The 576,716-nt window shown below is 27.6% G+C and overlaps 7 protein-coding genes and 1 long non-coding RNA gene across 11 annotated transcripts; 3 read left to right on the top strand and 5 right to left on the bottom strand.

Annotated features, from left to right (window-relative positions):
* The first annotated feature begins 51,502 nt into the window (after positions 1-51,502).
* CaMKI (Calcium/calmodulin-dependent protein kinase I) lies at positions 51,503-85,840 on the top strand. The gene is made up of 11 exons (XM_016056982.4): positions 51,503-51,665; positions 64,009-64,320; positions 70,238-70,372; positions 73,116-73,190; positions 74,964-75,102; positions 76,451-76,574; positions 77,526-77,601; positions 80,604-80,716; positions 81,419-81,497; positions 81,591-81,678; positions 83,005-85,840. The coding sequence occupies exons 2-11, from the start codon at positions 64,232-64,234 to the stop codon at positions 83,185-83,187; spliced, it is 1,101 nt and encodes a 366-aa protein (XP_015912468.1). The 5' UTR covers positions 51,503-51,665; positions 64,009-64,231; the 3' UTR covers positions 83,188-85,840.
* Positions 85,841-96,373: 10,533 nt separating this feature from the next.
* Positions 96,374-112,301, bottom strand: LOC107443189 (uncharacterized). Of its 2 annotated transcripts, none has more exons than XM_016056977.4 (6): positions 111,841-112,301; positions 103,334-103,469; positions 101,432-101,574; positions 98,671-98,788; positions 98,143-98,268; positions 96,374-97,008 (listed from the first exon to the last, which is right to left on the bottom strand). In XM_016056977.4, exons 1-6 carry the CDS (start codon positions 111,887-111,889, stop codon positions 96,675-96,677), a joined length of 906 nt encoding a protein of 301 aa, XP_015912463.1. In that variant the 5' UTR covers positions 111,890-112,301; the 3' UTR covers positions 96,374-96,674. The 2 variants fall into 2 exon arrangements, with proteins under 2 accessions (XP_015912463.1, XP_015912465.1); XM_016056979.4 differs by lacking the exon at positions 111,841-112,301 and adding an exon at positions 108,408-108,516.
* An 11,017-nt stretch (positions 112,302-123,318) lies between these two features.
* LOC107443194 (dehydrogenase/reductase SDR family member 7) lies at positions 123,319-142,602 on the top strand. Of its 2 annotated transcripts, none has more exons than XM_016056984.3 (9): positions 123,319-123,468; positions 131,475-131,627; positions 132,974-133,123; positions 134,088-134,200; positions 134,339-134,531; positions 134,628-134,674; positions 138,476-138,595; positions 138,694-138,863; positions 140,527-142,602. In XM_016056984.3, exons 2-9 carry the CDS (start codon positions 131,498-131,500, stop codon positions 140,639-140,641), a joined length of 1,038 nt encoding a protein of 345 aa, XP_015912470.1. In that variant the 5' UTR covers positions 123,319-123,468; positions 131,475-131,497; the 3' UTR covers positions 140,642-142,602. The 2 variants fall into 2 exon arrangements, with proteins under 2 accessions (XP_015912470.1, XP_015912471.1); XM_016056985.5 differs by lacking the exon at positions 123,319-123,468 and adding an exon at positions 131,172-131,282 and having other exon boundaries at positions 140,527-140,903.
* On the bottom strand, positions 141,437-143,398 carry LOC139425359 (uncharacterized). Its single transcript, XR_011636580.1, has 2 exons — positions 143,271-143,398; positions 141,437-141,639 (listed from the first exon to the last, which is right to left on the bottom strand). It is a non-coding gene; the product is annotated as an uncharacterized LOC139425359 (long non-coding RNA).
* A 10,217-nt stretch (positions 143,399-153,615) lies between these two features.
* Positions 153,616-197,089, bottom strand: LOC107443188 (uncharacterized). Of its 2 annotated transcripts, XM_071179699.2 has the most exons (9): positions 196,813-197,089; positions 193,884-193,924; positions 192,554-192,681; positions 167,936-168,002; positions 163,530-163,680; positions 162,301-162,954; positions 158,680-158,818; positions 158,284-158,432; positions 153,616-154,749 (listed from the first exon to the last, which is right to left on the bottom strand). In XM_071179699.2, the coding sequence occupies exons 1-9, from the start codon at positions 196,939-196,941 to the stop codon at positions 154,666-154,668; spliced, it is 1,542 nt and encodes a 513-aa protein (XP_071035800.2). In that variant the 5' UTR covers positions 196,942-197,089; the 3' UTR covers positions 153,616-154,665. The 2 variants fall into 2 exon arrangements, with proteins under 2 accessions (XP_071035800.2, XP_087021796.1); XM_087165670.1 differs by lacking the exon at positions 193,884-193,924 and having other exon boundaries at positions 196,813-197,079.
* Positions 197,090-263,160: 66,071 nt separating this feature from the next.
* LOC107444401 (muscle calcium channel subunit alpha-1) lies at positions 263,161-484,171 on the top strand. Its single transcript, XM_043039109.3, has 47 exons — positions 263,161-263,414; positions 373,782-374,367; positions 377,868-377,973; positions 383,672-383,811; positions 395,531-395,637; positions 400,069-400,221; positions 406,313-406,506; positions 406,605-406,708; positions 407,607-407,722; positions 410,662-410,709; positions 415,362-415,458; positions 415,676-415,836; positions 417,658-417,883; positions 423,331-423,541; positions 425,049-425,169; positions 426,291-426,367; positions 426,740-426,933; positions 428,047-428,071; positions 430,626-430,692; positions 435,745-435,919; positions 438,255-438,384; positions 439,941-440,000; positions 440,101-440,207; positions 440,288-440,375; positions 444,429-444,536; positions 449,997-450,049; positions 451,482-451,628; positions 453,439-453,640; positions 453,717-453,875; positions 455,263-455,373; positions 455,461-455,544; positions 457,268-457,390; positions 458,707-458,772; positions 458,855-458,946; positions 461,001-461,160; positions 463,052-463,179; positions 468,133-468,229; positions 469,195-469,297; positions 469,375-469,476; positions 470,681-470,817; positions 475,412-475,537; positions 476,840-477,084; positions 477,824-478,138; positions 479,478-479,863; positions 480,934-481,043; positions 482,399-482,940; positions 484,038-484,171. The coding sequence occupies exons 1-46, from the start codon at positions 263,396-263,398 to the stop codon at positions 482,774-482,776; spliced, it is 6,744 nt and encodes a 2,247-aa protein (XP_042895043.3). The 5' UTR covers positions 263,161-263,395; the 3' UTR covers positions 482,777-482,940; positions 484,038-484,171.
* Positions 484,172-491,965: 7,794 nt separating this feature from the next.
* Positions 491,966-516,807, bottom strand: RtcB (RtcB RNA ligase). The gene is made up of 11 exons (XM_016058525.4): positions 516,661-516,807; positions 513,175-513,278; positions 510,091-510,237; positions 509,847-509,946; positions 508,871-509,027; positions 506,816-506,865; positions 505,632-505,738; positions 503,342-503,501; positions 501,923-502,098; positions 492,500-492,688; positions 491,966-492,313 (listed from the first exon to the last, which is right to left on the bottom strand). The coding sequence occupies exons 2-11, from the start codon at positions 513,268-513,270 to the stop codon at positions 491,975-491,977; spliced, it is 1,521 nt and encodes a 506-aa protein (XP_015914011.1). The 5' UTR covers positions 513,271-513,278; positions 516,661-516,807; the 3' UTR covers positions 491,966-491,974.
* An 8,713-nt stretch (positions 516,808-525,520) lies between these two features.
* LOC147816492 (uncharacterized) lies at positions 525,521-556,566 on the bottom strand. The gene is made up of 4 exons (XM_087165623.1): positions 556,426-556,566; positions 538,115-538,203; positions 535,602-535,644; positions 525,521-527,375 (listed from the first exon to the last, which is right to left on the bottom strand). Exons 2-4 carry the CDS (start codon positions 538,176-538,178, stop codon positions 527,186-527,188), a joined length of 297 nt encoding a protein of 98 aa, XP_087021749.1. The 5' UTR covers positions 538,179-538,203; positions 556,426-556,566; the 3' UTR covers positions 525,521-527,185.
* Between the last annotated feature and the right edge of the window lie 20,150 nt (positions 556,567-576,716).

Below are 576,716 nucleotides of genomic sequence, written 5' to 3'. Positions count from 1 at the left end.
ACCTTGAAACGTATAGAATTGAAACGAATATGCACTGTAAGAAAACACAGATCAAATTACTGTAAAAAGTATCAGCGCTTGGAGATTTCAGTACTTTTTACCGTAAAATCTATTTTTACTGGAACATGCTACGGAACAAAAAATTACCTTAATTTTTACAGTTATAATTACAATGAAGTCGCTAAATCACTCAACTGAAATAAATAATACGATATTACGATAACAATTACGATATATATTATTCTAAATATACTTTTAAGTACAGAATTGTAGTTATCATGCGAAAATTTATGTAAAATTAACAAAATAACAATTGTTTGGAAGATTTCGTACCTATCTATATATACAAAAATGAATGTGTGTCTGTCTGTCTGTCTGCCCTTCATAGACTCCTAAACCAACCGACCAAATGCTATGAAACTTGGCATGCAGATAGTTCAAAGCACGAGGAACGTCACTGTCGACATTAGAACATTCTGCGAAAAGCCGTTCCTTTGATTGTTTATTATTACAAAATTTTCGAATTCACATTCATTTTACTTCTTTCATTTAAAAAATAGATTTTTGTTTTAAATTTTATCATTTTTATATTTCTTATTTATTTCATTTTTATAGATCCTTTTATTATTTGAAATATATATGTGAATTTTCGATTTAGCAAATTTGCGACCACTGTCAACTTTTAAATTTCTTTTTGTTTGAGAGAGAATATTTGCAAAAATATGCCGCCTAAACGCAGGGCCCGACTTAGCCTAATTGGGGCCCGGGGCAAAAACTTCTTTGGGGGCCCCCCCTCAGCTTCACAACTTTAGTAATGAAGAACCGAACTTTATGGAGGTATTTAAATTTTCACCTCATTCTACACATATAAGCAAGAAAATTAACTAAAATCTTAAAAAAGCTATTAAGTCCCCCCCTCCACCAATGGTCTGACGAAATATCGTTCTGCCCATTTTAGTGATTTTTCTGACGATTCTATGTCCATTATGCCGAATGCAGTTTTCTAATTGTAAATTTTGTCATCTAGCTGCGAAAAATTTATATCCTTGCTGACATTAGGGCGGAATTCAGTTAAATTTTTGCAATTACGATGGCTCAATTACGCTAATCAGAATCCTGTATTTTCGTAAACATATCCCATTTTGCGATATGTAAGAATACAGTCTTTTGATTGGCCAAATTTGTCCATCGTAATGGCGAAATTTACTTAAATTCCGCGGTAGAAAGCCATGGATTAACGAAAAAATTCATTTTTGTGTTCATACGATAGATTAATGAAGAAGCTAATATAAAAATGACGGATTTTACACTGTACTGATATTTTGTTTAAAAAAAGTTCATTAAAGAAGGAAACCTAAAATAAACTTTCTATTCTATTTGGGGGCCCCTCATATGTGGGGCCCGGGGCAACTGCCCCGTACGCCCATGCCTTAGTCAGGCTCTGCCTAAACGAATCGTTCTGAGTCGATTGGCATCTCAAGCACGAAAAAAGAGAACTGCCCGTGTTTCGGAAGCATCGGAGCAACGGGAAAGAGGACTTGAAACTAATCGAGAACACAATGCTATATCCCGTTCCTTAGAAAAGTCTGGGCGACAGGAAAGAAGACTGTTAACAAATCAACTACGCACTACTCAAGCCCGTTCGTTGGAAACATCAGAGCAACGGGAAGCAAGAATGAAAATCAATCAAGAACGCACTTCGCTATTCAGACGCTCAGAAGAACACATTCATTTAAGGCAGTGTTTCCCAAAGTGTGGTACGCGTACCCCCAGGGGTATGGGAACAGTTTAGCGGAGGTACCAGAGATGCCAACTGCTCCGGACACGCCAAAATAATTAAAAAGACGGTAAATAACTACAAAGTAAATTTTGCAAGTATTTGACTATTTTACTTACTTTTTAAGAGGTACAGCATGACATAAGTACAATAAAGTGGCGAATTATATAAGTCTACGAATTATTTAGAAATAGTGGTGGATAAAAATCTACTAAATTGAATTTATTAAACCAAGAATCACAATTGATAAACTACCACTTTAAAATATATATTTGCTGTCCGGAGCAAGTTGGCATCTCTGGGGTACGCGTTCTTATGCGAAATATCTTGCAACAAACGAAAATTTCACAAAATTTTATTTAAAAACAAAGCTAGCTATGAAAATTTACGATTACGTATTTTTCTATTGGCTATTTTTTGCAGAGTTAACAGTTAATAATGAGTGGTGTCAACAGCCAGTTGTGATTTTTAACTTTTGGCAATTTTTTTACAGTAAAAAATACATTCATTTTGTATTAGTGGTACACAGCGTTAGGAAAAATTTAGAAAGGGTACACAAAAGTCATAAGTTTGGGAAACACTGGTTTCAGGGATGCAATAATTAATGATGGTAACGTTAATCTCAATGACGTGGGGAAAATAATTATACTGCCGGCTACATTTACTGGGAGTCCAAGGCACATGTATGAATTCTCGCAGGATGCAATGACATATGTTCGCGCATATGGGCTCCCGGATTTATTTATTACATTTACATGCAATCCTGCTTGGGTTGAAATTAAAGAGCTTTTGTTACCAGGAAAATCATCATCGAATCATCATGATATTACCATACGTGTGTTCAAAAAAAAATTAAAATCTTTACTACTTGATTCCATTGTGAAGCGTCATGTTTTTGGAGAGACACGGTGTTGGAGAGACACGGTGTTGGAATGGTAAAAAAGAAGATTGCCACATGCACACATTCTGATTTGGCTTATAGAAGAAAATCACAACATGCCAAATTGGTCAACTCATAGAAGCAGAAATACCTGATGTCGCCATTGATCCAGACTTATTTCAGATCATTATCCAAAATACGTTTCCTGGTTCGTGTGCGTCACCATACATCTCTGTTTTAAAATGCACTAACGATATCCTAGAGAATTAACTGCTGAGACTATCACTGGTTTTTTCACCATTAAATAAAATTATCATTTCAAATCATAATCGCAAATCTCATTTACACACTTAAATACAAAATTAAAATTCAAACTGAAAGCGTTGCAACGTACGCAGGGTACAGCTAGTATATTACAAAAAAGTACTTGTTTTTTAAACGAACTATTTTTGCAATGAACCCATTTACTAGATTCTAATGCGAATGTAAATAACCAAAAAAGTTAATAAATAAAGAAACTATAACAGTGAAGAAGTAAATTAATAATGAGACTAAATGCACTGTAAAAAGTTAGTGAAGTTAGTTTTAATCACTAGTTTAAAAGGGGCAACTATATACCAAAACTTTTTACAGAACTGAATGAGTTCTACATTCTGAAGAATAGTCAGCCTTAAGAAAATTTGTCTTAAACCAACCTATATACTCTATGGTAACCTCTGGAAACCATTGTAATTTTTATGGGAATTATGTGGCAAGACACTATAAGCGTATGGTAACTATAGAAGTCTGTATAACATTTTTGTGGTAACGCACCATAAGCCCACGTTAATCATAAAAATTTCCACGGTAATTGTAATACCATAAACTTATGGTAGCCATGGAAATTTGCATGGTATTTATGTTGCAAGCCACCATAAACCTGGTAATTTTATCCTGCGCCTTCAGGTTATGGCGAGAGAACCATTTTTCTGAAAAATTTATTTTTCAACTTTAAATTATTAGTAAATGTGTGGGAAAGAAGAACTTTAATCACGTCAACTAGAATTTTTTATATAAATCGTAACCATAACGAACATAAAAAAACATAAAATAAATGACTTAAATTCCGCAAACTTGGTGTTTTACTTCCTGAATTCCGGGTGCTTTTTTAATGAAAAAGAGCTTTATCATACAGACATATTTTTTTAAGGAATTTTTTCTCATTGAAGTGATAAACTTTTGCAGTGTTTTAAATATAAGTTAACATTTTCAAAATTATTCTTTTGATAATAAAAGAAAAGGCTTTAACAACACAGAATTAGCGTTTATATTGACGTAACATAATTATAGATAAAAGTAATTAAATCAACTTAATGTATTATTTGAAATATGTGTAACCATAACGAACATAAAAAAACACAAAATAAATTACTTACATTCAGCAAACTTGGGGCTTTACTTCCTGAATTGCGGGGGTTTTTTTTAATGAAAAAGAGCTATATCATACATATGAATTTTTTTAAGGAATTTTTTCTCATTGACGCGATAAATGTTTGCAGTGTTTGAAATATAAACCAACGTTTTCAAAATTATTCTTTTGATAATAAAAAAAGGCTTTAAAAACACAGAATTAACGTTTATATTGACGTAACGTAATTATAGATAAAAGCAATTAAATTAATTTAATGTATTATTTGAAATATATGTGAATCATAAATATTTTCTTTTAATGAAACAAATGACAGATTTCATTTAGCGTGTTGCACAATAAATTAGATAAACTAACGTAACGGTATGAAAAATATTTAATTGATTTGAAAATTAAATTTTATTGCTTTAGAAGTAAACTTGAAAATAATGATCTTCAGAAAACGCGTCGAATCTGCTTCAGGAGTTTAACTTATCAATAAATAAAATAATATGACGAAACTATTTTCATTGTCGTAAAAGCATACTGTTGTTTTTCAAATATTATAATAATAACACGATTTTAGCTCATTTTGAGTTGTTATTTCGTGCATATAACATACTTCCTTTGCGTGTTTTCCTTGTACAGAAATAATTTTAAACACAATGGCAATAATGTTGATATTTAATTAATTGTTAAGATCCTCTACAGTATTTAAATCATCTTTTATTTTAAATAATGAAACATTCCTCCAATCACATTTAGAAATTAATTAATTGAACTAATAAAAAATTATAATTATAACGCAAAATTGAAATTTGTAATACCCCATTTACGAATGAATTTCCTACGTCGGTTGAAATCCATCCATTAGAAATTAATGTAGATAACGCATTTAAGAATTTAATTAAGTCATGCTGTGCTTTAAAGTTAAAGGCTTAAAATTATTGAGTATTTTAGTATGGAAGAGCTTAATTAAACGAGGGCAGTTTAGTAAAACTGTAGATTGATAATTGATTGCTTATAAAATATTAATATTTTTATAAAGTAAGCATAACTACATTTTTCATTATATGTAGATTCACTTTATGTAAGTCAAATTAAATTTGCTTCCTCAAATCCGCGTCTGTCGACATAAATTTAAATTTACGGACAAGAGGAAGGTAGAAGCAAGGGAAATTCTGAATTATATCAAAAAATGTTTTTTCGTTCCTAAAAAAAAACATTAATAAAATTAATAAAATATATCAACGTCTAGAAAATCGGGCCACGCCTCTTTACGACGGATATATTTTAGAGAAAACTCAATTTTAAAATTATCAAAAAGTCTACAAATTTTGATATAGAATCATTATAATGTTCTCGACTTGGTCTAAAGTATACAGGAGCTACAAAATAAAATAAAAATATCTGAATAATTTTTAATATATTAGTCACATTTGTACGTACTAAAATTCCCTGTTAAAGGCTTGAAGAGTAAACAGTAAATATTTGAATTATTTAGAGCGAAATCAAGGAAAAGATATATTAATTTGACCTGAGATGAGAGGCAGCTACCATCTGGAAAATATGAACCTAATAGTTTGGTCACGAAAGCTGTCGGAAGTTTGGACCTATTATTGTTAACTCTACTTTTTACGCAATTCGATTTGAAACTCATTCATCTAATAAATGGAGAGGATGTTATTATCTGTTTTTATAAATAATCACATAGCATCTTATATTTAATAATTATTAATTATTTGTCTTTACGCTTGCTCGAACTACGAGTGGACAATAATTTAGAATTTTAAGTGACTAAATCAAAAATGTCAGTAAGCGCAGTTGAGAAATATCTGATCAGTAAAATTTCTTACATGTCGTAGTTTTTGATTTTCGGAAACTACACTATAAAAAAAAGATACTCAAATATCGCCAATTTTTTTTTTCATTTTTGACGAAACCGTTTCCTGGTATGCGTTCCGGACAAGAATTTCGTCACGGTGATTTCTTCAAGAGAGCGAATTTCTTCAAGATTAAAGAAATGTCTCGTACTTCCATTTTTTTCAAAGAGTAAAAACCTCTTTGTACCTAAAGTATCGAACTTTTCGAATAAGCACTTTTACATGGGCACCATTTAGGTAGTACAACACAATAAAAACAAAACAGGGAGATAAATTTCATCCATGCCCAAGACGGGATTCAAACCCCGGAACTTCTTGGTATGAGGCCGATTCCTTGATCACCGCACTGGTCTGTCGGCTTAATTCGTCACTATATTTTCGATTGTCTAGTCTTTATTCAAGTTTCGTCATTCTAGTAAACAACCTCCCACAATGCAGTACGATGAGGCTTCTAGTTGGGGAAACATTTTCGTCGTGCATTTGAGAATTCGTGAATTCACAAGTCACGTGAATTCATGACGAAATGATTCTCAAAATTAACAAAATACTGCTCAAAGATAGCTGAATCATCAAAAGTGAGAGTTTCATTTCTGAAAGTGTATACCATCAATTATATCTAATTTTATATCACTTCAATTATCGATATTATATGCATAATTATATATTATACAGAGATTTTTTTAATTTTAAATTTAACTCTATAAATCTCGATTATATAAATAATGTAAAAAATTACTCTTAAATTTAGTGATTTGGAGATACCTAAGGTATGTCTAGGATCACATTTTGTGGGTTGGACTCAAATGAAATTTAAAAAGCAAGTAGACTCAAGAAGTTTTTTCACTCTATTTACCACACCGAAAATTCACAAGGGGTGTCCAAATTCACTCATCGTTGATGAGATCTAAATAAAATTTAAAAACCCAATAGGCTTACGTAGTATATTTTCAGTATATTTATCATGAAAAAGATTCAGAAAGTAAGTCCAGATTCACAAATTGTTGAAAAGACCGACATAATTTTAATAAGTCACTAGACTTACATAGTTTTTCCACATACTATTTACCACACAAACGATTAACTATCTAAGTCCAAATTCACAAATAGGTAATCAGATCTAAGTGAAATTTGAAAAGCTAATAGATTACGTAGTTTTGCTTTACATTCTTTACCAAACAGCCCAGCCAATTCACTATGTAAGTCTAGATTCAAAAATTGTTTTCGTGACATCCAAGTGAAATTTGAAAAGTCAACAGATTTACGTAATTTTTCTCCATACTATTTACCACACTGAAGACTAACTAAATATGTTCGACTCATAAATCGTTAGTTAGATCTAATTAAAATTTGAAAAGTTAGTAGACTTACTTAGTTTTTACCCACACTGTTTACCAAACTGAAAGATCTAATTTCATATCTCTGGCTGGGCTTTTCACAAATCGAAACAAGTAGATTGTTCACAGCCAAAAATGAGATGAAATGAAAACGAAAATGGTTATTGCACCAAGCTCCTCATTTTAAATATCTCACACTATAAAATTAAAAAATAAAAACATGTTTTTCCTAATAATTTATTTTCATAAATTTCTGAAACCAAAAATGAGGTACAAAATGAAATTGCTGAATAAATGAGCAAAAAGTTGTTTTTTTTTTCTTTCTCCTTTACGTATTTCCCTTAATACTATATGGGGAACTGTAAGTTCATATCTACTAAAACTAGCATTAATATCATCAATAGTTGAAGAATTGTTGTTTCAGTTTTCTTCACAAAGACGAAACTACTTTATTTAAGTGGTCTTTTCTTCTAAAAATATTTCTGAGTTTCGAAGCTTTATCTTTAGAAGGTAATTAAATGATTGATAAAAAATATTTTCATCTTCATTTACTTAATTACGAAATTTGGATTTACTGATATACACCGAAGAGCCATTACATTATGACCACCCTCCATCTATAACAATGCTCTCACCCAGGTTTTCATGGTTTCTCGCCCAGGAACATTGTTTTCATGGGGTACATTAGGACCCATAATCCTCATAAAACAATCCCTGACGTCTGTAAGCTACTTGAACATAGTTGCAGACTAGGTTCGCCCATTCATGGCAACAGTTTTTCCTGCGGGGGATGGTGTTTACCAACAGGATAATGCACCATGTCATAAGGGTTGAATCGTCATGGATTGGCTCGAGGAACATTCCAGTGACTTTCAAGTCATGTCTTGGCCCCCAAATTCACCCGACCTTAATCCAATAGAGCAATTGTGCTCCTAATTGGAAAACCAAATTTGTGCTGCCACGCTAGCCCCTTGCAATGTGAGGTAATTGCAGGACCAGTTGGTGAGTGCTTGGTACCAGATACCTCAGACTACCTATCAGCACCTTGTGGAATCAATGCCACGGCGGGTGCTAGCAGTTTTGAGGGCGAAAGGTGGTCCTACATGTTATTAGCAGGGTGGTCATAATGTAATGGCTCTTCGGTGTATATGCTTCCAATATTTTTTAAGTAAATATAAAAGATCCGGATTTATTTTAAGAGTAGAATCAATTTTTTTATAGTTTAATAGTGAGAAAATTTTTAAAAAGAAGATATTTCTGCCAATTGTTTTTTTTTTCGGTGGGGGGGGGGATTTTGTATCGATTGTCGGTGCATTAGCACTCTCCACTGTTATACTCTTGCACGGAATATTTTCAGACCTAAATTTCAAATACTCTTTTCTTTAAATTTTAATACGGTTGGTACTTATCAAGCATTTAGTTGATACAGATTTTTTTAATTTTCAAATTCAACTCCGTAGTCGTTTCTAACTATCTCCAGAAAAAAGTACTACACTTATTTAATTCTTTATAAATTAATTAATTTGAATTTGTAGAATATTTTAGTAAAAATTGTGCAAATTTTTTTGGACATTGAAGTAATTTAAAATTAATTGTCTATGAAATTTTAAACTGAGTTTTAAAATTTATATAAATTTTTTGACTACTTAAAAAAAGTTTTCGTGTAAAATTGCATTAACAATTTTCTTGTTGCTTTCTCTAAATTTAATTTGTAAAATATTACTGAAAAGATTACAACTTTCGCGTTTTAATAGATTAATATTTCTATTTTATTTCAATGTGGGTATCCAAATAAATGTAAGAGTCCTACGTCAACGTATTTAGTCTTTAGAAGAACTACAAATATTTAATTCTAACAGCAAAAATAAATAATGAAATCTTAACTTTCTATTATTTTTGTAATTATTTCTCATTGAGAATACTGATGCTGAAATACTAATGATAAACTTTGCAGAACTTTAAGTGCATGTCAAATACTGGTAATTGACACTGATCACAAAATCAAGAGCTAATCGAAGTGGAAGAAAGCGTGTTCACTTGTAAATCTTCTTATTGAGTAAAACTAATAAAATATTTGCTCAATCATTCAATTACTCAAATATGATACTTCTGCTATCATTATAAAGTATTTACTTCCTCAGCTTTCCTCTTGTTATAAATTAAGAAAATAGAGTAAGTGACATTGTCTTTTATAACGGGCTTATAGGTTGTTGAAATAAAGAGTTATTTGTATGATATTCTTCATAAATTATCCTTATTTTTATTCTTCAGTTATTGAGTTTACTTTCACTGGATTACTCTTCAATATTATTTTCACTTCAATTATTCATTTTCAGGTCATTTCATTGAACTTCAATAATTTAGTTACACTTTATAATTCCATTAATCTTAAATGCATTAAATTGCTATTTACTACTCCAATAATCTCCAACTACTCAAATTTTCTGTTTATTTTTCTGTAAGTCTTCAATCATTAAATTACTGTTAACAATTCCACTAATTTTCAATTATTAAATTGCTGTTTATGATTCCATTTATCCTCAATTATTGTATGTCATTCTAAATCAATAGAGATTGCACAGTATTGTAAAATAGATTGCATAGGAGAAATTATGAGGTCGGAAAGATTACTTACAAGGAGGATCAGAGGGAAAGAATACAGTACTCTCGTTGCGATATACAACGAAGAGCCATTACATTATGACCACCGTGCTAATAACATATAGGACTACTTTAGCCCTCGAAACTGCTAGCACCCGCCGTGGCATTGATTCCACAAGGTGCTGATAGGTAGTCTGAGGAATCTGGTACCAAGCGCTCACCAACTGGTCCTGCAATTCCCTCACATTGTGAGGGGGTAGCGTGGCAGCACGAATTTGGTTTTCCAAGTAGGACCGTAAATGCTCTATTGGATTAAGATCAGGTGAATTTGGGGGCCAAGACATGACTTGAAAGTCACTGGAATGTTCCTCGAACCAATCCATGACGATTCGACCCTTATGACATGGTGCATTATTCTGTTGGTAAACACCATCCCCCGCAGGAAAAACTGTTGCCATGAATGGGTGAACCTGTTCTGCAACTATGTTCAAGTAGCTTACAGATATCAAGGATTGTTCTATGAGAATTATGGGTCCTAATATGCCCCATGAAAATATTGTTCCTGAACGAGAAACCATGAAACCCTGGGTGAGCCCATTGTTATAGATGGAGGGTGGTCATAATGTAATGGCTCTTCAGTGTAAGGTATCTGTGCTAGACCAATACTGCAGTGAGTACAGAATTGAATGAGCAAGTTGATTAATATGAACGTCAAGGATAAAATATAAATATTTTGTTTTATTTTCTCACAAGTGCCTGAATTTTAGTGGATCTTCCTCTTAATTTTCAACAGAATGCCACTCTTGTGAAATAAAATAGTTCAAAATTAAATCATTTCTCATACGCTTTAGACCAGCTTAACCAGATGTGAATGGTGGGCCTTGAGACTCTCTTCCTTGCCTATGATATATCCTTTAATCCTTTTGGTGGTGTTTCGGTCATTATGAATTGTCGTTGAGATTATGTTTTCTTTTCTTTAACAGGAATTATTCATAAATTTTAATGTATATTTACACCACATTTCTTCTGTGGAATAAAAGCTTTCTTAAGGAATGACAGTTTTAATCTTTTACTTTTTTTCAGGGCCAGCAATGTTTCTAATTTCTTTTGCGAGAAAAATTCACCAAGTTTAATATTAATTTTAATTTGGAGAACACTACTGAAGTTTGAAATTATTATTGGGTCAAGTTTAAGACACTTTCAGAGGATTAATAGTGACTTTAACATTAATAGACAAATACGTGTATTTCAATTCTCTGTTTTGTTTGGAGAACAATCACTAAAGTTTTAAATTATTATTAGGTCATGCATAAGACACTTTTAGTGGATTAATAGTGGATTAATACACAAACACGTGTTTTTCAATACTCTATTTCGTTACACATTATTTGTACATAATTAATTTCATGCTTTTTCGTTACATATTATATTGTATAATATGAAAAAAAGTCTATAGAAGTCTTAAATGTACATATTATTGTCCTTAGGTTCAAATATTACTCATCTATAAAAATACTTCTCTTAAGTATAATAAAAAATCATAATTTATAGGATATTATTGCATCGTAATGGCATTCTTCCCTGCTCTAACGTTGTAACAAATATAAGATACAATAAGCAAATGATACTGATAATTCTGGAATAAGAAGACGTGTGATATTTTATTACCTATTGTTCACTGGTTCGAAATATATAAAAGTCTTGAATAGTAGTAAAATTGTTCTTTGAGAATGTTACCTTTTGTAATAGCATGGAATGCGCTACCAAGAAGTTAAGTACATTTCTTCATCGAAACCACCTTGAATTATCATATCAAAGGTAGATAGCTTTAATGTCTTTAAAAATATTAAAACTTAATGGAAAAAATAAAGAAATCAATAGAAAATCAAGAAAAGAGTCTAATGTTCATTCATAAAAAAATAATGAACATTACAGTCTATGATAGAAGCGCTAAAACAATTGCAAAATCACAAAAGCCTTTTCGAAAACGGGACAATTTCAACGGATTAAATCATTTTCAATGTGTGAATAAAACAAAATTGTAAAAAAAGGGGTGGAAATAAACCCTTTTCTTATTTTTATTAACCCTTTATTTTGAATTAACCCTTTTCTTATTTTATTCAAAATTTAGGATAATATCCCACAAACCAGAACTGAGTTAATCACCAAATTTTATTAAAATTTAATTTTAAAAATCACTATTTATTCATTTTAAACGGATTTCATAACTCAACAATCCATCCCGAGCATGTCGCAAAAATAATATCTTACATCACAGTTCTATTTTCTAATAAAAAACTTGGGAATTCAAAAAGAATGAAGATAACCTTGCATTTCTTAACCAATTTCCATAAAAACATTTCACGGACTGGCAGTTTTTATTGATTTGTTTCACAATTCATTATCATTCCATTATCAAATTTAATATTTCAATTTTAATTTATTTAAACGTAAAGTAATTAAATAATATTTTTGGTTTTTGATGTTGTATAGATTTGAAGTGAATCTAGTGTAATAGAAAAAGGGAAGATTTCATAGACTGAGGAATAATTGAACGTATTATTCTTGAATTAGTGGAGTTGTTGTGTTTTGCTTTTTAAAATATTTAATATGGGTTATTTGTTGATTTCAGTACCTTAGAAACGTATTACTTATGGTGGAGTTTTTTTACTGTAGCATCAGTTACAAAGTCCAACAATCTTCCAAAAGCGAAGTTAAACTCTAGAGACTGTTACAAAGTGTCCAAAATTAGCATAAATTTAATTTTAAAATTTAATGTTTGCTTGTCAGATAGTAAGAAATTGTCTGTTTCACTAGTGGAAACATTCCATTAACCATGAAATACCCCTCTAAACTGTTAAGAAATTGTATTAAGTAGGCTTTACTTAGATAAATTACCAAGTCTAATATGTTTTATAAGTCAATAATTTATCTACTCATGGCCTAAATAAGCTTTGAAGAACTTGAATGACACGAACTTTACTTATGGCAAATTGCCATGTCCTATCTGCAAGCATCGTATAAATAGAGTTATTTCGATGTCTGTGAACTGAATAAATTTTAAAGCACTTTAATAAAATCAGCTTTACTTATAGTAAATTGCCATATCTTATCTGTATTATGAAAAGAGTCAGTCAATTACCAGCAAACTTAATAAATTTTGAAGAACTCTAACGAAATAAGCTTTTCTTAAGGTAAATTACTGCTAATATGCTTCATGAATAGAACCCATAGATTGCTCATACGTTTCGAAGAATTTTGCTAAAATAAGCTTTACAAATTGTAAATTGTCTGTTTTATTTTTCATGAGTAGAATCACTCTCTTGCATGTGAACATTTACAAAATTTTGTCAAATAACCTTTACTAATTTTCTGCCCCGTATTTTTTTTATGAATAGAAATACTTCGTCACCCATGAAATGTCGCAACAATTTAAGAATGGTAATCGAATGAGTTTAATCAGAGTTAATTACGCTTTCTTTCTTTGAAAAGAAATATTTAAAAATCTTAAAAATTTCGAAAATGAACACAGCTTAAATTGCGTATTTATGAAAGTAGACAAAGCTCAAAATGCGTGCTTATAAAAGTGGACAAAGTTAAAAATGCGTGTTTATGAAAATGGTTGTAGTTGTAGTTAATTTACTTCGCACTAGAGCTGCACGATGGGTTATTGGCGACGGTTTGGGAAACACCCCTGAGGAAGATCCGAAGACTTTCCATCACAATTTTGATCCTCTGCAGAGGGGATGGCACCCCCGCTTCGGTAGCACGACCTGCACGCGAAGTCGACCACTTTACGGTAGAACAGTTTAACGAGGACCCATACCGCACACCCTCGGTCCCTACGCAGACTGATCCAAGTGGTCACCCACTCCACACTGACTGTAGCCAGTGATGCTTGACTTCGGTGATCTGCTGGGAACCGTGTCTAAACGATCAGTCCACTTCGGGACCTATGAAAATGGACATGGCTTAAAATGTGTATTTTAAGTTATTAACTTAAAATCAGCAACTGAAAGGAGAGTTGCGTACTAACTTTTTTATACTTATTTAAACGGAACATAATCGTTACAGAGATAAGTCCCGGACTTCGGAGTCTTGGTGGCTAGGTATGATACAGATATGACTTTCTCGGCGATGCCTTAGTATTTGGAATTCTAATCTAGGGTTTCTTAAACTTTTTGGTGTGGGGATTCCATAATGTTTACCAAAACTTTGTGGGACCCCATAATATTTATGATAATTTTGTGACAGCCCATAAGCATTTCACAAATCAGACACATGCGTGAGTAAAACTGTCGGTTCTTTCACTTGTACTGCAATATACTAATGCATTTTTTTTTGTCATTAATTTTAAATTTAAGACATAGGACTATGTGAAATTTTAAATAAAAGTAACAAACATTAGTACATAATACATTAAAAATAAATCCAGTTATTTGAGTAAATTTCGATATATTCTGTAAAAGTATTTGGTAATTGTAAAATTATAATTAAAAGTTAAGGAAATAACAAAACTTCTGAAAGTTTTGGTGCCCCTGCTGCAGGCCCTGCGACTCCAATTACATACGTGAGCAGCAGTTTAACAAATTCTGTTCTAAACGATAAAGTGAGTTTGAAAACACTAAATTCCTAAAATGTTAATTTACAATGACTATTATAAGTTTACCTTATTAAAACATCAGTTGAATTTTTAAGTCTTTTTAACGAAAGACTAATTTAATAAGATGCATTAAGTGATTTCTGCAAATGCACGATATAACTTCACGAATTCATTTTAATTAATTAATTTATTCTTAAAAAAAGAGAAAATCGTCATAAAAGAAGTTTGAAAATTGAAATTAAGTACTGCATCCACTTTCGTAAAGTGTTATATCCGTTTTTGCAAACATGTATTTCGAGCTTTGTTGAAATTTAAAAAGTTACCGACATTTTTCTTAAAATAAAACAATAATATTCATTACTTTACTCTACTTCATTATTATTAAGGTGAATACAAAATAAAACTCCCTAGACTAACATCATTGTTAGCATCATTAGCTACAGATCTATACGTCTTAGAAAGCAATAAAACAAAATATAAAAGCCAAGCAAACAATGCCTTTAGTGACACTTTCCATTTTAAAACTGCTCAGATAAAACGCTGACAGAATATATAATTAGATATTAGCATACAAATACACGAAACTTTCTACTCATTAATCTCAGGATATAAATATATCTTAAACTCGTAATTCCTTTCTTTTTGGAAAATACATTCGCAAAGTTTGTTTGTTTTTTTTAGAACAAAAAAAATTGCAAGCTTTCTTAATGTATGCCACGTGCATACTTACTTTTTTATGAAGGCAAGTATTAATTACATTAATCTTAAACATTTTTAACTCTTTTGTTAAATATTCATGCTTAGTAAATGGCTTTGAAAGAAAAGAAAAAGGAAAGAAAGAAAAATGATGTTGCGTCTAGTTAATATGTTTCTTTCTTGAACTAAAGGATAAAAAAAAAATAGTTCATTTAACAAACATATCATAAACCGGATTTTGAATGACAGTTCGTTATTATATTATTGGTTTTTACTTTTGTTAATTATACAGTGCATTAGGAAAGAATTTAGATCCGTATATAGTTACAAGATGAATAGATATACACAGTGAAAAATTTCGGATCAAATTCGGGTAAAAAAGGAGCAGGTATTTTTTACCGTAAAACCCATTTTTACCGGAACATGTAACGGAACAAAAAAAATCTGATATACGGTAAATTTTATAATAATAATTGCCGTAAAATCACTGATTCACTGTATTTAAATAAATAATGCTGAAAAATTTATACGGTATGAAATTTAATGGTAAAAATGGAATTTACGGTAAAATGGATTTCATGGATGGGGCACAAAAAGTTCCGGTACTTTATACCGTAGTTTAATGCAGATTTTTTTACAGTTTAGCCATAAGAAATTGTACAACTTAGCTCTTAGTAATGAGTTTCGTTTGTAATTTAAAAGAATTCTGAATAATACATATTATGATAATAGAATCAGCTTTTCTTCGTTCAATTAAATGCTAAACAATTTTCACATTATTTGAAACAACTAATTTTGTAATATTTTTGGAAAACTATCGTTTATCACATCAACAAAATACATAACTTGTGGATCAAAAGTTTGAATCAGTGTTATAGACGTTAGTGAGCGATTCAAGGGAAAGAGAGTAAATATATTATGATTCTTTAATAAACAGAGGGGGGGGGGCTTTCTTCTCTTCATGCAGTTGTCTTGTGTCTTACACTCGAGACAAACGATTCTTTTAAACTTTATATTCCATCTTGCTGTAAAAAATCATCTGGTATTTAGGGCGAGCAAATAACTTAAATATTTTAAAAGTTATACTTTTTCAAAAGTTGCCATTTTGCCAGGTACACGAAAAAAAAACATGGTTACTATAAAATACATAAGCAAATAATAAATGTAAGTTAGGTATAAAACGTAAAGGAGAAAGAATCATATTTCAAAAAATTCGATGTGCGATACTGTGCTGCATTTAATTAACTTCAAGTTAATTAACCTTCTAACTTATGAGTATAAACTAAGCTTAACTTAAACACACCATTTTGCTTATAAATATCAGCTGCCGCTGACGTCATCGGTCACATGTCTGGGTATCCGTGATATCTTTTCCTCTTGAAGTGCAAGTACCCAATAATTTTTGGTCTAGAAATTACATAATTTTATTTCATATTGTTTCGTGCTTTTCAAACCTTTAGAAATAGTCTTTAGTTTAATTATTATTTTACTAAAGCTTTTTCTCATTTCGGAATTTATTACATTTTTATAAAACTAAAATCTTATAAATTTATCATTTTCAAAACAAATTCTAAAGCTTGAGAATTAGTTGTTCAGGTACAACCTACTAAAAGAATGGCCATAACCATGACACCCCATCTCAAAATATTACACGCATAGTTACAGCAACTGTTTTCAAAGTGTGTCATTTTATTTGAGTGAAAAACATGTTTCTGAGTAAAAGCTAAGATTGAGATTCTCGATAAAATACATGCTCTGAGCACTGTTAAAAATTACACAAAAATTTGTTAATGAACTCTTTGTTTAGTTGTTATTTTACTATATTAAAACAAAACAATCAAATAACCCTGAATAAGATGGTAATCAAACTGTTAACTTTGAGAAAAACCATTTATAAATTACTTTCACCTAATACGGTTAAATAACCTGAATTTTATAGCACCAACTAGGCCCACCCTTTAATGAAGAAACTTAGTTTCTTGCAGCTGGGTACATATTATCACCGTGAGGGCTAATCTGTCATACTCATAACCGACAGAACGAGGATTCAAGTCCAAGCGTCGATATCCCAATATTTTCTCTTGGTAAACCACAACCTAAGTCCAATGCAAATTACTTAACGAAAAGAATGGCTCCATTGTCCAGTTAATTCTTTTACTATTTTAAAACCATTCTAGTTGTAAATGGTAAGTTGTAAATCGTAGTTTTATATTCATAGTTTTTTAACCATACTCATAGTAAACGGTTTCAGGACCGTAAAGGAAAAAAATGTTCTTTACCGTAAACTTTTCTGTTAATTGCATGGACAGACTGCTGCGGGATATTTTACCATAATTTTAGAATGCAAATTCTAACAGTCTGATATATTGATCTCTTTGTTATGCTACAGAATAATTCCTTTCTTAATTAAAAGTGCTCACAATAAAACTCGTATTTGGTTTAGTTGGACTATAAACTAGGAAATTACTGATATTATAAATGACTACCCCATTAAAGAGCTTTCGGCAGTCGACCCTAACTGCATTCGTCAGACGAGAGAGGAAATAATCTAGCATCCGATTCAATAAACGGTAGAAATTTTTACGTGGGAATAAGAAATTTATAATCTGTTATAATTCATAATCTGTTATCTAATATAGATAATTCTCTTTAGTGGCTCCCAAATTTTGGCTGTATTTCTTTTCCGCTGGTGGCAACAGTTTTCATTTTTGAAGAAGTACTTTGTACAACTAAATAAGATTCTTTTAACCACACTTAAATATTTACTTTATTTTCCTCATATATACAGAGAACAGTCGGCAAAGAATTCTGTTAGGTTAAAAAACATTTTGCTAAAAAAAGAACAAATTCTAAAATAAATAAAAATAAACAACTTAAAAAATAAAAATGCTGTTGCCAGCCGTAGAATTTTCTGAAAGTTAACTTAGCAACATAAATCAAAATGACATAGAAGCGCAACTAAATCAAAATTATGATACCTGGACGTAACAAATCCTTCAATTCTATAAGTGCTGTATCGCCAAATGCCCAGATTAACAATTGTGTTTTTAAAGAAATTCTATAAAAAGTTTTAAATAAAAAAAACTTCTATCCAGCTACTTCTACAACTGCTTCTTGAAGAACTTGGCTCATTAATTAAAAATATTGTTTTGATTTTACAGTACTAACTTTACTTCTACTAACATTATTGCTATGACCCTCTTTCATTACATTTTACAACTTCCTGCTAAATTTGAGGACTTTAAGTTGTTCTGTGGTTAAATACTGACATTTAGAAATGTGTACATAAAAAAAATAATATTTAGAGGTTAAGAGTTGCCTCAGAAACATTTGAATTGTTGACACTGAATTTAATAATGGAAACAATCGCTTTTGTGAAAAATAGAATTGTATTGCTGACATCAAAACTAAAAATATTGTGTTTCAACTTAACAATACTACCTTAATTTTACTGACATTTTGAACAAAATTAAGGTTTAGAATTGCCTCTGAGAAATTTGTATTGTTAACAATGACTTAAACAAAAGTTTTATTTTAATTGACAAATACTATATTATAATTTTAACTTTTTCTACGACTATACTCATTTTCTTACTCTTTTCTTTGTTTTTTATACATTTTATATCTTTGTGATAAAATAAAAAACTTATAATTGTTCTGCTTCTAAACACTGATGAAAACACAAAATGAGGGGCTTCATCAACAATCAAAAATATATACATTTATTTTACAAATTCCATATTATTAGGGTGGCGCCCTTCAGAGAATTAAAAATACAAAATTATCTTTATCGAAGCCGATGCTTCACATCCGGCGTTCAGTGGCAGACTACTATTTCATATTGTTTTACAACACATGGCTTTAGCCCTCTGGTAGGAAAGACTTTAAAACAAAACTTACAACAGTTACTTTTCTCAACAACTGAAATTTAGAATAGTGTGATGAAACAAAATCTGTGAACTGTTTGCAATTTCAAATTAATATTGAAATGTACAGGTTTAGAATTTTCTACAGTGAAAAGTTTTCGGAACTTCTGTATTCAAAAAAGTATACAAAAGCTAGACGTTAAGAACGTGTCCAATAAGCGAGCAAAGCGACCATTGGATTGCGAAGCAATCCGAAATGAACTGCGAAAGCAGTTCCGGGGGAGGGCGAGCGCCAGCGAGCAGGGGGCGAAGCCTCCTAGTAATTTATAATCATTTTGTAGGAAAAAGTCCAAGATTTGCGATGGAAAAAAAACTGAAATTCTACGATGTTTCGTTTAAACGTCATGGGCAGAAATAGTACTCAAGTGCAAAAAACAAAGCTATATTATCTATTACATTTACACATACACAAAGGAATGTTTTATTCCGTCATTCTGGATTTTGAATCCAGTATAGAAAACCGAACGTGATGTCCAAGTGCAGAAATGTAGAAAATATAAATAAATAAAATGCACCTGCAATCCGGTATGCAGACATATACAACTACAAACACATACACACACAAATTCAATATTTTATTGTATGTGTAGATAATTTAATTACTTGATATTGTCTTACTATGCAGCATTTAATAACGAAGATAATTGATTACGATCTTACCACTATTTAACAATAGTTTTATTTTTTCTATTTTTAAATAAGTGACATTTACTTTTAATATTTTTTATGAAAAAAAGTGTTCAGACAGGATCAACTTAAATAATATACATAAAAAATAACTATTTAAAACTCTGAAATTAGATTAAAAAGATTATTGCTAAATAATCTCTTAGGCGGAACAAAATTTAAGTAAACAAAAATTAAATAAGAAGTAGGAAACAAGTTTTCATAGGAAGTTGTGATGTTAACCGAACAAAGCAATTGAAAAGACGAGTTCGGAAACAGGTCATCTACAGTGGATTTCCTATAGAGATGACTTGTTTTGGATCTCATCGATTCAACTATTTACAAATTTTATTCCATTATAAACAGAAGCTATAAACCTATGGTATCAAATATGAGTTTATACTATTGATAATTTCAATAGAATAATTTTAATTTTTAATGTTACAATATGCTTATCAATAAAAAATTTAAATTGATTGCGAATTAATAGATGAGGTTGGGGCTCCATCTTGTAAAACATATGTTCATGTGAATAAACTTGAGAAGATTCTTATTTCAAATTGACGAAAATAATATTTTTTAAGATCTAAATGATACACTGTTTTTTTTTTTTTTTTAACATTCTGTTTATATCTTTTCGTAACAGTAATACATAGTTGAATAATAGACAACATCTGATCCATCGTTACAGTGAGGTGCAAAACGGCTTCCAATTTTCTGACTTGATCTTAAAAGTCGGAGAATTCTCGTAACCATGACAACGATCGATTTCGTGGTTCCTTTTTCAGACACCTTCACACCTGTGCCTCTCGAGGACCCTTTTGAGAACGATAGGGGTTGACATGGGTGCTCCAATTGTTTTCTGGCCACTGGGTTTTTCATCTTCTTTTCCGTCAAAGTCTCATTCAGTCAACGTTCGCCGCCAATCTTTTAACAAAAGTGAATAAATAGACTACTACTATTTTTAGACACTTTGAATGAGTGCTTAGAAAGCCAAGTTAACTTCATGGTTATTTCAATTTTATAGTCATGAGGATGTTATCTATCTAATATGGTCAACATAAATATTCTTTGATAAGTACAGAGAAATCGAAAAATATGTATAATAATAAAAGGAAGAGTTTCTGTTCATACCCATTTGGTATGGAATTATCAAAGAGTGTAACACACAAATCTGAAGCTACCTCCACTTTATTTGTTATTTTAATTGCATGTAAAGTTATTTTAATTGCATGTAAAGTTATTTTAATTGCATGTAAAGTTTTTAATTTACATGCTGAAAGTTAGTTTCATTTATTAGAATAGCAATTGTTCTTAAAGCGTAAAGACAAATTTAAATTAAGAAGTTTCTGAAGTACACAAAGAACACGTACATTACACGTATGCAAAGTACATCAAAAAGTACATAAATCTGAAGACTTATATATTGTATATAAAAATTTATCTTATTTCTTCTTACATATTTAATTGTGTTAGCATTCTGAAATTTGTAGTGTTTGCGAGGGGCAAATTTAATCCCCAGTTCTAAAAACTGCCCAAAAAGTTCATTAGTCTATTCCAGAGGGACCTATAAAGAATGATTTTTTTCATAGCATGTTTATGTTAAGCATTAGACATTGTTACAAATTAAACTGCGATACTTTTTCTTTTAACTTTTGTAAAAGATAACATCAGTGATGTCTGCCTGTTTTAAGCTCTGTTTAATCAAAATTAGAGTTAATTGCATTTTTTGCAATAACTACTTATTTTTGTGTCTTTCTGTCGTGCATGTTTAAGGAAAATTAATGTAGGATTGCATCAACCGATTAGCAGTTTGAAATCTATCTGAAAGCACAGGATTAATATCATTATTACTTACGCTTAGGAAATGTGTTTCTATAAACCTTAATATAACCATATTCTGATATTTTTGACCATATTTTCTCCTCAGTGTTTCATCAACATTTTTATCAACTAATAGCCATTTATAAAACCTTCGTTTTTTCATTATTTTTAGTCACGTTAGTGTTGCGAAAAATAAATTGCTATTTGCATTATTAGACTAGATTATATTGGAACTTTATACGAAAAAAATCAATTAGACTATTATTTTGTTTGTTTTAGTACAATTTTTTTCGTAAATTTTGATTCGTAATTTTTAATTCTAACAATTCATTTTTAATGAAATTAGCGTATTTTGTTATTTATTTTTTTAAAAACGAAAAGTTTTTCTATGATTTTATTCATAGAATATGAATCATTATATAATTCCCCTTATTCCAAACTCAATTCGATTCTTCACTTCAAATTTTGATTCAATTATTCTATATATTTCAATTATAAAAACTAAATTTTTTATGGTTATGGTAAAAACGGTTTGCTGCAGCACATTTGCATAGTTAAAATATAAGTTAAATGAATGGCTAAAATGTTTAAAGTGTTAGAGATAATTTTACAAGCTTCTGAATTTAAATTTGTCGTTGCTCTTTCAAAGAAGTATTGATTCTAATAAACAAAATTATTTTTTTTATTCAAAACTACCTATCCTCTTCACGCTAGCTGACACCACCAGTCTTTTTTTTTTTTCCAGACACCCCTGTCTTGAGCCAATCTTCTTACTCCTTCTGATCCATTTAGTTTTACTTTGCTAAAATCTTCGTACATATATCGCTTCCAAGAAAGTCTCGGCCTACCTCTTTTCTGTTTTTCCTCGGGGGCGCAAGTAAGTGCAATATCAGCAGGGGTATCTCCTTTTAAGCTAAACATATGTCCTGTCCATCTCCATATCATCTCTTCAAAGTTTCTAAAAAAATAGTTGATAATTTTGTCTAATTATTGAAAACTCCATTCGATTAAAACAACAAATAAAGTTAAATTTTTAAATTCATTTCATAGATTTTTGTAATTCGACCAAAAATATATTTTAAAATTATTTTTCTCCCGAAACTAAAAATTCTGTTTGAGCGATAAGCAAATGCACCTTTATATTTCACTGAAAGTTAATATTTGTAATTTGGAGAATTATAAATAATTGTACTGTTTTATCTCTGTTTGTAAAACAATATATATTGATCTATTGGTCTGATTGATCTATTGATCTGATTGATACAGCTAATCACAAAGCAATAGACTGATAAATTGCATATAATTTGTAAACTCTGGAGTTCTAAATAAAAACTTATAAACCCAGCGTTTTTAAGTTATATGTGATTAATTTAGTACATCATTCTAAATTTTACAAAGCAATGTAATTGTATCTAAATGACCCAAATTACAAATATAAAAGAAGAACTTGCGTCAATCTATTTAACCCTTTCAAGCATAATTTTTATTAAAGAAATTTTTCATTATTTTATATTAATATAGATCAAAATAATTGAAAAATATTATATTTATCATTTTAGTAGTTTATAGCTATGGAATTCTTGAAATTTCTTTAATTTAAAAAATTAAACATCGACAAATTTTTGAATATGAATGAGAAAGACTAATTTCAAATTATTTTTTTTTGGATTTCATATTTTAGTACAAATTTGATTTCGATAGATTAATCTAACAGTATCTATTAGACTATTTTCTACAATTTAAAAATAGCAAAATATATCTTTACCTGTAATCAGAACATCTGAGAAAAATATATATAAAGAAAATCAATGTCCCATCTGCATCAAAGGGTTAGTAAATAAATTTCAATAAAATATTAGAAATATGCAGTCATTAGTCTTAAAAATGATAACAATAGATGATTGACACATAAAAATCCTATTTATATAAAGTTATTCCTTTGAAATCTCTTGAATTTATATTGGCTTGAAAAAAAACATATGTTGCATGATAAAAATTTCGCTTAAAAATATGCAACCGTAAAAATTGTATAAAAAGCATACCTTTTTATTAAATAAATAAAAAGAAGATAAACCAAGCTCAAGTAAGCGTGTGTCAAAGCAAGTATTGAAATGATTATTTTTTCAAAGGCAATTAAAAAAAGCACTATCGAATATAAAAACTTAACGTCATTTGCTTGTCAGTAATAGCGCATTCTTCTATTTTGAGTTTAAGAATATTGAACACTTAAATTGCAGTAAATCAACTTCGTTGATAGGTTTTTGATTTATGTTAGTAAAACAATACATTACTACCGTATACTATTTATTCGCGTGTTATGTTTTATTATGTTTATTGAACTGGTAGTATGTTAAATATGAATATCTTTTCGAACAATTTCTTTTTCAAAATTAAATATTGTCATTGAATAGACAACAATGATTTTGGTTTTTGTCTCCGAAAAATATGCCTGATTTAAAGGATGTTCAGTTTAAATACAATCAAACGGTATCACTTAGGCTACTTTCCAATTTAAAACTAATTGCCAATATAAAAGCATTTGTTTTAGAGAATAATTAATTGTTGAAAACTTGGATCAACACTATGTTTACATTTTTAAAGGTTTTCAAAACCATTTATTTAAAGACAAAAAATTGAAAAAAAACATGATATAAGTTACCCCATAATATGAGGTAGCTTGGTAACTTAAATCATATTTTTTTCGACAATTAGAACAGAAACAATAAGAACAGCATATCATTAAACAATTTTCAACAGCATTGAAATTTCAATATTTGACTTATTTCAGTCCTGTCTGCCAAGCTGTTTTGTTAGTTTTATACACTAAGAAAAAAAATTAGTATCTAGGATATTATCAAAGTTTGTCCAGTGGAGTACTGGTAAAAAGGTTCTTGAAGTTAAGAGATTCAATATGTATAAGAACCGAGTATTTCCCTTGATGATTTTTACAAGATTTCACACTTTTTTTTTCTTCTACGAGCATTCCATTGGACAAATTTTTTCATACTTTTATGATTTTAATATTCACTCTTATTTCGTTTTAGTGTTATTCCTTTTTAATTTTTAGGATGCTTTTTCCTGTTACAAACTCTTAAGCATCTCCAGTTGTCGTAAGTAATATTTAGTGTGTTATTTCCTAGGTAATATTTAGTATGTTATTTACAACTGTTAATGTTTTTCGGATTTCTCCTATTAATTATATATATGTAACTTCCGTATATATATTGTCACTTCTGAAATCCAGTATATATGTTAAGTTAAAAGATTTTCTGGTGACTATCAGGTCAGTTAAATACATCCAATTTTATTATTTCGATGTATATACAAGACTGTTTATTTTTTATTAACTTGAAGCGAAATTTAAATTAATTTAAATATCATGTCTCAAGATGTTATGCTTTTATTCAATAGAGAAAAATGCCTTATTAGGAATTTTTGCAAGAACGCGTTGGAAGAATACTTAGTGTTCCGTGAATGCTGTTGATCTAGAGTACAGATATTGATAAGTGTTGTTGAAAACTTCAAGAAATTACCACACTACAAACAAAACGTGAATTTCTGAATGACAATGAAAACTACCTACGCATCATACAAGTGTGTAAATATTGCGCTATCACAATCTAACGGAACTCTTATTAAGCAATTAGCTCTGTTCTTACACTATTGAAATTTAGACCTTAATAATGCAGTCAATAATGTTTTTTTTATTATTATTATACTTGAAATTAGGAATACATCATTGAAACAATGTACAAACAGTACTGACGTGAAGCGTAATTTTATTGACTTGAAAAGTGTTATTAGTTGACGTGGAGCATAATCTTTGTTGACGTGAAAAGCAATCTTCATTGACGTGAAACGTAGAACTATATTTTTGTATTAACTTTCCTAGAGAAGATAGTAAACTTCAAAGTAAGTAAAAAGTGATGAAGGGTTTAAAATTTCAAAAAATAAATTGTTTTTATTATTTTTCAAATTTGAAAATTTAAAGTGCCCTGTTTTTAAACTACTATTTTGCATGAATTGTGATGTATCATAATTTTTAAACCAAAAAGAAACTAAATATCATTATATCTAAATTAAAATAGCAAAATGAGCTCTGAAAAATATCTTATTTTTATATTTATTTATTATTATATTATTAAAATATTTATTATTATATCTGAATTTAATCTTTGAAGAAAAAAGAAGAATATTATATTTAAATATGTACATTTAAATCAATTTCAGCAATATTTCTTTTGTTAAAAAATTACTTTTTCAATTATTTGTTGAAGTTATTTAAATTTAAATAATCTTATTAGAAACAAATATATAAATCTTATTCCAATAAGTTCATTGTTTCCGTTGTAAGTTAAATGGGATAATGTTTCGATTTTTAACATAAATATTTGTCACGTGTCTGTTATTAAATATATAAAATTACTTGCTTACATTAGAAATGTAAATTATAAATACAATAATGTAGTTTTGAAGTTTATTTAGAAAGTGACCAAATATTATTATACTAAATTAAAAAGCAGCAAAATTAAGAGCAACATTTAAATCTTATTCAAATTTAAAAATCACTGTTTTATTATCTTATAATTGGAAAATGTTTGAATTTTTTTGATGAATGTGAAGTTAATTAGTTGTTATTTTATATTCAAAATACTTTGTTTACAAAACAAATATTACATATCAATGAAAATAACATAGTATGAAAACAATAAAAAAAATATGCTAGCTTTTTTCGTAAACTGTTTGAGTACGCGTTGACTTCAATAAAAATAAGCGAAATGAAAACCTTAAAATTTATAAGGCTGTAACCATTTATACTAAAATCCCTTGTTTAAATTCAGCTTTTAATTTGGTAAAAAATATAAATTCATTGTTGAAATTTGAAAAAATCGAAAATATTGAATTTCTAATATTAATATTTTATTTAAAATGGAATGGTTACTGTACATAAATTAATTGTCAATCTGTCCATATACTTAAAAAAACTAGCAATTGGGACTGAGACATTTACTCAAATCATTTAATGCGAAATAATAGCAGCGTAAAGGAATTTATATTTTTTTAGAAAAAAATGCCTTAGAGTTTGTTTTTAGAAAAAATGCGAATTAAGAAAAAAACGCGTAGCATTAAAACTTTGCTTGACACATATAACTTTTCCCTCTTTCATCTCATGTTATTTTATTTTCCCCTTTTCATATTATTACTCATGATTATTTTTTTGAAGATTATTTTTTTAAGGATTATTATTTTTGATTATTATTTTCTAAGGCATATTTGTTAGCTGTATAATTTAAAAAAACCACATCAGTTTTTCATTAAAAGTGTAAATAATATAGTTGACAACGACATACGTTTAGGTACTGTGAGAAACATCATCAATCATCAGTGCCAAGACACTGAGCCAAAACACAGATAGAAAATAAAACCCATAAGTTATAAGAGTCTGACTAATGAAGTTAAGGAAGACAAAAGATCATTTTGGTACTGTGGGGAAAACCACCAATCATCAGTGTCGAGACAAAAAATGAACCTAAACACAGGCAAAAAAATAAAACCCATAGGGTTTAAAAGCATGACTAGTGAACTTTAGAAAAACAGGAGATCATTTTAGTACAGTGAGGATCATCATCAATCATCAGTGTCGAGACACAAAATCAGTATAAACACAGATAGCAAATAGAACGCGTAGCATATAAAATCATTAATGAAAAAAATCAGAAAATTGTTTCGTGTGCCATCAATCATCAGTGAGATTATGATTGTGACTGATGTGATTGTGAGAAACGCCATCAAATCATCTGTGTCGAGATTAAGCACAGGTAGCAAATAAATTGCAGAGACTATGAAAACACAAATGCTATTAAAAAGACAGACTGTATAGTGGGTACAAAATTATTCTAAATACAGTTGACGTCAACTGTATTTAGTTGACATGACATGACACATGACAGTTGGCGTCAAGTATAACGGATTGAAGCTCATTTATTGAAGTTAACAAATGGTAGATTATGGTCTCTATACTATATGAAGCATCATCCATAGGTTGATCAGTGAGGAAATTCAGTGTCTAGATACAGCATTATAAAGAAAATAATCATTCTTAAAAAAACTTATTTGATGGACTTACTGTGTAAAACAGCTTGAATAACCATTTTGTTAAAGACTGTAAGAAAAGTATAAAATTTTAATGGTGGAAAACAAAATAACGTATTCATGATTAAAATGTCTGTAATAGAGATTCAAAATTCAAATAAATTAGTATTGTTAGATTTTTGTAACCAAGAAAATTCACTAATTCTATTGTTTAAATCAAAAGCGTCATATTTATCAAATCATAAATTATTAAATTTGTAGGGTGGCCACGTTTATTATTTGGCGATGGTTAAATACTTTACCATCCTGTTTCCTTTATTGAAGTATTATGTATCTCAATTGCTTGAAAAGATTATTGCAAGTTCTAAAAAATATACAATTTCTTTAAAAAAAACTCATTTAGATTAAATCAGAGTAGTCGGGAATTCGCATTATTATGAAGTATGATAGTTCTTAGGAAGGAGGACATTAATAGGAATTTAGTGTCTTAATCTTATTTAATTCTAGTTTTGATTGTATAAGGATGAATCATAAAAACACACTCCAGAGCGTAATATTTATCATAAGAAATTTATATCGAGTAATTGGTGATCTATCACCCTGTTGGAATTTTTGTTCTAAAATTCTGATAAAGCCAAAGGCAGCAGTCTGTCCATGCAATTAACTGTAAAAATATAAAATTTTTTACCCTTGCGGTTTTTATTACCCTTACAGTTTTTTGGCACGGATAGAATTCTGGTTATTAAATCGTATTAGGTAAAAGCAATCAATAAACAATTTTTCTCACACTTAACAGTTTGAATATCACCTATTTTCAAGCGTAATTTGACTATTTTGGTGAAATATAGTAAAATAACAATCAAATAAATTGCTATTTATCCACTTTTACGCAGATATTTGTAACAGTGTAAGCAACTGATAAAACTGAAACATTCATTTAATACTTTATGCTTAATTAAATGTAGCATTGAGCTAATCATGCGGAAATATTTTCTATGCCGGTGAGACTGACAACATGATGAAAAATGAGCAGTCAAAAATTAATAAATGTATTCAAACTTTTCCACTGCACCACACGTTTCTCGCCTTTTGTTATGATTAATGAAATATAGCAAAAAGCGAGCCACGGGTGGTATTTTAATATATGAAACCTTTGTTGATTTTTTTTCTACCTTGCGAAAGAATATTAATTTGACTCAATAAACAAAATGGTAATAGTTACGCGTAGATTGGGTTACAGAAACTTGTGTGAAATTTTATTTTAAGGACAAAAATTAATTCTTGGTGAAGAATAATTATTATTATCTGAATTTCTTATAGTTATTTTTCCTCTCAAATTATTCATTCGATTTGTTCATTCATTCATCAGATCAATTCATTTGATCTTTTCAGAACTTCATCATAAAATTTTTATTCTGATTAAATAGTTCTCTAAGGAAAAGAAAGCATGATCAAAACTGCCAAAATATGCATATTTTTAGCATGTTCCTGGCTCTATGGGAACACCAGAAAGCTTATTAATTTTAACCGAAGGCGTCAATAAAGATTTTGGTAAAATTAACAATAAAATGCGATAAAATTTTGTGAATGCATTGAAACTTAGTGATTTTATCATGATACCTTAAAGCATGGTGTAAAAGCTATTTATTCCGTTAAATTTGCTTTTTGTTTCGTATTTGTTTGATAAATGTATGGTACTAGCAACTATAATCTTGAAAACCAAAATTTACAGTTAACCGTCACCGTATGTTGTTAACCGTCACCAAAATTAAAAAATGAAAGGGTTTGTCTACCTTAAATTTAGATTATATTAACTAGAATTATTAATTTTTTCTCAGAAATGTTCCTGAAAATTTCCTGAATTTTTTTATCTGTGTTGATAACCGAATTGCAGATAATACTAATTGCTTCTATACTTTCAGAAAAAAAACGGTTCAAACTCGAATCATATTATTAGTACTTTTATAACCAAAATTTCGTGCACAATGTCTCAACCTTATTAGCCTTATTATCGGTATTTTAAACCATAATATCATACAAATTATTTCAACCTCATTATCTTATTAAGATCAGCCGTATTAGCCTTATTATAGTTCAAATATGCTTATTTCAACCACAATAATATCTTATTTAGATCAGCCGTATTAGCCTTATTATAGTTCAAATATGCTTATTTCAACCTTTTAGTCATGATTCTGTTCTGGTTGAAATATACCTTTGAACAATCTACTTCAATAGCGATTAATTTGTACTATAACAAGGAAATTAATCCCTATCAATTAGCACTACAATAGGGCTTAATAATAGGACAACAGCATGATAACATCGCACATAAAGTACGATGTGAAATCATCTTATAAAAATTATTAAATGCGTTAAGGAAATGTTATTTTATTGCGGCAGTTTAATTATATTTGTAAGATAAGCAGCACTAATGGATGAATCTATTGATAAAAATATATATATTTAGCTACTGAATAAGTTAAAAGCATAAATTTCAGCCGTGATGGCTTATAGGAGATAGAGCGCTTGCCTCCAAATTGGGTAAGCCTGAGTTCGAATCCCAGTGAGTTCGGTTATTATTTCTTGCAAGCAGTTGCTGTCTTGTGGAAGTATTTTCATGATTTCATTAAACAAAACATTCATTTTCTAAAAATTATAATATATTAATCGTTTTAATACACTATATGCGTCTATTCAAACTACCATTTGTTAAGTTTAACTCCAAAGTTTAAAATATAAAACTATACTTATATGGAATTATTTAACAAAAAAAATTATCTTGTAACTTACGTGAATAAAATTAATTAAATCTTTATTTAATTAAAACTATCATCTCTCCAGCCATAATATAAAATTTAAGTAAAACAAGAAACTTGAAAGTGTTTTTTCGTCACATTTTTGCACATTTGGCCAGAAAACCTAATCCACGAATTTAGCACATACTACACAGATAATCACATTTAATAAAATTAATTAAAATGCAATATATTTTGCTTTATTTTTTAAAAAAATTGCAAAACAATTAAATTCCGGATCATTACGGTTCAAAGGATATCATCAGGAGGGACTCAAATATGTTAATTATTTAGTGATAATTATTAATTAACCTGAAGAATCAGACATAAAAACTTGCTTTCTCTGAATAAATTTGCCTTTTTCTTATAGTTTTGGGGTGGTGCTGTAACTTTGCCAAAGATAATTCCACATTGAAAAATATTGTAATGTTTTTTTTATTACTTTATTTAATAAAGGTCGAAAAAAAATTAATTTAAGGCATACAATTTTTATCATTTTAAACTATGTTATTTTAAATAGCAAAATACAAAATTTGAGCAAAATTAGACGAATACCTAGGAAAACACAATCTTAAAAATATGTTATTTTTTAAGTTTTTCAATCCTTATTGCATAAATTATGAAAAATAATTTTAAAAAAATATTAAAAATTATATTTTAAATAGAATAATGTTTGACTAAACTAAATAAGTAACTATCTGCGAGAATTTTTTGTTTCTAAAAATGCAGAAAAAAAGTTATCATTAAGGGCTCAAATTTTTGACAGGTCAGGCAAAATTCTCGCGACCATATTAATATCCATATTGCAGCTCCCCCCCCCCGTCTTTTGATAAAAAATCTAACAGTTGAAAAAAAAGTATGTTTATTCAGATACAATGCACATTTGTGTCTGTTTTTCTACTTTGATTAAAAGTTAGCACTAATTAATAAGCACATTTATAGTCACTCTTTTGAACCATTAAGATCGACATATAGATTGTGAAAATCCAATCATTAGAACAAAAATTACTTAAGGTGATATCTTTATTTCTTTTGCACAGTGTGCAACTTTCACAGCAAACTGCGTCACAGAAATTTATTTTGGAAAGAGTTAATGTCTCCTATAAAAACTTCATGTAAAGCGCAAACTGTCTTCTAAATCAAGGAGGTAATTTATATTCATTTAATGACGAGAGAAACAAAGACAAAATTCAAGTTATTACCGTAATATCTTGTCATTTTATAGCTCGATTACGTCTAATTTTGTCGTCTCAGCAAGAATAGAGCTTGGTTGAATCAAGTAACTGTAGCAGTGGTGAGAATTTTAACAACGAGGTCAGAGATGCTGTAAAAAGAAACTAAAGAGTTTTTTTTCTTTTAAAGGAAACCTTATATTTCGCAGTTATTATTCATTAACAATGTATTTATTTAACAGTTAACAGTTTTTTTAATTAAACAATTTTTTTTAATTTTCTGACCGTGGATTAACAGTCGATCCAGTTCTGAGTTTACGACTATCAATGTTCAAACCCCTTTTAAGAAAACTTAGAAGACAAGGGAACTCCTGGATCAAGCATTGGGACAAGCTAGTCTTAGTGGAGGACTTTTTGAGGGAAGTTACCCGCATTTGCGTTACATGGAGCGGAAAACTACAAAAACCTCCCAAGGTTAACCTGAAAGCAAAGGGATTCTAACCCATGATCCGTCAAGCACTGAGGACATTTTACGTCATTACTGTGGTCAGTATGAGCCGGTAGCGGAATTCGTATCAAATAGACGTCACTGGGATTCGAACCTAGGTCGCATCATTAACAGGTGAAAAAATTTATTCTAGCACTCGTAAATTAAATATTTTGACCAAACCTCAAACTAACAAAAAAAAGATACTTCAATTAAAATCTCTAAGTTTTTGCATCTAAACTAGCAAATTTACGCCCCTGCTCGCTCATCTCGTCAACCCCATCGATAGCCTCTCATTCTTTGTTTCTTCCCTTAAAATTCAATATTTTAGAAAAAGATTATTTTGATTACATAACATATCATTTTTACAATTATTTTGAGCATTTTGTTAATACTTTGATCATAATAAAGTGATACAATTAATTATTTGAAAAATGATTAATTGTATTTTAAGAAAAGTACTTAGACATAGGAATATAGAATGCATGTAATAGTCATATGTAATAAATGAGAAGTTAACACTCAATAACGACAGCCTTATATAGTATAACTGTTAAATTTGTAAATGACTTTTATCTTTGTTGAGATATTTATATTTTTAAAAGATTTTACATCAATATTATGATTTATATCTGGCAATATCTGATAGCTTTCTCTTTTTTCTCTTATATTATTTGCCCATTTTTAATTACTTTTTACATTAAGTCAAGCACGAGTTAATATAATCTTGAGGGAGATAAATTCTTCAACAACAATTGGCAAGTAATCATTATTTAAGGCAAAACATTGAAAACATTCACGAAACAAGAACGTAAAATTGCAACGATTTTCAAACAAAATGGAATTTTGAGAAATGAAAAGAAAAAACTCGCTTTAAGTTCATAATTGAAAATGGTCCTTTCAAGCACGTCAAATTTCAACTCTGTAGTTGCATTTCAAAGGGCTGTAGTTCGAGCAACGCAGAGTTTTTTATTTCAATTTCAACAGTTGATATTTCTGAAACTAATAATGTAATCTTAATTTTTTTTAATCCATTGAACTCTTTGTGCATTTTTCTACATAGCTTTGTGATCTCAAGTATTTAAGTGTTACAGATTTTGAGCAGCAAAACAAAAAGAACGTAACGAAAAAAAGTGAGAAAAAATTCCCAAATAAGCACTTTAAATTACAATAACTTTCAAAGAACTTGGAATGTTTTTAATGAAAAATGCTCATGTTAAGTTTATAAACAAATATGACTTTTTTAATAAGTCGAATTTCATGATACAGTTTCTGTTCTATTCGAACCATAGAAAGCTAGTTTAAGATGGTTTAAGTTTCCATATAATATAGTTAAACTAAACATTGTATTAAGATTCCAGCAAATGAAAGCAATGTTATGGTTCTGTATCTTCTGAAATTTCAGAAAGTGTAAACATTTTAACTGTCAACAATTTAGGTATCTTAATACTACTTAGATAGGTTAAATTGTAAGCACGTTAGCCTTTCATTTTTAAAACCATTTAGTGGTCTACAAAAACTCCTGCTTACTGTTGTTTCCCATATTGTATAAGATTATGGAACAAAATTTTATGTTCAAAAGTAACTAGCTTCAATCATTAAATGGTCTAGAACAGCAATGAAAACGCAGAATCATGACAAAATTTTAACTTAAATCGTGACAAATCGCGACTTAATCGTAAATAAACCGTGACTTAAATTTTTGATAGTATTATTAATTTGAACTTATTCAATCTTATCTTATCTGATCTAATTTTATCTTAGTAATACTAATTAACAAGCACTGTAAAACATGGAAACTCACAAATAAAGAAACTTTCTTCAGTTTTGACTAATTTCATTCAGGTGACATTTCAATCAGCGGAAATTTCATTCAGGTGACGAAATAGCTATCGCCACTTCTTCGAAAAATCGAATTTCGTCAAAATTAAAGAAATATTTCATCAGCCTATTTCTTCCGCACCCCCCTCCCTCCAAAAAAAAAAAAACTTCAAAATGTCTAATGTATCTATCTTTTTTAATAATCACTTTATCGTGGGTACTGTTTAGGTGGCATTACATAACAAGGACAGACATATAGAGGAGGACAGAGTTGACTGACACCCATGGATGAAGCGGGATTCGAACCTCGGATCTACCTGGTGCGAGGCCAACTACTTGATCATCTTGCAACCAGATCGGGCTAATTTGTTTCTTTATTTTCGATATTCTGGTCTTTTTTCTGGTTTCGTCATTCTAGTTAACAATATTCCACAATAAGGTTTGGGTTGAGGAAACATTTCCGTCATATATTTCAGATTTCACGTTTCGTCACAAATAATGTCATTTCGTGACGAAATAATTCTCAAAATTAAAAGAAATACTGCTTTGGGATTGTTGAATCGTCAAAAGTTATAGTTTTATTTCGGCGTGTGAATTTGAATAGTGTTTAATGCACTGTTGGTAAATTTTTAACGCATAAACCATTATATTGTGCAAGTTTGCTGCAACCTTAATATGATACCAAGTTAAAAAATTAGATAGAGAAATCTTTCTCACACGTGACTACTTTATAGTATGGTTCAACTTGATTACAAAGTTGGTTCAATTCAAACCAACTTTTATTAAATTGATATAACAACTGAGGAAATTTTTAACTTCAGGTTGCTGAAAATTTACTCTGTGTTATGGTTCAAGAAAAAGGTTCAAGGCATTAATATTATGTTTCAATTTTCTTCCGAATATTCTGAGAGTGTAGTTCGCTTTTTAATCATTAACCTAATTTTTTTCCCTAAACTATAAAAAATAAAAAATAAAAATTCATTATGTAAACTTAAAAAACGCAAGTTATTTAAACATGTATTTTTTCTCTTATTAATTTAAGAGTTATGTTGTTCCATATTTTGTTGCCTTATATTTTTGCTTCTTTTTAATTTAATTGATCCGTACTCTCAGAAATAAAACTTCTCTTTAGATGATTTAAACATTTTTAAGTGGTATTCCATTAACTTTGAGAATTAGTTTGTCCCAAAACCACGGTATTTGTGAAGAAACACAAACTCTCAAATATATCACGAAAATGTTTTTTCGACTCGAAACTTCATCGTAGGGCATTGTGGAAAGTTGTTAATTAGAATGATTAAACTAGAATAAAGACTACACAATCGACAATAAAGGTACGAATTAAGCCATCTGTTCTGAAGATTCCATCTACTAGAAAGATTCCGTGTTCGAATCCCGCTTCAATCATACTTGTAATTTATCTCTTTGTTTCATCTGTTCCTGTTGTGTTAATGTGAGATTGACCCATCTATATGGTGCTAAAGCTAAAGCGATTGTTAGAAAAGTTAGTACATTAAGCGCCACGAGGATTTTTTTGGGGGGAAGGGGCAAATAGAATGACGAAATATTTCTTTAATTTTGACGAAATTCGTTTCTTTGAAAAAGTAAGGATAGTTATTTTATCACTTAGCCGAAATTTTTACTAGGAGCATACTGCAGGAAATGGTTTAATCAAAAACGCAAAAAGTTATGTGATATTTGAGTATTCATAGCACAGTGGGGGGGAGCAAATAGAATGATGAAATATTTCTTTAATTTTGACGAAATTCGTTTCTTCGAAAAAGTAAGGATAGTTATTTTATCACTTAGCCGAAATTTTTACTCGGAGCATGCTGCAGGAAATGGTTTAATCAAAAACGTAAAAAGTTATGTGATATTTGAGTATCCATAACACAGGGGGGGGGGCAAATAGAATGACAAAATATTTCCTTAATTTTGACGAAATTCGTTTCTTTGAAAAAGTAAGGATAGTTATTTTATCATTTAGCCAAAATTTTTACTTGTAGCATAATGCAGGAAATGGTTTAATCAAAAACGAAAACAGTTAAGTGATATTTGAGTATCCATTTTTTACAGTGCACAAAACCACATGTTCATAATACTATCAGACATATTCTTAATGTCTAATTTGATATTTCTTCTGCCTCTTTGTTTAGGACCCTGGATAATTTCGTGTTTCTTCAAAATAGCATTACATGTCATCCTAATTTTGAATAAGATATTTCCATTGCTCCCTCCCATTTCCTCCAACCAAACTTCTTTATCTTTTTCCAAACAATCGCACTTAATATTTTCTCCTACTTAATGATTTGCAATCATCTTACCATAAACCCAATTTGACTCATATTTTTAATAAAAATTTCATTAAAATGGTTCAATACTACGGAAATACTACTTTGTGTCCCATACATAAGCTCAGAAAATAAAATAAAAATTTCTCGTTCATAATGCGCACGTGTTTTGTATAATAAAAGACATTTGCTTAGAAATAGAGAGATTTCAAATTGTAAGAAAGTTGAAAGAAAGAAAGGATTTTTCCAAAAAGATACGAAAACTTATTCTTTTTGTTCTATTTATAGCTCTAGATTTTTGAAAGAAAAGGTTTGCTCGATGATAACTTGTATGAAGGGGAAGCTTCTTGGAGGGTTTCTGGGATAAAATAAATTCACCGAAATACTGACAATAGAAATCATTTCTTTCCTTTAAAAAATAATAGAAGTAAATGTGTCCGATTTAAGGCTTTAGCAATAAATCTTACAGATAATAACCGTACTTTATCAGATACTATTGCTATTGAGTGATTTTCGATTAATATAAGTTCACTACTCGGGGCGTTTCGTAACAGACATTATCGGTTGAAAAAGACGTCAAGCTTTTTGCAGCAGGACTAAAATCTTATTTGTTAGATCAATTAATGGTTGACAAAATGGATATATTTCTTTTCGAGCTTATTGCACTGATGTTTCTATGCGTCATCACTCGATTATAGACAATTGAAAGATAATTCAAAAACATACATCATTCGAAAGAGAAGATTTTAAAATGTTGCGAGGAATACATTAAAGTTTTAGATGAGGTTTATTAATTGAGTTCCATAGTTTTTTACGTTTTCGTCGTGAACGGTAATACTTTAGGTCTATCCACTATGACGTCACAACGACGCTTCTATTAAAGTTTCTTCTCGCCCAACAGACCGCTGCGTCCTCTAGAAAAACTTAATAATTAGTTGATACTGTAAATTAGATAGTTGATTCTACGGCTTATAATTTAATGTCACTGTCATATTTTTGTTTACTTCTGTACGATTTTATTTGCAGTATGAATGAATAATACTGTGGTTTATAGTTCTAAATCACTGATTTATTGTTCTAAATCTGTGATTTACAGTTCTAAAGGTAAGTACATTTTTTTTTTGCTTCATTTCATTAAAAATTATAGTATAATGACATGATTGCGTGCGTTTATATAAGCGTTTTGACATTTTCAGCGTTGCTCATTTGCATAGAAACATAACATTTTCTAATCAATTACAAATTTCTAATCAATTCTAATCTAATCAATTAATCAATTACATTTGATTTCATTAAGACAAGACATTTTTAAAGATTTAACTGCAAAGTATTTTATGGAGCTAAAATAAAACAAATAATCAAACGGGCTCCATAAATTCTTTTAAAAATAATAAAAGTAAACAATAAACTCATTAATCTAGCTAGAAGTTATTAGTGAAGTTTTGTTGTAAACTTTCAAATTTCGTTTAGTAATTTCATGTTCAAGAATTAGAAACAATTTTTACCTTGTTTAGACTGCAGCGTTCCAGATATTGACATTCATTGTAAATTTAATAACGAAAAAGAATATCGTCTTACACTTTGAAAAAAGTTCTTAACTCGTAATTACTTAGTTTTTTTTGTTTTTTTTAAAGTTGATTTTCATATTTCCTTTACCGAGAAAGTGCAATTTCAATCTTCGGTTATCAAAGTTGCAACTCCTGCTCTTCCTACTGAATTCTCTTTATTCCGAGTTACTATGGCAACCGATTATAAGAGCGCGAGTTCATAAGAAAAGGAGAAAGCCAGTGAAAATATTTCGTAACTTTTTTTTTAAGTGCCGACGATTTATTTTTCGTTATTAAATTCTCTAATAACTTTGCAAAAGAATACACTGAGTGTAGTTAAGTAAATAAGTGTTTTAACTAGAAATAAAGGAAACAGTTTTAAAATCTGAAGAATCACTAAAAAAAGAGGGAGACGAAAGCACCAAAACCAGTTTTATTGCCTGATGAAGCTCGTAGATGTAATTTATAACCACCTTTTAGCTACTCCCCTGTCTCCTTTGGTAATTAAATAGGTTGTAGTGTTCTCAGTTTCGCTTTCCTAAATCGTGATTAGTTAGATTTTGATTTTCCTTGTTTTAATATTATTTTGGGACCCGTTATGTTCATACTTTTTTTCTTACTTTTTTATATGGATTTTTGAAATTATTAAGAATGATGGTTATTACGGAACAATCGGTATATTAAGATAGGTTAAAGTCCCCGTTTCAATTAATTCAAAAACAATGTATGTTGTTTTGTTTTCATTAACCTACTTGTTAAACTCATAAATTTTTTAAACAGGTTTGTAAAAACAATTCCATAGAAGTCAGAGAACATTTTCGTGATTCAAACATAGATAACTATAAAAAAAATAATTATGATATGATCAGCTTTACTTTAGTAATTGAAGTCAAATAAAAATTTATATTCAGCTAAACACATTTTGATCGTACAAAAATTTTAATTCATTTTGTATTTAATTTAGGAATCTCTATTTAAACATACTAGTAAATAATGATTTAATAATTGCAGCTTAATCTTGTCATTATGCATTAAATCAAAGATACCATGCATAAAAATTGAAATATTTATTATAGCATGTGCAGTAGTCTATTGTAAACATTTTTTGCAATTAGATTTTCAGATTATAGTATTATTAATACGCTTAAATACCATACATGGTAATAAATTTATATTTACTTCACTTGTACCTTTCTTTGTACAACTATACGTATTGCATTATTTATACTTTAATCAATTTCTTAATTTATTTATATATATATAGATCTATAGGCTTTCAATGAGGTAGTTTATGTACATTATAAAAATCCTGTGTATTTTACATTATATCGTATTTCACATTAAAACTTGCTACCAGTAGCGGATGTAAAATTTACAAAGTTGATGTTGAGAACAATTCTGTTAATATTTCAGTTGATTGATGTAAAAGACTGACAGTGTGTAACACTGCAAAAACAGTAATAGAATTGACAGAAGTATGCTGTTATATTCACAGCATACTCAGAAACAATATATTGTGACATTAACAGCAGTTTGTATTATTCACAGCACTTCGTGAAATTTACATTCAAAACAGCAACTTTGTTGTAAATTTTACAACCGTCAACAGTAATATTCAAAGCAGCACTCAGTAAATTTTACATCAGCATGCTGTGAAGTTTACAGCACTTACTTGCAGTCGCGGTGACAGCAACTTTTGTCATAAGATATCAACGATTATTTATATAAACAATATACTATAAATCCTTTTATTTAAGTTCAATTTCGTATAAAAAAAATTGCCGATGACCAGGAATTTGAGTGTATTTTAACAAAATTACAACCAAGCACAAAGAGAGAAAATGGCAAGCTGCTTTAAAATAATTGCTTTAAATCTAATTTAAATTATTATAAATTCTGTTATTTTATAAAGTAAGCGACATTTTATATTTTAACTGTTTAGGTTTTATTTTAATTCTATTATTTTCTTTTTAGAAATTAGTTTTCTATAAAAATTGTCCTCAAATATTTTCTTATTTGTTCAAGCATGCATTCTCTATTTACACTATATAAATTTTAAGTATAAAAAATATGTCCAACAAAGGGAAGGGTAAACTTTGTGCTATGTAAACAACGGACTAAAGTAACAAACAACGTGTATAAAGTTCAAATGAATGTACTTATATTGACATACTATTGTTTCAGTTCTATAAGCAAGAATCTTCCACAGTGTCTGAACTAAAACTATGGTATATCAATATATGTACTTTTATTTGTGCTTTAAAACTTTGTTTTCTAAAAAAAAATTTTTTTTTTCAAAAAAGTTTTCAAAAATGCTCAGTTAGCTTTATAGTTTCTTATTTATATAAAATATTTCCAGTTTTAACTTATGGAGTTCTACAAATATTTAATTATACTGCTTAATACATTCTATAGAAATTTTATATACAAAAATTATGAAATTTTCAAAAAAAAATTTCAAAGATTATCTTTTTCCTTAAAATATATAATTCGAAATTATCAATGTCTAAATATAGATTCAATAAATCGGTTCTTATATTAATATCATATTGCAGTCACACACAAAATGTTATTATTATTATTCTTATTTGGAAGAGAGAAAAGAAAGTATTAGTTATTATTTTTTTAATAATTTATTAATGAAATATACGGCTAAAAGGCATAAAAAAATTAAATATACGGCTAAAAGGCATAAAAAATTAAATATACGGCTAAAAGGCATAAAAAAGTCTCAATAAAGTCTAATTCTAATGGTAAATGGTATTAATTTTCTAGAAAAAATTCGCGGCTAAACACATTTGAATAAAACATATTTTTAATATATTTTTGTTAAACACTAATGTATTTTGGTTTAATACTAAATACTCATTGTTATTAGTATTAAAAAGCGAGAAAATAAAGTATTAATCTTCCATAGAACTGTTAATTAATGAAATTTTTTATCTGCTAAAAAAAATTCAAAACAAATTTTCCAATAACAAGCCTAATTCTGATTATAAATGGTATAAATACTCTTGAAAAGAATTCATTGCTAAACATATTGCTATCTAAATATATTTTCATACAATATTAATGTAAAAACTTTACTTCAATTAAGCAGAAAAAACTTATTACTGTTTTTATTTGAAAGGGAAAAAACAAAAAATCTATTATTGATTTAATTGTGTATTAAGAAAACTTTTTAGCGGTGGAAAAAAGTCTAAAAAATTTCTCACGAACTAGTCTAGTTCTAATGAAAAATGGTACTAATTTCCTTTAAAAAAAACTGATTGATAAATATATTATTAATATGTAAAGACATATTTTGATATTTTATTGGTATATAATAATATATTCATACATGAATAATACATTTTGGTCATTTACAAAATACTTCTTGTTGTTCTTTTTTGGAAAAGAGAAAAAAGTAGTAATTATATATCTAATTATTTATCAACAAAATTTTTAAATATGTAAGACGTAACAAAAAACAGCCTTAATAAGCGGCCTAATTCTGATGATAAATGACATTAATTTTCTTAAAAAATACTTACTACTATTATTTCTAATATATTTTTTTATATAATTTTTGTAATACATTTTCTTATACATTTTCAATATATTATTAATTAAAATAAGGTTTTAATAACTTTAATAATATACTTTTGTTAAACAGAAAATACATAGTGCCATTCTTATTTTAAAAGAGAAAAGGGAGTAGTAATTATCTATTCAATCGTTTACTAACGAAACTGTTTTGAGCAACTAAAATAACAGAAAATCGTCTGAATATCAAGTATCATTCCACCAATAAATAATCTTGTGAAAATATGCATAATCAGACGTAACCGTCAATTTAATGAAAATTTCCTGCAGCATCATTATTATTCACTCGATTTCTTTTTCCGGTGATAATGTTTATTTCAAGTAGCACATACGCGGTCATTAACAGCTTATAAGGCAAACGATTTTCCAAAGCAAAGGTTAATTATCGTGGCAACAGCTTCACAGCGTAAAATAGGTTGCTCAGACACTTTAATCGTTTTCAACCCGTTTCATTTTGAATACAATTTCTAATCCACCGACCTTCTTTTGATATCGCTTGCATAAAGTAGTTTATAGTCGTTTCAAGGCTTTGTTTGGTTGTCATTTTCAATTCATGTTCATTTTGTTCATGTTGCGAAATCAGAAACTCTGTTTCAATTTCAAGGGCTGCAATTTAATTCTTACGTTTAAAATCAGTAGTTTATTGTCTAAAATCTTATCTTTCTGTCATTCATATAATAAGAGGTTTATTATTGTTAATTACTATATGTAAAAAAAAACCAAGCATAATTTTATTCTTTTATGATTTATCATTTCATAGTTTTGTTTTATATACAATTATTTATTTTACAATTATTAACATCAAAATTATTTTAAAAAGTTTCCAATTGTCAAATGGGGTTGAAAATATCTGTTTTATGAGTGATTCTCACAAAAAACGACAAAATTTTAAAAAAATACCTAAAAATAAAATTCCTTTGTAAATAACTTAAAAAATTGCTGATGATTATTTAATGCTTTGCAGTTAAACTATAAATTTCAAAAAAATAAAAATGATTAAAAATGTTTATATAGCTTTCATGATTTGTTTTGAGTAAATAAGTTATTTATTAGAGAAAATATTCTGCATTTTATTTATCAGTTAAAGTATTTTACGTCACTTTCTGGCATACAATACATATTTCTTGAAAAGAAATATCTATTAATAGGAGAGAGGTAGTACAAAAAAGATTTACGACTCAATTATTGGTTTGAGAATTATCAACTTTTAAACTTGCAGTTAAAAAAAAATAATCCCGTTTGCCTATTCTCCGCTGAAATGCAACTATACAATGAAAAAACTTTACCTCTGCTAATAGAACCATTTTGAATAAACAAAATTACCAGAGTTTTTCTTTTTTTTTCTTTAGAAACTCTTATTTGTCTGAAAGTTAGTTCAGTTTCAAATGATTTTTTGCGTTTTTTTTTTCAAGTAATAATTATTTACCCATCGTTATAGAAAAATTTATCTATCTCGTGGTTTTCATTTTTTAACCTCAGCTGCTATCAAAGGTAACAAAAAATGAATAAATAAAAAATAAGAGAGCTGTATAAGATGTTGCCAGATATAAATCTTAAAATTTATAAAGAAATTTCGAAAACTACAAAGTTTAAAGAGAGATAGATACTGTTTCCGACGCGAACTGTTTTATGATATGTTAATATAATGTTTTAACGCTCTATATTGTTAACAAGTAAAATAGTTTATCATTTATTACTTCTTATTAAATCGCCTATATTGTATCCCTAAATTTCATTCTTCTTTTTTTTTAGTGTACCGTTGATTATTTTTAAAATCCAGGTATTCTTTCATTTCAAGCATATTGATTGATATTTTATGAACTAAATTATCTTTTTTTTTATCTACTTTTAAAAAGAAAAAACGAAAGAATGATGAAGGAGAGCAAAGGGGGTTGGTACGAGGAGAGAACCTCTTGGTATTTCAGAAACTCCATTAAAAATAGACTAGTAATAGACTAATAAAATCGTATAAGAGAGTTATTTTAAATGAATTCACAAATGAATTTGAGGAAAGAAATTTAGAAAATGCTATGAATTTGTCTAACAAGAAAACACGACACCTGCCATCTCCAAGACGTGACACAATAAATGTAAATGATCTCATTACTTTTACAAGGACCACGATACTTTTTTATTAACAAATACTACTAAAAAAACTCGTCTGCGAAAGATACTTTTCTAATAGAGAGATCTATGATTAATCCAAAAAAAGAAATTAATTTTAAATGCACTCTTGATTTAGAGTGCATTTTTTTAGTTCATTTTTTTCACAAGTTTTGAGCTGAATAAAGTGAATTATTAAAACATATTTCGCATTTCTTTTAATGTACTAAAATGAAATATAAAATACTTTCCTCCAAGCATTTATTATTACCTCTGTTTTAATGCCTATTTTACCCATTCTCGCGAAGTTTTTTTCCCGAACTATTTCGCGCTATACGACAACATTGCAAAAATTATTTAGAGACAATATTTAAGTAAATGCGTTTTTTAATTTAACTATTTAAACTTTTTCAATAATTGTTATTTTTTATAGTTCGAAGTAATAATTTTTCATTTATTTTAAAATCATTTTAAAGGACTTTGCGAACATTAAAAGGTTCATCTACTTGAGAAGAACCTAAATCATATATCTTCTGTTATTTTTACTAGCTGTATACGTAATACATAAATGATTATGAATTAATTTTAAAAATAAGTTTTTATACATACAAATATCCATACTGATTGTGCATGCTTAAAAATTCTTTGACCGAATTCTTTGACTTCAGAGAAATTCAGATTGTGTGCCCATTTTGAGAACTTGTATTTTTGACGACTGATTTCATGGCATGCGGTGGGGAAAAAATTTAAAATCAATCAGACAAAAACTCTCTGAAAGATGAATAATTATGTGCAATAACGTCGATTATCTCAAACTTTTACAAAAGGTCTGTAGTCTGGTTGGTAGGGTACTGGGGCCATGTCCAAGAGTTCGTGGATTCGATCCCAGCCGGCCGAAGACTCCTCATGTAGTAAATGCTGACTGCTGGACAATAAATCTGTCGAATGGCTAAGTCCTCCATGTTTCCATAACAAATCAATACCTCTGGGGGTACTGATCCATGAGTTTCTTTGTCTTCTGGATTGGTTCAAAATTACAAGGCTACGGAGTTGAACATTAGTAGTCGAAAACCCAAAATTCGGTCGGCTGCTGAAGGACAGATATAAAACAAAATAAAAACTTTAACAAAATTCTGAGTTTATTATTTTACATAAAGGTAAAAAAAATACTATTTGTTCTGAAATCTAAGTCGTTATGTTTAAAATTTTAAAAAATGATGACAGTTAAATGAGTTATTGTGTTTGTTAATATGCAAACAATGTAAAAGTCATGAATGCTTCTCTGTTATATGAGCATCAATTTTTTTCCTTGCCAACAAATTATGCCCAATATTTTTGAAATAGAAAATTAAAAAATAAATCATTTTGAAATTTTATTTTACATTGATTTATAAAGAAATAAAAAATATTATTTGCTTCATTATTTCGAATAATTTATGATAAACGGTTAATGTCCGAAAATTGAATTTAGCATTACAACTATAAACCATAACCGTAATTATTATGATAAATTTTGCACTGAAGTTTCTGAATCTAGAAATGGTAAGAGACATGACTGTCTCATTTCTGAAATGAACCTTAATAAATTTCTGAATGTATTAATCAAGAAACTCTAAATTTCATTTCCAAATATTCAATGGATTTAAATTATCTTCAAATGACTCTAATGTTCATTAGAAAGCTACAAGTCGAATTCTCAAGATTAATTTACGGTTACTCAAATCGATTTTCTTGCTCTGGTAGACAAAATCCGTTTCTCTAAATGCCACAAACACCTGCTCATAAATTTATTATTGTTTGATGCTCTTTAAGTCTTTGCTGCGCGATTGAATATGAAAATAAGATGTTATATGTTTACTTAAAGCTATCATTGAAAGGTTGAAAATACAGCTGAATAAATATATTTCACTTTTGACAGCCTCAGGTATAAAAATCAACTCACATATCTCGCCATTTCTGAGGTTTTTAATTTAATACTTTTTCAACTTCATTTGTGAATTTTACTGATGCAGTTATAAGCAACAATCATTAAGTTCGTACAATGAATTTAGATTTGAAATCAGTTAAACAAATATTTGATTAACGTAAAACATTGTACTGTTCTTTATTTTATTGCCATTGATATCATTTTTGAATTAATCATATAGCTAATTTCAACAAAAAAAATAATAATAATAATTTTTATGACCAAAAGACGTGTTTTAGAATATGTGTATTACGATTCTTGAGATAACTATATTTTTAAATTTAACATAACATTATTTTTTCTTTTATACTTTTAAAATATTAAGTAAATTTTAATTTAAAAAATCATTTTTAATTAATGCTTCAAATTTCAAATGTTGCCAAATTCAAAGCAAATAAATTATCACATATGAATTAACTAACTCTGTTTACAAAATTGTACTACCTTCCTGCACCATCAAATATTAAATTATATAATAATTATTAAATTCATTCGGAATTTTCTCAATTACAAGAAATAATAAAAATACTCTCGACGATTAAAAAAATTTCCGAAAGTTATAATAAATTTTAGTTCATAAACTATAATATAACTATAATATATTCCCATATCAGCCTTAACATATTTAATCATAAAAGTTCTCAAGTTAAACTAAATTGAATATATATATATATATATATATATATATATATATATATATATATATATATATATATATAGATATATATATATATATATATATATAGATATATAGATATATATATATAGATATATATATATATATATATATATATATATATATATATATATATATATATATATATATATATATATATATATATATATATATATATATATATATATATATATATATATATATATATATATATATATATTGTGTGTTATTTATTAGAATCTATTTTTAACATTATTTTTAACAACACATATATAAATAACAACGGAAAATTAAAATTAAGAAAATCACATTAAACGTTTTTGTTAATCAAAAAACAACAAAAAAAATAAGAATTTTCAAATCCAATTATATGTTTGGGTAAACTAAAAGTAGTCATTCTTGGCATATGAAAATAAAGTTTTTACTAAATTAAACTAATTTATAATGTTTCGTCTTGACGCTTAGAGGAACTTTCGTGTAAGACATATTGTTCACAAAATGAAAGAAAATGCAAAAAAATAACAAACTTCATGTGATGTAAAAAAAAGAACACTTAAAAATAATAAATGTCAAAATTGTGTCAAGAAATAAATTTTTACTGTGCAGTTTCTAAATCATTCAAGACAAAGAATACTACTCCTTAACTTATTAAGAGCGACACTGCAAAACTGAAATTCAGTCTCATATCTGCGTAAACATTAATTAATTAAAAGGGTTCCCAAATTAGACTTAATTTGGAAAAAATATTAATATACTATCCAATAAAATCTATTTTGAAACATTATTTTTAAGAATTCATACATAAATAAAAAATACAATGAAACTTACTAAACTCCATTTAACGGTTTTGTTAACTAAAACATAAAAAAGAAAATATCATAAGAATTTACAAAATCTAATTATATGTATACAATAACTAAAATTGATCGTTTATTGCAAATAAATAAAGTATTTACTAAATTAAAAGAACTTAGCACGTTTCATCTTGATGTTTAAAAAAAACTTTTCCTGTCAGACTTGAAAGTAAAATAAAGGATTAAGTCATCAACCAAACTACGTGCTGCCATTGATAAAATGTTGAAGAAAAGAACACTTAAAAATGTTATATGTCAAAATTGTGTCAGAAAATCATAATTTCTTATCATGAAACTTTAAAATTGTTCAAAAAAAGAAACACTAGTCCTTGACGTGTTAATACAGTTTTAGAGCATCTTGAAAAACTAATAAAAGCATGGCGAAATTTTTACTTCTTTTTAAGTCCGGAAATTTAGATACATATTTTTGGAGAATCATCTCGGGCATCGAATCTACTAAAACATTAAAAGAAAAAATGTAAAATTTGAAAAAAAGGGTTTCTAAAAATATGTCAAATAACTCATTTCTTACGATACAATTTTGAAAACTATGAATAAAACGGGATTCTGTAATCTTTAATGTGTTATTAGTGCTCTATGGTATTTTGCGAAACTAATAAAAACATTTACGAAAATCTTTCTTTTTTATATATAGCTGATTTTAGATATTTGACTTTGAAATGTTAAAGAAAAATAATCTCCAAAAAAAAAACTCAAGGAAAAATATAAAATTCAAAGTAGTTAAGGATTAAAAAAAATTTTATCAAAAATTTTTGAATGATTCAACTAAAAACCATACACAAAAATTAAGGCTATGTTCATTCATGTGTTGCCAGTGTTTCGAAACATCTTGTTAGACTAATAAATATAATTATATATAGTGAAAATATTGAACCTTTATTTAGTTAAATGATTTTCGATATTTAACTTTACGTTATGATTTCAATATATGTTCGTAGAATCTACTAAAAAGCAAACTAAACGAAGATGGCAAACAAACATTTAAAAAGTTTTCGGCTCTTTTTTTTTTATTAGATCAAGCAAGAAAGTTAAAACCAAATTTTAAAACAAATGGCAATTTTTTTTTAAATGGCGGACACTTGGGGTTTGTCCCATTGGTCACAGAAATGCCAGAAATGCTACTCTCTTCTCGTTACCCAGTGGGCACCTGTGGTGAAGCCACGGCGGTGGAGCAGCGTCGCCCACGTCACACAACCACAAACCCGTTTATAGGGCGGACACATTCATACAAAGAGGAAAGGACATAGAACACAGAGAGAGAAAGAAACATCCATGCCCTGAGCAGGATTCGAACCCGCGGCCAATGGCTCCGCAGTCAGACACGCTAACCACTCGGCCACCTTGGTCGGCTGGCAAAAATTTTAGTTCTTTATAAATTGTGGATATTTAACTTCAAAACATTATTTTTCAGTAAAAAATCTGAAACATAATTGACTGAAAAACTAAAATAAACAAATACTTTAATTGTTGTCAATAAATAAATACTTGAAGAATTTAGTATAAATAGAAAGAAATACTTGAAACTTGAATAGAAAGAAATACTTCACACTTAAATCGAAAGAAATACTTAAAAATTGTTTATGTCAAAAAATTAATTTCTTAAAATGCAATTTTAAAACCATCCATATAAAGGAATGCTATAGTCACTTTATAGTTACTTGTATGTTACTTGTGTGTTACTAGTGTTTCAGAGCATCTTGTTATACTAATAAAAATATTGCGAATTTTTTTTTTCTTTATTTAGTTCAGGTTTTCAACTTATTAAGTTATGATTTCCGACGTAAAATTCACTAAAAAGAGAACTAATTCGAAGATAGCAAATATAGATATAAAGTTTCAGGCTCTTCTTTTGACTAGATCAAGCAAGACTGGTAAAATTAGAGTTTGAAACGTTGCAAAAAAAAAGTCCTGCAAAATTTTTTCTCCTTTATAAGTCCTTATAAATTTCAGATATTTTGGATATTTAAATTTTGATGTCATTTCAGACAAAAATCTCCAAAAAAAAACTGAAAGAAAAATGTAAAGTATGATATAAATAAATACTTAAATAATTTTTTTCACTAAATAAAGACTTAAGAAAATTTGTATAAGATTAGAAAGAAAGAAATATTTAAAAATAATGTATGCCAAAAAACTAATTTCTTATGATACAAATTTTAAAGCATCCATAAAAGAGAAGGCTGTTAATACTTATGTGTTACTAGTTTCTCCTAGCGTCTTGTAAACTAATAAAAATATGGCAAAATGTTTGCTTTTTTATTTAGTTCAGGAATTTTAGATAATTATGTTTACTCTATATATGTTTTCAGACGTAAAATCTACTAAAAAGAACACAAAATTTAGATAGCAAATGCAAATATAAAATTCCCTGCTCTTCTTTTGATTAATTCAATCAAGAAAGGTTAAAACAAATTTTGAGAAATTGCGAAAAAACCATATGAAAATTTTGTTTCTTTATAGAGTTTATTAATTTTTAATATTTAACTTTGAAAAGTCATATTAGACAAAAAGACAAATTCAAAAATAAGTAAATAAATAAGTAAAAGAAAATTTTTAAATTTTAACAAAGTGTATACTTAAAAACATTGTTTGTCAGTAAATAAATATTGAAATATTTTTTTAAAGAATTCCAATGAAAGAAATATTTAAAAATAATTTATGCAGAAATATTAATTCTGTATGCCACAATTTTAAAATCATCCGTATAAAAGAATGCTATAGCTGCTTATGTGTTACTAATAACTCAGAGTATCTTGTTAAACTAATGAAACTATTTCGAAATTTGTGCTTTTTTTATTTAACTCAGGGATTTTAGATATATAACTCTAAGGAGATAGCAAGCTTAGATTAAAAGTTTCTGGCTCTTCTATTGATTAGGTCAAACAAAAAATTTTAAAACGGAGTTAAAAACATTACGAAAAAGCACTCTATGTAAAGTTCAGTGATTTTTGATATTTAATTTTAAAATATCATTTCAGACAAAAAAATTTCTAAAAATATTTCTAAAAATTTACTTAATACTTAAAATAAATAAACTTAAAATAAATAAATTCTTAAAATAAACTCAAACTTAAAATGAAAAATCTTGAAATAAATAAATTCTTAAAAACAATTTTTATTTTCAGTAAATAAATACTTCAATAATTTTGTTAATAATAACTTTAATATTTCAATAATACTTCAATAAGAAAGAAATATTTAAAAATAACTTATAATAAAATTTCAAAACTATCCCTAAAATCGAAAGCTATAGTTAGTTATGCGCTACTAGTCACTCAGAGAATCTTGTTAAACTAATAAAAATATCGCGAAATTTTCGCTTCTTTATTTAGTTCAGGGATTTCAGATATTTAACTCTAAGGCATGATTTTAGTCATAAAATCTACTGAAAAGCAAACTAAACTGAGATAGCAAACATAGATTTAAAGTTTCCTTCTCTTCTATTGATTAAGTCAAACAAAAAATGCTAAAACGGAGTTGAAAACATTGCGAAAAAACACTCTATGTAAAGTTCAGTGATTTCTGATGTTTAATTTTGAAATATCATTTCAGACAAGAAAAATTCTAAAAATATTTCTAAAAAATTACAAAACTTGAAATAAATAAATTCTTAAAAACAATTTTTATTTTCAGTAAATAAATACTTCAATAATTTTGTTAATAATAACTTTAATATTTCAATAATACTTCAATAAGAGAGAAATATTTAAAAATAACTTATAATAAAATTTCAAAACTATCCCTAAAATCGAAAGCTATAGTTAGTTATGCGCTACTAGTCACTCAGAGAATCTTGTTAAACTAATAAAAATATCGCAAAATTTTCGCTTCTTTATTTAGTTCAGGGATTTTAGATATTTAACTCTAAGGCATGATTTCAGTCATAAAATCTACAGAAAAGCAAACTAAACTGAGATAGCAAACATAGATTTAAAGTTTCCGGCTCTTCCATTGATTAAGTCAAACAAAAAATGCTAAAACGGAGTTAAAAACATTGCGAAAAAACACTATGTAAAGTTCAGTGATTTCTGATATTTAATTTTGAAATATCATTTCAGACAAAAAAAATTCTAAAAATATTTCTAAAAAATTACAAAACTTGAAATAAATAAATTCTTAAAAACAATTTTTATTTTCAGTAAATAAATACTTCAATAATTTTGCGCAAAATTCGAAAGAAAGAAATATTTAAAAATAACTTATAATAAAATTTCAAAACTATCCCTAAAATCGAAAGCTATAGTTAGTTATGCGCTACTAGTCACTCAGAGAATCTTGTTAAACTAATAAAAATATCGCAAAATTTTCGCTTCTTTATTTAGTTCAGGGATTTTAGATATTTAACTCTAAGGCATGATTTCAGTCATAAAATCTACAGAAAAGCAAACTAAACTGAGATAGCAAACATAGATTTAAAGTTTCCGGCTCTTCTATTGATTAGGTCAAACAAGAAAGGTAAAAACAGAGTTTGAAATAGGGTTCGCAACATTTCCTGAAGATTTCTAGACAGTGATTGAATTGTGCCTGCGTCAGGTGAATAAATATTAATGTTTTACCAATTAGAAGAACGCCAAGCGTTCTATTTGGGAGATGGAAATCGATTTTATCAGCCAGGCTTTTACATGTGAACAGATAAATTGGAGTCTACACTGATTGTTGGGTATTTTCGGAATTGTGAGTAAATTTTTGTGTTGCTTTGGAAATAATGGTTATCTGTCTTTATTCGAATAGGGAAAAAATATTTTGCTTGATGATGACGAAGTTTTGGCTATTTATCGAAAACATCGATAAAAGGATATTCGTAAAAACTAAACCAATCGTGAACACAAAAGTTTCACATAACCGTTATAGGAAATTTGTATTTTCTACATAAATAATATTAAAATGAACTATCAAATTTCGCACTTTTGTTGATATAAAATTATTTTTCGTACAATTTTTTTTTTGGTTAAGTGTTATATAGTTCCCTAACAAAATTAAAAATAAAATTAAAAAATGTTTCTGAATGCTTTTTATTTATGAGCTCTTTTGCTCAAAAACTCATATTCTTTTTTTTTTCGCTTTAAAGTATCATTTTACTTTTAAGCATTATTTTTTTAATGAATAAAGGCATATTGAGGACTTTTTAAGCTATAAATTATTTTACAAAAAAGAATACGTATTACTAAAGCATTGCCTTATTAAGAGTATCAATACTGATATTTCCTTGCACTTCAGCATTAGAAAAGAAAATAATAAGGAATTAATACTCCATCGGTAAAATTCTATAAATTTTAGAAGGCTCTGAATTTTTACTTTACATAGTGCCATTCGGAATTAAATCAGAGACTTGAAAATAAATAAATAATAATAATGTACTTTTTAAGTGGTAAAATGCTTATTTTTCTTAATTTTTTCTTAATTGCAATAGTAAAGTAAAATTGAATTGAATTTATATATGCGATTTCCACGTAATTTACTCAAGCAAAACGTTTTCCAAATTTCTGTTAAGTCTTCTGTGTTCGGCCAAAAACCCGAATCCCTTATAAATATTTTGTTTGCATGCAATAGTGGTCCGAAAAAGGATACTATCTACTTTTTCACCATTTTCATGTGTAAAATATGTAAATTCGTTTTTATTAAGCAAATTAATATTATGTTCTTCCAAATTTTACCTCACATTAAGGAAACATTATTAAATAAAATTAAGAATATAATATGAATTTTTCAGTGAAAACAAAGCAATAAAAATAGTAAAAGAAAACACAAAAAAGCTAACTGTTATTAGCGGCTTTTACATGAAAAAGATTCAAAAAATTCTTTTTACAATTATGCAACGATTTTAGAGACATAAGATTGCAGTTAGTAATGATTAATCAAGCAATCTGTGTACATATAAATTTAGTATGCATATTATTTTATGCATATTAAATTAGTATACACATTTATGGAGCTTGAGATGCTCCTCATTTCGAATTATGAATATTATGTGGTATTTAAAAATATTTTATTTTACATTGTTAGATGAAACCATAATGGATCTATCTCAAATATATGGCTATAATTTAATTAAATTATTAAATTCATTTTTATATTTTATTTTACGTTACGCATAACAGCTCCCCTATTGGTACTAATATGTGTTAGGGTTGACCCTTTGAATTGAATTAATTTTCATTAAACCAGAAAAACAAAAGCAGAATTTTTATTAGTGATACTTTTTCCAGTATTTTGTACTATTTCAGGTCAGATTAAGTGAAAAATATTATAATTAGCATTTTGATAATTTATGATTATGAAATACAGCATTTAAACGCCACTGTCTAACACAACGCTAAAGGTAATATCTTCCAAATGAGGCTCACATCCAAACAATAATTTCACAAAATTGCACTTATTTAGATAGAAGAGGAATAGAATTCATCACTGAAATTTCGTGAATTTTCAAAATCAATTATTGACAAATTTTTGAATATGAGTGGAAAAAAAATTTCCAGACAACTTTTTTTGAGATTTTATATCTTAATGCAAATAAAATTTCGATAATATAACAGACTCTTTTAGTAACTATTAGACTCTTGTTTTTTTTTGTTTTTTTTTTTGTCATTAAAAAAATCCCAAAATACATTTTGCTTGTAATTAGTGCGACAGAAAAAATATTTATAAAAGGGATACCAGTATCCCACCTGCGTTAAAGGGTTAAGGCCTGGATGCACAAACTTATTCCTCCATGTTGACCGAATTCTAACCCATAGTCTTTGAGCTACCCATAGTCTTTGGGCTAAACCTCATTCATTTTTATTAGTATGCAAGTGCTTCATTTACATTAAAATTGCATTTAAGTACCTGCAAGTGACGTCACGCGTGGGTATCGAACCTGATTGGCCACTAAAACGCGCGATCGACGCCTACGCGTGACGCCGTTTGCATGTACCCAATTAAATCTGATCCAGAAATTGATTCTGCGTGATAATAAACTAAACTTAGCTGTTACATAATCTTTTTAATGCACAACCAGCTGATTTCTGCAATTTTCTTCCATAGTTGCAGGTACCCGATGTGAATACGTTTACACAATAAAAATTATTATAAAATCCTAATTGTTACAAAAACAAGGTTAGTACTCCTCCTCCATTTCATAAGTTAATTATAAAAATATTTTAATTGTGCTAATTATTCTTATAGATGTTATGTTGATGGCCCGCTTGATTAAGCTGTGCCTATTAACTCACGGCCTGTTGTGACCAGAAATATGAATTTTGTTAATATTGTATTCAATTACTTTGAGAGAGTAGTTATTTTTAAGTTTATTATCCTATACATGTTTTTCCTTGATAAAAATTTTATGCAGAAGATGACTTTTCCGTGTAGAAACAAAAAAGTAAATAAGAAAATATTTACTAGAGTAGGGAAATGCGTGTAGAAGGAAGAACATGATCCGCACGAAAAATATATGTCCAGCCTATTGAGTTTGCTTGATGACAACTGTCAAATTCAGGTTTTTTTTTTTCCTGAAACAATCTTATTTAATGAATATGTTTATTACAAGCACACTTTAAATTCACCAGTAAAGAATAATTTAAGTGCTATTAAAAATAGTAACACATAATTTAATGCTGTTTTTTTTTTTTTTCGGTTTATGTGAAACTCGTGCTGTCGTAAGAAATAATCAAACTAAAATAAAATCCTGATTGATTATTTTTGTTTGAAAAAGTTTAGACGTGCCTAAAATTTAGAAATTTACCTAAAATTTTAAAAAAAAATTTAAAAAATTTCTTACTTTTTTTTTAACTTTAAATTTCTCTAACATTTTTTATTTCCCTTAAAAATGGATATTTCCGATTTATAAAATTCAATATGTTTATAAATTTACATAAAATTATAATTCTGCATAAGAAAATTCTGCTAATATGTTAATTAGAACAAAATAGTAATAGGCTACCAGGATTTAAAAAATAATCGACTGTACTTCTAAGTACTTGTAGTAATTTAGTGTAACTTGTAGTAATTTAGTAAGTATTTGTGGCAATTTTACATATTAACAATGTAAAACGATAACCTTATATCATATAACGATTAAAAAAATTGAAAATGGTTTTTCTCATTTTTGAATCTTTTGTATATTTTTAAAATTTCGACATAAATGTTCAAATTTATATCTGGCTATCATCTACTCCCTTTATCTCATTTTGTTATTTTATTTATTCATTTTTTTTTTGTTACATTTGAGATCAAGTCGAAAGCAAGTAAAAACAAAATCTTATAAAAAGAAAATCTTGCGAGGGAGAAATAAAATTTTCCACAACAAGAGATAAATTAGCATTATTTAAACCAAAAAAATATTAAAAAGAATTAACGAGAAAAGCACTTAAAATTGCAATAATTTTCGAAAGAATTGGAATTTCAAAAAAAAGAAAGGTGGAAAGAAAGCCGTCATAAGTTTATAAGTGAAAATGGCCCTTTCAACGCGTTTTATTTCAAATCTGTTGTTGCATTTCAGCAGGCAGAAGATCGGCTCTCGTAATATTTTTTGAAAGTTTAACATTAATTTTTTGAAAGTTAATAAATTGCTTCTAAATCTAATAGAAAAATGACTTTTTCTAAAGTTTAATAGTTTTTAAAATATTAAAAATATTTCTCGTCTTACAGTTCAGGCAATTTTTTTAAGCAGAAAAAAATTTATCTTAAGCACTTAAAATTTTACTCCTTTTTTTTCGTCGAAACTCTTTTAAATTCAATAAACCCCTTTAAATAAAAGCTTTATACAATAAAGTGCGTTTTTTACTTTGCTTTTTCCAGCACAAATTAGACTATTGTTCTTTTATCCCATTATATTTGAAAGTGTTAATCACAGTAGAAATGTGATCATTCTTGTTTCTGAGACATACATTTTTCAAAAAAATACTTAAAAGAAAATTCAAATCCTGTATTCTTGTAATAGTTTACATGAAATCTCTGGCACCTTTGCAAATAGATCGGTCGATATTTTACTCCTTATAGCGTTTCGTTGTTTATACAAGAGGAAACAGATCTGCTGTATGGGGAAACATTCCTGTCGAAATGTGGTTTCTTACATGTTTGCAGGACCGTTAAAACCTGCTTTGATTTAAACTTAAAACTGAATTATATTAAATTGAACTGTATGTTCAATAGCATAAGATCTAGAATCGACTGGGAAGAGCCAAAAAAAAAAATATATATATAGATAGATAGATATATGAAGCCCTTTGGGGAGGCGAGGAAGTGTTGCAGAGATTCTAAGTGCCATGTTTTATCTGATTTTTTTTTTTTTTTTTTTTGTAAATAATGTTAATTTATCTATAGTCCTTATTCTAACTTAAATTTATTTAGTTTATAACATTTTATTGTGTTTAAATTTTACTGATATAACATCGCTTTCGCAAACTTCCCTATCCCTTTTCTCTTTGTTTTATTTAATTTTTGAAGAAGGAGCAGTTATCCTCTTGGGCTGGTACCCCGTACCAAAGTTCCCATTTGCATTGTTCTACTGGCAAATTTTTGATCAACTTAGCTGATTTTAAAAAAGTATATCGAAAAACTAATCGTACTCTTTAGTGGCTACTTTTATCGTTTTATCTTTATGATGACAGAAATTGAAAACTGGAGAAATTTTATATAATATTTCAGAATTAAACATATAATCAAGTAATACACCAAAGATTTTTCTCATTGTGTTTATAAACAAAACTTAAAATACAAATAATACTCATTAAATATCTAAAATGACGAACTCTTTCATTGACGAATTCCTTTCAATTGCGCTTGAAACTAATACTATTAAGAGCAATACTATTTTATTTATTCAAAAGCTTTAACTAGTTAAATCCAGACACATCGACTACGCCCTTTAATATTATCTGTCTCTTGAGAATTAACTTTACTATGTCTGGTTTCTTTATTGTTTGACAGTGAATTGGTTTAGAATACATATTCAAAAATTAACCTAATTAGGATTTCTTTTAAAATAAGCTGATTTAATTTCTTTTTTTAACAAATCTGATCTCATTATTAATTATTAAAATCGAAAATATATATATATATATATATATATATATATATATATATATATATATATATATATATATATATATATATATATATATATATATATATATATATATATATAAAGTATATTTTATGTTAATAAATTAAATCTATTGATTTTAAATCTCGTAAAATAATTTAATGTGAGGTGATTCTCCATATTATGCTCCTTTCGAAACACAAAGTTGTTTTAAGTGTCCTAAGAGAGTTTTCATAGAGTGACATTTCATCATTTTCGCCAATAATATCTCGTGAAGTTCCTATTTTGCTTTCTTTGCTTCGCCTCGATCCTTATTTTTCTACAATATTTTTCTATTTGTACACATTTAAAAAAAAAAAACATTTTTATAATTTAGTTATTCTTTCGAAAATTAATGTCTGGAATATAAAGAAATTTCTAATTTCACTGTATTTAAATTTTAATGTCCTTGTCATTGACTTTTTTATTACTGCTTATCTGTGTTGATATCATATATTTCATTATAGAAATATTTTATCTTGAAATCGAAGAAGAAATGTTTTTTATACGACTACCCAGGCACTACTATTGACAAAAATACTTTCACTTATCTTAATAGCAAACAATCATTTATTTTTGAAGTTTTTTATATCATAAATATTTTTTATTGAACTCAAGTGAAAATCTTTTTATTCATGGATCTCATTTTGAATTTTTAAATATTTTTACTAATATTAAACTAACATTATTTACTTAGAATAGAAATATGAAGCTAAAAAATGCAGGGTAATTTGTAAAGTAATTCATGTATCGGGTCATGCCTTACATTCAGTGCGTAAATGTAAAAAGAAGAAGAAGAGAAAGGAAAGAAAGAAAAATTTTTACTCTTCGAATAATTTAATCTAATTATCAAATTTAGAAAAATGCAATCTTAATGCATGGAAGGGCATGTTTGAATTATATTAATTGATTAATGCAGACGTTATCTTAAATTAAAAAATCAGGCACTCAAACGTATTCTTTATCTAAATAAATAGTTTTTAATTATTATTGTCCTTCAAAATAAGTGAAGTCTATGCTCGCGATAATTTCATCAGAAGAAAAGCGAAATATTTCTTCGATTTGGTTCAAATCTTAAATATTATTTGAAAGTACAGTGCGTTTAAAAAAAAAGGTGACCTCAAGTATGCTAATTAATTTTGGTCACCATTTTTTTTAATTTTTTTAGCATATTAATCAAAAAATAGAAAGTAAAATGCAAAACTTTCTTCCAATTTATTATCTATTTTTTCTTGATATATTTTATTTCGTATATTTTTTATTTATTTTATTTTCAATTTTTTGGGTGCTCCCCACACTATTTAATAGATATATATTTTGCTTTGGCTATATTAATACGATATTAGAAAGCACTCCTTTTCGCAAATATAATCGAGATTATATTGTTTCCTTAATTTGTTTTCCGTCTTTTTAATCTTTTTTAAGCATTTTGTTTTTAAACATTTAAAAAATATTTCATTTCAATAATTTTTCTTCTTCTTTTTTCATTAATCTTTATTATATTAGAGAGATAAATTGTGGGTTTAGATCTTATAAATATCTTTCCCATTTATAATTTAAATTAAATTAGCTTTTTTTCGTCACCAGGGGTCATACTCCTTCTAAAAGGGGTATCTAATCAAGGTGCTTGCCCATTGCATTCTTGTACTTTCGTACGCCACTGTCAAAAATTTAAAAAGATGGGATTGGTCAAACTGTACATGTTTTCCACCACAGAACTACTCCGCTCACAGCGTAAAATGTATCAATATTTTTCAAGATAATACATATAATAATAATAGTTATTATTATTATAATTGTTTATACAACAAATTCGCAAAACTTTCTATTTTCAATTTTAATTTCTTTCCAACACTGTCAGAAATTCCTTAACAAATTACAATATAAAATACCGACACATTTTCAACGCATCATCTGTAAAATCCATTAAACAGTAAAATAAATTTTCTTCGTAAAATATTATACCGTAATCTATTCAGTAATATTTATTTAATTGGAGTGATGAAATGATTTTTGGGTGATAATTACAGTAAAAATTATGATATATAGGGTTTTTTGTTTCGTAACATTTTCCGGTAAAAATGGATTTCACGGTAAAAAGTTTTACAGTGTATATTGTAAAAAATTTTGGTGTATAGTTGCCCCCAATTTTTCACTGTGCCGATAGTCAATTTTTTTTTAAAACTTTTTTACTGACTTTTATTTATTTATTTATTTACTTTTTTTTTTACTGATAACACAAATTTTCATGCAAATTATAATCAATTTACAACAAGTACAATATTAGTAATATATTTTTACACTTATTCTTTCAAACAATTTTCATTTTGTCAATTTTATACATTTTTTTTACACTATTGTTCAGTACTTAAAAATGTATTTAGTTTACCTTTAAACCACAAATGGCGGCAACTATACACAAAATTTTTTATAGATTATTATTCTCTAGAAATGTACATCCGAACACATCATTTTACGATCGCCGGATGTTTCAACGTGTTACTCAGCAAACTATTAAAAGGCATTTCCATCTACGAAAGTAAAATTTATATTATTATTTTTATTTAATATTTACCAATCTGTTGTCTTGTCTTTAAATCTTTAGAATCTACTGTTGTTAAATGCTTCTCATATCAATGAAGTGAATTTTCATTATTTCGTGAGATAAAGCACATAACTTTATCCTTTATCTCAATTCATATTTTTAACTAAATTGGTTAAATTATTATTTCAGGCGTCCGGTTTTAAAATCTACTTTAACCATTTTTAAAAAATTTGTTCGGAAAGTCAAAATTTTATGTATATATTAAGCATTTAAATGTGAGTAAATGTTTTTGTGCATAAATGCTAAATGTTTTTGTGCATAAATGCTAAATGTTTTTGTGCATGAAGGTTAAATGTGCGTAAATGTTTTCGGAAAGAAGGAACGAGGTTCATTACTGTGTCAAGATAATTTTTATTGACAAAAATACAGATTTTATAAACAAAACAGTGTGTTTTTCCATTGACTGATTACTTATATATTTAGTAAAGAAAAAAGAAAAAAATTACAAACAATTCCTGTCTTATTTTGTGTTCGAGTAACATTTGAAAAAAATAATAAAATTAAGCAAAATATAACTAAAAATGCTTAATTGAAAATTTTTGTTAGCATTTATAATTTAATGTGTTTCTGAAAAATAACTTTGTGTTCTCTAAGAACATAATAAATTTAAGAATCCTAAATTAAATCTCTATTTTAGGATAAAAATGGATAGAAATTTTAATAATATTATAATAAATTGCATAATAATAATAATAAATATAAAGTTGCAATATCTTTTAAACTTTAATGCGTAAATTACAATTACGTCATATTCCTTATTCTATGCAAGATAAATATATGCTTTTTGTACTTGCACCATTTGAAAGAAAATTATTAGTATGTACTAATCCTCTTTTAAAATTATTGTTATAAAAATTCTCGCAATTCTTAATATTTTTGAGTTAAAAATTTTTGCTCAAAGAAATTAAGTATTCATTGACTAAATTTTGTGTATTTGCGAACTTCAAACTGCCTAACTCATACAATTTTATTTCAAAGCAAGATAAAAAAAAAAGATGAAAAACTTAAAAATTATTTTTTTATTTATTCAATTATTGCCAAAATTCTGTAGATAGTTTGTGAGAATTTATGTTTCAGAAACAGTTCAAATTTATCCTCGAAATTTAAGTTTATTCAGTTGTTTGAAATTTCTTACGCATTTGTTCTTGTATTTTCTTGAACAATTTGAAGGAAAAAAAACTATTTTTTTTTACTCCCAGAAATATTTAAGGAAATATTAAAAAAAGAAGAAGAAAAAAAAAGGAAGAAAAATGTATAAAACTTTTTATTTTGCAAATATATTCGCGATCGCAACGCTCGAGTACGCCGTCTAGCGGGAGCCTGTAAATATCGGACATTAATTTATCACGTTTTCATTTAGTTCCATCAAAGTCATTGACTGAATCAGACGCCATTTTTTAGCAGCAAATAAGAAACAAAATTTCCCTAAGGAAAAGGCCGAAGAACTTGAAAAAAATCTCCAGAATATTAGTAAATCTTTCAGGAACAGAACACGCCAAACATTTGAAGAAAAATTCCTCAATAATTTTTAATTTCTATTATCAACAAACTTGCAACTGATGACTTCCGATTTCGGATACTGTTACAGATGTGTGTATTAAGGTAAAATGCATTTCTTCTGTCTTCAATTCATTACGAATTAAAGTGAAGTCAACATTGCTTTCGTCATTCCAGTGAATAAATATGAATTCAGAACATACAGAATTGTAATAGTTATAGCATATTCTTCTTCGTTATAGAATAATATATATTTCTGTATCCATATAATTCGGAAAACAACAATAAAAAATTATCCAAGTTACTTGAAATAGTGCCATTTGTGCTGATTCTTAATTAATTTAAATCGTTTTCTTGGTAAGTTTTTTTTAATTTTGAAAGAATAAGTTCAACTAGAATTCAGCTATTCTGTTTTTAGCTACATATTCAAATTCATATCAATTATAAAATTTTGCTGTGTAGTATGTTATCTAAAAGTAATGAAGGTATAAACTATGTATCTATTATTTGAGAATAAAGTTTTCAAACAAGGAACTTATCATTTTGGAATTCTCCGGGAATCATAAATCAGGTAAGTGCAATAATTTTTACAAAAAAAAATTTGCTTGTAAATATTTTTTTTTCATTTGATGATGGTTCTCTACAGAATGGTTTTTTACGTCTGATTAAGAACTATAAAAATAATAAAAAAAGAAACAATATGAAAGTTTTTATTTCAATGTTAATAATTCTTAAAATCGTTTTTTTTATCCTAAGAATTCTTTATTTTCCGTTTTCTAGTTTATAATTTTTTGATAAAAATTGTTCTCAAAATACTTTTGAAAAATTAAATGGTATAACATTATGTGTTTATGTATACTTCTTGTATATTCCAATGTTTGAAATAATATGATTCAGAAAAGTATGGAATAAAAATTCGGTACTTACGACGTATTAACGCCACCGCCGCTACAGATTTGGCGGTTTTTAAGTGCCGCCAATCTACACTTAAAATTTTTGCGACAGTTCATAAAATAAAACACTTTATTTAAAATCAAAATAGTTAATTGGATTTCGGTGGAAAATCAGCTGATATAGAGTTTAGCATAGATTCAAAACAATCATATCGCCATATGAACTCTGATGAATAAGATTCCAAATGAAATAACATTTCCAAAACGTACATTTGCCAAGATAAAGTTTTATGTTGTGGGAATTGGTACATTTTCGCTTTTTCGGTAAAATATTTCCCTCCTGAAAAAATAAAATTGCATCTTGTTTTGTTTTTGGCAAATCCCAAAGACGAATATTCGTAGCACTAAAAATGGCGACAAAAAAGAATTGTTTTTTTTGTTTTTGTTTCGTCAGCATTCTTTATTTTACGTTTCTTAGTTTCTAAATAATGATTTTTATTGAAACTTGAAATTTTTTGATGAAAATTGTTGTCAAAAAACGTTGTTTACAAAATTAAATTTCATAAAATTATGAGGCTTATGTATACTTTTTGTTCATTTTAATTTTTGAACTAATATGATTCTTAAAACTATAGAATGTAAAGTTTAAATGGGCCTTTCATGTTATATCATTAAATTTAGTAACACTATTTCTCGGGCATTAGGTTTTAACTCTTATAAGAATATACATATTTTTTTCTGTTAATGTACAAATATTTTTCCGATGTGTTTTGGATATTCCTTCTCTAATAAAAAGAGATATCATTTTGTTTTCGGTTGTACAAGAAAGAAGATCAAGCATTTTTCTTTTTTAAATTTAATAAGCCACATTAAAGAAGGAACGTTGCAATGCTACATGCTACATTAACGACGTCTCCAGAGTAACTGAATGACTGTTCATATGGAAATCGCAGGTAAGCGTCTCATACAACAACGCCCCCTATAGTTCGTTGCGATCGCGAATAATATCTTTTTAGAATAAAAAGGTTCTAAAAAATTTCAGGGTGCTTAAAATGTGAAATAAATTAATTATACTTTAAAATAGTGATAACATGTCCTTCATAGTTTAAAAACTATTTCTATTGGGCTACTTCTATAATTATAACAATAATTTAATAATTATTATTATTTTACGTCTAAGTTTGAAGGAAAGTTACCGAAAGTAATTGCATAAATTATTTCAATTAGTTTTACGAAATATAAACATGAGCAATTAAAATATTGCAACTAATTGAATTTAAATATTAAATTCATTTTAATGAGAATCGTAAAATGATCCTTTGAAGTTTCTTTAAAAAAACGTCTTTTGTTTCTATAGTACAAATTCTGAATCTATAATTATCAAATCTTGCTTCAAAAACACAGGGAAAAAATAAGAGTTTTCTTTTTTTTTAATAATAATAATTGAAGAAAAATAATTTTTTTCCAATGCTGATAACAGTTTAAAGTCATTTTACCGCTACAATTCTAAAAGAACTCATTATCAATGTCAATATTATTCTTCCATTAAAAATAAGATAAACAAATTCAAAACTAAACACACGTTAAAGTAAAGCATTTTTTTAACGTTTATAAAAAAAAATGTAATTAAAATGCGAAATATGACACTATTTATATCGATCAATAACGAAATATAAATACGACTTTTGATTAAATTTTATCTGCGACAAAAAGAAAAGTTAGTCTAAAAAATGATAATAAGAAAAACGAAAAAGAAAAGGCGTAACTCAGTTAAATTCCGAAACTGGAACTAATGGAGCACACGGCTGTAGCAGACAACCGAAAATAACATTTCCGTGAAATATAAATTCACGAGTCTTATTTACAATACTTAATTTTTAAAGAATACCATATTCTTAAAACTGTTTTCTCCGTTATCTCTAGTTAATTTGATGTTAACTTTTCGAATTCATTTTCCAGGAATTATTTTCCAAGATTATGCTTTCTAGTGATGGGCTACCATTCTTCGTTTCATGACGTCACCAATGCCCATGTCCTGCTTCTGTCGGCTGTGTGTTGTATTCCGAAACGAAAAGTGTGAGAGATGTCTGTTGCTGAGAAAAGTAGTTGAGTGTATCCGTGTTTATAGTGAATAAGATTCGAAAATATTAAAATAATAGTTAGTTTAACTAAAACAATAAGAATGCCTCTCTTTGGGAAAAAAGATGCTCAGAGAAAAAAAGAAACCCCTAACGTAGAAGATAAATATGAGTTTAAGGACTTACTTGGCACGTAAGTATTCGATGTCGCATACAATTTTTCTACTTTGTTTTATTAAAATTGATTTGACTCACAATCGTTATTGCAATTTACATTATGCATTGTTTTTCATATCGATTTTTTTTACAGTTGCTACAAGGTAACGTGCTATTGATATGTACCTATGCTGTTGTAAACAATCCTTTCCATTTTGCTATGAAAGCATTTTATGCATTTATATTTGCTAAAAATCAACGTAATATGTAATTTTTTTTACCTCTGATTGATGTTTGTGCAATTACTCATTTTTATTATGATCAAAAAATCCCAAATTAATCTAGATCACAAAATCTTATTCATGATGTCTATTTTCAACTAATCACGTTGTTTTTGAAAAAAAACATGCTTGATGTCATTGTATTGTATTTGTCCTGTTTCTCGATTTTGAAGTATGATTGTTACCTTTAAAAATATAAATTATTCATTATGGTAAAAGAGGTCTATTTAATTGCATATTAAAATATTTTGACTACAATAACTTTAATTGTGCACCTATGTATTAAACAATTAATGTGCAACAGATATCAAATTGTTAAGATATAAAACTTAAAAGCATTTAAAACCCATATAGATTTTTTACGAAAATTGTTCGCCAAAAAAATTACAACTAATGTATTTTAGTTCGCCGGCCACAGAAAAAGGCTTCACGGGCCTCCAGTTGGTATTAACCACTAATCTAGAACGTTTATTTTCAATTTACTGCTTTCATAAATTTATTTTACATTTTATTCATTTAATCATTTGTTTATGATAAAAATTTTTATCTCTATCTACTTGAACATGCACAAAATTGCTTATTATAATTTAATATTGTATACCAATAATGTTATATGGGGCAAATATTTCATACAATCAAACTCATTTACTTACTGCTGTGAAATGACTACCTACTGGCATAACTATTACAGGGCTCAGAAAAACTCACTAAGAAAAGTATTTTTGCCATTTAGGTTATATTTTTTACCATTTCAATTGTTTACAGAAGTATAAAATGAATAATGTCCATACATTTTATACTTTCTCTCTTTTTTTGATCCTTTGACTGTGTATCCCATGATTTTCTAAAACAATTTAAATTTTCCTAAATTTGCCTACCTTGCAATATCGGCAGACCTGCATTTACTAAATTTACATATCGTTTCAGACACACAAAATTGCCCCCCTATTTTAATACTTATCCATAACCATCGGGTAATTTTTGGATCGTAAAACGATGTGAGCTTTAAGTAGCTATAATGTTGGACATTTTGCAATTCATCTACTATTAATCAAGTAAAATTAATAGCATACTCCACCACATTTTGAATTGCCCTACTTTTCAGAATTTTTTTTATAAAACATTATCAGTAAATGCTGATGGTTTATTTTACGTTTATTATTATTTTAATCAATCTGTTCCAATGTATATTACATTATATGCAGAACATATATTACATTATATTCATTTTTGTTTAAATATGCATTTATAACGAAATGGTTAACGTTGGCAGTAGGTTGACTTATTTTACATTATGTTTTTTACTATTTTAGAAAATTTGTAAAAATGTGGATGATTTTATTTTTGTCTAAATATGTGTGCCCCTGAAAATTTTTAATATTAATATTACTTGTGCCTACTGAGCAGATGGAACTTATATAAATCATAAGAGTATTTAAATTGATCAGCATCTGAAGTGCATTTTTCTTTTAAATAACTGGTAATAAAGTTTCTAAAAGGCTGTTCAAAAAATCACTGCTTTGCCTTCACAATTTAATATTCTGAAAACAGAAATCCCTGGTAGAAATTCTATAATAGAATTTATTTTTTTAATAAACTTGACAACCAGTTTTCGGTTTTTTTCCCCGAAATGTTAGTCAGCTTAAATGTGCCGATTCTATATGCGTGTAGTATTTAGACAAACTTTTAAGGATAAGTCATTGTAAAAATTGTTATTTCTAACGATGTTTAATGAAACACTTGTTTGTTCCCTTCAGCTCTATTGTTGTAGCCAATTTTTTTTTCTGCTTAATAGGGCCACTACTGATATTAAAAAATGTTCTTTCATGCAAAAATGCTCTTGCACATGTCATATTATTATAATGTAATGATTCTCATTTAACAATAGTTATTTCACATATTGTTTATTAATTTTGGTAAATTTTGCTTTGTTCCTATCTTCTTAGAGTTCAACTATAATCTTGAATGCAGCTGGCAATCTGGCAATGCAACAGCATAATTTAAAACCATCATTCGTATCATTATTTCATGAATTTGGTAGCAATTGATGATTAGATGAAGGAATATTTTCCGCAAGTTAAATAGTTTGGGTCATATTGCACCAACATTTTAAACAAAAGATCAAACACAAGAATAAAGTATCGTCTGAGCCTCCTAAAAATGCAGGCTTAAAAAACTTGATTTTCAATGTCAAAGAAAATTTGCCTACTGGCTAACTAAAGTACTATCTCTGCTGAAAAGTAGTTTTATACAGAGAAACCTCTCGGGAGCAGCCACTCTCTGCTCCAAAGTAAAATGGAGGTTGACCATTCTTAGGTTTTACCTCTCTAATTATCAAAGGAACATGGTTTTTTGCAAAAAATTTTATTTTAGTCAGTGTCATTTTCTTGGTACAGAAATGTCACTTGTGTTGTCGTTATGAAAACCAAATTGATGAACAAGGGCCGTCAACAAGGGTCTGTCCAGACATTTTGTGAAAGGTCCTGTTTTTATAAAATTGTGAAAAAACTACTCATAATTTGTGAATATAAAATAAGCATTAAGTCACATTCTTTCAACCAGGATCCTGCTTTTGTGAATTTATGTAAATAGGGACCTGTTATTCCAAAAATTGCTAAAAACCTTTTCAAGAAGTTTTGAAATTGTAAATAGACACAAGATTCTGCTCAACAATTGCTGCTACTAAATTAGAGATGCAACATACAAATATTTGGTATTTAGCCTATACTGCTGGCTCAACACAGAATATTCATTTTGGACAAATAATTGAAACAAAATCGCTCACCTTTTTAATAATTTCAATTGACATCTTTTAAATAACCCAGCTTAGTTATGTATCACTTTTAATCTGTTACGCATTAAGTAAACTTAAACAATTCTTAAATTTAAAATATTTTATTTAAGAAATTGCCTTTAATTATTTTTTATTTACATAATATTCTATTAATTAATTTTATGAATAAATATAAATTGATCAATTAGGTATTTATTTAAAAAAATATGTTATTTAATATCAATAAGAATGTGCACATGATGTTTGTAGCAGTAGAAATATTTTCTTAGAATACTACATTTGGAATTTAAACTTAGGGAAACTTAGTTCATTTCGAGCCGTCTTTCTTTCTTTTCTTTTTTCTCTCGGGAAGGGTTTATTCGATTAACAAAACAATAATGAAGATTGAAAAAAATTGTAAAGGGTACGTTTTTATGGAAAGATATTTTGTGAAGGGTTTGTTAATGGACCCAAATTTCTTCTAAACAGACCCCTGGTCAATAAAAATTATCCCTACTGATGTAATTATGTGTAAAAACAAATTTACCAATTATGAATGATAGAACTATTTTAAACAAATGAACTATTATGTTTTTGTGTAAGTTAGCATTTAATTTTAAATCATAAAAATGAGTTAGCATTCAAAAATGAGAAGAGGTTTGTTTGTTTGAGATGCTAAGTTTTTGTTCTAAAATAACTTTTTTTTCTCTTCTAATTTGACTTTCAACTCTAAAAATAAATCATTAATGGCATCGTGTTTAGTGCATTTTAACTGCAGCATGAGGTTTGTAGATCTCTTTCGGATATCATTAAAAAGCGCTCTCTAAATCAGAACCTCACACAAATATTTTGAATACCTACTTATTTGTATTGATATATATATTTTTTGTGTTTCCTTATTAGACCTTTTCTGCATTTTGTGCAGAAGTCTGTCTGGTCACTTGGAGAGGTTTTGATGGTCTCTCTTTTAAAGGTTTACTTTAACACCAAGTCTATAGAAAAAATTCTGTACCTCCCAAAAGTGCTTGCTACATAGAGTTAGTCTTTCATGGAGGTTTCACAATCTTTGCTTTTTGTTTGAAAAATAAAAAATTATTTTCTTGCATTTTCGATTTGCTGTCACTTTCTTTTATTTTGACTGCATTTAATGTGGAAACCAGCATATAGGATAATTGTATTGCTTTACCTGAGCCATCTTTCAAAAGAGATATTATTCTTAGCGATGTTCCTATTTTAATACCTGAATCTCTTCTTTTTATTTTAGAATAACTATAAAATCATTCAGTCTAAATAATTTCTGCCAAAATCACAAAAATAGGTATGATTGAATTCTTTTGTAAATTTTTCTGTTTTTCTAATTAATAGCCAATCTACATTTTCGTGCTTGCCTTCTAGCACCGATATTTATTGTAACAAATACTGTATGTCTCCATACATGCAGCCTAGAATGATTTGTTGCAGAGAACCAGTGTTCTTAATTAGCAGAAACCCTTAAAATATTCCTAATACCATCTCATATTACCATTAAATTCTAGGTATATATATTTTAGTCGAACTAACTTTATTACCATTGTGACTTTTTCTTTAAGTATTAATTTGACAAGATTCACATTTGTGATTTTGTAAACCTAATCTCGCCATTTTTTCCACACTTTTAATATAGTTATATTTAGTTCAAGTTTGTAACAATAAATTTTTATTTATAGAGTGACGAGCTTATACTGAGATATTAGTGATGTATCCGTAAAGAAAATAAAGATAAGTTCATTAGAATCTCAGATTTGGGCATAAACAAATTTAAACTATCAATAACACTTCATTGCAGCACTGGAAAGAAATGAAAATAAATTTATGATTAATGTGTTTACTATAAAATCTGTGCATAGTTGCCAAATCATCTGTTATAATCATACTGAAGCATACCTTGTTACAAAATAATGATTTTCCGCATGTGCATCCTTCTGTCGTTATTATTTAAATAATGCAATGTTGCTGCTAGATCATTCAGGTTAAATACTTTTTTCACAGGGATGGTAAATTTATTCCACATTGGAATGTTTATTCCGCTTTGAAAAGTTAATTCCATTTTGGAATAAATAGGTTTCTTCAAAACCAAATTTAAGACTCTTTTCAAAACTCTCGTATTTTTGAAAAAGATTATCAAATATTAAAATATTGTTTTAAATAGTTTATTAATGAAGTTTAGTTTAAATAATTTCCAAGCTATTTAATGTATTATTTCTAAATATGTAATAATAGTAAATAAGTTGTAATAAAATAGTAAAACCTAAAATGTAACAAATAGGAAAAAGTAAATTTAATGCATTTCTTAAGAAATTGAAATAACTGTAGTCCTTCAATATTTTAAGTAAATAGGTATAGCAAAGCCTTATTTTATAATTATATAAAGACATTTTAAAATATCATAATCAAACTTTATGAATAGTACGTATTACTAAATTTAGAAATTATATATTAGGCATATATACTACTACAAGTCACATATTGAAATCACAGTTACAAATAGCATACTGATTTTTATAATCAAATAATATAAGTAGGAATACTCAATCTGACTCTTAAATAATATGATATACTGTTTTTTCAGTATAAAACTAAAGTAAATAATGTGGAAATAATTATTTTTCTTTAAAAAAATATGTTAAATTTTTTGACTTTCTGGTTCTCTATTAAGTTTGATTAATTCAATTTTAAGCTATTCTTATAATATTGCTAAACAACTGTATTAATCACGTTTAGTCCCTTCCAGTTTTTCCACTTTTTCAGTTTTTTTTTTTTTTTTTTCTTTCTAGTTTTTACCAGTCACTTGGTACAAATAGGAAGACTCTTAATTTATTTTTCTTAAAAATACCATATAGTTATTATTTTATTTACTTTAGGGGTGCCTTTTCTCAAGTAGTACTAGCTGAAAGTAAAGAGGAAAGTTCCAAAATGTATGCGATAAAGTGCATTGACAAGAAAGCTTTGAAAGGAAAGGAAGATTCTTTAGAAAATGAAATTAAAGTTCTTAGGAGGTAACTAGAAATTGAAATTCGCTTCATCTTTTTTCTTTTTTTAAAAAAAGATTATTAATGTAAACGTACTTATCTGTCTGTGTTAGCATATGAAAGTTTTTGATGCTTAAATTAAATATTATTTAATATTAGATCTTATTTCTAACATTTGTTTACATATGAATTTAATTTTGCTAGAAAATTTCTCAAGTAGGGAAATAAATTATTGGCTGGATATGCATTTGAATAACAAAATGTATGAAGATGAGGAAGAAATGTTTAAATTTAATTTGAGCCTCTAAAAACCTGAATTTTGATACAGTAAATAAGTTGGTCTTAAAATTTGTTCAAAACGATTTTAAGCTTCTATATTGTATATGTTAAAACTCTTATTGTAATTTACATTGAAATGTTGAAAGATTTTATCTGATTTGTAAAATACTTTGTTTATAACCATTTGAGATGGTAACTTATCCTATCTTTAAAAAGTTATAGCAAGCATTTTTTAAATTGTCCAAATTAGAATTGTGAAAGAGAATGATAGTGGAATAAGTTAAAATACTTAGTGAAGTTTCCTTTAGATCTAATTATTTTCCCTCTGTGTCAAAATTATGTTAGCTGTACCGTATTGAGCAAAGTTTCATTTTTTTTTTTTAACAGCCAAAGAGCAAGTAACTACGCTAGAGTTGCATACATTATTGCTTAACTGATTAAGGTATTTAAATATGAAAATTAAAATAAAGTTATATTTTTAAAGTTTTCTACTTGAAATTATTTCTTAGCATGAAAACTACCCTTTTATCTTGGTAAGGGTGCCAAGTATAGTTATCAGTTTTTTAAAGCTCTTTATTTCTCAAAATATATAATTATTTAGTATAGTTTTGTGTAAAATAAGATGCTTAAAATAGTTGAGATTAATATTAACAGTGAAAGATAAATTCCCCTTTTTAATTTTGTAATTTCATCCGATAAAGATGCGTATAGGATGCTATGATAATTTATCAGTATAAATAACCAATTTTGTAGCTCCTTTTTGGTAAAATTTGGTTTCCAGCATATCATAGATTGCTCATGTGACATAACTCTCTAAACCACAATGATTTACGAACCTTTACACACAAGTAGTGTTTGTGTTAGACAAGCTTACAATGACCACTTTGACTCTTGATTCTACAAAGTTTAAGTGTGATTGCCCGGTACAATTATTCTGAATTTGTTTCAAATAGTGCTAGGGAACATGTTTGCTGTATAATTAAAGAGTTATATTTATTGTTAGGGAAGAGATTAAATATAGCTGTGGAGTTAATTTTATAATTGAATGCATTTATTATTTCTGTGCATCCACTAAAGTGTTGATAAAAGATTGGCTTAAGTTTATGAACAATTTTGTAGGGAAAAAAATTGAATGTGTGTTTTATATGTAAATAACTTCAATGTCTTTATATTTTGTTGTTGATTTTTATGTGTTGATTATTTTATCTTTTTTTCTGCAGTGCATGTTTAACATGCAAGTTATATTGCTATATTTTTATGACATTTGCTGCAGAGTGGTAAAAAACTAACATTTGATCTATCATTTTTTATTTAGGAAATGCATATTTTTTGTTGTTAAATAATAGTTTAGTGTATGAATATTGTTGTATTTTTATGCAATTTGTAGCTCTCATTTTTTAGTCTACAAATGCCTAATAATACATTTTTGTTAAATCTAATAATGTAATATATTTTTATCTTAGTGTATTATTTAAAATTAAATTAAAATATATTAAATTACTATAAACAAATTTTAATCATTTTTATATTGTAATGAAGAAAGCATAAGCGTACTGTATGTTAAAGCATGTATATTGTGTAAAAAGGAGTGAAATTATTCATAAAATTATATTTTTATCAGTATGATCAAAAGGTTTCTTATCATACATGATGCTTGTCTGCGAAAGATTTTGATTTTCATTCATAATTTATCTAACTATGCCTTGTTTTTGAATAAGCAAAAAATTAGCTAAATCCCTCAATAAAAAATTGTGTGGAAAAAAAACCTTAAGACAGAAGCTTAAGATAAGCGTATGGCGACCAACATCCTCTGTAACTATAATGTTTTTAAAAGTGAGATATGTTGAAAATTATTTGAACTAGTTAAAAGTGTTTTGTTTAAGATGATGCAGGGTGTCAATTCCATTTACTCCAAAAACATTATCTTATCAGGAGCCTGTTTATATTTGTTTTGAGTCCATTAACAGGCCCTTCAAACAATAATTTTTTTAAAAGCAGACTTTTCAAAATATTTTTAACTTTAAAAATGGATCCTTTACAAAATTCTTCCATTGAGAATTTTGTGAGATTTTTCAGAAATAGTCTATGATGTCCCTAATAGACTCTCTGTTTCTACTAGAAGAGAAGAAATATTTGTAATTAGTTTTATATTAATTTCTTATGTATTTATATGAATAATTCCTCTTTTTATCCCAAAATTACATTTTAATTAGTTAAAATTACAAAACAGAAATATATTTGCTCATAAACTGGACATTGGTGAAAGAAACTTAATTTAAGTCTAAATTTAAAATCATCAAATGTATTAGTATATTTTTGAGAAATTGACAAAGGCAGAACCTTTCCCCCTGCTTAGTGTTTAAACTTAAACAAACTTTATGAAAAAAAACTAAATTGTGTGATGTTTTTATTGTTTAACATTTTATGTACCTTTTTTTGTAAAAATAAGTTAAAAATGAAATATTTTGTTTACTTATTTAATTATTCACAGATTGAAGCATCCCAACATTGTGCAACTTGTGGAAACTTTTGAAGATAAAAATAAGGTTTATCTTGTTATGGAATTGTAAGTATCTACCTCCTAAGTTGATGCGTCTCAAAATTATATGCTGATAGCAATAATTTAATTTATTACATTTCATAACTCATTTTATATTTTTCATAGAAATCATATAATGTTTCTTATGAAGCTCATTTTATAATCTATGATAAATTGCTTTAAAGTAATAGTTTTCCCTAATTATATTTTTAAAAAATTATTTTGTTTTCTGAAAATCAACGTAAATTTTAATAATTTTTTTCCATTCATTTAAAAGTAAAGCATTTATTGTTCCATTGAAATATTAAATTTTATTTATCTATATTGGGATCAATCTTCAATTTCGTGCATGATACATTTTTGCTAAGAAATATGTTTTAGAATTCAATGCAGTGTATCATAAGTATATTTCTATGCTATATTCAAGAGGGATTTAATAATATGTGTATCTAATGAAGTTTATATTTTTTTACTAATTATGTTTCATATCTAACCAATTTTTTTACATTAATCTAAGAAGGAAAAATCTAAAATAATAATTCCTTTAAAATAGTATAAATGTATTCATTATCTTTAGTACAGTATAATTTTGAAAACCCAAACTTCTCAAGTCTGGAAATCTTGAAAATCCTGAATTTTTTTTTCAACTCGTGACAAATAAAATTAGCTATATCAATTATCTTCACTCCTCATTTATGCCAACGATAACTAAGTTAGCAGCAAGGATATTCAATGCCACCTGCATACTGCAGTTAAGGACAGAGTCTGCTTATATGTATCTTGTTGCATATTTAACCTATCAGAATTGAAATTTGCTCGTTGATAATTTCACTATCTCTCAGTGGCGTGACAGCCCCTAGAGGGCCAAGGCCTACTGGGCCCATCTCAGTTTTCTTGACCTTGCGCTCTGGGGTGCAGGGGCAGATGTTCCGGTCAGGTGGTCCGCTGAACGTGGAACCCCCAGTCTTTAGTTCCCAAGCATGTTTGGCACTCATTTATCGACCCACTGAAGGGATGAAAGGCTGAGTCAACCTTGCCTGGCCCAAGGATCGAACCCAGGACATGTGGCAGGGGAGCCCGAAGCTCGCCCACTCAGCCACCGGGCGTCTGATAATTTCACAGAGAGTGAAAATATTGCTTTTAAAATGTTTGTTAAACCTGTTATTTCAATCTGCAGTTTATCAAAAAGATTTCTTGCTAAAATTAGCCAATTAATGTTGAAATAATAACAAATCTGAATTAGTTACTGTTGCTTTAATTCTGTCAATACATTCAGCTGTTTTTGAAAGATATTTTAAAATTTGGAATCAAATAGAATTCCAAGATTTTGTAAAGGACATCTTTTTTATGTCAGTTAATAAGTTGCAAATAATAGAATCAAACGTTTTTATTTTAAGGAAAATATGTTTGTGGGTTGGGGGACAATCAAGAGAAGAAGAAAAAACTGTTCAGCTTACATTTCCTGGAAATTTCTTGTTTTATGTAGTGCATATTCATTCCATTTCAAATTAGGCACTAAAAACGGGTAACTTAAGAGGGCAGTGCATAAATGAATTTCAAATATTATTAATTTATATCTTTTTCTGTCTGTGTTTGCATTCATACATTTTACATTATGAAAAATAATTATTACAATTTCAAGCAAAGATTTGGTGTTCAAAGAGCTACTGATTATGTTTTATATAGATATATTACACCCTACTCTAAATGACTATCGTTGTTCATATATTATTTATTATTGCATTTCATACAGTTCTGTTCTTTCTGGTTTATTTACATCTTTTTAATATTTTTTTCAAGAGTAACTGGTGGTGAGTTATTTGATAGAATTGTTGAAAAAGGGAGTTATACAGAAAAAGATGCTAGTCACTTAATTCGCCAGATTTTAGAAGCTGTAGATTACATGCATTCCCAAGGTGTTGTCCACAGAGATTTAAAGGTATTTTAAGTTCTAAAATAATTTAAAATGTAGTTATTTTTGGAAATGTTATACAGTATAGTTTTATTTATTTATTCAACTAATGCATTTATTGATCATTCTTATATTTAGTATAACTACACCATAGTCAGCTGATCCATTAATAGTTTTTAATTTGATTTAAGCAGAAAACCACTTGTACTTACTTTTAGTAATTTTAATGTGTAAACTATTGGAGTCTCTTAATTATATCCTTAGTTCAAATTCATCTACAAATATTGCCTTGTTGCTTTCAAATCATCACATTTCTTCAATTAATAAAAAATATATTCCAGAAGTTTCAAGTAATTTTCAATAAAAAAATAAGTAAGGGAAGTAATTAATAGAGAAATAAATGAAATTATTTTTATCTTGTCTCAAACCTGTTATGCCTGTTTTTTTTTTCTCTTTATAATTGAATTAAATATATGGCTTTATAGTACCAAGTCCAGAAAAGACATTTTGCGCCAAACAAACGGTTTATAAAAACAAATCAAACGGTAAGATACAAACCTACAAATTTATCTCACTAAAACACATGTAATTGTTATCACATTTCATAATGCACAAATGTTTTTAAAAGTTAATAAAACTAGATAGAATTGTGAACAGATTAAAATTGCGCTAAATAAGTTGAAGTGTTGCATAGGTAATGTGATATGAAGTTAATTAAAAACAGTTATATATAGTGTCAAACACCAATAGTGTGTAAAAATACAACGATGTTAACATTCTGGGCCTCATCTAACAAATCTTTCTTACCTAAAATAGAGCAACCGAAACAAGTAAGTGTTTAAAATATGGGCAAACAATCAAATTGTTATGAATCTTGAATAAAATGTTACATTTGAGTGAAGGAGGTTCACCGAACAACAAATGAACATGAGTCAATCAAGTCTGGTTGATTCAAAGGTGGGTCAGCTTATGTAGACAATGCATGTAAAAGGTTAAAATTTGCATGCAATTTGTTATTAATTTTAAGAATCCACTGTTTTTGCTATAGAGATGTTATAAACTGTCAAACATGTAATTTTATGTCTGAAAAGGATGCAGATTTAAATAGGGCAATAGTGGCAAATTGAGTTTCAGAATAAGTCTAGATCCCATCGTTGTCTAGAATCTCAATGTAACTTGAGACCCAGGAAAACTAAGTATCAAACCCACGTTTATCAAGATGAATTAATAAATGCTGAAATTTTTAGCCATCTCTAAATATTGGGACATACTGTGAAAAGAGGTGTCAATAAAGTTGAAGAGAGCTCTAATTGACTATCTCAGAACTTGAAGTTTTTCACGTATCTTAAGTTAATATATTTAATTTTATTTTTAGCCAGAGAATTTACTGTATTATAGTCCAGATGAAGATTCCAAGATCATGATTAGTGATTTCGGTCTCTCCAAAATGGAAGATTCAGGAATAATGGCTACTGCATGTGGTACACCTGGATATGTAGGTCTGTGAGATTTTCCATTCATGTATGATTTTTCCTCGCAATCTTGAATGAAATTAGTTTTCTTTCCGAATAAAATATTTTGTTAAGTCAATTGATGATCTATCTCCCAGTATATTCAGATAAATATTTGGTGTACCAGTTCTAAAAATCACCTGAACAAAACAAAAATTATGTTTTCAAATGTAAAAGAAATTAAATCTTAAGCATTACATAAAAAAGGAATTCCTTGAGAGTGATGTTAGACAAAATTTAATGAACTTCTGTTATGTTACTATATTTTGTCATTAACATATAGAGATCTTCTAAGTACAAGCTTAAAGGAGAAATAGGGCACATAAAAATTGACATTTAAATAGCAACTTATGTCAGCAAATGTCCTTGTACTCCACTTGGAATCCTACACATCATAAACTGGCTGTTCATCCCTATTTGAACTGGTACTTTTATTTATCTAAACTACCGTAGTTTTATATAATTGCATTATAATATGTCAAGATATTATAACATTGTAATTTGATTATTTTTAAACTTATCTTGCTGAGCTCACCAAATCATTGAATTATGATAAAACAGCATTCATTTGAAAATTAAATAAAATTGATTTAATTATTTTTTATATTTTAGTTATTTAATAGTATATGACAACCCTGTCTCTCGTTATGAGTCTAGAAAATAACAAATTTGTAACTGACTTGATTCTAGAATACCTTATTTTATGGAAAATATGAAGATCCATTTGTTTCATTAAATTATATAGTTACTGCCTCAATGTTTGTGATTTTTCCAGCAATATTGCAATGCAACCAAATGAGGATTTAATTTCATTGAATCAATGTACTTTTGAGAAGTCATGATAACAGTGCTTTAAATTTCAAATTTCTTGCATCTCAACATGTTTTATATTTCCATTATTACATGTGGGACAATATCTAAGTTTGTTTCTTGTTTCAGCTCCTGAAGTTCTTGCACAAAAACCATATGGCAAAGCTGTGGATGTTTGGTCAATAGGAGTCATTGCTTATATCCTGTAAGTAATGATTGATGTGTGTCTTGATTAGTTGTATCGTATAAATGAATTTTATTCATTACCTTGTGAAACCTCTCTTGTCTTCTTTTTTTTTAGTAGTAGGGGACTAACAAAAGGAAAAAACTTAAGAGACTTTTTGCCTATTTATCTCACTCAACAGAAAGAAAAGTATATTCCTCATTTTATAGTACAGTACAGAACCCGTTATCCGGAAATCAGAAAACCAAAAAACCAGAACAAAATTCGATAAATTTTCCTGCCATTTTTTTTTTAAAAAAATGCTTTTCCCTCATGAGATTTTAGGATTTTTCTTTCTTTTTTGAAAGATGTTTACCTTACCATCATTTTGGAAATAATCATTAGTGTATTACTTAATCATTTTTTCTTCTTTTTAAGATTATTTCCAAATATTTTTTTTTTTAGTTGGGTTTAACAATAAAAAAAAAACGGTTTTTTGTAGCGATTCAGAAAACCGGAAAAATCAGTTATCCTGAATAGCGATGGTCCCGATCGTTTTAATCTGTTTCCTACTGTATTTTACAATCTATCTTGCAGAATATTTGCCAGAGTAATCTGTTCAGTTGAACCGACATTGCAATAAAAAATTTTACTATCACATGAAATAGTTAAACTATCCATTGTGATAGTTATTCTCATTATAAAGTTATGCTTGAAATGAAACATAGAGTGTTCTAAACTTTTAATTAAACATTTTATTGATTAGATGGGAGGTTAAAATTTGTGCTTTAAGAAATGTTTGAATAAATTAAAATATTTTTCACTTGCATTTTTATTAGAATATAACCTATATTTAGACTATAACCTTATATTTTTGTTAAAATATTTTGATATAACCTATTAGAAATATGCTAAATTTATAATTTTAGCTTTTTCTATCGTTATGAAACACTATCAATGTGAAAGAATCAGGCATTAAAAAAAACTTGCACTAAATTTATAAAAATTTATCCTCATGCTCCTTTGTAAACTGGAGACGTCTGCTCTTGTTCAAGGCTGACAGCAGAGGCTTTTGAACAGGTCGTCCGCTCCCATGCAGTGCAATGTGCGGCTCGCAGTTCATTCAGAAAAGTTCGCAATTGCATCTTCATTAAGATTCCCCGTTATTTGACGCACTGTTGCTCTGCTGTTGGACTGGACTACTATGGCAAGTCTCCTTTCAGCATGAGCATTCAGTAGCCTATGGAGATTGCAAGTCTGACGTTGAGACTCTGCTTTTTGCTTCGAAGTCCACTCTCTGTACACGTTAATAACTGCTGCTGTCAAACTCTTCACAAGAGCAGTCGTTTTGCTGATACTGGTTGCAGCGCTTCGAGCTGGTTGCAGCTGTCTCACCCCCTAGTGGCAACACTGTTACGCAATAGCTCATTATGCATAAAACTGTCAAGTAGTCATAATAATTTGACTTGTTTTTTTAACTTTGTTAAGATTTGAGAATTAGCATGTCCTTCTTATAAGTGAACATATCTCTTTAGCGAATATCTAAATTTGAAAATATCCTTGTAGCAAATATCTCTGCCCTAAACCATGTATCCATTTTACTAAGAATTCTCTAAATTAAATTTTCACACAAGAATAAAATATCTTATGCCTAAACCAAATATTTCAGCTTAATTATTAATAACATGATTTTATACAAGAATTTCCATAACGAAGACTATTTTTATGAATAGGTTTATGGTTACTAAAACTCTGAATATGACTGTGCTGAACACAGATGAATGTTGCCTCGCAAAATGCCCTAGTCTGTTTGCAGAGTAGTAAAAAATTTCGCCTTGCCGGGTAATGACAGACTAATTCAAATTTGGCCGAGTGCCAAGTAATTTCCTGGGTACCCAGTATATCCCTGGTTTTAAATTAACTGTTATATTATATTATACTTTTCTTTCATTTCTCTCCTTTTAGTTGTATTAAATTTTAAATTAAATTTTATTTAAATTTTAATTAAATTTTATTTAAATTTTATTTAATTTTATTTAACTATTTTTGAGTAATTTTTATTTAAATTATTTTTGAGTAAATTTATATTATTACTAGTTTATATGATTTGAATTTGGTTTTAGCTGCCTTGAGCGCTATTCCAATTTGAATTAATGTATTTAAGGTTGTTTTCATTTTTACCTTCTATTTAATTAATTTCACTTAAGAATTTGAATTTACGTTTGGATATACTATAATTATATAATGAACTTTAAAATATGATTAATCATATGATTTTGAAATCTATTCTGCTGATCTTAGCTTTCTGTTTAATCTTAAAAACTTTTCTATAATTTAACAATTAAATTTATTACTCTTAAAATTTTGACTCTAATTTTTTCTTCTTATTCTCAAATAATTGGGAGATGTTTTAAGTATTTCTTTCCTCTCTTTAAATCTTTTTAGTAAGTAAAAATCAAGATTTAAAAAATATTTGTTCCGTTGTTCAAAATTACTAAAATTGAACATTAAGATTTTTTTTAAATTGTTTTATTCCAAGTGAGCATTGATCCTAATTTTTCTCATCCAATATGTAATAAAAAATAATCATTTATCAAATTTGTAATTTATTTTATGATACTTATGTTGATCTAATTTGATTATTATTTTTTAACATTTTAATTTATGTTTAGCGTAGTTTGCTTTTGTTTCTTTAATTTTCTTTTAATTTTAAACTTAATTTTACTAAACACTTTTTAATGAAAACGGGTTTTCATTAAAAAGAAACTTGTTTGATTAAAAAGTTTGAAACACATTTGTCAAAACGTGTTAAATCATTTAAGATAAGTTCAAAATTTGTGTGTTTTTTTCTTATTATTTAATATTTTATGATTAGCTTCTGTTAAAAAAAAATTTTGAAAAAGATATTTTGGATTTTTAGCTCAAAAGTCTAAAAATCACGGAAAAGTTGAGAAAGTTTCTTTCATATTTTTCCCAGATTCTTTTGTTTGTATGTTTTTAAATCCTCTTGATATTTTTAATAATTTTTAAATTTATGTTTAAAGCCTTTGTGGATACCCTCCATTTTATGATGAAAATGATGCCAATTTATTTGCACAAATTCTTAAAGGGGAATTTGAATTTGACTCACCATATTGGGATGAAATTTCAGATTCAGGTATTAATTTTCCCTTTAAATACACTACTTGTTATTTATGTTCATCCGTGCTTTTCATTAAAATGTAATTAATTTTTAATTAAGGCAATTTTTTTTATTATCTATGTGCATGGAATTTAAATTTTTCTGTATTATTGCAGTTTTGTATAATAAATCAGCTTTTCTCCCTGCTATATTTCAGAAAAATGATGGTAGTTTCTCTGCATTTATGTCCAGGTCCTTAATTATAAAATTGAAATTGAACATTTTCTAGTGTTACTTGAAATGTAAATTCTATTTCTAAATTTTCATTCTAATAGGTTGTAATTTTATAACTATGCAGAGAAATATAAAATTTTAAGCTCAGCTGAATATTGAATGTAGTTTGTATAATTGTCCTAAAAGAAAGAAAGGGAAAAGTAGATTTTAAGTATTAGTGAGAATGTTAATGAATTCATTTAACTTAAATACTTCATAATCTGTAGTTACATGTAAAAAATTGCTCAAATTAAGTGCAATTTTGTATAAAAGGACCATTATAATATTAATAGAATTAAATACAAAATGCATATTTAAGAATCGTGTAGGTATGTTTTCAATGTAAATAGGATACCATTTGTCACCTTAATAGGTTTCTTTGCATCTTAATTAAAATACATTATATTTCAAACTTGATTATTCATTTATTTTAATGTATTATGTTCTTTTTTGTTTATCTGACAGCAAAAGATTTCATTAGACATCTAATATGTGTCGATATGGAAAAAAGATACACGTGTAAACAAGCATTGGCACATCCATGGTAAATTCTATATTCTTAAAATTGAAATACGATCTATTTAGTGTACAATATTATCTCTTCCATTTTAATCTTAAAACTTGTGATTTCATTTAGGATTAGCGGCAATACTGCTAGTGACAAAAATATTCAAGCCAGTGTCAGTGAACAGTTGAAGAAAAATTTTGCCAAAACTAAGTGGAGGGTATGAAATTTTTAGCAACTTTTTAATAATTTTTTGTGTTTAGAAATATAATTAATATGAATATTGCTTTTGTATTCATATTAATTTCATTTTCTCTTTTATATAGTTTATTTTATTAATTTCTTTGTCCCTTTTATATAGTTTATTAATTTCTTTGTCCTTTTTTATGATCTGGTCATATAGTTGAAATCAGTATATCCGAGAAGAAACTTTTTTTCTTTGAAACTCTTCAATTCTGTCTTCTTTTTTTTAAATTTTCAGCTAACTTATTTTAATTCAAGGCATAGATTTATAAAGACTAATTCAATTTTCAACTTTTTAAAAATGTTTGTATAAAATACTAATAAGTTAAAGTTAAGTAGTAATCTTTAAATTAAGGTATTTAGTTAACACTTAATTATATTAAATTGTTATATCAATTTTATTTAGAAAACATTAATGTTTCATAATTTTAACTTTAATTAAATTTAATCAACTAAACTTTAAAAGTATATATTTAAAATACTATCAGCTTAATTATTATTTTGTCATGCCATTCTTATTTCTGTTGTTTCATGTTATCTGTTCAAAACATAAAGCAGCCTTTAAAAATACATATCAACATACAGTGACACATGAATAAAATACAAGTGATTAGATGAACAAACAAGGTAACGTACTAACAACTACACATCATAGAGTCCTGTGCGAGACTCCTTTTCTAGAAAACTTACATTGCAACTTTATCAAAACAAAAGGAGAGAGAGCTCTATTAAGTCTCTGCCTTTTAAACATCGAGATTCAACGTAATTGACCAATTACAAGCTATACTGAGCATCTTACATAAATTATCTTTACAAGCAGGTAAAGAGTTGAGTAGTAACTGGCTTCAACCCATGAGAAAAACATTTTTTCACGAGCGCAGTTTGTTACCACTCCTGATGAACACCTGACATTGAACTTTTATGACATCAACCTATGACTTTACAAAAGGACTGACTCTACAAAGCAACGAGCATAGATTCGACTGATTTGACGCGATTATCAATCATATTTCCAACAGAACTAACCCACATTTGCATAACATGGTGAGAAAAACCAATAAACCCTACCACGGTTAGCCTGGTGGCAAGGAGACTCTTGACATCATTATAAAATTATAACATCAGCACAGTGGTCGGTACGAGCCAGATGCAGAATTCGCATCAACATGCCATCGCTGGGCTTCAAACTCTGGGTCATTAAGAGGCGTGCATTCTATCCAATGAGCTATCATGGCACAACTTTTAATATTTGATCAGGTTCTTCATATTTTGCACTCCTTATTTATGTTGTTTATATTTACAGCAAGCTTATAATGCCACTGCCGTGATTCGCCAGATGAGGAAGTTAGCAATGTCAAGCACTGGGAACTCAATGGACAGCAGCACAAACCTACTCGGAACTTCCTCACAGGCTCTTAATTCGACAGCTGGAGCAACGTCTCTTTCCAACAAAACACCTAGCAGCACAGCAACACCAACAAATTAGGTTGTTTATTTATGATATGTATAATGAAGCAGTCAAGGACATATGACTGAGGGTTATTTGTGAAAGAGAAAAATCTGACTGAAGAGTTATGCAGACACATATTGCTTCAAACTGCATGCCCTTGGTGTAATTTACATTGTAATTTAACAAAAAATATATATATACTATAAATATGTATACATACAGTACTATGGAGGCAATGGAAATATTAGGAAATCCGATTTTTTCCCTCTGAATGTACATAAGAAACAATGCAATACTACTAGTATTTTATTTCTTGTTATCAACCTTTCCTTGCCATTTGTTTATGGGCTGGACACAATTTTAATACATTTAAATTTATTTACAGTGTTGTGGAGAAATAATGTATTGTTCTGACACTAACCGAGTGGTTATGTAGTATTTCTAATTATATACATAATTTTTACCTTATGAATTTAATCGCTGGTTTCATCAATTAAATTGAACTGTTCTTTTTAAAAAGAATTTGATTTTATTCATGAAAATAAGCTTTTTATCATCTTTTTTTTATATCAGAGCCTTAGATCTTGATAAACATGGGGACAAATATTATTTTATTAATGCCCTATTCTGCTCCAATTGTGTTGAAGCTTTTTAGATAAAAACTTTTAAAAATGACGTAAGAAGGTTTTAAGATGAAACCCTTAATGAAAGGTAAAAGTTTGAAATTGCTAATGTTATCTGCTGGGTTTTTTTTTTCTTGCTGATAATATTTATGTATACAGTCTTGTGTAAAATGGATATATACAGAGTTATACTACGCTGTTACATATGGAATTGGGTTATACTTTCCAGAAATTATTATATTGCAAATATAGTATGTATGAAAAGTAAAAAACACACAAAAAAAGTTAAACTTTATGGGCATAAAGATTATTCTGTTGTAAAATGATTATGAATGTGCAATGTGTTATTGCAAAATTGCTTAAGTAAGAATAAGAGTTTTTCTGATAATAATAATTAAAAAAAAAAGCTCAACTGAAATTCCACCAGTTGGTCGAAAATGCATTTACTTTGCTATATTTTTGTATTATGAAAGAAAACTCACTTCTTACTAAGCATTTTTGTAATAGTTATCAAGATTCAAAGTAATATAAAAACAATAATTCAGGTTGATTAATTTTATAATTGTCATATTAGTCATGCCTAAAATTCTTCCTTAGTCGTGATTTGGTGCATGACCACATCACACATACACAGTTTACGTCATAGAGCAAATGATGGTAGTGATATCCCTATCTCTATACAATGCTCTGCAACCCTTCAACTGTGAATAGATTTTTCCTGCCCTGGAACTTCCGAAACAGTACACTAAAATGGATTCTGATAATCTGAGATAGTTTAGAGAATGAACACTACTTTTGTGAGAGGTAATCTTTCCTGTATCAAGTACTGCAAAATCTGTAGATGATAGACCAGTTGGAAGGCCAGACAAATTTGAGAAAAAAAATCACATTTAGTGGATTAATGCAGTTTTTGTGGGCAGGTCCAGATGGATATTGGATTTTTCAAAGTAAATGCATTTTTAATCAACTGGTGGTTTTCAGTAGAGTTTATTTATTTTTTATAGTTATATTTAAAAAAAATCCTGATTCAATCTGTACCTTTCTTTCACGACTGCATTTTTCTAATATAAATACGTAATAATTAAAAACTAAACTGAACTCAGTGACGCGACTGTCCCTGGTGAGCCATATGCCTACTCTGTTCATCTTAGTTTTCTTGACCGTGGGCTCTGGGGTGCAGAGCAGAGATGCTCCACTTAGGTTGTCAGCCAAATGCAGACACCCAAGCATGCTTGGTATACTCATTTTATCTACCCATTGAAGGGATCGGAGGCTGAGTCAACTTTGCCCGATCTGAGGATAGAACCTCGAACTTGTGGCACAGAAGCCTGACCTCTCAGTCGTTGGTATCGCATAATATATATATTAAACATTGTGTTCTCATTTATTTCTTGCCTTTGATCTCAATTATTTTATTGGTCTCATCATGAAGACAAGATTTTTTAAGTATAAATGCAGTTTAATTATTGCAAAAAAAATATATTTTGTAATGTTTAATTTTTTTGTCACAAATATAAAATTTAATATTCTGTTTGATAATTATATGGCTTTACAGTTGTACATTTTCATTGCATTTAATGTACATTTACTGAAAGTTTTGTGTGCAGTCCATAAACAATGTACTTGTTTGTGTTTATAAATTTAAAATATACTGTAGAATATAAAAATCCCAAGAATATAAAACCTGGGAGAGTTGAATTTTTAAACAACCATAAATATAGTGATGCATATATAAATATATCTATATATAAGGAATTCAATGCCATTTACTATTTATGAAAAGTTCAGCTAAAAATATCTATTTTATTTCTATGTTCATTTCAAATGCTGCACAACTGTTTTTTGATGTATATTGTATCTGTGATGTAAAGTGTGTTCAAGTGCCATTTGCCACCCTAACTTGTTTAATAGAAGGTGGATTTTATTTTTAGTACTGTGTAATTGAAATTTAATTCTCAGTAATTGTTAGTTGAATTTACATATTGTCTATAAAAATGATTTCTGGTTTTAATTTTATTAACTATTTCCTTGTTATGCTGTGTAAATAAAATATGAGTGTTAATTCATATCTGGTTCTTAAGTGGAAAAAATTTAATTTTGAAATTAGCCATAAGATTTAACAGTGTCTTTGAAAGTTCTTTTCTCAAACAAAATAAATTTTTTTTAAAAATCGCAGTTTAAGTGCCTTACGTTCGAGGCAAAGCTATAATTAGCTTTATATATACTATTTGGCTATGAAGAATTATCTGGGTTTTAAAATGGACAAATAACTTAAATATTTTAAAAGTGATGGAAAAAAAATTTTAAAAATCACCAATTTGTAAAAGAATTTTACACCTGAATGAATATCATTAAAGATCAATTAATAATTCTTAATTTTTGCAAATTTTTATGAGTATCTTCCTAAATCTTAACAAATTAGATCGAAATTTTTTTTTCATTTTCAGAAATTTGCTTTATATTATCATTTTGCTCCATTTTCATAATTAGCCAAATGGCGCTAGTTAAAAATAAGCATCTGTTATATCTGACTTATCTGTTATAAATAACTATTACAAACTCTCAATGTTATATAAATGGTATATCATGTGCTAAAAAGTGTTATTTCATATGGTGTCAGAGCCGTTGGGCGTGGTAAGATTTATCCCTTAGGAATTATCTTTTTTAAAAATAAAAAAATTACCCTCAATATCTTAGATAAATTAAGAAAATTTTCATGAATTATCATCGATTTAAACTCATAGGTAAAATAAATAAAGAAATTATTCTTTTTGTAGATGTTTGGGAAATTGTAAAATAATTTTTTTTTTTTTAATGTGAAGTTAAATGAACTAGTGTGACTTTGTATTTTAATTTAGTTCCTTTCATATTTGAATGCTAGTTAGCCATATCATGGTCAAAGCCTTTGGAAGACAGCCTTGTTGTTATTAATTCATGCTTATACACAAAATGTGTATTATTATGGTGATTTTTTTCAATAAGGAACTCTTTTTCTTTATGTGCCCTTCTTTTTAAACAGCCTGAAAGCAACCAATTTTCAAGTTTAAAACCATATCATGGTAAGCCAATGAAATATTTATTCAGTTAAGTCTTTAAATCGAATGGTATTTTGTTAAGTCCTGATATTCAATACATTCAAATTTTTAAGCTAATTTTCCAAAATTCACAAAATATACTTCTTAATATAATCTTTTATGTTCTTCTATTCTTGTTAGTACTTTTTTAGAATTTCGCTAAATTATTTTGATGACTAAAGGGAATTTGTATTGATCAATTTTTTGTGGATCAAATGAATTATTTAATCTAATTTCAGAATATACAGGATAACTTAACACTTAAGGAAGGAAGCTTTTAGGTGTAGAAGACCACTTTATAAGAATTGTGAATTGTATTGCAACCTATGACTGCAAATCCCGCAGAACTAAGGGTGCTTCATTATCATGGACTGTCTGTTAGCGTGCATTTGAACCGGTATTTTTATTTATATAATTTTGTTAATTTTATTTTTTCTAATGAGAATTGTCAAAAATTGCTCTCAATAGCCTAGAAATAACTTTTTTTATCATAATTTAATAATTTGGCGAATTGTGTTGTAGAATTATTCCCGTCAAGGGTTATTGTGCAATTCTTTCATCTATCTTCCCTAGTATTTTGTTCCTCAAATTTTGACTCACTCTACATTATTGTTAAAAGGTACCAAGTCACAAATTTTATGGATATCATTCTAGTAGCTTAAAATTTTATATATATTTTTTTTGATCCCTTCATTTATGTGGATGCCTTTCCTATTCACTCTATTTTGGTCTTTCTCATGTATTTTAATTCAAACTTAATTTATGACATTAATTTTATTACCATGAATATTTAATGTTATTTGAGTTAGTTTGTTACAGTTTAATTCTTATTCAAGCCATCAATTCATAAACATCTTAACGAAAAATAATTTTCATCTTAGGTTTCAGTTTCATTTCTGGTGACTTTCTTTCATTTGTTTTTACTCTCATATCTCTTTGCGTTAACACTCATATTTTAATTTCACAATTTTAATATCATGTAAAACTAGAACTTTCTTGTTGCTAAATTAGGTTGTTAAGAAGTTTATTGCAAATGTGATATTAATTGTGCAATTATTTTAATGTTTAGTTTAGAGTTTTAAAACTTTAGTGACACTAACATACGTAATCTTAGTTTATATTTATCTTTGGTTTTAAAGGTTGTGAAATCTATTTATAAATCGTTATACTGGTATTTCTTCAATATTCTAAAATTTGCATTTTATTTTTTGCTTTAAAAATAATGCTTACTTCAAAAATTACTAAAATGAAGCTGTATCTCTGTTATCATTATAGAAATATTGGTTATTTTCAAAATGATTATTTTATCTTCTCCAGTACAAATGTCATTTTGATAACTTTTTAAATCTCTCAGAATAAAAAAATTTAGTTAGAGCTTTCATTGCTGGCCTATTTAAATGTTACAAATATATATACTTTTACTTTTTTTTTTCAACATTATTCTTTTTTTGTAAATTTTATTATTATTTTTTAACAATCTCTCCTTATAAATGGACTTTTTTTAGTTTTTCCTTTCTTTATAAGTATTGTAATATTTTTTCTTTAACCACTTTTAATCTTATGCTAAGCCCTGCGCCAAAATATTAAAAGATGACTTATGAATTTTAAAAATTGACTCATCATTATTAAGGTGTTACTGGCATACGTAAATAAAGTTTCAATGGTCTTTAAAAAATATTACTCCAAATAACTGCTTTAGCTCTAAGCAAAAATATATCATGAATTTTAAAAACAAGCTTAGTTTGATTTGAAAAAATATAATATTAACTCCCTTATAATTTTTTTGCTTTTTTTTACTTTTTGGGTGCAACTGGCGCAGGTCTTGAATTCATGGTAATGCTGATGTGTATTGTGGTTTTTAAATCCCTGCTGCTTATATAAAATAAAAGATGGAGAATTGAACTGGCATCTCTGATAGATTAAGTTTTAAACTTAAATCAAACTTACATTAAAGCTTATATGCAAAGGATATTATAAGTGATTTCAATTAATGACCCATGTGCACTTGTTATATAAAAATAGTTTAAGTATGTCTGATTAACTTCTAATATTTGGTACTTTATAATTAAAATAGTGCTGTTATTTCTGTTTAATAGATTAAACAGAAATCTTTTACTTTATAAATTGTTTTGAGAAGTTAACAAGCTTACTGGAATTACATTGTAGTTTAGTAGAAACAGAAGAACGTGAAAAACAATATTAAAGTGGTTTATCGTTAACCCTAGATAGTTATAAATAATTTAGTGTAACTCTGTAACTTATCATTTGGCTCACAGGCAAGAAATTAAAGTATATTTATCTTTGTGTTTCCTTTAGTTATGTCAAACAAAATAGTGTGGGTTCAAGAAAATATTTCTTAATTTTTATAGAAATAAAGTTAAGTGAAGGAATTAAGAGTTTATAATCTCTTAATCCTTCGATGCAGGTAGGACAATGGTGTCCTTTTTTTACGTTTTGTTTCTAACACTCTAATTACAAGAAAAAATATATTTATTTTGATATTTAATTAAATATAGCAGTCTTATAGTTACTAAAAAAAATCTTAAATCATTGGAATTATATTTGTACTAAAATTTAAAATCCAAAAAAAGTAGTTTGAAAAGAAGAAAAAATTATTCATATTCAAAAATTTGTCAATAATTGATTTCGTAAATTAAAGTAATTTCAGTAATGAATAACTATTTCTCTTAGATCAATATAACTACAAAAAAGTACAATTTTGAAAAATTATTGTACAAAGTGAGATTCATTTGGCTAATTTTACCTTTCACATCGCAAAGACACCTGTGTTTCATGCTGTTTTTCATTAAGATAAATTATTAAAAGGCTTAATATGTGTTTCACTTATTTTGACTTAAATTAATGAAAAAATATGAAACATATGTTTAATAATATTCTGTCACAAAGGGTTAAAATGTTAATAAATTTCTCAGTTATAGAGAGTTAAATGAATGTTTAGAGTTATCTAGGGTTGAATATAACTATCTTTATTTAATTGTGTTATATATTCTTTGCAATTTATATAAGCATATCATAATATCAATTGTAACACCTCTTGTGACGCTTTGTGTATACTATAAAATAAATAGTGGAAATGATTTGCATGTGAATGATTTCAACTGTCAAAATCACAGTTAAGATTGAGTGCTTTGTAATTATGTAAATAGAGAATTTCTCTTCCTGGGTCAAGCATTGAATTTATATGTTGCACTCATTTGGTGAGAAAGCTAATGTTCATATCCCTGAATGTCTGTGAAAAAAAAATATATTGATTTCTTGTGTCATAATTTCACATGTAATGTATTTTTACACATGAATTTCGCATTGTTAAGTGCCAGTGATGCAATGCTCATGTTATTTTGATACATAATCTTTTTTTCCACAGATGCCACCAAAATGTCTTAACTGGCAATTCAGATGCGCTCAATTTTTTTACCCAAATCTTTTAACAATCGTATAAATGTTACTGTATGGTTATTCAGAACCCTTGAACTCACTTTTATTTAAAATTTCCTTTAATAATTTCTTTGTATTTTGGCATGCCTGTCCTATGCAATTTCCTTGCACACTTTTATTGTCGATGTGAAGTATGACCAATTAGTTTTAAGATGTGTTTGTCATGACACTCTAACATTTATTATTATTATTATTTGTGCGTAGAAGCTGTCTTTGTACACCTAGTTGTGAAATATGTTTTGTTGGAGTTTTTTTTTTAAGTTTAATGGAGGAATTGTTAAAATTTACTGCATTGTTGTGTATCATTTCCCCCCTTTTGAAAATTTAAACTCAAGCGTTTAAAATTATAGATATGTCTAAAAAAATTTAAATTCCTTTTTTTTTTAAGTAAAAGAGTTTTTATTAGTTACATTAAAATGGTTACTTTAAATGCACAAATAGTTTCACACTTCTTTATATTTTATTGAATTAATACTTCTTTAAATTTAGGAGTGTTGAAATTTACTTCATTGCTGTGTACTATTTCCCCTTCTTAAAATTTATGTCCAAGTACTTCAAATAACAGATTTTTTTATTTTACTTAAAGTTGGGTAAATTTTTTCATTGATAGTGTTATAAAGTGGTTTCTTTAAATGTACAAACAGCTTTACACTTTATTATACTATATTTAATTAAATGTTTTAGTTTATAATTTTATATTGCATTGTAATGTATCAATTTTCCTTCTTTGAAAATATACTAACGCATATGTTTTAACTTATAGATGTTTCAAAAAATGTAAAATCTAACTATTTTTATTAAATGGAATTAATTTCCATCAACAATACTTCATTTTAAATGGGCAAATAATTTCACACTTAAATACATGAATTTTTTTTGTTGATCATCAAAAAAATATATAATTAAATTGATTTACGGTTAACTTAGAAATATAATAAAATGTTAATATTTCCCTATAATTCGAAGAAGCTGTATTTTTATGTTTTAGTCTATAAAGTATTTTCTATTTTTATTATTAAGTATTGGATTGAATTTTAGTATTATTCATTATTCTTAGTTTATTTTTATGCAATTAGGAAAATATATTCCTGTGTATTTATTAAGTTTTTTTTTAAATTTATAAATTTTTATTGTTTTAAGTGTGTATATATTCGTTATACCATTTTTGTTCAACAAAAATTTGTTGTGGTGGATTGTATTTTTTAAAAAAAATTTGACCCCTCAACTTTTTGTTGATATTCTAAAATTCAATAAAAATCCTACATAAATAATACTTATAAAAAAAATATCTTTTTACTACTGCAAATTAAAATAAATTTAATTTTTTTTCTTTTGTGTCTATTCTGAATTCACAAACTTTCAATTGCTTCTCACACCTATTACTCTTTAATCCTACTAATTACTCTTTAAGAAATAAAAGCATACAAACTAGCTGAATGTAAAAGAATAAATCAAACGTCCCCAAAATTAAATTGCAATGCTTGTTTTTTTTTAAAAAAAAAAACTTATCCATATATTTTTACTGAAAACATTAAAATAATATTTATTTCAAAACTTAAAATTTTTTTTTTTCAAATACGTTTCATTCATTTTATTTTATATTATTGTTCATTTCTATGAGTGTACAAGACTATTTATTAAAATGCATTATTACCAATATTGTTTAGCAATATTGTATTGGGTAGGGGTTCATAAACGAAAATGTTTTTCATAATCGCCTTTTGACTACACAACTTAAAGAAAGCTTTAGGTGTATAATGTTTGTAAAACTTTTTAATTTGAAACTCTTATTTACCAAAGTTTTTTTTTAATTATTGAAGGAAGGTCTATTATTACATGAAATTGTAAAATTCTTGCGAAAAATATCCGAAATATAAGGGTTTTTTCCTTTCTATTCATGCATGTATATTATGAAATGTTGAAATTACTCATATTAAAATTACATTTATCATAAACCTATTCAGCGCTGTGCCCTTTTTTTTAGAAAATGAATTTAAAAAGTTCCCTCTGCTGAAGAAAATTTTTAACAATTTTGAGCTTTGACTATTTTCTTTTCCAAACTGCAATATGTCATAAAGATAATGTTTTTGCTCTTGTTTACAGGCAGAGACTCTTCTGCTTTTGATTAAGTGAGCGGGCATTTTTCGTTTGTAACACTGTATTGGTTCAAAAAAATCAAGAGCCATTTTGCTATCTATTTTTAAGAGAATTAAGGGTTATAAGTTCATGTCTTTAAACTTAGTGTTTTAATGATAATAATTTAACAGCACAAATTAATCTTTCATAAAGATATTACATTACATATACAGAAGAATTATGCGCATGTTTGAAACAAATCCCAATTTTATTGAAGTATAATTTGTTTTAAGGAGAAAAAAAAATCATTTGATTTCGGTCAAGGTGCTCGCAAATTTAAGTCTCAAATCAATTTGATTTAATTTATAATATATACTTAGGCAATTTTATGTATAATTGAGTTTTCTAAAAGGAACTCTTATGCATAATCTGAATTCAATATTTCCTCTTTGAGATTTAAATTTTAAAAAATAGACTATTTTGTAAAAAATATGAACTTTTCTCTGATTGATGCATTTGTAAGGCAACTGTAGTGGTATGTGCCAAATCTCTCAAATAATATTTTTAATGTGAAGTTTAAAAAAAACGATCAAACAATTAAAATTGTAAAATTTCTATGAAAAAAATCAATAAATTTTTAACTCTAAAACTTAAACGAAAATGTTATATAAGGTGGTAATAGCATACAAAACTGGCCAGTATGTTTTTGTATGCTTTTTACAAAATTTAAGTAAATTATTCTTGATAACTAATTTTATGTAAATTCGATATTTTTCTCATACTGATTGGAAATTTATAAAATTTTTTGTTCTTGTTAACTTAAAAGCTATGATGCAATTAATCTCTTTATAGAAGCTTTATATTTTTTTAGCGCATATAGCTTTAAATAATGCATAGAAATAAGAATTATTTTATCCTTTTAATGTTTCCTGAACTCAAACTTGGTGCAAGAAATCATTTGAAAATTATATTGTTGCAATTCAAAATGATTTTTTTTTTTTATTAAAAAAAAGTTTTTAAATATATTTTTAAACTCTTGAAGGAACAAAACTTTCTTCATTTTAAATTGAAACTCTTCTAGAACTATTTTTAAAGTCTGTAAGATCCGAAAATCTTTAACATTTATAATTGTCTGATATTTATTTCTTTAATATAAATTAAATTTTATAACTACAGGAATATAAATTAATTTTTGTTTAAGATTGAATCAAATCGATACAGACCAGGAAGCTTTATTATAAAAAAATCAGTGTTTTACTAAATATTTTTAGCCTTTATTTCGATTTAATATAAAAAATAAAAATTCTCATAAGATTGCATCTAGTATTTCGGGCATCATATTAATCTTCTAACTAAATATATTCCAGTCTTTGAATAGCTAGGTGTAGCTTTTTTTCTTTCTTCTAGGCTCTCATAAACTCCATTTACCTTAAAATTATAGTAGTTTCCTAAGAAACGTAATTTATAAACATACTCCTATTGGTGTTTATCTTGCAAATGTTTGAAATGAAAATGATTTATTATTCATATGAAAAGTTTTTGTGTCGTAGGAGGAGTAATTCTTTTTTTTCAGTCCTTATGTATACATGTATGACTCTCACATATAGATTGAATGTTATGTCTTCCTGCTTTTGTTACATTCCTTTGCTCATTTTGTCATTTCAAAGCAGTGTACAAATAAAACGTTCCTCCACTGTTATTTAGTCTTCTTTCTGGTGTTATTTTTAATTTTTATCTACGTAGAAAAAGTTGTTTCAACAGAAATAGATAACAGTTAAAAGTTTATAAACGGCGATCTCCAGAGAAATAAAAAAATAATAATAAAACGCAGAATAAAGGCTAAAATAAGGACAACGTCGGTTTTGGGGAAAAATTGAAGCATTTAAAAAGTATTGGAAGAGATATTTGAACTAATTATAATGCTGAAATATTGGAGCCGCAGTGGCTCAGCGTTCAAATCCCAGTCGTGACTCGTTGATACGAATTCTGCTCACTCCGGCCACAGTGCTGACAAAAATATCCTCTGTGGTAGACAGATCATATGTTAGAATCCCTTAGCAGTCTGTCTAACCGTGGAAGGTTTACGTAGTTTCCATTTATCGCAAATGCAGGTTAGTTCCATAATAAAATCTGCAATATTTGATCCAGGAATACCCTTGTCTTCTGGATTAGGTTTAAAATTACAAAGCCACTTAGTTGAACATTGATAGTCGTTAAACTCAGAATTGGGTCGGTTGTTCAACGCCGGTTATAAAATAAAATAAAATGCTAAAACATTAACTTAGCATAAAAATAATTTGCAGTAGATGGCATTCTGAAGCTTCTGTAAAAGGATGCTATCACCTTTTTTTGAAATAGTAATATGAGTATTTATTTCAGATGAAGAAGGATACAACATTTTTACAATAAGGGCATGAAGGATGCATATATGAAAAGGCTAGGTTTGGCTACCCTTCTGAAAACACTAGTAAGAATACTGTTGAGGGAGCAATTTTTCAGACCAACAGCACATTATGGAATAAATTAAAGATTACATAATTTTAGATCTGATGATAACAGCCTACGGGAGCTATCTAAATCCAATTTGAATGTAACATGTTATATTTAAACATACAAAAATTTAAAAAAAAAAAACATAGTTACAAGGATTCGTAAGCGATTAATGAAATGTCGAAAGTTTTCAATAATATTTTGTAAATTTGTATTAAATATTATAAAACCAATAGAAAAATTTATTTCTAAAACATTCTTTTTTTGAAAGTTTTTTGTTTAATTTGAAAAATTTAATACAAAATTGTATTTATACACATGAGATTTCAACAGAAAGGCTATTATCATAACTATATTTACTAATATATTTGCTGACTACCAGATAATTAATTCATAAAAATGAAATAAGCTTGAAATATTTCTTTCGGACATGAAGGAAAACAAATTTCTAGTCTGATTTTGGAAATTAAAAAGGCTTCATTATCAATCGAAGGCTTAATAAATGGAATTAATAAAATTTATAGAAGAATTAATAATATTAGAAGAATTAATAAAATTTATAATGAAAGGGCACTTAAACTTCAGAAACTTAATTCCTGAGAGCTGATGATGCATGTTTCGAACCATCCCTAAAAAGGGACTGTGGGTACTAACCTTTACTGCTCCGTTTAGTGAAAAGTTCGTAATTTAATTTTCGAGGTCGTGAAGCCGAGAATTTTTTTGAAAAACAAAAAGCATTATTCGTATTGAAATAATTAATGCTATTTTGTAAAGGGCGTTTAATGCAAGACCAAAAAAATGCTTTAGACCAGTGTTTGTTAATGTAGCGGGGCTCGCGCTCCTTTGGGATAGAGCAATTATTAATATTTACCCAGATTTTAAGTTAATTGTTGTTAATGTAAATATCTATCACCAGAAAGTTTTATCACCCAATATAAACGACAATCTGATTTTTAAAAAAATTTTATCCTCCTACTTGGATGCTGCTGCCAATGTTAGTGAATTTGTCTGATACTTTAAAAAATGCAGCATGTAGAACTCGCAGAAATGCAAAATGATGAGCCATTTAATACAACAAAAGCAGTTGCTTGAAGCTTTGTGAGGAGACCAAAAGCGAATAAGCAAACGTACAAGAGAATTATTGGTACCGGTTCTATCTTCATACTTTGCTGAATTGTGGATTTGACGTCGTAAATTATTGCCGTGGGGAAGAAAAAAAAGTCAGCTGCCTGTAACAAACGAGCAGATATGAGAGTTAACTACATCTGAACCTAAAAATCTAGAATATTTTCTCATGAAAATTATTTTGTACTAGGATTTCAGTCACCATTATATTTTTTGACTGGTGTTGACTCAAATTCATATTGATTCCTTCATAAAACTTATCTTTAAAAATAATTCAATTTTTGAGTATTAAAATACATGTATATGTTTGGGGGAAATAAGAATTTTAGAGAGGCTAAGGTGGCTGTTGAGCAGGGCCAAAAAGAAAAAAGGCTAGACTGCAATTTTCTAGACCGTTTATTGTAGTTGCGAAAGTTAAAAAGTTTTCATTTTTACTTATTTATATTCCTCTCATCTAGTTATCAACTTAGTCTTGTTCTTTTGGAAACATCTTTAACAACCCACTAATTGTGTCATTTTATTGTAGTTTACATATCAGAATTGTAAACATCAGATGTATGGGTCACGACTTAAAAGGGTTAAAAACTCTGGCTTATAATACTAAACACTTTAAAAATCAATTCCTCCTTGCAAATTTTTTTCTCTTTGAAACACAGGATCATAACAAATAAGTTTTAATTTACAATTGATTTTTATCCAAAATTCTGGCAGCCGTTATCATCGCAAAATGAGCCAATACGCATACTAAAGTAAAACAAATGGAAGATTCCAAATTCAATCCGTTACTTCTCGATATGCGACTGCTGTGCCTTGTTACTGGGAGCGGATATATTACTGTCCGTGGTGTCCAAGCTGGTGTCGTGTAGGATACTGCTCGGCTGTTCAGGAGGAAAGCTGAAGTGGACAGAGGACCAAAAGATTGATCGATGTGCCTTAAAGCCGGTCTTGCTTGATATTCTTGAGTGTCTTGAACGGGTGTCTCCATTTGACAAATTTTGTCTTTTGACTTCAAGCTGAAAAATAAATTACGGTTTAAAAATAAACATAACATGTTTATTTTTAATACATGTTATAACTTGTTATGATACATATTATGACTTGATTTGGTTAAACTAAGAGTCCCTATGTCTAACGTAGTTGGACAGTTACGACAAACAGCATTAAAATTTTCATAACAAAAAAGAGAAAAATCGGGGTCAGTAGTGTCACACTTGCGTAATGTAGCTAAGTGACAATATTTGGGAGTGGGCGGGATCCAAAATATTTTTTAGAACATTTCTGACCGTATAAATATATATTAGGGGGACCGGAAAGTAATGCCGTTTCTGTGCATTAGATATTCGTTAGTCTTAACCAATTCATTTTTTTTAATTCATTTTCGATCCGGCATTAAAAGGTTGTTGCTAACGTGGGTGAATACATTATTGATTAAAAATAAAATCTTGATAACAAAAATAAAATGCACAGAAACGACATTACTTTTTGGTCCCCGTAATGCATAAAATTTTTGATTCATATTATTAGATGATTAAGTTTTTTTTTAGAGGGGAACGCCCTCCCTTTGCTACATAGGTTTTTCTCAAACTTTCACCTTTTAAATCCGCTTCTTTATGATGTTAATTGTTTTCAAGCTCCGTTTCGTTTACTTCGAAGTTGTGTAAAATATTGATTCTTTTTTTTTTTTTTTTTACATAACTTCATTTCTAGGTCGTTTACAAAATTTTCTACTGGAAAAAAAAACATTTTAACAAGCAAACTAAGATATGTACTAAAAACTGCTTTTGGCATATAAAATAGCTTGACAAAAGTGCCAAGTATGGTTGGTTTATAAAATATTATTTAATAAAATCTGTAGCGATTTATCATTTTTGTGTACACTAGATACTTTGAAAAGTTAAAATAAAATTAATAGTTAAATAATAATTAAAAATAGGTACTATAATTTCGAGATTCAAAAATTGTGTAAAAAAATAGTGAAAAATACGAGTAACAAAGATCGAAATCTATATTTAAAATATAAAAAGCGTTATCGAAATTTGACGAATAATTATGAACTTCAACAACAGTGAAGAAAAGCTGAAGAATTAGAGCAATCTGGAAAAAAATTATGATGCATTATTATTTGTGAAGCAGTAAAAGGTACTCACGACTGAGAAACAGCATCACATCTTGATTTTAAGGATGACATAGAATCATCTAAGATATGCAACGCTTGTGGTCCGCACATCCTTTGAATTGGATCCGATACACATTTTTCATATTGTCTGTATGCACTGTAAAATACATAAGTATACTTAATTTTGTATAATACGTCACTTAAATTACTTAACTCAGACATCGTTTATTATGAAAAATAATCAATTAATTTTTTAAGTAAATTTTAAATTCTTTTAAGAAGGTTTTACGAAATGTAAGGTTACAGGTGTGGTGGACCAAAAACATGACAATTAGACAACTATTTTGCCAACTCTTTTAAATTTAAAACTTCTTTTTTCAGTAAAATTATCGTTTGATCAAAAAAAATGTTTTTAATAGCTCGTAAATTGCATAACTGAGGCACCGTTTATTATATTTTGATCAGAGGGAAAATATTTTTTTTGTGAATTATAAACTCTTTTTTTAAGTCTTATGCAATGAATTGTTTTTAAAGTAATACAAAGAAAAATTATACATGCCAACATATCTGTACTTCAGAAGAATGAGGGTTATAAGCGCTATCAACCATTTTCTTAAAATGATTTCCACAGCTGTCCATTGATACTTTTCTGTAGCAAGTCGCATATTCCAAGTAATCTGAAAGGTTATACAGGATATTAATTCATCAATTATTGTTCAAAAAAAGCTAACTGAAGTAGAATTGAAGTTATCTAATGATAATCCACATTTTCAAACAGCTCAAAAGAGCATTTATGCTCCAAAACATAATTTCGAAAAATATTCATCATAATATCCAACTAATGTAATCCTGAATATCGTATGTGCTGTAATCTAGTTGCTTAGTTTAGTTGTCTAGTTGTTATAGTTCATGCGATTTTTCATACTTAGTAGTGAAATTTAAAGCTTTTGGGAGACCGACTATAAATTACGAAAGAAAGCAAGTATTTTTGAACACCCTATGACCGAAAATCAAGCAATAAGCTTGTACCGTGTATCGAATACTTTAGTTGTTAATTTTAATAATAGTTACTTAATACTTTAGTTGTTAAATTTAATAATAAATTTTGTAAGCCTAGAGTAAATATTTATTGCAATATGGACATTTTTATAAAAAAAACTAATTTTTTTGCCTTGCGTTTTTCTGTTATAACTTTGTAAATATTCAATGGAATCAAACAAAATTTTTGCAGCAGTTTAAAATTAATTACAAAATAATTTATTTAAAATTTTTAAAAAAATCGTTTAAACTGCTCATGCTATAAGTATTTAAGGTCGTCCTTTTATACTGCTCATGCGACTAAAAATTTTCTTAATTTTGTAGTGAATCGTATTTGGCAACTAATGAAAAAAAGTATTATTGGAATATCTTAAAAATTTAAAAAGTTTCTAGCCATTTTCAAAGTTTTTATACTTTTTAAAAGAAAGCTCAAAACGTTCTTAGGGGTTTTCCACAAATTATATTTTGTATCATAAGACAAAATTTTATAACAAATGATTAGAAGAATCGTCCGGAAACCAAAATGAGATGGTATAAGGAAAGAAACCATACTTTTATGGGAGAGGGGGTGATTCTACACAATGCGATCTGATTGTTAGCCAAATCTTGTTTAATAGTACAAAAGGAAATTTCAGGGTCGATTTGAGCTTTATTTTAAAAAGTACAAAAATTACTTAGAAAACTGCTTGAAACGCTTTAAATTTTTAAGATATTCAAATTAAACTTTATAATTAGTTGCCAAATACGATTCACTGTAAAATTAAGAAAAAAAATTCTTAAATGGCTTCCGCGCATGCGCAGCATAATAAAAGAACTACCTTAAATATTTATATCGTGCCCAGTTTTAAACGATTTTTTTTTAAAAATTTTAAATAAATAATTTTATAAATTTTAAACTGCTCCAAAAATTATGTTTAATTCTATTGAATATTTATAAAGTTATAGCAAAAAATGTAAGGCAAAAAAATTTGTTTTTTATTAAAATGTCGATATTTCCATCAATATATACTCTATGTTTACAAACTTTTGTGCAGTTATTAAAAATAACAATTAAAGTAATTGATACGAGTTACAAGCTTGTTAAGTTTTCTTGCATAGAGTGCTCAAAAATACTTGCTTTCTTTCGTTATTATTTGTTGGTCTCTGAAAGCTTAAAATTTTGTAGGTAGATAAAATCGTATGAACATCTCTAAAGTTTTAAAATAATCCTTTAATTTTTTCTTTAGAAATTTAAATAAAATATCAAAAACTCAAAGTGTCGCTTCCAAACAAACATCTAAAAATCCTTTTTTGGATGTTTTGGAGTCACTATTGACTGGTATCACTATGATGGTTTGTTAATTATTATTACTTTTAATTTTCTGTGCTTATCAAAATAATAACTATAATATATCAAGTTAAATTACGGTTCTTTTTTTAATATATTGATATAGTTTTTCTCAATCATATTTTGTAACAGTTTCGAATCAAATAAAGACAATGTGTTTCAATTACTGAAGTTAAATTTCGATTTTTAATGTAAATGATTCTCAAAATGTTTTTGATTTCTAAATGTTGATTTTTGCATTTTAAGAGGGTGCATGGATTTTTAAAGGCGAAAAAAGCAAATTTTCATATTTTTTTTAATACATGAGAATTGATTTTTTAAAAGCTTTAATCATATAAAAACGCAGCATTTAATAATATTTTTAAACATCGCACCGACCACAGTGCTGACGAGAAATATCCTCAGTGGTAGACGGATCGTGGGTTAGAGTCCCCTTGCCTTCAAGTTAACCGTGGAAGGTTTTCCTGGTTTTCCTCTCAATGTAACGCAAATGCAGATTAGTTCTATCAAAAAGTTCTCCAAGAAGGAAAATCTTTCCAATTCCTTGATCCAGAAGTTCCCTTGTCTTCTATATTGGGTTAAAAATTACAAGGCTAGGGAGTTGAACATTGGATAGGAACAGGGATTGTGCTATGTAAACTAAAGCAAAAAGAGAACTTGAATAAAGTACAAGTGAAATTACAGTAATAGGAATTAGTACTATAGTTTCGATTCAATAAACAATAACCTTCCCTAGTGTTTAAACACTGAAAAAGGTTCTTCTTTATAAAACCGAAACTAATGTCTATTTCTGTACTGTGATCTGCGTTTTATTCTAGTTTTTCCCCCTTAATCTACATAGCACAAAGCATATCCTATCCTTTTTGAACAATTCATTCCAGTTTCACCAAATTTAGTAATTGTATGTTTTTCTTTATTTAAGAGGAAAAAATTATATTAAAAAAATTTTTATTACCTCTTCTGTATCTCTCAGAACTACATATAGCATGTACAGAATCAATAGAGTTGCTCACTGCTTCATTGAATTTCGTTCTCTGCTCTTCTGAGGAACAATCTATTACATATTTACGAATACAGTCCATGATGTGACTCCAGACTCTAGAAAGAAAAAAAGATTTTTTTAAACGCACATTAATATAAAGACTTTATGTTAAAAATTATGTGATTTACATATCGTCGGTGAACTTTTTATTCTGGACACAGTGCAAACTGCGTGTTTGCAAAAATGAACACAGCCATTTAAGGCTGTTTTTCGAAGGCTCCGTTGTAATATGAAATGATGCGTTTTTGCAAATAATAATAAATAGCTATTTTTATAACTGCTGTGAGTTTGCAACTGCTACTCATGACTGTTAAGTCAAGTTTAGCCTATCTAAAACCAGCGCTGTCTACGCTTATTTTGAAAATGGCGCAGAACGTCAAAATGAAGAAAATCCACAGTTTTGTGAAAATGAAAAGCGTTTGTGGTCTAATTTTTTAATATTTAAAAACTTACTCCAATTCTGCATTACCTGGGCTCATAAAAACTTGAAAAAACTGAGAATACGGCAGTGCACTGCCGTATCAAAATCATGATTTTGACTGTTTTCATCTAGGTGGGAAAATGTCGTCAATTAGGCGATTTTCAAGAAAAATTTAATAACATTTAAAATATTTAAGTTATTTGTCTGTTCTAAAGCCCAGAAAGTTCTTCATGGCAAGATTATATAGCATTTCTATCTAGATATACGAGTAAAATCGTAACGTAGTTATTACATATAGGAAGAGATTTTTAAACACAAGCCTATTCATCTTAAATTTCCACGCAATGATGTTGAAATTAGTACACAGATTTGTTACCTAAAACTTCATTAGCAACTCTCAAGTACCATTTCAACTACAGATTAACGCACGAATCGAGGTATAATATAATATTTACTACGTATAAGTCACCCTTATTTCACCAGAAAAAGAACAATTTTTACACGTTAACGATATACTCTCTTCTTTTCCTGTTTAGAACATACATTTAAATCGCTAAACATGTTCAGATTTATTCGGAACGTGACAATGTTGTGAAACCGGAAGAATATCCCCAATTGATTAACTCTCGCTGCTTTTTTAAAGGACATCCTCATTTACCTGCCCTTTTCACAGTGAATTCAGATTGTTTGTTTTTGGCGGTGTGCCGTGTTGTTCGTGGGCGCGGCATCCACTCATAATAAAGCACTGCACTTTCATCACACGGGAAAGTGAAGTTGAATGAAAATGTTGAAAAGGAATGATGCCAATTAGGGATGTGCCTTTAGCAGATTGACTGTCATAGTAATCTTCTCTGAAGTACATACCAACGTCATAGCCAAAGAGCTAGGCAGTCATACAAAATAAATAAAAAACTGCATAGGAACATTTGGTCGCAAGCACTGTCCTGAGTCGCTAGATTAATAGCAAATTATGTTTTATTCACAAGCACAAAACAAAAATCATTCTATAGCATTTTTTTTTTCGGCTGAGAACAACCACTAGAAAAATCCTAAGGAGGTGAGAGGAGTAATCTTGTGGCTAATTAAAATACCTCTATATCAAATTGTAAGATTAGGCTTACTAACTTCACATAAATCTATTAAAACTTATTTCCCTATAGCTAAGCCAGGCATTTTCATTTATTACCATGTTACGACCAATATTATTACCAAAAAAATGCTCCAAAGTTTTAGCCAGATGTCAGGAGACACACATATCGGCGCTGCTTGGAATGGCGCAAATTTCAAAACCTGCCAATGATGTTTTTTAAAAGCATAATAAAACATCAAAAAATCATAAAATTTAAACAAATTTAAAGTTTTACTTAATCAAGCAAAAAATATAACATACTTACTGGCACATTCCCTCTATTTCTAATTGCGTAGTCGGAAACATGTACCGCACCTCATTCAGTATTGGTTGCATCATGCTCGTACAGTTATTTAACTTCTTTTCACATGCTTCTTTTGACTCAACGATGACTGAGAAATCTAAAAATAAAATAAGCTGTTTGTTTAGTGAAAAAAAGCTAATTTGACGCTAATTTTTTAAAACCTTATGAACACTTTTTTTTTTAGTTTTCAAAAAACAATTGTTTTTTTTTTCTTTCCTGGCACTAAATAAAGAAAGAGTCATGTCTAACCTAGGTAATTATAGAAAACTGCAACTGATACCGTCAAAACAAAGTTAAAAAGGTGTGTTTGGCTCGATTAAAATAATATATTTAATTTTTATTTCAGTAAGAAAAAAATTCTTCTTTTGATCTCATTTTTATTCTTCCTTTTTTCAAAAATAAAATTGAAACATAGATTTTAATAACAAAAAAAATTTTTTTTGCAAATCATAAATTGAAAGAAAGAAGTTAAATTATACATTTTAATTTTTGCTATGATGTTCTTAAATTGTTCCAACATAAAATTCTCTTGTTCATAAATGATATTTGATAAATAATCATCAATGTTTATTTATCGTACATCATTTTTAACATACATCATTATTTATTATGCATCATCATTTATCATACATTATTTTTAATCTTTTATCATTATTTATGGTATATCATTATCCTACATTAGTTTCTACATAATTTCTGTTTGTTTAAAATATAAGAAACGAGTTCTGTTTAATTCTACATAATTTCTGCACAAGCTTTAAAAATGGTACCAAAAATGCTTTGTGATTATGTAAATTGTTTTAAAAATTTAATAAAAAACGAAAAAAGTAAAAATAACATAAGACCCGCATTTCTGTCAGATCTCTTGACTTAAACATAAAAACCTTATTTTCCATTACTCCATAATGCTTTACTATTTTAGTAGCAGAGGGTCTGTAATACGCAATAGTCAGAAATAAAAGATTTTTTCTTATACTTTCTTATTTTTGCTGTATTAGTTTTTACTTACTTATTTTTTTATAGTAGTACTTTCAAGTTTAAATACCGAAACAAAACAATTTTTGAAGTTTAATTCAAAATAAAAACAATTAAATAGCGTCATTTGCCGTAAGGCCATTTTTCATTTTAAAACATTTTTAAATATTTATTTATTCAAACATTTTTAGATACATATTTTAAAACATTTTAATTTATTTTATAGTTAAATTAATTTTTATAACACTCGAATGAAAGTTTTCTAAGACATGCATGTTAATGACAATCAATAAACAAATAAAATAAAAAAATAGAATAAATAAATAACGCATGGTGATTTAAAGTTACCGCTATATGTGATAGCTTAAGATTACAGTTTCCATATTTGGCTATATTGCTGAAGGGTTGCAAAAGGCTAAAATGAATGTGCACGTTCTACTAAAAGTATTTATTAGAAAACTGAATAAGTGTGAAATTTTTTTTAAACATTTTTATTTCATGAAGCTTAAGAGTTAAGTAAAAACCAAACATGTTTTTATATTTATCTTTTTGCTTTATATGAGTAAAATAATAGCGACGATAAAAAAAAAATTTCGAGGAACTTGAGTTCAACTATGAGTTAACTAAATTTTTTTAAGAAACAGTTGTTTCATGCACCTTGTTTCCTGTTATGCAATTTATTAACAATAAGATTATAGACAACCGAAAGTAATCCGATTATTTAAATAAATTTCGAGTTCTCTAGAATAGAACATTTACTATATCAATTAAAGAGAAAGAGTTTAAAAAATTAACATATTGTAAATCAAGTCATAAATCATTTATTTAAAGTTATAAAACAACGAAAATGATCACAGATTTTAAACTGATGCATAAAAATGAAAATAACTAATTTTTAAGAATCCCTTTTGGCAATTATCCCACACTTCTTATATGACACAAAGAAGAATAGTCAGCTTTTGGGGGAAAGTTTGGAACCCTTTGTTAAACAATACAGCATAGCAAACAACAAGAAATTTAAGAATATGTAAAATAATAATAATAATAAAATGGAAATGTAGTTGATTAAACAAACTAATCATAATAGAACATTGTTTGAAATTATTTTTAAAAATATTTCAGAAAAATCATTTTAAATTTAGGACTATGTGATTAAAGTTATGAAGCTTATGAAATTATGATGAAATGTTTTATATAAGTAAAGGTTTATAAACTTTCCTATAAATCTTATACATTTTATTTAATATGTGATCGAAAACTTCACTAAAACAAGGAATTTTGGACATAAAAATTCACAGTCAAAATTAAAACTCAAAACAGCGTTGCAAAAATTAACGTTCGCTATTTACACAGCAAAAGTAGTCCTAAATTACCCCCGCAGTCTAAGTCACCGGTTCCCAAAAGATGTTTCATGGAACCCTAGGATTTCGTGAATGCATCGATGGTTATGGGGGTTCCGAAAGTTAGGTTTTTTGTAATTAGTAATAATTATATTTATTTGCAATTTATAATCCTTAATTTATATCAATGAGATCAATATCAACATGAGATTAATATCAATGAGAAAAATTAGCAAAATTTGAAAAAGACTAGTTAGTTGATTTGAAGTTAATTAGCTAATTACTAGTTAGTAACTAGTTCATTTGAATATTGAATAGAAAGAAAGTAAATTAGTTGATTAATAGAAACATATTAATTGTTTTGCATTGAAAATGGATGATCAGTCCTGATTTAATACCGAATAATAATCGTTTGCTACTTTTATTTCTTATTTTTCGTTTGCCAAACGATTTTCCGTATTTAATAGCTTAGTATTGCGAGGAAGAATTTTCTTCTTACGCTTATCAGTATCTTTCAGCTGCATTTGTTAAAATTCAAATGATGCAGTATTTAACCCTTTTTATTTTCTTTAGAGAATAAAATGTACTGAAAGAAGTAAGTGTATGCATATAATTTTTTGATAGTGTTATTTTAAAAGAATTGTTTATTTACATATTTCAATATATACGTACTATACTTTTATTGATAAAACTGTTATTGTGTAGAATAATTACTTTTCTTAAGTCTATCTAATTTCGTTAAATAAAATTGTTTTATTTAATTACATATAAAAGAGGAGGCATAATTTTATGTAAGATCTTGTGGCGATTACATTAATCTTTGACATTCGAATTACTTAAAACTCTTAAAATATTATTCTAAATTTCATTATTAGCGTATTTTGATGAAAGAATTTATGGCATGCAAGTACTAAACACGGATTGTAATCATTTACTATTATTTTTGATCATAGTAATTACATTAAAAGAATTCGATTTTTTAAAAAAAAATAATTATAATTTTAAAGTAGGAGGATTATCTAATTGGATAGTTACATAAAACTAAACAATCCAGTCTTTGGAAGAACTACATTCCCAAACGGACTGCATATCTACGTTAACATATTATAGAGAATTTTATATATTACATAAATTTTATTTATTACATATTTTATATATTACAGAGAATTTTATATATTTATCTAAACTATTTAAATAGCGTTTGAGATGGCAGAAGTTTTATTATTATTGTTTTTAAGCAATTACACTGCAATGCAATTTAATGCATGCAATTTACTTAAAGAGCATCAAGCACTTTCAATATTCTTTGTAAGAATATGGAATCTTTAATTTCATATTCTTACGAAGAATCTTTGATTATTCGTAAGAATATGAATCTTTGAATCTTGAAGAATATCTTTGTGATCTTTGATTTCGTTCCAAGTCTTTTCAACTTTCGCAAATTTAAGAAAATTGAAGGGAAAAAAACTGACTGCTACGGATATAAAACTCACATAAATGTTAAAATTGCAATTTGAGTAATTAATTTACACAATTCTATGAATTATATATAAACATTTTGAAAAACAATTTAATGTAAATTCATGAGATTATGATGCTTTTGAAATAATTCAAATTTTAAAGATTAATTTTTAATAATTATGAAAATCACAAATTAATTTGTTACGAACGTAGTCCTTGTTGTTACGGATGTAACAACAAGGCTTATGACTTTTAATTATGAATTAGCTTTTACAAAATGGAAACTACAAATAAAAAATTACATATGGAAAATGATTTATTGTTACGAATAGCGAAATGAATTTATAAACATATTTGATAAGCAAGAAAGAATTTTAGTAACATATTTTAGGACTTCACTTTCTGTATATTTTTATGTATTTTACTATAATTTTTTGTACTATATATTTTTTTCTATATATTTATCGTAAAGCAAAATATTTTTATGCATGTTTTTATACAGAAATTATTCGATTAAGTTTTTTTTCTTTCAAATTTTGTTTTTCACCCATGTTTTCAATTAAATTAGTGTTTATATTTAATTTCTAAGTACGAATTTATTCACAATGCCGTAAAGAACTTTACAGGAAAAAATCATAAAACATTTTCCCTTGAATCTGTGATAGGCTTAATTAATATTTTTTCATATTTCAAATTTTTTGATAATGTTTAAGCCTTCCTTCTCTTCCACCCCTATTTATTCTAAAAACTCTTTCAGAAATTTAACTTTACCAGAGTTTTCGGAAATTCGTTCCTGCGCAATTAACTTTAGTGATGTGATATAAATTTGACCATGACCCACCTTCTAAATTCAATCTCAATATTTTGAGAAATTTTAGAGCCATTGGGCACGAGTGATAGAGTTTTGAATATGAAAGCAGTTCCTTCTCTGTCTGATGAAGTAGAATATTTGATAACATTTATATTTTCAGTTATGACACTACTGAATATTTATCTATCACAATCACTTCATGAATATTTGGTTTGCCAAATTCCATCACTTTTCAAACCCTGGGGAAATCTGAACACTAAATTAGGGATTAAGGGATCCTGGCATAATATTTTTTTTTGTTTATAGATATTTATATCAATAACAATTTTTTTCTTTCAAAATTCCAGCAAAGACAAATCCAATGGTTTAGCGTTCGCAATCACAAAATACTGATAGCCTGCGATCAATTTTCTGGTAGTTTTAACTATAAAATAAATGGCTGACTTACAGCTACAGTCGAATCACAACATTGGTCTTCGCTTAGTCAGCACTTCATAATTCTGCAAAGGCTACATAGCCTGCAGTAGTAGAACAATTACCCACCACTTTTTGCTGAATTATCGTCAATGAACAACGGTACATTATCAACACCCTGTCACTGAACCAATGATTATTGGCCTGCAGTCTATTAACCCCCAACATCATTTTAACGCTTTGATTGGTGCCCAGCAGAGATCACTTGACCGAAATCTGCTGAGTGAAAAGAAATTCTACCTGCCCCCCCCCCCCCCCCCCCAAAAAAGAAGTTTCAGAAAAAATATTTTTAGTTATTTTACTCAATAGTGGTACAACTCTTTAATACAGTTTTGTACTAAAGTTTATTAAGAATTTATTTGAAAACCTATTTCGAAATAGCTGGCAATTATCAAATGCTCTGTACCATTTTTAAAAAAATTTAATTAGTTTTTTTAGTACTTCTTCATTTCCTATATAGCTATTTAAAAAATTATTAATAGTGCGTTTTTTCAGTTTAATAAAATTGACTAACGAAACTAAAACGACAATGAGATAACGAAATAAAAACTTAAATAAATATTCAGAATATGATAAACACTTAAAAATAGAGAGATTTTCCTGCTTTGTAAATAGTAGATGCATAAAAGAGCAAAGGTTAAATTCTTTGAAATTGCCTTTATATAGGTCATTTCGTCGCTTAGGTGTCATTATATTCGTAAATTACTTCGTTCTATTTAAAAACTTAACGCTGTCTACCGTTCGTATACTTCCTTTATGATAACTACTCTGTAACTGAAAGTAAAACTGAAAACTAAACAAAAATTCAAAAACTTGAAATTGTTCGAATGTGGTCTGTAACTTAACTTCCTTGATTTTGGTTCCAATATAAGAAAACTTATTCTGAAGGAAAATCGTTTTCATTTTAGAGGAGAGGGAAGACAGAAATAAGGGAAAGGTTATTTATTTCTCATATTTCTTGTTATCTACATAATCTAAAATAAACATTTACGTAAGCTCCGAGAATATTTAAATAATAAATTTGATGACATCTAATAATCCAATACGATACCCATCGAAAATAAGTAAATAAAAGAAGAGCGCACTTTTTCGAAATGTGAAACTCTCCGAAGTTTTCGAAAACAGATGTTTTAAAACGATTGGAAACAATTACAATCAATCCCACACTATACCTAAATTTTCTAAAATTATTGATGAGGAAGGACATTTTCAAAAATAAATTCCTATTCATTTATTTTTCAATTGATTATTTGTCAAAATTTACCTTTTTTTAAAAATTAAAAAAGCGATAACTCATAAAAATGAAATAAAAAAAAATAGGTGTTTGAATGAGAAAATGAAGAGGTAATAAATATATGAATAATTGAGCAATAATAATTTAAAATAATTGCAACAATAATTTAAAAGAACTGCTTAAAACATTGAATTTCTAAAAATTGCAATAATGTTTTTAAGGAATAAAAATTTATAAAACAGTTTAACGTACAGTTTTAAAATGGTTTTGAATGTAAAGGAAATAATAACTTGATGAATATATTATTATTTACTTTACATAATAAATATTTTCATGGAAATTGAGTCTGTAAAACAACCTGAAACTCATTTACTTTTAGAAATGTATTGTATTTATATTAATAAAACTGTCATACTTTTAGTGCGTTTAACAAAAAAATGAATTTTTTCACTGTGCCCTACTCGGTTTAACTTTAAACCGATTAATTTATTCAAATTTTTATTCACTTCAGTCCTATATATAGTTTTGATGAGCAAGCATTTGATTTATTAAATTATATTTCACATGTGAAAACAGAACTGATCTTTCGAAGTTTTGAACTTCGTTTTAGAATAAATGTGCTTGAAATTATTATTATTATTATTTTAATTTAGTTTGTTTGCCCTTGAGTTTCGAGTCATTTTACAAAAAAAATTACCTGAGAATTGATATCAGATGAGGTTAGATAATTGTAACTTACCTACAAAATAGATTCAGGCCTGTAGTAGCGAGTTGGACAAAACCAACCCGGCACTTTCGACTAAACGATTGCTATCATTTATCAAAAATCACATGCCACTAGTTTCAGACAATCACTATGTTATTTATAGATGACTGAAAGGCAGTGTTTATCAACGCCAATATTTGAAAATTTTGATTTCAAAAGTTTAATTTTTACACCCGATTTAACACTGCAATTGCTAATTGCTTGAAGATTCATTTCCAGTAAGTCAAATATTTGATAACATATCTTTAACCTAATATTTTAAATTGTTAAAACAGGTTTGACATCATGCTTAAAATATTGAAAGTCTTCTTTTCAGTAAATGGCATTGCCCAAGAAAGCTAGGATGTTGTCAGTTGGACGAATTCGGGTAGTGCAAAGGGCAAGGGTAGTAGAGGCAAGGCCAAGTCAAAGTCCAAACAAAGTTGAATACGGTACCTCAACTATAAGGGATGCACACATGAAGCCTGTAGCAAACCAGAGAAGCATGATCAAAGTTTTATTTGTGATTTCTGTTCTTTCAACTAATCAACAAACTTAATTTACTAAATGTAACACATATATTAAATTCGAAGTTACTGATCCTCGTTCATCTTAAGACCCTAGTAGGTTTCTTTGTACTAAAAGGTCTTAAGCTTTTGTATTAATTAAATACTATAAACAAATATTTCAGTTAAACAAAAGTATGCTTTTTATTTTTTTATTAAATCAATATAAACCCGGTTTGATAATATTTATTTTTTGAACTAAAGATCGATTTTATCATTCCTGCTTTTGTCCAATTTAACCAAACTAACTTTTTTATGCGACTATAGGTCACCGAGTATATGAAATATCTAAAAAGATAAATTGCAACTTCGACACTCGGAAAAAATCAGCATGAAAAGAACAAAACAACAATATTTAATTCATTTAGATAAAACTGCCCTAAAGTTTGTCGAAAGATAAAATGAAGAAAAAGAAGACTTATTTTTCAGTGCTTGTATTCAAAAAATTTCTAATACTTAATTCTTAAGAAACTTGGGCAACTTTGTATGAAATTTTCCATGTTACTCTATGGAATAAAAATGAGACAAATTCGGTTTGTTTGTGCAGCAAAAATTTCCATTACCTTACCTGAACTCTCAGTTTGAGGCCAGATTTATTAAGTACAAAGTTTTTAAAATTGAACCGCTAAACACATATGTATCGACTCTAACAAATATAAAATTACCTTAACACTTTAAGAACCAGTTCTACACTCATGGACTTGCAATTACTAAAAATATTACAAATTCGTAAATTTGTGCTGTCTTAAGCGTTTGCCGTCTAGATAAACTCATCATAAATTCTTAAGAGGAATAGTAGGAATATAATTTCTAGGTCTTACTTCCATATAAACCAAACCACAGAAAGAAATATCATACTTACAAAACAACAAAATAATGAGTCCTTGCAATCCCATTTTTGAAAGTTCCATTTTCCTCTGGTTACCAGGAATTGTTAGATGCCTTCTAATACCAAGCAACACATTTGCTCATCTTAATAGATCACCAATCGCTGCCCACAGCAATCCTCAACGAACACGGAAAAGATAATCCTGAGTGGTAAGGTCAATCGATTGACAGATCCAATAAAAAAATTTTACAAGTCTTCAACACATAAAATATTTAAGCAGTTTGAAATTTTTCACACCTGATGAATGAAATGAACACTGTTATTAAAAGGTGTAATAAGTCAAAATATCCCTTTTTGAGATGGGCGCGGAGTGTGTGATTTACAACATCCACTATTGACGGGGTCAATCGTGCTCTTCCAGCTGCCCATCGCACAAAATGCTTTCAGCTGGATGTCCAGCGGACCGCACTTCCAGGATGTCCGGACACATTGTCGAGGTATAGAAGCATTTTTCAGAAAATATTTCGATTATTTAAAAAAAGAAAAAATAGACGGTGACATCGAATGGTAACTTCTGTTAAGTAATGAATGGAATGCGTGTATCTGGTGAAAGAACAATTTACCGACCTGATATAGAAATAATGTCACCCTAAAAGCCTTGTCCGAAAAAAGTCAGGTTATAGGCGTCCACAAACTAGATGGATGAATATGAATTATAATAAATACACCTGCCAACAAATTGCATGTGCTTAAATTCACTGTGGACAGTAGCACTGTGGACAGACAGTTAAGTTGACTGTGGACAGTATCCACAGTCTTGACTGTGGACAGTCAATCTCCGACTAAACTATATATCCAGATACAAAAACTAAATGGATTCATAAAATGTTCACCAGACACTTATTACTATTACGTTATTGGGTATCAGTTATTATGTTAGGCATCTTATCATAAAAAATAAAATTCGAAATTCGTAATCCTTTTCACATGGTTTAACTTGCGCGCGATTCTCATTGGCTATGAGCCTAGTTGGCACGAATAAAATTCTGGCATTAGATGAAACCGTAATTAGGTGAAAACAATCAATAAACAATTTTTCTTATGGTTAACAACTTGAACATAACTTTTTATGGCTACTTGACTGTTTTGGTTGAATATGGTAAAATAACAATTAAATAAATTGTTAGTAAATCATTTTTTTTTTTTCTTAGAAATTTCTAATAGTGTGGTTTCACAATTTCCAGTGCATATTCAAACTGATCTGTGATCTCTAACATCATCTCAAATATGATCTGTAACAGTCAATAGAAACTGCTTAATGGTCATGGCAATAGTGCTTTAATAATAATAATTTTTAAAAAAATTCTGAGCATTGATTTTTATTATCCAAGGATAGATTTTAGTCACATTTTTTAAAGTCTTTTCAGGCGCTCAAGTTTTTTTTGTAGCTATATATCATTATTATATAAATACTACTTAATTAGATATTTTTTGTATTTTCCGTACAGTAAACATTCGTGATATATAGGTTTAACTGAAAGTGATAAAAATACACCAAAGATGCAGATAAAGATATTTGTATTGACGTGATTATGGAGTAAATAAACTTTAATGCGTTATTTTAAATAACGTTTTTTTTTAATACAATAGTTTTCCTACTCGTAGGTCCAATAATTTCCTCAACATTCAATTGGTTTGATTAAAAAATTGTCAACCTAAAATGTCAAAGCACATAAAAGATCTGAATTCTACGTAACTTGTATCATAAAATAATGCTAACGAAAAAATAGAAACGCTAAACAGCTGATGGTTTAGTGTAAGCGCTCCACGAAGGAACAACGCATTTAAGCATTGTTAGACGTGTAATATTCCGTTTTGGTAATCGGAATTGGCCGCCCAGATCATACAATTTCACTCCATATGAGCTCCCCCTCCGTAATCTATGTATTTTGCTAACAAGTCTCCACAGTAGGAAAAGAGGAAATTAAATATAAACGAAACTTAGTCACATTTATGCAAAACGCTTCTCAAAATTTCAACGCACAGTGCACTTGAGTAAATAAAACTGTGGAGGTGATTTATCCATTATGTTCTTCTATACATAACCCTATATTTTTTTTAAATCAATTGAAAATTTCGCTCTTTAAGTAAAAACCTGCATTTTCTATAAATGAAATTTGTGTCGTGGATTTTAAAACACCTGTCAGCTTAGAAGGTGTGTGTTCCAATATTCTCGAAAGACTTGAATTTTACGCTTTTCGCTGCATAAAAATGTTGCCAGCAAAGCAGAAAGTGCAATGAAAAAGAAAAAAAAAAATTGCGAGACAGTTAATGGTTCATTGTAATCAAATGAGGAGTGCAAATGTTGAGAAAATACGGCGTCATTGTCGAACATTATTTTAAGCATTGTTGTATCTATCCCTAGTCGTGTACTATCCCGTTTTGGCCGTCAGAATTTGCCGCCCAGATCATACGATTTAACTGTGCATGTTTTTTTTTCACCAATCGAAGTATTAGGTTTATGACAACAAGCCTATAAAAAAGAAAAGGGAAGAGAAAACTGAGTACTGAATAATTTAAAAACACAAATGCGAAACGGTCAATGTATCAAAACCATGGAGACGATTCACCCCTCCATCCATACCCTATAGCGTATACTTTAAGAATCAATTGAAAATCTCAATTTATTTATTTTTTAAATCAAAATCTTGTGTTTTCTGCAAAAATATTTTCTTTCGTTCATTTTGAGAAACCATAATGTTATAATAAGTATTAAATTTTCTCTTGGGCGTAAGATTTTTTTCTATTGTGCTGAAAGTTTTTAATTGATTAAATGATACCCTGGACTTTTAAGTAAATATCTTAAACAGTTGAGATAAAAGAAACTTCTGTGCTGAAAATCATCGCGATAATTATTTTCAAATCAGACATACAAGGAAAACATTCGATCAAAAACAGTTATTTAGTTTTCATGTTTTTAATCTTCTGAAGGTAAAAAATAATTTGCTATGAAATTTCCTTAAATAATACTTCTACCAAGCGGAAGTTTCATGATATGCACAATACAAATTTTTCTCTAAGAAATTCATTTCTATTATGTAACGTGCTTAACGTGCTATTAAGATTCAATGTTAATAGCATTAGTTATGTTCATTAACTTAGTATTTTCCAATAATTTTCGTTCATTTAAAGCGTTTTCTCAAATAATGATTTTTAAAGAACAATACACCATTCTCTCCTTTTTCATTCGTAAATGCTTTTTGAACACTTATTATCGAGCGAAATGTACTCATAATATTACATATTGGTAAATTACTTCCTTATATAGTTTTGCAGTTCCTTATATGTTCTAAGAGAAATAAGAAATTTTAAAATAAAAATAATTCAGTGTTTTTCAAAATGAAATTAAAAAATAATTGTAATCCCTTAATATGCGATTTTTACTATTTCTATTCTCGCCCAGTTACTTTTTTAATGTTTAAATCTTTCAATGCTTGATGATAGTATTTAAAAAAAATACATATCGTTTGAGACATAAGAAGTTACTTATATGCAATGTGAAAGACATTTAATAATTAAATAATATTTTAGCTTTTTGAAAAAATTTATATTCGTTAAATGTAGTAGTTTTAGTGAAAAATTGCACTTGTTTTCAAATAATTCTAAAATAAAAATAATGTAAAATAAAAATAACTCAGCATTTTTCAAAATGAAATTAAAAAATAATTCAGCATTTTTCAAAATGAAATTAAAAAATAATTGTAATCCCTTACTATGCGATTTTTACTATTTCTATTCTCGCCCAGTTACTTTTTTAATATTTAAATCTTTCAATGCTTGATGATAGTATTTAAAAAAAAATACATATCGTTTGAGACATAAGAAGTTACTTATATGCAATGTGAAAGACATTTAATAATTAAATAATATTTTAGTTTTTTGAAAAAATTTATATTCGTTAAATGTAGTAGTTTTAGTGAAAAATTGCACTTGTTTTCAAATAATTCTAAAATAAAAATAATGTAAAATAAAAATAACTCAGTATTTTTCAAAATGAAATTAAAAAATAATTGTAATCCCTTAATATGCGATTTTTACTATTTCTATTCTCGCCCAGTTACTTTTTTAATGTTTAAATCTTTCAATGCTTGATGATAGTATTTAAAAAAAAAAATACATATCGTTTGAGACATAAGAAGTTACTTATATGCAATGTGAAAGACATTTAATAATTAAATAATATTTTAGTTTTTTGAAAAAATTTATATTCGTTAAATGTAGTAGTTTTAGTGAAAAATTGCACTTGTTTTCAAATAATTCTAAAATAAAAATAATGTAAAATAAAAATAACTCAGCATTTTTCAAAATGAAATTAAAAAATAACTCAGCATTTTTCAAAATGAAATTAAAAAATAATTCAGCATTTTTCAAAATGAAATTAAAAAATAATTGTAATCCCTTACTATGCGATTTTTACTATTTCTATTCTCGCCCAGTTACTTTTTTAATATTTAAACCCTTCAATGCTTGATGATAGTATTTAAAAAAAAAAAATACATATCGTTTGAGACATAAGAAGTTACTTATATGCAATGTGAAAGACATTTAATAATTAAATAATATTTTAGTTTTTTGACAAAATTAATATTCGCTAAATGTAGTAGTTTTAGTGAAAAATTGCACTTGTTTTCAAATAATTCTAAAAAATTCATACTACTACGACTGCTACCTTAGAACCAATATTACATTTAGAACATAGTGGATCCTAAAAGTGGGTGGATCCTAAAACGTGACATTTGTTAACGTTAGCAACTGTTCTTACCATTCTATTTCGAGTAAGCCGAGCCCGTCAAGTATCAATTCTCTTAAGAGACACATTCTTTATTCTTACATGAAGATTCTTTCACAAAGATTTAAATTCTTTCACAATATAATTCTTACTTAACAGTAAGACGGGCATAAAGCGACGTAGAACATAAACAAACTAATTTTGCATCGAAGTTGCCAGGCACACAAAACAAAAAATATGTCATGGTTACGGGAAAATACATAGAAAAATAATAAATCTAACTTAACTAAAAGACGTGAATGGGAAAAAATTATATTTCAACAAATTCTACGTGCAATATGGCGCTGTACTTAATTAACTTAACGTTAATTAACATTCTAACTTGTGTGGAGAAACTTAGCTCACTTTTAACACGCCATTTTGCTTATAAGCGATCAGCTGGCACTGACGTCATAGGTCACATGTGAGGGTATCCCTGATCTTCTTCTTGTAATGCAAGTACCCAATTAATTAAAATGATTAAATAATTATGCATTTTAATCACTCATAAGTGCAAGTCTTATAGATAAATTAGAGGGGGAAACAAAATATAGAGCATAATTTGAACTTCAAAATATTTAAAAAATTTTAAAAAGGTTAAATGTATAGATCTCATTTTTAAATTTTTATGAAATAAATTTGTGGAAATTATAAGAGTGTCCTTGTAGAGAAACTATCCTTTCTTGAATTAAATGAGGAAACGTCCTTTTTCTTTACAAATTCGTTACATTCAATGACATCGTTCACAAATAATGTTTGTTAAAAGAAAATTTGCTTCTTTAGTCAAACAAGCAAGAGGTAAAACTTGTTCGCTATTTACTTTAGCAATGAGTTTACAAATGTTTTGTAAGATAAACAAGTTAAAGAAAAGCTATGGACGTCAGAGTCGCATTCACTTAAGTTCCTTAGAATCTGCCATTTATTTAACATGTCCTGCAATTCCCTTTCAACATATTTAACTTTGTTATCTTCAATGCTGTCCACTACGGGCTAAAAAAAGTTAAAAATTAATTTTAAGTTTTACACATTTCTCTAACATTGCATCAAATTATTTCTCAAAACATACCTTCATAATCATAAGTATCCACGAACTTGGCAATTTCTGCCTCTTTTGGGGAGAGATTTTTCTTGAATATTAAAGCAATTTGCTTTTGATTAATTGAATTCCTTTTACAATGATTTTAGTTACCATTATATTAAAAAATAATAATAAAATAAAATAAAATAAAATAAAACGAAATAAGATAAAATAAAATAAAATAAAACGAAATAAAACGAAATAAGATAAAATGAAATAAAATGAAATAAAATAAAATAAATAAATAAATAAATAAATAAAATAAAATATAATAAAATAAAACGAAATAAGATAAAATGAAATAAAATGAAATAAAATAAATAAATAAATAAAATAAAATATAATAAAATAAAATACTTAAACAAATTATGTACAATCTTTAATTATTATATCGCTACCGTTTTAAGTATTGTAAGGGAGCTTACTTACGGGTTGGAATTTATGAATGGGTGAAGAATATTGAAATTAATGTTCTTCGCTATTTGTGATGTTATATCTGATTTAGTTCCTCTTTTTTTTAAAATACGGCAGGTATATTATATAACATGATACTGAGGAACATTGCTTTTTTTTAGTAACTAAATTCTTTATTGAGCTTCCTGTGGCAGAATTTTTTCTGACTTTCTGCGACAAACCTAATTAGAACCAATATCTTTCTGCAAGATATTTTTATCGTTATAAATGTATGTGTAATGAATTTATAATAATAGATGAAATTCGTGTTTATAAAATAAGTCTACATGCATAGAATAAAACTGTAATTTCATAATATAAGTTTACATTTCTTAATAAGTTTAAATTGTTTAAGTATAAATTTGTATAATCTTCGATAATAACGAAAAGTTATAAATGTATAGATCTGAAGACAAAAATGCTTACTAGAGCATAAATAAAGATTACCCAGAACCTGTAATAAGATAGAACTTATAGAAATAGCTAAGAATGGACAATAAGATTAAATTTATAAAACAAGATAACTGAATTTGAAGTATCAGTTTAAAACAGTATGATTTAATGCTTCACTATAGTAGTTATATCAGGTACAGAAACAAATCAGGTGAAAAAATTAATATTGAAGTTGAGTAATCAAAATAATAAAATAGTATTGACTATAACCGAATTCTAAAAGCAAAAAAATTAAAGCAATGTTTGCTTCAATTTTTTCTACATCTAATTAATTTTACGTAATTAATTAGATTCGATTAATATTGTACTGACTTATTGAAAGATTTTTTTTTTTTAAAGGAGGTAAATAAAACTTTTATCGTGATCAGATTAAGTTCAGAACGAAAAAAATACACAGCGCTTGTGATTTCGCACTGTATTGTGTAAATATATAGCACTGATTCCACACGAAGTATGCAGAAGCAGTTTCCGACTCAATATGCTCAAGTCTATTCAACATCTCGAAACGAAATAGTCTTTATCAGTACTGAAACATCGGTATTAGAGCCATATTCATTGGATGCGATTTTTTTCGCATGCGTATAAAATGCTCTGTTCTCATAAAAAAGCACAAAGCAAATTACTGCGCCAGCGATAGAGACCGAAGTTGGCAAATTTCCAAAAATAGCTTAATAAAGGGGAAAAAAATTCTCCCCTTTTTATCCAGTAACAGTTTGTGTTGGAGATTAACGGAGAATTACGAGCGCTTTCTCCTTCCGCGGTACGCTAGAAAAAAAAATATTTAAAACAATTCTGTAAGAAAAAAAGTTTGCAGAACCATTATTGCTTCTGCAGAATTTTTTTGTTTCTGAAGAAAATGATTTTTTTTGTTGGTAAAACAGCTTCTGTTTCTGCAGAATTTATTTTGAGAACTTTTGTTTGTGGCAAACCAAAAATTTTTATTTCCCAAATAAAAAAAATCTTTCTGCAAGAACTCAGTCGCTTTCTGCGACAATGTCGCTGTGTCGCCGTGTTTCTGCCACGGGGATTGAGCTTATCTCCTTTGCTAATATATTAAACTTTTTAGAGACATTGTCTCTTAAAAATGGGTTCTTGCAGTAAACGAAAGATAATTTTTTTTAATTTTAAAGCGTGGAAATTTGTTTTTATTTAAATTAGAAAAAATCAATATCAAATTTATTATCGGTATGAAAAGAAATTAAAATAATCGATCTGAAGTTTATGATCGGTATGGGAAAAAAATTAGATGCTCGTTTTACTAAAAGGTTTAATTCGTGTATTCTCTTAAAAAAAATGGAATGAAAGAGAGATTAAAATGACGAACCAAAATTTAAAGAATCACGTTATTTTAACTTAAGCAACAAAAAAAAAAGTTTTTCTCTCTCATAAAATGGGGTAAGTAACCTTATTTATTTGAAATCTGTAAGACAAAACAGCAACAAAAGAAAATAATAAATAAAAATTTTCAGTGAATTGAAAAAATTTTGTCCCTAACTTACAATAAATTATCAAGGTTTTGCTACAAATGAAATCTGTATGAAATGATACAAAAGTAGCAGCTGGAATAATTTCCATTTGCTGAAAAGAATACAAAAACATTTTTTCTATTGATAAAATTCCTTTATTATTCCGTGTCTATAAATGGAATCAAAATAATAAGCCTTCCATTTATTCATTCTACCGGAACTGGTGTATTGCAAATATAATAAGTCTTAGATGTTTCATTGTCGCAGATAGATAACGAAGCGAAAGTGCTTAATAGTTCATTATTTAGCTTCCGAATCGTGAAATGAATGATAAATAGGTTGATTAGAATTTTCCTCGGCTGTCAGTTTGACTGACAGAAAGCTGATTAAAAAATTCGAGACCAACAATGACAACAATCTGCAGCAATTAGGAAACTCAGTCGAGAGCAAATTGCAAAAGCCTACACCCTTAGACTCAAAATTTTTATTCAACATATGTTTTCCTTATTTTGTATGAAGTTAGGATAAGTGAAAATATTATATTCAGATTATATATTAGATATATATAAGTGAAAATATTATATTCAGGCCTTTTAATAGTTTATGGTTATGAAATACAGCATGAAACACCGGTGTCTTCTTATGCCTTAAAGGAAAAGTCTTCCAAACAATAAGTTCCTCAAATTTGTACTTATTTGCAGTTATTTAGATTTAGCTTATAGCTTACATCGAAGTGAAAATAATTTACCAAAAATTAAAACGAACCAGCATTTATTAGTTTAAATAGAGGTTACTATAAACTGAACATTTTTGCATTTTCTCAAATTAAGCTCGTTTTGTAAAAATTACCTAATTTTACCTATTTTACTTCCAACTCAGTATGATAATAAAACCATATTTTATTGCTAATTTTACCAAAAATCGTTACCTAGGCGTTAGGAAAAAATTACTGTTCTTTTTGGTATTCCTATAAAGCCAAAAAAAACACGATGAATGTCACCATATTCTGGTAGTTTTGACCATTTTTTTTTTATCAGAGCAGAGAAGGGCAGAATGAGAGACAATCTATATATTATATAAAGCGCTAATACGTACGTATGTATGTATCAATAAAACCGATGATATTTCTTTTCTCGCGCTGGCAACAGTTTTCATTTTTAATTGATTGGATTCGGCGCCCAAGAGCACATAGTGAGCAACCAGATAACAAAAACCAGAGTGAGCATTATCAGGTTGTTCAATTCAGATTCATGCACTAAAAACATGACAGTATTTAATTTAAACTCAATTAGGAATTAATTAATTAATTGAAGTGAGAATGCTTTAAAAGGCCGCTGTTGAATTGATATTTTTCTACTGGGAGCTACCTAAACGTCTAAAAAACGTTTAAGTGTTTGTATTGAATGCATTGAATTATTTTATATTTCGCGTTTATTTATGCATTGAATTTTCACGCTTTAAAATGCAGAATATTAGTGAAGCAATATCTGATAATTTATTTTGCTAATATGTTTCTTATTTAGCTAATGTTTTGATTTTTTCACCATGTACAATCTAAATAGCTAATATACTTTTTTAAAAGCCAATAAGAACATTGGTAGAATTCTTCTACATAAGTACAATACTATGTCTTTGATGATAAAATACTATGTCTTTGATGATAATATATTGTCTTTGTGCTAGAACATTGTGTTCATTAGCGAGCGAGCGCAGCGAGCCATGGTTCATGGCGTGAACCACATAGGATTGCGTAGCAATTCTCGAGGGTTGGCGAGCGTTAGCGAGCAGGGGGCGGAGCCTCCTAGTTATTATTTTATTTCTGTTAACAATGCAGATAAGTGAACACTATTCCCCCATCTTTTCTTCTTATAATCTTAAACTTTCGGGGTTATAAAGCAAACATGTAAGCGATCACCGGCCAAGTTATTTTCTTCCTAATTTTAAGAAAAAATTTTGTGATATTCTTAGGGAAACTGCACTTCAATAGAATGCCTCTTTTGTTGACCACATATATCTTCATGCACTGTTTCCCGTCTTGATAGCTTACTAATGAAATTAACATTCAGTGTTATCAATGAGGTAAAAAAAACTGCTGTTGTCCTTTATTTTATCTTTTAGTCCTTCTTACTGCTAATTTTAACATTAACTATCTGTATTTGCTTATAACTACAAGCTCGCTATAACGACAGTTCGACCAGATATTGCGAATTGTCGTTATAAAAGGACTGCACTTAGCTTTCAGTACAAATATATTAGAAAAAACGTGATATTTCGGTTGTATTCAATGTAATGTCAGAATATTCTTGCAAACATATAAAGAGAAAAATAAATATTGATCCTCATTTCAAGCAAGACAAAAAAATTACATGCTGAATATTTGACCAGTTGAATTAATGAAAAGTTTTAGAGATGCTTTACGTTCTAATGAAATATCTGTGGAGAATTTCGCGTGGATGATGACATTGATGCCATTCACCACAGAAATTTTTCTTAAATTTTTTCAATGAATATTTTTTCCTTTTCTTTAAATCTAGTCTTTTTTTAACGATGAAAATTAGAATTAGATATTAATTAACAGATTTCTTAAAATTTCTCAAAAGTTTGGCCAGAGGAAAGTCTGTTTCATCCTTACGATCAAACATAAACCTTTTCTCACAGCTATTTTTTAAACTAAATTATAAAAAGAAAATAAACATATCATTCAATAAAAAAAGTAAAAGTTTAAGAAGGTTTTTCTGTTGTTATCAGTTTCAATTATCATAGAAATTCAATTAAAACCTATTGAAGTTGTTAATGAAAGCGTTATGAAATCTAAATAAGTAATTTTACATCGAATCGCTAGTTCATCTTAAAATATTTGGAATTTAAAATTAGCAACATTTTATCAGAGTTTTAAAATTTATAGCTTGCAATTAAACCACCAAATATCCTGTTTCTTTCAAGACAAACATAAAGAGTTTACAGTTTACTGATTACAACGCGACTTGAATATACGTAAATTTTCGATACTTAAACAATCACATTTTCTAAAAGTCTTTTTGGTTTCGATCTCCCACCACATTTTCTGTACTATTCTTGCATCAACAAAAGGTCCTCTTTTTTTTGTATTAACGAAGCGATAGTGTTGCAGTTCGCCACGCTAATAGCTTTATCTACTTTTATTGAGATGAATTAAGAAGTTCTAATCTCAAGAAAGATTCGAATTCTGTTCTTGCGCTTCCTCCCATCCTTCTGATAAGTGTTAAGTTGTTGCTTAGAAGTGGAACTTCCAGTTAAGAAGCGTGACTCCTCCCACGTGTTTATTCTAGCGTTCCAAAATAAGATTTATCGTTAGTTCTTGTTTTCCTTTAATGAAAACCTGAGTTCAAAAGATTTGCTGTCCGGTGAGTGAAATGGAATTCAGTTCCTTATTTTTCCAAAATTTTACTTCGATTTTAATTATTAAAATTATAAAATGGCGTTATTTCTAACAATATAATTAATGAGAAACTAGTTTTCATTTTAACATTACAGGCGTTTTGAACCTAAGACTAGGAAACTCTGCTCGCAAACCCTCGTAATTGATTCGCATCCATCATTGATTATTTCTCCTGAAACGTTAATAGCTTCTCACATTCACACCAAAAAAAAAAAAAAAAAAACGAACATTTTGGCTTAAAAATATACAATAATTTTAGCTTACGTAAGAGCATTCTGATCAAAAAAAAAGCATTAAAAAAAAAGAGCATTCTGAAAAAAAAAAACCTAAGGAACAAATTGTGAGATTGAAAAAGAAGATAAAAAATGAAAAGGAGTTTCACTTGTTGAGGAGACTTATAACAATTCAAACAGGGAACGGTTTTATCTCTATTAACCCCTTAACGATCGGTTAGTTTTCAAGAAAACGGTCATAAAAATTCTATTGTTTTGGCTTTTGTATTTGTATTACGTATTTGATTAGTGCTGAAATCTAGTTTAAAATAAACTAAATATCTACAATTTCCTTAACAAATGTCCTGGTACTGCTATCTGGTGTGTAAAATGAGAAATAAAATTTTTCCCGGCCAAAAGAAATGAATTAGTTTTATTCTTATTGGCGCGTTACTACTGAACACTCCAGCCCGTCAATATCACGGGAGCGAGAAATACCGGGTGAAAACTCACCCCGTCATTTTCACGGGAGCGAGAAGGAAGGGTTTAATGGAGTTTTCTTTTACTTTATTTTCCGAAATTTTTCATATACAATGAATGAGATATACCATGGGCGGGGGTTGGGGCAGTAACGATAGTTTTTTACAATGATCAATCATATATATCATTTATTCCATATTTAAAAAGTAAGTTGTAAAAGTTTGTAAGAATTAAAGAATGATTTCAGACATATTTCTTTTATTTTTATTAATTTATCCGTGCAATGATTTAAGCTTAAATGTCCTTAAAAACTTCAGAACAGTAGGTAAACATATTAATGTTTATTGTAACCGACTTAGGATACGTTGGATGTTAGTTAAAAAAAAGTAAGTTTTTGCTAAACTTACTGCATTTTAACATTCAACAACCAATGTATTATTAAAAAAAATTTAATTCCATTTTTTTCTTACTTTGTTAGAGCGTTAGTTTTGTTTCATGTAAACTTTTCCTTCGCATCGAAATGTTAACTGCCATATTCTAAATTTTAATTTCTTAAAAATTTAAAAAGGTATAGTTAAATATTAAACAAGAAATGCCTTTAAAAATTTTGGTTTTGTGAGATGGGGCACTCGAGGAAGATACTATTTTTTTGCTATTTATAACAAATATAAAATCAGGGGTACAACTCACAACTTTATTTGCATGAAAATTAAAAAAGAGTTACCAAAAATTGCTGCTTTAGGAAAGATTTTTAGAAAATTAGGTTTATTCGGAAGGATGGGGATTGACGGTTAAAACCTCTTCTCAGGGGTTGGGGATAAATTAATGGGGAAGATGAAAAAAGTTACATGAGTGTTGCTGGAAGTGTTTAAATTGAGTAAAAATTTGAGAATGTAAGCAAAACATCGAAAATGGAAAAGACTCGAAAAGTTCGGATTTTGGGAAAAGAAAAATTATGGTTATTGGGGAGTTGTTTTCATTCTTAATATGAATTTTTGGAGAAATGGAATTATGGAAAATGTGAAAAGAGAATCGAATTTAATCAAATTAGGAATCAATAATGTGAAAGAATTATCATATATTTGTTTGTTTATGTGATAATAAATTTGTTTAAAAATGTGAATATTTTAAGAAAACATCATTAGTTTTCAAAAACTAATTTCAAACTCGCTTCCATACAAAACCTCTGTTCTTCTACATGAATACAAGTTACAAATTTTACTTTTAAAGCAATATCTTCTTAACTGCACGATCGATTTTTCTTATGAATTTCATGGTGGTTTATTAATATTTTTAAACACGTTTCCTACATCTAATCTACAAGAACAGTCAAAACGTTCTTGTAGATTTCTAATATTCACTCTTCTAGGAAGGTTTCAGTGAATGTAGAGCGAAAATAAAGTTAAAGAAGCTGAAAATCCTGGGATTAGATGGGAAAAAATTAACGGTTCACTGAGCTAAGAATTAGCCATCAAACATCTTTTTAGTCAGACAGCAATCAGCAAGGTATCTCACGTTTCGAGTGCTGCTATTTTAAGCACTTATCGCATGAGTGATATGACAGAATAAATGGATTTGTGCGCATCGCTGTTGTAATGATTCTTTGAAGAGTTGGTAATAACAGAATATATAAATGGTTGCATTTCTGTCTATCATCTCCTCAGTTCATTGTTTTAATGTTATTCAGTCATTGATTGTTTAGATATTATTAATTTAGAAGAGAAGCACTAGTTTTTCTTTTTCTTTTATTCGATAATAAAAAACTTGAAACCGTTAGCTCACTTATTAACATCTTTTTAAAATAAAAATTAATGAACAATAGAAGAAAACACAAAGATTGATGGTTGTCTTTTATAAATGCCTTTTTATTTTAATATACCGATAATGTTGTATCTGTTTTAATCAGCAAGTAATCATTTTCGATCTTATTTTATTTTGATACTAATTGTTTAAAATTATTTCAAAGATTTTTTCTTTTAAGCATTTGTATTTGCAAATAATTCATTCATAAACGAATAATTATATTTGTTAGAAAACGACTCAAATAAACACAGTAGTCCATCTCATTAAATAAATAAATTACCCCTCGAAAGGGTTCATTAAAAGAATAAACAATAAAAAACTACCGTATTGTAGCCGTAAATGCAAATTAAGTTTCAGATTACCATTGTTATGTGGTACAAAATTCTAACAGCCAATAATTAAATTAAATTTTTCATAAAGTTTCCGTTTTTAACATTTTCTAAAATAAACTACATCATAGAACAAGAAATGCTTTTTAGATGCTTAAGAAAGCGTCAATATTTAACAATAGTTACAGAAAATTTGACAACTCAAACGTTTTAACGGAGTAGATAAAATTACGTTTCTCAGTTTTTTAACATTGATAATTTTACAAATATTATATTTTGTTATGTTCATTGTTCTAAGTGTACAATATTTTACACATTAATGAAGAAAGAAATGTGTCGTTCGACTCGATTAGATAATGATGGAACGTTTGGAGTTAGATTTGAAAGCTGAATTTCCTTAATTCTTTTTATGATCTTCTACTTCGATTACACAATCAGAGAGAGAGAGTCCTTTGAGTTTACATAAATAGCTCAGAAACATCGACCAACTTAATGGAGTTAGCTTCTTTTATAAGGAAAACATATGCTCTAATAAGGTTTCGTATCAAATGTAAATCAACCATGCTGTTTCTGTGAACTTACGGTCTCTTCTCTCCTCTTTTGGTTTCATTTTTATAAGTCGTATTATTAATTTGAAAAATAAAACAAATTCTAAACAACTTGGAAAAAAACAAAAACACTTTATGGTTCAGTACTCAAGAAAGAAGAAAATAAAGCACAAAAATTTCGAAGCAATTCATGACTAATATTACACAACGTTTGTGTGATAGTATATTCATCTGCCAATTTTTAAATATTAGGTATTTTTTAAATTTTTGTATTTTTAGTAAAATTTCATCGCTGTTGTAAGAAGTGAAAATATTGCCGAAAAATCCTAAAACAATTCACAAACAATATTTTACTTAATATTTAGCCTTTAAGCGGTAATTTTTTTTTCATCAGACAAATTTTGAGAAATTTCTGAATGTACAAATTTTTTTTATATTTTTAAAAAATTAAAAATTCTACAGCTTTTGAGCAGAAAGAAGATGGTCCTTATATAACTCTTGAAAGGTAGTGTTTTTTTTTAATTATCGAAAACCTTTATTTACTCTATTCTAATGAATATTGTCATAAAGATCGAAAAATAAAATATTAAACTAAAAGACAGGATGGCAACGGTTTGAATTAACTGATGTACACTTATCTGAATTTTATTTTGCTCCAAATGAACAAAACACCATAGAATACACTTCATTTTAGTAGAATTATGTACAGATTTCGCCGGTCTCGCGTTTCCTCTCACTTAGTGAAAGTGAAAATAAATAAATAAATAAAATAAAAACTAGCTTTTTAGTATGACCCTGAAAATTGTGGACGAAAGGTGGATTCTTTATTGTGTTGCTCTTAATGAACTCTGTCCGTCGGGTATAAGGTTTTTTGACGAGAGTGACCATTGTTTTGATTTGCCTCTTCTCCCATTGGTGCCCTTCAAGGTTAAGCCCTTCGACCTTCTTTTAATTGTCTCAGGGACACCTGTAAAGTCAATAAAGAATAAAGAGCTTAACACTCCAATTCATTATTTCAGATGGATAGGATTTTTTTTTTTAAAGATAATATTTTGCAACGATAGTATAATTCTATATAAGTTGATTTTCAAATGGGCTATTATAATAAGGACAATAATAATTATAATTAATGTTATTGTAGATCAGTGAAGACTAATTAGAGTCTTCGAGATCATGGTAAAGGAAGAAAAAAATAGTTTTTAGATGCTAAGCTTAGATTAGAAGAACTAACTGGTTATAATGTCTAATCTACAGTACACTAAGTGTGATACTGCATACTGATTCGAATCACCATCTAGCAACTGATTCGAATCACTAAAGGGAATTAATTCTATCGATTCGAATCACTTTGATGATTCGTTTTGCTGAACTCTAATCTACAGTTTTACAGATCGCTGCGGTTCTGGGGGGGAGTTAAATCATAGCCACCAAGAGTATTTCTCGGTGGCTATGGTTAAATACGCTTTTAATAATTATTAAATCCCCATATCCAATATTATACATCTCCACATTTAATATTATCTCATTATTTAATCCCCAAAAATAAACTGAATTCTCAAATAAACTGAACACAAATTTACAAGTAGAATAAAAAAAAAAATTTATATTTTTTCGTTACGGCAATATAACATCGTTACCTAATCAGTGTACGAAGGTTGACCTGGTATTATCCGAAGATTTGGTTTGGCGCACAATCAGATGAGAGACTGAATTAAGAAATATGCTTTTGGTAAAGTTTGAAGCGTCTTTTCTAATTTCAATAAATGGATACAAAAAAAAGTGCAATTTTCCTCTAATTTTTAAAATTATATTAATTTAAAATATATTCATATATTTATTTCAAATTTTAGGAACTTCTTCATATTGGTGGAAAAATATTTAGTTAGATTTTCCTACTCAGTTTTTAAATTATAAAGAGGTATAAATATAATACAATCGCGATTATCACAAAACATACTTATAATAAATGCTTAATTTTCATTATTAGTGTTGATTACTTTGTTTTGAGTGAAAAAAAGGTAGAACAAAATAATACATATATAAAACAATGCGTAAATAAAATAAATGATATTTTATCTATTTCGTTTTTAACTTTTAGCTAAGATGCTTATGATAATCTCCTTCATCAGAATGTATAATTGTAGTTTTTGAATTGAAAACTAAAAGAATAAAAATTTCAAAATGTATGATCGTATTTAACAACCAATTTTTAAGTTTCAGTAGGTAATCTGGTGACAAATTCTCCGAAGTTCTTTAATAGTCTAATAAGATACTTTATAACACATTCTATTCAATTATGTGAAAATTATTTTATACTAATTTATTTAAAAAAAACTTTTTTTTTTCAAATGAAATTTATTCCGACGACTGATTAAAAATATTAGGCCCATTAATTGTGAACTGATTGTATAAAACTATAAAACAAAAATAAATTAAACTCATACTAAAAAACTTTGACAGAGTATCTATGAATTTATTATAGTTTTAAGACAAAAGAGTAATTTTTGAGATATCACTGAATAGTGATAATAATAAAATCATTTTGTAAAATTACACATAAATCAGCTAACAAAATGTAATTAATCAAAAAAATTTTTGTGTTTAAAAAAAAACTATGAAATATCGAAAAAATTCTGAAACTCTAAGAAAATTATTGGGGGGGGGGGGGGGGGGGGAGATACACGCACCCCTTTCATAATTTTTTCTGTAAAACTCCCGAATAATTTTTCTTACATCTATTTTTTTTATTTTTAATTTTGTTTTATTTGTTAGTTTTTATTTTCCACCTATCGCACAAATAGGTTAAGAATAAAAACTTGTAGCAGAATAAAATACATACAAGCAAAATTAGTTTCCATTATACAGGGTGTTTATAAAGTCCCGGAGCCCGGACCCATTTTGATGTTTAATAACTCATAAAATAATAACGATAGATTAAAATTAATGCTTTCAGGTCATCAATGTTCGACACGATCCTCCTGTAAACATTGTCCTTTATAAATCCCCAAAGAAAAAAGTCGACGTAAGTAATAGTTGCCAAAAACAAAAGAGAGAAAAATGCAATTAATAAGCAGACGATATTTAGAAAAATACAGATATTTAGACAGACGATATACAAAAGTAAAGATATTCAAACCTGAAAAGGTTTGAATATCTTTACTTTTGTAAAGATATTCAAACCTTATAAGTTATTCCATCAATAAGTTTGATTATATCTTCATTATTTTATGAGTTATTAAATATCAAAATGGGTCCGGGAATTTATAAACACTCTGTAGATTGCTTTTAAGTATAAGCTAGATCAGCGATACCCAAATGATGTTTCGTGGAGGTCTAGGGTTCCATGGAAGAATTAAAGGGGTTCTGGGAGTTAATACTTCTTATAGCTATAGTGATGATTTTTGAAACTTCTGATAATATTTAGATGCAACCTATAATTCATAATTTATTTAGTCCTTCGGTCGCATTTATGAAATTATTTCAAGCGAAATTCCAAAGAAATAGAAATAGCATTTTTTTAAAAAGAAAATATAATATTTCTACTAATAATACATTAAATAAATTATGAAAAGAGCGAGCATTTATAAAATATTGCTTTAGAATTTCCTATCTCACTTTTCAAATCTGAATAAAATAATTAAATGATTTAATAAAGAAATATGCTTTCTTAATAACCTTTTTCAACGTTTATAACAGTTTTAAGTTTTCATCTCGAACCATAATTCGACTTATTTTAATCATTTTTTGTTTATGTATATACACCAAAAACGAACTAGAATAGACTCATAATTAGACTAATAGATATAGTACAAATTTAATTGTTCGACATTCGAATGCAAATTTAATTGTTCGTCATAAAACTTAATTGAAGATTGTTATCGATAAAACGATAAAAAAAATTTTTCTCTAATTAAATATTTTAAAAATAGTTTTTTATTAACTATAACGTTCACCATTACTTTAATAAACTTTATTTATAAAGTTTATGAAGATTCCTTCGAAAGAAGGTTGATTATTTAGGGATCCGCAGCCGAAAAAAATTGCGAACCGCTGAGCTAGATTAATTTTCTATGATCTGTTTCAATATATTTACAAAATACTTATTTAATTCCAAGCCCTTAGTTTATCATTAAATCTAATGCCGCTAAATAAAAATAAATAAAACAGTTACTTAAATTGGCTGAACGTTTATCTTACTGTATCGCTTTAAATAAAACAGTAAAAAAAAAAGATAGAGGTCATCAGCTAATTGAAATTCGATGAACAACAAAGCGAAGCAATACTTATGAACTTTTTAAAAAGTTGAAGGTTGCTACAACCTGGACGACTGGAATACCAAACACTTTTTTTTTTATGATGATATTTATTTAGCAAGAAAGTAGTTCAGCTTCATGTAGGGCAAGCACGGTAAAAATACTCTCACTTTCTGTGCTTATTTCGAACTGTTAATGGTATAATTTTAAGACAAATAGCAAATTTCTTTATACCTTTTTTTTCTTCGAGCATCTGGATCTAAAAATGGATGATGAGTTTTTAGGTTTTCTTTGGATTATTATTTCCAAAGATTATTTTAGCTTAAAGAATTTTTATATTTTTTAGGCTGAATATATTAGCTGGAGATAATGATCACTTTGCTAGAACTTGCCCTGTCACTTGTAGTTGTGGCCATTATCCTATACCTAACTTGGGCCTTACTAGCGACTGATTGTGATTTAACTCTGACTTTAGTTGAAAAATATGGAAAGCCAATTTGTAAGTAATATTGTAATATTTTATCTAATAATCAAAGACAGTTTGAATTTCGTTGAAAATTTGTTTAAACGTACTATCTTCAAAATATCAAGTAATTTAAGTTAGAGCATAACGTTAAAGAAAAAAAAACTTACATAACAATCCAAACTATATAATTTATTTAAAAATTTAATAAACTGTTATTTTTCCCATTCATAAAAATAGTTAAACTAAATGTACAAATTAACATTAATTATCATAAAGATGGAAATAAAATTGATTAGAACAGCTTCTTTGAAGGATGGAATCGAAAGGCACTTCGAATTTCAGTTTTCCCCATAAATAAATTAGTTTGGTTGATTTTAATTTTAAATTCATAATACAATCTGTTGTAAAAGCTCCTTAAACTGCCATTGACTTCTGTTATAAATTATTACATTTTGAAAACATTATTTTTCAGCTAAAAATGTTAACGCGTGATGCCTATTATAAACATAGATTTTCGCTTTTGATTCTGAAAATATATAAAAAGTGCAATTTATATCTATGCTGGAAAGCACTTTGTGTACATAAATATTTATATTTGTACACAATTATTCGATTTGTACTTAATTACTCATTATTATTTGCAAGACGCAGTGTTTACAATAATGTATGAAGTTATAAGTTAATGGATTTTCCGTTCATTGATTTTTTTAAAATCTAGCTTAGTTAATTTGAAGTTAATAGATGTCACGCTATTACGCGGTTCTTTAGTTGGGTCAGTAATGTTTAAATGGTGCTATTTCTACAATAACGAATTTATTGTAATCCTTTTTCCGAAGGAGATATAATTAAGTCCTAAGTTTCAAAGACAAGTTTACAGCTTATAAAGTAAGAGTGATCAACAGATAGAATCTTAACTAACTTATAGTAACGGTTATTCGTTTTGTGCAGTTAAATAATAATAATAAATTTCTGCCCATTTGTAGTAAAATATGGAAATATTATGGTCATTAAGTTTACTTTTAAAATTAGAAAATTCAAAAACTTAACTGTGAAACTCGATATTTTCTAGTGAAAATTGTGTTGTGCTCCAAGTATATAGTTTTTTCATACACGAGTTTAAAATCATTCTGATAATTTTTTAAGAATCTCCGTAAATAATAAAAACTATGAATTTCAATACCTATGTTTTCTAGTATTGGAGAAATGTATGTATGCAGAAATGTGATTTTAATGAAATATTTTAAATTGTACGCAGTATTTACGAACTTTTCGACAAAAATGCGTATCATTTCCAGTATAAAAGAAAAACAGTATTATAAATACGTTGTAATATGTTTAATGCTATTCTATTTTTGATAACATTTCTAATTCAATTTTAGCCTCATTTTCGGGACGAGTAGTATGGGTGACTGGAGCATCTACTGGCTTAGGTGAAGCAATGGCATATGAACTTGCTGCCGTGGGAACAAAACTGATTTTGACTGCAAGAAGTACTGACTTACTTCAAAAGGTGAAAGAGGAATGTTTAAGTATGTTTTCCTTAGCACTATTCTATAAACAGTTGCTATTAAAAAAAAAAAATTTAAATCGAAATTGCAATACTCATTTTAACTATATTTTATCTTTCTTTTGCAATACACAAGTTGTTTGTTACCTTTAAATATATATAGTAAAGCATGTTCGAAAAGTCCTTTGAGGAGTCAGGTGTTCATAAAAGTTAGCGCTTAACAATTTTATGATCAATGGCATGGTCAAAGTTTCGCACAGGCCAACTTCACCTTTTAGGCAAAATGGCACCCATCGATCTGAAGCTGGGTGAATTTCAAGCCATCGCAGGAGATCGAACCCCAGTCAATAACAATGACAGTTCAGTGTTTTAAGCACAGAACATGAAAAACTGCTAATTTCTCATGTTTTAGGTATTATTTTAATCATTATCCAAAGCTACTTGTTCTTCTCCCCTGGTAAGTTGCTTTGAGTATTTTTGACTTATTTGCCTAATTGCAGATTCATCATACTACATACAGCGCAAATTTTCGTTTCGGAATTAGCCAGAAAGTTGAATTATATAAATACCTTATTAAAATAGTGGGCCATCTCTTAGTTCATTTTGAGATGCCTCAAAGTCTTGTGGTTGTATTTGCTATCCCCATCTTTGTTGTGCACTCTGTGTGTTAATAATGCAGATAGCCCAATACTCAAAGAGGAATACGTCACTTATTGTTAGGGTTTAATGAAAACTTTCACAGCATTAATTATAATTAAAATGTTCAATTATATTACGTGTATTAGTTATTCTGCATCCTTTAATTATTACATTATAAGATTTATTTACGTTTTAAGCTTTATGATGTAATCAAAACAAACTATGTCGGATAAGATAGACTGCATTGACACGGACCGAATTTCTAATAATGGTGGGCTGGTTTTGGGTAGCAGTTTGGATACCCTTGACTTAAAGTATACGACTAAATAATCTTTTTTTTTTCCTAGGAAGATCAGAAGGAAAATTGTTTGATCATGATATTCTAGTCCTCCCTTTCGATTTATCAAACTTCGAATGCCATAAGCAAAATGTTCAAAGAGCGGTGGATCATTTTGAAAGGGTATGTTTTTGTGTTATATATCACACTGGTATAAGTAAATTGCAATGTATGTTTGGTTCAACAGTTAATGTAGCTCATATTTATTTTTGTAATAACAATCGAACTTAACATGAATGTTATTTTTATTTTGTCTTTTAGATTGATGTTCTAATCAATAATGCTGCACGTTATTCAGTAGGAGCCATTACTGAAACAGATATTTCAGTAGACAAAGCAATATTTGAAGTAAATTTTTTTGGCACATTATCTCTGACTAAAACAGTGATTAAACAGTTTTTGCAACAAGGTTATGGTCACATAGTAGTTGTTTCTAGCATCGCTGGCAAGTTCGGTGAGCACACATTATATTTCTTTCATAATAATATTGAATATTATCTTTTTATAATGTATGTCATTTAAATTTGCATTCTTCGCAAATGTTTTAAAGGAATTCCTTCCACTGGGTCTTATTCTGCCACGAAACATGCTCTACACGTAAGTTGTATTTTTTTCTCCATAAAAGATAGACATTAGAGGCTTTTAATTATAAATTTCTACTTGATATGAAAGTGCTTCAATAATGCAAAATAGCGTTTGCTGCGAAAATTTTTAAGAAAATTCTCCCAAATTTCTAACCTTTCTGAAACTACACGTGGCTTATAAAAAATTATTATTATTATTCTTTTTTAATTTGAATAAAATGAAGATATTTTTTCTCTCCTCAAATAATAACTGGAAAAAATAGGAGAGGAGAAGATTGGCCTAGGACAATGGTTCCCAAAAGGTGTTCTGTTGTACCTTTGAGTTCCGTGGGAGGTCAGAAGGGTTCCGTGAATTAAGACTTATTTCTTTAACCGGTAAATGATTGTTGAAACCTGCAATTATACTAAAATACAATCAGTAATGCATGAGGGACCGTTCAAAAAGTACGTACACAAAAATGGAGAAATTTTAAACCCCTCCTCCCCCTTCGTACGTTACCGTACATGAGGTCGTACCCCCCCCCCCTAGAGTACGTACATTTTATTAGTCTACCCCCTTTTTGATGAAAATTAAAATAATTATGTTTTTAATAAAATTAAATATTTATTTAAAATAATTTATTCATTTAAATTATTTAAACAATAACACCCAACGGGGAAATACCACCAATCGGGGAAAGTTCGGTGTTTGCAATTTTTTATTTTGCGAGACAACTTTTTTTGAGAACTGATTTACTCATTCTAACAAGTGGTCGCCGTGTGAAAAAAAAATATACAAGAACAAACATATGTATAATACGTGCGTAGGAAAAAGTCAAATTTAAATTTGTTGTATGCTTATAATGTACGTACTTTGTATAATAACTCCCCCCCTCCTCATCGTACAAAATAACAAATCCCCTCCCCCCCTTTCGTGATGTACGTACTTTTGGAACGGCCCCTGATCTATTTAATGTTTCGATGGATTACATGAAATAATGTAAGTAAAATGTCAATGAAATAGCAAAATTTAACGATTTTTTTTCAATAATAATAATATATTAAATAAATTATGAAAAGTATACGCTTTTATAAAAAAATTCCTTCAGTATTTTTCAGTAAAATTTTACTTAAAAAAATAAATAAAAAAAGTCACATTTAAGAATATATATATACACCGATGAGCCATTACATTATGACCACCCTGCTTATAACATGTAGGACCACCTTTAGCCCTCAAAACTGCTAGCACACGCCGTGGCATTGATTCCACAAGGTGCTGATAGGTAGTCTGAGGTATCTGGTACCAAGCGCTCACCAACTGGTCCTGCAATTCCCTTACATTGCGTGGCAGCACGAATTTGGTTTTCCAAGTAGGACAACAAATGCTCTATTGAAGGTCAGGTGAATTTGGGGGCCAAGACATGACTTGAAAGTCACTGGAATATTCCTCGAAACAATCCAAGACGATTCGACCCCTATGACATGGCGCATTGGTAAACACCATCCCCCGCAGGAAAAACTGTTGCCATGAATGGATGAACCTGGTCTGCAACTGTGTTCAAGTAGCTTACAGACGTCAGGGATTGTTCTATGAGGATTATGGGTCCTAATGTGCCCCATGAAAACATTGTTCCCGGGCGAGAAACCATGAGAACCTGGGCAAGCCCATTGTTATAGATGGAGGGTGGTAATAATGTAATGGTTCTTCGGTGTATATTGATAACCATTCTCAGCGTTTCAACAGTTCTTTTTTTGAAAATCATCATTCAGCTTATTATATTTAGTATCAGTCTATTCATAAAAGCTCATATTAAAATACAACTCCAGAACTGGGAATTTAACTGTCTGACAAAAACCAAATTTTAATACTCTTAGTGATAAAAATATTTCGTATATAAATATATTTAAAAAAAAAATTGGGAACCGCTGTCCTAGGAGACTCAGGGTCACAGTCTACAACATTTAAAGTCGTATAGGTTCTGAGCCCCAAAGCCTCTGCAGAACTTAAGTAAGAGCTTAGTAGTTAAACCAAAAAAAAAAAATGGTAGCTTAAAATTTTATAAATGGTGAATTTTAAATGTTTTAATTTACTTTATTTTCTATTTAGTATCACTTTTAGAAAAAAATACTATATTAAGACAATTCTACGTCAGAGAGACAATAAAATATTCTTATTTTACTCATTTACAAAACATTTTTTAACAAGTATGAATTAATTTTATGTATCACGAGCAGGACTTACATGAAAGATCGTATATCATGATATCCTGGCAAATTTGAAGCAAAGACAAACTTGAGATTTTTCTAATTAGGTTTTGTTGCCTGATACTATAAACTGATTACGACTATATTTGATATTTTCCTTCCTAACATTTTGTTCTTTTAGCGTGATTAAATTACTAAAATTATTATACGTGATTAATAATCACAAAAAGTAGTTGAATTTAAAAGATCTTGGAGGAACCTTTAAAAATAGAGCTTATGAAGAAACAACTTTTTCCACATGAAATTAACTTAACAAAATGAAATCAAAATCAATTTTAAAATTCCTGGTAACGAACGTAATATTTTTGAGTCGCTGTGAAAATAGGATGTCTCACAACCTTGCTACTTTAAGGTTAAGTTGATAACACACAAGCCGTTTACACAATTGAATAAATTAGCATTCATAGTAAAGAGCAATTACAAAAACCACAGGGGCGAAATTGTGTGTAGTCCTGTGCTATCGGAAAAATCCTCATAACTATACATAGAAAATTTTGATAAAGATCTGATATTGTTTCAGATTTGATAGGACGTTTTTCAGCTAATACTGCGCCCATGCTGCATTTTTATTTGTATAAACTTTAGTAATTAATGAATTAAAAATAAGCATAAAATGAATTAAAAAATACGCATAAAATGAATTAAAAAATACGCATAAAATGATTTAAAAAATAAGCATACTAGAGGGCACGAATAGAATAAAAAAATCATTATTTTAATCAATACAAGTAAAGGAAGGAATAAAATCATCTGCAAAAACTTTACTTATGGAAGAATCATAAAAACCTGAAGAAGTTAACAAAATTCAAATGTATTCCAATATCACTGGACAGATAAGCTAGTTTTCAATGATTTTAAACCCTCTTTTGTTTTTCCTCGACATAAGTGCTATTTGGTTATCGTTTTTGTTCGTTCACTTAAATATTCATTAGCGACTCCTAAAGCAAAAACTTTTTTTAACAAAGAGAAAAAAGAATGGTAATAAGAGAGTATTTATATATATGTTACTTTTGCGTCTGAATTTAACTCTGGATCTGGACGTTATAAACAAACTGTGCAAAATATAAATAAATACAGTAACAGTGCCATTTCTCCTCACAAAAAAAAAAAAAAAAAACGGCAATAATTTCGATACTTAACACTGAATTACTTAGTCAAAGAAACGAAATCAAACGGAACGGAGACTGACACAAAAACGAATGAGCTAAAAAATAGAACAAAGTAAGATCATTCGGACGTTTTGGTGTAGTGGAGAGAGCGTATTTACATGTAGAAAATAAACTACACGAGAGGGACTGTTGTAATTTTTCTTAACAAAAAGCCAAGTTACAATTCATAACGATAAATAGATAATTTGTAAAACAAACTGTATTACTTAATATATTTCCTGTAACATTGAGGCAATATTGCGCACGCAGAATCGAAACTTAATAAAAAAAAAAAGGATACATATATTTTTTCTAAACTGTTTTACCTCTGAATGATGTGGCAAAAACATGGGGAGGGGAAAGACTTGAAATTTCATACATTTTCATTGTGTTCATTTATCAGTTCAAAATGATTCTAGGGATTCTTTGACACTTTGCGAATGGAAGTCCAAAGATATGGCATAACAGTAACTACAGTGGTCCCAGGAATATTCAGTTCGAACATATTTGAAAAAACTATTACAACTCAAACAGAAAAGGTAAAAAAATAAATAAATAATAATAATAATAAAAAAACATTTACTGAAACTGATATTCACCAGTACGTTTTGAACACATTATTTTAAATATTTAACAGGTACTGGAGAAGGAATACCATCATTATGAATGCGAAAATATGACTTCAGAAAGATGCGCACATCTAGCTTTAGTAGCAGCCGCTAATCGGCTATATGAATCTTGGATAGCATTCCAACCGTTTTTATTCATGTTGTGGGGAGCACAATATACTCCAAACTTCTATAAGTAGTAAGTATGATTTTCATACAGGTCCCTTGATGTGTAAATATATTATTGCTAAAGAAAAGTAATCAGCAATTTCCACTGATAGTCTAAGTAATATGCGGATGAAATATGATGAATCTGTTAAAGAACTGAAAATTGTTTCATTTCTCAAATTTCCAGGGCAATCTGCAAATTAACTAGATCATTTGTACATTGATAATAAAGCACTTGTTGATCTGCACATTACCTACTTGGCACTCGTTAAAGTGGAAGTAAGATTTTTGTTGGATCAACACCGCAACGTTTTAATATTCTGAAATTAACAGAAATTTATTTATTTGTTTTTCGTTAGTTAATACAACCAACAAATTAGTTGATATTACCAATGTTCTATCGATTAAAAAAAATACAATACAAAGGATAAAAAAGTTTCAAATATTATTATAATTAAGGACTTTTGAAATTTAACTATGTGAAAGTTCCTTATGTGCCCTAAAATGCGGAAAACTCTAGATTCTGCACTTAAACGGATCACCGGTTGACATACCACATTTACGGTTTTTGAGATTTACTGAGAACATAAACACTTAAAACAACTTAGTTAAAATAAGTATATATTTTCATTTCAGTTCAATCACAATCAAGCCAACAAAACATCTATAAGTTTTGAAGTCCAATACTATAATTACTTGTGGGATTGCAGTGGGACTGAATAAAGAATATGACATTTAAATTATGTCCGTATCTTAACATTTAAGTTCGGTGGAATAGACTACTACTATGTCAACATAATGTCGTATGTGTGTTATCTTTATCAAAGTAATGGGCAAAATGTTTATAAAGATTTAATAAAAACACTTTATATCTAAGATTGATACATTTTAGAACAAAAAAAAGCAACATTTTTGGAATCAAAGAGCTATTTTTTCTCCTGATGAGATAAATAAATTTTTTTAAGAGCCAAATATAAGCGTATATCGATAATATTTGGGTTTGGATAAAATTAACTGATGTTAAACAAGTATTTGTTGTGAAACTATAACATTTTTTTTTTTTACGTAGAAAGGAAACTTATAATAATTCAATGTATTAAAGTGAACAGATAAATATTATTTTATACCTAATTAAACTAAATCTAACAGTAAAAATCCTAATTTAGCAAGTCTTATAGCTTTGCTTAAAATGAAAATTAAAAGAAACGCAAATGTCTACGATTTCCGGAATTAAGTAGAAGCAATACATATATACTTGATGTAACTTTTGAAGCTTTCTCCGTTAAACGCATACTTTAATTTGTTTTCAATAACAGTAATAAGGTGTAAATTCATAATTGTTAACAGTAATAACCAGATCTAAAAATGGACAATATGTCCAAAAGTATATATTTTTACATCTTAATCTTAAAAATCAGAAATACAGTTCCTTGTTTCAAATGCGATTTCAGTCTTTCTACGTTTTGAAAGATCATAATAAATACTAAAAAAAAAAAAAAAATACTCAAGGGGGAAAAAAATTGCGTTCCATTTGATATTAAATTGATACTTATTTCCTCAATTTAAATATAATTTACTCTTAACTAACCTTTAGTACGACAGCGAGTTCAAATCGCTGAGAAACATTACTTCGCAATAGATTTTTTCTTATATATAACAGGGTTTTAAATATAAACACAGAAATTTCATTTCAGCATAATGAGTGTCCTCTACACCAAAAAGAGATTGGGAGAGCTATATGAAGGGAAGTGGCCAAGAGACCTTCCAGTATGGAGACCACTAACCAAAAAAGAAAACGTAATTCGGTAACTGAAGAATCTCATACAATGTGATAAATCTTATGAGAACTTTTTCATTTCAATTTTGTTTCGAACTTTTAACATGCTTTAGAAATTAACATTGTATAAAATGAAGGATCAAATTTCAACATGTTTAATCTGTAGAAATGCACGAGGGAAAGTGGCTAAGAGACCTTCCAGTATGGGGACCACTAACCAAGAAAAAAAATGTAATTCGGTAACTGAAGAATTATATGAAATGTGATAAATCATATGAGAACTTTTTATTTCAATTTTGTTTCTAAGTTTAATAATCTTGATATGCTCTGGAGATTAACATTGTATAAAATGAGGGATCAAATTTCAACACGTTTAATTTTTGGAAATGTATTCCAGTTGACAACAAAGATTGTTTGAGTAGATGACAAGCATTGATTTGCAAAATATTTTCTTTTTCTCCTTACTATTTCTTACATAAGACAAGATTCAATATTATTTGAAATTCATTTGGTGTTCGAATTTCCTTAATTTGTTCGTAAGTTGTATTTGAAAGTGGACAAACTCACATTTTTTAAGGTTACAAGTAATGCTATTAAAAAAGTGATAGTTTAGGATGAGAATGACCATTATCAGTATTTACTATAGTAATAGCATTCATTACTGAAAATGTTTTAGAGGCAGGATATTTTTAAAAGTTAAGTACATTAGGAAAAAAAAAAGGTGCGTCTTATGGATGGCTAAAAGATGTGAAGGGAAAAACATACTTATATTGTAAATTTTTATGACCCTATTATTATACTACGAAATACAAATTATATTAAGATAAAAATTATTTAATACAACGACCTTAAAATAAGATACACAATTTTGATACATGGTTTAACCTTACGATGATACACTTACTATGTACAATTAGAAAGACTTTTTGCTCCATCTAATGAACAATGTCCGATTTATCATAAGGCCTGACAGGCCCAGGCCTCCTTAAATGTTGCAAATGATTTCTTCGTGCTTCTTCTTAAGAATTATCTATTAGAATTAAGAGTAAATAAAAATTGAAATAAATATATGCTCAAATTTACTAATATATCGTAATTTACTTATGTTATTAATAATTTAAAAACACTTCATAACTAAACGACATGCAAATTTGGTTTAATATAACGACCACAGGACTCCTAACAGTTCTGTGTCTGGCGTCCATGTAGGACAGGACCTGAAAGTAAAATCGATGTTTTAATATGAATAATGTCATCTTAAAATTTTAGATGAAACTCTGATTGTTTTTGTACACATTGTTTCCACGTTATGTAATTGTATTGCAGACGCATAAATTTCAGATTTAAAAAAGAAAAATGCATTATTTTGCTCTTAGAATAATCCCTATATTAATTACATGCTTACAAGCAGCATGATATTAGGACGAAATATCATAGGTATCAAAAATTATAATAAAAAAATTAAATAATGTGTGAGACCAAGTTATTCATCTTGAAATCATTTGTAAACATATTTCAAAATTAGCCATTAAAGGTTCGAACAAAAAATTATTATAAAGTTTATGCTATTAAGCAGTTTAAATGCAATACATGCTGAGATACTTCATGAATGTAAAATTGAAACGTTAAAATACTTTTTTTAATGGATAGTCTAAAATTGAAAAAAAAAAAAAAAAAAAAAAGTATTAGAATATTTGTTTGCAGACTTAGCTTTTTACAAGAAATAAAATTTAAACTGCAACAAAAATATCTTAACGTCTAAGTTAGAATCCTTAATAAATAAAAAGATGTTTATTTACAAATTTTTGAAAATGAAGCTATACATTTAAAGCATAACTCGCTAGTTTAAAGCTCTGTTGTATTAAATATTTTTAAATAGAGAATATTTTGTTTATATACGTTTCTTTTTAATCTGTGTACTCATTTCTTACTATGCCCCATGTTTATGTAAGTGCTGTAAAATGACATTAAAAAATGTAACAAAACATTAAAAGATGTTCTTTTAATCATTACTAAATAACATAGCATGTGCACTGCTGAGCAGGTGATGTATAGTTGGGTGCAAAGTTATTTCACACTTATATAAGTTATAGGATTGATATCTTAACAAAATTATTTAATTTCAATTTTATTTTTCTCATTTATAAGTTACATATAGTTGCTATTTAAGTGATCATTATAGTAAAAAATTTATTTGCTTATAAAGTTAAAACTTCTTTAGAATGTAAATTTAAAATTATTTTTAGAAAACAATAAAATGCTATGTGTCCAACAGTTCGTATATTATTTTCCTGTTAACAAAAAAACCAAAATGTTTTCCACACATAAAAGAAAAACATTTACTCATGAGATGATTTGATCATGAGATCAAGAAAAACATGAGATGATTTGAAGGTTTGGTCCAAAACAATTCTAAGCTTCCCCCTTATATGATGATGTAATTTTTTTGGCCAATCAGAGCTTAACTTTTTCCTATGTGGAGCTATTGGTATGCACTTGAAATCAAAATTTTGTAGTTTATTTCAAAGTTGCTGGTATGAACGTTAACGAACATATAAAATATTAAAGAACAGAAAATCGTAAAAAAATTAAACAAGCACTATGTGGGAAAACGAAAACATTGACAACTTAGCACAATAAAAGAAATGTCTTAAGTCTTACCGAATTTATTTTAACAATTTTTTCATTGATTATTTGTGCATGATTTAATGAAAAACTTAAGGATTTCATTTTCACTTGAATAAATAGGTCATTGAATTTTCAACAGAGAGAGGCCATATTGCTGTCACAAAAAATATCTATGAGCTAACTATAAACAAAGATATACCAAAACTGATTCCATCGTAAATCATTTGGCCTGCACAAGAAAAGAAAAAATTAATACAGAAGAGAAGACACTTTAATAGATAATTTAACCTTTTCAAAAATTAATAAGAGAAATTAATACACACTTTGAATTGTAATTTTAAAATGGATTAATTCATTTCAAAATGTAAGCATAAAACAAAAGTAAATGGAGGTAAAAGCTCAACAATTTTGTGACCAATTGCCAGATAGTGGCAATGTAATCAGTGCGGAGCACAAGACACATTTACTTTTCAGACAAGCTGGTACCCATCGATCTGAAGCTGGGCAGGTTTAAAGTCATTAACTGTGAAGATTGAACCAGTCCTTCAAAATTACAGTTCAGTGCCTTTTAACTACTGGGCCAGCCATAAAGGTTCATAATATGAGAGAGGTAGAAATCAAGAAAAATTACCCAACCTGATTATTTTTTTTTCATATTGACATACCAAATTATATTTATTAACTATAATAATGTACAAGCTAAGTGCTGAATTCTACAATAATTACTGATTATTTCTTTAAAATGAATCATTTTATTTCACATAAAAATTTAATTATTTTTTCCTTATTATTAATTAAATTATATATTTATTATGACACATATTATCACTCTATTAAACATAGCGTTTAATGTATTTAACTTAAGTTGAATCTCTAATCCTTTCCTTTCAAAAACTACATTTTGTGAGTGCTTTTGATTAAAAGGAATACAAAGCAAAAAGTATATTAAAACAATAACTTTATTTTGAACATGGTTCAACAAAAACCAATTATCCAAATTTTGGAATCAGGTAAATATTTTGGCATTCAACTATATTAAATTACATTGCAGTTAGTGGAACCATTTATGTACCTGCCAATCTTAACAGGTGGTTTTAAAGTTTTTGCAGCATATAAAGCAAATTTCATGAATGCGTTTCAAATTCTTAGCAACTACATGTTCGTTAGAAGCTTTCAGAATGAATTAGATATGCTATGTTGGAAAGTAAGAAAAATTATAACATTAATAACTAATATTATTTGAGTTACTTATTTGAATTTAATCTTGATGATTTGTATAAAAATTAATTAGCTTATATTTAAAGGTAGACGACCTGTATATTTTAATTGCCATATAAGTTTAAGAAAAAAAAAGAATATTGCTTTTTATCAAGACAAAGAATTTACTCTCTTTATAACATACATAGAGAATAGATGAAAAATGTTTCCAATAATTTTGTTAGAGCAATTGTGAGGATAAAAAAATTTTTTTTCCCTAGAGGTTCTTGATTCAAATGACGCGAGAGAAAAACTTATTTAGTCATATTCTCTAATAGATTTATCTAAAATAGAATTTTTATGAGTATGTAATTAAAGTCACTTTATACAATGTACAGCTGTAAAAATTGGCAGGCATGCAAATATGCACCGACATTTAAAATTTTTTTAAAGAATTAAAACACTACAGATTACACAGCTTTAAAGAGTTGTGAAGAAATGATTTTTGAACACTAAACTTCTTGATCACAATAAAATTAAAAACAGCAATTTCTTACATTTATAAGTCTCTGAATATACATACCTAAGCACAGAGTGTTACTAAGTACAAATTAAGTGATAATTCACAGATATTAAATAAAAATGGAAATAAAGCTACGATTTTTTTAAAAAAAAAGTAGAATTAAGGGAAAACTTAATTATAGAATCCAAATGAAAATGACTGAATGCTGATATACATACAAGTACATTATAAAACTTACTCATTACAATTTTTAGATCAAGTAATGTATTATAAAAGAAATTTTAATAATTTGATAAGCAAAATACTTCAATTTAGCAAAACTACCTCCTTTATAAAGATGCTTTGTTTCCAACAACATTTGTAATAAATAAAAAAATCGTTTTTTTTTCGAGGTGAAATAATTTAAAATTTATGCACTTAAAGCATCTTAATCAAACTTTTATGTAAGTAGTTAAAAAAAAAAATGCTCAGATTGAAAATGGAAACAAACAAAAAAAATTTTTTATTATCATGTATGTCTATATAACATTCATTTTATCTATTTTCTTAAGCATAACCAATTGGCTCTATTTAATTCAAACTTAAAAATAAAAATATCTGTAAACATATAAAATTTACAAATAGGCATAATTAAACAAAAATACATAGTGAAATTGTAAATTTTTCTTCTTCTAATTATAAATTTTCCCCCCAACTGTTTTTTAACATGAGGCCACACATTCTTTACCACATTACAAACATACCTTCCAACAATCAAGCAGTCTAGCAGCAGATTTAGAAAGGTTTCTCCGACGTTGATTCAATTTATTCAGAAAATCTACTGGATGTTCCATTGCTCACCTGGAAAGTTTTGCCAATGAGCCATATATTCTAATTTGCAGACTTTTCCATTATTTCCTAATTCTATGGATGGCCATCCTGGGACATGTAAAGACTTATTAAAAAATTAAAGAGTTAGTAAAATAACTGAATTTATATTACATTTGCTTTAAATTTACTTACCAGAAAGATTTATCAATGTGTGAGAATGCCACTCAGTTTCACTTATAGCTCATTTCATTATCTCCCAATTTTATGGATGGCCCACCCAAAACAAAACAGTGACACATGAAGGCTTATTAAAAAAATTTAGGAGTTAGAAAAATGGATTTCAAAATCCTTTAAAGTCCTATAGAATAACATGGTGTCAAAAAAACTATACTGCTAGGAACAAACATGGGATAAGACTGAGTGGGTACGGTGCAAGTACAAGCTCAATGATTTGAATCACCTTGCATTGCCATGGTTATGTCTTAAAACATTTTCCCCTTCTTCAGCAAGAGAGACACCCTGGCTGTCTAATGCAGTTGATATCTAAGAACATAGCAAGAAGATTAAATAATTAACTTATGAATAACATTTATTTGCTTTTTTAAATGTTTAGTATGTTGGAAGTGGCATGCATAATTTTTCTTGAGCTCTTCTTAAAAAGGTTGACTATTCTAGCATAGCACTATCAATATTTCCAATCTACCAAAAATAGGTGAAAATTGGTAAATTTGTGTTTAAATATCCATTAAATATAAGCATCAAAAAAATTCTAGGGACATCAAGGATGATTCAGAATAGTCAGGTTCAAATTTAAATAAATTAAAAAAAAAGCACATCAAATTTTAACTTCTTTTTTTGTTGTTGTTATTCCCCTAAGAATCCTATTGTGAATCATAATGGAACACGCAAGTATTCCTAATTTTCCAGGCGATTTTCTTCAGAAGTATTACTTGAATTGAAAATCAAAAACAAAATTCAAACATCATATATAAATAAATAAAAAAAATTCAAAATTTTTAAGGCATCAAATTCATCAGAGATTTGAGATTAAAATGGCACTCAGATTATATCAAAAAGGACACTTTTTCTTAACAGATTATATACATGATACTATAATGGTTTTTCTGTTTTTAAAAAAAATGACATATTGAAATATATGAGTTGAATGAACAGCACAGCATGAAGTACACTAAAATAGCTTAAACAAATTGAAATACTACGGAAATATTAATTGAAAGTAAATATAATGTTGATTAAATGCACATTCAAATCAGAAATAAAAGAGGTCTACATATTTAACGTAGAATTTGCAGTTATAAAAGACACACTAAAAAAATTAAAAGAGCAAATAAAATTTGCTATGTACCTTAAAAAGTAAAGTAGTCATAAAACCATTATGAATTAAAACATAAAAGAATGAATCAATAGTAAGTTTTAATATTTTGAACTCTACAAAGCATTCCTGCAACAGCTTGCTGTGAGCCAGGGGACAATGAAGTTAAAGGCTCCATTATTTTGTGACCAACAATCTACAATGTGGTCAGCACTGTACACCCACAATTACTTTCTAGATATAGTGGTACTCATCGATGGAACCAAACTCCATCAATGGCTTAACAACAGAATTTTGGGGAAAATTGTTTTTGAGGAGAGGAACTTACTAGGGTCTGAAACGTATGTTCATGGGGGGCTACTTTATATGTAGTTGGATGTTTTATTCAAACGCAAACTAAAATAGCCATTTCTAATATATATTTGATAAAAAAAAAAAAAAACAATTTTACAAAAAAAGAAAAAAAAAAGCATTTTTCTATGATGCACACTTTAATGCAAAGTTTTTTTTTCACCTTTAAATCTCCACAATTATTATATGCATCATTTTCATAACAAGAGCAAAAAAGAAAAAAAAGTATTTGAACACTAAGAAACTCTTAGAAAAGGTACATCAAAGTTGGCTGTTTCAATATTGGTTGAAATGGGCTAACAGATTTACCCTAAGAAATAATAGGAAAAAAAAAAATTAATACAATATCAAAATAGGTTATAAAATCTTTTCTTTGATAAATAACATAAAAGATTTATAACCTTTTAAACAGCAGAAATAGAATCAAAACAAAGTATAACTTCAAAAAAAAAAGGGTTAAATACTATACAGAAGTAATCCTCTTATGGGTATAATAAAAATGAAATGACTGAAATCACAGCATAAAACTCTTATAAAAAAAATTAATTTACGGGAAAGGCATAGAATCTTGAGATAAACATAAGATAAATGTTTTAATATCTTAATAAAATAGACGTTTTCTTTCCTTCCAAATACCAATTCTGAAGAGAAAAGACTTAAAAATATACAATATGAATTTGGTATTAACTTCATTTTAACTCTAAAATGATAATCAACCACTATGACTAACTACTAGCTATAAAGCAATACTTTTTGTTTCAATTTGTATTCAAATAAACATTTAATTTTAGAAGATTATTTATTTAAATACATGAAAATAAAAACTTATTTTACAAAGCATAACAAAGAAGAAAAGATTAACGTATATATGAATAAACCTTACATTTTAATAGAGAGAACTAAACTGTTATGAGGCAAATTCAATTATTTAGATCATTATAGAAAATTACAATTGTGCTCTGATAAATTAAAAGGCTCTAACTCCAACTTTTTCTAATTTCTCTCAGGAGGTGTTTCAGAGTTTGTCTAAAAAAATATACTTTTTTATGAAGTTAAAAGGTTCTAAATCTAGTTTAGTTGTGAATTACATTGAAATGTAGGTCAGTCAAAGCCCTCACTTAATGCAGGAGAAAAAATTGGTTTAACTGATTTTCTGCTAAACTTATATTACGGGGGTCCAAACACATATAATAATAAGATAATAAAACCTGCATAAACAGGGTGCGTAGCTAAATTATTAAACATAAAATAAGCACCTTTTAAGCACTCAAAAAATATTTTAAAGCACTTTAAAAAAATATCATAATTAGGAAGAGTAGGAAAGTTTTTGACAATTAACAATTTTATTTCGTTTCAAGCGTCATGTCAAAAATCATGAAATTTTGAATCATGTAAAACAAATGGTGTTTTCATACGCTATGGACTGACAATACACTGAAATAGATTGGGGTTGAATTAATTGTGAAAACATTGAAGAGAACAATGTGAACTGTGTCTTTTTGCATAATTCGTAGCAAAAATCAACATGGTAAAAATCTCATTTTGAAATAAGGAAAATTAAACACTTTTTAAAAAATGAAAATAAGTACCTTTAAGCACTTTTTAAAAATGCTACGCACCCTGATAAAGTATGATGTTAGAGAATGTAAGTGAGACTTGCATTTATATACACATGCAAGTGACACCCATAAAGAAAGTTACCCCAGGTCCAGAAAAAAAGATTTAATGCAAAAGATATCGCAATATTTATGCTACATCTCAACATAAGAACCATTTAAAATGTAACATTTATCATACCATTGGATAAGTTTTTTTTGGCCAGTATCATAGAAGTCTCTTGGCTGTGAGAAAGTGATGCTCTGATAGGAATTTACGTGTAAGAACAGGCAGAAGTCAATGGGAGCAAGATTGGGACTATAAGGTGGATAATCAAAAATATCCCAAAAATCCCCAGCAAATTTCCCGAAGAATTTTATGTTTGGGCACCACTTTTCAAAAGACAGCTGTAACATGCTGAATCCACTCCTAGGCAATAGATTACCATAATGGAATACAAAAACTTATATCTCAGGGTCATAATTTCAATGGCTTTTATGTTGCAAAGTAGCTGAAATATAACCACATCTTTTACAATAATTTTCTTTATGAGCCATGGAAATTTCTACTGAGAACCCACGAAAAAATGAAAACTTATCTTACAATTTATTTCTTAAATAAGACAATATAAAGCAGAGAATTATCAGAACTTTCATTTGCTATACACATTATATTCACAAAAATAATAAAATATAAAATTTTGCATTTCTGGAAGAATAGGATTTTTCGTTTTTTTGTGAAATGTTCTTAACTTTCAATGTTTTTATGAATTACTAGTCAAAGTAAAAGCAAAAGCAATTAAAAATTTAATCACTATAAAATTAATCTAAAAAAATGAAAGAACTGCAATAATCAAATTTATATATATTTCAATAAATTATAAATCAATATTCAGTGAATAAAATAAGTAATGAAAATTTGCATCACTCAACCAGCAATGATACATATTAGGGTGCAAAAGTACAGGGAGGGGGACTGCAAATTTGTATTATTAAATAGATATATTTTTCAAAACATTATCATCAGCACAGTGCCTCATTACACCATTCATTTACATCATAGCAAAAAATCAACAACCATAGGTAATGCTTTGTATTAAAATACTCTTAAAAAAATGTTTAACAGTGAGCAATTTTAAGATTAAGATTGTAAAAATAAAATATTGCAATATACAAAACACTAAATATAAGACAATTCTACAATGACTAAAATTTCTAAAAACACACATTATCCAGATGCCTTACATCATGGTTAATATTTAGATCGAAAATACTGATATGCAAAATATTTTCGAACAAATAAATAAATCATCATCTAGTAACTAGCTCAGTTACTGTAATACACCAATAAGGCATCTGGATATTAATATAGTAAAAGCTTAATTATCAGGTATTATGAAGAATACTAACCCAATTGCTGGTTTTGTAATTATTTTAAAAGGGCTGATAATATATTTAGTTATTACTACTGAAATATATTTAGCTTACAAAACCTCTTAGATATTACTTACTGAAAAATGAAATAAAGCAATTTAGGAAATTAACATTTAAATTATTATATGTTTCTTAATATAAAAGTTAGAGAGTACAAAATCAAATATTTATTATTCTAAAGATATTAATAAGTGGTGGCCAAATAAATGGCCTTGTTCTTTGTTTGCTATATTTGGGTTCAAAATTGAGCTTTTACTATATATATATATTCACATCAGAAACACTGTGAGAATTTTTTTTTTTATGATTTTCGCATCACAGAAACACTGTGAGAAATTTTTCTTCAAGATTTTAAAAATAAAAACAAAACTTTTATCTCAAATTTATGCAGTACAAGAAGTATATTACATTTAAGAGATTTGCATATCACATAAAAACTACACAATTACAGGAAAATGAATTAATTCATTTTTCTAAACAATAAGACAGTAAACAAATACACATTCGAAAGAGTTGTTATGATAATAATATCTCTAAACCACACTGATTTGACAGATTGGTTATATGAAGAATTTAAACAGAACAATTCAGGGCAGACAAGCTGTGAAGATACTTTTTTTTTATAGTCAGAGAATAGTTATCATAAAATTAAAAACAAAACTTTTGAACATTCTTACAAGTTACATTTATTAGTTAATAATGAGAGATAAAAGTTATGGAAAGACAACTTGATATTTTAATACCAAATTTTATTGTTTTAGTAAGGATTTAAAGTCCTTAGAAAAATCAGAGGCCTTATACACATTGAAAAAAAAAATGCAAACTCTCTACAAGTTTTAGTTAATGCATTCTCTTAGAGCTACTGAAATTATAGAAAATGAATATAAGTTTCTATCCCCAAGAAAACCTAATTGAAATAATTTATAAACTTATATTTTGTAGGCTTCATATTGCAGTAAAACATAGCATTAAACTAAATTAACATGAACAACTTGCAAGATTTCCATTTAGCATGATCACTACTAGAAAGTATCATTAAAACAAATACTATTTCGCTAATAGGGAACAAATTTTTACAAAACAGCACCTTTGGGAACTGATGGTACCTTTAAGAATAAATTCCTTGGTTCTCAGGAGGTTTAATGGTATTAAAAGGCTATTTATGATAAGCACGCAAATTTCATTTTTTTTTTTTTTAAAGAATAAATTTGCTCTTTCTGACATTAGAGTTACTTCTGACGAGATATAGATTCATAGAATAGAATCAAGATAGGCTTCACAACACACACAAAATATAATAAAGATAATATTCAGAAAAAATGTAAGAACTAGTTACCCATTCAATTTCTATTATAGTTTGAAATTGAATTTTTGTACTTAATTTTTAACTACTTGAATATTTGGAATGTTTTAAAAACCATTGCTAGCTTTTTTAGCTGTGAATTAATTTAAGGTATTAACATATTGCTAACTTATTCAAAAAGTATTTCTAAAATTATATATACATATAAAAACAAGATTTGCCATGTTTTTCAAAATATATTCGTAAAATTATCTTGAAATTTTCAAAATAAAATAAGCAAAATTTTACTGAACGGTGCTCTTTTATCACGTAAGGAAAATTAACAAAAAGGTTTATGACATAATTAATTGTAATCATGAAATGGGGGGAGGGGAAAATCAAGAACAAAAAGTTATTTCTGAGAACATTAAAATTGTTTTATGATTGTTTATCAATAAACCAAACTTAGCAACAAAAAAAAAATTAAAATTTTTTTAAGTGATCTTAAATAAATAATTTTATTAATGCAAAACTAAAGATTGGTGAAAACTTAGAATCATTGCATATGATTCATAATATTAATACCGATAAAAGTAATATTGACAATAGAAAAAAAATATTTTCATTATAAGACATTAAAAGTTAATCTTGATAAATTATCTATATCATTATGAAAGTTTCTTTCTTTTTAATGTGAAAATAAAGCTGATTTTTCTTTATAAATAACAGAAAAAATATTTAAATTTGGCACAAAACATATTGGATGAAAAAAATAATAAAATTCTACATTATATACTATATGTTTGTTAAACCATTTTAAGATAATAAAAATAAAATAAAGAGAAAAAAAAGATGAAACAATAATAAATAATCTGATTAAAAAGTATTATTAAAATTTATTTCAGATAGTTATAATATAGAGAGCATTTAATTTTAAATATAATTACTCTTACATATAAAGAACATTCTTTATAGTGTATATAAACATATGCACATAGCTCTTTTATTTACTATAATACATTTTGAAAAAAAAAAAAAGCCACTGCCAATGGCAGCAAAAATATTAGTGCAACTTACTTCTAAGAATTAATATTTCGTGCACTAAATATAATTGAATCAGTGCAAAAAGCAATAAAAACTCTAGCCCCAGAATTTTAATTAATCCTATGCAAAATTATTTTTGCTATTCAATCATAAAAAATAATTTTTTAAAATTTACATTAGTGCTTAATCAATCTCTATTATTATTTCTAATAATAATGGATTTTCTTAAAAAAAAAAATACCCATCACTAAAAACTAGAGTTTTCGCATTGAATTTTATAGCTCACATGTTTACTAATGCAATATTCAAATTAAAAACATATAAAAAAACATTAAGACTCTAATAAGCTACCCTCATGGGGAAGTTATTACATTTTTAACTATAAGAATTATAATAAATTTAATCTACAATACCCTAACTAAAAAAATATATTATGGTCATAGTTGAAACTTTTGTGCAAACTTTGAAATCAGATAAATAAAGTCTATGACCACAACAAATTACAAAAGGAGTTTCTATAGGTTAATCTCAAAACAATTACATTTGAGTGCATTGAAAACAAAAGGAATGCAACAATTAAATAATACCTAACAAATATTTTTATTGGTGTTATACAAATTAGTAAAGGTCATTAACTTTTGTTTCAAGAACTAGACATTATTACAAAGTTAAGCTTAATAATAATAGTTAAGTAGGAATTATCAGAAAGAAATATGTGTATGCTTTGAAATATCATGTACTAATCTAAAACTAAAGTCTGTGTATAAATTTCAATAGGGGGAAAAAACACACAGTAATATATAAACAACTTTTTCTTTTCTTTTTAAACAAAAATAATCTGAAAGTCAATGAAATTAAATATTTTTGTAACCACATACCCAAGTGAATAAATGTGCTAAGCGTAAAAAAACTTCCATGATTAAATTTAGAATATATTAATTTTTAAAACAGATTCAAAATGAGTGTATAAATCATTGCTATTCAACTATATTTGTTAAACAAAAAAGGAACCTACTACAATATTTTTCAACAAGGTTGAATAAAGTTGATAAAGTCCAATTAAATTGGGTAGTTATTAGTGCTTAAAAATAATCATTTGTAAAACAATAATCTTTATTAAAATACACTCCTTCACTCACACATCACTAATATTAAAAAACATCACATTTTTGCTAAAATTCGAGAAAAATACATCTAATTTCTCGAACGCATTTATAATTGGACAATATTCAACAAGAGAATTCTCGAGAAATATAAGCAGATAAAACAAATAAAATTTGTAGAACATACATATATAATAAAATCAGTAACATTAACAGCAATTGCTGCGAGTAGAATATTTTTGTTTTTTGTTTTTTTAAAGTTCGAAAAGAAATGCATATCACTTAAAATGATATTTAAAATACACATAAATGTATTTTTTTAAAAGGTATAAATAAACAAAAAGAATCAAAGAAGATAAATTTTCTAGTATCAGAAACCAATTTTCTGAATGTTATTACTTATTTTTTTTAAAAGATCAATATTTATCTCCATGTAGCAGAGAAACAGATAAAATAAATTATAAAAAGTGAATAAAAAATAACTATTTTGTTCTCCTTTTGAGAAATAAAAAGAAATCAAATAATAACATTTGAAAAAAATTTGTTTAGCAAGATATTTGTAACCTTTGTAATTAAAATAAGGAAAATATAATTTTTTAAAAATTCATTCACTTTTTACAAAATAATAATATTGACTTCAGTTAATAACAAACAAAACAAAATCAATTCACCAAAAAATGGTGTCTTTTAGGAACAAATTACTTCCGGGTGATTGTAATACAGAAGTTCAAATCACAAAGAAAGCTTAGAAACTTGTCAGCTAAAATGTAAAACATTCAACTGACTTTTCAAGCTTTTTAAATAGCATTCATGAAGCTGCATCACAAAGTCGTCATCACTCTGAGGAAAAAAAATAATTCAAAAAGCATTTAATAATCGCACATAGAAATGAACAACTTTTGATACATGAAAAACTTTTTCCAAAACTAAAATTTTAAATCATATAAACGAGTTAAAACGTCCCCAAACAAAAGAATATTATTAAAGCAAAGATCATCTGGCACCACACTATTTGCATATTAATTAATAAAATGGGGATTTTTAAGAGATAGCAATTATTTACAAAACCAGAAAAAGAAAGAAAAGAGCATATTGATTATAAAAGAGCCAGGTCTCTTTAGTTATCATATCTCATTGCATAAGATGATGCAGAAGAAATATTATGATTTTAATTCTCTATGTAAGGAGCCCATTCGTAAAATTCAGAATTAACAACTATTTAGTCGTGCACTTTTGAACCCACTCCAGAAGACAAGAGAACTCCTGGATCAAGCATTGGGACAAACTAGCCAATTAGGAACTGCATTACATGGAGAAGAAAACATACCATGGTTAGCCTAATGACAAAGCAGGGTTCGTGATTTTTTTTGATTTAAATCAGATTTTTTTTATTTTTTATTTAAATACGCTATAAGAACTATAATTTATGATTAAAAAACTTTTCATATGTTTAATCAAAATTAAATTGATATTAAAACTATATTATAACAATATTTAAGAAGCTCTAACTTACTATAATAATTTTTCATTATAATATATAGCTTTGTATGCATATCAACCATTTTGAAACAAATGCATGATTGAACTTTAAAGACTCGATGAAATAGAGGATTTAAATAATACTTAACTATTAAAACAAAGTTTCAATTAGCAAACTAAAATTTTTATTTAAAATTGATACTTTTTTTTTCTTCAAAATAAATGTAACATATTGTGTTTATAAATGTAGTCATTCATCAAAAAATAAATAAATATTTAATCTTTAAATTAATATATTAAAATCTTAATTTTTAATCCTATATCAAAATGGATAAGTTAAGCAAATTTTTTTTTAAAAAAACCTATGTAATGTACTCATTGGAATTTTTTTCCCCAAAATTTATTTATAGAAAATCTGATATTGTCAAAGATACTGTAAACATATTATGAGGAAAAAATACCAGTTAATAACCCTACTGCTTCAAATAGAATTAGAAAGAGTTTGAAAGGGAAGAATGACATTATATCAAGAAAAAAATATTCGAATTCATCACCATTTTTCTTTCTTCTATTTTTGGCATATTAGGGTAATTTCTTTTTAATATAACCTCAAACTTTAGAAATATACATTTAATATATGTAGATTTAAATACCATGCTTTTTCAATCAAAAGGTTAATTAACATCATTTGCATTTTCTTTTTGAAAAAAATTATGTTCATTAATTACTTTCTACTGCTATGTAAGTATATATTAAAACAGCATAAAATGATAACTTTAATCTGTATTTTCAATCTGAAGAATCATAAGATTTTTAAAAATGTAATTTCAAATGTGTTGTAATTTAACACACACCAAGAAAGAAAGTAATTTTGTTAACTGAAATTAATTAATGCAGCAATTTATTTAAAATAAATTTTAAAACCAAGAAAAGAAAATTATTTCAAGACAGCACTGAGGTTGGTACCAACCAGTAGCAGAATGCATATTAACCAGTCACCACTGGGGTTTGAACCTGGATTACCACAATGGGAGGCAAACGCTCCATGCCCTGAGCCACCAAGGCTTGCACGTAGAAAGTTGTAAATTTTTCTTAACCTCTCCAATGGCACAAGAAAAATCTCACTTAATTTTCTATTTACAAACGATTTTATATACATAGAAAAAGTCAGATTTATTTTTACATGGAAATACCATCTATCAAGATTTAGGTAGAAAAAAAAAAAAACTCTTCATACTATAGTTTTCTAAGCGAAGGGTTGAGAGAATTAGCCATCAAACAAAGAACAGAGACGTAGAAACAAAGTCGTATGAAAAAGTGATTACATTTCAAAAAAGCAGTAAAAATGAAAACAGCAAAACCACTAGTGGAATTTAAGAGTCTGGAAAAAAAAAGGGGCGATAACACTGAGAGCAATACAAAGCGATAACACTGAGTTGAGAGAGCAATACAAAGAGGAAACATTTTTCAATTTATATTGACCTATTATATAAATTGCTTTGTTTTGTAATCACACATAGAAAAGCAAAGAATACTTCCTACAATTTTTAAACATGCACAATTATTCACGAAAAAACTTACAGTAGAAAAAGCATATAAAGCAATTAAAATAAAAGAGCTTGCTAATCATTCACTTTCCACTGTAAATTCTTAAATATCATACTGCAAATGTCATGCAATTGATGAGAAAAAGAGATAAAAAGGTGAATAATTGATGAAGAAAATAACAGGCTTGATAGATCACATTTCACACCGTAGTAGTCAAGTGAAATCTCACAATATTATAAGTATCCGATTTTATATCTATTTAGCGAAATCTAGATGTCTATTTTAATTTATTGTTTTATATTAAGGTACATACATTTAATTAACTTTAACTTTTTGTGTTTTACTCCTAAAATTTTGAAATTTCACTTCCAAGAATTAAATATTTTAATATAGTTAATGTTAGATTCTTTTTAACAATTATTTATTTTGCGTCGTTTGCATAATTAAAATAGGTTGGAAACTGAGACTTCATGCAGTAATGTACCAGTATGGCATTTAGTAATTGTAAAATCTTTTACATTTCTTAAAACTTTTTTTTCTAAATTATTATTCTATTCATCATTGTATTTAAATAGACCATAACATAACCTTATGCATATTTGTTCCTACTACAGGTGAATAGAAATTCAGAACTGTAAAATATTTTTCTGCTACATGCCCTTATACTTCAGTAGTGAAGATGATAAGCACTTTTTAAAAACACCCAAGAAAAAGAGCAATTTTAAAGGCTTTTCAAAACAAAAATTGAAAATAAGCACTCTTTTAAAAACAGTGTGCACACTGGCCACTACATCGTGACAAAGTATGCATTAAATCAATGTTTTGAGATACATGCCTCAGTGCTAGAGTGGGTTGCTGTTTATTATACGGGAAGTTTTCTAATGATCACCCTAAATATACATCTTTTAAACTTTTTAAAAAAAAAAAAAAAAAAAAAAAAAAGAAAACATTAAGGGTCAACAATTGGGGTTTATGTGAAGAAAAACAAAAATGCTATCAAAATTTAACTAATCACTACCGAAGAGGACAGGACTAAAAATAATAAAATCTGTTTGATTGCAAGCAGAAACAGAGAAGAAATGCATTTAAGTTTTATCAGGCAATCAAACTGGTTATGTTTCACATACTGCTCTTTTAATAACTCATTTGAGAATTTTAATAACTCATTTGCTAGCGTCGACTCAATTACAGATCCATTTGCAATCCCTAATTCAAGGAATAATGAATTACAGAACTATAGATATTATTTTTTTCAAAGACTTTATGATGAAATGAATAAACAGAATTTACAGATCCATAAAGCACATGAAGAAAAAAAAAATTCCAAATCTAAATTCAGATGCATACCTGAATCATAAACATCAAAGCTTCTTTAAATTGATCCTTATTAAGAGGTGTCACAGTGGGTGGCTTCCCTGAGGACAATGAACGTGACAATAACGGTCCATTTATCAAAGCTTGAGGATGAAGCAAATCTTCATTACTATTTCCAAAACCTACGAAAATCAAGGTCATAAATAGAAGAACATTGCTTTTGCAACATTACAGTACAGTAACAAAACTCATTGTAACATTTTACTTTAAAAACCTACATTTTAAAACAGTGTTCAAGAGAAAGAGCTATAAAAATGCAATATAAAAACTGTTTTCATGAAAAAAAAAAAAAAAAAACTAAAGGGCTTAAGTTCAGAAATAATTGTACAATAATAGATAATTTTATCATCATTGATTTTAAGGACTTACCATTTTTGGTAGCAGACACTGGTTCCGGAGAATATGAGGATGAAAGTAGAGTTTGCTGAATATTCTTCTGACGACGTGGAATAGTAAAATCCATTGGTGATAGCAACTGAGTAGGTGAATATGACCGTGATTCATTAATCTGCAAATAAAAATCAAGGAAAATTAACATTTTAACACATTTATAAATTCACGGTAAAAATTGTTTCTGAAACAATCTGCTGTATGCCAGGAGGGCCCATGGAGGAGTAGGCTACACAATTTTATGACCCAGAGCGTAATTGCGGCAATGTGGTTGTCATTGTGTACATAATTGCATGCCTGTCAACATTGGATAAACAAAATAATGGAGATTTTACTAGTGACATTTTTTAGGCTACAAGTAACGTTTTCATACATCATGCAAGTCAAAAAGAGAAATTCAAAATTGGAAATAATATAAGCACTTATATAGAGAAGTAAAAAATATGTACATAAATTTTAATCTAAAGAAGATTTTTTTTAAACCATTATTTATAATTATTTAAACTATAAACACTTCTCATACTGCAGTACTGGCAACAGCACCACCCGTTGAGGAATAAGAGAAATATTTTATCGTCAAATTTATTTTTTAAAATTTCTTCAACAAATACGGAGAAATTTGAGAATATATCGGTAAACAAGAGATAGTCGTAAAATACAGGAGTCTTCGATAAAAAACTTGGCAGGTTCGTAATTGGTATGATTGAAATCAAAGGTTTTTTTTCAAAATCTATTGGTTTAAACCAATGACATTTTTTGTCACTGATTTATTTAAAAAAAATAATAAATAAATAATAAATCAGCATGTTAAAAATATTTGTATTTAATATTGTTTATAAATATATCCTTTTAAAGAGTTAATTTATTGATAATAAAGGTTTTGTAAAAAGAAATAATAAAAAGAGGACACATGCAAAATTACCGTATTTCAAACTAGATAGATAAAAAAAGAACAACTTAAAAAGGACAAATACCTATGTGCAAAATAATTTGCTGATACACAATATATTTCAATTACACCCATTTAGTTACATGTTTATTTCAAAACAAGTGCTTTTAAAACTTATTAAATATGCAGTTACTGTAAATCAATAATGAAGACAATTTTAATTTTCCCTAGAGAGACTAAATTTTTTTTCATTAATATTATTGTTTTCGAATCTAAACTAATTTATTCTATACCAAATATCCAACAGGCGAATTGCCTCCTGGTCTTTAAAATTATTTTCACAATAAGTTAATTAAACCATCTTAAATATTTTAGTTGAAAATAAATTATATCAATTATTTTTGCTATATTGTTTTCAAATAATATTAAGTATCATTCATACACTTTGTAAGATTATTTGATTGATAAATGCAAGGAAAAAAAATCTAACTGAAATAAAAAATCTGATGTAAAGCAAATTATTCTTTTTTTTTCAAGTATTGAATTCCAGTTCTTCTTTCTCAATGACATTGCAGTGTTTTTAATAACTGAGCAGCCATTATTGTGGTTCATAAATCCTATGGTAATCACAAAAAAAAAAAAAAAAAAAAAAATTGGATATAGCTTTTGTACTTATGCTTATTTTGTACTGTATTATTTACATAGCTGTTTCTTGTAGAATTTCAAGATGCTCACAAGGTTAAGCTGTATTTAAACCTTACTTGAGTTTTAACTACTGACGATGATTTATATTCAGAAAAAGCAACTTTATAAAATAAAAAATTAAATGTTGAATGTAAGTTTAAAATATGAAATTTTAATTTTTAATAAACACTTAAGAAACTAGCAGACAAGAGGTTCAAAGGTGCAAAAAAACAAAATCCAAGGAATTCTAAAACTATTCCTACAATTAACACAATTTATACATTTAAACATCATTTACCAAGTAGGATAGATAAATCCCTTATGAAAGTATAAGACAACGTATAAAGTATATTATGAAATTATAAGGCATATGCCACTTAATCCAAAATATCTTTGAACTAGTTTCAGAATGGAAAAATGGTTCAAACCAAATATCTCAACAAATTTGTCAGGAAATTTATCCCATCTGAAATTTTCGTGGTTCATTTTGTCCTAAAAACCTTATTTTTTCTTTTCAAAACAGGTAAATTTTTTTTCAATTTTGATTATGTATGCTTAAAATAAAACAGGTTTGTAAAATTGACATATGCAAATATTGCATATTTTCAGATTGGAGAAAGCATTTAGGTTTAATTTTAAATTTGGGCTTCGAAAAAATTTTAAACAGATAAAATCATGCTTTAGAGTACTTATACATAACTAGCATTGCAGGATTGAAATTTTTTTAAATGTAGTCATAGAGGACATTGGTTTATGATTATTAGATCTTTAATCCAACTAGCTTATTTTTTGCCCAAGTGAGTTTAGCTCAATTCTCCAAAATTTATACACTACTTTAAAATTGTGCTAGATTTTAGTAAGATAGCAAATAAAGCATGGTATAACGAAACTCAACTAACACTATTGAAAAGATATCACACTTGGTGTTTTCAGAGTGAAACAAAAAAGTTTGATTTCCTTATTTAATCAAATGTTGAAGTTAAGAGGTATTTTCCACTAAAATCTTATCAAGATAATACCAGAATGGTACATAATGGATAGCATAACAGATTAGCTCTTCTGCATCCATCCACTAATACGCACATTATAATTGTTCTATTTATCGATAGACAAAACAGAGAATTTCAATACAAGAAAAGAGAAATATTTAAGCAGTCAAGGCTTTTAATTAGGATTGATCAAAAACCTGCAACAATATAATGTGATATAATACTCAGAATTATTCTAATTTTCTCCTTCAGAAACTATAATAATAAAGAACAACAATTTTAAGTATATATACATATTTTAAGTCCTGTTAAAATTTAATTTACACTCTATTTATTTTTTTGACAGAAAGTTACACGTCTAAAGGGGGCATCTCTTGGGACGTGTAATAACTTAGCAAGTTACTTGATTTTTATAGTATTTGATGCATTGCACCATAAAAGCAGAATCAATGCTATGATGGCAGACTTAATGGATTATACTTTTAAATTATGTTAAAACTAAATTAAAAAAGATTTTGTATACTTGGAATTGTGCTATTTTTAAGGGACAAAACTCTATATTCTCAGATACGATTTGACAAAAACATGCAAGTTATACTAATGTAGTTTCCATTACACTTAAGATGTTTTAGTACTTGTTTATCATTTTGATTAAATTAGTGGTAAGTGTTAATTCAAATTAAATTTGTCTATCAATATGAAGATTTTATAAAAAATTATAATTTAAAAAAAAAAAATGTAAATACATAAAAAATTGCAATAATCCTGTTAATTTTTTTTTGGTAAAAAAAAAAAAAAGTTATGGAGTCTGTGTTTAACAAATAGAACAAGTGATGTTTAAAAGAGAAAAAAATTCAATTCAGAAATTCATTTCTAATCATGTTATACAAATTTGGCTCCAATCTCTAGCTACGCCCACGGAAAAATATCTCTTCTCGTCCCCCTCCCACAGCTACGCCACTAACTAAGTATGACTTTATGACAAAAACGCTAAAACTTTTGTTTTCAATAATTAAAGAAATATGCATTAACATTTACCACAGGAAATGAAGAACTACAGTTTTCCAAAAATGTGTCAGTCTTTTCAGCAAATGACTTAATATTTACTGGTGGAACAGATGAATGCAAGGATGAATCCAACATGGCCGGAGTGAGAATTGGTATATCAATAGGTTGACTTTTGGCAATTCCACAAGATAAATCACATTTACCCATAATCAACTCTTTATTTACATTATCAGTTTTTGGCAATATATTTAGCCTTTCTTTTAAATCCTTCTCTAATGATTCAGCAGTAAAAGTTGCATCCCCGGCTGAAAGTGGTCTCTCAATGCAAGACTTCTCTGTATTGCTTTTCACAATTTCTGATACTTGACGTTCAATGTGATGAAGAGTGTGCGCTGAATTGGAAAGTAAGTTCTGAAGAATAGTTTCAGTACTCATTCCAGCATGATTAGATAAGTTATTACAGCCATTGGCAGTGAAGGATCTCACACGAGAATCAAAGTCTTTGGGATCTTCATTTGGTTTTTTCGCAACACCACCAGCTTGAGCAAAGAGCATTCCCAAAGTTAGAGGTGCAGTATTAGAGGGAGTTATTGTTTCACCATTGATACGAACTGGAGTAGGTTTAACAATGTCCCCATTAGGTGAACGCTGTGAAGATTTAGATGAATCTTTAGCTGCAGATTTCTGTAATAAAAATGATGAGGTTTTGATAGAATTCTTTCTATAGCAAATAGGAAATACATTGAATAAATACAGTCGAATATTTTTAATTACTTTTAAATAAAATAAAAATATTGCACAGATGCCTTCATTTAGCAATAAAAGTTCAAGAAACTTTTTCAGTAACAAGTTATGGGACAAAGAATTAATCTAGGAAATTTCTCAAATGAAATAAGGAATTTTAGAGCATATTTTTAATAATAAACGTTAGTGACATTCATGAAGCAAACATTCCATAATATTGTTAATAAGCAATTCATTTGTACTCTTAGAAAATTTTAAAATTAAATTTAATAAACTAAAAGGGGTTCACTGTATTTTTAATGGTAGTAACAGCAATTAAAGCGTATTTAGAAATCTTATTTTATGAAATTCATGAAGAAAGCTCTATTTTGTAAAAAAATTCCAGTGAGATAAGGATGCGTAGACAGTTGGCACAACTAAAAATTAATGCATGGCACATAAAAAATATGTAATGTATAAAAAATATTCAATGTATCTAAGCAAATGAGTAAACTGTGATACTGCCAAAGGTCTACCTTATCATATTCATCTTGAGCACGTGTGAGAAGAGATATGATATCCATTTGAGCGTTCCCTTGCTTTTGATGTTTACGGTGACTTTCAGAAAAAGATCGTTGCCTAATATTGCTAGACTTATCAGATTTTGTAAGCACTAACTGCAATAAGCTGGAATAAATAAATCAACCAATAAATTTAAATGGTTTAATGAAAGACAAAACAAAAATATGCAATAGTGTAACATTAAAAATAATCAATATTTCTATAACATTTTATACTAACTTAAAATGAATCAAGTGTTTAGTGGAAAGGAAAAACTAAGGTTACCAAAGCTTAAACTAAGGTAAGATACAGATTTCAAATGTTTCAATAAATCAAGTGTTATCAATTATGAAAGGAAAAACTAATGTTACCAAAGGTAAGGTACAGTTTAAGATTATTTTAGTGCTTTTTTTCTGAATAGTAATATTAATAACACAAGAAAGAGTTAATAATAAAATGAAGAGTTTGTCTATGTGTGCATCTCTTTTAACTCTAGAACCCTGTGGCAGAATTTTTTCTGACTTTCTGCGACAAACCTAACTAGAACCAATCTCTTTCTGCAAGATATTTTTATCGTTATAAATGTATGTGTAATGAATTTATAATAATAGATGAAATTCGTGTTTATAAAATAAGTCTAAATGCATAGAATAAAACTGTGTAGATTTTTTTTTCTTAATTTCATAATATAAGTTTACATTTCTTAATAAGTTTAAATTGTTTAAGTATAAATTTGCATAATCTTCGATAATAACGAAAAGTTATAAATGTATAGATCTGCAGACAAAAATGCCTACTAGTAAAGATTACCCAGAACCTGTAATAAGACAGAACTTATAGAAATAGCTAAGAATAGACAAAAAGATTAAATTTATAAAACAAGATAACTGAATTTGAAGTATCAGTTTAAAACAATATCAAAATTAAATTATTAAAGCAGTTTAAAACAGTATGGTTTAATGTTTCATTATAGTAGTTATATCAGGTACAGAAACAAATCAGATGAAAAAATTAATATTGAAGTTGAGTAATCAAAATAATAAAATAGAATTGACTATAACCGAATTCTAAAAGCAAAAAATTAAAGCAATGTTTGTTTCAATTTTTTCTACATCTAATTAATTTTATCTAATTAATTATAGATTAATTAGATTCGATTAATATTGTGAACTTATTGTGTGACTTATTGAAAGATTTTTTTTTTTTTAAAAAAGGAGGTAAATAAAACTTTTTTCGTGATCAGATTAAGTTCAGAACGAAAAAAATACACAGCGCTTGTGATTTCGCACTGTATTGTGTAAATATATAGCATTGATTCCACAAAAAGTACGCAGAAGCGGTTTCCGACTCAATATGCTCTCAAGTCTATTCAACATCTCGAAACGAAATAGTCTTTATCAGTACTGAAACATCGGTATTAGAGCCATACTCATTGGATGCAATTTTTTTCGCATGCGTATAGAAACCTGTTTGAAAGTGTATATTTTCCACCAGTGTATATTTTCCACCAGTAAATATTTTCCACCAATCTGGTTTTAATTCGCATGCCAAAAAATCGTAGATAGTGAGATATCTTTCAGGTTTTATTTCATTTATCGTTAGATTGCGATTTTTCTTTCTTTTTTTAATTGACGACTTAATTCAAAGGATATAGGCATTTTATCTTTACAAAAAAAATATACATAGTCATTTTTTACTTTTTACTGCTTCTAAAATTTCTTGATTTGTTGGAAATGCTGTCTCATCCTTACTATCGATATTGCTACTAGTAAAAATATTTGATTCGAATCTAGAACGTTTTTTTTCCCCTTCAATATTAGTAGCGTGTGAAGCTTCTTTTCCTGTCGCTTTCCAGAAAAAAATCTCTGACATTGCTAGATGTTGTCGACTTCCATCTTATTTCTTCTTCGGTATGCCGCTTTGAAAAATCAGTTTTCAAATTTGTTTTGATTATTGTGACTTCACAATTGCAACAAATAACCTTTTCGCTAGACATGATTTTTTTAAAAAAAGAATCTTTTTACGCATGAAATTTTCCACATAAGTGCAAAAAATATAAAATGCTCTGTTCTCATAAGAAAACAAAGCAAATTACTGCGCCAGTGATTGAGGCCGAAGTTGGCAAATTTCGAAAAATAGCTTAATAAAGGGGGAAAAAATTCTCCCCCATTTATCCAGTAACTGTTTGTGTTGGAGATTAACGGAGAATTACGAGCGCTTTTTCCTTCCGCGGTACGCTAGAAATTTTTTTTTGCAGAACCATTATTGCTTCTGCAGAAATTTTTTGTTTCTGTAGAAAATGTTTTTTTTTTTTGTTGGTAAAACAGCTTCTGTTTCTGCAGAATCTTTTTTGAGAACTTTTGGTTGTGGCAAACCAAAAAATTTTATTTTCCAAATAAAAAAAATCTTTCTGCAAGATCTCAGTCGCTTTCTGCGACAATGTCGCTGTGTTTCTGCCACGGGGCTCTAGAATTATTTATGAACTTTATATAGTCTGTGAAATGAGTAATTTTAGTTCCCAATCCTCATAATCAATTAAATTTTTAATTAGACTGTTAGAGATATCTGAAAAATTTATTACTATTATAATTTCATTTTGTTAGTTTCTTACATGCCATTGATAAAAATGAAACTGCAGAGGATTCTGTTTCTTGTTTCCAAATACTTTTAAGATTATATCAATAATATTTGTTAACTGTAGCTCGCTTTAAATGTGTTCATTGCATTCTTAAATATTTAATTACTTTTTATTCATTATGTCAGATAAACTCAATGATCTAGAGATGAATGTGGTATCGTAGGTGGATTACATTGCCAAATTAAAATTTTAAAAGTTATCTGAAACCATGCGTTTATTTTGTTCACACTTATGTTTTAAAAAGGTGTTTAGATAAAATCAAATAATTTTAAATCCAAAGTACTTGAAATAAAAAAAAAGTTATGTACTGAAAAGCAAAATTAATGGTGAAATAGCACTAATCTTTTTGGAAGAAATGTAAAAAATCAGGATAGAGTTATTGACGCTAATGGAGCATAATTTCAGTACTTATTAACAATTGAAATAAAGAAATAAGCTATGTACTAAAAAGCAAAATTAATGGAGAAATGGTTATGTTTTAAAAAGGTGTTTAGATAAAATCAAATAATTTAAAATCCAAAGTACTTGAAATAAAAAAAAAGTTATGTACTGAAATGCAAAATTAAAGGTGAAATAGCACTAATCTTTTTGGGAGAAATGTAAAAAATCAGGATAGAATTATTGACGCTAATGGAGCATAATTTCAGTACTTATTAACAATTGAAATAAAGAAATAAGCTATGTACAAAAAAGCAAAATTAATGGAGTAATGGTAAGAAGTTATTTAGGAGAAGGGTAAAAAATGCCCACACATTTATTGATGCCAATGAAGCTTATTTTGGTAATAGGTACTCTCATAGCAGAACCCTTAAGCACCACAGTGGTTACTCCATATTATTATAACATAGGCAGATAATTTTTCTCTTAAGTTTTACTTTTTATTTTTAAAAAAACAAACAAATAATTGCAGATGTTGAGACTCCTTTTTAAAACATCTCTAAAACTTGCCTAAAATAAAAATTCAAAAGCTAAATTGAGAGAACATCCCAAAGAACAAAACTTTCTTTTTACAACTTGAGGAGATCTAATTATACAGATTCAATTCATTTTTTTTTAGTATCATTGTATAAAATTCAACTTAAACAACAGGAAGCTTTTATCTATACTTTTCATGGACCTTATATTTGTAAACTTTGCAACAGGTTCAAGTAAGCTTAGTCTGACTGCATGATGGTTGCAGACAAATTCAGATTTATGAAGACAGGTCTGCAGATTCATTCCACAAATTTTGCTACCAGGTAAGGAGCTACCCTGAGTACATTTGAATGCATTATGTACTAAAAATCATAACTAATGGAGAAATAGTACTAATGCATTAAAGAGAACATAAAAGAATCACCAAATTATTATAATAAAACAATTTGGAATCGCCATTCTAGCCGAGTAAAAAATTCTTTTCAAATTTTTTATTTTATTACTACAGTGTAATGAACATTTAAATAAATGTATATTACATAATTTTACTACATAAAAAATGATTAATCTGACTTTAGTATAGGTTAGAATTAGAAATGATTGATTTTTATATCATTGTTGTAACTTCTAAAATTGAATAAAAACAATCTAAAAATACATTTCATGCAATTCAATTTTTATTACATAATAGGGAAATAAAATGAAAAATTATACTAATCATTCGAGCTTATAAAATAAAATAAAAAACTTAAAGTTAATATTTTCTGTTATAAAACAAAGATTAAAAGAATCCATGCATAAAATGATACATGAAAATATATAACTTACCTCGATATAAGTTTAAATATCTTAGCACAATTTTTTTCTTCATAAAACCAGATACCATAAATGTCATCTAAAATAGTAATATATATAATTTAAGTGGAAATATTAAGCTTAAATATATCTGAATAGTAACACAAGAGAATTTTGTAAGCGGTATGGGTATGACACAAATAACCAATATACACAGTAGGACTGGGTGATAAATCGATGCATCGGAAAATATTCATTCTATAGAATCATTGCCAATCTGATATTTGAATGGACAATTTTTCGAACCATCGTAATTGCGATTTACTGAGTTGTGTACAATATTTCCCAATGCTTCGCCGATACTGATGTTTACACATACGGCATTAAGCGTTGTCCCCGATAGTACATAGATGTCTGCAAGCTCATGGGAAGAGCATTTTCACCGTAAGTGTGGAGTTATAGTTGTGGTGATGATTGTTATCTTTCCCCGTCTTTTTTACATTGGGACTCATCATTTTGCTGTCACAATGAATTCGAATGTGATTGAGAATCGCAGTGTTGTTCAATCTCTTAGTTATGGAAGGGTTTTCTTTTAATTGTGTGAGTGCAAATACTGTTGATTTTTTCACAATCAATGCATCCGTTAATGTTTTTTAACCTCTATTTCGCAGACATCCACACCTTTAAATATTGATAAATAATAATGAAAAATGTAACATTTATTGTAAAAAAAAAAAGCAAACTTACTAATTGTGAACTTACGCAGTACTAAATGCAAAACATATACCGAAACATTGCTATGTTAGCGTGGCGATCTATATTGTGATGCCAAAATCTTAACATCGCCCAGTCCTAATACACAGAAGTTAAATTATTCAGTATCTATTTTGAAAACAAACGAAATAGCAATTAAAGTTTCAAATTAAGCATTTAGCAATTAAGTGAGAAAGACTTTTAGTGCATATTTTTGAAATTTAATTTCAGAAATCTTACACTGTAGAAAAAATTATATTTAAACGCTTAAGGCCGTTCGCTCGCTCGATCGGGAGAAAAGCAACCCCCATGTTATTCTATGGACAGTTCAGCCTTACATAAAATCGTCAATTTTCAAGATAATAACATTCTGTTTTTTGGAAACGAAAGAAAATAAAAATATCTTAATTAATGTGGAGGAAATTATGTAAAAAAATTTTTTTTTACTATTTTTTAAATTCAAAAAACTCAATCCAACTTCAAACAATTTTTATCCATAGTAGTTTTTCTCTCATCGAATTTTTTAATCCATGGAAATTAAGATTATATTCTTATCTTTCATTTAAAAAAAAAAACTAGAAATATTTTGAAATTGGACGAAGAAAAATTGCGCCGAAATTTGAACTTTGAGTTATTGTGCTGCCATCTACAACGAAGACGTCTATTTACCTAATTATGCGAAGAGAAAAAAAAGCAACCCCTTAGTCCCCTCGGAAAGAACTGGTAATTGATTGGTTTAAGGAATGGCGGTTCATTCGAAAGAAAGTAGCCAAAATTTAACCTCTCCTTACTGGTGGAATAAGTAATTTTCCTAACTTGTAGAAATTTCTTAATGTTTTGCGAATTTTATTTTGGAAAACGCTTTACGTCTTTGATGTTTCCTTCGATTCTTAAAGTTCAGGAATGAAAGATAAGAATTAATATTGTGGGTATGCATTGAAATCTGGTATTATACAAATAGAAAGACACTATACTTTATTATTATTATTATTTAGTCAGCAGTTAGTAACCCCCTCACCGAGCCTCGATACCGAACTAGGCAGTGCGTCCGTCTCATAATCATCCCCCTTCCCCTGAATGAATGATTCTGTATTTCTTTCATTAAATTATAGAAATCTACAAATCGGAAAATTTGCAAAAGTTTTTAATAAATTATTTTTGAGTTATCGGTAAAAAATTTCACAAATTTAAAAACATTAACTGTGAAATTTTCTGATTTACTCTCAATAAATTTTATTTAAATCGAGTTTACAAAATATACATTTGCCCATACATTAAAAACAGGAATTCAGAGGGAAAGTTAAGTGAAGCTTTATTTGGAATAAATTGATTGTGCGATTTTTACAACTTTCAGGTTATTATCAAAATACAATTTTTTTTTTATTTCAACAAATAGTAAACATTATTTTCTTCTGAAAAGTAAAAATGTGTACTGTTATTAATTTTTTTTATTATTCGCAATTTTAATAGCAAAACGGCAAACTCGCAAAAAAAAAAAAATTTAGAAAAAATATACATTTTCTTATGGGAAATTGTGTAATTATTTAATGGAATAATCCAATTTCGATTCCAATTTTACATTATTTAATAATTTTAAATTTAAGTTTTGAAACTAGATACATGAATTTATATTCAGAAAATAACACATGATTTACCCCTTCAATAAATAATACATTTTCTTATAAATAATACATTCAATAAATAATACATTTGTTACCGGGGTAAAGTATAAGACACCGGCATTCCATGACATTGCATGGAATGTCAGGTTTTTTTTTTTTTTCCAAGCATGAAATATGAGAATTATTACATATTTTCCCTAGACACTATATGTAATAGCTTGGCATTCTATAGAATGACAAATGATATTTAGGCAAAGTAAGAAAAAAGATCCTGATAAGGCTATTATGTAAATCACGCGCATTCCTCAACAATTAAAATGTAATACGCAAAAAATAATGAGAGAGAGAAAAAATAATAAAAAATAACATTTATTAAGTAATGCCATTAAATAATTGTATTCAAGATGCGTAGAGAAAATGAAAGTTGGATAAAACAAAATTTATGCCTTGTAGAATCCATGCCATATAAAGGGAAACAAAATTTTCATATACAAATGAAGAAATTAAAATTAATCTACTTGCTCTGATATGGTGAGCTTCAAAGACGTTTGAATTACATTTCATTTCATTCGAAACGAATCATAGACATATTTTATACTTTGAGGTTTTTCATTACATTGAATGCTTAGAAAATGTGAAAAATAAGAGTCCTTTCAGGCACTGGCTAGTTTAGGTACAACAACGCCTTGACATTCCACAGAATATTGACTTTCTAACTTTGCCGGTAACATACATATCAAAATGGAAGAGCCGTGGTTGTTTAGGGGATAGAGTGCTCTCCTCCAAATGAGGTGATTTAATTTCGAATCCAAGTGATAGTTGGTCATACGAAATCCGCCCACGGCTCACACCGAGCGCAATGCTAACAAAAAATATCCTCAGTGTCAGACGGATCATAGATCCGTCAGGACTATTCGTGGTAGGTTTTCGTGGTTTTCATGTCCACCTAACGCAAAGACGTGTTAGTTCTTTCAAAACGTTCTCCACGAAGGCAAATTTTCTCCCAATACTTGATTGAAGAGTTACTTTGTCTTCTGGATTGTGTTCAAAAATACAAGGCTACGGAGTTGAGTCATAAACTGGAAATTGGGTTGGCTGTTCAACGACAATTATTAAAAAAAAAGAAGTAAAAGAAGGGAGAAAATAAAAAACAAAATGGAAATATTGGAAACCGGTAAGAAAATCATTTCTTATTTTTAATCCATAAATATCAATATATTTTCGGACAGTTATAATAAAGATACGGGACAGTTTATTTATCCGAAAAAAATAAATGTTGATGAATATTTTGTAATCACAAATAGTGAAATCTTATTTTATTCCTTATGATCTTAATTTCTTTCCTGACAGTTGCCAGTTTTTTTTTTAAAGAAAATAGCAAAATATAATAAATCATTATTGATAAGATTTCGGAAATAAAAAAGTTTTACAAATACAATTTTCAGCTGTATACAATCTTTATTCCCCCCCCCCACCCATGTATTCGCATCTCGCCTCCGTCGCGCGTTTACTTTATATTTTCGAAACAGCGTAAACAGTAAGAAACGAAAACTGAAAAAAAAAGGAAAAAAAAAAAAAAAGGAAATAAGCTAAATAATGAATATAAGAAAAACAAGAAACTGTATCTATCTCTTCCTGTTACTATGGGGTATTGCATAAAACCGGTTTTTTTCTGGCTATTCAAATGTGTAGTTGTACTAGCAGGGACTAATATAGAGGAGAAAACGATTTTTCAAAGCAAAGCCTACTAAAATGAGATGGTGGACTACTATGAGCTAAGATGCCTCGCTTACTTAGCTTTTATGTATAATAAAACTAAAATAAAACTTTCTGATGCACCCAGAAGCAGAATATTTTCAAATGTTCTGCAACAGGACTTATTAATATATACAAATGTTCTGCAAGGATTTCACAGCGAAAAAAAGTTAGCTTTACATTAAAATACCGTATTTTTCGGCGAAAGCACCTCGATAAAAATGAATTTTTTTAAAAAAAAATTATAGTAAGCGCCGCAATGGCGCTGAACCGCGTATATCAGCATCCTTTCAGAAGAGACCTTTAAATTACCATTTAGAATATCTGTATAATAAAAAATTAATTTTTTTTATGCATTTCACAAAATAAAGTTTTAATTTCTAAATTATAATAAAAAATTTCTTTTCAGCAAAAAAAAAAGCAACAAAAAAAGTTTTCTCTTTCAGCAAAAAAAAAAAGAAAAGAAAACAACAAAACTATATAAAATAAAGTTGTTCTTACTAGTTGGCACCGCGCCAAAAAACAGAAGAACAGCAAAAAAATATTTATATGTTCAGTAGCTGAATTAAGGCTGAACTGATTACAGGAATCCGTAAAACAATGCAATAAGAAAAATAAAATAAAAATTTATTAAAAAAAAGATTTTAAAATAAAAAGATTTTAAAATTTATTACCGTTAACAATTTGAGGAAAAACTAATACATAATAACGAAACAGCTAATAATAACGAAATAACTAATAATAACAAGAATAAGAAATAACTAAACAGGCCCCAAAAAAATTCTGAAGAAATTAGCGAACGGGAAATAAGTTTCACTTTCACAATCTTTGAGGGTGGAATTTTAGTGGGTAGAATGCCCTCTCCTTCAATGGAAATATCCCAATGTGACTCAATATTTAAAAGGGGTTGGGGAAAAGAACAGGGTATGGGACCCCTAATCCAGCATTCCAAAATTTGGCACTTAATCTGATCAAATCTTTTTTTTTAAGAAATTTATATTGATAAAACAAAAAAAATCAGCTATATTCTTTTTATTTGGAATTTTATTCTGTTGAAGTAACTTACTTTATTTTATCTTTTAAAAATAAAAAAGCTTGAAAAAAAAATTATAAATCTGTGTCAAAAGAAACATCTGTTTCTTAAGCAGTTTAAAATAAAGTGAGAAGTAAAAACACTTGCATTTCCAATGAACAAAATAAAGAAATGGAAGTTGGAAAAAACTGATCAATCAATCTTGACAGCTGTGCTTGTGCTTTACCCCCAAATTTCCCTCTTCTGTTTGACCATAAATTGGCCACACCCAGTTGACATTGAAACTACCACGTGGACAACAAAATGAATTCTATCCCTTTTGCGGTTTTTTATTCGATTCATAAATTTTTTTTTATTTTGCCGCTTTTTATTTTTTCTTGTTAATTGTTGCTTGCTTGTTTTTTTTTTATCGTTATTAGTTTTCAGCTTGTTTTTTGTTGTTATTCATTGTTAGTTTCTTAGCATTAATTGTTAAAAAAAATTTTTTCTTTTTTGTAGTTCCCTGTTAGCTTTTATTTTTCTTCTTGCGAGGTAAGCGTCTTTTGTTAAAACAAAATGTTATCTAAAAGAAAAAACGAGAACTATGATCTCGCTCCAAAGAAGAAACGATTATTTCTTCTTGATTATATTATATAGATTATTATTTTGATTAGTAAAATTTCTCTTAAGATGGGCCAGTTTTAAATTCACCCCATCATAATCTACGATCGAAACTTGACTAAATTTATTGGTTTTTCTGAAATTAACAGTGGAATTGAATTATAGTAAAATTTGGGGGCCATATTGGAATTTCCGAAAGAGATCCGAAGTTCGGCATTTCGTCAGTCCCGTGAGTGTCGGATTTAGGGTCCTATACTTCCTTTTCTGTTCGCTCAAATTACAATTGCCAAGGCGCTAAATAGATTTCTAGCTTGCGATTTTTCCTTAAGCTGGGGGTGGATACAAGATGCATACCTTTTAAATTTTCTCCTTATGCGATGTTTTTTTAAAATTATTATTTCGTTTATTTATTTTCTTACAGGCTGCTGCCAAAAAGTTTGCTAAGAATTGGCTATGTTCTGCAGCAGATCGCCAGGCCCCTCTTCCCCACTGGGCACTATGGGCACGTGCCCAGGGCCCCGCGATCGAATGGGGCCCCCTAGTTCCTGCCAGATTACCAAATGATAACCGATACATTATTACCGAAAAACATTAATTTTGAAAAATCTGATGATAATGACTTACTACAATACCTACGCTTATTATATTAGCTTTAGTTTGCCGCATGCGGATAGCTATACCTTGTACAACATAGCTTGAACTTTTTGACAGATGGGTCAGTGATGGGAAACAGAAAATATCTATTGGTGTAAAAAATGTGTTGGCTAAATATGTGGCTGTATGTATGTTTTAAACTATTCAAAATAAATAAATTCATTCGTCAATCAATTTTATTGCACTAGACATAAAAACATTGGGTAGGTAAGAAACCATTGTTTTCAGTTTTTCTATTTAAATTTTACCTCGAAGCAATAAAAACCACTTAAGACTTTCGGAAAATGCTTGAGTCCTTAACAGGTACTTTTATGTTGTGTGTCTATTCTTATGATTATTATCAATTTTTAATATTATTAAAATAAGAAGATATTGTTCGTCGTTGCAAAGTTATATCGATTTCAGATTTGACATCTGTCAAAAAGAAAGATCAAACTAATAAATAAACAGGGTATAATACTCCACTCTCTCTCAAAAATGAGTTTTTCCGATATTAGTATGTTTAGGTTAATTTAAATACCTATATGTAAGTATAAGAATACAATTTTAAAAAAAATTATTAAATTAAAAAAAGAATTATTTGATGCGGTGTGGTTTATGTCTTAAAGAAACCTATTCGAACGTCATTCGTAATACCAAAGACAAAAAAGGGGAATTCCCGATCGTCGTTTGACTTGACGAACGGGAATTCCCTTCAAGTATTTGTCTGCGATGTTGTGGCGTTTGTTTTGTTTGTAGTTGTTAGTTTGTTACTGACTGTGCTCGAGCTCTGATAAAAAAAATAGTATTGTTTGATTAAATCGTCGTTTTGTCTGTTTTGTGTTAGCGAATATTTTCGTTATAAAATTAATTAAATAGTGAATTATAATATAAAATGTCGAAACGGTCATATCCTAGTGGATCTGAAAAAAGGAAAAAAGCTCTACATCAGAAAGAAGTAATTGAAAAGTTACCAAAATTAACATCATATTTTACTACTACTACTGGAGAAACTTCTGTAAGTAGCAATCAACTCATAAATGTTCCACATGATGACTCAGCTCAATTACAAATTGCGGGAATTTCTAAACCTTCATGTTCCAATTTTGAAAAAGAGATTGAATCAGAAAGCGACTATTCCTACGACGAAAGTGCAACGACTTCAGTGACTTCACTAAAACCGACAACTCCAACTGTGTCAATTGAACAGCAGTTTTCCAACACAGAAGAATTAATATCGCACGATCCCGCCGATTATTTTCACGAAAAGTTTGTTGAAATAAATCGCGAAATTTTAATTCGTAAGGGACCAGTATATTTTCAAAATAAAGATTCTGACTTTTCCGAGGCATCCAGAACATACAAAGATGGTAATAAATTAGTAACGAGATATTTCAACAAAGCATTATTTATTCGCAAATTAAAGAACAATGAAAGCGTCGAAAGAAAATGGTTGCTGTATTCGCCTTCCAAATGCTCTGTATTTTGTTTTTCATGCTGCTTATTTAACCCAACTGATGTTAATCTTTGCTCTCGGAATGGATGTAATGATTGGAAGCATATTAATCACATAATTTTAACACATGAAAATAGCCCAGCGCATAAGCAATCTATGATGACTTATCTGGCACGAAGTAAAGCGGTTGGTAGAGTAGATATAGACTTATTATCTCAACATCAAAAGGAAGTGGATTACTGGAGAAACGTACTTAAACGGATTGTAGCTGTTGTAAAATTTTTGGCATCGAGAGGGCTTCCACTTCGCGGCGACAATGAAATCCTAGGATCTCCAAACAATGGAAATTATTTGGGTTGTGTGGAATTATTGAGTGAATTTGATCCATTTCTTGCAGATCACTTAAAAAAATTTGGGAATCCTGGAAAGGGTAACATTTCTTATTTATCAGCAAATATCTGTAATGAGTTTATTGAAGTAATGGGAAAACAGGTTCTAAAAAAAATTATAAATGAAGTTAAATCAGCAAAATATTTTTCCATAAGCGTTGACAGTACGCCCGATCTGTCTCATATTGACCAGCTAACTTTCATCATTCGATACGTAAAAGACTGTGTTCCTGTTGAAAGGTTTTTGAAATTTATACCTATTAAAGAACATAAATCTAAGTATTTAGCGGAGACCATCTTAAATTTTTTAGAGATACATGATATTCCCATAAAAGATTGCAGAGGACAAAGCTACGACAATGCTTCAAATATGTCGGGAAAGTATAGTGGTCTACAAACAAGAATCAAGGAAAAATGTGAATTTTCCACCTTTATACCATGTGCAGGAAATTCACTAAACTTGGTCGGTGTCCATGCTGCTGGGTGTGTACCGGAGGCATCACAGTTTTTTGAAATAGTTCAGAAAGTGTACAACTTTTTTTCGGGCTCTACCCACAGATGGAATATGTTAACAGAACATTTAGGTTCAAAAAAAGTTGTTAAGAGTCTTTCACAAACCAGATGGTCAGCCCGAGCTGATGCAGTAAGTGCTTTGCATGGGGGTTATAAAAGAATATTAGAAGCTTTAATCACCATCGCAAACGATACTGAACAGGCACGAGAAACAAGAGACGAAGCCCTTAGTCTGTCTAGAAAAATGGGAAATCTAGAATTTATTATACTGACGGAAATCTGGAGCACTATATTGGAAAGAATAGACAAAACAAGTAATTATCTTCAGAAAGAAACAATAACACTGGACGTTGCAACCAATTTGTTGACTTCACTTTATGATTTTATTACTAACCTCAGGGATAAATTTGATAACTTCGAATCATCTGCCAAAGAAAATAACCCAGAATCTGACTACAAGGATCTATCTCAAAGAACAAGACGTAGAAGCTCACGGCAGAGTTTTTTTGATGGCTCTGCGCCATCAGTCCAATTGAATGGAAAAGAGCGATTCAACGTAGAAACCTTTCTCCCAATAATCGATACCTTGAGTGTTCATCTAAAACAGCGACAAAGTTCATATGAGATCGTCAGTCAACGTTTTAGTTTATTTTTTCACTTAAAAACTCTGAATTCCGAAGAGATACGACAAGGATGCAAAGAATTTTCTCAAATCTATCACGAAGATGTAAATGAAAAAGAGTTAGAAATAGAATGTCAACATTTAAAAGAATACTTAATAAATGTTCAGAGTGAAAATGAAGCATCTAACAGTGTACAGGAAGTATATAATCTATTAAAGCAAAACAAAATTGAAGACACATTTCCTAACGTAGAAATTGCATTGAGAATATTTTTAAGCATGATGGTAACTAACTGCAGCGGAGAACGCTCCTTCTCCAAATTGAAACGAATAAAAAATGAATTAAGAAGTACAATGCTTCAAGAGAGATTAAATAGTTTGTCGCTGATGTCCATAGAATGTGATATTCTCAATACCATAGATTTTGAAGAAGTGATTAACGATTTTGCTCATCTTAAATCTAGAAGGGTACCTTTGCAATCAACATAGAATTAATCTAAGGATTTTAAGTTAAGCGAGTTACTTTTGTAGATTATTTTTTATATTTCCTATTTTTTTATAGCTAGTAACTAAATAAAAATAAATTTAGAACCTTGTTTGTCTTTCTTTATCTATTGTAACTAAATAGTGTTTTCTCAAGGTCATAGGGGCCCCATGATCCTAATGTGCCCAGGGCCTCAAATAGTTTAAAGACGGCCCTGCAGATCGCGATATGGGCGAATATTTCGTCGACTTCGTTATTAATTTTTTTAAATAGTCTTTCTCTCAGAAAATTATTCCATCTTAAATAACTTTCCTTGACAAATTTTTTTGCTACTAAAAAATATTTCGTCGGAAGCGCCGCATGTAGGAAAAAAACAACTTTTTTTTCGATAGCGCCGCGGCTCTTCCGCCGAAAAATACATATTTTCATTTATTAAAATACAGGATCATACACAGATACTGTACATTATTTTTAAACCAAGGCAAACATTCTTGATTTGTTACTTTTTCAATCACTTTTGAGGTGAAAAATTTTGTTAATGACGATGAATTATTAATAAATTATTATCGCAGGAATATGCTGTCACTTATTCAAGATTTCAGGATACAAATTGTTCTGCAGGACCTCGTTTGTTCTGCGACGTACGTCGCAGTTTTAGGCACTTTCTGCTTCTGGGCTGATGCATAATAAAAGAATGCTAAATAACTTTTAAAATATTAAAAAAATCAAATTGTTTTATAACACAAGTTTAATTATATTAGTATGTATACGATTGTTATTTCATATGATAATCAACGTTATTGACATGATTTACAAGCTTTTCGCTTATTGTTTTCGAATAAGGTATTCAGAAACATTATTTTTGGTTCTTAATTTTTTACCGGTCCCTCAAATCTCTAAATGCTTTAAACTTCAGTAATATATATGAAAAAACGCATGACTTTAACACTTCAAAAGTTCTAAAATAATTTTCTAAGTATTCCTTGAGAAATATGAAAAAATACGTTGGTATTGGATTGTTTCGATTATTTTGACGACCTATACAGCCCATATATATACATATATATAAACATTTCAATTTATTTGTTTTATCGGAATCTTGAATAAAAAATTGAATCATATCTATCAGCAACTGAAATGTCGATACACTAATACCGCTGCTCAGTTTTCTAATAACCATTTAATTTCTGGTAAATCCTTTATTCATACAATAACTTTAAACTTCTAAGGATTGCCAAATATTTTGATTACATATTCATATTTTTAAATATTCTGAGTACATTTCTTACTATAAAGATTTTAAATTTGAAGAAATTTTAAATGAGCATGCAGAAAATATTTATATGCCATTTACTACGCGCAACGATTTGTTTTCAATTTATATAACAGACATTCAATATTTTTACAAGTAGTGAAGAATCGACTAATATTAAGTTAATCATGATAGATTAAATTAGTTTGTAAATACGTATTTTAATCAGAAATTATACAGCAAATTTTTTATAAAATTAATGTTAGACTTATTTTAATTAGTTATAACTTTTAAAGTCTCTTATCATTTCGAAACTGATTAATCTACAACAATACAACAGAATTCAATGGAACACCTGGATTATATACCCCTGAATCCAGCATTGGAACAAACTAACCCTCGTAGATTCATTAAACTAGTAACCGGCATTCACATTACATGGCGAAGAAAACCACAAAAATCTCCCCCAATTCGCTCAACTGAAAATGGAATTCTAACCCTGAGCCGTCGACCACTGAGAATATTTTATATCAGTACTGCGGTCGGTGCGAGCTGGGACCAGAATTCTTATCAACCTGTCACCTCTGGGTTCGAACCTGGGTCTCCAAATTAGAAGGCGTATGCCTTATCCCCTGGGCCTCGGCAGCTCTCTTTATAATTATTTTACTTAATTTTATAACCGGTGTTGAGAAGCTGACTTAGTTCTCAGTCTGCAACTATCATTGTTCAATTTAATAGCCTTGTAATTTTGAACCTAACCCAGAAGACAAAAGAACTCTTGGATCAAGCATTGGGAGAAACCAGCCTCCGTGAAAAGTGTTTTGATGATACTAACACACGCTTGCGGTACATATAGAGAAAAACCACTAAAACTTCTTACGGTTAGCTCAACTGAAAGGGGACTCTTACCCAGAGTCCGTCCAGCACTGGATATATTTTAAAACAGTACTGCGGTGGAGGAGTCGCAGGGTGCAAAATTCATATCGACCAGCCAACACTGAGATTCGAAATTGGTTCTCCTCCTTTGGGAGGCGAGCTTTTTATCCTGAGTTACCACTGATCTTTTATAATTATATTTTACAACCATTGTTGAACAATTTACCCAATTTTAAATTTACGACTACTAATGTTCAATTCCATAGCCTTGTAATTTGAACCAATCCAAAAGACAAGGAAACTCCTGAAGAACTTTACGAATCGACAGATTTAACGTGCATCAGTCACCATGTAAACACAGGGAGTGTTCGGTCGGTTGGAACACACAACCTTTTGGACATGAGCTCAGTGCCCTACCAACCAGGCTATCACAGCCCCTTTTATCATTCTGGGAATTTTTCTGATTCAATTACTTATGTATTTGTTTTTAAGAAAATGCGTTTCTGAGTTATGTCTAAAGAATAAAGTGCTCACGGCATCCCTTGTGCACACAATATATATATATGAAAGGGTAGCAGTCATGGTGAGTGATGTTAGGCCACGCAGATAGCAGTTGGAAGGCAAAAAATATTTTATTAGCTTCACATAGTATATTTAAGACATTTTCTAGCAAAGGCGGAGCTCCAAATCGCACTCAAAAACTGTGTGCTTAAGTTTTTATCTTAGGGAAAGTAGCAAAGGAATTTCCCTCTATTTTGTTATATTTGAGGGGAAAAGGGAAGTGATAAGGATTACTATTGGTTTATGAAAGAAATCGCGCGTTCCCACACAAAGCAAGGGAAATATGTCCTGCTCTTAATTAAATGCATAGTTGAGCCAAAAATAGATTTAAGAACAGGATGTGGCTTTTAAAAGTGTGAGAAAGTATTTCGTTTAGAATAATTAATTAGGATGAAGTTTTATAGCAAAGAAACTAACGTAAAAAGATTAATAGAAGCTTTTTATGTTACATCCCCCCTCGCCGAAAAATTTTAACTAACATCAAAAAATTTTTTAAAATTATCCCTTTGCAAAACTTTCCTTATGATGACACAATTAAAATAATAATAATATTTGTAAAATCAACAAGATATAAAGTAACATGAATTATAAAAAAAACACACTTGCACACTATGTAAAAAAAATTTTCATACAGTGTTAGAGGAAGAAAAAAAAATTTGAAGTAGCGCTACTATCGAAATGAAGTGTTAGATCTCCATTTTCAAAATTTTTTTGTGATTAAGTTTTTTCAGTCCTTTTTTATAATCACAGTAAATAAAGTTATTCCTCATACTAACACAATTAAAATAAACTTTTCACTTAAGATAAGAAAATCTATAAAAATTTCCTAAAAGATGTAAATATTCATATTCAATAACAAGAAAGATACAAAAATATGAAAATGCAAGTGATATGAGATATAAAAATACAAATTGACACTTTTTATCAAAAAAAATTTTCAATATAAAATGTAAAAAAAATTTGACACAATGGTCTTTAATCTGAAGTTTAAGACTTCAGTGTTATTAGGGGAAATTGTTTTGTTGGATTAGGGGCTGTATTCCCCAAAAGGAGGAAAACAGTCCCTATTCTCAACAATAATGTGCTGGAAGATCCTAGATTCAACAAGGTGCATAAATATTTATTTTTTTGGTTTTCACCAGAGGCAAAACTACCATCGCCCCATAACCTACTAGATTGGGTAACGCTGAACTTGAAGAAAAAATTTGAAAGGTCGGATCTTCCAGAAAAAAGGGGACCGCATGTTCCATTGAACTATGCGTATTGTCGTCATATGCGGTGTTCTTTAATTTTATTTCAACAATGAAAAATCATTAAATTCAATATAAAATATAATTAATTCTATTATTTAAACTATTACTGGTTTTTTATTCGTGACATAATTTCAGTTTGTCAGGTGGGTGGTACCTTCGCAATTTTGATATATGAACTATTTCTGTATTTTCTTTATTATGAATATTCTTTTTATTTATTTTGTAATTAACATCAGAAAATTTTTCAAGAATTATATATGGACCGGAAAAAGTTGGGGTAAGTTTCCTAGTATTGGGGTATTTAAAATCTTCATACATTACAGTATCATTAGGGGAAAATTCAATATGAGTAAATCTTGCATCATAATAAATTTTATTTTTCTCATGATATTGTTTAGTTCTTTCAACTGCAATTTTTCTTGCTTCTTCTACTGGTGGATAAATTTCTTCGGATAAAGGATGATTAAATGGGACTGTGCCAAACATTAAAAAAGCTGGTGGGAATTTAGTTACTGAATGTGGAGTTAAATTGTATTCTTCGGTTACTTCTTTTAATAATTTAGGCCAAGGAACTTTTTTAGAAGAATCATTAATTTTGCATTTTAATCGTGTTACAATGGTTTGTCCTAAACGTTCAACTTTTCCATTAGTTTCGGGTCTATGGGCTGTAGTTAACAATTGTTTGATTTTGCTATGTTTAAGAAATTTTTTAAAGTGGGAAGAAGTAAATGCGGCATTTCTATCACTCAAAATACTTTTAGGGGTTTGAATTTGAAAAATTTGGTGCAAAAAATTTACATAGGTTTCCGTAGTTATTGATTTCGAAGCAAAAGACCACATATATCGAGTGTGATGATCAATTACTAAAGTTAAATATTTTTTGGTAGAATTATAATAATTAAAACCACCTACACTATCGATTGCAATTATTTCAAAAGGTTTGTCAACTGGGGGCATTTCCTGAAGTAACCCAAATCTTTTCTGTCTAGGTTTTTATTAATTTGACAAGTATGACAATGTTTGTTAAAATTTGTAATGTCCAAAGTAATATTTTCCCAATAGTAAACAGGAGTAAGCAAATTAATAGTTTTTTGAATTCCCGGATGGCCAAATTTTTTATGAGTAATTTCAAGTAATTTATGCCTTAAAGAAAATGGAACAACAATTTTGGTAAAACCCTTTTTACGTATGCACAAAACATTATCTATTTTAATAAAATTTCCAGTTAAATTATCATTTTGTTGGGCTTCGCGAATTTCGTCTAATTGCAAAAGATGTGAAAAATGGCTTACATTATTTAAATCAACATTACTATTGTGTTCACTATTGTCAGGAATATCTCGGGATAACATGTCAGCTTCAAAGTTTAAGGTGCCTTTTGTGTATTTTATATCATAATCATACATACTCAATAGTAAAGACCAGCGGAACAATCTACCTTTCAGATTTTTAACATTTTTTAACCAAACTAAAGCCGCATGATCTGTATGTATGGTAAATTTATTTCCAAATAAATAGTGATAAAATTTGTTTAATGCATCAACAATAGCAAGACATTCCAGTTCCGTGATTGCATAATTTTTCTCATAGTCTCTAAGAGAACGAGAATGGAATGCTATTGGATGTAAGACACCTGAAACATCTGGCTGTTTCAAAATTGCTCCAACACCACTTTGACTTGCATCAACAAAAATATGACATGGTAATTTAGGGTTAAATATTTTCAAAATTGGTTTACAAACTAAAGCATTCTTTAAAATTTCGAATGCCTCTTGACATTTGGGAGTCCAACACCAGGTTGTATTTTTCTTTAAGAGATTATTTAAAGGTGCTCTAATTTTAGCATAATTGTTTATAAATTTGTTATACACATTTATTGAACCTAAAAATCGTTGAAGAGACTTAACATTAGTTGGAGGTTTCAAGTTTTTAATTGCTTCAATGTTGTTGTTATCAGGAGTTACTACACCATGACATATTTCATAACCCAAAAATTGAATTTTAGTTTGCAAAAAAGAACATTTAGAAGGTTTTAATTTTAAATTTTCAAATCTACATATTTCAAAAATTTCCTTTAGATGATTTAAATGTTCTTCAAAACTATTAGAATAAATTATGATATCATCAAAATAATTAGCTGCAAATGAAACTTTATGTTTAGTGAGTATTCTACGTATTGTTCTTTGAAAAATACTAGGGGCGTTCTTCCACCCAAATGGCAATCTTAACCATTCATATAACCCACTATTGGTGACAAAAGCAAGTTTTTCAGTGTCTTCAGGGTTGATTGGAATTTGCCAATAACCACTTACCATATCAAGTCTACTAAAATAAACATTGTTCCCTAATTTATCTATAAGAGTTTCTATAAGAGGTAATGGTTCTGCATCCGATTTAGTGATTTGATTTAATTTTCTAAAGTCTATACACAATCTACTTTTTTTATTTTCATCTTTTTTATAAACTAAAGTTACTGGAGCAGAATAGGGAGAAGAGCTTTCTTTAATAATATTATGCTTTAACAATTCCTCAATTTGTTTATCTATTTCCTCTTGTTGTTTTGGGGAAGTTTTGTATGCTCGTAAGGATACTGGTAAGTCTGATGTTAATCTTACCCTTTGAGGTTCAATTCTTATTGTCCCTACATCATATTTATCTTTAGCAAAAATATCTGAAAAATCTTCTAAAATTTCCTGAAGTTGAGAATTTTTTTCATCATCATGAATTTGCATAATTCCGTCAACATGATTTTGACAATGTTGCGCACCATTATCACATTTAGTCTCAAGAACATTTGAAAACTCAAGATTATTTTCAGTTTTGCTATTTAAATCTTTATTTTTAAGTCTATTTTTTATTTTATTCTTCTTTAAATTCTCTTTGTTTACATTTTTATTTTTGTTTACTTTTATGTCCAAACTTTTATTTTCCATAATCATTTCATTTTGTTTATTTTTAATTGATTTAACATTGTTTCTTTCATTTCTACTTTCCTTATTTTTATTCTTAGCTTTATTTTCTTTATTGATATTTTTGTTGCAATCATTAACCTGGATTTCAGGAGAAATGTGTAAAGACAAGTTGCTTTTATAATCCGAAAAAACTATCAGCTTCTTCTGATTTTGCATTACAACTCGTTCAACACAATCTATCACTAATTTAAACCCATTACATTCCTTTAAACCCAGTATGGCATAAGGTAGATCAGTATTTAAAATATAAAATTCCACTGACCTAGCTATATCTCCAATTTTTAAATTTAAAGTACAAGTGTGGTTAAGTTGCAAAATACCTTTTGTTTGTTTTACATTAACAAAGTCTTTTCTTTCTTTTAGGACATTAAGTTTTTCAAAAAGCTTAGCCGGAATTACATTTAAAGTACTTCCTGTATCAATGTTTAACAGGATAGTTTTATTTGTCAAAATTGGGTTTTTGTCACTTATATTGTTTTCATTTTTATTTTGTAAATATCCAGTTACTATTAATTGACAATTTTGTTGTTGGTCACTTTCTTGTTTAGGCTGAGTTTGATTCTCAACCGTAAAAATATTAGGTTTGTTTATACAATTTTGGCCCCAATGATAAGCATTGGTTATACCAAGCTTATCACAGTATTTACATGGCTTAGGAGGCAACTCCTGGGAAGCCTGGGCGAAATGACTTGTTTGTTGTTCATTTATATGAAACTTTTCATTTCGAATTGTAGGTCTAAATTGGGATTGTTGGTTATAACTTTGACTAGGCCGGGAAAAATTTTGATTTTGTTGAGGATTATAATTTGGATTACCCGAGTTGTTAAAGAATGGCCGCCTTGGTACCCAGCCTTGATATTGTGGTCCATACCCATTAAATTTGGATTCTGGTAATTTTTGTTTAGTTTCAGTTTGGGGTAAGACCGTAGGTACATCATGAATTATTTTCGAAACAATTGTGAGCCATTCAATCGGGGTTTTGGGTTCTTTTAAAACCAAAAATGTCTTAATTTGGGGAGGCAAATCTATAGATAGACCCTCAATAATATGTTCATTACTTAAACCTATCTTTCTACCTAACTCTACCTTTTCAGTAAAATATGAGTTAAGGTCTTTAGCTTGGCCAGAAAATTTTAAATTTTGAAAATCGTTTAAGCCAAAGAGAGGTGAAAAATAATGTTCTTGAAAAATTTCAACTATTTCCTGATATGAATTACAATTAAGGCAGTTATTAATATACAATTTCAAAGCTGAACCTTTAATGAATTTTTGAAAATTTCTAACTTTCCATTCGTCATTACATTTAGCATCTAGAGTTTGTTTTTCGAAGTGTTTGAGCCAGGATGTGAATTGAACACCAATGTCAGGCTCAAAGACTAGTATGTCTGGTTTATCCTCTACATTTTGATGCATATTAAATTTGTAATTTTTGCCACTCAGTAAGGGCATTAAAATAACCAAAATAAATTTCAATAATTAAATATAACATTTAGAAGGAAAAAAATTTAAATTTATGAATAACACATATTTTGCTTTTTTAAACACCATAATTAAATAAAAATTTAAATTTTACTTCTTCAATCAATATATTATACACTGTGATATATAATGCAATATAAAAAGTGATTCCTTAAATAATAATTAAAACTATAAACATACTGAATCAAAAGTGAAAAAAAAAATATGTGATAGCACTAAAATTTAATATCATTAATTAATTTAAACAAATAATATGATAAACCGTTGAATAATGGCATCAATAAATGGAACTATTATCAAAATATAAATATTAATAGATAAATATACTATTACCGGAATAAATATTTGGAACAATAAACATAAAATTATATGTTCCTATTTCAATATATGAGCGTAAATGATTCAAAAGTATTCACGTTTAAAAACTTAAACTTTTGAGAGTAAATATCAATCACATCTGTAATTAATCACCAATAAATCACTTCTAATATTTGATGAATCACGCGCACACGCGAGCGGAATCATAGCTACCACTTGAGATCACATTTTTGGTCATCTTCCGTTCAAGGAAACACAGAACACTCGAGAAAATCGCCAGAAAACGAAATCAATTCGATCATATGCTGAACCTTTATCAATCCTCAATGAGACCGACAAGCAGCAAACAAGTAGGGCAACACAGCAAGCACTTGCTGTAAATCCGCAAGAAGCTAATTGTTGATGGTAACACACGGTAGGCGAAAACGAAACCAAAACAGCGAAGCCATCAATTCTTTAACGGCGATTCCGGTACAACGGTGTAGAGGCAACGTCTGGACCCATTATGAAGGAAAGTCCCGAAATTCTCATTCTTTTAGTCAGGATATCTGTTTCATGAGCAACGCCGGCATCTCCTAAAACTTCATTCGATTATTTTCTTTCCTTTTATTTTTATATATTTTTTACTTATTTGAAAAAAGCATTTTTTTTTTTTATGGAGCCAGTGAAAAAAAAAAAGGTGCCAAACCAACTGCAAAATTTATCCTGCTAGGCTTGAAAGGGTAGCAGTCATGGTGAGTGATGTTAGGCCACGCAGATAGCAGTTGGAAGGCAAAAAATATTTTATTAGCTTCACATAGTATATTTAAGACATTTTCTAGCAAAGGCGGAGCTCCAAATCGCACTCAAAAACTGTGTGCTTAAGTTTTTATCTTAGGGAAAGTAGCAAAGGAATTTCCCTCTATTTTGTTATATTTGAGGGGAAAAGGGAAGTGATAAGGATTACTATTGGTTTATGAAAGAAATCGCGCGTTCCCACACAAAGCAAGGGAAATATGTCCTGCTCTTAATTAAATGCATAGTTGAGCCAAAAATAGATTTAAGAACAGGATGTGGCTTTTAAAAGTGTGAGAAAGTATTTCGTTTAGAATAATTAATTAGGATGAAGTTTTATAGCAAAGAAACTAACGTAAAAAGATTAATAGAAGCTTTTTATGTTACATATATATACATATACATATATATATATATATATATATAATATATAGTATATTTTTATTATCATTCAGGATTATCATAGTTAAGGTATTTACCCAGATCCCCTGTTTTAATTATATTATTCAAAAACTTTAAAAACTAAATTCGATAAAATAGCTTTAAGTGATTTATTTTTAAGAGTGAAAAGTTAAACATAATATAATTCATGTTTTTCACTCTTCGAAGCAGAATAAATTAAACAATCATTGAAAATAATTAGCTTCTTCACAGATTCTACAATGTATTTTTAGAAAATTGGGAGTACATCCTTCTGCTTGCAGTCGCTCTCCAACCACTCGCGCTCCGGAACTACTCAATTACTCGTGATATTGTTCTAATTCACTTTTTTCGCTAATAACCCAGTTTTTATAGTTTAATTTCTTTTGCACTAAATTTTAAATTCATTGTTGGCTGTTGTCATCGGAAATAAACGCTGCTAATAGTCTATATATAGGATATTATCACATATCGAGCAATATATTATACAATATTTAAGGGGCCTACATGTCCGAGCGCTTTCAGATCTGAATTATTGGAACTTTATTTTCCAGATTGCGATTACATCTCATATTTTCCAGAACAATCTAAAAGGATACATTGTGATAATATGAATTACTAGAAGACTTTGTTTCATTCTAGCTTCGTTCTCCAATTATCCTCGCAATTGCCTGTTATTTTTAACATCCTAACGAAATTAAATACTTAATATCCCCTCAAATAATAGTATACTATGTATAGTATACTATTTTTTGAGGGGATATTAAGTATTTAATTTCGTTAGGATGTTATCGAATTAGGAATACTTCAGTGACCCAATCTGTCATCTTCATTAAATAATATAACTACAGATGAAAAGGGACAATGATTTAAGAACTTCACTTAGATATTATCCGAGATTTTGATTTCAAATACTCTTTAACGCATTTATTGGATTTTATTAGTTAAAACACTATGGCATAATAAACATGTAGTTGAGAAAAATATCTTCGTTAGTTTTCTACTCTTTCATCACTTTTCTACATCTTATACATTTTTGTAATTAAATGGATTGTAATTAAATATCAAGAGCAGATTGGCTTGTTTTATTGTAAATGTCTACTAGTTTTAATGTTTATTAGGTGAGAGTAATTGCATTAATCATGGAATTTCTTTATGTATGTCATATATTTGGATTAAAAAGTAAATTAAGTTAGATTTTAATTTTTAAATTTTTTTACAAAATTTGAAGAAGAAAATATTAAAAATTAATTTTAATAAGTATGCTTTTCATGCTAAAGCATTGAGGCGAAAATAAAATAATAATTTAAAAAAAAAATTATGTAAAATAAACTGAAAATAATAAAATATTAATAATAAAATAAACTAATTTTATAAAAATAATATTATAAATTATGAAAGCATTAAAAAAATTACTATGGATAATCATTAAAATAATTATTTTTATTCCCTACAAGCTCATGGTTCTAATTGAGGCTGGTTTCCAAAAGCCTTCTTGGCATTTGTTTGGAAAGAATTCTTAGGGGTCGGGGTTGGGGGGTCGGTGGTCAAGAACCAGTTTTACTCTCCCCTCAACTAGGAGGGGGAGGGAGTGTTACTTCTGCGTCATTGTAAATAGTCTGAGAATAAAATAATAAGGAAAAGAGGATACCCTTTTACTACCCGCTAAACATTTTTATTTGGAAAAGTATGCATGGAATACGTAGAGTTTGTTTAAAATACATTATTATCAAAATGATAATATTATATCTAATATAAAGAGATAAACTGAAAACTGCCGAGATCTGTACTTAATAAAGCATGATTTCGTTTGAGAAAATTACTTGAATGTTTCTCATCTAGTTTTTATGATATATTTTAATTTGTATAAACTGCTTTACTTATTCTTTTGCTTTGTGAAATACTAAAATCAAACCCTTTTTAACCCAACTCATGAAAAATTCTTTAATTTGTACAAAGAATTTTGTTTTATTTGAAAACTATGTAGGCTCAAAATTAAAGTATCCATACCTGAAGCAGAAAAGTTTATAAAATTATTAATTTAAAGTTAAAGGAAATTAATTGAACTTAATTTTGAAATGATATATTAAAATATATTTTTCACTACTATTTTTTAAGACCCAGCAGATAATAAAATTAAGATAACTCTCATGTCAAAACATCATCCTCTAACTCGTTGTTACAAGTATTTTTGAAGAATCCAAATCAAAAACTAGAGTAAGTATTTAAATTTGTTAGCCAGGATCTCTAGAACCAGTTAGATATATAGATTTTTTTAATTTTACTTGTTTTTTGTTTTGCTCGTAAACTTATTTATGTTTACATTTGAAAGTATATGCTACCTTTTATTAATTTACTGAAGTACCACCTGTGATTGTTAAAAATTGTAGAGGTCTCTGATAAAATGCTTGCTCTTTGATTTTTGTCAATTGTAATTTAATGGTAACTATACGTTAGTTCTGTTCAAAAAATTTTAAAACAGAATTCTTGTCTTAGAATTGCAGCAATAATTAAAATGATAAAGATAGCTTTAACAAAAAAAAAAAATCTAGTATAACGGTTTATAACTGATAACAAGTAAAAAACTAGTCTATAGTATTGTTATTACACATTGTTTTATAAAATATACGGATCACACATTTAAGAAATTACGCTATTTCACTTTTATATTTTATTTAAACTTGGATTTTATGAATTATTATTTTGTTTAGACATTGTAAAAATATTAATTTCACATTATGTTGTATTTTCTTTTAATCCTTAAATGACTACTGTGTTATTTTAAAGTTACTTACTTTTTTCTTTTAAATAAAAAATTTTGTATATATTAAAATGTATTAAATTTTTGAAAGTTTATAATTTAATTTTCAGTTGTATTTTTTTAGATCTATTGAAACTCCAAGTTAAAATCTATTTGAAACTCCAAGAGAATGTAGAAAAAGACATTAAGATTTATTCGTCGTGCATCATGAAAAATAAGTTTTCACATTTTTCTATAACATCAGAAATATAAAATAAACATTTGAATATACCTTTAGGATCAAGTTAATTGTCCCCGGTTTAGTAAAACCCTTGCGCACTTTAATTCTTAAGTAAAATATGGTCTGAAATATTCGGAGATGTAATGACTATATACACGCTATATTACATAGTTACGTGAGTGAAAGAAAATTCAAAATGATATCGAGGCTGTAATATTTATTTACTGTTGGGGATACGCAGAAAGAAGATTGAAAGACCCAAAACAATTTATACAAAATTATTGTTAGTTAGACTATTAATATTTATAATATAAATCTTTTTCTACAGCAGAGTAAATGTTTTAAAGCATTCCTAATATGAAAGAATAAAAAACAGTGTCATACATTATTTTAAATTTTATTTGATATTACCAATATTTGGAATGATGACAAAATATGAATGGTGTAAAAATAATTAAATAAATAAGAGGAGTAACAAGGAATCACACTACCTCCGTTTTATACACCAAAAATAGTGGAGAAGTAATAAGTATAGTTGCGTGATCTATTTTTGGCGCACCCTTTAAATATTGAGTTTTGCCAAAAAATGTAACCCGGACTTCCATGGTCGTTCAGTATATCTCCACCCCCTATGTCCACGCCTATTCCTCCTTTTCTCCCACCCATAGCTCCTTCAATTTGACTTGTCTTTCAGCGTAGAAAGGGCCTTACGCAAGTCTAGCATGCTAAAACTTTAAACACAGGAATAGTTTTAAATATTTAGACAATGCTTTGAATAAAACTTGAATATCTAATGACCTTTTATTTTACATACTAGCTATGAATAAGCTGATCTGTACAATATATTAGTTTTATGTATCGGTCTAAACTTTGAGAAAACAAAACTTTCTTACACATATGATAAAAAATGTTGATCAATAAGGAATACTAATTAATGTAACATGCGTCTTTTAAACCATTTTAATTGTACTTTACAGAAGATTCAACTACAGAATCAAAACTTGTTGGGAATAATTCTTTATGCAACTCGGGCAAAAAGAGAATTCCAGTTGGAAATACTTGAAATGTTAGTGTGAAGTACTGATTAGTTCCACACGTTAATGAAAGCACTATATATTTTCTCCTATTACATTCCCTTTTTATTAATTATATGATTTTTTGAAAGGAAAATTAAAAAAAATAAAGAATACAAATGCTACACAAAACTTAAATTCTCAAGTGTAAGTAATGCACAATCACCTAAATCTATTCAATATTACACAACCAACAGGGTTGCCACTCAAATATAGAAAAAAAAATTCCCTGTGTTTTCCCTGTACATATTACGCACAATATATTAAGAGAAAACAACAATTACTGGGCTCTTGTGTGAGTCATTGTTCAGCTAATTATATTTATTAGTTTTAATTGCTGGAAAAACAGCTGAGCATACTTAAATAATGCTATAGTAAATGAAATAGTTTAGTATAGTTGAAATATCATGGTTAAACATCCCATAGATTACGCTTTGAGTGGTCACAATTTTTTAAAAGACAAAAATTAGAAAAAAAATTCCATGTATTTTCCCAGTTTGTAAAATCATAATTCCCTGCATTTTCCCTGTTATTTTTGGTGATTTTTAAATTCCCTGTATTTTCCAGGTTTTCCCTGTTCTCCATGTGGAGTGGCAACCCTGACCAAGTTTTATGGATCTTGATATAATCATTTCTGAATTACATTTGCACTTTGGTTTAAAAAGTAAAGCTAAACACAAGTAAGGAGAAAAATTTTGTTACAGTAGACAATACAGAGTTAAATTTCAAAATTTATATAAACAAATAAAAACAATTTCAGTGGAAAATAATACATAAGCATGCAATACAAAAATAAAATAAAATGGCTATACATAATAATAAATTTAGATACCTTTTCCGTTTCGATACAAAAGGAAAGGCGTTTGATCCTGAAATTCTAATTTTTCAGTAACTGGTTCAATTAAATTTGTCGTACTTAACCGGTTCATAACCATGAAAGAATGTTGGGGTTTCCCAGACCTAAGACAGAAAAGGAGATTACAAATATAGCAGAGAATTAAATTTAAAAAAATAAATAAATAAATAATAAAAAATACGGGAGTTGATTGAAACTCAACATTTGATTTTCGATTTTAGTTGGATAATCCACAAGAATGTATGATTGAAACTCAACATTTGATTTTCGATTTTAGTTGGATAAACCACAAGAATGTTTTGATTGAATAGAGCAATGTAGGTACATTCTTATTTCATTTTCTCCCTATAATAAAACATTGTAAGGCCTGCCACTATTTTTGATGCTTCAACTTGTTTCGCTGCACAAAAAACTATATATATTTCATATTTAAATCAGATTTCTATTTTATTTTAATATTTAGCAGCAGGGTTTGTTGATTTAAATCAAATGATTTTTTTATATATATTGATTTAAAATGTTATAAAAATGTTCTAAATTATTGATACTTTTCACTTTCTTTCCTTAGTTTTAAAATTTATTTTAAATAAATTGCCGCATTAATTAATTTTAGTTAATGAAATTACTTTCTTTTGGTATGTGTTAAATTCCAACACATTTAAAATTACATTGTTATAAGTCTTTTGATTTTTGAGATTGAAAGTACAGATTACAGTTAACAATTAATGCTATCTTAATATAGACTTGCACATCTGTAGAAAGTAATTAATAAACATGAATTTTTCCACAAAAAATACAAATAATGTGAATTAAAATTCTACCTTTTGATTGAAAAAGCATGGAATTAAAATCTACATTATATTTTACCCTAATATACCAAAAAAAAAAGGCTAATGAACTAAAGAATTCAGATATTTTTTTCTGAGTGTCATTCTTCCCTTTCAAACTCTTTCTAAGTCTATTTGAAGCAGTAGGGTTATTAACTGGTAACAGGGAGCAACAAGAAGCATTCCAATGGTTTCTTTAAAAATAATAAAATCTCTTTTTTTCCTCTCAAAAGAATCCAGATAATTTCTCAAGACTTCATATGCACTGCATAAGCCATTACATTCTATATATATTACAAAAGTTTTTATTGATAATCAACCATGTATAAAAAAATTTATAACTAGGCAAAAAATAGTGCTACATAATAGGAATAAAAATATTACACTTGATTACTTATAAAATGTATCAGTCTTTTATAACCAAATTTATATATAAAAATAGATAATTGGTTAATAATTAAAACTAATTGAACAATTACCTTGTGTACACAAAAAGTGTACCTTCTACATCAGTTTTCTCCTGTTAAATAAAAGAAAGAAAAATCAACATTTATTTATGACAAAGCTATACTACATTAAGAATAATTCAAACATAAAAGAAAACACAAATTTTATTAACTCACAGATTAAATAGAAACACCAACCAGAACTTAAAAATTTTTTTTTTTTAAAAGCCTAAACCATTAGTTAATATGCAAAAGATAGTGTTTAAATTACTTTAAAAAATTAAAATTTTTTGAGTAGTTTCAGAAACTAATACAGAGTGGCAAAATATACTAATTTTTATATGTATTTTCAAAGAAACCATATTTTTCACCAGTCTTCATAAGATTATATTTATAATTAAATATTTTATATTGCACTAGGAGTTTTTTTTAAAAAAATATCTCAGATTTTACATTTAAGCTTTATTAATTTAGGCATATTTAGGATAGTACTATCACCATATAACTTGTAATGCATATCAGTGTTTTCACTACAGCGCGAGAAAGCGAGAATCTCGCATATTTTTTTTATATTCTCGCATTAAAAAATGATCACCGCGAGAAATTCGCGCATTCTATAAACCAATTTTAAAATTTGCGAATTTCTCGCATTTTGAAAAAAATTTCTCATTTGCACCATTTAGAATAAAATCCGTTTCATTTTTCTTCCTGGATCTTTTATTATTTTCATCATCTGCCCCACTATCTAGCTTCCCTATTTACGAGTATTGTTCAGAACCTTTTCCAACAACAGAACACCATCCTTCCGAACCACAGAACCTCTTTTAGAACGCATTTCTCTGCAACCACGTGTTTACCGTAGGTAAGGTTTCTTCATGTAAGACGTTCACATTTTTTGCTCGTTAATGTAAGATGGACAAATACCTTGTAAAGCCAATATCTTCTACTCCGAAACGGACAAATGAAAATGAAACAAATGTGGGTAGAAACGATCAAAACGAAACAAATACGCATTTGAGCAACCTAATGAGAATAGCTGATGAAAAAGTAGATGTAGAACATTTTCCATATCATGATGCAGCAAAAATATTCAATGCTTTAAAAATTAGAAGATGTTAAAAATGCATTATAATTAAAGAAATTTTTTTTTTCAAGTCTCTTTGGGTCTTTTTTTTTTTTTTTAAATTTTTGAAATCTCACTTAACTTTTTGAAATCTCACCCTGTTTTTGAGAAAGGGTGAGAAATTCTCACCCATTTTTCCTCTGAGATGAAAACACTGCATATAATATCAGTGTTTTCACTACAGCGCGAGAATCTCGCATATTTTTTTTTCTTTTCTCGCATTGAAAAATTATTACCGCGAGAAATTTGTGCATTCTATTAATCAATTTCAAAATTCGCGAATTTCTCGCATTTTCGAAAAAAGCTTAGAATTACGCTGTTTAGAATAAATTCCGTTTCACTTTTCTTCCTGGATCTTTCATTATTTACAACATCTGCCCCGTTACCTAGCTTCCCTATCTACCAGTATTGTTCAAAACCTTTTCGAACAACAGAACACAACCACAGAACCCCTTTCAGAACACATTTCTCTGCAACCACATGTTTACTGTAGGTTAGGTTTCTTCATGTAAGACGTTCAAATTTTTTATGTGCTAATGTAAGATGGACAAATACCTTGTAAAGGCAAAATCTTCTAAGATGATGCAACAAAAATATTCAATGCTTTAAAAAATAGAAAATGTTAAAAATGCATTATAATTAAAGAAATTATTTTTTTTTCAAGAGTTCTTGTATTTTTTTAGTTTTTGAAATCTCACCCTGTTTTTGAGAAAGGGTGAGAAATTCTCACCCATTTTTTTTCTATGATGAAAACACTGTAATATGATCATATTAATTGGTCTATAACCTTATAACTAAATACAGATTTATTCATTGCAAGAAAGTGGGTAAACTTTTATAATCTAGGTTTTCTCATTTAAATAAGTCTATAAATTAACAGTCTAGAAAAGGTTCATTATAGACTTAAGGCACTAAGGGGAAAAAAAACGAAGAAAAAAAAAAAGAGGACCCTACAGGAATTTGAACCTATATTTTTGCCTATGTGCAAAAGGCAATCCTTCTAACCCAGTAATATACCCCTTTGTCAAAAATTAGAATCAATTTTATAAAAAAAAAATTTAATTAAATTCAATCAAATAAATAGATTAGAAACAAGTAAATAGAATGATGAAAAAATATTAAGTCATTATTCATCATATCCAAAGAACAAATCTTGCAAAATAAACTTAGGGATTTTTCCCTTCACTAAAAACATAGTTCTGAGAACTATATCACATAACACCACACATTTGAATAATCATACAGCCTGATCAAAATCAATCATTATTAAAAATTCTAAAATTTTAACTATTAATTAAAAATTCTTTTCTTAACATATTTTTGTAATATAAAATTTTTACAACGGAATTCTCCATAAACCACATTATTTATTTATCTCTAAACAAAACTAGCATTGATAAATTTGTTAGATTTCATTTCTAATACTCTGGATAATCTAAAATTTTGTTTATAAACATAAATACTTATATTCATACTTTTATATTTTAAGGAATTTATGAGATCTTCAACTGTATATCATATCATCGTTAAAATTTTTTTTAACACGTCTACAAATATTTCTATACTATTCACGAAGTACTAATCTACTTATCAAACGAAATCTCGACCACTTATATTTCAAACACACAATCTGAAACTATTTTTAAATCTATAAATTTTTCGCAAAAAAAAAAGAAAACTGAGTTTCTTACAAATTATTGATTATTAATAGGTCAACAGATTTGTAGATGTAATTCATAACATTAATATTAAAATGTTTGAAGACACTGAAAAAATTGTCATTAATTACTTTTTATTTATGCATTTCCATTATAATCGTAAATAAAATTGAAATTTTACCCATTTGCTTTTTCCAGATACATATTTATATAACGCAACTTGATTAGCGCTATCAACGATAGATGATATGGAAGGGTCAACTTTGCGAATAGCCGACAAGTTGATCTTTAACGTTTCGTTGGTATTCATAATTAAATTTACTAGGTAAGAAGAATAAAAATATTACATTTAAACTAAAATATTAACATTTCATAAAGATCACATCAAATAAATCTGAACACTGAACTTAAAGAAGTAGCAGTAGCAGTACCTATTGTACACAATAATAAGTTGAGTTGTCTTGTTTTCGGTACCAATAACAGGGAGAAGACAGTGGTGGCAGAGAGAACAAGATCAATACGTGAATAGAATAATTTTTACCTAGATGTCGCAGTCAAAAACAGCTCGTTCAAATCGTGCACAAATGCTCATTCTGATAATAGAAAATTTACTATGATACTATTGGCAGTAGTATATGGGGGGGGCTAGAGGACACTTTTGCCCTTTCCATATACTACTATTGATTTCCTATTTTTTATATTAAAAAAAATTAAAATAGGCCTATATTTTACATTTTTATACGAAATATCAGCATATTTAAAAATTCTTATTTTTATATTAATAATTTTTATTTTATTAAAACCTTATTGAAAATATCGTTTTTTATTTTACATGTAATTCATAATCGTAATATTTATTTTTGCCTTTAAAATCAAAAATATATTTTCCACTATTAATTTTTCTTATAGCTTTATCAGATAATTCACCATGACATTTCGAGAGATAAAAATCTTTCTCATCATTGTCTACTTCTAATCTAGCTATAATAGAGTCACCGTATTTTGTATTTATTTTTCTCAATGATATTAAATTATATTTACCTATCTCGAGTTCATTTAATTTGTATGTTTCAGGAAATCGTTTGAGGTCATTAAATTCTTCCATTTATTTAGAAACATTTTTTGTAATATAATTTCTGTAATACATACACTTGTATAACGAACATCCAGGTCCTAAAATTTTAGTACATTTAGGTACATCAATGTCAATAGATGGTATATTCAATTCATCTAATATCTCTTTTTCTAAAATACCTCCTTTATAAGCAAATGTACCACCATATAGTTGATATAGGTTATTTATATAATTTTTTACATCTTGATGATTTATCCATAAACTATTCTTATTTCTATTAAATCTTAATCCGTGTACTTCTGAAGTACATTTACGTACAATCTTCAATTCTTGATCATTCAATTCACAATTAGGTGTAAATACGCCAATATATTCACCGATTGGTAAATTTAAATGAACCCATCCTATCTCTCTTACAATCTTACGATTGGGAAAAATAAATCCCTGAATGTTTAGGATGACTGTAATCTTATCCATTTATTAAGAAACATTTTTTTAAAAGCCAAAAGGTACAGTATCATAATTATCTAAAAGTCTACGTTTATCGTATCCAAAGGTATAACGTTTATTTGTTTTAATACTTGAAATATTTCTATCTTTTTCGATTTTAAACTGATTGATTTCTACATCCAAATAATCTGTTTCACCTGTTATTATTTTAGCCCTATTATCAAAGTCTAATATGGTTTCACTCTGATAAGACATTTTAAAACCTTTTACTTTTCCATGTACAGATTTATCATTTAATTTATATCCATAATCTTTAGAGGCTCCAGCTATCCAAGATGTAATATATTTATCATTTCCCAATTCATCAGTCCATTCTCCTAACATACATCCCGTTTCAATTTTATTGGTTCCGTCGTCTATATATACTATACTATCTGTATCATAATAAAGTACTTTATCTCCTAATTTATCTAACATTTCATATAATCTAATTCTGGCAGAACTAGTTGTAAAAGCAGCTATATATATATTAGTATTGAAGTTATTTTTTTCAAATTTATCTTTCATTTTATAACTCATTTCCACACAATCGTCATTTAAAAAATTCATATTCAAATCTTTAATAGTATCATTTAGAATAATTCTATAAAAATCTTCAATTTCCATCACATATTCAGTTTGTTTCGTATTATTTCTTTGACCAAACTTACCCCATAAAGAATTTAAACATATTTTAGCTATGAATCTTAAACCTGGATTTTCTTCAATTTTATCTAAATTAATACTTAATTTTTCCTTAACTACTTTTCTATACTCTTCTTCATTTTTGAAATTATTTTTCCACTTGTCACATGTTTCTAATTTTATTTTTAAAAACGTCTTGACGTATTCTTTAAACAGTTCATTCGTTTTATTTTCGAAATGCCACACTTCATAAATATTCAATATTTTATATCCTTTTTTAATAGCTAATCTGATCTCTTCAGTAGTCCAAGTTCCGATTATACATCTATCGCTATCATCGTGTTTACATTCTGAATTTCTTATCTCGTAACAAATTTCACATTTCTTTTTTTCTAAAGTGGTTTTGAAATGATTACATTTTATTGTTTCAGAACAAGTTCTACATAATGAAAATATTAATTTTTCTTCTTTATAAGGTAATACTGGATGATATAATTTTCTAGGTGGAAGTACTTTACATTTTATTAATCCATACCAATTTTCATCGTATTTTTTAGGATTAAATATTTTGATTGGATGACCTTCTGGATAGTTATCAAAATAATTTACAGTAGGATATAAAGAACATACGTCAATATATCTACCTTTTTCATTACTTTTCATTTCATATTTTAATTTGGTAGGTTCACATCTTCCACCATAAAAAGCATCTCTAGGATTTAAAGGTTCTATAAAATCTCTCTTCCATTCTTTTTTCATGTATTGTTTCATATCCTTATTATTATCAAAATCACACTCCCAGATATTTATCAATTCATAACCCGCTTCAATTATATTTTTATTGATCTTCTTAGTTCGTTTATATAAATCTTCCATGAGCATTTGATTAACAGTGTTTACTTGTGTTCTAGTGAAACATTTATTACATCCATGCCAGAAACATCCATTAAATTGAAATACTGTATTTTTATAAAATCCATCTACCTTATAATATTTTTCACCTAATTGTAATTTTTTCTCTCCTCCATTCAAAGCATGACGTATATTAATATTTTCCTTTTTTGATATGTAATCTAACCAAGCTATTGATTTTTTACTGTACTGATCTTTTTGAATGACAATTTCATCAATAGCTATTGTGTTTTCTTTCAAGAATTTATCTCTGTAAATGGCCATACATAAACCAGCTAAAGTTACATATTTAAACGGATCTACATTCACAGTTTCTAAGAATAATCTTCTTAATTCTATACAACCTTTTCTTAAAATATCTACATCAGATCTACAGTATTTTATAAATTCCTTTTGGAAATCAAAGGTTTCATGTTTAATGGAATCATACCATTTATCAAATTTTTTCCTGTCTTCATTAACCATATAATTATATCCATAGTAATATTTATCTGGATATTTACCAATATAATTTTGATTCTTTTGTTTGTTGAATAAATGAGGAAAATAACCCTTGGCCAGTTCATTTAAACCAAATGTTTTAGGAAATTTTTTAAGTGGACACATTGTAAAATTAATAGAATCAATAAACCTTATATTATACTCATCAGCTTTCATATATATTAACTTATTTCCTTGATAAATTGTGAATATTTTTATATGTTTTTTAAAACAATACTTAGCTAAAAATTGAAAATCAAATCCTTTTCCATAATGAGCTATAACTGTATATCCAACGTTTATAGCTGTATATCCATCAAATAACCACTCACAAAAATCGTTTTCATTTTTAAATTCTGTTTCGTTTCCATGAAAATCATGACATATAACTAGATTCACTTCATGAATTCCTGTATCTTGCTGGGTTTCAACATCAAAAAATAAGTATTTTTCTGTATAATCATCTTTACATTTTTCACACCATTCTTTTTTATTACATTCATTTTTTACGCAATTATCTTCACATACACCTCCTTTACTTTTTTCATTTTTCATGAAACACTCATGACCTTTTATAACCCATTTCCAACAATTATTACAACGATATTCACCACATATATGTTCATCAGGGTCTCTGTCCTCTCTATTAATATTTCTTTTACATTTTAAACATTTCCATAAAACTTTACAAACACTAGGTTTTTTCTTTGAAAATTTGTTATGATTATTATAACAACCTTTTCCTTTAAATTTCCGATTACATTTTTTACAAAATATTTCCTCTCCTTCACAATTAGATTCTTTAACAAAACACCTATCACATTTTAAAGGGCATTTATGTTGATTTGAACGTTTATAACCCACTTTACAATAATTACAATAATTATTCTTACCTAAAAATCCTGTCATTGATGTAATGACATCGAAATGATTTCTATTCTTATATATAAAAATACATGTTGATTTATAATCACCATTATATATAATTTCATTACCATTTTCTCTACAAACTATATTGATCTGAATGTCTAAAAAATTTTCAAATATTTTAACTTCTTCTAAACTACACACTTCTAAAGGAATTTTACATACATCATGTAATTTTATAGCTAATGTTTTTTGTAAAACACGACCTTTTTTAATATAAATTATTTCATTACTTGATAATTTTTCAGTACATAATTTATCACTTAACAGTTCAGGATTTTGGATAGCTAAAGCTGTTACAATTGATCTAGCCAAACATATATTATCATCATTTTTTATTTGACAAATACTTTTCTTTTTTGCTGGATCTGTTTCAGAATACATTTTTAAAGCCTTGTGTCTACCACCATGAGGTAATTCGATGACATTAAAATCAAATATACACTCTGTTATATCGATTTCTTTATATTCAATTTGGTTGGATAATTTATCAATGTATTCATTAAAAGCAGTTTTAGTTGACATCATTTTATCATGAAAAGGTACATTTAATTTAGGATTATGTATAATTACATCTACTTTTCCTGTAATATTTCCAATAGCCCTTTTAAATACATTTCTTAAAATATTATAGTATTGTTCAGGTAAAATTTTAGATCCTACCACTCTATATTGTTTTCTATAAACTTTATATTTTTCAATATATTGACCTCTGAATTCAATAATTTTATAATCTGGTTTAAAGAAATTTTTAAGATTTACCTCTACTTTTATTTTTTGAGGCCTATATAAAGCATTTAAATTAGTTTCAGTTATTATATTTTTTTCTTCTTTAGGTATAAATTTACCATCTTTATATTTTAAATTATAAGAATCAAAAACTTTTTTTAATTCATTTCTATACTTAGGATATTTATTAAATAGTTTAGTTTTGTTTTCCATATAATAAGAAACATCCAATCCTAAATAATCTGATAAAACAGATTTATAATTTCCTGTACTTTTGATATAAGAAACTACTGATTCAATAATATTTGATTTTAATCTCTTATCAGTCAGGACAGGAATTTTAAATTTAGTTATCAATTCTCTTAGTTTTTTAATACTGAAAGTTGAGAGTACATTACTCAAGTGTTTGAACTCCTTTGCCATGTTACTCATTTATAAGGAAGAAAATTTATAAATACTTTTATAAAAAGGAGTTCATACGTTTTATATGAAAATTACTTCTAAAATGTCTTTGTTTATGCGAATAAGTATAATTTTTACCACAATCGCATTCATAATATATATATTTTCTTTTAAGATCACAATCTATACATCTTTTAAATAAATATTTTTTATATTTGTAAAATTCGTCAGCTGATTTCAAAGTCTTACAATCGCAACAAAATTTATCTTCCATTTATTAAATGGAGTTTTTATAAATACTTTTCTGTCTCTTTAAGAAACGAATTCCAAATTTCATCATAAATGTTTTGTTTTTTAGGACTACCTAACTTAATATTATTAGAAATATTATAATATTCACATATCTTTTTCATAAAATATTTATAATTTAAACTCTTTTTAAAATACATATAATCTAAAAATTTTAAAAACATTTCATCTGCTTCAACCGTAAAAACCAAGTTCAATTTTCTTTTTAACTTTTTAAAAAAAGTAATTCTCGAATTGTATCTCTGTTTTAAAAAAATATCAAAATCTTTCGTGTCATAAAAATATACGTCTTCTTCTGAATCGTAACTAATTTTTTTATTCTTAATTTGTTTAAATATCTCTGTATAAACATTTTCCATTTATTTAAAAAAATATTTAAATATGTGTTCTTTCTTTCTATTGCGCAATCACAGCCACCGAGATGGCTTTTATTGCACAATTCCTATGAGAGCCAAGCTCTCTTACGTCACAGACCTTATTACGCAATCATTACAGCCATCTAGATGGCTCTCTTTCGTAATATCTTCCCCTCAGCTTTTCCGAATCTTTTTTAAAACAATTAAGACTAAAGGAATTTTTCAAAAGTTAATTCAACAGATAGGAAGATCGAAGCTTTAACTTAGAAAATAAAGTCTTATTATTTTTAGTTATCTAAAATAATAATAATAAATAAAGTAAAGTCTAAAATAATAATAAAAAATAAATAATAATAATAAATAAAATAATAATAATAAATAAATAATAATAATAATATAATTTTTTACTTTAAATAAGTCAGAAACTTTACGTTAAATAAGAAAATTTAAAATAAGAATAATTAGTATAAGAAAATTTAAAATAAGAAATATTTAAGTAATTCGTTTAATAAAACTATAAGTAATTCATTTTCAGAATAATAAAATACAATAAGAATTAAAAAACATGTAGGAAAAATACTTTGAAAATACAAAAAAAAGAAAAGAATAATTTAATATAATAACCTACTTAGCTTAAATCTTAAATATAATAACCTACTCCTTCGACGATTTGAACTCAAATGAACGAAACACGGAAGTAAATGATTTCGAAACGTGTAGAAACTTCTAGAAGGAAACGACGTCATTTCGATGAATCATTTGTTGCTCGACTGATTTGAAATAAAAGCATTTATAAAAATGTTTCGTAATAAAATGGCTTCTTTAAAAGATGTTTGTTATGAGCAAATTAAAGATAGTTATTATTATGGATTGTTTGGAGATTTTAAATTAATAATAGATAAAAATACTGGATATTTCAATGCTTCTAAGCTATGTAAATCAGGAGGTAAAAGATTTAAAAAGTGGTTAGAAAATAAAGAATCTAAAGAGTTAATTTTATATTTAACTAAAATCCTAGAAGGCCCGAATTCGGGCCCTCTAGAAAATTCATTATTTTATGAAATTAAAGGTAGAAATGCAACTGAATTAAAATATAATGGGACTTATGTTTCTAAGGATTTAATTACAAATATAGCTTGTTGGATTTCACCTCAATTTTCTAAAAAAGTAAACGATGTTGTAATTAATTATTATGCTAATAAATTTAATGAAAAATATAAAAATGATAATGATAAACTTCAAAAGAAATTAGATATAATAAAAATTAAAATGAATGACTTAAAAATAAAAAATAAAAAATATAAAGAAGACGTAACACCTAAAACATCTCAACCTAGAAAATTAAACATGTTTACAATAATAGAAAAGAATAAAAATGATTCTGATTATCATTATTATGTTATTAGATGTCAAAGAGGTTTATATAATAAAACTATACGAGATTTAAAACTTAGATATCCTAATTTAAAAATAGCTCATGAAATTCAATATAATCCGAATGCTATTAATTTATTTAACAGAATAAAAGAAAATATTTCTTATATAGAAACTAAATTTAATCATTTAAAATTAAAAGATTATGATATTGAAAGATTTAAAAATGATATAATTCAATTGATTCCTAAATTAGAATAATATTTTTTTCATCTATCCAACTATTAATTTCTTCAGGGTAACCTAGCCATTTTACGAATAACTTATTATCTTTTCTTTTTATTATTTTTTCAATCTTATATGTTTCATTTTTCTTATTATATTTTACTAATTCTTTTTCATAATAAGTTCCTTTAATTTCTTCACCATTTAAATCTTTCACTCTATAAGTTATAGGATCTGTTTTCAATATTTCAGATATTATAAAAATTTCTTCTGTAAATGTAGGATGATAACCTCTGGTAAATGTTTCTTTATATTTTGAAATTCTAACTTTATCGCCTATTTTAAACTTTGGTTTCTTTATTTCTTTTTTAGAAAATAAATTATTGTATACGATACTTTCATTTTCTGTCCGACTGGCTTGTGAGGGTGTCATTTTAATAGATCGATGATAAGAATTATTATAATTATAAACTAATTTATCTAGTACTTCTAAGTATTTATTTGTATTATTTGCTGCCATATATTTTCTTATTTTTCCATTAATTGTTTGATTAAATCTTTCAACAATAGAACATTTTATTTCAACATTTTCAGTAGTAAACCAATGAATATTATTATCTTTGAATAATTTTTGAGTATCTTTATTTATAAATTCCGTACCTTTATCCGTTTGTAGTTTCTCTGGAATTCGTTCTTTAAATATTAACTTGAAAGCATTTGATACTTCTTCGCCTGTTTTTCTTTTTATTGGAATAACCCAAGCATATTTACTAAACATATCAATAACTGTTAAAATATAATTAACTCCACTATTATATTTACTAAATGGTTTTATAAATAATAAATCGGCTTGCCATTGATCATCAATATGTGAAACGTAACATCTCCTTCTTCTAAATTTACGAATAATTGGTTTATGTCTAGTATAAACATCTTGTTCATGTAAAAAATCTGTAATTTGTTTTTGAGATAAACCTGTTTTTCTTTTTAATTCATTGATACCACAATAACCTTTTTCGGGATCATAATAAACTGTTTTTATGACCCCGTTTTCTTTAAAAAAGTACTTTTTTTAGATCCACAAACTTCACATATACCTTTCCTCGTCAATCTTCCATTTTTAGAAGTTTCTTCATAAACATCTTTAGTATTAGTAAAATTTTTACATTTTAAACAATAAATCATTCCCATACCAAATGTTCTTTTGGCTTTGATAATAGGTTTAACAATTCCTCTTTCTATTCTTTCCCTGATTGTAGGATTTGGAATTGTATTTAACTCTTCTATCATATTTTTATCACATACATCATTTCTAGTTTTAGTATCTTTATTTTTAAGGTAACACACATCATGTTTATATGCAATTTCATCTACTCTGTTAATGGGCTTACTCCATTCTTTATATGTTAAATCATCGTTTAATCTTTTCTTTCCATGTAATAATTGTGTTCCAGGTCCTGTAAATTGATGTCCTGGTAAATGCATTTCAAAGGGTAAATTATTAATTGTTGAATTGATAAAGCCAGATCCTTTTTGACCACATTCTTTACAACAAAACTTGAACTTTCCGTCTTTACTTAATTTTCCAACTTTGAATATATTACTTTTACACGTCATTTATAGGCAATAAAAAATTATATGTATTTGTAGCCATTCAATTGAGTTTTTTTAACGTATTTCTCTAAAGGAAAATATTTCAAACTTTGAATAAAATCAGCCTCTTTTTTATGAATTTCTTCTTCAGTTAATGTATTAGCTTTAAACAAATTCAGTAGTTGTTTATAAAATTTGTAAGTATATTTATACTCTTCTTTTCTTTCGGATATATTTAAAGATCTGTCAACCACTTCAATCACACCAGCTCCTAAACTCAAAGCTGATAAAGGGATTAAAATAAAACCAGATAAGCCAGACGCACTAAATAAAAACTTACTCATAGATAGTGCGATACTAATCTTTTGATAGTAATTATAACTTTTTCTGTGAATAAAAATTCTTTTCTCTAAATATTCTTCCATTTATATATACACAAATTCTTTATTTCGGTACCTCATATTAGGATTGACTAAGTCTAAAACTAAAAAATCATATGGTTTTTTGATACAGTTCTTATACATTTTATTAAATTCTTCTTTTGTTAATTGACCATCTATTTCTCGTATTATTTGTTTAATTTCTTTTTGTTTCATATCGAAAAATATAAAATAATTGCTGTTACTTCTGATGGTTATAGGTATTTTATAATAGTACTGACTTATATAGATAAGGGATGTATTTTTCTTTCTTCCTCGTATAAAAAATTCTTCTATAGATTGTTGATCTTTTTCACATATACAATCATCAAATACAACTAAATTCATATAGGAAGGATCCAAGTCATCTACGGTAATAAAATCCTCTAGTTTGGAAGAAAACAAAACTTGATCTTTTTTAAATTTTTTATATTCTTTCAAAACTTCTTTTTTATTCTTTAAGCCTTTACATTTTTGAATATCTTCTAATTCTACATCTGTAAATTGAATGTATTTTTCTTGTAATTTTTCATACTTAGATTCAAATATGTCTTTTGTACACATGTAAAGTCTATCAAAGTGTAAATAGTCATAAATTAAATTGATTAATAAGTTCGATTTTCCACTGTTGGAAGAACCATTTATGATTAATCTAAAGGGATGTATAGGCAATAGAGGATGTTGATTTGGATCTTTAAATTCATCTGGTTCATTATAGTCTTTAATTACAATTTTAGAATACATTTATTAATTAAAAAATAATCTACTACGAGTAAAAAATAATCTACTACGAGTAAAAACTATTATTAAAATAAAAATATTTTTTTTAAATAATTTATTCTTTTAATGGTTCATATAGCGGTACTCGTGTATTATGACAAATTTCAGCAAGAAGTATACAAACTATCTTTTCTTTGTTTGAATTATAAAATTCTTCTGGTAATATATTACTTTTATTTTTTATTAAAAGACAGAAATCTATTTTAGAAACAAATTCTATTACAAAGTCTTTATCAATATCTTGATACTGTATAATATAATCCCAATTTACATAATCTTGAAATTTTCTTATAAGGTTCATTGATAATTTTTGATATCTAGATACAACATTCATATTTAAACGGTCAGAATAATTTTCTATAAATCTTAAATCCAATTTTTGGAATCTTGATATTTCATACCAAGTCACTTTATCTAAATGTCTCTCAATAAAACGGATAGATAAGGTTTGGTATCTACATATTTTTTCCCAATCTACATCAGAGGCATGTTTTTCAATAAAAGGTTCATTGAGTTTTTGATATTGAGAAACCAATCATTTGGCATCGTTCGATTAAAACTTCAGATAATTCAGAAAATTGAAACACATATTCCCATCTTAAATAATCTGCTAAACTTATAATTACATCTTCTGAAAGTTTCTTTCTAGAAAAGTCGTTCCAATTAATTTCATTGGCCATTTATTAAGAAGAAAAATTTATCTTTTCAATATGTAAATAAGGCTTTAATTTACAACCTCCTCCTGTTAACACTGATAATGTTAAAACTTCATTTAACTTTCCATACGCAAACATAGTTATTGAATCTTCATTAACATTTATCTCTTTATCAAGAAGTACTTCTTTCACTTTTTCTAAACGTATTTTTGGCTTTTCATTCATTTTGTCACAGGCTAAAAAGATGGTAATTTTCATATACATGTTTTGTGATAATTTTAAGTTTGAATCTAAAAGTTTTGAAGTAGTTTCGTTGAATTCAAAAGTCTTGTAACCCACACCTGTAAACTGAACAAGTCTATCTGTGGTAGCGCAAAAAGTTTTATTATCAACGTAATATTTATTAGCAACGTCAGTATCATTTATGGGCCATTTTACACTCGATATTCTTTCGTTGTGAGCATAATAACTTCTATTAATTTTATCCCACAGTATACAATAATAATCAAGATGTTTTTTGGTAACCACATCGCCTTCTTTTTCAGGTTCTTTTACATTTGATATGATTTTATTTTTAGCATCAAAATTATTTTCATCATGTATTAAACTTTTGTCATCGACATATTTTTTAGTTGAAGCATCATTGTCCTCTAGAGGAGTAGCTATATTTCTAATACATTTATTTTTAGCATTAAAATAACCGTTATTACGAATCAAACACTTATTTTTTAAATCATCTACATATTTTTTAGTTGAAGAATCATTATCTTCCTGAGGATGTAAAACATTTTTTAATAGTTTACTTTCCATATCATAATTACCATCATTCGTTAATTTAAATCCTACACCTGGTGGTCCTAAAGGTCCTTCTTTTATTTCATTGTCGTAAAGTGGATAATAAGCAGCCATTTATTAAAATAGAAAAAATCCTTTATGTTTTCAGAGTTTTAATCATTTTTATATCCTGAGTTGACATATTCAAGGAGCATTTGTTTCTTTCTTTCAAAATAAAGTAAAAAACATAATTTTTAGTAGTATTATTTCTCAATCTCCAATTGAATTCAATCATTAAATTACTCAAGTTCGTATAATTTTCATGGTTTGCCAAGTTGAAACAAATTATAGGATACTTACTGAAATTTGAATAGTTTATCATACAACCTGTTTCAGAATTTATATTATTCATTCCTGATTCTAAAAGAGCATAATATAATCGATTATAATCATTTTTATTAAAGTCCATCATATAACTTACAGTGGGAACTTTAATGTTATTAATCATTAACCAACATTCTATCATATCCAAGTGATCAAACATCATATTATTTTGATTCATGTTTTCATTTCTATCTTCATATTGAGGAATGACATATAAACTCAAAACTTCATCAGATGTAGCAGGAATAGAATAAGACCCACTGGAATTTTTATAAAATACATTTGATTTGATAATGTTATAATGATCCCAATTTATTTCTATAGGAGTATTTGATAATTTTAATTCATTGAATTTTACAGATGCGGAATTTTTAAATCTAACATAAGGTAACCAAAGTGATAAATCTTCAACAAGAACCTTAAAATCTGGATTTTGAATATCTGTATACAACATATTTTTACTATCATTTCTCTGAATTTCTATTTTAACTTGGAAACCTGTCATTACTTTTTTATATTCGTTAAAGAAATCAAATATATACTTTAAAGGAATCCATATTTTTACTGTTTGACTATTTTTAGTAAATTTACATCTTTTTGAAAATCCTTCATTAAAACTTTCATTTAGTTTAAGGTTTTTAAAAAAATCAGTTATTTTGGTAGTATCTATCAGAGTTCCATTATATTTGAAATTGTTTCTATCTACAGAATCAGTTGTATCTACATAAAAGAACATGTTAGTAGCTTCCGATGTTGAATAATCAGGGGTGAAGTGTATCATCCCTAATACTTGATTCATAATGGCTTTATAATTTATAGTGGATTCAACTTCAGTATTTCCTATAATCAACCTGTTTGAATTAATGAGACCTCCTCCATTCACTAGAGTAACATTTTCATTACTTATTACACCTCCATCTCCTTTTACAATTTTTAATTCTTGTTGTAGATATCCCGCAGAATATAAAATATTAGCATTTGTATCATTGATAAAGAAATTATATGTAGCATTTTCATGAATATTATTTCTATTTTCACTTTTTAATTCTCTATATTCAAAACTTTCAACGTCGTTATTATAATAATAACTAGTGTCTTTCAAATCGTAAATTTTATCCATTTATTTAGGAATAAAAAATTTCAATCCAGTACCATGTTTTTTATTTTTAGAAAATATTTCATTCAATTTTTCTCTCACAAATTCCTTAGATTTATCTTCTACAATAGGACTTATAAGGTCTGAAAAGAAGCCTCTTCCTTGTATTTTTTTACTCTTTCTGTACAATCTTTGTTTATTCATTTATTTAGCAATAAATTTGTACTGTACTTCTTGTTTATTTAAATCAATTAGTTCACCTCTATGATTTGTAATTCTCATTCTAATTCGATTAATAGAATCAGATTTAACCGGAAAAAATATTAGTTTATCAAATTCTTTAGCATATAAACTTCCAGGAGGATTTGATGATGTAAAAGAATAAATAACTTGAGATTGAAACTGATTTATATAAGCACCATCCACTATATCACAGTGAATATAAATATTATCATTACCATTAGCTATATCCGCAATAAATTTACCTTCTTGCTCTTCCTCTTCATATATTTTAGGTTCAAAGCCTAAAATTTTGTACAATTCACTTTTAGATAAATCAATTTTATAATTCTTCTCGAGTTTAATACTAAACCTTTGTCTTTCTTCTATTATTCCAAATAATATAGGTGAATCATTTCCAAAATATTTTACCATATAACGATTCAAACCTCTTATATTGTAATGACCATGAGGAATAATGAAATCTGTCCATTTGACTCCATCAAAATATGAAAATTTATTGTTTTTCTCCGTAATATTATTCCATGAAATATACATTGAAAAAGACTGAAGAGCTATCTCTGTAAAATGAAAAGGTCTCGAATACTCAATGGTGAAATCTTCAGATTTATCTACGCTTTTCGAATCTAATATAATATACTTCATTTATAAAGAACAATTTTTTCATTTAATTTACTAGGTTCTTGAGTAAATGAATATAAAACTTCAATAGGAGATTTATTTTTATTTCTTTCAGTTATATATTTCATACAATAGAAACCACATCTTACAGAACTCGGACTTTGTAAAAAACTATCGTTATATCTAATTTCTTTTCCAGAAGTATTTAAATAACTTAGTATGTTTTGAGGAAGAAAATCATTTTTTATTATTCTATTGTTATATTTATATTCTCCAAAAGGATCAAAATATTCAACAAAATTATATTTTGGATCATTATAATAACAAACCCAATGAGTTCCAGGACCTGTAGATACATCTAAATTTATAATTCCGTTTTCAAATTTTCTTATCTTTTTAGGTAACATATCTATAGTAAATATACCTCTAAATCCTTTTTCATTTTTCATATTGTTTTCAATCATTTTGTTGGATATTCCCATGGCTGATAGACTCCCTTTCCACAAGGTTTTTTTTTTTTACCTGATCCAGAAATTTTGTCCAATACTTTTTTAGTACCCCAACCAGCTGCTCCGCTAGCAGCTCCTAATGCTAAAGTAGAAAGTAAAGGTACTAAAAATGGTAAAAACCCTCCATTCTTTTTCAGTTGAGTCTTTGATATTTTAATTCTTTTACCTTTATCAATTTGGTTAATTTGTGTAGCTGTTAAATGTAAATCAAAATTGGGTGTTTTACTTTTATCTATTTGTAAACTAAGTTCTTCACCATTTTTATAAGCTGATTTCAATTTAGAAATCTGACTGTCGCTCAAGTATACTTTTTTTACAATATAATTACTCATTTATATACTAAGAAATTTTCCATAGTATTCCTTTACCTGATCGTTTGTCATAGTTCCCTCTCTTAAAAGTAAATCCAACAAATCTACAGTTTTATTATACAATTTTTTACTTTTAGAACCTTTACAAATTTTATCTGTCAGATCAACTAAGATGGTCAGTTTATCTTCTAAACCTTTTCCTGTGTAATGTCTACCTTGTTTAATAGCTGATAAAGCTTCTAAATATCTTTTCATCATATTCATTTTATAATCAGCATTATCAATCCTTTTCTGATACTCATCTTTGTTGTTTGTTAAATTTCTATTTTTGGTTTCATTTCCTTTTTCTCTTTTAAATTGATCTCTTTTTGCTTTTGCCCTTTTAATAACTTCTTCAATATCTTCATCAGTTTTATTCCACATTATTGAAGGTAATTCAAATTCTAATTCTTCTAATAATTCTTTATCTAAATTTTTGTCTATATCTATTTTTAAAAACATACTTCCTACATCTTCAGTATAATCTTCCTCTGACTGATTCTCTATCTGAGGTAAAGATCTATAGGTCTCATTCATAGTGAAAGATAAATTATCAACAGCATCTTTTATACCTAGTAAGTTTTGTTGTCTAGAAGTTTCTAGTTTTTCCATTTGATGAAGTACAGGTTCGTGAAAATCGGTCAATGATTTTTGTATTCCTATATCTTCTTCTAATTTTATTTCATTATTTTTCCTAATTTCTGATTGTAGTTTAACTAATCTTAGATCATTTTTTAATTGCTCTAACAACTTTTTATTTCTCTCTTTTTCAATACTTTCCATTTATAGGTAGTAAAATGTTCGTTATACAAGTGTATGTATTACAGAAATTATATTACAAAAAATGCTCTTAAATAAATGGAAGAATTTAATGACCTCAAACGATTTCCTGAAACATACAAATTAAATGAACTCGAGATAGGTAAATATAATTTAATATCATTGAGAAAAATAAATACAAAATACGGTGACTCTATTATAGCTAGATTAGAAGTAGACAATGATGAGAAAGATTTTTATCTCTCGAAATGTCATGGTGAATTATCTGATAAAGCTATAAGAAAAATTAATAGTGGAAAATATATTTTTGATTTTAAAGGTAAAAATAAATATTACGATTATGAATTACATGTAAAATAAAAAACGATATTTTAAATAAGGTTTTAATAAAATAAAAATTATTAATATAAAAATAAGAATTTTTAAATATACTGATATTTCATATAAAAATGTAAAATATTGGTCTATTTTAAATTTTTTTAATATTAAAAATAGGAAATTAATAGTAGTATATAGGGAAGGGCAAAAGTGTCCTCTAGCCCCCCCCATATACTACTATTGGCTCAGAATGCACATATGTTCCGGCACATTTTTAAGAGCTATTAATTCAGGTATAGGAAATCTAAAAGTTCCAAAGATTTTAATCTTATTGTTATTTCATTTCATTTTGCAAAAGAGAACTAGCATGAAATTCTTATCTACCTCTCAACGTCAACGTGACTTTTAACAGACGAATGAGTAAAAATTTTTTGTTAACATTCAGATGCAAAAATTTTGATTTTTTTTCTTAATATTTTATTTACAAATGTAGAATTGCCATAGACACAGTATTCTTCGCTGCGCCCCCTGTAGCATATTTCGATCACCAACACTAAAACTATTTTTAATAAATGAGAATTTTTGAGGTTATGAACTGAAATTTAGATCAAACATCAAAAATTCATGCGCATCAAAATTTTGAAATTAAGCTTCTTCTGACTAAAAAGTACCGTAACATTCTCCCACACTCGTTCTCCCCTCATAAAAACAACCCTCGCCCTTATCCAAAGTAAAACGAGACTTTGAGCACTTTGATTTCTTATATCATCAACAACTTCTCTGTGACGCTTTGTTATTTATATACTCTACTTTATTTTCATTATTGAACGATAATGCGAACTTACAAGCGATTTTTTAAACTGGAATTGTCATTTATTTTTATTCACAAAGGAGCAAACGAAATAGTTTGAAACTGATTTTAATCGATAATTAATTTATTTAATAAAAATACTATTGTATTTACTGTTTATAAGATAATCTTATTAAATCAATACATTTAATTATTATATTCAAGACTGATGAGTTTTACTTGTTTTGCTTTTTTTATTACAGAATCAAGTTAAAAGAAATCCACATGAAGTTCAATCTCCGAACTTATAATTTGTTTTAAATGCTCCCTTGCAAAATGTTATTATGAAAAAAATTCGGTTTGTAAAAGTAATTTTTTTGAAGATATTGAAATAACTATTTGTTGAAGAGAAATTGGTTGTTTATGGAAAACAGTGCTTGAAAAATATACTGATAATCCCATGTAAGAAATTATTATTTCCCATTTGTTCAGTTATTCTATCCTCCAAAAAATAATAAATTTTAATAATGGCCCGGAGGATGTGGTTGCAGGTCCAAGATCCACAGCCCACCTCCATGTATCTAAAAATTAAGATATGAGTGACATAAACAAATTAGAATAGTTTTCGCCAAGGAAAGTTAAGGAATCCCTGTATTGCATTGGCTATTAATTTCTTCAATTTATTACCAAGGTTCCTTTTCTTAGCCTTACGCATTCTAATGTGTTGGGAAAAATATAAAGTGTAAGATCACTTTCAAATCAAAATTTTTATTAAAATTTAATTTTAATCAAATCAAAAGATTTAGTAGCCATGTAACAGTTTTTGAATTATATGTTAATGTCTGTTAGCCTGATGTAGATGGAGTCTGCAAAAATAGATTCTATTCTGCTCTCAATTCAAGGTTGTGGTATAAAAAAATACTAACTATATTAATGACTTTTACTTGTTTAGAAAAGTATTATAAGGGAATAAAATAGTTCTTATGTTAGGAAGTATGTCATGCATATTTCAGAATGTTTTTTGTGTTCCAAAAACTATCTGATATCATATAATTAAAAAAAAATTCTTTTTTTTAATGCTTAACTCTCATAAAATTGAGTTGTATTAATTTAGCTTTTAAAAATAAAATTACAATTCAAATAACTTAAACTGAAAGCTGAAATATCCAATGGCATGCAAATGTGCGTGGATGCTCGGGGCACTTCTTGATTAGATGCCTTTGAAATGAAAAGTATAATCACTGATACAAAAAATAAAAATCCCTGATATAAAAATCTAAACTCATACTTTGTGTGAGCGTTAATTAGAAACTAATGTGGATTCTTTCAAATGGCTCTTATATATATAGAATATTTAAGCTTCATTGGTGGTATTTCTCGTTATTTCACCAACCTGAAACGTCAAACTTATTATTGTTTAGTCATATTATATTCTAAATAAAATATTTATAATGAATCAAATATTTACCTGTTAAAAAATTATTTCATTATCAAAATAACAGTAATCGATTTAAAGTATTAGTGTCTTAAGTCGACAATTAGATGCTCACGATTGCTTAGCCAACCTCTCTCTACACGAGTCTAGAAATATTTAAAGAATCAAGCACATGAAACAAAGCATTGCAATTTTTGATCACATTCTTAAAAGTAAAGTTAATTAGTCTTAAGTTGACTTTTAAAAACAAAACTTTCAGAATGAAACTATAGATGATGATTTCAGAAGTATTTGAGTTATAGAACTGAGCAATTAATATAGAATAATGCCTATCAGAATTAAAAACGTAAGTTGAATTGTTTTAAAGCAGTTAAAAAAATAATAAAAATTAATAAAACAGTTGATGCAGTCAAATAATTGAGATATAGAATCAAGGATTCGATAGGGAAAAGTTCATTGACATCATTTTTAAGTTAAATAAAATTCAATTTAGTTACCATGCCATTTTTTCTGACAGTTATAAAGATAGACAATTACCAAGGAATTTTCAGGGTTCCAGACACAACCTTTCAATTCTATTTATCCAATAACTAAATAAAAAATGAATCCACTCCAAAATATTTCACCGCTACGATACGAATAATAAGTAGCACAAAAATGTTCTGGACTGACCGCAAAAATGAAGTTATTCCAGGCAAGTTTACCCGTACAAGTCAGCCCGTGGATCTTTTCTCGTAAAATATGAGGCCACTGACAGTGTATTAATATTTAGCTCGTAAAAGTTATAAATTTCGTGTTTTGACTTTGTTTAAGACTTAGGCTATTTGTTTGTCCAATCAACCCTTGAATGGGGAGAAGTAATGCAGTGATTCAATCTATTGGGATGTGAGAGAGTTGCGGGTTCGTAGTCTGTTATCACCAATTTGAAGGAAGAGCACGAGAGGCACTCTTTGATGATTGTTATCAAACCAGGGTAGGTTTGTGGCGTATCCGTATGCTGTAATCACCATGAACAAAAAAGTGTAAACCTCGATCAAGATGAGATAGGAAGCATTATAAAGTCGTTGTCACAATAAGACAAAAAAAAAAAAATGATCGTTAATTTATAAAGTAATTTTTGCTAATTTAAAGGTATAAAACAATTAATCAAGTTATATACTTTATTCGAAAATTGCCAAAATACAGAATTATATAACCATATAATTTTAAGCAGAATTTTAAGTAATTAAAAATTAAAATATTACTTAAAAATTTTCGAGGATTCGAAATTATAGAAAAATGCTAAATCCTTTTTAGCTTTTCTATTGTATTTTTTTTAACATAAAGAAATATATATGTTAAGAATCCTTGTAAAAAATGAAGAAAAAAAAATCACTAGAAAGGCGGAAATTATTCTTTATCTCTCTCTCTCTCTCTATATATATATATATATATATAATATATATATATATATATATATATATATATATATATATATATATATATATATATATATATATATATATATATATATATATATATATATATATATATATATATATATATATATATATATATATATATATATATATATATATATATATATATATATATATATATACATATATATATATACATATATATATATATATATATATGTGTGTGTGTGTGTTCTTTATAGACTCCTATATCATCTGACTGAAAGCTAGGAAATTTGGCATATAGATAGTTCCAAGCACAATGAACTTTAAGTCACTGTCAACATTAGAGCATTCTACGACGAACTATATGAGCGGGATGAGCGAAAAACGAAATGGAATTTACTGATTGGTTAAGCGTTAGTCATTATTTTAAATTTTACTATAAGTGATTCTGCCTTCACATATTTAAAAGATAACATCACTGATAATTTCTAACTTATAGCTCTATTAGGTCAAAAACAAAAGTTTATTGTGCACATTTAAATATTCCGCACATTTAAATGTGTCAGATAAATTCAGTGAAGAACATTACGTGGTAGCACACGTGGTCTACGTCACAAAATTTATACTTTTATTTTCATAGTTGTCTCATCCACGCACCTTCTTTTATTTATATTAATTCTTTCAAAACGTGTTTCTAAAAAAGTTATTTATTTAAAATAAACGGTAATTGATAAACGGAAAAAATATTTATATATTCAAAGGCTAAATTAATGAAAAAGTGGTACCACCTCGCTCAGATGAAAAGTGAAGGAAATTGTCATATTAGTATTGACGACAATGTTGCTTAATTAATTTAGGTAATACACGCATATCGAAATAAATAAGCTATGTACTAAAACGCGAAAGTAATGGAGTAAATATATTTATTTATCTTGAAAAAGTGTAAAACATTTTTATGCCAATATTAACGACAATGATGCTTAATTAATGAGTGATGTTAATTGATATAAAAAAAACTTTTGTTCTAAGAAACAAAGGTAATGGAGAAAATTTATTTATTCATTTTGGGGAGCCGTAAAAAACGTGATATAATTATTGAAACCAACGCTTTATTGATAATATAAATTAATTTAAATAAAATAAAATAAGCTATGTGCTAAAAAACGAAGTTAAAGGAAGGAGAAAAAAAGGTAATAGGAAATTCATTTAAGAAAAACGTAGAAAATCGCCATTTACAGATGAAGCTAATTTATTCAGTTGTGATAAGAATTCTACAACGGGTTTTCCGTAGTTTCAGAAAATATTTTTTTCTGTGATAGCAAAGATAGTAGAGTGAATATGAAAGTAAAGAACTTTGTTTCTCCGTTACTTATAAATATTTTAACAGTAAATTAAAGGTCAGATAGAGAGATGGCCATGGTCCATAAACCTCATTAAGTTCTAATAAGAATTCTATTTAAAAAATTTTTTTTACCTTTAGCTGGTTATCACAGACAAATGTATTTTTCAGAAAACTTAATGTTGAAGGGTTATGTGATGGAATGTTGAAGGGCTATAAGTACCCAAATAGACTAGTATAGGTATAAAACAGTGGTTCCCAACCTGGGGGCGATCGCCCCAAAGGGGGCGATAGAGCTTCTCAAGGGGGCGATAATCCTCAGGGGGGCGATCAGGGGGCGACGAGTACTCAAAAGATAAAAATTGCTAATAATATTAATAATAAAAGCTATTTGAGATTGAAATTGAAAATATGTATGAAACCTATGGTTCTGGTGTAGACAAAGAATTATGATAGTTAAAAATTAAAAAAAATTCAAGTGCAGGATCGTTTTTGTCATGCGTTTTGGTATCGCAGGCGGAAATCTAATAAGTCACTCTGTTCCTCTGAGCAATAATATTGTTTCCAGGCGTATTGATGAGATGGCCGCCGACGTTGATTCCAAACTCATCAAATTTCTGAAAGAAGGTAAATTTGCGCTGCAGATTGATGAATCAACTGCGATAGATAACAAAGCTGTTTTAGCTTACGTAAGATTCATAAATGAGAGAAAGGAGATTAACGAGGGAATGTTGTTTACAAGAACCTTGAACACTGATATAAAAGGATCGTCGATTTTTAAAATGGTCAAAGATTATTTTGAGGTAAAAGAAATTCCCCTCACAAATGGAAGTGCTTGTGCAACAGATGGTGCTCCAACCATGTCTGGTTGTCCTTAACCCTTTTGAAGGCCGTGGTAAGTATACTTACCACCACGTTTTACCACTTTTAATTTAGGTTTCCATTTTTCAATAACTTCAGCTTTCTTGAAGTGAGTTTGAATAAAATTGGTAACCATTTGTCACTTTTAAAAACGTATAAAGGTTATAAAATACATAGTTCCTTTTGAAGTTTGTAGCATTTAAGGAATTTATTTTATAAATAAAGAAAAATAAAAGTCAGAACGTTCCTAATAGGTCATGTTAAATATATTTACCACCAAAAAAATGGCATTTTTATAAACTAAATGAGTTTTTTTTAAATATCAATTACTGTTCTTAAAACAATTTCAATTCCAAAAATACTTTAATTTACCTTTTCTAGAAATAAAGGACCCGTTAAAGGGTTAAAAAAGAAGTACCGGAAGTTATCTTTCCATTCATTATGTCATTCATCGTCAACTTTTGGCTGCGAAAAATTGGTTATTTCTGGCATCAATAAAATAAAAGCTAATTCTCCTAATAACCGTTTGTTCCGAGAACTTTGCCATGAAAATGATGAAGATTTCGAATTCCTACTCCTACATACAGCTGTGAGATGGCTTTCAAAAGGAAACTGAGCAGTTTCTTCGAATTGCTGGATTCTGTTACTGAGTTTCTCGACACCACTGATCCTGTTTTAAGTGAGAGTTTGCAACGCAAGTAGGAAACTGCGTACCTCACTCATAGTCTTGAAAAAATGAAGGAAATCAACGTAAAACTTCAAGGAAATAAAATGAACATTTTCAAGGCTAAGGGAATCCTATCTTCATTCATCGCCAAGTTTGATACCTACAAGTCAAATATTGGTCGCAAAGAGCTAATGCAACTTCCAACTCTTAAAAAGTGTTCAATGGCAGATATCGAGATTCTCGAAAATAAAATCTTAATTTTTACTCATCACCTTGATCAGTTATGGAATCAAGATTTAAAGATTTGATGAAATTAGAAATTCCGGATTGGATTTTCGATCCTTTCTCATTTGAAGTTGTGGATAAGCACACTTCCTCTTTGTAGACTGAGATTTTAGATTTGAAGTATGACTGTGAGGCTAAAGTCGTATTTAAAAAATACGGTTACGAGTTAGCTTGGGTAAAGCTTATGGACACTTATCCACAATTATGGAAACAAACTGAGCTGCTTCTCATCTCGTTCCTGTCAACATATTTAGTAGAGACAGGATTTAGTTCTGTCTTCCAGCTGCTCACAATGCAAAGAGAAAGGTTGGGCATTTGCTTCAAAGGAGACCCGCGTTTAAATCTGAGGAGCATAAAACCTGACATTCAAGCTTTAACTTGAAATACACCAAGCACAGGGCAGTCATTGAAGTGGTAAAAATGTACTTTCTCAATCTTCATTTTTTCCCCTCAAATTTTAGTTGTTAACGTTTTAACTTTTTCTTGATTACATTAAAATATGAATTTAAAAAAATAAATTTTTGTTTTGATTATTTCGTTTTAAATATCATTTCTTTTTGAAAAAAAAAGTTGCACAGTTTTTTTAATTAATAAAAATGACAGGATAAATGTGACTCCTTATTTGCATTACAATTTAAATTAAAATCAAATATATTGCATATTTTCAGTGTTTGGTTGCTTACAAGCAACAATGAATGGTTTTTTGAGCAAAAAGAGAAAGGGGCGATATGTTTCAACCAACCCCAAGAGGGGGGCGATGGTCCACAAAAGGTTGGGAACCACTGGTATAAAATATCATACTGATGTATTTGGTGATTATTAAGATCGCACCAATACTAATTTATAAAACTGATACTTTGAAAATAGGTGTTTTACGGCCCCTCGAAAGGGATATGTACCGGAGGATTACTTCATACTGCAATAGCATCATGCCAAAGGATGTTAAATACATTTTATCTTTTTTCTTTTGGGGTGAACAACAAAAGACGGGTTTTGTTTACTTCAATAACGTAAAGTCGCAAAAAAGGGCAACAATTAATATTAAATTAAGAAAATTGTAATTGTTTTAGCAAGTTTAATTGAAAAACTTAGTTGAAGAACCAGGTAAGTGACATTTTCAAAACGAAAAAAGAAAGTTTCCTTCACACTATTTTATTACCAATATATTAGAAGGCGGGACTTATATGTTAAGGTTTAAGTGAAAGCAAAGCCAGTTCTGTTAGATTAAATAACCCGTATTGATGCAACCACTTTTTGTTATTTTCTCTGATTCATTAATTCTACATCTCATTAAATCTAATTTGATACATTGTCGATAACAACTCCTCGCCCCACAATGGTGACCCGGAGTGATAAAAGTTTAATGCAAAATTTAATTATAGCAGTGATAGCATTTGTTGGATGGATACCACTAGTTGATTCGTTGATGTTTTTTGTGGGAGACCGGGAGAGCTGTATTAAGATTCCCGTACTTTTGAGTGCTAATCGTGAGAGCTGTATTAAGTTTACGGTCGTGGTCGCTCTTGCGTTGCCGACGAGTGTAGTCGTTGTATTTTGCATGATCGAGACTGAGAAGCAACAGCGCAAGGAGGTGGATAATGTCGCAGTCACAAATAATAAGTCAACTGTTCAATGTGGACCATCCATCGGAGTCGGCGAGTTCAGATCGAGGTGAGCATTACTGTCAAGGTAGGCGTGATCATATCGAAGTGGGAGTTCTTGTCAAGGTATGCATGTTCACATCAAGTTCAAAGGTCACCAGTGTGGGGCGAGGAGTTGTTATCAACAATGTCAAAATTCATCTATGAAAAGGTACCCCATGATAGAATCGAATTAATATTGTCGAGTCGCAAAAAATTTTGTTGTAGATTGGCAGCACTTAAAAACCTCCAAATTTGTAACTGCGGTGGCGTGAATACGTAAGTACCGAATTCCATACTTTTCTGGATCATATTACTTCAAGCATTAGAATATGCAAGAAGTATACATAAAAACATACCATTTAATTTTCCAAAAAAAGTATTTTGACAACAATTTTTATCAAAAAATTATAAACTAAAAAACGTAAAACAAAGAATTCTTAGGATAAAAAAAACGATTTTAAAAATTCCTCCTACTGAAATTAAAAAAAAAAGTCATATTGTTTCTTTTTTTCATACTTATAGTTCGTAATCAGACGTAAAAAAACCATTCTGTAGAGAACTATCATCAAATAAGAAAAAAAAAATATTTACAAGCAAATTTTTTATTTCAAAAATCATATCACTCACCTGCTTTATAAATCCGGAGAATTCCAAATGAAATGTTCTTCGTTTGAAAAATTTATTTTCAAATAATATATATGTTAATGGCAAAGTATGAAATCCGGCATTGTATAGAATGACTAGGCATTGTATAGAATACCTAAAATTAGCCGCCAAAGTATGAAATGATTTATATTTTACACATTTAAAAGGCATTCTATAGATTGCCAAATGAGAAACCGACAATGTATAAAATACATCTCCGATTCGTTTCAAATATCACTTGCCAAGGCTCGTGATTTTTAACGCGTGGCTCGTGACTTTTGACTAATAACAAAAATTATTTATTTACTGTGCTACATGGAAATGGAGGAATTTAATGAAATTTACATGGAAAAATTGAATGAAATGTAGTTCTAAATTTCATTCAAGCCTGCCATGTTGCAACAAGTAGGTTAATTTCATATTTTTTATATGAAAATTTTGTTTACTTTAATAAGAAAAGCTTAAATTTTGTTTTGCATAACTTTTTAATTTTCTTTCTATATTTTGAATAAATGTTTTTCAATGGCACTCTCAGTAATTTTTCGGAATAATATTTTTATTTTTGAGAAATGCATGTTACTGTGACTGACCGAAATCGGTAGTTTTACATTTATTCGATATTTTAATACTTACTGACGATAGATTAGAAGAAACATCAGTGTAGGGTATATCGGGCAGTGGCACTTGACCTTAAAGAAACATCAGTGTAGCGTATACCGGGCGATGGCACTTAACTAGAACTAGTATGACGGGACTTTTGGTAAATGTCCTAAATATATACTTGATCTAGTTAAGCGCCATTGCACGGTATACATTTTCCCGGTATACCTTACACTGATGTTTTTTTAAGATTAAATGCCACTGCTCGGTATATCTGACACTGATGTTTTCTAAGGTCAAGTGCCATTGCCCGATATATATTTACCTGGTATACATTTGCTCGCTACTCCAACACTGATGTTTCCTCTATTCTATCGTCAGTAAGTATTAAAATATCGAATAAATGCAATTATATCTTATAATAAATTAAATATCAAATCGGATGTAACAAATATTTCGGACATTCACCAAAGTGACTATGTGATTGTCAACATTCAACGGTGAAAGTCAACAACCCCCGATTTCGCTTAATTATTCACAGTAACATGCACATCATTTACCTCATCAGGACGTTTATTTCATACTTTGCCTAATAGCATCCGGCATTGTATAGAATGCCTAAAAACGTCAGGCATAATGCCTAGTCATTCTATACAACGCCGGCGTTTCATACTTTGCCGGTAACATATACATAGATTATTCCTTCATTGATTTTGGATAACATACCACACAGCAAAATTTTATAATTGTCTGATCTCGATATGAATTTCAATATTTAACTTGAAAACAGAATAGTTGAATTCTAGTTGAAATTATTCTTTCAGAACTAAAAAATACTTACCAAGAAAACGTTAAAAATTTATTAATAATCAGCATAAATGATACTATTTCAAGTAATTCGGACGATTCTTTACTGTTGTTTTCCGAATTATATCGATACGGAAATATATACTATTCTATAAAGAATATTCTGTATCTATTGTAGTTCTGTACGTTCTGAATTAACATGTATTTATTGGAATGAAGAAAGCAATGTTGACTTCACTTTAATTTGTAATGAAATGAAGATCGATAAAATGTATTTTACCGTAATACACACATCTGTAGCAGTATGCGATTCCGAAATTGGAAGTTATCAGTTGCAAGTTTGTTGATAATAGAAGTTAAAAATTATTGAGGAATTTTTCTTCAAATGTTTGGCGTATTCTGTTTCTGAAAGACTTACCAATGTTCTGGAGTGTTTTTTCGAGTTCTTCGGCCTTTTTCATTAGGGAAATTTTGCTTCTAATTTGCCCCTTAGACAATGGCATCTGACTCTGTCAATGATTCTGATGGAACTAAATGAAAACTTGATAAATAAATGCCTGATATTTTCAGGCTCCCGCTGGAGGGCGTACTCATGCGTTGCGATCGCGAATTGTGAAAACCGTTTAATAAAAATCAAGGCAAAAGCAAATTTCATTCAAATAGCACGTTTTCAATAATTATTTATATTTAGTATGAAATTTTAAGTTAGCGTAATAAAATATAGTTTTCAAAGATTTCATTGCGGACAGTTGACATTTGAAAACTATTAGATTGTTTATTATTACAAAGTTTTCGAATTCCATCATTTTATTTCTTTCATTTAAAAAATAGATTTTTGCTTTAAATTTTATCATTTTTATATTTCTTGTTTAATTTATTTCATTTTTATTGCTTTTTTTTATTATTCAAATTAAATACGTGAATTTTCGGTTTAGCAAATTTGCGACCACTGTCAACTTTTACATTTCTGCGCTTGTGAGAGAGAATATTTTCAAAAATATGCCGCCTGAACGAATCGCTCTTAGTCGATCAACATCTCAAGCGTGCAAAAAGAGAACTACCCGTGTTTCAGAAACATCGGAACAACGGGAAAAAAGACTGTTAACATATCAACTATACACTACTTAAGCCCGTTCGTTGAAAACATCAGAGCAACGGGAAGCAAGAATGAAAACCGATCGAGAACGCACTACTCAAGCCAGTTCGTTGGAAACATCAGAACAACGGGAGGCAAGAATGAAAACCGATCGAGAACGCACTACTTAAGCCCGTTCGTTGGAAACATCAGAGCAACGGGAAGCAAGAATGAAAACCGATCGAGAACGCACTACTCAAGCCAGTTCGTTGGAAACATCAGAACAACGGGAGGCAAGAATGAAAACCAATCGAGATTCGCTATTCAGTCTCAGCCAATACTCTGATTTGAATCTTAGTGCGTTTCACTATGATCCGACAACCAACTATAGTCTTCACCCACGCGTCATCATCGGAAAAATGGATCATTTATGTATGTTTTGTAGTGCTCTCAAATTTAAGAATGAAACAGCTGGAATTTGCTGTTCTGGAGGAAAAGTGAATCTACCAGATTTAACGTCTCCAGCCGAGCCATTATCAACGTTCTTATCAGCAGAGGCGTATCTAGAGAAAATGGCGCCTATGGCAATCCTCCCGATCGGCGCCCCTTCTTAAAATATTATATATATATATATATATATATATATATATATATATATATATATATATATATATATATATATATATATATATATATATATATATATATATATATATATTTTATTATATCTTTTTTTCCCCCGGTTTTATTTTTCCGGTTTTTTAAATGAAATTTCATCCTTCTTTTTTTTGTTTTTTTATTATATATATTATATAATCTGTTGTTTGTTATTTTTTACTTATTATTCCCCCCCCCCTTTTTTTCATATGTCTATAATTTTTCTTTGTTTTATTCTTCATTTTGAACTTTATATATATATATATATATATATATATATATATATATATATATATATATATATATATATATATATATATATATATATATATATATATATATATATATATATATATATATATATATATATATATATATATATATAAGCGCGTTTGATTTGTAAGTTACCAAGGATTGGCTCGAAAATGGATGTACGCGAGTTGATATTATTCTGGATAAGTTAATAATTAATAGGTTGACATTTAATTATACAATTTTAATGATTTTAGAAAAATAACATTTATTTAAGAAGAAAAAGAGAGAGTAAGAAGCATGAATTGCCGTTTGGCATATATTTTTAACCACAGATTTGCCCGAAATAGATTTGCACGTGGTAAAATTTATATAAATTAACCAAGAAGTTTTTAATTAACTTATTTATAATAACATACAATTAACTTAAGGATTTCACATAGAATTTTACCACTTTAGTTGGATATCAATTGTTTTTTTTTCTTCAAGTTTTTGAAGAGTTTGTCTGTTTCTTTGGGAGAAAAAAACATTACTTTATGTTTTTTTTAATTCTATTCATTTGATTAAACATGGTATTTAAATAAATATTTTAGAAACATTAAAATTCTAAGTAATTAGTTTATTTACATTAAAATCATTTCTTTTATCGTTTAAATCAACAAAGCAGATATTTTCTTCTCTAATACGCAAATCTAAAAAATTTCAATCAATGTTATCATCATGATTACAAAGCAAGATAAAAGGAGCAAGATAAATATTATTTAATAAAATTGTATAGCCTTGAAAATTAAAGATAATTAAATCACCAATAAATCTAAAAACATATTTGAAAATAAGTGCATGATTTTTTTCTTCATAATAGTGCAAAAATAAATTAGCTAAGAGAGATGAAAGATTAGATCCTTGTGGTATTCCATCAATTTGAAAAAATATTCTTTTCCATTGTTAAGGTAGCTATTAAAAATACAATGAAAATCGCAATTAAGGATATTTTTAAAATCATAGTAATAATTCAAAAAGACATCTTTTAGTTTAAAAAGGGGAATGCTATTGAAAAGATCCTGGAAATCAAAAGTCGCAATCGATAGTTAATTTTATTATCTTTAATATATTCTAAACTCGAGTAATTATTAGTGATAATTCAAGAAAAATCTTCTTTAATGATATTGTTAATAATTATTGTTAAAGTAGGTTGAGGAAATGGAAACTATTATGAACATATTTTTGCGGCATCGTGGTTGAAATTTTTAAAAAGAAAATAAAGGCAATTAAAGTATAGACATTTTAGTTTCGTTTCGAATTTTTCTTCTTTTTAGGATTATAAAACTTTTTTTTAAAATCGTATTGTAGACTTGGAGCTATTCAAAAGATTTAAATATTTAATTAAAAGTTTGTATATATAAATTAAAAATTCTTATCTTTAATTCTTGTTTGTTCATTTTATACACATAAGTCCGAAGGTGGTTGGAACCCGTCAAGTAAAATAGAAAAAGAATTACATTTGATCTTTGATAATCCTAATTATTAGTATCAGATAATCATGTATTATTACAATTTTAATGGTTCGATAGGGAAACGTTAAATCTTTTATTTTAAACTAGGAGGATTCGCCCCCTGCTCGCTGGCTCTCGCCAACCCTCGGAACTGCTTTCGCAGTTCATTTTGGATTACTTTGCAATCCGATGCTCGCTTTGCTCACTTATTGGATACGTTCTTAACGTCTAGCTTTTGTATACTTTTTTGAACACTGAAGTTCCGAAAACTTTTCACTGTAGACAATTCTAAACCTGCGCATTTCAATATTAATTTAAAATTGCAAACAGTTCATATATTTTTCTTAATCACACTATTCTAAATTTCAGTTGTTGAGAAAAGTAACTTTTGTAAGTTTTGTTTTAAAGTCTTTCCCACCAGTGGGCTAAAACCATGTGTCGTAAAACAATATGGAATAGTACTGAACGCCGGATGTAAAGCATCGGCTTCGATGAAGATAATTTTGTGAGAATTGTTTTGATAATTCGTTGAGAATTCACTCGATTAGACATATGATGTTCACTACGTGCTCTTGCGCGCCGAAGCCTATCAATTAAAACGTATTAGCGTTTTATATACTATAGATTAGCCATATGATGCTCACTACGTGCTCTTCGCACCGAAGCCTATCAATTAAAAATGAAAACTGTTGCCAACGCGAGAAAAGAAATATCATCGGTTTTATTGATACATACGTATTAGCGTTTTATATAATATAGAAGATTACAAAATATTACGATTTAATTGTAAGTTACTTTATTTTTCTTTAAACCCATAGAAATTAATGCCCCAGAACCTTAGACTAGAAAACAGGTCCTCCCCTAATACATTTCCTTTAAATTTGAGTAAAGTATTTTATGTAAAGGGACAAAAAAGTAACAAAAGTACAATAATAACTGAAAACACATTTAGAAAATCTGCACTAATATTAAAATGTTAAAAACACACATTGATTTCTTTTGTTCATATTTGAATTTGTCATACAATTTTCGCATAATACACAAAATAAAAAAATAAATAAAATGGAGGACAAAAGCTTTATTTCTAAGAAGAAATATTCTGAATTAATGCAATAAATTAAAACTGTTTTACAATAATCTTATTTTTCCAAACATGGCCATGGCTAAGGTACCAAGGGTATTGTTAAAAAAATCCTTAAAAGATATGATAATAAAATTGCTAGAAGAATTAGTTTAAAAAAAAATATTATTTTGAGCGGGCATAAAATGCTTTTTAAAGGAAGGTAATGTAATATTATTATTAAATATTTTAAATAGTTCTGAGAATTTTCTATAGTTACGGTTTATTAAAACCAAAGTAGGGTGTTGTGTGACCAAATTACTACGTTAAACCTTAGTTAATAAAAATGTCGTTTCGTAAAATTTACACTCAAGCGGCAATTAGTTGAAAATATTAAAAAGAAAGAAGGTAGAGATGAAATGCACGTTTACAGAAAAAATGATTTAAAGTTCATATGATCAAATTTAATCTTAACACATAGATCGACAAATACATAATTATTAATAAAGTAAATTTTTGCCTTAGCCGTTATTCGTTTAAACATTTAATGATGCACAGACATTTTTTTAAAATTTAAATATTGTCTGGGGTAATAAGTAAGTTTAAAATTTTAAGCGGTTAAAAATGTACCCAATCGAGAACCTTTACATTAAAATGCAACTTCAGTTTGCAAGCAACAAATAATTAATTCATCTATAAAATAAAGGATTTAACCATCGATATTTTTTTGACAAAGCCATTATCCGAATAAATCTTTCCAAAATTAATCGAATTTAATTAGTTTTAAAATGCTCTTTTTTTTTAAAAAAAAAGGAGAAATATAAATCTTTTGAATATTTTGAGGAGAGAGGGCTTTTTGAATTTTTATAAAAATGCATATGTTTCATAAATAAACAAGCTCAAATTTTTCTATAAGATGTTTATCATTATTTTTTTCTTATTTTCTTAAAATAAGAATTAAAAGGGAATTAATTAATGAAAAAAAATTATTGTTGTTATTGTGTTGCTTTAATAGATAGTTATAAAATATATATTATAGCCTCAATGATATTTTTTTCCATTTTATTTTAATTATAATGGACAAATAAGATGCTTTGAAATTAAAAAAATACTAAGTAAGGTCTTGATAAATTTCACAACTCTTTTTTTTTTCTCAATTTGTAAACAAAAGAATTATTTAAACTAGAGCTTAAGTTATTAATTTAAAATTAAAATTGTGTGTGAATAATATTTCTGCGACTTAAGAGCAAAAAAAAAAAAAAAGATCAGTTTGAACAATTAACGATACGTTCCTTAATCTATTCATTCAATAAATAAATTAATCAATTAAAAATAAATAAATTGAACTTTTATGAGTGTTTAAACCTAAAATCTATCTTTTAATGAATGAAAAGAAATCTATTTCTCCATAGTTGGCACGCTTAACTGAGCCAATGCTACGTAATTTACACAAAAATATTTACTTGTTGCAATAATTTTTCAGGAAACTTGAAAAAGTATGTTTCCAACATTTCAAATTTTAACATTCGTTTTTTCTTCCCATTAAGACATTGTTTTTAATAATAATACAATAACGAGCATTTAATTACTCGAAGTTCACTTTTTGTTACAAAAATATCATTGTGCATATTAAATTATTTTGTTTTATAAAAATAATTATATACTAAAACAAAATATTATAATGTAGTAAACGCCCCTCTCAATCTACATATACAAAGATGCAAACTTGCTCTGCTCCGTATAGAAAAATATTTTTTGTTGAGTGCAAAAGTTAAATTTTGTCTATTTAATGTAAAACCATTTTCCCTTTCTACGTATAAATAATAAATTATTGAAAAAAATCATGTGAAACATAATTTTGTTCCAGGTGAGAATTATAAATTTTACCCGAATTATCTTAAATTCTGCATGGTTTCGTTTTTAACTACCACTGAATAAAATATTTTAGAGAAAGTGGAGCAGTTGGCATTGCTAGAAAGTATATCGATCGCTACAAAATATAATGTGAAATAATAAAGGGAGCATGATTTCAATAAATAAGAAATGATTACTTACAATTTAATCCTTGAGTTTAAGAAAATCCTAATACTTTGTTTAAATTACACTTATGGCTGTCTTTTTTTTTCTCATAAAAAAAAGAATAGATGGGGTTTATTCATTGTTGAGTATTACCATTGGTTTAAGCAAGGCAGAGACACCTCCTGTTTTTAGTATTTAAATGTTTTGTGACAGTGATTCCCACCATGTGTGGCAAAACCTCCCTTTTTGAAAGGATTTACGCTGATTTACAGCAAGGGTTCTATTTGTATATTCAACAAATTCGAAAGCCGCTTTTCAAAGTGATTTTCACCCCTGATAAAATTTAAGATCCACAAGCATTTTAGGGTATGATAATTGGGCTAAACTGGACAGGGACACCCCATGGTTTTCACATCTCTATGCCCTCTGTCACCACCAAAGGGCTATTCTCTATGCCTGCAGGTGTTCTATTCATCCCCAGATAATTGGCCTTTTACAACCTAGTAATGTGATATGAAGAGATGTTTATCTTGTCTTTTTCCTTGTGGTACGGGAAAAAGAAAGATTTATCTGAGGATCGGATCATTGGAAGTTTTTATTCTGCATTCTGGAGAGTTTTCTAAATGATTCTTTTCAATGCTTTATTTTTTTGAAATTTGTATTATTGTTTTTAAAATTTGTATTTGTATGTATGTTAAATAAATTTTTTTAAAACAAGCAAAATATCAAAATATTTTGAAAAATTGAAAAAAAGAAAGACGTTGATGTTGGTTGATTTTGCGCCTTTTTCAAATAATGCGCCCATGGCTCTCGCCATGCCTGCCATACCCTAGATACGCCACTGCTTATCAGGTCAAACGAACCAATTGAAACATTTTTTGGCGAATGTACGTCGGTACAATTCGTGTTTCCAAATGACTTCATTCGGTGATACACGTATCGTGAGTGAGAATTACATGCCAACATTCAAAGTGCAAAAACAAATTTATCATCGTGCAGGATCACTTCCGTCATTGCCTGGCGCAGATCATAAACTTCTACAGATTTATTTCATGGGTAACACGAATGATCAAGTCAATTAGCGTTGTCAGAAGTTATTACTTTTTGATTACATGTCTCCATTGAATGTGCTTCTATAAGTTCTTACTTAACAGGCATTGCTGTGTACTGGGATTTATGAAACTTATTAGTTTTTCCAGGGACCGACCAAGACAAATTCAGGCCCAAGGGTCACCAAATTTTTTGGGCCCCATACAAGATATTTTGAAGTTAAATTACTGAAGAGTAGTCATAATAATGAAAAAGAATCTATTGAACTGCATGATTCAAGAAATATTCTAAGAAATTTTGAAAGCAGACAATTGAAGAATATTTTTCTAAGATAAAGTTTAGGTATCTATAAATTAAAGTGAAATATAAAACAACAAAACAATTTTATGTCAAAATAAAAATAGTTTGGTGACCACAAACATTTGAAATCAGTGATTTTTGCTTAAAGTCACTGATTAGCTTAATTATTTTTTATTAATACTTAAACCAACATATAGCTAGCCCAACTTTCATTAGACTTCTTACTTATTTTTAAGATCCCTCAGAAATTGTGAGCCCTAGGCCCATGCCTATTAGGCCTAGGCTATAATTAGGCCCTGAGTTTGTCTTTGAATCTTTTTGTTCTTTTTTTTAATTAGTTTTCTTAATGATATTTCCGAACATATTTATGGTGGAATTTAACCCTATTTTTTTTTAAACAGATTTTCAATACTCTGAAAGGCGGGGACTTGAGAAGTTGCTATAATAATAGACGTTGCCATAAGACAATAATAAATTAGAAAACTATTCCGAGCAGTTATTCCTTTCATTATTTCTTTTTAAAAATGTCTCATTTACATATTCTTGGCACGAAAATAGCTATAATCTCATTTACTTTTAAAACCTATTAATGCCATTAATCCTTAGATTACTGAATAGAACTTCACCAAAAATCAGTTTTCCAGTTTTCTTCAAATTTCACAATGTTAAATGGTATACTATTTCAAAACCTCAAAATATACTCAAACAAATGAAAAATAAAATAAACAAAAAAATAATATAAGCAAATAAAAAAAAACAATCAAAATTAGACTCCAATAATTGCATTAATTTTAATAACTAATGACATTTTAAGAACTTTATGCTTAGTCTTCAATAAAAATAAAGGTTACTATGAGCCAGAACAATTTTTTTCTGATTTTAAGAACATATTAGGTGTAACAAATTAAATGATTTAGGGACAAATTAGGTGTTACAATGGGACTTACCTTCAGGTGGTGGTTTTGTACGTCAGACAACTATTATTTTAAAACTGTTTCTTTCAATTAGGAATCAAGTTTTATTTATTACATTAGAAAAGATGCAGATGCACTTCGCGTAATATTCAGAACTTTGAATTATAATTCATAAAAGATACTTAAAAAACCTTAAAAAAACTGATACAAAGTTATTATAATTTATGGCAGTATATAAAAGTTTAATATAATGTAAATCAGCTTCAAAGAAACTTTACCGGCTTAATCCTAAACGGGAACAAAAATAACCATACATTAAAAACTAAAAGTGAATTACTATTTACTATATAGTACTGAATACAATTTTCAGAATAATAACCACAGGTATTTAAGTATTTACTAATAAGTATAAAATTATCTAATTTTAAAATCTACACATGGAGATGCGTTACTTTACTCACAACCTTACAATTCGTAAAAATATGTACTGTAAAAATCATAACAATTCTGTAACTTTCCCCCGGTAAAATTCTATTTTTTAGAGCAGCAGAAATTTTCTGTTACAGTACATCACAATCTGTCAAAAGAGACATTTATGGTTAACATATAAAATCTGTAACCATTGATAGAGATTGTATCTGTTGAGGTAAATTTTTCAGTTTTGGATATGAAAAACTTTGGTATCTAAGCGCAACAATTTTATACACAAGCACAATTATATAATTTTATGCTATGCGCAATAATTTTATACCTTGAAACATATACCGACCGGTGGTTTGGTGGTCAAGGAGTTGACCTCGTCCCAGGAAGGGCTTGCGTTGGAATCTCGCTTCATAATGTTTAAACTTAACGATGGAATAAGAATAAAAATTTGATGATTCCTTCAAACGGAATGGTTTTCAATAGCTCTAAAATCACGGAAATTCACGCAAAAAATGGTGTAATTAAAAAACTATTCAAAACCTTAGAAATCTGTTTCACTATGCAAACTAAAGGGTTTACAGTTACCATCATGCCAAATTTCTCTGCTATACTATGACTTACAGGAGATATCTGTCACGTACAAATATTTTCTGTCGTGTTCTGTTAAATAAAATTTATGTCACCGTGTTTGGTCCATAGCATCTGGATAATCTCTGGCAACTTTGGCAGAAACTCTCCGTTATGTAACAGAAATTTTTTTTAATGGTGTACCCCAATATTAAATGCTGCAAGCATTTAAATTTTCCTTTCAATGTCATTAAAGTATTGAATATCCATTCTTAAAAATAGACGCTATCGTGATTGGTCCAAAACAGTTGTTGTCAACGAAAATTCTGATACACTATTCCATTTGGGCACTACGCAAAGGATATTTCATATTTTTCTTTTGAAACTTTTTTTAAAAGTTATACACACAAGCTGTTTTGATAATTAAAGTTATTTTCTGTTAGGTACTTATTAGGAGCTGAGTTTTAAAACTTTGTTTTCCACAGGAAGAGCATAATATGTGAATAATTAATACCCTTCATTCTCTTTATAACCATTGACGCTCATAACCATTTAGAAAAATCAAATATGATGAATATCGTTTTTAAATGTTTTACAGCAATTGTTCTATAAATAATTACGAAATATAGCTTCCTGAAATTACTTTATTTCACCAAAGAAATTTTTAAAACCTAGTCAACATTTGTGCATACAAATAAACATTTGCATAGATCCATAATTCATGCATGCCTTGAGACACTCCTTAGAGTAATAAAAAAACAAACAAACTTCGGTTTGAAAAAAGGACAAACATAACAAAAAGAAAGCATTAAATATGTCAAATTTTCCATATTTCCAGAAGCACAACCATGATTATTTTTTAGCCGTTTTATCGAACAGTTACTTCGATCATAGAAATCATTGATAAACGGCAAACTATTTGCCAATGAAATGAACTTTTCATAACAATTCGAATGTTTTTTCTCTTATTCTCTCACCCCCATTCCGATTTTGAATCGTTAATCTTCATGAGAATGAAGTATGACGTGTGTCATAGGCAGTTGGGAATTGCTTCATTTATTGTATTTTTTCCTTTTTCCAATACCATCATCTCTATTGCCGAAGAGTTGTTCTGTAGTGATCATCGTGGAGTGGAGTTGAGGTGTAGATGCAGCGTTTAATATTCGTGCTTGATTTATTCTGTTCTTCTCAAGAGAAGCCATTTTTGGTTTGAGCGTAATAAATCTCTATCGTGCTGAGAACGATTCTGGCAATTGTCCAGTATAGAGAGATCTGTAATGTGTATATATAAATTTTCTCAATGCACTTTCGGCGAAAATGAGATTTTACTAATTTAACTATTCTTTGTGTTTATTTGGGGTTGTCATGCACACTTAAATTAGTTTGACATGAATTTTTTAAAATACGGTCAATGTATATGATGTTTGATGTATCTGCGAATTTTCACCATAGAAGTAACTCGAAATATTTTATGAGATACGTGTGCCAGACTTGTCGAATTTCTCGCGGTTGAAGTTAATGCAGAAGAAATTATAGAACGGCATAGTTAACATCTAAGAAAAGAAACCGTAGAATTTTAACAAGTTAATAGTTAATAAGTTTTTAGTTACTAGTTTTTAATATTAAATTAAAAACTGCTAAATGGCTGAAATTTTCAAAGCACGTTTGTATACATAAAATTCTCTAAGCGAAGTTTTTATACAGAAAACTTCAATGTCAACCACCTCCAGCCTTTCTAACAGTGCGTTTCAGTCAAACATAATTTGGTTGTTTATCAAATTTAATTTCATCAAGATAGTCAAACTTGAAGCAAGGGATTTTGAGTATTTTTTCTTTATTTTCTTTCTTACTTTTTTTGTACATTAAGAAAGAGATTTTCGTTTATTTGTTTAACTACTAAATAATAATGATAAATGATAAATGCATAGATAATTTGTTAACATTACTTTTGTTTACTTGTTGCTGTTGTTTTTGACGTATGCCTGTTTAGGCAGAATGGGTGCGGTTGTCCTTGCTTTCCAATGGCGCTATCTATGGCCAAGAATTCGACTTCTGCCACAACATACGTCACACCCGTTTATAGGGCAAACCCATTCATTCATCCACAGATCGTAATTTTGACCTGAATCAGAGAACGATCGATCTCCAATTCAGTACCCCCAGAGGTATTGATTTGTTATGGGAACATGGAGGACTTTTGCGACTCGACAGATTCAACGTGCATCAGTCACTTTACTATACAGGGAGTCCTCGGCCGGCGGGGTTCGAACCTACGAACTCTCGGACATAGGCCCAGCGCCCTACCGACCAAACTATCCCGGTCTTTGTTTAACTTGAAATCGAAATAAGATTTTTTTTCCATTTGTTTGACTCATCATTGATGCAAATAGTTAATTTTTTTTCCTTATGTTTGATTCACCATGAATGCAAATAATTAATATTTTCCCTTTGAAAAATTTGAAAGAAAAATTTCTTACATTTGTTAAACTTGAAGTCGATATAAGAAATTTTGCTTCAAATTTTTCAAAGTGAAAATATTAATTATTTGCATCAATAGTGAGTCAAACATATATAAAAAAAATATTATTATAATTAATTTTTTATACAATCATCGAATTTTTATAAGCAGTGTTTAAATTTGATTTGTTTCTAAAGTCTCAAATCAAATTAAATTGAGTTTTTCTAAAGGTTCTCCTTAATTAGTGCAGACGATATTTTATATTAATAGATCAAATAACAGACGTTATTAAAAATAAACATAGCATCTAACGGATTTCCATTTTTGATTCTGATGAGAGTGATGGTGTAGCAGCATTCTGAAAAAAAAGAAAAAAAAAGCATAGTCCTAATAATTTAATCGTAAGTTTGTGGTTTATATTTTGATTAAACTTGTGTTATTTTGCCTTTTTTAAAATTTTTTTTTGCCATAGTGATACATATAATTCGAATTTCGGCTCCTTATAAGTAAGGGTGAAATTCCTCTGTTTTATTGCTAATATTACCTAGTTTTTCTAGAGGTTCCATTTATTTACTGCTGACTGTAATTTATTTTATTAAATCAAATAAAAGACGTTAATTATAAACATATCATTCCGACGAATTCCCATTTATGACTCTAAATAAAGAGGGTGATGGGTTAGCAGCTTTCTTAAAAAAACATAGTCTCAATAATTGAACCATGAGAGTGTGGTTAAAACTTTGACCACCTTTGTGTTATTTTGACTTTTTTTTTTATATTTTTGTCATAGCGATACATACAATTCGCCATAATTGTACGATACGTATAATTTTTGTACTCATTTATAAAATTCGCATATGATTTCATATAAAAATAATTATCAATATTAATAATTTATTATTTTGTTATTTTATGAAATAAGCATTTTTCATTCTATTCAGAAGTTTATTCCTCAATCACAAAATTGAAAAACTGAATGAAGTTTTTATTAGTTTCTGTGACTTTAAAAATTAACAAAGTAGTTTCTTTTTGTTATTAAAATGACGTAAATATTTTTTGTAAAATTTAATTTAGGGAAAGTGAGTTTGATAAATGGGTGAAAGTAAAAGATTTTGATTTGAGTGATTAAGTAGTTAGAAACAGGGGATAAAAACGCTAGATATAATATTTAGAGGGGGCCGACCGGTCTGTGTAGGGGTTGGGAAACTGCCCTTGCATCAGAAAGGTTCTGAGTTCGAATCCCGGCCAAGGCATGGATGTTCTTTCCTTCTCTGTACTATCTGTCCTTACTGTAGGAGTAACGTTGGCCCACCTAATATGGTGCCCCTGAAAGAGTGGCCAATAAATCTGCCCTTCACGTACCTGTATGACCTAGGTCATTATCCAGGTGGGCATTGAAAAAAAAGCAATTGGAGGATCAAACGTTCGATTCATCTCCTGACTATGCCAGTACCGTCCTTACGTATGGGCACACCCGGGTAGTGCCTGGGTTCCTAGGCACTCTGGGGACCCTTCAGAGTCTTACTTTTCATAAATTGTATTAAAAAAAAAGCTGAGGATCAACAACAGATTACCTTATATATTTTATAAAAAAAATGTTCTACTGTATAAAGTGTGCACTTTGTTTTTTTTTTTAATAAGTAGTGATTGATTATCATAGCACACACCAATAATTTGTATAGTTTATCACCAGGAAAACTTAGAAAGGAACCCCAAATCTATTTTTTGCATTGCGATGAAGTTTTATGTACTCGACTCTCACTTCTTGCAAATGTTGACATATCATTGTGTTCCTGAAAAAAATATCGATGTTAAATAAATTTGAGCTAGTTTTATGATAAGTTATAATGTCTCTAAAAATGCTTGACCACCACCAACTCTGTTTAGCATTTACAATTATTTAAATAAACTAATTAACGAAAGATTTTAGAAATATACAGCACTATGGGACACCAACTTTTAACCTGGTTGCGTATGATGTGCATTGGAAGTTGTTTTAATAACTGCTAAGTTTGAAGAAATAATTCTTACCTTTTTAATTATTTTTTTAAAATTTCTTATACCATTGTGCTTTTTTCTAAAATTTCATTATTTTAATTAGCTTCCAGGGTTTTTAAAGTTATTTCATTATTCGAGGGTTGCAACTGGTTATTAACTAAATTTTTTTAAAAATTATTGCATATCATAAAAATACTTTATATTATGTATAAGCGATTTTTTAGTTTAATTTTTTAAACAGAGTGACATGTTATAACATTCCTGTGCCCGGGAGCGCTGTATGCTAATAAGACAGCCCTGTTCTAAGCTAACCCCCTCCAATATTTTGAGGATCAAAAAGTACGCTTTTGGGATTGATTTTGAAACTTAAAAATATCGACTGTACTAATTAATTCGTATGTTTAAGAAGGGTTTTATTATTTGACATATTTGATTACAAAATCTTTAACTTAATTTAAGATTTGTTTAGTTATCAACTTTAGTATGAATTATCAATATTAGATTAGTATGAAGCAAACGGTTAACATCCAAGGTAGATTATTGATCTACAGTTACCATGTGATCGATGGTTTGAAACATCAATTAAAATAAAACAGAAGAAGACATAAAAATGAGTTTTGCTGCATTCTGCTTATTAAACTAGTAATTTCTTCTGACCAAACTTCAAACTTAGTAATAATTTACGACAAAAGATGGCGCTACTAAATGGGAAAACTGTAAAATAATGTTTTTAACATAATCGCCATAAGTAGCAAAAACGTAATGCAGTTTGGAACAAAATTATTAGACGCTATGAAAATATTTTAGTTAGGATATTTTGACAAGTAGCAAAAACATTCTTCTACATTCGTTTTTTTTCTATAAAGAACGTTATATGTCAAATAATTTTTTTGTGTGAAAAATATAAGCTGGTTCCTTAGTAGAACGCAACAAATCATTCATATCTGTCTCCTTCTAATTTCTTATATTGATTTTACAAATCGTTGGTCATTTCTGTATACCTGGTTCGATGTAACTTATTTAGTAAATGTACTTTTACTAAATAAGGCCATCTTGTCATCATAAAATAGTTAAAATTATCTTCATAATAAAAGAAAATTGCACGTATTATTTTACCTAGTCCAAAAATGTATCTGCTGCTTTATCCTTGAAAATGTCTTTCTTACATAAGTCTATTTGTTCATTAAAAAAACTGAATATCAGTGCAAAAAAATACGCTTTCATTTATTGGAGTCCTTCAACCAATATATGCCTTTCCGTTTTTTGAACCCTTTCCAACTTTCTTTTATAATCCTGTATGCTTTCCTTTGCTCAGCTTTAACCGTCCTGAACTTAAAGTAAAATTCCAAGCCCCTAAATGGATTTTTCTTTCAAAAAATAAATGGACTGAGAAGTATTAAAACATTTCCCTAAAAACCACAGATCATATGTCTTGAAAGTTTAGACGCCAGCATTTTTTTAAACGAAAACAGGTTGATTCTGTTCTTGCAGTGTTCCATTCCTACGCGCTTTTCACAACAATGTTAATTATTTTTCTGGGTTTAAATAATAACTGTTTTGGAACTTTTAGTGAGAATTTTTTCTATGAAGACAAATTTTCTTGATGATTCTACTGTAATTAACATATATTTTCTCTCTTCATAAATGTAACTATGTTATTATTTAAGAAAAGGTATAATTTATCATTATTTTACGGTAAGACAGCATATAAGATTTCTTTTTAAGGCAAGATCGGATTAAACTTCAAAATTTTCCTAAAATGTCTTCTGTTTCTTTATAAATGTTCAGTCTCTTTTTTAAATAATAGCTTCAAGGAAAACATTGATTGCAACTATGAAGTACATTTAAATATTATTAATTATTTGCAAGGAAAGTAAAAAAAAAATGTAGTTTCAAATTAGGATTTCCATTGGTGAAGAAAGAGGGATGTTTAAGGTACTCGACTTGGTACAAATCTGCAGTTTCGAAGAAAATTTCAATTTTTATTTTTATTTTCCATAATTGAAATTTAAGTTTATTAGCTTTCTTAAAACTTTAAAATTTTGATCTTCTATTTTATTTTATTTTTATTTCTAAAATGAAGTTATAGTTGTTTTTTTTTATATGCTAACAGACTAAACCGAAACTAGAAGCAAACTCCTGAAATTAAAACTAAAAAGTTTTTTGTTTTGTTTTGAGTATTTGAATCCTTGTTTATTTGAATAAATTTTATTTTAAAGACAAATAAAATTCATTTTCAGAAATTAATTTTCGCCTTTTTAATTTTTTGATGGCAGTATTTTCTTACTTTTCCGACTTTTCTTGCATTTTAAATACATTTTTTTGAAGAATGTTGATTTTGTAAAATTTTCTTTTCGCTGACACACGTTACAAAACAAAAAATTGTTATACATTTCTTTGAAATTTTGTAAGTAGATTTTGCATAATGTTTGCGATATATTGAACTAAAAGATAAGATCTAAATGTGTTTTTGTTATTTTTTTAATCAAGATTTAAGTAAAAATTTTTAGAATTTCTCTTTAAAAAATTCAATATTAAGCAATGTATTTAGTTCAATTTCATTGCTTTTTTAAGAATTTAGATCTTAATAATCTTCTTCGATTCATAAGAAATTAGAAATTTTAACTGAGTTTTTTTGAGAAAAAAAACTTAATCGAAACCACGCGGATAATCAAGTTTATAATTAGCTTCTTTGCATTCGATTATTAAATTATTAGATATTTAACTAACTTCATTATGATATATACTATTAACTAACTTCATTATGAATATAATAAATTGTATTAAAGTAGGTTCTCTTTTATTTGTAACCAAATAATTCGATAACTGCTATATTTAGAATTTCTCTTTAAAAATTCAATACTAAACAATGTATTTAGTTCTATTTCATCGTTTTTTTTTAAGAATTTAGATCAAAACCCAGATAATCACATTATTAATCTAGGAAAAAATTGTTTTGAGATTTATGCTTTACGATTTTCCTTGAGCTGTAAGCGTGACATGAAAATTTTGCAGTTTTTAATCTCAAACCTGTCCTTATTTTGAACTATTTTGAAAAATATTTCATACATTTTAAAAAATTAACTTTAATCTTATAATTTTAGGATCCCTGCTTACCAAACATAAAATTAGAATTCCAATTGTGCTTTTTTTTTTTTTTAAATTTTTTTTGTCTAAACCAGACGGTTAAGTTTATAATGAACTTCTTTGCATTAGATTATAAAATTATTAGATATTTAACTAACTTTATTGCGATATTTATATAATACATTTTATTAAAGCAGTTTCTCTTTTATTTGTCATCAAATAATTAGAAACTGCTATGATATATATTGTCTGTTTATTAAAGGTTAAAATATCATAACTTGTGTTTGATTAAGTAGAAAAGGTCAAGGTTCACAACGTGATGGCATCAACGCAATTACGAAGTGCGGAAATAAGGTTGATCCTGATGAGAATGTGTTAGACCGGAATCATGAAGCTAAAACAACGACTTAGGTTTATTAGAACCTTTTCGACGAAAACCATTTCTTGTCAAGAAATGTCTTTATTCTATTAAAAATATTGTTTATGAATTTGGCTAAAATGGGTAACATTTGCCCAAGTCCGTACTAGCATCAAAATCAATGAATGATAAAATTAATATATTGTAAATTACGTTTTTCAAGAATACTGAAATATTGCATTTAAATTCAGCTAAATTAAGCATCATTTGTCAAAGTCTATATTAGAATCTATATCAATGAATAATAAAATAAAATAAATGTGTTATAAACAACGTGTTTCAAGAATGCTGATATATTGTTTATTAATTCGATTAAAATAGGTATCATTTGCCCAAGTCGGTACTAGAATCAAAATCAATGAATAATAAAATTAATATTTTGCAAATTACGCTTTTCAAGAATGCTGAAATATTGATTGCAAATTTGATTAAATTAGGTATCATTTGTTGTTGTTGTTGTAGTTCATTTACATCACACTAGAGCTGCACAATGGGCTATTGGCGAAAGTCTGGGAAACATCCCTGAGGATTATCCAAAGGCATGCCATCACGATTTTGATCTTCTGCAGAGGTGATGGCACCCCTGCTTCGGTAACCCGACGACCTGCACGCGAAGTCGAGCACTTTACGGTAGAACAGTTTAACGAGGACCAATACCGCGCACCATCTGTCCCTACGCAAACTAATCCAAGTGGTCACCCACCCGCACACTGACCGCAGCCAGCGATGCTTGATTTCCATGATCTGCTGGGAACCGTGTCGTAACGATCAGTCCACTGCGGGACAGGTATCATTTGTCAAAGTCGATATTAGAATCTAGATCAATGAATAATAAAATAAAATAAAAGTTTATAAACTACGTGTTTCAAGAATGCTGAAATATTGTTTATGAATTTGGTTGAAATGGGTATCATTTTCTAAAGTCGGTAGTAGAATCAAAATCAATAAGTAATAAAATAATATAAAAGTATTTTAAACAACGTTTTCCAAAAATATAAAAAAAAAGAAAGAAAATGATTTTAGCTAAACGTAATGCATACATTGGAATTTTCGATGGTAATAAAAGTTTATTACAAAAGTGATGAAACCTAGTATTTTCATTTTAGTTCTAACTGGAACAAAATTATTTTCTTCTTTTTAGCAAACTTGTAAAAAGTGCAGTTTTCGAGTTTTTTATGTTGTGATTTTCTTCTTTTTAGTTTTCTATCAGTAGTTTATATGTACAGGAAAGTTGTCGAAACTTCAATTGGCTTTAAAATGATGAAGAATTTTACCTGAACTATATAAAGAGTAATTGTATATTACACCGAAGAGCCATTACATTATGACCACCCTTCATCTATAACAATGGGCTCGCCCAGGTTTTCATGGTTTCTCGCCCAGGAGCAATGTTTTCATGGGGCACATTTGAACCCATAATCCTCATAGAACAATCCCTGACGTCTGTAAGCTACTTGAACATAGTTGCAGACCAGGTTCACCCATTCATGACAACAGTTTTACCTGCGGGGGATGGTGTTTACCAACAGGATAATACACCATGTCATAAGGGTCGAATCGTCATGGATTGGTTCGAGGAACATTCCAGTGACTTTCAAGTCATGTCTTGGCCCCCAAATTCACTTGACCTTAATCCAATAGAGCATTTGTGGTCCTACTTGGAAAATCAAATTCGTGCCTGCCACGCTACCCCCTCGCAATGTGAGGGAATTGCAGGACCAGTTGGTGAGAGCTTGGTACCAGATACCTCAGACTACCTATCAGTACCTTGTGGAATCAATGCCACGGCGGGTGCTAGCAGTTTTGAGGGCTAAAGGTGGTCCTGCATGTTTCTAGCAGGGTGGTCATAATGTAATGGCTCTTCGGTGTATATCGTTATTAGACACTGACTTCTAGTTGAAGTTTAAACACTGTATTCAGAGAGTGTTAAAAATGTTGATTTATGATAAATTATATTCAGCGTTTAATTGGAGACATCAGTTCTGCTTGGAACGATCATGAAATGACAAAAATTGTGTATTTTCATACAACATCAAGATCCTATTGCTATGCTTTCAACCCTTTAACGAATCGGAAACTTTAATTTTACTTTCAACGGTAAAGAAAGAAACTTTTACTGTCATTCAGCTTAGAGTTTGTTAAAATTTGAGTATTCGAGGTAATCGGAAAATTGCCAAAATTTCGATTGATGATGAATTCCCTGTAGCCATAATAAGACTTCAGTTGAAATAGTCAGGAAACATTCAGCTTGAAATAGTCAGGAAACGATTAAAAATTACGTTGCCATCAAGCACTCAGCTCAAGATTAGATTTGGGCTTTCTAGTTAGCTGGGAAATAATCGAAATTTCTATGGACGATAAATTCTATTTGGCAATAAACGGAAGATAAATTCTTCTTTTAGTGGTCTGGAAATAATTGAAACTTGTGTTGTCAACATGCATATAACTCCTGTAAGCATTTGATTGGTCTATCTGCTCAAAAAAAGGTCTGATCTTTGATAGCAAGATTCACATTAGACTCACAAGACTCACATTACAAAGTTGCAGTTAATAGAGAATGAGGAAATATCATTGTTTTACTGTAGAATATGACAAAGAAAGAAATCTTTGAATTTATCTAAGAATAAATTGACAAAATTATGACTGATAAAGAAAGAGAGTTATCTTTTATTATAAACATTGCTGAAAACATCTTTTAAAATACTACCATTTCAAACGTAGTTAACACGATAAAATCAAAGTGTTACACGCATATTTGCAATAACTTAACAAAATTGCACGTAAATTATCTACTGGTTCGTTAATTATCACAGAGTTTAAAATATGTATTGTCGAGATATCGTGCTTGAAATTTAATGTGAATAAGCAGAATCTTAATCAAGCATCCTATGAACAACCAGTGATAGAGAGGTGAAATGCTTCGAAATTTTATAACCATATGCATTTTTAACTATGCATTTTAGGCTCATTTGAAGAAAATAACTTATTTTAACTTAAATTTTTTCTTTTAATTTATCAAAATATATTTTGTGCTCAAATTTAGAATTACTGTTTCAAATAAAAATAATTCTTTTTAATTTTATCAAGATGAAGTTAAGTAGGATATTTTTCATTTAAAAATAAAGACTTCAGCGTGCATATTCAATAAGGCTGGTTAAAACATCCGTAATAAAGCTGTGCTAAATAATATGCCAATTATTTATTTTCGATTAAACTTATATCTTAAAAAATGGTAATTATATATATATATATATATATATATATATATATATATATATATATATATATATATATATATATATATATATATATATATATATATATATATATATATATATGTAGTTTTCGTATTTTTAATATTAAAATGGAAACAAATAAAAAACAAAGTTTTAATGTTATTAAAATATTGTCATCATTTTTTAATTTTTTAAAGAGCAGTTCGAACCCTGCTATGAAGTTTTTGCAATTGAAATTTGAACCCATTTCCTACCAACTAGAGTACTTAAAATCTCTACTAGAGATCTGTGCCTGTTGATTCGTAACAAACGGAATTCATCGAAATATTAGTGCCGAAAAGAAATTGCGTCAATCAATCATGGTCCCCCCCCTTTCAACTAATAGGAGAATTCAACTTTTAATTGAAATTTTACACCGAAGGGCTATTACATTATGACCACCCTGCTAATAACATGTAGGACTACCTCAAAACTGCTAGCACTCGCCGTGGCATTGATTCCACAAGGTGCTGATAGGTAGTCTGAGGTATCAGGTACCAAGCGCTCACCAACTGGTCCTGCAATTCCCTCACATTGGGAGGATGCAGAGTGGCAGCACGAACTTGGTTTTTCAAGTAGGACCACAAATGCTCTATTGGATTAAGGTCAGGAGAATTTGGGGGTCAAGACATGACTTGAAAGTCACTGAAATGTTCCTCTATGATTCGACCCTTATGACATGGTGCATTATCCTGTTGGCAAACACCATCCCCCGCAGGAAAAACTGTTGCCATGAATGGGTGAACCCGGTCTACAACTATGTTCAAGTAGCTTACAGACGTCAGGGATTGTTCTCTGAGGATTATGGGTCCTAATGTGCCCCATGAAAACATTGTTTCTGGGCGAGAAACCATGAACACCTGGGCGAGCCGATTGTTATAGATGGATGGTGGTCATAATGTAATGGCTCTTCGGTGTATATTGCAGAAGAACACAAGTTTTAATAGTTTTCTGATTGCTAAAAGTTGAATTTATCGCCGCATTATCACTTAAGTGACTAAATCACTAATCAAAATTTTCACTACTTCGCGACTAGATAGAATGCTCAAATTTTAATTGAAGCTCTGTTTTGGAAGACAATACAAGATTCAATTCTTTTCTGCCCTCTAAATGCAAGATTTATCGTAACTCAAAAACCCAGAAACTTCCCGAATTACTGGAGTATTTTAATTTTGTTTTGGAGCTTTGTACTGAATCACAATAGAAGTTTCAATTGTCTCCAAACAGCTTCAAATCGACTCTCAAAATTTTGACTTCTTTCTCCCTGGTAACTTAATTGATATTTTAACTGAAGGGTTGGTTACTTAATTGATACTTTAACTTGGTGGGTAAGAAACAATTTTTGAAGGTACATTGTAAGCAAAATATATCTCCAATTTATTACCTATCAAGATTTCAACTGCTTTTCTAATTAATCGAGCTAACTAAAACTAAAAAAGAGAAAAGAGGAAAATAAAATCGAAATTTGAATTGAAAAATCGAATCGAACTACAATTTTCAAGCGGATTAAAGAGAGAAAAAGTTTTCCTTCTCTTTTTCCTTTGCTACACCTAAAAACATAAAACGTACGGCACATCATTTTCGAAATTAACTTACATTACCACAGAAATTCTCTCCCTTATGTACTTCAAATGTGATGTCCGCGAAAGGTTTTCATTTAATTTTGACAGAGTTATAATTATTTTCCCTTCTTATTTCCCTTGAAAAACGCAATTGGAATAAAATATTCGATGAAACAAAATAAAGTTTTTTAAATTTTTTTTTATCGGAGCAAAAATAATTTTCTTCCCGATATTGCAAAAAAAAGAAACTATTTTTGATATTAAAAAAAGCAATCAAATGATTGTTAAGTGTTAAAAGGTTAAACGAAAAAATGCATAAGAAATAGTTATGCAAAATTCATGAAGTAATAATTCCTCCTTATATTTTTTAAATTTTTAATAAAGGAAAAATTTGAGATTTAAAGGCTTAGGTGTGTTAATTCACAACCCAAAAAATACTTTACTGATATTTCATATAATTTAAATGTAGAAGAATTAATTTCAAAATTCATTCTAATAAAAATATTCATATGAATTACTGTTTTTTAATGATTACAAACCGCAAACCTTATAGCTAGAAAATTAATAGGATTTGCAAATCAATTACTAACTATCTCCCTATTTAAGATGATTCTATGTAATGGGTATCGTATTTCTTTTTCTATAATTGAAATATGAATTATGGCTTCGAAATGTAATTACAAAGTTTCAGAAGCTTTTGATGAATAACCCAATGCGTGATAATTCTCGGGTTGAATATGAATTGTTATAATTAATATTAGCTCCTATCAAAGTATTCACGGGAATAAACTTAACGATACAGACAAATTCGGAATGAAATATTTTTCTTTGTAAGTAATAATTTTTTTAATATTTGATAAAAATTAATGTGAATTTAAAATCCGTTTTTTTTTTCAGGAAACATTATAAACACGTTGCTAAATTTTCAACGTTAGAAGTTTTGCTATAATTGGCTGAAGGTGCATTCTCTGAGACTTTAAAAAGAGGGAGAAGTTATTTAAAGTCAAATCTTCTGTCAAAGTCAAAGTCAATGTTAATACTTAAAAAAATATCGCTTTAAATTTTTATTTAAACCGGATGAATACCAATTTCTTATCTAAAATACTTCTTGTCGAAAAATTGCTAACTTGTTTTGGATATGTTTTTTCTATGAAACAGAGGATAGAAAAAGAAGTCTGAAAATTAGGTCTGTATTTCTTAGGTCTGTATTTGAAGTTAACTCTAGTTTGTCTGTAGTAAGAACACCCCCAGTTATTCGCCTGGACCAGTGGAGATTACTATGGCAAAGAGGTATAAGTATGTCAATTAGGGGTGTGGGGTTCACTGTTTAGGGCTGGTTTTGGTTTGGGTCGGAGAGCGAAAGGGAATATTTTTCTTCGGTCTATTGTGTTATTCATAGAGTGAAGAGAAGCTACCCTCCCTGAAATGCGAGACAGTTCTTACCGTAGTCAAACTATAAGTACATTACTGTAGCCATCGTGCAAAAAATTATATGAAATTGACAGAATAACAATTGTTTTAAAGAATTAGTACGAATATATTACTAAAAATGTCTTTTTCCCCCAATCTCCACCTGTGGTAACATCCATCAATTCAAGCATTTACAGGGCGATTTTGTAGACCTCTCTTTCAGGGGCACCATATTAGGTGGGCCAACATCGCTCCCACAGTGAGGACAGATAGTACAGAGAAGGAAAGAACATCCATGCCTTGCCCGGGATTCGAACCCAGAACTTTTCTGATGCAAGGACAGTTTCCAGCCTCCTACACAGGCCGGTAGGCTTACTAAAAATGCGCTTGATTTTAAAACGAAATATTTTTGGAATGAAGTCATTAAATTTGTTCTATCACCAATTAAAATATGAGATGTCAGTATGCAAACAAACAAAAAATGAATAGATAAATAAAACTACAACAGCGGAAAAATAAGTAAAATATGTAACTACATGCACTGTGAAAAATTTTTTTTTTACCTCTGCTCTAAAAATGGTAGTAACTATACCCAAAAATTTTTTTTCAGCGCAGAATTTTGAATTACTCCACAAACATGAGTGAAATATGACACTCAATACGAAATATGTCTGTCTGTAATTAAATATTTAAAGAAACACTCGAAATTAACAATACTGTAAAATTCCGTAAACCCTAACTTGTATTCAACCCCCAAAATTTCTTTGAATCGAAAAGAAGTTATAAATTTTCTTCCTTCATGTAATTCAATATTTATTATATTTTACGTACCATTATAGGATACAGATAATATTAATTTCAAATCTTATCAAAAACAAACATTGACATTGAAACTTTTTTAAAATTATCTTTGAACTGAATATTATTTGGGATTATTTCCCTGAGATCTATGTTATTCTTTCAAATAGTTAAGAGGTGTAGGGATGTTGAAATTAAGCCTTGATGTACTAAATATATTTTTAGAAAGAATGAAAGCATGTGTTTCATATAATATCTCCTCCTTATTTGAGCGTTTATATTTGGTTTTAAAATATGCTTATATTGTAATAACGTTCAAGGTATAAAATTCTCATAAATTATAAGTCTGTATGGAATTCTTATCAGTTAGGTTTAATTCTGCTGTTCTGTTCTAGTCTATCTGACTTGAAATGTTTTAACTAACCTTTGCAAAATGACTGTATGAAGAATTTTGATTGCTTTTCCGTTCCTTCATAAGTGGAGGAATTAAATTTATTAGATCCATTAAAAGGATTTTCATGTATTTTAACATTTTCTATCATACGGTGTTTTATTTTTCGACTTCTTTCATTCGATTTTCTTAAAATTTCTGTCTGGATCAATATGATCCAGACCTATATTTTTCGTAATTTTGCTTAAATTACTGATAGTGTTACTACTTCACTCGGAAATGTTAAGAATGAATGAAGTATATAAACATGTTTCACATAATATTAAAATTTTAGTCAATGTCAAATAACGTGGTATCTAGACAGTGTGTTCTATGAGGTAAACGTGCTCCTATAACAGCGTGATATCCGAGCATCGAACTAAGCCGATGAGAAAAGTAGATTGCAATATTATTACTTCTGACTCAATTTGTATAATAAGCTTGAAAGTTTAACTATAATTTGGTAATTAATTCTCCTTTTAGATGGCGCCACTGAAAAACAAGAAGGGCCCCCTTCTGCTTTAAACTCACTTGGTTCTACCGAATTAAGGCTTGCTGCTTTGGCAAGTAGCATTAGTAAAAACAACAACAATTCTTTTTTAATTCTCTGGTCACTTTAATTCTTCTTTAGTTATAATAACATGCTCAGATGTTAATACATATTCAATTGTTAGATTTGGAGACATAAGAAGTACATTTGAATCTGTATTTCAGTTTTCCATCCTGCATAATATTAACTAAATATTTTTCAGAATGATACTGCAGAAGCCAAGTCATCATCTTTGATCAACACTTCCATTATACATTTTTTTAATGTTTGTAATATTCACTTTCGGGCCGAAAATTATACTCAAATAAAAATCAAACAGATTAATATTTCTTTCAAAATCTGACTGATCATAATCATAGAGCAGAACAATGAAGTTGAGTAATAAGGATTCTTAATAACATCCAATAATTAATTATTAACATAACAAATTTACTAATAAACAGTACAAGAATAAAAAACAATCACTTACTAGCTGTAAATAGGATTCGTTTTCAGTGTGTTACAAAGTTCTTAATGAGCAAAAATAAACAGATTTACACTCATTATACTATATTTTCATGTATAATCTAATGACTGAGATCAAAACAAACCTAATGTATCTATATGTAGAATATTATTCTAAAAGAAAGGCAACTGTGCTTTGTAATCACTCTCTGAATCTCACTGACTCGTGTGTAGTACAATAAAAAAAAATCGCACTGACTAGCTTTTGTTCCAATGATCGGATAGCAACCTTAAGGGTTTAAAGAAGTGACCTTGAGGTCACTCCTTTAAACCCTTGGCAATAAATTACTGTTAACTATTAATTAAGTTACAAAAATGAAACCAAAACGTATTTTTTTTTCTCTAAATAGACTTTTTTTACAAAAGTTTAAAGTGTTTTTGAGGTTTATTCGAGGTTAAGTTTGATTTGAGGCCTATTCAAACTTCAAAAACAACCTTAAAGAATCAACATATATATATATATATATATATATATATATAATATATATATATATATATATATATATATATATATATATATATATATATATATATATATATATATATATATATATATATATATATATATATATATATATATATATATATATATATATATATATATATATATATATATATATATATATATATATATATATATATATATATATATATATATATATATATATATATATATATATATATATATATATATATATATATATATATATATATATATATATATATATATATATATATATATATATATATATATATATATATATATATATATATATATATATATATATATATATATATATATATATATAATATATATATATATATATATATATATATATATATATATATATATATATATATATATATATATATATATATATATATATATATATATATATATATATATATATATATATATATATATATATATATATATATATATATATATATATATATATATATATATATATATATATATATATATATATATATATATATATATATATATATATATATATATATATATATATATATATATATATATATATATATATATATATATATATATATATATATATATATATATATATATATATATATATATATATATATATATATATATATATACATATATAGATCATAAGATCATAATTGAATTTATTTAGGGTATTTAAACCATCTAACAAACATAAAACGCATATTTTTTTACCAACTTAAATTTTTTTTCTTCAAATTTTCATTAAATTTAAGTACTGTACGCAAACGTAGATATTAACCGATATTTTTTTGCCATTTTTATTCTTATTATAATCGGTAACTTTTCTTCAGTAAAGAGGTTGCTGCCTACTCTACTGTACATACGTGTACAGTAAATACTGTACACTTATGTACTGTAGAAAACGGAATAAAATTAGACGATTACAAAATTATTGAAAAAGATGTATGAAAACCCTTATTTAAATTGGCCTTAAAGAAATGAAGTAACCCTTATTTTCATGTTCATGCAAGCTATTTCCATTTTTCTTGTTCTAAAATTAATACACCTCCAGCTTACTTCTGTTGCAATACAGAGGCCTTAACACGTTATACAATATGTAAAAAACAGTGCACTCTATATACTTTTAAGTATTACTCAAAATATAAACAAAAATAGAGTTGGACCACTAGTGAAACTAGGCTTTCATACATAATAGGATTCTTTAAAATTCAAAAGGCACACAAGCTTAGAATATAGAAAAAATTGATATGATGAATGGTTTCAGACAGTGCCAAGGTTTTGAAATTTTTTTTGAAGAGTTTTGAAGAGAGAGACTGTGAATCGGGCTTATATTCTTATAAAAAACTTTTTTCCTGGAAAAAAGAGATCGAGCATTGAATTATTAAATTTCAGGAATACTTTGAACGGAACTTAGTAGGGCGGTGCGACTGTTCCTTACTGTTAGAAGTTTTGAAGCATGATGAGCTTGTTAACCTTATTATGGTGTAAAATTGATCAAACTATTTGCGACATTCACGAAATTTTGGATCGTAATTACAAAATAGTCTCTGCAATCTATTTTGTATTTTTACACTTTCTCTTTTGAAGTACTTTGGAATGTTCTCTCCCATTCTCTTCCCTAGAATCGCAGGTGGTCGGCTTTCTTTGTAGTTTCCATGTGAGACCCTTCACTTCTACACTTTTCTTACTTCGTAACCGTAACTACCTTCAATTTTTAAACACTTTAGTTTTTATTTTACCTTTTTACTCCTGTTCTAACCGCAACTTCTAATTTTTTCTAACTGCAATTCATCTTTAGTAAGTGACACAATGTCACACTATTGTTATTTGATAACACAATCTTGTGGATAACTAGAATGGAAGCATGATACAGGACATAATACAACTTTGATCAGAATAATGATTCAAAATATTATTAAGGCTGCAGCAAATTTGCACAATATTATGGTTCTAAGCATCATTTTGTTATTAAATATTGAACCAACTCTTCTGAAAGTATATTTAATAAGAATTGAAATTGGTTTTGAAACTAACAGCAAGCTATAATAAGATATAATAGTACATTATGAGAATGGTACAATTAATTAGAAGATTAGTTTTGACTGAATTTAGTTGGAGAAGTGAATTGCTAGTTGATACACCGATAGAAATTTTGAAACGTGTCCAAACATTATGTCGATTAAATTTGCTGAAACCGTATTGTGGTATAAAATCGAACTAATTATCGTACTTATTAAATTTGATAACACAATCCTGTGGAAAACTAGAGTGGAATCATGATCCAGTACCTGTTACAACTTTAGCTTATCGAGCAAGTCATTTCATATATCATCTATAAATAACATTTAACAGCATAAGCAAACTAACATAAGCATTTTTTATTATTGCAGGAAATTTGCACAATATTATGGTTTTAAACACCATTTTATGATTCAGAGTTGAGCCTATTATGCTGATAGTGTATTTTATATGCTTTGAGAAGATTTTGAAACTAACAGCAAAAAAATCAGTAACTAAATATATCAATTGCAACTGGATATTATACGTTTAATTTGTTGTTTTTAATGCAATGAATGATTTCTAAACAATGATTGATAAAAATTGAAATCGGTTGATATTAATTTATGAACATTGATTGGTTGATGAAGCAAAAAACAATGATTGATTTATATTTTCTATAAAAAATGTGTTAACATGAACTTTTAAATTTTGCACGTAAAATATCTTTCACAGTAGAATAATTTATTACCAGAATATAGTTTAAATGTGTGTTACTTCATACAATGAAAAGTTTAGAATTGAAAATAAGAAAACGGATGCAAAAAGCAGACATCTATAATATCTTTTCTCAAAACAGTGTGTTATTTTTGCTAAAAATTTTTTCAAATGTAATAATTCTTATCGAGATTATTTTGATTGACGAGCTTTGTACAGCTATGGAACAAGAGTTATTTAAAATTTCTAAACGCAGTACAGCAAAATTTTTTTAAGCATAAAATGTGGATCTAGAATTCTTACACTCTCTTAAATTATGAGAAAACGCGATTAATAAGCATTATTCTTTGCTCTTATGATATAAGGAAATAATGAATAAATAAACTGTAGCTAAATATAATTAAAAAAAATGTTGTTCAGCTTGGGAATAATTTCTTATTTAATAGAATTTTTCGTGAAATAAGTTCCTTCACTGTTATTCAGCTCTAGGTTCTGAGATAGATTTCTTTTTCAAGTAGAATCGCAATTAGTGAAGAGAAATATACTAAGTACCAATGCATTGAAAACCATTTCAATGTTTGGATGCAAGTAAACATCACGAAACTTAAGAAAGAACATAGTACTACAAATAAAGCCTTTATTTGAGGTACTTATTTAGCTGAAGTATTTGCGGTAACTTGTTGGCATTGAGCCAAACTGAAGTTGACTTGATTACACTTTTTTTATAAGATTTGCCATTGATTGTTGCATTAAAGATTATAATTAGATTACACAAAAGAGCGAATGCTTTTTACTTAATGAATCTCGATTTTTTCTTTCTTTTAAGTAAAATGTAAAAGTTTTTAATTGCTTCAGTAGCCACTTCATTCTGTACTAATAGCTACGTTTCTTATATCAAAAATTTTTTCAATAAATTAAAAAAAAATTTATAATATATATGTGTTTTGATGCTTTAAAACGTTGCATAATGTATACTTTTAACGTTTCGGAGATCGGTTGCGATGGAATGGATGAATTAAAATCCTGTAAGATTTTTCAATATTTTTTGAACAATTGCTACCTATACTACATGCAACAAAAATCAGTTCTATAACAATTATAATTTTTACCTTTAGCAAGAATCAGTTCATAATTAATAGAATGTAGATTGAGGCAAATTCATTTGCACAATTTTTATGCTTTAAATGCTAATAGAATAAGTTCATTTGTTAATTATCAAAACCTTCACGGTGCTCATGCTGTCCGCCGTAGGAAATCTGAGATTTCGTCGGGAACATTCCATCTTTTTTCAATTTTATTCATTGTTTTTTTTCAAATATTTAAATTTTTTTTTACTGATTAAATTTTTAAGTATTTACTTTCCTGCGATTCACTATCATACACTGACAAAAATATGTAATTTAACATCTATTTACCGTATAATATTATGGACAAGTCCCACTTTTCAAGCTAATTCATTGCTAACATTTCACGAATTTACGTGGGAGTATGTTAAAGTGATTTAATTTAAGTATGAAAAAAAACTATTTCTGATATTTTTGGCAGGGTTATTTTGAAGAATCTCAACTTGAACTAAATGGAAAACATGGTAAAAAATTAAAGTCTGATAGCATTCCAACAATTTCCAGTGTTCCAAATCCCTTAAAAACTTCCCCCCAAAAAGAAAGGAATAAGTTTTCCAAATCCAGGATCAATTTTACATGAGCTTATATCTAATACAATTATAAATTTACTGATTTTTCTCTATTTGCTTGTTTCTTTTTTTAATTTATTATTATTACTAAAGAATAATTTATATTTATTAAAGAATCAATTATGTATATAAACTGTTTCTATCTAGTAATGAATAATATTTCTATTTTAAATAACTATAACGATAAATTTTGTGATGAATTTGTACAAGTGTAAAAAAAGTTTTCAAAAAATAATTATATCGATGTAACTAAAAACGCTTTTCTTTACTGATTATCTTAGTTGAGGTTAACATCGTATGCAGTGATAAGTTATTAAATCTTGTAGCTTTTCCACACTGGGGAAAAGCTTTTGCTCCGAAATGGCTGATAAGTCGGTTTCTCTAATTCAGGGGCTCTAGCTTTAATGAAAATACTAAGCACAGTGACGCCAGGATAGCAACATTACGGAGGCAAAAACAATTGAACTCTATTGATCAATTGGGGATGATTTATTCCCTTAGTACCACCAAAAATGCGAGCTAAGCATTTTTAAAACTAGAAATAAGTCATTTTTTTCTTCTTATAGTATTTGTTCAGAGTGTCATTTGTTATCCTCAGCATGACATTATTTATATTTGTAGTTGAGATAATGTTTTATAATTCGCGATAGCAACGCCTGAGTATGCCCTCTGGAGGAGCCTAAAAATATCAGGCATTTATTTATTAAGTTTTCATTTTGTTCTATCATAATCATTGTCAGAGTCGGACGCCATTTTTTTAGTTGCAAATAAGAAGCAAAATTTCCCAAAGGAAAAGGCAGAAGAACTTGAAAAAACTAACCAGAACATGGGTAAATCTGCTTGAAACAGAACACGTCAAACATTTGAAGAACAATTTCTCAATAATTTTTACCTTTCTATTATTAACAAGCTTACCATCGATAACTTCCGATTTCGTGATCGCATACTGTTACAGATGTGTGCATTACGGTTAAATAATTTTTTTTGTCTTCAATTCATTACAAATTAAAGTGAAGTCAACATTGCTTACTTCATTCCAATGAATAAATGTAATTTCAGTACATGCAGAACTGTATTAGCTATAGAATAGTATATATTTCTGAATCTATGTAATTCGGAAAAAAACAATAAAAAATTATCCAAAATACTTGAAATAATGTCATTTATGTTGATTATTAAGGAATTTTTATCGTTTTCTTGGTAAGTACTTTTTAATTTTTAATTATAAATTTCAACTTTAATTCAGTTAGTATTATGTTATTAAGTTTACACATTGAAATTTATATCGAGATCTTGCAATTATAAAATTTTATTGTGTGGTATGTCATCTTAAAATAATGAAGGGATAATCTATGTATATGTTACCGGCAAAGTATGAAATCCGGCATTATATATAATGCCTAAAACTAGCCGGCAAAGTATGAAATGATTTATATTTCACACATTGCCTAGACATTCTATATAATGCCGGTTGCTATTTAGGCAAAGTATGAAATAAACGTCCTGATGAGGTTATTATGTAAATGATGTGCTTGTTATTTTGAATGACCGAAATCGGTGGTTGTTGACTTTAACCGGTGAATGTTGACAATCACATAGTCGCTTTGGTGAATGCCCGAAATATTTATTACATCCGATTTGATATTAATTTATTCGTGAATATAATTACATTTATTCGACATTTTAATACTTACTGACGATAGATTAGAAGAAACATCAGTGTCTGGAGTATAGGACAAATTTTTTCCTGGCAATGATACTTGACCTTAAAAAAATATCAGTGTAGGGTATACCGGTCAAATGTATACCCGGCAGTGGCACTTGACCTTAAAAGAATATCAGTGTAGGTTATACCGGGCAAATGTATACCGGGCAGTGGCACTGAACCTTAAATGTTTGAAGCAATGTTATTGTTAATGTTTGAAGTAATATGATTCATAAAACTATGGAATGTAAAGCTTAAATAGGTCTTTTATGTAATATCATTAAACGATTATTTATATTTAGTAAAATGATTTCGCAGGCATTAGGTTTTGACTCTAATACGAAGTTAAATATTTTTTGTCCTGTTTCTTTAAAAACATTCTTCCAAAGTGTTTTGGATGCTCCTTCTCTAAAAAAAGAGATGCCATTCTGTTTTCGCTTGCTTCAGAAAGAATATGAAACATTTTCCTTTTTTAAATTCAATAAGCCACAATAAAAAAGGAACGTTTCAATGCTATACGCTACATTAAAGACGCCTCCAGAGCAACTGAATGACTGTCCGTATAGAAATCGCAGGAATTCGTCTCATACAACAACGACCCCTATAGTCCATTGCGATCGCGAATTTAAATTCGAAATTTTTGAAATAGAAAAATAAAAAACGAGAAACATTGAAATAGAAATTACAATGTTTCTCTCTTATACTGCATTCGCGATTACAACACTTGAATACGCCCTCTAGCAGGTAGTATATTTTCAGGCTTTTATTTACTAAGTTTTCATTTAGTTCTATCAGAATCATTGCCAGAGTAGAACACCATTTTTTAGCAGCAAAGAGGAAGCAAAATTTCCCTAAGGAAAAGACAAAAGAAAAAAAAACGACCCGGAACATCGGTAAATCTTTCTGAAACAGAACGTGCCCAACTGTTGAAGAATAATTTCTCAAAAAATTTTACCTTTCCGTAATGAACAAACTTGCAACCGAAAATTTCAGATTTCGTGACCCCATATTGTTACAGATGTGTGTATTAAGGTAAAATATATTATTTTTGACTTCAATTCCTTACAAATTAAATTGAAGTCAACATTGCTTACTTCATTCCAATAAATAAATGTGATTTCAGAAAGTGCTGAACTGTAATAGTTATAAAATATTCATTTTCTTTATTCTTATAGAATAGTATATATTTCTGAATCCATATAATTCGGAAAACTACAATAAAGAATCATCCGAATTACTTGAAATAATATAGTTTGTGTTGATTATTATTAAATTTTTTATCGTTTTCTTGGTAAGTATTTTTTAATTTTGAATGAATAGTTTCAACTGGAATTCAGCTATTCTGTTTTTGAGTTACATATTGAAATTCATATCAAGATCTTACAACTATAAAATTTTGTTGTGTGGTGTCATCTAAAAGTAATGAAGGGATAATCTATGTATATATTATTCGAGAATGAAATTTTCAAACGAAGAACATTTCGCTTGGAATTCTCCAGATTTATAAAGCAAGTAAGTGTTTTGATTTTTATAATAAATAAATTTACTTGCAATTTTTTTTTCTAATATTTATAATAATAATAATAATTATATACATATTTAGAAATATATATATATATATATATATATATATATTAATTAAGTAGTTGTCCCCATCCTTTATAAATTTTTATTACAATTTTGAAAAGGATTCTAAAAATAACCAATAAGGGTGTAAATTACGGAATTCTTACTGCAAGCAATTAATGCATGCTGCATTAAAAATATAAAGTAAATTTTAATCAAATATTTTCAACTAGTCAAACGTAGTTACCATATTTAAAAAGCAGGTATGAATATATAAAATAATAATATGCAAGTATTATTGGTTAATACGTTTTTTCATTACGAATACATTAAATCCATAACTATGACATCGTCTCTTTCTTGATCAAATAAAACACATTGGCTTCCATAATGAAACAATTATTTATTCAGAGTAATTTTCTCCAGAAGTAACAACATTTATCCATTTGTCATCCAATAAAGGATTTCATGGTTTGAGTGATGAAAGAAGTCTGACTGTTTCGAGACAGCATGTCTTTCTGTAAATTTGCGATACATTCATATTAATTGAACACTATGTTTGTAAATTTGTCTGTTGGTATAAATTGAAGAAAACATCATTAAATGAAAGATATATTTGAACAAAAAGGAACAAAATAGGGGGAAATACTGATTTGCCTAGATTTTCTAAAGTTACTTATATATTTATTTGACTAATCCTAATATTTCATTAAGATCATCTGATTTTACTAGGAGAACGAATCATACCCGTTGCGCGTGACATTGTAGAAATGATACAGTACACTGTTTTAAGTTTCACTCCGCAAAATTACGGTAAAATAACCGGCAGAAGTCTATGCATGCAATTAACTGTAAAAATTATGGTAAAAAATATATTTTTCCTTTACGTTTTTGAAACTGTTTACAACTAGTATGTTTCAAAAACCATGAAAACAAAACTATCCGGTTTTTAAACCATTTACAACTGGCATGGTTATAAGACAGTTAACCCCTTCCTTCTCGCTCTCTTGAAAATGACGGGGTAAGATTTCGCCCGCTATTTCTCGCTCCCGTGATATTGACTGGTTGGAGTGTTCAGTAGTAATGTGCCAATAAGAATAAAACTAATTCATTTCTTTTCCCCGGAAAACATTTCATTTCTCATTTTACACACCTGATGGCAGTACCAGGATATTTTTAAGGTAGTTGTAGATAGTTAGTTTATTTTAAACTAGTTGCAGCACTAATCAAATGCGTAATACAAATACAAAAGCCAAAATAAATAGGCACTTTTACGACCGTTTTCTTGAAAATTAACCGATCGTTAAGGGGTTAAGAAGACATTTAACTGGACTTTGAAGCTAGGTTTTTGTTAAGTAATGGGAATTAGAGTTACGTTGGGGTTTATCAAATTATTGCGTTGTGGTTATCAAAGCTTAAAAACAGGTGTTTTATCAAATGAACCGAATTAAATTAAATGAAATAAATGCGGTTTATATAGTTTATTTGGTTGCCTCACCCCTATCGTAAGAGATTCGAAATACTTTACTTTTCAGTGTAATGCAGCTTTATGGTGCTGTCTTCTATGCGGGAATGAGAGTATCGTATTCTAATTGTCCAGGGTCCCAAATCGGGATGTGCATGGCACTGGAAACTCCTAATGGGCTGAAGGAATGGTGTAACTATTGTGGTGCTAACGTTGCAAATCAAAATCTCGTTCTGCTGGTCATGTGATTGACAGACTACTCTCTTGGCTATAATATGTACCCAGTTGCAAGGCACTAATAGGCTTCGTTAAGTGGGTTTAGTCGGTGCCATAAATACCTTGTTGCTAAACTGTTCAAGGATTTGTTTACTAATTTTATCTTGAAATATTAAAAATACATATATATATAATTTATAAAAGATATCCATTACATTAGAATGTTGAGAAAATGCTGTGTTACGTGAGATTTAATAAAATTTCCAATTGTTTTTATGATACGAATCTTCAAGAAATTTCAGATGATTGAAACATTAGCCTTTAAACAAATACACCTAAATTTAAAATTTTTTTTTTAGAAAATTTAATACGAATGAATCAAGGGAAAAATAAAATTTCATGAATCATTTGCATTGCTTGATTGTTTCGAAAATGTGATATTGTATAAGCTTTAAAGCAATTTTTAATTGCTTTATGATGCGAATATAAGTAAGACTTTAACGAGTATCTTTTTCGCAAATTTAATTCGAAAAAGTAAAAAAACTTTAAAAAATTTAATAGTGTATAAATATTTAACGCGTAAATTAAAAAAAAGTAGAAAAATATAACAAGTATTGATATGATGATGAGAATTTTGTGTAGTGATCAAGTTTCTGCTTGTTTTAACGTAATAATTTTTAGAGCTAACGTTACTAATTCGAAAGATAACGTACGTAATAATAAAATGTAGGTAACTTGAGTAGATTATGGTTAAATTATGAAATCAGGCACAAAAACGTATACGATCTCGGAACAAACAGAAATGCTTTCGACGGATTTAGTTTTTAAACTCTGAAAATACAGGTAATGAGCCGCAAATATGAAAATATGATATTAATAGTTAGAGAATAGCGGCAAAAAATATAAACTTTTCTTATGCACCATAAGACACGATTGTAAATTAAAAGTGACTGTTAAAACTGCTACAAAAGAAAAACATATTTTTCATAAAAAGAACTATTTAAAGAAAAATACAGATTTTTTCTGTTTTTATCTGTTATCCTCGCGTTATAAAAAATTCCCATGCTTTTTATCGATTTTCTCCGCATATTTAACGGTTTAAAGCTGTTTTATTGACAAAACGGTCTTTATCTGTTTTTCATCTTAACCATAAATGGATTAAAACCGTCAGTTCAAATTCAAATTTTTCTCATGCATTTTCGTTAACCATACGACCTCTTCCCAAAGCTTTTTATAATTATTTTCTACACTTGCTCTTTTTTTTAAGCCATTATTATATAGTTCTGAAAATCGTATGAACAAAACTATGATTTGATTTGATTGTCAAATTGATACTCTATCTGATTATTATATTTCTTTAGATATAATTTTTTAGTAAGTTAATTTGCTGAACATTTTTAAAAGGGCGATTATTTGAGTTTTCAGAGTTTTTTTGAGTATTCTATTTGAGTTTTCAGAGTTTTTACTCCTATTTATGATTTTCTAAGACACTAGAGTTGCGGTGTCTTAGAATAGAGCAATGATGTGATCCAGCCGCTAATCCCTGAGTCAATTGGTCATGCGAATGCTGGCGGCTCTCACGGCCACAGTGCCGGAATAGTTAATTTTACAGAATTTTTGTTAAACTAACAGAATTTTTTTCATAAAATAACGGAGTTTGTTAAAATAACGGCACTTATACAGCATACATAGTATTTTAAAGCAGGCATAATATTTATCTGTGAAATAACCGGTTTTACACTGTTAAGCCAGCTGACTGCTTCTTTCCGTAAATATAACAGTTTTTTTTACATTGTGTTGATGTTACTCCTTTATATTTTATCATATATCTTGAAATTATCTAAGTAGATTAAGAAAATTTTCACATGGTTACAAAATTCGTTAATCCTAAGATTTTTAAGTTATTAATATTTAATATTGTTTTTGTTATTTTATATCACTTTATTTATTAATAATCGAACACATTTGAATATAGAGATATGCAAATTTTACATAATTTTTAACTATCTAATTTTAAATGACAAAATACAAATTTTGAGCAAAATTGGTATATAGTTCAGGAGAAATAAAAGTGCTAAAAAAGACTTTTTTAAAATTTTTATTAATTTAAAATTGTTTAGGAATTGTGTGCAAAGGGTTTCAGATTTAAATAGTTAAAGAAATATGCCAAAATTCACAAAAAATTAAATTAATATTAAGGGTTCCAGGCTAAACTATATATAAAAAATCTGTCTTACATACAGAGGTTGGACAAAATGATGAAAACACTTCTATACTAATGCATTTTTTGATCTTTCTCAAAAAATACTTAGAGAATAATTTTATAAATTTAGAACTGTTTAGTATATGCGATTTATTGTATTTATCAATGAAGTTTAATGCTGTTAGAGGTTTGAGAGGCCTACACTAAATTTAAAATTCAAAATAGTGTTTTTAAACACCTTATGCCAAAAAATGCAGCAGTAAATTTTTAACTTGTAACAAATATTTTAGTCATTTTATGTGATAATTGAACAAAATTTTGTGAACTTTGCTGACATATTTCTGGATGATATGATGAACATTTTTATAAAAAACTAATTTTTTTGTCTTACGTATTTTTGCCTTTTTACGTTTTTTTAACTTTAAAAATATTCAATAAAATTAAAAAAAAAATTGGAGCATTAATTTTAAAATTATTGCTTCAAAATTTGAGAAAAGTTTATTTAAAACTGTGCAAGAAATGAGTAATTAAAGTAGTCTTTTATTCTGTGCATGCGCGAGAAAAATTTAAATTTGTTTTTTCTTAATTTTGCAGTTAATTGTATTTGGCAACCAATATAAAAAGTCCAATTTGAATATCCTAAAATTTCAAAAAGTTTTAAGCCATTTTTACATAACATAGAACATAGTTACGTAATATTTTCTCAGCATTACGTCCATAATCTAATAAAAAGTCAATAGAAATAAGCTTTATAAAAAAATTAAAAATTAAACAAATTTCATCATAAGAATCCGATATTCTTTTCGTGACTTTTTTATTTTTTGTTCCATTTATCGGAAGTTATAGTTTTTAAAATTCCTTTGCTGAAATACTTTTTAGAAAAAATCTAAATGAAATCCTTTGTTAAATACATTTATGAAATATTGTCATGCAATCAATAAAAAATTCTTATTTAAAAAAGAAAAGTTCTGAATTTTTCATGCGTCATGCAAATTTTAATAAAAGAAACTCTTCTCTAAAATCAAAATTGATGCATTTAAGTAAGAAGAAATCGATCATTTAGTTAGTTGTATTTAAATGGAAATGATTAACGTAAGACTTATTCTTAACTTAACAACTGTTATTTTAAACCTAGAGGAAATAATTATGTTGATGATTCCCTGTATTGTTTTCTTTCCTGTTCTTTACAAATTTTCCACCAGAGGTCGCTGAAAGTGGATTATCGCTTGCTCCTTTCTGGGTGCATGACAGGCGATCAATCGGTCACTCCAGTTATTCCGCCAAAAATCCGGATAGATAGCCGATGGGAGAGAATCGCTCTCCTGCGGATTTACTGCAAGAGATGGCTGGATTTGGATTCCTCAAGCACTGAGTTAACCATCGTGTGCTTTTTTTCCCGTTTTATTTTTCAAATTTATTTTTTTTCTTTGGATATTTACTAGAAATTTACTGAGCTTTTCTTTTATCCCGCTTTCTAATTGAGGATGGCCGTAGCAGCGGATGGTGAGTGGCTAAATATTATCTTATTCTCCTCTGTTTTTTTTGTTCCACGCATTCATACTCTGATCGTTTGTTTGAAAAGAAAAGACTTATTAATGTTATGCCGTAATATAAACTGATCTGGGAAATTAATGAATGCATATTTATCAGCCATTTGAGTATTTTACTTCATTATTAAGTTTTCAGAATCTTGTTGCATTAGGACGAAACATTTTTTAAATATCTTTCTCACATAAATGATTTCATGTAATGATATGAGATTAAATATTAAGTTTTTTTCTATGTATTATCGTTTGCTTAAATAAATAGTTATTGCAGATGATTTTGCAGCGATATAAATTAGTATATAAAATTTCGATTGCACTATTTTCTTTTTTTCCCTTTTAAACATTTTGTTCCACGCATTCATTCTCTGATTGTTTGTTTGAAAAGAAAAAAGGAAAACACATAGCTATTATCATGCGGTAAAATAAACTGATCTGAGGGATACATGAATGTATATTTGTTATCCATTTAAGTACTTTATTTCATTATTAAATAGTTTTTAGAATGCTGCTTTCTTCCATTAGGACGAAACATTTTTGACACATCTTTTTTAATTAAATGATTTCATACTATGATATGAGATTTAATATTATTCTTATCCTTATTTTTTCTATGTATTTAATATATTATCGTTTGCTCTTTTAAATAAGTAGTTATTGCAGATGAAAATGCTGCCATATGAATAAGTATATGGAATATAGATTGCACTTATTTCCTCATAGACGCATCTTTATAGTTCTTAATCATTAAGGGAAATATATATATATATATATATATATATATATATATATATATATATATATATATATATATATATATATATATATATATATATATATATATATATATATATATATATATATATATATATATATATATATATATATATATATATATATATATATATATATATATATATTTGTTTTTTGATGAATGCATTTATGCAATTATAGTTTGCATGTTAAAGAAATAAATTAATGTAGCTGATATGCAGTAATATAAATAGATAGGTATGTTAAGATTGCATTAATATTACATATTACTACTTTTCTCGACCGTTATTCTTTGCAAAATTTTAAATATGCCTTTTTTAAAGTTAAATAGCAGATTTCATTTGATGAAATGAAATTTTATCTTTTTAGATCAGTTTTTTATGATTCCAGAAAAATACTGCTTTAAAAACTTATATTATAAAGATAAGATTGTATTGTTTTGTTCTTTAAATGCTCCTAATATATTAAAATATTTAAGAGGTGACTATTAAGAGCAGTTTATTATAATTCAAATATTAAAAAAAGGAATTATCAAAATTGTGCGGGAAAAAATAGCTTTAATTATACGAATTTGTAAAGCTAAGTATTGTTCAAAATATTTCATATACAGATACATAGATAGTGGATTCAAATCTCATAAAGTTTTGTTATATATGAGTTAAAAATTTCGAAAAGTTATGAATTAAGTTTATTATAAAATAATATAATTGGAGACTCGCGCATCTGATGTTAAATGATGAAATTATTTATAAATATTTTTTTAGTTAAAAAAAAAAGAAAAAAAATAGCCTTTTTGGGTTAACGAAGCCCAACTTTAATAAAATAAACCAATTGTAATAAATATTGCTTTATATATATATATATATATATATTTGGATAACTAAATATGAATTATCAATATTTGAATGCTTAAAAGGGTTGCTCACGATGTAAAAAAAACTTAATAATAAAATAATGTATGGTATCTATGTAAGAAATATAACTATGTAACACTATGTAAGAAATGTAGTTTTGTGAAAAATTTAATTTCAAGTCTGTTTTAAATTACAGCAAAAGTTATAGCATTTTGTATACTGCCTTTCGTTCACCCTGCTAATGTTTTATGCGTATTGTTCGTACGATCCTAAATTAGAGGCATAAGAAGCCATCAGTATAAGAAATTCAGACCAGCTTTCGAACATTTATTCAACCTCAGTTGGATTATAAAAAATTCAACGGAATTTTAGACTTCGTTGAATTATAGACTGAAGGACATGAATTCATTTCTATATCATCAGTTCAAAAATAATATTTTTTGGACTTCATTACCATAAGATCATACCATTTCATATGATTGAATGAACTTTAAACGTTGCCGACAATTATATTAATTTATTTTTATAAATCTTAACTTTTCTTATTAATTTGATATTATATACTAGATCAGGGTGCTAAATTTCCATTTACCAGCCTCGCCATTGGCGTCTGAATACTAAGGTAGGGCGACTGAGTTCAGTCTTGTAAAATATTGTTCTTCTTACTACCATAATTTTCTCAGAGTTTACCAGACAAACAAGACTAGAGTTTAGTTAGACATATATAAAAATAGAGAGAAAGAGTTTCAGTCTTTAAAAGGAAAAATTGATAACAAATGCGCAAAGATATCGCAAAAAGATTGAAGCCTATGTCATCAGATTTGTTAATACCTCTGCATGTTTTTGACATCATGTTTTTTTTTCTCAACTAAAAATTTCTTGAATTTGGGAGAAAAGATAAAAAGAAACTATTCATGTAGTTACACCCAAATATTCTTAATGAATAAGTAAATGTTGCACTATCAAAACGGGCAAAATTAGAGTTTTTATCAAGTTACTGATAGGGACACAGATGCTGGAACAGTGAAGTTAGTTTAACGGGTTTCCCAAATTTGCTCCAGATTATAAAATTTTGTGCTATTTTAAAATTCTTTCAGTTCCTACTTTTCTATGGTTTGGGCCTCTAAAATGTTCTTTAAACTACATTTGTTATCATTTTAGAAAATTGTTTTTTCGTTAAAGTAGTGGTGAACAAAAATTCAGGCCTGGCTAATACCATTCGAACTGCAATATTATGCCATATGTTATAGATAATACCTCCCTCCAGCTCCCCTATTTAACCCTTGTCAGTTCATGATAAGCTAAACCTAAATTATAAGATCTTTGTCGGTCTGAAAACTTCGGAAGAATGAAATATGAAAACAATGTTCTGTCTCAAATAACATAGCTCAATAAAAGGCATATTTCATGATAAAGAGATCATTTCACTGTCACAAATTACAAAGATTTCTGACCTGTAGGGTCCCCTAGTGGACTGAACGTAAAGACACGATTCCCAGTAGAACGCCGAAGTCAAGCATCACTGGTTGTGGTCAGTAAGCGGGAGGATGACACTTTGATAAGCCTGCGTAGGGACTGAGGATGCGCGGTATCGGTCCTCATTAAACTGTTCTACCGTAAAGAGCTCGATTTCACGCAGGTCTTCAGTCTCCCAGAGCAGGGGAGCCATCCCCTCTGCAGAGGATCAAAATTGCGATGGCATGTCTTCGGATCATCCTCAGGGATGTTTCCCAGGCCGTCGCCAATAGCCCATTGTACAGCTCAGCTCTAGTGTGATGAAAATAAGGTACCTACTTACCTTACTATCTGACCAGTAGGCATTTTCAAAGCTCAAAACGTCCATCTGGCATTATTGGGGGCAACATTTTTGAAAAAAAAGAAGCCATTTTGATGCTTATTTAACCATATTTTAAATGCAAGGTTGTGCTTGAGCATGGAGTCTAATAAATGTATTGTTTCTCTTCTCAGTAATCTAAAATTTGATAAGATTAAAGAAATGCTTTGAAGAATTATACTGGTATAATTCCTTAAAGTATTTTTATTAAGTGTAAAGGGAATCACACGGAAAGTAGGATCAACATCGAGAGCATGGCGCAGATATAAACAGAAATGACATAATGTGTCAACTTTGAAGCATTTGACTTTTAAAAGTTCAAAAGATATAAAATAAAATTTGCAGTAAAATGATTTTAATTAAATGATTCTCAGTGACATAGAAGAATTTTTTGGAGAAGAAACTATTAGTTTAGCAGCAAAAAATATTTTAAAGAATATGGGTTTCAATAAATAAATTTTACTTTAATAAGAAAAGAATATATTATTAAATTATGATAAGTAACTAGGAAATTTATTTCCCTGTTGTATTGATTATTAAATAAGTCATTTTCAAAAGAGATTCAGGATAAATCATGTTTGCAAAATTGCCAATACATTTTTCTGAATAGGTTAAAGATATTTGAGTAAGTAAAGGGGCATAAAACAAAGCCATAAAGTGTATCAATTATTTTATATTCCATGCATCTCTTAAAAAGTTACATTTGATTAAATATGTTAATAAAAATACACGTCTAGACATATAATTCTTCACGTGCAAAGAGCCGTTAGCTAAGCAAAGAATTTATTCATTCAATATAAGATGCAATGAATATTTTTAAAACGTATTTCTTATATTTATATTAATATGTGATAAAACTGACATAGTTACAAAGAATTGTTGCACAAATCATTACATTGCTGCAATGTGTTTATTATAACTCTTAATTTGTTTATTCTAACACAAGGATACTAAATCTGCTATTTAATAATAATAACAACAACAATAATAATAATAATTTTTAAATTTTTTCTTCCCTTAAAAATACTGCGAATTATTTGAAGAAAATCAGCAAGTGAAATTTTTTTTATGAAATTTTAATTTAATTGGCTATTTTAGGCTACATTTAGCTACAAACTGCAATTGCATAACAATATGAGAAGCAAATTTTAAGTACAAACATAAGTATCTTTCAGTTTTTAAATAAACGAAAACGAATGTTTCAGTAAAAGAATGAAATAAAAAGTAAAGTCATGATCAATTTTTCATTTAATGCTAAGATTGAGTTTTTAAAACAGGTATTTTGGAAATTTCTAACTTTCATAAATCCATAAACCCTAATGAAAATCTAAAAATCTGTCTACAAAATCTAAGAAAAGTATGATTTTGCTTTCTTTGTATTTTGCATTTTAAAGCATTTTGATACATTTTATTCTAAAAAATAATATTGATTGAGTGCATTCTTTTTGCAATGGCAAATGATCAAAGAGTTGGATAAAATGGACACGGCTACTTATTTTTACTGTGCTGTGATAAATTATTTTCTTTTTTTTAGGAAAATACGAAGATATTTCAGTATAAGTATCTATGCATACATGAGATAATTAAATATAGATAATATATTAAGAAGATATTAAGATGAAAGTGGTTCAGGTTGCATTATGGAATCAAATTTACCAATTAATTAGGAATCAAATTACGGTATTAGGCACCGGCACTGTGGTTGCATCATGCGCAAATTCCATTTTTGGCGTAAAATATTATACAGTAATTTCTACAGATGATTTTTTACACTGAACATCTTAATAAAACCTTTCGTACTAAATCATATAAATCATTCCAACTTTGATCAGCAAGGATTTATTCCTTGCAGAACAGAACACTTATCGGCACAAAAGCAAAATTCAGTCTAATCAGAACTAACTATATATGTTGGTAATTAAAATGATTAAAACGTTTTACGAAACAGCTTAAGGATTGTTTTTAATAATTATTTTCAGTTTGGGTTTCAAAAACACACATTTTGATGTTGCGCTAGTTCAGGAAATAGCATGTAGTCAAATGTATTCAAGTACAATGTTTCACACAAGTAAATTATGCAATCAAGCAACTCTTAGGAACATGTAACTCAAGTGCTTAGATGTTGCTCGTAATAGAGTGATGGAGATCATTGTTCAATTCCATTCGTTGTTCTCTGGGGTCAATTAGAGAGTTACTTGTCGCCAGAGATAGGTAAATTCATCAATTTCTGGATATCATTGACAAAATACCATCGCGTTAATTCATGTCGATGGATACACTGGCACACGGAGAGAGGTATCCTTCATAAGTAATGAGAGAACTGGATACCTTGTATCTTAATGGATGAGTAGATATCACGTTAATTTGAGAGTGCTTAGAATATTCTTAAAGCTTTGGATGAAGGACAGCTGTTGTGTTGGGAATAAATTAGAATAAAACACATCTTGTCATTGGGTTTTTTAAATTTAGAGGTTTTAAAAAATAAATTATTAAATTTCATATAATTTATTGGAATATAGGCTTAAAGGTTTTAAAAAAAAATAATGTTTTTAAATATAATTAAATAAATTGTAAATTTAATTGTGAAAGACGTCTGTTAAATTGAGGGAAAATTAGAATAAAGCACATTTTGCAGTGAAGCTGTTTGAATTAAGAGATTTTTACAAATGAATTTTCAAATTTCACATAGTTTATTCAAATATATCCGATAAAAGTTTTTAAAATAAAAAAGAATAATGTTTTTCAATTTAATTCAATAAATTTAACTGTATATTTTAAATTTAAAAAAATGTTTTTTAAACATTCTTTAATACTATTTCCCACTAAAAAATATAAAAATACATTGAAAATTTTTTAAAAATGATTTAGAGTTTAAACTCCCATATACTTTAAGTTTAAAGTCATAAAATCATTGTGATGCCATTATAGACATTACATATTCCCTGGCTTTTAAATTTCCTTTTTTTTCTTCCTAAATTTAATCATTTTTTATTTCCTTTTAAATAAATAAATCATTTAATTAATTTTAATTTAATTTTATAAAGAGCGAATGCAAATACTTCTATTCTAAATAAATGTAATGGCTAACTTTTTATTTCAATGCAAGTGTATAGCTAATTATTATTAAATGTCACGGCAACTGGATATCAGAATCTATTTTTAATCTTTCTATCTTCAACCACATTAAGCATTAGCATATACGTTATTAGGTTTATTTTCATATCTGATGAAATTTTTTGCTTTAAAACTTTACCATAATTATTTAAATATTAACATAAGATATCGTGAGGTTGGGTGAATTGACTTTACCTTTATCAGTGTCTTTTTTTCAATAAGGAGCCCATAATGGATCTCTCCTGTATTTCGAAAACGTTAATTAGATATTACTTTTAATTCGGCTTTTGATTTAGGCAGGCCGTAAGGGAATTAACTCTCAAGTTCTGCTCTTATTCACATTATGCAAAATTTATGATATCAGTTGAAATGTCACTTGAATAATATTGTTTTTATTTTCGACCTGGAGATCAGCAAAAAAAAAAAAAATTCAATATAATTATAATCCTGTTATCACCGTGTACTTAAATTTATTTATCTATACCAACTGTCTCAAATTTTCCATTATGAAATGCCAACACAGATTTTCCTTATAATCAGGAACGTGATTTTAAAAAAAAAGTGTTAAATGTAACCATGTATAAGGTTCAGCTTTATCCCAATTTCAAGTTTCAAAAATAATTATACTAATTAAACGAAATAAAAGTCTAATACTTAGTGCTTAGACTGAAGTTTTTGAAATTATAGCAAAATTTTAGAAAAATTATTGAAATATCAGTCTAATATTTAAAATAAAAAGTATTCATTTTAAAAAGAATTTTATTTTTTTAAACGTGAAATGATTTTTGTGAGTTTTTTTTCAATTTTTGATGTTATTTTTTTAATTTTTTTTTGAAAAGCATTATACATAAACATATACATTGAAATACAATGATTTTAAAATGAGACAAAGATTAAACTCCTTAGAAAAATTGGTTTAAAGTTAAAACATATCCTAAATATTTACTCAATCTTTTTTAGGTTTTAAAATGAATCATGTTTAATTTTAATCTCCATCTTAGCTTAGCGTTTTTTTAAATAATTAAACAAACGAACTCAACTATATACCAAGACTATATGCCAAGTAAATTAATTCAAAAAATAAACCTGGAATGATTCAACTATAGTTTAAATGAAGAATTTTTCAATAAGAGTGTTTAAATTTTGTATAATTGTTCGAAGCATAAGTAGACTTTTTAAAATAAAGATTTATTTTAATGGTTTTTAAATATTCATATTGCTTTAAAATATTCTTTAAAAGAATTTAACATAGTCAAATAGAACAATATATTGATATGCAATGTTTTTAAAATAAAACAGAGTTTAAACTCTCGGAAAATTCAATCTAACTTTGAGCCATAGTATATCAAAAATTTACTGAAATCTTCATAAAGAGTTAAGCTGCTCCATGTTAAATTCAAATTGCATCATTGCATAACGTTTATTAAATAATTGAAAAACTCTAGCATATTCCAAGTAAAATTATTAAAAAATATTCATTTAGAATATTTCAACTATGGTTTAAATTTAAAATGTTCTAAAAAGAATTTTAAATTTTAATATCACTTATTAAAGCACAAGCTTAATTTTTTGAAAGTACAAAAATAATTTTAAGACTTTCAAATCTTTAAAAAATTTTAAAAGTTTTTTATTATTTTCTTTTTATAAATATTATTAAAAACATACGCGCACATACGCACATAGTATCTCAAAAATTACTGCAATATTCATAAAGCGTTTAACTGAATTATGATTAAGTTAAAATTGCATCATAATACCACATTTATTAAATAATTAAATAAACTAAAGTAGATTCTAAGTAATTAATTAAATAATATACATATGGAATATTTCAACTGTAGTTTAAGTTAAAAATGTTTTAAAACGAACTTTTAAATTCAACATAAGCTTCATTTTTGAATGTATAAAAATTATTTTCAGGGTTTTTGAATTATTAAAAATGTTTTTTGAATTATGTATAAAATGGTTTCCCATACTCACATAGAAAAATATACTGAAATGTAAGGTTTCTATAATAAGACGTTTATAATTGTCTAACACTTTTCATTGCCTTTCTTCGAAATATTTATTCACCGTTGAATTATAATATCACACCAGTTGACCTTAATTTTAATAAAGTGTTAATTTTTCTTACTTTAACTTTATATGAAAGTATCACTTTGAATAAATCATTATCAAATTTGGACTAAGCTACAATGATTACAGGTAAAATATGTCTTTTTTTTGTGAAGTCTTTTAGAATCTTACCTAAAAGGAAATAATACATCTGACAATTTTGTCACATTTTCAACCTCATTATTCTGCAAGCTTGTTGCAAACCTAATATAGTGCTAAGGTTCTATTGAACTTATTAATTTTGATTACACGATAATATAGTTCAACACTATAAGAAATCCCGTTAAAAAGTATACCCCGTTAAAATAATATACCGTAATTTTTACAGTAATATGTATTTACTTAGAGTGATTAAGTGATTTAACAGTAATTAGTACTGTAAAAATTACCGTATATTATTTTACGGTAAAAATAGATTTTACGGTAAAATGTACAGTGCAGTTGAAAGGAAATATGGTTCAATTTTAACACAGTATTACGGCTGTAGTAAGTTTGCACCGTGAAATCCATTTTTACCAGAGCATGTTACGGAACAAAAGCTCTTATTCACGTAATTTTTGAAAGCTATAATTAGCGTAAAACCCCTGAATTACTCTAATTAAATATACATTGCTGTAATATTTATGATAAAAAGTGATTTTGTGGTAAAATAGAAAGTACGGAAGATGCACCCAAAATGCCGGTACTTTAAACCTTAACTTGACCAAGAATTTTTCACAGTGCAGCTGAAATGAAACATGGTTCAATTTTGCGCAGTATTAAGGTTGTAGCAAATTTGCACCATATTATGGTTAATTTCATAGATTAAGTGTTTCAGTTTCGAATCAAAATTTTTTTCAGAATGTAGGCATTAATGAGTTTAAATGAGCGAACTTTTTTCCCCCGAATACATTGCTTTTTGCTAATAAATGTTTTTAGTAGATTTTAGCAAAGCAATTTCTTAACGTTATGTTATTTAATCTAAAATATTAACTATTCTTTAAGCACTGCTAAAATTTATTCACTAATTAATCATTATGTCATCGTCTAAGCACTCATTTCCTGAACACGGAAAGTTTTCTTTAAGAGCTTCCAACGAGAACATATCGCATATAAATCTGGTTTATAGAATGCAGTGGTTTTAATAAGCTTGAAATGTTTCCAAAGCCCGAACAAGTAAGGATTTAAGATGTAAGCTCTGAAGCAGCACTAAGAAGGTTTTGGATTCGTTCCAAGCACTTGGCTTTTTCCACCCTCTCCCAAAGCCATGGTCTGGTCAGCGTGGCAGTTACGGAGATACTACATCTTTTCCGAGCCATTTCATCACCGAGGGATTTAGGATTTGTTTGGAAGTCTTTTTCTCTGTACGTCTGTTTTTACTCATTGTGATGAGTATTCTTTCTTCAGTTAAAGTTCTTAGAGAAAAACAGTTCAGAATTGAAAAGTGTTGTTTTTGGGATTTGTTTTCTTTCTTTCAATAAATAGAAGAAAGAGTTTGAAAATTTATGGTAGACTGGTAAGATTTTGTCGAATTTAGTTAACTTAATTCTAGTTATCAAATTATGAATTTTTTTAACATCGGATTTAATGTAGTGCTTATTTTATGTATGTGTCATAACATTTTAATATGATATGTAAAAACTAATTACTATGTTTGCGTGTTATACTATCATAACGAATGTTCGCCTGACAAATAGAATGAATATACACTAATATATATTTTTCTTGTCTTATATTCATCAGGCATACACATAAAATGAATTCGAATTTAAATGTGAAATAGTTTTTTAAAAAATTGATATTAATTCGATATATACATTTGGTAATATATATAATAAGATAATTTAGTTTATAAAATTTTTTGAAAATTAAATTTAAATTTAATTATTTTAATTTTGATGCAATATTTAATTATTAAATTTAAAAGATCTTCTTTGAAGGTTAGACATAGTGTAATATTATATTTCGATTTGGATCCATGGTAGTTGATTCGTCATAGTGTAAATATTATAAAAAAATTATTTTGGGATTAAATTTAAAAATGGCCTATTTAGAAAATGATTTTGAATACAAACAATATCTATTTGCTTAAAACATGATGCATATATATGAAACAGACATCTAAAATGATACAATTTTTAGATCATAATAGAAATCTATTATTGATTACGGTTTAAAAAAATGCACTTTTTAAAATTCTTTTCAAAAGTAAATTATTAGGTTTATAAGTAAGGATAGCAAGATTATTATTCAAAGCAATTAACATTATAAAAAGCATTTTAGAACTTGTTAAAAATATCCTAAAAATGTTTTTAAAACTCTTAAACCTTAATTTTAAATAGTATTTTATACTTATATTCTTATTTCTTTACAAAGTTTGGTGAAATACATTGAATATTATTATTGCAATAAGTTAAAGCTCCAACTCATGTGTTAAAAAAATTCAGTTTTAAATTTAAATAATTGGGAATATTTGTTATTTAAAATAATTGAATTAGGAAAATCTTTGATAAATAAAAAAAAGGTAGTTGATATATTAGATTCATAATAAAGGATTCATAATAAAGAATTCATAATAAGGGATTCACAATAAATAATTCATAATAAAGAATTCATAATGAAGGATTCATAATAAAGGATTTATATTAAAGGATTTATAATAAAAGGATTATTATGATAGAGGGTAATAAAGGATTCATAATAAAAATAAAAATACGCCTTTACCACACGTGTACCATTCATAAATTAATATCGTGACTGACAAATATAAAATTCATTAAATGAGATTTTATTTTAGCATTTATCAAAATACATTTGTTAACAGGAATGTACATTTTAAATTCTTTTTGAAATATTTATGTGACAGTCTTATAAAAAATCTTTTATAAATTTACATACTCATGTAAATGTTTCAATAAACGCATACAAATGTAATTATTTCAAAAAATTGGTAATGCTATTAAAAATTTTTTTAAAAAATGTATTCATTGTTGCCAACGAATTTGAATAATGGTATCATAAAAACTCGAAATTATTTTGGCTGAAACGTAGTTTCAACTTCAGCATTTTCAAAGGAAACAATTCTTCTACTTAAATATAAATTTTATGTAATTTCCGTGTTACATCCTAATTTTCCTTCGACCAAATCATTAGTGTATTTTTTAACTTAACGACTATCCAAAATCCAATTGAAGTGCTCTCACTTAACGAGATTCTTAGAGTTTTTCACCCACAATGAATGACATCAATTCTCTGCTAATGCATTTAACGGAATAATACTAAGCAAGGAACTTGGTTGATAAAAAGAATTAAGATTTGCTATTAAGTGAGTCGAAGCTACAAGAACTTTACGAACTAAAAAATAACAGAGCGAGTAAATTAAATTTTTCAAAGACAGTTTTTATCAGAAGGCAGTTTCCATGCCAATACGGTCTTAACTGGAATTATTTCCTTAGCCTTAGAAAAAGTTTGGGAATTGTTATTATCCACCTGAAAACTTTAGAAATATTTTCAGTTAATAACTTAATTTGAATCAAAATTTCTCGGAGATATGCTGTAAAAATGATTTCGATTCAAAAAAATTTAATAATCTAGCTTAATATATTAAATGTGGTATTCGGGTATGGGATTAATTCAATTTCACGAATTTCATTTATTCGTGAGGACTAATTATATTAGAGGTAGTTATTACCAAAAAATGCTCAAAAAATGTTCGTTTTCTAAATTCTTAAGAAAAAACGGCTTATTTTAGTATCGCAGAAGTTAAATTTTGAAAAATGTCCAGTTCTTTCTGAAAAAAAATATAACTTAATTTAAGATTAATGCAGAAAAAGAATCAATTTAAATATTTTTATCTTTTCTAATAAGAGAGACTATTTAATTAAGTTTGGAATGTCTTCATGAAAGTTAAAAATGAATATGATTGGTTTCATTTACATCTCTGTATGAATATTAATTCAGCATTTATTTACATACATTATTACATAAGTATGAAATGTAAAATTTATTCAAATTCTTTTTGTTAAATTGATATTTTATATAAAATTGTTATATTAAATTTTTATTGAAATGTATACAAATAAAATATCAAAAATTTTCTTCCAAATAATATCTAAATTACACTTTTCTAAATAGAATAGCATTTTGTTACAACGCGCAGTTAAAAATTCTCCAAGATATGAATTGAAATTACTTAAATGCAATGTTAAATACCTTTATGTAATCCTAGTTTTTATCAAATTGATTCTAAACGAAATATTTAAAAATTAAAGTTTGAAACATGAAGTAAATATGTAATATAATTCTAGTCAAAATTTGAAATGCAAAAAGAAACTCGCACAAATACTGTAATTTGATATTCACAAGTTTCATTTTAATGAAAATACTGTAAAGCGAAAAATAACATTACCTACTTTTAATTTAATATGTCTGTGCATAAGCTTATTTAAATAAAGATTTCTCAACTAATTCTAGTACTAAAATCTGTGAAACGTCATATTTCAATACTGTTATTAGTTTTCTTATTACATTGAAATTAAAATGAATTATCGATTTGTCTACCGATATGAATATTATTATAAATCGAAATTCATTTAAATAAAAGCATGTGCTTTTCTAATATTTCATTCATTTTTATTAGAGTGAAATATTTTATGTTCAATAAATATTATGCACATTAAATACATAATGTTAAAAAATACATAAAATTACAATTTAGTCGCATAAGTAATCTTAATCCATGTCATACATTTAAAGGTATCAAACAAAATATTATTGAGCAATACAGTTTAGATGTAAGAAAATTATATTAACGGTCCGCAATTTAATCTTTTTTTAAAAAAATAATGTTGCTAAAAATAATAAATTAAAAATGCAGTTGTTGCTTTAAAAGTCACAGAGTTGCTTCAAAAGTCACAGTTCATTTTTAATGTAAATTATAAAAATAGAAAATTTCTTTACTTAGTTTTATTACACTTCATATTTACTATTAATCCCGTTGTAAATTATTGAATTATATTTAATAAAATAATAAGGAATGAAATCTTAATGTTTAATTATACTTATAACTTGACATTTACTGGTATGAAATATTAAAACATTTACAAAATATGAAATGAAGCATATATTTATAATTTACTGATAAACGATTCTAAAATATCATAAGTTATCTCTAAAGTATTTATTTATAACTGTTCTTTTATCTATATATTAATATTACCTTCTATCAGAATTTTTTCAATTTTGATTATTTTTCAGAACTAAAATCCTGTGACTTAATGCACTTCTGCTATAATCTTTCTAAGCCATAAAACCTGCCTGCATATCATTTTCTTAAAATTCTTTTAGAATTCTTAGTTAGTTTTATGCTATTGCACCGACAGTCACATTAAGGCAGTTTTAAATGTTATATGCACTCTTATAGGAAAGCAACAAAATTTGTGCAATAGTATGAAATTTGAGAATCCACTATAACAAGTTATTGTTTTCAGACTAATTCAAACTTTTTAAAACCACTTGATAATTTGCTTCCTCTGTTATTCCTAGATTGTGCCGTACATACACCGAAATATTATCTACTAATTTCCAGAACAGAAACAAAAAAAGGATTTGTTTAATGATAATATTATTATTTGCTAAACAACAAAAATAGAAAAAGCTCAATATTTGAAGTTATACTAGTTCATTGTATTTACCGTGCATCAGTATAGTATAATATAGTATAGTATAGTATAGTATAGTATAGTATAGTATAGTATAGTATAGTATAGTATAGTATAGTATAGTATAGTATAGTATAGTATGGCATACTATAGCAGAGTTCTCCCTATGAATAAAAAAGTGCAGGGTGCTTTTTCACAGAAAAAGCACTCACTGAGCACCGTAAAAAGTACCAAAATGTGTAATATCATGTAATAGCTGAATTTGATCCTCAACAATTTTCAAGTTAACAAGTTTTCAAGTTATGTGTATATTTCAAAAGAAAATTTTATTTCATTACCTAAATAAGAGAAAAAGTTTCTAGTTTATAAGTTAATAACTAAAGGCACATGCTAAGAGACAATATCTGTGCATACATTTTTTTTTCAAAAAAGATTAAACTAAAAAAATATGTTTTGTTAAAACAGCTTAAAAGTTTTTTCTATAATTTAAACTGATAATTATTGGAAAATAAACAGTCAAATGTGATTTTTTTTTAAAAAACGGTATTTATTTAAAAAATAATTCTAAAATTTAAAATCACTTAAAAAATTCATTAATATACCCCTTGAGAGTAGAAAAAAAAGAGAAATTTATAAAAATTTTACCAGTTGAGAATAATCCCAACAAAGTAAATATTAGCAATAGTAATCAGAATTAAACCTTTAAACATATATAATTTAGTTATTATTTCAATAGTTAATTAATTTGCCTTAAAAATGCACTATGAGATGGCGGGTTATTTTTAGAAAAATGGTACATTTATAGGCATCAAAGGGCAGACAGGGTGGGTCGCCTTTCTAAAAACGCTTAGGGAGAACACTGGTATAGTATAGTATTTATGATTTAGTATGTAGCACAGTATTTAGTATGTAACATAATATTTAGTATAATATTTAGCATAGTATTTAGTCTATAGTATAGTATTTACCTGGAAATATCTGGTTACAACAAGAAATTCAGTTAAACTTCCTGCTGTTACGTTTAAAATTTTCAAAATTTCGCTGAACAGCAGACTTTTTCATGAAAAATTTGCTGAGAAATGACTTTCTTACCCCTGAATATCAGAGAGCATTTCCTAATGAGTATTGGTTCCCTGATTTTTTTAACTTATTGGTGATTAGTTGCAGTGCATGTTTTGCAGTGCATGTTGCAGTGCATGTTAGTTGCAGTGCATGGCATTCATAGCATATTTTTCCAAAAAAAAATATCACAACATTTTTTTTTATCACTTAGACACATTTGTTTTTCATAACAGGATATTTTTAAGGATTAGAATCATATTTTGCCAAATTTCTGTTATCAGTTGCAAATATCAAATATAAAAATGTATTGATATTTAAAAAAAATATTCAGATGCAATTATGAAGTAAAATTCTGGAGTGTCGCCAGATATTTATTTTACGTACGTAGTTTAAATTAGGTACAATACTTATATTTATGCAGTTTTATTCGCTTTTTAAAATACCACCCCATTTTTATAACAGCTATAAAAAATGAAATCTTTTATTTGCATTACGCTTGAGTACTTCTGTATTTCATATTCACTTTTATTCGAATCCCAAAGTATCAATGTATTCTCGAAAGAAAAATACGAATATCTCAAAAGTATAAGACACACACGCGTAGGGAAACTTTTTTGACATCAAACGGAAATGATATTTTACTTTCAAGAGAAATCTTCCTTTTCTTTTCTACAGAATTTTTTTTAATCTTGAAAATACCAAAGAAGCGTGAAAAAGAAATATCTTTATGTCCAGCGACCAGAAAATCAAAAGGAATCTAATTTTGAAATTCTTGCTATTATAAGTTTCAACTTACATTTTCCGATTTGTGTGTTTGATAAATTTAATTTCCGACTTGGCTTTGACTGAAATGATGATCCCTCCCTGTGAATTCCAGACTAAATATTGATTTGAGGGAATCTTTAGGCAGTAGACTGGGGCATTGACCCGTTCTATAGTTTCTCTGATGTGTCTAATTCTGATGCAGTAACAAAAATGCTTCATTCAAATCAGTGCATTTTTCTTACAATGCATGCAACTACCTTGTGCATTAACAACGTTAAAATTATTACAAAATAATGCCTCTTACATTTTTGCAAGGATTTTTGTTCCTTTTCTTTTGAACGGTGTATTTTTTGTAATCTACAAAGTGTTTTTGAAGTGCTTTGTTTCAAACAAAATACTCTGAATTATTTTGATCGACATCTTTATAATTAGGCTTTTTAATTTTTAGATGTCTTAAGACTTATCTCTTGCAATATAAAAAATTGTTGTAATATTCATTTTATGATAAAATATTATACAGTAATCTGTGTTTAATTAAAGCGATTCAGTTTTTAACGGTAATTATTACTGTAAAAATTACTGTATTTCAAATTTTTTGTTTCATGACATATTTCGGTAAAAATGGATTTTGTGGTAAGAGGTACTGGTAACCTGAGCGCCAATATTTTTTTACCGTAATATGATTCCTAAATTTTTACAGTATAATTAGATTAATATTTTTATTTGTACACATCTTTATTTAATTGATAACTTCATTTTAAAATTTTTAAGACGCTATTTTGCTTCAGAAATGAAAAGTTTAGATGCTCAAAATATTACAACAAATTTAATAAGTTATTGTATAAAAGTATAATATCTTAACAACAGCAAAACTGCATTACACGTGAGTATATTTTAGTAAACGCAAATAGCTATACTTCTTCTAGAAGTAATGAGTTTTTGAAGAGCTTTTTGCCTTTTTCTTAAACGGAAAAACCGAAATTTTTTTAAAAATTTATTTTTACTCTGGTAGACTTAAGATATTGTTATATATAGTATTCAGTAGTTTAAAATATTGCAAAGAATTTCATAAACTGCTTGTATAAAGGTATTAAGTATTAAAAGCCCCCAACACTTGCGTTTATTTCTCTTACAGTAAATGCAATATACAGTTTGCGCATTAATAAGCTTAAATTTCATGTATAATAAGGTATTATATATTTGTGTTACTTTTGGTTGAAGCTTAGCATTTTTGTGTGTAGTATTTTCTTGTGTTTTTAAAGACTTTCTTTAAACAATATTTAAATTATTCAAAAATGTTCTGAATGATGCATCTTTATTTGTACCTTATTAGTCTGTTACCTTATTAGTTGATGACCTAATTATTATTATATTATAAGCATTGTTTTACTATCGATAAGGTTTTATAAATTTATGGTATTACGGTTTCCGAAATATTATAATAAATTTCTTAAATTACATAAATAAAACTATAAACTTGAAATATATAGTTGCAATTTTTTAACAGATGTAGCATTAGTTGAGAACACTTTATTATAAATTTGATAACTAAACAAAAACAGTAATATCTTAGAACAGTAATACTTTTATTAAATAACGTATAATGCATATATAAACATTTACATGACCTAGGTTTATTACGAAATTTATCCCAAATAAAAATGGAAATGTAAAAGATACTATTTAGCTGATTTCAGTTTAAGATTGTGAACAATTGCTGTAACAATAAAAAAATTATATGACCTTTGTTTATAATAAAGTTAGTACAAAATAAAAACATAAAAATATCGTATTTAACTGATTTTAATTAAGGGACTAAATAATAAATTTTGAGGAACTTTAAAAGAAATTATATATATATATATATATATATATATATATATATATATATATATATATATATATATATATATATATATATATATATATATATATATATATATATATATATATATATATATATATATATATATATATATATATATATATATATATATAGTAATATCATTTGAATGCCGATTTCAGATTTCTGTAATATTTTTGAAAAATAAAACTTTTGGTTTATATTTTATTTTATTTTATGACCGTCGTTGAACAGTCTACCCAATTTGTTGGGCTTACGACTACTAATGTTCAACTCCGCAACCTTGTAATTTTGAACCTAATTCGGAAGACAAGGGAACTCCTGGATCATGTAAAATGAGAAATTCGACTTCGTGGAGGACTTTTTTGATGAAACTAATCCGCATTTGCGTTACATGGAGAGGAAAACCTCGAAAACCTGATGGCAAAGGGACTCTAACCCATGATCCTTTTAGTTTATATTTGTGTTATTTTAGGTTTAATGATTTTAAATATATGATTATATTTCTTGGGAATTATTTTAAAATTCGCATACATTTTAATAGACAACATTAAAAACAAGTCACTTTTATAGCTCTAACATTATATGTAATTAGTTGTTGTGTTGAAGAGATTATAAAATATCTGTTATTTTTAATTAAAAATATTTGCTTGAGATTTCACGGAAGTAATTAAAGAAGACGCAGAATATTAGTTTGAATTAGTAAAATGCAATATATGATAAAAGGCTATAAGAAATAATTTAATTAAAAAAACAACTTACAATAAAAATAAGATTTTTGCTTATTTAGAGATTAAAATAATATCTATGCACTTAGATTTTGCATGATAACTTTTATCCATGGCGTCAAAGATAAAAATAGTTAAATATTTATTTAAATTTAGAGTAAAAGTTTAAGGAAAGTTTTTTTTATATACCCATATTAAGTTGCTTTAAATTTCTGCCTGAGATCGTTTAAACCTCATCCCTGTTAATTTTACGTTAAATATATTCAAATCTAACCTAATGGCTTCAACTAGCATTAAACTTACCGTTGAAATCGCAGTTATTAATTCTTTCTTAAAGAGCTATTTCCTTAATATGACACAAAGGCCTTATGTTCTTGTTTAATAAGGACATAAAACTTTCAGAAGCCCTTTAAAGTAAGTTAAGTATGAGATCTTTTCTAAGCATCTTTCATAAATGAACCCTTTTGAATGGTGTCAAATTTTATTCTCTATAAACTTTATGGCGTATCTTAGACTTGTCTCACACATTTAATGATGCGAAAACGAAATATTCACACTAGCAAGAACAATAATTAGAAAAGAGATAATTCGTTTTGAAGGTATTTTAATAGAGTGTTTCTAAGTTAAATATTTTAAGAACATTTCAACGAAAATGATGACTTAAAATGGGAGTAAATAAAACCGTCTTGTATAATTATACTTTATTGTGGATATTAATATGACTTATAAAATTGAATAGGTCTATTTATTTTAAAATCTTAAAAAAATATTTTGACCACTTAATATTCACTCAGATATTAAAAATTTTAGTTTAATGTAAATGATACAAGGTTTAATAACACATTCAGTAATGCAAACAAATACACTAGCTAAATTGATAAGGTTAAATAAAATAATTCTTTAAGATATTTTACTTAATATGATTTAAGATTATATATGTTTAAACCGTTTTAGAAAGAAAAAAACATTGTTAATCACAGGAAATTAACAATAAGAAAAAGTGAGAAAGAGAATTTGCATGCTTTTTTTAAAATTTAATGTCCCATTGCATTAACACATTTACTTATGTTGCAATATTAAATGTTTTTTTAAATCTATCAGAAACGACTCAGACATTAATGATTTTTGTATCGATGTTAAAGGGAATAAATATAATCAGACTTTAAAGAACTGAGTCCGATGTTCTTGCATTAACATTTTACAGTACTATTTACAACTTTTTTTTTCCAAGAATTTTACTCTCAGTTTTTAAAATGAAATTTCGATATAGATTTTACATGCCTTAATCAACAGAATTATGTATTTCTGAAGATCTTTCAGTAATATTCTGTTAAATCAAATATTATCAGAGTTTTTCTTTAAACATCATATGAACTGCAGTAATGGAAATAAAATAAATAACAACTGATATAACAAGAGTGAAAATTCGCAATTTATTCTTGAAAATTCTTTTATTTTCGATTAAAATTACGCTTTATTTATATTATGATTTAAATTTGTTAATAGATAATGATCTAAATACGTCATTTTCAGCGTTGAATAACCATTAATTACTTGTAAGTATAGAATTATTATACGAGGTTTGAATTTTACTTATTATTTTTTTTCTCGCTAACTTAAATATTGGGTATGTAAATTTGATTGGGATGTTTGGTTGCTAAGCATTGCAATTTTCATGACAAAAACAACTTTCTGTTATCACTACTTCTGGTTTTAAATTGCGTGTCAAAAGTTGTTTCATGTTTAATGAAATATAAGACAAATGATAAAAATGATTTCCCCCCATAAGTCATTGAGTTAAGAGTAGCATAAATTTATCAATAAGATTTTGCTACTGTAATTAATATTTTTTTCACTGTTGCAAAAAATTAAATTGACTGTTAATTTAATACATATGGACCTTATTTGAAAATAAAGCTTATAAGTATTATTATTTACAAAGGATAGAAACTTTAGCTTTTTTGTGAAGTCTCAAGAAGTTTAAAAAACATTTTTCGTCGTTTTCAGTTATTATTATTTGTTTTAAGATAAATCTGATACGAATTTCTTCTACTCTAAATTTGAAACACTAGGAAATAAAAGTCATTTATCGAGCAAACAAATTAAAATTACTCTCTTAATAAAAAAACTAATAAAAAGGCAAACAAGAAAACGAATGTAAACAAGCAAATATAAATTGCGTTTTATACTTTTTTGACTATTTAGAGTAATTTTAATATATATACATTTTTAATATTATTTCTAATGTACTTTTTTACTTTTTGTTCAATTAGAGCTCTATTGTACTATAAATTAATAAAAATTAAATTAATGTTTCAATGAAGTTTGGAAAATATATACAGTACCCTTCCAAATTATTAGGGACACTTACAGTTTCTAAAAAATTGTCATTTTTCAAAGCGTCATAACTTTTTCAAAAATGAATCCATTTTAATAGAAATTTCAGGATATCATGTACAGGTCTCCTACTTTCACCTAAAAATTATTTATTTAATTTATCTCAATTTTTTGCAAAAATTTGCACATTTGAACAAAGTAATTTTTTTTAAAAAAGAAATGTCAAGTCTGACAAGTTGCTACTTTGTAACAATTTTTTTTGCATAAAAATTATTATTTACACATTAAAGTACAAGTCATTAACTTTAAAACGCGCTAAAGTAAATGACTTTACGATTTTTCGAGACCGAGATGTGAGATTTTGAAAATTTTTTGTCATTTATAGTGAAAACGAAATTATTGTGAATTCGAAAATTATTTGGTATTTAGTATTATTTTTTTGCAACTTTCTTATTCGGATTAATTAAGTTTTTTATTTAAAACATTATTACACGCAAGCACATTATTTGTAAATTTGCAATAAAATTTTAAAAAACGACTCAAGAAATTTAACTTTATTACAAAATTCAAAAACTCTCTTACAAAAACAAATATAATAAAAAAAAAATCTTAATATTTTGTAACATGTCCTTTTGCTTGTATAACTGCGTTTATTCTTTCCGGCATACTTTCAATACAAGCTCTTGCTTTTGCAATAATATCTGAGCTATTCCAGGTTTCTTTCACCAAAAATACAGCCACAACTCACTTTTCACTATAAATGACAAAAAATTTTCAAAATCTCACATCTCGTCAAAAAAATTCGTGAAGTCATTTACTTTAGCGCGTTTTAAATTTAATGACTTGCACTTTAATGTGTAAATAGAAAATTTTATACAAGAAATATTTTTGCAAAGTAGCAACTTGTCAGACTTGACATTTCTTTTTTAAAAAAAATTGCTTTGTTCAAATGTGCAAATTTTTGCAAAAAATGGAGTTAAATTAAATTAATAATTTTTACCTGAACATGATATCCTGAAATTTGTATGAAAATTGATTCATTTTTGAAAAAGTTATTACACTTTAAAAAATGACAATTTTTTAGAAATTGTAAGTGTCCCTAATAATTTGGAAGTGTTCTGTAAATGAAAATAAAAAAATGAAACTGTTTAAAATAAAGTTGGAATGTAAAGGTAGAAAAATAATTTTTTTTTTGGGTATAATGGTGGGGTTAAGTTTAAAACAGTAATAAAACTTTCGATCAATTCATTACCTAAAAATAATATGAATTATCATCTTCTTTTTTATTTAAAAAGTATAAAAAATGTATTGTAATAAATTTTGATCAAATATTTGGTTTATAGTGCAAATTTTTTACCATTTCGCGATAGGTTATAGTGGTCAGTTGAAAAGTTTTGGATTTTATTACGAAATAATCTGGGGGGCAAATACTGATTGTTACATTTAAACAAATTTTAGATTGTATTCTAAAATATACATTTATAGATATTTTGTTCTTTAAAAAAACCCATTCATTAAATTAAAATGATTAAGCAAATTATTTCTGGAACATGAATCAGTAGAAATTAATATGCTGAATGAATCAAATAAATTAAAATGTACATTTTGTAAATAATGGCCAGAGATTTCTTATCAAATATAAAATATTCAAAATATCTTGAAATAAGAAAGCATTGCAAACATCTCCTTCAAAATTTGCAGTTTCTATCTTTTTCTGTCTTTAAACCAATGAATTCTGAATAAATTTTTTAGATGTCTTAGATTTAAAGAAGTCTTTCACATGTTTTGGCTATGATCAATAGTCGTAAAAAACAGTAAATATAGACCTTAGGCGAAGAAATAGCAAAAGTTTCTTTTAATAGCCGTTCGTTTAGATGTAAGAAGCCCTTATTTCTGCAGTGAAGGTACTTACACGAACCACTTTAACGCTTTTACGTAGCAATGTTGACTCTGAAACATTTAGCGAAATAAAAATGATTTTCATCATTAAAAGTTTGGAAACTCAGAAATGTTCACCAAAGTTTTTCTTTTAAAAATAATACTTTACAGACCAAGTTTCTCGGTTATAAATATATTTCTTTAATATTTAATTTAAATATGAACTTGGAATAAAAGCAATTTAACAGAATAATTTTTAGAATCAAATTATTTATGAGAGCTGATCAAAGTAATTTCTTTGGAAAAATATAATTAGAGTTGACTTTAAATACTTTTTAAAAACATACACTTCGAAAAATTGTTAAATTTACAGAAAAAAAAACTGTCAGCTGGTGTGTCAGCATAATACCGTTTATTTCGTGGAAAAATACTGTTATTTAAAAATGGACGCCTGTTTTTTGAGCAGTTAAGTACTGTTATTTTAACAAAAAGAACTCCATTAACGTTAGAAAAAACTCTGATATTTAAAAAAAAACCTACAAGAAAACTATGTCAGTATTGTGGTCGGTGCGAGAAGACAGCCGAATACGCCAGGTTCGGCGTATTCGGCTGACCACTCGGACCACCTCATTTAGAAACGAGCGCTATACCCTTTAAGCCACATCAGATCTAGTGCTAGGTTATTTCATTTAATATTTTATAACCGGCTTTGTAAGGGAGATCCAATTCTTGGTATATACTTTTTAATGTTCAAATTTATAGCATTGCTACTTTAAATCCATCCCAGAATGCAAGGGAATTCCTGGATTAAGTATTGGGACTAACTAGACTTCACGGAGGACTTTTTTGATGGAGCTAACTCTTAGTTGCGTTACATGGAGAGGAAAACCTCTAAAAACTAGCATGGTTAGCCCGGTTGCAAAAGGATTCTAACCTATGATCCGATTACCACCGGAGATATTTTACACCGGCACTATGGTCGTTGAGAGCTGGGCCAACCAGTCACAGCTGGGATTCGAGCCTGGGTGAGTATTAGGAGGCGAATGCTCTTATCCCCTAAGTCACTGCAACTGCAGTGTTAAGTTATGAAGAAAAATCCAAAACTGTTTTTATCTTTAAAATTTTACTTATTGAAGTCATATTTAAGTGTAACGTTTAAAACTATAGTAGCTAACCCTAATAAATATGTCTAGTAATTTAACTTACCGAAAAACAATATATAAAGAGAGATGAAAATCAGGTAGAGTATCAATTTAGCAATAAAGTTGATTCTCAATTTTATTCACACGATGTTCAAAACCATAAAACAATTTCTGGAAAGTAAGAGCAAGTATGGAAAGTAATCGTTTAATGATTTGAAAAAAAGGAAGTCACATTACGATCAGCAAAACTGCATGGTACGAGTAAAAACTAGAAATTGAATTGACAGTTTTAATCACTTTATGATTAGGGTGAAGAACGAAAAAAAACTGATTTGTAAAAAACAGCTTTATATAGTCAAATGCATGGATATAGTAAAAAAAAGGTATTTTTTGCAGTGCATTAGTGATGATTAAATGCAGAAAAAATCTGTCTCGCTCCTTAAGCAGTTTTTTTCTGCGAAAAATATGTTTTTTTTTTACCTGTAGAATTCACAGTTATTTTTTTCAGTGTTGTGTTTGAAATGCGGCATATAAGCAATTTTTCATGACTATTGAGTTAATAAAGATTCGAAATAAAGCTGAAGGATTTATATGATATTTTTACCAAGCATCAAATAAGTTTACTCAATCGATCATAATTGATCTTCCTTGGGTTATTATTTAGGATTCTCCTCTGAAATTTTAATCAATAGTTTAATTAAGTCACCGTGGTGCTTTATTTACTTTATTTAAGTTTTTCATTGAATTTTGTGGATGAAAATATCACTTATATTTTTATGTAACTATTCATTACAAATTAACAAAATATTATTGCATAACTTATTATAATACAATAAAAACATAATTTGTCGGCAAAAACGTAAAAAAAATGACATTTTTAAAAATGCACAAAGAGAACGTAGCTGGGAATGGGAAATAATATTAATTTTTCTTTAAAATTAATTAGTATGTGTAGAGCTGTATAAGGCGAGTCACCCGTATTACGATCTAGACAGATAGGACATCATTAGGGAAAATCAATAAATAAAAATTAAGAAAAAAAAAGTTTATTTTACAAAACATTTGCATATCACTGTGCACATTTTCTACGTCAAAACAATTCGCCATTTGTGTAATTGGATGGTGCAAAATAGTTCTTCACTAAACCTAATATTTATTTGGATTAATTTATCACATTATTTGTAATACACAATAGTAACAATTTTAAAATAATCGTTACATGCTCAAGAAAGATCTATATTAATGTTTACATTCTTAAGAAATGAGATTGAAGTCAGAAAATAGCAAAAGTAAATTGAGTTTCCTTTGCGTACGAATTCTCAGATCGCGTTTAAAAAAGCTTGTAAAGGTGAGTTCATAAAAAATTAAATTGCGAAAACAGAAAAAATATTTTTAAATAGTCATAGCAAATTTAGAAAGTTTAATATTTCAGTAAAAAGTAATGAGCAGTAATAAATTTTTAGGAGCAAGAAAGTTTTAAGTAAACTTTTCTTAAGTAAATCATTCTTTACTTGCATGAGTATACAGGCTTTCCTGTTTTTAACGGTATTTATTTATACTTTCAGTTCCGCCTTCTTTAGAAATAATTCATTTGGTTTTGATAATATTTTGGTTACCTTCCCTGTCTTAAATATTCATTTTCCATTAAATTATATAATTTTAACTCTTAATTTTTGAATAGGATTTTGAAATTTTACATCCAGTTTGCTTGCAGTTGCAGGTTATCGCAAAATACCCTGTTTATAATATTTAATGTGTAGGAAAATTATCTAGATGCATTTTGCTCGTGTGAAAAATATATTTTTAATGAAAAAACACGTATTACATTAAAAATATTCCAGATACAATTACAGTAAAAAGTACTTTTTATCGCAAAAATGAATTAAGAAGTATTCTTTACTCTACAATTCATTGTTACCGGAACATGTTATGGAAAAAAAATCTGATATACCGTAATTTTTACTCAAATTATTACCATAAAATCATTGAATAACTCTTACTAAATAAATTTTATTCTAAAAATTCCGCCAAACATTCTACGGTAAAAATGAATTTTATGGTAAAATATATTTTGTGGAAGATACATCTAAAGTGTCAGTACTTTTTACCGTACAATCCACTTTTACCCGAACATGTTCCGAAGCAAAAAAAAAAAAATCTGATGTGCAGTACTTTTTACAGTAATAATTACAATAAAATCACTGAATCACTATAATTAAATAATAATTATTTAAAAAATTACTTTATAAAATTTTGTGGTAATAATAGATTTTATAGTAAAATTAATTTTACGAATGATGCACCAAAGTCCTCTTTACCATAATTTGATCCGAATTTTTTTTACAGTGTACCATTTACATATAAATAAGAGAGAGTGATCACCACTTGTTTCAATTTTGAAAGAATATGGTGTTATGCGGTACTTTAATATCAGAAAGTCTTTTGACTCAATTGACACTCAATTGCACTGAAATGAAAGTTGTGAATTTGAGCTTCTACTTCTTCTCAAGTATAAATAAAATGCATAAGATAGACGAAGGTGCTTACAACTCTCAATTAGCATATGGTGCTTCACAGCAGTTTCCAAGGAAAAAAATTGAAAGAAATGCAAATCTGGTTTAATTGACTTCTTCTGAAGTAGAAACATACCATGCTAACTAATATTTCTAAGCAACTAAGGCATCGATTACATCATTTGCATTCCTCCTAAAATTCCGAGAATACATTTGAATGTCAAGTTTAAAGAAAATCAATTAGCCGTAAATTAGTTGAAAGGAAAGAATGAAGAAGAATGCTATAAGAAGCCTAATTATTTCCTTTGAATTTATTGAGTTTGAAAGACGTTGAATAAAGAAACTGAGGAAGAACTTTTTGCTTGTTTTATGTACGTTTAAAATGCACCGCTACTTCTTCAAGGTTATAATTTAACTGTGGAAGTTTGAATTTAAACCCTTATGATAGTGAACTTAAAAAGAAATGACACTAAATGAAACATCAAATTTTTTATGTTGGATGAAGCAAATTTTAGAAATTTTGTGGTTTTAAATTCATTTTGAGGTCACTACCGTGGTTAATAAGTTATTCAAAAAAAAATAAATAAAAATAAATAATGAATAAATAAATAAAAAAAAGAGAGAAAAAAAGAGTTTTTTAGCTACATGTGAGGAAAAGTTTGATGCAATCTGTTATGCTCGATGACGTTATAGGAAAACTCGTATATCGTTCATACGCGTATCAACGCTCTTTTTTCTCTGCATTTTACTACTCGAGAAGTATTTGACTCTAACCCCATCTCGTACAGTTTTCGTAGTTTTTTTTCTTTCCGTCTAAACTTCGTTGGTTTCGAAATTTGGTTCAGGAATCTGGAAATTATTACTGATATGAGTTTGATAGCAAAAGATTACATATTGATAGACCCGCAAGCAATAAAACTACAAGTCTAATAAAATATTTGCATGTATACTTTTTTCTTCAATTAAAATTTGCATGAAAAAATTAAACTAATTTCATTAAAGTACTGCTGAGGTACGAAAAAAGATTTGTCATTAAATTTACTTTGTAAGCGAATTATCCGCTTTCATAAAAAAAAATATTACGATAAAAAAAGTATGGTTAAATGAACCGGAATACTGTGAAACTTATTGTGTTTCTGTCTCTATGACTCTATGGTCTCTATGGGAACCACAAAAATTTTGGTAAATATTACCAAAACGCATTGGTAATGATTTTGGCAAAATAAAAATAAAACGTGATAAAATTTGTCAAATGTTGTAAAATTTAGTAACTTTATCATGATACTTTAAAGCATGGCATATAAGCAATTTATTTGGTTAAATTTAAATTTCAGGTTCACATTTTATACTAAATGTGTAGTGATAAGAACTATAATTTTGAAAATAAAAATTTCTGGTAAATCGTTTCCATATAAATAAACAAACAAATTTCCAAATGAATGGTTTCAATAAGTTTTATTAATCAAAAATATCATTTTTCTATTCGAAATGTTCTTGCTATTCAATACGGTAATTTTACCAGACTTTTTTTCTCCGTGTAATGATTATAAGGGCTAGATATGCTTTAAAGAAATACTGAAATGACAAAATTCACCTAGATAACTTTCAAAACATTGTTAAAGATTTTACTTTTATCCTAAGCATCCAGTTGTTAAGCATCCTGTGAGCATTCCCTTTTATCTTGTTTCAAATGTTACAGCAAAAAAAAATATGAACATCGTAAGATTAATGATATGAACATAAAAAATATGAACATCATATATATTTGGCGTTTATGCCAAAGTGAAATAATTTTTTATGACGCTAAGAAACTCTCGTATCTGTAATAACGATTCTATTAATTAGGCTGTAGATTTTTAAAAAAAATTTTGATAAAAATTTTTAAAATAAGAAGAATTTAATTTTCCTTAAACTTGTAATTGTCATTAGTACATATTTTTTTAACCGTATATTTTTTATAATGGTACAAAAGTTTATTGTTTAAATTTAAAACTAAGTCAAGTACTTTCTAAAATGCTGAAAAATTCTCGCACTAAAAACAATTCTCATTATTTTAAACTAACTTTGAAAAATATCTAATTTTCCTTGACGTATGGGTTTAGAAAAAAGAATAAAAATAATATTAAATTTAGTTATTAAAAAATTATTATGCCCAGGTCAAACGGGAACAGAATTCATATACACAATCCACCTCTAGGATTGGAGCCTGGTTCTCCTCTTCCCGGACAAACGCTTTATTCTCTGAGCCGCTGAGGTTTCCAACTGAAGATTGAAATCGGCCATTTTTATGAGACATTTTTATAAAGATCAATGCCATCATCGAATCTGTTTTGAAGTTAAAAAACATTTAAAATAGCCAGATTTGAAGATATTACATTTATAGCTTGCATTAAAACAAATACAGATGTGATAAATGAATACTGGAGTGCTTTATATTTACCATGTCATAATTATGACAGCTAAAAATATGACACTACAGCAATAAAATAGATTTAATTCATGATAGGATGTTTGGTGAATTATGAGATCTAAAATAGAAACACTTTTAGCTTTAAATAGATTTTTCAGGGATCAGAGAGTAAACTAGTTGTTCAAATGATTTATAACATTTTTGTATTATTTTTCAAAGACATAAAACCTTTCAGAAGTAAGCACTCTAAAAAATTACGGTATAGTGATGTTTAAAGATAAACGTTTAGCGATTTCTGAACCTAAAAAAGGAATTTGTTTTTGAGTTTATTCGGTTACATTACGACCGAGGTTTAATTTGTAACTGTGTTGAAATAATTAACAAAATGATTAATTATTTTAATACATAAATAATTAATGATATAAAGTATAAAGGTAAGTAATTAAATGATTGATGTGTTATGGTGATTTAACGTCACTATAGGAAAAAGTTGAGGATTTTTTATAAATTTATCTTAAAACTTTTTTAAACAATTTTTGACTCGCGAAGTATTTTTTAAACAAAAATTTGCACAATTTATTGCACTCTAGTTTATGTCTGGATTCAAAAAGTTGCTTAGTTTTCCATAATATTTTTTTTAAGAAAGGATATTTTCGTTCACAAACAATTTTTTGTATTATTTTAAAGAATATAATTTTACATGGAAAATTGCAAAATTTGAGCAAAATCGGTTGAATAGTTCTTGAGAAATTGAAACTCAAAAACGTCAGATATTTAAAATTCGACTTCTCATTAACTATCCGACCGATTTTGCTCGAAGTTTGCATTTTACCATGAAAAATTATATTCTTTAAAATGATGCAAAAATGTGTGTACCTTACAATTAAATACTTTCCCGACCATTATTAAATAAAATAATAAATATTTACTAAAAATTATTTTTTGCATAGAATTACTATTGGGTAAAAGAATTTTAAATTTGTCCGCAGATTTTTTTAAATTCGTTTAAAAAGTTCTCGAGATATAACTCAAAAAATAAAATTAACGAAGGGTCATAACTTTGGAACACTCTCCTGACCAAACTATTGGGACCATATTTCCCAGATTTTGGCTACCCCCATATTTTGGGGGTTCAGAAATCCAAACTCGTCGAAAAAAAGATATGTTTATTCAGAGAAAGTACGTTTGTGTATCTGATTTCGTAACTTAAAATATCTTCTGCACTAATTAATTATCATATTTGACGTCACTGTCTGACTGAGTTTTAGAACGTGAAGTTCATCAGATCATCAGATCAAAACCATCAGACCGACAATCAGATCAAAAGTTATTCTGGGTGGTCCATTTTTTGCACACTGTATGTCATACATTTAACACTGAACATTTTTGTATACATAGTAAATCTGAAGGGTCCAGTCTGGCACTTCCGAAATTGCTTATGTGCAAATCAATTAGACTTCCAAAATCTTAAAACATAATCATAATTAGTTTAATAAGAAATATATTTGAGACTTGATAGTCAAAATTCTATGGTATTTTTTATTTGATTATCGAAAATATTTGATTAAGTGGAACACTGACTTCTGAATTATACATTAGTTTCTTAGATAATCAAGTTTTCTTTTCCTTATAAATATTAATTGAATATATATTGAAGTAGTTTTTTCAAAAATGAAACTTTACAGCTACTAGCAAATGAAACTTTACACAAACTACATTACAAATTTAAAGAAGATTAAATTCTTCTTATTTTAAATTTTTTTTAAAGAAATCTGCAGCCTAATTAATAGAATCGTTATTACAGATACAAGAGTTTCTTAGCGTTACTTTAGTAGCTGTGAAGTATTTACCATACTTTACAGCTAAAGGGTACCTTATACACAAACTTACCAAAGATTATGGAGTACGAACAAAAATACCTTAGGGTCCACTCTGGTTGATCTTCTCGTCATTCTAGGTATAAGGTTCGATGTATATATTTATTTATGACTAACACTAGAATGATTAAAGATTACCCTAGAATGATTAAAGGGTTTTCCTAGAATAGACAGGATTAGACAGGATTACCCTAGAATGATTAAGGACTGGAATGATTAATAGGCCATAAATTGGATCAAATTATGACAGTCAGAAATACTCAACACTTTCAGTGAGTTGTTTTTTGAATTAATTACAGAAACAAGAAGGCCCGAAAAGGCCCCATCCGTCTTTCTAGTAACATTTTAAATAAATAATGCATTGTTATATGTTTTATGAAATATTTTTCAGGACAATTTTTTTGTATTGTTTCAATCTGAATATTATTAATTTAATGTAGCTAATAAATACTGAAAAACAACAGAGAAATAAAATATGTCACAATTCTTTGAAATAAATTATACAATGTCTTTCCATTAGGTTCACTCCTCTCTATACCTTACCTTTTATAACAGCGATCGCTCGATTTTGGAATTCGGCAAGTTTAAACGAGAATTCTACATCTCGGAAACAAATAATCAAATTAAAGAGCCTGCGGCAACTAAATTTCATCAAGAAATTCGAATTGTTGCATAGTAGTTGCAATAATGAATGTTTACAGTCAGGAATAGCTTCTTAGTGGAATGTCTTTGTCACGTAATGGCAATGATTACATTTGATTTTAAATGTTATTAATGCTTCTGCAACACTTTCTAAACAAACAGGTAGGGCCATTTCTTTCTGTTAATAGTTTCCTGCCATTTTTCTTTGTAAGAGAGCGACAGGGTAATTTATGTAATTGACAGTATGTAAAAGATATATATTGTTCGATTACTTGATGTTTAGTTTGAAGGTAATGAAATAAGTTTATTAATTTTATACGTTGTGTTATTTAGTTTTCAATACTAATTCGATAAAAATGCTACTAATTCACTAATTTATTTAACGAGCTGTTTGATGATAGGGAATATAATTGTAAAAACTTATATCAGTTTTTTCACTATATGGTGCAAAATTATAAAAAGTACCGGCACTAAAAGTTCCAGTACTGGTAACAAATCAGATAAACTGTTATTTTTACAGTAAAAAGTACACTAAAATCACCCAATCACTCTAATTAAATGAATATTACTGTAATATTTGTACTGTAATATGTGCGGTATAACATTTTATGGTAAAAATGGATTTTACGGTAATATGAATTTCACGGTCAAGAGAGTTTACGGTAAAATGGGTTTTATTGTAAATGAATTTCACGGATGATGCACGGAAATATCGGTACTTTATAGCGTAATTTAATCAGGCATTTTTTACAGTGTAGAAGTAGTACAGTTCGCATTTTTTACAGTGTAGATAAACTATGATTTCTACAGTAAAAATTACACTAAAAATCACCCAATCACTCTAATTAAATGAATATTACTGTAATATATGCACTGTAATATGTGCGGAATAATATTTTACGGTAAAAATGGATATTACGGTAAAATGAATTTCACGGTCAAGAGAGTTTACGGTAAAATGGATTTTATTGTAAATGAATTTCACGGATGATGAACGGAAATATCGGTACTTTATAGTGTAATTCAGACAGGAATTTTTCGCAGTGCAGAAGGCTCTGCCTCCTGCTTGCATCGCCAACTATCCCTCTCGAGCGTTGCAGTTATTTTTCATTTATTTATGAAAAACAGTTTGATTAATCTAAATTAAATTGTATTCAAGAGAACACAAAATGTTTTATTGTATTGACACAGACTTGTTTCCACATAGTTAGTTAATGTTTCTCTTTCGGATAAAATTTAAACTAATCCTTTTGTATGGTTACTATTGAAACTTCATTTAAAATTTTGATTTTAAATTCTTATTCTATTTTTAGTTACTTAAAAAACTAATTGAAGTTTTAAGCCAAGGAAATTTTTTCCAAATAGTGTGAAAAGTTAATTCCTATTAATGTTTAATGATTTTAAAGTGCTAATAAGTTTAGATACTGCTTTAGGTGTATTTATCATAAAATATCGCATAATAATCTATTATCATAGGATTAATTTATAATAAGTAGGGGAGAGTGGGGTCAATTGTAACACTTTTTACTTAACTATTTTTAACTAACAAAAAATCCAATATGTTTTTAGTATTAATTGACAGACGAGTAAAGTACACTATCCTCTACTAGAAAAAAAAATAAATACCATATTTTAAATGTTATTATATTAGTTATTAACAATTTTTGACAGACGTGCACTAGTTACAATTGTCCCCACTTACGGGGTCAATTGTAACAGTTCATAAATTCAACTGAGACAAAGTTAATTACACATATTATCATAGTTGTGATATATTTTTTTATTGATCAAAATAGTAGTGATATTTTAGTAAAAATAATAATGAGCAGAGACCTAAAAGATAAAACTTTTAACTTTAAGGGGTTAAAATTTTTAATTTATGCTGTGAAAGGTGACAAATAAAATAATGCACATGCAACATAATATACATGATATAGGAAACTATTGGTGGTTCTTAAAGAGTTAAGTAATGGTTTGTAATGATAAGATTATTTATTTTCAGCTGTTACAATCGTCCCATTACTTGTTACAATCGTCCCCAAGACGCCATTTCAGCTTCATTTGTTAGAAACAATGCTAGTTAATTAACAAAACGAATATTTTTATTGAAATGTTAATTAAGGTGCCCACTTACATATTCGGTTAATAATTTTTATTTGTTTAAACAAAATTACTTTGTTACAATATGATATTCTAATACCAAAAAAAAGTACTTACGTAGCGTGAAAATATCTTTTGTGATGATCTCTTTCAAAAGTACATAAAAATGGTTGCCAGCAGGGGTGTACATGTAGATTTATTAAGTACACCCTGTGCGCCATGTAGGAACCAAATCTAGAACCCGACACTCGAAATTTTTGCTCTGTTACAATCGTACCCTGTTACAATTGACCCCACTTTCCCCTAAACTCCACTTTTAGTTTCAGGCCTTTGATATGAAATAATTATCAAAATAAAAAAAAACATAATAACAGAGAATACTTAGAAATTTTGATAAATAACAAAAATTAAGAATGAAGATACATTTTACAGGCAAACAATATCTTTATAATGATGACAAGCAAAGAAATTTGGTTCATGCGAGAAAACTGGATAATATCATAGGACTTTTGGGCCAATAAGAATGCGTCGACATCAATGAAAAACTGTTTACTACCGTTATGCTTTAATGTTATAAAGAAAAACAGGTTCTGTCAATCACCTTTTATTGGTATTTTGTAAAATATCTGCTCTATTGTTAGTGGTTATTTAGTTTACCTTTGATCAGTGACGACGCTATGGTTACGGCATTTTACTTACTTTTTATTGATTAGGAGCATGGTTCTAATACAATTTTTTATAAGTAAGTTTTTATAAGCTTTATAATATGTACATAACATAATATAACATAAAATAACATAACATAACATAACATAACATAACATAACATAACATAACATAACATAACATAAAACAACACAACACAACAAAACACAACACAACCTAACATAACATAACATTTTTGCATTTTGAGTTTGCGTAATTACTAAAAATAGCAACTAAAAATGGTATTCCGTTGTGTTATTCGCAGACTAAAAGTTTTTATCGGACAATGTGTAATTGTATTGCTTAAACTATAATTAAAATTTGTTTTATTCAATGCGAAAAGAAACGGAACTTATTGGTGTAAGAATATAATGGGACTAAAAAGACTTGAATAATATAGTAGTTTTTCGAAATTTTGGGGTTCCAAAAAAAAAAAAATTTTAAAAGCATGCAATGAAAAAAATAATAAAAACAAACAACAAACTATTAATTACAATTGCAACAACAAAAGGCTTTTTACTTCCGATTTCTTAAGATAAATAAATAAATAAAATAATTAATATATAAGTTAAATAATAAATAAAATAAATAATAAAAAAGTAATAAAAATAAATAAATAGCTATCGTTTCATAGACGTTATTAATTATTTACTGTAAATGCTTTTTTTTTAAAATCCTACTTCCGTACGAGATATCTCTTGCAAGTTACCCTCGAAATTGAATGGTTCTGTAGTGAATTCATCTTACAATAAAATTTATCTTGAAAGATGACTGACTTTTTATTCAGTGCAGATATTTTGAGTTAGCGTAACTACCTAAAATAGCACCTTAAAAAGAGGAAATAAAAAATTTTCTAATTCCTTTGCATTCACAGACTAAAGTTATTCGATTCGTAATCGCATTGCTTGAACTTTAATTAATATTCGTTTAATTCAATACCAAAAAGAAACTTATTGGAGTAAGAATATAATAGGGCTTAAAAGACTTGAATAATACAGTAGTTTATCGAAATTCTGGGATCTAGCACTTTATAAAAAGGAACTTAAAAAACACGCAATGAAAAAAAAACTGGGAATTCACTTTTATCTTCGGAGACAATTCCAACAACAAAAGACTGAAAACAAAGATAAAATAAAATAGATCCGGAGCGAGAGCACGCAAAGGCTTTTTACTCTCGACTTTTCTTTTAACGCATCACGCGAATTATTATCGACCAACCAAGCCTTAAAGCATATCATGACGAGAACCAGTGACGTCACAGATTGACGTCATGGCGGCATGATCACGTTGGTGTAGTTTTATAAATAGCTAGATGGGATTAAGTTTTCAGGTTTAGTTATTCGTTTATTGAAAGATGGTTAAAGATATGTATTTGGTTGTAGGTGTCGCGAACAGTGTCAGTTTCCAGACCCCAACACCTATTAATCTCGATAGGAATCGTCCATCTTAATCTAGATAGGAATTAATTGACATCTGAGGATATATGGATTTATATAAAATGTTTGACTTGCGAATTCGATTACTTTTAGCTGCGTGAGAGCGAAATGAAGTATCTGATAAAGTGTCCATGACATACATTAATAAAAAAAGGAGCTTTTGTTCAATCAATTGTTTTGTTAAAATAATGAAAATTTCTTTTGGTATTCAATGAGGTGCTCGAAAATGTTTTGTTATGTATAGTTTGAGTTTCCTGAAAAAGATTACTTTGTTGTATTAAGTCAACAAAAAAAGGAATCATAGGTTAAATAGAAATTGGGATTGTCTAAATTTGCTCATTTACTCCTGTTTTTTATCCCTTAATTTTCCTGTCAAACATTGGTATCCAGTTTTCTTTTTCAGGCGTGAAACCTTAAATGATTAAGCTTCTTTTGGCGGAATCCTGATTTCATAAATAAAGTTCAGTAGCAACTGTGAATATTCAAACCAGTTTAATTTTAGCAGAATATTTAATGTGAATAAAAGGAAATAATTTCCTCGTTTTATACATTAGTCTTAAAATTAGTATTTTTTAAGAGACCGTTAAATTCTGAGGTCTAGCTCACTCTCAGCAATAAAACTCTCACTTTTGATTATTCTGCAATCCTAAGCAGTATTCGTTAGTTTTAAGAATCTTTCCGCCACGAAATCACGTAATCTGTAATCACAGAGTCATGCATAAATTTCCTTCCACTTCTTCAAAAAATAAAGGGTTTTTATTTTAATGTTATTGCAAGATGTTGTTACATGATATGTAAAAAATTAATTTCGTCATTTGAGTAATTGTAATTATAAAATTGAAAATTAAATCTTTACTGGATATTTTTGCTTGTTATAAAACAAAAATACTTTATTTAGGAACTGCAATATGCAAATTTTACTCATAAAGAAAAGTAAATGTTTCGGATGGTTTATCCCAGTTTAAATGAATTTCTATTTTTCTGATTGAATGGGCTGAAAGAAATTCTTATTTTATTACAAATAGATAAATACAGTTAGTGTTTTAAATTGGTCAATTAAAAAGCAGAGTTTATTAACAATTTTTATTTATCGGTATTTGTTAATGATTTGCAAAATCTTATGAAAGTCAAATGAAACTATTTTTTTGAGATGGAGGTCAGTTAATATATGTAAACATGTTTATAATGTTTATATTTGAGTACATTTTTTATTAAATATGACTTGCTTAATCCATCTGAAGGATAATACAACGATTAAATACGAAAGTTATAATTTAGTGATTATAAGTGATTAAGCCATGTGCAGCAAAACTCAAGTGTATTCAAGACTTAAATTTTAAAACTCAAGAAAATCTTATATATAAATTAGATAAATAGTTTCAGCATGTGTGTGTCCCTCTTAAAATTATTGTACAAGGGGGTCTAAAATTTAGACAACAGGTTAAAAAGAAAACTTTAGCTCTCGAATCCGAAAATCAATCAAAAATTTTAATTAGCTCGTTTGGAAGAGACGTTGAAAAAAGGAATTTTTCTCATAGATGGCTATCGCTTTAAATTAAACTATAGACGATTCTGTTTTTTCTCAAATATTTTTAATAAAAATTATATTTATTATATTTCGAGTCAGAATTGAAGTTTAATGAATGTTCTTATATATTTTTTTCGTTATGTCAAATAAGATTAATGATCAGCATGAACATGGCATATGCGGATTACGTCAACAAATTCATATTTCTAAAGCTGAAATCACGCATTCATTTGGTTCATAGTTCCGAATTTAAAATATGATTTAATAATAAGTAATTTAAAATGAACGACGATTAAATTAATATTTAAAATAAGCTTTGTTCTATGAAGTAAAATTAATGAAGAAAAGGCACTATTATTCGTTTCGGGGAACTATTACAAATCGTTATTCAATTATTGAGACCAATGGTGCTTAATTTATTTTGGTTATAGCGACTAATATTGTATTAATATGTGCTATTTGAATAGATGCAAAATGCAACTATATTATGAAATACAACTATGAAATGCATTTAATTTTTGTTTCAAGTTAACCTAATATAGATGATTTGGTAATATGTTAAGTTAACCTAATATGGATACTTTGGTATATAAACAAATAATCATTTAAATGTAATCTAATTAGAAATGTTTTGAAACTTTTAATAACTGATAATAATAATAATAATTTTACGAATTATAAATAATTATTCATTCATAATAAATAAACATATATAATTTTTTACGAAATATAATTAATTTCAATGGTTTTATTTTCTAGACTAATAAGCAAAAACAATTTCTCCCTTAATAAGTCACTAAGGCAATCCTTCTTTTTCATCGTAGAAAGCAAATAGTTTTTCTTTTGTAACCTGACCTCTGACTCTGGCCTTGTTCGTCCTTTTTGTCTATTTTTATGTAAATGCTTAAAAAATTTTTAAAAATTTACTATAAATGAAAAAATACATACCTGAAAATATTATAAATGTTAAGGCGGGTCAGTTTTATTAATTTATAGAGTGAAAATAAAATGCAAAATTTTTTAATGCATGAAAAAATTTAAAAAAAAATTCGCAAAGAACCATACTTTTATTAATGGTAGCATAGTGATGACTAAGAAAATATGGCTGTCAAAAAACATATTTTTAATATCATCACCACTAACATAAATTTAGAAAAATTTTAATTTATTATTTTATATAAATTTAAGAAATATGTAGAATGGAAATATGATTATTTTAAGCTTATCTATTTAGAATTGTTCTCCTTAAGTTTTTAATATTTGTTGCATACGTCGCAATATACTTAGTTTCATTTTCTTCGCTTGATTAATAAATAGATAATAGCAATCCTGTTTCTAATAAAATCATTATTTTCTTTTTCATCGGAGAAAGCTAGCTAATGCAATTTCCCCCCTCCTTCTTTTTGCATTTTATTTATTTTTAAAACATTCTTTGTTAAGTTATGTTTTTTAATATAATTTCTTCTTACTCCGGATTCATCTTTTCTTCCCTGCTATTGCAGTTTCTAAGATTATTATCTCTTTGGAAAATATTATTCACCCGCTCTTTTTGATTAGAATAAAAAATTGGTTCTACTGTTCGTTATCTAGAATAAATTTTTCAGAAACAATTGAAACTAATAGTTGCAATATATTTTTTTCTTCTATTTTCGAAAAGAAAGTTTTTAGAATAAATGGTTAAATGGTGAGGAAAAGAAGATATAGCATTTTTAATAAAACAATGATCCAACAAAAGATATAGAGAAAAGGAAATGGAGAAAAGAAAATAGATTTTTCTATTCAGTAATAAAAGAAAAAAAACAATGCCTTAGTGTCTGAAGAGCGGAAATTGTGATAAGTGAAATTCAGAACGCTTAAGGATGGGGAGTATTTAATGCCGTAGATATAGCTTACTAAATTAATAAACGTTGACAATTTTTCGAGATTAAAGCTAAACAAAAGCAGCCGATGTCATCTATTCATTTAATGGATTATCAGATAAAAATATTAAGGTCAAGGCAAGGTCGTTGGTGGAAGATAAAATGTTATGACAAAAGAGCTTATTATGCTGACCTATTTAAATAATTATCATTAATTTATTATTTAATTGGTTTCGATCGATTTCTTCTATAGAGAGTATTAACATTCTTTAATTAAATAATAATGAATTATTCTACTAAGAATATGTAAAATTAATTTTCGGCATAAATAATTTAGGTTAATGATTAACTTTACTTTAAGTGTAGTTTATTATTAACTTTTAGAAGTCTTTTCGGCATATTTTACTATTATTTTTAAAACAATCGTGAATGAATAATATACTTAAGATGAATAATATACATGGAATTTGGAAATTTAATAATTTCTTTTGTGAGTTATATTGTTCAAGTTGAAATTCTTCAGAAATTGAAAAATAATAATTGTAAAACTTATGAAATAGTTTATCTCGAGGAATAATAAAAATTTATGCATGATTTAATAACTTTTATCGCTTAGTTTGAACATATTTTAAAATTAGATAATAGTTTATGAAAAATACATTAAATAGTTTGTCACGATAATTAATTTTAGGACTGTCTTTACGTTTACTGTAGTTAATAATTATTCCTTAGTTATTTTTTTAGTTTATTTATTATTAATTTTTATTAGAATATGACTCTATCAAATACACGTATGAAGCGAAATACAAAATAATTTGCTTAGAAATTAGAAGATAATCATGCAAAACACGACGTTATTTTCTTACAAATTAGAAGCTAGTTAAAAGATACTCAGAATAATTTACTCAGAAATTAGCAGATAATAAAGAGTAACACAAAATTTCATAAGAAATTTGAAAATAATAAAAAAAAAAACACAAAATTATCTACTTAGAAATTCGAAGATAATAATGAGACACACAAAATAACATTCTTAGAAACTCGGACACTTTATAATTATCTAAGTTTAATGAGTATTCCAAGTAGAATCTGCAGAAAAAGTTGTTAAATAGTTTCTCCTAATAAATGATTTAATTTTATAAATGAATTTTATTTTATTGTTTTTTAATATAATTTCATATATGGTTTATTTTGCATATTTTATTCTTTTTTTTTACTTAAACAGCGTTTTTATAACACCCGTGTACATAAAGAAATATGGACCCTTAAAATATTTTCCAACTAAAACTTAATTCTGTGTTTCAACACTGATTACGCGAAATGGAACCGATCGACTTCATTCAAAGTTATCCATTCAGAGTAGTTATAATCAACAAGAAAAAAACTTCTTGATTATTCCCTGGTATTTTCAGACTGATTTTATTAAAATTTTCTGATCTTTATTTAGGTTAAGATAACTTAAAAATTATTCCCAATTCGTAATATCATCCTATCAACTGATAAATTGTAATTTTCCGTGAGTACTAGACTTTTTTTTATATCATTCCATCCTCAAAAATAGTTTGATTCAGTAGCCATTGCTTTACTTGAATCAATTTTCAACCGTAGGTTAGCCTTTTTTTAAAGGTGTTTCTTATATGGAGATGTGGGATCATTCACTCCAGTTGGATCCTATGTCGTGTTATTATTAAAATTAAAATGTGCCCTAAATTTTTTAAAACAAATATCATGTTATACTTATATCGTATTAATATCGAAACACTTGTAAATGACATTTTTAAATAAAAGTCATTTGAGTTCAAACTCCACATTAACATCAGTATTTTTCTCAGTTCGCAATGTTTCGAAAGGGATGATGGGAAGAGACAGATATTTTTCAATCACTGGAAAACAATCAGACATTAATATGCAAAATAATTGCTTAAAAGCAATTATTTCAAACCTCTAACATAGAACATACAGTAGTTAATGCAAATAAAGAAATTCGTGAAACAGGCAAATGGTTCAATTTACAATAATCAGTCACGAGTCGCAGAATTAAATTTAAATGTATCAATTGTAAGTGACTTGCAGATAGTCAATAGTTTGATTATGAGATTCCTGCCCACTGTAAAAAAGTTATTTTATTTTTGGCAAAGTATCACTTGCTTTTTGAATTATCGAAGCTTTTCACCAGAAATTTAGTTTATATATATATAAAAATATATATTTCAGTAACTAAAATTCTGGAGAAAAACTACTCTACTTCTGACGAAAGTCTACTTTAATTTTTTATAAAAAATAATGTTCACAGTTACAACAGAGCTAAAAGGGCATCAAAAAGGCTATTTGAAGATTTAGATCTGAAACTTGCTTGAAATTCTTTCAACTTCTTGAAATGTCTTTTCATCTATTCCATATTCTATTTCAAGTCTTTGACAATCATTTTCTTTTTGCGAGTGGCGATCCGAGCATTGGCATTTCACTGAATATTTGATGAGCTCATTTTATTGATAGGTAAAAAATGGAACCTTGCAGTTCTTCTTTTTTTCAGTGAGATTTGTTGAAGTTTGCTGCAAAATTTGTTTTAAATTTTTAAAGGAAGGGGCACCTGATGTATTTGTAAGCCAAATACATCATGACTTGAGTTAACATCTTAGGATTTCGGGAGTAGAGTTCAATTTCTACATGCATGCATGAGTTCAGCTATTTACTTTAAATTTTATTTGGGATAATATAAATAAGTGTATTATTTTTGAAATTTGAATAACTCTTTAGAAAAATCAAAGAAGAAGGAAGAACTTAGATTAAGTTATAAGGTTGAATATTTAAAAAATTACTAAATCTGAATAAAGAAAGAACTAGCTTTGAGCTTTACTTAAAAATAAAGCGAGACAGTCGATAAATAAAGCACAAATAAATTCTCCGAAAAAAACATGCTATAGTATTGATTCTATTAGAAATAATCTTCTATTGAGTCAGAGCACAGAATGATAGGCTTTTTAAGTATCCAATTTTTTCCTAATATTGATAAATTTCATTTATTTTAATTTCTACATCTTACACACTTATGGTTTTCACTTTATCTCATCACAATATATATATATATATATATATATATATATATATATATATATATATATATATATATATATATATATATATATATATATATATATATATATATATATATATATATATATATATATATATATATATATATATATATATATATATATATATATATATATATATATATATATATATATATCCTAATAACATATTAAATCAATTGTAAATGTGATATGCATTGATAAAAAAATGCATTATTATTTCCAAGTTCAATTGAAAACAAAATTAAAATATAAAGCGACATGCTTCCATTTTAATCTTTTTAAACTTTTCTAACAGTTTCTTTTTATTTTCATTTCAACAGAAACCAAAAGTCAGCTTATTTTATTTATTTTCTACTTATGCAAACATTAAAAAAAAGGAAGAAGAAAAAAGAATTTATAACTAGATTACGCCAATCCTTGTTTACTCTACCTTATTTTAAGACTATAGTTGACAAAACAATGAAAAATTCTAAAATAGCAGTAAGTTTATTTGGTTAATACGTTTGCAGATTTAAGGAATCGTGGTTATATCAAAAGAAAGGACCAGTATTTAGAGTACCATAGCTGAAAAAATAGGGAACCACTGTATTGAACCACTATTTTCCTTAATGCTAGCTTGTGGTTTTTTCCCTCACATCTTTCTGTTTTATTTTTTATAATTTTGCATTTTGACACTGAGGAAGGTTTTTGATTATGGAACCAAGTGGATTTATTTGTGCTTTATTCTCTTTGTCTAGAATTAATTTACATAATCAGAAAATAAAATTGTAACCACATCTTTTCTAAATTAATAAAATTGCATTCTATATTCTTATAAATTGAATACATATTTCGTTATTAAATAGAAATCACGTAACAATTTATTTTCAAAATTAATTTTGCTCAAAAAGTCTTTATTTTTTCTACACAAGTAATAATATAATAAATGAATGTATAGAATAGTGTCAAAAAGGCTCATTCCCAAGAGAGGGTCAATAGCAGAGTAAACAATTTCGAATATCGATTTCTTCTAAAAATAGAATATAGATTATTATTTGTCTGAATATAGTTTTCGAATATAAATTCATAAAAAAAACATTTGCAGAACGTAACGCAAATAGATGTTGAAAATTTCACCATTTGTGTGTTTTTATATAAAAAGGAATAGTAATACGTAATAATTTTCGTCATTATTGAGGTTGTATTTTGAGAATATATTTATTAAAATTATTTTTCTCATCCTTTTTTTCCATATATTTCACTACATTCCTGCTTCACTTTTTCATGAAATGATCGTATAAATTGCTTTGATTGTGAAACATGAAATATATTACTACTTGTAGCATTTTTTTAAAATCAGTTATTGTTTAGCCAGTTACTGTTTTCTTCGCTCAACCGATTTGAAATTTAAAACAACTTATTTCATTTGAAAACTGTTTTGATAAAAACTTTATATTCTTTTAAGAAATGTAACTTAAATTCGCTCCAATGGAATAATTTGCCTATTTTTGAAGTCCTTTTAAATTTGTTTCATTTTAATTGTAGCTTAAAATGGAACTAGGTACAAACTTTCTGAAAATAAAGTAAAATAAAAAGCTAAATACGATAAATACCGTAAATTTCACAATTAAATCAATAAAAATAAGAATAAGTGTATTAGTACATAAAAAGATATAAAACAATAATATACTTTTAAACAATACATCCTAAATAAATTTCTCTATTTATGATCATAATAAATTACCATAGCTATAAATTATTATACAAAACTTATTATAGAGCAATACTTAATATTTTTTTAATTTAATCACTATCTATTAATATCCAAATACAGATACGATATTTTAAACAATTTTTCCTCAATATAAAATAATTACTATTCATAATTCAACCAAATCCATAAAAGTGGAAAGTAATGATGATAAAATTACGGTGATAGAGGAAAACTTCTATTGTTAAAAATTATTTTCTTCAAAGTAATCTCTTTTAAATTTCTTTATTTTTAAAAAAAATTATATCGAATATTTTATTTTAATCGTAATCTAAGTATCTGAGATGGAATAAGTATATATATATATATATATATATATATATATATATATATATATATATATATATATATATATATATATATATATATATATATATATATATATATATATATATATATATATATATATATATATATATATATATATATATATATATATATATATATATATATATATATATATATATATATATATATATATATATATATATGCTGCTTTCGTGGCGAGCTTATTTTTGGACCATAATATCGGAAATAGTTCAATTTCAATTGTAATAAATCAGATTTTTAATGCAGTAGATTTTAATACTCTTTCTGTAAAGTGATGATACCATTCTATTTTTTATTAAGCATTTATCCGGGAAAATAATAAAAATAATAAAATAAACTAAAACTGTTTACAAATATACATGGATCAGAAGCTCCAAGAGACAAATTCACTACATCATTTTCAAAAGACAAGAGCGCACTTTTTCCCCACATAGCATATAGTTATTATTTAATGTCATGTGATCCATAATATCCAGACTCCTTTATTACGATTGACACAGCAAGAAGTACTCATTAGACCCGATGAAGATATATTAAAATCTCAAAATATTTATTTATTTGAATGGGAATTCGGCTTTATAAAGATATTCAACTGTGCAGTGTGGATTCATAATATTTTATAAATAAAGATTACATTTCTAACTAATTAACAAAAACATATACGCGAAGTGATTAGTTTATTATGTGAAAGATATTATATTAAGTCCTTATCAGTTGAAGAGCAATTTAAAAATATAATTATTTTTAGGTTCAGTTTTACGATCCTTTTAATTCTACTTAGCTATTATTTCAGATGTAATATATATATATATATATATAAATATATATATATATATATATATATATATATATATATATATATATATATATATATATATATATATATATATATATATATATATATATATATATATATATATATATATATATATATATATATATATATATATATATATATATATATATATATATATATATATATATATATATATATATATATATATATATATATATATATATATATATATATATATATATATATATATATATATATATATATATATATATATATATATATATATATATATATATATATATATATATATATATATATATATATATATATATATATATATATATATATATATATATATATATATATATATATATATATATATATATATATATATATATATATATATATATATATATATATTAAAGGTTAAATTGAAATATTGACTTAATTTGAAAATTGAATTGAAAAATAAAGATATATTTCTTGATGTTTTGCATTTATATGCTTGCCATTTTAATGAAGTATAAGTTAAAATTAAAATACATCTTAATAACATTACTAAAGAAAAGTGATTTATAAATAAGCAGGTACATACTGGGTTTGGGAAGGATTCGAACCCGCTTCCACTTCACTTCTATTTTAAGATGTTGGGACAACTCTGGTGCATAACAGTTAAGCTACTGATCACTGCTAAGCTTTCGATTTTTCTACCGTTAATTATTACGATAAACTTTAATTTGGAATAAAATGCCAACAGTGGTACGGTTTGCCGTAAAGTTTCAGTAATACCTCTTGTAATGTGTTTTGAACTTATGGCAATTGCGTAGTATAAGTTTGCCGTCGTAACTCTGTTTAAATAGTGCACTTTTAATAATTTTTTTTTTAAAATTTTGAATTGTTTAATTTTTTTAAACTTGCCACCAACACATACTCTAAAATGAACAACATTTTCTCTGCAAAGCAAAACAAATTACCAACAAATGCAAGCTGGACGAAATCAATCAAAAATTTTCCTTCAAGAAAGAGATGCAAAATTTTTTGAACAAATAAATAATTGCATTTTTTATGCATATAGGGTAAGAACACATTAGTGGCAGGTAAGAGGAAGGAGGTCAGGGTCGATTCGATCCATGTCAGTGAATCGACCGGCAACGTTTTACGCCAATAACTCATTTTTATGGCGGTAATGAAAAAGGGCGCATTATCTGGCTTATTCATATCAGAATTCCCATTTTATATGCTGTGAGAGCAACAAGAGTGTTTGTTTATTGATCTGAATATGGCGTAGAAAACTTTGATGGAGTCTAATCCACCGACTCATGAAAGAAAATTGAATGTAATAGAGTTTTCGCTGCTGATTTTTGTTTTGCCCGCATAAAAATGGCAGTAATCTATTATGTAGATGGAAATTCTTTAGATTAGAATGCAAAGTATTGAAAAAGATTTTGTTTAAATTATAACATGATGTATTTCTCTTTCTTATTTATGGCTTAGGCGAAATACATTTTTAAAGAGTTTCTGCGGTTTTGGCTGATAAGTAAATGGTTTAAAGTTTTATGGAATAATAAGTACTTGCCTTCGGTTTTGTTACAATTTTAAGTATAAACTCATATTTAAAGAAAGAGTTTACGATTTTTTCGAAGATTAGTAAAAATATAAAAATCCGCATGCAATTTGTAAGCTTCTTTTTAAAGTAATTGTATTAATACTTAATATATCGATTATATTCTTTTGTAAGTTCTAGTTAAAGTATAGACACACATTTTTCGAGTTGTTGAAGCTCTGAGAACCCTATGATTACTTCGCAATCATTAACAGAAAATAAACAGATTTATAAATCAAAATTAAAATTATTTATTTTATTGATCCTTAATTAAACATATTTAATAGACTTACTTATTTAATTTAATGTTTTAATTAAACATATTTTGTACTGTAAATTTAGTTACAAATTCTATTGGAGTAAAATTTAAACATAGCTCATTTTGGGGGGTTGTTGCCTTTACTCACTATAAAAATATGTAATATGTTTCTTGACCAAATACTTTTTATTTTACTATGAACGGAAAAGTTGATTCTTTCTATTTTTGTGCTGTAAATAATTATTTTAAATGCATATTATGATTGGGCGCACAGTTTTACATAAAATTTATTATAAATTAAGTATAACTTATCTAAAATGACTCATAACTTATTTACTTAAAGCACCTGCTAAGTATTTTACTGAAAAAATTTGCATTGTAAAATTGCATATAGGAATGATTTTATAATATAATGAAAGTCCATAATATTTCGATTTTACCTTTAAATTCAAAATAAGATTGTCATGATTGTTACTTTCCGTTTTTATACAAATATTACGAAAATGGCTGCAACTGCTAATTAATTTAAGCATGAATGTTGCAAAAGTTAAATCTAGAAGATAACTTCGATAGATGTATATTAAATATTTCTGTAATCAAAATAAAACAGAATAGAAATGTCATTAAACAAAGGATTTATTAAATAAGGGAAAAATTAATGATTAGTAATGTTATAGTTTATTAATTTTAGGTTTGACAGCCAAATATTTCTGAAGTTTTCTTACAAATTGATACCATGATATGTTTTTTTTCTGAGCAATAAGAATGTCTCGTCAGTAAAAGGAAATGGTTTTAGACCAATATTTTCTCATTGTAGCAACTTATATTGCTTATACATGATTTAAAAGTTTTATTATTTTAGATTATTGCTATATTTTAGTTGGTTACAAAGGTATGTAGGTAGTTTATTTATGTCGCAATAGGGCTGCAGAATGGCGACGGACTGGAAAATAGACCTTAGGATGATCCGAAGACATGCATGCCTTTACAATTTGTGTGAGGCACTTCCCCAATTTAGAAATACATATGAAGGGGAAGCAAATTTTCTCTAGATCTCTGTACCCATGGTACTGCTCAGCGACCAACACAGAACTTTCATTTCCACAAATTTTATGAGTGCGTATATCGCATGAACCCGATGGGTTTCAGCGTACGAACCCCGGACCCTCCGGACAGTTGTCCAGTTCTCCAACCACTGGGCCATCACGGCTATATATATATATATATATATATATATATATATATATATATATATATATATATATATATATATATATATATATATATATATATATATATATATATATATATATATATATATATATATATATATATATATATATATATATATATATATATATATATATATATATATATATATATATATATATATATATATATATATATATATATATATATATATATATATATATATATGTATATATATATATATATATATTACAGATGCAATTGAAATATTGACTTAATTTGAAAATTGAATTGAAAAATAAAGATATATTTCTTGATGTTTTGCATTTATATGCTTGCCATTTTAATGAAGTATAAGTTAAAATTAAAATACATCTTAATGATATTACTAAAAAAAAAGTGATTATTAAAAGTTTTTCAATCGATTCAAAATAAAATTTTTAATCAGTAATAAATTACAAATTCTATTTAACACAGTATAAACATATATTTATAAAGTATAAACATACCACTATAGTATAAACATATATTAGCTTCTATTTATATTTGTAAAAAAAATTCAACAGTTTTAAAATTTAAGATATTGCTTTGGTAAAATAATTAACTTTGTCAGTATCTTAAATGAGTTGTTTCATAAACACGTAAATATATAATAGTAATTGATAAAAATATTTTTTTGTAATAATAATTTTTTTCGTAGATCTGTATAATATTATTAACATCGTACAAAAGTTCTGTATAACTTATAAAGTGTTAAGTAAAAGTGTCATAAAAATTTACTTTGATAACTTAAAAGGTGCTTTACGAGCAAAAAATATATAAATTTATTTAGTTTAATCTAATCTACATGTATTTTGATGGGGAAACATCCAGTTAGTTTACTTTTATTATGTTATTCTATTGTTCTATTAAAAATAATTAATTTTTTATTTAATTTGCTTGGTTAAAAATCGAAATAAAAAAATCTATAAATAAAACAACAAAAAAAAAGCTCAAATAAAATCGAAACACAGAATAAAAAAAAGGTGCTCTGGAGAAATTATAAATAAGTTACGACAACATAGAGAAAGGTTGGCTTTCGAATAAGATTAAGAAAATATATCGAATAAGATTCCTATGGTCAATATATATCTTTTTGTTGTAACTTGTTTTGGATTTCTCTTGCATATCAGTGTTTCTAGCTTTCATTTTATGTTTTGACACTGAAAAACATTCTTTATTATGCGATTATTCGTTTTTTATAACGTTATTTGTGTTTTTTTCACATTGTTTTAGCTTTTTATAATTATATAAACCTTTATTACTAATCCTGCTTTATTAACTATTCCCCCTGCTAAGATTATCATAAAGTCATCTTTTCTTTGTTTAAAAACTTATGTACTTGAGGAGAAAATTTCGTTACACAATAATTTTGTTACGAAAGTTTTAAAAGAACTGATATTTATTAAATATCTCTTAAAAAGGTATTTAGCAAAAAAGTATTAAGAATGATTTGATTTTCAACAAAAAATTTTAAAAATGTCAATGATTTTTTTATTTTTTTCTTGTTATTATTATTTTGAATATACTTTATGACTGAACCGAGCGAAAATATATAAATCTTTTGAAAATGTTTAAAAATATACTGATCTTTAATTAAGAAGCAAAGCCTTGAAAAGTTGCCTTTCAAAATAGCTTCCTTTTCTTATAAAAATGGTGCTTATGTAAAAAATGAAGAAGTGTTAAAAATGAATTTTGTAAGATGAACAAACTTTTCTCATTATGATGCAGCAAAAAGCAAGAAATTTTGAAAAGTAGGTTAATTGCTGTTTTGGAATCTATTTTGTTTAAAATTGAGGTAATTAACAATTTTTCAAATTTATTCAACAAAACGTTTTTTCTTTTGAATACATATTTTACTAATTGATGTATTTAAGATTTCAAGCAAGGGTTTGTTAAAGAAATATTGTAAACTTTTCTAAGCCTATAATAGGATTAAAGCATGGGATTCATGATTTTTTTATAAGCAGAACGATAATATAAAAGAAAATTAATCTAATTTTGAAAAGTCTTATATATTATTTTATTTCATTTTTAAATTACTTTCTAGAAAAATTTTTGTTACAATTTTTTACTCATTCTTTTATAATTATTATTTTTAACCTTTATTAAATGAAAAAAGAAGATTAAAAATGCATTTAAAAGTGACTTCATCAAGTCATTTTTGAATTGATTTGCTTAATTTCTAAAAATTTTTTTCTTATTAACTTTCGTTATAACTATTGCGATGGGAGAAATTTTGAAAATACTATACTGTCAATTATATATTCTCTACGTATTTAACTTTTGGGGTAATTAATACAGAGAAACTGCTCTAGATTGATGTTAATAGTGATCGATTTTAGCTTTCTTTTTGTTTGTACTGTAAAAAATTCCGGATCAAATTCCAGTACTCAGGGTGCCAATACTTTTTACCGTAAAATCCTTTTTTACTGGAGCATGTTAAGGAAAAACTCTGATGAATCGTAATTTTTCAGTAATAATCATTGCAAAATCACTGAATCACTCTAATTAAATAAATATTACTGTAAAAATTATGGTATAATATTTCACGGTAAAAATGGATTTTGCAGTAAAATGGATTTTGTGAATGATGCTCCTAAAGTGCCGGTACTTTATATCGTAATTTGAATACGGAATTTTTTTGCATTGCTATATAGGCATGACCGATTTCTTATATGTTTAACAGACTTTAAAAATACCCATATCATGTAGTGGGATGTTACAGGGGTTAGTGCTTTAGCGTATTATACAGGTGGAAGTCATACAAAAATTCTTTTACATCTTTTTGTTTTGAAGAAGAAGATTGCAACATAATTTTTCTACTTCATCTGGAAATTGACTTCTTAAATCAAGTCTATGACACTAATGTGATAGGTCTTCCAGATTTCCAACATAAGCTATTACGAAATAGGAATATTAGGAGTGTAGAGATGAAAATTATATCATAATTAGCTTTAGGGTAATCATAATAAACAATTTAAAAATTTTTTTGTCAAAAAGTAAGTGCAATTTATTCACATGAAGCAAGATGTAACGAGCAAATATTTACTAAAACTATTTAATATTAAATGGAAAGATATTGCATAGATATTGTATAGATATTGTAAATAATGCTGACGTAGAATATTCTCAGTGGTAGAATGATCATGGGTTAGAATCCCCTGGCCGTCAGACTAACCGTGGGATGTTTTTGTGGTTTTCTTCCCTATGTAAAGCAAATGCGCGTTACTTCCTCCAAAATGTCCTCCATGAAGGAGAATTTCTCCCATTACTTAATCCTGGAGTTCTCTTGTCTTCTGGCTTAGGTTGAAAAATCATTACAAGGCTATGAAGTTGAACATTGATAGTCGTAAAATCAAAATTGGGTCGGCAGTTCAACGACGGTTTTAAAATGGAAACTAGATCAAAAAAAAGGCAGGAAAACTATCAAGGACTATATTTTGTAGAGCTATAAGCACTAAAAATGCAAAGCAAAATTCATTTCTCGTAAATTTCTGACATATTCATGTGCACGTACATGTATATACATGTGCATACACGTACACCTGCTAGAAGTAATTAATAATATTTTTTTTACATAAATTTACATAATTATTAATCTTATTGCATAATTATATTTATGTTATTACATAATTAATAAATTGCATAGATTCCCATAAAAATAATTTAATCTGTAACTTAAAAATTCATAAATTTGGAACATTTACCTTTGATTTTGTCAAAACTATTAACTTATCTTGGTACTGTAATAAAATATTTTCTTGAAACCTTATTATTTCCGAGTTTCGAAATTAATTATTAAGCTCAAATACCGCGGACACTGTTGACTAGAAAATTCATTGAACAATATATTTTGATGAATATTATATTTTTAATTAAACTATTCGTGCAAGAGTTTGTTAATTTTGTGATCAGAGTACGCTTCATCGTTACCAAAAAATAGTGGATATCTTAAAAACATTATTTTATTAGATTTTATTTTTATTTTTGTAATGACATACTTTTTAACTAGTAATAATTCTGATGACAATAAAAAAATGGTATCCCGCAAAACGCAGCAATCCGTATGTTTATCCCCAATTCCATTTTTCATTAATTAGTTTTTTTTTAATATTCGGTCATTTACTGACTTGTATCAAACTTGTATCAAACGATACAAGTTTCAATAACCTAAATTTTCTCTTTTTGACGTGTATTGCATTTGTGTACAACTTAATTAAAACGAATCTTGAAACAGGCGCTTTTTCTGATGGTCGTTCTATTAAGCACTTGCACCTTCTTTTAACCTCTAAATTGAACAGGTTTGCTTATCCAAAAGGCAAACTTTCCCTTCTTTCAAGAGGAAAAGTGATTCGAAGAAGGTTATGAATCTTAGGGTGGATTGAAAAGATTGAATTTAAAAGAAGACGAAAAGGCCAATAAAAGATATTGATCGAGCGCTTTCTCTCAACAACTAGTGGTGCAGCTATTAGGAAACGTTGGAGTTGAAAGGGAGACAAAGAAAGTGAGAATCGAGGATTTGGCAACCATCTGTCGATTTTTTTTTATCGTATAATCGTGACGACTTGGAGGAGTTATTTTCTGAGAAAAATGCTTGATTGATTTATTTATTTAGTTTTTAGTAAATATGTGTTAAGTACAATATGGTTCAATTGTTTAGGTGTAATAGGCAGTAACTTTCAGAATTTGATGTTTGGTAATATTTTCTATTTGAGGAAAATAAATAATGAACAATTTAAAACAGTACCACATTTTTATAAAAAATAACAAATAAATGAGTAAAAAAATAAATAAATTTATAAGCAAATAATCAAAAATAAAAATTAGGTTCGAATTTTCTAGTTGTTAAGTATTTAAAAATTTCATTTTGCATTTATTTCAGTTATATTATCATATAATATCTATTTAATATGGAGGGGAGATGGTTCAGTAGTTAAGACATTGAACAGTCATAGTAAGGGACTGGTGTTCGATCGTCAGGGGTGGCTTCAAGCTCAGCTTCAAATCGATAGGTACCAGCTTTTCTGGTAAGTAAAGGGGGCCTGTGCACAACGTTGATTACATTGCCACAATTATATAACCTGTATTAAAATTCTTAACTTTGCCGAATTAAGAATTTTCTACCATCTGTTGACGTCATTATGATATAATTGTAGAGAATTATTTTGTGCTTTAACATTTAAGGGGAACTGTTCAAATGTTTGAAGTTTTGCATTTTATTATTTTATATCAGTAACATTGTGAGCGAATGTACACTGTAAAAAATTTCAGATCAGATCACGATAAATAGTACGGATACTCAGGGTGCTAGACTTTTTTTCTTAAAATCAATTTTTACTGTAACATTTCAAGGAACAAAAAAATCAGTCGTACCGAAATTTTAACAGCAACATTTATAGTAAAATCCTTGAATCATTTTAATTAAATAAATATTATTGTAAAATTTAGGGTGTAAAATTTAACGGTAAAATAAACGATCAGAGTGCCAGTTTTTTTACCGCAACTTTCCGGAATTTTTCACAGTGTAAGAAAAGCGTCCCATTTAAGTATATTTAATTTTAAATAAGAAATATTAGCTATTACATTTCTAATTTTGGTAAAAAATATCATTATTCAATTGTTTGAAAAAATATACACCAGTTATTTTAAACGTAAAGAAAATAATATTTATTTGTAAAGATTGAAAGTACACTGAAATTTCATCTATGTTTCGAGAAATGAATTCAAAGAAACAGTATTGGTTCTTTATTTTAATGGCTGCAAATTATATTTGCAAGAAATATATTATTTTTTTCCTATTTAAGTTGATTTCAAAGTGAATATAAAAATCAATAAACTTCAATTTATAATTATTTAACTTTGCAATATTTGTTAAAACTTAGTAGATAAAAGAGATACGTGAAGTATTTTGTATCCAAACTCATAATATTTGTTAATTCTGAATGCACTTTCTTCCTATTATCCTTTTAAGAACGTACAATCATTATATTTTATAAATGCCATTTTTTCGTTTTTTCTCTCCTCATTATACATAGTTTAAACAAACCACATTGTCTCTTTCCTTCAAACACTAAGCGATCATTTAAACAAATTACTAATAACGAGTCAACTCTTTTCAATATACAGTTAGTTGGTAACATAAACAAGCGGTTGCTTAGCGATGAACCAAAAGACAGTCTAGTGGGATGTTTCTTCAATTTCATGGATGTTGTTTTTAAACGCACATTCAAAAAGGTCAGATGAGTACTGTCGATAATAAGGTAGTTACTGCAGTTTATTTTTATTGTTTCTAAATAGTGAACTTTATGAAGAGTCAAATTTTAAATTTTGACGGTCGCTAGCTTCAAACATTAGTTTTTATAAATATCTTTTTAATTTGATTTCTTTTAAAAACCACAATTTGTCATTAAGTTTATATATTCTTTTCCCAAAATATTTTATTAAGGTATTTTAAATATTATAAGTGCCGACTGGCTTGTGTAGGGGGCAAGGAACTGTCTTTGCATCAGAAAGGTCCTGGGTTCAAATCCCGGGGAAGGCATGAATGTTTCTTTCTCTCTCTGTTCTATGTCCGTTCTCCTTTGTTTGTGAATGCGTGTGAATGTGACCCACCCTATAAACGGGTTGTGGTTGTGTGAATGGCGTGGCAGAAGTCGAATTCCTAGCCATAGATGGCGCCACTGAAAAACAGGAACAATCGCACCCCCCCTGCCTAAACAGGCACACGACAAACAAAATATAAGTGGAAAATTACAGCTAGAAGATCAGTTCTGTCATATTAAGAGTGCGTAGATTTAAATCATTGAAGAACTTACATCCGATAGGAAACTAAGAATTTGTAAAGTAAACCATACATCTAAAATTGTACACTTTATAAATTTTTCATTTTAATTCTGAGAATGATTAATTTTTGATCGTTCAGTTTGAATAACAGTCTCTTTTGGCGCTCGTTTTATGTATAGGGAATCTTAAGGGGGGTATGGGCTTGCTATATCTTGGCATTATGCACTGCATTCCGATTTGATAGGGCTACAGGGCTGCCAAAAACACTCTAAGTTCATAGATATAATGATGTTCCGTTTTATTTTCTCTTTGTTTTTTATTTTTTTTTACTTTAGATCTTCAGTTAGTCTAATAAATTATAAATAAAAAAATGCTTAGCATTTGAGAACAATTTTATTCTTCCTTCAAATGCAATGAGTTCCTTCATTTTTATAAATTAATCATGGAATTTCTCTTCATAAAATTGCTACATTTAAAGTTATTTTTAATTTAACTCCTTGCTAACTTCATTTTGACTTTTTATACATTTGCAAGCATTTAAAAATCGGTTTTAAATTCGAGAGTCATTTGGAAGTTCTAATTTAAATTCAAGAAGTTTTCTACTTGCATATCTAGACAGATTCCCATTCCAACATATTATTAATAGAAAGAAATTCGACTCAATTTATCTTAGGAATTTTTAAAAAACAAGAAATATCCAGTGAATAAAAATAAAATGTTCGAAACTGGTTGTTCATTTGCCTTTTAAAATAATTTTCAGGAATCAAATAAAATACTGCATTGCAGGTTTGTCTATATTTCGTTTAAAACTCTAAAAAAGATTTGAAACTTCTTCTGATAAAAAAAATGGCTCATATTGCACTATAATGCTACCTTTAAATATCAAAAATATTCATTGTAAAAAGAAACAGATTAATGCATAATAACGATATTTAGAGATTTTGAAAAATATTAAATATGTGCAATTGAATAAATCAATAAACAGGAAAAATTAAATTATTCAATTTAATTTTATGTTAACAGTTAAAATAAACTAACGTTCACAAATTATTATTTTTTTAATTTGCCTATTGGTATAAAGAGCGTATAATGCTAGTTACGTAAAAGAATATAAATAATATAATTTATTTGGTATAATTTGCATTATTTTTCGCAATAACTCTTAAAAGATTTGTCTTGAAGCAGGTTTAACAATCTTACGTTGTTCAATGATTTAAGAGTACAAAAATAAGTTTATTTTTTATTTAAATCTTCAAAAAAGATTTGCATTCACCTAAAATATATTATTTGTTCATACATTTTTCTTGTTATGATGTTACCGTCAGACTAACAGTGGAAAGTTTTCTTGGGTTTCCTCACCATGTAAAGCAAACGTTGATTAATTCCATCAAAAGTCCTCTGAAAAGACAAATTTCTCCCAATAATCAATTCAGGAGCTCTCTTGTCTTCTGAACTAGATTTATAATTAAAAGTCTACGGAGTTGAGCACCAGTAGTCGTAAACTCTAATTTGGGTCATGAAATTTAATAGAAAAAGTTTCATGCTTCCTTCCAGAATAGTTACGATTGTAAATTAAGCACATTAGCTGCTCCATATTTTCCAGAATAATCCCTGAATTCTCTAAACTGACATGGGCTGACAAAATCAAGAGAAAAACACATAAAAGCAATGAACAATTTACTGTTTAAAAGAGAATGATGAAACAAATCTAGTTCCTTAAATAAGATCATGGAAAGACATAGTGGAAGCATCGAGTCTTTAAATGAAGATCTTTACAATTTTTCAGCCCATAACAACCAGGACATAACAGAAAAGCAATACTTCCCCGGAAGTCGGGAAAAAATAAATAAAAGCAATTCAAGAAAAGTTACAAGGCTCAGACATTTATTTCTGTCAAAACGAATGATGATAATAAAGTAAGGAAGAAGGAGAAAAAGAGGAAAGTTTGATAGTTCTTTTGGACTTTCCTGACTTGATTATGTAGTCCTGAAGCGATGAAAGCGCAAATCCACATTTTATCGATTTATGTTTCATATAAAATGATTAAAACATATTTCAGTTTTACTTCTTCATGTAGAAAAAACAGGTATAAGCTTTTTTTTTTATAAATTGTATTAACGAACTGCATTAAAAAGCATAGATTTTTAATGATTTCTTATGAGCTCATGAGAAGCAGATTAAGATTAAACCAATTAAATATATCCAAAAATGCGCTTATAATCAAGGACTCCAAAATGCGCGTTTAATGTATTTTTAATCCAATTCATCTTAGGTATGATATCAATACACTGCTTTTCCTTAGATTTAAAACGGCGTCGTGAAATTTTTAAATGGGTTGGAGTATGTCACAGGATTTAAGTTATTAAAGTTGAAAACAAAATATTTAACCTTAAAAAATAAATTGAGATGTAATTGTAAACGTTTTAAAAATTAAAAAGCTTTAAACAATATTTAGTGACATATTTGTGAATGTTTTATGTACATGTATGCAATACAACATAAAGTTGTAGTTCTTTGTATACATGAATTTTCTAAAAAGTTTTAAAAAAATTGAACATCCCTTTATTCTTTTTGAACGACAATTTATAGGTTAAATCTTATGAAATCATAAAAATGATAAATTTACTAACTTGTAGTTAGTGAATTTCATATTCAAGATCTGTAACAATTTTTTAACGAGATATATCTGCATGAAAATGGCACAGGATTCTATTGATTTATCCAATAAAATTATAGGAACTAAATTACGTTTAAAAACATTAATTTTTAGAAAGTAATATTTTTGTTTGTTCCAAAAATCATTTATGTCCCAAATTTTAGGTGAAAGTTGAGATTTGAGTTTAACTGGTAAAAAGAGTTGCAAGTACACATACAATTCACCAACTATGCTTCTCTCTCAATTTCCATAATGGCTGGCACACTTTTTCCGATTTTAAAACACGACTTAATATAGAAAGATTCATTAAATCGAAATCGGTCGTCGAAAATTTTAAAACAATAACAATGTTCAAATTACACGTAAAGCTTGAGCCTTTTCAGAAAAATGGATTCGAATTTGAACCATAATATTGATACATTTAATCATAATACCAGAAAAATTTGCTACAACGTTAAAAAGGTATAAAATTGAACCACGTTTTGATTGAGTCATACCATAATATCATGTATTAAAATACTTTATTTATCATGATTCAACTTGATATCTTATTGAGGTGGGCAAAAATTCGAATGACATTATGTTTCAATACGCTTCAAATTTTCTAGCAGTGAACAGATTATTTTTTAAATACCCAACGATAGATAATTATGCATTTTAACAACATATTGATTTAAAAATGCATTTTAAACATTTCATCAATATTGGTTACTTCAGTTTAAACAACAAAGGCTAAATGAGGTTGATAATTAAAGTACGAAGAAAAAAGTTCTATTAAAATTATCTCATTGTAAGGAAATAACATTTCTATTAAAAAAATCCCTAAATCTGGTTAGCAAAAGCAAAATATACGGTATTCAAGCTATTCCTTTGGTGATTTTTTCCTTTCATAAGGTAAATGTTTACCTTCAATTCTGTTTTTCAAAATTATAAGTCTCATAATCACATATTGACTAAAAAATACAAGACTGAAAAATAAATTTAATTAAATATATGGTTGGTTTTTATGTCATGCCCTCAGGTATCATAGTAAAATTACGAAAATTTACCGTTTTATCCCATATTAGAAAGCATTATAAAATCATATTACATTATTAATTTTACCAAAATCATTACCAAAGCACTTAGGAAAAAATTACTGATCTCTTTGCTGTTCCCATAGAGTCTGAAACACCGTAAATGTTACTTTATTCTGATATTTTTAACTGCACTTTTTTTCTCAGTGTCTGAAGTTTATTTCCTATAAAATAAAAGCATACAAACAACTTTACATTCACCTTATTGGAGATCCAAATATTCAAAATTTACGTAGAGTAAAGTGTTAACACATATAAAAAGAAACCGTTTATTTTTATTACTTATTCAAGTTTTTTCGTTTCTCGTTCATAAATAATCAAAACTGTCTCGAGGCAAACAGCATCCTCTGACCTTTTCCAGTACGAATACAGAGTTAAGCACTTTGCCATGCGAAACTATCCTGGAGTAGGGACTAGTCTCCGATTTCTTAGTAGACGTAAAATATTCAACTCCATGACGTCACTGAAATAGGAGAAAAAATTCAACCAATAGTATTGTGGAGCGATGCTAGCATTTAAGGGCCACAAAACGATCTTTCTTTATTGTTCAGGAAGTCCATACCGATTACGTTTTCAGTTGTTCTCGTTTCTTCTTTGAACTTCAATGGTTTCGAAATAAAACAAAAAACACCTCTTTTCTAGATTCTTTTATATCATGTCAGGGGTAACTTCTACTTTAGGAAAAAAGGGGGGAATTCGTGATGTGTGTAAGAGAAGAAAATAAAACCTAAAAACTAGCGATTGGTCGATGGTTATTTATAGGTTAGTGTTTTCTGTATTATTTTCATCTCGAGTTCACTTTTTCGAAGACTATACTTAGAAGATAGAGAATAAACTTAATGATTATCTTGTTTGTTCCAGAATTTGGGACAAATAGCTTGGCTTTTTTTTTTCATTTGTTTTTGTGAAACGTTACCTCACGTAGAATGCCTCTTTTTTTAATCTTCGGCGATTTTGAGCGAAAAAAACATTGTTTTTTTATGATATAGACCTGAAAAACAATAATAATAATAAATACTGTACTTGGATCGAAGCACAGTCATAAAAAACGGGGATTACTTTAACTTTTCATGGAAGTTAATTTAAAGATGTATATACATATAGATTAATAAAGTATACATATAGATACATATAGATCCATAAAGCTTATTTATAAAGCATACGTATAGATGTATAAAGATTTAAAAGATATTTGTTTGTTTTGATAAAGAACTTTTTTTATATTTTTTCCGTTATTTGGTAAATGTTTTGACAATAGATTTGATTTGTACAGTGCACAACAAATAAAAGCGAGCACGCACCCTGAATAACTTTTAATCTAATAGTGTAAACCTAATAGTTTGAAGATCTATCCTTAATTTGGTTAATTGATTAATGCAGAGCAATACTGGCTCAGGAGATAGAGCATTCGCCCTCAATGAGGTAAACCAGGTTCGAATCCCAGCAATGGCTGGTCGATACAAATTCTGCACCCGGCTCACACTGACCACAGTGCTGAAGTAAAATATCCTCATTTGTAGATGGTTGGGTAGGGGTAAGAGTCCCTTCACCGCCAGGCTAACCATGAGAGGTTTTCGATGTTTTTCTCTCTTTGTAATGAAAATGCGGTTAGTTCCATCAAATAGTCCTCCACGAAGGAAATTTTTTCAATACTTGGTCCAGGAGCTCCCTTGTCTTCTGGATTGGCTTTTTGATGGAGAATGTAATTTTTTCAAAAGTAAATGTTGAATTTTTATATTTTCTAACAATGATAATTATTTTCTCAATATTTAAGGACGTGGATGCCAGCAAAATAGTGATTCAAAAACCATAAACGGCTTTATTGATTGTTATAAAATCAACAGGATTAAAAGAAAATACTTTCATAACTAAGAGATTCAACAACACTCAGATTCTCAATCACATTGGGATTCATCATGGCAGCAAAATGATGAGTTACGTTGTAACGAGGAAAGATATCATCGCCGCAGCTATCACTGCACACTTATGGAGGAAAATGCTATTTGGGTGAGCTTGCAGACATCGATGTCATGATCGGGAGAAGTGCTTTTCGCACGCCCTTGAAACCATCGATCTACTATCGGGAACAATGCTCAACATCGCGCGTGTAGATGTCAACGATACGTCGGGAAGCATCGTACACATTTCAGTAAATCGCAATTTCCGATGGGAGGAAAAATTGTGAATCTGAACATCGGATCAGCGATGATTGCATAACATCGATATTTTCCGATTCATCGATTGTAAAAAAATCCAGTCCCAATTGGGACTATTTTCTTTTACAAATTTACGTACTGACCAGAGTCATGATTTTCAATTATCTTTCAATATTTGGAGATTATAATTTTAAAACCTTAAGTTTTAGAAAATAATGCAATGCATCTTAACTCTTTTTATTTTCGATTTTATTTTAAATATGAATTATTAAATATTAATTGTTTCTCTCAATACTTAATTCCGAAATATTGATTTGAGTTTTACTAATTCTTGTGTATCGTGTCAACCACTACTAAAATAACAATTCGCTAGTATATAAGACGTGTTAAATCAATTGTATCTTGGGGTTCCTTTAGATAGATGAAAGTTGACACTGTCAAAAAAATTCCTTCCCACATTTTATTGCAATTGCTATAATTATGTTTAAGTGAGAATGCTTATTCATAATTTGATTTAATTTGAATACGTATTTAGTGCTAAAATAGTCATATTTTCTAAGCGATTTTTAAAATCGATTCATTGTTTGTAATTTAATTTACTTATCATTATTGAATATATTTTGAATACACTACCTTTATAGAAGTAATACATTTTGTCTGCTTGTGATTCTGAAATCTTTGAGTACTTAAGTAATGTTTCAGAAAAACTAACATGTGTTAAATAAAATACCATATAATAAGTCCTGTAATTTAAATTAGGAGTGTAATTAATTAAGATAAACCTTGATGAAGGACTTAATTTACAGATTGTTGTGAAGTTTTATAATCTTTCACACAACTGCTTGAAATTTGGCTATAAATTATTAGTTTGACTTAATTAGAGTAATTGAAAATATTTTTGCATTTTCATTAACATTGTGAACCTTTGAACTAACAATGGGATGATGTATAGTTCTCTCAGGACAGTAATTATTGAAATATTTGATGCCTGTCTCCTCTAAATTAATGAAATTTTAAGTTTTATGTATCTTTCAAATATTGTATTCAAAATTTAATGTAACCTACTTTATTACTTGAGTTAGTAAAGTTAACAGTCACAATAGATAGCTCAGAATTTGTTCTGTTGGTAGCGATGATTGAAAAAAAAAAGTGTAAAGCTTCGAATAAGTAACTGATAAATAGAGAGAAGAAATTAAAAGTGTGCAAATATGTATAGGTATGCTTCAGAATATTCCAACACTTAGAAATAAAAAAGAAAGTACGGTCAAATCAATCAGAATATTGTGTAAAGTTTACCTTGTTTCTCATTCAATAGGAACAACGAAAAGCTTTTACTGAAGCGTTTCGGAAATGAGTTTGGTAAAATTAACAATAAAATATGGTTTTAGAATGTGTGATAAAATTTGGTAATTTTATCATGATACCTTAGATCATGGCATAAAAACCATTTATTCGGTTAAATTATCTTTTCAGTTTTTTTTAAAATCTAAAATGGGGGTAATAAGAGCTATAATTTTGAAAATTGGAATTTCCGTTAAGCCATTACTATATGAACTGGAAAACTACCAAATGAATGGTTAAAAAACCGCATACTTTGGTTTTATTCACCCCCAATAATTTTTTTTACCAGAAATATTGTTAACTTACAGCACGGTAATTATAACTGATTTTCTTAATCCCTGAAGTTTCTCATTTTCTGCACTTGTAAGATCTACATAAATTTAAAACATTTCTCTTAGTTTGCACAAATGATATCCAATGTATTTAAAAATTATAGTTTTAATGATCAATTGGAAATTCTAGATATAAAAAAAATCAAAACATCTAGAGTTATATCATGCATTAGCAGCAGTATAAAGTTATGAAATGACTTGAATATTTTAAAATGACATAATAATTCAAATATTCTATTGAACATGAACCAGTTGTGATAAAAATTTTTTTTGTAATGTGGTTTTTAATTCTATATTTACTTTGAAAAGAGCTAATAAAAATTTTATTTCACTTTTTAAAGCCTCTCCTATAAGTAGAAATAAGTTTGGCATTTTAAAAATTTCTGTAGTACATTTACTTAAACGTTTATACATTCGTTTCAATTTTATATCTATTTTCAAAAATAAAATTTAAAAAACAAAAATATTTTTATTAATACTTCAAAATCATAAGCTGGATTGTATGGTATGGTTTTACATTCTTATTTATCTCCGTGTTTTACAACAAAAATTCTTATCAGTAACAAAATAAATACATCGCATGTCATAAAAAATTTCTTACAAAATATATTTGAGAGATTTTATATAAACTGAAAAGCTTCTAACATATTTATTTCATTCTAAAAAGTGATGTTAAGCTTATCTTTCGTTTTCCACTACAAGTCTGTTTGAAGTCTTTTTAACATACGCAAAGCTACAAGAATTCTTATTTCAAAATAAAATTCAGTTTAAATATCTTCTCAAATATATTTCTATGTTATCGCAAGAATTACACCATTACATGGATAATTAAGTTGTATCAGTTAGTTTTGTGATCATAGCAAATGCTTAATGTAACATACATTTCGATTAAAAAATAAAACCGATCATTTTTATGAGTAACCTAAAATAATTAATATTGACTACGTTTTTAGTTACTGTGATAAAAATGTAAAGTGCTAAAAAAATGAACCACCCTGAATAACTTTTGATCTAATGATCGGATCTTCACGTTCTAGGACAAAATCTTAATAGCTCAAGGGGTGACCTCAAGTATGCTAATTAATCAGTGAAGACGATATTTTAAGTTACGAAATTAGACACGAAAATGTACTTTCGTTGAATAAACATAGCTTTTTTTTCCAATAGATTTGAATTTCTGACTCCCAAAACATAGGGGGTAGCCGCAATCTGGGAAATATGGTTCCAAAAATTTGGTTAAGAGAGCGGTCCCAAAGTTAGGACCCCATAATGTTAATTTGACATTTTACGTTTTTCGCCATATCTCGAGAAAGTTTTAAGCTTATTAAAAAAACTTTCATGCGATTTTAAAATTCGTTCATCCAAAGATACTTCAATGCAAAAATTTAACTTTTAGTGTATATTTATTATTTTTTATTATTTTATATAACAACTGTCGAAAAAAGTTCGAATTGTAAGGTGCGCAATTTTACATATCATTTTAAGGAATACAATTTTAAAGGGCAAAATACAACATATGAACGAAATCGGTTAAGCAGTTTCTGAGGAATCGAATTTTGAAAAAGTCGAATTTTTAGAATTCACTTTCTCGGGAACTATTCGACCGATTTTGCTTAAATTTTGTCCTTTGCCATGCAAAAATGCATTCTTTAAAATGATGCAAAAATGGTTTACCTTACTTTTCAAAATTTTTTGACTATTTTAAAATGAACTAATAAAAAAATTGTAAATACTTACTGAAAGTTGTTTTTGAGTTGAATTATCTTTGGTTAAATGAATTTTACAATTGTAGGCAAACACATTTTATTTTGCTTAAAATGTTTCAAGATATGGCGAAATACGCAAAAAGTAAAATTAATATTAAGGGGTCCAAACTTTGGACCGCTCTCCGACCAAATTATTAGGACCATATTTCCCAGTTTACGGTTACCTCCTATATTTTGGGAGTCAGAAATCTGAATCCGTCGTGCAAAAAGTACGTTTTTTCAGAGAATGTACGTTTCTGTGTCTGATTTTGTAACTTAAAATATCGTCTGCATAATTTATTAACATATTTGACTTCTCCCCTTTGAACCTTTAAAATTGAGTCCTAGATCATGAAGATCCTATGATTGGATCAAAAGTTATTCAAGATGGTTCGTTTATTTTTTGCACACTGTACATTGAAAATGGTTGCCATTGATAAATACAAATGAACTTTTAGACTATCTGATCACTTGAGTATAAATTACTCTAATGTAATTCTTATGTCTTACATAAATGTATATTTACAATCCTAATAAAGATACGATGATATTTAATCATTTACAATAACCGAATATCTTTCAGAATATATTAGAACTTATTTTTTAAAAATTATTACATAGACCCAACTTTGTCGGAAGAAGTTATCAAAAATAACTCACTTTGAACGACTTATCTTGTGTTATTAATAAAAGTTGTGTTTTCTTTTTGATCTTTTTGATGAGTAATTAATCCCATTGACGGTGAAAATATATTTATGCAACTTTTAATGGAGCATTTTACGCAACATTTTATTATTATAGACTATTGGTTATATTATAAATTTGGCTTCATGTTTTATTAAAATATATTCGGAAATATATTTTGAATTCCTTTAAAATATCTTTGTTACACGAATTTATAAATATTATTTTTGTTCCAAATTTAGTTTTATTAAGTATTAATATCTCAAAAAAGACTAATACAAACTTAATGTCTAAAAAAACTAATCATAGATGAAAAAGACTTACTTAATATAAACTTTAGAAGAGACTTATATTATAACAAGAAATATTCAATCAGATTAAAATTCTCTTAAATAAGGTAATATTATTTTTTTAGATTCTCTTAAATATTGCCGTCTGATGAATAGCTGTTTCAAGACAAAGATTTAAACGTTATTTATAATATTTTCAGTTTATTTAATGATCATTCATTAAGCTTTTTTTTAAAAAAAAACCTTGGTACTATGAACTGAAAACATGACATTTTGAAGCATTTTAGTTAAAAGAAATATTCAAAACTTAAAAGAAGAATAATTTAATCTAAAAGACCAAAGAAAAATTGATCAATAAATGGTACATTTTATCATTTGTCATCTTGTCGTTTAGGTAGCACTGCATGATATACCAGAAGAATTTTGTTACATTTTTCTTCTATGTCACTTTTTGTGTAATGTAATCAAAATTGATGATCTACACAAAACATCATTTTAAAGGAAAAAAAACGAAAGAACGAAAGATATTTGAAAGAAATCTTGGAAATTAATATTTTAAAAGGCTTTACAAAAAAGAACATTTTTCTTTTCTCTTTTTAATCAACTTTTTCCAACAAATAACGTTTTTTAAATTGTAGGACAACTTTTTAGAACAATATCTGTATGAGTGGTATCATTGTTTATCAACATTCTTTTGAACTAAAATAATTTGAAATTACTAGCAATTAAGATAATACATACCATATAAAAAACATATTTTTCAAAAACAAAATACCTTAAAAATATAATTGTATTTCATTTTATAAATTCAATTCATGCTAACGATTTCATTTATCAAGCCAACTATTTCATATTATAATGGAATATTTCATTTGTAAAAATACGAAGTTTGAAATAATTTGAAAATAGTTTACATTATAATTCAAAGTTTTATCAACACTTATGAAATAGTAATTAAAAATTGATTGATATATATATTCGTGTTCTTTTTTTATATATATATTCGTGTTCTTTTTATATATGTATATTCACGATCTATTTTGCTTAGTTTTATTTCTAGTAGCTGAAGAAAGCTATTAATTGGTTTTATGATAGATACAATCGATTACTTTCCCCCAACGGTTATCATCGATTTGCGTTGTAATCAAAATAGTCTGTAGATTCTATTCGATAATGGAAAAACCATGCTAACCACTTCTTTATATTGGTCCCTGTGGTCACATATTTTCGTAGCTAGTTTCTTACTAGAATGAGTGTTTTAATTTGCTGAATTGATTTTATTCATGTTTTAACTATGCTGATAGTGTGAAAAGTACTTTCGTGTTCTTTTTTATTGAGCAATTTACTGATTTTCATCGATATTGAAAAGAAATACAATATGCAGGATCAGCAATAAATTTAAATTATCTTTCTCAACTGCCTGAATGCTTGATAATTAAGTTTAGAAGATCAAATCTGTGAAAATAGTGCAACGTTTATTTTCTTTAACATTGAAAAGCAAAATTCACTATAAAAATTTCCTGGTCAAATTACGGTAAAACGTACCGGCACCCAAAGTGTCGGTACTTTTTACTGCAAAAGTACATTTTTACCTTAAAAGTACCTTTTAACCGTTTTCCTGTAAAGTTTTACGGAACAAAGAATCTGATATAGCGTAATTTTTGCAACGGAATTTGCTGTAAAATCATTAAATTGTTTTTAAACTAAATTAACATTATTTTAAAAAAAGGCAGTATAAAATGGATTTTACGGATAATGCACCGAAGGTGATAGTACTTCTTCAAAGCTATTTAAAAGTATGAGTACATTATTTTTTATATTTAGTTTCTATATAAAAATAATAGAGATTAATGAATTATTACTTATTAGGAAGAAAATGAATTAAGTCCCAAGCAATATATAAATGAAAAAATAAATTTACACATAACAATTTTAGACGGAAATTAAATTTTATTTCAGCATTGCGAAAATTTCTCAATTGTTTTAGAGTTTTGAATGTAGAATAAAATATTTTTATTGGAACAAAATTTATTTATATAATTTCATGCGTTGGAAATTGTAACGAGACTTTGGAAATAACGAGAAAAAATATTTTATATACTTTAATTGTTAATTTTATTTCACTAGCAGAATATTTTACAAAGCTACCTACTTAGTGATCAGCCACCTACTCTTGAGTTTTGTTGAATAAGTTTATATGGTAGAAAAAAAAAGAGCGAATGATTAGCTCTGTCTCATTTAAGCTGGATGGACTGTTTTTTCAATTTTGATGAAGAAAAAGGCGCAGTGAAATAAATTCTCGGAGTACTTATCATCTCATACAATCTTCACTTGTATAAAGATACGAATCTCATTAAGAAAATATGGGTTAATGTAGTATATCTATTAACGCATTTGATTAATAAACACAACACAAAATGATTGTACTAGCTCTGTACTGTCCCGTTAAACAGAACAAACAGTTATATTAGAAAAAAATCTCTTTGGATCTCCCATAATGCACTGACAGTGAAAAAGCAGTTAAAAAAAGACTTGAGAGTTTGTTTTTTGTTGAAACTTCGTGATTGAAAGAATGTCAAAAACAACAAAATACAACTCAAATATCATCGATAAAAACTATAGTTTTATTATTGAAACTATAGGAATCAATGAATATAATTTAATTTCATAGCAGGTTCATTTTAGTTACCCTACTGGTAGAATCATCGAAAAGTTACCTTAGCGTCTTTTAAAGATTAACTATAATTAAATAATTTCCCATTTTTAAAATAGAAGTTTAAAATAGAAAAATAGTTTAAAATAGAAGTTAATACTTTATTTTAGGTAGTGTCAGGTACGGAAATTCCATTAAATTATTTTAATTTTTAATAAATGAAATTTTAAGTAAATTTCAATCTTTGCAATAATTTTAATAATTAAAAATTATTAAACAAATTTCTACTTTCAGTTTTAATTACAGCTATCTTTTTTAATTATAAATTAAAAAGGCTTTTAAATAGCTTACTTTTTTTAAAAAAAACTTTTGTGGCTGCTCATGAGATAAAGCGTTCGCTTTCCAATGAGGTAAACCCGATTTGAATCCCAGCAATGGCTGGTTGATACGAATTACACACCTGGCTAGCACCAACCACAGTATTGACGTAAAATTTCCTTAGTGGTAGACGAACTCTGAGTTAGAGTTCCCTTACCGCCAGGCTAACCGTGGGAGATTATAGTGGTTTTCCTCTCCATGTAACGAAAATGTGGATTAGTTCCATCAAAAAAGTTCTTCACGAAGGCAAATTTCTCCCAATACTTGATCCAGGAGTTCGCTTGTCTTCTGGATTGGATTCCAAATTATAAGGTTACGGAGTAGTCGTAAATCCAGATAGGTTGTTCAGCAACGGTTATAAAAAAATATTTTTTCAAAAAAAATAAATTAATAATTTTCCACATATAAGTAATTACTAACATTTTTGTTTCATTTTTTGATTCTTATTCAAATAAAGTTTGGTGTTTGATAAAATTATAAAAAAATATTGCATTTTATACATATTAACACTATTATTTACATAATCATATCTTTATATGGAGAAAAAAAATTAATTTTAACTAATGTATTGAATTGAATAGCCGAGAATAGTGTAAATTATGTAAACAAGACGAAAAATTTGTCATCATTTCATTCCCACTGGTATTGTGAAGATTTGTTAAACTGACTTTTAGTAATATAGTCACGTACAAACAAAAGTGTAACACTATGTGTGAGAATTTCAAGAGCCAACCATGCGTGCAGTACAAATATTCTCAGAATGCTTGGACACAAGATAAGTGATATTGTCACGTGCAAGAATCATTAATATTCTATCAAAGTGATTTTACTTTATGTGTTTATTCTAACTAGGCAACAAACCTGCATGAAGTTCTAAAAATTCGCCGAACTTTTTATTTTATTTTCCTCCGGAAATGGTTAATGTTTTTTATAGTTATTTAGCGAAAAAATATAATAGTATGTTATTACTTTTAAAGCATTACTATTAACTAGTTTTGTTGGAAGTTTTTATAAGGAAATGGTTGTTATTATGATTTACTAGAACTACTAAGCATTTACGAAAATACCTATTTTAAATGTTTCTAGGAATTAGTATATTTTTTATTAACTACTGTTACTATGAATAAGAAATAGTATACACATTAATTTCAATTAGAAAACAGATAAAAATTAAGTCAGTGAAAAAAATTGCAAATTTAGAAGTTCAATATAATTCTTAATAATTAAATTATTAAAAATTTACTTAATGTATACGAAATTTTATACTAATCGTTTTGTAATTTGATTCAGCCATTGATTTGCTAAAAAGTATTATATTTTATTTGTGTAAAGGCGGGATACAATGTTTTACTTGGTTTACTTTTTGAATAAAACATTTTCAGCTTATCAATCAAGCATAATGTTTTTTGAGGATAAGATGAAAAATCTTACACTGCAGAGAAATATTGATTCATAATTCAGTAATTTATTTATATTATATTTTATTATACGTTATAAAACTCAAAATAAGTAAAAAAGTATATTTTTAAAAAGGTTGCTATCAGATAGACGAAGAAATCTCAAGAAGAAATTTATGGCGTAAAATCAATTATATTTTTACCGAACATTTTTGCAAACAAAAGGGGTTTAGTTAATTATAAATCGAAATAAATCTGCAAGAATTAAACGAAATTAATTCTTGAGTATTTTTTACTATAAGTACAGCCCAACATACCTCGTAATATCTTATGAGATAAGTTTTAAATCTCGTTCTTTTTCATTTCAGAAATATTTCTGAATTGTGACATGTGAAAACTTAATTTTAACTTTGAATAAAATATTACTTTGATGTTTTATGAATATTTCAATAGGGGTTGAAGATTAAGAGATATTATTGGATATTTATGTGCTTTAAAGATTATTATTGTTTTTTTAAACAATTTTGTACACTGTAATAATTAATAAGGATTATAGATCAAATTACTGTAAAAAGTATTGACTCTCAGGGTGCAGGTAATTTTAATCGTAAAATCCATTTCAACATGCTGCGAAACAAAAAATCTGATAAACTGAAATTTTCACTGCAATACATTGAAATCCCTCAACCAATCTAAATTTATTAATATTATTGTAAAAATTACAGTAAAATAATTTACTGTGAAAATTTCACGTTAAAAGGGGATGATGCTCCCAAAGTGTACCTAACTGGTACAATTTCTACTTAATCACGTACTCAATTTCAGCATTTTTTTCTGTGTGAGTAAAAGTCTAGATCAAAATTTGGAAACAGAATATTCTTATTAGGTTTTTAATCAGTGCTCTGGCTCATACTCGCATGTCACAAAACATTATCACTTAAAAATTTACCCTAATTTCTGTTTACGTTTATAAAAGTCTGTGGACTGTTATATTGGAAGTATTACATTTTTGGTAGAATAAAAGTAAAAGCTTTTTAGAGAGGTTTGGTTTTTGATGCTTTATAAACATAAAGCAAGAGTCTTGATGCATTTTCAAAACGTTCAGGCTCTTAATAATTATTTAGAGCATTTCAAATGTATCAGAACGTATTTGAATTTTCATTCTAGAATTACGGAGAAATAACCAACAGCAGTCTATCAGTCCAGTTAACAGTAAGGTTTGAGGTAAAAAATACTTTTTGATTTTAGGATTTTGAGACAGTTTACAACTAGTATGGTTAGAATACCATAAATACGAAACTAAATGGGTTTTAAACCGTTTACAACTAACACGGTTTCAACAGTTTGAGTAACATCTTACTTATGATTATTTGACTGTATAAATTTGAATATGGTAAAATAACAATTAAATAAATTGCTAATTAACCATTTTATCCGAGAAATTTGTAACCGTGTATTGCATGACTAATAGCTTCGAAAGCTATATCTTTCGGTATATTTCTTAATTCAACTCACACCATTCTTCTTTTATTTAAACGTGAGTGCCTTGTCTTTTTGTATCGTGCAGGAACGAACAGAAATCATTTAATTTAAAATTAAAATAAAAGAAATAATTTTTTTCAATAAATATAGTTGTTTTTTATACTTTTCTTTCCATCGTTTTTCTAAATCAAATTCTAAAAATACAGAATCAGGAACATTATTGTATACAAGATAATAGTTATTTTACTTAATTACTAAAGCCAACCTCAAACACAATTAGTTTCAACAAAAATTTGCATTTGAATAACAGAATGCACATTAAGCTCTTTTTTGGTTAATTTTAACCATTAATTTTACGGAACAGCATTTACTTTACATCCCCGGACATATTACTTTCCCCTTGCAACAGTTTTACATAATACTGAACTTATTACTTACATTGCTTCCAGTATGAATATGAAATCTCATTATTAATAATCTCTCGCGAGTAAAAGGCATGCATAAAAATATAACAAAAAGAAGCATTTAATTTTCTTTGCTTGGCTTTACGAGATTAGAGAACTGTTATAGTTAACGGTCCCGAAAAGCTTCTAAATGATAAATAAGGCGTATATATGTTGTCGGTGTTAATTTATCGTTAGTGGAGAAAGAAATGAAGGTTCCATCAACGAAATTAATTTTAGTTGGTCTTAAAAAGCAGTTTTCCTTCCATCCTACAGACATTAATAATTGAATTTATGCACGTGTTATTGGCTTTGCTGTGACAGCTTTTCCATTTTCCGCCAAGAATAGCACAGGTTTTAACACATGGAAGTGTCATGGTATTTCACACTGTCGATTGATTGATTACATTTGCAAAACTCTGGTTATGCTGTCAACGAATGTCAGTTACCGTTATTTCAAAACATTTTACGGATTCGGTAATCTTCGTACAATTTTACGGAATGAGACATATAATGCCTAATGCTTTTTTTTTCAGCTGAAAATTAGTTGAAGGTTGTCTCAAATTTTAGAAATGAAAGGAAATAAATGTTGAATCACTTGAATCGTGCGGTTACAGCAATAAAAATGTATGAGTAATCTATATAAAGCTAATTTTAATAAACTTTTGAAACGTAAATGAAAATTTAAAACAAGGGATTATTCATTTTGCAATGCAAATTAAGTTCAGTAAGTTTAATGCAAATTAAACGAAACAGCTACAGCAAAAGTGAAATGTTTTGCAGTTTTGAACGGATTTTTTTGAACTTTTTCCTATTTTTCCTCTTCATTCTAAATAAAATAATTATAATAAGTTAATTATCTTCTGTTATTATTAATAACTTGTATTGCTTTTGTTATTAATAATTTAATTATTACAAAAAAATAATTTTGATTAACTTATGAAATGTAAATGAAAAATTTGAAATAGGGGATTATTAATTTTAAAATGCAAATTAAGTAATATGTTAATGGGCATTTTAAGGAAACAGCGAAACAACTAGAGCAAAAGAGATATGTTTTGGAAATTTGAGTGCATTTTTTTGTATTTTTTCTATTTTTTATCTTTATACTAACTAAAATAATTATAAATAATTATAAATAACTGAATATTCGTTTGGTATAATTGCAGAGTTATATTGTTTTTGCCATTTATATTTAAATGCATAAGTAATTGTTTACTAATGTTCACAACATATAAAATGTTTTCCTGTTTGACGTCTTTTAAATTAAGTTTTGTTCATTTTAAAGTGATTTTGATTGTTAATAAATTGGAAGGAATTTCTTAAGTCGTCTTACTTTTCTAAGAATTTCAAAAACGCCACAATATTTTGTTTTCTTAATTATCATTTTCTTATACATATATATTTCTTGATAAAAGATTCTCAGCAGACCTAAATGCAGGCCAGTCGTTTTTTTTAAAATACCTTTACTGAAAATGTTAGAACTAAGCCAGAGTTGAAATTCATATGTAAATCCTTTTTTATATAGCAACTGAGTTCAAATAAAAACATTAAATAATTTTAATATACTTTACGAATTTTATAGTAAATAAAAGTTAATTCTAATGTAAAAATGCATTATTATCCGAATGGTAACATCGTAGCAAGTAATGACGACGTCTTAAATTTTTTATTATCATAAAAATGTTGCCATGCAAAACTGAGCTACCCTTCACCCTACTTAATGCGAAAACAAATTTAGATATTTTGTGTAATTGAAACATAAATAAGAAAATACATTTATTTTACTTAAAAACAGCATTAAAAATGTATTTACTTATTATGATTCCATCATGCAAAACATAGAAATCAACGTTGTTCACAAAGATATGAAAATCGTTACTTAAGCGAAAAAAAACATGTTTACACCACTCTTTTTTTATGTTTCCTCCACATCTTTTATGCTTCATCCTCAAATTTGCCATTTCTTTTGCAAAATGTCATACTTTATTGCTTTATGGTAATCTTAATTTTGCCCACAAAACGGTTTTTCTATGCAAAAAATATTACAGAAAAGATACCTTTTTCCCTTAACTGAGCTTTCATTTTCACTCATTTCTAAAATGTTTTGTCTTCTAAATTGAATGCAACATTTTAGAAATAGAATGAGATGGAAATATATAGGAATGGAATATTTTGTGTAAAGGCCGTGACATTTCATTTTAATGTTAAATAAGTTAAGAAATTCATAATTTAATATTCAGGTAAGCAAAAAGAAAAATGACAAACAAAAAAAATTATAAATTTAAATTTGTATTAAAATTAATATATTAAATTTTAAATTCGAATTAAAATTAATATGTCTTTGTATTTTTTCAGTTTTTATTTTGGATTTAAGTTATTAAATTATAAAGAAATGATTAGAAAGAAAGTATGTGAATAGGTTAGTAGTTCTAGCAGTATTAGTTATCAATACGTGAAGAAATATTGATTCTTTAATACGTCTTACATTTATTTGGTGGCAATTGACACTTGTTATTTAAGCCCCAGCTTTAACTGGAAGCGTTTTATCCAACAATTTCGTCTTTAAATATTTCTACTTTAATCAATAATGTATTTAATTTCGAGATAGACTATTAACCGCAACATTGCAGGTCAATAGGCATGCTACTTTTACAAAAGCTCATATTGAATTGTACGTCACGCATCGAGAGCTCTGTTCCAGCAACAAATATCTGATCCTGACTTAAGCGTAGACTTTGTGCGAAGTAATAATTAATGTTTCGGGGTTTGCTTCTGTGTTCCATGTATGTTGTTTCGCTTACTTCTGAGTTGAATGAATTTCTGAAGCGATCGATTAAGATTAATGTTTATGCGTGGGTCTGTGGATTGCAAATGAATCATAAAAGAGTAAGTCGGCATTTTCCTGTAATCACTGAAGAGTTATGGAGTCATTTTATAATTCCGGAAAGCATTGGGATTGCGGAATTCCTTTATAATAAGGATTTAATGGCTTCTACTTATTTAATGAATGTACAAGATTTCTGACGAACAGACTGAAGAGAAAAAGTAACATGATGAACTTGATGGATTTAAAATGAAAGTGATTATTGGGATTCTGTTTAAGTCTTTAAATCATGAAGGATTATGAATAGTAAATAAATAAATTTAGATGATATTTTTCTTTCTCAAACTTTTTTTCTCTAGTAATTTTTGGCAAAATTTTAAATCTTATCGAAATGCAACGTATCTCTGATGGAATCAGTTTTGACATTATTCATCATTATTACATTTTTATTAAACTTGCACCAACACACAAAACAAAAAAAAGTTCAAACTGAAATTTTAAAATTAATATATCAGCTAATCATTTATTTATTTATTTTTAATAAAGAATCTAATCGTCTAATCGCAAAACTAATCGTTAGTAAACATTTTATTTCGGTTTCATATTAGAAATTTTAACCATCTTGATGGTATAAAAGTTTAGATTTCCCTGAAAATTTTAAGAAGAAAAATTAAAAAAATAATATATGAATCATGATCATTGTCAAAAAGTTTTCCTATTAATAAAAAGTACTAAATACCAATTTATTTTCAAAAGAATACAACTTGAACTTTGGAAAAACATTTCCTTTTCATGATTAATTAAGTTTTCTGTTTAATTTGAAATTTAAGTTCCACCTAGAAATGTAAATTTTTTTAAAAACTTTCTGTTCATTTCTACATTGATTTGATAAAAGCAATTAAATAACTTAAAATTTCCGAAATTTATAGTTAGTCCATAAAAGGAATAGGTGGGAAATTGCAGCTGAATCAATTAGAGTGTTTAAAGTATAAAGTATAAGTTAGTTATTAAATAATTATCCGCAATGTAGTTCAGATAATTATTTAATTAAGTTTTACATGGCAGATTATATACGTTTACATTCGTTAGAAACTAAAACTCCGTTGATTTAAGAAATATATTAAAAACAAATAATTAATATTTTACAAATTATACAATGTAAGGAAATTCATTTAATCATTAAACTAAAATGTCGCTGTGGTAAAAATTTAGTGCAGACCTCAATGTAAAAAATTCTGGGTTCAAATTACGCTAAAAAGTACTGGTATTCAGGATGGCGGTACTTTTTACTGTAAAATGAATTTTTCGAAAATTTTAAAGTAATATTTAGCGTTAAGCCACTGAATCACTCTATTTAAATAAATATTACCGTTAAAACTACAATATAATTATTTACGGTAAAAATTTAATATATGGTAAAATGGATTTTCCGGATGATGCACCTAAAGTGCTGGTACTTTTTACAGAAATATGAGACGGTAAATTTTTTGTACTGCTTACTAAGAGATTAAAATAAAATATAAATATTTCTGTTCATGTTAAACCATAGAATCATGCAAGCAAGTTTATTAAGAATTTATTTGATCAATAATATAATTGAACATGGAGTCATAGTTTAAAAAACTTAGAATGATTTTATGGTTCAAGCTCGTTAACAGTGTAGCATATAATTAACAATGAAAAAATTTTGATAAATCCCCTTCTACTGAGACTCAGGAAAATTGCATTGATCAAAATTTATCACAAACGGGTTGATCGCTATAGCCTCCGGCCCCGCACCAACCAACCAAAATCACCATAGTGATATTTTTCCTTCACTTGTTGCTGAGGGTGGCAACGAGTGACTGAGATGGATGCCATGTGTTTTAAAATGTAACCAAGTAGTGTGTTTTTTTAGAAGGGAGATTAAAAAAACTATCTCCTATAATTGTATGATGTATAAATTGTGTTTTAACATTTTTAATAAAGTCTTATAACTGAAGCTTTTAAAAGTGTTATAAATTTATAATAAATTGTAAACTGAAAAATAAATTTGGTTCACATTACAGAAATCAGTACTGCGACTCAATGTGTCGGTACTTTTTCACCGCAAAATCTATTTTTACCTGCGCACGTTGCGGAAAAATCTTACCTTATTTATAATGTACCTTAATTTTTAAGGTATATTATTATGCAGCAAAAACATTTATGGTAAAAATGGATTTTACGGTAAAATGGATTTTGTGGATCATTCACCCATAGTGTCTTTACTTTATACCGTAATTCGATGCAGAAATTTTTACAGTGAAGCAGATTTAATTATGTTTAATTAAACTTTGATTTATTGAAATAATTCCTACTACTGTAAAAAACAAATTTAATTCGAAGCAATTAGAACAACTGATGTTTAGTCCAGTTATTAACTCTCCAAAAACAGGAAGAATTGTAAACCATAATTTTGTTCTTTGTTATTGAAACCATAATCGAGCGAATTTTTATAAATTGTTTTATTTCGAGTTTTTGCAAGTTTCAGCAACTTGTTCCCAAGTTGAATAATGCATTATTTTCCAACTAAGCCATTCATAAACGTGGTTAAAGTTACCTCTAGGAATAAGTAACTGGTAAATGGACAGATTCACAAATTCTATTGTTGATGATTAATGACTCAATTTTAGAATTTAGCGAAAACAATTTCAAAACTAAATTTTAAGAAAAAAAGCTTTGTTTTTTATAAAAACCAAATTCTTAACAAATTAAACTTTACTTATTTTAGTGTCGAAACAAATAAATATTTTGTAGCCAATAGAGAGTGAAACAAAATTTATTTCCACGAATTTGTAGACATAGATATAAAAACAAATTTTTAAGACAACAAGCAGTAAATTTAAACCAATAGTCCACAGCTGAAAATACTCCATCACAATAACTGCCCATGAAAGAGAAAAGAGATTCTAAATGCAAATTACTTTGCTTGACTGATAGTATATAAGGTCGACCATCTAAGAATCCTGGAACTTAAAGCAACTGAAAACTCGTTAATTTCAAACCTGGTGACAAGGGAGATTCCAAACCAGTGACATGCGTTAACTCAACTTGGATATTTTGGTAGAAACTAGTATAAACGGAACGTCGTTTACGAACCCTCTTCTACAGCTGAGCATTTCACTGCATCATTCGATTCCGTGAATGGAGAATACCTTGTTAGTTCGATCGAATCGTGCTAAATTTGCTTTGGGTAAACGTCTTATGTTGAATATGGCAATCAATAGTTTAACTAAAATGATTTGAAACTCTCATTAAAGGGTTTTGCAACGTATTATAACTATAATCTAAGAAAGTATCGAAGATTATTTATGTTTGTATGTTATTAACTAAATAATATTATGAGGAAATACTTAAAAAATTTTAAATTATGGTACATTGGACTAATTAATTATCAAATTTCGAAAATTTCTTTTCCGGTTTGGAATTTATTTTTCTCAATATAAATTCGATTTGCAGAAATTATTGTTTTTTTTTGCTGCTATTTTTGAATAATTTGTTTTTTTTTCTCCTAGTGTGATGAAAACGCAAATAGACATTTTTTGCTGTCTTACGTTTAGAATTCGTTTCATAATAGTATTTAAAGAATTATAGTGTTATGATTTTTTAGCAAAAGTGTATTCATTAGTTTATTTTTTACGCTGAAAATATTATATTTCAATTACGTGACGCTACTTCGACTTACTTTTCTAGTAAACAGATTTTGTTTAGCTAATACAAGATGGTGAGAGAGACTATATATATATATATATATATATATATATATATATATATATATATATATATATATATATATATATATATATATATATATATATATATATATATATATATATAGATAGATAGATAGATAGATAGATATCGTATGGAGGTAAAAGAGAATCCGTGATGAAAAGTTTCTCCTATCTTATAGCCAAAGAATATACATAGGGAAAGAAGGCTGGGGCACACCAGCAGAGATTTTTGAAACGAGTTCCACTCCTCCCCCCTCCTCCCAATCACTGCTGGGGTTGGTGAGGGAGTTGAGAGAAGAAAAAAAAGTTCTTTTTTTATTTATTGTTGATTTGTTCTGCATTTCTGCACTAATTATAAACAGTACTGTACTATTAATGAAGCTATTTTTTTTTGAGAAAGCATTACATACTACATGAGACAATTTTGACATTACTGCGAAAAGTGAAATGTTTAACTAAACCAAGATTGAAAACTGACTTTAAAACCCTAGATACCAGGAAACGAAAGCAAGTCCTTCATTCTTCCTAGGAATATGTTTACACACCTCTAAATTTTAAATTAAAATAAATGTGATGCACAGTTATAGCCTATAATAAATGAAATTTTCAATAACATAATTTTTTACTTGTCACTAAAGTTTTTTCAATAAATTTCACCTAATGATACGTTAATACTGTAACTTAAGTTACCGGTAACAGAGGAAAATCCTTCATATTCCTCGAATAAATCCATTAACTACTAAATTTTAAATTATTATAATTTAACCACTAGAATTAAATTATTATAAATTTTAAGCGCATTTAAAGCTAATAATCAATAAAATTTTCAAAAATATCATTTTTTCCATGTCACTGAAGTTTTTCTGTAATTTTTCCCAAAATAAATTTTTTAATATTTTTTTTATATCTTTGCGTTAATTTTTTCTAAAAGAAACATTATGAATATTAATGTAAGTAATACTATGGATATTAATAACTACCTTCATTCGATCGTCTTGAATTCGAAGCTCTGAAAACATAATAATTATTAAAATGTCAGTTGATTTCCAATTTAAATTACATCGTAATGGATTTCAGTTTCGTTCGGTGATTCTAAATTTCTAATCTAATTCGAGAAGTAGAAGTTACTGACTTTCGAGCTTTTAATTGCACTTTTGACAAATTTAAATTAAATATACATATGTAATTTAAATAGTTCAATATCGATGTACTTGAAATGCATAAGCATATCAAAATTCTTCGTCTCTACATATTTAGACTATATATTGAAATCCTTTACGGCTGGATAACATTAATTTAGTCAAATATTATATGACTGATTGTACATTTAATAATTTGGAAAATTTATATTCAAGCCTATTGGCTTGGACGTAAGAAAATTTTTATACTAGGATTTAGATTTAAACTATAAAAAAAATTCTATTTAGATAAATGTAAAGAAATAGATTGATTTTAGTTTCATTACATAGACAAAAAGCAAAATTATGGACAGATAAATTATTAAACAACTTCGTTTAACAAAAATACTTAATATTATTATGAATTTATTTCGCAAATTCACTATCATAAAAATATGTTGTATTGTTGATGTCGTAGACCATTTAAGGCAAATGGTGCGATTGTTCTTTATTTCCAGTGGCGCCATCTAATGCCAAGAATTCAACTTCTGCCACAATCATACGTCACACCCGTTTATTGGGTGGACTCATTCACACATCCATTCAATCCTCTACAGATCGTAATTTTGACCTGAACTAGAGAACGATCAATCTACAATTCAGTACCCCCAGAGGTATAATATGTTTTAGTAACAAAGAGGATTTTGTGACCATGAACCAGTCACCATTTATTACACGGGGAGTCCTCGGTTGGATTCGAACTCTCGTGCTCACGAATGGGAGTCCAGCACTATGTCTACCCGGCCATCCCGGTCAAAATATTTATTCTAGACTCAAAATACCAATTATTTTTCGCTATTTTTTAGGGATAGTTATTATGGGGAAACAAATTGCTAAATTTGTTGTGGGAATATATGTTGTGGGAATATATTCCTGATTCTTGTAGAAAACCCTGTATTTTTGCCTCCGTTCGGTTTTCAATTAATGTTTCAAGTAATTGGAAATTTTGTTTATTGCTTAACTTGTTTATTGTATGTTGTTTATTATTTAAATTGTTGCTATTTATTGAAAATTTGTTTATTGCATGTTACTCACCACTTCTGATTTTCCCCAAAACACCGAGTAAACATATTTCAATGCTTGTTTGTGCTGTTCTTAGTTATATACATGTATATGAAATTCAATGACTTTATAAAAAAGCAATTTTAGTCAAACAGTTTGAGAAGTTTTATTTCGTAAAAAAATAGTTTTATTTTGTTTTTCTCTAAAAACTTATGAAACGGGTTTTACTACATTAAACTTTGCATTGTAAGGTTAAAGTAACTAAAAAATTTTGTTTTTTGTAAATCTATGATGTTTATCTCCTTCTCGCTGTACTTGCCAATCCCCAATATTTCTTTCGCAGATCCTTTTTGATTATTCGTACAAGTGTATGCCTTTTGAGAATATAGCTTTTATAGTAAATTGATATTTTTTTAAAATGAATTTAAAAAAATATGTAATTTATACTTACCATGAAGTCTTGATTTACAAACATTTAATTTAATGTGTATACGTTACGTTTTTATTTGTACTAAAAAGTTTTGTGTTGTTGAATGCAATGTTTGAATGCATGACGTATTTTTTATTTTTACATATTCTCGCAGCTTCTTTATTTTAAAACAAACTCGTAAAATGAATAAAAATAAAGTAAAATAAAAAAAATAATCTCATCTGACTTCGTTGAAAAAACTCATTCTTCCTTCTTAGTAAAGCATCCGTAGTAAATAAATCCGTAGTAAGTAAAATAAAGCATCATTAAAGTTAAAATGCAGCTTTAAACTATCATTATAATTAAAATTATTTTTATTATTCTAAATTGAATTATTTTTATGCTAACTTGTCATATAATTAGACGAAACTAAACTATTTTCTTGTTGGTATGAGACGTTCGCTGTTAATCTTTTATTTCGTCCCAACTTATAGCTCACCTTGATCCTGCCAATGCGAAAAAAGAAGTTTCTCTAAAAAAAATTTTAAGCATGTCCGATAAAATAGATTGTTAAAAGAATTTCACAGAGAGATAACTAAAATCATCGATTATTTTTGTCGAAAACAGCTGACTTTGGCGAATGAAATGCTTATCCGGGCAAAATTGATAAACGCCAGATGACAAGAACTTCAGAATAATAAGCTCTTACTAATAAAAACGAACATGGTTATATCGATAAATATCGTCTATGATCTTTAAAAATAGAATCACCGCCTGAGGCAAGTAATTGAAATAAAGTTCCATTGAAACACATTTTTAAAATAAGAAATAAATTTGTTCTATGCAGGATAAAAAGAGTTATTTTTGGAAAACTATTCATAAGCAGATAGATAGAGAGAGAATATGTTTTTTTTAATTTCAAATTGTTATATTATATAGAAGGTTCAAAAAGGTTATTTTTCCTTTCAAAGAAAAACTCCGTAAAGAATACTTTTATATTTATGTATTTCTAATAAGTATTTAGATATATTTAAATTTCATTTATAATTATTCAAAAAGAAAAATATACTTTGTTTGTCTGCGAAAAATTGGTAAAAAGTAACCTAAAGATTTCTTGTATTTTAAATATAGTTTTTTTAATTTAATTTTTCTATTTCAGTTGTATATCGCAATTAATGATCTATGTTTATAATATGATTCCATTCCTTTAACAAATCGGCTAATTAATATTTGGTATTGTAGAAGCCTATAAAATGAAACATCGTTAGAATGTTCTTAAATATTTTTTAAGTTTCTTCTAATACAAAATATTTTTCCGTTGAATGTTGCTTTTATAGTGACATATTTCTATCTGCAATGCTTTTTTCTTTAATTTATTTTTTGTTTTCATTTTATTTTTCAATTTGAGAATAGTACATTATAATTAGTTTAAAGAGTAGTTATAATGATATATTATAGATGCATGCATTTAAATTCAATTACTAAGCTCTGTTTACAATTTGAATATTATTTTAATGTAAATAGTTTAAAAATACCTTTTATGTACTAAGTTAAAAAGTACGAACTTCGTTTACAAACTGAGTATGAATATTTTTGTTGGTTTTATCTTCTACAATGCTTTTCGCAAATTCCTTTTCATATAGAAAAATATGTAGAATTTCTTTATTTTAAAAAAAAGTTAAAACTTATCTCAAAATACGATTTTGCGTTGTTCAGAGAAATGAGATTAGATAACAGTTAAGAGAATGTGTATGAGTTGTAGCACTGGTTCATTTTATATCTTCAGTTCCTGGTTTTTTTATATATCAATAATTTATGTATTTTCTAATTTATAAATTAGTTTTAAATATTTTGTATGGCAAGTTTTAAACATCACTTTGATATTTAATATTGGATTTATGGATTTATGATTTTAGTAGGCTAAAAACCTTCTCTTTAAAAACTCGTTTTTAAAACGTTTCAATCTTGTTTTAAATGAAGGGGATTTTTTTAAAATGGCATTATTTCTGAAATAAATTTCAATCGATGTTGATCCTTAGACATATAAACCTCCTTTATGGATGATTATCAAATCTATACCGAAAAAACTATACTTTAATAAAGAAAAATCAAATACGCTTTGTGTTGGTTTTATTGGGCTCTCTTTTATTGTTATAATTCGGACGAATCCTTTTTCTATTTCTCGGAAAAAATCCATTACCCCTCTTCCCCATCGCTGAGAGTCCAAAGAAAAAGTGTAGGAAAAAAGTAGAACCATGGCAAAAAAAAAGTACATCTGACTTCGGTGCAAAAGTAAATGCAGAGGAAACTCAATTAAAAGAACAAATCGAGAACAAACAACAATGGATGGCGCATTGTCATAGACTATGTCTCCGTAACAGAAAGTGCCATCTACTGAATGTTTTTTCTTTGTTTTGGATATCGGTTTGCAATAGAGATATAGACATGAGTAAGTGGATAGGAGGATAGTTTACTAATAATGATGTTCTTAATACAGTTGACTAAATCATATAGACTAGTAATAAAGATAATTGTTAGCTATTCCTACATTTATTAAGACGTTCTAGGCTTATTACTATGGACTCCATTATTGAAATCTATAATTTTAAGTCTTAAAAATTGTAACTGAAATATTTATTTGCACATTTCATGTTTTTAAATTGTCGAAAAGAATATTACACTTGTAAAAAAATATAACTTACCTCCATCAGGCTTTTAACAATCTAGAAAAAAATTTAAAAGTGCAAATGGGGAATAAACAAGAGTTAGTGGCTTATTATAGTAGATTATGTGCCCAGAACGAAAAGTGCAATCTGCAATGCCTTTCACTTGCAATAGAGAGGTATTTATTAGCTAAAATTATAAAAGTTATCTATTTCTGTATTTAATAATATAATTTAGCCCATTAGCGTTAGTATGAAGCCCTTTAAAGTAACTTTTTACAACATCTATGTACACATTTTATAATATAAAAAAGTATAACTGATTTTATTATAGAAGTGAACACTGAGGAAAATAACTCTGGTTCATTGTCGTAAACTATGGGCCCAAAACAGAAAGTACCATAAATGCAATGTTTTTTTCCTTCCAATAAAGACAATAACATGCATAATTTCATAGGAATATAATGTTTACTAATTCAGAAAAAATTTTAACAGATGGAATCGTGTTTAATTGTTAAAAAGATAAAATTTATTTATTTCTGCATTTTTCAATATAATTTTAATGATGCCCATTACAGTAGTTTTTTATAACAACTGAATACATATTTTACAATATAAACGTATTTTACCTGATTTCAGTATATAAGTGAGCACTGAGAAAAATCAATAAAAGGATTAAATCACAAACAGCAGTGGATGGTTCCTTGCCGTAAACTATGTGCCCTAAGCAGAAAACGCCATACATTCAATGCATTTCCACAGATATTAACACGAGTTATTAAATAGGGACATAATGTTTATTAATCAAGATGATCTTAATACAGTTTATAAAATACTGTGTATTTGTTAAAAATATTATATATATTTATTCCAGAATTTAATGGTACAATTTATTAAATACCGGATACAATTTCGTTAGTATGAATGCTTTTTGCAGTGACTCGGTGTGATAAAAACTAAATACACATTTTACAATATAAAAAATTATTTCAGTATAGAAGTGAACACTGAAGAAATAAAATTAAAAGAGTAAATCAAGAACAAAAATAGTAAATGATTCAGTGTCATAGACTATGTCCCCTTAATAAAAAGTGACATATATGAAATGTTTTTTCCTTGTAACAGAGATATAAAATAAAGTCATTGGATTTAAGGATTGTGTTCAGCAATAAAAAATTTCTTAAAACAGTCGATTAACAATGATTACATTTGCTAATAATATGAAGTTGTTTTTAATTTGATTATGGTACTTATAAATATTGTCTGCATTTAGTAGCAGATATTTTACTTAAAAATTAGTTATTACTTTACAAATAAGTTTGAATCAAATAGCCTTTTCCTTACAATATTTAAGCATTTTAAATCTTATATGGGATATTTAAAAAGTTTCGTTAAAAGTTCAGACTTATATAAAAATCTAAAACAGAAAATATACACAAATTATCGACACTTATTTTTATTTAAATGAGTTTTAAATATCATGACTTTAATATAATTTCTTTAAAGTAAAATATTTGAAAGAATCCTTCGAAGTAGATTTTTTACTCGATGTTAAAGAAACTAGGTTTTTCTGCATACAATATTTTTATATGAAATATGCTTGCACATTTAGATAATTTTTTATACAAATGCATGTGTGAGGAAAAATTTTGCTACTAGAAATAAACATTAAAAATGATAATAAAAATATAAAAATTGCATTATAATTAATACATAAAAATTTTAAAAATTATTATATTATAAGTAATACATTTAAAATATTAAAAAAATATCTGAGTAAAAAGTAATAAATGAAAAAATAAACATTAAAAATTATAATAAAGACATAAAAAAGTGTATTATAATTAATACATCAAAATATTAAAAATTAATATGTTAAAAGTAACGTATTTAAAATATAAAAAGAATGTCGGAGTAAAAATTATACTTCGGATATTAATGAAAAGATATTAATAAGAAAACGGACAGCTTTCTTAATAGTTTTTACGCCAGCAAAAAGCATTAGAAATAATTTTTAAAAAAATATATGTTATTAAAAACAATACATTAAAAATATAAAAAATTGCTTGTGTAAAAATCATATTTATAATACTTGATAAAGGTTTGACAGTTTTACATAGTGTTTTTTCTACGCGAGTAAACATTGAAGAAAATATATATGCTTTCTTAATTTTAATTTCAAACACAAAATAAATTCGGCTCGTTTTCCACACTAGAATTAAACTTATTATTTCGTAATTGTTTCTAGCTCAATATCACAATTCCACCAAACTCTTTTAATAAATTGAAGATCTTGTAGTCTGTATCGATTGTTTGTTTCGTACTTTCTTTTTCAGGGTTCGCGAAAAGTGGTAATACATTTTCTTGTTCCAAAAAATCAGATTCAATTTCAGAAATTGTTCAATAAAAAAGAACTAGAACACAAAGTATTGCAGAAACCGGATACAAAAAAAATTCTTTTGAGTTGTAACATAAATTTTTTTAAAGAAAATAGTTTATCTATATATCAATATGTTATATATACTGAAAGTGTATATACTTATATATACTGTATCAAACTGAAAGTATATAAGAAATGTATAATTTACTCTTAAATTCAAAATTAAATAATTATCTTATTTTCTAAATGGTATTTTATAATGTTGGAACAATTGTAACTTTTGCAAAGATAGCTGGTTCAAAGAAGTTTGCTCAATAAATTGATAATTATATACTTAAAGTACTCTGAACACAATTTAAAAATAATTGTCTATCTTAATTGAAAAATAATTTAGAAGGAGCAATTAAGAGGGATTTTTAAGGTTTTTTGCAACGATAGGGATAAACTTAATACAGTTTTTTATTGCATTGAAATTACTAATATATATATATATATATATATATATATATATATATATATATATATATATATATATATATATATATATATATATATATATATATATATATATATATATATATATATATATATATATATATATATATATATATATATATATATATATATATATATATATATATATATATATATATATATATATATATATATATATATATATATATATATATATATATATATATACAACAGGGGATAAAAACGCTAGATATAATATTTAGAGGGGGCCGACTGGCCTGTGTAGGGGGCAGGGATCTGTCCTTGCATGAGAGAGATTCTGGGTTCGAATCCCGGGCAAGGCATGGATGTTCTTTCCTTCTCTGTACTGTCTGTCCTTAAGCGTTGGCCCACGTAATATGGTGCCCCTGTAAGAGAGGTCAACAAAATCGCCCTGTATATGCCTGAATTGACGGATGTTAACACAGGTGGGCATTGGAAAATATATATAATATACATATATGATCAAATCATTCAAATTTGATTCCGTTTTGATTCTTTTTCAACTACATGAATTTTAAACTACATGTTTTCATTGCACGGAAAAGACCTACACAGAATGAGTTACATTTTTGCAAATTTCTCAAAATCAATCTCATCAATCAAACAATTCCTTTACGCAGCAAAAACTATATTTATTGTGAACATTGTGTCAAACTTTGAAGCAAATCGGTTGAAATTGTACTAGTTGGAGTTACAGTAAATCAATCTCATCAATTAAACAATTCCTTTACGCAACAAAAACTAAATTTATTGTGAACATTGTGTCAAACTTTGAAGCAAATCGGTTGAAAATTGTACTAGTTAGAGTTACAGCAAGTAAGAGGAACATTGTTTTTAAAAAACTGTGTTGAAAATCTTATAAATAATGCACGTAAATAAATAATATTTTGCAACTACTATAATGCATCAGTACTAGGTCTATAAGATGCTTCTTCTCCATCGTTTTTAAAAAGCTTTAAGTACTAGTTCCATTTTTCTTGTCAATCTACCCTCATGTGACGCCTCATACGTTCTTAGAGTAGCAGCCAAAATTCTGCGGCCATCTTCATTTTGAGCACATTTTTGGCTGCTGAGCCTACATTTTTTCCTAATTGTTCCACAGCAGTCATTAAACCTTTACAACCTTTATTAAAAATTATTACAGATAAATAAATCGCAATCTCAACTTTTATGTTAAAATAACCATTTATTTTTTTTCTTACATAATTTAAGCAAATTATTTCTATAAAGTGTTTAAATTTTAGTATTTTACTAAAATTGTTTGGCGAGAGTGAATAAAACCATTAACCAAATGAGTGCACAAGTTCACTTGTTCATATATGGCATAGCGCATCCTGCGTCGTCCTCGATATATTATGCTGTATTTTTTATATTTTTATGAATATCATTTCAATATTTTAACACAATAATCTTAAAAAAATAAGCTGTCAAAAATTCCAATAATCTATTCTTTACTTTTTTGAAATCTTTACAGTGTTTTTTTGCCTTAAGGAACTTTTCAAAATCTGCTTTTACCGAAAATTTTTAAAATTTTTTTGTTAAAAACATGCATTACCTTACAATAATTAAAGTGACACTTTCAGTTTTTGACTTTTTCTTTAAATTTCTCAAGAAATACTTAGAGCATTATTTTGCGTCCTAAGAAGTGTTAGGGTCGTGCCATTTTTCATACTTAGAAATAAAGTTAAAAGCTTTCAAAGCTTTGAGAGCTCTTCAATAAATTACTAATGAAAAAAAAATTAAGCACCTTATGTTAGAAAAATTAAACTTGTTATGTTTGAATAATAAACTTGTAACTTTTTGTCTTACTTTTTTTTGCTATAACTTTATAAATGTTCAAGCAAATTAAAAAAATTTTGAGCAATTTTAAGTAATTAAATAAATTATTTTTAAAAATTGAAAAAAAATCGTTAGAAATTGTGCAAGATATAGCTTGCTAAAGTATTTCTTTCATTCGTATGCTCAAAATTCATTTCAAATTTTATTTTCAAAATCTTATTTTATAGCTAATGAAAAAAGTCTCATTTGTATTTTTTTATAAATTTTGAAAGAAAGCTCGGAATGGCATTTTCCACAACTAGAATCAAAATAATAAATTTGATAATAAATCATAATATCTTACATCAAAAAGTGATGGTAAAAGGAAGGAAAACATACTTTTGGGGGGATGATCCCTTATAAAGGCGGCGTCATTTTCGATAAAACTTCTTAAATCACGAATCAGGTTTGATAGTTCTTTGATAAAACTGCTAAACAATAAATATTATGTAAGCTTTGTGGAATGTTTCAATAAATATTCTTCTTTATTATCACCATTTGATCTTTAAAAAATAAAGATTTTGCAACCAATTAAGTTAAAATTCAAATTCTGTTAAATTTAAGTGTAGTATAATCACAGTTCTGTAACATTTAAAACAATTTGCAATTTATACAATGACGCTATGTTTCTATTTCTAACGATTATCGCTTTGAAGCCAAAAGGACGACAAAAGCAGATGATTCGAAAATCGTTAATTGCCTAAAGCCATTTGTATCTTGCATTGATTGCTGACACTTGCCTTCCAATCTCTACCTTATTGAAATTACATAAAAATGAAACGAAAGAATAATTGATGTAAAGAATTAGAGTTAAAGAATGATTACACACTTGATTACAACTGTCTGGTTACAATGTTTGATTAAAATTTTGCAATATTCTGCCAAAAGGGGTTTTCTTCCTTTTATTGTTATTTTTAAATTGTCCTCGTTCGCTTACTGAGTAAGGGCACAAACATATTAAATTGATTTGCATTTAGCATGTTGATATAAAAAGTGTTTAATAATAAATTTGCATAACTTAAAATTACTGTTAAAAAAGTTTTTCTTAAAAATAGAATTTTTACACTTTTATTATTTAAAAAAAAGTAATTTTAATCATACTTTAAAGTCATAAAAACAAAACCTATATGGTATTCGATGGCAGATGATTTTCTTTAATTATTTTTATTGTTTAATTTCGTTTTATAAATTAAAAAGAAACTGCATATTTTAAATATTTTATCTGAATAATAATTATAATTTATTGATAATATAGATTTACGATTATTTCATTGAAAAAGATAAATTTTACGTGTTGACTATTCGTTACTTTATTTAGTTCTACCAAATCTAATTCAAAATTATCATTTGTCTGAAAAAGAAATAATAATTATTTTTAATTTTATTTCTGCATAATCCCTATACAATTTTTAAAACAATTATTTTTTCATAACGAGAAATTAACATTTATTTTGATTGTAATTCCTAATAAAATTTATTTTAAAATAAAGATATGCAAAATTGTGAAGTATAACTCAATGCACTTCCCCATGTAAAAAACTTTATTGATTGTTCATTAAATACCAAATATAAAATAATTTAAATTTAAGTTTAGATAATTTTATCAGATTTAAATTAAAGTTTATTCAATTAATAAAGGAAATCTGCAAAATGTAATGCTCAATGACGTCAAACTAGGTTTTTGTACTGTAAAAATGTTTACATACAATTCACAATCTTTTTCCATTATTGAAGCCATTTCCTGGGAAGTTCTCTGAGCAAACATTTTGTTAAACTTAGTAAATTACAGTCTTCGAACAAAAATTTGTCAAAAACATTAGACATATATAAAAATAGATCATATATCATTCAACACAATTGATTAGGAATATGCATCCTATAATATAAGGAGAATAAATAGATGAGCACTTAATTAATGCCAATAATCTACCCTAAAATTTTCTTAGCCACACATCCTTTGACGTCTTGTAGCATAGAGAAAAACATTTAGGGAAATCCTTCAACGCATTGAGATGATACACAGTTAAGATAATGTTTTCTTAAAATGCTTCAGTGTCGGGTGCTGTTAAAAATCACATGGGTAATAATGATATGATTGTCAAAAATAGTTATAGATTGCTAAACTGTCAAAAATGAGAGTTTTTCTTAAGATAGTGTGAAGACATTATCTAACATATCTAACATGGATAATCGATAGACAATAACTTTTAAATTTTCATCGAATGTACCTCAATACTTTAAAAAACGTAAATGTTTATCATCGACACAATTTCTTTTTGACACATTTTTTATGCTCGATGAGATTGTTATACATAAAAATATTTATAAAAAAAACTAGCTTTTACTGTTCAGATAGTGAAAAGTTATATTATAATAAATAGTTCTTGGTAATATATATTCTGTTAAATTGTAAGTTTAACTTAATAATATTCTACGAATTCCATCATCGCTGAAAAATTTGTTCAATTTTAAACCTAATACGGTGCAAACATGCTATAACTTAGTGAGAAATTATAAACTATATCCCCGTCAAAGAGGTAGATCTTTGCGATGTGTAATTAATTTTCAAATTTATCATACTTAACTTAGTACTAAATTAAGTGAATTCTGTATCTATTTTAAATCTGTTTTAGTATTTTTGACAAGATACTATCTTTAATACCCTAATATAATGAATTAAAATTAACTTTGAATAACGTCAAATTTCTTCTTTAAATTAAAATGATTTCATAAATTTAAATATTGTATTCTGTTTAAGGAGGACGTTTAATGCAGGGAGAACCTAAGCTTATGCCTTTTTTTTTTAACCATCTGCTTGAAAATTGCATACGATTAAATTGCGTGCTTTTTAATGGTTGTCTGAATTTCAAATCGGCTTTACCACAACCCTGTTAATTCCCGGCATAGATTCGATTACGAAGTAATTTATTTTTGAATAAATAAGTATAGGCTATTTCATCCAACACTCTCTATTAATTCTGTTTACTAAAACGAAATATTTGTTGAATTAAAAAAATTGAACCAAAAGCCTAACAGCAGTTCATTTTCTCCAACCAATAAGCATCAACAAAAAACATACAAATGGACTAATATATTAACGAATAACCTGCTTTTTTCACCATCTTTTCAGTATATATTTTAAAACTAAACATTGTAAAATAAAGTATTAAATGTGTAAATAATTTCCGAAATATAGTAGTTTTCGAGGATCAAATGTGTGACTGTAAACGTGTTTATTTCCTTTTATCAGTGAACTGAAAATTATGTTATTATCTCATATAAATATTTTTCCGTAAAGCAGAGTAAAATCAATAAAAATATGTTTTTGAAAATATACTTTTTGGTCCACGATAACATGTGTAGCTAAAAACATTATTTTCACATCAAAATTATGCAGTCTGAAATTCCAAGCCAGTAAATGTTTATAGTTGTAGTGAAAATTTCACAAATGAGTATCATTTCTCACAACATAGTTAGTTAAATATCGTCCACTCTGTATATTTTATCATCACATCAACTAAACCACACACATTTAACCAGTGAAGTATAAACTATTTCAAACTCTCTACAAGATTTGTTTTTTATTATGGATTTTCCCCAGAGCAAAATACAATAGTTTCAGTAACATATGTTCAGGCTTGTTAAAAAATTTTTTCCCTCAGACCGTGCTTTGGAACACATCCAGGAAATTCTTTGGTGTGTTCGCATTTGCTGGAACATCGCTGATGTCCTTCTTTTCTTAAAGACTTGTTAAGAACTGATAAATAAAGTGATATAGGACTGAAAAATGTTTAAGTAGCGTAACTCTTTCGGTTGGGTTTAAAAATAAATTAATCAAAATGATTACTTGCTCAACGATGGTGTGCTTTAAATTATCACATTGATTACATTTTTTTAAGAGTTTCATTAATTGTACTTATATTATCCATAATTTTTTAATTACCGCGGCTTTCAAACCTCGATTATCACCTCACAATAATTACTTTTTTAATTTAAATTTTTTTTCTTCTTTTTACGAAAGTTGAAGTTATTCACTTTCAATATATGTAGTATTAAGATTTCTGTTTGCTCATTCTTGTGCTCGTATTTTCCCCCTTTTTACTTATAATTAAATTTGATTGATTAATAGCATAAAAGACTATTTTTAATGCATCTAAAATTAATATTTGTAATATAGTGTGCACCCAAACTTGAGCAACATGCTTAGCGTGCATATTTAGACGCATATGTTAGTTTGCTGTGTGGTTTTTGATTAAAAAAAATGTGCAAAAAATCACCAATAATCTAGCACTTGGAGCTTCAAGCATGAAAAATGGCTAGAAAATCAGAAAAATGGCTACATTTGTTTATAAAGGAAAAATACTTTTTACAAGGAAAATTCGTTATATATTCTTAAATTTCCCAAATATGCATTTATATACTCCACATATTATGATTAAAATACCATATCTGATTTTAAAAGGATTCGGTAAGGTATATATTAATAATGCTAAAAATGACCTTTTTCGATGTACCATTGCTAAGAAACTACTTATGATATCGTTTTGATATTTTTCAGGGATATTTGAAATTATATGAGTTGTATGCTTTGGCAATGTTTTAGTGTTTACAAGTTTATTTTAAAACATATACAGAGGTTTGCTAAAAAATGCTGAAACTTTTAAAAAAATTAAAAGTTCTCAGTTCATACATTTAAAAAAAAATTCTGACTAAGACATGCATTAACAGTTATTACAGTGTAACCATGTATATGTGAATTTTCTATGTAGGAAAAAAACTGAAGCAATATCTTGCTCAGATGCTAAGAAAAGGTACATCGAAAAAGGTGTCATATTATTGATAAATGTCCTACCGACTCCCCTTGATAGTGATCATTTGGAGCTAATTAAACATTCTAAATTTTTGACATTAAAGCTGTATACTTTGTTGAACAACGTACATTTATTGTTGTACAATTTGCCAAATACATAACACGAGGCTCGAAGAATTTCACATCATTTTTCGCACGCTTTGTACAATTGATGATTTCAAATAAAAGTTTCAGAATTCTATCATATTTAACCTTACGTATTTATTTCAAAAGTTAGATTAAATGTGAATATTTGATTATTATTCATAATATTTAGAGATAATTCTTATAAATATTTTCAAAAAATAAACATGACATTTTATGCTACATTTTTATGCACAGTAAAATATAAGCAAAACATATCTACATAAATTAAAATAAATCCACAAAGATTTTATTTTGCAAATAATTTTGTCAAAAAAAGTAATATTCAAGTAAACATAACAACAATAGTGAACTTAATAGAAATTATTTTATGGAATTTTAAGCATATTATAACAGAAAGAAGCTCTTGCTTAAAATATAAAAACGTGAAACTCCCGATTCTACTGATTGGTAGATTTCAGATAATATATTGCAAAATAGCGAATTTAAAATTAGGGAGTTTAAATATATATATATATATTTTAACACAATTGATTATTTCTTTAATATTTTTTGCGCATGCTATTTGGTTTTTAAGATAAAAGTTTAAGTTTTAGGACATTCAACGCGCTTATTATTCAAAATTTATCACGAGGTAGGAGATCTTATGCTAAGTTAAACATTTATTTTTAAATTAGAATATCTATGCATTATTTAAACATTATTTATATTTAACTATATAATTTTGAATCATAATTTCTCTAGTAAATTAGATCAAAACTTCATTGAAATTTCGGTGAAACATAAATTTTTTAACTCATGGATAACATTTATAAGAAAATTTGCAAAAATGACTAGATTAGAAAACCATTAAAAGAAATCGCCTAATCATCACAAAATGTTCTAATGATTGTAAAGTTTTAAAATTAACAATAATATCGAGACAGTTTTGTAATTATGCTTCACTGACGTTTTCATTAGGCAAGTTTATATTATTTTTATATTTGAGCATCATAAGCAACTAAATGATGAACTAATATATATTAAAATATAGAGAATTTCACCTATATGCTAAATTGAAAAAGCTACTTAACTTAATATGAATTCCCCTCTAAATATATCATTATTACATATCAGCCAAACAAGCTTTTACCTAATTTTACACTTTACGAAAAAAGTAATTTTCCTGGAAAGCAGTTGAAATTAATAGCGTATGTTATAACAAAAAGATTTAAATAGCTAAAATATAATTATTTTTATGAAACAAATTATAGTATTCCCATCATTAAGAAATGAATAATAATTATTTGTCGTTACCAGAATAAAAATACTAAAATAAAAATACGAAGAGAATAGCATTTTAATATATATCTAAATAAGCACCAATTGGACTGTCCTTAATTCTGATTTGTTGATGTTTCATATTGAAATGTATTGCAAAAAAAAATTGGAAATACTTTTTAAAATCTATTGTAAGATTTTTCACACAATAAATTAAAACTTTATTATTTAAGTAAAGTACTTTGAATGTTAATTATTTATAAACGCCACTAAATAAGTCACGACAGCTAATGCTATAATTCACTATTTTTAGTAGTTTCAAGTATTCGCTTTTAAATACATGAGATTTAGTTTTAATCTTCAAAATGGTATCCCATGTATTATGCGAAAAAAATTATTAAATTTTTGCGCCTCTATACTTAATTTTACATCTTATAAATAAAATGTAAATTTTATTAAATTTAAATTTAACTTAATTTATTTCAACAAAATTACATCAATATTACGAACTATTTATATTCAATAGAAAGATATGTAACTGGTCGCATAAGTTCAGTCAACAGCCTTATTTTTAACAGCCCTTATTTTTAACCGAGACTTCTTTCTGTTCTGTTTTTCGAATAAAATCTTTTTTTTTTCTTTTATGAGGAGCCATTCTTCTTTTATTTACAAGCTTGTCGTGAAATATGAAACTGAATAAAACTAGTGCATTACCATAAAACAATTTATTCCCGATAGGAATTTCCATATATATTCCATTTTGTCAATAGATTTATTTTGATTCACTTGTAATATGAAATAAAGTGATTTAAAATGTGAGCACTAATGTTAAAATTCAATTTGAAAAAGTTGCTTTAGTAAACGCAAAACATATATTTATTACGAATATCTTCCATCATTCTAAAATGAATAAAATATGGGAAATAAAAGGAATTTAGGCATCACATTTCAAAATATGAGATTTCGGGTTTAAATTACTTACTTTTTTGGTCTGTAACTTATAGAGACAATTATTTGAATTGCTTGGATAATGCTTTGAGTAGTAAGTATTGCAATAAAAAACTAATGTAAATAGATATAATATAGATTTGAACATTTGAGAAACCTATTTAAACTATTATAAATATTTCGATGAAAGACATTAAATACATTATAAAGTCTCATATAACACAAAACGTTGCGAGTGCGTTTCAGATGAATTGCTAATACCACTGAAAAAATCTTAAAATCTCGGTAATATTTCAGATATGTAACCTTATAAGCATTTAATTTTCGTTAGTGATAAAATGTTTTTAGGACATTTCAGTAAGCATTAGAATAGATCTGGGATGACATTATCTAAATACTTTTTTCAATTTTTAAACACTACTGTAACTATGAAAGGTTACAAAATTTTGTAATTTTAAGAGATTACTATGTTTTGTGTTGAAAATGAGATGAGAATATTAAGTTATATTTTTGATAAACACGTGGTAATATTAAAACTATAACATAAAGGTCAAATCCGACAAATATATATTTTAAGCCATGTTGTGAAATAATTAAATTTATAAACAGTTATCTGGCATTAATTATCGTGCGCAGTTATGACCATTAATTGAAATTAAATGATATTGTTTGGTTTGTAAATTTTCACCAGATGTTTGTGCAGGAATTTTGTTGCGTTATACGATAAGTAAGACCAAAACTCCACAAAATTTGCAAGTTTCTGAAAATCAGCATATTTAAGGATAGATAGTAGTTCGATTTCCAAATTTGCAGCGAACCAGTTTTCTTTTTTTAGAAATTTCACACAAGAAGAAAGGTTAAAATGTTTTCGAGGAGTAAAATTTCGCACTAAAAATTCAAAATTCATGATTTATAATTTCTCTAGATTTCAGCTTCTTTAATAGGTTACAAATATTTTACCAAAAAGGATCAATTGTTGAAGCACCCTTTTACTTAACACTGTAAATTGTATTGTGTCGAGTTTAAAGAAGGAAATCCTAAATTTCTGATTCAGGAACTTGAACTACTCTTTATTGCCTTTAACAGTTGCAACATTATACTTTTGTTTCAGGTATACAATTAAAAGTTGAAAAGACATAAAATAAGACTGAAAATAAAAAAAGAACAATAATAGAGAGCATTTGCTATTTCTTATTTAAACTCTAGATTTTATTATTATTTAATTTATTGCAGCAATACTGTTTTCATTATATTTAAAACTTAAATGTTATCTGATTAACTTTTTAATTATTTTTTGAAAGTAATTTTTATGCAAAATTAAATGAAGGAAAACAATTATCAGTTAAAAAAAGTACAGGATATATACTAAAATTCAACTTCGAAAATAACTAAGAATTTTATTGTGTTTTAATCCAAACAATTATTCGTAGATCTGCAACATAGAACGGTTCAATATTTATGTGCTGTCTTTCTCATTTTTGTGTTACCTGTTCTTCAATTTGATATATTTTTACATTAAGCACATGAGCTTTCATGTATAAAGCATATTTATTTGTTTATTGTTACACATCGAAGGTTGCGGTAGGATTTGGACCAGCTTCTTTATTTTTTAATAGCTTTCAGTGGAAAAACGAGACTGCTTAGCCAAAGTGATCCCTGTAAAACAAATAATATTACTATAATAATATTACTACTGTAAAATTACTATTTAAGGTATTTATTTGTTTATATATTGTCACACATATGCAAGCTTGTGCACTCATCGCAAACACTCATTTATTATAAGCCTAAGAACAGATAGCAGTAGTAGTAGTAGTACTTTATATACGTAGCACAGGATCTGGGCGACAATCTGGGAAACATATCTTAGGTTGATCCGAAGACTTGCCAGCACAATTTCGATCCTTTGCTGCGGGAATTGTTCTCCTACTTTGGTAACCCAACGACCTGTGCTTGAAGTCGAGTACTTTATGCTAGAACAGTTTAAAGCTGACCGATGCCGCACATCCTTGGTAGCTTCACAAAGTGGTCACTTATCCAATCACTGATTGTGATGCTTGACATTAGTATTTTACTGGGAACCGTGTTTTTACGATCAGTCAACTGGGAAAGAACAGATAGCACAAGTTAGAAAATCACCTTGCTAAGACACATGTATTTTAGCGTGGAGGTTAAGGGTTCTAATTTCCCCGTATCCCTAGATACATCTTTGTGATTTCCGATCCTATCTTATGCTATCAGTTCTTCAACGGAACAAGGGTTCTTAAGACGAACTTTTAACGGAACAAACAAGTCTGCATGAGTATGTACAACTATAAATAAATAAGTATAAATAAATAAATCGCATTCGTTGTTGTGGGGGTATTGAGACTCACTACTTCCACTCTTCTTCATAACTTAAAGTAATCGCACTACGCTATTTTATTAGGTAATAATTTAAGATAAATATAGTTAGTTATCGTTTTTTACTGTTAGCAAATAAAAATTAAGTTATTGTTATGTTTTATTAAATTATATTTACTTTTATGATAAAACTTTTGTAAAACTGTATGTTTTTATCGAAAATTTTTAACTAGCTTTTATAGTAACTTCAAACAAATTAGAATTTAAAAAACAATATTGTAGATGTTGTAAAGTAACTCTAAGATTTATCTTTTATCCAAATAGAATCGGAGACTGAATGAGTAGAACCATATTTTCATTAATAACATTTAAAAATAATAATGATATATCAATAGAATGATTTTTAATTTTGATGTAACAAATTGTTAATTTTGATGTGTTTTTTTGTCCAGAAATTAAACTTATTGCAAATCAATCCTAATGGTTGAGGAGCGAGGAGAACAGAGCGCGTGAATCTAGAACTGCAATAGCTGACTCGCGTGTAATACTTATAACACTGAAGAAAACATGTCATTTGGCTATTAATTCAGCTCTGTACAGATAAGTTTACCTCTGAAGTTATAATCTTTGGTATCAAAATTCTAAAATATATTTAATAAAAGTAGATTTTAATATATCTAGAGGTTAACTACGAGTGACAGTTTTTCAAAATTAAATTTAAACCGTATTTCCTATAAATCTGGTTTGACTATGCTATATTAATGTGTATAATATTTCAAAAATATTATTTTTTCATTTTTAAAATATTCCCTTCGCAATTTATTCATGGATATTAAATAAATTGTTTAAGTAAGTTTTTGTTTTTAGTATAGTTAGTATGCTTCTATTTTCAGTTATTCATAGAATCTTACTGTTTTCGTATTTTTTTTGTTTTTTTTTTTGTGTTTCTGTTTCTAGTTATGTTGTCTTTTGTTTTTTGTAAAATAATCGTCTTTAAATGTCGCAACACACTTTAGTAATGTTTGAGTATTTTTACATAACTTGAGTTATTTAAAGAAAAACAGCTTTTTTAAGCGTTCAAATTAACATTTCATCCAAAAAAGAAGGAGGAAGAATTATGAGTGTTCAAAATAAATAAAAGAATCTAAACATAGAGGAATTAAATGTGAATTATAAATTATTATTTTTCATAAGTATTACGCAAAATAATTTTCTGCTTTACCATCAATAAGGATGTTTCAATTTATCTTTTCATCTTAAGGTTTATTTAAATACAAGTGAGTTTACATGTTACATTAAATATAGTTTCTAGTTTCTGTTTCTAAATACCGAAAAAAAATTTGTTCCTCTAAGAATAATTTAGAAAAATGTATTAATTCTTCTTAATTTTTAAATTTAAATTTGTTTTGTCTTCCTTAAATATCTAAACAATAAATTCCTTCTCTGTCATTAAAATTCGTAATGATGGTAAATTTGAAAAATATAACTATATTTTTATTTATTCACTGATTTTCCTTGTAATAGATGGATAATAATATGAACCATTTTTGTTAAAAATTTGATTGCTATGAAATTATTTGTAGCATTGTTATTACATTATGAAGCTTCATTAATGCATTTTATTAGATTACACATTTGTAAATATTAAAAATAGTAAAAAAACTTATTAAAATACAAAAAAAAAATAGATTTAATTTTAAAACAAGATCATTAATTTCGCTGATACTGGCTCAGGTTGTAATCAGAATTATTTTTTAACGCAAAAAATTCCTTGTATTTATTTTTGTTAGTTTCAGATAAAGGTATATTTCGCTTACAAAGAGTTCCATATTACTTTTGACAATTCTTTAAAAATTCTTCATTTACAATTCTTTCGTCTTCTAATTTATGTTCAAATTTATTAATTTTCATTTTTAAAAACTTAAAAAGCTTAAATGAAGCTCTACATTAACACAGTAATATAATGCTATTGAATATCTTTATGGTTTAGTTATACCAAATGTATATTAATTCACGTATAAAAAACATTTCAGCCAAAATTTATTATGTTCTTATTATACCGAAATATAGATAAGCAATAATTAAATTTTTTTGGCAATTAAAATGGTTTTAAAAACAGTTTTAATTATAATTTTATGATTTATTTTTTATTAAAAACCGAATATTTTAATTTCTAATCTACAACTAAATTTCTTAGTTTGTTTGCTGCAGCACACATTTGAAAATAATAACACTTTATTATCTACCTAAACCTTTCTTTATTTAATATTTATATTAAAAATATTCCTAAAATATAAAAATTTTAAAGTATTTATTCGTAAGTAAAAGTTTTTTTCTTCAAATTTCTCGCCAACGCTTTTCTGCCTTATACATTTACTAGAGATAGCCCAATACAAACAATATCCTTTGTTTGATTTTATTATGAAACGGAAAGAGCATAAGTTCGCCAAGATGAAAAAGATAGAAAGTAAATAAATGGAATGAGATGAGATAGTCAACACGCAAGAGAAACAGACACGGAGACGTAAATGAATTACACAAAGAAAAAAATATATCAGACAAAAGTTTTCGAAACATTTGGTCTGATTGTTTCTTTCTTAAATGTGAAGATTTTAACTGAGGAAAGTGAACAGATTTTAATGATTAATCTTTTAAAGTGATGGGAGATTCAAATATCATTATCTGTTCAGTTCTGTATTATTAGAAGATTATTTTTAAATGTGTTATTGCTATACTTTTTTAGCTTATTATTTTTTCTAAATGTTTTCATCGATTCGTTAAATGAAGATGTTTGGAGAATTCTATACTTAATAAATTTTGCTAAACAAATATTGCATCAGTTAATAACGCTTTATTAAGAAAGTTGTTGCATCCGAAATAAGAAAAATCTCTACTGACTTTAAGCTAAAATAATTTTTTTTCACATTACTAACTGCACTGAGATAAAACAGTACAGTCAATACAACCCGAATATGGCAAAATTTTCCATGTTTCTGACTCTATGCTCGGTAAAAAAAGCTGGATAATTATTATTGAAGCGCTTTGATATTGATTCTGGTAAAATTAACAATAAAATATGGATTTGGAAACTGGGATAAAATTTGGTAATTGTGGTAAAAATGGATAATTTTATCATACCTTAGAGTAGGGCATCATTACACTTTATTCGGTTAAATTTGCTTTTAAATTTTCAATTTTTTACTAAATGTGTGATAATAAGAACTATAATTTTAAAACCAGAATTTCGGTAAACCGTTATCCTATGAAAGGAAAAATTACCTTCTGAATGGATTAAATACCGTATATTTTGGTTTTGTATTACCAGAATTGTAGTTTATTTTACCCGAAATATCCTTACCGTTCATCACGGTAATTTTACCAAATATTTTTTTCCCGCTGAGTTTAGACTTTTGTACTATTAACGATTTAGTCTGAGTAAACAAAATATATGAACAAAATGAACAAAAATTTGTGATGAATGTTATTTTAAAAACAACTAGGACTTCGGAAAAGTACGGTAGGTTCAGAAAAAATAATAACTTTAAGTTTTCTCCCATCACTTTAAAAAAAAAAACATAAGTTAAGAAGAAGAGGACGAATAATGACTTTTCTATTCCATACGAAAACAATTTTGTAGGTTTTCTTCGCCATATTTATTTGCTTTTTTTCAAATTCTTTAAACACATTAAACTGACAGACCGTTTTCTATATAATAGTTTCTTTTGTTCAATTCACACCAAAACATATCTCCTTTAAAATTTTATTATTTCATTCACATGTTGTATCCATGACTGAACAAATTTCACTTCAAGCTGAAACAGAAAAAATAGTAGAAAAATGTCTTTCTTTGTACAATAGAACGAAGAAGCTCATTAAATAATTTGAAAAGAAATTTTCATAATACCCTTCTTCTTATTATTTTTTGGTTCGAGTATTTTTAATTCACAGATTTACTTCAACGCGTGTAGTTTTGAATCCACGATTTCCAACGGGTAAAGCCGAAGCACCCTGTCTGGAAAAAGTTTAGAATTACATAGTACTAAAACAAAACATAGTTTAAGATTTGTAAAAACAGAAAGCGGAAACTGTTTAGTGAGAAATATCTTTCTAACTCCCTTATTCAGAAAGCTGAATTGTTATTTATTTACTTCAACTTGTACTTGAAATGTTATTTATTTACTTCAACTTGTGTAGTTTTGTATGCACAGTTTCTAAAAATGGGTGATGCCGAACTCCCAAGTCTGAAAAAAGTTTAGAATGACATAGTACTGAAGCAAATTAAGTTTAAAACTTGTAAAAACAGAAAGCGGAAACTTGTTGCCAGAAATATATTTTTAGCTCCCTTATTTAGAGCTATGAGTGATACTTTAATGCTATGATATTATTGGAAAGAAAATAATTTTTTGCAATATATAAGTTATGAATAAAAATGAATTATAATAAAGGGTATACTTTTATATTTTTCAAATAAAAGTTGTACAAAAATGTTTTAGTTAAACTATTAAGTTTAATTTAAGTTTAAATTATCAAATAGTAAAAAAATAATTTAAAAACTTGGCTTTAATTGCTATGCGTAAATATTACTTTTACAAACGTTTTATTGTTTCTATTCTAGGAACCAGTATATTTACTGAAAAAACTTTAGAAATATTTAAGTTAATTTAGCGAATGGTTAATAATAACTAAAATTCAAAATTTAAAACTGACATATGATTATGAAAATTATTTCAGAAATGGTTACAATCAGTAAGCTGTTAAAAATCATGAAGTTGTTTCGATTATTATAGTTCTTTCAGAGGTCACGGACAAAAAGTACAGTTATTTTGGGGAGTTATTTTGCCCTGATATCCAAACAATTAAGTTTTGCGCTATATTCTGCATAATATAAAATTTTATTTATAAACTAAACATACCACTTGAAAAATTTATTAAAATTTATCTATTTCTACTCTTGATTTAATATTTTTTTAAATTTTATTAATTCCGATTCATTGTAAAATTGGGTGCTCGAAATTAACGGAATCTGCATAGCTTTTGAACTTAACAGGAAATTGACAAAACAATTTCCTGTTAAGTAATCTACTTGATTCATCCAAATGAGTTTATCACATTATTGAATTGTTTGATGATTTATTTGTTTGGTTTCGTCAGACGCATTAGGCTTAGTGCTACATTTCAAATAATACAATGGGTTAGAAAATACAACATAAAGTAAAAGAAGCATGAGTTAATAAATACTCAATCACATTCAAAAATTGATCTTGGAAAAAAGCTTGAAAATCGCAATCACTAATCTGTAAAATCGCAATTACTAATCACTAACCTGGTTTTAAAACATCTTGTTCTATATGTACTATCCAAACATATAGAGCAAGATGCTTTAAAACCAGGTAAAAAATTCTGATTAACTTCCAGAGTGCCCAAAGATGAAATACGAGTAAAAAAGCAATTTCATCAAACAAATATCTGAGATTTTGCGTTTAGCCAAAAGTTAAGTGATTTCGTGTCCAAAAGATTGCTGAAATTAAAATAGCACAGGTCATGGGTTGATGAATCGTCAAGATAAATGTCTTATGCTTGAAACAATGATAATATGCTGTGCTGAAAAATTTCGTATTGTCATATATTGTTGACAATATCTCTTACGCAACCACTAAAAAATTACAAACCCCCCAAATCATGAAATTCCTACTATTATTTAAAAATTACTACCGTAGTTATTTTCGTTATTTAAAAATTACTACCGTAGTTATTATCGTTATTTAAAAATTACTATCGTAAAAATGTACATCTTTTTTGAACTAGTTCGACGAAGTACCCCGTTCTATGATAGTGACTTTAAGAGGAATAAATTAAAAAAAATTAAAAATAAAGAAAATGACTTCTTTATTTAAAATAAAAATTTAATTTACTTTCTTTGCAAAAGAATTAACGAAAATTGTCTGAATAATTCTGCTTTATAATATACAATTAAAATATACTTTTTAAAAATGTTTGACTTTTTTTCAGCTTATTCTGTTGTTTAAAAAAAGGAGTTTAATAATGATTAAAATCAAAGAACGAACGATATAAATATTAAATGCAGCAATTAATATGAGATACAAATTTTTATATTTAAATTAAGTACACAAGCAATGAGCGAAAAAGTCTCTAACTTCATTTGAATGTTCGAAAAAATAAGCAAATTTTAAGTCCTTCAGAACATTTATTATTACAATCTATACACTTAAAAGCTAATCACTTATTCTCTATGCCAAGCATTTTATGCTAATGTAATGTAATGTAAGTGACTTGATGTTTAAGATCCCAACTGAAAGGAGATGACTTCCTAAAATCTAATTACGAACGCCAGTTAACTAAAATGAACATTAATTATTGATCGAAATCTCGTTTTGCAAAGCGAGATACGACAATTCGTTTTTTAAAGAAACGTAACTTCAAGGTAATCAGCATTATGCAATTTTGCTGTGCATTCTTAAAAGATAATTATATCTATCTATGCTAAACTAAACAGTATAGAGCATTCCATGAAAAGAGAGAACAAAATATATAAAAATTATCAATTTCGAAAACTAGGACTTATAAAATGAAACAATTAAATTGCGAAATAACTGAACTTTAGCCAGCTTTTAAGAAAATTTGTTTCTGTGAAGTGGCAACAGTGTTGCAAGCATTACTTTTCTGACAGACTTCGGATGTGCAGTTGAAACTGTTTTTTAAGATCAACTGCAAGCCATGGATCCATTTTAAGATCATCCTTTTTAAGATCAACTGCAAGCCATTTTTAAGATCAACTGCAAGCCACGCTGTCTATCCTGTATTTTCCATACGATTTTTTTTTATGCTTTTATGCAAATTTATCCAACTTTCAGTTTCAAATATCTTCTAATTGGTGTAACATTGATGGCATAACATTGAATAATTTTACGTATTTAATTTAAAAAAACATTTGTCAAGAAATTAAATGAAAGTAAGCCCTTCTGTTATATCCACCCAAATCACTGCTGCTAAACAATGTTTTTTATGCCGTCATAGTTGCTACTAATAATGTTTTTGATACCAATTTTAAAAACATTTTTTAAATAATTCTTGATGGAAAGAACAGTGTAAAGTTTACTGTTGAGAGATATAAAGGAAAATATTTTTGTATTTTTATATATTTAACATCCAATTTTCTTTTAGTTGAATCGCAATTGCATAATATTAATGAGAGTAAATACTGATTTGTAAAAAGAAAGAATGGATATATTTTGCCTCCTTAATAAGGATGATATGTAATCGTTGAATATTGTATTCTTTAACTAAAAAATTTCTCGACTTGATAAAAAAAATCCTTGGAAACTGTAAATATATCTTAACTAGTTTTTCACTTTAATAGTTTCAGTTTGATTTTAAATCAGTTAGGTTAAAGCGATAATCTCGTTAAAGGCAGACTGATAAGAAATGGCAAAAATACGAGAAAATATGCGATACGATATCGGGAAAACATACGTTTTTAGTATCAAAACTTTTTTGTTGGGGACAATATTGTGATTTTTAAGCTTAATTTTATTATTTCTGATTAACAATTCGCCGTGTATTCTTTTTAACATTTAGCGTAATTTTTGACAATGAGCGAGCTTTCAAACATATTTGATAAAACTGCTTTATATCTTGTTTGTCTTCCCCAAGCGTTCTTTGTGTTATACATAATTTTTTCTAGTTTATTTCAAAACTGTTTGCTATGGGATAGTGTGGTAAACAGGTTAATGTTCACGCTTGTCAATTAGGTTTCACATGTTGCTTGTTCATGCGATGCACACATAGCTAGAAATCGATAACTCGTTCATACATATCGTTCTTGTTCATACATATTCCAGTACTCGTTCGTACACAATCTTTTTTATTTTTGTGTTGTGTTTCTTCACGGAAATACTGGGTTTTTCGTGACACTATAAAAACTGTAATGTCATACCTATTTGAGAGGTTAATTTATTTCAAGTCAATACCGAATCGAGCGTTCTTACACACTTTAAAAGACGTAGTTAAATCTTAACACAAATAATTGATAAAGCTTACACGAATCTCATTTTTCTTTACTCCCTCTTGGACAACAATTTGTTCGTGAAGATCGTTATGTTTTCACCACAAATATGTTGAATAATTATTTTATATTTAAACTTAACTAAATTCTCGTGTTAAATGATAGTAGGCCATGTTTTTGAAGTATGACGAATAATAATGGATCATTATTAGAAGTTAAATTGAGAATAATTGTGCATTTTTAAGACAGTTTCTATATCGCGACCAAAATGGAGGTTCTTCTACATATTGTGAACTGGTAAAATATGAGTTCTTGTTGGATTGAATTGACAAACTGACCGAAGCTTATTTAAGTCTTAAAAGTTTTAATCCTGTTTACTGCTTGATAAAAAATATTGATTGCTGTCGATTATTTGCAAAGTAATTTCCCATTTATTTGAATAACTACTCATGTAAATTGTAAGAAAAGCGGGTGTGTTTATAATTGTATATAAAGACATTTGAGCAGTGATGGCTCAGGGGATAGGGTGTTCGCCTTCCAATGAGGTGAACCGGCTGGCTGATACGAATCCGCATCCGGCTTGCACCGACTACAGTGCTGACGTGAAATATCCTCAGTAGTAGCCGAATCATGGGTTAGAATCGCTTTTCCGTCAAGCAAACCGCGGGAGGTTTCCGTGGTCTTCCTCTCCATGTAACGCAAATGCTGGTCCTCCAAAAGTTCTCCACGAAGGCAAAGTTTCTCCCAATATATGATCCAGGAGTTCCCTTGTCTTCTGGATTGGGTTCAAAATTTGCAAGACTACGGAGTTGAAAAACCCAAAGTTGACTCAAAAATTGGGTCGGCTGTTCAACGGCGGTTATAAAATAATATAAAATATGAAGATATTTATGTTTTCTCAAGACTTACATAAATCCGTCAATTATATCAAATAATTTTAAGACATTTAGCCTTTATTAATTTCAGTTTTGTTAAGCTTAAGTCGAATTCAAAATGATATTCTCTCTGTGGTGTATGTTTAATTTACAATCTAATTTCATTTTAAGAAATATTTCTTCTATGCACCTGTCTCTTAAGCTAATGATTATTACTTAATATTGTATTGTATAAATAACTTTACTGACTCTTATGTACATCATAACTTAGAGTATTATAAACTTTCGTGTTACGGAGTAGAAAACTTGATGTTAGCTACTTTACTTTAAGTGCTGCAAAAGACCATTATTGGTACTTCACTAGGCCAATAACTTTTGGAGAACAGCATTTTAGTGTTTGGTAGTTGCTAAAATTTTTGGCGTTGAGATACACTAATTATTTTACAGCTTACATTAATTCAGTAATATTCAAAATTGTTTACACCATTAAAGCTAAATTAAGCGTAAATGAAAAGCAACATTGCAATTAGCATTGTCCTCTGAACATGGAGATTCAAAGTTTTTCCGTACTTCAGTTAAATAATATCTGAAATCATTTACATACTTCAGGGAAAATCAAAATTTTAAATATAAAAAAATGCAGTTCTCTTTAATTACGGTAAAATAAATAAATTGATATCTGTCTGTTTGAACAGGGAAAAATCTTTAGTCGAAACTTACCATAAAAATAAATAACATGCGAACTCCAAAGTTTCATTACAGAAAATAGTTTTGTCGACTTTTACATTTTTATTCTGGGTGCATTTCGAAATCACTAAGGGAATGAAAGAGTCTTTAAAAAGAGTTATTTCAGTTTTGTTCTTTTTATTTTTACCCGTAACTATGCCAAGAGAAACAACATTCACGAACGGGGAAAATCAAATTAAAACAAATGAGTCGTTTTAAACATTTCGAGAGCTTATTTATCGAACTGACATCAAAAAATTTGTTTCAAAATGTTATTTCAGAGTATTCATAGATGTAAAATGGAAATTTATGTAACAGCAAAGTAGTTTTATTTTGTAAAACTGCGTGGTTTGAACGTCAGAGAAATTGTTTGGAATAATGAACTCTCAATAGTCATCATTTTAAAATTGAATACGATAAAAAATTGCCTTGTTTTCTTTCTTTCCGGCAATGCAAATATCATCTCTTTTATATTTTAACGGTTTCAGTAACGGAAAAAATATTTTTGCAACTGTTTTGAAACGTTTTATAAAACAGTAAATTATTTTACAGCTTTTGTTTTACTGCAAAATATCAGTAGGATGTGGGTAGATAATTTTTTATGCTTATTTTCAAAATTATTTATTTGTAGTTGTTGTTTGTAGATAATATATTCATGTAATAAATTTCATTTTAGGAAAAGAAATATTTCGAATCTGGTTAAATAAATTAGCATGTTAATAAATAATAGAAATAATTTTTTTAAGTAGTAAAAAAGGAACTATGAAGATTACGCATTTTAAATTACTCTTCAAATACTTATGATCAGGTTTTACACCCTTAATTGCCCATATGTAACCATGTTTTTTTCGCACTAAAATGAGAGTCATCTATAACGTAAGTTTCCACCGACTGATAAATAGAAACAGAACATAATTACCAGGAAAGATTTACTACAAAAATTATGATATTTCCAGCTACTTTTCAATATAAGAACAATCGGAATATTAATACTTCCGAAGGCCTGGAATAAATTTTCGTGGTTCAATATTATAGAAGTATGGTGCCTGGGATTGGATCTACAATATGTTGCTACTGTCATTTCATTCACAGAAAATGAGAAATTTGTCGTGTCTATTTTTATTGACTACAAGCTACACTAAAATAAGTTAGCTGTAATTAAAATCATTTACAAATAAAGTTACTTACTAAAAAAATGAATAAGTTTAAGATTTATTAACTGCTTCATTATTGACAGTTAAGTTTAACGAAATACTAACTTGTAGAAATATTACTTTGGTTTGTCACATATTTTGTAATTTTAGTTACAACTTGAAGACAAATTGTTAGCATGATTAATTTAAGTAATTAAGCATAGTGAAGAAGGTTATTAAATTCAAAAATGTTTTTTCTTAATAACCTAAATAGCATTTTGTTACAATTATACCAAAATATAGTTACTTAGATTTATCTCTTTCTTTTAAGTAACTGTAGTTTATTACAGAGTTTAATTTTTTTGCTGTCAAAGACTTAACTAGAAGATATTATTATTTTTTGGATTACCGCACAAAGAAATCGATTAATTTCTTTTTCTTAAGAAACGCCTGTGGAGACACTTGTCTGACTTTTTTTTTCTTGAATCTTTTCTTTACCGCTGAAAAACGTGACTAGAGTGTGAATGCATCTCAGGAACACAATATCTTAGAAGATTCTCAAAAAAAATCAAATGCCTTAGTTAAATAAATGACACGTGTTAAAATCGATTTTTCTTTCACGGTTAATCCAAACCTGGATATAATTGGTTAAGAAAAGTTGTCAAAATTATATCCTAATAACACCCTTACTTGTACCATGAAATGGTTTGGGCAAGGTTTGGGTCATGTTTGTCTATGACTTTGGATCATTTAATGACATTTGAAAATTTTAAATAATTTCGTCTTTTTCAATTCACCTTACTGTTTAATTTTAGGTTAGTAACGTGAATTAGTATTGATCATAACTAAATAATAACCAGTATCATATTTAGTTGCTGCTTGTATTATTTAATAAGATTAGAGCAATAATTCTTTATGTTGAGATACTAATTTCTTGTTACAGTTTCTTCATTGTCTGTCTGAGGTAGTTCATGCAAGAAGTTTTATTAAGCAATATTTTGCAACAGTGTAGAACTAAAAATGTTTCGAAGCCGCGAGTTTCGTATTGGCGCGTTATTTAATGTGATGGTTTTTCATGTTTATCACTCAAAATCAGTTATTGATAATAAGTAATCATATCATAAACTCAGCGTATGTTATCTATAAAAGTAGCTATAGTATTTATCTAAATTCATTTCAGCTTTGATATGTATGTTACCTCCAAAAGTAGAGATCAGTTCAAAATTAGTTTCATAATTATCTAGATAAAAGTGTAGATTAGTTTGACCCGTTAAAGTACCGAAAACTGTTTCATTTACAAATTGCTAAGGTAATTTTCAAATTACTTAGATAATCTGCACATTTCTTATGAGGCACTCTTCCGTCTTTTTTTTCTTTCCCTCTTAAGCACGATCTTTGCTTTTTTAAATCAGATCTTTGCAAGAACAACAGCAAGGTTTCTTTACCCACAAACTAACAAAATGTTATAGACTTATTCTTCGATATCTTAAAGAACCAAGTGAACACAATAATATAATCAACAAATTAATTGATAGAATCAACCAGCAATCAATTAAAGAACTACAATTAAAAAAACTAAATAGTCTAAAATATTGTTACAATTAAAAATATTAATATTTGAACTTTATATATCAGAAGCCATTAATGTTCACATTACCTAGGTAAAATATGAACACTTTCAATTTTTCATTTTAAAGGACCTAGAGAAACTTTACAATAGCTAGGTAATGTGCATATAAATGGCTTTCGTACTTTATTCAAATATCTGTACCTTAGATTAGCTTTTAATATCAAATAAATTAGTTTACATCATTACTTTATTTATTAATTTTATTTCTAGGTGACCAAGATTACCCATCGGGACCACATCCATTACTTCAACATTCCCTTTCCGCTTCCTCCTCCAGCCATCATCCTCCGGTCCAACAAGCTTCGCGCTACCTCATCAACCGACGTCACCCTCTGGCCATCAGCAACATCTCCATCCCTCGCAGTAACAGCAATCTCCTCCTGGAAGATCCTCTATGGTCCTCATCACCAACTATCCACCATCTCTCTGTACCTTCCTCTTCATCCTCTTCCTCCTCCTCAGCTCTTTCGCCCTTAGCTCGCAAGAGGCCAAAGCCTATTATGATCAAGCAAGCACATGTCGAGAGCGACTTAGATGTTGCCAGTTCTGTGAGCAGTAAACCATTGTCGAGTGCGTGGAAGCAAGCCTTGGTAGCAGCTACTGGGGAGGCAGGAGAGGAGGAGGTTCAAGTGATGGGAATCCCTGATCAGGTGCCACCTGTCATACCACCAACGAAAGAGCGGAAAAGAACGCATAGAAAAGGTCCTAAAGTCCTAGAAAGGCCAAGCAAGGCCCTATTTTGCCTAACGCTTGAAAATCCAGTGAGGAGATTATGTATTAGCGTCGTAGAGTGGAAATATCCTTTTTATATATATATAAAATTAATTTTTTGTTTACTAAACTTATTTTCAAAATTATAACATGTAGATGCGTAACGTGTAATATTTTCATTAAAAAATTAGAATGCATGTATTAGAAAAAATAATTCTAAAAGAAATTCATAAATAAAAAAAATCAGTCAATAAATTTTGTAAAATTCAAATATTAATCTAGTTTCGAATACAATAACCGATGATGGTCAGTATTGTCTACTGAATTGTAGAGGAAAGACTTTTTCAAAATTCTTGATAAAGATAAGGTTTCAAAAATTTTCCATATAATTCTTAAATATGTAATTATAAAAAGTTTCGTCAGTGTCCAATTGTGAAGTGTTTAATATGATTTAAATGACAGATTCAGAATACAGATCTTGATTTATCTCGTTTCAAATTTTTTTTTAAGTATATGACTAACAAGGTGGTGCATGGAAAGATACGCTCACTCACCAAATTTCTAGTACATATTACAAAAGTTCAATGTGTGCAAAAATAATTTCCCGGTACCACCCCAATATTAAGTCGATTTCGTCTAATAGTTCAATAACATCTTCTATCAATGTCCGTCCTAGCTGCTGAGATATGTCCCTGACATATTATTGGTACTGGAAGTATTGGAAGTTTATGTAACTCAATGCTGTTAAAACTGCAGGAACTGTTCTTGTTGTTGCTGTGCTGTCTATTTCAATACTAAATATTTCCAAAAATTGGGTGGGTTGCAAGGTCTGGTCCCTGAATACTGTATAGGATGTCTTCTGGTAGTGAACCGATTTTAAAAAGTGCAGCTAGAATGGTCTGACATTTGAAAATGTTTTTTTTTTGTTGCATTAATTGAGTTTATAGACAATGAATGTTCACTTATGGGGTAGTATCTGGTTGTCTTGTCTGGTAAATATCTTAATTTTTAGAAATACCCTGTACGTATTCTTGCTATTTCGAAAGAGAGGTTTTGAAAAGGTTCAATAATAGGAGCATGTTATTGATCATATTATATACACTGAGTGGCCAAATTATTATGACCACCTCAGAGTTTTATGCAAATGAGTTATTGCGTCACAGCACTGCCGCTAGAGGGCAAGATAACTATAACGCGGGAATGCTGGACAAGTGAGTCATCAGTTATACTGTGTTGCTTGCTCAGATATGGGAAAGAAAAGTGATTTAACTGAATTTCAACGTGGAATTATTGTGGGTGCGAGATGTGTCGGAACGAGCATCAGCAAAACGGCTGCACTTGTGAAGTGTTCTAGAGCAGCAGCTGCTAATGTGTACAAAGAATGGACAATCAAGCAAAAAACCGGGTCTCAACGTCTGACTTGTGGTCGTCACAGGGTACTGAATGCTTGATCAGAGAGAAGGCTGGCCAGGGTTGTGCAGCGCAACAGGAGAGTAACAGTGCGATAAATTGCAAGTGATCTTAATCAAGGAGCAACTGTGAACGTCTCTGAATGGACTGTTCGACGCACATTGCGCCGAAAAGGGTTTGGAAGCAGACGACTGAAGGAGTGGTCATAATAATTTGGCCACTCAGTGTAGAAGCGAGTCATAAGGAAATTAATAAAATATACAAATACAAATTATAAACGTTAACACTCAAAAAATTTAAAATTTGAAGATCGTCATCAATTAGGCATTAGCGTAAGCGTAACAATATGACTGCGTAACGTGGAAGCGTCAATAGAAAATCTAACGAATATGTTTCTGGTATCCGTTATAGCAATCAAAAGTTTTATTCTTTTCCTTATGGTGTTAAAAGGCACGCTCATGTCATTTTAGAGACTTAACTCTTTTAATTAGGTTCTATCTAAGACGCAAAACATTAATTCATGGTTCTTTAAAAAGCACAAGAATGAATTTGCATTACGTAATTGGGGGTAACAAAGTATTTCGTAAAATCTCTCCAAACATTGCAGACACCAATACCACAGACGTTGTAAGAAACATGATAGCCACTTACAATTATCACATCTTGGTGCTATATTTTTTCAGCATCTAGTTTGCTACGCTTACTTCATATTTCTTAATACTGTAGTAGGATGCAGTGTTTGGCTTTTATGTTTTAAACTGTCGTCTGCAAGCACACACATATTCGAAAGAATACTATTTGGAATTATTGCCTTCATTTGCTTTATTACCTATTTAATCAGCGTTGTTTTTATTTTTCGCTGCGAAAGATGAATATAATAATGAAAATCATCAAGGGCAATAGCATGCAATTTTTACCTGTTCATCAGCATACGCAAAAACAACATGAAAAATGGAGAAAAAAAAACATCCAAATGAGCCAAATGACGATGCTAATGTTAAAAACAGTATCAAGTACACCGGGAAAAAATGAAACGCCTCTTTATAATCAACTAACACTGAATTTTAATCATTGCTGTATAAAATTCCTTTTATTTTATCCCTAACTTATTCACCCATTCAGAAATTTAATGAAACTCTAATTCGATAGTACAATGAATATAAGATTCATTGATTACTCTCTAATTTTAATTCTTTCCTCCCTCTTTAAATTTCACCTATATTGGCAGGTTTAAGAATAATCAAATGATGATATTCATATCTGCAGCATCTCAATTTTTACAGATTTATAAACCTACAAATATAATAAAAAGAGAGCTTGACGTTTAATAAAAGATTATTAATATTTTGAAAAATTCTCCAATTAGCTATTTCTTTTCTATTCATTCTTCTACATTAATTGTTTAAAAATGTATGGGAAAATAGTTAAATAACAATTTATTTAACTGTTATTTTACCATATTAAAAAAAGTTAAATAACTATAAATGAGATGGTAATCAAACTGCGAACTGTGAGTATGGTGTAAATAGAAGTCTCACCCACTCTCCCAGCTAGAGGGGGGTGGACTAATATCAAGACAGTAGCGGCGATGGTTAGATTGGCAACATCGTACAGCAAAAGACATGCGAAAACAATCGCTCCCGCATTAAATACTAACACAAAATGAGGTAAAAAGGCTCAGTCTTGCATCCTTACGCAATAAGGTAAATCATTTACTGCTTCCTAATATGGAAGTGAAGGAGGGACAGATTCTAAAAATAACTCCTCCTTTGAAATATAAATCTAATTATAATTCAATGGTATGTTTTCAGCCTTGAATTCCCAAAATAGAATATTTCTACATTTATTCTTTACCAAAGACAATTTGTGAAAACGAAAGAGTTTTAATGGTTTCATTAATACAAAAGTATTTATAATTTTTGTATTGCACACATACCCCCCCCACACACACATATATATATATATATATATATATATATATTATTCTAATAGTCTAGTTATTATAGTAAAATGGTGTATTCAAAATGTCATTGTAGTATATGCAAATTATAATCATTATAGAACATATGAATTTTTATTGCTAAAAATATTTAAATTGTATTTTGATTAATAAAATCATTGAAAATATTTTATATATATGTATAAAATGATTTGTCCTTAATTTCTTTTTCTTACGCCATTTGAATATCTTATCCTTTTCACCATATTTTGCAACTGCGTAGCCTTAGCTATCTACACACCCCACGCAAATATGGATTCTAATAAATTAAATCATTATTTAGTAAGTATAAACTTTTCCATGTTTACCTATTACAATGTAAAATAATCAGGATCAAATTACAGTAAAAAGTACTGACACCCAGAGTGCTACATCTGTAAATTCGTTTTTTACTGTTAAGTTTTACACCTTTATTTTCACAGTAATGTTCAGTCTTTTCATAGAAAGTATTACTATGAAAATTACAGTATATCAGATGTTTTTTCCCTAATATGTTACGGAATAATTGATTCGGAATAGTTTACAGTGTGTGAAATATTTTATTGTTCCATTACAAAATATAGTTATGCGTTATAAACTATGATATTGCATATTCTGGTAGCAAAAAACGATTTCCTTTTTGATTAAAATGAATAAAATAATCCCCTAAAGTTAGTTTGATCAAAAAACAACTTGAATTAGAAATTAGTGGTTAATTCATTTTTTGCAGATGTTCTAACTTAAATTAAATATAAAAAAAACGAATCAAACTAAAATATGCTCTTCTGTTCATTGTAGATGTAAAAAAGGACACGGAACTCATGATTAAAGTCACCCGATTCAAATCTCTCTAGAGCTTAGTTTAATTAACGAACTTGAAATAAATGTTGTTCTATAATTTATTTAGATGCTGTGGAATAGAATTGTGGCTGAGGAACGAGAGCATGAATTAAATAAATAGAATGAATTAAATGTTATGTTTTCAGAGAAAATTGGATAGAAAAGACAAGTTTTTAGGATTGTCGATTGTTGAAAGTTAGACTTTTAAGTGTTAAAATAGACTTTATTTTATGTGAACTATAATTTTTTTTATTTTGTAATTTCTTTTACTTTGTATTATAAATATTTGCAAACTCTTATGAGCACAAATATTGTTTTTATATTGAGTTTGGTTTTCGTAAGTTAATTTTATAGCCTTTAAAAATATTTTATTCTGTTTGTACACCAACTTTTTTATCATAAATTCCTATTATATTAACATTTTTTAAATAGTTTATTTATAACACTTAGCATTAAAGTAAATATCGCATATATTAAAAATAGAAAGGTGGCAATTCTGATAGAATATTACATAAATTTAAATGAAATATACTAATCAGATCGATGTTTGATAATAATCACTTATAAATAACAACAAAAATTTTAAAAAGTTAACTATTATTTTTTAAATTATTAATTCCTTTTGCTCTTGAAATTGTATTTTATCTAAATTTTTTTAAAAGAAATTAAAAATGGTTAGTTCTCCTGAAAAAGCATAAATAAATTTTTTTTTTAATCATCAGACATTGTTGGATTTTTTATAATTTTGATTTTGTTGAAATTTTCTGAATATGCTAATTAAAGAAAACTATTAGGCACTTTTTGTTTTCATTTTTGCGAAAAGATTTTTTCTCAACTTATTGTGGAGTCAAAATTAGATAGGATACTCTAGAATTTTGAAAAAAATACATCTATTTCCATGCGAAACTATTTTTTGTGAAATGAGTGAGCCATGAAACTGACCAATTGCAACTTTTAAACTATTTATTTTCTATGCTACCATATATTCTTCTATGCTACCATATATTTTTTACTACTTTAATATTATCTATTAAGACATAATTAGTTTCAGAGGACCTTTGTTTCAAAGGACGAATTCATTAGAAAATCTTAAAAATACTTAAATTCTTCTTTAAAATTCTTAAACTTTAACTGACAAAATCTACTTCCTCCAACAGTGAACTACAAAACTATATATTTCTGTGAATGCATATTAATGAATAGCACCAAAAAATGAACATATGTGTGATGTACATTTACCCTGACCTTGACATTGACCTCATAATAGCAAGAAACTACAATTTGGCCCAAATTTCAAAGTCATTAATCGCTTTTGCCGAACTAGGAAAGTATGAAATTTGTTGAAAAAAAAAAGCCTTAAGTATAACCAAAACTGAATCAATTCACAGATATATGGTTACTGATTTAACGTTTGTCCAATATGGCCCTAAACATTTAGGAACGTATCTAAATAATTGAATACAAAAGTACTTAAGGGAAAGATGCAAATTGTTTTGAAAATGTGATTTAAGCTCAATATGAATATCTGAAGTTATTCTTTCCCGAAGTGTGCTTTGTTCTCTATCTAGAATTAAAGGAGGTTAAGAGGACAAACGAGGAAAAACAGGGAAAGTGACATAATGTTTTCGATGTAATGTTTTACTCTGAATAAAAGGAATTTGCACCCCAGTGAATATATTTTATACAGAAGAACTTACTCATGTTTATCATGATATAGAAACAGAACAAATTGTGACTTAATATCAATTTGAATACATATCTATGCGTCAAACATTGTTGTCTGGTCGAGTGAAGTATTAGTTCCAATATATTTTTCAGCAATCGATAGGAACATTAAAGTTCGTTAAAATTTTAACGTTATAAAAAAGTTTTGCATAAAAAAATATAAATGAACTTTTATGCACTTACTAACTTAAAACATTTGCAAATTTAATTTTTGAGATATTATACATTAAAAAGACATAAATATAAACTTAACTTTCTTAAACTTACTTAACTTAAACTTGGTAACTTAAACTTGCAAAGATTTACTCGTGACAGGTTTTAAACAGAAGGAATTTTTTTCTTGCCATCATAGAAAGTTTTCAAAATAATTCACGGTTTTTTAGCGTTACATATACTAAATTTCTCTAACATATTTTTGAAATAATGAATGTTATAATCATTATTCAAAAAGCAAAGAAACTTTAAAAAAAAGTTGCTATTTGAATACAGCACATTATATATAGGAATTCAGAAGCTAATATCCATTTCATAGTAAATAAAATACCGGCTTAGATAAAACAATTTTTCTCTCTCCAAATATTTAATTCTTAATTCTTTTCTCAATAAAAGTAACAATTAACTTTTTATTTAATTTTAACTACTGGATATCCAATTCTATTTTTAAATTTATGTGCTGATTTTCATTTTTTAAACGTCGTTGAGCAGTTACGCAATTTTTGGTTTACGACTACTAACGTTCAACTCCGTAGACTTGTAATTTTGAACCCTATCCAGAAGTCAGGGGAACTCCTGGATCAAGTATTGGATTAAATTTGCCTTCGTGGAGCGCTTTGTTACATGGTAACGTTACTTTTCGTTACTGTATTTCCGTTGCATGGAGCGGAAAACTACGAAAACCTCTCCTGAATAGCCAGATAGCAAGGAGACTCTAACGCATGATCCGTCTTCCATTGAGGATATTTTATAGGACTGTGGTCGGTAAAAGCCGGGTGCGAAATTCGCATCAATCAGACATCGCTGGGGTTTGAACCCAGCTCACCTAATCAGTAAAATTTAAAATTTAGATTTTTTTTAAAATTTTTATTATTCATATTTAATTTTTCAATCATTATCTTTCCCGATTTTTATCGTCAATTTTTAAAGATTAAGATACAGTTACTTTTTCGTGTAATGACAGACGAAACTGAAATCAGAAATCAACTCACGAAAACTATACTAAAGGGCTTTTTTTCGTTGTTTTACTCAGAGTATTTAGCTATTTTTTATTCGAATAAATTTTAAATTTAAGACAAATAAAATTTCTTTTTGAAAATTAATTTTTGAAATACTAATTTTTTTTGTTGTCAGAATTTTCTAAAATTTTTGAATTTTCTCGGACTTCAAATGTATTTTCTGAAGAATGTTGATTTTGAGAAAATTTCTCTAAGCTAACACACATTACAAGAAAAAGTTTGTTATTAAATTATTTGAGCTTTTGAATGAAAATTTTGCATAATGTTAGCGATGTTTTGAAATAAAAGCTAAAGGCTAAGTTAGAGTTTGCTATTTTTTATAACCTTTAAGTAAGAATACTTATAATTTTTTTAAAAAAAATTCGATATTAAACACTGTATTTAATTTCATTCTATAGTTTTCTTCTTCAATTTTTTAAAATTTACTTTCAATATACTGATATACACATATAATTGAACTAGAAAATTTTTTATTTTGTAATTTATGCATTACAATCTGTTTTAGAGCTGCTAATAATTTTTAAGCTCCAATTTGCCCCTTTTTTAAAAATATTTCATAAATTTTTGAACTTTAATTTACAATTATAATTTTAAGAGGCTGGATTACCAAATATGAAATTAAAATTTTAATTGAACCACTTTTTAAGAAATAAAATCATGTCTAAACATGTCGGACACCTAAGAATGGCTATAATTTGACTCATATTAATATTTACCAATAATTAATTAATATTTACTCTTTTAACTCACTTTTCAAATAGCATATGTATAAAATACATTTCACGTTCTGCTTGCACGTTAAACAAACACATCTAATTTAATGACTTAAGCGAAAGTTAGGAAAAACAACAGTTCAATAAAGAAATATTAAGAATTTTTTTTTCAATTTCATTTTAAAAATGAAAGAAGTTTATGCACTTGAAAGAATAAAATCAGAAAAGATAAGAAAAAGATCTAGTTAAAAATAATTTATTTATGAATTTTGAAGTCTATTCATTTTCTCTCGAGTAAAAATCAAAATTAAACTCCAAACATTTTAAACCCACGTTAAACAAAATATGAAACATGAGCCGTTGTTAAAAATTATTGCACGAAATAAAAAATATATCCGAAAAAGAAAATTGCTTCTGCATATTTTTCTTTCTTCCTGAGAATAATTAAAAGTAATTTATTTGTCAGACGTTCGAATTTTTTGTTTTTATTTTAAAACAGCCTTTGCTAAAATATTATTGATTTAAAGAGGAAATTTCAAATTAGTGTTTTAATTTAAAACCTTGAATAAGCTCAGAAGTTTAATAATAAAATATTCGAAAGTAGTTTGTTTTAAATAAGCACTTTAATATGTTCGTAGTATTACCTTTTTTTATTTAAATATTATTTATCAAAAAATTAAAGTAATAATGAGGAGAGATTTTAATCTTTATTCATTATTCATTATGTTTGAAAGTTGAAATTCATTTAAACTTAAAAATATATAGGAACAAATTTAATGCAGTGTATACGCTCACTGTAAGCAATTTTCGGATAAAATTTCAGGATAGAGTACAGGCACTCAGGGTGCCGGTTCTTTTTACTGTAAAGTCTATTTTTATCGGAACATGTCACGGAACAAAAAAAAATGATGTACAGTAATTTTTACTACAATAATTACCGTAAAACCACTGAATCAATTTAATTACATAAATATTACTGTATAAAGAAAGGTATAATATTTTATTGTCGATTTGTATTTAACGAGAAAATGGATTTACAGACAATGTATTCGAAGTGCCGGTTTTTCATACCGTAATATTATCAGGATTTCGTTTCAGTGCAGTTCAGTTACATTTTAAAGGTTTCTAAGAATTAAATGTTAATTACTGCACAGTTGTGTAATAAACAGTTTGAAAATGTTATTTTTTGTTCATAAAGTATTTTTTAAGCATTTTAACAAACTTTAGTTTCATTCTATTTCTGTCTTTTAAAAACAGTGCTATAAGCTGAAAAAGCAAAATTATTAAAAGCTTTTGAAATAATAATTTAAGGAGAATGAAAAAAATGTGCGAATCCGTTCAGAATTATTTAATTATTTTAAAACATATTGATGAAACATAGGTTTCATAAATAGGTATGAATTTATTTAATTGCCATTACATTCCTCAATAACGCTTATTAAATTTTATAATAAATACCTAATGGAGTAATTATGAAAATTTTTCTTCCAGGAAAAAACAGAATATTTGTTTTTAGTCATTTTTATGATCGAATGTATAATGAAAATTATTGCTTATGGATTTTTGTTCCACCCTGGTGCCTACTTACGCAATGGTTGGAACTTTCTAGATTTCATCATCGTTATTATAGGGTGAGTATAAATTTAAATATTCAATGTCCATGTATCGATCTGTGACGATAGCGATGAGAAATATATTAATTTTATGCAAAGCGAATTTGAAGCAGTTTATTTTTATATATATACTTTATAAAATGCAGTTATTTTAAATATTATTCATTAAACATCTTTACGTTTTTAGAAATGTTTGTAAGCAACTTGTTTTTTGGGATTTATGCATAAGAATCATATGTAGTGGAATTTATGGCATTATGGGAGTTATGGGATTTATGCATCAATGTTAGGGCTAAAATCATTAAGGATTTTTCATTAAGCCTAATTTTTTAGAAATATTCTTTAGGTATTCAATTTATGAAAAAAAATTTAAGTTAGTTTTAGTGGTTTATAATGATGCAACGATTTTTATCATTTTATTTAGTCCTTTCATCATTACACAATTCTTGTACCTAACACAATTATTGTATTTTGATAAGAATTTTCACTTCATAGGAATCAAAGGACATTTTTATTAAAAATTGCATAATCAAATAAGCTAAACATAGATGCATTACAAAAATTGTCTGTAAAGTTTCCTTAATAGAAATTAATAGTTATTATTTATATCGGTAATCTTTGTTTCATTTCTTGATTTCGAATTTTATCTTGCATTCAAACGTTGGGTAAGGTGTATTTAGCTAACATAGAGGACTTTGGGTTGTTCAATTTTAGTTTCGAGGCAAAGCGAGATTTTTAATTAGCATTTTTATCTTACATATTCCAGAAGATTTCTAACTTTAATATAAAACTCAGCATTTTAAAAATTCTATTGCAAGATTTGCTCTTAAAAACATTTGCTGTCACCGATTATTCACACTTAAGAGTACAACTTTCACTGTTCGAAAAAAATGTATTACAAAAAAGATATTTATCAAATAATTTCAAACTAAAGAATTTTAATTTTTATGCAAACGATTTTTTTAATTTTTCAAATGTTTTGAACTGAATTTTCAATCAAACGAACTTCGAATCGACTACATTGAATATAAAGTTGTGCAATACCGTTCTCACCAGCTTATCGTATTAAAAAAGGAAAAATTCATCTATCGATGTGAAATGTTTTCACAGTAGCATGAAATATATGTGTCTGCAATTGCATGTTTGGAAAATAGTTGTCATTTATTAATGAAGACATTTTGAACTGTATTGTACGGAGAAAAGAATTCTGGTGAAATGAGAGCACTATATAGTAATGACATTTCTTGTAAAAAAACATAATTCTTGTTTAAAAAACCATTATATACTGTTAAAAAACAAATTATGGTAACGTTTTACCAAAAACTCTGGTTTCAAAATAATAGTTTTTATTACCACATATTTTTAAAAAAAATACATAACTGAAATTTAAATCTAAACGAGTTTTGCCAAAGTCATTATCAAAGCTTCCTCATTATCGTAGTTTTCCCACGGAGCTAGAAACACGGTTAATAATGTGGTAGTTTTGACCTTCCTCAATGTGGTTTTAAAAATAGTAAAATGCGAAATTCAAAATTGCGCTTATACATTTTCAGACAAGTAATAAGAAGTGTGAAGGTTATTTAAAAGTTGGAAGGGTAAATTACCCTTTGATACTTAAATGTTTAAAACAAAAGATGCTTTTAACATTTATATAAAATTCGTCATCTTGGAAAGCTAAATTATTTCTAGTTTCAAGTGAAACTTTTTTTTTGTATTTCCAAAACATTATCCTAAGTATTTTTTATTCAAATAATAATTTTCTAAAAAGCAGAAAAGCTTATTACATTATTCAGCTACAAGAACGGAAGGATACATCCTTGATGGCTACCATAAAAGAATTTTCAGTTGACAAAGGATTTCAGAAATTGCCAGCTTGTGAGTTAAAATATTAGCCCGTGTATTCCATTATAAGCACTGTTTGTTTTCCACATTAAAGGATTTACACGAAGTGAAATTTAGGTTCTCTAGCAGAGAATTGAATTTTCCAAGCAATTTCTTTTCGGATTAAGAACAATAGGGTTGCTTTTGTTGCTTATTTCTTAAGAGGATATAAGTTTGGAGATGCTTGTTTATTTTTGTTGTTGTTGTATAACGTGAAAACATTTTTTTTCAATGACTTTTGGAAATGTCAATTAAGGATACTCCCAAACTTCTAATAAACCGATAGCAGATGTTTAGGAATATATTGAAGGATTATAACTTCCTATACCGCTTGAAAAATATCAAATATAAGACAATATTCAGCAAAGCATTAGAAAAAATGTGCATTGCATAAGAAATGAATAATCTCAAGAAATTTTAGAGTAAAAATATTCATGGTAATGGAACTTCAGATATTTTTATTTGACGCTAATGAAGTTTAAAAGTACGTTTTTGTGACTGATTTCGTAACTCGAAGCATCATATGCACTTATAATTTAGCATACTTGAGGTCACCCTCTCAAACCATTAAGAATGTATCATAAAACGTGAAGATTTAATCATTAGATCAAAAGTTATTTTAAAGCACTTTTTTTTAAAGTACTGCACATCTTTACTCGAAAATATACTACTGGAAAAGTTTTTTATACCACTCTAAAGTATGTAAATATTTTGAAAATGGGTTGTAATTATTAAAACATGCTTCGAGAACAGTACTAAATATCATTTGGAGAAATACAAGAATTTGTAAATATATATTGAAAAAAATTTTATTTAGAATTCGCACTCAGAAATAAGTCAAATTTAATTAGACGAAAACAACAGAGAGAATACTATTTCAAATTACAGGGAAAGTAACATTTTTAAATACTATTGGGAGTTCGGATAATATTCAAGATCAAATTCTCAGATATAGTCAATTAATATACTAAATTCTATGTACTACATTGTACTTCAATTGAAGCTTGCTTTTTGTAATTAACAGTTGAAAATTGCAGAAATGGATTGAGGAGCATTATATCTAATCGATTTTGTTTGGGAAAATAATAAATTATGTCACTAAAATGATAAGCATTTTTGATGGTAGGGAAATTAGTAATTAATGCGAATAACCTTCTTGTTCATATTAACAGTTAAAAAAGATTAAGAAAAGTATAAACTTTTCAAACAATGTGAATTAAAATACGCTGAAAAACTTAATTAACTCATTAAATTCTTTAAAATACTTGTCGTACTGCGAAGTTTTCGCTGCGGTTTTGATTACATTTCTGCTGAACAATGATATGACTTTTCAAAATAAGCTTTTAAATTAAAATCTTTAAAAATATTTCACCGTCTGTGAGACAAGAATAATCTTAATTAGTTTGTCATTTCATTAGTTTTTGTCGCCTTAAGATCTTTCGAGTGAAAACTAATTAAGGCTTCGTAAGTATTAAGTTAGTATTACAGCTATTTCAATTAAATAAAACTCATTTTCTAAGACTTCTCATTTCCTGTCCATTGCATTTGGCAAGATTTTGATTCCGCCAAATGAGAGCCATCGTGTAATTGAAATGCATTCAGATGAATTAGCTTTGGTGAAATTATTGAAAAGAGAGTACAATTTAACTTAAACTAAAATTTTGTTTTAAATTGAATAATTTTAATTTTAATTATTCACGTTAATTTCACGAGAGTTTGAATTCACTTCAGGGTATATAAATGCAGTCATTACTAATTAAAAATATTTAACGTGAATTAGAAAGTGAAGTTAATTTAATCAAATGTTAAGTAAAGAATAACTCTTTAAATGTGTGTAGCATGTAGAGTTCTACATATTTAGATAATAAATTCATATGATTAAATTAGGAAAGATACAATTCTTATCGCAATATATAACTTATATTATTTTTGTTAGTTAAATTTGAGGTGATAAAAAAATATTTTTAATCGATGGCTTCAATTAGATAGAAGTGATTTCTCTCAAATTAAAAAATAATTATTCACTTATTAATAAAAATACTTAATAATATCATTTATTTAGAAGCGAAGAAAAAATTATAGAGTAATAGTTATTTTCTTTCAAAAGAATAAATTTGAGTAATAACGTACTTATTATAAATTGATTCAAATAGAAAATACCTAATGCGAGTATTTTTTTAAAACTCACAATTTTAAATAAGTTTTCTCTTTCTCACTAGCAAAGCAGACTTAAAAATACTACCCAAATAAACTTTTAAAAATTATAAGCATGTGATCATTTTAGTTTTCTTACTCAAAAAGCAACAATGTCTAATTAAAATTACTTTCCGATTGCTTATATAAAAATATCCCTTTAAAACATATCAATCAGCGGTTGAAGCTCAATCCAATAATTAATATAAATTAAATGTTTATGATTTTTTACTGTAATTAATTAATATAGTACAATATTAATTAATTACAGTAGACATTTTCATTCAAGTCTTTACTCAACATGTGAAATTTAAAATAGAAAACCAATGAATTTAATTTTCATTTTCATTCCAAGGAAAAAATACGAAGAATTAAAATGCTGTTTCGCTTTCAGATAAGGCTAAGCAGATAATTTCAGAATCGATGAGAGTTCTATGGAATCATAAGATATTAGATGATTCTGCAGAGCTTTATTGCCAAAAATGACCATAGAACTCCGTCTGCTAGTTAGCTGATTTTTTAGAACGATAATAATCCAGTTAGTTCTTATCTGTAGATTTTTTCTGGACTCTATTTTAGGATCATAAAAAGCATTTATTAAGATATTCTATAACATATTTCTTCTTAAATTAATATTAATTCAAATTTTAGAAGAAAAAAAAATTTGATACAATAATTAATTCTAAAATACACCCATCAATTGCTAAAACGATTTTCAATAATTAAAAGAAATTAAATGCTTAAAATTTTTAATCAGTGCTCACTAATACAGTAAACTGCGACAATTAAAATTGGTCTGTTTTCATTTAAAATCTGAAACTCAAATCAGAAGAATCTAAAATTAATCTTTATTAACGTGGAAAAAATAAGATGAATAAATTCTAATTTTCATATAAGACCAAGCAGATCGTTTCCAAGATTATGAAATCCCTCAGGAATCTCAAGCTATCAGATAATTCCACAGAGCTTTATTATCAGAAATGATAGCACTCCATCAGATCTTTTAGAATGATAATTATCCTTATTGTTCTTAACAGTAGACTTTCTCTTGACTCTATCTTACGATCTTTAAAATTATTTACTGAAATATTTCGTAATAATAATTCTTAAATTCAACATAATTCAGATTTATGTAAAATAGTAATAATTGATTATTTTGAATATTTTAATTGCGGTAAGTTAAAATCCGAACTGAAACTTTAGAAATACGAACTGAAACTTTGATGATAGCGCATGCGCGCATCCATTGGATAACCTCCCCCAAATACCTTTATATTAATTGGCTTTTACGTATGAGATTTGGATGTAAGATGTTATGTTTTGTCTGCTTGTTAATTGTATACTATTGCTGATGTTGTTTTTCTAAATTAAGTGTTATTAATTTTACGATCTACCCAATTTAGAACTTCGGTGGACATCCTTTAATTAAGTTAAGCGACATTAATTACTGTCTATTAATTGAAAACTCGAAACTGCAACGTTTTAAAGCACTCTAATTCAAAATCTGAAAACAAAATCTTTTCAAAAACAAAAAGCATCCCCTATTAATCTCTTTTCTTAAAAAAAAATAAGTAAATAAAAGGAAATAAGAAGAATCAAAATTGCTTTTCGCTTCTTATTTTCAGATAAGACCCAGCAAGTCGTTGTCGAGTACGATAAAAACCCTGCGGAATCATAAAGTCATCGATTATCAGAAATGATCAAGAAACTTTGTCAGCTAGATATATGATCTTCTAGAACGACGATCATCCTTAAAGTTCTTATCAATAGACTTTCCCTTGACTCAACTTTAGGATCTTTTAATCGAATGGGAAGTTTTGGAGATACATTCTATCGATTTTATTTTCTCTAATCTCTGTTTTCACAAAAGAACATTTGTTCATCGATATTTCTTTTTTTTTCTCTCCTTATTCTTCTCAAAAACATCCCATTCGAATATTTTTTGGAATAAAATATTGCTCAGACTCTTGGGTATTAGATTCGAAAAACGTGACCATTGTTTGGAGAATCATCGATGGAATGTTTGATGAGTTATGCTGAAACTTGAATAAATGTTGTGTTTTGGAAGTGTAATTTTTCGTTGTTTGCCTAACAAAATTAATTGGAAACTGGTTCAATATTTACTTAGGCCTGGAATTAATTTGTGTTGCTGCAGGGCTGAATCTGTTTTTGCTTCTTTTTGCAATAATAATAAAAATGATAAGTTTGAAAACGTTTCAGATTTAAATTTGATCCTTTGTTGTAAAGCTATGTGTTAAAGTGACTTGTGAATTCTATTTTGAAAATACTTCATCCGTCATATAGATGCATTCACAAAAGCATTTTATTACAAGGAATAAAATAATGTGTGGAAATGTCTGTAGCCATTACGAGAACAATTATTGAAATTATTGCAAGCATTAGAAAAAAAGTTTTTCTTTTCTTTTTTTTGCATTCATAAAAGAATGTTGCCATTAGTATGATCATGTTAATAATTTAGTATTATTTAAAAAAAACTATGTATTTTTTTACACGAAAAATTAAGTACTTTTTTCACGAAATACAATGCATTTAGCTGGGCTACAGATATAATAACACTGATAAAAATAAAATTTTGTTTTATTTATACAAATACTTGACCTTACTTAATTCAGTTGTTGAATTTCAAATTTGATATAAGCTTTGCTCCTGATGCTACAGATTTTTTAAATGACATTTTTAGTCAATTTTTTGTCGAACTGTGCAAGTTTAAGAACGTTAAATATAACAGAGATAGCATAAATGTTGCGATAAACTTCTAATGGGAGTTAGGGCTTTTCATCAGGTTTTAAAATGCATAGGCATCCATGCCTAGAAATATCTTCGCATGTGGCTCGGAGCGCTTACCTATTATGATGTGTTCAAAAGCACAAGAAGAAACTGTTCGTAATAGAGAAGCGTCCCTAGTGGCGTATGACAGCACTTCCAGACATGGATTTCTTTGCAATTTCAATCCGGATGATGAGCCTTAACTCTATATTATGCATAATGTTTATAAAATTGTACATTTTGAATAAAAATATACTAAAAATGTGTTTTAAAAGAACTGTAGCTTGGAAAGAGAAATTGATTGCAGATGTGAAATTAGCGATGCGAAAGTATTTAAGATCTGTTAAAAATAATCTCATGTAACAGAAAACAAAAAAAAAAATGTTAGCCGGTTTAATCTATGGAAAATGTATGAAATATGCGAATTTCTCATATAAAGTATTGTAACATTGTAAAGAATCCTATATTATTTTTAATTAAGAAAAATAAAAAAAAAGAATTCTGAAAGTTGAAACTATTTAGATTACTTAAATTATTTTATCAAAAATATAAATACGTTACCCAAATTTATTTTCTTAATTTTAGTTTTGGTATCAAAAAGCTTCCATTTTTCAAAAAATAACTATCGATGAAAACTACTTAATTGGAGGGATTGTCCACTGAACCAGAATGGGACAGTGGTTAATGCAGTTGCAGTGAGCTGTCATTTTTAAGGTCTGTGGTTCAATCTCTGCAATTTCAAGGTCACATAGCTTCATATTCATAGGTACTAGCTTGCCTCAGAAGTAAAGGTAATCATTGCAAAATATTGACCTCACTGCAACCATCACGCACTTGGGCATGATATTGGAGATCCTTTACCTCCAAAACCATTTTAGCCTCCAACTATCTGTTACAGAAGGGATTTGCTTTTAACTAGTCTTTACTACGATATTGAAGAGCGTTTACCTCCAAAACCTTTTTAGCCTCCAACTGTCTGTTACAGGAGGGATTTGCTTTTAACTAGTCTTTATTACGATATTGAAGAGCGTTTACCTCCAAAACCTTTTTAGTCTCCAACTGTCTGTTACAGAAGGGATTTGCTTTTAACTACTCTTTACTACAATATTGAAGAGCGTTTACCTCCAAAACCATTTTAGCCTCCAACTATCTGTTACAGGAGGGATTTGCTTTTAACTAGTCTTTATTACGATATTGAAGAGCGTTTACCTCCAAAACCTTTATAGCCTCCAACTGTCTGTTACTGCAGGGGTTTGCTTTTAACTACACTTTACTATGATATTGGAGAGTCTTTACCTCCAAAATCTTTTTAGTCTCCAACTGTCTGTTACAGAAGAATTTACTTTAAACTATTATTTGCTTAAGGGGATACATTTATCGTGATTGTTTCTTAATAAATAATTAATTTCAGAACAAAATTTATTATGCAAAGCTAACAGCGAGTTATAGAATAAAAATTTATGTTCAAAAAGTTTTGTAGTATAAGGGAATACAAGTAAATGCTCCAAAAGGTGCAAAATGAAAAGCACGATTGGAAAATTGTTTTTAGTATACGGTAATACAATTATTATGTAAATGCACCAAAAGGTGGGAATTGAAAAGTTACATTTAGAAAGTTCTTTGTAGCATGAGACAATACAGGTATTGCGCAAAATACGCCAAAAGGTGTAAAAAGAAAATGTACCTTTAGAATGTTCATAGTAGTATGTAGTAATGCAATTATTTTGTAAATGCGAAAAGTCAATATTGCTGGATCGAAAACTTAAACTGCAAATTAAATTCGATGCTGTGATTACCACTTCAGATTTCAATATCAAAGAAATATATTACTTTACAGATAAATAGCTTTCAATAGAATACGTAAATTATAAAACAATTCATCACATCAATAAATTAATTGCTGGTTTCTAAGTCATTGCTGGTCATAAGTAAACTGAATCATTCGTATTCCTGGTCTGTCTTAATTCTTTTGAAACCTTAATTAATTTAAAATAGTTGCATGGTTTTTATGCACTAAAAATACTTTAATAATTACAAAAACTGTAGTTTAATCTATTTTTAGACATGTTTCTGACAAAAAATTTTTATTTAGTAATTTTTTTTATTTTGATTTTAAAGCTTCTTTTATTCCGAGATTTTTATTCTTTTACGTTCTAATAGCTCTATATTTTTCTTAATTTTTTAAACAAAGAAAATTACAGAAATAAACGATGATTCAAATCTTCAGCATTTTAGTTTAATTCAACAAAATTGAGATACAAAAAATGAAATTTCTTGAGGTTAAATATTTTAAACACGCAAGTCTAACAAACAACGTGCTAACCTATAAAATCTAGGAATTTGCAAACCGTACAAATACAGACGTGTGTTGATATATTTCTTTTAATTCTGCGAAGTTTTTCTATCTTTTCTCGGTTTGGTTGTTGAAAACCAGCCAAAAATATCTAAAATATCCGTTTCAGAAACATTTCCATATTGCATGCCATTTTTTTTTCTCCGTTGATGTGTCAAAAGAAAATGAAACAGGAAAAATATTTCTCATAAATTCAAAACTGTGCGTGCAAGTAAAATTGGACTTCCTTAGGTATAAGTTACAGCAAAGAAAGTGTTGATTGCCTGAAAAAATAAAACTTAAGTTGAATTTTCTTCTTTTTAAAAAGTAAAAAGTTAAAATTGTGTTATGAGTTTTATTTGCGGTTTGCTTATTTTTCGTGAGTCCATCGTATTTAAATATTTATAAAAAAATTATTAATGCGTGAAAAATCAATAAAAATGTAATAAAAACATGAAATACTTTAGAATGAATTCGAAAAAAAATATATTCTTTTATGATATATTATTTTATAAAGTGCATGGAAAAACACTTGTGTTTAAAAAATTCTATCATATTTGAAATTTTTTTAAAAATTTCAATTGTATAGTATCTGCAATTTTGATCTTACATTACTTGTAAGAAAATGAAAAATTTTAAACTGCCTTATTTTTGCAGTTTATTTTCCACATTTTCACTTAATATTTTACCAAAACTTTATAATGCTGATAGTTTATATCAGCTGAACGGTACAAAAGGAAATTAAAACCTCGTTTATTTCTTTTAAAATTCCAGCTTTTCTTGAATAATATATCAAATACAATTTGCAGAACAATATCACAGAATTTCACTATGTATAAACGTATTCAGAAAAATAAAATAAATAATAAAACTACGTTAATTAGAAAAATTTCATAAAATTAAACAAGCAACAGCTGAGAAATTTATCTTGTGCAATATATTCAATTTTCAACATTGTTCTATCAGAGGAGATCATAATTTTTTATTTCTTTTTTTATAAATTTTATATTTAAAAAATCTAATGCTTAGTTATTCTGTAATGTTTTTCTTTTCTATAATGCGCAGTTGCTCAAATGTTTTGTTTTACCTATAATCAGTAAACATGACATTTATGATTACAAAACAATATTGTGGCTTTCTTCCATTTTTTACTTTTTTCGTTTTATTTTCCTTCTCTTTTTAATGACAAACTTTTCGGGTGACCAAGAATGATCGATGATTTAAGAAATTAATTGAAGGGAAGTGTAATATTAGAGAAATATAAGATTTGCTGATTTCTGCTTTGGAGACGCTTTCTAATTATTTTAGAATTAGTTTCAAATTTATTTTTATTAAATTTAAATTATTTATTCATTATATTTATATTAGATGAAATACGTTATTACTTCCGTATTATTTGATATTTGTATGGTTTTTTGGTCTTATTTTGGAGCACGATCTTGTAATGAACTTTATAATTAGTTTTGAAACTTAGTGAAAATAAATTATTTGGTTTCTAAATTGGAACGCGGTTAACATTTAATTATTTAATCAATTATATTCATTCCCTTTAATTAATTATTCGAATTGTAGTTCATTTTCGGAACACCTAGTAGGTACTAACAACCCTAATTTTTGTTTTTGAATACTTAGTGTTTGAGATTGAAACTCCTGTTTGAGATTGATATGAAACTTCTGTTTCGGGTGTTTTCAATCAATAAAAATATTTATGAAATGGTCCCATATTGGCAGCTCTTGCAAATTATGGAAGAAATGGCGATTAAATTGCAAGTTAGATTAGTTTGTATCAAGTTAAATTCCGATTCAATTTTCTGAATAGTTACTAAGCACCAATTTTAATACGATAACCCAAGACTAATTTACATATTGCTGTACATGTTTCTACGTTATTTATTATTATCGCAGCATGTGTAAAAATAGTAAATTTTGTAAATGTACATGTATTTTATCGTATTCCGACAACTTATTATATGTTTTATAATTATATATTTACTTATTATGCAGTTAATTATTATATATTTAATTATTATATATTTAATTATTATATACTTAATCATAAGATTAAATATTTTAAACGTTATTCTATTTGAAGACAAATGAATGTATAATCACTTAACGTGCAATATTTCTATTGGAGTTCAAAATATAGTAAGTCTGTGTGTAAGGAAAAACGATTACCAGATAAAAATTAATAAATAAAAACATTATTCGACATTTTTTACTATGACTACAATTCATATTAAAACTTAAATTATTAAACAAAAATTCTTTTTCTTAATTTCTAAATTAAGACTTTAAATTTGCAATACTGCATTACATAATTCTTTAAATTGCATCGTAGTTAATAACAAAAGTAGTTAGTTACACTTTCACTTAAAATTTTAATTAAAAATTAAACGGTTGATATCTCTCGCTTTTAGTTACGTAAATTATTTCCGTTTAACTATTATAAGGACGAAACTATTAGTTTTATCTATGTTGTTTGCATAAAATCTGGACATAAAAATATCATTTTTGACTTACTTTCTTTTTCTTCCTTTTTAGTATTATAAGTACAGCTCTTTCAGCCTTGATGAAAGAGGGTTTTGATGTGAAAGCCTTACGTGCATTTCGTGTTTTACGACCTCTTAAATTAGTTTCTGGCGTCCCAAGTAAGAAATCCTATTTTTACTTTTAATAATTAAAGTTGTATTATAAGCCTCTTTTCATTTATAAAAACATCTTCGACAATTTTCTTAAAGCATATTATGTTTTCATTTCAAGAATCTTGTTTTAAATTAATTATATCGTCTGAAAAAATTTGAATTTATGGTAAGTAAAATATGTGTGTTTTTTAATATAATCAATTACCCCTTTTGTTCGTAAAAAATATATTGTTAAAGTATTTTATGCGTCTTTAGGCAATGCTATCATTTCGTATAAAATATAGACTTATTCCATTACACGCTTGAACATTTATTACATACTTCAAAATTTATTACATATTTATTACGCATTTCAGTTATGACATACTTTAATACGAACACTTTAACACAAAATTTATATTTTCTGCTATTCTAATCATGTTAAAAATCTTTTTTAAGTGGTTAAAATTAAATTTTCGGTAATTTAACATTTTATAATCACGTGAAAGAAATATTCAAAATTACTTCAGAACAAATACCAATTGAAAGTCAATTACCAATGCCAATTGATATTTAACCATATTTTACCCGATACCTTAAAAAGCACGCAATTATATATTACATGAGATTTATGGGAAAATAGGTAAAATTTTTAAATTTATTTTGAATTTTTAATGAATTTGTAAAATTAAGCAGCAGCTGTGTTGATAGATTTATATAAGATTTAATCACGAATTTGCAAACATTAAAAATCAACTTTATGCTATAATTCTTTTGCGTAACATGCTCTTTGAATTATTATCAAATTTATGTATTGCCAATCAAATTTCAGAAATTGTTTCCGAAAAATCATTGAAAACTTGGGAATATAACAAACTTATGTTTTATTGATTCTTGTATTAATATTTTTATAAAAATCAGACACAAAAATATATATTGAAGATATTTTAATGAACCGATCGAAGAGAATGTCATGAATTTTCCATTTTTATGATATTCGAAATCCTTCCGGAAAATATCTACATATTGCATAGCTATCAGTTTCCAATCATATATTGCTTCCATTCTCAAATAATGTAAAAGAACCTACAAAAAAGATCCTCATACACATAAGCCCAGGTCTCAGATATACCCAGAAGCCGCTATTATGTTGAAAGAATAATACGCCAAATATCATAAGAGAACATTTTTATTTCCTATGCATCGAAATGATAGTTGGGTTTTATTTTTTTACCGTTATATTTGTCGATTTACAATATTATTCACAATGATTTAAACATACGCAAATTAATAACACTGTTAACAATGCATGAGAATTAGCAGAGTTCTAATTAACAAATTATATATTACTATTTACTAATTGGCTACTAATCGAATTGACTAAGATCATTTTTATAATTAAAGAAATTAGGCAATAAATACTCTTTTCTGTAAATTTTTGTAAAAGTTTATTTAGCTTCGTGCTTTCAAATTCCTAGTTTATAAATGCGTATCATAGTTTAGAGAAATGGTCAGCAAATTTATGAAAAATGAATTATTGTACAGTTTTTAAATCTTATTGTGGGCTACTAACCAAAATAACAAAAAAAATTTTTACAATATTCACACTTGGTTAATTGTCTATAAACATATATTAATATGTTTAGTCCAATAAAGTGTTAACTCGATCTACAGAATATATCCCAACAAGCTGCTAGTAGCTCGTAATCGATGGTTTGGTGATCGCTGGTTTATTGTGTATAAGTACATTAAAAAATTAAAAATTTGGTAATAGCGGATAAAATGTATAATAATAGCAGATAAAATAACTTAGTCATGACGATTTTTGTGTTTTAATGATTGTTTACAGAATTGCGAACGGAAAATAGATGGATAAGTATAATTTACAAATATTTTAAAATTACTAATCTAAAAATTACTTATCTTAAAAATAGAGTATAGGTTTTATATTTTGATAAGTAAAATAAAATTTTTTAATCAGGCAAACATTTCGGTACAGATGTAGTATTTACTTAAAACAACAGTTTCTTAATCCGAATAAAAAAATGTTTTACTTAGAGGAGAGTTATCTAAATCGTACCATTTTTCACATATTAATTTTCATCAGTCTCAAATTACTGGCAATTACATTTGAAATATTTTGATTGAAAATATAGTTATTCAGTTATTTTTATTATTTTTTTGGTAAAAATAGTTTTGCAGAAAGTGCTAAAAATTTATTGTTTCCTGAATCGTACTGACCCATAAAATTTGAGCAAAAGTGACTAAACAAATAACTAGAGAATAAGTAATACAAAACAAGTGTTTATTATTTTAATGTTAAGTGCTGTACTACATTTTCTGGTGAGCTACGAGTTCAGTAAATGGCATTATAAGTCAAAAAAGTTATCATAAAACATGATTGTTTTCTTCTAGAAAGGTAAATTATGATTTTTACATGAAATTAAAAACGTAATTAATTATAAAAGCGAACACTTACAAAGGAAATCATTAGGTAATTCACTGTTGGATTGGCTTTTGGTTCAGTTACGTTTTAAGTACAACATACATACCTTTTTTTCACATTTTGGCAGGCACATTTTTCACTAACCCAAGTTATGCATTGCAAACATTGCACCATATTTTCAACTAGATGAGTCTAATACACAAAGCAAACCATTCGTCAGATCTGGAGAATAGGTGCCTATTTTTGAGCTCTTGAAAGATGTTGATAATTTTATTTATATATTTTGAAGTCAATGAAGTTTTTTTTCAAATAAAAGGGTATCTCACTGCTTCACTTTCTTAAGATTATTTATTTAATACATTTAACTTGCTTCGTTTCCTTGCTTCGAAGAGCTATTTTCTTAGATTTAGTTTACTGCTTTACAATTTTTTAAGACTGAATTTGTGAGTTTTTGATCTGACTTCTTTAATTTTATATTCCTCTCAAGCTCTTTAGCTTTTTCTTTGGGGAGTTTAAGTTCAATCGTTAGTTCAAGTTTATTTTTAAAAGAGCTGCTTGTTAAAACTGCAGTTCTTAGTGATTTCGAAGCAACTTTTTTTTTCTTGGGTATTGGAAACATGACAATTGATTTTATTTAAACCTTTGGCACAGAGAAAATCACTGAAGCATATTTGTATGTTAAATCCTTAACAGACTCATGATTACTTGCTTCACGAAGAGGCAATCACTTGGATCCAATTGATTCGTCTCCATGATTACTATTTCAGCTGGTGAAAAATCAGTTTCATTAAAAACTGATGAATCAAAGGGTTACACAACTAAACATTTAATTCTTGATAAGAATTTTCAATTGTTGAATTGTTGTTGTCCTATTGTAAGACTCGGTCACTAGATTCGACTCTTGGTTCTGTGTAATAATCAGACCAGGATAGCTTCACAACCACTTTTCTACTGCTTAAATACAGTTTAAAGGGCTTGAAAAGTGACCTGTCCAATGGTTGGAGCAGATGCGTCGCTTGTTCTGGTAGCTGCAACGCAATTAATACAACATTCCTAACCAACTTCAAAGAATTAATACAACATTCCTAACCAACATTCGTCGAAAAACCATCTAAAAGAAGTAGAACTTTCATTATACGGGAACAGGTAGCAAATCTGCATGCCATTAAGTGAATAATTGAAAGTTCTATTTGATTTCGTGAATTTCAATCGTCTACAAATCGTGTCAATTTTTTTTATTGTTAAAGAAATTATTGCAATAAATTAAACTGATTAAGATATATTAAACTTATGTGGCAGATGTGGATCTTGGAATAGGCCCCAAAATCGTACCTGTACGATTTAGTAGCCCTCAAAATGTACAATTTAGGTTACTACGTCACTTTTTAATCAAGGCATTAATACTGGCCTTAAAAATAGTTAGTTACCGAATAAACAAGTAGAACATACCAGAATAAGTTGTATAACAATTATCTGATGCATTTAATAATTTTGCACATTACATTAGATCTGTTATATACTACCTTTACACAATTAGTTCAAAAATTACATTGAAAACTTATAAAACTGATAAACTTAATGCGTATACACAACGACTCAATTCTTCTGCCTGGATCACCATATGAAAAAAAGCTTTCTTATTTATCTGCTAGGGCATTCTGCCCTTAATATTTTTTTTAGAAATCAAAGGTGGTATGATTTAGGCAACTTTCCTAAGCATAAAATACCACAATCCCTGTCACAAATAATTCTGCCTAAATTAGTTTGAGCAGATTATTGTAATTAACATCTAAAAACCTATCTAATGTACTTTTTGTACAAAAAATAAAAAAGTGTGTTTCATAAAATATAAATGATATTCTCTTTCATAATATTTATATTTTTTAATCAATTGCATACATTAAAAACATTTTAATCTTGCATATACATGATCATTTAATAAACAAAATGGTTTTAGATAATAACCATATCTAACGTGATATATCATAGATATTTTGATTATTTTTCTCTAGGTTTACAAGTAGTTTTAAATTCTATTCTTCGTGCCATGGTGCCCTTACTTCACATTGCTCTCCTCGTCATCTTTGTAATAATCATTTATGCCATCATAGGTTTAGAACTATTTTCTGGTAAAATGCACGAAACATGCATAAACAACGTAACAGGTAAGAAATATTTTGATTATTTAACAGAAAATAAACAGTTTTTATATTTATCGTACGTATCGTAATTTCAAGAAATTAGGAATTATTTCAAAAACTAAACTGACTGGAGAGGGCGGCTTACATGACATTAACTAAAAAGTACCAAACCTTGTCCTAGAAATTAAATGGAATACCATAGTGAACGAGAAGATACTTAAAATTTTTATACACTTTGAAAAAGAGATGAAAAAAACCATATATTTCTTTAAAAGTCCAGGTCAGATTACTAGTTTTAAAGTAATTGAGAAAATGCACTTCCATTTTTTGAGTTGATTATGGAATTTTCGTAATAAGTTTAATCTTGGCGTATACTTTTATTTCAAAACTATTTTGATCACAGCATATTTAAACACATACATGAAAAAATTTATGACCACATGATTATTTTCTTTTGTTAACATGAAATAATTTTTTGAAGAATTGAAGAAGTAGGGTTATTACTTTGATTTCAAAAAAAATTTTTTTTTAAGATACGTAAAAGTTGGCAATTTTGTTATACAGGATGATCCATTTTCATAATCTTTTGTTATAAATAAAGTCTTAGGAGTAATAAAGTAACAAATTTAATGAAAGTAGCAAATTTAACGATTCACTTTTCCATAAGATACGTAGATTTTACCAAACAATATTTGATACAAACTTTTTCCATAAGATACGCAGAAGTTTGCAATTTTGTTATGCAGGATGATCCGTTAGAACCTCCATTTTCGTAATCTTTGTCATAAATAAAGTCTTCAAAGTAACAAATTTAACAACTCTCTTTTCCATAAGATACGTAGATTTTGCAAAACAATATTTGATACAAAAGTTTTCCATAAAATACGTAGAATTTTGTATTTCAATAAAATAGGATGATCAATTAGAACCTCCATTGTCATAATCGTTGTCTTGAATAAAGTCATAGGAGTAACAAAGTAACAAATTTAAAGAAAGTAACAAATTTAACGATTCACTTCTATAAGTATCAAACCCTGCTTGGAAAATAACAGGGTGGAGATAAAAGACTATTGTTAGAAAACCATTCACGTTTCCTCAGGTATTTAATTAGGTTTTGATGGTTATCAGAGTGCTTTTCTAAGCAGAGATTCATTTGATTTAAATATTTATTATTTTCGCCTTTTACTCGTTTAAACGTTTATTTACAAACCACCATTTCTCAAAGTGCAAAGGGACGTTTGTAAAAATTAATTACACTGGCGTGGGTGCAGACTATATGTTAAAAATTACATATTTATTCTCTGAAAGGTGACTTTTGTTCTAACACACTTCATTTTCAAGCACACCTTATAGTCCTTTTCGGTAAACTTCATCCTTATCATAAAATATATTTAATTTATAAAAAAGATTGGGAAGTGCAACTAAAAGAGTAAGTGAGCTTCAACAGAGCATGATTTGCTGCTGCGAAATTATAGAATGTATTGGTATATGGAAATTATAAAACATTTGCCAGGCCTGAATTAGGAGTTCAAGGTTTGGCTAGTAACTGCTATTGGTTGCGAAGAGTATTATTCCCCTTTTTAAAATTTAGAACTTTAAATGTGTTTACGGTGGTAAATAAACACGACTATTTTATGAAGCTGAAACATTGCAACAAATCTTTCATGATTTTAGAATTTTGCTGTTATGGTTGAAAGTTAAATAAAGAATATCTATTTATATAATTTGATTTTCTCTCTGAGCATTAGCATTGCGAAACGTATATAAATAATTATATTTATTGAGAGGCTGATCGTTCGGTGTAGGGGTCAGGGAACTGACCTTACATCAGAAAAGTTCTGGGTTCGAATCCCAAACAAGGAATGGTTGTCCCTTCATTCTATGTTCTATCTGTCCTTACTGTGAGAGCAACGCTGGCCCGCTTACAATGGTGCCCCAGAAAGAGTGGCCAACAAATATGCTCTTCAGATGCCTGTATTAACGAAATGAAATTTATTGAGAGAAGTTTAAATGAAATAAACATTTTATTTTGATAATAAATATGAAAATAACAGTTATGTTCTGACACATACTACGAAAACGAAACGAACGAGAACGAAATGAACAAAAGATAAAATAAACGAAAAAGAATTTCGAAAAATTACAATATGCTCTGTGACATAATGTATTTAATTATCTCAATCGTGAATATATCTTGAAATTTATGTGTGTGCATAGGCTTTCGCAATTTCTGAATTTTTTTTTTTTTTGACACAATATATTTTTTTTGGAGATGTGTTTCGAGAAGTAAAAAAAAAATGCTGAATTTGAAAGTTTGTAATTTTTTAAAAAATATATATTTTTTCTGTTTTAAACTTGTCGAACAATAAATATAAGCATGACATGACATGAATTTTATTCTAAAAATATCTCTAAAAAAACACATCAATAAATTTAAATTCTTATCTCTCCTTCAAGAGTCAGAAACCAGGAAAAGTTTCTGCTTTCAATCATCGTCTATTTCCGGCTTTCCCTCAGGCATTTATTAGAATAAAAGACTTCTCACGTCTCAGATTTCTTTGTCAGCGAAAAGACGTTGTGCTGCTTGTGTCATTCAAAAGTGAACACAAAAGTGCTAAATAAACCTTTTAATTCTTAGAGCAGTAAAGTTTGGCATTCTGAAGAATTATTTTTCAATAAAGTTTCCCATACTTTATTTGAAGTTTCGAACGCAGAGCTTTCTTTCATGGCTCAAACGCGAAACTGAAGTAGCTCTTTGAAAATGATTTAATATAGAATAACTAACTTTTCATGGGAAGAAATACAATGAAGTATTGAACCACAAAGTTTTGTTTCAAGACTCAAGTGACATGCTAAAATAGTTCTTTCAAAAAGATTCAGTCTAAATAGACTCATCAGGTAAAAGAAATACACTGTATTTTTTTTCATTTCAAAGAAAAAACTTTCTTTGGAAATAACTTAAACTATAATCATGCAACACAATATAGTGAGTTAAGAGGAGATTTATTTTATGGATCAAATGATAAGATAAAACAATTTTTTTGGAGAATGATTTAATCTAAAATAACTCATCATGGGAAAAAATATAACTAAGTATTAAACCCAGAGTTTCGTTTCAAGGCTCAAATGAAAACTAAGATAGTTCTTTCATGATGATTTAATCTGAAAAGACTTATCAGGCGAAAAAATACAGTGAAGTGTTGAGCAAGGAGTTTTGTTTCATGGATCGAATGATAAACTAAAACAATTCTTTGAGAAATATTTAATCTAGAATGATAAGAAATACGAAGAAATACCGTGAAATATCGAAAGCAGAGTTATTTTTTTTATCGTAGTTTAAACGATAAACCAAAACAATATTTTGAGAAATATTTAATCTAGAATAACTCATCATGCGGAGAAATACAGTGAAATATCGAACGAAGATTTTTTTAATCGTAGTTTAAATGATAAACTAAAACAGTTGTTTGAAGATGATCAATCTAGAATAACACATCACGCGAAGAAATACGGTGAAGTTTTCCACGCAGAGTTTTGTTTTATGGCTACGATAAACTAAAACAATTCTTTGAAAATTATTTAATCTAGAATAACTCATCTTTCAATGAATAACAGTAGGTTGCCAAACGCAGAGTTTGGTTTCATTGCTTAAATGATAAGTTAGAAAGTTCTTTGTTATCTGAAATAACTCATCATACAAGCAGTGAGGAGTCGAAAACAGACTTTGTTTTTGTTGAAATACTAAAATTATAAACTACTAAGAGAGTACATTAAAAAACAATGTATTTTATTGTTTAAGTTTTTACTTTTTTGCTTTTTGGGGGGATAAGGGGAAATGTTCTTCTCTAGAAGTAGAAATATACAATGAATTTTAGCTTTTAACTATCCGTTTCTGCGTAAATATTTCCTCGTTTTTATGTTCCTCATCAGTTTAAGCTGCAATATTCATCACCAATTATAAATCCTTTTTTAGCTATTCATCATTGTTGAGCATCGTATGAAATTGGGAATTAAATTTAAATTTACGGCATCAAACATCATCAATTTTTAGTACATCTTTCGGTTTCATAAATAGTATACAAATAATAAACAAAGAAATCGAAATCTATGCAATACCAAACGAGAAACAACTTCTCGAAAAATGATTCAGAATTTTTAACTATTATTGCCAAAATAAAATCATAAAAGTATTTTTATTACAGCAAGCTATCTCAATCATATAAAATTATTTTTTAGCTTAATTGCACGCAAACAGTATTTGTAGAAACTTTATTACGAGTCTGCAGTGATATTTAATTGGTAATCATCGCTCATTTATTCTTACTAAACCATATAATTATTTGGTTTTATTAACACTAGAACAGCTGTATTTGAAACTTAACTAAAACCGTCATTCAGGGTCAATTAGACCCTTATTAGAAATTGATGAATTTTCAAAGTAAATAATTTTTTACATGATGAATATTGTTAAAAATACAAAATATGTAAGAGTTTTTTAGAAATCTAAGTTTTTTTTCGTTTTTTTATTACCGCTATGACAATATTATATTACATTATATACATATTGCATCGATTATATATTGCAATGCAATATTACATTATAATGTAATATTGTATTGGAGACTATTTCGCAAGAGCGCAGGTAATACGAAAATAAACAAACGACATGAATAGAAATAGTATACATTAGCATACAACATGTTTTAAAATGCTAAGTTTCATAACTAGTTAGGCATTAGAGTAGACATATACAGTACATACGAGTGACGTAAAAGTGACAACCAAGCATCGACAAATCATTTTCTAGCATTTCTCATAGCTAGTATTCGTTTTATTTTGTGCTTTGCGGTGTTTTCTGGGCACTGCGTAGTTTTTGTTTTGCGATGCAAAAGATGTATGTATAGACAATGAAGTGGCATTGAAATTTATTTTACTCAAATTCAGTATTCCTGTAATATAGGTCTTTTTTACGAAAAACACTTATCTGCAAGTTTTACTGAGATGTAGGACAGTAATTCCGGTGCACCTGGAGTTTCGGTGTGATTCCATAATTAGAGCTTTATACTTTTCCCCGATCGTAATTCATTTGCCCATTTTTCAACCTACACAAATAAAAAAAGCATTCAAAAAACATTATTTTTTGGACTTTATATCAAATGAAATCAAAGTTATGTGGCTTGACAGCCATAATACCGAATAAATTTTCATTATTATTTACATAACAATTACTGCTCCCAACAATACTATCTTGTCCAGGATAATGACAAATATAACCACTTATAACCAACATGTACATGGTTTCTTTTAGACGCTATTAATGAAATTCTAATTCAATAAGAACGAAGTAGTCACTTCGAGAATCGTATCTAAGATACATAATTTCACAAAAAATGGTGCACGTGGCATTTATTTAACACGATGGACGCTAATTTCAGTTCTACAATTCATCTTCATAATGTTTGCAGTTCTGCAAAATCAAAAACAGACATAAGACTTAAAAAAATGAACATTTTTTGGTGTCAAAATGATTCCTTTTTGTCTGTTTCAGGTATTTCCTCAATTTATTATTCTAATAATCAACAGAAAGGGATGAAATTTTGACATAGTAGATTTAGAAATGTTATGGGAAACGTACAATTTAGCTTCGAAACTCACTTGTGTATTCAAAAATAACATAAGAAATGGCAAAAAACGATAAAAATAACCCCAGTATTAAAACCATTCTCTGTACATAAATAAGACTCGGGTAATAAGTATTTATTTTTATATCAGGTTTAAAGAATGCTTACATTTAACGATGAAACATAAAAACGTCTAAACATGCGAAAAAAGTTAGGTTGTAATTCAAATTTGTCACCCCTGTTCAATGTTGAGCATTAATGGCTTATAAGGGTTTAATTTACGAATAGGAAGACATTAAGATTAAATAAGAAGTTGATATTAACTAACTGTGCTACAGAAAGAAAAAGTTTTTTAAAAAAAACTTTTCGAAATTGCAATTGATTTTTTTATTAAATTCCAAAGGGTAAACTCTTGTAGTAATGTAAATTTTTGTATTTGAATCTTATTAATTAAAATCTCTGAGGATCCTATTAGATCTTCTTAAATATTTTAGGAGAATTTGCCTTAGAAGAACCTCACCCTTGTGGTGAAAATGGGTACCACTGTAACTCATCAAGCAGTGAAGTGTGCATGGGATATTGGGAAGGACCAAATTTCGGAATAACTAACTTTGATAATTTCGGTCTTGCTATGTTGACTGTCTTCCAATGTGTCACCAATGAAGGATGGACCAATGTGCTTTATAATGTGAGTGTGATTTATAAAGATGATCTATTTTTAACATGTTTAAAGCTTAATCAGATTTCAAGAAAAGAAAAAAAAAATCTTAAACTCTTTTTTTACAGATAAATGATTCTGTTGGAAATGAATGGCCATGGATTTATTTTATAAGTTTAATCATTATTGGTTCATTCTTCGTGCTCAACCTTGTTCTTGGTGTACTCAGTGGGTAAGTGTTCATTTTGAAATTGCTATCCTTAAACAACACTTATCAGTTTTCATTTCAAAATTACTATCACTTAACAACATTTATTATTTTTTCCTTTCAAAATTACTATCCTTATATTTTTATAACTTTTTATTTCAAAATAATCATTTATTTACATCATTTAAAAGTTTTTATTTTGAAATTTCTATAATTTAATAACATTCATCAGTTTTCAGTTTAAAATTATTGATAGTTTCAGATTTTTAAAGCTTTTATTAAAACCAACTGCCTTGAAAATGAATTATGGAAAAAAGTAAAACTAAAATAAACGTGTATTTATTAAATGGAGAATAAAAAATGCATATCTTAGATAATTAAGTTAGTTTTTATTACTTAAAAGCAATTTAAATTTTACGCAAAATTAAATACCTCGTCAATTTTATTTGTTACGAGAAATAATTTATATTTGGTATTGAAGAAAACCCGATGATAACTGCAATCTATAGTAACTAAAATACATTAACTAAAATCAAAAATCTAAAGAAAAAATGTAATTGATATTTAAAATAATTTCTATTTTATAAATGAAAAAAATAGATATGTTTATCACATTTTTTAAAATATTTCAGGGCTTATGCTCAATATATTTCCGAAAAAAAATGTTTTAACAATTTGTTTAAAAAAAACGGGTTTTTTTGAGAGAAGAGTTTTATTTTAAAGCATAAAAATGATTAATTTTATTTAAAAAAATTCCTACTTTTAATTTACTGTTTTGAAAATATTCCTTCTTATTTTCAATGGAAAGCTCAAAGTATTAAAATTGAAGTAACGTGTTTGCTCCAGTTTTATAATATGATGCATGATAAAGAATAGACCTTGTCAAGATATGTATCTCATTTCCGAATTCATTTTTTTCCAGGGAATTTTCCAAAGAGAGAGAAAAAGCCAAAGCTCGGGGGGATTTTCACAAACTGAGGGAAAAGCAACAAATTGAAGATGACTTGCGTGGTTACTTAGAATGGATTACGCAGGGAGGTTAGTTTAATAAAGTGCATGTGGATGTTGATTTGAACTGTTCTTTTATCTCATTCTTTTGTTTTAGTAGAAATTCATCAATGTTGTTATTTGTGTCATCATTTTCATAGTTAGAAATTTATCAGAAAAAGAAAATGGTTAAATAACGTTTTATTTAAATGTTATTTTACCTTATTTAAATAAAACAGTCAAATAGCCATAAATAAGATAGTATTCAAGCTGTTGACTGTACAGAAAAAACCGTTTATTAACTGCTTTCATCTAATACTGTTAAACAGTCAGAAACCAGATTCTTATCACCCTAACTATACCCACCTATTGAATCCACTTAGCTCATCGTGGCTGCGTACGTATCATAGCCGAGAAAGCTAATTTGTCTATCTCATAACCGATAGATAGTAGGTTCGAGTCCAAGCGTTGACACCGCAATATTTACTCAATTCCCTTTAACACATGAAGAGTTTCCAGTGTCCTGCACTCCCCAACTTATGACCCTGGACTAATAGAATATGGTAATTTCATTCACGCATAGATGCTGAGACTCACGTATAGAGGCTGATAATGATAGATGCTGCATCATAAGGGTGCTTAACACAAAATAAGTTTAGCATTTTCCATTTCTTATGGTAGGGGAAACAACCAGATAAACTAATTAAGCCGCATTCCATTGGGTTCATTTGATAAAACACAACTCAACCACAACCTAACTTCAATGCCCGTTACCAAACAAAAAAACCTAGCTGCAAGATTTGTTAAATTTCTTTTTTAGGGCTATGACACCATGATAGTTGTAAATGGTAAAAAAAAAAAACAGTATAGTTTTGTATTTATGGTTTTTTTAACCATACTAGTAGTAAGCGATTTCAAAAAAGTAAAGGTTAAAATGTTCTTTACCTTAAACTTTACGATTAATTGGATGGACAGACTGTTGCTGGTTATTTGACAGTAGTTTTAGAATGAAACGTAGAGTACGGAGAAAAAAATTTTTTCTCCAAGATTTAGAAAAGAAAAGGGAAAATTTCAATTTCCATTTTTTCTCTAAGATTTTCTTCCGAAATTTAGAATTTATTATATTACATACATAATTCATTTGATAACAAAAAGACCAAGAATTAAATAACTTTAGTTATCAGCTATAAATCACGCAAAAGTATTGACACCCTGAGTGACGGTGCTTTTTATCGTAAAATTAATTTTTTATTGGAATGTATTAAGAACAAAAAATCATTATTTTACAGTTATAACTACAGTAAAATCATTGAATCACTCTAATTAAAAAACATTATTTTAAAAATTACAACATAATATTTTACGGTTAAAAATGGATTTTACGGATGATGAATCCAAAGTGCCGGTACTTTATACCATAATTTTCTACAGTGCTCCAACTTGAAAATGATAGAATATTTAAATATAATACTTAGCTCACGTAATGAACAATCACAGATGTGTTTTAACTATTAATTTACTGATTGATATTTTTAAAGATATGGACTTCTGAAAAACCTAAATTAGGTTTTGTTAATTTATATTAAACTGGTTCAATAACTGAGTCTATGATAAGTTTAACTTTATTCAGTTGGAAGCTTGTTAAAAATTTTAAGCACACGGGAAAATGTGTTTTAGTTAGAGAAGTGATAGATATTAGAATGTATTAAAATCGAGAGACTGTTGAAGATTTATAAAAGGTAACTTATTATTGTGTCAAATATTACATATAATGAAAATTTTATTTATTATCTAGTCCGTACCACCGCATAACATATTTAGTAATTGATTACTTGGCAACACTTGTTTTCTTTCAAAGTAAAATAACAGTTAATTATTAAAGAAGTTTACATGTCATGAATTATTCGCGGGAATTTTATATCCAAGATGACAAGTGATCTATAGTGTAAAGTCTTTGTCTTACTTCATGCATTATGTAATATTAATATAATATGCTTGTAAGGGTTATTTGAATAGAAACAATACATTGCAAATCAGTAATAATAAGAAAGATGTACCAATATATGTTGATAAATATTAAACACAAATGGGAATCATTTAAATGACTATGTACTTATATTTTTTTAATCATCGAATTTCGCTGGTATGAGATATAGTTACACGGTTGCGTGTTGACTCTAAAATTCAATTTGCAAAACAAAACACTCTGATAGAAGTTTTTTGAGGATATTAGCTAGCAATATATATATATATTTCTGCTATTATGCAGTTCTGTTAGTCAGTCTGTTCCTAATTATCATTCTACCTATTACCTTTTATTTTATAGGAAGCTTCAAATATTAATCTATTTAAAATTATTGCGTTTAATAGTTCAGGTAATCAATATTTCAGACACGTGTAAAGGAAATTCAGAGCTTGTATAATATTTTTTTTGAAAAACAAAAATTTAACAAGTAGTGAAAGTTGTTCAAAAGTTATTATTTCTTCTTACAATTTTATTAACAAGAAACTAAAAAATATGAATTCTCTAAGAACTCTGTGCAGTGCTATGTATTCTCAAAGGATCATTGAACCCTAGACAACGTTTCTCAACGTAGGGGGGGGGCAAGAAAATATATCAGGGGCGTCGTGAAATTGAAAGTAACATACATATAAATAAAAATATATATTTCATATGACTCTAAACAAAAACATAGATTTTAAGGAAATTATAGTACGAGCTATTGTTAGATTGTTGTCAATTAATTCCATGGTTGATTTTGTTTTCTTTGATATTAACTCTGATTTTTATTGGTTGATGAGTTATACTGACTTTCAAAGAAATGTTTTCATTGTTCATACTTATCTAACTGCTTGAAAATAACTCGCTTTCTTTTTAAATTTCATATTGTTGTTCATTTTGAAATGTGATAATTTGACCTGTGAACTAAATTTAGAAATAATTGCTTCAAGTTATAATATGCTGTACATTAAAAAAATGACTTTTTTAGAGGATATTGAGCAAGACGATAAAGAAAATAAGAATGAATCCAGAAATAGTAAGTCTAAAATGTGAAAATTGTATTCTTAATATAATTTTTACTTCCTCTTGATATTTATAAATAAACTCTGAAACAAGTCCTTTATTTGCTTCTTATAAGCACACGGAGATATTTTTATCTAAACGAAACATTATTTCGCCTTTCTCAATTAATTTTTTACTTTTCTAATCTAGGAAGTCCTGTTTTCTGTTTGCAACAAAGTAAAGAAATAATTACTTATTTTATTCCTTTATTAATAGATAAAATGGTTTTTTTTACAATTTTCATAGGATATCTAATTAATCAGCATCTCTAGTGATTGAACTGAAATAAAATTTATTATTTTTTTTTTCTTGCAATAGCTTTATTGATGTTTAAATTTTTTTCTTATTTTGCCTTTTTTTGACAGCAGATGTCTCTGACTCAAATAGACAGTGATTAATAGTAGTAAATTTCATTGATTATTTTTGTTTTAGTCACATGTAAAAGTAGTACAAAAACATCACCAAAACAAATATCTACCCTGTAAAAAAGGGTTTTCCAAATAAGAGCAAAAATATGCCAAAATAGCTCCGAAAGAGATATAGTCGAATTTTAATATTCCATGTACTCATTATTAAGTATAGTGACATGCACAAAACAATATATAATCATTTTTGAGACTCTGTCCACTTTCGTTTAAACGACAAATTATTCAAAATGTGTAATTTGTGTAAAAAATTATGTGTAATTTTTTACACATTTCCGAAAAAACTATCTTAAATCTGTATTTATAATATTTCAACTTAAAACTATTAAATAATATAGATTAATCGTAGTGCCATTATAGAATTTTTTGCAGAAAATTCTAAGCTGGAAATATTTAATGTACATAGAAGTGTTCGGTATGCAAATCATTTAAATATCACACATCAATTATTAAAATTCATAATCAAATATTAAATATCCCAGTTTAATCTCCTAAATGAGTTTTCACATAATATCTAACCAAATCATTAATTAACAACTATATAAAATATAGTTAAACTGTTGCTCCATTAGAGCCTTTTATGTAGAAAATTCTAAGCTAGAGAAATTTTAGGTACATCGAAGTGTTTGTCATGTAAATCATTTAAATAATGCAGATCAATTATAAAATATCATATTTAAATATTAAATATCAAATATTAATAATTTAAATATCATTTGAGACAGAGAACTAAACAGAAATCTTAAAACAATACTCATAATACTTTAATTTTTAAAAACTATTTAAAATATAGATAAATTGTGCTGCTATTAAAGAATTTTCTGTAGACAATTTCAAGTTTGTGAAATTTTGTGCACTTGAAGTGTTTGTCATGAATATCATTCAAATATCACAGATCAATTTATAATTACCATAATAAAATATTAAATATTGCAGCTTAATCCTCTAAATATGTTTCAAGACAGAGCCCTGAAAACGCGGTCTTAAAACAACACTAATAACATTTTAATGTATTAACATCTGTATAAAATATAGATAAATCGTAGTGTCAAGTTAGAGAAATTTTGTGTACATCGAAGTCAATGTCATGAATATCATTTAAATATCACAGATCAATTATTAAATATTAAATATCACAGATTAATCATTTAAATATCTCTTAATACAGAGGCCTAGAAAGCAGTCTTAAATCAATATTCGTAAGACTCTTATGTATCACACAATAAAAATTATTTAAACTAAAGATAAATCACAGTTCTACATAAAATTCTACGTTGGCGAAATTTTGTGTGAATTGAAGTGTTTGTCATGAAAATCATTTAAATATCACAGATTAATTATTGAATATCATAATCAATTATCACAGATTAATAACACGTTTCGAGACAGAGCCTGTAAAAATTAGTCTTAAAACAATGCTTATAATATGAAAATGTTTCCCTCATTAACAACTATTTAAAATATAGATAAAAGCCTAGTGTCATTAAAGCATCTCATGTAGAAAATTCTAAGCTGGAGAAATTTTGAGTACATCGAAGAGTTTTCCAGGCAAATCCTTGAAATATCACCCAGATATAACATATACAAACATTAGTCATCATAAACCGTTTCTCAAACGGCACTGGATGTATCTCTCGCAATATGTTTATGTAAATACTTTACATTAAGTCGTTTGATGATGCATTTTATGGGAATTCATATCCTTTTTAGGTGACGACAAAGTAAAAAAAGGACTTTGAAAAATAAAGCTTCTTAGTTTGCTCTAACCAGCTAAAAATGCTTTTTTTTCTAAAAAATTCTTCAGAGTAATAAAGACGCCAGAAGAAAAATCATTAAGAGGAATTTTCCATATGCATCATTAGGCAAGCTGATGATCCTGCTTGTACTTCCGTTGACTTATTTTTCCCCTCATCTGACTTGCAATACCCCATTTTTCCACTCTTCATTTTCTAGTTTGTTATTTTTCTCCCGTTTGCTTGGTGAAAGGCTATTATCAACGGTGCTTTAATAGACTCTGCACTTAAGTCGGAATAGAATGTATCAGATGGTTTAGCTAAAGATTGATTCACTGCTGTTGCTTTTAACAAGAATGTGCTTTGAATCAGCACATGGTTTGGAACCGTTTTTCCGAATATAGGAGATAGAAGGAAGAAAATAAAAATTTCAATACAAAAAAATTCTTAATTTTTTTGGATTATGCTCTATGCGTAAGCATTTGCAAGATTGCATATTTTTGCATTGTATTTTTGCATAGACCCATTGCATATTTTTGCATTGTTTTACAAATTAGACTTACATCATTTTCTAAATATTTCGAAGAAAATTTATAACAATTAAAATCAATTGGACTATGGTTATTGAAATGAGGAAAATAATGAATCTGAAAAAGCCAATATAGAAGTAAACATATCATCATTAATTCATTGATAATTGAAATCGATATTCTTCTTGAATTAGTCAAACTTAATATAATAGTGTAAATACACTTGCTTCTTCACTGAAAAAAATTTTAATGCATCTTAGCACCGAAAATGGGGGCAACTACTGTATACCAAAGTAGTGTTGGACAGTTCCGACAGCAACAGTGTTCTTTATATTACTCGGTGAAGAAAAGCTGTCAGCAGTTATGATCTACAGTAACAGAAATATTTATAATTACTGTAAAATAAAATGCTCATAAGAGTTATTAAAGTTATTTTTATGAGACAATATAAAGTAAGAATCATTTGTTTAGGATGCTTATATTCCTTAATTCTTGAAATAAAATTAGTTTTTTTAATCAAACATACTCGTAATACAGAAAGAATATTAAAAACTCGAACTAGACATAATGAAACTGAAGCAGATATTATAAAATTATTTAATACAGCTTACAGATACTTAAAGACTAAAATATAACTATCCTTACTACACAACTAAAAACGTACATACATACCGTAACGTCGAAATTTTCTTTAAGTAAATGTATAACAGCATTAAAGACATCAACTACTCGTAGCAATCGGTAACTTGCATTCAAATGTAAACTAGTTACAGATATCTAAAACTCTCCAACAATTTGTGTGATTTAGGAAGTGAAAATATTTAAAGCATGGTGTGAAAGCGCGTGAGATTGGAGTAAACATTTTCTATTAAAAGAGTTTCAGATTTATTCACAGCCTTTAAATTGTATTTGAAAGTCCGATTTAATACGAACTTGAAGAAAGATATTCCTTCACACAATTTCTTAGGTTGTTCACCATCAAATTCGGAGAGATGGTACTCCACAGTTTTTAAAGTGTTATGTAAATTTGATTGAAATAAAGATTTAAATATTTTATCCATTACCTAGTATTAACCTATGTCTATAATTTTGAAACTTATAAGAAAAATGTTTCTAATAAATATGTTGTTTAAACCGAAGTTGAGGAAATAAATGTATTTATATTTGCTCAAAAAATATTCTTTAAAGGTATAAAGGTAATATAGGAAAATACCGTGGATCGTAAGAAAAAAAAACTATTTAAAAAATTCAATTTATTCAAAACTTGACAAATATTTCTATTATTCATAAATACTATTCATAAAATTTAAATTATTTAAAACTTGAGAAATATTTTTACTATTCATAAAAACTATTAATAAAATTAAAATTATTTGAAACTTGACAAATATTTCTACTATTCATACAAACTATTCATAAAATTAAAATTATTTTAAACTTCACAAATGTTTCTACCATTCATAAAATTTAAATTATTTAAAACTTGACAAATATTTCGATTATTCATAAATTTCAAATTACTTAAAACCTGACAAATATTTCCTTGCCATTAAAATTTCTTTTGTCAATTTTATAACGCGCTATTTCAAGCCAATTTCTTGTAATATTTTAAATCAGTATGATTTATGATTTTACATCAAAATGCTGAATTTTCCTTGAAAAGGCTAAACATCTAATGAAATTTTCAAAGCGTGTTTTGAAATTATCTGCTCCAATTTATGTTTTGAACAAGCCAAACAATTAAAATAATCCTAATTTGCGCAAAACATGACTGAAGCATTTGTAACTTAAAACTTTAAAATTTATAATGCTGAACTAAATATCCGGTACATATAAACCATAATTTATTTTTTGGAATAATTTTAAATTCAAAATTTTATACTAATTTTTAATGTATCTATCATAAAACTTTGAAAAATAAAATAAATTCTTTTTTAGGTAAAACATTGCGTGATATAGATAGAACAGATACACTACAAGCAGAAACAAATAGTTTAGACATAAGTCATGTTCCTTCCTGGTGGGCAATAAAAAGGTAAATTTGAGTTCAATTAAGTTTTTATGTTTATTCACTGACCAAGTAATAAAAATTTCTAGTGTTAAGTTACGTAAAGATAACTTGACATTCTTTAACTTCTTCATATATTGCCATTTAGTCGTAACTTAGCACTGAAATATTTCATCTCCTGGTCTGTAATTAGATCTTAATTATAATAAAAATTGTAAAATCATAAAATAAAAATATTTTACAGGAAAAAAATTAGTCGAAACAACAGAAGGTTAAGAAGAATGTGCCGAAGAATGGTGAAATCAAAAGCCTTTTATTGGATTATTATTGTTCTTGTTTTCCTAAACACTTTAGCATTAGCCTCAGAGCACAATAGCCAGCCACCTTGGTTGGATTATTTTCAAGGTAATTATTTATCTGGAAAACATTTTATTTTAAAGTTATTTTGTATCATTTTAATGGTTAAAGGATTAGGAAAAATATAAAAATTCCCCTCCAACGAACACTTTATTTTAATTGAGGGAATTAATATCCAAACTTTCTTTAAAATAAAAATTTAGTCAACTATATTAAGCTTAATGCAATATATTGATTAACAGGATTGGCGAATAGAAAAAAAGCGATTCCGACTTTCAGTACGTTCCGAGAGTATACATACGCACGAGACAGGGTGAACCAAATTTCATTTAAAACCATTACTGCAACTAAATGTGCTAAAATACGTATTGATAGTAGTCGAATATACTGTTATAAAATATTCTTAATATTTATAAAAACAAATGTGAAACAATTCTTCGACCTAAGACATGCAAAGTACTATCTAGCAAATCCAAACTGAAAACGTCAAGTCTACACTCGGATAAACCAATTGGTATTCCATTGTTTTCTTACAATGACTCACACTTCCGTTCTTTTCTCAAGCTTCTCACAATGACAAAGTGTAAGCAAAAATCCAGAGCACAGTAATTCAGCTACCCAATCCTTCTGAAAGATCCGAACACGAGTAATTGTTTAAATGTTTAAATACCAGTATCAAATAAAAATAATAATGAAATGTGAAGAAAAAAACACACAGATTAAGTCTTAAACAATGCAAAACGTAGCTTTCTTCAATGACCAAATTTTATAACATAAAAATAACAACTGTAATCGCTTTATTACGATCTCTGATTACCCATTGGTCAAATTTTTTTCCCCTTCTGACTCCGATAAACGCCACAACTTTTCAAATCATGGGTTGCAAAAACTGTTTCAATTGATGTTTGTCCTCTTGTCGTCAGATTGGTTTTCAAATCTTGCCTATATACGTGTTTCAAGATGTCACAAAATACTTTTCCTTCGCCAGTATTCATATTTACAATAAAATCACAATCAGGAAAGCGATTATAAGTTAATAATAAAAAAATATTAAAATTCTTTAAGTTATTATTATGTAAATATCTGCTGGTGAAAATAAAAGGAAAAAAAAAGAATTCTAAAAAAACTATCAAACAGCAGCGGTGAACATAGCAACGCATTCACACTGTTTACTATTAATCTTGAACACAGTTGAAAAGTGTGATGACGTCCAAATAAGATACGCACGCCATCAAACCCAAAACAACACCCATTTTGCCAATGGGTAAAAAAAATACTCGGGAAAAAAAAGCGTATATTGAAGGTCAAGCTACCGTCTGCAATTACTCGAATCAGTCATCTAATGCTGTTTAAAAACTGAAGCAAAATGTTCCAAATTAAAATCACCGTAGTGTGATCACGGGCAGCTGGTGTCGGAAAGGGTCGTCCCATGTACGATACCGTGGGCCATGTAAGGAATATTGCCTCATCACGGCCCTGAAAGTATTTACGCAATTGCTTAGAAAATATACAACATTAAATAAAAAGAGTATGAGTGAGAACTCAGTTATGATTAAAACACGGGAAACTTGCTTGAAAAGGAACATCCTGCCTTCCAACGCAAACGGTATTAAAAATAGATAAAAAAAAATTACAAAATATTTCATGATGATGTCGTAATTATTTAATTGAAAGTTATCATGGCCTTCGATTTACGAGTATGTTAATTTAAACTACTTTACCAGTATAGTTTTTATTATAAAATATTCGAAATATTTATAATCTCTATTAATTTACATTGTAGATATATTAATAATACATATTATGAAATATTCGAAAGATTTATAATCTTAATTAACTTACATTGTTATGTCTCTCTTTTAATTGCAGAAATTGCCAACCTATTTTTTGTTGCCCTTTTTACATTGGAAATGCTACTAAAAATATTCAGTCTTGGCTTCCAAGGATATTTTGTATCACTTTTCAACCGTTTTGATTGTTTCGTAGTGTTGAGTTCTATTTTAGAAACAGTTTTAACTTACTCGGACGTTATGCCACCTTTAGGTATTTCTGTTCTGAGGTGTGTTCGCCTTCTTAGGATATTTAAAGTAACTAAGTAAGTATTAAATTTTTTTATTAGGATCTTAGAACTACAATTTTTTTTAAAAATATTTTATGTTTAATTTTTTTAATATGTATTGCGTCTTTAAGAGTTTTAAAATTTTCGAGTTCTTCACATATATTTTGAAACAGTACATTCACTATAAGCAACGAATATATATATGGGTAGAAGTCTAGCTTTCATTAACATAATGTAAACTTGTCCCAGAAGGTTAGGCGTGGTCTCTATGTTTAAGGGACAAAACAACATTTAGGGGCACAATAGCAGAGGTTCTATAAACTGGACCCTTCTCTCTTCCCAACCAATGCTGGAAAAGGGGAAGCGTGGGGTTAAAAACGAAAAGTTTTTATTAAATTATTAATTATTATTTTTAATTAAATCTGCTAACACATTTTGATATAGAAAGAAAGAATAAAATGGTACTTGGGAGGGAAGCAGTGTACCTAACCATGCATGTAAAGTTGTCCAAGAATTGGTTCACAGGTGACGTACCACTTTGCTTACCACTTTGCATGCGCTGGAACTTCATTCAAAGGACACTCCTCTAAGTCTGAGTAGCTCACCCTTTAAGTAGTTTTTCTGGTATAGCTTACCAAACCAAGCAGTTCCCCGATTTCGTTACACATTCGAAGAGCTGGATTTCTTCTGGGCATTCGCTATTAAGATACAAAATGTTAAAGAAAAAAAAACCAACGTAGCCATTAGTGGTGATACAAACGAAACATTTTATATTAAAAATAATATTTTTACTTTATAAAAACATTTGATTTGATGTCTCGTTTAAATATATTTTATTTTATAATGCCTTGCGCATTGAAAACTAGTTTAAACTTTTTCATTGTAAAGCAACTCACAGAAGTAAATTGAATGTGAAACAAAAATAAAAGGTTTCCTAAAAGCGCATAAAGAAGCAGATAATTAAATTAAACTATTTCATAGACTATTTGATAGACTAATGTCATATTTTTTTTCCGGAACTTTAATATTTTCAAAGTAAACTTAAGTCGTATTGTCACGGAGAAAGAGTCGGAGATATTTCAGAAAATCTAACACATTTATTGATTTAATGAGACACTTCAAGTTCTCAATAAAGAAGGCAACTGACGCTTCTACTTAAAACATTGGAGCTCTTATTGATATGAATAAGGAACAAGAAATGACGTAATGTAATGTTCTAGAAATTTCTAAAAGACAGAAAATATGACTATAGGCTTAAGTAGCATATATACATATTTATAATTCGTCTATGAAAAGAATTTCCCTAGCTACAAAGTCTAAGGTCGCCTGTTGCGATAGAAACAAGGAATAGAGTATTTTAAACAGAGGGTGCTTTTGTCTTCCTTAATTTCATTTTTCTCCTCAACTCGAGCCAAACGTAGCTTAAAAATTGATCCAACACTCCTACTTGAAACAATTATATCTCGTAACCATAATCACCGACACTGCTTCAAACGAATAGCGAGAGAAGTTTTTTCCATAGACAGACTATAAATTGTTTCGAACTTTGGGGATCAAAACTCGCCACCTTTGCCTTGCCAGGACAATGACTATAACCACGTCAATGCTTTATTACACATGGCATTAAAATGTGCTACACAGTCTAACTTCTTGTTCAAAGCATAATTTAAAGCCGAATCTTAAAACCAAAAAAATAAACGTGAAAAAATGAAAAAAAGTATAGTTTTACTTTATGTAAGATAAAAAAAAACACTGTTTAAAATAATTAAAAATTGACTTAATTTCAAAATTGATCATTTTTAATAAATTGAAGAAGTACATTCTCTGAGTATATTATAAATATAACGTTAAATTACGAGAAAGCTAATAAGCCTATTTTATACCAAAAACATTTCAGGCACAAAAAGAAACATGAACATTTTTCTTAGAATTTAGAAACATCCATACTGAAAACCTTTCCAGTATTAACTTGGTACCATTCTACAGAATTCTTAAGCCTGTTCTGTAAAAACCAGTAATGTTTCCGAAATAAATAATTATCTTTGAACTGTGAATGAGTACAGTGCTTTTTCAAGCCATATCATAACCGTGAAATGTGGCTTAGTTAGTTGGTTTAATGGGGCCATCTAGAACATGAGAGAGAGATAGTACTAGAGTTTATCTAGTCGATTGAATCGAATGGCGATGACCAAAGCTAAGGTATTGCTTATCTATGTCCGCTTAACCCTTTGACGCAGAAGAGACACAGGTGTCATTTTATATATTTTTTCTGGAGCTCTAATAACAAGCATAAATATGTTTTGGTATTATATATAGTTATTAAAAACAGTTTAATAGTTACTAAAAATCTGTTAGATTATCGGAAATATATATATATACAAAAATGTAAAATCAAAAAAAAAAAAAAAAAAAAAAATTCAAAAAAATTATCTTTTTTATATTCAAAAGTAAATTAATAAATGGTTTTATACATTTAATAAATTACAATTATAGATAACTGTTTCTCTTAGATCTAAAAAACTGCGAGCAAGTGCAAATGTGAAAAATTCTTCTTTGAAAGTGTTTGGAAGATTTCTTCCTTGGAGCGGAAAAAGACAACCGGTGTTCATGCTGTATTTCATTTCTATTAAAATGCTAAATTTAATATTTTTAACTTTATTGACATAAATTAACACAAAATAATTTTTAAAAGGTTTCAAAAATATGTTTAAGAAAAGTTCTGTGTTATAGGATTGAAACGATTGTGCACGTAAAAAACATTCTAGTAAAATTACCGCATTGTATGGTAATAATATTTCTGACTAAAAAACAACTTAATTCTGGTTATTAAAACCAAAATATACCATATTTAACCTATTTATTTGGTAATTTTTCGTTCATATAGCAATGGTTTACCACAGAATCTAGTTTTCATCACACATATAGAAAACTTAAAAATCAATCTAACAGAATAAATGTTTTTTTGCCATACTCTAAGATATAATAAAATTTCTAACATTTACCAAATTTTGTATCATACATTGTATAAAATTATATCATATAAAAAATTTTACCAAAATCCAAATTTTATCATTATTTTTACCTAAACGCTTTATCTCCAAAGCTGAGAATCTTCTAAGAATTTATGTTCCTGTTCATGTGATGCATTCACTATCTAGTCACGTTTTTCAGCTGTAAAGAAAAGAATTCGAGAAGAAAGTCAGACAAGTGTCTCCACAGCCATTTCTTAAAAAAATAAGAATCGATTTCTTTGTGCGATAATCCAAAAAAATAATAATGTTTTCTAGTTAAGTCAGACAGATTAAAAAATAAAGTTCTATGATAAATTACTGCTGCTAAAAAGAAATGATAAATCTGAGTAACTATGTTTTGTGATTAATGTAACATAATATTATTAAAGTTTTTAAGAAAATACATATTTTAATATAATAATATTTTGCATTATATCTAATTATTAAAATTGATCATGCTTAATGATTTGTAGAAGAGTTTTAACTAAACGTAAATGAAATTATAAAATGTGTAATAAACCAAAGTAATATTTCCAAGTTGGTATTTCATCTAACTGAACTGTGAATAATGAAGCAGTTAATAAATCTTAAACTTATCCATTTTTTGTAAATAATTTCATTTAGAAATGAGTTTTTTAATAACTAACTTAATTTTGAGTAACTTGTCATTAATCAAGACTTGACGTTATGACTTGAATTGCAGACTATTCTCTTTTTGATAATTTAAAAGATGTATATCACCCACAACGTTTCCTGAATTGTAGCCCTATTTATAACAATAAATAAAATGTCTCACTTAATGTCATATTTTTAACAATTCTTTCCATTTGTTCTTTATTAAGGAAATCAGCATTAATATATAGATTTTGTGCCATGTTTGAGAGACGTATCTACAAAATAAAAAAAGTTTAAAAACTATTGTTAACCACGTACTTATTTTGCTAAAAAACACGCTTTCCAACCTAAATAATCTAAAGTCAACTCGCATTGAAAGAATATTAAAACATAAAATATACTCTAAAAGCCATTACACTGAAGAATTTCATTAGATGGGGTAAAATATTGACTTGTGTAATTCGCTGTAATTCGTAGAATTTTTTCAGTGCCGAATATGGTATGTTACGTTTACCTTTCTTCTGGTAAATAGAACTAAACTAAAGCGTGTTCTGATTAATTTAATAACGTCAAGTTACTGTAAATGATATCAAGCATAGGAAGGATAAAGGGAAAATGTGTAAAATATGTTGAAAGTTTGAAGTGGATAATTTGTAATATGGTTAAAAAGGTTAAAAGTTAAGGATGTACCACGACACTTACTAAACAATTATTAGAAAAATACGAATATGACTGCAGTGTGATATTTGACTTTTGCGAATTGACGTAAAACATATAAGTAAACACATTTCTTATTTGTTTGTATAATGACAGTTAATTAATCTAATTATGTAAGGTCACGAGAAATTGCCAAATTAAAGTTATGTATTTAACGAAAACTCTGAGAGAAAAAATTTTGTTTTGCTAAATAGATGTGTTGCGTGCCCTTATGCCTTTAGTTTACATAAAATGATTATGAAATATTAAGACCAGAAATTCTTACTTTTGTGAAGTATTTACTGTTTATACAAATAAATTAATGTGTTTTTTTTTATCCAATCTAAGCCGAGATCAGCAGCTAGTAAAAATGAATGAAATAAATAACATTAAAATAAACACTCATATAAGAAAACACTTACTTAAGAGTATTTCTCTAAGTTCTGATAATATCCTTTTGTTTTCTAATAAAGCAGAAGTAATGTAGTATAAATAACTCGGCCCTTATACGTTGTGTTTTGCTTTTCTGTAACACGTCACAAGGATATTCTTCGTATTTGGTTTCTTTAAGTTAGAATTCAGAGTAAATAAAATTATATTACCTGAAAATATTACTAGTAATTTCCATATTTCTGTCAATATCTATATTCTGTAATCTTTAAATTATAGATCTTACAACCAGTCATTTAAAATACAAAACAGAAAAGCAAATTTAACCGTATGAAAAACGGTTTTCATGCTATGCTCAAAGATATCCTGATAAAACAACCAAATTTTTCCACGTTCACCAAAATTTTATTTTTTTAAAACCATATTTTTTTGTTACTTTTTAATTACTACAAAAGATCTTCGGTAAAAATTGTCGAGTGTTTTGGTGTTCCCATAGAGCTAGGAACATTGTGAATATTACCATGCTCTGGTAGATTTGACAGTACTTTTTTCTTCAGGTAGAATTGTTTTTGATAATTTGAAAAAACTGATTTTTTTTTAAAATTAAAGTGCGTACTTACAATTTTCCTGTAGTCTGATGGATGCAGACAAACACCAAAGGAAATAAATATATATCGATATTGTTACCAAATTCCCGAATGATTAATAATTCAAAAGGTAATCCCTTCAAGTAGTTTTCTTACTTGAAATTAAACCTGTTTCTTGTTTCAGATATTGGTCATCTTTACGAAATCTGGTGGCTTCCCTAATAAATTCCATGCGATCAATTGCTAGTTTGTTGTTGCTTCTTTTTTTATTCATCGTAATATTTGCTTTACTTGGAATGCAAGTGTTTGGTGGAAAGTTTAACAACAATCCACATGAGGATAAGCCGAGAAGTAATTTCGACTCTTTTTGGCAAAGTCTGTTGACGGTTTTTCAGGTGAGATATCTTTTAGTAAATAAATTTAAAACTCTTACTTTCCAGATAGGCGTGTATCCATCGATTTAAACTTTAATGGCTTCAAGCCAAAGAATATACATAGGAGAAGAAGCCTAGCTTCCATTGTTACAATCCTCCAAGCAAGGCCACCACCTCAGATAAAACCTTGGAATTTTACATTGACAACCCAGTGCTTTAAATAGCTATAGCTGCATATATCAATATTTAATTTCATGAAATAATTAGTTTCATTCTGCTTAATTTTAAAATACATGTTTATTCTACATGTTTATTGTAAATACGAAAATGAATTTAATGAAGATTATTTTAGAATAATTAAAACATATTCTTTCAAAAAAATTATAATGTAAAAAAGCAAACAATATGATGATATTTAATGAGATAGGGATTAAAGTAATATCAAAATAAATTTAATTTAAATAGTAAATATTGCAAATTCTAACAATGGTATGGTACTTTTATAAACAGGAAATATGCTAGTATTAGCTTTAATAAAATTCAAGAAAATAAATTTTTTTACAAATTTTAGAAAGTGTAAGCATTGCTACTACTAAATACTTAGTAATGCAATGATCTTTTGCGTATGCATTATTAAAAAATATGATGCAGTATTTACCTCACTGCTTTGATGTTGGAGGAAAAAAACATCTGAGATATCAAATTGAGCTTCAATTATAACTTTGCTGCGAATACCGTTAATTTGAAATAATTCTTTTAAAGAGAACACTAATAGATTTAATTTATTTTTCAAAAGGTAATAGATTTTTTCAAAGAAATTGTTCCAATTAATGACCCAATTTTTATTAAAAAAATAATTTCGAATAAAATAAAATAAATATTATTTTATTCGAAAAAAATATATTAAAAAACTCTGCTGAAGAAAAATATTCTTTTTTGAAGATACATTCACTGTAAATAAATTTCGGATCAAATTACAGTATAAATTACCGGCACTTTGGGTACATTATCCGTAAAATCTATTTTTGCCGTGAAATATTATACCGTACTGTGGAGGAGGTTTGTTATTTTCATAAGTTTTATCATACATTTTATTTAAATCCGAAATAATTTTATCCAAATAATGACCTTTATCTATTTGTTGTACCTGAATATCGGGATTATAAGTATCAAAAATTAAGGACAAATTTCGACCGAAATGTATTACATTAGGTGAAAATCCAGTTGTGCTATGCTTAGCACCATTATACAAATTTTTATGAATTCTTGCTGCAGCTTTAAAATTTACGCCATCTTTCATTAAAGAATTTATTGTTGATTTTATGCTGTTATTAATTCGTTCACTAACAGAATTAGCGGCAGGATGTGCACAAGTAGTGTGATTCATTTTAATTCCTAATGATTTTGAAAAATATTCAAATATTTCTGATGTAAATTGAGTACCTAAATTACTAATTCAAAACTATTTTAATTCGCAATAATTTTTCTTTCAATGAATAAATGGTTTCACTGATAATTTTCTTTACAGATTTTAACTGGAGAAGATTGGAATGAAGTAATGTATCATGGTATCAACGCATATGGAGGCGTTGGATCACCTGGTGTCTTAGCCTGTATTTATTTTATTATTTTATTCATTTGCGGAAACTGTATCCTTTCGGAATTATTTATTCTCTTTTTTTTGCACTTATCGTATCTCAAAATTTTTAAATATAATCTTGTTGTATTTTTTTCTTCTGAAATAGTCATTATTACTACCATTGTCTAATTGAATTAATCTACACATCCCTTAAATGTTTAAATTTAATTATTATTTATTATACAATTACTCAGACGCTTTCAGAAACACACTGTTTGATATAACATTTAGCCTACTAAATTGATATTTAAGTATTGATTGTGGTATTAGATTAAACTCAGGCTTTTGTATACAATGAGATTATACTGTTTATAATAATAGTCTTCTAAAACATTCTTATAACATTTCGGCGAAATTTTGTTTCTGAATTTTTCTATACAAATTCTTGCCTTTCTTAATAAACTGTTTATAAATAAACTGAAATTAAAAACTTTCGCGTAGTTATTTTTGTGTTATAACATATTATCTCTTTATATTGTATATTATTTTTAAACTGTGTTATTCTACATAAAAACAATAAATGTGAAAATTAATATGGATTCATTTTAAATTTTTATCTTAAATATTCTTTAATATTCTTTGAAATTTACTTTTTAAAAACATTTAAGACTAAAAGGAAGAACACTCAGTTGAAATTAATTACTCCTGTTCATTAAATGTTTACCTAAAAATAACACCATTTCAGCAATTATTAGCCATTTGGTGACTATTTAAACATTTTAAGAACTTTTAATGAGATTTCCTTCTTTTGTAGTTGTAGGGTAAATTTTTTTCATCAAATTTAAGGGAAAATTTCTCGCTGCAGTCTCAAATTTTCATGAAGTGTTTTCATGCACTAACAACGAATCTTGATAAAACTTTAAAATTGTTACTTTGATTTTTATAAAGAGATAACATAAATCTAAACAAGGTGCTAATTCAAAGAAAAGAATTAAACACTATTGTTTTTATTTAATATTTGGTCCAAAATTCCATAAATAAATTTGTTAAATTTGTCTCTAGACTATCTTTTAAATTTTGTTTTGATTTTTGCCAAGAATTGTATTTCCAATACGAGTCTTTTGTTAATATGTCAGTAAACTACATTTTTCAGATGTGACAAATACATAAAAATTTCCTTAGCAAATTTAGATATCTTGTTAAACGTATTTTTAGCTATCGCTGTGGATAATTTAGCTGATGCAGAAAGTCTAACAGCAATAGAAAAAGTAAATAAATTATATTGATTTTATTATTTTTAAAGAATTTTTTTCATATAAATGTATATACATTTATCACTGTTAAAAATGTTATGCTTCTAAACTAGCTTCAAAGCAAACTGTTGCTTTTACCACATCAAAAGCTACAATTTGTTCTGAAGTTATCGTAAACTCTATGTAGTTGATTTTCATCTTCGTATTTTCTTTCAAAATCATGTTTATTTGCTTGTTTACTTCTAATTTCTTATATTAAAATTACAAAAGCAATAGAAATTAAGTAATAATATTATTAAATATACAGATAAATATTAAAAACGTTTCGTCTAAGCGAATAAAATTTCAAACCAAAAAATTTTGTAAACCTCTACTGTTATTGAGCAGGAAGAAGAAGAAAATGAGAAAGAACAGGGGAGCATCATTTATTCAAAAGATGATGATTTTGAAGATGAAGACGGAAGGCATACCAGCAAAAGAAGGAAAAAGAAAAGACACAGCATCTCTTCTTCCAGTTGTTCTATGGAAAAAGCTGTTAAGCCTGAAACACCTCAGATGAATCATAATATGTTCATTCGCATGTAAGTTTTGAAATAAATGATCATTAAGCTAAATTAATAATCTAAAAAAGACTGTGGTCGATAACTGTCGTATCAGAAAAAAAATTAAAATACGCTTGCTCCTTGCTTTGCCTATTCAATAATTAACCAACACTAATATGTTCTGTAATTAAATAATTTGATTCATCCATTCATTTCACATCCACTCTTCTATTCATTCACTCACTCAATCTCACATTCATTCATTCCTTCAGTCACTGATAATTCACTCATTCTCTAATTTATTCATTCACTTAACTACCCCGTCTTTTATTTATTCATTCATTCACTCAGCTACTCATTTTTTAATTTATTTATTCATTCAATTACTCATGTTTCATTCTTTCATTCACTCTGTCATTCATTCACTCTGTCATTCATTCACTCACAATCCCGTATTCATTTAGCTTCATTTATTCATTTGCTACATTATTATTCAGTTTATAACGAACTCTTCAGCACGCTATTGTTTGATAATAATGCTCACTTGAGTATTTATCTTCTCTCAGATCACATAGGTTTTTAGACCTATACATTATTTCTGTGCCAATATAATGTTTATTAGTTATATTTAATTAATTATATTTAATAAATTATATTTAATAAATTATATTTGATGAATTATATTTAATAAATTATATTTAATAAATTATATTTGATGAATTATATTTAATAAATTATATTTAATAAATTATATTTGATGAATTATATTTAATAAATTATATTTAATAAATTATTTTTAATTATTGTTGAAGTATATTATCTATGGTTTTATTGTATGGCATTTTATTTTGGTATTATCGGAATATTTTATAAGAAAGACAGAAGACAACCATAGGGTTTTAGACCTATATATTATTTCTGTGTCAATATAGAGTTTATTGTCTGTATTTAATTAAATATAATTAATTATATTAAATAATTAAAATTAATTATATTTAAATAATTAAAATTAATTATACTTCATTAATTATAATTAATTACATTTAATTAATTATAATTAAAGTTTATTATCTATATTTTTATCGTATGGCATTTTATTTCGGCATTTTCGGAATATTTTATAAGTTACAAAAAATTATTTTTTGTTTTTAGGCAACGAGAAAAAGCTGACAACCTGGTAAGAATTTTCATTTTTCTTTTCACTATTATTCTAGAACTAATGTTGCTCTCGATTACAAAATCTGTTTCCGTTGAATTTGCTGATTGATCTCGTTGATTTGCTCGTTGACATACTTATTGAGCTCAAGCGAAACCCTTCTTTTGAAAGAGGGTTGGTTTTAAAATTAAGTCACTACTAAAAAAGCTATTTAACTTTCATTTGAACTATATAAGCAGCATATACATTATCGTTTGAATGAACTATATTAAAATACTTTTATTTGTTTGCTTAATTAAATTTTATGTTGCTTCTGCCACTTTTTTCATAAAAAGTTATACTCGAAACTCCCGAAATCATCCCTAGCAGCAAAACAACTCGGGCCCTTATTGAGCCAATATTCATAATTCTTGGCTCACTAATTGTTCAAAGGGCCGTTATTTTCCCGATATTAGAACTATATCGAACTTTTGATATACGCGATATTTTAAAGCCTCTTTACAACCAATATCGGTCATAATTAGAATTGCCAGATTCACTCTATATTTTATATAAATTATTCAGCCAATGTAGGTTCTATATTTTGGCCAATATAGGCCCTATATAGATCATTCTAAGATCAATATTAAACAATCTATCTATCCCAATATTGGTCCCTGGTGCATGTTCTTATAAGACACATATCGAGCCAATTTTAAGCCCAACTAGGGCCAAGGTAAAATTGTTACTAGGGATCTTCGCTTTGATTAAACTGCATTTTAGGCATGCTCCACGCAAATATTTCGCCAAATTTAGGAAATTAATTTCATCACTTGCTTGAGGATATTGATTTTATCATAAATATTACGCTAATTGCAACGCATCACAATCGATTAGGCATTCAATTTCAGAATTGATTAGGAAGAACAAGATAAAAAAAGAGATTCATTGAAAGAGTTCTTTGTCATATCTAAAAAAAGAAATCGAGAGACTGTTTGACAGGATAGATCTTAGTGCAGCAATGTATTTCCAATATCTTTGAAACGTTAAAACTGCTTAAAATTTAGGTAAAATTTGATGAACTTCTATAATGCACTGAAATGATACAAGAGTAAAAAAATAGTTCCGTAAAATATTAATGAGTTCATGTAAGTCAAAAGTGGCAGAATTTATGATGAAATAATAATAATAATAATAAAGCGAAATGCAGCTTAAAGATTAAAAAATTTTCAAAAATGAGAGTTTTGTTTCTTATTGTAAGATTAATCTTCTGAAGTAAGTTACGTAATTGTAAGAACTCCGGGGTATAACAACAGGAGGATTATCCTGCAAATAGGAAATTATTCTGCTAAAAATATGAATTATACGAATGAAATTTCAAAAGTCACAAGATATCTTGATGAAATAGTAATAATTATAATAATAAATGAAATATAGCTTAAGGATTACTAAATTGTCAAAAATGAGCGTTTTATTTCTAATTGTAAGAATAATCTTCTGAAACTATTTACGTAGTTGCAAGAGCTCAGGGGTATGACTATTAGAGGATTGTTCAGCAAATAGGGAATTATTCTGGAACAAATATGAACTGTTAGGATGAAAAGTCAAAAATTGTGATGAGTGAATAAGCAAGGATAAAATAAAAATTTTCATTTCATTCAGTTATAATATTAAATCAATAATCTATTATATAAAATCTGTGGAAAATAAATGCTTAATGACATGAATTTCAATTATGTGTTCTTCTTTCTTGCTTAGATAACTTAAGCTAAAACTGGATTTAGAGAATAATGTTTTTAAAATATTTTACAATTGTATCCCATAAAATTTACGATTTAAAACCAGCAGTTGGGTTGGTTGAGTAAAATCGTAAAATTTGTGAAGTAAATCCGTAGCCTCAACGGGTTTTTAGCGTACAAGAACAATTTTTTAAAAAGTAAAATTACAAAAAAAACTCCGCAATCAGACTGAGCTTTTACCGCAATAAAACACGTTATTACCGCAAAAATATGTTTATTGTCTCAATAGATTTTTAACATATGGAGAAAAGTTTTCTCTTGCGAAAGTTACGAAATAAATCTGTAATCACACCATATGGGAATCTTTTATGTCACTTCACTAAAAAGAACTCGCTGTGTACCCTGAGCCACTGAGGCTCGAATAGTTTATTATGAAAAAATTGTTATACTGAGAATTTCTCTTCAGTATTCTATCAGTTTGACTAAATAGTCGAATCGCAATTTTGTTTATGCGATGTTCTAAAACATAAAGTAATTGCTAAAAAATAAGAGCAAATATAGATAAAATGATTAAAAAAAAGCATAAAGTTACATTGCGGAACTCAAAACTCCAGTGCAAAAATTAGGAGTTCAATTGAAGGTTTTAATCCCTTTGAGATTTAGGTGAAAAACGGAGAAAAACCGGTTTATCAACAAAACGGATTTAAAACGTTAAGTATTCAGAGAAATTACGAAAAAACAGCGGGGAATTTTTACAGCATATGTGCAGTTAATTTTTGATCACCAATTAGTTTCATACAGATTAAAACTAAATCATCATAAAAATTCTAATTTTTTTTAATTATTTTCCTTTCTAGATAAAAACAACTCAAGACTCTGCTTATGAGAAAGTAGATGGCGAGGCAGAAAATGAAGTAACGGCAAGTACGTTCATTACATTTCTTTTCTGAAAGATTTTTACTAATTTTTCAAACTTTGCTTTACGTTATTAATACATAAGCACCAACATAAGTTCAGCATATCTAAACTTATATGTAGTAATTCTCTGACCTCTTCTTTTCTTTTTTCCAACTCCTAGCATAATCCTCATTGTGGTTCATCATGGTTTTTTTTTCTACGTGCTTGGACTTATATAGTTTAAAAAGTACGTAGTAAAAAACTACTCAGAAAATATTTCGTGCTAAACGCGCTAATGAAACGCTTTTCTGCCATAACCGTTTTCGGGAACTTGTTACGATTTTTGTTATTTAGTATCATTCGCGGCTAATATTTGCTGTTACAAAGAGTTTTCACAAAGAGTCTTATAAGCAATGGGCTTATGAATTATTCATGCTGCAAATATTGTCAGACGTTTTATTATCTAATCTCGCTCAGAAAACGATACACCAAGTGCCAATTTATATGGAAAAGGCTTAACTAAGGACAGGAGTTTCGGAAAAGTGTTTAAAAATTTTTAAATTGTTTTCTACTAACCCATTTCTTTTCAAATGATCACAGCTACATCTGTATAAAAACGAAAATCTGAGAAAAATAAAATATTTATTCATAAGATATTCCGAAAGATATTCGTGGTCTTTAATAAATCGAGAACGGTGGTAACGAACTGCGTTTTCTTTGAACTTAAAGTTCGTTCCGTTTTAGCAAAAAAAACCTTACAAATGAAATTCATTGGCTATCATAATTAATAATAGCATATAAATCCATAGCCTGATTTCGACAAAGTTGATAATTAATGAATTATTCATCAACGAAGCAATGGTGATAGTTAGCGTATTTGTTTTGTTTTTTAATATTAGCATATGTTGTACTGAATATATTAAAAACAAAATACGTCATGATACCCACGATGCCATACGAGCATGCGAGAGACAAAATATGAATCATATCGCACATGCGCAATATGATGAGTTTATTATACTTACATATTGTCTTGATTTTTGACAGTTCGATTTTAAATCTTGAAATACTTGAAATTCTACGTATTGAAAAAGGCAGAACAGCTGGTCTTCGGTGGCGGCTAAGAGGTTATAAAAATGAACTTTGAAAATTTTCAAACTGCATTTTAGAATTCTAAAAACAAAAAAAGAACTTTTACAAATAAAGTTTTATTAAATATTAGAATTGCACCTTCTGCTTACGAATCATTTTCGTTTCTCAAAACAGTAATATTTAGTAGCAATTTTTTTCTTTCAAAACAGTGATATTTTGTAGCCATTTCTGTTTCTCCAAACAGTGATATTTCATAGCTATTTTAACTTCCCGACTCAAAGCAGACTATTCCTTTATGTCAAGATTACTCAAATAAAAGACGCAAAATCGTTTCATTGTATTATGTTTCTCTAAATTGCTTGATTATTTGCTTAACCTCATTCAAAGATTTGATTTATTTCCGAACTGCGTAGTTATTCAAAGAGAGGAAAAGCAATATATTGCTTAAAAATAGAATGAACTCGTCCTCTTATTTCTACAAAGAAAATAAGTATTTCCTTAAGATTGCTAAATATGACAGTATAAAGCATGTTTTATCAACAACAAAAATAAAGGGGGAACACTTTAGTTCCGACTACCTCACTACTTAATTTACTTTATTTTCACACCAAAGAAAATTATTAATAAAGATTAGAAATGGAAAACATCAAGAAAAAAAGAAAACAAATTACAAAATATGGGATTATATTTATTTTTCTTTAAACGTCAACTCGTCCCGCAGTGTACTGATCGTTAAGAGACGGTTCCCAGCAGATCACCGAAGTCAAGCATCACTGACTGCTGTCAGTGTGCGGATGGGTGACCACTTGGGTCTGCGTAGTCTGTCTTAGGTGTCTGCGTAGGGACCGAGGGTGTGCGGTATTGGTCCTCGTTAAACTGTTCTACTGTAAAGTGCTCGGCTTCGCGTGCAGGTCGTCTGGCTACCGAAGTGGGGGTGCCATCCCCTCTGCAGAGGATCAAAATTGTGATGGTATGTCTTCGGATCATCCTCAGGGATGTTTCCCAGACCGTCGCCAATAGCCCATTGTGCAGCTCTAGTGCAACGTAAATGAACAAATCAAATAAAATTGAACGTCAACTCAGTTATGTTTTTACTTTATGTTTCTCTTTTTTTCACATTTCTTACATTTTACATACTTATTAAGGTTCATAACTATATAATAATATAGTTATAAACTTTCATAATATTATGTGAAAGTTAATAATTTTACAAAGTTTTAATAAGGCTTATAACTTTTCATATAATTATCAAAAAAAAAACTATCGAACTAGCATTTATTTTCCTTTCAGAGGAGCAATAAAAATGATTTGCTCATCGCATCTGTAAAAAATTAATTTATCATAATCATTGTGAGAAGACAACAAGTAATTTAATCATGTTTTCAAAGCAACATTAACATCTTTCATCTTATAACTGCATAGTATATTTTGAATATATTACTTTTAGTCAATTTAAATGAATCAACAATACTTAAACAACAATTAATGCAATAAAAAAAATAGTCAAACATGCATCTTGCAAATATGAAAAAGAAACTGAATAGTAATCCGACGTAATGTACTTGCGTGTAATTAAAACTGTTTAAATGTAACTGCTTAGAACATTCTTTAGGAAATATTTCTGATATGGATTGCTGGTCGACAATTTTCCTCGTCTCTCCAAGGCGAAGGTTAATGAGCATCCGTTGTTGAAAATATTTCTTGGGAAATCTAGGTCATGCTATCGTTTATCAACAAACGCGAAGTTATTAAAAGGTTAAAAGATTGCTAGCAAAGCTATCAATAAAAAGTCTTGCTAGGGTGTCGGTTATACTCCTTTTCGCGGCGGCTAATGATCTTAAAGAGACTGATATGATGACTAGAATCTAAAAAATAATTTATTACGTGTCTCTTTTAGTTTTTTGTGCTATTATTTCTTGTTTATTTTTAAAGACATTATTGTAAATTATTCTGACATTTACATTCCTACCTTCATAATTCTTGAAAGTTTAAAACTATTTAAAATTGTTACTATGGAATATCTTTCCTTTTTAAGCGTTGTAATTGAATTCTAAAGTAGTTTGGCTTTGATTTCTTAAATATTATGAGTGATAGGGGTTACGTAGATTTTGAAACTTACTAAATCCAATTAAAATAGTTCATTTGTTTTAGTATAAAAAGACTAGAAATTATTGTTATAATAAAAACTATAAACTCTTTTTCAAAACATTAAATAATATATTAAAGTTAGAAGTAAGTTAATATACGATTTCAAAATTTTAGTTTTATTTTAAATACAATTGCAGCTTTAAATAGAAATATTTTCACTGAAAATAAACTATCGAATCCTGTAAGTATAGTTAATCACTCTTTTCAATCTTTTGTTTATCTTACCAACTCACCGTCAAAATTAATGCAAAGATAAATAGAAAAAAAATGTTTATAGGTATCTTTGTAAACATACTCAATTAGATCAACATACATACATAGATGTACAGGTTGCTCAGTTAAAAATCTAGTAATGTATGCAATACCCGGTATTCTCTACGTTGAAGTCATTTACGTTTAATAGCTTTGTCCGATAATCCCTACTTTAATATTCCTCCTAATGGGGTATTATTATTTATTTCCAAATAAGATGGTTAAATTGAAATCTGTGTATCATTAAAAATCAATTTAATGAGTTAAGAATAAAATTAAAATAAGATATTTACAATGAATGATTTAGAGAATTTTTCTCTGATCATCAGCTCATCTTTTTTTTTAAAAAAATGCGATAATATGCAGCTTTTTTATCTGGGTTTCTGATGTTTCATACTTTTCCCAAACAGCATTTGCCTTTGTATAAGTCGCAAGGAAATGATGAAACGGAAATTTGATCAAATCCCAGAGTTGATTATCAACTCATGGAAGATATCAAAATAGTAACTCTATGGGTGTTCTTTCCCTCTCTCAATCCTGTTGAGCACGATTTACCCAAGATTTATTATTTTTTTAGGCAAAATGATAATTTCCGGTGCGCATTTTTCCTGTATAACTTTCACTGATGCTTTTTTTTAAAGTGAAGTGCCACTACCCGGTACGCATTTGACCAGTACACTCTACACAGTGCTTTTTTTAGGTTAAGAGCCCCTGCATGGTATGCATTGAGCAGTAAAACGCAAAACTGATGTGTTTTTTACGCTTAAGGGACTAAAAAAAGACCAATGTAAAAATAATAAAAAAAAACATTCTAACCTTCTATCACGAAGAATTCACACAATAAATGAATAACTCATATAAAGTGCGTATTTATATTTTGTAATTTTGATGCTAGTCTTATGTGGTCTTTAAAAATCCAACATAACAATTAACAAAAAACTATGGTATGTGAAAAAAGAATTTTTCTAAAAGTTTTGAAGTGTCTTTGAATATCAAGATATTTTTAGAAAAATTTTCATTTGAGTCATAAAACTAAGCTTGCCAAAAATTATACATTTATGGTTTTGATATGATGAGACATGATTGAATGGAATTTGTTAAGATTTGTAACTTTGTACAAAGTGCATTCTTAAAATCAATATAATTTTTCATATGACTTTAAGGGATTTTTTTATGACTTTACAATTTGTGAATAATTTTCTAATTTCTCAAAAAAATACATCAAAAAGTAACTTATTATTTGTCAACAGAATTAAAACCTTTGACAATATTAAAACTGAACTTACGTTGTTAAATTGTACGCTATTAAATTATTTTAATTGAAAACTTAATAATGTTCACTACTAAATTATTCATTCATTTTCTTTTTCAATTTATTTTGTGCATGCACGGCATGACATTAGCATGAGAAGTGTAAAATAACGTTTCTTAATTACAGTTTTAGATATTTTCATGCATAATTTGTTGTAATAGAAACACATCATCTTTTGATAAAACTCTAAGACAGAATTCTCCAAATACAGAAATCCCAAAGTTAAATATCATTTTTATCTGTGTCAATTCTACATAAAAACAACTCCTTTACAGTAAACTTCAACACTGAAGATGGAGATGCTGATGAGGATGATGAGGAAGATGACGACGAAGACAATACATCGGTTTCCACTGCACGACCCCGGCGTCTTTCAGATATTCACATGGACACAAAAATAAAGCCCATTCCTGCTTACACATCATTCTTCATTTTTTCACACAACAACAGGTAAGTAAATGTACTGAATAATTTAATAATTTAAATTCGGACTAAACACACATTCAGATTTCATCAGTTTTAAGTAGAATTTTAAAAATACTTAATAGATGCTTAAATGTTTCCTTAAAATTAAAGTAAAAAAAAGAGGAATAAGAGTTTGTTTCGCTCTCAAACGAAGCTTTTTTCTACACCATGTACTTTAAAGATAATACCCAATTTTTTTCTAAATTTTTCTTTAACAGGGCTAGAGAAACTTATCAAAATAATCATTTTTAATCTTATGTAACTGTTCATTTCCAATTTTAATGGTAGACTGTTTTTTAAGTAGGAAGAAGTCAAATAATGCTATAAATATTCAAAATAATTTGCAAGATATTTGCCAAAAACACTTTTTATACAGATTTATAAAATAAATTGTTCTATCGATAATATAAAACATATTTTAACCAATCCAAATATTCTGCATTTTTCATGAGTCAAAGCAATGCTGTGAAAGAACATCTATTCAATTAAAATATTAGGTAAGAAACGCTACTTATTTTTACAAAAAATGGGGCTTTAATTCATATAGACGTTTTGTTACCAATTTCATAATTAGCTTATAAAAGGCTGGCCGAAGATAAGCAAAACGTGGCCCCACAGTGCTTTTATAAATAAAAAAGCCTTAATAAAGTGCCTTACACTCGAGGGAAAGATATAATTTAAAATTATATACGCAATCTTGAAGTAATAATTTGGGCTTTAGAATAGACAAAAAGTGTAAATACTTTAAAAAAGTTATTAAACTTTGTTAAAAATCGTCAATTTGGCAAAATTTTTCCAACTAGATGAAAACTAGATGACTCTAGCCTCTAGCTTAGAGGCTACGTTGCAGTAATTTTTTAAATATTGTTATTACAATTTTTAAATATTATTTAAATATTAACACATGTTTTTTATATTCACAAAACAGTGACTTTTTTTCTCATTGACAGTTTGCAAAAGTTTTATAATTGATATAGATGACTCGGGCTAAAGACAGGCAAAAATTGACCAAACAGTCAAGTCATGAACAACATACAAGCAACAGTTATACAAATAGCATATTATTCGCATAAAAACCTTTGTTTTATGTGATAGCAGAGACTTCGACAAACAGCCCTAACAGTCTTTAACAACATTTAAAATCTCACTCCAGTTATACATAATAGCTTATTAGGGTACTTTTCGCTTAGCTGCGCAAAAGAGAAAAGTTGCCAAAAAATGTAGAACCCTCCAATTTTTTTATTTTTATTTTTTTAACACGAAAAATTACATAAAAAAGTTAAATAAATGGAAAATGAATTTTTAAATAAAAATAAAAATAAATAAATAAAATAAAAACAAAATAAATATAAAATAATTTTAAAAAAAAAATAGTTGCAATTTCTTGCGCCTGGCTAAGTATCCATAGTAGTCAGTAAAAAAACGGTATCTCATGTTATGTCACAGCCTTCAAAGAAAAGCCCTCAGATAGTCGATAACATTTTGATGTGAATTGTTACCAACCAAAACAGTTCATTCAGAAAAATCACGTTTCAAATAATGACATCTCTTAACCATTAAATTCGAACAGTGAGTCAAAATGCATTTAACAATTAATTGTTTCCAAAATCTTGAACAATCAGGAGCTATTTGAGTTCAGTCAATTCTTCAAACTTTTTATTTAGAATAACTAAACTAAACTCAGTGGCGCTACAGCCCATAGATGACCAAGACCTAATGTGCCCATCTCAGTTTTCTTGACCTTGGGCTCTGGGGTGCAGGAGCAGATGTTCCGGTCAAGTGGTCAGCCGAACGCGGAAACCCCAGTGTTTAGTTCCCAAGCATGCTTGGTGCTCATTTATCGACCCACTGAAGGGATGAAAGGCTAAGTCGACCTTGCCTGGCCCGAGGATCGAACCCAGGACCTGTGGCACGCGATCACGAAGCGCTACCACTCTGTCACCGGGAGTCATCTAGAATAACTAGGATTCTTTTTGAATTGGTATTGCAATTATTTAAATTAAATATATTTTGAAAAACTCTCAGAAGACGATGTTTCGATACAATCATTTTCTTATGAAGGTTTTGTTTAAATAGTATTATTAAACCACTTTCCTACGAAGATAAATTAATTAAATCTTTTTTTATTAAAATACTTTAGCTAAATAACATTCTAAATAGGCTTTATATTTAGATCTATATGTTTCAAAACCTAATTTTAGTAAAAAGTATTAAAATTGGTAATTTTAATTAAAATATTTCAAGATTGTAACTGAAAGCTGTTTTAAAATGAACTAAAACCCACAAATGTTGGATTTATTTTTCTCTTCCTCCTTTTTAGGTTCCGCAGGCTATGTCACTTCATTGTGAATCACAGCTATTTTGCAAATATTATCCTTGGTTTCATATTAATTAGTAGCGCTATGCTGGCTGCAGAAGACCCTTTGAATATAAACTCAGATCGAAATAAGGTGAGTTTTAAAATGATATTTAAGGGAATCATTTACTAAAATAATACAGGGTTATTCATAATTCCCTCCGGGGTTTTGAAGCGTTATAGTAAAAAAGAGAAGACGAATATGAAAAAAAGAAACATATGAAATTATTCCGAAACTATTCAAGTTTTACTCTTGGTCACACGGCATACATCAATGCGATAGTCCAGTTCCTGCCATACTCTACTCAACATGGTATTGTCTATGTTATTGATAGCACGTGTTATCCTTTCACGCAGGTCAGCTACATCACACGGCATATCACCGGAGAGAATTATGAATAACCCTGTATTGTATTTAGATTTTGCACAGTTGAAAACTCAAAATATGTAAGACAGATGCAAAGATATAGTTATCAGAACGGAATTTATTTTGATAAATTTTCTAAAAACTTATATATTAATCTCTGCTATTTCTTTTATTTAAATAAGAAATTATGTATGACGGTAACTTTTAAAATATAATTCATCTTTTTCACATAAATGAGTATTGTAATGGTATGTGGCAGTTAATGTAGACTAAAATATATGAAGCATTAGCTTCCATTATTTTTTTGTTGCCATTATTAACCGAAATTCATCTAACAATTTCAGACAATATATAGAAGATTAAAAATAAATTGCAGGCGATAAAGACAGAATGTTACTCAGAATAAAGGTTTTTTAATTTCGAAAAATTATAAGAATGAGTAAAGAGCTTCAAAATTAAGAGAACGTATCCAAGCAACATTTTAAGCAAAATAATGAATTTAGTTTGATAATTTCAATAGGAGACAAAATCTGATCATGAGCCTATTCAAAAAATGTTAATTAATCAACGTTTTTGAAGTACAGGAAAGATCCATTATAGGCGTGTTATCGAAAAAGGGCACTGACAATAGTAAAGCCAATTTATCCAACCTTAAGATATCTCATGTTAATATTCAAATAATTTGGCTGAAGATTTAAGGCCAAAAGGTTAGTTGGAAACTAAAATAAACCTAATAACGTGCAATTGAAAAGTAGGTTTTGATGCTCAGTTGTGACATTGTAGCGACAACTTGTAAACACTTGCATTAAAATAAACAGTTAGTCGTTACATTTATTGAGAATCGAAATATTTTTATTCGCTTTTTATAAAATAGAATTAAAATTAATTAACCAATTTATTTAAAAAGTTATTAAGAATGATATAATTTATGAAACAAAGGTAACTTAGAAGCTGTTAAACATATAATGCTTATAATGGCATCAAATGGAGATACAAAATTCAAAATTTTAAAATAAAAACGAAAGTATTTTAAGCGCAATTTCAGATTTTTGAGTTCTACTAAAATTTGTCTTTCCAAACTGTATGGAAAGAGATTTCTTATTTCTATTCGATTTGGGCAATTTACAAGTTTGTGTATCAATTTAATAATTAAATGTGTAATTAATGCATCGATAGTAAACATATTATGCATTATTTATATTATACGTTATTGTATACATATATACTCTTTTTCTGTTTTTGAGTTATCAGAAAATATTGAGAATTTGCATTTAATTTTTTAGATATTGAACTATTTCGACTACTTTTTTACCACTGTGTTCACTGTCGAAATCACATTAAAAGTAAGTAAAATTAACTAAATTTTGAAATTCAGAATTTTTATCATAAGAAATAGAGTTCATATTGTTATAATTTTTAAAATGTTCTTTATTTTAAAAACAGGCCATTGCTTACGGTCTGATTTTACATAAAGGATCTTTCTGTAGAAGTTACTTTAACCTGCTTGATGTGCTTGTTGTGTCTGTGTCGCTTATTTCATTTGCTTTCGGGTAAGTATATTTTAATCAGTCAATTTATAAAACAAAATAATTTTTGAGCTCGAATTTGACACAGTGTTATCTATTTTCAGAAACGAAACATTTTCAGTTGTAAAAATTTTGCGTGTTCTTCGAGTGCTTCGCCCTCTCCGAGCCATTAACCGTGCCAAAGGATTAAAGGTATAAGATTTTAACGATTTTTTGAGTTTCGTATTAGAATAGCTTTTCACATTTTATCTTACAAAACTATTCTATTTTTTTTTCAAAATAACGGCTGCAAAACAACATTGGTTCATGGATTTTTTCAAAGGAAATAATATTACATATCTATAAAGATGTTTACCGCTGCTTTAGGGTTTACCGCTGTTGTCTTACATGATCTTGAGTAATTTTTAAATTTTTTAATCCTTTGTAAAAAAGACACTTTCTATTAAAAAACTTGCACTGTTTTTCAAAAATTTTAAACATTATGCTAATTTGTGATACTTATTTTAAATACGTTAACCATAACAATTAAGTGCTAAGCAATGTGCTTTTCGGACTCGAAAAACGTTTCAGAGAAAAACTAATTTATTTTAAAAGTATAAAGACGCCAACATATAATGTACGTCTTTAATTAAATCATCAAACAGATAAAATTTATAAGAAGAATGTAAGAATAGCGTAAAATAGGAGAATATATAAGAAAAACGTAAAATAACTCATATTATGGAAAATTTGATAAATTTTTGTTTCAAAGTTTGAATCTAGAATGCGATTTCAGAAAATCTAATACCTATATTTCCCTCTCATCTTACCATAGATTTTGCAAGTGCCAGTAAATTTTGACAAAATCATAGCTTAGAACTTCTAATAGTAGTTTCGACAATCATCTTTTTTAAGCTTCGTTGCCGACTTATTAGCCACAATTTGAATTCCTGTTCAACCAATTTCTCACATATGAAAGCATTAGTTATAACCTCGAAACTATTATTCGACGAATAATCTAATTTTGCAGGAAAATAACCAACTAAACGATATAAAACAAGATCTGCCAAGTCTTTCATAATTTTTAACATATCATTAAAAACATCTCTTAGAGGAAATATTATATAAAAATGTTCACTTTCACATAATTATTGTAATTATAAATCAAGAGAACATTTTTCAAACTTAAAATTTTATTCATAAATTTGTAAGCTATTTAATTAATTATTTTATTTTTTAATATACTTACAGATAAATAAATTGAAGCAGTTATTGATTTTATTTTATGTAAGTTTTACAGTAAAATAAAAAAAAATCTATCAAAAACGACAATTTAATAGAAAATTTAAAAAAAATTGTAAAAATTTGAATATTTCTTAAAAAATTAAAATGACAACAAACACACTTTCATTATCGAAAATCATGTTCGTTCGAAAAATTAAAATGACTGCAAACACACTTTCATGATCGAAACTCATGTTTATTCGAAAAATTAAAAGGACTATAAACACACTTTCATGATAAAAACTAATGATTTTTCGAAAATTAAAATGACTACAAACACACTTTCATGATCGACATTCATGTTCGTTTGAAAAATTTAAATGATTATAAACACACTTTCATGAAATTAAAAATTACACCAGAGTGGGACAGAATGTTATTTCAAATTATTTTATGTTAAAGCCTAAAAGTAACACTGTATTAAATTTTATTTAAATTAGTAGCTAGATGTGTAGAAATAGAGACGAAATAATATTACTTAATAGCCTTTTGTTGGTAATTTCTCGGTGAGATCAGCAAACAATGATATACTATATTTTATTTGCATTTAGCAAGTAATCCAGTGCATCTTTGTAGCGGTTAAAACAATAGGGAACATCTTGTTGGTGACATTTCTGCTAAACTTCATGTTCGCAGTCATTGGAGTACAGTTATTAAAGGTAGGATTGTCTATCACATATGCAGCTCAGTGATTTTGCTCACACAATCCCTCTCCCTATACTAATCACTGATAATTTGCAGTAGATTTGCCAGGTACAGCTTTGTTTGCGTTGTCATTCACAACCAAATACTCATTAAATCCTACTTAATATTTGGTCAATCTGTTTCCAATACTTTCACTATCAATCTTTAATTTGTTATAAAGGTAACTGAAAATTTAATATTGAATTGTATTTGTTTCAGATAATCTATTTACTTCCTAAATCAGAAAGCAAAACTAGTGAAATCATGAATTTTTAAAGTATATATTTACTACGCATTATTATTATTTTATGCTTTATTTTATGAATCACGAAATAAATAATTAAAGCTGTTTATCTTATACTTCAAGGCTTGTTTTTTAAGAAAGAAGACTTTTCTTTTTATAAATAATTACCTTTATATATGTTAAACCAAAAACGATGATTTACTCGACCGTATGAAGACGTCAAGGAAAGAACGGATTAAATTCACAAAAGCTGATTCAAATTAAAAACGAGTGCTATAAAGGAAAGGGTTTTTCCCTAGTGTGGCCCATCTTCACTGAATAATGACTCTCTAGGAGAACCAAATTTTTGCTGTCTGACTTGTAAGAACTTAGTAATTTTCAAAATACAAAAAGACGGTGATCCAATTTGGGAAAAAAATGATATAAACCGTTCTTCACTTTTAATCTTGATATACATTCAAACTGTTGTATAATGCACTACATAGAAATCGAAACAACTGAACAACTTTTGTTCTAAAGAACAGAATTTACCGTTCTAAAATGCAATCTTTGTGGTACGAGAGATTGTCCTTGAATAAGCGAATCAATTATTGCAATATATACTTTAAATTACAAAACTAAACACTGAGAAGTAATATTTCTAGATGTACATTATTTTTCTCAACTGATTCAAATATTAGAATATCAAAATAGAGGGGGTTGGGGAGTTGTCACAATAAGGAAAATATAGACTTAGAATCTTAATCAGGAAAGTGGTCAAAATGTAGGTCGTCTTAGAGCTAAAAATTAATTTTATTACCTCGAAATTATTTGGCCTATTGAGTTGAAATTTTATACTCTGTTATTTAAAATTATACTGTATAAAATGAGAATGATCTAGGAATAATTAACTTTTTAAATAAAATTATCTTGCAATAAACGATTTTGTAAGCAAAAAGTTTTCTTAAATAGCTCCAAAGACATAGCGGAATACACAAAAAGTGAAATTAACTCTAGACTCCATGTTTTTTACATTGTGGGTACCCCCATATTTTATGTGTAGAGAATCTGATTATGTTGATACAACAGCATATTTATCAAGCGAGAGTACGTTTTTGTGTCCATTATCGTAACTTAAAATGTTTCCCTCATCAACTACTAAGCACATTTAGGTTTAACTCTTGAATTATTAAGATTGTATCTTACTATTTAAAATTCCGAAAACTAGAGCAAAAAATATTCCGAGAGGTCCATTTTTATTTTGCGCAATGTACATCAATATTTCCTTTTACATCGATATTGTAGGTCGTTAGAAAAATATGAAACTATGTGTTTGGATTTAGCAACATGTTTTTTTTAATCTTAAAAACAAGTTCGATAGTTTCTAGTATATTAGGTTGTTTTCTCCTAATACTATTCAATACCTTTGAATTAATTTTTAATGCGCTAAAGCAATTCTATCTATGCACGAAATAGTTTTTGTTTGTTGAAATAGTTTCTGGGTTTTTAACAAAGGTAAATTGAGCAATTTTTTTATGTAAAGCAAAAAAGGTAGATGTTAGCGATTTTTTATATTAATCTTGCATTTTGTTTAAGATATTGCTAAAAGATTATTTCATTACTAAAACTCAATCTAATTATTAAAGGAACCTACAACTTATTAAAAGTTTCTTTCCACTAGAAAATGTTTTATTTTCGCAACACTTTGTATCGCATTGCTATATTCATCAAAGTACAAAATGAATGTAGTCCCATGATTACGCGTGGAACTATAATAATAACGGATAACACTGATAAATTTAAATTAGAAATTTTATTGGTAATTTATTAACAATGTATAAACTATAAGTAATTATACAGTGTACTAAATATTTTTTACACTATAAGTATTCCTTGAGATTTTTTTTCTGTAAATAAGTGCTATTTTTAAAACATTATATATTTTGCTCTCAAAGGGATATAACTTTATATATCTCGAAGGAATTAATTGAATTCGCCAAAATTATTTGAAGAAAAAAAAAATACCTGGCAAACCTACGATAATTGAAATTTACCACCTTTATTTTGCCCTCTAGTACGTAGTCAAGTGCGTCATAGTAGCAGTCAAAACTATAGGAAACATCATGTTGGTCACCTACTTGCTACAGTTCATGTTTGCTGTGATCGGAGTACAACTGTTCAAGGTAAAGCAATGTAGCAAAGAAGATTGCGCCTTCTTTGTGGTTCAGTGTCGAGTCATATGTGTTGCTGCTTTTGTGGCATTATGCGCAGCTCGTGTGTGCAAAACAATCTGTGTGCCATCAAACTGTTATGTAAGTGAATAAATGAAAAAAAAATTACATCCTCCATTAACCTTCTTCAAACCAAATACAACAATTGTGAAAAAGTACCGGTGATTAAGAAAAAAACAGAACAATATTTAGTAATTTATAGTTAACTAGTGAGAATTATTAGTACGCAGAATCTAACCTTAGATAAAATACGAAGTTTTTGAGGATATTTTAAGGTTGACAAACGTAAAAACGAATACACCAGAGGTAGGAAATAAAGTTATGCTTTGCGCCAAAAATAAAATCATTAATAAACACCAATTTCAACTTCATTTACACCTCACAAAATAAACCTCATGTATTACTCAGAAATAATTTTAGTTTAGATCGGGTGAAATTAAGAGTTGTTTGAAGTGTCGAAAAAATAATCCGTGCACCTCAAAAACAAAGATTTCCATCAACCATAAGTGTGAATAAAAAACCTCTATTCGCCTTGATTATACTTCTTGGGAGGTTGAACTCGTAAGGTAGTTTTTTGAAATTAATTTTGAATAAACCTCAAATTTACCTTAACACCTCAAAACAACCTCAAATAAACTTCAAAAATTCCTTAAATTTCTGTTAGGGTAATTTCTTCTGAAATCTGATGAAGACAGTGTTTATCCCCGAATTTGATAAAAACAAACCAAATATTAATAAAAATAATCAATTTAAACAAAATCAAAAATAAATATAACTAAATTTGGCAAAATTGAATACTTTAAATAAATAATTTTAAGAAACTGAACCGGTGAGCTATTACCTAATTAAAAACTTCACTCTCTTCAAAAATATATACTTAGAAAAAATCAGTCGACATGTTTCAAGGGCCCAAAAATCGGAGCCCATTTTCAAGACTTGCCAGTGAATGAGAAGAAAGAAAATTTAATCGAAATATAAAATGTAATGTTGATAATGAAAAAATAAAGGAGAGAAACAACTGAAGCGGAGAGAGAAATTATTTCCTTTTTATATATTTTTAAAGGGAATGAAGTTTTTAATCAGGTAAAACTAAATATAATTGATTAATTCTAATAGAATTAATAAATCACGAAAAGTAAACATTTAATTTTAGAACGTAATCAAATAGCATGTAACAGAAGTCAATGCAATTTAATATTATTAAATAGAACGTAATCAAAAGCCATAAACTCGGAATAAATCGGAATTAAATGTATTTAAAACAGTTGACATAAAACAATCAACTAATAGTTATATGTTATGCAAATTGCATTAAGTATATTTTAATGGAATTTTAGTTGTAATTTGACTATAATTGGTTGTTTTACAATAAAATGACATTAATATTATTGAATCGAATATAGTATGGAATCGAATTACATTCGAATATAAATTTTATATAGAGCACCTACACAAGCTCATGTCAGAATTTTTGTCAGAGGTATTCTTAAAATGTGAGATCCATTTTCACCTTTCTATCTTGAAGTTCTTTGTGAATGTTTCTTTTTTTTTGTCTTATTATAAAGGACTGGGATTAATATAATATGGTCTACTTTATGTTATATATTTTCTTTTAAATTTTTCTTAAGTACCTATTTCGACCATTTCCAAAAAAATATATAATTGAACAACAAATGAAGTGTAAGGGGTAAAAACGGTTTATGTCCATAAAATCGGACAAAAGACAATTTTGCACTCGGAAAGTAAGGGTTTTTACCCAGTGTGGCCCATCTTAACTGTGACCCATCTTTTCGCGAAAAATGGTCATAAATCGCTCACATTCAACAATAGACACAGATTTCAACATGTCTTCTATTCAAGTCAACATATTTTTTCACTCCAAACAATATATTTTTTCACACCAAAAATTAAATCTGAAAAAATCATTTTAATTATCTTATTACACAGTTTCACAGTTTTGACCTAATAATAGTGACACCAATTATAAACTTTTTACTTTATTTTCTCACACAAAACATACTTCCGAACTTTACCGTTAATTTGCTTCCTAATTTACCATCAACCATTAACTTTACCATGAATAATAATCTAAATTTTTACCCTTTTCTTTATGATTAAGAATAAATTACAAAGTACTATGATTCTAATTCCTGATAAGGACAGATCTAATGCTTCGATTATATGCATTCATATATTTTTCATTACTTTGATATTCTTTTTAAACAATCTCTCTTACTTTTAATTGCATCTGTTATGATTATAATAGATTATCATTCAAATCTCTTTTTAAACTTAATATTCATTTGATATTTAAATTGTATAAAGAAAAGGATATTACAGTTTAAACGTTGAAGATTTGAAATGAAAATTTCAAGGATTTAAAGTTCAGTATATTAAAAAAAAAAGATAAATATTCTGAAATGATATGCATTTTTTCAATTAACTCAAACAATCTATGTAATGCTTAACAATTTTTTTCATATTTAAAAAAAAATATTTTTCAGTTTAAAAAAACTCAAAGACCAGGTAACAATGTTACTCGCTATAGGAAAGAAAATATGCAGGATGTGTTAGTACTAATGAATAATTTTAAATTCATAGTTTCCATGCAATAAAAAATTTCTATGAAAGCAGTGAAGCTGGTTAATGGAGAAATCAAAGTTTTTGAATACAGTGGAAAATAGAAAAACAAAAATTTGAATTTTTTCCTCAGAAAAGAAATTTTGGCTGCTAGTTTGCACGTTGCACATAGATGATTTGTGAATCTTTTGGACTTATGCTTGAAATATTTTCATAGTTGAAAAGTAGAAACCAAAGGAGTTGAAATTTATAATTAACAACTGCTTTTAAAGTGTTTTTCGAAGAGAAAAAAAATATGTCTATTGAAAAGCATATGAAATGAAACTACAAGTCAAGGATTAAATTTTTCTTATTAATTTTACACTAGTGCCTATATTCCCTTTTTGTGTTTGGTTCTAAAGATGTACTATAATTTTATAGGAATTATTTTTTTACGTAATATTTTATGTAATATGCATATTTTTAAGTAATATTTTCTTTTAAATTTTATAAATTGCAACATGTATCCAATATTTGGATATTAATGTGTCTTTTTTCGTATCAAACTCTAAATTAGTTTTCGCACTGTCCAGAAAAAAATAATTTAAATAGTTAGATTTTGATTGCATTTGTAATTATTTGAATCTATTGTATTTTTGTAACATAATAAAAATAGAAAACAAACAAGAATTTAAATTAAACAAACGGTTTTTGCAGTGGTTGTTTTTTTAATGATTTTTGGTACTTAGAAGTAATATAAAATCATAATGGCCCAGTGGTTACGACATTGTACTGTTTTAAATTAATGACTGAGGTTCGATCCCCAGTAGCGGCATGAGGCCCATCTAGCTTTACATCGATTGGCACAAGTTTCACCTTGAAGTAAATGTTGTCCTTGAGCAATGCAGATCACATTGCCTCAATTATACCGTAGGTCAAAACGAAATGTTGCGAAGATGCTTAGTTTTTTACTTATATACTACTATTTGAAAATTTTTGACTTGTGCATTAATGAGTTAGAATTTCAATGCATATTAATCGCGTGCTTATCGTTTTAACAATAAAATATTATACTCTAAAATCACGACAAGATCTTTACTTAACATGATTTCAATTAAGTATTTCAAGCATAAGTTTGCACCAAAGCACTTTGAATTGTTATGAGAATGAACTTAGATATCCCTTTATTATTCCCAGCATTTGCACTCTATCCTATCCTTTTAACACACTTTCTTCTATTCAGCACAAAAAAGCACATTTTTATATCGCATCGACATTTCATTCTTTCATTTTTTTAATATTATGTTACTATTATATTTTGTTTCAGTTTAAAGTTAAGTTTTTGTGTTATGAATGTAAACTATGCAGTGGTTTCTAATAAAATATACTTTTTTTTTCAAAATAATTTTGTTTTGTTTTATCATATGTAAAATTAGGTTTACTAATTCTTTTTATTTATAACATACCTTTAAATAAAAGTCTCAAAAATCCACATTCTCTTGCTTTTTTTAGATTTTAATGCATTTCTTTATCATTAATCATCTCGTAAAACGTTATTTTTTTTAAAGTTATGAAATTATTTAATACATAATGATGTATTTAAACCATACGAAGATTTTTCGGTGGTAAATATTAATACTTCTTGCAATTTTTAAACCAAATCGCAAATATGACAAATTTCTTTTAAGTTTATATGTTTTTAAGTTTAAACATAAATAATGGAATAATTTTTCATGAACTAAAAATTTTAATCAAAAATGCTTAATACTATAATTCGTCTTATTTTACTATTACTGAATAGAAATGGTTATTTTTAACTTCTTGATTAACCCTTTATGAACACAATTACATTATTAATAGTTATAATCCAATTATGATATTAAAAGTTATGATCGCAATTATAATACTTACAGTTATGATCACAATTATGATTTGAACAGTTCTGATCACAATTGTTATATTAACAGATATAATCACAATTATAGTATTAACAGTTATAATCTCAAATATGATGTAAACAATTATAATTAAATAGAAGTCATAGCAGTTTTAAAAAAACATATTGTACCCTAAACTGCATTATTTCATATGCTGTAAACTGAAATAAAGAGAGTGAAAATGTCATCCTAACTGAATCTTCATAATTAAATCTATAATAATACAATGTCAATACATTTGAATACTTACTTTTAATATAACTATTTTCAGTACATTTTACATAACATTCAAAAGTTTACTAATGATTTGCTTTTCAATTTTATCTTCGTTTACATACTTACTTCAAACAAAGTAGATACTAAACTACGCAAACATTTACACAAAACATTTAAATATAGGAAAAATCTCGTGCATTTTTGAGACCTTTTGTTTAACAAAAACAACATTTTCCTTAGTTGTTGATAGTACTTTTTGTTAATTTGAGTGAAAGTTTATTTAAAAAAAAGAAACAAATATTGCCACTTTCAAACAGGACTCAATGCTTTAGTAAATCTTTGTGGCATTCTTTCTCTATCATAGTTGTATATATCCCGATATTTATTGCTTTTGTGATTTTTGTGAGCATTGCATTTTGCAAGCTTTTTGTGATGCTGTGATATTTTTGTGCATAGTGAAATTTTAAATTTATCTGATATGAAATCTTTTTATAAATACAAATAGTGATTGTTTCAAACTTTAAGCATACAAATATTATTTTATCTCATACCTTATCATGCCATACCTTCTATTTTAATATTATTACAGAACAATGGATTTTAATTATTAATTTAAAAGCGAAATTATCTAACTACAGATTTAAGTTATTTTAGGAGTTTAAAAAAAAAGATTCTTACTATTCATCTTCTATTTTTGCAGGGAAAGTTTTACCGTTGCAATGATGAATCGAAAATGACTGAAGAAGAATGTCAGTATGTATTACTTAAAAAACAATATTTTAGCGAACTGGAAAAAAGCACTGTAATAAATTAAGATAACTTTCTCAAAACGAGAAAAGCATAGTAGATTCTCCTGTCAAAGTTATCCTTGTGAAATGTAATATCTACAAATGATTGCATATCTTTATAAATAATACACATCTTATAGTTATTTTAAAATAAGATTTTCAAAATAAAAGTGCAATATCACATACAAAGTTTAAATTTTTTAAACTTATGAGAACATAATTTGAATTTCTCTGTAGCAGGACAAATTGAAATTTATTAATTGTAGTAAAATTTATCTTACATTTCCTTTTACTATTAATTAAATGCAAACTTTTTATAGTAAAAAAGGACATAAATGACTAGGATTTCCATTTTCATTTCTAATTTTGATGTGATTTGGTGTACAAATGTCTTTAGATGTTAGAAAGCTGTGGTTCAGGACCAACATATTTTTTTTCCCTCTGAAATTTGAGAGTGGCTTACGTTTGGATAAAATAAGAGCTAGTGATATTTTGGAGCAGAGCTTGTCAATCACTACCTAATAAATAGCTTTCTTCAAAATTTCAAGCCTATATTATAGAATTTGAATTGAACTCTTGAAACATTTTGACTTGGTAATTTAAACTTTCTTTTTAAAGCGACGCTTAAAAAACAATAATTGATTTAGCAAGTGGTTATGGTTTTTTATTTAAATTATAATATTTCCGACCTACTGATTTTAATAACATTTATCTACCAGCACAACACTTAGAGAAAAAATCTTTTGGTGCTGGCTGCGATATTATCATCTTCTAACATAGTGCTCAACTTTACTAATCATGCCTCTACTTCTACACTGTAACAATTTTTAGATCAAAAGTTTACTGAAAAAAAGTGTGGGCATTCAGGTGACAGTACTTTTTATAGTAAAATTCATTTTTAACGGTACATGTTTCGAAAAGAAAATTGTTAAATCGTAATTTTCACAGTATCAAACACCATGAAACAACTCTATCACTTTAGTTATAAATATAATTATAAATAAATATTACTGCAAAACATACTTTTCGGTAAAAATGGATTTTATAATAAAACGGATTTAAGGATGATGCACCCTTAAGTACTGGTACTTTTTACTGTAATTTGATCCAGAATTTTTTACAGTGTAGTTTTTGGAATGAAAAATACAACCCTTTAGATTTATTTTTAATTAAAAACTGAATTGATCAAAATTACGAGCAATTGATTTTATGGAATGTCTTAAATGAAAGATAAAGTAGAAATTTCGTTGTTATTACTTTTGAATAAAATAAAGTATAGTTTTTGTTTTACATTTAATTATTTTTTAACACAAGTGAAGCAACGAATAAATTATTGACATTTGTATATGTTTTCATAAGATTTACGTAGACAAATACTTATGCATCTCATTTTACAGAGGCCAATATGTTGTTTATCAAGGGGGTGAAACAATGAAAATTTCTATAGAAGATAGAATTTGGGATAATAATGAATTTAATTTTGACGACGTTGCCAAAGCTATGCTTAGTCTCTGTACAGTTTCTACTTTTGAAGGCTGGCCAAAGTAAGTGTTTTTTTTAACTTTCCATAATCTAATTAATTAACTTTTTTCCTTTAACTTCTCCTAATTTTATTTTTAATTTCGAAAATCTTTTATATTTAAATGCAGCAAAGCAGTTTTAAGTCAAATTCAGTAGTATAGGTTTATCATTTGATTCATTGAAAATATATTTCTTATAAAGCTGAATTCTTACATTTTTTTTCTCAAATAATAGAAAACAAGTATTTAATCAGATATCTTTTAATCAAATATTATAGCACTTAAAATATTTGTTAATTTCAAAATATGTTGAGTTAATTTAGATGTTGTTCTTAATGTATTAAACTTGGCTTTAAAAGTGCTTCGCACTTGCCAATGTTACCTTTTAAACTATTTGTTAGCAAAAACAACCATAATTTATTTTTGCAAAATTAAAAAAAAATTATATCAAATTTAAAAAAATTTATTTAAAAATAAAATAAGCTAAAGAGAGAGCACAAATTCAATTTCATAATGAGGCTTTTTGAATCGTTTTCAAATTTGAATTCCCAATTCAATTTTACTTTTGAATACAAAGTGATTTCCAGATTTTAAAATTGTTTTTAAAAATTAAATTAAATCTCAAGAGACATTCATTTGTAACAATAATTTACCGGCTTGTTTTTATAACAGGCTTAAACTAAAAAGACACTCTCTATAAACTTCGAATAACGAAATATTAATAGCAAAAAAGTTTTAAAAAAATAATAAACTTCAATGATACAATGTAGTTTTTTATTTAAAGAAATATAGACTTTTTCCAAGCTTAAAATTTTATCTATCATTTTGTAGACGGTTGAAACTTTGGAAATTTATTCTATTTTATATATTTTGTATTTTATTGATAGACCCAAAATTTTTTTCTGACAGTTTTGTATGTACAACCTTCATATGCCAAGTAACTTTATATTTCATAACTTTATGCTTCATATGCCAAGTTTTATATTTAACAAAAAGACAGTGAAATTCGGTGAGAAATCGTTCTTAATCGTTATACTTTCTTAACTACATAAAATCAAAAAGAGTCTCTTAAACAATATTTTTCCAATAATTTCGACCTTTTAAACCTTTGTCACAAAAACTATCTAAAATGTATTTATTTGAAATTAAATGAAAAAATTAATTAAATATTCTTAAGTTTCATAATATAAAATTCAAGACAATTGCTTCAAACAAAAGCTATTTTTTATTGATATTTAACAAAAAATAATGAAATAATTTGATTCAAGAATTGAAGAAGGAAGAACTTGAAATGACTTCAGGTTTTGTTGCTTAAAATGCAAACGTTAATTTTACTTAAATAAAAGCATTTCTTTCCATCTTTATATTTCTAACAAAATAAATCAAATAATTTGAACTGACTTTAAATTTTATAGTTTAAAACTCAAATGTTTCTTTTAAATTAATTTTTACTATTTGTATGTATTTTTGAAAGCTTTTATGCAATATTTGTTCTAATAATAATAATAGCTTTTAATTTATGACATAATTTATATATTTTTAAAAAAAACTAAAATGTTTTTAAAAATTTAATGTCAGAAATGTGTTTAATTTCAGGTAATTAAACACTAATTTGAAAGTTTGCTTTCCAATTTTTAAAATTAATTTTATTAGACTTGGTACATCAGCTAGATTGTACATACATAATTAACACACAAAAATTTACCTTTTTAGCATCAAGAATAAAAAAAATTATTTCAAAGGTACATTGTTCCCCAATAAATGATTATATTATCATTGAAATAAAAACTTTATTTTCTTGTAGAAGCTAAAAGATTAAACTTTTCTATTTCAGATTACTCTATGTTGCCATAGATTCTCATGCAGAAAATATTGGTCCTTTATACAATTACAATCCGCTGGTAGCTGTATATTTTATCGTATATATAATCATAATCGCATTTTTTATGGTTAACATTTTCGTTGGTTTTGTCATAGTCACTTTCCAAAATGAAGGAGAACAAGAATTCAAAAATTGCGAATTAGATAAGAATCAGGTAAAGATGGTTATAAAATGAATTGTTATATTTTGTATATTTCTTCCGATTAAAATGTGTTTTCTTACTATTTCAGAGAAATTGTATTGAGTTTGCTCTCAAAGCCAAGCCTGTTCGACGTTACATTCCCAAACATCGAATACAATACAAAGTGTGGTGGTTTGTGACATCACAATACTTTGAATATGCTATTTTTGTTCTCATTATGATCAACACTTTAGTTTTAGCTATGAAGGTATCATTTTGATATTTTTTCCTCCTTCTCCGTGCAGAGGTGCCAACTTTCTGAACTAGATATCAGTAATCAGAAGTATAATAACACAGAAATATATACACGGAGAAAGAAATTCCATTAAAATTACCGTACTCAGGGCCGATAATATTTTGCAGACTGCAATATTTCATTACTCTTAATAGTTGAAGGAAATATGCTTTTTGAAAGGTGACACAGAAATTCTGGAAAACTCTCGAAAACTCAAAAGATTTTATTGCTCAACAGTAAAAACGTAATCTTATGTATGAAATCGTAATAATTACGGTTAAATTGCGATAGTTGGCACCTCTGCTCATATTTAAATTTATCTTACTAATGCTTTCATTTTTAAGATTTTATTAGATTATGAAACGCCTACTTTAAAGCTTATTAAGGGGTCGCTAATCTTTTTGTCAAGTGCTTTTGGAAAAAAAAATAATAAAATTGTGTACCACTTCTAAATTTTTTAATGTACTAAAAATATAACAATGGAAAAGATGTTATTTATAGGCTAATTATAGAGTTTTTACGCAAATACCACATGTTATTCATATAGTCATATAGTAGAGATTTAATAAAAAAAAACACATATGAAATAAAAGTACAAACTAAGTTTTATTGTTAAAAAAGATTTTCAAAAGTTCAGTCAGTAAATCTATATAAAATAGAAATAAATAATTTGACAAATTCGTTTCAGAATAATTATTTAAATGTAGTAATTAATTAATGACGAATATGTGAATTTAATTTTATTTACATTTTTTAACGATTACTAACAAAATTAGATGTTTTAGTTTCAGAACTGATAATCTTGAATCATATTTTAATTTTACCGTGCTCCAAAAATTACAAAAAACTTGTTGAACTGGGCACAAAATATCCGACAGCCAAATCATGTAAAATTTGAGAATTGCTTAGTTGGTACAAATTAATATAATTTGAGTAGTAAAGTTGTGAAAATAAAAATCAAAAATTGGAAGATAAAGGCCAAGGGTAGGAAAAAGTAGAGCTAAGTAGTAAAAGAGGCCAAGATCCTACCTAGACTATAGAGCCGAGAAGTAAACATGGAAATAATATCGTTACGAATTTTAAATAAGTTCCTGAAAATGATATTATTATGTGGGTTATCATATGGATATTTCTTATCACATGGATTTTAAAAAAAAAAATTAATATGCTTCGGTACGGCGCTGCTAAATTTCCACCGTGCCACATGGCAGCGCAAGTGGCGTAGGCTAATCATCCATACGTTATAATAAGGAATAAATTAGTCATATGGGTATATTTTCAATCTAAACTTTTTACTTTATTGTTTCTTATAGGAGTATAGTAATTATTAATAGTTATGAACTACTTTAATATTTTCCAGTATTATGGTCAGCCAAAAGAATATACTTTTGCCTTAGATATAATGAATATGATATTCACTGCAGTTTTTGCCTTTGAATTTCTCCTAAAGCTTATAGCTTTTAAATTTAAGGTAAGCAATTAAAGCTGTAACTTTTCACGTGTATATTCGATGCAATGTTTCCTGCATTTCAAACTTTTTCTTAAAAATCTATTTCAGAACTATTTTGGTGATGCCTGGAATGTTTTTGACTTTATAATCGTATTAGGGAGCTTTATAGACATAGTTTATTCGGAAGTCAATGTAAGTTTATTTTAAAAGTTTATGCATTATTAATAGCATTAAAAATAATAAATGGTTGTTGTTTTATTTATTAGTTTACATTACGGAAAGTTCTTTGAGAAATTAAAATTACTCAATGCATTTTTATAAACTACTTTTAAAATATCATATTTAGCTTGTATGCGTTAAATACTATTTATTTCTAGAACTTTTTAGATATAATTTATTCAAAAAGCAATATAAATAATACTATTTCATTATTTGTATAGTTAATCAATTATTATGGTTAACAATTATAAATTACACTGGGGAACAAACTTTTGGACAAGCTGGGGAATTTGCAGAAGTACTTGATCTTGCCTAATTCTTGCTCCTAAAGCTACAGATTTTTTCAAGGCTATTTTTAGTCTATTTTGTGTCGAAATGTGCAGTTTAAAAACATCACATATGACAGGGGTTGAGTAAATGCTGTGACAAATTTTAAGGACTGTTAGGACACATCATCATGATTAAAATTGCATAGGAACCCTTGTCCGGAAACGTCGTCGTACACGGCTAGGGGCTCTTCTTTATTATGATCTGTTCAAAATCTCATGAAGAAGTAGTTTATTTTGGGGAAAGTGTCCCTAGTGGCGTACGATGACATTTTCGGTCATGGGTTCTTACGCACTTTTAATCTTTCTGACGTACCTTTACTTCTAAAGAAGTTTGTGGCAACATTAATTCCGGATCAAATTACGGTTAATAAGTACTGGTACCCTGAGTGTAGCATCCATAAAATCCATTTTACCGTATAATCTATCGTTACCTTAAAACTTTATACTATACAGTAATATTTACTTAATTGCAGTGATTTTGCAGTAAATATTATTACACACAGAAATTACGGTACTTCGGATTTTTGTTACAGAAAGTTTTATGGTAATAATGGATCTGGATTTTTTTTTACAATGCTTGACAGCAATGGTGTTTTTCTCCAAGAGATATGCATAAATAAATAATTCTCCTCAACTATCTCTCTCAATATTTAAGTACAACAATATTTTTCAATGCATGAACTCCTTTTTTTAGTAATGCATAATATTTTTTCAGTTTTCGTAAGGTGCAAAACGCACCAAACATTACCTAATATTTCTGCAAGACACTATTTAATATAAATTGGTACTCAGATATATTACACTTGATGCAGCGTATATAGAATTCCTTCAATATATAAAACTTCGGTTTGATGAGTAAAACTAGCGACTAATTTAAAACTGTTTTTAATTTTTACAGCTTCAAAAATTTTTACATTCATAAACTTATTTTTTACTTGTTAAAACATTTAAGTTTTAGACTTATCCAAAAACTCATAAGGGTGACTTAGAAAAACTTGACACATCAAAGTTTTTTTCGAGAAATTGGGTAATTTATATTTACAATTTCACAGGAAAATTAAATTTGTATCCTTATTCCTTCGTTCTTCAGAAGTTATGTTCGTCTTTTAGTCAGATTAAAATAAATGTTTACAATACAACAAATTTTACTCAACAAAATTTGGATACATAAATGTGCCTTCTGATTACTCAATTCCTTATACAACCATAGATAAATTGTTTCGTTTATTTGTTTATGCAGATAATTAAACTTGTTGACGCATTTTTATCATTCTAAATATTGTGCTTACAAACATTATTTGAATATGAAGAAATAATCTTGAGCATTAAGTTTCAATTCTGATTTTTTTCTTTTTTGATGCTTTCAGCCAGGAACGAATATTATTAGTATAAACTTCTTTCGCCTTTTTCGAGTGATGCGATTAGTAAAGCTTCTCAGTAGAGGAGAAGGAATTCGAACTTTGCTTTGGACATTTATAAAATCTTTCCAGGTAAAATAATTCTTATTTAACTTTTTTTTCCTATATTTATTTTTTCAAATCTACTTATGTTTCCGAAGATTGTACTTTGCTCCCTTACTTATGAAAGCAGCTTTTTGAAAAATCGCTTTGATTCTAAATAACTAAAATTCAGCCAATATTAGTCTCTGTACAGTTTCTACTTCTGAACGCTGGCCAAAGTAAGTAATTTTTTAAAGTTCCATAATCGAATTAATTAACTTTTTTTCCTTTAAATTTTCCTAATTTTTTTTAATTTCGAAAATCTTTTATATTTAAATACAGCAAAGCAGTTTTAAGTCTAATTCAATATTATAGGTTTAGCCTTTGATTCATTGAAAATATATTTATTTTAAAGCTGAGTTCTTACATTTTTTTCTTAAATAATAGAAAATAAGTATTTAATCAGATAATATTTTTTAATCAAAAATTATAACTCTTAAAATATTTGTTATTTTTAAAATATGTTGTGTTAATTTAGATGATGTTTTTAATGCGTAAAACTTAGCTTTAAAAGTGCTTCGCAGCCTTTCAAATTATTTGTTAGCCGAAACAACCATTATATTTTTTTTACAAAATTAATAAAAAATTATTATTAAATTTAAAAAAACTAATTTAAAAATAAAATAAGTTAGAGAGAGAGAGAGAGATAGAGAGCACACAAATTCACTTTCATAATGAGGCTTTTTGAATCGTAACTTTACTTTGTACATTTTTGAAATCCTTCCAGGTAAAATAATTATCATTTAACTTTTGTTATATATATTTTTTCTAATCTACTTATGGTTCTGAAGATTGCATTTTGCTCCCTTACTTACAAAAGCAGCTTTTCGAAAAATCGCTTTAATTCTAAATAACTAAATTTCAATCAATGTTACTCTGCGTGGAATCATTTGATTCCTAGTTAATAAATTGTAGTTAAGACACTAATTAATATTAATATTACTTAGTTAATATTTTTTTAAACCAGAATTGTCAGAAATACGGTAATTTTAACAGATTATTTTTCGTCTTTGTGTAGAAAAAGACCAAATTGATCTTTGTGGCGCTTCTAGTGTAAAATATGTGTAAAAAATTAGAAGTGAATTCGTTTAATTTGGCAAGATTTTATATTTAAAACACAAGCAATTAATAATCATTTCTTATCAGTCTGACTAATTATTTTATATATAAATCTTAATTGTCTCTTTCGTTCTTTAATTTAACTATCTTTATCTTTGATATAGAAGTTCAATAACATATGTTTTTTTAAAATAATGACATTACATAATATGTTTATTACTGGAACTGAAATAGCATTTTATTTCTAGGCATTGCCTTACGTAGCCTTGTTAATAGTTATGCTCTTCTTCATATATGCTGTAATAGGAATGCAGGTCTAATTTTTGCTCTTACATACGAATGTTATATATTATGTCTTATTATTTAAGCTAACTATTTCATGTCTAACTTTTTTAGATGTTTGGGCGCATTGCTTTAGACCCAAAAACAGCTATACATAGAAACAATCATTTTCAAACATTTCCTCAAGCAGTTTTAGTGCTTTTTAGGTACGTGAATATAATTATATGTAAACATTCTCATGATTTATCACAGCTAGTAGTCATGTCAATAAAGTTTAGGGTACTGCTGGATAATTTTAATTAATTGAAGAAAGACAAAAAATATATTTTTTTAATAAAACGAAGCCGCTTTTGTGTAAACAGAAAGATTTAGAATAATTAGTAGAATGTTATAATTTGACAAATTTCAAACTCGTTATTCTTATTTTAAAGTATACACACAGTACTCCCCCACTTAATATAAATTTTTAGAATCCTCGTTATAAATGTAGTCGAGTAATTTCTAGTAACATGAATTCAAATAACATGACATAAAAAAAGTCAAGTAGCATAAATTTACAAATAAGTGAAGAAGAAAGAAACATAAAAATCTTGATGAAACTTTTGCTTTGTGGAACTTCGATTAGTTTCTAATGATCGTCTTTTAACTCCTTTTTTTCCATCCGGAAATCAAACAGGCCTTAAAGTTTTCAGCAGTGACTTTAAAAGTTTTGATAAAAAAAAAGTTCCTAACTTAAATAATTATCTGCGAAATAATTATATAATAAAGTGCAATGTAATAATAAAAAAGTGTAATTATCGCTTTTTCGTCTCTGTAATTTCGCTAGTTTCGTTTCGTTTCTTCTATATGTATTTATCGAAGAATAAAATAACTTGCTAAAAACTTCCTCTTTCCACTTATATGTAGATGCAAAATTCTAGTTGATTAGGGAGTGTCCCTGCCAAGGCTTCAGCAATCAAGCTAATTTTCTTTACTATAATTTATGAACTATAATTAATTTAACTACTTAACTATAGGCTTATTACGTAATAAAATAGCAAATATATTAGAATAGTTAATATATAATGTAATAATAAATATGTAAAAAATATGTAATAGTAAATATAAAAGGATTTAAATAATATATATTAAGAGTGGTCATTAGAAAACACTCTACACCTTACAATAAAATTAAGGAAAACTAAAAATAATTTTCCTAAACGTTTTAATTAATATATGAGGGCTTAATAAGGCCTGGAAGATTCACTCTTATCGGAGAATTTTATTTTTCAAAATTAATTTGCAAACTGTAATTTCCCTTTTTTTCTGTGTATTTTATGAACAAAAAACTTACTTGTTAGGAGCTTTTTCTTCCCATGCATGTATAGATTCAAAAATTTTAGCTATCAAATATTATTTTTCCTAAATGTTTCAATTGAGATACGGTAGCAAAATAATTGCAGATTCTTTTCCTTTGGTGACTTTTAACTCAGTAATTTTGTTTGTAATTCTAATGAATAATAGAAATGTCTTTGTAGTTAATGAATAATAAATGAACTTGCTAGAAGCTTCCATTCCTCATTCTTATGTAGATACAAATATTTTAGTTGATTTGTGAATATCAGTCCCGATGCTCTTCTGTCAGCAACCATGCTCTTTTTCTTTACTATACTTGACAGATTATAAGTAATTGAATTACTTAAGCATAGGCTTATTACGTTATTAAATAGTAAATATATAAAGTAATAGTAAATATATAAAGTAGTAGTAAATATATAATGTAATAGTAAATATATAATGTAATAGTAAATACGTAATATAATAGTAAATATAAAATGCAATAGTAAATGTAAAATGTAATAGTAATTATACTGTGATAAAAAATATATATTAAGGGTAGTCATTACAAAACACTCTCGATGCTATAATAAAACTAATGAAGTATTTTTTCCTAAACGTATCAATTGATGTTGGTGGTTAAATCAGGCTTCAAACATTCACTTTTATCCATGAATTTGAATTTTGTAAACTCTTTAGTAATTGTAATTTCCCTTTTTTTGCGTATTAAAAGAATAATAAAATAATTTGCTAAAACCTTCCTCTTCCCATTCATCTGTTGATACAAATGTTTTTGATGATCAGTGAGAGTCACTCCCGTGGCCTTTCTGTCACTAATCAAGCACATTTTCTTTACTATAATTTACTGAGTATAATTATTTTAATTACCTAAATATAAGCTTTTAAGCATAAATAAAAATTCCTAATTGTTTCTTAATTGCAGATCTGCCACTGGTGAAGGATGGCAGGAAATTATGCTGGCGTGCCTAAACAAGCCCACGACTAAATGTGATTCGCGAGCAGATTTATCATCTGGTGACGTGTGCGGATCGGAAGTTGCTTTGCCATACTTTATCTCCTTTTACATCTTGTGCTCGTTCTTAGTTAGTTGCATTTTTAATGCAAAAATTTTTCAAATTTTTAGTACAATTTAGATAGTCTGAATTTTAAAAACTGTGGAAATATAAACATGCAGCACCCGTGCTAGGTATTTCAAATTATTAGCTAAATTAGCCAAATATCAAAAGTATTTGCCAATTTTAGAAAGTCTTCGCCAAATGCAAATTTTAAAAATTTTTTAAATATTTTTTCTTTCCAGTGGAAAAACTCATTCGCCAATACTTTTGCCAAAACACAATTTTATTCTCCGAATTTACGATTTAATCACATTTGACAAGGTTATGAATGCTTAGCATGGGCTGCGAACATGCAATACTTTATTGCTTTTTCAATCTTTAGCTTGTTCTCAGTTACATTTTTATTGTTAAAACTTTTAATTTTATACTACAATTTAGATAGAATACATTTTAAAAACAACTAGGATATAAGCATGCAATATTTTTAAATATTTTTACATCTTGTACTCATTTTCAGTAAGTTACATTTTTAATTCTAAACTTTTCAACCTTTTACTGCAATTTAGATAGCATAAATTAAAAGAAATATTAACATATAAACAGGCAAGACTTAATCGCTTTTCACATCATGCGCTCGTTTTTAGTTAAATTTTTAAATGCTAAAATTTTCATCTTCTTACACCAGTTTAGACGTTATAAATTTTAAAAACCATTAAGACATAAACTTGCAATACTTTATCGATTTTTTTTCATTTTGTGCTCGTCTTCAGCTAGTTGCATTTTTATTGCCAAAATTTTCAGCTTCTTACTAAAATTTAGATAGTATGAATTTTCAAAACCATTAACGAATAAACACGGAATTTCATAATAGATTTTATCTGTGCATTTAAGTAGCATTTAATTATTTTAAAACTAAACATACTATTAACTAAATATGCTCATAACATTCGAATTTTTATTAGAGTAACTCTAGTTAGACATTATCAATCCTTATTACAAAAAAAAAAAGAATTCAAGTTTAATTAAAAAGGGAAGAAATAGGAATTTAAAAGCTTTTGGTAAGATTATATCTCAAGCTAAGAACAACAACTGTAAAATTTTTTTATAAGAGTGCTAATTTGGTATCAAGTTTCACATAAAATAAATGATCAATTTTCTTTTTTTTCCAGAAAATCTGACTGATTCATTATTGATTCACGCTTTTTCAAATATCTGATAAAAGAATTAAAGCACCAAAGGCTCTCACAGTCTTAACATACCAAAATAAAAATGTTACTTTAAAACTTATATAATCAATTAGATAATTATGCAATCAATTATACAAAAATATTTAAAGTAACTTATAAACTTAATGTTACTTTAAATATTTTTGCTTTATGAAAACACAAAGTAATTTTTATAATTATTAGGTACTATTAAGAATGTGTGTTTCTATGTTCTTAACGAGACTATGTTGGATATTACAGATTAAAACCTTGTTTGCTTAGTATTCTAAATTTGCAGTTCGTTGCAAATAGGAGATCAAAGAAATAATATATAAGTAAACATTAACAAGATAATATATGAATTTTATATTTTAAAGTTTTAATTTGAATTTTATATTTTAAAGGAACTTTGAATCTGTTTTTACATATTTTATTTATACTCTGCTAATAAAGAAGTAATTTAATTTTATTTTTAGGTAACCCAAACTATTAATACACTTAACGTACTTAACATAAAATGCATTGTAATTATCTTTTGTAATTATATTTAATAGGTAATTTTTTAAAGAAAATATTCTGGTTGATTATCTTTTATCTACTCTCTGTTAGGGATATTTAATGGATTAAAAGTGTTGATAGTTGTATACAATTCATTTTGAATAGTCAAAGTCAAGTGTTTTTTGTATGCTTCAAAACGTTGTAATATTTTTTAGGTCATAAATCTTTTTGTTGCTGTAATTATGGATAATTTTGATTATTTGACTCGCGATTGGTCCATACTGGGACCACATCATTTAGATGAATTCATTCGTTTGTGGTCGGAATACGATCCAGATGCAAAGTAAGTTAACTTATTTTATAAATTGTTATTTTCATTAAATATTTACTCTAACAAGCAACCAAAATGCATTTTTAAAAGTACTATATCGTTAGCCAAAAATATATTTCAATTCCAGCGATCATTTAACATCTTTTAACACAAAAAAAGACTTATAAAAGACTTATCATTAAATGAAATTAACTCGTGACTTATAATTGCATCATGAAGCGAAAAAATAAACACTAATAAATATTATATCTACTCGAGGGTAAAATTTTGACCTCTATAACCATTTAATGACAGAGAAGGCGAACAGATATTTCGCAAGCGACAAATATTTCGGTGGGACACGACAGTACAGATTAAAGTATTTTAATACATTCACTAACATTCACAAAAACAATTTTAAAAAATAAAAAAATAACTCGAATACTCTGGAGATCTCTAATACTCATTATAGGATAAGTTCGATTTTAGGCGCCATTATGATATTTCCCTGGACGTAAGGATAACTATAGTCCCCTCAGCTATGGAAAATCATGTTGCAGCGTGAGTGCTATGTTGCGTGAGTGCAGTCTAAAGAGATAACCCGAGCTAAATTACAAACAATGAAAAATAAAATTTACAGTAATAAATTTTCACAATGTTGTGAGTAGGTGTTTTAACAGTCAGTTTTACATAATTGCTGCATAAAAACCCCCCAGTTGCAAAATTTAAGTGATTTGTGTAAGTGTTATTTCAGCGTGGCCACTCAAATCAGGTTCCAAATTTCCCTGATTTTTCCAGGTTTTCCAGTAAGAATCTTAAAATTTCCAGGTCAGAGTGTTTTTTTTCCTTCTGTAAAGTGTTGTATAGTTACAATAAATGTGTCAATATTATTGTATTAGTCAATATAATAGTGTAGTATTTCACTTAAAATGTTATTTTTTTAATATATCATCTTGAATAGATGTGGAGGAAACAATATGTTTAGCTTGCAGAAAATAACACTTTTATTGAATAAAAAATATTCTTAAGTGTTAAATAGCTTTTGCACAGAATGTACCAAATAGCTATGACCCAAAACAACCTTAGATAAGTACTGTTTAATATACTTCTATTAAGCAAAAGAAAATAATTCCAGGTGATTAGAAACCAATAAATTTTTATATTTATCTGCATTTCAATATAGAGCCATTTTATACTGTATTTTATCCAAACAGTGCTCTTTATAAAATTCATTGAAATAATTTTCCTTAAATCAATATCATAAGTCAAATGTTTAAATAATGTTGTTTGTTTCGAATTAGCACTATTATTTTAAGGCATGTTCAGTCTTTGTAAAGGAAAAATTTTAAAATTTTTTGTTCAATATTCCATAGAAGAAAACAACTAGATAAAATTCTTAAAATTTTATTCTTTTTCTTATTAGAAATTTGAATATATTAAGAATTCCAATCTAACATGGTTTCCCAGTTTAGATAAGATAATTTTTTTTGTTTTTACATCTAGGCAACTCCGTGGTGTCAGAAAAAAATTAACATTAATTTCTTAGAAAAACTATCTTATAAAACAAAAGTTTATAATCATCAAATTTTTACATAAATATTTAGTATATCATAAACCTATCGAAAAACAATTTGTTTAATAAAAACTGATTATTATAAGTCCAAATTAAACGAATTATCAAATGGCTGTCGGATGTAAATCGCGTGAAAGCAAACAATGATTACTAATTTATAAATTGTCTAAACTCTGTGAATTAGTTTATAATTTAAATGTAAACTCGACTGAATTTTGAAGCAGACATTTAAATAAAAAATTCGATGCAGTTGCTTGTGAAATATGATACATAGTTAATTCGAAATTTTTTACTTCAGTGTCAGTCTCAAATTTCTCAAATTGGATAGAAATTTAAGTTAATGATAACCATTATAATGACTGAAAATAACTTTAATTTTAATCTTAATGCAATAAATATTAATTTTCAATTTAACAGCTTCTTTAAATTTAAATTGTCTTCTATTTCCTGTTGGAATGGCTGGATTAATATGTTTTATAACTTTTTCCATCTTATAAAAGTTAGTTGAAAAATCACTCATTTTAACTATACAACGTATATTAACAACAATGTAATATATAAACATCAATGTAATATATTAAAAACAATATAACTAAAATATAACTATCAAAATATAACTATAAATTATAACTATAAAAACCTTTTTTTATTTTTTATTTTTAAGAGCAATACGGGAAAAAATTTTGAAAAAAATCACTAGTGTTATATCCAATAAAAAAAACTCTATTGAAAAGAAAAATAATCACTGTACATTAAAAAGAAGAAGAAAATTTTTTTACTGTATTATTAGCCTATAACAAATTTTTCTGGGCACAGGAAAAAAAACAATAGCTTTATTTATTGCCTGCATAAAATTAAATAATCTCTTTGTAGTAGACAATATTTACTTTTTCTTCTATTTAGTGGCATAGCTAGCGATGAACAAGAAAGAGCATATGTCCGTTTATAGCATAAAAGATGGGCCAAAGTTTTGAAAAAAAATTAAAGATGAATTCTAGAATAAATTTTTCTCTCTTTTTAATACCCCCTCTTCAGTTTCGTTGACCAATTACAGAACCAATAAATAACTAATGATTTTTATCCCATTTACCTAAAAATTGAATAGGATGTGAGTTATTGTTGTAGTTTGCTAATGGAAGTTGGTTTAATATTTTTTTTCACAAAATTATTTTCTTCTTTACTCAAAAAAAAAAATAATAATAACTAACTACAGAATGTTCTGAATTTTTTCCCCTCTAAATACATAAATTTTTCAAGTTCTAAGCAAAATGATTGATTTAAAATGTTCTAAATGAAGTGAAATTGTTACCAAAATAATTAAAACTGAGATGCTTACCTCAAATAAATAAATAAAATAAAATATCTAAAAACTTCATGGATCAATTTTAAGTTATAATATAAATAATGAACAATTAATTAATTCAGCCCATAGACTAAAAGCAGAATTTAAAAAAAAAAACTACTTTTATAAACAGAAGCAAATATACTAATCCTTTATTCCTCATTCACCAAATTTTTGTCTTTCTGAAACTGCATAGTCCCATAATCTCCAAAGAGGTCAAAGATTTCTCCATTCATTTCCCAACATAAAAGAGTTTGAAATGACAGTCTAGTTTAGCAGGGTAATAGGGAAGAGAATTTTAATGCAAGTAAAGTATTGCTGAGTTGATGATATTTCAACTATTTTACAATAAATGTACGTCTGAATAAAAGTGGATGGTAAAATAATTTAAATTAAGAGAAAAATTCCAGCTTTTCCTTGAAATTCCTTGATTTTTCCAGGTTTTAATCCAAATTTCCCTGACTTTTCCAGGTTGTTTCCAGTATAAAAAAATTCCCTGATAATTCCAGGTGGGTGGCCACCTTGATTATCTACAAGTTATGACCTAAATATTAATAGAACGTCTGATAAGGTTTCGTAACAAATTTAGCTCTAAATGGGATCAAATGAAGTTTTTGAATGTTCTAATGTAGTGTATGTTAGCAATATTATATACACGTATCACTAGTAGCAATTTTACCTGGGCCCCAGTTGGGATCAAAAATTGCTCAATATGGGTCCTATAAAAACATGCACCGAGAGACCAATATTGAGATGCTTAGATTTTTCAATATTGGTCCTAGAATGGCTTTTAATATTGGACCAAGATTTATTTCTATCTAGGATCAATATTACAAAATATAGACACCCAACATTATAAGCCTATAGGGGACGTTGAAGGAAATCAATCGTGGTTTATTCTTGAAAGCCATTCTGGGACAAATATGAAAAAATCTAGACATCTCAATGTTTACCCAACATTATAAGTCTATAAGATTCCTACATAGAAAATAATATTGGTCTGTTATTAAAAGCCGTTCTAGGACCAATATAGAAGAATCTAGACATCCCGATGTTTACCAAACATGATAAGTGTGTAAGGGTCCTACCAGGAGAATACTATTGGTCCATTATTGAAAGCCATTCTAGAGCCAATATTACAAAATATAGACACCCCAGTATTGGCCCCACATCGTAAGCCTACAAGAGTCCTATAAAGAAATTAATATTGGTCAAATTTTTAAAACTATTATGGGACCATAAGCACATATTTTGAAATTCTGGGGTCTATTTTGAAATAGTAAATATCTTATTTATTTGAAGGACGAAGAAAAAGACACCATTTCTTGAAAGGGGAAAAACATAAAACAAAATATAACTTATATTTAATTGTATTGATAAATTTAATTTTTCATACTATAAACCATTAAAAATATATAACTTTAATAATAAAATTAATATTGGTCCTAGAATGGCTTTTAAGATTGGAAACCTATTCATTTCTCTCTAGGTCTCTTATATGCTTATAATGTTGATAAATATTGGGATGTCTATATTTTCTAATATTGGTCCTAAAATTGCTCTCTATAATGGACTAATATTATCGTATATGTAGGACCTTTATAGGCTTATAATGCTGGGTAAATATTGGATTGTCCATATTGGTGTTAGAATGACTTTCAATTATGAACCACAATTCATTTTTAAATAGGTCCCTTATAAGCTTATAATGTTGAGTAAATATGGGGATGTCTGGATTTTTTTAATAACAGTTCTAGAGTGGTTTTCAATAGTGAACCGCTATTCATTTCAATCTAGGTCTGTTATAGGCATATAATACAAAATAATTTCACAAATATATATATATATATATATATATATATATATATATATATATATATATATATATATATATATTTGTGAAATTATTTTGTTATCAATTATATACATGATTGCGAAATTTTTTACATGATGTAATATTTTTAACACCATGTTAAACAGTGACAAATATAAAATTTTAAACTAAAAAGAATGGCTTTATAGGCAAATAATAAATTCATTTCTAATGAATTAATGATCTTTCTTCTCACAGAGGAAGAATAAAGCACTTGGATGTTGTGACATTGCTCAGAAAAATTTCTCCTCCACTGGGATTTGGGAAATTATGTCCTCATAGAGTAGCTTGTAAAGTAAGTATTAAAAATTTATTGGAGAATTCTTTTTTTCTTCTTCATAATTTGCATGAATAAATTCGATAAGAAACTACGTAAAAGTTTTAAATTTTTGTGCCGTCAAAACTTAATATTTCATTTAAATCTTAGAAATGTTAAATTTCTTGAAAATTTACGTATCAAATTATAAAAGAGGAAATATTAAACCCGAAGTCAGAACATATAAAATTATGCCTCACTTTTCAGAAAAAATTATTATTAAATGAAGTATCTCCCAAATAGAACACAAAATCCAAAACATAAGGAAATAGCGCCATCAAAGGAAGAGCAATTCGTTGCGCAATGTTTATGCCCTCAGATAGATGCCGATGGTTTCACCAAAAAAGAGCCATTGTCCATTCTGAGGTTAACCATCTCGAGGATGGCCTGATTTCCATCAGACTTTAAACTCCTCAAAGTCTGAATTCATCACTTCAGGACTATTTTCTTCTTAGATATTTAAGAACTGTTGGGTACCCAGATTTCTCGACATCTAACGTCGAAGTAAAGGTGAAAGTTAAACAAGATATCAAAAAAAAAAAATTCTCACAAATGTTGATTTATGTTTTTGACTATTTTGTTATGCGTTCTTAATTTGTCAGTTGACAGATTACAAAAATTCAATATTTCTTGGAATTAGTGCTGAATAAGAAATTCTTTTTTCCTCTGACCCTCTTTCGCTTTTCTGGGTTGCGTTTTATTTGGGACTTACTGTAGCTGTGAATTTCATTATTAAAACGGTATCAAGCATCATATTTATAAAATCATAAAAATGTCCTTCAAAGTTACAACAAACAAACTTATAACAATTTTTTTTTTAATGTCATGAGTGGTTTTAGTTCCATTTTAAATAGCAGGAAATTTCAGTTCTTGTAATTTTTCTAAATCACTGATTGATTTCTTTCCATAAATAAAAAATAATATAAAATTTGTATCTGTTCTAGAAATTAGTCTCAATGAACATGCCTCTAAACAGTGATGGTACAGTTATGTTTAACGCCACTTTGTTCGCTTTAGTCAGAACATCTTTGCATATCAAAACAGAAGGTAACAAGTACTCTTGGTTCAGACTTTAAAAAAAAACGGCGTTTGATTTATTTTAAATATATTTTATTTGCTTTCAGGTAATATAGATGAAGCGAATGAGGAATTAAGAGCTGTGATCAAGAGAATTTGGAAGCGCACAAGCGACGAGCTTTTAGATCAAGTAGTACCTCCTGCTGGTGGTAATATAATATCTTGTTTTGATATATTGGAATGCTAGCTAAGATCACTCGTTTAATGAAATCTTTTAAGATATTTAAGAGCGTTGGTAGTTTAAACTCCCAACGCTCTTAAATATCCTGAAAAATTTTGGTTAACCAAAATTCTGGTTAAAAATAGCAAATTTTTTAAAAGCATTTTCCTTTATCATATTGTGTCTAATGTCTTTATATAAATAAATTTTCCAATAATTTGATCGCTTTCGTATATAATATAGTTTTAATAATTAGTATAGGAAAACTTCGCAATAATTCTATAATATATGAATAAATAATATAAAAATTCTATAAGAAAAATACAGATACTTCCATTAAAACGAACTCAAAACGATAGAATCAAATCCAAAATAAGTATCAATCAAGATGGGAGAAGGGACTAAAAAAAGGAGTGCACTGCTACTTAAAACTTCAGAAACTGCACAGATCAGCGAATCACCTAGGTTTCGAACTCGAATTGTTCCGGAGTATAGTTTTTTGCTTTCTAATACGAACAGTATATAATTACTCTGTAAGAGTTGATTCATTGAAAATACAAATTTCTGTTGACACCATTGCTCTATATTCAATGTTACAAAGGCTTTTTTTTTTAAATCAATTTTTTTTAACTGAATTGTTTTAAAAGTGCGTTATAGATTTAATAACGTTCTTGTGTCATCCGCAACATACACACGCACAGAGGAAAAATAAGCTTATAAAATTTTTGAACTGTAATGTCATTTTCGAAATAATTTATATATATTTTTCATTGAACAATTTTGGAAGAGCTACTTAGGTAAATATGTCGAGTATACTATTTTACAACCAATAGAGTTTTCAAATTTTTTAACAAAATAGTAAAATAACTTTTTATACAATCTCTTACATGTGTATTATTTAATCAACAAAACCGCATAGTTTTTGCTCAACTTTCATTAAATATTTGAAGACTAGTTGATATTTTAATTACATTAGTTATCTATGCATGAATATTTCACAACACGATGAATCATTTTTTTTCCTAAGAATTCTTTTTCAACATAAAACCTACATCAAGGAAATATTTTTAAGAGATAAATGAATACAACAACTCTTTAGAAAACTTTTTAAATTAGAAAGATTTGCAGAATTAGATTACCTTATGTAAAGTGTGAAGGTGGGCACTAAGTACTATAAGAAATTTTTCTTTTAGCTGACGATGATGTTACAGTTGGGAAGTTTTATGCTACTTTTCTTATTCAAGATTATTTTAGACGGTTTAAAAAGAGAAAAGAAGAAAGGTCACATGAGGCAGGAGGAAAAGGTCAAGAGACAACAGTTGCTCTTCAGGTACCTTATGCATGCTGTACATTTAATCATATATAATTATAATTTATAATGTAATTATAATTTAATCATAATTTAATCAAGAGATTCAATTTTTATCAAAAAAGCTTTCAGAATATGTATCTATAAAACTTAGTTGAACAATTTGTGTTTAAATGTATGTAAAAAAAAAAGATTCAGAACTTTCTGAAAATTTGAACTATAAAATTCCTTTTAACTTTTTCAGTTTATAAAACTTAAGATATTCATAAAATTCAACTTAAACATTCTTTCCATGAAAATTCACAAAATCGTTTGCCTAAATTAAATTAAAATGTACTCATTTTTTAATAAAGAAATTCAATTTTTATTTATGCATTTTTTTAGAATATTAACAAAACCCATACTTGAAAAATTTCGTCCTGAAATAAAAAAAAAGAATGAGAGCATTCGGAAATTTAGAATTATAAAACTTTTTTAACTTTTTAAACTTATGAAACTCAAGATATTCTTAAAGCTCAACTTTCAAACTCAATTAAAGCTCAATTTTATTCATTAAAAATAAGGAAATCGTTTGCTTAAAATTAAATTTCTTCGTCTCACTTTAAAATAATGAAATAGGTGGAATACAATAGAGTCATTAAATAAAAATATTTTTTCTAAATTTTAAACACTGTTTTTATTATTAGAAGTATTATAATTTAAACAAAAAAGAAAAACTTCTCTTAGAGATTTCGATAAATAATTACTTATATGACAGTTATTTTTTAAAATTTTAATGCACGTTGGACCGTAATAATTTACATCTGTTCTGTAATCAAAACAATAAATTGAATCTATTGCCAAGAATTTTTAAAACTTTTTCTACACTTAATAATAAAAAAATATTATCAAGTTTAACAACGATTGTTCTACATGAATATAACACTAAGGTTGCAGAAAAATTACAATGTATGACTACGTAAATGAGTATACAGTATGAATCAAGCATGAATATTTTTTTAACAAAACTAACTATTAAGTTAACATAATTTAATAATACCTTTTCACAATAATACAATTCTAAGTTATGTAAAACTTCGTAATCGACTTTAAGATATTTCTTAAAAAATACATAATTGTTAAATGTGCCAATTACTTTGAAAATACGATGCAACATGTTTGAAAAATAAGTAATATTTATAAGTTTATGTTGAAAAATAAATTTATGATTATTTTTGGTAATAATACTTTTTTATATATAAATTTACTTCTTGTATGAAATTATATTTTTGTTATATAATGCATATATGAATATCATAACTATTCACCTTGAATTTACTTTTGTAACACAATTTAAGCAGTACTTTTGTCATTTATTAAAAGAATGAAAATAATTATTTAAAATAATTTACTCTTTTTGAACAAAATTAAAATTTTTAAATTGTTTCTTTGTCAGAAATAATTTACAATGTAATAATTAATATAATAAATACATTATATAATAATTTAAAAACAGACAAACATAAAACATAATGTTTTTATATTTCTTAAAAAAAAAACTAATTTAAACTTCATAACTTATATAATTTTTTTTTCATAGCTAAATATTTTCAAAGCTCAAAACCTAAACCTTCAAATAAATACTATTAATTTCTAAATTTATATCTTCACAATCATAAATATGTTTTATTAGTTGCTATTTTTGAAGTTGAAAAAATTATCAATTTGAGTTTACATAAATTATACAAAAAAAAGAATTGTGCTTATTTGGGAAGACTTTCATCTTATATTTCAAAAATGTAAATGTTTATTAAGTTATTAAATTAAATTATATTTAGATTCTTATAAAGATCTTTAATATGATATGAATGTTAAAGTTTATATAGTATACTTCCATACAAATAACATATCTTGAGTTTTTATTGTTATTTTTTATTCTTAAAATGTATTTCTTCTTATCAATATATACTTTAATATCTCTCTTTCTATTTACAGCATATATATTTTTTCAGAAATTCCTTTCTGTATTTGTCTATACATATTTTTATTATGATAAAAATTTATTCTATATTTTGTCATTTCTTAAATAAAATAACATCTTCTGCACCTTTTATATTGCATGTTATTTGTCACCCATTTATGTTTCAATCTTTTGCTACCATTATCTATAGATATTTATACATTTCTAACATAATAAAACAATCTAAAAAATTCAGTTCTTATTGAAACAAAATCAAATGAAAATAATTAGATTGATGGGAACTAATGGAATTGAGAATGAAAGCATGCTACGCTAGTAACCAATTGTGCAATCAATGATTAATATAGTGAAATAAATATTTACCTTAAAATTAGTTTAAATCACAAATTTTACAGAGAGGTGAATTTTATTTATGCAAGTTGGGATAAACAATGCATTTAAATAACAAAAAAATATTTAAGCAAGTTGAGATAATCAATGTATTTAAAATTCAAAAAACTATTTAAGCAAGTTGAGATGAGCAATGCATTTAAATTACCAAAACATTTTCTTAGGATAATGATTAATATGGATGGAGTCAAATAATTATTGAAAGGACAAATGATTAATATGTAATGAAGTCAAATAATTATTGAAAGGACAAATGCTCCAATAAAACACGATAATTCTATTAAAAAGTATTTTAATTTTTGCAGTTAAATTTTTTTTAAATAATTCATTTTAAAACAATTTCAAAGTAATTAAGGATTTAATTTTCAGTAAGAAATGAAATAGTAGATTGCATGCTACAAAATCTAAAAATTTGACATCACAATAATATATTCACTAAGTTTCTGAGAGAAACTGTCATTCTTATTAGACATCTATTGGCTAATTAATCATATTTTGTATGGCTTGTAGCATAATATTACGATGTTTAAATTACACTTTTTCAAAGACGAATTTCTTAAAAGCGGTTTCAAGAATTTTTAAAAATTTTGCTGTAAAAATATAGTTTTACTGTTATAATTTCTATTGTTACACTCACAGTTATAGTGCGAAGATTATAATACCATAAATAAATGAGGGCCATAAATAACTTAAAACTGCAAAGAATAACCACCAATTTTTTTTCTAACTGTTTTCAGGCTAGTCTAACTTTGTATGGATGGTGTTTCTTGATACAAAACGTAAACAAAAACGAATCTTGAGCTTTTTACCTTCACGACTTCCGATTTGAAAGTCAACAGCTTTTCAAACAGATGATTTTTATTTCAATAATAAAAAGAAATAAATAATATAATTCTGAGCTCAAATCTGCTGCATTTCATAAGATATTAATGTCTTTAAGTAATTCTGATGTGTTTGAAGTAAAAATTTGTTTTAGGTGTATGGTTTCTACATTTAGAAAGAACTCGCTCTTTTAGCAATCCTGATTTGGATACTTTTGACTGATTTATTACAATTATTCTTGTTGCAAGCAGTACACTGTGTATACGTCAGAGTTAACATTTAGTTAGAGTAGCGAGACTTAAATTTATTGTGCAAATTATCATTTAGAACAGAGAGCACACACAATTAAAGTACGTTGAGGCAAATGATCTCATAATACACCGGATATAGAAACACTTAAATATAAGCGGTAAAAACTCTGCAGCGTTCTCTGGTGTATAAAACAACATCCATAAAAATTCAGATTTTTTTTCTTACGAAATTTTAGTTTAAAAAATAATTTTAAATTAATCAATTTTGTTGGAAAAGTAACAGACGCTTGGCAGGTAAAGCATGTTAAAGAAAACCGCTTTATTTTGTTTCTTGTGACAAACTGGCATGCTAAATAATGCATGCTTCCAAATTCATAATAATTATCCATGATTATTGTTCATTAAAACTTATTCTAAATACACTTTTTAAAGACCCTCAAGAAAAACTGCAACTGAGTTTTTAATGTAAAAATTTAAAAAAAAAAAAAATTTTATTATTAAAATGCATTACTATAAAATTATTAATAAAATTTACTTTTATCTTCCAAATAATTTTCTGTCTTCGATAGATCATAATAGGACCCAAAAGCAGGAAGGAGAAGAGTGAAAAACCTTTTAAAATTTTATTGCTTTCCAAAATTGTAAGAAAAATAATATTCAAACGCAAAACAAAAACTAGAGAAATGTAAGGACAAATTTTGGAGAAATAAAATGTCATCTATATATAGTAATATCATTAGTTTCAGATAATTAATTATATTATGGTATATTATAATTAATTTAAAATTATTAATATATAATAATATATTAATATAATAATAATTTAAAATTTTTAGGATAATTAATAGAATTAATTAATTATAACCCTAAAATTAATATATAATTAATTTTAGGATCTAGAAATGAAACGAGCATATTAATAACAAGTAATAAACTAATATCATAGAGAGTATTTGTTGTTCATTTTAAAACTGAAACATTTTTTTAACATAATATTTAATAACAATCTTATAACAACTTTATAGCATGGAGAAAAAAATGTCAGGAACAGAAATGCATGTTATTTGCATGTTGAAATGATATCCTTGCATGTGTATCAGCTGCTTTTGTAATGTTGTATCTCGTGATTCAATGTTATGCTGTGTTTTGTGGTGACCGTCCTGTGTGTAACACCAAATAACCTTAATTGTAGCTGCTCTCCATTGTTCAGGCTGGACTACGTACACTCCATGAACTTGGACCTGAAATTCGTCGTGCAATATCTGGTAGTTTGGAAGTAGAAGAAACTGAACCAGTAGAACCAGAACCAGCTCATAGGGTTAGTTTAGATAAGAAGAAGCGAACAAGACAATTTCGCCTAATTTTTAATATCATACTTAACATGCATTTTTTTTCATTGAACAAAATTCTATTAATAATATTTTTTTAAAAATATTAATATTTTATGATTAATAATAGAACAGCAATGGTTCAATTTTTTGCTCAGGCACTGAGCTGCGTATATGAACCATTGAGGGTCGATTCCTGGTGCCGGCTGGAAGTCAAGGCAGTTTCAGATTGATAAGTAGCAACTTGTATGGGAAGTAATGTCAGTGCGCAATGTTGACCACATTCGTACATCATGCTGTTTGTCATGAAATTGTGGGTACTTTTAACCTACATGGCCCACAACAGACTGTTGAAGGATTACTTTTTAGCAAAGAAAAAAAAAGCAAAATTATCTAGAACAAGTGTTTTCGAAAAGGAAAAAAAAACACTTTTACAGTACTAAATCATAATAAATACATAAAAAACAGAGCATTTGCATCCCCTTGAATTATATTTACAATATGACTTTCACGAAATCGTAGATAATATTAATTTTAAAAATGATTCAATTTAATTTCCGTTTTGTAAATTAATTTAATTTCGTACGTCTTCTGTCAAAGGTATATTAACTTGTTAAAAGTTGAATTCGCAGAATTTTTTTAAAAATTTAAACATTTCTTTATAAAAATTAAATATTAGTTGGGCTTAGAAGAGCAACGATATCTGATTCGTTTTCTACTCTAGTCCCAAGACTTAATTCCAGGAATTTTTTTTAGTGTTCTAAGTTTGCTTTAACACTGCAAAATGACGCATACGCAGTTAAAAATTATCCGCATACGCTTTATGCGACTCGTTCATTTAATGCCGGTAACATTGATCAAATGACATCTCGACTTTCACTAACCCAATAATCAATTAGATGTATGCATCAGTTTTTATAATATACATACGCTTTTATATTCATTGATATTTTCATTCTTAAATTCTGATTATTATTAGTCGTTTGATCATGTTTATTTAAGACCCATATGGCAATGTTAACTCACACAATCGTTTTACTTAATTCGTCTTTATTTCCTGGAACCTGGAATTATTATGAGGTATTTTTAATCCGATAAAATTGAGCTTATAATGAAAAAGGAGAATATTTTACTCGAATACGCGTGGATAATTATCGCCCAAATAGGCTAAAGATTCTGATTCTCATGCAACTTTGTATATTACAGAATGATAAATTAAAAATCGTAAGTTTTAATGCTTAGATCATAAGAATGGTGATATAAATTTTAAAAGTTATTTTTTTCTTTCTCAGCGTAACCATTCATTGTTTGGTCACATGTGGCATTCAGTCCGAGGTGCTCCTTTAAAACGAACAAGGTCATTAAAATCCAATAGTGCTAGATCTCACGCTAAAGTATCTCCTACGAATTCCTTGGATGTTTCCAAGTCATCTTCACAAAAAGCTCACGTGCCTGGAAATCATATCCGTTTTACACGGGAATCCAGTGGTGCTACAGTTACATCGCCTCTTGCTTTACACAGAGGAAGTAAATCCAGGTAATGTATATAACATATCTATTTCACCAAAAAACTGTAGCAATACTGTACACGTTTAAACAAAATAGTTTGCGTAGTGAATTTCATAATAAAATTATCATGTTGTCAGTAACTCAGTAGAAGCCACGATGGTCAGTGGTTAAAGTATCGAGCTATCATAGTGGAGATTTAGGGTTCGATCCTCGGTGGCGGTTCGAAGCCCGTCCATCTATAGATGGGCGGGTATCAGCTTATCCATATGCAATGTTCATTACCCTTTTGGCTATAGATTGGTAGTTGCAAAAATACTTTATTTTTACTAAATATATAAGTAATAACTAAGTGCGGAAACTAATTAAGTTCGCAAACAGGTCTTTACTACACATATTAATAAACCTAGGTTGTTTTTAATAGCTGTTCACCAAACATTTCTACAATTTGCAAATCAAATTCTCTTGTAAAAGCTTGCTAAAAATCAGGACTAACTGATCATGCCCAGATTATTAAAAAGAGCATGATTCAGATTTTTTTCACTGACTCAGAAAATTTATCAAATATTGCTTCAATAATAAAAAAAGGCAGCAAAAATAAGTCTACATTTGTCCACAAAAGTATCTGAACATTTTCATGATAAATTTATGAAATTTTAGAGTTATACGTTAGTAAGGATTTCTTAGAATTCTCGACTTTTTAACTGCGAGTAAAAAGTTATAGTTCTTATATGGAACATAATAATGACTTATTTAAATTTTTTTTTCAGCTCAGTTTCCGTTGACGATGTCTACTTATATCAATCTCCAAGTCATTCCACTCAAACTTCCCCTCAAAATGCTCCGACTGCTCCCCAAATTAATTATTCTGTGATGGGCAGTTGCAGCAGCTATGAAGGCAGCTTCACTATTGAAAGTAGAGATCATTCCCCAGGAAAAGAGACCATTCCACTTCGATCGTTGAGATCAAATCAACACAGTCCGAGCCCCTTGGCAAAAGTTGACAATAACGAAAGCAATACCTCTAGCGTACACAGCGATTCATCATCGGGTAAAAATGAAGCAACTGGCACAAGTTTCTTAAGGTATATACAAGTTGAATTTTTACAACAGAATTTAATGTCTCAATTTTGGCATTTAAATAAATCACTTAAATTCTGTTTCTGTAGCATGATTCTAATCTATAATAATTCATCAAAGATATCTATAATGATGTTGTTTGCTAAATGAATTTCTTTCATCAACCTCATTCATGTTTAAGTTAGATCTTCGAGGTTTTTTAGTCACTAAAATATTTTCTTAATTAATAGTGGTGACTATTAAAAATGCTGAAAACGAAATGTTTTTTTTTAAATGCTGTTTTTATTTTATGCTTTTAGTTTATGTTCAGATTTAAGTTTGGAACAATATACAGTATTAATTTAAAGTTGTACATGCATCTTCTTTAAAAAAAATAAATAAATAAAGATTACATGAGCGAATAACGATAATCTTAAAGAATTTGACTGTTTCTAATCTAAGCTATAATCAGTAATAAATTAAAAAAAATTGACAGTTTTTATTTTATTATTTTTAAACAACGACGCAAGATCAATTTTCGTAATTAACGAGTTTTAGAATTTTGTTCGAAGTTTTTTGATTCGCTCAAATACAGAAAAATAAAATTAAGAGGCTCACACTCTCGACTGATCATCTGTCTAAACTATCGAACATATTCTTAAAAACACTATTTCATATTTTATTTTAAGTACGAAGCAAAAAATAAGTTTTTGTTTTGAAATAAATTTTTCGTTCCTATATTCTTCGGATTATTATTTTTATTAGGACCATTTTTTTCAGATTGTAGCCACTACTCCCTAGGGTCAAAAAACAGAATCTGATATAAAAGGGTAAATATTGTCTGGGTAACTTACTTAGCCTGTCAAAGGTGTATCTCTTGGGCCATAAAGATTGCATCTTACATTAGTAAATGAAAATCTGATTATTATGTTTAAAGTTATTCAGAGTTTTTCTATTATTTTTCACATGCATTCTACAGTTTGAACTAATTTAATATTTTCATTAGAACTAAAAATGTCGCGTCTCTACTTGGAATTTTCATAATTTTGGAAATAGGTGAAAAAAATGTATTTTACATAATTCTACAAAAGGAAATTAAATGGAGTTCTGTCGAGCAATCAGAGCAGAATATAGATGGGGCAGCCAATTTAACCAAGCCTTCGGGACCAATCAGTCAGTAAAAACATTATCAAGTCATCAAGGAAAGGAAAAGACACATTATTGATAAACATTAAGGGCTACTGATATGAGAAGTAAAAGTATAAACAGCCGTGGGCATTTAAACTCTTCCCATGTATGTTATTAATGTTTTAAATATAAAGATCTGTATAAAATATTATTAATTGCTTAATGTAATAATTTTAGCCTTTGCCTAAAAGACGAAGAGGACATGGACAGCTTAAGACCACCAACTCCTCCACCTAGAAGATTTCCTACACGTTCAGGAGCAGCTTCATTTCGTCTACCATGCCTAGGTAAGCGAGACAGTCATGAGAGGCCTATACTTGTCCGACAGTCTTCCAGTACACACAGTTGCGGGGATCTACGCGGCTCTTCCACAGAAGATCCTCCAGACATGGACGAACGTCCTGCGAGTCAACATATGAGGCATATTGCTGCTTCACTCTGCTTCGCTCATTTACCTGCCATGGCAGTTGCCGGTGTTCAGCCAACAACAGACCAATGGAAGAGGCGCAGAAGACTAGGTGATGGATCATCACATATACCTACTCACAGAGCTTCATATCATGGTATGTGAATTTTACTTTCTCTGTAACTAATTATTAATCCTTACGTATTGGAATTACTTAGTGAATATCGTCAGGACAATCGTAAATAGATATGTCTAAGTTGACGTCACTTCACTTATCTGTCCACTGGAAATCCATCAATGAGTTACAAGACATCAACCAATAGGAATACTCTTCTATTGGGATGTGAACATGAATCATCCAATAGGAATGGTGCGAATGACGATTAATTATTCCACTCAGTGACATCTCTATTGAACTTGGGACTATTTAAAATACTCTGTAGCTGTAACTAAAATATAGATCGATTTTAAATTTTTAACAGTGAAATTAAATTCATAAAACAGGCTCGACAAGTCCTTTTTCAGCAAAAATTCAAATTGAAAAACGTCATATTATGTATATATATATATTATACTTCTTTTCTTCTATTTTCATAATTATTGCATTTATAATCTATAATTATATTGTATACATATTGTATGTAACACCTAAAGTAATAGCTAAATAGAATTAAAGAATCTAAAAAACGAAACCCAAAAAGAATTATATTTTAATTTTATAGTAGCCTTTCTTAACAGATGAGAACATTCAAGAATCTCTTGCACATAATAATAATTTCGCAAATAAATTATTGTTCCATGTAATAAGAGAAATGTCCATTATAAAATCATTGCAGTGAATGTAATAATTACTTAACTTGAATCTCAATAATTGATTACTGTTACTAACAATTCTAAGATTGGTTGTTTTCCAGATTCCTATAAAAATCAAGTTTTTTATAGGAATTTTTCAGATTTTTTATAAAAAATTACAACTTTACCTTTTTAGAGTAAAAATAAAATTCTCTGACAATTCCAGGTATTCCCTGATCCGTGGGATCCCTGTTATACTGCAATCTTGTGGTCCATTATACACAGTTTTTCTTTTTTTCCTCCATTTTTTTTAATGCGAGTAGTTTAGAAATTTACAATCCACAAAAAATTAAAAGGAAACTTTTGCAAAACTGGTCCATTATTGTTGGATGTATGCAATTGGCAAAAGTTTTGAAACTGTTTCTTATTTTTAAGGTTCCCGTGATACATCATTAGGATGGAACAGTGATTCTCCAATAAAATCAAAATCTGGAGATTATATGAATGCAGACATTCTAGGAAGTGCGGAAAGTCTAATAGGAAGAGTAAGTTATTCAGCACATCGTTAAATCAAAAAGAAGACAAAAGTTTAACAAAAATAGTGTGCGTAGTAAACAAAAAAATAACTTTCTCCAAATAATATGCAAAATTCTATATTGCAAAATGTATGAAAATGGCAAAAATAATATTATGCAGAGTGGTAAACATTTACGTTTAAATTCTGAATTGATGCATTTTCAGTCCGACAACAATGCAGTCTCAAAAAGAATAAATGAAACGATAAGTTAGTAATAATAACATCACGGTTAGAAATTTATGATCAGATAAGTGGAAGTTTGCATTGCTAAAAAAAATTCATTAATTTACACTCATCAATAGTAGAAGTTAAATAACTTTTACTTCACTATAATTTGTAATTGAAAAGTTATAAATAACTTCTCAATTACAAAAAAATTCAATAATACCAGTTGTTTTCGGTTGCGGCATTCGGTTCTGCTACATTATCCATACTGAATGAGAGTATTAAAACCACAATTATGAACAGTATTTTCCAATTAAAATGTTAACAAATTTATTTTATAAAAGAGTCAATTTAAATTGGTTTTATAAAACGTTAAGTTACTTTTAAGTGTTAAGTTTGTTATAAAAATTTTTATATTAAGTTAACTAAAAATCAAGTTTAAAAATATTTGCATTCTAATAAAGACTTTTAAGTTCAAAACAAGCAATATAATTTATCTCCGAGAAATTCTCATTATTGAACGTGTAGAATTTTAAGTGCCCCTTTGTATCGCATTGTAATAATTAACTCATTAAAAAGCCTTCTTTATTTGTGATCGAAATACTTGAATATACTAGGAAGACTGGGACAATTGACAAGAGCTTTCTTTCTAATCTATACTCAGTTGCATATGAATGTATTACGATGTTTACATCATCCACAATTCCCTTCGTCTAACTCTAATTGTCAAAACTACATTTTAAAATTCATGTTATGCTTACTTTAAGCATTATGTTCAAAGCAATTTTGAGTTCTTTGTAACTAAAGTATGTTTTTAAAAGGTTTTCATGTCAAAACAGAAACGAGCATACCTCTAACTCCTGACTACTCACACGCTAAAAGCATGCCATTTGTCATGAAAAGGAATTCTACAATACACCTTCTGTAAACTATTTCGATCGCAAATAGTTCTATACAAATTTTTGATTCTGAATCATATAGTATTTTTCCCGAACATACAAAAATTATAATCGACTTTTTGAACCGAAATATTGATATTCAAACCATAACAACTACTACTTTTTTATTTATATTCTATATCATATGTTATCAAAATCATTTGTTCCACATTGCCTTTTTTTAAAAAATTTGAGAGACGAATTTATTTTTAACTTCCAGGTTCTTTTAGAGCAAGGGCTTGGTAAATACTGCGATCCAGATTTCGTGCGTGCAACACAGCGAGAACTAGCAGAAGCAATCAATCTGACACAGGAAGAGATGGACATGGCTGCACACCAGCTTATGCAACTGGAGCGTCGACAAAGTATGCCTCACATGTGCCTAGAAACTAATCCAGATCATGAAACGCTGGATATTGCTGAAGCTACAGACGAAGATGATCAGCTCACTATGAGAACAATCGAAAGTGGAACGGAAAACACAGCGCAAGAGAATGATAATAGTAGACTATCGCCAAGAACCATCACAGTTAATATTGAACAAAATGATTCCAATCAGGATGCTAAAGAATTCCACACAGAAGATACTAATTTATAGTATTATGAACAAGTAAAGCGGTATTTTTACTCTGTGTTATCATTACAACAAACAAAACAAACAGGGATGAATTGAAAGTCCCGAAGCTTATTTCATAGTCTGGAACTGAATTAGAATGTTGGAAATACGGTTGATATTTCGAGAAAGAAAACATGCAGACACAGGTAAAATATATGCTTTTATATTATTGTGTTATGCTTAAAAAGGCTTGTTATAATAACAGAAAAAGAAAAGTTTATGTTATTTTCAAAATATACTACAGAAAATACAATCTATCTGATACATTACATCTGATAACAATTACCTAATACACCTAGTTAAGACAAATAAAATCTACCCGATTATAACAGGATCATAGAATATTAGGTAGAAGGCACTAGTTTACTTCCTTGCAGAAATCCCTTTGCTGAAACGTGATAGGGCAAAGGCAGAAAATCAGAAAATAAAAATTATGCTTTTAGTAAAACTAAAATTGCTTTTAACAGATAATCGAGAGAAAAAATTACGTTTAGTAAGTAAAAAGTATTTTGGCACCGAGTACATGAATGTCAAAAAAGTACTTTTAAGCTTCATATGGCAAATTGTTTTGATCATTAACTGGATATATCGTGTTACAATTTTTACGTCGAATGTTAATGTACTATCACTTTGGGTCAAAAACTATAAATAAAAAAGACAACTATCCGACTTTCTCCTGTAAACACTACAAAGCAGGACAACGTGTGAGTATGAAGAATCGCATGTATGATTTTATTAATAAAATAAAAATTATATTGTAATGAAAATCTACCACTATATAGATTGCTAGTTTTTCATAAAAGCTGAGCCACATTTTTATAGCAGGCTTTCGAGTCTGCAAAGGTGGAATTTCGGCCACTTTATGACATAAACAAACTGACAGACAAAAAATTGAAAAGAAAATGAAAAAAATAAAAAATTTTATTTTCAAATAGACTAAAAGAGGAACATTTTACTTTTGTCAGACCTAAAACTAAAAGCATAGGGAGCGAAACTTTTATAATAAAATCTATCACCACCGAAAATTCCATCCATGTTACTGATCCCTACCTTTCAAGTTTGACAAAAATAAAAATTCCTTTTCAGTCAACTTGAAAAACGTAGTTTTAAAATCTTTATTTCATTATTTTGCCAATGATGTACAATTTTCAACTCTAAGCATCAGAAAAAAAAGGAGTTCTGATACCTTTCTACTTCAATTTTGCAATATTTCATTTATCTTACCTTATAACTTTTCTTTCAGGTTTTCTTTTGCATAAAACCTTAATTATTACGAGCTTTGAAAGTTTTTTCTGGACATAGAATGGAATGTTACGAAGAAAATGAAAGTTGTAAGAGCTGGAGTTTTACTAACTTTCAGAATATTTATTTTAAAAAGGATCTGTGATCCAAAGTTTGTAAAAAAAAAAATATGTATTCTCTTGTCTCAGTGCCTTCAGAGGAGAGGGCCAGCGATTTGCACTTAACCCTTTAATCTTAAGCCAAAGTGAAATAGATGAATTTATAAGATCAAGATCTCTCAGGGTTCTAATGAGTTTCCTCGTTTTTAAACTGGAGTAAATGCACGAAAATATTTTTGTTTATTTTACAAAGCCATTACCGCAGTATTCATTAATATTAGTCAGAAAACAATATTTAATTTACAAAAAAATTAAATGTTAAAAAGGGAATCATAATTTGACAAAAACCTATTTTATGGATTCTTTCACAGAGTTTTTTACTAATTCCTTAAAATTATTAAAACAAAAAAAAATAACATAGATGAAATACTAGCTAATTATAACTAATATAAACAACAAAAACGTTTTCTACAATATCCTATAGCTTTGAAAGGCTTTTTGAAGTTATTGTTGTGGTTATTTGAGTAAATAAAATTAACCGATACAGAGTTATGAACGAAATAATTCTGGTCTTATAATCTAGTGCAAAACCACCAAAGATCATTCCACTGCTAAATTAGATAAAAAGTGTTTGAAACAGACAAAATATCGTAATAGTCTGGAAAGATAGATAGCCAGTGCTCAAAAACGTTAGTATCTTCTTTAGAATGAAAACACTTTTAACCCACTTTCTAAAAGGAAGTGCAATGATGAATCAGTTGAAAAACGCATAAATATTTTTTTTAATCAAAGTGGTTATAGGAAAGGAGGTTCACTAATGCAAAATTTGAGAGGCACCGTATGAAAATTGAGTAAGCACAACTTTGAGTTCTATATGACAATCAATATATTGAAAATTTTCACAAAATCTAGATGGTCTAAGTACCTGAAAAGCGCTTTTGTGGTTAAAAAAAATAATGACACTGCAAACTTGTAATTACTTAAATAAGGAAAAAATATTAACACAAAATAAACAATTGAATATTTTTTCTATATTACAATTTTGTAGAGCAAATGCATAGTTTATATTTGTTAAAATAATTTCCACGTGATTTTACTTATAAGATAAATACAAAGTATCGTAAATATATCTAACAATGTTAAAACTTATTTTTCTCCAAATCGTAGACGTAGAAAAATCGCTTCTTTAAAAAAGCTTACATCTACTATTCAAATACGAAAGATTTAAAATAGCACACACATTGTAAATATTTTTCACTTATTAAACTTGTATCTTTGCGAACCGAAATATTTTATAGGTTCAATTATTATTTCATTTAACTTACTGCTAGTCTATCATTTAAGAAGAAACAATTATACAACTAGCATTTCAAATCATAAAAAAATAAATAAAAATAAAAAAACCTTTTTTCGTATAAATCAATACCAATTATCAATAATAAGATTAAAACTTGCTAAGTTTATAAAAAGGAAACATGAATTGTAGAACAGTTTTTTTTTGCACCCAAATAAAATATATTATATATTTTTTAAATTATTATTAACAAAAATATTAATGTGATGAATATATAATGATAGTAATAAAATAAATAATAATACAACAAAATAATAAATAAATTCAACTAGCCTTAATTGTTTAAATATGTTGTATATGAAAATGTTGAGTAGTTTAAAGTCTTTCAATATTAAATTCAATGGTAAGAATAGACCTACAAATGCAATTAAACTAACGCTATCCTTTTTACTATTTCAAATGCTTTAATTAATGAATTTAATCGATAATTTTTTGAGAGAAAAAAAAATCATTGTATGAAAGCATCATACCAGCATACTTAATAGTATGGCTTTGTAAAAGACAAAACTATTTCATCTAAATGATTAACTTCAAACCACACATATATCTGGTATTAATTGCTGCACTTTAACTATTTTGCACTTAAAATTCAAGTAAAAATCAATAGTAAAGAGGAGTTGGAGATAAATATTTATTCTTAACTTTAAAGAGAGTGCTATAATTAGTTGCCAGAAAGAAATTTAGAAAAAAAGGACAGAAATTAGAGGTAGGTAAATTATAAAGTTTCAGATCGTAATATTCATAATTACTATTGCTAGCACTTTATTACCAGTGTATTTCCAGAGGCTTTCTTATAAATGAAACTAACTTTTGAGAAGAGTATTTAAATCTTAAATATTTGCACTAAACTGTTATAAATATATTAGTTTATATAAACTGCCTTAATATTTATTTTTAAAACACGTGGTCCTTCCTTACAGATTAAGAATTAGGAGAGATGTATTTCTTTTTCCTAAAAGTTGATGTTTTAGAAAACTGTAAAAATTTTCATAATTTAGATTTGAAATATAAAATATCAAATGTTTTCCTCATTTACTAAAAGAAATTTTTATTTAAATCAGAAATAAGTAAATAGAATAAATTACATATTAAAAAAAATTAAAGCATTAAAAAACAGTAAATAGATAACTTAAAATTAGGAAGTTTTGTTTTAGAAATTAATTAGAAATTATGATTATGTATAAGATTTGTATAAGAATATATACAGTCAAACCCCGCTATAGTGAACCTGGGATATAGTGAACACTCGGATGTAGTGAACTTTTTTAGCGGTCCCGTCCGTATTCCTATTTAAATAATGCTATTTTTAACGCTTATAGTGAACAGCTTAGAACTTGGAAACTCGGTTATAGTGGACTCAAATTTCATTTCTTTAAATATCTTTTTCAGTCCTCCATCTTTAAACTTGTAGGTGTTGGGACTGAAAATGAATGCATTCCTATAAAATGTGTCAGATTACTCTCTTTTATGCTTATCACTTTTAACTATACTGTAATAAATGTCAAACAGATCATTTATCTTATACTCCTCCCTCCCTGCCAAGCCTCGCTTTATCTCTTTTCCCCAAGCTTGCTCTACAACTAGTTAACTTGGCCACCTGCTGAATTTTTGGAATTTTCTTATCTGTTCAAACCATATTCTTTACAAATCACCCCTTAACAATCAAGAAGGGCAACAATTTAACTCATTCTACAGATGCTCTCTTCATATTCTTACATTATCTATTTCAGACAAGATTTTTATTTCAAAAGCAGTGAAAATGGCAAATTCTCTAAAGAGGAAAGCGTTTTCGATAGAGGACAAAGTTAAAATTGTAAAGCGCATTGATGATGGAACCAATCAATTGACACTGTGTAAGGAATTTTCCTTGTCAAAATCTACAGTTTCAAACATTTGGAAAAATCGAAGTGCAATTCTTGCGGCATACGACAAAAACATGGTTTCATCGAAAAAACTGCGTGGAGCTGAAAGAGAAAACGTAGAAGATGCTTTGTTACGATGGTTCGAAATCTTGTTCAAAATGTAAAAATCTTGCATTCTTTGCACATTGTAGATAAGAAAAATGATGAACTCAATTTAAAATCAAATTGTGTTCAATCAAAAATCACAAATTTTTTTCATAAAAAGTGTAGTTTTCATAAAAAAAAATAAAGCTAATATTTAGCGACGTAATTACTTTTTCCATCAATTTTTGCTTTATTATCTGTTAATTAGTTAATAATTTTTTAAATTACTTATGCAAAATTGCAAAGCCAATTTTCAATCATTCAACAGTCTTATGCAAAAAATATTCTTCAAAAAATTTGGATATAGTGAACCATCGGTTATAGTGGACACATTACTGAGTCCGCAGACGGTTCACTATAGCGGGGTTCGACTGTATATTATATTCAATATCCTAGGATTAATTGTGGATGGTATATAATTATTATATAATTGTATAACTATCATTAGTCTTATTATATTTACAGCAAATATGTACTTGAAATTTTGATAAAATGCAAAAAAGTGCTTATTAAAAGGGACCAGAAAAATAACATCAAACATTAAAATTATTTATTACTTTCATTTTTTAAAAAAAATATCTTAGTTATTTAATAGTATTAATAAAAAACTGGCAGTAATTTTTAAATGAAGCTGTTAAGAAACTAACAATTTTGACTATTTAAAATTACACCAAGACAGATAAATATACATGTGAGCAAATTTAGATTTCACTATAAAATGCTTTTTATTAAGCAGTTTCATTATTCTTATTTGACTTTAAAGAATAAAATCAATCCTAAAAAATTCTAAAACAGCTTCAAAATCTATAAAAAAATCAAATAAAATAAATCACAACTTGACCCATTCCTTCTTTGTGTCAAGATCAGAACCAGCATTTGACATATCTGAGTCAACCAAGTCAACACATTAATGACATTAAAACTTTTGTTATAAAATAAGGTATAATTCAGGAGTATTTTTAACTTCAATTATTTTGCAAATCTAAAGTTGAAATTAAAATCTAGCATGTTATTTAGACTTCAAATGTTTAGAGTTGAATGTATTTGTTTATAACATCCAATTTGCTGTTAAAACTGATGAGGAAAAGTTTAAGAAAAGTATTTTGTAATGATTAGGTCATTAATTATAAATGTATAAGGCTCAATTTGAAAAAAGTTATAGCTTACACAGAGAGAAAGTTTCTGTTGTAAAACTTGGAAACACAGAATATATTTTAAGAACTCACTTTAAACTTGAGAATAACTTGGTGCTTAATCTTGGGTGTGATCAGTTTGTTTTAAAACTTTTGAGTGTTTTTGAAAAAAAAATGTGATCTATTAATTGAAAAAGATTTAGCATGTTTCTAAAATACAGTATACTCCTGAGTATCGTCAAAGCTATTCACCAGGAAGAGTGACATGTATAGTCGAAAACCCTTTATTTTACAATAGAATAAAATGTTGTTGACAATTTTTTTGCTACATTGTTATTCAAATTTAAATAGTAAGTGATTGTAAAAAAAGGAACGAAACACGTATTTATTACAATTATTACTTAATTTTTATGTCACACATTCTTTGAACTTATGTTACGATTTATTAATTTAATGGACATTTATTATACAATCTTATACATTGCAGTAAAACATTGGTAAAGTTATAAACTTTAAAATATATTTCTCAACGAAGAAAAAAACAATTATTCACTGCATGATTATAATAGAGTCTCGCAACTGACAGCAAGATGCTTTATTTATGCATTATGCAATGCAGTAAAACATTGATAAAGTTGTAAATTTTAAGAATATATTTCTCAACAAAGAAAAACAATTCATGGTATGATCATAATGGATTCTCCCAATTGACTGCAATATGTTTTATTTCAAGACTAAAGTTTTTCTTTGCCTGAAAATGTGGCGCTGGAAGTTAAATAAGTCAAAATTTGTTTTTGTTACTTATATGTTTTATTAATCTAGAAATAACAAAATGACTACTTTTACCATCTGAAATAGATTTTGTACAAATACTTAGCAAGCAAGTATAGTCAGGAGTATACTGGAAAAGACATAAGTTTCCAATACAAAAAAAATAGAAGTTTTAATTTAATAAAAATATTCAACCGAATACAAATATATATATAAATCTGGAAAATAATATATGATTTCAAAACCAGCAATTTTATGTCAGTAAAGGAAATAGGAGATAGTAACCTACGATAAAGAGTAAAATATAATCAAAATTTCAGCATTACATGAAGTTACTATAATCTGTTTTTACAATTAAATTAATAATCATTGATTAAATATGGTTACAAAACATTTTTCACCAGTTTAATGAATATTTTTTGCTATGAGGATGCATATTTTGATATTAATATTTCATAAGCTAATAAAAAGAGAAAAAAAAATACTATGATTCATTTTCCATGCACCTAATGTTGCTGTTTAATATCCTAACTACACATGAAAAATACTTTTTCAAGTGTTATAAAATTCTCTTAAAATATTTAAAACTTTTCTTAGATAAAATATAATCTTTAAAATATAGAGTTCAAATTGTCACTCGTTAAATAAAGTTTTTATTGTAATTGTACAGTATATGTAATTTGTTGCGCTTAAATATTCCTAAAGAATTTCAAGTTGCTTTGATGAATTTATGTACAAAGTGCAAGAAATTCCCCTCTTTGTGTCATAAATTTATAATAACACAAAGTATTTAAGTACTTACAGTGTTTATTAAGAATTTTATGAAAGAAACTATTGTACAAAAGATTTGTAATATATCTATCACCTTTTGCAAAAGTTCTTGATGATGTGTAATAAAGTCATATATAATTCTTATACTTGCCTCTTTATTAAAAAAATAATTTTCATTTCAGTAAAATTTTTCACTACACTTAATTTTAATGATTATTCAGAAGCATAAAAATCTTCAAATTTATTAAACTAACTTTTAAAAGTTATTGATGCTCAATTGTAAATGCAGTTCTCACAAATGAAAGCACATCGAATAATAAACACTAAATGAGTATTTTAAAAATGATATGGATAAATATATATACAGTCAAATTTCTCCCTAAGACTGAATTGAATAGAACTGAGCAATATTTTTATTTTAGACAGTATTCTGCATTACACAAACACTATAATACCAGTTAAAAAGAATTCCTTTGATAATATGTTCTTTCTATCTGCCTCATAAAAGTATCTAAATACTCTATAAAACTTAAAAAAGGCAAACTTAAAAAGGAAACATTTAATTATGACCGAATTTAAATTTAGTTATATGCTTATTTTTACCTTGTTACATTTACTATTGGCTATTTTATACATTACTAATTATAGACTTAAAATTTTCTTTTGAGACACAAAATACACACAAATATTGTTTTGACACGTTTCTGTAAAATATATATGAAATAGAATCAATTGAAGATGAATATCGTGTTAAATAGTGCAGTAAAAATGTAGGGGACAAGAAAAGTTTAATAATTTCCAATTTATTATAGCATTTAAATTATACACCTCTTTTATGTTTGCATACAACATGTTAACTTTTAAATAAGAGCTTCTTAAGTACCAAAAGAAATAGGTATAAAAAAACATAAATAAAAAATACTTCTAAATCAAATACTGTGTAGAGCAATTCAATGTTACAATAAGTCTGTCTTAAACTTAATAAAAGACAATTTTATCAACATTTCTGTCTAATTTTAATTATGAACTAGAGGCTGAAAATTCTTTGAACCATTAAAAAAACCCTTCAAGATAACTGTAAAAATTACGTAAAATTAATAATTAACCCAAGGGAAACATATTTAAGATTTCTGATTAATTAAAGAATCACCAATGAGAATTATTAACAAACAAACTTAAAAATAACAGCAAATAAAATTGCTAAAAAAGCTATCAAAACCATTAATCTTTTAAAAAGTATCTTCTTCACTACAAACATTCTTTGAACAAAGTATGAAAATTATAGTTAACTTATTATACATAAAAAAAACATAGAATTCAAAACATCACAGCGTTAAAGAATGCTTTTAATAAGATTGTATATGTATAATTTATAACTCTACAAATTTTTTAAAGCAGTATTTCTATCAACAAATGGGGTTTATAAATATTTCTAAAAGGTACTGCAGCTGTTGAAAGAATTAAACTTAAACACTTTTATTGCCAAGCACAATTTGTACAAAAAATTCTCTGCCAAGCACAGTATCTCAATTAAAATTTGTGGGGGGGAAATCAGTTTTCTGAGAAGGAAAACAAACCAAGTTTGAATTACTAAAGACTTAATAATGTTTTAATTGCAATGCATCAAGTTAAAACTTTTACTCCCACTATTTTTCGGCGAAAACTATTTTGAAAAAGCTGAAAATTATTTTGAAATATGCACGATTTTAAAATCAATATTTTAGAGTTTGTCATATCAGGACTAGATTGACACAAATAGATATTGAATCAGGAAAAAATTCAAGGATAAAAACAAATTCAGTAAATTATCCTTTTATTACAGCAATAGGTCTTAATTTAATACATTTTTTACTAACTCCTGCCTCATGACAGGTATCAACTACATCACATACATTTTTGTATGAATCTGGGGCTTCTTCCATAACTAGCTTTGGAGATGCAACTCTAATTGAAATTCCCAAATCAGCTAAATTATTCAAAACATCCATATAATCTAAATTTCTTCTAGACTTGGCCCGGGATAATGCTCGACCAGCACCATGGCATGTTGTACCAAATGTTTCAACCATTCCTCTTTCAGTACCAGTCAGTACATAACTACATGTACCCATAGTCCCACCAATAAGAACAGGCTGGCCAGTTAGCTGGAAAAAAATTTTGTTTATGGATTCAATCAAATATACTGCAAAAGAGTGAAACCATTATAAATAATTTGATTTCTTAATTGGTTTGCAATTAAAAGCTATTCTATGTTATATTTTAAACAATATTTTAGATGGATAACATATTTCTTGAGTTAGTTTTGTTAAATGTTATGAAATTATATTTACCTGATAGTCCACAGGAATTAGAGGATGATGAGGTGGAAAAGCTCTAGTAGATCCTTTTCTATGAACAAGTAACATTTTTTCTTTGCCATCAACAAAATGTTTTTCCATTTTGGCAATGTTATGTGACACATCATATATAACATGCATATCTAAGTCATCAGGAGTTGTGTTATATGCTTTGGCAAATGCCTAGAAATTAATAATGAAAACATATTTGATTAATAATATATAATCGACCAATATTTGAAAATCTACAATTATATATAAGTGTTTCATTTAATGTGAAATTAGTTATAGTTTTTCAATAAGAACGTCCTAATATTTCTTAAAATAAGTTTCTATACTTTTCCTTAATATAAGGATAAAATTTTCAATTTAATATCAAAATACTCAAGGCATCTATCTAACAACAGATAGAAATAATATTATACATCAAAATCAGGGGTGAAAGCGAGACGGAAAAGAGGAAAGGCTGGTAGTAAAACCATTTCAGTTATAGCTAGTTTTGGGGAGGAGTTTACTTAATCTTTTTTTAAATTTTTCAACAATATCTTCTTTATCTTGGAAAAGAAGCAGTTTTATATATATGCCAGAATTATAAAAGAAATCTTGATAGTTACAGATATTTAATTTTTTTCGAAAAAAATGCTGGAATGAAATGTTTTACGTACCAGGTTTTTCTCTTTTCCGTCTTGCTATATAAGGGCTTTCACCCATGATCAAAATTAAAGTGATCAAAACAATCATCAGCTGATTTTTACACAAAAAACAAATAAATAAATGCAGAAAAAATTAGCATGGAGACTTTATGTTGTGTTTCTCATGTTTACATCATGAAAGAAAACCCCTGAATGATTTATTGATATGAACTCATGCTTTATTCAACCTCACTGAATAATAGATTATCTAATTGAAGGTAGAATTAATTAATTTTCAATTTACTATAAACTTACTTAAGCAATTTACTATATTCAAAAACAAAACAAGTCAATTTTTTACAATAAGAAAAATTTAAACTGCAATCAACATCAGCTAAATCCTCTAAAATCATATGATAATTCCCAAAAATAAGAGGGCATAATCATTTTCATATATACAGAGCTCAAAATAAAAAACAGACCACCCTGTATAACTTTTGATCCAATGATGGGATCCGCACGTTCTAGGACTTAATCTCTGAATAAACATAAATTTTTTTTCGAGACGGTTTTGGATTTCTAGCCCCCAAAATATGTTCCCAATAGTTTGGTCAGGAGAGCAGTCCAAAGTTTGAACCCCTTAATGTTAATTTTACTTTTTGCATATTTGTACTCGAGGACTTTTTAAGCAAATTAACAAAATTTGCACACAATTATAAAATTCATTTATCCAAAGATAACTCTCTGTGAAAAAATTATGAAGTATTATATATTTTTTATTATTTTAACTAATAATAGCTGAAAAATTTTGAATTGTAAGGTATGCAATATTTTACATAATTTTAAAGAATGTAATTTTACATAACAAAATACAAAATTTGAACAAGATCAATTTCATGGTTCTCGAGAAATTAAATTCTAAAAATGTGATTTCTCTATTTATGATTTGTCCATTTGTCTTCCTCTAAAAATGTGATCTTTACTCATTTCGCTCAGATTCTTTAGTTTGCCATGTAAAATTACATTCTTTAAATATGCAAAAAAATTGCAAACCCTTCAATTCAAAAAGTTTTTCACTAATATTAAATAAAACAATAAAAACTTACTAAAATTTATATAGTGCATGAAATTATCGTTCAATAAACAAATTTTATAATTGTGTGCAAAAATTTTTAAATTCCCCTAAAGAGTTCTTGAGATTTGGCCATACTTTGGACTGCTCTTCTGACCAAACCATTGTGGCTACCCTTGAAATGTAGGGGGTAGCCATAATAAAATTAATTAAATAATAAAATTTAAAATGGCATTATAATCATCAAAAGAACATAACTAAAATAAGGTAAAATTGAGGGTCACTATAAAAATCAGAACAATTTACTATCAAAAACAAAAATTTTTAATAAAAGCTTAAAATTTATCAATTAAAAAAAAATCAAAACACTTTAACAATAAAAATTAAAAAAATTGAAAACTACTTAATTTCAATAATTTTTAGCTCAGTAGGATAAAAACTTAGGTAATAACTTTTCTGATAAACCACATTGAACTGCTTTCACTTTATGTTTTCATTCAGCTAGCTGCAGATTTGATTTTTATGGGGCAGGATAAACCACTGTCTCATCCATTATTACTAACAGATGCAAAATATTTTCTTCATACTGACAAAACAGGGCGAATAAGAGTACAGTACTCAGAAACCCCAAAACGCTGCTGTTTTTTACGGGTGAGTAAACACTATATGAAAAAAAAACATTTGCCCCATTTTTCTTTTTGCTGTCATCCGATAACTTTAGGATGTTAAGCATTTTCTACCGCCCGATTGTCTGTTACTACTGTGAAATATCATTTTATAAATTTTTTTAATTTTTCTTGAACACTCACTATATTTGAATGCCTGGAGCCTTCTGTATCATTGGTGTTCTCCCTGTAGCAGAATTTTTTCGAGCATTCTGCAACAAACCTCTCTATTACTAATATCTTTCTGCAAGATACTTAAAAATAACAAATATACACGTTACTAATTTAAAGTAACAGAAGTGTTAACTTAAAAAAAAAAAATATTTATAAATTAAAAAAAAGCGGATAAAATAAAATAATATTTTTAATTGAATATGTAATATTCCTTTTATTCTAATAGTATGGGAGGTATTCTCAAATTTTATAGGAAGATAACACTTTATTTTCCTTTTTCTCATTTTGTAATTCATCATTACATTAAAAAAAAAGCGAAATCTGTAGCAGTAATTATCGAAAAAGAGGTATATGGCTAAATCACGCGAACCGGCGTCTTCAAAAAGCGGCAACTAAATGCCTGTTTTAATTTTGAGATTCAGTTGTTGTAATAAATAATATCATATTAAAAATACCGAGTTTTAAAACTATGTGGAAATCAGTAGTAATAACAGCATGAAAAAATAGTAAGAAAATTTCTACAGAAAAGAAAACCAAATTTTTTACTTCATTATTCTTTATTTTTCATTATTCCAAAGGAAAAAATCTTTCTCGAAGAACTCCATAAAGTTCTGCAACAATATCGTCACGATTCTGAAACGGGGGTGTTATTAGGGTCTCCTTTCTTTGTTACACTTTTCAAGCCATTGTTGATCTTGAATGGCATTCTTCTTCAAGAAATATTTTTTTAACAGATACACACAATTCTGTTTTATCTAACCTTCTCTTCTAACCCTTATTTTGACTAAAAACTAACTGAATGTTGATAGCTTGATAAATAATAGTTATAATGGTCTAAACCTTAAACAGTTACTTTTTTAGAGTATGTACATATTACCTAACATAGGCTTGGATTTGATTTTAGTAACGTGGTTTATGAATTGACCTCAGGACTGACATATTCAGAGTATCTGCTACATTTCAGATTTTCAAGGTCATGACTTTTCATGATTTTCCATGACTAATTCCAAGAATTTTTCATGACTTAACGAAGTTACTATTTTGTCCAACAAAAACGCAACAATAAATTTAAAAAAGCATTATAATTACATTAATTGTAATGATAGGTATAACCAAAACTGTTATACTCTGCATCTTCATATTTATAGATTTTAAATTTAAAAAACAGAGTAAAGAAAGAGTTGAAACAATGAAATAGCTATAAAAAATACAAAAGCAAATAATTTTTTTCCCACTTTTTTTCTGCAGAATTATATTCTAAAGATACTTTTCTTGTTCATCAGAAAGGAAAGAAATACTTCTGATTTTTCTGTTCTCATTTCCAAATAAAAAAAATTCGCCAATGACTGGTTTGCTTTAGCTAGAATTTTAAATCGATAAAATTTTAAAAAAATTAATAAAAATTCTTAAATCACAGAAGTTTAAAAGATAATTCGCTCTAGAAATGTTTTTTCTTTTATTTTTTGAAAGAACACCATAATTTTTAAAAAACATGATAAAATCATTTTATATTCTAATAAAATAGGACTGAGTGGTGATTTGGTTAGGAATTCAGAAATTTGGATCGGGATGAAATTGGGGGGGGGGGGGATTCCATTTCAAAAATTGCCGGCCAGGTGGCCGAGCGGTCAGCGTGCCTGACTGTGAAGCCAATGGTTACGGGTTCGAATCCCGCTCAGGGCATGGATGTTTCTCTCTGTGTGATTTCTCTATTGTGTGATGTGTGAGTGTGGCCCACCCTATAAATGGGTATGAGGCAGTGTGGCGTGGGTAATGTTGCTCGCCTCCGTGACTTAGGTCCACAGGTGCCCACTGGGTAACGTAACAACTCCGGCATCTTCTTAGGCGAAGAACGAAAGTTCGGTGCCTGCCGTTAAAAAATAAAATAAAAAATACATTTCAAAAATTAGATTTCTCGGAGACCTAAATTCATGACTTTCCATGATTTTTTTTAAAAAAATAGTAAAAATCATGACAAATTTTGTTCAATACTGAAATTCATGACTTTCCAGGTGCGTGAATACTATGTATATTATTCATCTTTAGTTTACAGTTATTTATATCAACTCAGCTATTAATTGAAAAATAAGAGTTATAATCCAGGAACATTTTATATTCTTTACCCTTCTTACCTGTTTCAGGGTTCATGCTCTACTTTAATACTTTTTTAAGACTTATTATAAAATTCTGTAGGACTTAAATTTCAGTAAAAGATAGACTAAAATTTAACATTTTAAACTAAAATGTTTTGACGATAATAGCAGTACTGAAAAATAAGACTTCCATTGCTCTCTCTCCTGATTTCGGAAAGTGATCTAAGTATAAAAAAAGCAAGGGTGATTGGCATCAAGTCAAGAATAAAATTCATGAAGCATAAAAACGTTGGATTTGAATTTTGCATAAGGCCTATTTTAAGCTAGGTATACAACCTCTGAATAAGCAAAGATTCGGGCAGAGGACGGGGTTGTTCTATATAATACAGTGATATCAATTAGATATTTAAAAACAACTCTGCTGGGAGATTTTTATTTAACATTTAAAGTGGCAGAAGCATTTAGACAGTGAGATTTAAATTGTTCCTAAATATTATTTTGAAATTTCGACCACTTTTCTATGAAAGAAAATTAATCAATTATTGGATGTTGCGGCTTAATTATCATTTTAAATTTATTACCGGTCAACCATTTTAAATTGAAACAGTTGCCAACTTTCACCTCAATATCTTCTGATAGATTCTTACTAACAATTTTGGTCACCTTAACTGTTTTAATTAACCACTCACACTTGAATAAATTTTTTTTCAGTAGCATCGATCATACGCACTTGACATGGTCACGTGAATACGAATCTCAACGAGTAGTTTTCAAATCGCGTATAAATACGAAAATCGATGTTTGATATTGCAAAATGCGTGAATACGAATAGCGATATTAGATTTTAAAATCTCGGAAAAACTAATCACGACATTGGGGCTTAAAAATGCTTAAGTAAAAATCGCGATATTGATTTTTAAATTGCTTTAATGGGAATTGCGAGTACAATTTTTGAATCACCCGAAAACGAATCGCAACACATAACTTTGAAATCAGTTTAATACGAAGATCGATGATTGATATTAAAATTGCCTGAATAAGAATAGAGATTTTGTCAGAATCTGGTGCAGTTCCCAATATTTAAAATTCCTAAAATCAGCCGAACATACATAAAATCCTAAAATCAAACAGTACATGTCATCATCTGATAGGAGGGAAAGTCGTTCTCTCACACTTACGCGCGTCAAAAGTTAAACACAGAAATGCTAGTTGAAGCAGTTGCCAACTTTCACCTCAATATCTTCTGATAGATTCTTACTAACAATTTTGGTCACTTTAACTGTTTTAATTAACCACTCACACTTGAATAAATTATTTTTCAGTAGCATCGATCATGCGCACTTGACATGGTCACGTGAATACGAATCTCAAAGAGTAGTTTTCAAATCGCGTATAAATACGAAAATCAATGTTTGATATTACAGCATCGATGTTTGATATTGCAAAAGGCGTGAATACGAATAGCGACATTAGATTTTAAAATCTCGGAAAAACTAATCACGACATTGGGGTTTAAAAATGCTTAAGTAAAAATCGCGATATTGATTTTCAAATTGCTTTAATGGGAATTGCGAGTACAATTTTTGAATCACCCGAAAACGAATCGCAACACATAACTTTTAAATCAGTTTAATACGAAGATCGATGATTGATATTAAAATCGCCTGAATAAGAATAGAGATTTTGTCAGAATCTGGTGCAGTTCCCAATATTTAAAATTCCTAAAATCAGCCGAACATACATAAAATCCTAAAATCAAACAGTATATGTCATCATCTGATAGGAGGGAAAGTCGTTCTCTCACACTTACGCGGGTTAGAAGTTAAACACAGAAATGCTAGAACTAGGTCTGTTTTCCTGAGTTTCCGATACTTTTCAAGGTAATTTTGAATTTTTCAAGGATTTATTATCATTTTCAAGTACTTCTAGGGGCCCTTGAAAATCAAAATGAAATTCAAGTACTTTTCAAGGTTTTTTCAAGGCCGCGGGAACCCTGTGTTTGCTAGCAAACAAGTTTATATGAAATGTTTTAACTTTTCAAACATTTATTTTGTAATGATGATCTTAGATATCCCAAAATAATAAGAGAAACCAGCTACCAAGAGTTAAAGTTACATAAATATTATATATAAATGTTTGTTCATAAATAAGAGTGATTACTCTTATTAAAATAATTCATATTATCACATCGGATTTGAAAAAGGCTAAAGGCTAGTTATCAAATATATAAAGGACAATAATTTGTAATTAAATCTACTTCTTAAAGTACAATACAAATGGCAAATTTACAAGCTCAACTAGATATTTAGTCTTTTCCACTCACTAATTTTGAATAAATAAAAGAAGAAATAAAACAAAAGAAAGAAAGAAAAAAATTATGTATATTGGAAGCACAAATTAGTTTGGTCCGTTTTCAAAAGATGGCTCTGGCTGTCATGAAAGTTTCATAGTGACAGCTGGTTTCGGTGGTTTCAGAGGTTAGACATGCGTCAATAATATTCAGTTTATATCGCTTCGAGTTTCATACAAAAGCCTTGTTTTTTACTTTGTTGAATGTCAAATTTTGTGGTAACTAAACAGCATTTGAGGAAGATTTTGTTTCTGCCTTAATTGGAAAAAAATTCAGCTCAAGCGACATGCTTGTAGAAGTTTATGGTGACAATGTTCCAACTGATAAAAAATGTAGGGACTGGTTTTGACATTTGAAGAATGGTGATTTCAGCGCTGAAGACAAGCTGCGCTCTGGATCTAAAATTTTTTTCAAAGACAAAGAATTGGAGGCATTACTCGATGAAGATCTGAATCAAACACAAGAGGAGTTAGCAGAATCATTGGGAGTTAAGCAACAAATCGTTTCTGCACGATTGAAATTCATGGGTATGATTCACAAACAAGGCAATTGGGCGCCTTATGAACTGAAACCGAGAGAAGTTGAAAGGCAATTTTTCAATTGCGAGCAGCTGATTCAAAGGCAATAAAGGAAGGGATTTTACATTGGATTGTGACTGGGGATGAGAAATGGATATTATACAACAACCGCAAGAAGAAAAAATACTACGCTATGTCCGGTCAATTGCTGCCATCGACACCAAAGCCGAATATTCATGATTCAAAGGCCATGTTGTGTTTCGGGTCAGACCAAAAGGGGGTTGTATACTATGAGCTGCTACAACCTGGCAATTCCATTATGGACGATCGGTATAGGCTACAAATGATTCGCTTGAGCTGTGCATTACGAGAAAAATGACCGGAATATGAGCAAAGACATGACAAAGTTATTCTTCTGTATGATAACGCTCGTCCTCATGTCGCAAAAAAATTATTTGGGAACACCTAAGTGGGATATTTTATTTTATTCCTGCTTTAAATTCCAAGAAAAATATATGCAACTCTAAAATTTTTTTAAAGGAAGTACATTTATTCAAACTAAGGTAAACAACGTTAAAGAGCACAAAAATAAAAGCAGACAGCTGTTTCGGATGCTCAAAGGGTAACTTTTATCAGTGCAACAGTTATTTTTGTGCTCTTTAACACTGTTCACCTTAGTTTGTATTTTAGCACAAAGGTCGCCCACTTGTGTATTTAAGTACATTTTTGCCTTATCCATAACTAAAAATATTGCTAAGCTATTTTACTTGTAAAGAATCAATCTTTCTCCTGTCCACTTGCTTTATTTTTGCAAAGAAAGGAGAGAAAAAATGATACTGCTCACGTGAAATAATTCGGAGAGGGGCATCTTTTGATCTTTTCAACTGGACGACACAGGTTATTAGACCCCACAAGCTGAAATAACCTCTTAAATGCTTCTTCTGCTCCGAAAATTTCTTTCATTTGCTTATCAATTTGAAGGAAATATTTAACACAGCTGGGTTAAAAAAAAGAGAACAGAAATACAGTCTTTGAGGTGTTCATATAAATGAAACATTTATTCAGATACTTGACAGATAATCAATTGTGAATATATCAAGTCCATAGGTCCTCATGCCTTGCAGGTATGCACTGATTCTTTTTCCTGTGAATTGAGGGAGGTTTTGATGTATTAATCATGTTTTCTATCAAATGATGGGTAGGTGTTAGGGGTGTAAACCTATTATATTAAACTAACAACTGATGACTAAAAGCTCCCATTTGGTATCATATGACTAACGTGAATATCTGTATTAATAGGAAAATTATATTCCTTTATCTGTAGGTACATCTAGATTTATGTATTTATATCTAACTTTTTTCATATATTCTTTTGGTTTAGAAAAAATAATTTTTTTTAAAGTTTAAATAAATATCCATGTAGATAGTTATTGTAGATTATTTAATTATTTCTATATCATTGAAAATATTCTAAAAACAATTTATCCTGTCAAACTTCGTAGTTAGGGTACCCTTCCCGGAAACGGACAACTCACATAGACAGACAATTTTTTAGGTCTAGAGATTGTCCACTTAACAGAAGTTTCATTGAATATATATAAACAACAGATCACTGTTTGAATGAGAGTGAAACAAAACTAAATTTCGTTAAGTTCAAATACTAGTTTGTGTGTATATTCAGCATTTAAAAGCTACTAATACTACCAATAAATCAGAAACCATTTAAAATATTTTGAATAAATAATCTATCCACATAATGAATACAAATATTCAAACAAACTATATGAATCATAAATTAATAATCTTGCACTAGAAAGTAATTAAAAAAACATATGCGTAAAATTATTCTAAACTATGGAAAATTTTAAACAAGAAAATTTAAAATAGATTTTACAGGTTTCAGAACTGCATACCTGTCTACTTAGGAATGTCATACTGGCTCTATTCACCCAAGCAAAATTACCAGCCGCAGCCATTGATTTTAAGTAATCCTGGCCTTCTTGAGATTTTATATGTGCACAGGCCAATTGGCGATCATTGACTTCAATATTGTCTCGTTTCATTGCTTTCTCCATAGCTACAAGAGCATCTAGAAAGTAAACAAAATTTTAAGATTAAAGTGTCAAAGTCTCATAAAGGTATTTACAAACAGTAGTATAGCACAGATAAAAATGTAGTTTCACTTAAATAATCAGATTAATCACCATATAATCAGATTAAATTGTAATAATATGCAAAGCATATATTTTTGACATTACTCAAAACTAAAGAAGCATAACAATGTCTCATAGTATAAAACAAAACTCACTGAAATAAAAATGAAAAAATAACATGTATACGTAAGGAAAATAAATGAATACCAGTATATTTATTGACACTCTTGTTTAAAGAAAACTTAGTGATGCTTTCAAACCTAATTAATATCGAAGCATATTTTATTTTTCATCAGAAATAACTAAATTTAAAAATGTAAATTAATAATACATACAAGGCAATTCATAATTCCAGCTACTCATAATTCCTTCCTATCATGAGTGACTTTTAATTTGTGGGGCTAAGTAAAAATCTCTTCTTCACATTAAGCATTATTTCAGTTTTATTTGGTTTGATTTTAAGAGAATTAATGCAACCTTAAGTGTCAATTTTATCTAAGGATATTGTATATTAGAACAGAAATTCCTTTACAAAAGCATTGCATACTGATGATGAACTTTTGCTTTCCTTTTTATTTTCCAGATTAATTTTGTTTTTTAATAATTATACTAAATTTTTTTCATAATTGTTATATATATAAATTATTATTGGGGAGAAATCAAAATATTAATGCAAAAATAAAAATTAAAAAAGATTAAAACATCCAAATGGAAAAATGCACTTAGCAGCAAAGAAACCAAGAGGAATTAAACAAATGAGACATTGAAGAAAAATTAGCAAAAAATCAAAAAAAAAACATGACAGTCAAAGCTGATGGCATCGGGGGTACCAGCCTTGAATTGTCATGAAATGCAAAACTTTTAAGGCTGGTACTCCCTGATGACGTCAGCTTTGAGTGTCATGTTTTTTCCAATTTTTTACTAATTTTTCTTCAATGTCTCATTTATTATTGGGGATGTATAATTATTTAAAAGAAATATAACCAAATAGAATTTACGTTCGGCTATTTAAATCAAACTGAATGCTTTGCATAGAAAGAAAATAATGTAATTTGTAAAGTAATATAAATTGTGTTTGTAATTTAACTATTCTAGATGTTCTTTTGCACCTTTTTCGATGAACTTTGATAATGGAAGTTATTTATAAAAAAAAAACTTATGTATAAATTCATTTAATACCAGTTGCAACTTGATGTCCAAATCCTCGACTTCCACTGTGAATCATAACACAAACTTGGCCTTTAGAGTCTATTCCCATTTTACTGGCATTGCTTTTGTCAAAAATTTCATCAACTACTTGAATTTCAGCATAATGATTCCCAGCACCAAGTGTTCCAAGCTGTGAAACAATAATTTACGTTATAAACTTAACTAAAGGCAGTCAAAAGGGAAAAAAACAATTAAAAATGGATATAGCAATGATGTTCAGTTCAAAATAAAATCATTTTACTATCAACTCTTTGCTTAGTTTGAATAAAAAGCTGGTTGTTTTCCCAAACTTCTAATCAATGTTTTAATTTTTGTCAGTAATTCTAAATTACACGTTGCCATATGATGTAGATATGAATTAAAGTTTACTTTCCTATAAAATGAAGTTTACTTGCTTATTAGTTATATTCCTATTAAATGTTAAAGAATTTCAGACTTCAATTCATCAATTTGTTAAAAAAAACATTGATAATTAAAAGAGTGAACGTAACTCAACATTTTAGTTTGACTAGAAATTCTATTTACAATAAATTATACATTTTCATTTCTAAAGATTTTAGTTTCTACATTAAAAGTGTTAGACAAATGATCATGAAATAAAAAAATTGAATATACTGATGAATTTTTACAGAATAATTAATAAAACCTTGATTATTCAACAACCACAAAACCAGGATTCGATCAGAAAATTAAAACTATTGAATTATAAAGGGTAACTTTCATAGTAACACTTTCTAAGAGTATAAACATTAAAATATAATAATAAATAGATAGCTATTGTAAGAAAAAGTAAAGTAATACATAAACCACCTTTAAACAATTTTTCACTGCAACATCATGATTATAGAAATTGACAAAAGATTTAGATTTAAAGGCCTGGTTTCTTAGGACAGGACGCCGTCAGCTGGAAATCAGCGCTAACCTCTGATTGGTCCATTTGTGAGTTTGATTATATTTTCAGATACCTGATTCACAAATGGACCTGATTGGTCCATTTGTGAGTTTGATAGTAAACGTCATCGAACGCTCATCTTGAACTACAATTGCCGTCCAACTCAACTGCAGTTGGATTACAACGTGACGTTAACTACAGAAGCAATGGCGGACAACATCCAACAGCACATTGAAATCAGCCAAGATTTTGATTTTGGCATAATGAAAACTTTGTGTATGTATACTTTGTTACCTAGCACTCTTCATTTAGCTCAGCTATAATGTGATTTTTCTTGGACAAAGTCATTATCTGTTCTCTAAAACACTGGTCGACAATAACAAAATGAATACAAATTCAAAATAAATATTTGTTTACGTTATTAACGCATGCGAAATGAGAGATAATGTCTGCGTCGGACCGACTGCTCACGCTGAGCTAACAAAAAAGTATTTTTTTGCCGTCAGCTCTACGTCAACTTTCCGCTGACGCTCAGATAAGGCGCTTGTCCTAAGAAACTAGACCTTTACAAAGACAATTTTTCACATATAAATGACTTAAATCACACAGTGCTTTGTATTTATGTCAAATTATAAAATTAACAAAAAAATAGCTACTTTTGAAATTTGAAAAAGAAACAATATGCATGAAGAAAGGAATTAAATAAAACTGTCATTTCCCCACATATGTTTGAACTTTTATAGGGGTATTTGCACTTTTATAGGGATTCACAAAATTGTAACAGTTTGTGACAAGGGGGTGAGAGGAGGTAACAAGAAGTGTGGCAGAGGTATTTGTTAAAATAAAAACATTTAAAATCATCGTTGAAATATTTATAGAATATTTTATAATATATAAATATTATTACTAATCAAATTATTATAATTGTTAATCTCCTCAATAAAAGTTTAAAATTAAACACAAACAAAAAAGTTCAAAAATAAAAGTTAACAGTATTTAAAGTTTGAAAATAAAATTTAAAGTATGATTTGTAACATGAATTTTGTTTTTAAACTGCTGAAATAGATTGACACTTTGTGATGACGAAGGGGAGAAGGGGTAAAAAATGTTTAAAAAAAAGTGGGACATCGTTTATTGACAGCCCCTTACCAGAGTGTCAGATAATTGAGATTCGACTGCAGCAGACGAAATAAAGATCGATACAATTAAACACTACATAAACTTCCTGATTATAAACTACCGTGTAAGGAAATCAGCAGTGAAAAATAATTTTAAATGAGTAAAGGTTTAAAAGTTTGGTAAAAAAAAAAGTTCTTACAAAGATTTTCAAATTAAAAATCTGTCATCTAAGAATATTTTTAGCCTTACCTGAGGAAGACCTCGTTTTTTTGCTTTCATCGAAACTTTAGCTGGATCAGCTGTTAGCATTCTGCCATACTCCTCACAATGTTCCTTGTCTTCTGCCCAAGCATAGCCTACATTTGGAAGAAAATAAAGTTGCAATGCAACATTAAAATAAAACAAATTAAATTACAAAATTAAATACACAAGAGCTACTTTATTTAATTAAATATATAAAAATATTAACTTTGAACAGATTTATTCCTTCATATTAGTTTTTTGGAATTATCTTAAAATCTACACTGTGTGCAATTTATAGAGAAATTTTCAATTAAACAAGATTTTATAAGAAAGTTTTTGTAAACATTTTAAGTATCATTTGATTTTATTTTTAGGAGAAAAATCTAGAAGGAAAATACGTAATAAATAAGTTGTTTTGTTAACAAGATAGTTAAACAAAGTTATGATCCCCTTCCTTCTCGCTCCCGTGAAAATGACGGGGTGAGTTTTTGCTTGCTATTTCTTGCTCTTGTGATATTGACGGGCTGGAGTACTCAGTAGAAACGTGCCAATAAGAATAAAACTAATTCTTTTTTTTTTCCCGGAAAACATTTTATTTCTCATTTTACACACCATATAGCAGTACCAGGGTATTTTTAAAGTAATTGTAAATAGTTAGTTTATTTTAAAGTAGATACTAGCAGTAATCAAATACGTGTATTTGGCAAAATAGACACTTTCATAACCGTTTTCTTGAAAATTAACCGACCATTAAGGATTTAAAAAAGGAAAATGTTTTTCTAAATATAAGCCCCTGTAAAACCGTTTTATGGCGTAAAATTTTTTATGAATAATGCTGCTTAATAAAATTATTTATTATAATAAACAGACTTGTTCGGGAATAGATAAAAAGACTTAAGCCCTTTTTAAAAAAAAAAAAATAGTAAAATGTATTTAGAATCAGTGTGCTTTAAATGATAGACAGCCTAGGTTTCAATTCTGATGATGGCTAATTAATTAATATGCTTATTAATAAGTACACTGAACACAATGTTGTTACTGGTTATGGGTTTTAAAGTTGTTTTTATTTGGTTAACTTGATAACTACTAAAACTTTAAGTAAGATACATGATACTTTACTTGAAGTCATACTAAAGAAAACTACCATTCTTATTTCAAATTTTAAGATAAAAAGTGAAATTTATACTTGCCTTCTCTTAGAGACCAATCCATTCCCATTTCCAAGGCTTCCTCCAGGTCCCTATAAGTCATATATAACTTGAATAATATATATAGTATTAGATATCCTTAAAATTATGCCTGAATATATTTTAAACCAAATAAGACCAAAAAAATATTCAGTTTAAATGTAGGTAATAGTTAATAAGTTAAATCCCACAGCTAAGAGTTCAATACTTCTAACAAGTGTTATTATATAAAAAAGTAAAATTTACCTTAAAAGAAAAGGCACTTTGATTTATAGAACTTATAAAGACAAAAGACTAAAAATAAATTGTAATCATACAATGTCATTATAATACAGCAGCAGAAGTTAGTATTTTTAATGTAGCAAAAGAAATTAATAACAACTATTATTTTACTTTTCATATGAAAATGAAGTAGAGTACTAGCAATACAAGTAAAAAAGAGATATCACCAACTCAGATTATGTAGATTTTCCTATTATAAAAACAAAGCATTCTAAACAGATACATTGATTTTGATGACACAGTTAGATCTCCCAAGGAAATAAGTTATATTTAATGCTGTAATAATGAAACATTATGTAATAATGAAAACTATAATATTCATAATTTCCATTTTTCGTAAGCTAGACTTCAATACAAATTCACATTAAGCAAATGCTTTCTAAAATTACATGCTACATTATTATTCTTAAGGTAACATAAGATGATGAGGAGACAGCAGTAGCTGTAGTTTCATGTTGGCCTACTCTTAAATTAATTGTTCAAATAATCTTTGTTGATTAATTGCAACATATAACCATATGTATCATAAAACATATTTTTCAGGAATTGAATTTTATACATGATACTGCATACCATGATAGGTCATATTTTTTGTTTATGGTGAATAAAATAATTTGAATTTATTTTAATAGAAAATTTTGTAAAAAGTACTTCTCAAATATGCCTAGGTAGTACCTTAGACTTGGAAGATTATTGAGAAGTTTTCAATTTTCTCGTTGTCTCTCTCTCTCTCTCTTTTTTTGTAGTTAAATTTACTGTTGTTTTTGCTAAAACTGCTCAAAATTGATCTGGAAGATGATGAAAAATTCTTTTAAAATAAGCAATGATATTTTATAGGTAATTTCATATCATACTCTTATCTTTTAGTTTCCTTTTTACATTTACTTTTATTTTTGTTTAAACTGATGAAAATTCATTTGAAAGATAATAAATAGTTTTTTAACAAAAATAAATAAGGGTAAAGACATTTCATCAAAATTTTAAAACTAGCTAAAGAATACTAATTTCTCAATTGACAATGCTAGTTGCAGAATAGTGCTGGTAAAGCTTTTTTATTTAAAAGAAGAAAAAAATCTGAGAAATTCTAGATGATTGCTCATTATGTCTCTCCAATTCTCATTGGATGATGACTTCATGCATGTGAATTTGTGTTAAAACATATATCATATTTCATAACTTATTTTCAAGTAGAATAATATATCAATGAAAAAATTATTGGTAAAACTTAATTAAAGATGATTAAAAGTATACTTAACATTTCTCATTAATCTTTGAGTTATAAGACAAGAGCCACTTAATAATTCACATTAATTAAAAGAAAAAAATAGTTACTAAAGTGTAGAAGTAGTCCCTATTTAGTAAATTGCTCTATTAGTTGTAGTTTCAATTTAGTAAATCATATTGTAAATATACTGTCAAAACATGACTTTTTACCTTTCCTTGTACTTTTTTTATTATTATTATTGAAATACTGACAACTAAAATTAGAAAATTTTCCTATAGACCTGAGGTGCTTAAAATGATGATGATTAAGCAAGCTCTTTGCAAAAATGGTCATTCTTTTTTTAAAATTAAATCAAATTTTTCAAATAATAATAAAAATGTCAGTCAATTGTATTTTAAAGATTTTTATATTTATTACTACTGAAAAATGGTTAGCCGACACAAAGAAACTACTAGATTTTTAAGTCATGAATAATTTAGAGTAATTTCAACAATTTAAATTATGAATGAAACTTTAATGAAGTAATACTATTTACAAGTTGACAAACTCACCTAGCATTCATTGGAATAATACCTTTGGATCCCACACCAACAGGAATATGATCAAACATACTCTGAGCAAGTTGCTCTTTAATAGGTTGTACATCTTTTTCCATCAAATTCGTTCTTAGTAAACGAACACCACAGTTAATATCAAAGCCTACACCACCTATAATCACGAAAATAAATAATTAACACTTAAGAATTTAAATGCTGATGTGAAATTATGTAATTTAAACAATCAGTCAGTTAAATGAAGAATTTAATGACAAAGTTCGGCTGTGCAAAGTTTAATGGCGAAGATCCTGCAGTGCCAAGTTTATTGGCTAAAGTCTTGCAGGTAGTTAAATTATGCCAAATGCAAATGTTTCACATATTAATATAACAAGATGAGCCAGTACTTAAATTAAATCTAATGCAAAAATAGAGAGAAGAACCATTACTATTACCTTAGGTTAATGAGATAATAATTACCTCAAGAAAGTAAACCCTCAAAGTTGTTAAAAAAATAATTGAATATAATAGTTGGAACTTTTTGAAGTGTACTTATGCAGTAGTACTACAATATCTCAACATACTTAGATTTACTCATTGCATGAAACTTTGACACAGTACAAAAATAATAAAAGTTCATAAATACAGCAGCTTTAAAGTAAAAATACAACAAAAATTCATAGTTCATTTTAAAGCCTATTTATAAGCTTTTTTATCAAACAAATTAAAAATGCATGTATATCATAATAAAATATACTCAATCCAAACAAACAGGGAAATAAAACAAAACCTTAGAAAGGTCTTTTAAAAGCAAAGGAAATGATCATAATGCGGAACTTATGTGTAATAAAAGTATAAAAACTAAAATATAATAAATGCAAGTACATTATAAAAATGCTGTATTAAGTATTTAGTCCATGATTCAATAACAAACATAAAGAAAGGAACAATATGAAGAAAAAAAAGGACTAAATATAGATACAGTTGTAATTACCTGGGGATACAATTGATTTAGGATCATCCATATCAAATGCAGCTGTATTACCAATTGCAAAACCATATCCAGAATGAACATCAGGTAGTCCAATGGATTTCTAAGATAAAATTTAAAAAGCTTGAAACGATTATTTAATTAAGGATTTCAAACATAAAAATCTGAAACAGATGAATTCAAAACAAAACAGTTAAAATCATAAGTATTAAAACAAAAAATGGTACTAAAAACGAATTATAATCACTTTAACAATTCCAGGAAGAGCAGCCACATTGCCAATTTGTTTCATAGCAGGCAAAAATCCACCAATAGTTCCAGGGCGACAAAAATTTCGCAATTCATCAAACATTAACTTTTCTAAATTCTTATTAACATAAAAGATTCCTTCAACCTAAATAAATAGAAATATATATTTAAGTCATTTATGAAATTTCACATATGAATATGTCAAAGAGAAATTTAAAAACAACAAGATCCAATTTATTTTGAATGATTTTTATCAATTATTAAACACTCTTCTTAATGTAATTATTACTTTAAATATTTTTAAAACAATACAAGTAAAGTAATTCCTTCTACCTAAGAAAATAGAAATAGAAATTTAAGTCTCTTATGAAACTTTGTTATATATGAATATGACAAAGAGAAATTTCAAAAGAATAAGATGTAATGATGAATTTTGCATGATTGAATCAATTATTAAACAAACATTCCTTTTAATGAAATTATTACAATTATTAGAGCATTTAAAACATTTTGAAGGATGCAGCAATTCTCACAATTTTGCAAACAGATTGCGGATAACTTAAAAATCAATTAATATATATAAAAAAACATAAAAAACTCAATTTCTTTTTAAAAATATATTTTCTTTCTTGTTTTAATAACAATTTTTGCAATTATCATTAATGAGGTTTTTAACAAAGTTAATTTATTTCCATATTGCAGTGAAGTGAAGTTATTCCAAAAGCTGAACATTCCTTCGAGCTTTGTTTTTATTTCATGAAAATTTGACAGCAGCGACATACAGCTCTTTCTCAAGTCTACTGAATTAGGCAGCACAAAGAGCACTTGCCTAGCTTTTTCTGCAAGTTTTAAAAAACTGAGACAATCTTTGAATTTCAGAATCTGATTAAATCCAAGTCAAGACATTCATTAATTCTCCGTTTCGAGGAGAAGGGCATAAAAAAACTGCTACCACAGTATCTACATTAGGTATCATCAACACCAAAACCTATAACAGCACTTAAGCATTACTTACACTAATAACTTTGTTAACATGTAAGAACAAATATTCTGCTTAAAAAGAGAATTCTTGTATAGAATTTAGCGAGAAAGGAGGAATAAGTTTTAAGCTTGCACCCCACTTCTCAAGGCTGATGGACCTGATAGCAGAATTTATTGAATAAATCTGCAGCACTATCTTTAAATGTGTCTATAATTTCTATTTAATCAGACAAAAAGTAAAACTGAAAAAACTAGGTAATTTGAGATTAAAACTAATCTTTAGATGCTTTGATAGTCTGCAATGCCAACTGCCATGCTACAGTATCTCTGCTAAGTGGCTGGTTTTACTACTTTTGCTTTATTTCACTATAATATATATATGCATAAAATATAAAAAAAATTTATTAAAATAAAATGACATTTTCGAAGTTTTTTTCTAAATCGAATGCAAATATCTAAGTTTTTTTTAACATTAGTTATGTTTCGTAAAATATCATTTTCAAAAGAAGAAACTAAACATTGCAGAAATACAATAACCTTGAATGCTATAAAATTTTTTTAATGAGCTGGTGAGAGAGGATAAATACGGGTAAGAAAGAGGAAATTTTAGTAATTTTGGATTTTTTTAAAAGTAATTTTATTTTATAAAAACATTCAGCTTAGCTTACATTACTTTGGAAGTATTTACAAATATTTTTAGAAATGGTGTTAATAGGCAATGCCAAATAAAAAAAAAATGAGTTTATGTGTGTTGCCTCCTTTTAATTTTTAAAATTTTTTTTCTTATTCTTATTTATTATTTGAGTTCAGTTGATTAAGTTGTATGCTCAGAAAACGAAATAAAACTGATTGGAAAATATCTCACGCTAAAACAGTAGTAAAAAATACTCACCCACCCTCCCACGAAAAAAAATACAAAAATCTAAATTTTGTTTAATTAATACACTATATAAATATGATTTTAATATGTATTCGTTTGCGCTGACAAGGTTAGGATTTGAAGATATAACAAATTTAAGTATAAACTATTTCTAAAACAATTTTTTATTCATAAAACTTCAAAAAATTAAATCTTCCCTCATTTGCCCTATTTCTGATAGGTTGAAAAATCTCATTTCAAGCTAGCACATACCTGTCGTCACAAAAAACAAGAGACGATTGCACACACATATACATTTGAATTAATATAAAAAAGTTAGTACTAACTTTAAAATCCTTCAAACTTGATACCCAGTGGCAGAATTGCGGCGACATTGAAGATGTCTTTTTTGCGCATCAGAGGGGAAAGAAATAATCATGATTTTCCTATTCTCATTTGAGATTTTTTTTAAAAAAAATCTCTAATAATTGGCTTTGGCTGGAATTTCAAATTAATATAAAATAAAAAATTCAGAAATTGCAAAAGTTTAAAGGATAGTTCGGTCTAGAAATTATGTTCTCTTTCATTTTTTTTCTTTAAAGAACACCATTTTTTACATACACTAATTTGGGGAGTTCTGCACGGATTTTACTATGTATGTACGAATTTTAATTTATTATCATTTAATTTATTTACGAATTTTAATTTGTGTAATGATTTACAAAATTCAAAATTACATTTTTCCGATTTACATTTTTCCGAAATTACATTTTACTGAAAATTACATTTTTCAATATCACCTATGATATTAGAATTAAAAAAAATATTACTTTTACAATTACTTTTACAATTTTCTATACTTTAAAATTTTCTTTCTTCTGTAAACACAACGTTTCTGTTACTTTAAACTAGTAATTGTTATAATTTAAAGTACGTAAAGCAAAATATTAGTGCCAGGGAAGTTTGTCGCAGAAAGCCCGAAAAAATTCTGCTACAGGGACTTGATATCTTCTATTTAATAGCGTAACTTAGAAAGAAAAATATAAGTCTTAAAAAAAAATTTTCTTCTTTTTTCAAAATCATGGTAAATTACTTAATAATTTTATACTGACTCAGAAGAATTGTTCAGTTACATTGAAAGAAACAATTTTTCCTACGAGGCCTAAACAACCATATTATTACAACATCATACTAAATGGTTACATGAAGTAAAAGACACTTAACATTAATGTTTTTACTCACTTTCATATTTGAAACAAAACCTTTCTTTATTCTCCAACTAACAGGAGATATTCTTTCCAAATAAGACTCTTCTTCATGATAACTTCTTACGCCCATCTTTCACTCTAAACATGTAATAAAAGTTAGATAAGGTATTAAATATTCACATTTTAATCAATTTTTGTAAAAACAAATTCATATTCTTCTTAACTTCAACAAATTTTCTTGTAAATAGAATGCAGAATTTACAGTGGCCATTTAAGTAAAACAGTTACCTCGAATTCTGATATTTTAATACAATGGAATACAGAATCCTGATATTTTAATACAATGTAATTGCAGCATGAATTTGAGATGTGTTAGGAAACATGAATTTTCAAGCTGCTCACTGCAATTTTTTTAAAAAAAAGTTAATGTGATTACTTTGTAAGTTACATGATTTTTTTCAGGAAAGAGAGAAAAAAGAATTCAAGAAACAGAAATATCTGAAGTATAATACCAAATAAATATTGAATCTTATTTTGTACTATAATGGTTATATTTTAAATTTTGGTTCTTATTTAAACCCTTTAAATTTCTTTCATTTAAAATATTTAATTTAAATTTATATTACTCATCAAAATATGCATTTATTGATTTATTTTTTACACTTTCATGCTGTGAAAACTAAATTTTTATTTTCTAAAGTTTGAATTTATTTTAAAATGGTTTTTTATATTAAGTGATATGCCCCGTGTCAGAATCGTGGCGACATTGTCGCAGAATGTTACCGAGTTCTTGCAGAAAGATTTTTCTTTTGGGGAAATTACAAATTTTGGTTATTTTTTCTGCAGAAAATTTAGAAAGTTTTATCTTTTCTTCTGAATTACATTCAACTTACTGGTGCATCGGAGTGGGAAAAAAAATGTTCGTGATTCCTCTATTCTCATTTGATAATAAAAAAATTTGGCTTTCTTTTCTTCAGAAATTTTCGTTCTAATACTTTTTATGCAGTCATTATTATTGATTTCCACATAGTTTTTAAAATCCGATATTTTTTATACAATATTATTTATTACAACAACCGAATCTCAAAATGAAAACACGCTTTTAGTATCCCTCTTCATCATCCGATTCCCGCGATTTCGTCGTCGATCTCTTTTTACATTAGTTACTGCTACGGATTTCACGATTTTTTTTAATGATTTTTTTTCATGTGATGGTGATTTACAAAATACGAAAAAAGGAAATAATCAGTGTGTTTTCCCCCTTACAGAATGCGATAATATCGCATCTGATATTAGAATAAAAAATATATTTATATTTTCAACGAAAAAAAAAATTTTAATCCAAAAAGTTATTATTTATTTTTGAAATTTTGAAGATGCTTTTGTTAGTTTGAATTAATAAAATATATATTTATTATTTTTAAAAGTATCTTGCAGAAAGATATTAGTATTAGAAAGGTCTGTCACAGAAAGCTCGAAAAAAAATTTCTGCCATAGGGGTGATATGATAAAAAAAAAAAAAAAAAACTATTTTTTAATTAAATTTTTATATTGGTTTAATGCATAAGTTCCCAAGTTTTTTTTAATTTAAAAAACTTGCGTTGAATATGAAATGTTTTGGCATAATCTTTTGTGTTATTCGAAAGCGAATTTTTCGCTCTATAAAATAGCATATTTCACTTTTTTGTTGACTTTAATTTTTGTTACTTTTTATAGCATCGAAGCGGAGTGTCAAGTCGACATAAAATGAGTATTTCCAACACCACCTTCTTTTCATCAAGGTGCCAAAGTCACAGAAGTTGCGAGAGAGAGCAATCACAGAGCTGCTCTAATGCTTTAAGTGGTGTTACGTTCAATAACGAAGTCTAATTGCACGCTTGGTTGGACGATTTTTTAGAGACGCTTCCGGGTGATTTCTACCGAAAAGGCATCGAAAAACTCGTTGAACATTGGGAAGTCGTAAACAACAACGAAGAGTACATTATTGATAAAAATTTATGTTACTTTATGTCAAAAAATAAAGTTATAAAAATTTTTTTTAAAAAAATGCGGGAACTTATGCTTTAACCCAATATTTTTTTGAATAAATAAATTTTTGATAAAAGGGGAAGAAAAAAAAAACATGAGTTCTTTTGTTTTTGAATGAATTTCAGTAATTAAATGTATTTTTAAAAATTTAAAGCATTTAATTTTCTGAAAATATTACTGATTAATTCCAGGCTTACTGATAAATAAAATGAGTGCCTATGTTCTTATAAAAATTTTGCTATTTGCCAGTAACATGTCTAAATACATAAGATGCCCTTTGTTATTTAACCCGCTGTGCAAGTGGCCCTTCATTCAAAAAGGTTGGGAACCTTTAATATAGTTTATGAAAAATTTTGTGTACAATCCGCCTGATGTTTATACTAACATATGCCTTTTAACAATAATCTCAAGCATTTTTTTATTTCTTAAATTTTCCATTTCACATGAGATCTCATCAAATTAGAGCTCACTATCAATGTGTAAGATACAACTTGAAAGTTATCTAGAATAATATTTCCAAAACCTTTAAGAGAACAATTTCATAGGTTTATTAATTTAATTACTTTTTACAAGGAAGTTGCATTATTAAAGGTTGTAGGTCAATAGAAATTTTAGGTGCACATTTTACACATAATCGCAACTTCAAAGTGTGTTAAAGTCCTACATAGATTGCAGTTTTCATCCAAGTTTACTAATATTTAAGACAGTAATAGTAGAATACCATTGAAATTCCAGTGTATAAAATAAAGCTGTCTTTTTAATTTATGAGTTAATGGAAACACTGATTCTTTATATTTTTTTAATCACTACATTTTAAAAACTGATTAAGCCATAACTTGAGCAAGAGAGAAACTTAAAAATTATATACATAAACCAGAATTTGATCCCCATTTATAAGTAAATTTTTACTTGACTACAAACGTAAAGAAAAAATAATTTGAAATTTAGTTTCACTTATTAATACGATTATAACTATATACGATTATAACTTATTAACTATATTTAATATGATTTAAAAAGAGCTACACTTTTGACTGAATACAAAATTTTAATTTAAAAAATGAAATGATTACTAGTTTTAAATATTTGTTTTATGCGTTTTAAGGCATTTTTAAAGATCTTTAAAAAATCGCAGTTTCGCGTGCTTTTGCTTAAGATGTGTTTAAACAGCACTAAAAATTCAAATGTTAGAAACGCACTACGATGAGTCCAAATAATAATAACTTAAATAAATAATAATTATTATTCGGAATACATCCCTTGTCACCTAATAGGGAACTTTGAGTAATATTTAGTAAGACAGATTTCAAATTCAACACCTATACAAACAAAAAGTTCTTGATTTTTCCTAATTAACATAAGTAAACATAGATACGTATAAAACATTTTATATTTTTCGAATAAAATTATAAATGATTCCGGAAACTATAACGCACATTAATTATTAAATGCACAAAAAAATAGGGATATAAAAATCCCCAAAATTACTAACCAATTGTGAAAAACAGACAAAACAGTAAAAATATTCTGATTTAGAGAAAAGAAACCTCGGAAAGTTTACAGTTTTACTACCGACAACTACGGTCACAGTGAGGCAACATTATGCAATACATCATAGGAGAGTCTTAGGTTATATAACGAACGATTAATCCACGAGCGATTAATCCTCACTTCGGCCGGATCACGCTATTGGTCGAAAATGGCATCACTGTTTAGGGAAAGGGACATGCTGTGTATTGCATAGCATTTTGGCGACAGATCTTGACCTGGCGACAAATTTTAAAATTTGGTTTTCAAACGCGCTTTGTTAACACGTGGTATTAATGTTAAGTAATAAAGACAATATTCATATTTTTCACAGTTTTGTAGTAATTTTTATTAGAATCTAAATAAGTAATATTAAACTATACTGCTTTTACGTCATGGGTAACTGGGGCTGATCTAGAAATGCAAGGGGGGGGGGGGGGCTAGCCGAGAATTTTGGTAGTAGTATAAGCTTATATTTATTTCAATTTTTGTTGCTTTATAACAATAAAAGATAATTCTTAAGGAAAAACAACAAGAATAACGTATTTGTAATATTACTATGCCATCTTATATTTGCAAAAACATTCATTATTTTTATTTTTCTTGTTTTTAGCTTTGATGAATTTAAATCAACTGAAACATAAATATAGTCTGAAACACTGAAGAGGACATTTACCCATCTCCCCCACCCTTACGACGACATAATACTACGTATACATTTACAAGGAAGAAATAAATTCCTAGCGAGCTCGTTTGAATACGAAATTTGTCGCCAAAATCACACAAACACCAGCCAATAGCCACTATCGCCCTTCCTCCAAACAGTGATGGCATTTTCGACCAATAGCGTGATCCGGCCGAAGTGAGGATTAATCGCTCGTGTTATACGAGGTAAATTTGTTGCAGTTCATTTACGTCGCACTAGAGTTGCAAGAACTGCACATTGGGCTCTTGGCGACGGTCTGGGAAACATCCCTGAGGATGATCCGAAGACATGCCATCATGATTTTGATCCTCTGCAGAGGCGATGGCACGCACCCCCGCTTTAGTAGCCCGACGACCTACACGCGAAGTCGATCAGTTTACGGTAGAGCAGTTTAACGAGAACCAATACCTCATACCCTAGGTCCCTACGCTGACTAATCCAAGTGGTCACTCATCCGCACACTAACCGCAGCCAGTGATGCTTGACTTCGGCGATCTATTCTGGGAACCATTTCTTAACGATCAGTCCACTGTGTGAAATATATCGTAAATAAAGTGCCTCATATGAAACATCTTTTTGAAGACTGACCCCTTCGTATTTGAAATCAGCCATTCTCGCTGCATACAGAAAAAAAAAATCAGCTTATCAATCGCATCAGCGAATATTTCGCATGAAGAAAGAACAGTTGTTGTTGCTGTAGTTCATTTACGTTGCGCTAGAGCTGCACAATGGGCTATTGGCGACGGTGTGGGAAACATCCCTGAGGATGATCCGAAGACATGCCATCACAATTTTGATCCTCTGCAGAGGGTATGGCACCCCCGCTTCGGTAGCCCAACGACCTGCACGCGAAGTCGAGCACTTTACGGTAGCGCAGTTTAACGAGGACCAATACCACACACCCTCGGTCCCGACGCTGACTGATCCAAGTGGGTCACCCACCCGCACATTGATCGCAGTCAGTGATGCTTGACTTCGGTGATCTGCTGGGAACCGTGTCTTAACGATCAGTCCACTGCGGGACGAAGAAAGAACAATACCTAAATGAAGCATTCTTTTTGTGTCATTTTCAAATTCATATTTTTAGCTAGATTTATCTGACAATTTTGTCAGGAGAAACTGGTATGTGATTTACACTACGTGATTTTTTTTATTTTGTAACTTGCTCTGAATCAACATCAGGGTCATTCTCACTATAAAGGTATCGCGCCATCTGGGGAAGAGATTGTTTCCATGTCTTGACCCTCCCCTCTCCTTCTCATCCTCTTTTTAGTTGTATAGGAATGTACTATGACATCTTCCCCTTTCTTAAATATTTTTCATATTTACTTGTCGAAAATACGTTTAAAAATTTCCACGACGTTTTCTTTCAGAAATATGCTCAATATAGTTTTCAGTTCCATATAGTTTCCTAACTTAAAATTTTTAATCTATTTGATAATTAATAGAAACTATGCTTCCTTGCTACTTCACCCCACTTTGATGGTGAAAGCATGCGAAATGTTGAGAGTTCTGCTCTACACCACTTGTAGCCCATTTAGTTTGGGATTAGTGATATAGATTTTTTTTTAGCAAAAAGCAGACCAATCAGATTTTTCTTTTCTCTCAATGGTGATCGGAAGTGCATCAACCGAATACAGTGAAAATGGTGCCTGGCCAAAAAACGTATTTTCTTAGGCACCATTCTCGCTGCTTCGAGTTGTCACAGCTCTAAACACTCTCCCGAGATAAAGATAACTTGAATAAAAAGTTTCCGTGGGAAAATATATTTCATTATCCGAATTCTAATATTTTCTCGACAGCAATCAGATGAGAATTAATCGCGTACAGAAAGAATGCCCTTTTATGAAGAACGTTAGCTCTCAACCTCTATGCTTTTGTTTTTGCTTATTTTGCTTTGTTCTCATTCTAAAGGTCGCGTTATAGCTACACTATTTGAATAATTAATGACTTGTCATGTTTGTAAATATTTGATTGTTTTCATATTTGAAAAATATTTTTAAGCATACGAAGACATAATTTGTAAAATATATAGATATCAATGCTATATATGAAATAAATAGCATTGATTCCGGTTTTGCCAAAAAACTAAATGGTTTCATATTAAATTACGAAATGATAGTATTCATTATTGTAACGGAACAAAAAGAGCTTTTAATGGAATTATTTTGAAATAGCAAATCCACATTGTAAATACAGTCGCAATTCAATAATCAACTGGAATGGAGCAGAGTCTCTTTACTATTTCGTTTTCAATGTGATTATTTGCTCTTCTTGAAGTGATCACTGAAGCCAGTGTAGAAGTTCAACGTATTTGTTTACGTAGCAAGATCTACTTTCTGCATGTTTGAGAATGGGAGATACTAGAACAAGTTTTTGTTTAGATTCAGAGTAAGATAAGGCAAATATTTACGTTATATTTTAAGCTCCGTTAACAGTTAATTGTGATAAGTCAGAATTGGTGATTAATTAAAAAAGGACATTATAAGAAATTGAGGTAAACATATGATTAAAAGTTTTCTAGTTTGAATAAAATTAGTGGAAATTAAAATTTAAACGACTTTGCAAATTTTAAGATTTGAATTTTTATCCTAACGACGTGTTATAAGTTCATGAGAAAAATAATTTATTTTTAGATATTGATTTGATAAACTCAACGATATTTAAGGATTCAAAACAACGCAAAAAACCGCAACGATTCAAAAAACAATCAACTGTTTTTCGAACAAAAAATTAAGCTTAGGAATTCAGGATGGTGGCGCAATAAGAAGTAACATAACATTGCGTATTGAAAACACATTTTTTACTTTCTTCAAGTTTTGCATTTTGAAAAATTTCGATATAAATATTAAGATTTAAATCTGGTAGCATCTAACATTTTTTTCTTAATTTTTATTTATTAATTTTGGGATGGTAACAATGGGTAAATAATTATTCAAGAAAAAAAAAATACAAAACAGCACTTAAAATAGCAATAGCTTTTGATCAATATTATTTTAATCAATAATATATTTATAATTTTGAAATAAAATTTCGTTAATTTTATAATTCCAAATTGTCCAGTAGCACGTCAAATTTCAACTTTGTAGTTGTGTTTCAATGTGTAGTAGATCAGCTTACAAGTCTTTTTCGTACGATAATTTTAGCAGCTAATACTTTTTTAACTATTTATCAAATCGTATTTTTTTTTATTCAATCAAATTCTTTGTACATTTTTTTACACATCGTTGCAATTTCTAGTTTTTAAGTCTTATAGTTTTTCTTGGCAAAATGAAATGTAACATATAAAGGAAAAAATGTGAAAAAAATTGCAAATACTTTCGAACAAGAACTTCGGGAAAAAATTACATCAAATTAAGTAATTAAATGAATTCCTGTTGCCTTGAAAGCGGTCTGTATGGCATTTTTTCCAACAAATACAACTGTCAGTAATTCTCGAACTAAATATCGAATGTAATTTTCTTATTCCTTCGTAATTTCTGAACATTGTTCAACTCACTTTAGTAATTTCAAGTTTCTGTTTAGCAAACCCAAATGTAAGTATAAGTTAAACGCACTTCATTGATAAAAGTTTATGCTAAATTTAATATTTTTAACTTAATACTTTTATAAAAAAAATTACTGGGTGTAGTTTCTTGGAAATTCGAAATTGGTTTTAAATGAAACCGTCCCCTTATATTAAAAAATCGAAAGTTTCACTGATGTAGCCGTTGTTTTGAGTGATCGACTTAATGTTACAGTTTTTTATGTTTTGTAACATAAAAAATTCCGCAGCAAAATCAGAAAAATATAACGGCTTATAAATTAGAAAGTATTAACCTCTTCACTACTGAAGTAACAAAAGTATAGCAAATAATATAACTATTTCAGTCCCGAATTTTCATTTTACTGCCATAAAGTCATGATAAGATAAGCAAAATAGGAATTATACTGCCAGGGTGCTAATACACGTACGTGAACCTTATAGGTTTTAACTAAGTAAAATAATATAAATATTTCAAATGCTAAATTTCTTTGAAGTAGGAATGAACATGCATATTGTTACGTAGTCTACTTAAATACAATGATAAATAGATTTAATAATTATTTAGAATTTTTTTTCTTCAAAAATACAAAGTTTTATCTAAGTGCAATGCAATACTCCCTTTAACCTCACTTTCAAAGCTATTTTAATTACGGAGACCATGCAGAATAAAATTTGCAAGATTGTTCTAACAGCGCAAAATTGTTACTGAATACAGATTGGGTGAAATCGGTGTCAAACTATCTGAAAAAATTAATAATACTTTTTAAATGGTCATTACCAGGTTGATGAAGTTGACCGAGTCTGAAAATGCAAAATTGTAAGCAAAGTTTTACGGATGTAGCCATCTTAGGTTGGAACACAAGATTATGCATATTTTTTTGTTTCCTTAATTTTATTTTGCAGCCTGATGTTACATCATCAAAGAAGGGTGGATTTTCGAGGAATTGTTTTTTAAAAAAAAGTTTTTACATTGCGAGAACTGTGGAATATTTAAGAATCAAAGTAGATTCAGTAATAATAGAATCTGTAGTGCTTGATTTGCAGGAACTGTAACTCCAGAACTGTCGGAAGCAGTATTGCAAGTCATTCTGAACAGACTATACATCCTGTTGAGTGCGATATGATTTTTAACAACTTGTTACATAAGAAAAATATATTGCATAAAAATATTGCTAAGGCTGAATCTTTTTTTACTTAGTACACGGAGAAACAAATTGGGGTAAAATACCATATTATATAGTAATGACATTTCTGAAAAGAATAAAAAAAGCAACATAATTCTCGATAATTAATCCAAAATAAACTGTATTTAAACCATTTATTTGCTACTTTTTCCGTTCATATGTAAACGGTTTATTGGAGTTTCTGTTCTAAAATTATAATTACCTGCTTTCCAAAATTATAATTCTTATTACAATACGTTTAATAAGAAATACAAAATTAAAAAGTAAATTTAACCGAATGAATGGTTTTAATGCCATGCTTTAAGGCCGTGGTTCCCAAATGATGTTTCACGGAACCATAGGGTGAGGGTTCCCTGGAGGAGTTAAGTGGAATCCACAAATTAGTACTTTTAATAACAAGCGATGATTTTTGAAACCTCTGATTATAGTTAGATCCGATTATAATGCATAATTTATTTAATCTTTCAGTTGCTTTTATGAAATTATTTCAAGTAAAATGTCAATGAGGTAAAATTGGCATTTTTTCAAAGAAAATATATTTCTAGTAACAATACATTGAATAAATTATGAAAAGAACAAGCATTAATGAAATATTGCAGTAGTATTTATATGGCTCTTTTCAAATCAAAATTAAATTATTATATTCTTAAAGAAAGATATATGTTTCTCTGATAACCATTTTCAACTTTAGTTGCAGTTCTTTTTAGCTTTTATAATAATCATAATTCGGATTTTCTTATTCATTTTCGGCTTATATTATTGAAATTCATAACTAGACTAGACTAAAAATGTAACTGTCTGGCATAAAACCTAATTTAAGGTAATTAATGATAAGGAAGAAAAACCTTCATTCTCCTAAATAAATATTTAAAAACAAATTTAGAATTTTATGGGCCAATGCTTTCACAGTTAATAAACTTTCCTTATAATTTTAGGGTTCACTGAAAGTTGGTAGATTATTTAGGGTTCCGTGGTCAAAAAAATTTGGGAACCACTGATCGACCAGTGGTCTAGTCGACTGGTCCTTAGATCTAAGGTATCGTGATGAAGATTATCAAATTTTATCACATTTACCAAACTTTATCACTTATTATTGCAAAACCATATTTCATATAAATTTTATCAAAATTATAACCAAAGCGTTTAGGTAAAAATTACCGAGCTTTTTAGCTTTCCCATAGAGCTAGAGACATGTTATATTTTATCATATTCAAGTAGCATTGTCCATACTTTTTTCTTTCAGTGCACTGGTGACAATTTTATTAACTAGACGATGCTAAGGAGTATAAAAAATTTAAAAAATAACATTCTCAGAATTTTAAGGGCCTCCCTTAAATTTGAGGACTAATGACCCGGGTGACTCAGGCCCATATATGGCAACGTTACTTTTAAAAAGTAACGAGTAAAAGTACAAGTATTTTTAAAAAAAGTAACGAGTAAAAAGTAAAAAGTTCTTATTTTAAAAAGTAACGAGTAAAAAGTACAAGTAGAAGTACAAGTACTAAATAAAAAAAGTAACGATTTAAAAGTACATTTCTAGAAAATCCAAAATTCAAAGTAACCTAAAATTTTATTGAATAATATTCTTATGTTCTTTAATGTTTTTGCAAAATTGTTGTTATTTATTTAATTATTTTTAATTTTGAAAGTTATGGACATTAATTTATTTTTAAATTCGGAAGAATATTGTAATATAATTTTATAATATAATCGTATAATATAATTTCAAAATCAAATATAATTTTAATGTCAAACTTCTTATGGATTTGCAGGAAAAAGAAATTTTATCTATTGATTTTAATTTTTAGTTAATTATTTTTATTTATTTAAATTACCATTGATTTAAAATTGTTTTACTCCATAGAAACGCGTTTTAAAAGCACAAACATAAACAAAGCAAACACGAGGTTTCAGATAGCTTTGTGATCTTTGAGCTAGTAAAAAATAATTGAATGTGCAGTATAAGTTGAAACAGAACAGTCTACAGTTTTATTTGTAACAATGGCTAATGCTGAAGTCATGCGAGAAAATCATTTTCCGAACATTTCTGCCTAACGGAATAATTAAATTTTGCAAACGAATTTTAGTATCAGCAGTTAAATTAATACCTTCTAGTTTTCAAGAGTTAAAATAGTAATTATAATAGTTTTCAATAGCACAAGTAGTTCTGAAGTTCTTAGAGATTTGACTGGGCGTTGTTTGACAAGGTCGGGCGTAAACATAATTTTAGTAAAAAATTTACTAGATAAAAATGTATTTAGTAAAAAATGTATCAAGACAAAAATGTATTATTAGTGAGTTCAAAACGAAAATTGAAAAACGTAATAACAAAATCCAACATTTTTTATTTAAAATGTATTAAATAAATGCATAAAACTCGAAAATGAATGAAAATAACTTGCTAATTAATATTTTTATTCATTTTGCAAAATAATTGCATTTCGAAAGTGGTGTCACTGAGTCTGCTGCGAGAATTTCTCAGAACGTGCTTAGCCACGCTGAATAAGCGCTCCACGGGAGCACTAGAAGGTACTGCGGTATTATATTTAACAAAAAATTTCTTTACGATTGGATATCGATTCAAAATTGATATGCTTTCCGTTTCGACATTTGAGCTCATGTATGCCATAAATTCATCTGTCGTTGGTGATTGGCATGATGATTTCAGCTTTAGAAAGTTGAAAATCCCTGGGTTTTTTTCTGTTACGTTATTAGTTATAGCAGGGTGTTCAGCTTGGACAATTCTTTCCAATTTTTTTGTAGTCTCCTCCCTAACTATTTCTTCCAACCAATTAGATTTGATGCAAGGTACCAGACCTGCAGCAAACAATAAATCGTCCTGCGATTTCACATCGCGAAACCTTTCGTAGTTCAAAAGAGCGGTCTTTTCTCTTTCCTGAAAGGGAAAGGACGGCTTTTTTGAACTTCGAAATGACAATTTTAAAAGGTCAAAGTATTTAAACACGAAGTTATCTGTGAATGCATATATATTGCACATTAATTTTATAAATTAAAAAAACATAAGCATTTTTTTTAATTAATTTTTTTTTTACCGAAACTTACCGAGTTTTAGAAAAAAGTAACGATTTCATTCGACATTTCCGTTACAAATCCGTAACGAAAGTACAAGTAAAAGTACTAAATTTAAAAAGTAACGAAGTACAAGTAAAAGTACGTACTTTTTACTTGTACCGGCGGTACAAGTAACGAAAGTAAAAGTACTGCCATATATGCTCAGGCCCTATAATAAATCAGTACTTACCTAGTTGTACTTATATCCATGATAACTTGTTTTTATTTAAGGTAAAAGTGCTTCCGTCAATTGACGGACGGGTCACCAAAGCACCAAATTCACTTAACTGTATAAAATGTTTAAACGTTTAAATGATTTGAGTAATGATGCTACACCTTACATTCATAGAAAAGTATTTATTTCTAAAAAGCAAACTGTACAAATAAAGCTTTTTTTCTGTATTTATCCATAAAAAATATATTTCATAACATTGTAATATCACGAAAGAATTTATGAAAATAATTGTCACAGATCAAATATACATTTTAAATGCATTTTGCATTTTGCAAAGTATAGTATATACAATGTAGCTTTTTAATTAATTTTTTATACAGTTGTATTATGTACAATGAAGGCTTAAAATTATACTAACATATTATCTTTCACAAAATACATAAAAGTGTTTCGTATGTTTTATGTCGTGTTTTAAAGTTTTGGAGCTTACATAAAAAAATAATTATTCTAAATGCAATGAAAAAATATTGTTTGAATCTTACATTGCAAATATATATTATGGCCAGATAATTAATCAAGAGAGAACGATGACAACGCTAAAATAGCAAATATATTCTTGTCAACTCCATAATTCAAGAAATAATAAATAGCACAATAAAAACATACATTTTTATGAGGAAAACAAACATTGTGGATAATACTTATCAATGCTAGGTAATGAAAAATTCAAAAATGAAACACAAAACATCAAACATGAATAAATATATACAAGTACATCAGAATATTCAAAATAAATTTGACTTTTTATGAACATTTAAATAATATAAAAATTTTAAATAATTTTAAAAGCAAATTTATTGCTTGTAACGATTTTGCATGTAACAAATTATCATAACTATTCTTCTAAAGTATTTTTATAGCTTAAATTTATTTTAAATTTATTTTATTGAAGAAGTAGATTTTAGTATAAATAAGAAAAGTCTTATAAGCAATATAAATATTGAATTCACGCTTATTATCAATGTAGTACATCATTAGCATAAGCATATTCTCAGATTACTCTAATGATATTATTAGCCATATCTGAGAATGTACAGTTGTAAAATTCCGCATATAGATATAAAAAATATATTTATGACAAATTTAAATAATAAAAAAATATAGAAGAATTTAAATAAGTGGTTTGTCACACTTATAGTGTGACAAACCACATATAATGACTTCAGTGTGACTATATAGTGACACTAAAAAAAAACACTAGTGCAAAAGATTAAATTACGACAACGTCGAGACAACGAGACACAACGACAGTGACGTTAGACGACAACGAGTGCGAAAAATTTAATTTTGATGTCAAGCAATAATTGTTTCGACTATACGAAACAATTTATTTTGATACTAAATATATTCACAATAAACAACATTTTAGAGCAACATTCTTTGTTTAGACCTAGAATATTATAATATATTTTGTGATATTTACTTGCTTGATATTTCAAAAATAGCACAAAAATTCTTTTAAAACTTTCCAAAGTACAACACATGATTTTTTTTTAAATATCGGTAATTTTGTAAAAAAACATTTTAAAAATAAGCTTACTTCAAATTTAAGAACAAATAAAATTTAAAAAAATATATGACTTTTTTGTCACAGCTATAGCGTAAGTACACTTTTATAAATGAAAAAAAAAATATTATCAAGTTAATAATCACGATAAATTTTGTCAGTGTGTATAAATTGGGTAAAAAGTTTATTAGCTGGTAGTTCCGAATAAAAATTCCTGCGTGCTTCTAAATAAAGAATAAAAAATATCTGAGCTCCTTAATTCAGTATCTGCACTCCAATCGTTGCTCTAAGCGCTGAGCTTGGGGCAAAAAGTTGGGTTTCAATTTCAGATTTGCGACTTTGGCCTTTGGTCTGTTACCACATGAACACTGGTTTGAAGTGCAAACGCATTCTGCTGTGCAACAATCTATGTCTTTCCAGCAACTTTCTCCTCTGATATTACAGCTTCTCCTACAAATAAAACCATTGTTGCATTATACTATTGCACATTATTTATTTATCAGTCAATATTTTGTTATTAAATAGACGGTGAATAGCAAAGAAATTAAACTGTATCAAACTATAACGAATCAACATTAGTAAAATCTGGATTAAGGTATCAAACCTATTTATTTGCCGATGGAAGTTAAGGAATCTAGTAATTGCTAATTGTTTCTAAGAGTTGTTTTCCATTTCCTTTCAGTTTTCTCTATTAATCACACAGATTTTAATATGTTTAATTTTACTTTTTTCGTTAATAATTCGTCAGAATTCGACAACTTTTTCTGTTATTTTTTCTTTCAAATCTTTTAAGCATTAATTTTCAACCGCAAAATTCGTCTATTATCACCAATGTACCTTTCTGATTTGACAAGTATTAAAAAATATATCAAGGGTGATTACGAAACACCCTGTAAATATATTAATAATTAAAAATCAAAAAGTAATCACATAAGTTACTATTTTTGTTAATTTTGTAATTTGTACATCAATTATGTATCTTTCAATTTTAATTGATTTAAAAAAATCAGTTATGGGTATTTGAGGGCAAAAATGTTAAAAATTATAGGGAAAAATGTTAATTTTTCACACGACTTATTTTTATTAGTGGTGTTTCCTTGGTTATATTTTCATTATTCCTATAATTGGATTAAAAGTTCCCAATTGTATAGAAAATTTGAAACTACTGCTTTAGCTTACATTTTTAAATTTAAAAAAGGAAATCCCAAACCAAAAACAGCAAAACTACACAGGAACGACATGTAAATCTTAAAGTAACCACATAAACACTAAAATTGAAATACATTACAATTCCTTATAGATATTGTTTTAATGAATGCTGGATTTATATATTTACAGTTACTAAATGTGAAACTAATTTTTGTGCATACAGCAATACAGCATCTCCTCATAAAGGAAGAATATTTTCGTTTTAGATTAAAACCTTCACCTTTGGTAGTAATAGAAATTCCAAAAACAGTTGTAATATATAATTCCAGATTATGGCTCGTTAAAGTTTTCTTTCGGTAAATTTTCCGGTATTAAAAAACGAAATGAGCTGATGGGAAATAATTTATCTTTTTTGGTAGTTTTTAAAGCAAAATCCATTTAAATAAAAGTCTTTAAAATATTTATGCATATGTACAAGAAAAATCACTTATTTTCTTTCTCTAATGCATTTTTTAATACTAAAATCTCTTATCAGTTTAATATATCATTGCCAAAACTTGAAAAAACTAATAAAATAAATTATTATGAGGAAAATAGTGATAAAACTTAGTTTTGTTCAATCCATAAAATAAAGAAGAAGATAAAACCTCACTTTGGGAAATGGTAAAAATATTCTAGTTATTTAACTTCGTAAACACGATCAATTTAATGATGGAAAAATATGTTATTATCATTTCTAAAAATCAATACCAAACTGTTCCACTTCCGAAGTTAATTTCCGATAACTGTTCCGCAAACAAAATATAAAATAAAATGTTAAAAAATGTATATTTCAGTTTCAGTGTGAAAAGTTTTCGAAGAAGTTTTTAGTGTCTTCTAAGATAAGAGTTTCAAAAAGAAATTGCAGGATGAAAAAAAAAATATTTTCCTAACAGTTTAAAACCGGATAAAATACAATCTTATCGCTTACCTCATGTTCTGCATAATCCTAGCAGGAGTAATTTAATTAAATTTTCTATTTGGGAAAAAAGCTGTAAATTATTGAGTTCCTTAAAACTTATTAAATGAGCTTATTTAATTATTTTGGGAATTTTTATTTTGGCTCTTTATCTTTTCGCTATAGAGAAAAAAATAAACGATAGAAATATTCTATTTAATTTATAACATCTTTTTTTCAGTGGGAAGCAGTAGGTTTAAATTGGAATATAAATCATCTTGCAACTAACTGCGAAATTTAAGTTGCATTCAGATTTTAATTTTATTACTGTTTGGGTGTGATTAATGGTAACGCGAAAGTTTAAAAGTACCGGTAATTACATTCATTAGGTTAAAAAGTAATAAAATTGAGATTATTAGTATCGGATTTTTCTATTGTTGATTAACGATCTGCATCCGTTAAAATTAATTTTAATCTTTAAAATATTTTCGAATTGATTTTTATTTTTAAGAGTTTAGAGTAAAAGCATTTTGGGTGATACTAAAATTATCCTTTCAAAAATTTTTAAACACATACTTTCTGCAAACATTTTTATTTTCAAGTGCATTAACATCCATATCCTTTACACATATTTAATATTTTGTTTAAATAGAAAAAAAAAGTATTAAAGCATGTTATGTACCATAAATACTTTAGTACTTACATTGTAAAAAATTTTGGTGTCTAGTTGCCCCCAGTTATTGGTGTTGAGTTAAACTAAAATTTTTTTCATTGCATGTAATAGCAATTTTTATTTAATTTCTCACTGTTATAGTTTTGGTTGTATATTTGTCTATTTTCTATATATTTATCTTCATACAACACATATTTTCATGCACATTAGAATTAATTTAATTGCTTCAGAGCAAAAATATTTTGTTAAAAAAAAGCACTTTTTTAGTAATATATTCGTATGAATTCTTTCAAACAACTGTTATTTCATCAATTTTAAATATTTTTTTATATGGTAACTACAGTTCTTTACTTCAGAAAGAAATTTAATTTACCTCAACACCAAGAAACCTGGTGGCAACTGTGCTCCAAACTTTTTACATTGTACATACTAGAACATTTATAGTACATGACATATTTTAAAAGTTTTAAGCCTTTAAACAAAATCTTAAATTTGTGTAAGTGATATGGATGTTAATGCACATGAAGATAAAAATATTTGCGGAAAGTTATGTGTTTTAAGAATTTTTAAAATAATAATTTTAGTCTCGCATACAATGCTTTTATTTTAAATTCTTAAAACAGTGCAGAATTGTAGTTATCGTGAGAAAAATTGCATAAAATGACATAACGATTGTTTGAAAGAATTAATGCGAATATATTACTAAAAATGAGTATGTTTTTTTTTAAAAAAAAGGTTTTTGCTATATGGCCATTAACTTGATTTTAATGCACATGAAAATATGTGTTGACAGTAAATTATCTAACATGAAATGGATTTACAAATAAATAAAACTATAACACTGAAATAGTAAATAAGAATAATAGTTCACCTTAACACCAAAAATGGTGACAAATATTCACTAAAATTCTTCACAGTGTACTTTAGTGTAATAATTCTTGTAGTAATTCATAATTATTCAGATAATTGATAATCAAATAATAACTGATGTATCATTTACTTCGGCTTATTTATAAATAAAAGAGTGAAATAATAAATTTTCATGTAAATAATGTCATGTAAAGTAAATTTTGACAAGTTTGTCAGTTTTTCAAACCATGATAGATATTATTTTTGGTAAAAGATCTGTAATGGCTGTGTCGTAAGTTGGTGCCGATTCATAAAACCCCAGAATTGAGTCAAAATATATCTAGTGGTAAACATATAGTGAGTGTTAGATTTGCCGTCGAATTAATCATGAGAAGGTTATGTGGTTTTCATTTTGTGCTATTGCGTGATATTTTTTTTGTAGTTTTTTTATATTGCTCTTTCGTGATTTCCTACTTCAGAAAAGCAAACTACAAATGCTGGTTCATTTCGAAGTATTTTGTGAAAACAAGTTTTACCCAAGAATCGAAATAGTTCACTTAAGAATTTTAAATCAGGGTGGACAAGGTTTGGACACAATGGTAATTTACATGGTAAAAACGGTAATTTTTACTATGTAAATTATGATTGCATATGAAGTTTAGTACCATGTAGTTACCATTGCAAATGTTAAAAATATTCCAGTTATTCATTTTTGAAAACTTGATTAATTTAATGGCGGAAAACTATTTTTTTTTATATCCAAAGTTCACTATTAGTCTGCTCTATTTCCGAAGTTAATTTCCGATATATATAAAAAAGAAATAAATAATTTATATTGAAGTTCTAGTGTGAAAAGTTTTCAAAAAAGTTTCGAAAAGTAATTGGGCAATGATAAAAATTTTTTTCTAACGGTTTAAATTTGGACTAAATGCTATCTTTTTATCTTTAATTCATTGAAGTTTATTACCATTCAAATTAATATAGCATATGGTAAAAACGCTATTTTTTAGACTGGTCGGTAAAAACTAACGGTTTTACCATTCTGTCTATACGCCCCTTTGTTCATAACTGCCTGAAAATGTTCAAAACACTTTAGTCACAAGTTGCTTTATATTTTCCAAATTCGTAAATTCTCTGAGACTCTTCTGTCACCTACACAAAACAACTTTTCTCACAATTTGCATTTAAAAAATATAAAAATCCTGAGAAGTTATCAGGAAATCACAATGAAAATTGTGACTTATTTTTTAATTATAAATCAATGTGAATTTGTGTCAGAATAGGCATAGCTTATTCCTAACATTTAATAATTTATATCATATTTCGTCTAATCCTTTCTCTAAAATTCCTTTATCTTTACAATAAACATTTTTCTCAGGTACAGACACTCACGAAAGGAAATTTAATTCTATAAATATATATTCTTCCTTTAATTGCTTGCACATTTACAAAAATGCCCTATAATCGTTATTGATAAGAATATTTAAACTAAGATAATAATTATTAATAGCTTTTTTTGATATTTTACTCTAAGAGTAACAAAATATTACTTAATTTTAACCTGCATATTATATTTGAGTGCTTAAAGTTTTAAATATGAAGTTCAGCACTCTTAATATCTTTGTGCTTGAAACTGTTTAACCGATTTCATTAAAGTTTGAAACTTCGGTATAAAAATTTGGTATAAAAGTTTTATGGTAAAGAAATGACAACCATTTTTGTTGCAATTACACGAATTTCTTAGATGGTTATAAAATTAAAAATGAAATAAGTTGCTTACATTAAGTGCTTTAGTTCTGACAAAAATTTTTTCCCCAATCTTCCAATTAGTTGAGTGAAACAATCCAAAATTCTAGTCTTGTGGCCTTATTTGGCTTATCTCTATATTTTAAAGTTGTCGTGTGATTTTAGATTAAAAAACAGAAAGAGTATAAAAAAATTTTGAAATTTAAATTTTTTTTCTTATTTTAAAATAGTTGTGCTTTTCACCTAACTTATCATAATTTATTAAGTAAATATGGATATAAACTAAACAATTAATTAACAGTTATTAAGAATTCCCACTCGGCTTAAAGATCGATTATTAAAATAATTCATTTTAATTGCTCGTCACTTGCTGCATAAATTTACATTCTGAGACATTTATTATAATTTTATTTTGAATAATTTATAGTAAATATTGCACTAGATATTCAATTCTCAATAGTTTTAATAAACTTAAACTCAAACTTCACTTATTTTACCGATTTCTACTTTATTAAATTGGATATATTTTAATGGCATTTTCTAGTTCTGAATACTTTTGTATTTTTCTTTTATTATTTAATCGATAACTGAAAAGGAACAAAATGTGATAATGCAACTTAAAACCTGAGGAATTTAATGGGTGTTAAAATCTATTTTACGATAGCTTTTGTACAAAGCAATTATTCAAATAATTCATTTTAATTTCTCATTGCTTACTGCATAAATTTATATGCTGAGACATTTATTATAATTTTATTTTGAATAATTTATAGTAAATATTGCACTAAATATTTAATTCTCAATAGTTTTAATAAACTTAAACTTAACTTATTTTACCGATTTCTACTTTACTAAATTGGATATATTTTAATGGCATTTTCTAGTTCTGAATACTTTTGTACTTTTCTTTTATTATTTAACCGATAACTGAAAAGAAACAAAATGTAATAATGCAGCATAAAAACTGAGGAATTTAATGGGTGTTAAAATCTATTTTACGATAGCTTTTGCACAAAGCAAAGTTCAGGAAAAGAAAAAGAGATAAAGGTCTTCCCTCCTGGGTTGTTGAGTGTTATTTTATCGAATATCTTTTAAATGGTTTTTAAAGGGATGGGACCTTCCTTTTATCGGTTGGAAATGTGTGGAATTCACGAGTTTCTTCCAATAATTTTCTATTTCTCTTTTCAAAAGAAATCAACTACAATCAACTACGTAGTGTTATCAAGAGAGTTACCCGTTCTTTTGTTATCTGATTCAATCATCGGTGGAAAGAAATAAAACGCACCAGTGGAAACTCCTTGTTGCATGAATAAAGAGTTACCTAATGTTTGCAGGAAAGTTTTGAGCGAATAAAATGAGTATCTTACATTGAGGGCTTTGGATTTTTCTTTAGAGATAAAACGCATGATGAAAAATTGATGAATAAGAACAATGGGAAGAAGATAATGATAAAAAAAGAAAAGAAAAGAATGTTTGTTTTAATGTAGGAAAGGGAGAATAAACTGACTCTTGAATAGAATGCTGTTTACGAAGTTGATTTTCTCTATATTTATATATTTCCTATTGTTTTTCAAATAATTTTTATTGTTATTCTAATGTATTTTATTTTTCTAATTTCTCTTTATTAAAGAAATCTATTGCAATCAACTTCATATCTTTACCATACCGAGGAAAAATTTCTGTTGATAGTGACAGTCCTGGCAAAAAAAATCATGATTCTGGTTAATAAAATCAAAATATACGGTATTTCAATTATTCAGTTGACAATTTTTCCGTTCATATGGTAACGGTTCCCCGGGAATTCTGCAATCAATTTTAAAGTAGTTCAATTGAAAAGTAATTTTAGCCAAATAAATAGTCTTTATGTCATGTTTTAAGGCAGTGGTTGGGCCGCATCCAGCCCGCGAACTAAAATATATTAGTTTTAATTTCTTTGCTGACAATTTTCTTAAAAAATCTGTATGGGTTTAAAATACTTTTCTTTCGCTAAAAAAAACTAATTTCTTCGTTCTTGCAAAATTTACCATAACAGCGGTGCAAAAATATTTATTTCCCAGGTTTTGCACCCACGAAAATATTTTTATTCAAGAAAATATTTATTATTATTTGTAATTCAATACTTTTGCTTTGAACAACTTGATAAAAGTCTGACTGTAATATTTAATGTTCCTTCAAACATAAAAGAGTCCTATATAAAATTTTGACTAATTTAGGACCCGCCATTTGACTGGTGTTTCAAAATTGTGGGCCCCGGCCTCATGTATGTTGGAAACCCCTGTTTTAAGGTATCATGATAAAGTTACCAAATTTTACCACATTTACCAATTTTTATTATATGCAATATAACCACATTTTACCACATTTTATTATTATTTTTGCCAAAATCATTTCCAAAATGATTCGGTAAATATTACATAGTTTTTGGTGCTACCATAGAGCCAGAAACGCAGTAAATTTTACCATACTTTATTTCTCAGGGTAAGAGACTCGTTTTTCTTTATTATCTGATGCAGTAATAGGTGAAAAAATTAAATTCACGAATGAAAAAGCTTTGTTGCATCAATAAAGTGTTACCTGATGTTTGCAGAAAAGTTTTTGATGAGTAATTATGTTACACTGAGTAAAGTTACATTTGGTGATTGATTCAATCATCCAATCTGTGGTAAAAAGAAGTGAAATGCACCAATGGGAACGTCTTGTTGGATGAATAAAGAGTTACCTAATGTTTGCAAAAAAAAGCTTTCGGCAAGCAATTTGCTTATCCTACATTGATGTCTTTGCATCACTTTTAGGGATAAAAACATACTGAAAAAGGACAATGGGACGAGGGTAATGATAAAAATAGAAATTAAATTAATCTTTGCTTTAATAAAGGGAAATTCTAAATAAACTTAATTTTGAATAGAATACTCAAAGTCAAGTTGATTTTCTTTCCATATTATATATATTCCATATTATTATTCTAACGTTCTTCACTTTTTGATTTCTCTTTGCAAAATAAATCTACTTCAATCAATTCCGTAGCTACAGCTAGAAACTCGTTCTTTTATTATCTAATGCAGTAATAGGTGAAAAGAGAAAAAAAAACACGCATAGGAAAACTTCTTGTTTCATGAATAAAGAGTTACTTAATGTTTGTTGAAAAGTCTTAGGTGAGTAATTATCTTACATGGAGTAAACTTACATTGAATGCTTTGTATTTACTTTAAGGATAAAAAGCTTGATGAAGAAGTGGCAAAATAAAACAATAGAGAGAGAATAAGGAACGTAAAGTGAAACTAAAGGAATATCAGTTTTAATTTAAAAAATTGAATATACGTACTTTTGAATAGAATGCCAAGTTGATTTTCTTTGTCTGGATGCATCTGAGAAGAAAAGTAATCATTAACAGCTATAACATTATAAGATAAATGTCTTTATAATTTTTTATATAATGGAATGTAATAATTTCCTAATATAAGAATTGTTAAATAAGAAATTGAATGATATCAGAGCAAAAATAAATGAGAATTGTTATTTTAATAGTTCGATGTATTTAGAGCCATTGCATGTAATTTATTGCTGCATATGAAACCTCAATTTGCATGAAAGAAAGATTACTTGTAATTTTAATTTTTACAACGTTTACATTTGTTTAAATGTTTCTGGGTTATCTCTCCGCAACGAAATATCCGCTAAAATCAGCAATTAGCTATGTTACACGGTAAAAAATTCCGGATTGAACTACGGTAAAAAGTACTGGTACTCTAAGTGCAGCATCCTTAACGTCTATTTTACTGCAAAATCCATTTTTATCACTAAATCCCATACAAGAATTTTTACAGTAATATTCATTTATTCACAGTAATTTGAGAGTAAATATTATTATAAAAGCTAAGGTATATTGGAGTTCCTGTTCTGTAAAGTTTCACGGTTAAAAAGTACTGACCGAGTGCCGGTACTTTTTTCCGTAATCTGAACCGGAATTTTTTACAGTGTAGTTACGAATAATAACTAGTAAGTTGAAATGCTAATTGATTCCCCCTCCCTCTGAAAAAAAAAACTAAATCTATATGTGCTTGAAAATAGAAGAGCTTTTTTTGTTTTATAAGTGAAATGGAAGAAAGCTGGATATGTTTTGAACACTCGAACGCAATGCTTCTTCTCTAGATGACATCTTGTGAATAATGAAAACACAGCAAGTTGGAAATACAAAAATCACAGTCACCCATGAGCAAATGGAAGAGTAAGTATGGGAAAACAAGATAAACTACAGGGGAATGAAGATAGCAAATATGGAATATGTGAAAAATATATAGGCTAAGTGAGGTAAATTACCAGGGTGTCGTTGTTCACCCGAATAAAGTCCTGAGTCTTGTTTCATTCATGTGAATGCCGATTTCCTTAAGCATAAGAAAAATTCTGAATCAAAAGAAGAGTTTTTATATTTTAGCTCTTGCATTGTAAAAAATGCCAGATCAAATTACGGTGTAAAGTGATGACACTTTGGATGAATCATCCGTAAAACATATTTTCACAGTAAAATTCTACACCTAATTTCTACAATAATATTTATTTAAGTGATTTTGCGGTAGTACAGTGAAAAATTGCGACAATACCAGATTTTTTCTTTGGTAACATGTTCCAGAAAAAAATGGATTTTATGGTAAAAAGTGCCTTCTGCCTGAGGGTCGGTATTTTTATCATAATTTTATCAGGACCTTTTTATAGTGTACAGTTCTTTTTTATTGAGCATAAATCTAGCGTTCAGTTTCATTAAAACAAAACCTTGAGAAAGGTTATCACTACAATGCATAATACCAATTTCCTTACTTGAAAGAATTGTGCAAATTACGGTATCTCATATCTTTAGTTCCGCGAAACTTAACAGTAAAAAGGTATTTCACGGTAAAATGTATTGGCATCCTGTCTAATAGCGTTACTTACAAGGTGATTCGAAATTTTTTTAGAGTGTAGTTACGAATACCAACTAGTACTTTGAAATACTAGTGGTTTGCCCCTGAAATTTTTTAAACCTAAATGTGCTTAAAAACAGAACTTCTTTCGCTTCATACGTAATATGCAAGAAAGCTAATTATGTTTCAAGGACTCGAACGCAATGCTTTTTTAGAGAGCATCATGTGGATAATAAAAACACAGCAAGTTGAATATAAATAAAAGCACAGTTACCCATGAACATATGGAGGAGAAATTAATATGGGAAAATAAGAGAAACAACTGGTGACTGAAGATGTCAATTATGGAATATGGGCAAAATATATTGGCAAAGCGAGATCAATTTTTAGGAAATCATGTTCACGTGAATAAAATCTTGAGTTTTGTTTCATTCAAATGAATGTCGATTCCCTTAAAGTACAAATGCTAAAAAATGTCGGTATTTTTAGGAAGCATAAGAAAAATTCTGAAGCAAAAGAAGATTTTTTGTATCTTAGTACAGAAATAAAAGCCTTGTAAAAAAAGCCGGATCAAATTGCCGTGTAAAATACTGGTATTTTGGATGCATTATGCTTAAAATCCATTTTTACCGTAAAATACTATACAATAATTTTCACTGTAATATTTATTAAATGAGAGTGATTCAGTGATTTTACAATAATTACAGTGAAAAATTACGTTATATCAGATTTTTTTGTTCCATAACATGTTCCAGTAAAAATTGTTTTTACGCTAAAAAGTGACGGCTGCCTCAGCGTTGGTACTTTTTACCATGATTTTATCCGAATTTTTTTACAGTGTACTGTTCTTTTTTATTGAGCATAAATCTATCGTTCGGTTTCATAAAAGCAAAATCTTAAGAAAATTTTTCACTAAAAAGAATAATACCAATATCCTTACTTGCTGACAGAATTAACGACACTACAAAAAGTAGTAGTATGAATGTATGCTTCCAGCTGTGCATTATTTCGAATCTGTAAACGTTTTATCTGAAAGAAATGATTTTTGTTCAGTTAAAAATTCAGAAACGTTACATTAAAATCATAAATATATAATGATAAACACTAAATTTATAATTAAAAAAATAGAAATTAAAACTCATTTTTAATACACGCCCTGAAAATGACATGAAACGAACAAGTAATAACATCAATTAATTTGAGTGTCGAACCACCAATTCAAACAGTCTGTCTTTTTTAAATAATGCAAATGCTAATGAAGGCAAATATAATGCGAAGCTAATCAAAGTAGGAAAAAAAGGTTGAAGTTATTATTTTATTTATCAATAAAAGGTTTGAACAAATATTAGCTGAGTCACAGTTTTATGAGTTTCTTTCTTTATTATCAGAAAGATGAAGATAGCGAGTCAACAAAAAGGTTATTTGATTTAAGACATAATGGTGATAAAGTCTCTGAGCGTAAGGCTAATTGCATTTACAGCAAGAAGTTCATTATGTTTTGGAAGTATGAGGAGAATTTAATTAAATTTGCTTAAGTAAAATATTAAAATACTAAATTCATAATTTATTAACTTAAACAGTTTTATTTTCACTTTGTAAATAAAACTTCATAAAAAAAGTCTAGTATTTTTTTTCTTAGAAAAAAAATAATTAAATTTAATTTTATATTGTTAGTCAGAAGATATGTCCTGAAAATAAATCTTTTACTGTACACATTTAAAGATATATGTAATATTTTATAACTATTTTTAGGTTATACTCGTATTTTACTTGACATAATTCAAGGCTGTATATTTTAAAATATGAAGTTGCTCTACTTTTTACGATAAGTTTGATTTAAAAATTATATGATTATTAATACATTATGTAATTATAAATACAATGTATTTAAAATAATATTTTATTTGTTAGCCTTATTTAATAATAGAGTTTTAAAATCTATTGGTTATTATTTTATAAACTTTGTTTGAAAGCAACAACAAACTGAAGGTGTGTTCTTTAAGAAAAAAAATACGATGCAAAGATGATTTGAATGAACATAAAATTCGAGGTCAACTTTCTTTTTTTAATAAGCTGAGTTATAACCCTTTTTCAAATTAAGTCTTCATTTATAAGATTATTAAATTTGTATTTTGATAATCTGATTCCCATCTAGTGTTACAAGTTAAGCTTTTAAGTACATTTTTGCACAGTTATTATAGGTATTATTTTATAACATTTTAATATTATTTATTAAAAATGATTTAAAATTGCAATTTCATAGATATGAAATTCCTCTGCGTTTTTTTTGTTACATAATGAAGATAATATAAATTACAAAAAATGCATTTTGTAGTTAATTTTACCCACAACCAGAACAGAGTAGGGTAATGAAAGAAAAAAGTCATTTAATTTAGAACAAGTAAGCTTCAAAAATAAAATCAGGAAGAGCAGACATTATCTCTTTCATGAATCTCGAAATGTTTGAATTAGTATCTTTCACTGATATAACAAGTGTTCAGAAAACATTTCTCATCAGAAAAACAGAAACACAACATAAACTCCAGCACTTATGCGCCGAGACGTTTCGAATTTGTTTATTTTTTGTTTGAGAAGCATATTGAAATTTTATTTACAATACACTCAGATTGAACCTGTCAACACTTGATAAAGTTTAGAGTTCTCTACTTAAAATATTCCGAATTTTGTATACTCCGGAAGTGCATGATTTTTTTTAAAAATAAAATACTTCCAGTTTCGCATTCACATTCTATCAGGGAATTCTTTCGAGATATGAGTAATTTTTTGAAAATCGAATAAATGTAAATATTCTCATAACTGAAGTTTTATTAAGATCCTTTGAAGTGATGCATACCGGTTCAGATTCAATTTAAATAATAACTTTTTCCACTTCAAAAGTTCCTAGTTTAAAAGGAATGGAAATAAAAGTGAAATATTTTAAGCGAGAACATCAGCAAAGATACGAGGCCTTTAGTTTTAAAGGAGTTATTGCTTTTGAACGTACATTGAATCTATTCATTTCATTGAATTAATAATGATTCGACGAAGTTGGGGAGATTCAGAAGATTTACATGCGCAGTCAAGTGTAATTGTAATTTGATTCCTTTTGAATATTGATTCAGAGTAAATGAGGGTCCCAAAATTACTTCTGCTTATATTGGTAAAGCATAATTAGAACTATGAAACTTTTTTACTCATAAATATTATGCTAAGTCTCTAAATTTTAATATTAAATTTTAAATGCATGTCATGAATTTAAGTTTTACAACTTTGCATACAAGTTGAGGTTAATTTGATCAATGTAATGTTATGTAGGTACCAGTTATTGGAAATAGTTAGAGGTGAAAAATAGGATGAATAATTCAAAATTATTCCCTTTGAGCTAGATGTTTATACGGTTCTTAATTCAAAATGATGAATGTAATTAATATCTTAACCGACCGAGCCATTAAATATAGTATCTTTATAATGGAACATGAACTCAAAGTTTCGTGTTTGTCATAATTTTTAGTAGGGCATAGTTTCTATTTTAAATTGCTAGGAGTTAGCAATCTGTTTTTTTTTTTAAATCTTTCTTTTGTTTGCTGCAGTATCTGACCTAATATTGCAACAAATTTGAGTAAAAATAAATATTGTGACAGTGAAAACTAAAATAAGGCCAATTAATAAAATTTAAAACAATTGAAAAGCAAAGTTTCTTAACTAACGTAGCATATATCTGAACCTTAATAAAACTTTTAAAACTTGCTATTCGATCTTGCAATAGTGTTCGTTCCACAAAAATATTCTTGTTTAACAAATAGGCGAAACAATATTTCAAACAAAACAGTAATCTCAATATTTATTTCTGAAACATTTTAGATCTTTCGAAAACATATGATTTTTAAATCGCTTCTCCTATGTTTTTTTGGAATGTTTCAAGCATTATTTCAGATTTGTTTAAAGAGGTCGTTTTCTTAAGATTTGCAAGTTAAAGATAAAAATGAATGCAGTACAGTAAAAATTGCAGAAGCTAATAGTTATTTTAATAATTACAATTGTTAATCATCGTAAATTTCCAGTCAAGCTAAAATATTGTTAAAATTAACATTGCAAAACATAAATAAAATCAAGATATTTTAATCCGTCTGTTGAAATCGTATACTAAGTCATAGCAGTAAGAATATATCTTTAGTGCCAAAAGATTATGTGCCCACAGTGAAAATCATTCAAGAAACAAGGCAAAGATTGCGCTAATTCATTTTTCAGACAAATCTGATTGGCCTGGTTTTGGTTATCACAATGATAATATAAGACTTATATTGGCAATGTGATAACCAAATATTTTTTAACGAAATATATTTAACCAAATATATATATTCTTTCTAAATTGCCATCCAAGGAATTAATATCTCTTTAATCCTTTACATTTACTTGTAAATCGGTAGAATTTGATTTTTCATTTATTAATATTTAATCTATTTATATTTGTTTATGCAGTCAGTCTTATTTTTATTTATAGTTCTTCGTTTAGCTAGGTAGAAGCTTAAATTCAGTTCAACGGATAAATTTAAGAGAGGATACAGGTTAGAAAGAAATCGAATATTGAGTGAAACATAAGAAAAAAGATTTATCAGAAAGTATTTAAAAATTATTTTAAAATAATTATTTTGAAAACTTTATTTAAAAAAAATTGATAAATTACAAAAATAAATGTTTCTAGTTTCATAATTTTCTTTCAGAAACTCTCCTTCATTGTTGGATCATTAAAAGATTTTTTTTAAATATTTTATTCATGTAATTATTTCAATGGGGTTAGGTAGAAAACATTTATAAAAAGAACGCAAATAATTTCTATTTGAACAAAGTAATTTTCTTACTTTATTATGCAATTGTTAGGAAAAGGTCATTAGTGATTAGAAGTAGGCTTTTGATTATTTTAATATTTATTATTTGCGCTTTTTTTTTATTTGAAGTAAAGGCTCATGCGATTTTACATTATAAAATATGTATATTTTTATCTATAAACATATATTTATATAAGAATTTAAGCATGAAAATAAAAAAAAATCCAAAAAGTATAGACATCATCAATAGGTTTTAAGTATAGTATAGTTTATTCTATTTTTAAAGTTGTAAGGGTTTATCCATTATTAATTTCATTTCTCTTCTCTGTTATGGAAGACCTTTGTAATGACGAAATACAAAAGATTCAACTTCAAACCGGATAACAAAGTACAACTTCAAGTGCGTTTTAAATTAAGATGTCTATTTAATAATACAAATAAGCATTTCTTTTTATATGCAATTAGAAATTTATTATAGTTTACTATTTGAACGAAAAATACTCAACTTGTGAAAGAACGTTGTTATAGATGTTGTATTCATGTGAGTTGATAAACAATGTGTTTAAGAAAGATATCTTTTTTCCCTTTTTAATCTAAGAAATATGCATCTGAAAATTAGGAACTCAGTGTATTTTGAAAGTAAACTAAAATCCTTTATAAATATAAGCAATTAGATATACGATAGCATGATTTAGATCTACCTTCAGATGTAATATTTTTACAATAAATCAAACAAGAATGAACTTTAACAGTTCTTACCGTTTTATTCCTTATCTGAGGGTCTTAAACGTTGAATGAATCCTCTATTTATTTATTTTTTAAACATAAATACATTATAACGTTTGCTGTTAAAAGGCTAAATTTCTGTTAGCTCTTTTAATTTCATTCATATAAATTTTTATTTTCACAAACCATTGATAAATAACTGATTTATGTATGTTTAAAAAATTATAGCTTAACCGCAAAAGCCCATTGTGAACCAAAGTGGTAACAGTGGCCAAAACTTCACAATTTTATGTACATAATTGCGCACAAGCCGCCTTTACTTTACGGACCAGCTGGTACCTGTTCATTTCAAGTATGGAGGGTTTTAAGCCGACATTGAGGATCGAATACCACTCCTTCACATTATTAGTTTAGTAGTTTTATTTATATAATATGCCTGATCAGTAATATTTTAGCGTTTGTACTCAAAACTCAATATTGGTAGAATTAAAATCTTAAAAATTAAACACAGTTTAATGTATATTATCACAGCAAAATGAACTTCTAGTACTGTGCACATGTTTATTTCTCGAGCAGAAAACAGCACAACAAATCTTTCGGTAGTCTTTTAAAATTGCTTGATATGAATAGTTTTAAGCTTTTACAATAGATGGCGCTTACTTCGCGCACGAAGTAAAACAGAAAATTACTCTGCTAGATAAGGCGGAAAATCCAATTACATCTGCGATCCTTAACAGCAAATGATAGCGTTGAAATGCGGTATTGAATTTGTTGAAATAATGGTGTGCTAAATTATAATTGTAGGCAACGAGAAAGTTTATTTAACAAAAATGTAGAAGTATAATATTTATTTTAACTTGCACGCATTTAAAATTAAAATCCGAAGTGGAAATTTCATGAGTTAATTAGGTTATAGGGGAAGAATTATTTCATACTCTACTTAACTTTATTATGCTAATATTTCTCGGCACCATTTTATATTTTTATGCATGAAACTTAAATTACATAAAGTTTAATCAAGCAGAACACTGAGATAAAATATTTGTTTAAGTTGTTTAATTAGAAATGGAGTCATTATAAGAAAAATGTATAGTGCTCAACAATTTGTAAAATAAATATCTGCTTATAAATTAGTTAGATACATTGTTTTTAAAAAAAAATTTTACGCTTAAAGCTTAATAAATTCTACTTTGAGGAATAAAATTTTACAAATTATTAATTATTATAGTGACATTTTCCTAAATGTGGATCTTTCTGATTTTAAATTTATTTGTGCCGCATGATCGTTTTTTTTCTTCAAAATTTGATAATTCAATAAATTTTTTATGAAGAGGAAAGTTTGGCGTGGAATAAATAATACATGGAATTTATTTTTTAGCACACGAAATGTACTGAAGGTATGTACTGTACGCCCATTCACTCTTAACTTGTAGGCGCTTTAAGGGAGGCACAACTAGTTCCATGTAAAATGTTTCAACCTGTTAAGCGTAATGTCTTATATGCTTAATATAAGCTGTCTAACTAATTATATGTTTCAAAAATTCCTTCTTTTTCTGCCTTTTCCGAAAGTAACATTTTTAAATTGTAACTATAAATGTTTTGAAATTTATTCTATAAATATTTTAAGATTGCAACTTTTAAAGCCGATTTAGTGACCGATTCAGGGATTTTGAGAATTTGGCATATTGAACGTTCGAATTGCAATCTCGTTTTCCATGATGTCGCATTTTGTTTTAACTTTGAACGATTAATTATTTTTACTTGACTTATTACTATTTATTTAATTTCTGTTTTCCTCTTATGCATTTTACTAGTTAAAAACCTGTTCTTCTGCAAAGCAATGGTACGTATTGAATATTCTTTTTTTTAAAATTCCTAATGACAATCGCATTTTCAAGGTGGTCGACTTTGCACGAAAGAGGGGAGAGAGAAGAATCGTCGAATAGTGTAGAGAGTAGTGCAGAGAAAACTTTTCAATATCCACATTTTTATGTTTCTTAACTATAGCATTTTAATCTTTCCTCAAAAATAGATCTTATTATGAATTATTATATTTTGAAAAGGAAAAAGATAATAAATTTGAAATATATATATATATATATTTGTGGAAATGTTTCGGATGCGTGATCTCTCAACTCTGAAAAATACGTTTAGAGTTAAATTCGTTGCTTTATTTCAGAAATTACTTTAACTATACTTTGTTGCATGTTAAGAAAAGACCATTATCTCTATGCAGAGAGCCTGTTTGCATCTAAGTGCACGCCAAATGAATGCCAAGCTCCTAGTGAGAAGAAATATCAATATCGCCAACTTTTGAGGCAACGTCGGAAAGCTTTCTTTTTGCTTTCTTTCTTAAATTGTACGAAATGAGGAATACAAAAGTTATCGAATAATCAACTAAGTTATAAAAATTAGATCTAAAGGTTGTAACGAATATGTAGAGCGTATTTGTTACATACATTTAAAGAAACTGATGAAAGAATAATAAATATTGTTTCTTGCAGACGATTTTCGTTTACAGCGAAACAAAAGTAAAAATTCTTCATCTCGCATTTGATTTGTTAAGGGTACGCCAACATAAGACGTGCCATTTTTAGTGGTTCAATCAAATCAATGCTGTTGCTACGCCATATAGTTGTTTCTTTTTCACTATCGAATATTCTCCGTATTTATCGAAATATGTCTTCAAGCCTAAGATTGCAGTAAGACTATGAAATATAACCTTTTTTAAAAATATTTCTATGATATATATCGTAATAGATAGCACGAAAAAAATTTCTATCAGACGTGTGTTTGAATTTTAAAATCTTTTATACTGTTTTGTAAGCATATTTGTATAGTTTGATAACGAAATAAAACGAGCTATTAGCAGTTGCAGATGATTACTTAAATCCTATACCGCAATGGTCTTTTTTTTAAACTTGCAACGGAATATAATATTGTTATTCTTGTTGATATAGATATGATTATTTCTTTTGTTTAACATACATGATGTGAAAACAAAACGAAAGTTAATATGTTAGTAGAAAAGTCTTAATGTAATGCAAAATTATCAGTTTATTTGTCAGAAATATTTTAAAAATAGATATTGAACTTTATAATATTAAAGTTTTGATGATATACATCATAATATAAACGTATTTGAAAATTTAAATACTGTTCAGCAATAAATATTATGTAAGCAAAAACGACAAGCTTTTAGAAAGACTCATAGCAATAAAACAGCTTTGGGTTATCAAATGCAAGATATTTCAAATTTTCTGCTTATTATTCTTATGTTATAACTTTTAGCGATGTTCTTTGTGAATAACATTTTTAGTTTTGAAACATCAAATATTTTGCCTTGAGTACATTTAAATTTCCTCCAGATGCATGGATTTAAATTTCATTTAATTTCATTCACTTTAAATTTTATGTAATTTTATAAGTTTAAATTTAATGTAAATATCTGTCTAAAATAAAAAGGAAATATATAAGAAGTGTAACAGAGTTTCATTGATGAAAGATAGACTTTGAAAAAGATAGAAAAATATTAAAAAAACAACTACTATAATAAAAACGTGTAGAATGGCAAAATGTAAAACATAGTTTTTATTGGAAAAATGACAATTTGATTATTTTTTCTTGATTGAATTATAAATATTTGCTACTAAATTTCGTCTCACATTTTTACATAAATCGTTATTATTGTTTACAAAGTTTTACTCCTTTTTCAGTTTTAGTCATAATTGTATTTTAAGTTCGAATTACATGCATAGAAAGCACTTCCAATATACTAAAATAAACCATACAACTTAGCTACTTAAACTCAGCAATACAGTACAATATGCTTATCGGACCATGACTGTGCCATTTTTTATGGGATTTTAAAGCTTCCGAGTGATGTTAACACTGTAGATATTGTAAGTATGCTTTAAAATAACCAATACTACAAAAGCAATTTTATTCCAAAGCAGCATATTACTGTATCTGACTTTAAAAATACAAACGTAACCCATTGAATGTCCCAGATATACGTTGGAATGTGTCAGGACATTCGTATAGGGAGGATATTGATTCCGTCCAAGAGCATCATTCTGCCATTCCCAGAGTATTGATAACCGATAACATTGGTTCAATGCGCACAAAGGTATGTTCTTACTCAGCAGAGCATCGCAGGGAAACATAACAAAAGAAGATTTATCTAGTTGTCAAATCAACAACATCAAGTTGTAGATACCACTTATTGTGGATTTGCAGTTTTATAATGACGAGTCCAATTTTAGCATTTCTGGAAGCACCTGGATAGGTCGTTGCTCGATGAAATATATTGGTGGTAGAAGATGAAGATTTAAAATCAATACGTGTGGTTTTAAACTAGAATAACTCGATTTTCAGGTGTATTGAAGTTGCGGTTGAATGCAGTTTATTTTAGTTTCCGTTAAGGAACAATGGTAGATTAAAATGACAGATTAATTTTAACCCTGAATATTTTTAAGCATGCATTTAAACTTTTGGGTTTCAAAAAGTATTATTATAACACAGTGATTTAATTTTATAAAAATACGAGATATAGTTAAATAAATATTTAAGATGTTTTTATAATAATTTTAATTTTGTTATTATTCTCACTTCTCGAAATAGGAACATACAGGGACATCAGAATAGGAGATTATTGTTACCTTCCAAATGTTTTTACTATGCTACCTGGATAGATCTTAGCTCGATGAAATATATTAGTGATAGAAGATGAAGATTTAAAATCAATACGCGTGGTTTTAGACTAGAATAACTCAATTTTCAGGTGTATTGAAGTTGCGTCGAGAGGTAGTTTATTTTAGTTTCCTTTAAAGGAAAAGGCAAATAGTTGTTCTAATCTAATGCGGTTTTGATTGTAAAGTGCTCGAAAATATTTAAAAAAAATATTACCAAGCATACACTTTAAATTTTGGGATTCATGAAGTTTTATTATTAGAGTGTGATTTATTTTTGTTGAAATATAGTTTAAGAGAAAAAATATTTAAAATGTTTTTAGGTAAGTTAAGTTTTTTTGTTGAAATAATATCTTCAAAAAAGAACATAAAAACATACAGGGGGTATAGAATTGGAAGGGATACAGAAAGAGAAGTCATTGTGACATTCCAAGTATTTTTACTATTCTGGAATCTTGGAAATTTTTTTCGATAATGGGCAAATTTAGATGATTTCCTTCTTTGACGAATACATTTCAAATAAAACTTAAGCAAATTAATGGCAATTAATCAAAAATTCTACTTTCTTCTATTTCCAAAGGAAAGCATTCTTTAGGAAAACTTACAATTATAAAATTTAACCAAATAGTAAAATTTTCCAATGTGCCAAAATTTTTTTACGTATTCAATACACAATGACTAACCAGTTTCAAAGTGATATCGTAACAAATATTTTTAACTAATCTGTGCTTTTTCATTTCATTGCTTTAGGATAAGATTGATTGAGGATAAAATTTTAGATGTAACCTTGATGTTAGTAAAAGAATATCACTGGGTATAAGAATTATAACATTATTTTATTGCCACAATATTGCTGCCAGTTTTTACCTTACTTTTTCCCGGTGCAGAAAATACAAAATAACTGAAAGAATTGCTTCTTAAGTTTTATTTTTCTATGTTGAGGAAATGATGTTGGGTTCAAAATTGTTTAAAATAAGCTATTTTCTGAAGTACTTTGAGGTGTTGAAGTACGATGAACGTTTTTTTAAAAATATTTTTAAGGTTTTTTTTAAATTTTTTTTGCTATGAGGTCTTAAATATTTCAATATTTTTAAAAATTCATATGATTTGTCACAACGTAGTAGCAAGACAAAGAGAAACCTTATAATTGGATATTTATTTATCTATTTGCATTGCATTTAAAGATTTTTTTGCTACTGTAATTCTCGAGCAAATTTTTTCTTTTTACTTTGATTTGATTGCTTAAATTAAACCATTTTCTGAAGTACTTTATGGTGAAATATGGTTAAAGTTTTTTTTCTATTTTTGGAGTTTTTCTTTATTTTACTATGAGGTCTTAAATATTTCAATATTTTTCACAAATCATATAGTTCATCACAACTTAGTAAAGAGAGAAAAATAGGCCTTATGATTGGATAATTATTTTATGTATTTGTATTGCATTTAAATATTCATTTTGCTGCAATTTTCAAACTAATTCATTTCTTCTTGTTTTGATTTTTAATTTTTGCCTACATTTAACTGAGCACATGCAAAAGTTGTTGAATTATTTAATGCCAAAATAGTGTGATAAGAAAGAATAGCTTGGTAAACGCAGAGTAAAGAGAGCATGACTTTTTAAATAGAAGAATATTTCTTCATTAACTATTCTAAAAATTACATAAATCCATTATCCAATCAAAATTAATCATATTTATTTTTAGCCTCGCGTGCCACAAATATAAATTTTGATAATGAAACTTCACAAAAGTTTCTACTCAGTTTCTGTAGAGTCTAGAAAACAATTTGCATGATTTTCTTCGTGCTATGATTCTTAAAATTTAGTAAGGCATTGTAATGCATTCATTGCATGAAAAAAAATTCCTCTTTAATTAAACATGATTAGCAATGCACATAAAAGTAAGGGAGCGCACCAAGCCTTAGAAACAATGTTTTCTAATATATTTAAGGAGTTTTTGAGATTAACACGCAAATTAATTATGCGTGATTTGATTTCCGCAACCAGACTGTCGAATAAATCTTTTAATGTTTCATCCCTTTTTGGATAACATGCATATATTAGTTTATTCTGAGTACATTAATATTAATGAACGTCCCCTAAGAACATCAGTGAATTTTCAAAGAGAACAAAACATTGAATAACCTTAATTCGATTGTGAATCAAAAAACTTATTAAACTAATTTCTTACGCATTTAGCGCGTTGGTAGAGGTCTGATCGTGTGGGGAGGAATGCATAATGTTGAATTACGAAACCCATTCCTTCCTGTAGTTTTTGTCATTTATAACCTATCTAATCACTGTTGCCAACAAAAAAGGGAAAATAAATTTGGCGTATAAGATTAAAAACTTTTTTCTTCGCTGGGAAAGATGTTTTTTCTCTTTCTTTACTTATTTTTTTGCCTTCAAAAAATAAAGCGTCCCGAAAATGAATCATTAACAAAAGGGACATTATGTAAATGTGCATAAAGTCATTTTTTATGTTTTTAAATCCTTTTGTTAAAGCATGGTATTTATATTTTTCTGATTTTTTGAGGGGTTTGTGGGTTGTAAAAGATGCATTTAAAAAAATAGTTTTTTTTTAAATTTTTTTTTTTGGGACCTGTTTTACCTCTAGTATTTTTTATCATTCAAATTGCTTTTAGTAGATAAAAGCATTCTCCGAAAAATGTTTTACTTGAGTAAAAAAAATCAATCTTGCGTTAGATTATATTGAAATATTTTCACAGTATATTTCAACGCAGTTTAGGTAATAATTAAATACTTATCTATTATATATATATTAAAATACTATATGTGCTGCAAAGTATTTAAAGTAAACGATATTGAAATTAATATTTTTTAAATTTTGAAAGTGACTTTTGAATTATATTTTAAATATACTATTTAGTTGCAGTAGCATTGGAAAGTAATATATAGCTTCCATATAAAACGAAAAGCTAAAAGGGTTATTACAACATTCGGCGCATCCAAAAAAGAAGAAAAAACTTTTTTTAATTTTCAATATTGCTTGAAGCGTAAGAAAAATATAATAATCCATTAAAATTTTTTTTTAAAAGTAGAACGTAAATGCTCAATTTTCAAATTGAAAATATTTTTCGTTTTAAAATTAATATTTTTATTTTGTACATTGTCAAGAAACGCTTCGTTTTAAAATTAATTTTTTTATTTTGCACATTGTCCTTAAAGTTCAACAAAAATTTGTCGAAATAGCTCCGAAACTAATAATAGTCGAATTTGAGTATCCCATGTAATAATGTCCATGCTAATTTAGAATTTCTATGGTACAAGAGGTTTGCAAAAGGGAAAAAAAGTCCTAGCTGCTAGAATGCTAAGCTTCCTAATTCTTCTTGGTCTGGAGTCTAGTAGTAAGAGCATTCAATTAGAGAACCGTAGGTCCTTGACTCGAATCCTAACGGTAGCTAACGAATATTTCTTTCAATCATTTCTACCTCAACATTACTTTTGATACATTTGCTCAAAATTGAGTACTGCTTCAGTTTAGAAAGCATGGGATTACCTTATTCTAATATAATTTGATTCAGAGATACTTTGGCCCATTTCTGATCAATTTTGAAAAAAATTGTTATTTTTTGCACTTTTTTTGCAGTGTACTTAGAAATTTATAAGATAAAAATACGAGTCCATATAAATATGCTCCTAAAATTTTCTTTATAGTCCCATTTAAGACGATTGTCTTATTTTTTCATAATTACCATCTTTTCTTTTTACTTAATTTAAAACATCACGCGTCTTTGATCAATTGATTATTTTACAAAGTATTTTAAAAGTATTAAAGTTATTAGCTAACAAGTAATACAAAAAAAAAAAAACTTAAGTCAATTCCTATACTCAGTTCAACAAAGAAAAGTTGGCGCTTTTGTTTTTCTTTCTTCAATAGTCGCTTGCGTAGTCCATAAAAACTGAAATTAATTAATTAAATTTAAATAATTACATTTAATTAATGAATTAATATTTGAAAAAAGCTGTATTAACATCAGGTGTCATCCATTACAAGTTTAAAAAAATGTATTTGAACTTGAGTTGATGAATTAAAAATATTTTATTAATGATCGAAAATTTGGAAAAGTTATATAAATATATATAAGGAGAGTGTGAAATAATTGTAGGAATTGAAAAAGTTTTTAATTAACGATTTTATTTGTTAAATGGGTATGAATATTTTGAATTGGTAACACATATATTCTTTTCTTATCAAGCAAAAATTACTAAAGTTGTTAATATTAAAACAAATGATATAAAATTAATTTCAATTACGTTTTAAAAAAAAATTATTATCATTATCAGTATTGACTACTAGAGTAGCGCTGAGTAATGATCTTAAAATGTGATAGACAAATATACAAGCACGCTAAGATATAAATTGCTTTGACTTAGGCAAAACATTTTCAAAATGTTAACGATGGCTTATTTTATGAAGCTGATAAAATTATTTTCATCATTCGAAGAGATTACATCAATCAACATCTTGTTACGAGTGTTATACATCTGATGTAAAATATGATAATTTGAACTAAAATCAATCATCGATACATTCTTGATAACAGAAGAAAAAAATGTTAGAATTTTTTCGTAAGTAAATTTTTCGGCATTGAGAAACATATAAATTTAATTTAAAAAATTACTTTTTCTTTTATTTACTTCAAAATTCTGTTGAGGTAGAAAATGAATTTAATAATAATAATATCTGCATTATTTTTATTGAAGGTAATGGTTTTCTGAACATCAAAACAGTGCATCTGCATAATTAAAGGTTCACTGAGAAAAAAAGTAAGGTCAAAGCAACCAGAATAATGTAAAATTTACTATGTTCTTGGTATAATGGGATATCCTAAAAGCACGGTATTTTTATCGAAGCACTTTGGTAGTGATTTTTGTAAAATTAACAATAAAATGTGGTTTTTGTAAGACATGATAAAATTCAGTTATTTTATCATTGATACGTTAAAAACTGGGTAAAAAAATTTATTTGGTTAATTTCCCATTTCAGTGTACTAAATGTGTGGTTATAAGATCTATAACTTTGAAAACCAGAATTTCCGGTAAACCGTTACCATATAACCGGATGAACGGAAGAATTACCACCAAATGGAATGGTTTAATTACCGTGTAGTCTGGTTTTATTAACAAAATCGTGTTCTTTTTTTTTCCAAACAGAAATGGCATAACTATACAGTGCAATTTTACCAGAAATTTTTCCTCCGTGTACAATTGTTTGTTTCTCTTTCTGATAATTCTAGAACTATTTACGATCGGATTCTAAAATTTGAACCACGGGTGAAAGGGACTATTTTTGGTCCCGATTCTAAAAATTCGATTTTCAATTTTATTTTTTTATTGAGGAAGGTATTAAAACGAATTTCACTTATAGGATTAGAACTATGATCTATTTGAATTTAAACTGCAACAGCTGGCAGATTAAATAGAAACAAAAGTTGTGCCACTTCAGTAGGAAAAAATTTTTGTATTGTGGAAAACGAACACTCTGATCGTGGATAATATCTCTTCAATTGAGTTGTACTTATTAAAGCGTGTTTTTTTTAATCTAATAGTGTAAAGTCACCTAAAATGGCAATAAAAAAGCTGAAATATGGATATTTGGCTAGTTAGTATTTAAAATAAATGCCTGCAGATTCTGAGTTGAAATTTTATTTACTTAAATAATTAACTTTTATCTTTTACCAATTTAAATATTTAAATAAATATATATTTAGACTTAACCGTTGCTTTTACAAAATATTGTGCTTTTACGGAATGTTTTTAAATTTGCTTTTATATAATCTCGCAATAAGTAATAATAAATATTTAAAGTTCCTTATAATTCCAGAATTGAAATTGTAAAACAAATAACTGTCCGGTAACGTAAAAGGATTTTTTAAAAAAAAAATAAAGCATGAATTTTTCACAATGTTGATACACTGACAAATAAAGTGTGGTTAAAACTATCAGAGTATGGTAAAATATATCATGTTTCTGGCTTCATGGGAACACGAAAAAGCTCGATAAACTTTACTGCAGTGACTTGGAAAGGATTATGGTAAAATTCACAATAATATATGGTTTTATGATGTGTGATAAAATTTGCTAAATGTGGTAAAATTTGGTAATTTTTCTATAGTACCTTTGAGCATGGCATGAAAACTACTTATTCGGCTAAATTTATTTTTCGGTTTTATTTGTTATTAAATATGTCGTTATAAGAACTAAGAACTATAATTTTGAAAATGTTTAATGTTTAATCAACCTTTCGTTACCTTGCTCTGAGAAGAAAAATTAAAATAAATGTGTCGTTTTTTTAAAAAAAGTTTTTTTTTACGTAACTGAAAATATTTTCATTCACGGGGAAAAAATTCTTCTAAAATTTGCATGGTAATGATATTTCTCTTAAAACAACATAATATTCGGAAAAAACAAAACTGTACGGTATTTAAACCATTGTTTTGATAGTTTTTCCGTTCGTGTGATAGTAGTTTATAGGTTAAATTTTGGTTTCCAAAACAACAGTTTTTAATACTTTAATAAGTAAATTTAGCTAAATAATCCGTTTTTAATGGGTAATGTTCCAAATTTTATTACATTTACTACAAAACGGCATAGCGATAAAACCATATGTTGGTTTTACTAAAACTTATCAAAGTGCTTAAGTGTAAAAATAACTGTGATTTTTGGTGTTCCCATGGAACCAGAAACAAGGAAATTTTTATTACATTCTGGTAGTTTTGACCATATTTTCTTCTAATTGTTTTAAATTAGAATTTATAATTTAGTTAAAATAAAATTTTTTATTCTTAAATTAATCACATACAATTTTTAATATTAATATAACTTCGCTGTTTTTTAAACAAATTAAGGTTTGCGGTCATGATGTTTCACAAAATTCGTTCAGTATTTTGTTTTCAAGCATTTAGTTTTAGTGTATTTGTAATAAGTTTTAACATCTATTTGTAATAAGTTTTAACATGCATTTGTAATAAGTTTTAACGTGTATTTGTATAAGCTTTTTTAAGTATGACCTTTCTAGTTGCTAAAAAAAATCCATTTTTTATAAAGTATGCATTATAGAATCATTTGCAAGAGGCATATATCATAACTTACTTATTCGAACATATTAAGTTATTCCTTACGGAACACCTAATTTCAATAGTTTTAAAAAACAGAAATTTTTAATTTGAAAATTATTTCAAAATATAAATAGTCTGTCTTCAGAATTTTGTGCTATGATAACTCGTAAGAATATAAAAATGACCATAAATCTTAAAAAATATGTCCATTTAAATTACAAATTTGTCTATTTTTTAAATTATTTTTTACATATTTGAATATATACTTTTAATGTCGGAATTTTTAATAAAATAATTCTTTCTTTAGTTCGTCTTCATTAATTGTTACTAAGAGTACTTAAATATTTTGTGGAGCATATCTAAGGTAAAAAATTGCCTATTCTTTATTACTTGTTTTGAATTGGGTTAAAAAATTGGGTTAAAAATTTAATCAGCTTATTGAATTACACTCAGACAAATTACAGTATTATGTTTAAAATGCAGGAATTCAAATAATCAGCTTTTGTTATGCTTTGAGAAATCCCTTAACATCGAAAAAATAGGAAAAAATTATTCCGAAAGGAAAAGCGTTCCCTTTTGTTTTAATTTTACTTGAAGTTCAGTACAAAGAAAAGAGGAACTAAATCTTTTCTTGCAGGAATTTAGAAATAAAAGCTTTATTTATTATTTTTTTAAACTTTTTTGAAAAATATCTAGATAAATATTAAGCAATATTGTTTAAAAAGAAACAATTAACAATCGAGTGAAGAATTTTATTGAACCTCGGACATCCTCATGTTTAAAAATGTTACTTTAATTTTACCGTCATATTTTAAATTTTAAAAGATTAACAGCATTGCAAATGATATAATAATTTCTCAGAGATATGAGTGATAAAATATTTGTAAGCTGAATTATTTTTTTGTGCTTGGTTTTTTGCATAAATAAAACATGATTGAAGTATCGGTTACTTTTTAATTGCAATTGCTACTCTTGATAAGAAGTTAGTTAACTACTAAGCTAGCAGTTTTATTTTTAGTCATAATTAATAATTAAGACACTATAGAAAGCCATTAAGTGATTTGGAGCGAGTGGAAACAAAGTATCATTAAAATTTGCTGTAGTCTTAATATGATGTTGAGTTAAACAATATTATCGCATTCCTTTAATTTGATTAGGCATAACCCTGATTCAGTTTGATAAAAAATATTGTTTACATTGTTACCTTATTAAGGTTACAAAAAATTTACTTCCGATAATGGTTAAAGCTACCGATATTAAGACTCAACGTACAATTGTTTTCTTCAGAGAATTTAGATAGTTGCATGAGCTTTGATAATAAAAACTATTTTTTTTTTACCTTTTTGAAGTTTCAAAAAAATAATAAATAAATAATAAGAAATCACAGCTATCATATAATGGTATTTGGAGATTTTATAAAAATTTTTAGCTTTAATTTAACAATTGTTTTACTCTTAAGCATGTTACCTTTTAAATTATGTTGTTTAAAATTGCAGACGTTTTAAAGTACATGATAGAGAGATGATTTAAATCTCGAGTATTTATAAAGAGACCTAAGCAAGGAATTTTTCTTCTTTATCGGATAAGATATTTTAGGTAATGAGAATTTGCAAAATACGTTTGCTTTAGGGAAAAAAATCTATTTCTAAATATATATTATTTTATTTAGTTAATAACAATTGATTTTTAATAGAGTTTGTATTCAAGTAAATAAATAAATAGATAATGAAATTCTTATACATATGTAACAAATGCTTCTTAAGTATTTAAAAATTTGAAGAACATCCATATTTACACTTAATCTACTTATATATTTTATAATTGTAATTTAAAATAAAGTAAATGTAAAAAAAAATAATGAAACATTTTATTTTAATGGAAATTAAAAATGTGATTCAGAAAAAAAATATTACAAAAATTCCTTTTACCTCTTTAGAATTAGCAGAGTGTTCCCTTGGTGTAATTCAGTTATTCCTGTCAAATTAATGCAGACGAGAATAAATATAGGCGGGAAGCAGTAAGGAAGAGGATTGCTCAACTTATCTTCGATTTCATTTAATTCTTTGTGTGACGTCCTGAAAAATCATGTCGTCAGTAGCAGGTGACGTAGCAGGTGCTAGTAAGCACGAGTTTAGTTATTTGTCCATCGTATCGAAAACAACTCCACAAAAGGAACGAAGGAAGTACTAGAATGACTCGTGGAAAAAATAAATAAAATAGAAACGTGGTGAAAAAGAGCAATTGATGATCATGAAGCAACTTTTTAAATTCCTGACGACAAATGATAGAACATTCATTGCGTCATTAAAATGCCACTACCATCTTTCATTTGATAAATGCTTCTTATTACTACGTAATATTTTAAAGCACGGATTTGTAGAAAGGAGTTATTGATAAGTGATCATATTTGTCCTTTTAAAGAAAATGTATTTTGAGTTTGATGATATGACAATTGAGAAAGAGTTTCGGGGAAAAGAATTTTGTAGTGGAATTGATGGAAGTAATTGATAATGTTTGTCGGTTAAAAATAAGCATGGTAATCGACACTTGACCTATATCTATAATCTAATTTGTGCTCTTCTAGTTAAATATAGGTCAAGAATACGCTTTAACTAAATTAAAAAGCTCATGAATTGAAATGAATCAGATTTCTAATATTTGATCAGTTTTCATGTGATGATTAACATGATGATAAATGGTTCATAGCAAACATTATATATTGAGTTTATAAACTGATTTAATCTTCGAAAATCCGTATGAAATTAAAATCTAATTAATTTATTTTACTTAATTATGATCTAACTCAAAATACAAAGGAATCAAGTTAAGTACATGATTGGCTTGTCACGTAAAGAACTTTTGCTGGCAGTTAACTGGTCTTTTCGTTACGTTAAGACAAAAATCCTGAAATTTTCCGTGTTTCATGCTATTTCAACAGTATTATTATAATTTATGATAAATTATAAAATAATATAGTTGTGAAGAGTTGATATTAAGATTTTAATTTGACAGAGTAGTATGGAAGAGGCATTTGCATATCCATGTTTTAAAATAGTTGTTTTTGCAATAATGGACATTGGCGCAGCAAAAAATTTCAATTATGCAATAAAACAAATACTTAAAACCTTTTCTAAAATGTGAATTCTTTGCATATGTTGTTCTTAACCATGTACATTATAGAAAAGTTCGTGTTTTTGAAAATAAGCTTTGGTAATTCAAAATTATTCATCCAAAAATATAATTTGCGCGGAATAAATTTATAAACACTTTTAGATGATGATCAAGTTGTTCTTTACAATATTCTAAACAAATATCCTTTGTTTTGCTTGAAGCATTTTGAAGAAGATTATACATATTTATGACATTGCTAGAAAAAGTTGGAAAAGGTATTCGCGATGTGGGCATTGAAGATTTAAAACTTATTTTCTAAAAATGTTGCTTTTGACGAAGAGCATATTTTGTTTATAATTTGTGAAGGGGGACTCTAATTGTCTATGACTTTTTTGTGACACTTTAGTCTTCTGGCTCAGAATTCCATAAAAATGCGTTAGTAGTTTCTTAAAGATAAAAAATAATATTTTAAAATGTAAGGGTACACTGAGAAACAAAGTATGGTAAAAACTATCAGAGTATGGTACAATTTATTGTGTATCTAGCTCTATAGGAACAACGAAAAAGCAGAGTAAGTTTTACCGAAGCGTTTAAGAAATGACAAAATTAATAATAAAATATATGTTTATAATTTAAAATTTTTTGACTGTCCTAAATGCAAGCTCTGTCGTCTTGGGCAGGACATGGACTTGCCCCATATTTCCGTCTGTCCTGCGCTCATCTCCACTACTGTGCGTGGACGCTACTGGGAGGCTAGGGCCCGTATAGGCTAAGCTTGTCACTATGCATTCCATTCTATTTATCTCTTTTTGCCTTGTTTTTCCTGTTATTTTATCCTTTTTGTTCTTTTAAATCAGCCTGCCATTGGAAAAATTTTTTTTTTTTTATTTATAATTTGTGATAAAATTTGGTATCTGTGACAAAATTTTGTAATTTCATCATGATACATAAGAACATATCATAAATACCATCTATTCGGTTAAATTTAGTTTTCGTCTTGTATTTTTTATTAAAGGACAGGAGAAAAAGCCATAATTTTGAAAGGTAGAATTTCATGTAAACCGCTACCATATGAACGGAAAAGTAACAAATGAATGACTTAAATAAAGTATAGGGGAGAGTCGGGTAGCCCCGCTCACTTAAGGAGTATTGCTTATATTTCTGTATAATATTGAGTAATAATCAATATTTTTGTATGTTTCTATTGCTTTACCATCTAATTAAATAATGCAAAAAGAATAAACCAAAAAAAGAATAGTTTAACTTAAAAAAATAGAAATTAAAAAAAAACATATTTTTCAGCTCTTTTCAAAATGTGTCGGGTAGCCCCACCCAGTTACAAAAATTATGTTTTTTGACTGTTTTTTCAGGTGTAAATGAAAATGACCAATGTATTGACAATAGGTAAACCTAGTTTATCATTTTTATCACAAAAATTATTTTATTTATTACATATTTATACACTTTTAGTGAATTCTATCACTTAATAGCAATCATTTAAAAACAACAATATTTACCGTTAAAAATGCATATAACATTCAAATTTAAAACAATAAAATAATAATCTTTGCAACCGTACATTTATCGACGAAATAAAATTGGTCGTTGATACCCGACATTCATGTGAGCTGGGTTACCCGAAATCCAATTTTTTTGTAAATTTGTAATTGCTCGAACAATTTTTCACATATAGACTTCTTTGTTTGTGCAAATTAAACTTAAGACTACATACTTTAACGCTGCATGTATAGAAAAAATTATTTTTTTAGTATTGAAATGAAGTTTAATCGAAACATTCAACCAATTTTTCTTAATTTCATGACTACTGTATTCAACATATTTTCAAAACTATTGTTTACTATGTTAACAGCTGCATAAATACTTGAAACTTTGAAATAATCTTTTTTTAATATAACAATTAATGTCCGATGACCCATTGACTTGAAAAAATATTCTATACCTATGAAATTGACAGTGGGCGGGGGTACCCGCTGGGCGGGGCTTCCCGACTCTCCCCTATATTTGTTTTTATTAATAGAAGTATATTTTTTTTCAACCAGGAATGTCACTACCATGTAGCTGCAGCAGAAGTTGTTTATGCACGTATACAATATATATTCTAAAGCATAATATTTTCTAAAATAATATTATAATTTAGTATATAAAGAATATTATAAATTTTCTTTAAAAATTCGTACTTACTGGAACAGTTCTTCAGAATATTACGAATAAAAATATTTCACTACAAAAACAAAATGTTTCAAGCTTTATTTTACCTAACTTGTTAGACTTATATATTTTTTTGAGCCTTTTAATCAAAATGGGACAACTTTGATTTTAAAGTTCCGATACATAGAGAGCTGTGTTGAAAACTCTCCAAATAAATTTCAATATGCATTTAGAATGCTTAACATTGGTCATTCTTCTGCAGAAAAATTGACCCAAGATTGAACTATATTATAGGAACATTAGACAATAATACCGTGAGAATTACCTGAAATCTTAATAAAGTGTCCAATTTGTTTTTGTTTTCTTTAAAGCTGAATTAGACTAGCATGCAATAAAATATAAAATGAATTAATTTGTTTAAATCGATTACCGGTAACTGCGACTCAGAAAGATAATTTGTTTCAATATGATTTAAAACATTTAGCAAGTCATAAAAATTATGCATGGCTCATTATTATTATTTTTATGAATAATAAATTACTTGTAATTCAATATATTTATGAAGTAAGGAAAAAATCGTAACCTGTTGTACAGTTGCCTCAGAAAAAACTTACATGACTCAATAAAAATAATTTTTCATAAAATGAGAAAATAGTCTGGCAGCTGTTTAGCCAGAGTTTATTTTTTTCCAGTATTCTCTTTAAATTCATTTCACTTCAATGCATATTTAAAAAAAAATACATCGAAGGGTTGATAAATTTTATGTAAATTTGCATTAGAATTAAACATGTCTTCTTTTCGTTGAAAATTTCCTACTATTTGAAGAAAAATCTATCTTGATCTAGTTTCGTTTTGCATCACTGCATGGAAAAAATTATTCTGTTCAAATTATCGAATTACATTGAGTGATGACTTTTTTGGTATAAAAAACCATAATTCCGGTTAATAAAACCAAAATATACGGTATTTAAACTACTCATTTGTAAATTTTCGGCTCTTATGGTAAGGGATTACAGAAAATTCTGGTTTTTAAAATTCTTACTACCACACATTTAGTGAAAAATACAAAACTGAAAAGTTAATTTAACCAATAAAATGAATTTTATGTTTCACCCTATGGTATTACGATAAAATTACCAAATTTTACGACATTTACCAACTTTTATCATACATTATTAAAGCATTTTTAATTGTTTATTTTACCGAAGGGTTTTGGTAAAAATTATCGAGTTTTGTGGTATTCCCATAGAGCTGGAAACACGGAAAATGTGACATAGTCTGGCAGTTTTCACTGTGTAGTTTGTCAGAATTCCTAAGGAGAAAAAAATAAATGAATTCGTAACAAATTAAATTTTTGCAATTTTAAAAAGGTATTGTAGTGCGATAAGATTCGATTCATTAATACACTATATCTGAATGTTTAATATTTTTATAAATAAAATGACAGCGAAATGAATGATATATATATACACCGAAGAGTCATTACATTATGACCACCCTCCATCTATAACAATGGGCTCGCCAAGGTTTTCATGTTTTCTTGCAAAGGAACAATGTTTTCATGGGGCACAATAGGACCCATAATCTTCATAGAAAAATCCCTGACGTCTGTAAGCTACTTGAGCATAGTTGCAGACCAGGTTCACCCATTCATGGCAACAGTTTTTTCTGCGGGGGATGGTGTTTACCAACAGGAAAATGCACCAAGGTCGAATCGTCATGGATTGGTTCGAGGAACATTCCAGTGACTTTCAAGTCATGTCTTGGCCCCCAAATTCACCTGACTTTAATCCAATAGAGCATTTGTGGTCCTACTTGGAAAACCAAGTTCGTTCTGCCACGATACCCCCTCGCAATGTGAAGGAATTGCAGGGCCAGTTGGTGAGCGCTTGGTACCAGATGCCTCAGACTACCTATCAGCACCTTGTGGAATCAATGCCGCTGCGGGTGCTAGCGTTTTGAGGGCTAAAGGTGACCCTACATGTTATTAACAGGCTGGTCATAATGTAATGGCTCTTCTGTATATATATATATATATATATATATATATATATATATATATATATATATATATATATATATATATAACATTATCTTCCTTTTAAATCAGTATTTGAAACGTAGATACTGCTATATTTTAAAAATAGCATGGATGTACTAAGCTATTAAAAATGTTCTGTTTAAGTTAAACAACAATGCTGTAACAATGTAAAAAACCGCGAGTTTTAATTCAAGTATTTTGTGCTTCAAATGTTGCTGAATGCATTACGAGGTAATATACTTAATGCGTTTTTAATGATTCCAAAAATTTACATTTTCAAAGTTCGTACATAATAATGAGGATTTTTCTTGAAGAAACAAGTGACTGTGAATTTTATTTCAATAGAAAAGTTTGTTAAAAAGTTTCATCTTAAGCAGTTAAGTAAGAGAGAGAGTTCACTGGAAAGAAACAAAACTTTAACTTTATTTTCTGTTCTAGAAATTGTTTACAGAATGAAAACTGCTTCAAATCCATTTTTAAGTACTAATAATGAGAAAATTTTTACCCAACGACAAAATTTCTCTCAACGTCAAGAATTTAAATCATAAGGAGTCACTATACCATCAAAATTATGAAATTAAAATAGTTACTCCCCTTTAAAGGTATGGGTTATAAAAGGCATGCTTTTAGCATCAGTAATGTTTTATAAAAAAGTAATTAAAAGATAATAATGTGCAATAATGGTTATCAGTCAAAGAATTGATTCACGAGAAAATGGGTATAAAACAAAATACAGCAAGTTATATTTAATAAAAGTTATTTAATACAGTTACTACATCACTTATGATTTTTGCAATTACAACACCACCATCTCATAGCCTTAAAAACCTGTTTCAACTGGTTAAGAAATTGATACAACTGGTTAATAATCGGTAAAAATATTATCCTGAAAAATTGTTGAAGACTTCTTAAGCTGCTAAATTGTAACGTGTTTTCCTTGAAATCGAACCATAGTTTGAATAAATTTAAGGAAAATAACTTTGCATTTATATTATGATTTAACGAGCTCTATGAAGGCACCAGGTATTGTGTCACAGATTATTGTCTTTATAATTAAAGTCCTTAGTCTTAAATTTCATGTATCATCTTTTTGCATTTGTTGTATCCCTAAACATAATAATAAGAATATTGGTTTATGTTTAATAGTTTTATTGCGCACCTTAGCTGCCAACATAGAATGTAAAATTGAGCTATGTACAAGAGCAAATTAACTTTAAAGTTAGCTGGTTCAATTTAATTTAGTTGCCCCATATTAAGACTGCGATAGATTTTATCGAGAATATGGTTCAAAATTATACTTTTTATTAAGAACAAAAAGTACTCAAGAAAGTCATAATGTTAATGTTAATTTACAAGCAATGGTATAATACGCATTTTTTTTTAAAGTTTTCATAATTGAAGTTCTCTGATTTTATCGTGTTAACTAAGAATTATAATATTAAATGAATTTTTTTTCGAAATCATAATTTATATTACTGGAAAAAAGAAAATAGCTACATGTTCAGTGTTTTTACTATTATACAACACTTTTTCTTCATTTAAGCGTCTTATAACTTGTAAAAAGGGGATTAAACATAAATTGTTTGCTTATAGTTAGGTCAATTAATAATTAAGAAAATAAATATACCGAGCATTTATTTTAAAATTAAAGGTAATCACGGGAATTATAATTGTTAAGCTGCCTTACTGGCTTCATTAGTTTCATGAAATCTATTTTTAGAATAGAAATAATGAAGGAACTCTGTTTTTATTTTATTAATTTAAAAAAAGGGAATTAAGTAACTAAGAATTTAATTTGAGGTTTACTTTTTTTCTTCAGAATTGTGATTTTAATTCATTGGAAAAAATAAAATGGTCACATGTTCCCATATAAGCAATGCTGAAATTGTGACGGATCAAAATATATTTTTTATCAAGACGCATTACAGTAATTTCATTAATAAGTACTTTAGTACACTGTAAAAGCTATGGTGTAATATTTCGCCAAATTTGATAATGAACAGCTTTAAAAATTGTGTGAATAAACACTTTTTTTCAAGTTAACATCAAATCGAGCTTTCGCATACAATGTAAAGGGTAAATGAAAGCGTTAAACACTAAAAATGAAGGAGTTTGCACCAAGATTATGAACCATTACATAATACATTAAATAGTTTAAACTCTTACCTACCGAAAACTCATGTCTTGGCCTGTTTTGATATCGCCTGTAATTGTTTACAATCGATAACGTGTCGGTGAGTGTTTGTGGTTGTCTTCATAGTTACTTTTCATCGAAAGAAAATAAAGTTCGTTATTAAAACGTGTATGCACGTTTTTAGTTGTGTGAATAAGGATATTCGTACTTTAATAACAAAGTTTTTGTAAATTTAATAATATAATTTTATAATATCCTCTTCTACTTTGTTAAGTCTAATTTGTATTCATCTTCACATTCACTCTTTGCTAAATGTATGTTTGATTTACAAATTACTAGTTCTCACTTAAAATTGTCTCATTAGTATTTTATTTACGTCGTACTAGAGATGCACAATAGGCTATAGGCGACGATCTGGGAAACATCCCAGAGGATGATCAGAAAACTTGCCATCCAAATTTTGATCCTCTGCAGGGGGGGTGGCTCCTCCTCTTAGGTGGTCCGACGAACTGCTCGCGAAGTCGAGCACTTTGCCTTAGAACAGATTAACGAGGACCGATACCGTGCACTCACGGTACCTACGTAGTCTGATCAAAGTTGTTACCCACCAGCAGTCAATGATGCTTGATTTCGGTGTTCTACTGGGAACCGTGTCTTAACGATGAGTCCACAGTGGGACCTATACTGTCTGATAAAAATAGCTTCACTTATTTTAATGTGTATTATTAAGCAGTTTATCATTTTGCATGTTGGCTGCTTAACACCAAATAGTGTAAAAGAACATTCCAGGTGCTTCACTGTTAAAAGATTTATCCCTGATATGGTATAGTGGAACACCACTTTGGTGTTCAGTTCAGGTACACGAAGATTTTTTACAGTGTACTTGGAATGAATTTTTTGTGACCTTAAAAATGCTACCTAAAAGTATGCAAATCGATATTAAAACATTTGTTTATAATAATAAAAAATGAACTTTGATTGTTGCATAAAGATATTCTCTAATTATTGAAATTAAAATGAGGTGAATTTAAAAAAAATAATTTATACACTTATAATTACACAAATATATTTTTATAAAGCAGATATAATTTTTAACAGATTTTCACTGCCATATGCTTCTATATGTAAAATAAGCATTTTATTTGAATAATGCCTTAAGAAAATATTTTAATCGAATAAATTATAAAACGACTCTTTTAGTTTATTCAAATATTGTTATTTAAAAGTATTTTGTTGATATTATCACAACACAATGCTTTTAAGATATATAATGAAAAAAGAGAAATTTTATGAGGAAATATTATTTAATATCATAAAGTTTTTTGAAAAAGTTTCAGTTTTATTTTGCTAGTTGCAATTTCTTTTACACCTGTTATTTTCTTTTTTGCCTCAGGATTAAAACTTTTCTCCCCTATTTTAAAAGCAGTTTTTTTATTTTAGCTCTAGAGTTTTTGTTCTAAATACAATTACCCTTTACTTTTTTTAAAAATTAATTTAACTTCCTGCTTTTAGACGATTTTATTTTCAGAAAGCTCAATATCAGTTTATTGTTCTAAAGTAATACCAATTACAAAGACTTGATACCATTCACTTTGAAACGAATACATTTAACATAATTGCCCATGTATTTTTTATTACATACCGATGTTTGTTTTAATAAATTTGTATTTTAATACATGTTGACGTTAACGCCACATCTTTTAAGGCTCGCCGGTACTTTTTAATAAAAAACATTTTTTTAACACGTCAATAAGTTTCAATTTCCTACAATTTTCCTGACGTTATGAAATTAACGTTTACTTGATCCTGAAAAGAAAGGAATTGATGCAATAAATCTTTTTCGATTTCATTTTTATTATAAAAAATTAACTTCCAGTTGAAAACCTTAGTCTTAAAAAATTCTTAATTTTCGATACTTGGTTTGATAACTATGTAGCATCTTTAAATATTTATGTGGAAAGGGCTTTTCTTAAAGATTTGTTTTTTCAGAAAAAATTTAAAAAAGTAAGAAAATACAAAAGTATGAAACACTAAGAAATAGTCCAGTATAATTGTATTTTATTTAATTGTATTTAAATGTTATGCAAAAACTTTTGCATAGCATTAAAATACAATTTTTTTGATTTCCTTTTTTAATCTCAGAATAGTTTAGCATTTTTCAATTTAATTTATATTTCTTGTAAAAAATAACAGAATACGTTTCTTATGACTTTTCATTAGTATTTATTTTTATTTTATTTTACAACCTCAAATTTAAAGGAAAAAGCATTATCGTACTTTAAAAATGACTTTCTTCTTAGACCTAATTCAGGACAATGTATATAAGAGTGGGTGTTACAAATAAACTAAAAATTACTGATGAAATGAAAAACTAAAATAAAACTTAAAAACATTGAGGGACCAAACCAGGATATAAATAAATTTAATATTATTGCTTAACCATGAGGAATGTAAAAAAGCTAAATGCTTAATTTCTGAACAATCCCCAGATGAGAATAAAAATTTCGTTACAAGTTGTTTCTTGAAGATTTCATAAAACATTTAACAAGTAAATCCTGCGTATATTAGATGTTACTTTTTCCTTTGATGGATGCTTTTATATGAATGATACAAATTTTTTTTTTCATTCTTAGTTTAAAACCTATTCAGATCAATTAGTTTAAAATTTTGAAAGTGTTAATTTATCGTCATGTTTCCTCATAGATTTTTAAAGTAAGTCGTCATAAACTATTTAGTTGTTAGAGAAAAATAAAATTTGCTCTCATAAGATTTATGTGGGCACTGCATAGTTAGTTCGAAAACAATAATCCAATTGAATGCATTCAAATCAACACTTAGAAAGCTTTAGAAATGTTTCTTGCGAATTCAAGTCGTTATCATGAAAACTTTTCTCGACTTGGTGGAAAAATTAAATCAAGAAGAACAGTATACTCCAAGCGTATCATAGATAATTAAAGAGAACGCGGAAAAGAATGAATCTAACAGGACCCATAATTTAACCTTGACTAAAAAGCTTTTCAATGTTTTGACTAGTCAATCCTAATTTCGTTTGCAAGCACTGAAAACAAAATGATTAATAATGCATCGCGGGGACAAAGGATGAAAGGAATGGATGTCAAAGTCAGGGCTGTCGCATTACAATTGCTACTGATTCAAGTCCAAGGATTTATTCATTTAGAAGAATTGTAATGAACAGTTGATGCAACGCAGGATATGCTTGTGAAAATACAATTTATTTGTTTCTTTTTTTTAAATTGATTAATATAAATGTAGGAGAAAAGTTCGTAAAATACCATATTACAGTGTATATTAAAAGTATTTTCTGACCCCGTATGCGTAATATAGGAATATAAACAACGATGTGCTGTATTTATTATTGTATAAGATGTTCTTTAAAAACCACTTTAATAAACAGTTATTGAAAATTAATGATCATTAATAATTAATGGTCTCAATTTTATATTTAAATGGTTATGGAAAAAATATGATCGAAATCAGATGATTAATGAGAAATATGAAATTTATACCAAAGCTTCTGGAGAGGTGGAAGAAACTGAGATTAGATGAAAAAGGGTAATTAAGAGCACCTCCATAAGCATTTCAATCTATGCGCTCAAGAATTATGCCATAACCGATTACACATGGTTGCAGTTAAGAAATTCAGAAATTTTCAAATGATAACACTTTTTTATTAAAGCATGGATCTTCTCAGTAAAACTTTGAAATGAAGTTGCAATCCTATATTTAGCATAAAATATTGCGACGCTAGGACTTTGCTTAGCTTTGCCATTTATTGGGATTACTAACGAGTGTGATATAGGCCTTTAAAAACAGAAAAAAAATTACAAAGAAAACAGTTTATGTTTTATGAATTTACTTCTCGCCCGCCCTCACAAGCAATCACACTTTTCTTCCGATAAATAGTGGAGAGAATTGAAGCAGGAAGTATGTGAAGAGGAATTTTCTAAATCACACTTTTGATGCCTTCTTCTAATTCTGACAAAGTTGTTCGATTTGATGAGCATAGTGTGGAACTTAGGTATCACCAATGCAGAAATCCATACGAGTGAGATCGGGAGACCTTGGTGGTTACGGAAGTGGGGAATGATGGAAGATAACTCTTTCTCCAAAGTGTTGCATTAGCAAGCGCTTGACAGAAGACCCTACATGTAGGGCAGCACCATCCTGCATCTACACCACTTCAGAAAGTACATTTTGCTCTTGCAGATCGAGGATATCATAGTGCATCAACATTAATTCATAACCAGCTCTTGTCCGTAGACTCTGAGCAGTGTTATTTTCTAAAATGTAAGAAACGAATATAAAAGTACTTGTTATTCCGCACCATACAGTCACTTTACCTCCTGACAGCAGAAGTATGACCGCATCATAAGGATGCGAGTTTGCTAATTGCACACAATTATTCTAATTAACCTTAATTGCCAACGAGAAATGTGCCCCACCTGTCCAAAAAATAGATAAAGGTCAGCTGTTGTTAGTGTCATACCGAATGACAAACTCATTTAAAAACTAAGCAGTAGTTGGTTGTCCATATGCTTGCCTGCTGAAATCGGTGAGGAAACGTTTGAAGAACCGAGTGCAGATTTTTTCGAACTGAAGACTTCAGTGCATACAACTTGCATGAAACCCCACCTTTCATTTGGAACATGGCTTTTGCTTATTGGTTGGTGCACTTACGCTATAACCTCAACAAATTCCATGAGCAACCAAATTCCTTAAAACTTGCGTATTAAATTCCGTACAGCTTGTGTAGAACGCAGTCCGCGTCGTAGTCGGTTATTTTTGCGATAAATTCATCGGTTCCAGTTTGTTCATTCAGTAAAATTTTAAGATTACGTTTCATTGTTTCACTATAAGAGAAAAGTTAGTCAAGTCGATTCACAAGAAAGAAAAATGCAACAATCAAAGCGTGGAACCTTTTTTCTGAGTGTTCGGAGCAGTGACATCAGGCAGGAAGAGGTTTTACGTTAGGACTGTTCCACTAGTTTAGAGAGCTCATTTACTAGAACTATCTCATGCAAGCAAATCAAAAATTAGTGAAACACAAAAATCTTCTCTTTACATTTAAGTTCTGGGTTTATTTTATTCTTGTAAAAAATTCCTGCCCTTTTCTTTATCTCTGTACCGTATCGCCATTTCTTATGCACAATATGTTTTCCACTGTGAAGATTACTATTCGATCATAAAAAGTAGGTGTTACAATTTGAAAAAAATTCGACAGTTTTTTTTCCGTAACAGTATCCGTAAGAGCTGCGCAATTTTCGACGCCATAGTTCTTGAGATCATGTAATATAATACCTAGAAACGAAATTTCATTAACCTCACTCAAATAGAGAGCTAATCAGAGGGGTCATACGTCAAAAAATAAGTGCACAGTTCTGTTAGTAAATAATAGCAAAATTGTCTTAAAGAAATCCATTTTAGACATTTCAGAATTTAAAACATTTGTTTCCATACTTTAAAATGCAAGAAAGAAAATAAATTATTAACATGTACATACATAAATATGCTTTTGAGTACTTCAAAGTAATTACGTTCTTTTTAACTTACATACTAAAATAAATAAACTTATAATTAATTAGGATTTTTAATTAGGGAGACATAAATTTTATCAACAAAAATTTTGTCGATCATTTTTTTCATCTTTAAAACACACACTACACATTTTATTCTGCTTTGCCATTCAGTTTTATTGGTTTTTTTTATTCTCTCATTAAAGCGTATTCCTGGTAATGAAAGATATGCTAATAAATGAACGAACAATAAGAAGATGAGATAATAAAAATTGTTTTTGTTCAATGTGAGAGACTGAGTTTCCCCTTGATTAGCTCACGAGAGTAGTTGATCGATTAGTTAGAATAGTTAATGAAATACTTAAGTCAATTTTCTCCGGGGCATTCAACAAGATTCTTTTGTTCTCTTAAAAGAAAAGATTGAAATAAGTGTCGATATTCTTGAATGGTTTTTCAGAAACAAATTACTCTTTTAAGCTGTTGTCTAGTTGATTCAACAATTTAAAGAATTTATAGAAGGCCTTTAAAACTTTCTATTTCACTATTTCAACTTCACATAATGGTTTGGGGATATCATTAAACAATAATTTTTGATTTTATCGGGAATGAAAATGGAGAAAAAAAATATATTTTCATTTAATTCAGACGTAATTGTTCTCTCTCTCTCTCTCTCTCTCTCTCTCTATATATATATATATATATATATATATATCAATCTTCTATATATATATATATATATATATATATATATATATATCAATCTTCTATATATATATATATATATATAATTTATTTTATTAAATTGTTTTTACAACACTCAATACTGACATATGTACTTTGAAACTTTTAACACAAAAATAATGTGCATTGTTCCAGACACCATTTAACCCCACTCTGCCCCTTTCATGGGGCAGAAATGAGTTGACTGAGTTATTTTCATTTTTACTTTTTAAAAATTATATTTTACCTTTCTTTACAATTTTGCACACTGAAGTTTATTTTAAAACGTTTAAAGAAACTGTTTCTTTATGTAGGCTAAAGTTCTTTTTTAGTATTTAAGATCTAAAGCCTTGCTTCAAACCTTAAGCAATACCCCATCCGCCCTGGTGTTCCTTAATTAAGGAACGCACACACACGCTCATATATGTATGTACTGAGGAAAAAAGCTCGGAGAAAGCTGAAAAATACAAGGATAAGGTTGAATTTACAGTGCTTCTGGCCCTATAGGGGCACCAAAAAGTCCGTAACTTTTAATTTTTACCGAAGCATGAAGTGAAGATTTTGGTAAAATTAAGAATAATTATGGTTTTATAGTGTGTGATAAAATTTAGAAATTTTATAATAATAACTTAGAGCTTGTCATAAAAATCATTTATTCGATTGAATTTACTTTATAGTTTTGTATATTTTACTAAATGTGTGTTAATAAGAACTATAATTTTGAAAACCGGAGTTTCCATAAAATAGTTACCATATGAAAGGAAAAATTTAGAAACTAACAAATGAGTGGTTTAAATACTGTGTATTTTGATTGATTAACCAAAATAATTTTCTTCTTTTTTTAGTTAAAAATGATATCACTATACAATAAGGTAATTCTACTAGAATATTTTTTTCTCGGTCACACACGCATATTGTTTTTTTGTTGTTGATTAATTAACCTTTTTTTAATTCATATAATGCTTATTTACTTACACGAGTAAATTGATTAAGACCCTACCCTTTATTTTGAGATGACAAAATGTATCTTTATAGCAGTTGAATAATAAGATAAAAATGAAGGAGAGAAATTTTTTAAAAAAGAGGTATTTTCCTGTAGTGAAGATATATTAATTTTCAATTCAAAACAGTTGTAAGACAAAAAAATAGTTGTAAAATAAATTCAAAGTAGTAATGACTAGTTCTTTTTTAAGTACTTGAAAATGCTTGTTATAAAAAGCAATACCTAATTGAATGGCCACATTTTTATAAGGAGAACTAACTTCCCATTAAGGAAGCTCTCAGAAAATCTAATTAAAAACGATAAAATAAGCTTTTTAGTAATTATAAACTTTTTTAACTAGATTTTTATTTATGTTTAATCAAATAAGTAAACTAATTACTGAATAAAAACTTTCAACATAGAAGTAATAATTTAAAAACGTAAAAAGTCATTTAATTTTTATTCTTTATCTGAAGTGTCGCTCATTTTAATTGAAAACATCGATTTTTGTATCACTTTTCCTTCAAGCGTTTTCCTAGTAATGAAATGTATGCTAATAAAAGAAGGGACAATAGAACGAGAAAAATTGCTTTTATATTGTTTAATAAGTTTAAGTTTTTTGTGATGAAGTGTGTATTATTATTTAATTGTTTTTTCATAATGAAGTATATATAAAGTTTTCTTAATAATTAAGTGTATGCAAGTTAGACAAGATATTGATATACAATTTTAGTATTTAACGTTTCCTTCGTGGGCATTATCAAGTATCTTTTATTACAACTATTATTAAATTATTTTTCAGAAAAAATGAATATATTACTTTTTATGCTAAACTATTATAAACTTATACATTAAAGTTTTATATATTGAGTTTTTTTCGCTATTTATACAGTCTTATTAATAAAATAAAATAATTTTTTAAAAAGAGTAAACTAATAGTGTTTGAGATATTAGTTTTATTAATAAAATTGTAAGTCTAAATGATCGAATATTTTTTAATTGAACACTTGATCAAATATTTTTTCTATAAAATAAACGATTAACACCCTTCTTCTAATTAGTTAAGCCTAATTCATTTTTTAAATATTCTTTCTATGCTATATGGTTGATATATAAATTAATTTTTTCCTTAGAATTAGAATACGTATAAGTTTTTTATGATGAATTGTATATTCAGATTGATTTTTTTTTCTTGATGAAGTTTGTGTTAAGTTTTCTTTACTTATAGTTAAGTGCGTTGTAAGTTCGACAAGCTAATGGTGTACTAAAGTTACATTTTCTTCGAGGGCTTTATTGAGTATTTTTTTTAGTGCAGCTATTATTAAGTTATTTTTTAGAAAAAAAGGAAGATACTATTTTCTGTGCTTAACTAATATAAACTTATCATGCTTTTAATATAAGCATTTAGTAATGCATGTGCACAGTCTTAATAATGAAATAAAATAATTTCTTTAAAAAGCGCAAACTAATAGTGTTAAACATAACAGTTTCATAAGTAAAATTGTAAGTCTAAGCAAATGCTCGATCGAATATTTTTATATAATTAATGATTAATAGTCCTCTTTTGTTCAGTTAAGCCTGATTCGAATTTAAGTCAAATTCTAAATTAAGTCTATTTCGAATTACTTAATATTATTTCTGTGCTATATGGTTGATTTACTAATGAGATTAATTGATTTATTAATGTTGTTTACTAATTTAATTTTTAGATGCCTGAAGTGTCATTCATTTTAATTGGAAACATCGATTTCTGTATCACTTTCCTTTAAAGCGCTCTCCTAGTAATGAAATGCATGCTAATAAAAGAATGGACAATGGGACGAGCATATACCCTTTATGTTGCGTATGTGAAGAAGTTTCTTTTTCTGATGTTATTAAGATTTTATTTTTTTTATATTATGAAGTGTATGCTAGGTTTTTTTTTATTTTTTATAATTGAGTGTATTGCAAGTTGGCAGACTAAAAATTTACTAAATTTACATTTTCTCCGAGAGCTTTATCAAGCATCTTTTTATTGCAGTTATTATTGAATTATTTTTCAGAAAAATGAAAACATTATTTGTTACATTAAACTATTATAAACTTATCATGCATTTAAACTATGTTAAATAAATGCTATTTATGCGGTCTTAGTAATGAAAAAAAATTATTTTTCAAGAGGCGTAAACTAATTGCGGTTAGCATGACAGTTTCCCAAATAAAATTTTAAGTTCTAAACAAAAGCTTGATAGAATATTTTCATTAAATTAATGACTAATAATCCTTTTCTGTTCAGTTAAGCCTAATTCAAATTTGTTGTAATATTCTTTCTATGTTATTTGGTTGATTTATATACTAAGTTTATTTTTAGAATTACTATATCCATAAATTTTTTTATGATGAAGTGTATATTGAGATACATTTTTTTTCTTGATGAAGTTTATCTTAAGTTTTTTTTTCATAATTAAGTGTATTGCAAGTTAGACAAGATAATGATATACAAAAGATAAATTTTCTTCTAGGGATTTATCAAGTATCTTTTTATTACAGCTATTATTAAATTACTTTTCAGAAAAATGTAGATATTATATTTATGCGAAACTATTCTAAACTTATCATGCATTTAAACTATGTTGTTTTTGTTATTTATACTGTTGCGTCACCACAACCAGAAATAAGACGTGAGTTGTACCAAACAATTTATTTAAACATTCACACGAAAAATCACAAAATATTACCCAAAAAATATCTCTTTTCCGAAAAGAACTCTCTTTTTCAACTACACAAAAAAGAACATCACTTCTCGTGTGTGTCTCTCAAGCAACATCATTTTAGCCTTACCTCTCGAGGAATTGATGCTTTCAGCTCAGTTGTCACACTGTTACGTTACAATACAAATCTAATAATGAAATAAAATAATTTTTAAGAAAGCGTGGTGTCTTTAGCATGGCAGTTTCCTAAATAATATTCCTGAGCAAAAGCGTGATTGAATATTTTTATATCTTCATTTTATTATCTTCTTTTGCTTAGTTAAGCCTAAATGGAATTTATTTTTTTCAGTTAAGTATAATTCGAATTTAAACCTCATTCTAATTATTTAATAAAATTTCTATATTATATGGTTGATTTACTAATGAAACTAATTGATTTGCAATTGTTGTTGACAAACTTTATTTTTAGAATTAGCAAAAATGCTCAATTAGTGCATTGAAGATACAATTTGTATTCAAAATTAAGTTAATATGCTTTATCTGCCTTAAGCCTATAAAAAAGGAAAACAATACTTTCAGCGAGAAAGGAAAAATATCAGATTTCTATATCATTGACACTTTCAAAAATTCTTAAATTGTTTAACAAGCTTTATCTACGTGGCATAAGAAACAATGAATTTTTTTGAGATAATTTGAGTACAACTTTATAATTTTACATAATTAAAATAGAAGTAACTAGAAGGCTCCATTCCTTGTTCGCTTCGCTCTTCAACCCCCTGTAATTGCTTTTGTAGATTCCTTCAATGTATACTAATATATTTTTGTCTAACTTTGTATGATGGTTTTGGTCGGTATATTATTGTTCGTATAATATGCGACAGAAACATTCTGAGAAATATTTGATATATAAACATTTCATTCAATTTCTATGCATTAGGATTTAATTAACATGTATTTCAATGATACATAGAAATTAAATTTCAAACGAATTATTCATAGAATTTCCCTATATACACAATATGCAAATATAAGAGTTCGAAGTTTCAGTGAGTTAAAGTCCCTTATTTCATAAATTCTTGAAATGTATTAAACCCAAAGAAAAGTGAAAGAAAATAGAAAAAATATCGCAAGACAGGCAAATCTTTTCTGGTAAGACACATTTCTCTCCTGCGTTGATAATGATGCACCATTAAAACTAAATATAGCTATTAATTATTATTTAACTTGCGTAATTTAATAACTTACTTAAGACAAAAATCAGAACAATTTTTTATTCTTTCATTTCTGATTAACTTATTGGTCATTTTGTTTCAAGTTTTCGTTGACCTCGCAAAAGAGAAATTTCACTCTAAACTCTGTGAACATATACGCTTTATAGTTTATGCTTATAACAGCTCACTCACCTGATATTTTTATTTTTAGTTTTCTATTTCCATCTCGAAGAAGAGAATCTATCGGATTTTTAACAATCGACACGTTCGCATTAGTGTTTTATATAGTAAGATACTAGAGATAAGTTTTAGAGTGAAATAAAAATGGCTTATGCAAGAAATTAAAAAAAAAATATCAAATCTTATTCCAACTTTAATTTCAGAAAATACTGATACTTTACAAAAAAAAGGAATCCCAGAAGAAAATTTTTTTTTAAAAAATTTTCTATTTACTTACTAAAATTAAAACGAACTAATAGTTGTGTGTATTTACTTTATAACGTCTTCCTTGAACTTATTTTTTCTTAAAACTGTTCGGAGTATTCTTTTGAGAATTCCTTTTTTTAAATGCTCATAAGAAATCCAATTAAATGGCGTAAAAATTTAGATTTTTTTTTAATTTTAAAATATTTTTAATTAGTACAGTGCACTCCATCTCATAATTGAACGAATCATTAATTGGGCTTTTTCAATGCACAAGCATCGATTTCATTCCATAAAAAGTTGACAATTTATTTTCAGCCTTTTCAAAATACGCTGTTCCTTTTTTTTCTTTCATTGCACGCTACTCTCTATAATTAAAAAGTTTCGTTTTTTTTGGACGTTTTTTTTAAGAATATTATCGAAAGAAACGTTGATGAAAGATATTCTTTGATAATGAAAGATATGCTAATAAATCAATGAATAATAAAAACAATAGCTTTAGTTCGGGTGATAGTGTCAGCGTTTCATGATTAGCTCTCCAGTGCATTTAATCGATTAGTTCGAAGAGCTAATGAAACTTAATTTTTCTCATTAGTTCTTAGACGAGACTTCATTTATTCATTTTAAAGGAAAGATAGAAATTAGTCGAGCTGCTATTAAGGGACTTCACAAATTTAAATCAAATATTCTAGCATTTGTGATATTTCTCGATTTGGAAAATTTTCATGCTATAATAAATTAAAATATTAATTTTATTCAGGCCAACTACAACTGAAAAATAATTAAAAATAATAGAAGTTGTACTAAATTCTAATTAATGTAGCTCATTTAAAATTCAAGATAAATTAGAGTAATAAAATAACTAAGCAATAAAAAATCAAGTTGATGAGAAAATTCATAAAATCAATTGAATTGTATAAAAGTACGCTTAAGCCCTTTAAGTTCATAAATGGAATCTGTCTGGTTCCGAATTATCGGAAATTTATAGGTAGATTAAAGATTCCATTATTTATTGTTGCGTTTGTTGATCCGTGATATTTATTTTGGAGTACCTAACACAAATAAATATTAATATTCTTTATTCATTACACTCCTGTTTATTTATATTTATTATCAACAATAAGAATAATAAAAAATGGTCACTATTAAAAATACTACTGCAGCAAAATTTTCTAATTTATATGAACACATCCTGCTGCAGCAT

This window comes from Parasteatoda tepidariorum, chromosome 1 (assembly GCF_982258835.1).
Source record: "Parasteatoda tepidariorum strain Cologne lab strain chromosome 1, Ptep-v5.0, whole genome shotgun sequence".
NCBI lineage: Eukaryota > Metazoa > Arthropoda > Arachnida > Araneae > Theridiidae > Parasteatoda > Parasteatoda tepidariorum.
The sequence above is the reverse complement of the archived record's forward strand: the minus strand, read 5'-3'. Positions and strand labels throughout refer to the sequence as shown.

Bases quoted from the DNA above. Each gene is read 5' to 3' on its own strand.
- LOC147816492 (XM_087165623.1), bottom strand. From the start codon at position 538,178: ATGCACAGCTGGAAGCATACATTCATACTACTACTTTTTGTAGTGTCG. The intron at 535,645-538,114 runs GTAAGGATATTG...TTTTCTTCTCAG, and splicing joins GTCGTTAATTCTGTCAGCAA to ATGCATCCAGACAAAGAAAA. The intron at 527,376-535,601 runs GTACGTATATTC...TTTTATTTGTAG, and splicing joins ACTTGGCATTCTATTCAAAA to GAGAAGCTGTAATATCAGAG.
- LOC107444401 (XM_043039109.3), top strand. The intron at 423,542-425,048 runs GTGAGATATCTT...TTTTCTTTACAG, and splicing joins GTCTGTTGACGGTTTTTCAG to ATTTTAACTGGAGAAGATTG. The intron at 458,947-461,000 runs GTACGTGAATAT...TCTTAATTGCAG, and splicing joins GCAGTTTTAGTGCTTTTTAG to ATCTGCCACTGGTGAAGGAT.
- CaMKI (XM_016056982.4), top strand. From the start codon at position 64,232: ATGCCTCTCTTTGGGAAAAAAGATGCTCAGAGAAAAAAAGAAACCCCT. The intron at 73,191-74,963 runs GTAAGTATCTAC...ATTTTTTTCAAG, and splicing joins GTTTATCTTGTTATGGAATT to AGTAACTGGTGGTGAGTTAT. The intron at 75,103-76,450 runs GTATTTTAAGTT...TTTTATTTTTAG, and splicing joins TTGTCCACAGAGATTTAAAG to CCAGAGAATTTACTGTATTA.
- LOC107443189 (XM_016056977.4), bottom strand. From the start codon at position 111,889: ATGGAACTTTCAAAAATGGGATTGCAAGGACTCATTATTTTGTTGTTT. The intron at 103,470-111,840 runs GTAAGTATGATA...TTTTATTTTTAG, and splicing joins ACTCATTATTTTGTTGTTTT to ATTTCTCAGTCATCGTTGAG. The intron at 101,575-103,333 runs GTAAGTATGTTA...TTTTCTTTCTAG, and splicing joins GAAATAGAGGGAATGTGCCA to AGTCTGGAGTCACATCATGG.
- LOC107443188 (XM_071179699.2), bottom strand. From the start codon at position 196,941: ATGAATACCAACGAAACGTTAAAGATCAACTTGTCGGCTATTCGCAAA. The intron at 162,955-163,529 runs GTAGACCTTTGG...TTTTTATTACAG, and splicing joins CTCAAGATGAATATGATAAG to AAATCTGCAGCTAAAGATTC. The intron at 158,819-162,300 runs GTAAATGTTAAT...TTTTATTTGCAG, and splicing joins GTAGTTCTTCATTTCCTGTG to ATTAATGAATCACGGTCATA.
- LOC107443194 (XM_016056984.3), top strand. From the start codon at position 131,498: ATGATCACTTTGCTAGAACTTGCCCTGTCACTTGTAGTTGTGGCCATT. The intron at 131,628-132,973 runs GTAAGTAATATT...ATTCAATTTTAG, and splicing joins AAAATATGGAAAGCCAATTT to CCTCATTTTCGGGACGAGTA. The intron at 134,675-138,475 runs GTAAGTTGTATT...AAATGATTCTAG, and splicing joins CCACGAAACATGCTCTACAC to GGATTCTTTGACACTTTGCG.
- RtcB (XM_016058525.4), bottom strand. From the start codon at position 513,270: ATGGGCGTAAGAAGTTATCATGAAGAAGAGTCTTATTTGGAAAGAATA. The intron at 505,739-506,815 runs GCAAGTATAAAT...TTCCAAATGTAG, and splicing joins GGATTGGTCTCTAAGAGAAG to GCTATGCTTGGGCAGAAGAC. The intron at 502,099-503,341 runs GTATTAAATGAA...TTTACTTTCTAG, and splicing joins TGGACATCAAGTTGCAACTG to ATGCTCTTGTAGCTATGGAG.